This window comes from Narcine bancroftii, chromosome 13, assembly GCF_036971445.1.
Source record: "Narcine bancroftii isolate sNarBan1 chromosome 13, sNarBan1.hap1, whole genome shotgun sequence".
NCBI lineage: Eukaryota > Metazoa > Chordata > Chondrichthyes > Torpediniformes > Narcinidae > Narcine > Narcine bancroftii.
Genome location: NC_091481.1, coordinates 52,369,158 through 52,945,873, shown reverse-complemented (window position 1 = coordinate 52,945,873; position 576,716 = coordinate 52,369,158). Strand labels below are relative to the sequence as shown.

Here is a 576,716-nt window from a genome sequence, read left to right as displayed (position 1 = left end):
ACTAACTACTATGCTAACCCTGCTGCCCTTAATGCTACAAACTCTGTCTCATTGAATGTTGGCTTGGAGAAAGATGTGGGACCCAGTGCACGTGTCTGTGGATTGGAGGAAGTGGGAAATCCTTCCATATTTTATCTTGAAAGGGAATAAGGTGGATGACTGGCTTTGCAAAGGCCTTCACAGCTGGTGAATTGGTGAGAGATGCAGCATGGAAACAGGCCCTTCAGCCCATCTACACCAATCAACTGCCCATTCATGCCACTTCCATCCCAGTTTCTTTGTTCTCCCCACATTCCCATCCACTTCCCCTCTCCCACATCCCATCCCCCAATATGACCACCCCCCCAAATATGACCACTCCCCCTTCTCAGTAGGGTCAATGCCTAGTGGCCCATTTAACCTATCAACCTACACAACTGGAGGATGTGGAGCACCCAGAGGAAGCCCACCTGCTCTCAGAGAGCACCCAAGGTCAGGATTGAATCTGGGTCTCTGGGTGCTGTTTGGTAGCTGATTTCTCTCGACTGTGGCCACGTAGAAAGGCCATCAAACCTCTTCACTGCAAGATCCCATCTACACCAATGAGGTAAATAAGTGAGGTCGTCTAAGGAATAGCACCATTGGTGATGTCTACCGTGCTAAGTCACAAAAGGTTCTGAGCTGCCTGTCCTGAAGAAGGTGGTGAATGCACCTCAGAATGTATCACAAACTCCCCTGTCCTCTGGGAACTCTGTCTACGTCTCCCACAATCTGACAAACCAAAAGACCCATCACACACCCCAGATGCACTTTCCTCTCCCTCCTTCCATCTGGGAAAAGGCCAAGGGTGTAAAAGCGCGCATCAACAGTCTTAACAGCAGTTTCTTCCCTTCAGACGTTAGAGTCCTGAATGAACCCCATGGCTGAGCTTTCTTGGCGCTAATTGATCTTTATTTTTGTTGTAATCCTGTACTCTGTAAAGTGTGCTCTTTGCACGGACATATGATGTTAGAGACAACCTGCAAGTCCACTCGCATAAGAACCCTGCTCACTGTGTCATGACAAATGAACTGAAACCTGTGGACAGGGTCTTGTTTCGATGACTCCGCTGATAGGCGGAGCCACGAGTAGAGTGGCACCTCCTCTGCATGACCTCGATCGAGGTGATGGAGTCCCACCCTCGACTCTGCAATGTGGCTCTCACTTGTATCCCTGTGATAGAGGCAGGCGTCTGCTCACGCCTGGATAACATCCCCTCCCAGAAATTGTCTATGGAGAGGCAAAGAGGAATGTAACCAGGCTGAATAAAGACTTGTTGGAGAGGTCAAATTAGGGACTTTGACTGAGCTTTTCGACCCCTGCTTGCCGGTGTCTGGAGTTCCTCCAGAATCTTTGCCAGCGTCACAGTCCAGCATCCACACCTTTTGTGTTTCTCTAAATAAAGTCTGTGGTGACCGGACACGAACTCTCGGCATGGCACTGTTTCATTTTATATCCTGCCTCTGTCCTTGCCATGCTTTCGAATGTGTTTAATTAGTCTAGCTGTCTACTTTTTCCCACCTACAATATGTCTAAATTCTTAACTCACCTATTTTATGTTTTCTTGTGACAGTGGAGACAATTCATCCCTTTGAGGGTCTTTCCTCCCTTCACTTTGTACAGATGTCCTCTGGTGTTTGCTACTCCCACCCTGGAATAAAGATGCTGGCTATCCACCTTATCTCTGCCTCTCAGAATCTTGTTGACTTCTATTAAGTCACCTCTCACCTGCATCATACTACGCTCCAAAGAGAAAAGTCCCAGCTCTGCTAACCTTGCCTCAGAAGACTTATTTTCCAATCCAGGCAATAGCCTTAAAATCTCCTCTGTCCCCTCTCCTAAGCTTCCACATCCTTCCTGTAATGAGGTGACCAGAACTGAACATAATTCTCGAAGGGTGGTCTCACCAGTGATTTGCAACATGACCTCTCAACTCCTGAACTCAACTTATGAAGCCCACCTGACTAAGTGCAGTTTTATTAAGTAGCCAATTAACCTGGTAACCTGCATGAATTGTCAGATTCTGTCAGTATAACTCCATTGCAGTTTCCTGGATCTTATAATAACAGTAAATATAGTGTTATCAGTAATCAGGGCACCTCCCTCTCTCTGTAACCTTCCGGCCAGGATCAGACTCACTTGCTTCAACAATGTCCAATGATGTTGTGGACACAACATTGGAATTCTGCCTGGACTCCCTGATCCCTGAGGTCCAACAGAATCCCTCTTCGGAATTATCGTGTTTGAGAAGATGGGTTCTAATGAAATGTATCCCACTTCACTGTCATGGGCATAGAACGATTATCCAGTGAGGGTCAGTCTGTGTAGGACCCATTCCCCCAGTGAGGGTCAGTGTGTGTAGGACCTGTTCCCCCAGTGAGGGACAATGTAAGGGGGTCCTGTTCTTCCACTGAGGTTAAATATGTGGGACCCATCCCCCAGTGATGGTCAGTGTGTGTGGGACCCGTCCCCCAGTGAGGGTCAGTGTGTGTGTGTGGGCCCCATTCCCCCAGTGAGGGTCAGTGTGTGTGGGACCTGAACTCCTAGTGAGGGTCAGTGTGTGTGGGATCAGGTCTCCAGTGAAGTTCAATATCTGGAACCCATCCATCAATGATAGTCAGTGTGTGTGGGACCTGATCTCCAGTGAGGTTCAGTATGTGGGACCCATCCCCCAGTGATGGTCAATGTGAGTGGGACCTATCCCCAGTTAGGGTCAATGTGAGTGGGACCCATCCCCAGTTAGGGTCAAAGTGAATGGGACGCATCTCCAGTTAGGGTCAAAGTGAGTGGAACCTGTCTCCAGTGTGGATCAATGTGAGTGGGACCTGTCCCCAGTTAGGGTCAGAGTGTGTGGGCATTGTTCCCCCAGTGAAGGTCAGTGTGATTGGGATGTCCCCCAGTGAGAGTGGGTTTGTGTGGGCATCGTCCCCCAATGAGAGTTGTTGTGTAAAGGACGTATTCCTCAGTAAAAATCAGGGACAACTTACAGTAGCCTTATTCAGCCACAAGTTACACAGCTTTGGGATGTGGGAGGATACCAGAGCATCCATTGGAAATCCTTCAGTGGAACGTGCAAACTCCATACAGACAGCCCTGGAGGTGGGGATTGAACCTTGGGCTCTGGCCTTACTCACTGCTTCACTTGTACCGGATGAGCTCGGTGCCTGATCTCTGCTCTTCTCTCTTCCAGCTCCCAAAGTGTTCAACGGGCCCAGTGAGAAAGAAGGTCAGTGCATTCACCAAGGGCTCTTTCACCAAAGAGGAGAGAGTGTATGGGACTGAGGGGTGGTGAGTAGCAAGGGAAGTGAGAGAGAGAGAGAGAGAGAGAGTGGGGTTGCTGAGTGAGAGAAGGGAGGGTCTCCCCTCCCTCTCACAAGGGAGAAGGGGTGCAGAGAGGTGAGTGAGGTGAGAGAGCTGGGGCTGGGTCAGAGGCAGCTTTCCTTTAACATGTGGCTGCATTGGGCCGTGTGAATTGGGGGTGGTGGGGGGGGGGGTGGATAGCACGGGGTGGGGGAGGGGGGGAGGTGGAATTAGCCTCATCCAGAAGGTGAAAGTTTCCAAAGGCAGACGAAGCCTGCTGCAGCCCACACAGACACCACAGCCCTGTAATGAGGCAAATTACCCTATATTCTCCAGCAGTCTGGCCTTGCTAATCCTATATTGTGATTACCAAGTGCAGTGTAATCCTGTAATTACTCTCCCGGTCAATGATGCTACCATATTATTGTGGAAAGATCGACTTTCTCTGCTGACTGTTTTAAAAACACCGTAACGCCCGAGGAACTCAGGAGGTCACACAGCGTCCTTAGCAGGTTAAGATATATAACCAACGTTTTGGGCCTGAGCCCTACTTCAAGGACGCTGCAAGACCGGCCGAGCTCCTCCAGCATTTCTGTGCTTTTTACTCTATCATGGCCCCCCCCCCACCCCCGCAGACTTTCGCCTTCCCCTCCTTCACCTGCTGTCTGTTGGCTGAGGCCCTGTGTAGGATGAAAGCTGCAACTTGGACATTCGGTGCTAATTTACCCACAGAAGTTTGGTCAGTTCGGGCTTCAAGCTCGCTTCATCTACTTGTGCTTTCCAGAAAAGTCCGAACCCTGCAAACCAGGAGGACATTTGGCCGATTGTGCCTATACTGGACTGAAGGAAGTTGCCTCATTCCAGGCACAGATAGATAGATTTTATTTTTGTTGCATTGGATGGGAATTACGGGTGATTGGAAAAAGCAGGGAGGTGGAGATGAGACCACAGCCAGATCAGCCAGGATCTTATTAAATGAAGCTCTGATGGCTGATTTCCGTCCCAATTTTTTTAATATGCTTGTGAATCACTGTTTGCTAATCCAGAGTGGCTTTACATTTTCACTAGAAACCTTTATGGACAAACAATCTGCAAACAACTTTGTGAGGAGAAAGCGGCACACCTATGGCTATTATCACCACGTGCCTTCATACGAAAGGTAAGACCCCCCCGCCCCCCCCACCCAAACCCCGGACTGAAAGGCACAAGTCAGCCCGCTCCTTTCTGTTCCAAAGGCCCTGACAACATTTCACTGCCTAAACAACACCCTCAACAACCTTTCCTCGGGAGGCAGGATTCTAAATCGCAGCAGTGAGATTCCTGAGGTTTGTAGCCAGGATTCAACCCTTTCGGTACTTGCAGATGAGGAATGACAGCAAATGATTGTTGGAACTGTGTGTGATGGGTTTTACCAAGTCACAGGGACTGCAACGAGTAAACACTGGCACAAGGTTGACACTTCCTAAAGTCACTGTCAACCCAAACTTGCGGGTTGTGGGGAGTGCTCCCTGGAATCAATCACAGCCTTCAATGTTCTGCCGGCCTTTATAAACCTACTCAACAAACTAAACCTTCCCTCCCTCACACCCTCTATTCTTCTTGCATCCATGCACCTGTCTAAGTCTTTTAAAGTTCCCCCTATTGCCATCCCTGACAAGGTATTCTAGACACCCACTCTTCTTCTTTCTTTGGCTTGGCTTCGCGGACGAAGATTTATGGAGGGGGTAAAAGTCCACGTCAGCTGCAGGCTCGTTTGTGGCTGACAAGTCCGATGCGGGACAGGCAGACACGGTTGCAGCGGCTGCAGGGGAAAATTGGTTGGTTGGGTTTGGGTGTTGGGTTTTTCCCACTACTCTCCATGTAAAACACCTGACCCTGACCTCTGCCCTAAACTTTCCTCAATTCACCTTCAACAGGAATGCAAATCCCACTCTGGAAACATGGTCAGAAATATGTGGGCGGCATCCCGCAGTGTGGCGCTGAGCGAGTACTTGTTCGGATGACATGTTAGACCAGGATGCCTTGAGTGGGTGGGGGACTGTTGTATAAAGGAGGCTTGATGGTTGGCCAGGGACTTGGTGGGCTGCAGGGTCTCTGTGGTGCTGACCATTGGAGTCCTCTTGGGTCAGCAGATCCACAGTACAAATGAAGGATGACAAAAAAAGGAGGGAACTGTTCTCCACAAAGGGCAGCAAGATTAGCGTAGCAGTGAGCACAGCTCTACTACAAACCTAAGTTTGAACCTGCTGCCACTTGTATGTTCTGCACGCCAACTGCATGAGTTTTCTTCATGTCCTCCCACCCTTCAAAAACGTGCGAGGTTTGTTGGTTAATTGGGTGTATTTGGGGGTTACGGATTCATGGGTCGGAAGGGCCTGTTAAATTAAAAACTAAATTAGAAGTTATTTGAACTCCCTACAATACCTCACCCATGACTTCTCCTCTCCTTCTGTTCCCTGTTGCTCTGCTCATGTTGGCTGTTTTTAATATTCCTTCATTGTCATGTGATAGTACAGAACATGTAATATTACCCTGGTGTGAGGCAAAGAGTCGCCATTAGTGTCGCCCCACGCCCATTACAGTACGAAAGAAAGAGAGTCCCTTCAGAGTCACTGAGAGTCTGTGGATTTGCCTCCAGCGTCACACAGACTCCTGTTTGATCCATTGGCGACCCGAACTCCAACCACCGACACGATCAAGAAGCCTTTCAGTGCCTGGGAGCCCCTTCTTGCCCTCGGAGCCCTCTCGAATCCCGGATCCGATACCTGGTCCCCACGAGCCAGTCTTCAGCGGCCCGTGTGGATCCCCCTGACCACATTGCCCGCGGTTCGTGTTGGTCCCTCAGCTGCTGAGCCCCCCTCGCTGGTCCAACAGCCACCGCCACCGTCCTGTAGGGTTGTCTCCTCTGCTGCTCCTTCTCAGCGGGGGTGGGTGTGGGGATAGGGTTTTCTCCCCATTTCTGCACTGGTCCGCTGCCCCCCGGAGTCTGCAAACCCTTGAGGCCGCCACTCAGAACGGGCGCTGCCATCTTGGGAACAGACCCGCAGTTGCAGAATTTTAGATTAAAAACATTGTCGAATCCTTTAACAGGTTGTTTAACGACTGATCTGCTGGCATTAGGACTGCGCAGTTGAACCCTTCGGAACAGTGCTGTGTCTGCTCACTCCGCTGTCACGGGTCCGCACCATCGGCAGCACTGCTGTTACAGTAACTCCGGCAGCCATTTCCCCTACCCCCGTATTGTTACACCTCAGGAGGATTACCATTACAGTGGCTGTGGTCCTGGCATTGTGAGGGGGGGTTGTGATGGAACCGGGATTCTTTCTCTTTCAGTGTGCGAGAGATCTACAAGTCCAGTTCAGAAGTTCACAGGGAATATTGCCAAGATGACGAGAATTGTGGGAAGGGTTACGCTTACCCATACTATGGCAAAGGCTACGGCTACTATGGATACTACCCACATGCCTACTACGCCTCTGCTAAATACTGATCATGGTTACCAAGTCTCTCTCTTCCCCTCACCCCTGGTCAAAGCAGGCAGTGGTCAGAGTGATACAGTTACTGGAAACTGGAAGAGTTAACCCATCCTACCAGGGAGGTCAGAGAAGAAGAAATGAGCCATTGGGGACCAGCCTCTTTCCCTTCCCTCTGTATCCCTCCAACCTCTCCCCCCCACCCACCCCCTCTCCCCCCCCCCCCCACCAAGGCAGTGGAATACTTTGGGATGTTTGGTGGGAAGAGAATCCTGGAGTGCCTTTGAAGCGCATGCCTGTGCTGTTAGAACTGGGGACTTTTATTTCCTATTGTGGGGGGATGTGACTGACCAGTGGGAGGGAGTTTGGTTCTGAGGACCACTGCACCTCCTTGGGAATGGGGAAACTCCTCACAACTTCATCAACACCGCACACAGAGATATAAGAGGGAGCCCATTGCCGACTCAGCAAGCACTCTCCTGGTCCACGTTGCCAGTAACTGAACCTCTCTAGCCTTGTCGGAAGAATGAAGGAATATTTAAATATCAGCAGCTCCTGATGGCTGATGCACAAACATGCATGTTGTAATGGTATTAGGGCACAGACAGACTAATCAACTAACAGTAATGTGTATGACTGCCAAACACTGCTCCAGTGACCACTCCTTTTAGAACCACTCACTTGTTGCTTTAATGCCTCCTCATTGTACACCATCTTTCTCTATCTAGCACCCTAATATGCATGTACCAATGTACTCTTGCGAATATAACAGAAAAACAAATAAAATGTATTCTCCTTCCTCGCGGCGTCTCGTTTATTCTCCGGTCAGAATGATGGAGGCAGCTGCTGGAATCCGGAGCAGACGCGGAGTGGCTGGGGGGAAACCAAGCTGGTCCGAGAGCGTCCCCGGGGAGAAATGGTGTTGAGGCACGAGGTGATCATTACCGTGGAGGGGTGAGGGGGGTGGGTGAGGGTCAGAAGTGAGCAAACCAGCTCTGTTAGTGTGGGAGATAGTGTGGGCGCTGGGGAGCTAGGGGGGTGCCCTGGATTGGTCTGGGAGATGATATCAAGACGATGGGGACTTGGGGAGAGGGTCGGTATGCTGGCCACAGTCGTGCTCCCTCATCTAGGGGTTAGATGATGGTTCAAGTTCATTATCATTGTACACACATACAACCAGATGAAATGGCCTTTCTCCAGACCACAATGCACACACAAGACACAGCAGATATGTACATAGAGATATATTTTAAGATAAATTTAGTCATAAAGATTTACTTGGTTACAGTAAACAGCTCATCATTCTCACAGCGTGTGGGAAGGAGAGATTGCAGGAAGAAGCTTTGGGATGTTATGGAGGGAGTGGAGAGCAGCGTGTTTGGGCCGGGGGTGGGAGGGGCTAGGAACGAGGTGAGATTGTGAGGGATGGGTTGCGTTGCCCACGCTCTTCATGTCAACAGAGTGAGCTCCCAGCAGGGGAAAGGCAGTCAGAAGGTGAAGCCGTTGCAGTGTTGAGGCTTCCAAAGGGATTGACCAATGACTTTGAATCGCGGGATCGCAGGAAGTTTACGTTACAGAGACCGTTTGGCCCATTGTAGGATAGGAGCTGGCTAACCTTAACCCAGCTCCCAGCACCTGGTCTGTATTGATGCTGGACACTGCTCTTCAAGAATACACTTCAAAGTACTGTATATACTTGTGTAACCATCCATAACTTGTAATATTTGACCATCCCACCCCCAACTTTTTGGCTCTGACCGCCCACCTATCTGAGCTCCCAATGCCTTGACCACGGATACTTGCCTCGGCTGCTTACCCAACAAAGCTCCTGACGTCCAGACTGCAGACTCTCGCCCTGGCCACCTGCCCATCTGTGCTCCTACTGCCCAAACCGAGGACTCTCGCCTCAGTCGCCTGCCCATCCGAGCTCCCGACACCCTGACCACAGACTCACTCCTAGGCCCCGGCCACCCACCCATCTGAGCTCCCAATGCCCAGACCACTCTTTCCTAGGCCCTGGCCACCCACCCATCTGAGCTAGTGATGCCCTGACCACAGTCTCTCTCCTAGGCCCCAACTGCCTGCCTATCTGAGCTCCCAATGCCCAGACCACAGACTCTTTCTTAGGCCCCAGCCACCCACCCATCTGCACCTGATACCCTGACCACAGACTCTCTCCTAGGCCCCGGCCACCCATCCATCTGAGCATCCGACGGCCTGACCACAGTCACTCTCCTAGGCCCTGGCCACCCACCCATCTGAGCTCCCAATGCCCTGACCACAGACTCTTTCCTAGGCCTTGGCCACCCACACATCTGAGCTCCTGATGCCCTGACCACAGACTCTCTCCTAGGCCCCGGCCACCCGCCTATCTGAGCTCCCAGCGCCCTGACCACAGACTCTTTCCTTGACCCCGGCCACACACCCATCCAAGCTTCCAGCACATTGAACGATGTTGGTATTTACCATGATTAAAAGTGTGACCCGAGTAAAAGTCAACCCCCCACCAAATTTGACCCAAAATATTGGTCCAAAACATTTGATGATTACATGAATGCTTGAAGCCGTCATTAAAGATGAAATAGTGAAACTTTTGGAACGTAAGGGTTCAATCAGGCAGACGCAGCATGGTTTTAAAAAGAGAAGATCTTGTTTGACAAACTTGTTAGGATTCTTTGAGGATATAATGGGTGCGGTGGATAGAGGGGAACAGATTAATGTTGTATATTTGGATTTCCAGAAAGCGTTTGATAAAGTGCCGCACAAAAGACTTATCAGTAAGTTACAGGAAAGTGGAGTCCGGGGAAGTCTATTGGCCTGGATTGAAAATTGGTTGTCTGACAGGGGGCAGAGAGTCAGGATAAGTGGGAGTTTTTCAGGTTGGCAAAGAGTGGTAAGTGGGGAGCAGCAGGGGTCAGTGTTGGGCCCACAACTGTTCATCATTTACATTGATGACTTGGAGGAGGGGACAAAATGTGGTGTAGCCAAGTTTGCGGATGACACCAAATTGAGTGGAAGAGCAAATTGTAATGAGGATGTAGAGAGTCTGCAGACGGATATAGTTAAGCTGGATGAGTGGGCAAAGGTCTGGCAGATGGAGTACAATGTTAGTAAGTGTGAGGTTATCCATTTTGGCAAGAAAAATAAGAGCTGAATATTATTTAAAGGGTGAAAAACTACAGCATGCTGTTGTGCAGAGGGACTTGGGAGTGCTTGTGCATGAATCGCAAAAAGTTAGGTTGCAGGTGCAGCAGGTTATTAAGAAGGCAAATGGAATATTGGCCTTCATGGCTAGAGGAATTGAATTCAAGAGTAGGGAGGTAATGTTGCAACGGTATAAGGTACTGGTGAGACCGCAGCTGGAGTACTGTGTCCAGTTCTGGTCTCCATATTTGAGGAAGGATATACTGGCTTTGGAGACAGTCCAGAGGAGGTTTACTAGGTTGATCCCTGGGATGAAGCGGTTGACTTATGATGAAAGATTAAATCGTCTAGGATTGTATTCGCTCGAGTTCAGAAGAATGAGAGGAGATCTTATAGAAACATATAGGATTATGAAGGGTATGGATAGGATAGATGTAGGAAGGTTTTTTGAGCTGGCCGGGGAAACTAAAACGAGAGGACACAGTCTCAAGATTCGGGGGAGTAGATTTAGGACAGAGATGAGGAAAAATAGTTTTTCCCAGAGAGTGGTGAATGTTTGGAATTCTCTAACTAGGGAAGTGGTTGAGGCTGCTTCATTAAACATATTTAAAATTCGGTTAGATAAATTTTTACATGATCAAGGAATTAGGGGATATGAGGAGAAGGCAGGTAGGTGGAGTTAGGTCATAAATTAGATCAGCCATGATCGTATTGAATGGCGGAGCAGGCTCGATGGGCCATTTTTGGCCTACTCCTGTTCCTACTTCCTATGTTCCTATGTTCCTGAGTAAATATGGTTCCTTTTCAATGTGCTGATGGTTTCCACATTCCTCCCCTTTCTCAAGCATAAGCCCCACACCCCCTACACCTTCTTAAAATCAGTTCCATGCTTCTTATCCTCCAAACAATTACTTTATTCCCTCAAGGTTGTGAAGAAAAACAGTGATTCTTCTTGATTCTATGTCGGCCCATCATAATTTTATACTCCGTAATTAAATATCCTTTCAGACCCTTCCGTTTCCCAGAAAAAACACCATTCTTATCCAATCTTCTCTCACAACTACAATTTTCCCATCCTGACAATATCCTCTCTGCAGTTCAGTCTCAGCTGTCCTGTAGTATAAATTTTAAATGTAAATTTTCAATGTCGACATACAGCACGGTAACAGCCCCTTTCGGCCCAGAAGCCCGTGCCGCCCAATTACACCCTATTTTCCTACAACCATGGCATATTTTGAAGGGTGGGAGGAAACTGGAGCCCTCGGGGAAACCCATGCAGACACGAGGTGAACATACAAACTCCTTACAGACATCGATGGATTTGGATCCCGGTCACTGGCGCTGTAACAGCGTTGTACTAACTGCTGCATAACCCTGACCTGATCTGTACTCAAGGTGTGGCTGAACTCGGATTCTATGCCGTTCCAACAACACTTTCCTGTTCTTCTGTGGATTGGGAAGAGCACCCTGTTTATCTTCTTAATCACCCTCCAGTCCCGACCTGTCTTACTTTAGAGATACATGGGGAAATCAAGTAAAGATCTCTCCTCACCGCTCACGACCCACCCATTTACTGCCTTGTGGCATCTCTGGAAATGCATTTCTCTGGAGTTGTACGTTCTCTGTGTGACTTGAGTGGGTTTTCACCAGGTGCTCCAGTTTCCTCCCACCCTCCAAATGCCTTTGGGGTAGGCAGGTTAATGAGGGGTAATTGGGTGGCATGTGTGTCTTGGAGCAGATAGACTTTCTACTGTATCATTAAACTTAAAATTAGATTAAATTAAACTGCTTTTCCCAAGGAGTAGCGAATTTGCGTAATTCTCTACCTCATTAAAGAGTTGGATAGATTTTTGCATAGTTGGGGAATTATGGGAAAAAACCAGGCAGGGGAGCTGAATCCATGGCCAGATCAGCAGTGATCTTATTGAAGGATCGATGGGCTGAATGGCCTCCTTGTGCCCCTGCTTCATCTGTTCTCATTGGGCCTGGGCATAGGCAATTTCATGGCAGAGAGGACTCTGCCCATAGCCCACAGACTAACGGGGCTACATCCAGTCGTGACTGCAGGGTCTTTACAATCGATTGGTGGTGACAAAGGCAGAGCTACACAACCTAACAAAGTACCGACATTCTTCTTGCCTGCTGACGCTACACAGGTTCGTAAAATACATAGAAAGTAAACAGTATGAATATAATGACCTTCCGGCCCACAAGCACATGACACTAAATTACGTCCAATTAACCCACAACCCCGTCTTGAAAGGGAGGAAACTGGATGTCCTGGAGGAAACCCGCACAGTCACGGGGAGAACATACAAACTCCTTACAGATAGTGCAGGATTCGAACCCCGGTCCCGATCGCTGGCGCTCTAAAAGCATGGCCCTGTGTGGCTTGTACGGGGATCTAAAAATAATTAGAGTCCCTTCAGAGACAGTGCGTGTCTTTAAATTTTTCAATTTAAATATGATTTTTATTTGTAGTTGGTGGAGGGGGGTGGGGGAAAAGAGGTTGGGAGGAGTGGTATGGTCTTTTTTTGTTCTTGCTTTCAATCAATTGATGCCAAGTGGGGACATCCATGGGCATTCCCCCCACCCCCCCCAGTGAGGTGCTGTGCTCCCTCCCATAGAGTCTGGGCCATCGCTCGCCATCAGACCTGGCATCACTAGTCGCTAATGATGCTTGATGCCATAAAAGCAGCATCGGAAGGGCGGATGATAGTAACAGCCCCTCCCCCCTAGCTGAGCGAGTTTATGATGTTGCACTGTGTACCCCCCCACCCCCTCTAACATGCTAATGCTCTCCCTCTAACACTCGTTCTGGTGCCAGCATTTCCTGGACAGAGTCACCTATAGTTTGTTGTTGCAAAAGCCCCGGTCTCAGGGCAGGCAGGGATAGGCTGTGACCGTCGTCCTTGGCAGAGAATCTCATGGATAGTTAATGTCGCTCTCACTCACTCACCGTGAATGTGCGACAGGAGGTGAAACTCACAGCTGGATAGCATAATCGCCTCCAGCTCCAACAGTTAACGGCTCGGTGCTTTCAGACACCAAATATTTGAGTCAATGTGTTGACGCTACGCCCCCACTCTCAGGGACTTTTTCAGTTTACTGTCCTTCCAGGTGTGACCCTGTATCCAAGGGCACATTTGAATTGACTCAGTCTCAAAGCAAACACTAATAGGCCAACTTCAAATGCCAGTGTACACAGTCAAACTGGCTCATCCAACACCACAAAACCGGCCAGTGCATACACCATTACACCAGACAGGAACATGAGGAATGTGGCCACGTAGTTCACCACCTCAGCTAAACAAACGTTTGCATTTACCTTCAGTGTTTTTTTTCCCCGAAACCACCTTGATGTTTACCGGTGGAAGAAGGCTATGGGGTGGAGGAGTGTTTCTGTCCAGTTCTCTGCCAGATCCCAAGCCTAGGTCAGGGATCAAGTATTGAGATGCAAATTAAAAGTACTGAAATAACTGGAGGAGCTCAGTCGTTCTCGCATTGTCCATCAGAGGTAAAGATATATTACTGACGTTTCAGGCCTGAGCCCTTCCTCGCTGTAGTCATCGGAGAGACTGAACGATGACCAGGAGATCGTTTCATCCAGCACCTCGGCTCTGTCCACCACAATAGTGTGGGTCTCCCAGTGGCCGCTCATTTCAATGCCCTGTCCCATTCTCCTGCTGACATGTCTGTCCATGGTCTTCTGGACTGCCAGACCGCAAATTTGAGGAACAACACCTCATCTTCCAACTGGGCCCCCTCCAACCAGATGGAATTAACATCAACTTCTCCAGCTTCCATTAGAAACCCACCCTCCCCCCCCCCCACCATCATGGCATCTTCTTCTCCTCTCACCTCTCCTCATCTTATCCAATCAGCACCTATTTTTTGGCCTGGACACCACCCCCCCACTCCCCCCCCCCCACCCAACCAGCCAGTCTTACCCTTTTCTCTCCCTAGCCTTTAATTGATACTTTAACTGAGGAAGGACTCAGGCCCAAAATGTCAGTAACATATGTTTATCTCCTATGGACACTGCGAAACGGGTTGAGTTCCTTCAGCAGTTCTGTGTTTTTACTACAATCACAGCATCTGCAGACTTTCCTGTTTCACTGTTGACATGTCAATTGATTGTTTAGCCTTGGTAGGACATCCAGGAGAGCTTCACTGTTAGCGACAGCTTAGCCATTAGGCTGAAGCCTAGAGGCCCGGAAGGTAAGGGGGCTGGTCATCAACCACTGGTAACACCAGTAGAACCACTTGTCAATATAACCATATAACTGCGTTAGTCCTGGGTTCCTCAGCTCAAGACACTGCCCAATGCCTGTCTGTTCTTCAGCTGCAGAGCCCCCTTGGTGGTCCGGCACCTTGGTCACCATCTGCCTCTCATTCTCAAACTTGGGGTGTGGGGGGGGGAAGTTCCTCCCCATTATTCTGGTGCCCTACACCAGTCCTCTGCTCTTTAGGAGTTTGCAACACCTAATGGCTGCTGCTGTTCATATGCACCACCATCTTGGGCCCAGGCCCCGCGGTCGCGGGATTTTAAAATAGACCACCTCCTTTAACAGGCGTTTTGAAGTGTGTACAGGGCCGATGGCAGGTGGACTGGGCAGTTTGACCCTGTTGCACTTCCGCTCCCCCCAGATCCCCACCAGCATGCAGCGTTGCCGTTACCACAGCTCCAGAAGGTGCCGCCATTATTTACTGCCCCACAGAGATGTGATCCTGTCCCAATCTGGATCAATTCACTGCGGTCTTTTGTTTGGGGGAATTTGTTCCAGGATTAGGATTTGTGGATAGTGAGGATGGTTTTCGGGGACATCAGAAGGATTTGGACTGCTTAGAAGAGTGGGCTGAATGGAGGCAGATGGAGTTTAATATCGATAAGTGTGAGGTGCTTCATTTTGGGAAGAATAACCAAAATAGGATGTATGCAGGGAAGGGGAGGGCATTGGGGAAGAAGAAGGAACAGAGAGATCTTGTAGTAATGGTTCAGCGTTCTTTGAAGGTGGATTCTCATGTACATAGGTTGGTGAAGAAGGCTTTTGGTATGCTGGCCTTTATAAATCAATGCATAGAATATAGGAGCTGTGAGGTGATGTTGAGACTTTTCAAGGCGCTAATGAGGCCAAGTTTGGATTTCAAATTATAGGAAGGATATCAATTAGGTCGAGAGGGTGTAGCGAAGATTTACTAAAATCTTGCCCGGATTGCAGTATCTTGAATACAAAGAAAGATTGAGTAGACTGGGTCTTTATTCATTGGAGTAGAAGGTTGAGGGGGGATTTGATAGGTATATGAAATTATGAGGGGGATAGATAGAGTAGATGTGAATAGGCTCTTCCCCTTGAGGGTAGGAGAGCTTGGAATGAGGGATCATAAGTTAAGGTTAGGGGGCAAAACTTCAGAAGTTACATAAGAGGAAGCTTCTTCACTCAGAGAGTAATGGCTGAGTGGAATGACCTTCTGGAAGAGGTGGTTGCAGCAGGGTCAATTTTGCCATTTAAGAGAAGGTTGGATGAGTGAATGGACGTGAGGGGATTGGAGGTTATGGACAGGGTGGAACTAGGTGGGACTAGTGGAGTTCACATAAATTGGAGCGGACTAGTGGGTCCGAGATGGGCTGTTTCCGCACTGTAATTGTTCTATGTTATGCTGTGATTTTGGTTTGGATACAATCATTTAACATTGCTTGAACAATCTATAAATACAATTGCACGATTTCAAAGGAGAAGCAAGGAAAAAGGATGTGAAGTTCATATATTATCTGATGTTGCTTTGGGAATGATGTAATGCAAATTGTTTTGAACTAACATTTAAATAATATCCCAATATAAACCTTGCGCAATTTTAAGTGGTGTTTTTGTGTTAAAGTAGCTTTAGAAGATTGCATTGAGTTGTATCTTTTATTTCCCCCCACATGCAGTCACAGTCAAATGTATTTTATTTGAATTTTTACATTTTTAATTTATGAATTTTCAATGCAGAGTTACAGCCCGGTAACATCCTATGAGGCTGCAGTGCCCATATGCATCCAATTAACCTACAAACCCTGTACCTCCTTAGAACGTGGGGGGAAACCAGAGTAGCCGGAGGAGACCCACGCAGTCACGGGAGAGAATGTACATGGGAGAGATTTGAACCCGTGTCGCAGGCGCTGCAACAGCGTGGCTCTAATTGCTATGACTCTCCAGAGTTTGGCCGCACTTCTGGCTCCTTACTAAGGGACACAGGGTTTTCAGCAGGACCACGGGCTTGGCCAATGAGGGAAGAGCTTGAGGGAGGCAACAAGAAGAAGGTCCATTCAACGACCTCCAATACTTGAAGCCCTCATCCCTATCCCTCTCCCGCTCTCTGTCTGCCAGTTAGAAGGGAGCCACAGAGCGGGTGAGTGTGACTTCAGCTGGAGTTGTGAACGTTCACGCCAGAGAGAAAACGACATTTCACCCTAATCTCTGCAGAACATAGAACTAAGAGGGAGAAACCTTTGGCCCAAAGCTCATTTCCACCCTTGGATTCTCATCAACATTAGACAAGTAGAAGCCCTCTAACAAGTTTTTGAATTGAGCTTTTCATTGTCACCTATATTGAGATGCAGTGAAACATTCAGTGTGTGGCCCAGGCCAGTCAATTAGGTTATGTCATCTTACCGTTGCAATAAACAAAAATGCAAGGTGTTGCGTTAAAGAGAAAAGTATATTTAAATCAGTGCAAGGGCATCATCCATTTCCAATGAGATGTTCGCTGGAGAGGCAACAGCAGGAAAGAAACTGGAGGTGCGTATTTTTAAACTCATATCTCTTCTGCCTTGGGGCAGTGACCAGAGTGGGATTAAAAAAGTTCAAAGTTCAGATTGATTGTCAGAGTAGATACACGACATCACATCAGGATAAGAGTCAGGGGCAAGATTTATTGTCATGGGCAAGTCAGGAAATTTGGAGTTGTGCAGAAGCATCATGGCATTTGTTTCTAACCATCTTAATACATTACTATAAAAATATAAAAATAATAGTCAGGCCGTGTCTTTGGTTCATTGATTATTCAGGAATCTGATGGCAGCGGGGAAGAAGCTATCCTTGTGCCGCTGAGTGCTTGTCTTTTGGCTCCTGGACCTTTTCCCCGATGCCAGCAGAGTGAGGAGGGCCTGGCCAGGGTGGTGGGGGGTCCTTGAGGATAGAGGCTGCCCTTTTTAAGACACCGCCTCATGTCGAATTCCTCGATGGGGTGAAGTCTGGTGCCTGTGGTGTCGCAGGCCGAGTTAACAACCCTCTGGAGTTTATTCTTGCCCTGAGAGTTGGCGCCTCCGTACCAGGCAGTGATTCAACCAGCCGGAATGTTCTCCACGGTGAACCCGTAGTAGTTCAGGAGAGTTTGTGGTGATATAACCACGTAACCAATTACAGCACAGAAACAGGGAACCTGGCCCTTCTATTCCATGCCGAACATTTTCTCTTACCTAACCCCACTGACCTACACTCAACCCATAACCCTCTATTCCTCTCTCGTCCATATACACACCCATCTTAAATGCTAAAATTGACCCTGCCTCCGCCACATTGTCTGGAAGCTCGTACCACACACCCACCCCTCTCTGAGTGAAGAAATCTCCCTTCAGGGTTCCTTTAAAATTTTTCCCCCTAACTCTCATCTCATGTCCTCTCATTTGTATCTCCCCCTTTCTTAAAGGAAAAAGCCTCTCCACAACCACTCTATCTATACCCCTAATAATTTTAAATATCTCAATGAAATCCTCTCTTAACCTTCTACACTCCATAGCTCCAAAGAATAAAGACCTAACTTATTTGACCTTTCCCTATAACATAGACACAGCAACATTCTAGTAAATCTTCTCTGCACTCTCTCCAAATTATTGATATCTTTCGTATAATTTGATGACCAAAACTGTACACAATACTCCAAGTTTGGCCTTAACAATGCCTTGTACAATTTTAACATAACATCCCAGCTCCGATACTCAATGCTCTCATTTATAAAGGCCAACGTATCATAAGGTTTCTTCACCACCCCCTCCACATGTGACTTCACCTTTAGGGAACTATATACTATTATTCATAGATCCCTCTATTCTACTGCACTCTTCGATGCTGAACAATTCACCATGTATGTTCCATTTTGATTATCCCTACCAAAATGTAACACCTCACATTTGTCTGCATTAAACTCCATCTGCCATCTTTCAGTCCACTCTTCTAACTGGACTAAATCCCTCTGCAAGCTTTGAAACCCTTCTTCACTGTCCACAGCTCTGCCTATCTTAGTATCATCGGCATACTTAGCAATCCAATTTCCCACCCCAGATCATTAATGTATATGACAAACAGTAATGGACCCAATACTGAACCCTGAGGCACACCACTAGTCACCGGCTTCCAATCTGACAAACTGTTATCTACCACTACTCACTGGCATCTCCCATTCAACCATTGTTGAATCCATTTCACTACTTTAATGTTAATACCTAAGGTTTGAACCTTCCTAAATAACCTTCCCTGAGGAACCTTATCAAAGACCTTACTAAAGTCCATATAGACAACATCCATTGCCTTACCCTCATCAACTTTCCAAGTAATCTCTTCAAAAAATTCAATAAGGTTTGTCAAACATGACCTTCCCCTCACAAATCCTGTTGACTAGTCCTAATCAAACCCTGCCTATCCAAATATTGATATATACCATCTCTAAAAATAGTTTCCATGAACTTACCCACCACTGATGTCAAACTTACAGGCCTATAATTACGAGATTTACTCCTAGCACCTTTTTTAAACAATGGAACTACAATCCTCTGGCACCATTCCCATTACTAATGACATTTTGAATATCTCTGTCAAAGCTCCTACTATTTCTACACTAAATTCCTCAAGGTCATATCTTGTCAGGACCTGGAGACTCATCCACCTTTATTTTCCTTAAAAGCGCCAGAACTTCCTCTTCTTTAATCACTGTCGTTTCCATAACTTCCCTACTTATTTCCTTTACTTTACACCGATCAATATCCTTCTCCTTGGTGAATTCTGAAGGAAAAAAACTGTTCAAAATATCCACCATCTCCTTTGGCTCCATGCATATCCGTCCTTTCTCATCCTCAATTTTATCCCTCATTATTCTTATGTCCCTAATATATCTGCAGAACCCTTTGGATTTAATTTCTCCTTGCTTGATGCATCAACCTCATATCTCTTCTTAGCTGTTCTCATTTCTTTCTTAAGATTTTTTTTACGTCCTCAAACACCTCATTTACTTCATACTTTTTCTACACCTCTCTTTTTTTCTGAACCATATTTCCAATAACTCTTGAAAAACCAAGGCTCCCTAAAACTTTTAACCTTTCCTTTCATCCTGACAGGAACACACCATCTCTGTACCCTTAAAATTGCACCTTTGAATGTCCTCCACTTTCCTTCCACATCCTTCCCATAAAACAATTTATCCCAGTCCACACCTTCCAAATCCATTCTCATTTCCTCAAAATTAGCCTTTCTCCAAACAAAAATATCAACCCTGGGTCCAGACCTGTCTTTCTCCATAATTATTTTGAAACCAATAGTATTGTGATCACTGGATCCAAAGAGCTCCCCAAAAACACACCACCGTCACCCGAATGATCTCATTTCCCAAAAGCAGATCCAACAGTGCCCCTTCTCCAGTTGCAACCTCTATATATTGATGTAGCAAACTGTCCTGCACACATTTAACAAACTCTAAACCATCCAGCCCATTTACAGTATGGGCATCCCAGACAATGTGTGGAAAGTTAAAATCTCCCACAATCACAACCTGGCGCTTACTACAAATATCTGCTATTTCCTTACAAATATGTTCCTCCGATTTCCTCTCCACAGTAGGTGGTCTATAATACACCCCCATAAGTATTAGCATTTTTTCCTAGTCCTCAATTCCACCCATAATGCTTCTCTAGATGAGCCTTCTAATCTATCCTTCCAAAACACCGCTGTAATACTCTCTCTAACAAAGCAGTGCAACACACCTCCCCCCCTCTTGTTCCCCTTATTCTATCACACCTGAAGCAATGAAATCTTGGTATGTTTAGTTGCCGATCACACCCCCCCTGCAGTCATGTTTCATTAATACCTAACCACCTCAGACACCTCACAAAGTATAGCCGCTGGTGAGCCTTCTTCGTGATTGCATTGATCCAGGACAGATCCTCGGAAATGTTGACACCCAGGAATTTGAAGTTCTTGACCCTCTCCACTACTAAGCCCTCGATGAGGACAGGATCATGATCCCCTGCCTTCCTCCTGAAGTCCACAATCATCTCCTTAGTTTTGCTGATGTAGAACGCAAGATAGCTGTTGTTACACCGTTTAACGACCTGATCTATCTCCCTCCTGGACGCTTCCTCATTGCCGTTTGTGATTCTGCTGACAACTTGTGGTGTCATCGGCAAACTTGTAGATGACATCAGAATTGTGTCTGGCTACAAGTCATGGGTGCATAATAAGTAGAGCAGTGGGATAAGCACACATCCTTGGGATGCACCTGTGTTAATGATCAGTGAGGAGGAGATGCTTCCAATTCATATTGTCTGTGGTCTTCCAATGAGAAAGTCAAGGATCCAGTTGCAGAGTGGGGTACAGAGGCCTAGAGTTTGTAGCTTCTTGACCAGCACTGAGGGAATTATGGTATTTGAAAGATGAGTTGTAGTCAATGAAGTGCAGCCGTATATATGAATTTTTGGTTTTGAGATGATACAGAGCTGAGTGTAGTGTATCTGCTGTGGAGCGATTGTGACGATAGGTGAATTACAGTAGGTCTTTGCTTAGATACGTGTTAATTCTGGCCATGACCAGCCTCTCAAAGCCTTTCATCACAGTAGAAGTTAGTGCTACTGGGCGATAGTCATTGAGGCAGCACACACAGCTCTTCTTGGATACCGGGATAATTGATGCCCTTTTGAAGCTGGTGGGAACCTACGACTGCAACAATGAGAGGTTGAAAATGTCTGTGAACTCTCCGGCTAGTTGGTTGGCACAGATTTTCAGTACTTTGCCAGGTACGCCGACAGGGCCTGACGCTTTGAATGATGTTCTGACATCAACAGATATCACAAGGTCCTCAGTCTTTTTAGGGATTCTAGTTGCACTGTTTGGTTTTTCTTTTCAAAGTGGGCATAGAAGGTGTTCAGCTCATCGGGTAGTAAAGCATCACAGCCAGGATAGTGTTTGCCCTCGCTGTAATGGCCTGCACTCCCTGCCACAGCTATGTATCTGTCTCTGTCTCTAGCTTCCTCCAGAATTTCCACTTTGCTTCAGAGATGGCCTCCCGCAGGTCGTACCTGGATTTCTTGTGAAGATCGTGATCTTTGGCCCTTGTTCTTGCCCTCAGCAGATTGTGGATTTCTAATGTTCACATACAACCCTGAGATTATTTTTTCTGTGGACGGGGCAGAATTTCCACTTATTGGTAGCGCAAAAAACTGTGCTAAAGAAGATATGTACACATGTAAACAAATAAAGAAATGTAAACTAACAGACTGCAATACGGAGAGAAAAACATCAATAAAATGCATAATTTAAAGTCCTTAAATGAGTCCCTAGCTGAGTTTGTAGTTGAGGAGTCTGATGGTAGAGGGGGAGCAGCTGTTTCTGACTGTGCGAGTCTTGTGGCACCAATACCTCTTTCCTGTTGGAAGCAGCAAGAACAGAGCGTGTACTGGGTGGTGTGGATCCCAGATGATTGCTGCTGCCCTCCGATGGCAGCGTTCCCTGCAGATGTTCTCAAAGGTGGGGAGGATTTTTCCCGTGTGTTAGGTCTGCTTTGTTCAAGAATGAGTGAGTCAGACACCAGACTGAGTCAAAATCAAGGTTCTTTATTACCGGATTGTAACACTTACAACTAACAGTGTTAGTTGGAGAAGGCGCATTCTCCTGATATCAGCAAGTGGAGTTTTTTTATACCTCAGGACACATACTTAGTAAATTATCATACCATTACACTGTCCAATGAATAAGCTGTTGCTACCCTTCACTGTTAGTCTGCTGCTCATCAGCTTGTTAGTGCCAAGCTTATCTTGAGTGTACAAGGTCACCTTCTGCATTCTGTTACTCCTTAGTACTGGGTGACTCCTTCACCGGTCCCATCTCATGATGTTTTTACCTTACAATCCCTCCTTTGTCCTCTTTAGAGGACAATTTTGCCCTGACTACGCTACCACCGCGTTACATTAGTTCGCCTATTATTGCCAAGCTCTATACGGGTTCTGTTCACGGGGTTTTTTCGGCTGGTGGGCGAGGGCTCCCCACAACCCTCTTTAGCGTATACCCCCCATCCGTTTCCCCGATCCGATTGCCCGTTTACAAGTTTTCTCCCCATTTGCCCCCAAGCGAGTAACTGGCTTTCCCTTCTAAGCATTTGTAATTAGTTAAGATAATAGTAAACATTCGTGCTACAGTCTATTTTATAACATCTCCTCCCGGTCGCATTCTTCATCAGACTCCGGATCGATCTCAGCATTTTTGATGCCTCCTTTGAAGTGAGATAGTCCCGCTCCGTAGCTTGTAGAGCTTGATATTTCGGAGGCAGATCATCGCGGTTGGCAAAGGCTCTCTCAATGGTCCTCGTGACCAGCGTTCGAATGCATGGAATACAACAACAGCCACAAGTGATAAAAATGGATACAGAAATGAACAATCCTAGGAAAAGTTGTCCCAACATTGTGCCCCATTTCCCAAACACTCCATGTAACCAGGACAAAACAGGGTTAGAGACTCCAGATTGGGATTTTAATTCCTTCGCCAATACCTTAAGTTTTGTCAGCCCCTTAGTGAGTGACTCATCTGGCCCTGTGTTATTAGAGATAGAAGTGCAGCATAGATCTCCAAACATGGCACACACACCGCCTTTTTCCGCCAGAACCATATCAATCGCTATCCTATTCTGAAGCGTCATAAGGGAAGTTTCTGACAGTTGTTGGTGTACTGTCTCAACAACGTCCCTGGTCAGATTTGTAAGGCGCTGGACATTATCGTGAATTAGGTTGATCCTGTTTATGTTTTTATTTACTGTGATGGGAAAGATTGCTCTAAACATAGGAAAGTTTTCAAACCCAGCTGCAATCTCATCAGCTAGTTTAAATTCGTCCGGTATATTCCGAGCTTGGCCAATTGCATCAATCCACACCCCGTCAGGGTTCCTTCCTTCTGGCCCCAGGAGTCCAACACTCCTTCTTCTCCACATCCAACCCCCTGTGTGGTGTAGATCTAGGGCATCCTCATCCCCCTCCCGCCTTTCCACAATCAGGACTGGCGCATTCAGTGTTACTAAAGCACACCGACCATTCCAGTTAGAGGGGAGCCAGTTATACAGCACTCTACCTCCGCAAAACCACCAAATATCTGCCCTAGCCTGGGTCAATCGGGTAGCATTGCTGCTGCCCGTGAGATCAACATGAGTCCTGCACGAGTCACTGGGTAGCCAATCCATGTGGAAAGCATGTGCCGCTGTGTTGTTATTGGCGAAGCAAGTAACATTACTTATGCCCGTGGATCTAAAGATAGGGGGGGTCACATTGGCCGGAGCTATGGGAAACGCCTTTTCCCATGTCAGACACCTATTCAGTGGGTTAGACTCTGACATTAGGTTCAAGGCGCAGTCCATAGCATCTGTCTCCTCAAAAATCGATCTGCTCATCTGTAACGTTGGCCTTCCCCGGGCGCAGATCCAGCAGTTTCCATACCTTGCCTGATCCGCATATTTACCCATCTGTTCTATCCAGGAGTATCATGTGACTCAACGTATGCATAGGGCGGGGGTCTACAAGCTATTTCTACAGGGTCCATAATAGGTGGGTTATCAGGGAGACTAAATTCTTCGAATAGAGCTAGGACGTCGCGGTAATGCACCTCCTTGTCTCTCATCTTTTTTTGTGCAGATTCTCGATTAAAGATTTTCCTTTCTATGTCCCGTTTTGTTTCTTCCAGCTTATCTAAGACCCTACGCTTTAGAATTTTGTTTCCCTCACCTGTCAGGAACATCTCAGCGCTCCCGGGTAACCACCCCATCTTCCTCCAGCGATCTACACATTTTCGGAGAATCTTTTGTTTCTCCAATGCCTCTTTACTGGCATTTTGCTTCTCTAATTCCTGATTAATTTCCCTAATAACTTGGTCAAAGGTCTTAGCAGACCACTGTGCAGCCATTGCTGCGGGGTCGCTTCCTAATGCCTCTTTTAATTTAGGTTCTTGTCCGTTTAGGGGATCTATGTTAACGAAAATCGCTTTTAAAAATGTCTCTTTGCAGGCCGGATGACAAAAATTTTTTAGTGAAACAGTCTCTAAGTCTGGTCCTCCAGTGGACCTCAGACTGTCCTGTATACTCTGATTGCTCATCTTCCACTCTTTGTTTTCCCAAAGAGGTCTGAAAGTTAAATTACAACTAGGAAACCAAATTTTTGGGCTATATTTTTGTCCAGTTTCCCTGTACCAATCTATGAATTTACGTAACTTTATCTCCTTGGTGATACTGGGAATACCTTCATTTAACTTGTCAAAGATATTCCGAATAAACCGTGTGTCTCTTAAGATTCTGTCAACTTTTTCATTGATATCTCCTACCTGATCCGGACACAGCTTCTGTAGTCTTTGGTCGTCGCCCTTGTTCACCAGGCAGGCATCTCTGAGTACTCTTTTTGTCGTCTCGAGATCTCTAATGTCCGCTGTGGTATTCCACCATGTCGAATTTGGGAAATAAATTCTTAAGTTTTCAAGTGTACAGACATTATCATACCTACCGGACATTTATAAGCCAGTCTTTATACGATTGAGACCAATAAGCCTGAACCTTCGTTTTCTTTCAAAGCCCAACCTTCACGTGGGAGATTTCTCCTCTTAATAACCAGTTTAGGGCAGAAAACTCAGGTCCCCAATTGTTCATAGACCACCTTCTCACTCTATTGGACTTTGCAACGACACAATAAAGACTTTTTAAACTGTAGTAGTTTGTCGGCGAAGCACTTATCAAATGTCACTCAAACACCTTAAGGACTTTTATAGTTTTATCTGTAAACACTTACGTGTTACAATCCTGGCAGATGACGACCTTCAATTCTGATCGTCTAATTTGTCCGATCTCCAGTTCTTACTGACAATCATAGAGATTTTAAATGAGAGAATTTTGTTAAAACAGGCTTCTCTGGACCTTTTTGTCAGCTGGCTGAAATGATTGTCAGGAAAAACAGAAACCGTCGTCTAGTGTTCACTCACCCATCACGTCGGGGTCACCAAATCCTGTTTTCATGTTTAAAGATAATTAAAAGTAATTTTTGTTTAAGTAACTATTTGTCTTGGTAAATTTCTATTGCTGCTGGGTTTTGGGGTCCTCTGGCCTCGTAACGTTATTATTTTGGCCGTACCCTCCAGCATAATGTACTATAAAGTCCACCACGTGGAGTAGCTCTTCCTCTTTTGATCTTCGATCCCGAGTTGAACCATGCTCCACTCCAGGTCAGAAAATGTGGACAATGTTGGAGGAATCGTTGGTAAGGTGTGCACTTCACAGGGATCGGGGCTGTTAGATAGCATTGGAGCCATGCCCACATTAGACAAGGAATGGCAAATAGCATATTATAATCTTTGGTTATTATTAATTTGTACATAGTTGCTAGTACCAGTAGCATTAATTTTGAGTGTTATCTCTGTTGCAATCCCCTTATGTGTGTTTTAATAAAGATCCTCTGTTCAGCCTGTGTCCAGACCAAACTTTTCCCTTCCCACACATTACCATGCTCTATCTGTAAATTAAAATTAATAGAGGTACGGCTCATAGAGCTGCTGCTTCACTGTTCCAGCAATCTATGGTCAACCTTCACCTCTAGTGTTGAATCATTGCACTCTCCTTATGGCTGCATTTCCCTCATGTTCATTTTCCCCCACATCCTAAAGACATGCTGATTGTTAATTAACCCCATTGTGTGGTAGATTCTGAGACAAGATGAAAGGAAGGTGGGGAAAATAAAGTGGATGCTTAATGGTCAAAGGAGACCTGAAGGGTTTAAGGCTGTTTCCCATATGTGTGCTCACTTCTTTTAGTTGGACAGTGTGGTCTTATCATGCAGTCTATCAGTATCGAAGAGAATTTACTGCCACTCTCGTTTTACAGGTTCTGAAATGACTGATTTAACCAATGTGGGAACAATAGTCTTCCACAAATCGCATATGAAATGTTTAACTTCATGGGTAATTTATGAGCGTATAACCCCTTTTTGACCCTTATGCAGAGCTTCTGTTCTCATGCATGAATTCAAGGTTCCCAATAATAAATAACCTGACATAAATCAGCTCTATCTCTTACAATGTGGTAAATGAATCAATAAAATTGAGAACCACACAAATACCAAACTATTACAGACATACTTTTTTGTGGCTTGGAAATCTTACTCTATCATAATTGTTTCTTTATGATGGTTTATTCAAAGGTTTAGTCACAAAATTCTCCAAGAGCAATGAAATAAAACTCTCCCTCAACAAAGGAGGCACTAACCTTTCTTTCCCAATTTAAATAAACTTTCTTTGGGGTTGCATAAACATGCATTCTTGACACCCTTAGGGCCAAATACTTGTTCCAGTGTAATAATTGACTTTCTTCTGGTCAGAGGTTGATCACAAACTTCCACTGGATTCCTACAGGATCCACAGCCTGCAACTTGAAGAGGTTCATGAAGTCCAAGTGACATTTTCGGTAAAAAAAGGTTTTCTGTCCAATATGATTTATTCCATTTGAGGAGGGTGGGGGGAGTTTGGGGAGGACGAAGAGAGTCTCATTTTTGTTCTATAGAAAGATCCTGCAGCTCTGCTTTCACAGAGTGTCCCTGAATTGACCACCATTCTCTCAGGACTCATGGGATGGACAATAAATCCAGGCCTTGTTGCAAGGAAAAGGTGACAGTTGTTGCCTCCCCCCTCCTGTATTCTGTTATCCTCAGAGGGTGGACTCAGGAAATCGACAATCCTTCCTGCCATGTCTGGTCCAGTGAACTGATCAGGTAATAGTACTTGGTGGTGTCCCCTGTGATCTTATGAACGTGTAAGTGGGCCTCTCTGCCTGCTGAAACCAGACCGTAGGTTTCATTGTCAATGTTCTCTCTCAATGGAAAGGAGTGACTGTAAATTAGTTTCAATAGTTACTTTAACAATTCCTGCCTCCTTGGAGTGTAGCCTCCTAAGGACTTAAGTGTCACTGTTGATCCTTGTATAAGACTAAGTCTTCGACCTCTGTTCATCTTTCACCTTTGGGTCAGCATTCTGAGTGAGTAAGGTATCATCTGTGCACACTGTGTCCTTCAGCTGGTAGGAGCTTATGATGTTCAGAGAAGACCAAGCATCAGAGCTTCCCCTTCCCAACTGGCTCCTCTGGCTGACTGATGGCCCAAACACGATGTTGACACTGCTCGATGACTGAGAATCTGTCGGGTTTCCTCCTTCTGCTGCGGAAAGCCCAGAGATCATGAGTCCACTGGATAAACTTCTGTTCCCAAACAAAAGGTTGAGGGTGGAGCAGGTGGAGGAATTGATGCTGCACAGGTTATGCGTACCAGACTGACCCTGACTGCTGAGCTGGCTTGTGCTGGAGGGTCGAGGTTTTTGAGAACCTATCGAGTTATTGAAAGACATCTGGCTGTTAGATAACCTTTGAACCATTCCTTGAACAGATGGTGACACCTGGGAAGAAGGCTGTTGTGTTCCCAGCATAGGCCCTGACTGACTTGTGGTAGGTCGTTGTTGCCCCCTTTGTTGCGATGAATGGACCTGCATGATTGAGCTCCTTTGTTCCCTTTGACCCCTCGGTGGGTGAGCAGTTTGTGTGCGTGCTGAACATGGCCTCCAGTCGCGTGGTTTCTTAGAGTTGATGCTGTGAATGGAGGGGTTGGTGCTACCAGAGGAAGCTCCAGCACAATCTGAATCGTCAATGTTACCTCCAGTGCAGCCCTTGCGCAATTTCTGCCACCAGGAGGTGAACCATAAGTTTAGGTTCTCTAAACTGATTGGGCCTCCCCAGATGTTCTTCAGCTGTTTGTGTGAGCCAGCGTAGGAAGTGGTCAGAGGAGATACATAAATCGGGTAGCCAACTGGTTGGTCACAGGAAGAATTGATCACGTTTCATTACATACTTAGTAAATTATCATACCATTACACTGTCCAATGAATAAGCTGTTGCTACCCTTCACTGTTAGTCTGCTGCTCATCAGCTTGTTAGTGCCAAGCTTATCTTGAGTGGACATCTGCATTCTGTTACTCTTTAGTACTGGGTGACTCCTTCTCCAGTCCCATCTCATGATGTTTTTACCTTACACGTGATGTCCTGGGTTGCATCCATTATCTTTTGGAGGGCTTTCCACTTAGTGGTATCGGTGTCCCTGTACCAGACAGTGATACAGCCGGTCAGCACACTTGTCTGTAGAAATTTGCCAGGGTTTCCGAAGTGTAACCAATCCTCAGGTTTGGTACGTCTTCCTCTAACGGGTTGGCTGCTTTCCTGAGGTAGTGGAGGTGAAGGCAGAGTGATGGAGGGGAATCAAACACATTCTGCTGCAGAAAATCAGCGGGTCACCTGTGGGAGAAAATGAGTTAGAACTATAGAACCACATAACATTACAGCACAAAAACAGGCCTTTCGGTCCTTCTTGTCTCTGCTGAACTCATTTCTCTGGTTGATGTGTGGTTGTATATATTCAGTCAGATGGTAATAAACAAACTTGAACTGTACTTTTTTTTGTCTCATTAACGTTTCTTCCCTAGCCACCTTCTGAATGGTCTCTCTCTCTCTACCTGCCTCTCCACTCTCTCACCTATACCCTCCCCCAGCTTCCTTATATTTGTAATTTCACCTCTTCTATACCACTCTTGACAAAGGGTTTAGACCCAAGTCGTTGACCGACCATTTCTACCCATGGATGCTGTCTGACTTGAGCAGGGCCCCAAACATTTTCTTTCCACTTACCTACCATCTTAAGTACTCCCTATGCCATCAGTACTCTGTGATAAGTGAGGGACTGCTTACTGTGGTATGTGGATGGGAAGAAAAAGTTTGAAAAACCCCTGTTTTAATCGTGCCTCATTGACTTTTTATGTGCACGGTTTCAGAACTCCAAATGAAAGGGCTCAATGACAATTTCTCTCAAGCAAAATATTTCAATGTAGTGGCAGCTAAACAGAGTGGGGAAGAATGAGACCAGTAACCAGTGGGCTCGTTCTACACTCCAGTTGTTTATTGAAACTTCCCGCACTGTGCCTTATAAGGCCACGGGTAAGTCTCGTCCTCGCATCACGCCATCACGTCACCCTGCGCGCATGCAGACCCGGCCCAGCCAAAGAAAAAGGTGGCCTTAGCAGCTCCATCTTGACGCAGCTGCCCCGCTGCCGCAACCGTAACACGCGGAGCCAGTTTGCCTGCCGTCAGAGATGTGTAAGGGTGGCTAGCCCGCCCACTGATGATTTGCTCCCTAGTGACTCCTGCCCTTGGAACCTGGCCATAAAGGTCGACCTCCCTTCCCCTGTCCTTCAGTCGAGTACATGGAATCAGGCCAGCTACAGTCTAATGTGTATTAAAGCTTATCGTTCACCTCACTCAGTCTTTGGTGTGTGGTGGTACACCACCAGCCTACTGCAGGGGGCGACCTCTGTACCTGCAGAAGAGCAACAAGGCAACACCTGGCCGGCTGTCAATCAGCCAACAACAATGGACCAAGCCCTACCCAGTCGGCTGTCAATCAGCCAACCCGAATGGACCAAGCCCCACCCAGTCGGCTGTCAATCAGCCAGATATAAGCCAGAGTTGGCCCTTCGAGCTCTGTGAAAACGCTGTTGCAAGCTCTGAGACTGTCTTTGAAGGGCCGGCTCAGGCTTATATCCCGGAGGGTGATTGACAGCCGACCAGGTGTTGCCTTGACCCCGTGCTCTTCTGCAGGTACAGAGGTCCCCCCCTGCAGTAGGTTGGTGGTGTACCACCACATGATGTTTTTGATCGGGCGTATCAATCAACAACAACTGAGCCTTGAGCAGTGATTCTCAGCCTTCACGCACCACCTCAAGCAATCCCTTACTAATCACAGAGCACCAATGGCGTAGGGATTACTGAAGGTGGGATGTGAGTGGAAAGAAGACGTTTGGGGAACCCTGCCCTAGTGACTCTTTGTTTAAATTGGCATGAACGGGAACAGAGGAGAGATTGAATCAGATGGGGGAGTGGATTAGTATGTTCAAGTTCAAGTTTAAATTTGGTATCTGCACCTAAAGTTGCTGCAAATGAAACCTTTTAGTTTGATGAAGTTGCACGTTGGACTGTAGGGAGTCTCGTGTCATGGGCAAGAGCGCCAAACTGGGGCTGATTCATGCAGGGGCTGCAGATTGGTGAAAGACTCGATCGCTGAAGGAAATGGAACTCCCCATGCGGTCCAGTGGAGGGGTCGGGCCGCCTGGGCTGTGGCGGTCCGGAGGCTTTCAGACTACCTCGGGCAATCGCTGGGGTTTTCCGGCATCGAAGGGCGAGGGCCGAAGGTGGAGCAGCAGAGCCAGCCACAGAAATGCTTTCCCGTGGGCCTTGCAGCGAATCTGGTGGGCTGGAGGTTGCTTTGTTCTGGGGCCTTGTGGTGGCCGATGCTGGAGTTCGGGAAGCTCTGTGACTGCGGGGTGTTTACTCTCTCTAACATAACACCTGGCACATGGGGAGTCGCTGAACCTGACTTGGGATGGGGGCATGTGTAATCCGCAGTAGCCTTGGAGATTAGGGGAAGGGCTCATCTCCCTCTGAATGGAGGACATTTTAACATCTTGTTAAAACTGAATTGTTAGGCAGCTTTAACAACTGTACACTGAGATTTTGTGTGTGTTTTGTTGGCTGAATTTACTAGTCAATGACAATAAAGTGAATGATTCACCATCATAGACAACCTGACGTAACAATGTTTCTCAGGATCACGGTGCACACACAATACTCAGCATATAATAATCGTGTGCACATAAAGACATCATTTAAAATAAAAAAAATATATATATATAAGTACTTTGGGATGATTTAATGTTCCTCAATCTCTCAGCTTGTGGGATGAAGCTATTTCCCAACCTGATTTTAACACTCCTGCACCTTCTTCCTGATGGTAGTGGGTCAAAGATAAATGGGAAGGGTCCTCAATAGTTCTTTGAGCCCTCTCCCCATCAGCCTTCATCTTTCACTTGCTGACCCCTGCCTCAACCCTATCCCTTCTACTCAACATGACCTGCCTTCCCTCTCCATGCCCGGCCCCGACGCAATGTCCCGACCTGAAATGCCGACAGGTCCTATCCCTCCCCCTCCCCCACCATCCCACAGACACAGCTTGCAGAGTTCTTCTGGCAGTTTTCCCCCTCCACTCCAGATCCCTGCACCTCCCTCCTCTCCAACCTAGAGAGGAGGGTGGCTTGGTTCGCGGAGCGGTTAGTGCAGCCCTTTTATGGCATTGGCGATCTGTGATTGAGTCTGGTGCTTTCTGTAAAGGGTTTATAGGCTCTCCCCATGTCTGTGCGGGTTTCCTCCGGGTGCTCTAGTTTTCTCCCACCCTTGAAAATGTTCCGGGGATGGAATGCTATGGATTGGGTGCAGAACAGTGGGATTGGGCAAAAAAAATGGTTTGGCACAATCTAGAAGGGCCAAAGGGGCCTTTTTCTGTGCTGCAATGTTCTATGTTCCTATGGGTTGTAGATTCATCATTCAGGAGCCTTGCCATTGGACATGGATGATCATGTCCCTCCATCTGTCACGATCTCTGGCCCTCCAAATTGGAGTTGTTGCCTCCCCTGTTCTCCTTTGACCTGAGACTGAGTCGATGTTTAGTTCATGATTGTACAAAGGGATAAAACACTGAGTTGGTTTCCCGTTGCCTTCTTCAGTTGCGGTGTCCATACTGGACAGGTAACCCTGGCCGTTGATCAGCAGATACATCTGCCCAGCATTTTTTAGTTTCACAACCACAAATTCCAGTTTATAGAATCTGCTTGTAAAAACCATCCATCATCTGCAATCCATGGCTTCACCTGACCCTGGTTGGGGGGCTGAACATATCCTACACCTTGCCCAAGGGTGACCTGCAGGTTATCGAATGGAAGGAGCGCCTTACATCTTTTGCTGACCAATTGTGCTGCACTGGGTGGCATGGGCATATGAGTCAAAGGGCCTGTTATCATCTTATATGCTAAAATTAAATTTGTCCGAAAAGTTACCAGCCCCAGCAAACTCCTGGGAGGGAGCTGTCCTGAGCTGCAGCGCTGACAGTTGGATCAGACCGTGTTGCAGGAGCTGAACAGGGCTGTTGAGCAGGTTGGGCAGATTGGACATGTCTCCCCACAGACCTAGTGGGAAATTCTTGCAACTCAGCTCAATGCCACAGACCCAAACACAGTGGCTTTGCTGTTTTTAGAAATAAATGAAGAAAGTCTGCAACAAAATAAGCTTTAATTGTTTCCTGCCACAAACATTTCATTTCCAGGATGACAATTATCTAACCCTGGGTGTTATTTTACCTCTGAAGTAATTGTCTCAACGGTCAAAGGATAAACCTCCCTGGTCTCAGAGATGTCCCATGGCTTTGCCTTATGGATGTACACACCATAATATTGTTACCAGGTCAGTTGTCGCTTCACAACACCACACTGAAACAATGAACAGTGAATTCCCGTCGGGCAAAAGGTCTGAGAGACCGAGCTCCAATGTAGTTTGTAAAAGGCCCCACAACAACCAGCTTGTTGCATAGTTACTGTTAGTACCTCTGCACAGCTCCCGCAGGTAGAAATGTGATCATGGCCAGGTCAGGGATGATGCTGACTGAACAATATAAGTGGGCTGACAGGGGATTGGCTCCCACAATATTGCATTTCTGATGACACAACTCAACCCTTGCTATCTCTGTGGCACTCCCTCAGTACTGCACTGGGGCCACTAACCTGGATTTAAAACATTGTTTTAGGCATACAGTATGATAACAGGTCCTTCCAGCCTACGAGCCAATGCCACCCAGTTGCACCCAAATTACCGATGATTTGAATGGTGGGAGGAAACTAGAGCACCCGGAGGAAACCCATGTCAGACGGGGAGAAGATACAAACTCCTAACAGCGAGCCCTGGAACAGTGCCCCCCTAAACCTTGATGAAAGGCTCGAGTTGGTTCTGTATCTTTATCTTCGCTCCATAAAGGACACTGTTGGACCTAAATTTTGATAGGTTTCTGGAGTGGAGCTCCAGGGAATGATCTGGAAAGAAATCAATGGAGTCCATGTCCAATCTTCAATCATCAATCCAGCCATAACCAATTTTCCTTTTTTATTTTTCTCATATTCTCATCAGCTCCCTCTCAAATTCTAAAACCAATATGCTTGGAGCTATCTACTATGGCCGGTTAGCCTGTCCTCCAGTCAATACGCTCAGAGTTATCTACTATGGCTGGTTAGCCTGTCCTCCTGTGTGGCTTTGTGGGAGGAAACCTGGACGAAACCTAGAGGGGTATGGGTGTGAGGGATTTAGATTGTTGAGTAGGTCGATATACTGTATCTCTATCATCATGACTTGGTTTCACGAATGAAAATTTGAGGAAGTGGTCTGTCCACGTCTGCTGCAGGCTCGCAGGTGACTGACGAGGCCAATGCGGGATAGACATGCCCGGCCGCAGTGGCTGCAAGGGAAATTCTGCTGCGGGTTTGGTGTCACGGTTCTTCCTCCATCTCTTTTTGTCCTCCAGGCCAGCCCTGCATGCATTCTCGAAGGAGGCGACCGACTGGTGAATGGTGTGTCGCAGGCTGCATGATCAGAGGTTAGAGCAGACCACTGGTGATGGTCATTGTGACAGGTACCAAGGGATTTCCTCAGAGAGCCCTTGTATGTCCTTCTCGGAGCCCCTCTGTCATGGTGGCCAGTTGAGGGTCGCCCTACAGCACGATCTTGGGCAGGTGATGATCCTCCATCCTAGAGACGTGCCCTGCCCAGTGTAACTACATCTCCAACAGCATGGGCTTGATGCTGGTCATCTCCTGATGTTCGAGGACTTCAATGTTGGTGATGAAGCCACTCCAGTGGATGTTGAGGATGGTGCGGAGGCAGGGCTGGTGGAAGCGCTCAAGGAGTTGTAGGTGGTGATGGTAGGTGACCCGCGATTCAGAGCCGTACAGGACAGTGGCCAGTACCATGGCTCTGTACACACAGACCTTTGGGCCTTTCCTCAGATGTTTGTTGTTCCAGACTCTTTTGTACAGTGGCCGAATCCGCTGTTTGCCTTCACCAGTCTGTTGTCAACCTCTTTATTGATCTTACCATATACTGTACGTAGTGTAATAGTCAAATTTTGTGTACAATTTATAGGGTAAAATTTAGTGGTCCACTATTGCAAGCATACTATATTTGACCCCAGTATGGATCTGCATAGGTCGGGGTGCCAGGAGTTCCCATGGGCGGCTGGCTGGTACTGTGTGATAATCCACATTTGGGGCGTTGGGAGCTCGGATGGGCTGGTGGGCAGCGCCTTGGTGAGAGTCCATAGTCGGAGTGTCGTGAGCTCGGATGGGCGGGTGAGCAGCCTGGGCCATAAATAGGGGTATCAACTTAATACAGTAGTAAATTGTGGGCTGAAGGGCCTGTTCTGTGCTGTAATGTTTTATATTCCACTCAGATAACACCCAAGGTCAGATAGAATGAGGGTCTCTGGTCTCCCTCGCTATGCCACAGTACATAGTGTTCTGGCCTGGGGAGTGGTCAGACTGTCTATAACTTAAGGTGGCCATTTTCAACTTTCCAAAACAGAGGACATGCAGGGTCAGTGTCAGAATCTCTCTCAGTGGAGGGGGCGCAGAGACCAGCGGGCACCCACACCAGTCATCCATCAACATCAGCGGGCACCCTCCCCGAACACACAGGTTGGGTTGCAGGTTACAGCTCTGGGCGCCCACCTGGTGCTGCAGACACTGGCTTTAGGTGCACACGGATGGTGGATGCAGGACACAGTAGCTCCTTTACCCACTCACCGGTGCCGTCGCAGCTCAAGCATCTCTCCCTGTTTGCGAACCATTGCTGTCTCCCCATTGGCTCGGCCTGATGTCGATCAAGGCACGTCACGCAGCAGACCCATGTATCTGTTCTGCTGCATCTCACGGCATGGCAAACCTACAGCCCGTGATCAATGGAGCGGGGCTTGAATGGGGAAATAGCGATGATGCGAGAACAAACTGGCCGCGCATAGCCTATGGACCCTGGGGCACCCCAGTTAGTAGGTAAATGCCCTTTCTGCCCCTTAATTTGTCCTCCCATTTGGGGGTGTAGAGCCTACCTCCTCAGATGGTGGAGAAATTAATGTCTGGCTCGAGGTGGCACCGGACAGAGGACAGAGGGCCTAAAACCAAACGACTGGCCACCCTACTTTAACTGGAATGAGGATCTCTAGGTTTGAGGGAGAGGACACAGACAATCACCTACTCTTTCTGAGCACTGGGTCAGGGCAGGGTTGGGCTCAGCTCTGCTCTCCTTTCCCAATGGCACGAAGAACATTTTAAATTTTGATGTACAGCACGGTAACATGCCATTTCGGCCCATGAGCCCAGGCTGCCCAATTTTCACTCAATTAACCTACAGCCCCCGGTACATTTCAAACAATGGGAGGGAACTGGAGCACCCGGGGAAAACTCACGCAGACACGGGGAGAACGTCCAAACTCCTTTCAGGCAGCACGGGATTCGAACGCAGTTCCCAATCACTGGTGATGTAAAAGCGTTGCGCTAACCGTGTAGACTTTTGAAACCCTCTGGGAAATTTGAGCTGTGGTGAAACTGGAAAGAGAGCAGACAATGTGATTGTGGTTTAATACACAACAGTGCTGGAGGAACTCAGCAGGTCCCACAGCGTCGGGATGAGGCAATAATGTGTAACCAATGATTCAGGCCTGAGCCCTTCATCAAGGAGAGCAGTTCAGAGGGAAGTAACAAGCTTTTCAGGAAATTCCCAATCTCAGGACACAGATACCTCAGCAACCCACCAACCTCTGCTTGTACCTTGAAGTCCTTCTATAAGGGACGGCACTGCTGGCGCAACATACGGGGAGTTTGAACGTTCTCCCCGTGTCTGTGTGAGTTTTCCCTGGGGACTCCGGTTTCCTCCCATCATTTGAAACATACTGGGGATGTAGGTTAACTGGGTGTAATTACATGCTCATATTTAAAAATGTAAATTTAGAGAGTGGGATAAAGGGACCCTGTTCTGGTTGGTTACCGGTTTTCAACGATGTTCCCCAGGGTTCGATGCTGGAGCCGCTTCTTTTTGTATTGTATCTAAGTGACTTGGATTATGGAAGAGGTGGTTTTGTGGCTAAATTTGCAGATGACACCAAAATAGGTGGTAGGACGGGTGGTGCTGAGCGTACAGTGTACGGTCCTGCCCTTTGGTCGAAGAAATAGTCAGGCAGGATATTGTTGAGATGGGAAGAAAGTTCACAATTCCAAGGTGCCAAGAGATTTGGGAGTCCTTGGGCAGGATCCCCCTAAATGCCAGCCTCCAGGTTGAGAAGGCCAATGCAATGATGGCATTCATTTCTAGAGGAGTAAAGTTGAGACTCTTCAAAGCACCGGTGAGTCCTCCTTTGGAAAACTGTGTACAGTTTTGGGCGCCTTATTTCAGAAAAGATGTGCTGGGTTGGAGAGGGTTCAGAGAAGATTTACTAGAATGATTCCAGGAATGAAAGGGTTAGTATATGAAGAAGGTTTGTTGACTTGTGGACGGTACTCATTGGAGTACAGAAGGATGAGGGGGGTAGATCCTCATGAAGATATTTCAAATGCTGAAAGACCTGGACAGAGTAGATGTGGCAAGAATGTTTCCCATGGGAGAGGATTCTAGAACAAGAGGGCACAACTTCAGGATAGAAGGGTGTTCATGTGGAATTTGTTGCCACAGGTGGCTGTGGAAGCGAGATCGTTGGGTGTAGATTAGCAGGGATTTGATAAGTCAGGGCATTGAGGGTTGTGGGGAGAAGGCCGGGGAGCGGGGCTGAGTGGGAGGGTGGATTAGAGTGGTGGAGCGGACTTGATGGGCCGATGTGCTGACTCCTGCTCCTAGATCTTGCCATCTTGAAATATTCTGGAGAGAATAAGTCAAGGGCCTGTACAGAAATAGAATGTGGAATGTCTAACAGTAGAGGAGACCCTTGGACTCAGCATGACCGCTCTAACTAACCCTATCTTCATTCATCTGGTTGGTGTCCATCTCTCCTCTCTTGTCTGAGTAGAACGCCTCATAAACATGGCTAATATATCTGCCTCCAACATCCCATCAGAGTCACCTGTTACTCTCTGTGTGAAAGAAATTACCTCTTTTAAACTTTCCCCCTCTCAGCTTTAACCTCTGCCTATCTCACCTTGGGAAAAGATCACGCCTCTTTTCATTTCATAAACCCATCAGGACCCCCACCCCCACCCTGAGCCTTTGGCACACAACCCCAAACCTTTCTACCTTCCCCTTCTCACTAATACACTAAGCAGCAACCTGGTGAATTCTCTTCTTCACCCTCTCCGAGGCCTCCACATCTTTCCGGGTGGGATTGCTCCGCCAGGAACTGGCACAGACCTGATGGGCCGAAAAGCCTCCTTCTGTGGAAAAGGTGGATCTGCTAGGAATGTTTGGGTTGTGGGAATGGGAAGGGAAGGGGTTGCATCGCCAGCTGCGGCATGGTGTTTAGATGGAGAGTGGTTGGTTTGGGGAGGGGGTGGAAGAGCTGTTCGGTGAACTGGGAAGGGAAAGGTGCCTGGGGAGGAGGGAAGGGTAGACAGTGAAGTTCGGGGGAACATGAATCTTGTGGTAGCCTTAGAGGAGGGTAAGAAATAGATGAGGTGTGGCCAAGGGCTCCGTCAATCACAGGAGGGAATCAAGGACAAGAGGCCTCAATTTCAGGATAAAATGACATCAATTTAAAACAGAAATGTGGAGAAATTTCTTTAGCTGGAGGGTCTAGAGTGTGTGGAATTTGTTGATACAGGTGCACGTAGAAGTGAGGTTGATGGGTGTATTTAAGACAGAAATTGACAGGTATTGATTAGCCAGGGCATCAAGGATTAAAGGGAGAAGGCTGGGGAGTTGGGCCGATTGATAAGGATCAGCTCATGATTAAATGGCAGAGCAGACCTGATGGGCCGATTGATCTACTTCTGCCCCTATATCTTGTGATTAAAATAAAATTAAAGGAGAGAATTGACTTTGACTTTGTGGAAGGAGAAAGGGAAAAGGGAAGAAAGAGAGAGAGAGAGCTGGGGAATTGAGATAAGGAAAAGGGGGGGGGTGAGAGAGAGAGAGAGAGAGAGAGAGAGAGAGAGAGTGAGAGAGAGCAATGGGGAAACGAGACAGAAAAGGGGGGAGAGAGAGGAGGACAGGAGACAGGGAAAGGGGAAGAGAGAGGGAGAGAAATGGGGAAATATGGAAAAGGGGAGAGAGAGAGAGCAATGGGGAAATGGAGACAGAAAAGGGGAGAGGAGAGAGAGAGAGGAGGAAAAGGGGGAGAGAGAGAGAGAGAGAGAGAAAGAGAGAGAGAGAGAGCTGGGGAAAGGAGACAGATTAACAGGCAAAGGCAGTCAGTAGGATTAAGCTCCAAGTTGGAGGGAGTTGAGGAGCTGAGGTCCCACTGGGAGGAGAGGGTTAACTTTCAGCGAGACGGTGAAGTTGAACCATTGGGACTGGGCAGCCTGGAGTCCATTTCACAGCCTGTGTCTCGGTGGTTCTCGAGTGAAATTTTATTGTGTCTCTGTCATTCTCAGCTGATTTTCACTCTTCCAACTTATCAGGAAAGTCAAAAACTCTTCATGAAAACAACAAAAAAGGAATTTGCCCTGCGAATATTGTTTCACAATTTTCCGAGTACAGCTAAACCCAGATGTAAGGATTGACCACACATTGAGGTCTTGGGTTTACACTTTTGGGCTGAGGGAGAGCTGCACTGTGGGAGGGGCGGTACTGGGGGGGGAGCTGCATTGTGGGAGGGGCAGTACTGGGGTGTCAGGCGTGCTGCTCTGCAGGGGTTACTGGGACCTACTGAAAGTCTGGAACATGGTTGCCTCCAGCCGGGACCCCCTTCTGCCAATGGAGTTGCTCGTTGGATCTAGGCCCTGGGTTCTCACCTGAGAACCTGACCTGCACAATCTGAGCTGTCTCTCGCCACCACCCACTGTGCCATTCCCAGGGATGGGGAGGAAGGTCTTGTATGGGTTACTGCTCCACACCTTCCATTTCCTTGCCCTGGTCCACTGCCCAGACACGCTCTGGTGCTCAGTGTTGCCATCTGCCATTTGGGGGGGGGGGTCCCCTGTGGTGGTGACTGTATCCAGGGATCCACCTCTTGTACATCGGGGACCTGGCGTGGAGGCTATTACATCAGGTTGTGCCCTGCAACCAGTATTTGAGTTGGAACCCAGATCTCCCAGCTGCGTACCCCTTCTGTGGGCTGGAGGAGACCAAGTACCAGATGTACGTTGGGTGTGCAAGGTTGCAGCCCCTTGTTGCCTTTCTGAAGCCTTCTGGTTACATTTCAGCCCTACTCTCTTTACCTTTGGCCACCCAGTGAGGAAGGGGGCAGGAAGGGAGGGGGATGTCCTGGTCACCTTACTCCTGGGTCTGGCTAAACTGTCCATCCGTGGGTCATGGAAGCGAGTGGCTCAGGACTTCCCTGGCAATGGTGCACTGGGCATCTTCCGGGGGATACGTTCGTGCCCAGGTGTCATTGGAAAGGGAGCATGTGCTGCCAAAAGGAGCCATGGTGGGGTTTTGGGACCGCAGGGCACTGTGAGATTTGTACATTATCCTGAACAGGGATGGCATTATTTTAATATAACTGTATAGTTGTCTTGTGTTTCATGTCATATAGTTTGTTTATTTGGATCTTTTTGTGAGATGATGGTTTTGTGAAATAAAGTTTATGTCAAAAGGAAAAAAAAGGTGCAGATAGAACAGTGAGATGAAACAAAGGTGGGGTAAACCACAGTTGCACTATGATTGGCAGCTGCTGGCTGGACATGTCTCCCAAGACCGATCCTACCCATAGCCCTTTGCATGCGCCCCACTCCACTCTGTCAATGAGGTTGTTGGCTGTTCCAGTCTATAGTTAAAAGCCTATCGGTTTCTCAACTTTTTGTGATTATCGATGGTGCATCAAAAGGGAAGGTTCTGCCCCTGACCACTGCCTGAGACCCCTGACCATCACCTCAGCACATTCTCTGAGCGAGTTGTGTTGGTTATCCGCCCATGAACCATCCCTGCAGATCCATACCTGGATGAATCAGGTATCTTCAGATTACATTAGGTGACCTTGGTTGCCATTGGACAAGTAGAATGAAATTGAGCGCACATCCTGTCAGTGAACATGTACATCAAACAATGAAATATAAAAACAACAACAAAATAATACAATATTCCATGTTTGACAGTATTCAATTCATGAAAACCTCTGGGATAAAATCTGTTTTTAAGTTTCTTTCTTTGTGATTTAATGGACCTAAAAATGTCTACCAGAGGGTGGCAGTTCACACTGATGGCCAGGGTGCTAAAGGTTCCTTCAGGATTTTGGCTGCTCTACTAAGGCAGTGAGATCTGGATAACTCCTCCAAAGAGCCGATAATCATCTGGGCCATACTGATGACCCTCTGAAGTTCCTTCTTGTCTGTCGCCGACCTGCTGGCAAATCCTGTCAGAATGCAGTGGGCCAGCACACTCTCGATGGAGCAGTGGTAAAAGGACCCCAGCTGTTTCTCCTGCAGCTTGACTAACTTTCCTCAGCACTGTTGAAAAGTTTAGGCTCGAAACACCTCAACTATCGGTTCTCCCCCACTGGTCCTGCGCGACCTGCTGAGTTCCTCCAGTAGATTACATTTGGCTTCAGATTCCTGTGTGTCTCCAGCAGAAAATCAGTGTCTTGCTGTTAATTGACGAGGCGTGGAGATTGGTGGTAAGATCAACATAGATTTTCAAACCTAAACACCTGAATCTCCTTTCTCAATGGCTTGAGTTTCAATGTTTCCTTATTCAGCCAAGAATAAGTGTGCAGGGCAGATATACAACTTTGAGATTTTTTTTCCTGCGGGCGAGGAAGAACTTATTGGTAGTTCAAAACAAACTTTATACATGGACTCATGTAAATAAATAAAGAAATGTTAAAAAAAACTTGCAATGCAGAGAGAAAAAAATCAATAAAGTGCATAGGTAAGATCCTTAAATGTGTACCTGACTGAGTTTGTCATTGAGGAGTCTGATGTTGGAGGGGGAGCAGCTGTTCCTGAACCTGGCAAGTTTTGTGGCACCGATACCTCTTTTCTGATGGCAGCAGCGAGAACAAAGTGTGTGCTGGGTGATGTGGGTCTTTGATGATCGCTGCTGCTCTCCAACAACAGCGTTCCCCGTAGATGTTCTCGATGGTGAGGAGGGTCTTGCCTATGATGTCCTGGGCTGCGTCAGGAGTATTGGTGATCCCATAGCAGCTGGTCAGCACAGTTTCCAGCAGACATCCGTAGAAGTTTGCCAGGGTTTCTGATGTCATGCCAAACTTCGCAACCTCCTGACGAAGTGGAGACACTGACATGTTTTCTTCATGATTCCATTAGTGTGCTGAGTCCAGGAAAGATCCTCCATAATAGTGACTTCCAAGAACCCCAATTTGCTCACCCTCTCCACCTCTGATCCCCCAATGATCACTGGATCGTCCATCTCTGGCTTTCCCTTCCTGAAGTCAGCAGTCAGCTCCTTGGTTTTGGTGACATTAGGGTTAGGGTTAGAGGTTGTCACTGGTGCACCAGTCATCTGTTTTCAATCTCCCTCCTGTGTGTTGACTCATCTTCATCCTTTATACAACCCATGACCATGGTATCGTTGATGAATTTGTAGATGCTGTTAATATTGTACCGAGCCACACAGCCATAGGTGTAAAGCAAGTCGAGTGGGGCGGCACAGTTAATGTAACACTGTTACAGGACCATTGACACGGGTTGTAATCCAACGCTGTCTCTGTAAGGAGTTTGTACGTTCTCCCCACTTTTCAAGAATGTACGGGGGTTGTAGATTATATGGGTGGCATGAGCTCATGAGATGGAAGGGCTTGTTTTAGTCAGCTGTTTGCCTAAATTAAATTAAATTAGAATGGTCAATGTTTCAAACAGAAGCTCTTATGATAGACTAGTGCAGAAGCCAATAAAGAGTCAACCAAATTCATGAGTCTGGGGACACATCTATGCACGAGGGGTTAATTCTTGAGGGATATTTAGGGAACAGAAACATTTTTACATCAATCTAGTCATTTCACCTCTCACGATGACACGATGACATAACCCTTCTCTTAATTCCTGAATTATATAATTAACTGAATTTAAGTTCTCAACAGCCATTGTGGGATTTAATTGTTAGTTCAGGCAACTACAATATTTAACTAGTCAATTAATCAGTGTTTCGGGACGATGGTTGCAAAATGAATGTAAGATCTTCTATCTAACCCATGCTGTCCAACTACCTCTGATGGGACAGTAGATTCTGTACCTCACCCATTTGTATCTGCCTTGGAGTGTTTGTAGGGATGGAATAGAGGGACCTTCACTCTCGTCTAACTTATACATCCCACATGCTGTGAGTGTTCGACGGGATGGTGTAGAGGGAGCTGTCTACCCACACAGTCCATGTTTGTGGTGCGCTGTTAGCCAGAATCAGACACACACAAGGTAAAGACTGTACAACAGGCTTTAATCCACAAAGACTTCCACAGAGCCAGGCTGGCTGTAGCTGCAATGACTCTGAGTGAGCTTCGGGAGGCTGGTGCAGGCTTATATCCCGGAGGGTGATTGACACCCGACTGGGTGGGGCTTGATCCCTTCAGGCCGACTGACAGCCGGCTAGGTGTTGTCCTGTCCCCTGACACTCCTGCAGGTACAGGTGTTGCCCCCTGCAGTAGGCCGATGGTGTACCATCACATTCACCCCCTTCTTTAAAATTGTCCCGAGGGGAGGGGGGGGGAGGCGCAGTAGCAAGGAATCGTACCATTATACACATAGAATATTTACAGGTTGAGACGGTCCGATGGCCGTCGGGGTCTCTGTGACCATCGTAGGATTGGCTCCTGGTCACTGGTCAGAGGGGAAGTGGGGGGCTGGCGGCAGGGATCTGTGTGACTGGTGTGGCCACGGGGGGCTGGGATCGAAGTATGAGGGTCGTATTGGATGGGTGGAGGGGCAGGTTTGCTTCCCAGGGCTGAAGCGGGTCCCTCATGGTCAAGGAGGTCCTGCGTGCCCCATAGCTGCCTGGGGACGGGGATGTATGCCCGGTCAGCATCATCCTGGGCTGGAGGATGGCGTGGTGTGGTGGATGCTCCTGTTGGTGCCAGGTCCCTGGTGGAGACAGTGTCCTCCTTGCCACTGCCGAACCTAACGTAGGCATAGTTATGGTTTGCATGTAGGAGAAATACCTGCTCAACCAGGGCTTCAGCCTTGTGTGTCCATATGTGCTTACGCAGAAGCACTGGTCTCGGGGACATGAGCCATACTGGGAGGAACATTCCAGTCACCGACTTCCTGGGGAATGAGAACAGACGTTCGTGAGGGGTCTTGTTGGTAGCCGTGCACAGCAGCAACCGAATGGCATGGAGCGCCTCAGGCAGGGTGTCCTGCCAGTACTCAATGGCCCACCCTTTTGACCTGAGAGCCAGGAGGACTGCCTTCCAGACCACCCCATTCTCGCATTCCACTTGCCCATTGCCTCTCGGGTTATAGCTCGTTGTGCGACTGGTCATGATGGCCCTCACCGTTGGGTACTGGCGCAGCTCGTCACTCATGAAACTAGACCCCTGGTCGCTGTGGATGAAGGCAAGGTAGCCAAACATGATGAAGATCTGCCCCAGGGCCCTGATAACAGCGGCCGTGGAGGAGTCTGGGCAAGGGAGAGTGAAAGGGAAGTGCGAGTACTCGTCCATTACTGTGAGAAAGTAGACGTTTCGGTTCGTGGAAGGCAGGGGCCCTTTGAAGTCCATCCTGAGATGCTCGAAAGGTCGAGTAGCCTTTACAACATGGGCCTGCGGCGGGCAGAAGAAACGGGGTTTACACTCTGCGCAGACCCGACAGGCCTTGGTCATGTCCCTGATGTCCCTGATGGTGTATGGCAGGTTCCGGAACTTAATAAAGTGGTACAACCTGGTGACACCCAGATGGCAGAGGGACTCATGCAATGCCTGCAGCCTGTCATCATGCAAAGACGCGCAGGTGCGAGAAAGGGCATTAGCGGAGTCATTAAACTTCCCAGGGCGGTACTGGATGTCGTAGCTGTAAGTTGCCAGCTCGACACTCCAGCACAGGATCTTGTCATTCTTGATCTTGCTCTTGTGGGTAGTGTTAAACATGAACGCCATGCTCATTGGTCCATGAGGAGGGTGAATCTCCTGCTGACCAGTTAGTGGCGCCAGTGGCGGACCGCTTCCACAATCATCTGGCCCTCCTTTTCAATGGTGGAATGCCCTAACTCGGAGCCATGGAGGGTCCTGGAGAAGAAAGCGATAGGGCGCCCCTCTTGGTTGAGAATAGCGGCGAGAGCTGCCTTGGAGGCATCGCTCTCCATCTGGAAGGGGGAGTCCTCATCCACAGCCTGCATCGTGGCATCCGCGATGTCTTGTCTGATACAGATGAAGGCTGCCTGCACCTCGGGTGGGAGGGGAAAAGTTGTAGTTTGGGCCAGTGGGCGGACCTTGTCTGAGAAGCGAGGGGCCCACTGCGAGTAATTAGAGAAAAGGCCAAGGCACTTGGCCTTTAGCGTGAGGGGGAGGGGTAAGTTCATTAATGGGCGCATCCTTTCTGGATCTGGGCCGACGACTCCATGGGCCACGATGTACCCCAGGATGGCGAGACGGGTGGTGCTAAACACACACTTCTCCTTGTTGTAAGTGAGGTTGAGCTCCCCGGCCGTCTGGAGGAATTTTTCCAGGTTAGCATCGTGGTCCTACTGGTCATGGCCGCAGATAGTGACGTTATCCAGATACGGGAATGTTACCTTCAGCTTGTGCTGGTCTACCGTGCGATCCATCTCCTGCTGGAAGACGAAGATCCTGTTTGTGTCCCCAAAGGGAACTCGGCTGAACTGGTACAGGCACCCGTCCACCTCAAAGGCAGTGTAGGGCTTGTCCTTTAGGTGGATGGGGATTTGGTGATATGCCAACTTCAGGTCAATCGTGGAGAAAACCCAGTAGCGGGCTATTCTCAGCAGAGGGTAGGCGTTCAGCTAGGTGTACCGGTTAATGGTCTGGCTGTAATCCATGGCCATCCTCGGCTTACTTCCCCCTTTGACCACCAGGACTTGGGCTCTCCAAATTCTGTTACTGGGCTCTATGACACCTTCCGCCAGGAGTCACTGCACTTCCGCCTTGATGAAGTCTCAGTCTGTAGTGCAATAGCGCATACTTCTGGCAGTGATCGGCTTGCAGCCTAGTGCAAGATGTGGGAAGAGCGCCGGTGAGGTGATGAGCAGTGTGAAGAGGCTACAAGTTGGCCGGGGGTGGTAGGTTGGCATGCTGTGTAACGAGAGTGGAGGTTGGGGCCCCCCGCAGGCAAGGGTGACACTCTGCAGGTGGCACTGGAAATCTAAGCCCAGGAGGACAGGGGCACAGAGTTTTGGCATGACCAGGAGGCTGAACCCTGTGTAAGTCTCCCCTCCCACAGTTATATCGGTCGAGCAGCGCTCAAGGGTACCAACAGTCTTTTCCTTGGCAGCAAGGGCGATCGAGCAGGTGGTGGGGTGGACTTTTAATCTCAGGGAGTGGGCCATGCTCGAGTGAATGAAGCTCTCAGTGCTGCCACTGTAAAACAGGCACATCGTTACCTGCCCGTTGATTTATATGTCCATCAAAGAGTGGCTAAGGTTGTGATGGATGTCCCTGGTCAGCATGGTGGCAGCCAGGACCATCTCGGAGTCAAGTCATCGCTCTCCAGTTGTGCACAGTGACTTATGGCATCTGGAGGTGTGGGGAGTGTCGGTAGGGCAGCCTGGTCATCACCCATGTTGACCACGTCGACATTGGACATGGGGTGCAGCGTGCGGTAGCTGATGGCATCCAGAGGCAAGGGGAGCATTGGTAGGGCAGCCTGGTCATTGCCCATGTTGACCACGTCGTTCTCAATGTCATCAGGGGCCCTCCGTGTTGGCCGCTGACTGACCCAAGATGGCAGCGGCACATGGGTGCCCACTGCGTGGCTGGCCTCCTTCCCCAGCTGTGTTCATTGCTCCGGGGGAAGTGACATCATCGCGGCCGGTGGCAGTGACATCATTACGTCAGCCAGAAGTGACGTTACGCTGTGAGCCAGAAGTGATGTCGCTGTAGTTCTCAGTGAGCGGTGCCGGCGAGGGCGGGGGCTGGTCCAGGTGCTCGGGGCACACGCTGCGACAGTCGCTGGCAGGGCCGGATGTTGCACTGTCGAGGTCGGGGAAGGTGGAAGTTGTAGCGGGGACAATGACACCGCCCGGCATGCGCACGTGGAGGGGTCCGCGGGGCAGGTGGGGTGGTCATAGAGGACTGCTGAGCTGCCGGCTGGTTTTGAGAGGCACACTTTAGTGAAGTGGCCTTTCTTGCCGCATCAGGAACAATACTGGTTCCTAGCCGGGCAGTTTTGGCGCGATCGTTGGTCTGACTCACACCAGGACCCACAGTACTTACAAGGGCGCCAGGCACCTGCCGCAGCGACATTCTCCTCCCCAGCTCGGTCTGGGGCTTCAGCTGCAGTGTGAGAGGGCCATGAGGGAGCCTGGAATCGAAGACTTCAATGTACAGGGCTGCTCCTTCCAGGATTTAGACCACTTCCAATGTCTTAGTTCGGGCGTAGATAATATCTTCCAGCAGCTTCTGCCAGATGGCCCTCGAGCATAGCCCTTGGACGAAGGCGTCTGGATCAGCCTCTTGACCTACTCTGCACCTACCCCGGGTTTAGCCAGACATGGTCGGGCCAACTCTTGCAGATGTCCCAGGTAAGACTCAGCCATCTCCCCGGTTTGCTGGGCTCAGGTGTTGAGGAGGTACCTTGCACAGACCGCATTCATGGGGGGCTTGTACAAGTTCTCAAGAGTGTCCATTGTGCTCTTGTATGTGGAGCAGCCTTTGGTTGCCTGGAAGGTGTGGGGACCCAGCTTTGACCGGAGTAGGACCAACCTCTTCCGATCCGAGTCCAGGATGCCGCCTTTGTGTGCCTCAATAATTGCCTCGACTGCATGCTGCCAGATCTCGAAGCGTGTCTGGGCTTCCGGGTGGCGTGGGTCGACTTCGAGGCTCCCTGCGCTCAGGATTTTTTCCATGGCAGCTATGGGAAAATTTTGTGGATTAAATTGTGGTGCACTGTTAGCCAGAATCAGACACACACAAGGTAAAGACTGTACAACAGGCTTTAATCCACAAATTCTTCCACAGAGCCAGGCTGGCTGTAGCTGCAGTAACTTTGAGTGAACTTCGGTAGGCTTGCACAGGCTTATATCCTGGATGGTGATTGACACCCTACTGGGTGGGGCTTGATCCCTTCAGGCCGACTGATTGACAGCTGGCTAGGTGTTGTCCTGTCCCCTTACACTCCTTCATTAATGGGCGCATCCTTTCTGGATCTGGGCCGACGACTCCATGGGCGGCGATGTACCCCAGGATGGCGAGACGGGTGGTGCTAAACACACACTTCTCCTTGTTGTAAGTGAGGTTGCCCCCTGCAGTAGGCTGGCGGTACAGTCCTGCAGGTACAGGTGTTGCCCTCTGCAGTAGGCTTGTGATGACACCACAATGTTCTGTGAGTTTTTCGATGGGACGGTGTAGAGGGACCTTCACTCTGCGTCAACCCCATACAGTTCACGTACAATGAGTGTTTGATGGGATGGTGTAGAGGGTGCTTCCTTCTGTGTCTATCCCACACATCCCATGTGCAAAAAGACGTGAGAAGGATCTTCACTCTGTGACCACCCCACGCAGTCTGTGCTGTGAATGATTGATTGAACATTGTAGAGGGACCTTCACTCTGTGACTAACCCACACAGTCCTCGTGCTGTGAGCGTTTGATGGGACAGTGTAGAGCAAGGGTGGGCAACATTTTTTAAAAAATCTTACATTCCACCTTAAGTGATTAACTATGCCATAAGTGCTCTGTGATTAGTAAGGGATTGCTTAAGGTGGTGTGTGAGAAGGAAGGGAAAGTTGAGAATCACTGCTCTAGACCCAATTGTTACTGAAATATTTTGTTTGAGAAAAATTGTCATTGGCCCATTTCCTTTGGAGTTCTGAAACCGCGCACATGACAATTCAGTTAGGTTGAATTAAAACAGTTTTTTTCAAACTTTTTCTTTTCACCCACATACCACCTCAAGCAATCCCTTACTAATCACAGAGCACTTATGGCATAGGGAATCACTTAAGGTGGAATGTGAGTTTAAAAAAAATGTTACCCACCCTTGGTGTAGAGGGACCTTCGCTCTGTGACTAACCCACACAGTCCACGTGCTATGAGTTTTGATGGGACAGTGTAGAGGGAGCTTCACTCTGCGACTACCCCACACATTGCTCGTGCTGTGAGTGTTCGATGGGATGGTGTAGAGGGACTTTCACTCTGTGTCTACCCTACACAGTCCATGTTCTAAGAGTTTTTTTTATGGGACGCTGCAGAGAGAGCTTCACTCTAAGCATTTGATTGGATACTATAGAGAAAATGATACAATTTCAATAGAGTTACACTTATCACAATCTCTATATAAGACACATTGAATGATGAACATATTCTCCTGTTCTCTGGGGAGAGCACCCCATGTCTCTACATAATGGCTGAGAGATATTTCACGTCCATGAGACAGGAGGAAGAGCCTCAGATGAAGATCTCAGATAAAGGACGGTTTCGCTCCCAATCGGAATTGACACCAGGATACCCGGCTGGATGACCTACTGGATGAAGTCAAGGCAAAGGAAAGTGAATCCCAGAGTGGCAGAGGAGGCAGGAACAGGGAAGACACACAAACAACCTGGGATGGTCTGTAACTGCAACAACGGGAACGGTCCTAACCCCCACAAGATGCAGAGAGGATTGTTGTTGACTTTCTCCCCTTCATGGCTTGTTTTACTCATCGCTGTTTGCTGAACTTTAAGTGCTGGCAGTCTTCCCCAGACTATAATTACGATCTAGAGTTTGGGGTTTTCTGGAATTACTGCTGATGTGGGAAACCACAATCCTTCCGTCTCCTGGGCTGGTTGGCCACACTCATCACGTGTTCCCACTAGCTTCAATGGGCATGTTGTGATCGGGCAGAGTATAAAAGGAGGGAGTTCTGCCCCACATCCTCAGAGCTCACAGCATTGTCCACCTCTCGTGGGGCCAAGGATTCCGAGAGAGAAAGAACATGAAGGTTTTGCTCTTTCTTGCCCTGTTGGGGCTGCTGGCCGTCAGCCAGGCGAGACGTGAGTACAGTTGCTTCTGTTCGAAAGCTGCGGGACGTGTTCACCAGCTACCATTGGGAGGTGGAGGTGGGCAGGAGGTGGAGGTCCTTGAGCTCTGTGGCAACACTGCAAGAGTGCGATGCATTGGATCTGTGTGGACCTGCAAACCAGGGACTAGCGCCTGCATTTGGCTGCCATTAAAGGTGCAAATGCATCCCTGGTGTCCTGGTGGGAGACTGGGGTGTTTTCTCCACATCCATTCCGATGAGGTGCTGTTCCTGCAGTTTGCAGGTGGTCTCAGTCTGGCAGTGGATGAAACCATGGACAGACACTTTGGTGCCGGAATGGGATGGAGAATCGAAATGAGTGGCCACTGGGAGATCCATGCTGTTGCAGTGGACAGAGCCGAGGCATTAATATCGATCTCTTTCTTTCATTAACCCCACCCCCCCAACTCACTTCTCCTCCTGTCACCTTCCCCCAGCTCTGTCTCTTCCTTCTGTACAGACATGAGAAATACTTACCTCTCCCCTTATCATATCCAGTGTTGGTCTGGACTTCTCTCCCGGCCAGCCCTCTCTGAATTCTGAGATGTCCTGCTCCTGGCTTATTCCTTGAAGAAGGGCTCAGGCCTGAAACATCGGCAATGCATCTCTGTGTTTTATGGATGTTGTAAGACCGGCTGAGTTCCTCCTTTGGTGTGTTTTTTCACAACAATCACAGTGTCTGCAGACCCTCGCGTTTCACTCACTCCTGGTTGAAAGTGGATTGGTAGCAGCCTATAAGATCTGGTCTAGAGAGGTCAAAACTGCTGCACCATGACAGCCCTACATTCCAGCAATCCTTTAGCTCAACAGCCTCTGCTAAATTGCTGCCATGCTAAACAATACTCCCCGGTTTAGGTCTGTCTTAAAGGACAGTTCCACAGGGGACCCCCAGAACCATGACTTTCAGCTTTCATGTCTTCAGATGGTGCATTTGGGTAGGTTGCCCAGCCCATCAGAGCCAGTCCTCACCCTCTCCACTTCCCGGCAGAGAGAATAAAGGGCAGGATGAGGGTGCGACGATGGGACAGATGGGATGAAGGAGAGGGAGTGGGGGGGATGATTGTGGGACAAATATTGGGAGAGAATGGATATCTAAATAGATACTGTTGCAATGTTTATGAAAATTGGATGGACACGTGGATAGGATGGGTTTTGAGGGTCACGAGCCAAACCTGGGCAGGTAGGACGAGTATGGGAGGGACATTTGGTCGATGTGGGCAAGATAGGCTGAAGGGCCTATTAGGAGAGGGACTAATGGAGGGGAAGGAGGAGAACAGGAGGAGGAGGGTGACATGGATAGGGTAGAGGCCAGCTCAACGCCGTTACAGCACTGGCGAGTGGGGTTCGAGTCCTGCGCTGTCTGTAAGGGGTTTGTATCTTCCCCACCCCCCCACGTCTGCGTGGGTTTTCCCCGGGAGCTCTGGTTTCCTCCTACACTCCGAAACGTACCGGAGTGCTAGGTTAATTTGGATATTTGGGCAGTACAGACTCAAGGGCCCAAAGGACCAGGTGGATGGAGAGGTGGGTGGGGGAAAGCTGTCTGGTTTTCTGCACTCCCGTGTGTGCCAGTGTCTGTGTGCACTCTGCCTTGTCTGGAGACTACGACCAACTTCCCTCTGTGATCAGTGGAAGCTTGTGAAGTGCATCAGCGTGGGTCCGATATATTCATTGAGTCAATGTTTATCCAGTCAAGAGAGTTAATTATTTGTTCAGCTTGGAGAGATTCATGAAATTTTCTCCATTCACCTCCACATTTTCAATAGCCTTTTATCGCAGGTGTTTGATGCAAACGATTCTTGCCTCTACCCCCTTTTGTGTAGCCTCTGCTAAACACTACCACACACCCCCACCCCCACTCCCACCTCCATCAACTCTTGAACAACTCTGGTTTCCTGAACGATTGTGTGCAGTTTTGGTCACCTAACTGTACAAAATGTATCAGTGACGTTGAAATTGTCCAGAGAAAATGCTCCTGGGACTTGAGGAACTGAGTTATAGGGAAAGGTAAAACAGGTGAGGACTTCATTCCCTTGAGTGTAGAAGAATGAGGGGAGATTTGATATTTAAAATTATGAGGGGGATAGATAGATAGGTCGATTTTTTTCCCCTGAGGGTAGATGAAATACAAACCAGATGACATGGGTTAAGGGTGAAAGGGGAAAGTTTAGGGGAATATTTGGGGGAATTTCTTCAAAGAGAGAATGGTGGGAGTGTGGAACGAGCTGCCAGCTGAGGTGGTGAATATGGTCTCAATTTTAACATGTAAGAAAAATTTGGACGGGTACATGGATGGGAGAGGTTAAATCACAAAATATTTGAGCAGCTCATCAGGTCAAACAGATACAAAACCAACATTTCAGGCTTGAGCCCTTCATCATGGTTTGAGAAAATGCCGACAGGCATCTGAACAAAAGAGTCGGGGGTGGGGGGGAGGTGGGGTGGCAAAGGCAGGAGATGATAGGTGGAGAAAGGAGGGAGGAGACAGCAGCATTGAGGGGGAGGGGGATGGCTGGGTGGGTAAGGAATAAGGGAGGGGAGAACTCGAGAGACAGAAAAGGGGAGGGGAAAGAAAAGGCGAGCAGGTTTAATGGAAAGCAATAAAGTCAATGTTAAGGCCATCTGGCTGGAGGGCGAACAGGTGGAAAATCAGGTGTTGTTCCTCCAATCTGCGGGTGGTCAGGGTGGGATAGTACACGAGGCCGTGGACAGGAGTGTATGACCAAAATTGAAATGGTCAGCCACTGGGAGGTCACTATGGTTGCAGACGTAACAAAGGTGCTGAGTGAAACGATCTCCAAACCTGCGACCGGTCTCTCCGATATAGAGAAGGCCACAAAGGGAGCAGCAGATACAGTAAATCAGACCTCCTGATGTACAGGTGAAGTGTTGCTTCACTGTTTGGTGCCCAGACTGTGGTGAAGGAGGAGGTTGGGCGCAAGTGTTGCACCTCCTGGGGGTAAAGGGGAAGGTGCCGCAGGGTGCGATGGGCGGGGAGGGATGAGTGCATAAGGGAATCGCAGAGGGAGCAGTCCCTGCGCAAGGCCAAGAGGGGAAAAGGAGGAAAAATTTGGCTTTGGTGGGATCCTGTAGTAAGTGTCGGAAATTCTGGCAGGTGACGTGTTGAATGCGGAGACTGGAGGGGTGGTAGGTGAGGGTGAGGGGGGATTCTATGTTTGTTGAATCTGGGGGCAGAGAGGGCCAGGGCAGATGAGTGGGAAATGGATGCGAGGTGGGTGAAGGCTGAGTCGATGGTGGTGGAAGGGAAGCCACGTTTGTGGAAGAAGGCAGACATTTTGAAAGATCTGGACTGGAAGACCTCATCTTGGGAACAGATGCGGCGGAGACGGAGACATTGGGAGAAGGGGATGGAATCCTTGCAGGGGACAGGGTGTGAGGAAGTGGTATGGACTGGGTTCAGGTCAGTGTGACGAGACAGAATAATAGTTCAGCACAGGCTAGAAGCGCCACAGGTCCCCTAAGCAGATCTCCACATCCCACTGTCTATCCTCTAATTCTACCCTCTCAGTGATTCCTTATGACCGGGACCGGCATGCCTCCTGCCAGGGAGAATGATACCCTGGAATTCCTTCACTGAAGTCTCAGCCTCTCTATCCCTCCCTCTTTCAACGCCCTTGTTCGTCTCTGTTACATTGACCATGTGAGGCTCAGCATCCAAAGGTTTTGACCTTAAAGGACTTTGAGAATTTTTCAACAAATAAGTCAGTAAAGAGCTTCTTTCCCAAGATGGAGACAGTGAGGCCAAGAAATGGGAGAGTGTGGCTGAGATGGACCAACTGAATTTGAGGACGGGGTGAAATTGGCAGCAAAGAGGATAAAGTCGACGAGCTGGTCATGGACATGGAGGGAACAGCAATGTAGTTGGCAAGTGTTGTGCAGGATATATTACAGGGTTAAAGGTGTTAGGAATAAAGTTAGAAGGTTAAGGTAGGTAGTGCAGAGCAACAGGCCATTGAGCCCATCAACTATGTGCTGAGCAGCAAGGAGACATTTTCACAATCTGATCCTAACCTACTTTATTTTCTCAGCGATTCCCTCAGATTCTGCCACTCACCTCCATACTCAGTGGGTGATTAACAGACCAAGGTTTGTAGGGGCTGCGGTCACTGCAAACTCTACAGAGAGAGTGGCTGAGGTCAGGATCAAATCTGGGGAGCTGTGAGGCGGTGGCACTACCGGCTGCGACACTTGCACTAACCCCCTTGCTAGACATGGTTGCTGTTAACTTGGAAGGGAGCCTGTGGACTACCATCCAGCCTGTATAGCCAACTGGCTGGCATGCATGGAGAAATGTGAGCCACTGGGTTTGCCCAGCCTTCCCCCCCACCCCGGTTCCCTCCTGCACAAATGACTCACCTGGGGCCCAGCCTTGAGTGATGATGAGGTCCAGGGTTCCCACACCACCAGACAAAGTTCATGATGAGACAACGCATCACCCCACACTGCAGTCACTGGAGCCTGTACTGCAGGCAGATGTTCAGTGTAGGGGAAGAACAACTCCACCAGAGGGGGCATTTACAGGTCGAGTGGAAATACTGAGAATTTGTCAATTGGCAGACTAGTACCAAGGGAGTGCTGCACTGTCAGACAGGCAGTACTGAGGGAGTTTTCCACTGCCAGATAGGCAGTACTGAGGGAGTGCTGCTTTGTTAAAGGGGCAGTACTGAGAGAGAGCTTTAATGTGCATAGATGGACACACAAATTCAGAGGTGTACAGCAAAGAAACTGGCCCTTCTGCTCACCATATCTATGCTGACCTTTTGACATCTATATTGTTAGCATTTGTCTGCTTTGGGACCATATCCTTCTATACTTTATGTCTTCCTATACGCCTCAAAAATACAATAATTATAAATTAATCCACCAAGTTCAAGCTTTTTATGACCATACAATTCTATAAAGTACGACTGGGTGAAACTGTGTCCTTTGGCTTTTGGTGTAAAAACATGCAAACACACATCCAGACATAGCACACATATTTACAAGCGATTTCTAGCACAACATATATAAAAATAAATAAATATTGTTTAATAAATACTAGATCCTTGGAGGGTTTGCATGAATCATTCAGCATTCTCACTGCTCATGGGAAGAAGCTGTTCCACACCGTAGTAGGCTGGCTCTGATACTCTTTCCCGACGGGAGTACTAGAAAGATATCTTATGCAAGGTTGAAGGGGTCCTTAATGATTTTGCACACCCTCTTCAGACAATGATCCTGGAAGGTCATGCTGATAGAGGGCAGGGCGACTTTGGTGATCCTCTCTTATGATCCTGTGGATTGACCTCTGATCCAATGCTCTACACTACACCATCCTGTACCATTGTGATGTAGCCTCTCAGGACTCTCTCGACAGAGTTCCTGAAGAAAGTTGATAGGATGGTGGTTGGTAGCCCTGCCTGCTCCAGTCTTCTTGGGAAGTGCAGTCGCTGTTATGCCTTCCTGACAAGTGAGGAGATGTTGAGTGTCCACGATAGGTCATTAGTTAAGTGGTCTCCTGGGAACTTGGTGCTCTCTCCTCTCTCCACTACAGAGTTGTTGATGTGTAGTGGAGGGTGGTCGTTCCTGGTCCTTGTGAAGTCCACGATCATTTCCTTCATCTTATCTATGCTGTGATTCAGGTTGTTACTCTTGCCACCTCTTCTCTGCAGTGTGACTCATTGTTGTTGCTGATGAGGCCAACGACTGTCATGTGTTGGGGCTGGATATGGCAATGTGGTCATGGGTCTGTGGCGTGAACCGGCGCGGGCTGAGCACACAGCCCTGAGGCGCGCCAATGTTCAGAGGATCATGCTTGATGTTTCCGGATAGACCGTGGTCTTCCCATTGGGAAAATGAGGTGCAGGTGAGGCAGGAACTTGGGGAGAACACCTCAAGTTCCAGGATGGTAGATTTAGGATGGAGATGAGGAGGAACGGTTTTTTCCAGAGTGGGGTGTATCAATGGAATTCTCTTTCTGAACTATTTCATCAGGCAGCATTTCAGATGTCAACGACTCTGGGTGCGTTAAAAAAACCCTCAAATCCCCTTTAAAAATCCTTCCTCTTTCATTAAGTGTATGCCCTGGTGTTGGTGCTCCTCCAGGGCAAGTCTTTCCCCACCCTGCACCATGGCTCCAGAATAAACATACTTTCCAGAAAATCAGAGAATCAGCATCAGCTGCCCATCAGAATCTGAGTGAACATCTCAAGTTATTCTTGGACACCCTTCACCTTCGAGATTCAGTGCAGATAGGTCACCGAAGATCCAGCTGCCTATGGAGAGGTTGGCTCGCCCCTGGGCTTCCTTGGAATGTCACTCAAATCCTGTCAGTCCAGTAGGTTCCAAGGAATCCACAGCCAAACGCCATTTGCCATTGGGCATCGAAGGATCAGCCAATCAGTTGGGGGCCACGGTGCCATTGGTTGGTTGGGTTTGCCATGGGCTCTGGCATTTAGTGCAACCTGTGATGGTTTGGCCAAATCACAAATGTTACTTTGAATCAAACTGATGCCTGATGTCTTCTCCAGGATGCTCAAAGCAGCTGCCCAGGTTGACTCTGTGGTTAAGAAGGCAGACAGTGTATTGGCCTTCATTTATTGTGGAACTGAATTACCGAGAGGTCATGTTGCAGCTATATAAGACCCTGGTCAGACCCCACTTGCATACTGTGATCAGTTCTGGTCACCCCACTACCAGAAAGATGTGGAAGCCATAGAAAGAGTGCAGAGGAGATTCACAAGGATGCTGCCTGGATTACTGAGCAGGCCTCACAAAAACAGGTTGAGGGAACTCATCCTTTTCTCCTTGAAGCGGTGAAGGACCGGGGTGGGGGGGGGGGGGGGCGGGTGTGTGACCTGATGTTTAAGATGATGAGAGGCATTGATCATGTGGATAGTCAGAGGCTTTTCCCCAGGGATGAAATGGTGGCCACAACTGGCGCAGGGGAAAAATGATACGAGAATTTATTTGGAAAGGTAAAATATCAAGAATTGATCTTGGAAATATGATCTGGGAGGACTAAGATTACTGAATTTTAATCATTATTATAAAGCAGCTCAATTAAGATTTTTTGTCCTGTAATCAAATGGGTGAGAAAACAGATTGAAATGAAAAAAATCGGAGTAACTATTCCAGGACAAATTTTATCTAAATGGAATAGTGAATTGTTTAAAGGAAAAATGGAAGTATCAATTCTAAAAACATGTATTGAAAATATGGAATGGGATTCATACAGAGAGAGGGATTAAAATGATTAATGACCTAAAATGTTGTTAAAACAAAACCAGTTCCTTTCACTTTGAATAATCCTTTATTTGATAATTGGCACAGTAAAGGATAAAAGATTGTTTATTGGGATCTATCTTTTTAACCTTTGAGCAATTGAAAGATAAATATAACATACAAAATAATACAATTTTTGCATATTACCAATTAAAATCATATTTAAAAAAGAAATTAGGAACAGATTTGAGACTCCCAGAACAAAGTCAAGTTGAAGATATAACAGATACATTTATTATCACAAAATTTATTACCAATATGTATATAAAATTACAAGAAACTAAAAGAAGAAAAGATTTATATAAATCAAAATTACGATGGGAGAAAGATTTAAATATACAAGTCCAAGAGGAAATATCGTCAAAATTGTGTCAAATGCAGTTAATGCCAGATATCAAATGGTTCAATATAATTTTCTTCATCAGTTATACTCCACATAAATTGAATTCTAATTATCCAGATAAGTGTTTTCGCCGTACCGAGAAAATAGGGACCTTTTTACAGTCAGGGTGGTCCTGTGAGAAAGTGGAACAATTTTGGAACGATTTGAGCGTATTGTTAGGATGAATTATGAAGATATAGATACAAAAAGATCCAAGAATCTTTTGACTTGGAAATATTTATGAAGAAGATGTAAAATTGGAATTGGATAAATAACAAGAAATTTTTTAAAATATAAACATAGCGACTCCAAAGAAATTTCTAGCAGTAATGCAGAAAACTGAGAATTTGGTAAAAATAGAGAGAGGGCAGATTGAAATGCAAAATTTTACACCTTTAGAAAAAATACTTTTAAAGGATTGGATTGGAAACTTTTATAAAATTTGGTATATAAAATTATGAGGGGAATAGATAGAGTAGAAGTGAATAGAGTAGGTTTAGGGGGCAAAACTTTAGAAGTAACATAAGAGGAAGTTTCTTCACTCAGAGAGTGGTGGCTGAGTGGAATAATCTTCCAGAAGAGGTGGTTGCACCAGGGTCAATTTTGTAATTTAAGAGAAGGTTGGATGAGTAAATGGATGTGAGGGGGTTGGAGGGTTATGGGCAAGGAGCAGGTAGGTGGAACCAGTGGAGTTTCACTGAAATCGGTGTGGACGAGAAGGGCTGGTATGGCCTGTTTTCGTACTGTAATTGTTATATGGTTATATAAGGATTTTATGAATAAAAGTCCGTCCACTTTGCCCACCCCTCGCAGTTAATAATTATAAAAATAGTCAATGAATATTATATATGTTAATAATATTATTGATGTAGGTACTCTTTTTCATTTTTTCTTTCTTTTGGGGAGGGGGATTGGGGAGAAAATTAAGAATTTATTGTATCATTCTGTGTAGTTTATTAAAATTACTCTATTATTGAATTTATACTTTGTATTGATATAAATGATTAATAAAATTTTCAAAAAAAAGGTGCAGGGGAGTAGGTAGAGAGGAGATGTCAGGGTAAGTTTTTTTTATGCAGGAGAGGAGGGTGTGTGGAATGGACGGCTGGCAGCAGTGGTGGAGACGGATATGAAGGGGTCTTTTAACAGACTTTTGGATGGGAACACGGAGCTTAGAAAAATAGAGAATAACCCGGTGCAACTTTGGCCGGTGTGTGCAGAGGCTCAACTTCCTCTGGATAAGGTATCTGGAGGGTCATTAAGAGCTACTGGCTGATAGGCGATGTCATAATTGTAGGTGGAGAGTTCGATCCTCCATCAAAATAAGGGTAGGAGATGTTGAGTGTCCATGATAGATCAAACTCTGTCAATTCTCTCTAATTCCAGACATCGGCCATGCTTTAGCGCGGAGGAGTGCCGAGAGTGACAGTGGTGAGTGGTACAAAAATGGCGGTGACAGCGATGACAGCCATGGGCACGGATACGGGCGTGGCTATGGTTACGGCAATGGATACGCCAACAGATATGACAATGGATATGGAAATGGCTATGACAATGGCTATGGCAACGGCCATGGCAATGGCTATGGCAATGGGTATGGTGGTGACAGCAGCGACAGCGGTGATAGCAATGGCTATGACGATGACAGCGGTGACAGCAGTGGTGAGTGGCCAGAATCTCCGGGGCAAAGATGCACTGGGTTTGGAGGTGGTGTTGTGGAGGTTCACCAGAGTAATGCAGGGGTTTGCGGCATTAGCCCATGAGGAGAGGAGGGGCTCTACGCGTTGGAATTTAGAAGGATGATGGCCATCCTCAGAAAGATTATGAAAGGAATCAGGCAATATAGAAGGAGGGAGGCTGTTTCCACTGGCAGGTGAGAAAAGAACTGGGGAGCATCACCTCAGGATTTGAGTAGATGGATGCGAGTAGGGTTTTTCCACTTTCGGAGGCCAGAGTTTTAATCTGAAAGGAGAAAGGTTTAGGGGACCTTCTTCACTCAGAAAGTGGAGGGAGTGTGGAATGATCTGATGTGGTGAAAGTGGGCTCAATCTTTATCTAATTTATTCTTAAAACACAAGATTGAGCCCACTTTCACCACATCAGATCATTCCACACTCCCTCCACTATCTATCTATCTGATAGATGGATGGGAGAGGCCTGGAGGGTTGTGGAATGGGAGCGGATCAGTGGGAGTAGGGAGACGATGGACAGCACAGACTAGAGGGGCTGAATGGCCTCTTTCTGCGCAGTAGCATTCTATGATTCAGGGGGCTTAGATTTAGGACAGAGATGTAGAAGAAATGCTTCTCCCAGGGAGTGGTGAGTCCGTGGAATTCTCTGCCTAATGAAGTAGTGGATACAGTGAACATATGTGGACTGTTGGGTAGATTTTTGTATTATAAAGGTTATGGGGAACAGGTAAGTAAGTCCACCAAGTGGAACATAAAAGTGCAGTCGCTGTGATTGTAGTAAAAACACAGAAATATTGGAGGAACTCAGCCGGTCACACAGCATCTACAGGAGACAAAAACGTTTCAGACCTGAGCCCAGCAGAATGAACTGACAGACCAGTTGAGTTCCTCCAGCATTTTAGTTTTTATGAGGTAACTCCATGGCCAGATCAGCCATGACCTTGTTGAATGGCAGAGTTGGCTTGACAGGCCAGATGGTCGACTCCTACGTCTTCTCCCAAAGCAGAACGCTTGGGTAATTTGATGATTCGACCCTGCACTAGATGCGTGAGCTGAAGCTCACTAGGATTTTGGAGAGCAATGAGCTGAGCCTGGGAGGGCGATGATTACCTGTGATGTGCATGACCTGACCCGATGCTCTTCCATTGCTGTTTCAATGTTGCCTGCTCTTATGTTTCAGACGCCACTGGGAATGGGGCTGGCAATGGAGTTGGAAATGGAGACCACAATGGGAACGGGTATGGTGTTTGGTCCAGCCATGGAAACGGAGATGGGAATGGCTATGGAAATGGAGACTTGAATGGCCACGGGAATGGAGACTGGAATGGGAATAGGAATGGAGATGGGAATGGCCATGGAAATGGAGACTGGAATGGCTATGGAAACAGAGACTGGAATGAACATGGGAATGGAGACGGGAATGGGAACGGTGATGGAGGCGGGAACGGAGAAGGCAATGGGAAGGACACTGGAATTTCAAGCGGCAGTGGGAAGGGCCACGGGAATGGAGGTAGGTTGATTCCTTTGCTCTTGTCTTTACCCGTTGCGTCGCACGGTTAACGCACCAAATCCAGAACTAGGCAGAATTCTGGAAGAAGCGGATTCCCAAACTTGTCCTGTCCCAGTGGAGGAAATCTTCCACTGCAGCACCCTCTGCACTGGTTGGATGATGGGATGAGGCTGGGAACAAAGACAGGGGTTCACACGAGAGTGGGAGATTCCTGAGGGGGGTTCGGTGGACCACGCGGAAGTGGGCAAGGGTCACCGAATGGCAATCCAGAAAAAAACAATGATTCCTTAAAATACTGAGAGATTTAGCATGGACAAACTCTTTGGCTTATTGAGTCCATTCATCTAGTTTTACTCTAAAGCACACTCCTCAGATTCCATCTCTCACATAAACCAGGGATTTTACGTGGCCAATTAACCTAATAACCTGCTCATAACCTGGAGTGGAGAATGCGCCTTATGATGCAAAGTTAATAGAGTGAGGGCTTTTTCTCAGTGGAGCAAAGAAGGATGAGAGGAGACTTAATAGAGGTCTACAAGATTCTGAGAGGCATAAATAAGGTGGACAGTCAGCACTTATTTCCCAAGGCAGGAGTAGCAAACACCAGAGGACACCTGTATAAGGTGAGGGGAGGAGATTGCGGTATGGTTAATGGAGTGGTCAGCGCAACGCAATGCCAGCGATCGGGACCAGGGTTCGAATCCCGCACTGTCTGTAAGGAGTTTGCACATTCTCCCCGTGTCTGTGTGGGTTTTCCCCTGGGGCTCCAGTTTCCTCCCACCATTCAAAAGGTTCCGGGGAGAATAAATCAATAAGGTGTAATTGGGCAGCAAGGGCTCGTGGGCCAAAAGGGCCTGTTACCATGCTGTATATCTTAATTTTAATTTAAAAATATGTAAAATTTCAGAAAGTTTAGGGGAGATGTCAGGGGTAAATCTTTGATGCAAGAGGTATCTGGAATGTATTGCCAGGGGTGGTGGTGGAGGTTGGTACAATGGGCACCTTGTTGAAAGAAAAATACTAGGTTAAGATTATGAGGTAGGGAATGGTTTATATGGGTTGGCACAACATTAAGGGCCAAAGGGCCTATACAGGGCTGTAATATTCAGTGTTCTATGTTCTATCTGTGGGATGTGGGAGGAAACCGGGAATTCCATGGGGTCACAGGGAGAACATGCAAACTACATGCCAGCTGCATTGACTGCAGTGAATGGGGAGGTGTAGCCATGGGCTGTGCGGTTAAAGACAGTGGCAGTGAGAATGGAGGGCCACTGCTGGGCTGACAATTCCAGTACAGCCCACTCCATCAGCTTAGGTCCACTTTTGACCTGATTTATATCAGCTGGGAAAACCAAATCTAAATGTTGTTCTTTTCTGTTTCAGGCATTGGGCAGGCTGATTCCAGTGATTCTAGTGACTCCAGTGATTCTAGCGATTCCAGTAATTCTAGTGATACCAGTGATTCCAGCGATTCAAGCGACTCGAGTGATTCCAGTGACTCTAGTGATTCCAGTGACTCCAGCGACTCTAGCGATTCCAGTGACTCCAGTGATTCCAGCGACTCTAGTGATTCCAGTGACTCTAGCGACTCTAGCGATTCCAGTGACTCCAGTGACTCCAGTGATTCCAGCGACTCCAGCGATTCCAGCAACTCTAGTGATTCTAGTGACTCCAGTGATTCTAGCGATTCCAGTAACTCTAGCGATTCCAGTGACTCCAGTGATTCAAGTGACTCCAGTAACTCTAGTGATTCCAGTAACTCCAGTGATTCAAGTGACTCCAGTGACTCGAGTGATTCCAGTGACTCTAGTGACTCCAGTGATAGCAGCAATTCCAGTGATTCCAGTGACTCCAGCAATTCCAGTGACTCAAACGATAGCAGTGACTCCAGTGATTCTAGCGACTCCAGCAATTCCAGCGACTCCAGCAATAGCAGTGATTCCAGTGACTCCAGCAATTCTAGTGACTCCAGTGATTCCAGCGACTCCAGCAATAGCAGTGATTCCAGCGACTCTAGCGATTCCAGTAATAGCAGTGATTCCAGTGACTCCAGTGACTCCGGTGATAGTAGTCAGTCCAGTGATGACAACAACTCCAGCGAGTCTAGTGACTCCAGTGATAGCAAAGATTCAAGTGGTTCTAGTGACTCTAGTGATTCAGGTGACAGCAACGACTCCAGTGACAGCAAAGATTCAAGCGATTCTGGTGACTCTAGTGACTCCAGTGATTCCAGTGGCTCCAATGACAGCAGTGATTCCAGTGACTCAGATGACTCCAGTGACTCCAGTGACAGTAATGATTCAGGTTGAGTAATGCTTTCTCTTTACTGAGGGACGGGTCCCACACACGTCAACTCTCACAGTCATCCATGTTCCAGCACTGAATCATTCTTGGGAATTCATTCATCTTCCCGTTCTGATGAAGGACCATTGACCTAGAAAGTTAACTATTTTTCATTCTCTAGATACATCCTAATCTACTGAACAACTCCAGCATTTTTTTTTTTCAGGCTTCCAAATTGTTTTTTTCCTTCTCAATTATTTAGATAGCATCAAAATACAATGTTCAAATTTATTGTCAGCTTACATACATGGCTTTACATTCAACGCTGAGGTTCTTTTTCTGCTGGACTTAGCCATTTCTATACCACCAGCTGTAAACCGTAGCAAACCATCTGTAAACAAGTCTCTAAATGAGTACAGCTATTCTCTATCAATGGGTCTCTGAAGGTGCCTAACTAGAGATTGGCCAAACCAAGCCCATAGTGAGATTTTAGGGCAGCAACATCAGACATTGGAGAGGATTATGTTCTTAGCATCTGGGGCTGGAGCCATTAAAAGGTGAAGTGTTAAAACAGACGAATGAGTAAGGGACAAACAAAGGCAGGTGGGAAGGGAAGGAGCTGGAAGAGGTGACGGTGATAAGTAGCAGCGAGGACATGAGGTTTAATACTGGGTGCAACTGGGCTTCGAACCAATGTGGGTCAACAGCAACTCCCACTGTGTGGGATTTCAGTCCCGATCAGCTCAACTCCAATTGGGATCAAATCCCGAATTCTGCCAGCCCCTGGAGGGGGTGTAGCCAGGTTCTAACATTAGGGGGGGGGGGTGCGAGCACAAGTTAGTGGTTGAATGGTGCCCTGCACTGGTTTTATGGTGGCAGTGGACTGGATTGCTCTAGTGAGGGGCGGTGGGGGGAGTGGGCATGTCAGAGCTGGGGGCGGGGAGGTAGTGCCACGTTAAAGGAGGGGGAAGCCATATTGGAGCAGGGGGGAGGGGGAGGGAACCGCATCGGAGCAGGAGGGGATGTGTCGGAGAGGAAGGTGGGGGGTAGGTGCCACTTTTGAAAAATGCTAAAATGCTCAGTCACAAAGTCTATGGTTGGTTAGCTTGGAGAGTCTGAGGGGCAAGTCGTATCCCAGTGAGGATGCCTGTCTCAGTTCCCACTCTGGGATATCGTGTGTGGGTCCAGGCAGAACAATAGTTCAGCACAGACTAGATGGGCCAAACAGCCTGCTTCTGTGTCTTTCAGTTCCTGCTCTGGGATATCATGTGCATTTCCAACTCTGATCTGGGATGTCAGAGTGGAGTGGTCCCACACTAGGCTGAGTCAGTGTGGTAAGGCAAGAACAAGTAAATGGCGAGGGACAGTAGAAGTTGAATTTGGAAAGGGCCACCCTTTTCAAGGTAGGCAGAGGTAATGGCAGCTTTTAGATATCATATATTTTGTTCCTCTAGTCATAAACAGTGGGAATGGCAGGGGAACACTCCTCTTGTGGGTTGTCAGAGCAGCCAGTTGTATCCCTGATGCCTTCATCTGCGACAAGTGCATCCAGCTACAGCTCCTGACAAACCAAATTAAGGAGCTGGATTTGGATGAACTCTGGATCATTCGGCAGAAAGAGAGGGTGATTGACAGGAATTACAGGGACACAATCACACCTAGGAGACAGAAGGAGGGTAGATGGGTGACAGCCAGGAGAGGGAAAGGGAATAGGCAGACAGTGCAAGGAACCCCTGTGTACGTTCCCCTCAATAATAAGTATACCATTTTGAATACTGTTTGAGGGACGGGGACTTACCAGGGACAAGCCACAATGATCTGGTCTCTGGCATGGAGTCTGGTCCCTGTGGGTCATAAGGGAAGAGAGGAGAAGAGGTGAGCTGTAGTGATAGAGGATTCATTAGTAGGAAGGACAGATAAGTGGTTTTGTGGAAGAGATCGAGTATCCCGAGTGGTACGTTGCCTTTCTGGTGCCTGGATCCGAGATATCTCAGATCGAGTCATGGCATTCTCTGGAGGGAGGGTGAGCAGCCAGATGTCGTGGTCTATATTGGGACCAATGAGGTGGGTAGGAAGGGAGAGGAGGCCCTGCAAGGAGAGTTCAGGGAGTTCTGACTAGGTTGAAGGACAGGATTTCTACCCATGCCGCATGCTAGTGGGGTTAGAAATAGGAGGATAATGCAGCTTAACATGTGGCTAAAGACATGGTTCAGGAGGGAGGGCTTCAGGTTTCTGGATCGTTGGGTTCTCTTCCAGGGAAAGTGGGACCTGTTCCAATGGGACAGTTTGCATCTGAACTGGAGGAGACTAATATCCTTGTGGTAATGTTTTCTTGTGCTGCTCTAATGGGTTTAAACTAGATTTGCAGGGGGATGGGATCCAATGTGACAGAGCAAATAGAGGAGTGGAGAAGGTGTGAAAATTGCATGTACCGTTAAAAGTCAATGGGTTGTACACGGTGGAAATTTTCTAAACTGCATCTATTTCAATACAAGGATATTGCAGGAAGGGCAGGTGAGCTTAGAGCGTGGATTGGCATGTGGAATTATGACATTGTTGCCATTAGTGCAACTTCATTGCAAGAGGCGCTGGACTGGCGTCTCAGTGTTCCGGGCTTCTGTTGCTTCAGACGTGATAAACTGGGGTGGGGGGATGGGTATGAAAGGGAGAGGAGTGGCATTGCTTGTTGGGGAGAATATCAACAGCTGTGCTCAGACAGGACAGACCAAAGGGCTTGACTACTGAGGCTATATAGGTGGAGCTGAGAAATTGGAAAGGTATGACCACACTCATGGGGTTGTATTATAGACCACCCAATAGTCAACAAGAATTGGAGGAGTAAATCTGTAGAGAGGTAGCGGATGACTGCAAGAAACTAAGGTTGTAATAGTAGATTTTAATTTTTCACATATTGACTGGGAATCCCATTGTAAAGGGGTTGGATGGCTTGGAGTTTGTCAAATGTATTCAGGAAAGTTTTTTTTAAACTTTATTTAAGATTTTATAACATGAATAACATATAGGATTACATTAAAAAAAATTAAGAATAAAATAATAAAATTACAATACAGTATCGGTAATCTAAATAAACTATACCCTCCCCAATAATTATTACACATTAATAACCCAACTCAAATTAGTCCAACCCCCCTTTCCACCCCCAAAATAAAGAGTGAAGAATTAATAAAGTTAATAATATATGTGAGAAAAAAACCCACTTACAAAAAAAAAACAAAAACATAAAAAACAAAAACATTAAAAAAAAACAAAAAGTTTTTCATATCAATATATAGAGAAACCAACTATAGAGAATGTAATACTGGATCTCCTATTAGGAAATGAGACAGGACAGGTGACATAAGTATGTGGAGGGGAACATTTTGGGTCCAGTGATCAAAATGTCATTAGTCTCAAGTGGCTTATGGATAAAGATAGGTCTGGGCCTCAGGTTGAGATATTCTAAACTGGAGAAAGGCCAATTTTGAGGAAATGCGAAAGGATCTAGAATGAATGGATTGGGATGTGTTTTCAGGCAAGGATGTGCGAGGTAAATGGAGGAACTTCAATGGGGAAATTTTGAGAGTACATATTTTGTATGTTCCTGTCAGGATTAAAGGCAAGGTTAGCAGCAATAGAGAACATAGGGTTTTCGAGGGATATTGGGGATCTGGTTTGAAAGGTGAGAGAGGAGTATAGCAGATATAGGCAATGTGGAGTAAGTGAGGTACTTAAATAACTCAAGAAAGAAATCAGGAAGTCTAAAAGAAGACATGAGGTTGCTTTGGCAGACAATGTAAAGGAAAATCTTAAGGGTTTCTAAAAGTATATTAAGAGCAAATGGATAGTAAGGAACAAAATTGGTCCCTCTGAAGATCAGAGTGGTCGGCTTTGTATGGAGTTAAAAGAGATAGGGGAGATCTTTAAGTGTTTTCTTTTCATCAGTATTCACTCAGGAAATGGGCACAGAGTTGAGGGAAGTAAGGAAAATAAACAGTGATCGCTCTCATAAAGCAAATAAGGGTGGATAAATCCCCAGGGCCTGACAAGATATTCCCTTGGACTTTGAGGGAGGCAAGAGCAGAAATTGCAGGGGTCCTGGAAGAAATATTTAAAATGTCCTTAGCCACAGGTGAGGTGCCAGAGGATTGGAGAGTTGTGGTGGATGTTGCTTCTCAGACTGCAGGCTTGTGGTATAACTCAGGGATCGGAGCTGGGACCATTGTTGTTTGCCATTGTTTGACTTCAGGAAAAGGTTAAACAGGTTAGGACTTTATTCCCTGGTTTGTAGAAGAATGAGGGGAGTTTTGATAGAGGTATTTAAAATGATGAGGGGGATAGACAGTTCACTGAGGGTAGGTGAGATACAAACCAGAGGACATGGGTTAAGAGTGAAGGGGTAAATGTTTAGGGGGAACATGAGGGGGAAATTCTTCACACAAAGAGTGGTGGGGGTGAAGAACGAGCTTCCAGCTGAAGTGATGAATGCAGGCTCTATTTTAACATTTAAGAAGAATTTGGACAGGTTATGGGCTGAGTGCAGGTCAGTGGGACTAGATAGAATACTGGTTTGGCACAGACTAGAAGGGCCGATGGGGCCTGTTACTCTTTGGCTTGGCTTCGCGGACGAAGATTTATGGAGGGGGTAAAAGTCCACGTCAGCTGCAGGCTCGATTGTGGCTGACAAGTCCGATGCGGGACAGGCAGACACGGTTGCAGTGGTTGCAGGGGAAAATTGGTTGGTTGGGGTTGGGTGTTGGGTTTTTTCTCCTTTGTCTTTTGTCAGTGAGGTGGGCTCTGCGGTCTTCTTCAAAGGAGGTTGCTGCCCGCCGAACTATGAGGCGCCAAGATGCACGGTTTGAGGCGATATCAGCCCACTGGCGGTGGTCAATGTGGCAGGCACCAAGAGATTTCTTTAGGCAGTCCTTGTACCTCTTCTTTGGTGCACCTCTGTCACGGTGGCCAGTGGAGAGCTTGCCATATAACACGATCTTGGGAAGGCGATGGTCCTCCATTCTGGAGACGTGACCCACCCAGCGCAGCTGGATCTTCATCAGCGTGGACTCGATGCTATCGGCCTCTGCCATCTCGAGTACTTCGATGTTAGGGATGAATTCGCTCCAATGAATTTTGAGGATGGAGCGGAGACAACGCTGGTGGAAGCGTTCTAGGAGCCGTAGGTGATGCCGGTAGAGGACCCATGATTCGGAGCCGAACAGGAGTGTGGGTATGACAACGGCTCTGTATATGCTAATCTTTGTGAGGTTTTTCAGTTGGTTATTTTTCCAGACTCTTTTGTGTAGTCTTCCAAAGGCGCTATTTGCCTTGGAGAGTCTGTTGTCTATCTCGTTGTCGATCCTTGCATCTGATGAAATGGTGCAGCCGAGATAGGTAAACTGGTTGACCGTTTTGAGTTTTGTGTGCCCGATGGGGATGTGGGGGGGCTGGTAGTCATGGTGGGGAGCTGGCTGAGTGCAGGTCAGTGGGACTAGATAGAATACTGGTTCGGCACAGACTAGAAGGGCCGATGGGGCCTGCTACTATACTGTAGAGTTCTCCGATTCTATGGTTAGTGTAGCAGTTAGCACAATGCTGTTACAGCGCTAGAGATGAAGGTTCGAATCCCACACTGGCTGTTCATTCTCCCCATCTCTCCGTGGGTTTTCCCCAGGGGGTCCAGTTTCCTCCCACCATTCAAAATGTCCAGGAGGTTAAGGTTAATTGGGTGTAATTGGGTGGCATGGGTTAGTGGGCCGGAAGGGTCTTTTACCCTGCTGTGTGGCTAAATTTGTTAATTATAAGACATTTGTAAATTTATAAACAATTTAATTTATAACTTATGTTACAGACTCTGCTCTGAAACATTATGTCTGTTTGAAACTTTGGTTGCACATTCTAGGCTGAATTTAAAGGCTCTTTCCTCAAAACCTTCAACACACACGTATTTCCCATGCATGGTTTAACACTGAGCATGCTCCTTTATATTTTAACACTGAAACCTGTTCACCAAGGTTCAGAATGCCATTCGATAATGTGTCTGATGTCTCTGTCTGGGAGACTCTAACTAATTCACCCTGTTCTTTGAATTATGATGCATGGATGATTTAAATTTTCCCTTCAGTTACCCTGCACCAACAAACAGCCACCCACTCTCAGCCAACCCATATCTCCGGCTCCACTGCCAAGCCCCCTTTCGACCCTGATCTGCTGCCAAAACCACTTTCAGTTGGTTGAGCCAAAGCTAAGAGGGAGGGAGCTGTGACTGTAGCGGGGAGCCTTATCCCGGGAAGAGAGATATCAATGTCTCCAGGCCACCAGCAATGGAGAGGAGCCCAACAATTCTGCTGCTCCTGGCACCCTCGGGGGATCGGGAGACCCTGGCTGCCCAGAGACTATCCCGCGCCGGAAACGTGACCCAAAACTCAACTACAGCATTTTTGCTCTGTAATTCATCTTTAAGTGCTGGACATCACCAGTCATGTGAGATCACACAGCATGGGAACAGGCCCTTCAGCCTATCGTGTTTTTGCTGACCACGATGTCAATCCAACGAATCCTGTTTGGCTGCAATGGGGCTCTCTGTCTGTTTCTCATTGTTTTCACATGTAACTTTTGTATCTGCAAGGTTCAGGAGCAAGGGTGGGGGTTGGGGGGATCACCATCTAAAAAATAGGGGTGATCTTTTGGAAACCCCTTCCCCAAAGGGAATGGAAGCTGAATCTTGGAATATCTTTAACACTGATGTTGATAGATAGATAGATAGATAGATAGATAGATAGATAGATAGATAGATAGATAGATAGATAGATAGATAGATAAATAGATAGATAGATAGGTAGACTGATGGATGGATAGCTAGGTGGGTGGACAGATAGATGGGTGGATAGATAGATAAGTAGATTGATGGATGGATGGATAGCTAGATGGGTGGATAGATAGATAAGTAGATCGATGGATGGATGAATGGGTGGATGGATATAGATAGACAGATGGATGGATAGATAGATAAGTGGATGGAGGAATGGATGGATGGATAGAAAGACAGATAGACAGATGGATAGATAGAGAATCAAGTAGGAGAAAAATACCACGGTCAGTAAAGAGGAGTAGAGGTAATTATCAGACCATCTGTGGCCCTATTATTGTATGTTAGATTATCACCAAGGGGCAGAATGGTCTCCTCCTGTTCCTAATTCATATGTTTTTATATTCTTATCTGCATTCCTCTCAAAGTCTGGGATGCAGATGATCAGGTCTCGGGGACTTATTATCTCTTCCCCCATTAATTTCTCTGATACCATTTTTGCGAAGGCTAATTGCTTTAAGCTCCTCATTTGATCTGCTCTGCTGCTCACCACCACTTCCTGTCTTCTGCGACACAAAATATCTATTTCATTTTGCGGCTGTTTATTTTGGTACCTGTATAATCCTCCTACCTTCTGTCCTTTCCCAATTCTCTATTAAATTCCAATGTAACCCCAGTCCTCAGGGTTGCCACTTTGTTTGGCCCATATACATTCTTTAAACATCAACACTGTTGATTTACCATCACATTTTTAATGTGCAATTCATCTGCCAAAAAAAGCCAGCTGATGCCAAAAGCTTTCCCCAATTCGTCTAGTTGAGGTTTAAGACTAATTTCGAACTGAACTCAAGGTAATTTCAATCTTCGTAGAATGATCCACCTGAAATGATCAAAACTATGAAGTGTGAACTTCACCAACCTGTAGGTGAAGCTCCCTTTCAAAGTCAGGGAGTGGAGATCCACGTAGTTCCAACCTGGAGTTCTTCTGAATGATCCTGCTCCACTCTACGGGAAGAATTACTGTCGAACTTTGACTTCTGTTGAAGTGGGAGGGTGGTTGGCATAGAACCATAGAACATTAAACCTTACAAAAAAAGGCCGTTTGGCTCTTCTAGCCTGTGCCATAGTCCCACTGACCTGCACCCAGTTCATAGGCCTCTATACCCCTCCCATCCAGGTGCCTTCCCAAATTTTTCTTAAATGTTAATGTTGAGCCTGATTTCACCAGTTCAGCTAGCAGCTCAATCCACACTCCCACCAGACTCTGTGTGTGAAAAAAATCCCCCTAATGATCCTCCCTGATCTTTTCCCCTTTCATCCCTGGTTTGCATTTCACTGACCCTCAAGGGAAAAAGCCTTTCTACATTTACTCTATCTATCCCCCTCATCATTTTAAACACCTCTATCAAATCTCCCCTCATCTACACTCCAGGGAATAAAGTCCTAACCTGTTTAACCTTTCCCCATAACTCTTCCTGAAGTCTGGGTAACAACCAAGTAAATCTTCTCTGCATTCTTTCCATCTTATTGATATCTTTCCTATAGTTAGGTGACCAAAACTGCACACAATACTCCAAATTTGGCCTCAGAGATGTCTTATACAACTTTTCCATAAGATTCCAGCTCCTACACTTAATGATTAATGAAGGCCAATGTGCCAAAAGCTCTCTTTACAACCCTGTCCACCTGTAACCTCACTTTCAGAGAATTATGTATCTGGATTCCCAGATCGCTCTGTTCTACCGTGCTCCTCAGTGCCCGATTGTTTACTGTGTATGCCCTTTCTTGCCTGCTCAGCTGGATGTGGTGCCTGTTTGGGGCTGGTTATCCAAAGGCTCTGGTGCTTGTAATGACCTTTTGATCAGACCAGTGACATCAGCGACTTAGTGAGACCACACCTGGTCTCCTCATTTGAGCAAAGATCTTAATGCAGTGGGAAGAGTTCCAAGAAGGTTCGCTGGACTGATATTTAGAATGAGTGAGGGTCTGGTGAGGAAGGGGTTTGAAAAGCTGAGCTGGTAATAAACAACAGAAATGCTGGGGGCAGGCACCAGGTCAGTCAGCTTCTGTGGAGAGAGAATAATGGGATAACGTTTGGATTTCGGACCCCTGGAAAAAAAAAGCTTTAAGTGGCAGGCAAGGTCTGAATATAGAGAAATGAGAGAGAAATATGTAAGACCCTGAGGAGGGAGTACTGTGAGAGCATCTTTAAATTTAAATTTAGGCATACATCACAATAACAGGCCCTTCCGGCCCATGAGCCCGTGGGCTCATAGCTGATGCTACAGCCCCCGTGTGTTTTGAACGGTGGTAGGAAACCGGAGTCTCCGGGGGAAATCCACACAGGCACGGGGAGAATGTACAAGCTCCTCACGGACAGTGCAGGATTCAAACCCCAGGCGCGGTTACAGCTTTGCGCTAACCACTACCTGAACTGTGCTGCCCTCTCTGAGTTCAGTTCCCTCTGGTGTGTAATGACATAGGACATCGGCCATACAATATAACAGCACAGACATTTCGGCCCACGTATCTGGGCTGAACATGATGGCTGATTAAACTGAACCCCAGCTGCTTGCACATATTCACGTGTATCCTGAAGCACCTTAGACCCTACCATCGTATCTGCTTTCACCACAGATGCTGGGAGGGTCTGTCCCATGCACCCACCACTCTCTGTGTACAAACACTGGCCCTACCCATCTCCTTTAAATTCTCCCCCTCCCCCACCCATCTCCTTTAAATTCCCCCCTCCCCCACCCATCTTCTTTAAATTCCCCGCTCCCCTCCTTCACTTTAAATGCATGACCTCTAGTATTTAACACTAGTAGGACCAGATCTGATGTAATGGCAATGCTGCTGCCAATGCGGACCCAGGAGAGCACAGGGTGTAGACCTAGAGTTGCTCTGCATGGTCCTACTGCCCGGTTCTGTTGCTATTGGCTCCGTATGACCTTTAAACGGCCTGTTAATTGAGCTGATGGTGATTCATTTTAAAATCCTGCAACCACAGTTGGTCTGTGGCTAAGATGGAGACACCTGTGCTGGGAGTTGCAGACTCTGAGGGGGGGGGGGGTGTGGGCAGTGGTCACCAGAAATGGGGAGAACAACTGTCCCCCTTCCTTTTGAGAAGGAGAAGCAGAGGAGATAACCCTACAGGATGGTGACCACTGCAACGGACTCAGGCTGCGGGCTGTTGCCGACATTTGGTCAAATGATCCACGCGGACTGCGGGCTGCTGGACTCGCTAATGGGGCTGAGGGCAAGAAGGGCTCCCGAAAGGAGCTGAAGCCATCCTGATCATGTCAGAGGTTTGGATCTGGAGCTCGGGTCGAGCAGGAGTCAGCGGGGCTGCTGAAGCCGCGAGAGGTGAATCCTCGGACACTCAGTGTCTCTGAAGGGAATCTCTTTTGTTTCTCCTATTGTTAGGGGCACCGGGCAATACTATGGTGGTTTGTTTTCCAGGCAAAAGTCAAAATCTATCATGTATATTATATTTTTATGTAATAATTTGGGACACTATAAAGGGACCTTGAACCCTGTAACGAACCCTGATTGTTTTTCTTGCAAGACTTTGCCCCTTACTGCTTTCTGCAGGTCTCATTAATTTATTAACTTCATTCTCTTCCAGGTAAAGAGACAAAGGGGAAACAGTCAAAGGGCAAGAATTGAGAGACCGGCCCTAGTGGGGATTACCGCAGAGTTCCTGTGTGCAGTTGGTAACAGTTTGTGGTCATTGCGTTGACAAGAAGTTTTACTATTTGCTTCATGTCTGTCTGTTTGGGCAACTTTCGTTTCCCCATCTGTGTTGTGGTTCTTCAGTCTGTGTAGAAGGCAATAAATCGATGTTGTGTGACCTGTGGCTCTTGTTTCACCTGTAGTGCTCACCCATCCCGTTTCCTGGACTCTGGCGCACTCTGCCGCTGACGCTCCACACTCAGCGGTGCAGCCAGGTTCAAAAAAGGTGCCACGCACATATGTTTTGCAACCAGCACACAACGGTTAGATCCTTAAAATAATGTGGTTCAAAGTATAGAATAAAATCTTAAGTAAATACGTTACTTCGGGGTCTTGGTTTCACGTGTCAAAACATCCTGGCCAGGAAACGGCGCTTCTGGCACATGTCCACTCTCCTGATGAGCGTCCTGGGCTGGGGAAACCAACTGCGGCAGGAAGACGCCCCTGGGGAACAACACTTTCCCTGCGATGCACCAGTGCAAAACACCACAGGAGTCCTGCGACCTGCCAGTGCCCACCAGTGCAAAACACCACAGGAGTCCCGTGATGTGCCAGTGGCCACCAGTGCAAAACAGCACAGGAGTCCCGTGATATGCCAGTGGCCACCAGTGCAAAACACCTCAGGAGTCCTGCAAGCACACAGGTCAAAAGGCTGCTACTGCCAAAGAATGTGCCCGGGGGAAGCGGTCCCCACCTGTACCCACCTCGCTACACCATTGTCCACACTGCCTCCCCACACCCCTCGGCCAGGGGAAGAGTGGGTAACATCTGGTCCAACTTCTTCCCTTCGATGCCTTTTGGATCAAGTGTGGGCTTTGTATTTCAGGAAGGCTCTGAGAAGGGCCACACTGTGACACACCTGCTGTCCTTCTGCTCCTGAGACCAATCCTGACATTGGGCATGCTCTGTGTGTGGAGTCTGCTTGGAGTTTCATCCAGACATCCGGTTCCCCCCACAACCCAAAGACGGTCAGTTAATTCTATGCCATAAGCTGCCCCGTGTGTGTAAACATGCGATGGAATAGTTGGGAGTGGGCTACATGGAAAATGATGCAAACCTGAGCTTGTTCCTGAGGTTGTCACAGAAGAAATGGGTTGAACATAGAACATTACAGCACAGTACAGGCCCCTCAGCCCATGATGTTGTGCTGACCGATATATTATTTCTGACCTCATAACCCTCTATTTTTCTTTCATCCATGAGCCCGTCTAAGAGTCTCTTAAATGCCCCTAATATTTCAGTCTCCACCGCCAACCCCTGGCAAGGCATTCCAGTTACCCACAACTCTCTGTGTAAAATAAAGTACCCCTGATGTCTCCCCCAAACTTCCCTCCCTTCACTTTGTACAGATGTCCTCTGGTATTTGCTACTCCCACCCTGGGAAACAGGTGCTGGCTGTCCACCTTATCCATGCCTCTCAGACTCTTGTCGACCTCTATTAAGTCACCTCTCATCCTTCTATGCTCCAAAAAGTCCCAGCTCTGCTAACCTTACTTAATAAGATTTATTTTCCAATCCAGCCAACACCCTGGTAAGTCTCCTCTGCACCCTCTCCATAGCTTCCACATCCTTCCTGTAATGAGGTGACCAGAACTGAACACAATACCAGAGATTTATAGATTTGCCACATGATGACTTGACTCCTAAACTCAGTCCCCCAATTTATGAAACCCAGCATCCCGTAGGCCTTCTTAACTATCCTATCATGCACAGTGACCTTGAGAGATGTATGGATTTAGACCCCAAAGCCTCTCTGTTCATGCACACTGTTAAGACCATTAACGCTGTACTCAGCCTTCAGGCTTACTTATCTGGATTGAACTCCATCTGCCACTTCTCTGCCCATCTCTGCATCCTGTCTATATCCTTTTGTAACCTACGACAACTCTCAACACTACCCACAGTTCCTCCAACCTTCGTCTCATTTGCAAACACTGATCCATCTCTCCACTTCTTTTATAAAAACCACAAAGAGCAAGGGTCCCAGAACAGATCCCTGCAGAACACTACAAGTCACTGACCTCCAGGCAAAATAATTTCTGTCCACTACTACTCTCTGCTTTCTACAGGTAAGCCAGTTCTGTATCCAAACAGTCACGATTCTATGCCTCATGGCTTTCTGAAAGAGTCTCTCGTGGAGACCCCCTCATCAAATGCCTTTCTAAAATCCATATAGATGACATCTACCACTTTATCCTCATCAATTTATTTTATAAACCTCCTCAAAGAACTTAATTAGGACAACAAGGCATGACCTTTCCCTCACAAAGCAATGCTGAGTATCCCTGGGAAGTCTACTTCTCCAAAAGGCTGGCAAAGTTGGCATAGTGGTTAGCATAATGCCTTTACAGTGATCAGTACTGAGGATCGAATCCTGCTCTGTCTGTAAGCAGTTTGCACATTCTCTCCGTGTCCGCGTGTGTTTTCCCCAGGGGCTCCAGTTTACTCCCACCCTTCAAAACGTACCTGGGATGCAGGTTAATGGAGTGTAAATTGGGTGGCACGGGCTTGTGGGCAGAAATGTCCCGATACTGCGCTGCATGTCTAAATTTTATTTTTAAAATATTCTTATTGATTTTAATAAAGGACTTATACAAACAAAAAGGTGCAATTCAGTAAGACAGTGTGGACAATTAAACAAGACATTTTGTATATCAGTAACGTAAATCAGATCCATAGTTCATATTCTAAATGGAATATACCTTTAGTAAAAAAATCTCTAATGGAAAAAGGAAGGAAGGAAGAAAAAGGTAGAGGAGAAAAATTCGACCCCCCCCCCCTCCTTACAAAACTGCGTTGCCAGATGTTGGATATGACTTTATTAAAAGAAAAATGAAGGTTAAAAGAAATTAAATTAAAAAAAAGCTCAGAGATCCATCCTATCCTTAAGAATCCTCTCCAATAGTTTGCACTGACGAAAGACCCACTGGTTTATAATTCTCAGAATTCTCCCTATTACCTTTTTTTTGAACAATGGGACCACATTGGCCATTCTCAAATCCTTCAGCATCTCCTCTGTGGCCAAGGAGGACGCAAATATCATTGCCAATGCCCCGGCTATCTCTTCCCTCTCTTCCCACAGCAACCTGGGGTACATCACGTCAATGATTTTAAGGAGATCCATCACTTCCTCTTTCCTAATCCCAACACAAGCTTGTCCTGTTTTGACCTCACCTTGACCAAGGTTCTATTCTCTGGTGAATACTGATGCAAAGTATTTATTTAGGACCTCCCCAACCTCCTCTGCCTCCAGACACATGTTGCCTTCCTAATCCTTTAGTGGCCCTACCTTTATTCTCATCATCCTTCTGTTATTCACATATACATAGAATCCCTTGGGGTTCTCCTTAATCCTATGTGCCAAGGTATGCCCCCTTACAGCTCTCCTAAGTCCTTCAGTTCCTTCCTGGTTACCCCATAATTCTCATGAGCCCTTCCTGTTTCCTGCTGCCTAAATCTAATATATCCTAAAACTTCCTCCACATTACTTCTGTGCTTCGACCCGCGAATGTCTGTTCCCAATTTATTCTCCCTATTTCCAGCTTCATCCCACTATAATTAGCCCTTCCCCAATGAAAAATTTTATCATTTTGTTTGCATTTATCTTTGTCCGTGGCTATGTTAAAGCTCAGGGAGTTGTGGTCACTCTCACCGAAATGCTCCCCCACTGAGAGGTCCGCCAGCTGACCAGGTTCATTACTCAGTACCAGATCCAGTGTGGCCTCTCATCTCGTCGGCCGGTCCACAGACTGTGTCAGGAATCCTCCTTGGGGGACAAATTCTGCCCCATCTGTTACTCTTCCAGTCAATATTTGGGAAGCTGAAGTCTCCCCATAACAACAACCCTGTAATTTCTGCACTATTCCAGAATCTGCCCACTTCTCTGTTCATCAGGGCTATTTGGGGGCCTTTTGATTACTCCCGATGCAGTGATTGCTCCCTTCCTATTTCTGACTTCCACCCAGACTCTCTCAGAAATTCTACTCCCCCCCATCTCCCCTTACGTCTCATCCTATCCCTTTTAAAACACCTGAGCCCCAGTTCCTGCATCAGCCAATCCTGTCCTTCTGCCAACCAGGTCTCTGTAATGGCCACAACATTGCAGTTCCAGGTGCTGTTCATCTCCCTTATTCCTAGCATTGAAATAGACCCTCCACTGACTACATTTTGTTTCCTTCCATGCCTTTCCTTCCTCACAAACTCAGGACTCACTACATCGTGCTTTTGACTCTCTGCCCTGTTCTCTGCTCTCTCATTCTGATTCCCATCCCACTGCCAAACTAGTTTAAACCCTCCCCAACATCTCTAGCAAACCTGCCCACCAGGATATTGGTCCCTCTCAAGTTCAAGAACAGCCCATCTCCCCAGAGGAGATGCCAATGATCCACAAATCTGAAGTCCTGCCCCAACGTTTCAGCCACGCATTCATCCTACAGATCATTCTATTCCTTCCCTGAAGGTGGCAGCAGTGCATCTGTGGAGATCTTTGCACAATGGACCAGAAGAGGTTGCCTCATATAAATCCATTTTAGGTTTTCAGTTTAAGTTTATTTCTCACAAAATAAATGTTACAGTGAGAGTGTCCTTCAACGAGCAGACTGATCGGATAGTTTCAACGTTCATACAGCCGTGCAAAGAACACAATTCCTAGAGCATTAGATTGCAATGGAAAGAAAGATAAATGAAGTTGCACCGATAGTGGTTAGCGCAATGCCTTTACAGTGCCAACAGCTGGGGTTCAAACCCGTGCTGTTTGTAAGGAGTTTGCATGTTCTCCCTGTAGTGGGTTTCCTCCAGGTGCTCTGGTCTCCTCCCACATTCTATAGGCATACGAAGATCATGGGTGAAATATTAAAATTTTTAATATTACAACATACAGCACAGTAACCGGCCATTTCAGTCCACAAGCCCATGCTGACCAACTAACCTGCACCCCCGACGGGAGGAAACCGGAGCCCCCCGGGGAACACCCGCGCAGATATGGGGAGAATGTACAAACCCCTTACAGACAGCGTGGCAGTCAAGTCCAGTCCTGATTACTGGCGCTGTAACAGCGTTATGCTAACCGTTGCACCAACCCAGCCAACCTTGAATGCAAATGGGTTCCATAGGCTAGAAGGACCATTTACTGTGCTCTACTGTTAAAAATGACAATTTGGTTAGCATTAGGCCGAGGCAGAATGATAGCACTGTGGTGGGACACATTCAGAATGACCAGAAAGAAGCGGACTTTGAGCCTGTTGTGCGCATTTTTACATTCTTGAACCTTCTCCTTGATGGGAGGAGGGAGAAGAGGGCGTATCTGGGGTGTGATGGGTCCTTCAAAGTTTTGGCTGCCTTACTAAGGCAGATGCAGATGGAGAGGTGGGATAGATAGATTATGGACGTAGGGGTATTTTTGTCTAGCAGGGGTATTAACAGTTACAGGTAAGTGGAGCTGAGTCCAAGGCCATCTCAGCCATGATCCAATTGAATGGCAGAGCAGACTTGATGGGCCAGATGAACTTCTCCTGATGTATTTCTTATGCAAACTTGGTGATATAGTAAAACCTGGTTCTGGCAACTACGGGGATAGGAATCAAGTTTATTGTCACCTGACTGTACAAGTACAACCCAATGAAACAGCGTTCTCTGGTCCTCAGTGCAAAACACATAGACACACAACCAGACATAACACACATATAGACAATCAATACATATGCAGGAGAAGCATTCGGAGATAGAAATAAATAAATAAATATTGTTTTGTGACTCTGAGAGTCTCGGAGGGTGTGTGTGAGCAGTTCCTTTGGTTGTTCAATGTTCTCACTGCCCGTGGGGAGAAGCTGTTCCTCAGCTTGGTGGTGCTAGCTCCAATCCTCCTGTATCTCTTCCCCGACGGGAGCAGCTGAAAGGTGCTGTGTGAGGGGTGGAAGGGGTCCTCAATGATGTTGCGTGGTCTCTTCAGACCACGATCCCAGTAGATCATGTCAATGGGTGGGGGGGGGGGTGGGGAGGGAGACTCCAGTGATCCTCTCTGATACTCTTACGGCCCTGTGGATTGACCTACGATCCATTTCTCTGCGATGCAGGATAGATGCCAGATAAGTCTATTTTCCAGTTGCTTGAGACTCGCTCTTACCAATGCACCAATGCCTAAAACGTATGCACTGCCCCATGATCTGCAGATGTCTGCTCATCAGACAAGTGTAATACACGGGTACCATGACGAACCTTGAATCTGTGCCTCAATATGCATTTTCTCATGGATTTCCTTTCCTTTCTCTTGTAACATGGGGCCTAATATGGACACAGCTTCCCACCCTCTTAAACTAAACCATTCTGAAATAGCCTGGTCAAATAAGTCCACCTTGGGGTATGAAAAGTTTATCAGCGTCAGACTTCATATAAGACTGTGTAGTGGTCCGCGACCATCACCGCAGGCCGACACAGAGGACATAATTCCAACATGGCAATCGAGTAGTCTGTGTCAAGGCGTCAGCAGCCTGTTCTCATAGGCCGGTGCAAAGTGGGCTCTGCCAGCCAACCACTGCCGACAGATTGCAAAAGGGCCAACAGTGCCAAGGGAGGCACAAACCATATCTGTCGGGCCAATCCTGCCAATCTCCAACAGCGGGTCATGAAGACACCAATCAGAGCCCGGGTTATGCCTATCGGTCACATGGCAGCCAGGGTCAGCCGATTCATTAAAATCAGCGTCAACTGTGCTCCTGGTTGTGCGCGTCTTATTTCTGAGCTAGAACTTCGAGACGCGTCACAGTTGCTTAATTTTCTGAGACTGGGTCTTAATGTCGGAGATGGTTGATGAGCCAACATTAAATTCCCCCTTAAACACTACGACTTTCACCTTTTTCCAATCTCTTACGTCTCCATCTTCGCCTTAAGGCACATTTACGCCCGGCTGGTTGTTTTACTTTCAGCATGGTAACAGTTCGGGGGGGGGGGGTGTGGGGGGGCAATTTGTCCAAAATAACGACCTGTGAAATGGAATCTCTGTTTGGTCACAAGGCTGCAGGTGTTACATGGCCCGCCATGGCGAACTAACGGCAAGATGAGCCAATTTTAAACGTACGTCTTTTTTAGCTTTTCTTATTTATTTTAATTTTTATTTATTTTCCTCGATTTTTTTGCCGGTTGCTTGAATTCCTGATACCATTACTGCATTTCTGACATGGGTGAAATGGTTGGCATAGCGGTTAGTGCAACACCTTTACAGGGCCAGAGATCAGGACTGGGCCTTCAAATTCTGCGGCTGTCTGTAAGGAGTTTGTACGTTCTCCCTGCCTGCTCCGGTTTCCTCCCATCGTTCAAAAATGAATCAGGAGATGTAGGTCATTTCGGCACTACAGACTCATGGGCTGAAAGGCCATGCTGTAAATTTAAAAGAAGTTAAAAATTTTGTACAGTGACATTCAAATTTGCTGCAGGAACTGCCTCATTTCACCGACAGTTCGTGTTTGCAGTGGGGCTTTTGCTGCTCCCTGGTGATCTTCCTGCCAGTGTGCAGGTCCTAGCTGGTTCCTGGAACGCACACCGTTGTTGCCAGCAAAAGCGGGTTGCTGCTGCCCTCTGGTGGTGCCAGCTGTGATAGAGGGCAGGAATTCAGAGCAGGAGTGGACTCTCCAACCTGTCCCACCAGAAGATCACAACGGATCTAACCACCCTGGAAACGTCATCCCCTCGTTTGTCAGTTCGAGTTTATTCTCATCTGACTGTACGTGTAGAACCAGACGAAAGAGTCTTTCTCCAGGCCATGGAGCTCACGTGGCTGCAGCCCACAGCGAGTGGATGAGTTGTGGAGCCGAGAAGAATATCAAACCGACTGATTTACTGCTTAAAACCCATGTGCTTAAAATGTCCCAGTGCTCGTGGGGGGCGGAAGCGTTTATTGTGTTGTCTCCAGACTGAGAGCTCCTGAGTATGTCTCTGACTGTGGACTGTTGGTGCCAGTTCGCTTGCCGTGTGGGTGAGCAACACATGACCCACCCCCCCCCACAGAAATGGTGATAGGAAGAGCTGAAACCATACTCCGTACACTGTTTGCTTTACGTGGCCGCCCTCGCCTCGACTGGTGGGACCATGAATGGGTGCTCAATGTTCAGGTGGGCCAGCTAGAGGTGGTCCATGGTAAATGTCTCCTCCCGTCCACCCACCTCCAAAACACACGTTGCCCCATTATGACAGTCCACTTCGAAGGGTCCTTCATACGGCTATTGCAGGGGTGATCTGTGGGCTCTTTGATGGACAAACACGCACTTGCTCTGCTGCAAGTCTTTGCCCCCTGGTGGGATGTCTGCACCAGAGCCAATGACCTGAAGACTGATCAGGACCCCTGCTGGAGTGTCCTCTTGGCCATGGGGTGAGGGCATGAATTTGCCAGGTACTGTGAACGGTGTACTGTAAGCTAGTTTGGAGGATGACACGGCCCGGTCTTCTTTGGGGGCTGTGCAGATGCCTGGTTGGGCCCTTGGAGGCATGCCATCAGGGCTGGCTTCAGGCGCCTGTGGAAACATTCCACCAGGTCGTTCGATTGAGGGGGGTGCCCAGTCGTCTGGTGGTGCTGGATTCCATTAGCTGCAGTGCTGCTGACCATAGAGCCGAAGTGAACTGTGCTCCTCCTTCCGAGGTGATATGGGCAGGGAGCCTGAACCTCGCCACCCACATTGTGATCAGTGCATTCTTGAATGGCATTCTAAGTAATTCAAACAGGCTGAACGGGGTTATGATGGCTGTCTTTGAGATATCATCTGGGTGGATAGGGACAGTATCCTGGATGATCCTGGTGCATGTCTCTGCCGTTGTGTCAGTGATTGTGACAGCTTCCAGCCACCTTGTGAACCAGTCCACCATTGTACCTTGCTCCTCTCGAGACGGGTAGTGGGCCGATGGAGTCCACGTGCACACACTCGAACCTCTTGTGTGTTGGCTGGAAATGTTGCAGCGGTGCCTTTACCTGCCTCTGTACCTTAGAGGTCTGGTAGTGTGTGTACAGCCTGGCCCAGTGGCCGAGCTGCATGCGTAGGCCATGCCACTTGAAGCAATCTGCGATGAGCTGGGTGATCGCCCTGATAGATCTGGCGCTTCCAACCCGTTGGTATGATAGGCTGAGGCTTCCCGGTTGAGTTTGGTACCTCTGGGCCCAATTGGTACGATCTCGACTGCGGTTCAGTATGCTGATAGTTCATTGTCTCTCTGTTGTGCCTCTGCCAACGCCATGTAATCCACTCCCAGAGCCAAAGTGTGCACTGACTGAATGGATGTCCAGGACACCGCATTGGCCAACATGTTGCTCTTACCCAAGATATGCTTGATCGTGGTAGTGAATTCGGATATGAATGACAGATGTTGCTGCTGGCAGGCTGACCACGGGTCAGACACCTTAGCAAACACGTAGGCACGGGGCTTGTAATCAGTGAAGATCGTGAACTCTCTCCCTTCCAGGAAATACCTGAAGTGTTTAACTCTTCAATTACGCCACCGACTGCTGCTTTGGAGGCGTCTACGGTGAGGGCCGTGGGGACGTCTACCTGAGGGTGGACCAGGAGCATGGCCTGGCCGAAAACCACTATCACTGCTTCTGTCCAAGCTACCTCTTTGGTTTTTCCAGACATCAAGTCGAACAGGGGGTGCATGATCTGGGGTTGAAAAGGTGGTGAAAATTAACCATCCTGACAAATTTCTGCTGACCCTTGACTGTGCTTGGCCTGGCAAATTTGCAAATGTCCTCCACTTACTCTGGCAGGGGAACAGCTCCATGATGGACAATCCAGTGCCCCAAGAAGTCAATAGCTGAACTGGCACTTGGTGACCACCAGGCCGTAGTCACTGAGGTGGTGGCAGAGTAGATGCAGGTGTGCTAGTTGTTCCTGGCAGGAGCAGCTGGCTACCAGGATGTCATCCAGGTAGATGAACAGAAAGTCCAGGTCCCACCCTACAGATTCTATGAGGTGTTGGAAGGTCTGGGCTGCGTTCTTGAATGGCATTCTAAGTAATTCAAACAGGCTGAATGGGGTTATGATGGCTGTCTTTGAGATATCATCTGGGTGGATAGGGACTGTATCCTGGATGTGCAGGACTGGGTACCTATCAGAGACGGTCACTTCGTTCAGCCTCCTGTAGTCCCTGCACGACCTCCATTCTCCCGTGGACGTGGGCACCATATTGAGCGTGAGGCCCACGGGCTGTCTGAATGCCACAAGATGCCCATCTCCTCTCCTGCTAGTCGGAGCCTATCTGGTTGCGTGCTTGTGTCCCTGAGTTGGGAATATGGTGCGCCACACCACATTTGTGGGCTGTCGTGGAAAAATGTGACCCGGTGATGGGTGGGATCTCTGACAGCGAATTCATTGTGCAGGTGCAGAGCCGGGAATCTGACCTCGCCGAGGGGAAAGGTTTGAAATATCTTTGGGTCGACCAGCCGTCGACCCTTCAGGTCCACTAGCAAACTGTACGCGGAGGAAGTCTGCACCAATGATGGTTGTGACATCGTAGCCAGCATAAACATCCATGTTAATCAGCTGGAACCAAATTGCAAAGGGGTTGTGCATGTACTGTAGGTGTAGATAGAGCTGCCACTGGCTGCTGTGAGTTCTGGTCCGGCTCTTCTGGTCCTGGTACCTTGACTCAAGGGCGGAGGGATGCTGATTTCTGCTCCTGTGTCTACTAGGAACCTGCGCCCGGAGTGTCTGTCCCAGACATGCACGAGACTATCCTGCTGGCCAGCCGCTGTAGCCATCAGCAATGGCTGGCCCCGTCATTTCCCTGGAACAAGCATGGCAGTCGGCATCAGGAGGCCCCAGATCCCCACCTCTGATGGTTGAAACATCAAGACTCAGGGCTGTTGCCATCTCTTGGTGTGTGGTCATCACTGACTTCATTTCTGGGGCATGGGGCGGCTGGGCCTTCAGTCGTGTCTCAGCACTAATTCTGACGCTTGTTCCGCTGTCTCTTTTTGCATGCCACAGGATGTCCACGTCCGTGGCCGCCTTCTGCGGGTCGGAGAAATCCTCATTTGATGGTAGGAGGTGGAGTCCTCCAGCATCTGCTCCAAAAAGATCTGTTTGAAGCGTAGACACAGCTTATGGCTGTCTGCCAGCGCCAGCACATCACTCATCAGGGCTGACGGTGCGCGGTTGCCTAGGCTGTCCATATGCGCAGCCTGCTCACAACATGAGAGGCCGAAAATGCCAACCAACAAGGCTTTGAGTGCCTCATACCTGTCCACCTCTGGGGACCACTGCAGAAAATCCATTATTCGGCCTGTCCTCTCTTGGTCGAGTGCTACTACCACGTAATAGTAGATGACCCGGAACTGGTCCTCTGTTTGTTGAAACCAGATGAGGGGATGAACGGTCTAGAAGGTTGGCAGCTTTAAGCGAAATTGCATTTTGAAAAGTTGAGTCGCTTGTGTTGTCCATGTTGCTGGAATCGTTCATGTCGGGTCCAGCTGATGTTGGTCTGTTGGGGTCACAATGAGGCTGTTGACCACTACAAGTGAAAGAAACGCCAAGTCGAGTAGGGTTTCAAACCAACTGATTCAAACCTGTGCTTACAAGGTCCCAGCTGGTCCCAGCACTCGTGCAGGGTGGAAGTGATGTCAACTTCCTGTCCGTTGTTTTAATGGACAATAGACAATAGGTGCTGGAGTAGGCCAATTAGCCCTTCAAGCCAGCACCGCCATTTATCAGATCATGGCTGATCTTTCCCTTTCAATAACCAATCCCAGCCTTATCCCCATAACCCTTAACTCCCCTGCCCACAAGAGCCTTATCCAACTCTCTCTTAAATCCATCCAGTGAATCTGCCCACCACCACCCTCTGTGGCAATGCATTCCACAGACCCACAACTCTCTGGGTAAAAAAAATTCTCCTCATTTCTGTCTTAAATGGCCTTCCCTGTATTCTTAAACTATGTCCTCTAGTCCTAGTCTCTCCCATCATTGGGAACATGTGCTCTGATTTCAAGCCCTTTGATAATCCTAAATACCTCAATCATGTCTCCCCTCATCCTTCTAACCTCCATCGTATATAATCCAAGTCTTTCATATGACAATCCTGCCATCCCGGGAACTAACCTTGTAAACCTGCACTGCACTCCCTCTATAGCAAGTATGTTGCTTCTTAAATATGGGGACCAGAACTGGACACAATGCTCTAGGTGAGGTCTCACCAGGGCCCTGTACAACTACAGGAGGGCTTCTCTACTCCTATACTCCAATACCCTCTTTATGAAAGCCAACATACCGTTCGCCTTCTTCACCGCTTGCTGAACCTGACACTAGTTTTCAATGACTGGTGAACAAGTATGCCCAGATCCCTTTGCATTACCCCACTCCCCAGCTTAACACCATTTAAAGAATATTCTGTTCTCTTATTTCTGCCTCCAAAGTAGAGCACTGAGAGCTCCTGAGGGACAAAGACACTTTTATTTTTAACTTTATTTACCCCTGTTTTAAATTTATAATCAAACAACTCACATGTGATTAAAGTATACGTTCCAGATTTTTGATTGACCTAAGGTGTTACAATACATTTTATACATAGTCCCCTCATTTCAGGGCACCTTAATATTGGGGATATACAGGTTCAGCGCCAAAATGGGTCATCCACAGGCATTTCCCCCCTAAACGAGGAGCTGTGTCCCCACCATGCGAGGTACTATGCCCTCCCATATGGTCAAAGCCATCACTGGCCCTCAGACCCGCCCCACTTCTTCCTGCGTCATAGCGTCCAGGTTGACGCACACTAGCGACTCTCCACCCACCCCTGGCTGTGTCACTAGTGCATGTCTAGCGTCAGTAGCACCTACTGATGCTTGATGCAGTAAAAAAGAGCGTCCTCATGTCCCATGTTGGAGGGGCTCAATGACAGGTATGCCCTTGCTAGCACCCCTCACCCCCCCTGTCTATAGGATGATCCCTACCCCCCCTCTAACTAATGCCCCCCTCTGACAAACATTCTGGCGCCGAACCTGGGGACATAACAAATTAAAGTCGTCGTGTTTAGTACTTTATTGCATATCCCTTGCTTGCAATGACTGCTTGAAGAATTTGATTCATAGACACCACCAGGTGCTGAGTATCTTCTCTGGTGATGCTTTGCCAGGCCTCTACTGCAGCACCTTCAGCTCCTGCTTGTTTCGGGAACTGGTCCCCTTAAGTTTGCTCTACGGCATATGGAAGGCGAGCTCCGTTGGATTTAGATCGGGTGATAGACTTGGCCATTGAAGAATTTTCCAGTTTTGAATTTGAAAAACTCCTTTGTTGTTTTTTCAATATGTCTGGGATCATTGTCTTGGATGAAGTGCCATCCCGTGGGTTTGGAAGCATTTGCTTGAACTTGAGCAGATAAGATGTTTCTCTACAACTCCAAATTAATATCCTCCTGATATTGCCATCAGTACACCTTCAATGAAGACAAGTGCACCAATACCAGTGGTAGCCAGACATGGCCAGGCCATAATACCCCCACCACCATGTTCCACAGATGAGCTGGTTTGCCTTGGATCTTGGGCAGTTCCTTTACGCTGGCCATCGTTCTGATACAGGTTAATCTCATCTGTCCACAAGATCCTTTTCCAGAATTCTACAGGCTCTTTTCAATACTTCTTGGCAAACTGTAATGTGGCCAGCCTTTTCTATGGCTAACTAGTGGTTTGCGTCTTCCAGTGTGGCCTTGGTATTTCTGTTCACAAAGTTTTCTGCAGACAGTGGTCATTGACACATCCACACCTGTCTCCTGAAGAGAGTTTCTGATCTGTTTGACAAGAGTTTGGGGATTTTTCTTCATTATGATGAGAATTCTCCTGTAATCAGCAGTGGAAGTCTTCCTTGGAATACCAGTCCCTTGCGATTACTGAGCTCATCAGTACGCTCTTTCTTCTCAATGATGTTCCAAACAGTTGATTTTGGTCATCCTAAGGTTTGGGCGATAGGTCTTACTGTTTTATTCTTGTTTTTCAACCTCGTTAAGGCTTCATTGACTTTCATTGGGCACAACTCTGGTCCTCATTTTGAAAAATGGCAACTACAGACCTGAAAGGTAAATAAAACCTCAAAAGCAGCCCAACTCTCTTGTATTTGCACCAATGAAGCAATTAAACATAGCTGAGTTCTCACAAACACCTGTGAAACCAAATGTCCTAATCATTGCCCTGAAATGAGGGGACTATGTATAAAAAGTGCTGTTATTTCTACCTTGAGTAAAATCTGGAATGTGCACTTTATTTACATGTGAATTGTTTGATTACAAATTTAAAGCTGTGATGCACAGGGGCAAATAAAGGAAAGATGTGTCTTTGTCTCTGTATGACTTAACCTGTGCTCCAACCCCTGCCACCACCTCCCACAAGAACATGAAAAATAGGAGCAGGAGTTGGCCATTTGGCCCATTGAGCCTGCTCCGCCATTCAATGTGATCACAGCTGATCTGATGATTGGCTCATCTCCACCTACCTGTCTTTTCCCCGTATCCCTTAATCCCCCTACTATGTAAAAATCTCTCCAACCTTGTCTTACATATATTTCTTGAAGTTCAAGGGGCAGCAAATTCCACAGATTCACCCCGCTCTGGGAAAAGCAGTTCCTCCTCATCTCTAATCTAAATCTACTCCCCTGGATCTTGAGGCTATGTCCCCTAGTTCTGTGTATGGAAAGTTATGGGCTGGGTGTGGGTCAATAGGACTAGGTGAGAGAAGGTGTTCAGCATGGACTAGAAGGGCCAAACTGACCTGTTTCTGTGCTGTAATTGTTATTATGGTTTATATGGCATCTGCCTGATGGATCCATTTCTCTCTAGATGCCTCGCTATTTCTTCTTTAATGACAGCTTCAAGCATTTTCCCAACTATAGATGTTAAACTAAATGGCCTATAGTTTCCTGTCTTTTGCCTATATCCCTTTTTGAATAGTGGTGTGGCATTCACCGACTTCCAATCTGCCAGGTCCTGCCCAGAATCCAGAGAGATTTGGTAAATTATCACCAAAGTCTCCGTTATAACTTCAGCCATTTCTTTCAGTGCCCTGGGATGCATTTCATCAGGACCAGGGGAGATGCCTATCTTTAGACCCACAACTTGTCTCAGTTCTACCTCTTTAAGTAATAGCTATTACAGTCAGGTCCTCCACTCCCATCTCATTCATAACATTTGTCTTTGGCGTGGTAGATGTGTCCTCCACTGAGAAGACTTACACAAATTAGTAATTCAAAGCCTCAGTCACTTCCTCATTACCCAATGTCAATTCCCCCTTCTCATCCTCCAAGGACCAACCTTCACTTCAGCCACCCTTTTGCATCTTATAACAATTACAGTACGGAACCAAGCCATCTCGGCCCCACTAGTCCACACTGATTTAAGTGAACTCCACTAGTCCCATCTACCTGCTCTCTGTCCATAACCCTCACATCCATACACTCATCCAACCTTCTCTTAAATGACAAAATTGACTTTGCCGCAACCACCTCTTCAGGAAGATCATTCCATTCAGCCACCACTCTCTGAGTGAAGGAACTTCCTCTTATATTACTTCTAAAGTTTTGCCCCCTAACCCTTAACATGACCCCTTGTTCCAATCTCACCTGTCCTCCAGGGGAATGTTATTTAGAAAGGGGTGTTTGGTTCGGTGCGGACTAGAAGGGCCTAATGGCCTGTTTCCGTGCTGTAATTGTTATGTTATGTATGTTATGAAGAGCCTATTCACATCTACTCTATCTATCCCCATAATTTTATATACCTCTATCAAATCCCCCCTCAAGCTTCTACACTCCAATGAATAAAGACCCAGTCTACTCAATCTTTCTTTGTGTTCTAGATACTGCAATCCAGGTAACATCTTAGTAAATCTTCTCTGCACCCTCTCTACCTTATTGATATCCTTCCTATAATTTGGAACCCAGAACTGCACATAATATTCCAAACTTGGCCTCACCAACACCTTGAACAGTCTCAACATCACCTCACAGCTCCTATATTCTATGCTTTGCTTTATAAAAGCCAGCATACCAAAAGCCTTCTTCACCACCATATCTACATGAGAATCCACCTTCAAAGAACAATGAACCGTAACTCCAAGATCTCTCTGTTTCTCTGCCTCCATCAACGCTCTCCCCTTCCCTGCATATGTCCTATTTTGATTATTCTTCCCAAAATGAAGCACCTCACACTTATCGATATTAAAGTCCATCTGCCACCTTTCAGCCCACTCTTCTAAGCAATCCAAATCCTTCTACAGTCCCTGAAAACCATCCTCACTATCCACAACTCCCCCTATTTTTGTATCTTCCGCATATAATTATTATATAATTAAATAAATATAAAGACCTTTACTGTCATATGTTGTGCTAATCTTTTTTCATAATCCACTTTCCCCCTTTTTATTACTTGCTTCGTGGCTCTTTGTTGCTTTTTGAAGTTTTCTTAATCTTTGAGCTTTAGTTTGAAGCCTTTATCTCCAGGGCTGGCTGTCCCCACCCTCATTGTCCTTGCTTTTAATTGGAATATACTTTTGTTGAGCAGTGTGAAAAAATCTCTTTGAAAGTCCTCCACCGTTCCTCAACCGTCCCTCCATATCGCCTATGTTCCCAGTCGACCCTGGCCAACACCTCCCACATCGCTTTGTAGTTTCCCTTGTTTAGACACTGGTTTCAGACTGAACTACTCTACCCTCCATTTGCATAAGAAACTCAGTCATACTGTGATTACTCTTCCAAAGAGGATCCCTAACCACAAGGTCACTAATTGTACCGGTCTCACTGCACAGAACCAGATCCAGGATTATATGATCCCTTGTAGGTTCAGTAACATGCTGGTCAAGAAAACTATCATGGATGCAATCTATGAAGTCCTTCATAAAGTTGCCGTGACCAACCTGATTCACCCACCCCACGTGCATGTTAAAGACCCCACGATAATTGCTGTTCCATTCTTAAAAGCCTCCTCTATTTCTTGTTTTATTTCTTGTAATGTTATTATTGGGTGGCCTGTAGACAACTCCCACCGGTGATTTTTTTCCCTTTACTGTTCCTAATCTCTACCCAGAGGTACTCAACATTTTGCTTATTAGATCACAAGATCACAAGACAAAGGAACAGACGCAGGCCATTAGGCCCATCGAGTCTGTTCCATAAATCTACACTAAGCTACTCTACACTCAAATTTATGGCCTTTTCTCCACATCATTTGATGCCCTCACTATGAGATACTTGTCTATTTCTTGTTTAAATACTCCCAGTGATCTGGCCTCCACTCCCAGTGATCTGGCATACAGATCTGCTGTATGCGGCAGTGAGTTCCACAGATCCACGACCCTCTGCCTAAAGAAGTTCTTCCTAATCTCTGTTTTATATGGATAACCTCTAATTTTCAGCCTATGACCACCCACCAAGGGTAACATCTTACCCACATCCACCCTATGTAAACCTTTCAAAATACGAAATGCCTCTATGAGATCTCCTCCCATTCTCCTATACTCCAATGAATACAACCCAAGAGTTGCCAAACGTCCCTCGTACATTAGCCCCTGCATTCCGGGAATCATCCTAGTAAATCTCCTCTGCACCCTCTCCAACAACATCATGTCCTTTCTAAGATAGGGGGCCCAAAACTGCACAGTACTCTAAATGAGGTCTCACCAATGCCCCATAGAGTCTCATCAACACCACTCTTTACTCTTGTACACTATTCCTCTTGAAATGAATGCCAACATAGCATTCGCTTTCTTCATTATCAATTTCACCTGGTCATTAACTTTTAGGCTTCCCCGCACGAGGGCACCCATCCCTTTGCACATCCGAGGTCTGAATTTTCACCCCATCCAAATAGTATTCTGCCTGTTGATTTCCACTGTCAAAATGTACAACTGTACATTTCTCTATGTTAAATCTCATCTGCCATAATTTTTCTCAGTCTTCTGATCTGTCTATATCCTTCTGCAACATTATGGTTTCTACTACACTTCCTACTCAGTCACCTATCTTGGTGTCATCCGCAAATTTGGCCACAAAACCATTCATACCACAATCCAAATCATTAATATAAATTGTAAACAGCAGCGGCCCTAATATCAACCCCTGCGGAACACCACTAGTTACAGGCAGCCATCCAGAACGGGAACCCTTAATTTCAACCCTTTGCTTCCTGCCTATCAGCCACTTTTCTATCCAGTTTAATAATTCCCTGTAATTCCAAGGGCCCTCATCTTATTTAGCAGCCTAATATGTGGCACTTTATCGAAAGCCTTTTGAAAATCTAAATGGATAACATCCACAGCCTCTCCTTTGTCTATTCTACTTGAGATTTCTTCAAAAAACTCTAATAGGTTGGTCAGGCAGGATCGATCCTTTAAAAAACCATGCTGACTTGGACCCATCCTGTCATGCACCTCTAGATATTTCATCACCTCATCCTTGAGGATCAACTCTAATATCTCACTACTGCCCTGATCTCTTCCTGAACTCAGAGCACTACCCCACCACTCTTACCTTCCAGCCTGTCCTTCCATATTAGCTGATACTCTTGGATATTTAATTCCTGAATACTACAGGCATTGAGGTAAAGTGTCCTTTTCACAAGATCACAAGATCTAGGAGCAGGAGTCAGCCCATTGGCCCATCGAGTCAAATCATGAGCTGATCCATCCTCCCACTCAGCCACTCCCTGTAACCCTTGATGCACTGACTAATCAAATACCTGTCAATCTCTGCCTTAAATACACCCAATGATCTCGCTTCCACAGCTGCCTGTGGCAACACATTCCACAGACTGATGAGCCCCCGACTAAAGAATTTTTCTGCATTGCTTTTTTAAAATTGCCACCCTTTTATCCTGAAATTATTACCTGCCCACCCATGGGAAACATTTTTTCCGCACCTACTTTGTTCAGACCTTTAAGCATTCAAAATGTCTCTATAAGGTCTCCCCTCATCCAACAAGTCCAGTCCAAGTGCCAACAATTGTTCCTCAGATACTAACCCTTTCATTCCTCGTATCATTCTAGTAAATCTTCTCTGAACCCTTTCTAATGGCAGCATGTCTTTTCTCAGATAAAGTGCCCGACTATACACCGTTCTCCAAGTGAGGTCCCAGCAGTGATCTACAGAGTCTCAACATCACATCACTGCCCTTCCATGCAGATCCTCTAGAAATGAATGCAAATATTGCAATCACCTTCTTCAGCACCTGGAGGTTAACCTTAGGGGATCCTGCACGATGACTCCCAAGTCCCTTTGCACCTCGGAAGTTTATATTTTCTCCCAATCTCAAAAATCGTCTGCCCGTTTATTTCTTTTACTGAAGTCCATGACCAAACACTTTCCAACATGGAATTTCATCTGCCTCATTCTCCTAATCTATCCAAGTCTCTCTGCAGCCTTTCTGTATCCTCAGCACCGTTGAGAACCTACTCACCTACAGCATCTCAGTGCGGTATAGAAATTGTCTCAGATTGGACGGTGAAGCACTCCAGCGGGTGGTGAGAACTGCCCAGCGGATTATCGGCACCCAATTGCCCACTGTTGAGAACATCTATCAGGAACGCTGTCTGTACAGGGCAAAGATCATCATCAAGGATGTATCTCACCCAAACTATGGTCTTTTAACTATTCTCCCATCCAGTAGATGCTACAGGAGCCTCTGCTCCTGAACTAGCCGGCTCAGGAAAAGCTTTTTCCCCTGAGGCTGTGACCCTGTTGACCCTTAAATCCCAGTGCTGAGCAGTATTGGACCCATATTGTACTGTCAGGACTTTTAGAATTGTTAGTTTGCTGGAGCGGTGACTTTTATTCACAGTTCCTTGTAAATAGCACGATTCTCTGTTCCTCTCGTTAGATACCAATTGTATTTCATTGGCTTTGTATCTGTACTTGTTGCAATGACAATAAAGTTGAATCTAATCTCTTTTTTAACTTTTACTTTTACTTTATCCACACTCTTCCTTTTTACTTCATCCACCCCGCTCAAATCTGTTAAACGCAACCCCCTACTATTTAGTTTAAAGCCCTGTTCGCAGTCCGAGTTATGCAATTTGCCAGGATTCACATCCCATCACGGTTCAAATGGAGCCCATTCCCTGTGAACTGTTCCTTCCCAATATTGCTGCCAATTTTCCATGAATTGGAACCCATGTCTCCCTCACCAACCCTTGAGCCACACATTTAACTCTTTAATCTCAGGTAGTAATCCAGAGATTTTTGATTCTCCTTTTTGATTTAGTTCCTGAGCTCCTCAAATTGCCTTAGTAGAGCCTCTTTCCTGGTTCTACCAATGCTTCTAGTCCCCAGCTTTTTAGTCAGGTACCTGACAAAGTGCCCAGGCCTGAAATATTGGTTGTATTGCACTGCAACCCCAGCCTCTGCAATCTCTCCTGTTAAACCCCCCTCTCCTGTTAAATCCCTTCACTTCTGATGGATACTGTATGACCTGCTGTTTCTCCAGCACGTCTTATGTTGCACATGGTTCCCCGAACACTTCTTCCAGTTCAATGAAAAGCTGATGTTTTATCTGCACCAACTGAGCAGGAACAGGAGAGGGCGACACAGGTTTAAAATCCTGATCCACTGGAGAGGACTTTGTGTGCATGTGTGTGTGTGTGTGTGTGTGTGTGTGTGTGTGTGTGTGTGTGTGTGTGTGTGTGTGTGTGTGTGTGTGTGTGTGTGTGTGTGCATGCGTGCGTGTGTGCGTGCATGCGTGTGTGTGTGTGTGTGTTTATGTGTATGTATGTGTTTGTGAGTGTGTGTGGGTATGTTTGTGGGTGTGCGCGCGCGTGTATACACATACACACACATATACACACAAAAGACACACAAACACACACACACACACATACACACACATGCACCCACACACACACACACACACACACACACACACACACACACACACACACACACACACACACACACACACACACACACACACACACACACCTATTTAGATTTCAGATTTACTGTCGAGTATATGCATGACATCACATACATCCTGAGATTCCTTTTCCTGCAGGCAGAATTACCACCAATTGGTAGTGCAAAAATAAACTCTACACAGTGTAAACAGATAAAGAACTATAAACAGATAATGAATGCAATCAAACTGACTGGAATACAGAGAGAATAAAAAAAAACAATAAAATGCACAAGAGTCCCTTAAATGAGTCCCTGATTGAGTTTGTCATTGAGGAATCTGATGGTGGATGGGTAGTGGATTTTTCTGAACCCGGAGGGGCAGGTCTTGTGGCACCAATACCTCTTTCCTGATGGCAGCAGCGAGAATGTGAGCCAGGTGGTGAGGGTCTTTGATGATTGTTGCTGCTCTCCGACGGCAGCGTTCCCTGTAGATGTTCTCGATAGTGGTAACAGTGAGAAGGGGGCATGGGTGATGGGGGCCCTTGAGGATAGAGGCTGCTTTCTTGAGACACAGTCTCTTGTAGATGTCCTTGATGGAGTGAAGACTGGTGCCCCTGATGGTACTGGCTGAGTTCACTACCCTCTGAGGTCTATTTCTTGTTCTGTGCATTGGTACTTCCATTCCAGACCGCGATGCAACTAGCCAGAATGCTCTCCGTGGTACACCTGTAGAGATCAGCAAGAAATTTGCAAATGAACATAAATAATTTGAAATTATAATGAATGTGGTCAATTATGTCATAGATTGAACAATGAGAGTAAATGAGGGAATGAATGAATGTAACATTGTGATGTTAGTGCATTGTGTTCTGGCGAAGAATTATGTTTACAGAATGTTACAATTATGGCAATTAATTCATACACAAAAGTGCCAGAGAAATTCAACAGCCTTCAGAAGTCAAAGGTAACCAACATTTCGGGTCTGGGCCCTTCATCAATGTATTGTACTTGACCCCAGTAGATTAGATTTTCTTGTTTAATGTAATTAATTCAAATAGTGGTTCCATACATAGTGTTTCCTGAGGTAGCAGTAGTTTATTTATGTAACGCATTTAACACAACACATGTTGATCCAAACGCTTAACATTCAAGTAGGAATAAATTGGTTACTATCTAAATAACGACAGGCAGCCAAAATACACCGGCATGGCCATCATTTTAAAGAGATTATCCCACTTAGAACATTAATTATTTAAACCCTAAGCCGTTCCTCCCAATTTGAAATGATCAACAGTGCCAGAAACACCAGACTTCAACGAACAAGCGGTGAAAACGAATATGCCCGGTCGCAATTCCCTTTGGATGTTACAAAAGGTCCAAGAGCAGCCATCTTATGGCTGGTTTCCCGGCATCGGCCGGACTTGGACGTTACCGTCTGCCAGCAACCGTCAGTTTCTCGAGGCGGTAGAGCAACAGTTCATCTCAAAGCACCCCCCCCACACAACCTACGATGATCTGAACGCCTTGAGGCCTCAACATTGACCACGTCCAACACATCCTTCGGGATTTCTCGGGGCTAACACTGCTCCACCCCTCTGGTTGTATTGGGACCCCACCCCCTTCTCCGCCACGTCGCACCATTTCCACGACCATCGAAACAGGCGCCACTGGAAAGCTGAGGCCACTTTGCCACACTGCCCTGCAGTTGGTCTCTTCAGTAGGGCCTCACTCCACGACTGTCGAGCTGCTAAACCTTGTGGCTTTGCCCCAGCGACCCGCTCATTGTTTGGCGACAAGAGGTTGCAGTTCCAGACTCACTGTAAACTCTTGTTGAATCTGGGTTTGTGTTCAATATATCTACTTGTTAGTTACAGCTGTCCTGGGATTTGGGGTGGCTGCTGCTGTGACCGCAGCCGTGTCGCCATCTTGAAGTGTTATTACACATTGGGGGGAGGGGGGGCACTAGAATTAGGAGAAATAAGGTAATGATAGAATGAATAAAATCAGGTAATTGTGCTCTGCAATAGGGAAATTATAATTAAAATAAAAAAAATTTAAATTTAGACATACAGCACGGTAACAGGCCATTTCAGCCCACTAGCCCATGCCATCCAATTTACATCCAATTAACCTAGAGCCCCTGGTACGTTTCGAACAGTGGGAGGAAACCTGAACCCTCGGGGAAAACCCACACAGGCACAGGGAGAAAGTATAGAGAGTGTGGGATTCAAACCCCTGGTCGTGATCGCTGGCGCTTTGCGTTAACCACTAGGCCAACCGTGCCACCCAAAACATTTATCAATCTTGTGTTATCTGGAGTCAGCTATTCCCTGCTGCAAAACCTTCATTTTTCTCAGTTCCATATACCTATTTAATAGCCTCTTAAAAGATCCTATTGTCCCAGCCTCCTGCTGCCAGCAGCACATCCATGCATCTACCCCTCTCTGTGTGAAGAACTTATCTCTTACACCCTGCCTGTACCTACTTCCAAGCACTGTATTTTCCTTCAGATTATGGATTATGAAAAAAAAGAAAACATATATATATAGAAAAAATATATAATAAAAAAAAGTTTTTTTTAAAAGAAAAAAAAATGATTAATTCAAACTTATTTAAATTGTATATAATCAATGAATGGGATCCACTTTAACTCAGAAAAAGACATCTTATCTTGTACAGAAAAAGATATTCTTTCCATAACCAAACAAAACTTCATCTCTGAATCTTTTTTGGCTTGGCTTCGCGGACGAAGATTTATGGAGGGGTATGTCCACGTCAGCTGCAGGCTCGTTTGTGGCTGACAAATCCGATGCGGGACAGGCAGACGCGGTTGCAGGGGAAAATTGGTTGGTTGGGGTTGGGTTTTTCCTCCTTTGCCTTTTGTCAGTGAGGTGGGCTCTGCGGTCTTCTTCAAAGGAGGTTGCTGCCCGCCGAACTGTGAGGTGCCAAGATGCACGGTTTGAGGCGATATCAGCCCACTGGCTGAATACCACCTATCTAAAGACAATACATTTCTATTCTTCCAAGTAATCGCTATACATTCATTATAGATCATACAATTAACATAACATAACATAACAATTTACAGCACGGAAACAGGCCATTAGGCCCTTCTAGTCCGCACCGAACCAAACACCCCTCTCTAGTCCCACCTCCCTGCACAATGCCCATAACCCTCCATCTTCTTCTCATCCATATACCTGTCCAACCTTTTCTTAAATAATACAATTGACTCCGCCGCCACTATTTCTCCCGGAAGCTCATTCCACACAGCTACCACTCTCTGAGTAAAGAAGTTCCCCCTCATGTTACCTCTAAACCTCTGCCCCTTAATTCTTAACTCATGTCCTCTTGTTTTAATCTTTCCTCCTCTTAACGGAAATAGTCTATCCACATCCACTCTGTCTATCCCTTTCATAATCTATGTTACTATCTATCTTTCAACTTAAGTAGTCTTCCTCCATTTTTCTCCTTGTCTTGCAATTGAAATGGTAAATTCTTATGTACCAAAACCGCAACTCCTTTTGCCTTTGAATTAAATGAAGAATAGAAGACTTGTCCAACCCAGTCCCGCTTAAGTTTCAAATGTTCTTTATCTGTCAAATGAGTTTCCTGTAAAAAGGCCACATCTACTTTAAATTTTTTTAAATAAGCAAGTACTTTCTTACGCTTTATAGGATTATTCAAACCCTGAACATTAAGAGAAGCAAATTTAAATTTCGACATGTCTTACAACAGTTAGAAAAAAAAACCCAACTCTTACCCCCTTACCCTCTCTTAATACAATTTTAAAAAAAGAAAAAAAAGAAAGAGAGAAAAAAAAGGAAAAAAATATTTTTTTAATTATTTAAACAAAAAAAACCCCTTCACTCTTTAATCTAATAATACAAAAAAAAAGAAAAAAAACGGGTAGGAGGTTAAAAATACCCCCTCCCGTCTAAACCACGCAATGCGGTAACTCCCAAAAAAAATGGGTGTGAGATAACTCACACGTAGCAGATGACTTTCAGAAAATAGTGCCTATCCAGTTCTCTCCCCCAACTCTCACTTCATCTTAAACTAACATCATCATTATTTAATATCTCTTTTTTTTTGAAAAAAAGCATTAGAAAATAAAAAGGACAACTCTTCTTTTAATCAGCTCCAACTGCCGAGTCACCATTACGACCATTCCTTCTTGGAGCACGGCTCTTTTCTTCCATCTCTTGTCTCCTTGGAGATCGCGGCGGACTATATCTCTGTTGAAACTGAGTGATTGGCAGCTCTTGAGCAAATGCTATAGCTTCCTTTGGATAATCAAAGAACTTTGATTGGTAACCATCTTGAAAAACAGCTGGATATCTAAAGGTTGCCTTATAACCTTTCTTCCACAACAACTCTTTAGCAGGGTTGAATTCCCGTCGTTGGAACATAACCTCTTGACTCAAATCCGCATAGAAGAAAACTCGATTATTTTGAATCATCAAGGGTGATTTTCTCTGTTGTGCATTTCTAATAGCCACTCGTAAAATTATTTCTCTGTCATAATAATTCAAGCAACGAATCAAAACAGGTCTTGGACTTTGACCTGAAATAGGTCTTCTACGCAAAGCTCTGTGAGCACGTTCCTGTATTATACCTTCCGGGAAATGTTCTTGACCCAGCACCTGCAGAATCCATTCAGTAAAAATTTTCTTGGGTCTGGTCCCTCCATACCTTCCGGCACACCAATAATCTTTATATTGTTCGGTCTGGATTGGTTTTCCAAATAATCAATCTTTTTCACCAAATTTTTATTTTGAGTTTGTAAGTCTTCAACCATTTTGGTCACATCAAGAACTTGATCCCGTATTTCGTCTATATCTTCTTCACACGAATTAAATTTATCTCTCACTTCAAGTTTAAAAGCTCCAAACTCAACCATCTGTTGAGAATGTATTTTCACCAGGGTATTAAACCTAGTACTAAGTTCAGTCATAATCTTGAATAATCCCTGCATTGTATAAGATAATTTAGATTCAAGATTCACAAGAATCTTTTCAATTGGAAGAGATTTTGGCTCAACAGATTCCTGCTTCTTCTGCATAACCAAAGGATCTTCTGTTCCTTCCTTCATTCTGGTTGCCTTCCTTGTAGTATGACTGTGTGTGGAAACCCCAGCCACAGCCTCTCCAGCAGTGACTGGAGGATGCTGGCCGGGGTTTTCCCCAGTCCATAATGTATTAAGTTCTCCCAGTACATCAAGTTGTATAGGTTCTTCTATCTCAAGAGGTGCAGCTTGCAGTGCCACCACTACAGTTGACAAATGCCTTTCCCCAGTCGGTGTTTCAGCTGGTAATACTTCAGCTGATGATACTACAAGCGGTTCATTCATAACATTGCCGTCAAATGCTACTGCGCATGTGCGAACCTGAGTAACTCTTTGTTCTAAAGGTTGTTTGGCACCCTCTTTAGGGGGCTCTACCGATGTAACATAGAGCTCTGCATCCGAACACTGTACCTCTCTCCTGGGATCCATTTCACGCTGAGTCCCGGTGTCTTTTCTACAGGTAGGCTCCAAAACTTGAACTTTTGGAAAATGTAGTTTTTTGATGATCTGTTGTCGTTTTTTTTTGCTCTTTTTCACCAGTTGTACCATCAGAAGTTAAATTAACAGCACTGAAGTTATCTAAACTTTTAAAGAATTTTAACAGGCATTTCTAGACAAAACAATAAGATAGAGTCAGGAGAGGACTGGAAGGCATGTCTGATCCTTACGCCATCTTGCCATGCCCTTTCTTTTTTAGTTTTTTTTATTATTAGTTGTTTTTATTTTCGTTTAAGTTCTTTTTGTTTTTGTTTTATCATATATATTCTTATATAATAAAATTTTTTTGGATTAATAATTAATACTTAATTAATATAATTTTTGTTTTTTTATATATATCGATCTTTTTTTTAAGATATATATTTTTAATTTTTTTTATTATACTAATAGTATTAATTCTTCACTCTTTATCGTGGGGGTGGGGGGGGGTTTAGGGGTTAAAAATAGTATTTTTTTTAGTCTTAGTTTTTAGTTGTTAGGGGGAGATGCCAAGATTGGTATTGTATTAACTATGTTACTTTGTACTTGTATTACTTTATTTTGTATTTTTTCTGTACATGAATTACTTACTTTCTTCATATGTTAAAATTAATAAATAAAGTTTCAAAAAAAATGATTATGGATTATGAGAAAATTTTCCCCCTGGGGTGCGATGGTACGCCACGTTTCCAGAAAGCAAAAGTCACTCCTTTATCCTGAGTGATTCCACATTGTCTGCACATCCTCGTACCTGGACTTTCAGAGAAATCCACGTGGATGATGTCATCTCTCTGCGATCACCCTGATCTTATTGTCACTGAGGTGAACAACAGGTTGGGTGACCTCGCAGGAATCTGGTACGGTTTCAAGTCAAGTTTATTGTCATCTGATTGCACAAGTACAACCGGACGAATCAGCATTTTCTAGTCCTCGGTTCAAAACATGCAGACACACAACCAAACATAACACACGTATGGACAAGCAATACACACACAGGACAAGTATTCATATTTACAAATAAATAAGTAGACATTTTGTTTCGTGAATACGAGAGCCTTGGAGGATCAATGTGAGCAGTTCCATTGGTCTTTCATCATTCACACTGCTTGGTGGGGCTGGCTCTGATCCTCCTTTATCTCTTCTCCGATGGGAGCAGCTGAAAGATGCTGTGTGCGGGGGTGATAGGGGTCCTCAATGATTTTTGCACGCCCTCTTCAGTCAACATCCCGGTAGATCACATTGATGGGGGAGGGGGGCTGGGGGGAGGGAGACTCCAGTGATCCCCTCTGCCCCTCTTCTGGTCATATGAACATCTTCAGAAAAGAATTTGGTTTGTCAGGGATGCATCTTTTTAGATTTCTTCAAGTAAAAGAAAAAAGGTAAAGGTTCCATGATTGTCATGCAATACTATGTTGAGAATGCAACATACATGAAACTCTTTAATTTTTGTCTACCGTAAGGCAGAGAGAGTCCTCACTTTGTCCACAGCCCCTCTCAGAAACCCTCAGTACCTGGTGTTCCTGGGTCACCCCTCCACAGGGCCAGACCTGTTCCTCTTTGGCTATTAGCTCTCTGCCTAATGCAGTGTTACTTAAAGACATATGCAGACTGGGGGCAGATATGTAAAAAAACCCAATCTGCACGAGAAAAGGTGTTCATGCTGACAATGGAGGGAGTGAGAAAGAAGAACCTGAGCGCTCACTTATATAGACGGCTTCAAGATAACGTCACAAGAAACACCATGGAAATTAAAGAGAAATGGGAATCAGAAATGAATATTTGTATTACAGATGAAATGTGGGGAAAGTCACCCCTTGGTGGTCACCAGTTAACAAGCAGCCCTACCTGGAGGGAGTTTGAATAGAAAATTAAGTTGAGAGTATTGAAGACTGTCGGTGAGATACAGTAGTACCTCAGAATTTTTGCTGGGGGAATGGGGGAAGATTAGCAACCAGTCTGAGGGACTGTCCCAAATTATATCAATATTGGAGAGATCTTCAGGTGGAAATTAAACAAATCATGGGGGGGTAGATCTACCTTGGGACCCCGCATATTTTATATTGGGAGTGACTCCAGAAACCAGGCATGGTAACTTGGAGAGCTGCTGACGCTCGCTAAGGAGATGATGACTGTATTATGGACAAAAACAATGGAGGGGAAGATTAAAAAGTGTATATCTGATGGAAAGCAGAACAGCTAAACTCCAACTAAGGATTGATGATTTAAACATCAAGTGGCCACCGGAATACTACATTTACCGAGTCAGATTAGGGATATAACCTCCCCGTAATCTCAGTGACGGAAAGGAGTTTGACTGGTGCACTCAACATGTAATTGGAGTCAAATGATGACACAGTGATCAATTCAATAAAATTCAATAAAATTTGCTCTGACCCTCTTATTTAAGCTTGGAAGTGTCACAATGGGCATATGAAGAAGTGTATGGTTAAATCGAGAGGTGACTGTATATAATGAAAACAAAGCAAAAGTATTACAAACTGGGAGAAAAACACATAAAATATTAGCCTGGCAACTTAAAACAGAACAAGCCAAAAGAACTGTACTGGCATCAAGGAAAAAGGACAAATAAATTACATATAACCCAACTGAGATTAATGAAAACTTTAAGGAATTTTATGAACAATTATACCAAACTGAGAATGAGGGGAAAGATGATAAAATAGAGGAAAATTGAACTAAAATTTTTATCAAGATGGATCTTGGTTTTGATGTGCCTGTGGTTTCGGAGCTAATGCTCTGTGTGCGCTTTCTATTTCCATTTCTTCCTGCATTTCTGTCATTCCTTGGACCTTCGGGATCCATCCTTTTATAAATTCCTTCATGTCTGTGCCAGCTTCACCCTCCTTCAGGACCACTATTCTTATGTTGTTTCGCATACTATAAGTTTCTAACGTAACAATTTTCTGAGATAATAACTCTTGTGTCCCTTTAATTTTTTGTCACTTTCTTCCAATTTTTCTCTTAAATAATTTACTTCCATTTCTACAGCCGTTTCCCAATCTTCCACATTCTCTATTCTTTTCCCTATTTCTGTCATGACCAGCTCTAAACTTTGCATTTTATCTTCTGCTCTTTTCATTTTCCTTTTAATTGCACTAAATTCTAATGCTAACCATTCTTTTAGTGATCTCATTTGTTCTTCAAAAAAGACTTTATCTATATTCTGTCCATCAGTTTTACCTTCTATTTCGCTGTGAAGATCTTGGTCTTCTTCTTCCTCTTCTTCTGTGTCTGTATCTGTGTTTGTGTCTTCTTCTCTTCTTTGTGTCTGCGTCTTTTCTTTTTCCTGATGAGCTGTTTGTATCTCTTTGTCGGGCCTCCTCTTGCTGGGCCTCTTGCTGCTGGTCCTCCCCTCCTAGGCTGCTCATCTGTCAGGCCTCCTGTTGTTGATCCGCTTGCCGGTCCCCCCTCCATCTTTCTCCCTTGTCTCTTTCCTCGCTCCCTCCTCATCTTCCAGCTAAGCACCCTAGTGTCGGGCGTCCCTCAGCTGTTCGTGCTGTGGCTGCCCGCTCCTCTGTTGAGGCCCTCTCCCATCGGTGTCCTCTTTCTCCTTTGATTGCGCACTGCGCACTTTTGTTTGTCTCTGAGAGCCATTTTTGAAGTCCACCGGCTGGGAGGTTGCGACTCAGCAGGGCAGGCACAGACCTTGAAGGTCGGGTGCTCCTTGCTACCACAGCTCCCTGTTCCTTCATGCAGGTAAGGCCTTCTTCTTTCTTCTCCGTCAACTTTTCTACTATTTTTTTCGGTTGTTTTTACTTTCTCCTTCTTGGGTGCCATCCTCTTTCTCTTCTCTGTTACTTTATCTTCTATTTCTTATATTTTATTTTTGTTGTGTTTTGTCTTTTCCTAACTTTTTTTGTATTTTTATGGAGAGGGCTGGTTTTCCTGACTGGCCACTACTCCATCACGTGACTCTCCCCAGGCAATGAAATCTCGAAGCATAAGGGCCTGTTCTCACCTAACTGAAACAAAAAGTTACTTATTTTGGACCAACTATGATGAATGTTAGTAAAAGGTGACGCGAGCTGTGGAACTTGCAGAGAAAAATAAAGGAAAATCACAACACTGGAGAAACTCCGCAGGTCAAATAGTGTAGTTTTTACAGATAAAGATACAGAACCAATGTTTTGGGCTTGAACCCTTCATCAAAATGTAGGCTGGTGCCTGAAGAAAATGGTAGTGGGGGGAAGGGGCTGGGGAGGAGGACAGTCCCAAAGGCAGGAGGTAATAGCTAGATTAAGGAGGGAGGGGACACCAGCAAACAGTGGTGGGGGTAGGGAATGACTCTGTGAATGGAGAGGGACGGGATGGAGAGCTAGAGAAAAGAAGGTAGATGGATGGGGAATGGTGGGGGGGGGGGTGGTAGGCTAGCAGAAACTGGAAAAGTCAGTGTTAATGCCATCGGGCTGGAGAGTGTCCAGACAGAAAATGAAGTGTTGTTCCTCCAATTTACAGGGGGCCTTGGTTTGACAGTACATGAGGCCATGGACAGACACATCAGTGCAGGAGTGGGGTGTAGAATTGAAATGGTTTTCCTCTGGGAGATCCCCGTCATTCAAGCTGCCATATAAAATGGGGTCAACCGGTCAGCGTGGTCCAAGGGTCTCTGACCTACCTTAAAGGTAGTCAGGGAACCCAGTTAAACTTACCCAGGTCGCATCAACTGGCAGCTTGAAAATGAAAAATGGCCGACCTGGTTGTTCCGGTGACGTCAGTGCCTGTGTGTGTGCGTCATCGGGCCGCATCTCCTGAAATGTGCGGTGCTTACATCCTGCCGCTCCTCCAATGGCCACAGCCTTCACCTGACGGTGGTGGTCACAACAGTTGCTTGCTGGATGGCAGCACGACAGGGTTGCTTAGCCAGCATCTGAAGATCGTTCCCGGTGAGTGCGTGGCGTGTCATTCAACAGGTTGACGATTTAATGGGTCAATCCCCCTGCAGCTTAAAAGGTGCTGGCAGCACCTTCGCCCCAGTAATCGCACCCGGGTCCCAGGAGAGTTACCCAGGTGCTTCAGCCTACAAATGCAGAGAGTGAAGGTGCTCAGGGAAGTGATCTCCCAGTTTGCTTGTGGAGAGGCAGAGTGTAATCTCTGTGCGAAACATGGTGCTAAATCAAACTGTACTCTTCTACTGCACCTGATCCTTATCCCTCCCTTCACTGTGCCCATCGAGAAACTGCTCCAACCCAAATATTATGTCTTCTTCTACTGTTACCCCTGGCGGCCTGTTCCACGCACCCACCAAAAAGTAACTCGCCCCACACATCTCTCTTAAATCTCCCCTTCTCATATTTGACATTTCTCCCCTGGGAGAAAGATTCTGTCTGTCCATCCTACGTACACCCCTTTCAACATTTTATAAACATCTATCAGGTTTCCCCTCAGCCTCCAAGAGTTTCTGGAAAATTCCCCACCCCACCTCTCACTGGACAGCTGCCATGGTAAACCTGAACCAAGAAAATAAACAGGCTTCACCATCTCTTCCCTCAGGACAACACCCTGAGTTGCTCAACCTCAGAGCCCCACGTCAGAGATGTGGGCATGGTTGAAACTGCAGATGCTCTCCCAGTAAACCTGATTAATGGAACTTGGCGGCGAATGCAGAGGAAATAGCAACAGTTCAGCCAGTGAGAAGCACAACCAATAAATATTTTTCATTGTGCTTTGTGCTTTTTTAAGCAAACAACCCCATTCTCCTGCCTTCTCCTTGTAATTTTTGATGCCCTTCCTCATCAAGAACTTATCTACCTCCCTAATTGTCCTCCACAGCCATCCACAGTAAGGAATTCCACAGATTCACCTCTCTCAGGGTAAAAAAAAAACCTCTCCTCATCCCTGTTCCAAATGGACATTTTTGTATTCTGAGGCTGTGCCCTCTGGTACCAGTCCCCATCACCACAGGAAACATCCTCCCCGCGTCCACTCTGTCCAGACCTTCCACTACACAACAGGCTTCGACGAGTTCCCCTCTCATTCTTCTAAACTCTAGCAACAACACTTCTCATGTGATGCCTAGTGTATGGGGCAGGAATTCTTCTACGAGCAGTCTAACAAGTTATCTCCAGCATTCATGTGGCCATGAGAAAAGTCCAATTTACAGGGTTACAATGAAAAGGGAAGGTGAATTAGCTCCAAGCAGCAGGTTATGGGGCTCATTCAGGGCTTATCTAGGGTATGGCAGGCATGGCACGTGCTCAAGGTGCCACATGAAGGCTGAGGCACTTGAAGTAGCCCCCCCACTCCCAAAGACATACAAGGAGCACACACCTGTTTCTTCCATGCTCAGTACACTTGACCTCATTCCTTGTCCTAGAGTTATATTTCAATTATACAACATCAAATAAAACATGGTGGCCGCCAGGGCCAGCTCTCATGAGACCTCCTTGTCGCCGTTTATTTTGATCCATTGGCCGCCCCTGCCTCAGGTGCTGTTCTGAGTAGATACGCCCTGTTCAGAAGCCTGCTGGCTGCAGGGAAGAAACTGTCTTTAAGCCTGTCCGTGGGCGTTTTCACCCTCTGTAGCCTGCTCCCTGATGGGAGGAAGGGGAGGGGAGCGTGTTTGGGGAGTGATGTGCCCTTGGGTGGGTCGGTTGCCTTTCCCAGGAAGGGGAGATGCTGACGGAGTCCATGGAGGGGAGGGAGCTGCGCTCACCACCTTCTCCCGATCTGGAGCAGGGCAGATCCCGTCCCGCGCTGGAATGTACCCAGCACGTCCGCCGTCAACATTGGATGGTGTGGGTATCGGGAAAGCCACCACTCACAAATCCTCTCCAGGGGCAGTGCCTTCCTTTGAAGATTGCCGGCAAACCACACATCCAATCCAAGTGACAACAGCTCCCTTGTGTAGCAGCACCAGATGAAAAATAAATGAAAATTCCAGGCTAAATATTAATTTAAAAGTGGGAGCTGGTTGTTTTTTTTGTAGGAAGCGCTGTTCACATACTCAGGAAAGTTAAGAAGTAATATCTGCTCCTTAGATCCTCTCATCAAGATAAGTAGAAGCACTTTGCATCTGCTCTTTCATTTGACGAATGTGACTGGCACTTTAGCCCCATACCCTTTCACCCTATCCAGGTGCATAAATCCTGCTTTTACTTGGCAGCTGAGCCTCTGTGGTCCTCTTGGAGAGAGACCTCCAAAGATTGCCACCCCTTAGGGTGAAGGAATGTCTTCTCAGCATTTTGCCAAAGAATCCTTAAGTGGGGAATGTGACCCTAGTTCTCGACATGCCCCCTCCCCTTCAGAAATGCCATCAATAAGACCATAAGAACTTAAGACATAGGAGTAGAAATTGGCTATTCAGCCCATTGAGTCTGTCCCGCCATTTAACCATGAGATGATCCATTTCTCCACCCAGCCCCACTGCCTGGCCAGCTCCCCATAACCTTTGAGGTCCTTGGCTCATTAAGAACCTATCAATCTCTGCCTTAAATACACCCAATGACCCGGTCCCCATAACCGCCTGTGGCAACAAATTCCACAGATTCACCACCCTCTGGCTGAAGAAATTCCTCCGTGTCTCTGTTGAAATGTCCAGCAAAGATCTGGACTCGCTGCAATTCGCCTCTCGTTGGCTCTCCACTCACCTTGAAAACAGCAACTCATACATACGGCTACTCTTCATCAACTACAGCTCGACCTTCAATACAATTATTTCCTCAGCGCTGGTCAAGAAGCTACAAACTCTAGGCCTCTGAACCCTACCACCCCCAGACCGGCAACTGGATCCTTGACTTTCTCATTGGAAGACCACAGTCTGTACGATTTGGAAACAACGTCTCCTCCTCACTGATCATCAACACAGGTGCACCCCAAGGATGCGTGCTTAGTCCACTGATCTACTCACTATACACCCATGACTGTGTGGCCAGGCACAATTCCAGTGCCATCTACATTTGCTGATGACACCACAGTTGTCAGCAGAATCACAAACGGCAATGAGAAAGTGTACAGAGGGAGATGGATCAGCTCGTTGAATGGTGTAATGACAACAACCTTGTGCCCAACAACAGCAAAATCAAGGAGATAATTGTGGACTTTAGGAGGAAGTCAGGGGATCACAGTCCAGTCCTCATCGAGGGTTCAGTAGAGGAGAGAGTCAAGAACCTCAAATTCCTGGTTGTCAACATCTCTGAGGATCTGTCCTGGAATCTCCACATCGATGCAGTCACAAAGAGGGTTGTTACCTTGGCCTGCGACATCTCAGGCACCAGACACCACCCCAACGAGGACATTTGCATGAAGTGGTGTCTTAAAAAAAAAACAGCCTCTATCCTCAAAGACCCCTCCACCATCAAGGTCAGGCCCTCTTCACTCTGCCACCATCGGGGAAAAGGTATAGGAGCCTAAAGACGAGCACTCAGCAGTACATGGAGAGTTTCTTCCCCGCTGCCATCGGATTCCTGAATGATCAATGAAGCAAAGACACGGCCTCACTTTTCGTGCACTATTATTTTTATTTTTTATAGTAATATTGTAAGATGGTTATTATATGGATGTTTGCCCTGTTGACGCTGCTGTAAAACACCAGATTTCATGACTTGTTCATGACAATAAATCCTGATTCTGAGTTGAATTCTGATTCTAAGCAGATGGCCTTCAATCCTGACATTGTGCCCTCTTTCCCTGGACTCTTCCACCATTGGAAATTACCTTTCTACATCTAATCTGCCCTCGCCTTTCAACATTCGAGATGTTTCAATGAGATTCCCCCTTATTCTCCAATGAATACAGGCCAAGAGCTGTCAAACGCTCCTCATCATCCTAGTGAGCCCCCTCTGAACCCTCCCCAATGTCAGCACATCCTTTCTTAAATAAACTGCTTGCAATCCTCCAAGTGAAGTCTCACCAGTGCCTTATAAACCCTCAACTTCACATCCCTGCTCTTATATTCTATTCCTCTTGAAATGAATGCCAGCATCACATTTGCCTTCTTCATCACGGCCTCAACCTGCAAGTTCACCTTCAGGCACGAGAACTCCCAGGTCTGTTTGCTTCTGGGTATTTTCAATTTTCTCCCCATTAAAAAAATATTCTGCCTGTTTATTTTCATGACTACACTTTTCCGACATTTGCCACTTCTCTGCCCATTCTCCTAATCTGTCAAAGTCCTTCTGCTGATAAAACAAAACAGCCGATGTAGCAAACCAAACACATGATGAAAATGCTCGGGCCGAAGGTCCTTGCAGATGCATAGGACCCTTTAAGAATGATACGCACTTCAGTGAGATCATTAATTTGTTTGATCAACTCTCCATATAACAAAACTTCTGCTGTCGTACACACCGATCCCATTTAACTTTTAAAAATTCAAAAACATGGTAGAAGCCAATTCTGGCCCATGAGTCAGTGCCGCCCAATTACACCCAATTCCAATCCCGTATGTTTTTGGAGGAAACTGGAGCATGTGGAGAAAAGTGACACAGACACGGGGAGAATGCTGTCCTTACAGACAGTGGTGGATTCAGTGATGTATTAACCGCCACACTAACCTATCCAAGCATGTCTAACTGAGGACAGGACACCCATAACACATGGGCATTCGATATAGAACATAGAATCAGGTATAAAACATAGAATCAGGTCCATCAAGTACATGCCGACTAGCAGGCTCTACTTCTGCGCTAACCTTATTATATTCTCAGCCCATTCTCATCAATCCCACCCCTCCCCCCCACCCCCCCATAGATTCTACCACTCACCTACACAATTAAAGGCAATTTATGTGGCCCAATTAGCCTCCAAATCCACAGCGACGTGGGAGGAACTGCGGCCGTAGGGGGAACGTGCAAACCCCAGGCAGGGCAGCACCGGAGGCCGGAATCGAATCTGGGTGGCTGCAGCTGCTCTACCAGCAGTACCACTGTGCACCCCCTCTTCACCCCAAGTTTTCTCTCCTCTCCTCCTATGGATTTCATACGTCCTCTCCTTACTCTGCCTGCCTTCATCTCTCTCTCTGCAGATTTTCTGCATCCACCAAGGTCTTTGTACCCAACACCCAGATCAGGGGTACTCAAAAAAGTGATGTGGGGGGGAGGGGTCTATACTGATGCTGGGGTTGGGGGGGGTGTGTGCCTCTTTCCAGGGGGAGTGGGGGGGAGGGAAACACAAAGAATGGTGTGGGAGAGGGGTCTATACAGCCTGGAGGAGAGCTGCTCACGGACAATTCCCTGTGGACTGCGGAGGCTGCGGACGCTGGAACTTGGAGCGAAAGGTGTCCCTGCTGGAGGAAATCAGCGGGCCGAGCAGAGTCCGTGGGGAGAAGGGATGGTTGATGTTTTGGGACACCGATCCAGGCCAGTCATCACCTTATCTCCTGAGGTAGGAACAGAGAGATTGTCTCGATAAAGGGTTTTGGCGGCAGTGCTAACGCAGTGGTTAGCGCGAAGCTGTTAGGGTGCCAATGACTCGGGTTCGAATCCTGTGCCGTCTGCAAGGTGTTTGAACATTCTCCCTGGGTCTGTGGGCGGGGTGGGGGGGGGGAGATTCCTCTGCATACTCTAGTTTCCACCCACATAGTGTGGCCCTTTTTAAATTTTAACATTTTGACGTACAGGCCCTTCCAGCCCATGCATACCCCAATTAACCTAAAAGGGTGGGAGGAAATCAGAGCACCCGGAGGAAACCCACGCAGACACGAGGAGAATGTGCAAACACCTTGCAGACAGCGCAGGATTCTAACCGGGGCATTGACACTGTGTTAGACTATCTAAACTGGTCTAAAGAGTAAAACACAAAAGCCTACAGACGCTCTGATTAAAGTTAAAAATACAACACAGGAAGAACCTCAGCAGGTCATCAAGATATGAGCAAACTGTTTTATTTTGATGAAGGGTTTGAGCCCGGTTTGTTGATGATGTATCTTTATCTATGCTCTATAAAGTACACTTGTTTGACCTGCTGTGTTTCTGCACAATTGTGTTCCAACCTATCCTACCAAAATAATCTATTTTTCTTCCATCCCTGTGCCTGTCGAAGAGTATTTTAAATGTCCCTATTGTACCAGCCTACACCACCCCCCTGGCAATGCATTCCAGGCAACCAGTACTCTGTGTCAACAACTTACCTCCAACATCTCCCCTCAACTTTTCTCCTCTTATTCAGATGTCCTCTGGAATTGGAAGGTCAGTTGGGTGTAATTGGGCAGCACCAGGTTGGTGGGCCGGAAGGGCCGGTTACCGTGCTGCATGTCTAAATTTTTAAAAAGTTAAAAATTAGATTAAAACCCAATGCGATGATTCTCTGCCCCAACTCCCACTCATAAGCCATCGGCCTGGAAGGAAACAACTCTGTGTACAGAGAGTCGCTGAACTGAATGACCTCAGGATCCACCAGGGGATCATTTGTAAACACTTCCTCACAAGTCCGAGGATAGAATGTTCCCAGTTTTTTGCCTCTTGGTTGTAAGCTCCCAACACGGTCACATTTCAAGGGCAAACCACGGGAGCATTTAGCAGTCAGGTCATGTTTACGTGGAGTTTAAGCGGATCGACGGAATGAGCGCCTCAGTGGTTTTTGTGGTCTAGAGATTAACATGAGCGGACTGCAGTGCACAGGAGCAATGAGCCTAGTTATTGTCACTTGGCAAAGCCCTGCGCTGTTTCTCTCCAATGTCACCTGATGCCTGTGATCCCATTCAACCCCAAAAGAGCCCTACATTCGAAGAATTTCACTCCAATTCCAGGGCACAGCCCAAATGGGTAACAATTTTTTTTTTAAAAAGGTTTGCTTCCTGAATTAAAATCAGGGATTATGATAGACAACTTCAAGCTGAACACAAAGGTCATTTTAGATTTTCTGCGTCACATAGGAAGTTGGAGAAACATTAAGTTGACTTTTAATAAATTGAGCACGTTAATGCTCAATTAATGCTGACACATTATGTTAGTTCAACTGACCTAAAAATGTTTTGTCACTGATTTCAGTGGACAACAAAAATTTTGTTTCCTGAACAGTTTTGAGTGTATTTTATGGATTTTGGGCTGTTCACAAAAATCACCTTAAAATTTTCCTATCATGTACCATTTTTTTCGATATAATCTATTTCTGTAATTTCCTGGCAAATTTTAATTCGACTTCAACCAGACAAAGCCATGAACTGCAGCAGGTCATTGAAAATTCATTTTCTGCATTCACCCTTGAACTTCTAAATGCTCCCGTGGTTTACCCTTCAAATGTGTTGGGAGCTTACAACTAAAAGGTGGAAAACTGAGAACATGGTGAAAGGTTTCACCAGGACACTGCAACTATGGAAAAGTGGTATCAGGAGGGCTGGAATCCATTGATGCCGGCCGACTATATGTTGGACACTGACATGAGAGGCATCAGATGCTGAGTACAAATGAAAATCAGTAGCAAAACATTTTTAGGCCAGTTGAACTAACACAAATGTGTCAGCGTCATTATACGATTAAATGTGCTAAATTCAATAAAGTTGATTTAACGTTTCTCCAACTTCCAACATGAGACTGAAAATCTGAAATTATCTTTGTTTTCAGCTTACAACCCCTGGTTTGATTTGAAGGGTGGGAGAAAACCAGAGCCCCCGGGGTAAATCCATGCAGACACAGGGAGAGGGCACATTGCAGGATAATCCCCATATTTTTTTTTCAGGAAGCAAACCTTTTGAAAAAGTTTGTTGTCCAATGTTCTTGCTTGTACTCAGCATCTGATGCCTCACATGTCAGTGTCCAACACTGATGGATTCCAGTTGCCCTGATACCACTTTTCCATGGTCGCAATGTCCTGCATATGAAAGTGTACAACATTGTTGTGGGTCACACACCCAACCCAAAGCCATGAAGAACCCATCAGAATCAGTGAAGTAACAGAGGTTGTCAACCTGTGTAAATAATTCTGTCACAGGCTCTGAAAGACAGACATTTTCATACCTGGTGACAGCAAACTCCATCCTTACAGTCTTGAACCAAATAGTTCTGCATTTGCTTTTGACAAACCTCAGTCCCTGACCTGGTCATTTAATTCTGGCTACATTATGAGATGATGTAGAAAAGGAGGAAAAACCCAACACCCAACCCCAACCAACCAATTTTCCCCTGCAACCGCTGCAACCGTGTCTGCCTGTCCCGCATCGGACTTGTCAGCCACAATCGAGCCTGCAGCTGACGTGGACTTTTACCCCCTCCATAAATCTTCGTCCGCGAAGCCAAGCCAAACAATGAGATGAGGATAACTTGGCATCAACATCTGGATCAGTGTCATTTTCCGCATCTGGATCGTTCATTGTGGCATCTTCACCTGCCTCATCTGGGCCCCATGTCTCTGGAACTGGTAAACTGTCATTATGTGCCACTGGTCTCATGGCTGAAGGCAGATTGGGGTATTCAATAGATTACTTTTAGCAGAGAAGCCAGATCCATCGGTCAGACAGAAGTAACAATCTGTCATGTGATCCTTCTGTCTGGCTACATTTGCCATTCTGGCAAATGGCATTGACTTCCAAGTACCTTTGAGGCAAGCTCTCAGGTTGACTGTACATGTTGCGCATAAATGTGAGGAACCCAGGGTATGTCTTGGCCACCAGAAGAGAAGCATGTACTCGCCACAAATGTAAACGAAGGTATCGCAGCTGGTGCAACATTGACGAGACATTTCTGCTGCATTGAATCCTCCTGAAGACAATCAATTCTATTGTTCACTACACTCGTGATGCTGTTGCCTGAAGAACATGCATCGATGTGTGTTCAATGTATATCAATGTAATGCACAACATTTGTATATGTGAGCAGCTTTTATAGCCTGTATGTGATCTGTGCTGTGCGGGGAGGGGTCTATCAGGGGTGGGGAGGGTTCCGTGCTACAGGGGAAGTGTCCATCTGGGGGTGGGGGGGGGAGGGTTCCATGCTGTGGGGGAGGGATCTATCGCAGAGTGTTTTGTGCTGTGGGGGAGGCGTCTATCCCAGGATGGTTCATGCTGTGGCGGAGGGGTCTATCCAGGTGGGTATGTGCTAATGGAAGGGGTCTATCCTGTGGGAGGTTTGGTCTTGCAGTGTGCAAAGGAGATAAAGATGTACCTCTGATGTTTTGGACCTGAGCTTTGCATCTCTGATCTCTCTCGATAACTCTGCACCTTTTAAAAATTAAATTTTTTAGACATACAGGAGTTGTAACAGACCATTTCGCCCCACGAGTCCATGCTGCCCAATTACACCTAATTAACGGAGAAAACCGGAGCCCCACACATACACGGGGAGAACGTACAAAATCCTTAAAAACAGCGTGGGGTTTGAGCCCCGGTCCTGATAGCTGGCGCTGAAACAGTGTTGCACAAACTGTTTCGCCAAATGTACTGCCTTCTCCTACGCTAGATTCTGTACGCTGTCTTACTAGTACTGTGCATGAAATATTCACTGGTCTGCTCACAAAACAACCACTAACTCTGCATGCTGGTGCTCGTGACAGTAAACGTGAACTCGAACACTCAGCCTTGACTGCGCTCTGCTGGAGTCCAAGGCGACACAGCCAGTCGTGGGTTAACAGGGACTGACAGGAAAGGAATTGGGACGTATCTGGTTGTCAGTGATGCCTGCCCTGCACCTGGGAGATGGAAGAGTAACTGCGCTGTCCACTAAACGAAGACAAGAAAATGTTGCTGACTGGAAACTTTTGCCTGTAACCACATCTGGGATGGGGCCAGTGTGGGATTCTGGGATGTGTATTTTAGGATGTGAGTGGGTGTAGATTGGTTTGTGTGAGGTTTGGAATGAGAGTACTGATTTATGCTGTGGCAGTTAAATATTAAATAAACAACCTTCATCCACCTACACAACAAATTAATTCAGCTCAGCGCATGAAGGGAAATTTAACCCAAGCTGACATTGTCCTCAACCGCTGGACAATCTATCGCACATTAGTGGTATTTTTGTTGAACTTGTGTTTTTCTCTCTCCTTCACCATTTTATTGCTATTTTCCCATTCAACGAACCCGACTAAAAGCAGCAAATGCTGTGGACACTCAGTAGGTCAGTCAGGGCTGGGGAGGGAGAAGCTGAGCTGACGTTTCGGGTCAACGTCCCTTTGTCACAACAGCCCTGGGCCTGGATCATTAACTGTTTCTGTGGCGTTTCCAGTGTCTGCCTGCTTAGAATTAATTTCCAATGACATAAGTCGCTGTTTCCCATATTATATCGCTGTTCTTCCTGAACAACTCAATGCCTCACTGTCAAGCAACATCACCAATAACAAGTGGAAATTAGTCAAACCCAAAGGTTGTTGTTCCATTATTTATGTTAACTAAATTTTGATCCATTTTGATGAGCTGAGGAAAAAAAAATCATTTCTACTTTGGTTGTACACAGTCACACATGCACTCTCAGGCCAGGGACATGGGTTAAATACTGAGTGAAGCTCCCTCTACACTGTCCTATCACACACTCATGGGGTCAGACACAGAGTGAAGTTCCCTCCACACCGTCCCATCACACACTCACGGGGTCAGACACAGAGTGAAATGCCCTCCACACTGTCTCATCACACAATCCCAGGTCAGACACAGAGTGAAACTCTCTCTACATTGTCCCATCACACAATTGCAGGATCAGACACAGAGTGAAGTTCCCTCCGCACCATCCCATCACACAATCCCAGGTCATACACAGAGTGAAACACCCTCTACACTGTCCCATCACACACTCCCATGGCAGGGTCATGGGTTAGATATAGAGTGAAGCCTCCTCCGCACTGTGCCATCATACACTCCCAGGGTCAAATACAGAGTGAAACTCCCTCCACACTGTCCAATTACACACTCCCAAGGCAGGGACAAGGTTAGATACAGAGTGAAGCTTCCTTCACACTGTCCCATCATACACTCCCAGGGTGAAATACAGAGTGAAACTCCCTCTACACTGTCCCATCACATACTCCCAGGGTCAGACACAGAGTGAAACTCCCTCCACATTGTCCTCTCACACACTCTTGGGGTCAAATACAGAGTGGAACTCACTCTACACTGTCCCATTGCACACTCCCAGGGCAGGGACAGGTTATATACAGAGTGAAGCTCCCTCCACACTGTCCTATCATACACTCCCAGGATGAAATAGAGAGTGAAACTCTCTCTACACTGTCCCATCACATACTCCCAGGGTCAGACACAGAGTAAAACTCCTTCCACACTGTCCTCTCACACACTCTTGGTGTCAAATACAGAGTGAAGCTCCCTCTACACGCTCCCATCACACGTCCTCAGGGCATGGACATGTTATATATAGAGTGAAGCTTCATCTACACTGTCCCATCACACACTTCCAGAGTAGGGACAGGTTATATACAGAGTGAAGCTCCCTCTACACTGTCCCATCACACACTCATGGGGTCAGAGACAGAGTGAATCTCCCTCCGTACCATCCCATCAAACACTCCCAGGGGAGGGACATGGGTTAGATACAGAGTGAAGCTTCCTCTACATTGTCCCTTAATCACTCATGGGGTCAGACTCAGAGTGAAACTCCCTCCACACTGTCCTCTCACACACTCTTGGGGTCAAATACAGAGTGAAAATCTATCTACACCATCCCATCACACACTCCCAGGGCAGGGACATGGGTTAGATACAGAGTGAAGAACCCTCTACACTGTCCCATTACACATTCCTAGGGCAGGGACAGCACGGGTTAGCTACAGAGTGAATCTCCCTCCGCATCGTCCCATCAAACATTCCCAGGGGAGGGACATGGGTTAGATACAGAGTGAAGCTTCCTCTACATTGTCCTTTACTCACTTATGGGGTCAGCCACAGAGTGAAACTCCCTCCACACTGTCCTCTCACACACTCTTGGTGTCAAATACAGAGTGAAACTCACTCTACACTGTCACATTGCACACTCCCAGGGCAGGGACAGGTTATATACTGAGTGAAGCTCCCTCTACACTGTCCCATCACACACTTCCAGGGCAGGGACAGGTTATATACAAAGTGAAGCTCCCTCTACACTGTCCCATCACACACTCACGGGGTCATTCAGAGAGTGAAGCTCCTTCCGCACTGTACCATCACACACTCCCAGGACAGGGATATGGGTTAGATACAGAGTGAAGCCTGCTCCACACTGTCCCTTCACACACTCACGGGGTCAGACACAGAGTGATGCTTCCTACACACTGTCCCATCACACTCTCCCAGGGTGAAATACAGAGTGAAAGTCCCTTTACACTGTCCCATCACACACTCCCAGGGTCATATACAGAGTGAAACTCCCTCCACACTGTCCTCTCACATACTCTTGGGGTCAAATACAGAGTGAAACTCTCTCTACATTGTCCCATCACACACTCCCAGGGCAGGGACATGGGTTAGATATAGAGTGCAGCTCCCTCTACCCTGTCCCATCACACATCCCCAGGGCGGGACAGGTTAGATACAGAGTGAAGCTCTCTCTCTACACTGTCCCATCACACATCCCCAGGGCAGGGACAGGTTAGATACAGAGTGAAGCTCCCTCTACACTCTGCCATCACACACTCATGGGATCAGATACAGAGTGAAGCTCTCTCTCTACACTGTCCCATCACACATCCCCAGGGCAGGGACAGGTTAGATGCAGAGTGAAGCTCCCTCTACACTGTCCCATCACACATCCCCAGGGCGGGACAGGTTAGATGCAGACTGAAGCTCCCTCTACACTACCCCATTGCATACTCCCAGGACAGGGACAGCATGGTTTAAACACAGTGTGAAGCTCTCTGCACTGTCCCACAAACATTCTCAGGACAGGGATAGCCTGCTCTCTTAGTAACCAGGGAGCAAAATACAAAGTAAAGGTCCCAGCACACTCTAACATTAAGGAATCCCTGAGCGAGTAAATCTCCCTCAATACTACTCCAAGAAACACTTCCAGAATAGATGTAAAGTGTGTTAGATACAGAATCAAAATATCATTACAAAATATGTCCAAATTTACTGTGGAATTAGGGGTTATATCACATGGTGTTTAATACGATTGTTTCTCCAGAGGCTGGTGGAGAAGATGTCCTCATTGGGACTCAATATCCCTCCCTGTAACTGGATCCTGGACTTCCTAACAGAACGACCACAGTCCGTCCCAGTCAGTAGCAGAACATTGAGCACCGTCGCACTGAACACTGGTGCACCTCAGGGCTGTGCACTCAGCCCAGCTCCTGTTCACACTACTGACCCATGTCTTCATCGCCAGATCCAATCCCAACAGTGGCATCAAGTTTGCAGATGACAAGACCTCCATTGGACTCCTCAGCAACAATGATGAGTCGCATTGGAGAGAAGAGGTGGACAATCTCATGAACTGATGCGAGAATCAATGTGGACAAGATCGTGGACTTCAGGAGGACCAGGAACGACCACCCTCCATTACACACCATCAACACTGGAGTGGAGAGCACCAAGTTCCTTGGAGTCCTCTTAAGTAGTGACCTATTGAGGACACTCAATATCTCCTCACTTCTCAGGAGGGTGCCACCACGACTGCACTTCCTGAGAAGACTGAAGCGGGCAAGGCTACCAGCCACCATCACCTTCTACAGGAGCTCTATCGAGAGCATCCTGGCCAGCTGCATCACAGTGTAGTACGGCTGCAGAAAAATGGATCAGAGATCAATTCACAGGACCATAAGAGTGGCAAAGAGGATCACTGGGGTCTCCCTGCCCACCAACTCCTCCCCCCACCCCAGATCATTGTCTGAAGAGAGCATGCAATATCATTGAGGACCCCTTCCACCCCGCACATAGCATCTTTCAGCTGCTCCTATCGGGGAAGAGATACAGGATCAGAGCCAGCACCACCAGGCTGAGGAACAGCTTCTTCCCACGGGCAGTGAGAATGTTGAACGACTGATGGATTGATCATACAAACCCTCTGAAACTCTACTATTTATTAAACAATAATTATTTAATCTTTATATGTGTCGTGCAAGAAATCGCTTGTAAATATGTGTGTGCATGTCAGGTGTATGTCAGTGTGTGTATGTTTGTTTTTACGTCTGTGTGTCTGTGTGTATGTCTGCGTGTAGGTCTGCGCATAGGTCTATGTGTCTGTGTGTATGACTGTGTGGAGTCTGTGTGTATATGTGTAGGTTGCAAGAAGATCTGTATATCGGTCTGCGTGTTTGTGTGTAGATCAGTGTGTCTGTGTATATGTCTGTGTGTATGTTTGCGTGTATGTGTAGAACAAAACAAAGGACTCTACATCACCTTTGTTGACCTCACCAAAGCCTTCGACACCGTGAGCAGGAAAGGGCTTTGGCAAATACTAGAGCGCATCGGATGTCCCCCAAAGTTCCTCAACATGATTATCCAACTGCACGAAAACCAACAAGGTCGGGTCAGATACAGCAATGAGCTCTCTGAACCCTTCTCCATTAACAATGGCGTGAAGCAAGGCTGTGTTCTCGCACCAACCCTCTTTTCAATCTTCTTCAGCATGATGCTGAACCAAGCCATGAAAGACCCCAACAATGAAGACGCTGTTTACATCTGGTACCGCACGGATGGCAGTCTCTTCAATCTGAGGCGCCTGCAAGCTCACACCAAGACACAAGAGAAACTTGTCCGTGAACTACTCTTTGCAGATGATGCCGCTTTAGTTGCCCATTCAGAGCCAGCTCTTCAGCGCTTGACGTCCTGCTTTGCGGAAACTGCCAAAATGTTTGGCCTGGAAGTCAGCCTGAAGAAAACTGAGGTCCTCCATCAGCCAGCTCCCCACCATGACTACCAGCCCCCCCACATCTCCATCGGGCACACAAAACTCAAAACGGTCAACCAGTTTACCTATCTCGGCTGCACCATTTCATCAGATGCAAGGATCGACAATGAGATAGACAACAGACTCGCCAAGGCAAATAGCGCCTTTGGAAGACTACACAAAAGAGTCTGGAAAAACAACCAACTGAAAAACCTCACAAAGATAAGCGTATACAGAGCCGTTGTCATACCCACACTCCTGTTCGGCTCCGAATCATGGGTCCTCTACCGGCACCACCTACGGCTCCTAGAACGCTTCCACCAGCGTTGTCTCCGCTCCATCCTCAACATCCATTGGAGCGCTCACACCCCTAACGTCGAGGTACTCGAGATGGCAGAGGTCGACAGCATCGAGTCCACGCTGCTGAAGATCCAGCTGCGCTGGATGGGTCACGTCTCCAGAATGGAGGACCATCGCCTTCCCAAGATCGTATTATATGGCGAGCTCTCCACTGGCCACCGTGACAGAGGTGCACCAAAGAAAAGGTACAAGGACTGCCTAAAGAAATCTCTTGGTGCCTGCCACATTGACCACCACCAGTGGGCTGATAACGCCTCAAACCGTGCATCTTGGCGCCTCACAGTTTGGCGGGCAGCAGCCTCCTTTGAAGAAGACCGCAGAGCCCACCTCACTGACAAAAGGCAAAGGAGGAAAAACCCAACACCCAACCCCAACCAACCAATTTTCCCTTGCAACCGCTGCAATCGTGTCTGCCTGTCCCGCATCGGACTGGTCAGCCACAAACGAGCCTGCAGCTGACGTGGACTTTTTACCCCCTCCATAAATCTTCGTCCGCGAAGCCAAGCCAAAGAAAAAATAAAAATGTCTATATATGTGTTTGCATGTTTTTATGCTGGAGACTGAAGAACGTTTTGTCCAGCTGTAGTTGTACAATTGAATGACAATAATAAACTTGAGCTTGAACGTGAACTTGAACACAGTGAGTGAAATAACATTCCCCTTGTTGAAAGCTAACACTTGCTCCTGTGGTGCACACCCTCACTCGCGTCAGCTTAGTATTTGGATGGCTCTATGTAGGAACACCGTAGAACCTTGAACCATAGAACTCTACAGCACAGAAAGCAGGCCATTTGGTCCCTCCACCCTGTACCTAATCCCATTGACCTGCTCCCATTCTATAACCCTCCAGGCCTCTCCCATCCATGTACCTATCTGATTTATTCTTAAAACACACGATTGAGCCAGCGTTCACCACCCCAGATGGCAGCTCGTTCTACAATCCAACCACTCTCTGTGTGAAGAAATTCCCCTTAATGATCCCCCTAAACCTTTCCCCCTTCAGATTAAAACGATGAGCTCTCGCATTGATCTCCCCCAGTCTGTGGAAAAAGCCGACGCATCCATTCTGTCTATACCTCTTGTAATCTTGAAAACTTCAATCAAATCTCCCCTCATTCTTCTTCACTCCAAGGAATAAAGTCCTAATCTGTTTAATCTTCCCCTGTATCCCAACTCCTGAAGACCCAGCAACATCCTAGTAAATCTTCTCTGCCCTCTTTCAATCTTATTGATATCCTTCCTGTAGTCAGGCACCCAGAACTGCGCATAATATTCCAAATTTGGCCTTACCAATGTCTTAAACAACTTAACATCCCAACTTCTATACTCGAAACTTTGATTTATAAAGGCCAAAAGCTTTCTTTACAACCCTGTCCACCAGCGACGCCACCTTCAGGGAACAATGTATCTGTATTCCCAGATCTCTCTGCTCCTCCGCACTCCTCAGTGCCCGACCATTTACCATGTGTGTCCTGCCTTGGCTCACCCTTCCAAAATGCATCACCTCACACTTGTCTGCATTAAACTCCATCTGCCACTTTCTGGCCCATTCTCCCAGTTGGTCCAGATCCTTGTGCAAGTGTGGACAGAAGTGTGTTGGAGGCTCACTGCCTGGGGAAACAACCCAATGGCATTGAGTGACATGGTGCCCCGGTGCATTTTGAAAGCCACACAGATCAGGGAGAATGTACAAACTCCTTATAGACACTGGCAGGTTCAATCCCTGCTCGTTGGCTCTCTAACGGCATTACACTAACTCTCTTGGGATTGTTTGGGTAAATGGTCGGAATGGGGAGGTGCTGATGCTTCAATGCCAGAAGATTGAGAACCCCAGCCCGCCAAGTGTTGTTGGACTGAGGTCATGTGGAGTTACCATGTTGTGTGCAAAATGCCATCATGCCAGGATTTGGGTCTCGAGAAGTAGCAGAGCTCAGTGGCTTATGGGAGGGTGGGTTAAGGGACGAGCACAGCCCTCAGCACTTGGAGTTGAGTCAGGCTGGAGGAGTGGCCCATTGGCAGGTGATCAGAACATGGCTTTGAACCAAAGAAACTCCACTAACGCCACAATAGTTGGCAAGGCTTCAAAGAGCAGCAGAGTCTTTCATCGTCAGGCTGCAAGGGAGAGACGCACTCAAAGCTGCTCTCCCTGACTGGTGTTGAAATGAGTGAGGAGAAGGGAACCACTACAACACCTGTCCCAACAAACCAGCAAGACTGAGGGCTTCTCAGAGAGAAGAACAGATTGAGCATGCAAGCAAACCATAAACATTTTCATTTGGTACATTCGTTTCCTTCGAATCTTGTTCAATACAGCCGCTTGATAGGGCTGTTACTGTGCTGAATGTCCAGTTTATGTTATGTCCAAAGGCCCGTGGTTATAAAGACTTACACCAAAACTGGCAAATTCAATTAAAGGCAATGATTTTTCAATACGGGCCTCGTGCAATATATTCTGTACCAAACAGTCCGCAAAATCCCAACAAATTGCCAATTTTACAACTCAATGGTGGAAACGCTTAAAGAGGCAGTGAGAAATGGAGTAATCCCATTCAGTAATGACCCTTCTGCCCATATGCTTATGCTAACCCTATACCCATTTAATTGATCTAATTTGCCTCTGTATGGAGTATCCGTATGTGGAGTTCTCCACAGGAACCACTATTCAGGAGAATCTTTAGATTAAACTGGGTGTGAAAGTCCTGGAGCCATCGTGTTTTACAGCACAGAAACAGGCCTTTAGCCCACTCGTCCATGCAAGCTGGAGCAGGACTATTTCAGCTCAAGTGATCCAGGTTACACATACCTTGAGGAACGCCTCAGGCCCAAAAGGTCAGTAATATATCTTTATGGATGCTGTGAGACTGGCCGAGTTCCTCCAGAATTTCTGTCTTTACTCAAATCCGATGCTCTCTGTGAGGAGTTTTTACGTTCTCTCCATGACCTGCATGAGTTTCCTCTGCTTCTCTAGTTTCCTCCCATCCCCTAACAATGTACAGGATTTGTAGATTTATTGGGTGCAATTGGGTGGTGCGGGCTCATGGGCCAGAAGGGCCTGTTACCGTGCTGTATGTCTAAACTAAACATTACAAAAATTACTTAACATTATTTACCTTAACCTGTCCTATCTCCCTGAAACTGGCCCGTATCCTCTAAACCTTTCCTCTCCATGCACCTGTCCCAAATGTCTTTTAAACATTATAATTCTCCCTGCCTCCTGCCACTTCCTTTGGACACTCATTTCACCTACCCACCAGTCTTTGTGCAAAAATAGTGGCCCTCTGGATCACCTCAAAAGATGAAACAATGGCCTCTAGTTCTGGATTTGGCAACTTCCAGCTCCCTGAACTCGATCACTTCATATTTACCATGGGCTTCTAATCCTTGTATATCTCTATCCCCCATACTGAAGGCCTCAAAGCCCTACATTTAATTCCAGGATATAGACCAGAACATTGCCCCTCCACCACCACCCTCCTCCCACTGGCGGAACATGTCTTCACCCTCAATAACTTCTCCTTTGACTCATCCCACTTTCTCCTCATCAAAGAGGTAGCCATGGGCCCCAGCTATGCCTGCTTTTTTTGTTGGTTACATGAAGCAAGTCTACATAGGCAAGGCTCCTCAACTCTTCCTCTGCTACATCGATTACTACTTTGGTGCTGCCTCGTGTACCCACAATGAGCTCGTCATTTTCATCCACTTTGCTGCCAACTTCCACCCTGACAAATTCACTCGGTCTATCTCTAGCAACACTCTCCCTTTCCTTGATCTCTTTGTCTCCATCTCAGGAGACAAGCCCTCGACAACATCGTCTATATACCCACCAACTCCCACAGCTACCTCAACCACACCTCTCCCTGCCCTGTCCCCTGTAAGGATTCCATTCTCTCAGTTCCTCCGTCTCCGCTGCACCTGCATCCAGGATGAGGGTTTCCATGCCAGATCATTGGAGATGTCCTCCTTCTTTAAACCATGTGGCTTTCCCTCTACCACCATCAAATAGGCCCTCACCCACATATCCTCTTTTCCCTGCACATCTGCCCTGGCCCCCTCAGCCCCCACATGCAACAAGGACAGATTCCTCATCCTTACCTACACCCCACCACCTTTTGTGTCCAACACATCCTCCTCTGCCATTTCAACCTCGTCCTACGTGATCCCACCACTAGACACATATTCCCCTTTTCTCCTTTCTCTGCCTTCCACAGGGAACACTCCCTCCGTGACTTCCTCACTTACTTCTCTCTTCCCTCCAATCATCTCCTTGGCACCTATCCCTGTGACCGCAGGACATGCTCCACCTGCCCCCACACTTCCTCCCTCACCACCAATTGTCCCCTTGGGACCTACCCCTGTGACCATAGGACATGCTCCACCTACCCCCACACCTCCTCCCTCACCACCATTCGGGGCCCCAAATAGTCCTTCCAAGTGGAGCAACATTTCACTTGTGAATCTGCAGGGGTCTACTCATTTCAATTCCCCACCCCATTCTGACCGGGCCCGTCCAACATCGACATCTATGACTTTTGTTAAACACCACCCCTCACCCCCGCCTGTCTTCCTCCCCTGTCGCCTCCCCCCAGCTCTGTCTCTCTCCCTTTTCCTTCTGTCTCCCTTCACACAGACAAAACCAATTGTCTTCTTATCATAATCAATTAACACCTTTAGTAGGTCTGGACCACTCCCCCAGCAGCACTGCCTCTATTCTTAGATTTCCTGTCTTTTGTTTACTCTTTGCTTATTTCTTGAAGAGAGGCTCAGGCCCAAAATGTTAACAAGATACTGTTATCTCCTGTTGACAATGCAAGACCGGCTGAGTTCCTCCAGCTTTTCTGTGTGTTTTTACCAGATGCCCCTAGCCTGGCAGAAAGACCCATTAACTATGGCCCTCATGGTTTTATAAAGCCATGATCATTTACCTTACCTACGGCCTTTGAAAGTTTATAGGCCTCTATAAGGTGCCGTGCAGACTCCAACACTCACGGGAGAAAACCCAGCCTATCCTGTGTCTCCTTACAACTCAGGCCTAGTGCTTATCATCCATGGAATCTTTTATTTGCTTTCTTTCCAGCTTTATTGATATCTTTCCTAAACGAGGTGACCAGTACCATTGTGCAGCCAAGCCTTGGACTCTTGGACAATAATGTTGTTTATGTTTTTTTTTTACGCAGCCGCTGGGTTCTGGAAAATTATTCCCAAATTCCCAGTCTGTGTAAAACGATCGGAACGGAAATGAGTGACTCGTTCCCATCCCGAAATTTTACCTACGGCGGCCCTACACTTTATTGCAGACTGCCTGAAATCTAAATGGAAGAGCGCAAGAGGCCCACATATTTGCAAGTTCCGCCTCATTACTTATCGCACTTCTGGATTTCAGTGTAAACTCGTGGAAGGAAATGGAGATTCCAATTTTGGTTGTTTGTGTGCGAACGGCCACTTCAGAAGGTAGGGGAAAAAAAATGTTGAAACGTAAATTCTCTGTAAAAATACATAGTTGTTTGAAGATGATGAGCATTTGAAGGATTGTGTGATGTGATTAATTGGTCCCTGGGCTGCAACATAAATGACAGAAAGTTCTAAGGGGCGTCTGTAAGGAATCTCAGCACCATGTGCTTTGTGTGTGCTGCACAAGGCCATATGCTAACTGATGGACTTAATGCGAGATTAAGAACTCAGCCCACATGAGCGATTCATATATTTTTAATTTTTCTGTAAATTGAAATATGCAGCATGGTGACAGGCACTTCCGGCCCACGAGCCTGTTCCGACCAAACACACGAATTATCCTACAACCCCCCTACGTTTTGAAGGGTGGGATGAAACCGGAGCATGGAGGAAACCCACACAGGTCACAGGGAAACGTACAAGCTCTTTACAGACAACAGCGGACTCAATCCCTGGGCGCCAGCGCTGTTATGGCGTGGCACTAACCATGCTGGATAATGTACAAGTGGGGCCCTCTAGACACCCACACCTTTCAATTGCCCATCTTTTAAGAAAAATTCTCTGCCTTCCTGTTTTGCCCGTCAGAATGGCTGAGCTCGTACTTTATCATCTAGAGGAAAGAATGAGGAGTGTGTATTCTGCTTCAAACCTCTGTGCCAGATCCCCATCGCTCTCAATGACCTTTCAAAACTGTAGACACTTCTTCTCTGAACCGCACCCACCCCACTCCCCAACAATGATCCATATGCCACTATGTGGGGTGGAGAATTCCAGAGATTCATCCGTTCCAATCCATTCATTTCATCCATCCAAGCTCTCACCATCCATCCCCCACACACAACCCCATTCCCATGCTCTCACCACCCATCCCCCACAGACAACCCCATTCCCATGCTCTCACCACCCATCCCCCACACACAACCCCATTCCCATGCTCTCACCACCCATCCCCACACACAACCCCATTCCCATGCTCTCACCACCCATCCCCCACACACAACCCCATTCCCATGCTCTCACCACCCATCCCCCACACACAACCCCATTCCCATGCTCTCACCATCCATCCCCCACACACAACCCCATTCCCATGCTCTCACCACCCATCCCCCACAGACAACCCCATTCCCATGCTCTCACCACCCATCCCCCACACACAACCCCATTCCCATGCTCTCACCACCCAACCCCCACACACAACCCCATTCCCATGCTCTCACCACCCATCCCCCACACACAACCCCATTCCCATGCTCTCACCACCCATCCCCCACACACAACCCCATTCCCATGCTCTCACCATCCATCCCCCACACACAACCCCATTCCCATGCTCTCACCACCCATCCCCCACAGACAACCCCATTCCTATGCTCTCACCACCCATCCCCCACACACAACCCCATTCCCATGCTCTCACCACCCATCCCCCACACACAACCCCATTCCCATGCTCTCACCACCCATCCCCCACACACAACCCCATTCCCATGCTCTCACCACCCATCCCCCACACACAACCCCATTCCCATGCTCTCACCACCCATCCCCCACACACAACCCCATTCCCATGCTCTCACCACCCATCCCCCACACACAACCCCATTCCCATGCTCTCACCACCCATCCCCCACACACAACCCCATTCCCATGCTCTCACCATCCATCCCCCACACACAACCCCATTCCCATGCTCTCACCACCCATCCCCCACAGACAACCCCATTCCTATGCTCTCACCACCCATTCCCCACACACAACCCCATTCCCATGCTCTCACCACCCATCCCCCACACACAACCCCATTCCCATGCTCTCACCACCCATCCCCCACACACAACCCCATTCCCATGCTCTCACCACCCATCCCCCACACACAACCCCATTCCCATGCTCTCACCACCCATCCCCCACACACAACCCCATTCCCATGGCTTGGCTCCTCGGGCCTTGATACAGAGACTCGGATCGAAGATTTGCCTTTGGTTTATTTGTGAGGTGCTTGAGGCAACAGAGTCAAGGTCAAGGGTAGAATGTGAGAACAATCAGGTGTAAAGTAGTTAATGGATGCACTGAATTCACTGAAACACCAATGAATGAGAATGGTCAGGGTCAGCAAGAAGGGTCAGCATGGTGCTGAGGACCGAATAGCCTGTTTTGTGTTGTACCACTTCAATGCTCTGAGTTGTAATGTTCTTTGAGGAATAAAATATTGATCAGAGCATCAGGGTGACTTCCTCTCATAACAATGACTTTTATGCCATCAGGTATAACTGGCAATATTTTGTGAGAAGGAGATATCAGTAAAAGGAGTTAAACTGTAGCGGAGTGCAACACTTCCGAAGTACTGTCGTCTGAAAGGACAACTCTCCCCCAGTACTGCCATCTGTCAGTGCAACACTCCCCCAGTCCTACCCTCTGACAGGACCTCTCCCCCAGTCCTGCCCTCTGACAGTACAACAATCCCCCAGTCCTGCCCTCTGACAGTACAACAATCCCTCAGTCCTGCCCTCTGACAGTACAACAATCCCCCAGTCCTGCCTTCTGACAGTACAACAATCCCCCAGTCCTGCCCTCTGACAGTACAACACTCCCCCAGTCCTGCCCTCTGACAGGACAACTCTCCCCCAGTACTGCCATCTGTCAGTGCAACTCTCCCCCAGTCCTGCCCTTTGACAGGACAACAATCCCCCAGTCCTGCCCTTTGACAGAACAACACTCCCCCAGTCCTACCCTCTGACAGGACCTCTCCCCCAGTCCTGCCCTCTGACAGTGCAACAATCCCTCAGTCCTGCCCTCTGACAGTACAACACTCCCGCAGTCCTGCCCTCTGACAGTGCAACACTCCCCCAGTCCTGCCCTCTGACAGTGCAACACTCCCCCAGTCCTGCCCTCTGACAGTACAACAATCCCCCAGTCCTGCCCTCTGACAGTACAACACTCCCCCAGTCCTGCCCCTCTGACAGTACAACAATCCCCCATCCTGCCCTCTGACAGTACAACAATCCCCCAGTCATGACCTCTGACAGTACAACAATCCCCCAATCATGACCTCTGACAGTACAACAATCCCCCAGTCCTGCCCTCTGACAGTACAACAATCCCCCAGTCCTGCCCTCTGACGGTACAACAATCCCCCAGTCATGACCTCTGACAGTACAACAATCCCCCATCCTGCCCTCAGACAGTACAACAATCCCCCAGTCATGACCTCTGACAGTACAACAATCCCCCAGTCATGACCTCTGACAGTACAACAATCCCCCAGTCCTGCCCTCTGACAGTACAACAATCCCCCAGTCCTGCCCTCTGACGGTACAACAATCCCCCAGTCATGACCTCTGACAGTACAACAATCCCCCATCCTGCCCTCAGACAGTACAACAATCCCCCAGTCATGACCTCTGACAGTACAACAATCCCCCAGTCCTGCCCTCTGACAGTGCAACAATCCCCCAGTCCTGCCCTCTGACAGTGCAACAATCCCCCAGTCCTGCCCTCTGACAGTGCAACACTCCCCCAGTCCTGCCCTCTGACAGTACAACAATCCCTCAGTCCTGCCCTCTGACAGTGCAACACTCCCCGAGTCCTGCCCTCTGACAGTGCAACAATCCCCCAGTCCTGCCCTCTGACAGTACAACACTCCCTCAGTCCTGCCCTCTGACAGTGCAACAATCCCCCAGTCCTGCCCTCTGACAGTGCAACAATCCCCCAGTCCTGCCCTCTGACAGTACAACAATCCCTCAGTCCTGCCCTCTGACAGTACAACAATCCCCCAGTCCTGCCCTCTGACAGTACAACAATCCCCCAGTCCTGCCCTCTGACAGTACAACACTCCCCCAGTCCTGCCCTCTGACAGGACAACTCTCCCCCAGTACTGCCATCTGTCAGTGCAACTCTCCCCCAGTCCTGCCCTTTGACAGGACAACAATCCCCCAGTCCTGCCCTTTGACAGAACAACACTCCCCCAGTCCTACCCTCTGACAGGACCTCTCCCCCAGTCCTGCCCTCTGACAGTGCAACAATCCCTCAGTCCTGCCCTCTGACAGTACAACACTCCCGCAGTCCTGCCCTCTGACAGTGCAACACTCCCCCAGTCCTGCCCTCTGACAGTGCAACACTCCCCCAGTCCTGCCCTCTGACAGTACAACAATCCCCCAGTCCTGCCCTCTGACAGTACAACACTCCCCCAGTCCTGCCCCTCTGACAGTACAACAATCCCCCATCCTGCCCTCTGACAGTACAACAATCCCCCAGTCATGACCTCTGACAGTACAACAATCCCCCAATCATGACCTCTGACAGTACAACAATCCCCCAGTCCTGCCCTCTGACAGTACAACAATCCCCCAGTCCTGCCCTCTGACGGTACAACAATCCCCCAGTCATGACCTCTGACAGTACAACAATCCCCCATCCTGCCCTCAGACAGTACAACAATCCCCCAGTCATGACCTCTGACAGTACAACAATCCCCCAGTCATGACCTCTGACAGTACAACAATCCCCCAGTCCTGCCCTCTGACAGTACAACAATCCCCCAGTCCTGCCCTCTGACGGTACAACAATCCCCCAGTCATGACCTCTGACAGTACAACAATCCCCCATCCTGCCCTCAGACAGTACAACAATCCCCCAGTCATGACCTCTGACAGTACAACAATCCCCCAGTCCTGCCCTCTGACAGTGCAACAATCCCCCAGTCCTGCCCTCTGACAGTGCAACACTCCCCCAGTCCTGCCCTCTGACAGTACAACAATCCCTCAGTCCTGCCCTCTGACAGTGCAACACTCCCCCAGTCCTGCCCTCTGACAGTGCAACAATCCCCCAGTCCAGCCCTCTGACAGTACAACACTCCCTCAGTCCTGCCCTCTGACAGTGCAACAATCCCCCAGTCCTGCCCTCTGACAGTGCAACAATCCCCCAGTCCTGCCCTCTGACAGTACAACAATCCCACAGTCCTGCCCTCTGACAGTACAACAATCCCCCAGTCCTGCCCTCTGACAGTACAACAATCCCCCAGTCCTGCCCTCTGACAGTACAACAATCCCCCATCCTGCCCTCTGACAGTACAACAATCCCCCAGTCATGACCTCTGACAGTACAACAATCCCCCAATCATGACCTCTGACAGTACAACAATCCCCCAGTCCTGCCCTCTGACAGTACAACAATCCCCCAGTCCTGCCCTCTGACGGTACAACAATCCCCCAGTCATGACCTCTGACAGTACAACAATCCCCCATCCTGCCCTCAGACAGTACAACAATCCCCCAGTCATGACCTCTGACAGTACAACAATCCCCCAGTCATGACCTCTGACAGTACAACAATCCCCCAGTCCTGCCCTCTGACAGTACAACAATCCCCCAGTCCTGCCCTCTGACGGTACAACAATCCCACAGTCATGACCTCTGACAGTACAACAATCCCCCATCCTGCCCTCAGACAGTACAACAATCCCCCAGTCATGACCTCTGACAGTACAACAATCCCCCAGTCCTGCCCTCTGACAGTGCAACAATCCCCCAGTCCTGCCCTCTGACAGTGCAACAATCCCCCAGTCCTGCCCTCTGACAGTGCAACACTCCCCCAGTCCTGCCCTCTGACAGTACAACAATCCCCCAGTCCTGCCCTCTGACAGTACAACAATCCCCCAGTCCTGCCCTCTGACAGTGCAACAATCCCCCAGTCCTGCCCTCTGACAGTACAACACTCCCTCAGTCCTGCCCTCTGACAGTGCAACAATCCCCCAGTCCTGCCCTCTGACAGTGCAACAATCCCCCAGTCCTGCCCTCTGACAGTACAACAATCCCACAGTCCTGCCCTCTGACAGTACAACAATCCCCCAGTCCTGCCCTCTGACAGTACAACAATCCCCCAGTCCTGCCCTCTGACAGTACAACAATCCCCCTGTCCTGCCCTCTGACAGTAAAACAATCCCCCAGTCCTGCCCTCTGACAGTGCAACAATCCCCCAGTCATGCCCTCTGACAGTGCAACACTCCCCCAGTCCTGCCCTCTGACAGTACAACAATCCCCCAGTCCTGCCCTCTGACAGTACAACAATCCCCCAGTCCTGCCCTCTGACAGTGCAACACTCCCCCAGTCCTGCCCTCTGACAGTACAACAATCCCCCAGTCCTGCCCTCTGACAGTACAACAATCCCCCAGTCATGCCCTCTGACAGTGCAACACTCCCCCAGTCCTGCCCTCTGACAGTACAACAATCCCCCAGTCATGCCCTCTGACAGTGCAACAATCCCCCAGTCATGCCCTCTGACAGTGCAACAATCCCCCAGTCATGCCCTCTGACAGTGCAACACTCCCCCAGTCCTGCCCTCTGACAGTACAACAATCCCCCAGTCCTGCCCTCTGACAGTACAACAATCCCCCAGTCATGCCCTCTGACAGTGCAACACTCCCCCAGTCCTCTCCTCTGACAGTACAACAATCCCCCAGTCCTGCCCTCTGACAGTACAACAATCCCCCAGTCCTGCCCTCTGACAGTGCAACACTCCCCCAGTCCTGCCCTCTGACAGTACAACAATCCCCTAGTCCTGCCCTCTGACAGTACAACAATCCCCCAGTCCTGCCCTCTGACAGTACAACAATCCCCCAGTCCTGCCCTCTGACAGTACAACAATCCCCCAGTCCTGCCCTCTGACAGTACAACAATCACTCAGTCCTGCCCTCTGACAGTGCAACACTCCCCCAGTCCTGCACTCTGACAGTACAACACTCCCCCAGTCCTGCCCTCTGACAGTGCAACAATCCCTCAGTACTGCCCTCTGACAGTGCAACAATCCCCCAGTCCTGCCCTCTGACAGTACAACAATCCACCAGTCCTGCCCTCTGACAGTGCAACAATCTCTCAGTCCTGCCCTCTGACAGTACAACAATCCCCCAGTCGTGCCCTCTGACAGTACAACAATCCCCCAGTCCTGCCCTCTGACAGTGCAACAATCCCCCAGTCCTGCCCTCTGACAGTACAACAATCCCCCAGTCCTGCCCTCTGACAGTACAACAATCCCCCAGTCCTGCCCTCTGACAGTGCAACAATCCCCCAGTCCTGCACTCTGACAGTACAACAATCACCCACTCCTGCACTCTGACAGTACAACAATCCCCCAGTCCTGCCCTCTGACAGTACAACAATCCCCCAGTCCTGCCCTCTGACAGTGCAACAATCCCCCAGTCCTGCCGTCCGACAGTACAACACTCCCCCAGTCCTGCACTCTGACAGTACAACAATCCCCCAGTCCTGCCCTCTGACAGTACAACAATCCCCCAGTCCTGCCCTCTGACAGTGCAACAATCCCCCAGTCCTGCCCTCCGACAGTACAACAATCCCCCAGTCCTGCCCTCTGACAGTGCAACAATCCCCCAGTCCTGCCCTCCGACAGTACAACAATCCCCCAGTCCTGCCCTCTGACAGTGCAACAATCCCCCAGTCCTGCACTCTGACAGTACAACAATCCCCCAGTCCTGCACTCTGACAGTGCAACAATCCCCCAGTCCTGCACTCTGACAGTACAACAATCCCCCAGTCCTGCCCTCTGACAGTACAACAATCCCCCAGTCCTGCCCTCTGACAGTACAACAATCCCCCAGTCCTGCCCTCTGACAGTACAACAATCCCCTAGTCCTGCCCTCTGACAGTGCAACAATCCCCCAGTCCTGCCCTCTGACAGTACAACAATCACTCAGTCCTGCCCTCTGACAGTGCAACACTCCCCCAGTCCTGCACTCTGACAGTACAACACTCCCCCAGTCCTGCCCTCTGACAGTGCAACAATCCCTCAGTACTGCCCTCTGACAGTGCAACAATCCCCCAGTCCTGCCCTCTGACAGTACAACAATCCACCAGTCCTGCCCTCTGACAGTGCAACAATCTCTCAGTCCTGCCCTCTGACAGTACAACAATCCCCCAGTCGTGCCCTCTGACAGTACAACAATCCCCCAGTCCTGCCCTCTGACAGTGCAACAATCCCCCAGTCCTGCCCTCTGACAGTACAACAATCCCCCAGTCCTGCCCTCTGACAGTACAACAATCCCCCAGTCCTGCCCTCTGACAGTGCAACAATCCCCCAGTCCTGCACTCTGACAGTACAACAATCACCCAGTCCTGCACTCTGACAGTACAACAATCCCCCAGTCCTGCCCTCTGACAGTACAACAATCCCCCAGTCCTGCCCTCTGACAGTGCAACAATCCCCCAGTCCTGCCGTCCGACAGTACAACACTCCCCCAGTCCTGCACTCTGACAGTACAACAATCCCCCAGTCCTGCCCTCTGACAGTACAACAATCCCCCAGTCCTGCCCTCTGACAGTGCAACAATCCCCCAGTCCTGCCCTCCGACAGTACAACACTCCCCCAGTCCTGCCCTCTGACAGTACAACAATCCCCCAGTCCTGCCCTCTGACAGTGCAACAATCCCCCAGTCCTGCACTCTGACAGTACAACAATCCCCCAGTCCTGCACTCTGACAGTGCAACAATCCCCCAGTCCTGCACTCTGACAGTACAACAATCCCCCAGTCCTGCCCTCTGACAGTACAACAATCCCCCAGTCCTGCCCTCTGACAGTACAACAATCCCCCAGTCCTGCACACTGACAGTACAACAGTCCCCCAGTCCTGCCCTCTGACAGTGCAACACTCCCCCAGTCCTGCCCTCTGACAGTACAACAATCCCCCAGTCCTGCCCTCTGACAGTGCAACAATCCCTCAGTCCTGCACTCTGACAGCACAACACTCCCCCAGTCCTGCCCTCTGACAGTGCAACAATCCCTCAGTCCTGCACTCTGACAGTACAACAATCCCCCAGTCCTGCCCTCTGACAGTGCAACAATCCCCCAGTCCTGCCCACTGACAGTACAACAATCCCCCAGTCCTGCCCTCTGACAGTGCAACAATCCCCCAGTCCTGCCCTCTGACAGTACAACAATCCCCCAGTCCTGCCCTCTGACAGTACAACACTCCCCCAGTCCTGCCCTTTAACAGTGCAACAATCCCCCAGTCCTGCCCTCTTACTGTGCAACACTCCCCCAGTCCTGCCCTCTGACAGTACAACAATCCTCCAGTCCTGCCCTCTGACAGTACAACACTCCCCCAGTCCTGCCCTCTGACAGTACAACAATCCCCCAGTCCTGCCCTCTGACAGTACAACACTCCCCCAGTCCTGCCCTCTGACAGTACAACAATCCCTCAGTCCTGCCCTCTGACAGTACAACAATCCCCCAGTCCTGCCCTCTGACAGTACAACAATCCCCCAGTCCTGCCCTCTGACAGTACAACACTCCCCCAGTCCTGCCCTCTGACAGGACAACTCTCCCCCAGTACTGCCATCTGTCAGTGCAACTCTCCCCCAGTCCTGCCCTTTGACAGGACAACAATCCCCCAGTCCTGCCCTTTGACAGAACAACACTCCCCCAGTCCTACCCTCTGACAGGACCTCTCCCCCAGTCCTGCCCTCTGACAGTGCAACAATCCCTCAGTCCTGCCCTCTGACAGTACAACACTCCCGCAGTCCTGCCCTCTGACAGTGCAACACTCCCCCAGTCCTGCCCTCTGACAGTGCAACACTCCCCCAGTCCTGCCCTCTGACAGTACAACAATCCCCCAGTCCTGCCCTCTGACAGTACAACACTCCCCCAGTCCTGCCCCTCTGACAGTACAACAATCCCCCATCCTGCCCTCAGACAGTACAACAATCCCCCAGTCATGACCTCTGACAGTACAACAATCCCCCAGTCCTGCCCTCTGACAGTGCAACAATCCCCCAGTCCTGCCCTCTGACAGTGCAACAATCCCCCAGTCATGCCCTCTGACAGTGCAACACTCCCCCAGTCCTGCCCTCTGACAGTACAACAATCCCCCAGTCCTGCCCTCTGACAGTACAACAATCCCCCAGTCCTGCCCTCTGACAGTGCAACACTCCCCCAGTCCTGCCCTCTGACAGTACAACAATCCCCCAGTCCTGCCCTCTGACAGTACAACAATCCCCCAGTCATGCCCTCTGACAGTGCAACACTCCCCCAGTCCTGCCCTCTGACAGTACAACAATCCCCCAGTCATGCCCTCTGACAGTGCAACAATCCCCCAGTCATGCCCTCTGACAGTGCAACAATCCCCCAGTCATGCCCTCTGACAGTGCAACACTCCCCCAGTCCTGCCCTCTGACAGTACAAAAATCCCCCAGTCCTGCCCTCTGACAGTACAACAATCCCCCAGTCATGCCCTCTGACAGTGCAACACTCCCCCAGTCCTCTCCTCTGACAGTACAACAATCCCCCAGTCCTGCCCTCTGACAGTACAACAATCCCCCAGTCCTGCCCTCTGACAGTGCAACAATCCCCCAGTCCTGCCCTCTGACAGTACAACAATCCACCAGTCCTGCCCTCTGACAGTGCAACAATCTCTCAGTCCTGCCCTCTGACAGTACAACAATCCCCCAGTCGTGCCCTCTGACAGTACAACAATCCCCCAGTCCTGCCCTCTGACAGTGCAACAATCCCCCAGTCCTGCCCTCTGACAGTACAACAATCCCCCAGTCCTGCCCTCTGACAGTACAACAATCCCCCAGTCCTGCCCTCTGACAGTGCAACAATCCCCCAGTCCTGCACTCTGACAGTACAACAATCACCCAGTCCTGCACTCTGACAGTACAACAATCCCCCAGTCCTGCCCTCTGACAGTACAACAATCCCCCAGTCCTGCCCTCTGACAGTGCAACAATCCCCCAGTCCTGCCGTCCGACAGTACAACACTCCCCCAGTCCTGCACTCTGACAGTACAACAATCCCCCAGTCCTGCCCTCTGACAGTACAACAATCCCCCAGTCCTGCCCTCTGACAGTGCAACAATCCCCCAGTCCTGCCCTCCGACAGTACAACACTCCCCCAGTCCTGCCCTCTGACAGTACAACAATCCCCCAGTCCTGCCCTCTGACAGTGCAACAATCCCCCAGTCCTGCACTCTGACAGTACAACAATCCCCCAGTCCTGCACTCTGACAGTGCAACAATCCCCCAGTCCTGCACTCTGACAGTACAACAATCCCCCAGTCCTGCCCTCTGACAGTACAACAATCCCCCAGTCCTGCCCTCTGACAGTACAACAATCCCCCAGTCCTGCCCTCTGACAGTACAACAATCCCCTAGTCCTGCCCTCTGACAGTGCAACAATCCCCCAGTCCTGCCCATCTGACAGTACAACAATCACTCAGTCCTGCCCTCTGACAGTGCAACACTCCCCCAGTCCTGCACTCTGACAGTACAACACTCCCCCAGTCCTGCCCTCTGACAGTGCAACAATCCCTCAGTACTGCCCTCTGACAGTGCAACAATCCCCCAGTCCTGCCCTCTGACAGTACAACAATCCACCAGTCCTGCCCTCTGACAGTGCAACAATCTCTCAGTCCTGCCCTCTGACAGTACAACAATCCCCCAGTCGTGCCCTCTGACAGTACAACAATCCCCCAGTCCTGCCCTCTGACAGTGCAACAATCCCCCAGTCCTGCCCTCTGACAGTACAACAATCCCCCAGTCCTGCCCTCTGACAGTACAACAATCCCCCAGTCCTGCCCTCTGACAGTGCAACAATCCCCCAGTCCTGCACTCTGACAGTACAACAATCACCCAGTCCTGCACTCTGACAGTACAACAATCCCCCAGTCCTGCCCTCTGACAGTACAACAATCCCCCAGTCCTGCCCTCTGACAGTGCAACAATCCCCCAGTCCTGCCGTCCGACAGTACAACACTCCCCCAGTCCTGCACTCTGACAGTACAACAATCCCCCAGTCCTGCCCTCTGACAGTACAACAATCCCCCAGTCCTGCCCTCTGACAGTGCAACAATCCCCCAGTCCTGCCCTCCGACAGTACAACACTCCCCCAGTCCTGCCCTCTGACAGTACAACAATCCCCCAGTCCTGCCCTCTGACAGTGCAACAATCCCCCAGTCCTGCACTCTGACAGTACAACAATCCCCCAGTCCTGCACTCTGACAGTGCAACAATCCCCCAGTCCTGCACTCTGACAGTACAACAATCCCCCAGTCCTGCCCTCTGACAGTACAACAATCCCCCAGTCCTGCCCTCTGACAGTACAACAATCCCCCAGTCCTGCACACTGACAGTACAACAGTCCCCCAGTCCTGCCCTCTGACAGTGCAACACTCCCCCAGTCCTGCCCTCTGACAGTACAACAATCCCCCAGTCCTGCCCTCTGACAGTGCAACAATCCCTCAGTCCTGCACTCTGACAGCACAACACTCCCCCAGTCCTGCCCTCTGACAGTGCAACAATCCCTCAGTCCTGCACTCTGACAGTACAACAATCCCCCAGTCCTGCCCTCTGACAGTGCAACAATCCCCCAGTCCTGCCCACTGACAGTACAACAATCCCCCAGTCCTGCCCTCTGACAGTGCAACAATCCCCCAGTCCTGCCCTCTGACAGTACAACAATCCCCCAGTCCTGCCCTCTGACAGTACAACACTCCCCCAGTCCTGCCCTTTAACAGTGCAACAATCCCCCAGTCCTGCCCTCTTACTGTGCAACACTCCCCCAGTCCTGCCCTCTGACAGTACAACAATCCTCCAGTCCTGCCCTCTGACAGTACAACACTCCCCCAGTCCTGCCCTCTGACAGTACAACAATCCCCCAGTCCTGCCCTCTGACAGTACAACACTCCCCCAGTCCTGCCCTCTGACAGTACAACAATCCCTCAGTCCTGCCCTCTGACAGTACAACAATCCCCCAAACCTGCCCTCTGACAGTACAACAATCCCCCAGTCCTGCCCTCTGACAGTACAACACTCCCCCAGTCCTGCCCTCTGACAGGACAACTCTCCCCCAGTACTGCCACCTGTCAGTGCAACTCTCCCCCAGTCCTGCCCTTTGACAGGACAACAATCCCCCAGTCCTGCCCTTTGACAGAACAACACTCCCCCAGTCCTACCCTCTGACAGGACCTCTCCCCCAGTCCTGCCCTCTGACAGTGCAACAATCCCTCAGTCCTGCCCTCTGACAGTACAACACTCCCGCAGTCCTGCCCTCTGACAGTGCAACACTCCCCCAGTCCTGCCCTCTGACAGTGCAACACTCCCCCAGTCCTGCCCTCTGACAGTACAACAATCCCCCAGTCCTGCCCTCTGACAGTACAACACTCCCCCAGTCCTGCCCCTCTGACAGTACAACAATCCCCCATCCTGCCCTCTGACAGTACAACAATCCCCCAGTCATGACCTCTGACAGTACAACAATCCCCCAATCATGACCTCTGACAGTACAACAATCCCCCAGTCCTGCCCTCTGACAGTACAACAATCCCCCAGTCCTGCCCTCTGACGGTACAACAATCCCCCAGTCATGACCTCTGACAGTACAACAATCCCCCATCCTGCCCTCAGACAGTACAACAATCCCCCAGTCATGACCTCTGACAGTACAACAATCCCCCAGTCATGACCTCTGACAGTACAACAATCCCCCAGTCCTGCCCTCTGACAGTACAACAATCCCCCAGTCCTGCCCTCTGACGGTACAACAATCCCCCAGTCATGACCTCTGACAGTACAACAATCCCCCATCCTTCCCTCAGACAGTACAACAATCCCCCAGTCATGACCTCTGACAGTACAACAATCCCCCAGTCCTGCCCTCTGACAGTGCAACAATCCCCCAGTCCTGCCCTCTGACAGTGCAACAATCCCCCAGTCCTGCCCTCTGACAGTGCAACACTCCCCCAGTCCTGCCCTTTGACAGTACAACAATCCCTCAGTCCTGCCCTCTGACAGTGCAACACTCCCCCAGTCCTGCCCTCTGACAGTGCAACAATCCCCCAGTCCTGCCCTCTGACAGTACAACACTCCCTCAGTCCTGCCCTCTGACAGTGCAACAATCCCCCAGTCCTGCCCTCTGACAGTGCAACAATCCCCCAGTCCTGCCCTCTGACAGTACAACAATCCCACAGTCCTGCCCTCTGACAGTACAACAATCCCCCAGTCCTGCCCTCTGACAGTACAACAATCCCCCAGTCCTGCCCTCTGACAGTACAACAATCCCCCATCCTGCCCTCTGACAGTACAACAATCCCCCAGTCATGACCTCTGACAGTACAACAATCCCCCAGTCCTGCCCTCTGACAGTACAACAATCCCCCATCCTGCCCTCTGACAGTACAACAATCCCCCAGTCCTGCCCTCTGACAGTACAACAATCCCCCAGTCATGACGTCTGACAGTACAACAATCCCCCAGTCCTGCCCTCTGACAGTACAACAATCCCCCATCCTGCCCTCTGACAGTACAACAATCCCCCAGTCATGACCTCTGACAGTACAACAATCCCCCAGTCCTGCCCTCTGACAGTACAACAATCCCCCAGTCCTGCCCTCTGACGGTACAACAATCCCCCAGTCATGACCTCTGACAGTACAACAATCCCCCATCCTGCCCTCAGACAGTACAACAATCCCCCAGTCATGACCTCTGACAGTACAACAATCCCCCAGTCATGACCTCTGACAGTACAACAATCCCCCAGTCCTGCCCTCTGACAGTACAACAATCCCCCAGTCCTGCCCTCTGACGGTACAACAATCCCCCAGTCATGACCTCTGACAGTACAACAATCCCCCATCCTGCCCTCAGACAGTACAACAATCCCCCAGTCATGACCTCTGACAGTACAACAATCCCCCAGTCCTGCCCTCTGACAGTGCAACAATCCCCCAGTCCTGCCCTCTGACAGTGCAACAATCCCCCAGTCCTGCCCTCTGACAGTGCAACACTCCCCCAGTCCTGCTCTCTGACAGTACAACAATCCCTCAGTCCTGCCCTCTGACAGTGCAACACTCCCCCAGTCCTGCCCTCTGACAGTGCAACAATCCCCCAGTCCTGCCCTCTGACAGTACAACAATCCCCCAGTCCTGCCCTCTGACAGTACAACAATCCCCCAGTCCTGCCCTCTGACAGTACAACAATCCCCCTGTCCTGCCCTCTGACAGTAAAACAATCCCCCAGTCCTGCCCTCTGACAGTACAACAATCCCCCATTCCTGCCATCTGACAGTGCAACACTCCCCCATTCCTGCCCTCTGACAGTACAACAATCCCCCAGTCCTGCCCTCTGACAGTGCAACAATCCCCCAGTCATGCCCTCTGACAGTGCAACACTCCCCCAGTCCTGCCCTCTGACAGTACAACAATCCCCCAGTCCTGCCCTCTGACAGTACAACAATCGCCCAGTCCTGCCCTCTGACAGTGCAACACTCCCCCAGTCCTGCCCTCTGACAGTACAACAATACCCCAGTCCTGCCCTCTGACAGTACAACAATCCCCCAGTCATGCCCTCTGACAGTGCAACACTCCCCCAGTCCTGCCCTCTGACAGTACAACAATCCCCCAGTCATGCCCTCTGACAGTGCAACAATCCCCCAGTCATGCCCTCTGACAGTGCAACAATCCCCCAGTCATGCCCTCTGACAGTGCAACACTCCCCCAGTCCTGCCCTCTGACAGTACAACAATCCCCCAGTCCTGCCCTCTGACAGTACAACAATCCCCCAGTCATGCCCTCTGACAGTGCAACACTCCCCCAGTCCTCTCCTCTGACAGTACAACAATCCCCCAGTCCTGCCCTCTGACAGTACAACAATCCCCCAGTCCTGCCCTCTGACAGTGCAACACTCCCCCAGTCCTGCCCTCTGACAGTACAACAATCCCTCAGTCCTGCCCTCTGACAGTACAACAATCCCCCAGTCCTGCCCTCTGACAGTACAACAATCCCCCAGTCCTGCCCTCTGACAGTACAACAATCCCCCAGTCCTGCCCTCTGACAGTGCAACAATCCCCCAGTCCTGCCCTCTGACAGTACAACAATCACTCAGTCCTGCCCTCTGACAGTGCAACACTCCCCCAGTCCTGCACTCTGACAGTACAACACTCCCCCAGTCCTGCCCTCTGACAGTGCAACAATCCCTCAGTACTGCCCTCTGACAGTGCAACAATCCCCCAGTCCTGCCCTCTGACAGTACAACAATCCACCAGTCCTGCCCTCTGACAGTGCAACAATCTCTCAGTCCTGCCCTCTTACAGTACAACAATCCCCCAGTCGTGCCCTCTGACAGTACAACAATCCCCCAGTCCTGCCCTCTGACAGTGCAACAATCCCCCAGTCCTGCCCTCTGACAGTACAACAATCCCCCAGTCCTGCCCTCTGACAGTACAACAATCCCCCAGTCCTGCCCTCTGACAGTGCAACAATCCCCCAGTCCTGCACTCTGACAGTACAACAATCACCCAGTCCTGCACTCTGACAGTACAACAATCCCCCAGTCCTGCCCTCTGACAGTACAACAATCCCCCAGTCCTGCCCTCTGACAGTGCAACAATCCCCCAGTCCTGCACTCTGACAGTACAACAATCCCCCAGTCCTGCACTCTGACAGTACAACAATCCCCCAGTCCTGCACTCTGACAGTGCAACAATCCCCCAGTCCTGCACTCTGACAGTACAACAATCCCCCAGTCCTGCCCTCTGACAGTACAACAATCCCCCAGTCCTGCCCTCTGACAGTACAACAATCCCCCAGTCCTGCCCTCTGACAGTACAACAATCCCCTAGTCCTGCCCTCTGACAGTGCAACAATCCCCCAGTCCTGCCCTCTGACAGTACAACAATCACTCAGTCCTGCCCTCTGACAGTGCAACACTCCCCCAGTCCTGCACTCTGACAGTACAACACTCCCCCAGTCCTGCCCTCTGACAGTGCAACAATCCCTCAGTACTGCCCTCTGACAGTGCAACAATCCCCCAGTCCTGCCCTCTGACAGTACAACAATCCACCAGTCCTGCCCTCTGACAGTGCAACAATCTCTCAGTCCTGCCCTCTGACAGTACAACAATCCCCCAGTCGTGCCCTCTGACAGTACAACAATCCCCCAGTCCTGCCCTCTGACAGTGCAACAATCCCCCAGTCCTGCCCTCTGACAGTACAACAATCCCCCAGTCCTGCCCTCTGACAGTACAACAATCCCCCAGTCCTGCCCTCTGACAGTGCAACAATCCCCCAGTCCTGCACTCTGACAGTACAACAATCACCCAGTCCTGCACTCTGACAGTACAACAATCCCCCAGTCCTGCCCTCTGACAGTACAACAATCCCCCAGTCCTGCCCTCTGACAGTGCAACAATCCCCCAGTCCTGCCGTCCGACAGTACAACACTCCCCCAGTCCTGCACTCTGACAGTACAACAATCCCCCAGTCCTGCCCTCTGACAGTACAACAATCCCCCAGTCCTGCCCTCTGACAGTGCAACAATCCCCCAGTCCTGCCCTCCGACAGTACAACACTCCCCCAGTCCTGCCCTCTGACAGTACAACAATCCCCCAGTCCTGCCCTCTGACAGTGCAACAATCCCCCAGTCCTGCACTCTGACAGTACAACAATCCCCCAGTCCTGCACTCTGACAGTGCAACAATCCCCCAGTCCTGCACTCTGACAGTACAACAATCCCCCAGTCCTGCCCTCTGACAGTACAACAATCCCCCAGTCCTGCCCTCTGACAGTACAACAATCCCCCAGTCCTGCACACTGACAGTACAACAGTCCCCCAGTCCTGCCCTCTGACAGTGCAACACTCCCCCAGTCCTGCCCTCTGACAGTACAACAATCCCCCAGTCCTGCCCTCTGACAGTGCAACAATCCCTCAGTCCTGCACTCTGACAGCACAACACTCCCCCAGTCCTGCCCTCTGACAGTGCAACAATCCCTCAGTCCTGCACTCTGACAGTACAACAATCCCCCAGTCCTGCCCTCTGACAGTGCAACAATCCCCCAGTCCTGCCCACTGACAGTACAACAATCCCCCAGTCCTGCCCTCTGACAGTGCAACAATCCCCCAGTCCTGCCCTCTGACAGTACAACAATCCCCCAGTCCTGCCCTCTGACAGTACAACACTCCCCCAGTCCTGCCCTTTAACAGTGCAACAATCCCCCAGTCCTGCCCTCTTACTGTGCAACACTCCCCCAGTCCTGCCCTCTGACAGTACAACAATCCTCCAGTCCTGCCCTCTGACAGTACAACACTCCCCCAGTCCTGCCCTCTGACAGTACAACAATCCCCCAGTCCTGCCCTCTGACAGTACAACACTCCCCCAGTCCTGCCCTCTGACAGTACAACAATCCCTCAGTCCTGCCCTCTGACAGTACAACAATCCCCCAGTCCTGCCCTCTGACAGTACAACAATCCCCCAGTCCTGCCCTCTGACAGTACAACACTCCCCCAGTCCTGCCCTCTGACAGGACAACTCTCCCCCAGTACTGCCATCTGTCAGTGCAACTCTCCCCCAGTCCTGCCCTTTGACAGGACAACAATCCCCCAGTCCTGCCCTTTGACAGAACAACACTCCCCCAGTCCTACCCTCTGACAGGACCTCTCCCCCAGTCCTGCCCTCTGACAGTGCAACAATCCCTCAGTCCTGCCCTCTGACAGTACAACACTCCCGCAGTCCTGCCCTCTGACAGTGCAACACTCCCCCAGTCCTGCCCTCTGACAGTGCAACACTCCCCCAGTCCTGCCCTCTGACAGTACAACAATCCCCCAGTCCTGCCCTCTGACAGTACAACACTCCCCCAGTCCTGCCCCTCTGACAGTACAACAATCCCCCATCCTGCCCTCAGACAGTACAACAATCCCCCAGTCATGACCTCTGACAGTACAACAATCCCCCAGTCCTGCCCTCTGACAGTGCAACAATCCCCCAGTCCTGCCCTCTGACAGTGCAACAATCCCCCAGTCATGCCCTCTGACAGTGCAACACTCCCCCAGTCCTGCCCTCTGACAGTACAACAATCCCCCAGTCCTGCCCTCTGACAGTACAACAATCCCCCAGTCCTGCCCTCTGACAGTGCAACACTCCCCCAGTCCTGCCCTCTGACAGTACAACAATCCCCCAGTCCTGCCCTCTGACAGTACAACAATCCCCCAGTCATGCCCTCTGACAGTGCAACACTCCCCCAGTCCTGCCCTCTGACAGTACAACAATCCCCCAGTCATGCCCTCTGACAGTGCAACAATCCCCCAGTCATGCCCTCTGACAGTGCAACAATCCCCCAGTCATGCCCTCTGACAGTGCAACACTCCCCCAGTCCTGCCCTCTGACAGTACAAAAATCCCCCAGTCCTGCCCTCTGACAGTACAACAATCCCCCAGTCATGCCCTCTGACAGTGCAACACTCCCCCAGTCCTCTCCTCTGACAGTACAACAATCCCCCAGTCCTGCCCTCTGACAGTACAACAATCCCCCAGTCCTGCCCTCTGACAGTGCAACACTCCCCCAGTCCTGCCCTCTGACAGTACAACAATCCCCTAGTCCTGCCCTCTGACAGTACAACAATCCCCCAGTCCTGCCCTCTGACAGTACAACAATCCCCCAGTCCTGCCCTCTGACAGTACAACAATCCCCCAGTCCTGCCCTCTGACAGTACAACAATCACTCAGTCCTGCCCTCTGACAGTGCAACACTCCCCCAGTCCTGCACTCTGACAGTACAACACTCCCCCAGTCCTGCCCTCTGACAGTGCAACAATCCCTCAGTACTGCCCTCTGACAGTGCAACAATCCCCCAGTCCTGCCCTCTGACAGTACAACAATCCACCAGTCCTGCCCTCTGACAGTGCAACAATCTCTCAGTCCTGCCCTCTGACAGTACAACAATCCCCCAGTCGTGCCCTCTGACAGTACAACAATCCCCCAGTCCTGCCCTCTGACAGTGCAACAATCCCCCAGTCCTGCCCTCTGACAGTACAACAATCCCCCAGTCCTGCCCTCTGACAGTACAACAATCCCCCAGTCCTGCCCTCTGACAGTGCAACAATCCCCCAGTCCTGCACTCTGACAGTACAACAATCACCCAGTCCTGCACTCTGACAGTACAACAATCCCCCAGTCCTGCCCTCTGACAGTACAACAATCCCCCAGTCCTGCCCTCTGACAGTGCAACAATCCCCCAGTCCTGCCGTCCGACAGTACAACACTCCCCCAGTCCTGCACTCTGACAGTACAACAATCCCCCAGTCCTGCCCTCTGACAGTACAACAATCCCCCAGTCCTGCCCTCTGACAGTGCAACAATCCCCCAGTCCTGCCCTCCGACAGTACAACACTCCCCCAGTCCTGCCCTCTGACAGTACAACAATCCCCCAGTCCTGCCCTCTGACAGTGCAACAATCCCCCAGTCCTGCACTCTGACAGTACAACAATCCCCCAGTCCTGCACTCTGACAGTGCAACAATCCCCCAGTCCTGCACTCTGACAGTACAACAATCCCCCAGTCCTGCCCTCTGACAGTACAACAATCCCCCAGTCCTGCCCTCTGACAGTACAACAATCCCCCAGTCCTGCCCTCTGACAGTACAACAATCCCCTAGTCCTGCCCTCTGACAGTGCAACAATCCCCCAGTCCTGCCCATCTGACAGTACAACAATCACTCAGTCCTGCCCTCTGACAGTGCAACACTCCCCCAGTCCTGCACTCTGACAGTACAACACTCCCCCAGTCCTGCCCTCTGACAGTGCAACAATCCCTCAGTACTGCCCTCTGACAGTGCAACAATCCCCCAGTCCTGCCCTCTGACAGTACAACAATCCACCAGTCCTGCCCTCTGACAGTGCAACAATCTCTCAGTCCTGCCCTCTGACAGTGCAACAATCCCCCAGTCGTGCCCTCTGACAGTACAACAATCCCCCAGTCCTGCCCTCTGACAGTGCAACAATCCCCCAGTCCTGCCCTCTGACAGTACAACAATCCCCCAGTCCTGCCCTCTGACAGTACAACAATCCCCCAGTCCTGCCCTCTGACAGTGCAACAATCCCCCAGTCCTGCACTCTGACAGTACAACAATCACCCAGTCCTGCACTCTGACAGTACAACAATCCCCCAGTCCTGCCCTCTGACAGTACAACAATCCCCCAGTCCTGCCCTCTGACAGTGCAACAATCCCCCAGTCCTGCCGTCCGACAGTACAACACTCCCCCAGTCCTGCACTCTGACAGTACAACAATCCCCCAGTCCTGCCCTCTGACAGTACAACAATCCCCCAGTCCTGCCCTCTGACAGTGCAACAATCCCCCAGTCCTGCCCTCCGACAGTACAACACTCCCCCAGTCCTGCCCTCTGACAGTACAACAATCCCCCAGTCCTGCCCTCTGACAGTGCAACAATCCCCCAGTCCTGCACTCTGACAGTACAACAATCCCCCAGTCCTGCACTCTGACAGTGCAACAATCCCCCAGTCCTGCACTCTGACAGTACAACAATCCCCCAGTCCTGCCCTCTGACAGTACAACAATCCCCCAGTCCTGCCCTCTGACAGTACAACAATCCCCCAGTCCTGCACACTGACAGTACAACAGTCCCCCAGTCCTGCCCTCTGACAGTGCAACACTCCCCCAGTCCTGCCCTCTGACAGTACAACAATCCCCCAGTCCTGCCCTCTGACAGTGCAACAATCCCTCAGTCCTGCACTCTGACAGCACAACACTCCCCCAGTCCTGCCCTCTGACAGTGCAACAATCCCTCAGTCCTGCACTCTGACAGTACAACAATCCCCCAGTCCTGCCCTCTGACAGTGCAACAATCCCCCAGTCCTGCCCACTGACAGTACAACAATCCCCCAGTCCTGCCCTCTGACAGTGCAACAATCCCCCAGTCCTGCCCTCTGACAGTACAACAATCCCCCAGTCCTGCCCTCTGACAGTACAACACTCCCCCAGTCCTGCCCTTTAACAGTGCAACAATCCCCCAGTCCTGCCCTCTTACTGTGCAACACTCCCCCAGTCCTGCCCTCTGACAGTACAACAATCCTCCAGTCCTGCCCTCTGACAGTACAACACTCCCCCAGTCCTGCCCTCTGACAGTACAACAATCCCCCAGTCCTGCCCTCTGACAGTACAACACTCCCCCAGTCCTGCCCTCTGACAGTACAACAATCCCTCAGTCCTGCCCTCTGACAGTACAACAATCCCCCAAACCTGCCCTCTGACAGTACAACAATCCCCCAGTCCTGCCCTCTGACAGTACAACACTCCCCCAGTCCTGCCCTCTGACAGGACAACTCTCCCCCAGTACTGCCACCAGTCAGTGCAACTCTCCCCCAGTCCTGCCCTTTGACAGGACAACAATCCCCCAGTCCTGCCCTTTGACAGAACAACACTCCCCCAGTCCTACCCTCTGACAGGACCTCTCCCCCAGTCCTGCCCTCTGACAGTGCAACAATCCCTCAGTCCTGCCCTCTGACAGTACAACACTCCCGCAGTCCTGCCCTCTGACAGTGCAACACTCCCCCAGTCCTGCCCTCTGACAGTGCAACACTCCCCCAGTCCTGCCCTCTGACAGTACAACAATCCCCCAGTCCTGCCCTCTGACAGTACAACACTCCCCCAGTCCTGCCCCTCTGACAGTACAACAATCCCCCATCCTGCCCTCTGACAGTACAACAATCCCCCAGTCATGACCTCTGACAGTACAACAATCCCCCAATCATGACCTCTGACAGTACAACAATCCCCCAGTCCTGCCCTCTGACAGTACAACAATCCCCCAGTCCTGCCCTCTGACGGTACAACAATCCCCCAGTCATGACCTCTGACAGTACAACAATCCCCCATCCTGCCCTCAGACAGTACAACAATCCCCCAGTCATGACCTCTGACAGTACAACAATCCCCCAGTCATGACCTCTGACAGTACAACAATCCCCCAGTCCTGCCCTCTGACAGTACAACAATCCCCCAGTCCTGCCCTCTGACGGTACAACAATCCCCCAGTCATGACCTCTGACAGTACAACAATCCCCCATCCTTCCCTCAGACAGTACAACAATCCCCCAGTCATGACCTCTGACAGTACAACAATCCCCCAGTCCTGCCCTCTGACAGTGCAACAATCCCCCAGTCCTGCCCTCTGACAGTGCAACAATCCCCCAGTCCTGCCCTCTGACAGTGCAACACTCCCCCAGTCCTGCCCTTTGACAGTACAACAATCCCTCAGTCCTGCCCTCTGACAGTGCAACACTCCCCCAGTCCTGCCCTCTGACAGTGCAACAATCCCCCAGTCCTGCCCTCTGACAGTACAACACTCCCTCAGTCCTGCCCTCTGACAGTGCAACAATCCCCCAGTCCTGCCCTCTGACAGTGCAACAATCCCCCAGTCCTGCCCTCTGACAGTACAACAATCCCACAGTCCTGCCCTCTGACAGTACAACAATCCCCCAGTCCTGCCCTCTGACAGTACAACAATCCCCCAGTCCTGCCCTCTGACAGTACAACAATCCCCCATCCTGCCCTCTGACAGTACAACAATCCCCCAGTCATGACCTCTGACAGTACAACAATCCCCCAGTCCTGCCCTCTGACAGTACAACAATCCCCCAGTCCTGCCCTCTGACAGTACAACAATCCCCCATCCTGCCCTCTGACAGTACAACAATCCCCCAGTCCTGCCCTCTGACAGTACAACAATCCCCCAGTCATGACCTCTGACAGTACAACAATCCCCCAGTCCTGCCCTCTGACAGTACAACAATCCCCCATCCTGCCCTCTGACAGTACAACAATCCCCCAGTCATGACCTCTGACAGTACAACAATCCCCCAGTCCTGCCCTCTGACAGTACAACAATCCCCCAGTCCTGCCCTCTGACGGTACAACAATCCCCCAGTCATGACCTCTGACAGTACAACAATCCCCCATCCTGCCCTCAGACAGTACAACAATCCCCCAGTCATGACCTCTGACAGTACAACAATCCCCCAGTCATGACCTCTGACAGTACAACAATCCCCCAGTCCTGCCCTCTGACAGTACAACAATCCCCCAGTCCTGCCCTCTGACGGTACAACAATCCCCCAGTCATGACCTCTGACAGTACAACAATCCCCCATCCTGCCCTCAGACAGTACAACAATCCCCCAGTCATGACCTCTGACAGTACAACAATCCCCCAGTCCTGCCCTCTGACAGTGCAACAATCCCCCAGTCCTGCCCTCTGACAGTGCAACAATCCCCCAGTCCTGCCCTCTGACAGTGCAACACTCCCCCAGTCCTGCCCTCTGACAGTACAACAATCCCTCAGTCCTGCCCTCTGACAGTGCAACACTCCCCCAGTCCTGCCCTCTGACAGTGCAACAATCCCCCAGTCCTGCCCTCTGACAGTACAACAATCCCCCAGTCCTGCCCTCTGACAGTACAACAATCCCCCAGTCCTGCCCTCTGACAGTACAACAATCCCCCTGTCCTGCCCTCTGACAGTAAAACAATCCCCCAGTCCTGCCCTCTGACAGTACAACAATCCCCCATTCCTGCCATCTGACAGTGCAACACTCCCCCATTCCTGCCCTCTGACAGTACAACAATCCCCCAGTCCTGCCCTCTGACAGTGCAACAATCCCCCAGTCATGCCCTCTGACAGTGCAACACTCCCCCAGTCCTGCCCTCTGACAGTACAACAATCCCCCAGTCCTGCCCTCTGACAGTACAACAATCGCCCAGTCCTGCCCTCTGACAGTGCAACACTCCCCCAGTCCTGCCCTCTGACAGTACAACAATACCCCAGTCCTGCCCTCTGACAGTACAACAATCCCCCAGTCATGCCCTCTGACAGTGCAACACTCCCCCAGTCCTGCCCTCTGACAGTACAACAATCCCCCAGTCATGCCCTCTGACAGTGCAACAATCCCCCAGTCATGCCCTCTGACAGTGCAACAATCCCCCAGTCATGCCCTCTGACAGTGCAACACTCCCCCAGTCCTGCCCTCTGACAGTACAACAATCCCCCAGTCCTGCCCTCTGACAGTACAACAATCCCCCAGTCATGCCCTCTGACAGTGCAACACTCCCCCAGTCCTCTCCTCTGACAGTACAACAATCCCCCAGTCCTGCCCTCTGACAGTACAACAATCCCCCAGTCCTGCCCTCTGACAGTGCAACACTCCCCCAGTCCTGCCCTCTGACAGTACAACAATCCCTCAGTCCTGCCCTCTGACAGTACAACAATCCCCCAGTCCTGCCCTCTGACAGTACAACAATCCCCCAGTCCTGCCCTCTGACAGTACAACAATCCCCCAGTCCTGCCCTCTGACAGTGCAACAATCCCCCAGTCCTGCCCTCTGACAGTACAACAATCACTCAGTCCTGCCCTCTGACAGTGCAACACTCCCCCAGTCCTGCACTCTGACAGTACAACACTCCCCCAGTCCTGCCCTCTGACAGTGCAACAATCCCTCAGTACTGCCCTCTGACAGTGCAACAATCCCCCAGTCCTGCCCTCTGACAGTACAACAATCCACCAGTCCTGCCCTCTGACAGTGCAACAATCTCTCAGTCCTGCCCTCTTACAGTACAACAATCCCCCAGTCGTGCCCTCTGACAGTACAACAATCCCCCAGTCCTGCCCTCTGACAGTGCAACAATCCCCCAGTCCTGCCCTCTGACAGTACAACAATCCCCCAGTCCTGCCCTCTGACAGTACAACAATCCCCCAGTCCTGCCCTCTGACAGTGCAACAATCCCCCAGTCCTGCACTCTGACAGTACAACAATCACCCAGTCCTGCACTCTGACAGTACAACAATCCCCCAGTCCTGCCCTCTGACAGTACAACAATCCCCCAGTCCTGCCCTCTGACAGTGCAACAATCCCCCAGTCCTGCCGTCCGACAGTACAACACTCCCCCAGTCCTGCACTCTGACAGTACAACAATCCCCCAGTCCTGCCCTCTGACAGTACAACAATCCCCCAGTCCTGCCCTCTGACAGTGCAACAATCCCCCAGTCCTGCCCTCCGACAGTACAACACTCCCCCAGTCCTGCCCTCTGACAGTACAACAATCCCCCAGTCCTGCCCTCTGACAGTGCAACAATCCCCCAGTCCTGCACTCTGACAGTACAACAATCCCCCAGTCCTGCACTCTGACAGTGCAACAATCCCCCAGTCCTGCACTCTGACAGTACAACAATCCCCCAGTCCTGCCCTCTGACAGTACAACAATCCCCCAGTCCTGCCCTCTGACAGTACAACAATCCCCCAGTCCTGCACACTGACAGTACAACAGTCCCCCAGTCCTGCCCTCTGACAGTGCAACACTCCCCCAGTCCTGCCCTCTGACAGTGCAACAATCCCCCAGTCCTGCCCTCTGACAGTACAACAATCCCCCAGTCCTGCCCTCTGACAGTGCAACAATCCCTCAGTCCTGCACTCTGACAGTACAACACTCCCCCAGTCCTGCCCTCTGACAGTGCAACAATCCCTCAGTCCTGCACTCTGACAGTACAACAATCCCCCAGTCCTACCCTCTGACAGTGCAACAATCCCCCAGTCCTGCCCTCTGACAGTACAACAATCCCCCAGTCCTGCCCTCTGACAGTTCAACAATCCCCCAGTCCTGCCCTCTGACAGTACAACAATCCCCCAGTCCTGCCCTCTGACAGTACAATACTCCCCCAGTCCTGCCCTTTAACAGTGCAACAATCCCCCAGTCCTGCCCTCTTACTGTGCAACACTCCCCCAGTCCTGCCCTCTGACAGTACAACAATCCTCCAGTCCTGCCCTCTGACAGTACAACACTCCCCCAGTCCTGCCCTCTGACAGTACAACAATCCCCCAGTCCTGCCCTCTGACAGTACAACACTCCCCCAGTCCTGCCCTCTGACAGTACAACAATCCCCCAGTCCTGCCCTCTGACAGTACAACACTCCCCCAGTCCTGCACTCTGACAGTACAACACTCCCCCAGTCCTGCCCTCTGACAGTACAACACTCCCCCAGTCCTGCCCTCTGACAGTACAACAATCCGCAGTCCTGCCCTCTGACAGTACAACAATCCCCCAGTCCTGCCCTCTGACAGTGCAACAATCCCCCAGTCCTGCCCTCTGACAGTACAACAAACACTCAGTCCTGCCCTCTGACAGTGCAACACTCCCCCAGTCCTGCACTCTGACAGTACAACACTCCCCCAGTCCTGCCCTCTGACAGTGCAACAATCCCTCAGTACTGCCCTCTGACAGTGCAACAATCCCCCAGTCCTGCCCTCTGACAGTACAACAATCCACCAGTCCTGCCCTCTGACAGTGCAACAATCTCTCAGTCCTGCCCTCTGACAGTACAACAATCCCCCAGTCGTGCCCTCTGACAGTACAACAATCCCCCAGTCCTGCCCTCTGACAGTGCAACAATCCCCCAGTCCTGCCCTCTGACAGTACAACAATCCCCCAGTCCTGCCCTCTGACAGTACAACAATCCCCCAGTCCTGCCCTCTGACAGTGCAACAATCCCCCAGTCCTGCACTCTGACAGTACAACAATCACCCAGTCCTGCACTCTGACAGTACAACAATCCCCCAGTCCTGCCCTCTGACAGTACAACAATCCCCCAGTCCTGCCCTCTGACAGTGCAACAATCCCCCAGTCCTGCCGTCCGACAGTACAACACTCCCCCAGTCCTGCACTCTGACAGTACAACAATCCCCCAGTCCTGCCCTCTGACAGTACAACAATCCCCCAGTCCTGCCCTCTGACAGTGCAACAATCCCCCAGTCCTGCCCTCCGACAGTACAACACTCCCCCAGTCCTGCCCTCTGACAGTACAACAATCCCCCAGTCCTGCCCTCTGACAGTGCAACAATCCCCCAGTCCTGCACTCTGACAGTACAACAATCCCCCAGTCCTGCACTCTGACAGTGCAACAATCCCCCAGTCCTGCACTCTGACAGTACAACAATCCCCCAGTCCTGCCCTCTGACAGTACAACAATCCCCCAGTCCTGCCCTCTGACAGTACAACAATCCCCCAGTCCTGCACACTGACAGTACAACAGTCCCCCAGTCCTGCCCTCTGACAGTGCAACACTCCCCCAGTCCTGCCCTCTGACAGTGCAACAATCCCCCAGTCCTGCCCTCTGACAGTACAACAATCCCCCAGTCCTGCCCTCTGACAGTGCAACAATCCCTCAGTCCTGCACTCTGACAGTACAACACTCCCCCAGTCCTGCCCTCTGACAGTGCAACAATCCCTCAGTCCTGCACTCTGACAGTACAACAATCCCCCAGTCCTGCCCTCTGACAGTGCAACAATCCCCCAGTCCTGCCCTCTGACAGTACAACAATCCCCCAGTCCTGCCCTCTGACAGTGCAACAATCCCCCAGTCCTGCCCTCTGACAGTACAACAATCCCCCAGTCCTGCCCTCTGACAGTACAACACTCCCCCAGTCCTGCCCTCTGACAGTACAACAATCCCCCAGTCCTGCCCTCTGACAGTACAACACTCCCCCAGTCCTGCCCTCTGACAGTACAACACTCCCCCAGTCCTGCCCTCTGACAGTACAACACTCCCCCAGTCCTGCCCTCTGACAGTACAACAATCCGCAGTCCTGCCCTCTGACAGTACAACACTCCCCCAGTCCTGCCCTCTGACAGTACAACAATCCCCCAGTCCTGCCCTCTGACAGTGCAACAATCCCCAAGTCCTGCCCTCTGACAGTACAACACTCCCCCAGTCCTGCCCTCTGACAGTACAACACTCCCCCAGTCCTGCCCTCTGACAATACAACAATCCCCCAGTCCTGCCCTCTGACAGTACAACACTCCCCCAGTCCTGCACTCTGACAGTACAACAATCCCCCAGTCCTGCCCTCTGACAGTACAACACTCCCCCAGTCCTGCCCTCTGACAGTACAACACTCCCCCAGTCCTGCCCTCTGACAGTACAACACTCCCCCAGTCCTGCCCTCTGACAGTACAACAATCCGCAGTCCTGCCCTCTGACAGTACAACACTCCCCCAGTCCTGCCCTCTGACAGTACAACGATCCCCCAGTCCTGCCCTCTGACAGTGCAACAATCCCCCAGTCCTGCCCTCTGACAGTACAACACTCCCCCAGTCCTGCCATCTGAGAGTGCAACAATCCCCCAGTCCTGCCCTCTGACAGTGCAACATTCCCCCAGTCCTGCCCTCTGACAGTACAACAATCCCTCAGTCCTGCCCTCTGACAGTACAACACTCCCCCAGTCCTGCCCTCTGACAGTACAACAATCCCCCAGTCCTGCCCTCTGACAGTACAACACTCCCCCAGTCCTGCCCTCTGACAGTACAACACTCCCCCAGTCCTGCCCTCTGACAGTACAACACTCCCCCAGTCCTGCCCTCTGACAGTACAACAATCCGCAGTCCTGCCCTCTGACAGTACAACACTCCCCCAGTCCTGCCCTCTGACAGTACAACAATCCCCCAGTCCTGCCCTCTGACAGTGCAACAATCCCCCAGTCCTGCCCTCTGACAGTACAACACTCCCCCAGTCCTGCCCTCTGACAGTACAACACTCCCCCAGTCCTGCCCTCTGACAATACGACAATCCCCCAGTCCTGCCCTCTGACAGTACAACACTCCCCCAGTCCTGCACTCTGACAGTACAACAATCCCCCAGTCCTGCCCTCTGACAGTACAACACTCCCCCAGTCCTGCCCTCTGACAGTACAACACTCCCCCAGTCCTGCCCTCTGACAGTACAACACTCCCCCAGTCCTGCCCTCTGACAGTACAACAAACCGCAGTCCTGCCCTCTGACAGTACAACACTCCCCCAGTCCTGCCCTCTGACAGTACAACAATCCCCCAGTCCTGCCCTCTGACAGTGCAACACTCCCCCAGTCCTGCCCTCTGACAGTGCAACACTCCCCCAGTCCTGCACTCTAACAGTACAACACTCCCCCAGTCCTGCCCTCTGACAGTGCAACAATCCCTCAGTCCTGCCCTCTGACAGTGCAACACTCCCCCAGTCCTGCCCTCTGACAGTACAACAATCCACCAGTCCTGCCCTCTGACAGTGCAACAATCCCTCAGTCTTGCCCTCTGACAGTACAACAATCCCCCAGTCGTGCCCTCTGACAGTACAACAATCCCCCAGTCCTGCCCTCTGACAGTACAACAATCCCCCAGTCCTGCACACTGACAGTACAACAGTCCCCCAGTCCTGCCCTCTGACAGTGCAACACTCCCCCAGTCCTGCCCTCTGACAGTGCAACAATCCCCCAGTCCTGCCCTCTGACAGTACAACAATCCCCCAGTCCTGCCCTCTGACAGTGCAACAATCCCTCAGTCCTGCACTCTGACAGTACAACACTCCCCCAGTCCTGCCCTCTGACAGTGCAACAATCCCTCAGTCCTGCACTCTGACAGTACAACAATCCCCCAGTCCTACCCTCTGACAGTGCAACAATCCCCCAGTCCTGCCCTCTGACAGTACAACAATCCCCCAGTCCTGCCCTCTGACAGTTCAACAATCCCCCAGTCCTGCCCTCTGACAGTACAACAATCCCCCAGTCCTGCCCTCTGACAGTACAATACTCCCCCAGTCCTGCCCTTTAACAGTGCAACAATCCCCCAGTCCTGCCCTCTTACTGTGCAACACTCCCCCAGTCCTGCCCTCTGACAGTACAACAATCCTCCAGTCCTGCCCTCTGACAGTACAACACTCCCCCAGTCCTGCCCTCTGACAGTACAACAATCCCCCAGTCCTGCCCTCTGACAGTACAACACTCCCCCAGTCCTGCCCTCTGACAGTACAACAATCCCCCAGTCCTGCCCTCTGACAGTACAACACTCCCCCAGTCCTGCACTCTGACAGTACAACACTCCCCCAGTCCTGCCCTCTGACAGTACAACACTCCCCCAGTCCTGCCCTCTGACAGTACAACAATCCGCAGTCCTGCCCTCTGACAGTACAACAATCCCCCAGTCCTGCCCTCTGACAGTGCAACAATCCCCCAGTCCTGCCCTCTGACAGTACAACAAACACTCAGTCCTGCCCTCTGACAGTGCAACACTCCCCCAGTCCTGCACTCTGACAGTACAACACTCCCCCAGTCCTGCCCTCTGACAGTGCAACAATCCCTCAGTACTGCCCTCTGACAGTGCAACAATCCCCCAGTCCTGCCCTCTGACAGTACAACAATCCACCAGTCCTGCCCTCTGACAGTGCAACAATCTCTCAGTCCTGCCCTCTGACAGTACAACAATCCCCCAGTCGTGCCCTCTGACAGTACAACAATCCCCCAGTCCTGCCCTCTGACAGTGCAACAATCCCCCAGTCCTGCCCTCTGACAGTACAACAATCCCCCAGTCCTGCCCTCTGACAGTGCAACAATCCCCCAGTCCTGCACTCTGACAGTACAACAATCACCCAGTCCTGCACTCTGACAGTACAACAATCCCCCAGTCCTGCCCTCTGACAGTACAACAATCCCCCAGTCCTGCCCTCTGACAGTGCAACAATCCCCCAGTCCTGCCCTCCGACAGTACAACACTCCCCCAGTCCTGCCCTCTGACAGTACAACAATCCCCCAGTCCTGCCCTCTGACAGTGCAACAATCCCCCAGTCCTGCACTCTGACAGTACAACAATCCCCCAGTCCTGCACTCTGACAGTGCAACAATCCCCCAGTCCTGCACTCTGACAGTACAACAATCCCCCAGTCCTGCCCTCTGACAGTACAACAATCCCCCAGTCCTGCCCTCTGACAGTACAACAATCCCCCAGTCCTGCACACTGACAGTACAACAGTCCCCCAGTCCTGCCCTCTGACAGTGCAACACTCCCCCAGTCCTGCCCTCTGACAGTGCAACAATCCCCCAGTCCTGCCCTCTGACAGTACAACAATCCCCCAGTCCTGCCCTCTGACAGTGCAACAATCCCTCAGTCCTGCACTCTGACAGTACAACACTCCCCCAGTCCTGCCCTCTGACAGTGCAACAATCCCTCAGTCCTGCACTCTGACAGTACAACAATCCCCCAGTCCTGCCCTCTGACAGTGCAACAATCCCCCAGTCCTGCCCTCTGACAGTACAACAATCCCCCAGTCCTGCCCTCTGACAGTGCAACAATCCCCCAGTCCTGCCCTCTGACAGTACAACAATCCCCCAGTCCTGCCCTCTGACAGTACAATACTCCCCCAGTCCTGCCCTTTAACAGTGCAACAATCCCCCAGTCCTGCCCTCTTACTGTGCAACACTCCCCCAGTCCTGCCCTCTGACAGTACAACAATCCTCCAGTCCTGCCCTCTGACAGTACAACACTCCCCCAGTCCTGCCCTCTGACAGTACAACAATCCCCCAGTCCTGCCCTCTGACAGTACAACACTCCCCCAGTCCTGCCCTCTGACAGTACAACAATCCCCCAGTCCTGCCCTCTGACAGTACAACACTCCCCCAGTCCTGCCCTCTGACAGTACAACACTCCCCCAGTCCTGCCCTCTGACAGTACAACACTCCCCCAGTCCTGCCCTCTGACAGTACAACAATCCGCAGTCCTGCCCTCTGACAGTACAACACTCCCCCAGTCCTGCCCTCTGACAGTACAACAATCCCCCAGTCCTGCCCTCTGACAGTGCAACAATCCCCAAGTCCTGCCCTCTGACAGTACAACACTCCCCCAGTCCTGCCCTCTGACAGTACAACACTCCCCCAGTCCTGCCCTCTGACAATACAACAATCCCCCAGTCCTGCCCTCTGACAGTACAACACTCCCCCAGTCCTGCACTCTGACAGTACAACAATCCCCCAGTCCTGCCCTCTGACAGTACAACACTCCCCCAGTCCTGCCCTCTGACAGTACAACACTCCCCCAGTCCTGCCCTCTGACAGTACAACACTCCCCCAGTCCTGCCCTCTGACAGTGCAACAATCCCCCAGTCCTGCCCTCTGACAGTACAACACTCCCCCAGTCCTGCCATCTGAGAGTGCAACAATCCCCCAGTCCTGCCCTCTGACAGTGCAACATTCCCCCAGTCCTGCCCTCTGACAGTACAACAATCCCTCAGTCCTGCCCTCTGACAGTACAACACTCCCCCAGTCCTGCCCTCTGACAGTACAACAATCCCCCAGTCCTGCCCTCTGACAGTACAACACTCCCCCAGTCCTGCCCTCTGACAGTACAACACTCCCCCAGTCCTGCCCTCTGACAGTACAACACTCCCCCAGTCCTGCCCTCTGACAGTACAACAATCCGCAGTCCTGCCCTCTGACAGTACAACACTCCCCCAGTCCTGCCCTCTGACAGTACAACAATCCCCCAGTCCTGCCCTCTGACAGTGCAACAATCCCCCAGTCCTGCCCTCTGACAGTACAACACTCCCCCAGTCCTGCCCTCTGACAATACAACAATCCCCCAGTCCTGCCCTCTGACAGTACAACACTCCCCCAGTCCTGCACTCTGACAGTACAACAATCCCCCAGTCCTGCCCTCTGACAGTACAACACTCCCCCAGTCCTGCCCTCTGACAGTACAACACTCCCCCAGTCCTGCCCTCTGACAGTACAACACTCCCCCAGTCCTGCCCTCTGACAGTACAACAAACCGCAGTCCTGCCCTCTGACAGTACAACACTCCCCCAGTCCTGCCCTCTGACAGTACAACAATCCCCCAGTCCTGCCCTCTGACAGTGCAACACTCCCCCAGTCCTGCCCTCTGACAGTGCAACACTCCCCCAGTCCTGCACTCTAACAGTACAACACTCCCCCAGTCCTGCCCTCTGACAGTGCAACAATCCCTCAGTCCTGCCCTCTGACAGTGCAACACTCCCCCAGTCCTGCCCTCTGACAGTACAACAATCCACCAGTCCTGCCCTCTGACAGTGCAACAATCCCTCAGTCTTGCCCTCTGACAGTACAACAATCCCCCAGTCGTGCCCTCTGACAGTACAACAATCCCCCAGTCCTGCCCTCTGACAGTGCAACAATCCCCCAGTCCTGCCCTCTGACAGTACAACATCCCCCAGTCCTGCCCTCTGACAGTACAACAAACCCCCAGTCCTGCCCTCTGACAGTGCAACAATCCCCCAGTCCTGCACTCTGACAGTACAACAATCCCCCAGTCCTGCACTCTGACAGTACAACAATCCCCCAGTCCTGCCCTCTGACAGTACAACAATCCCCCAGTCCTGCCCTCTGACAGTGCAACAATCCCCCAGTCCTGCCGTCCGACAGTACAACACTCCCCCAGTCCTGCACTCTGACAGTACAACAATCCCCCAGTCCTGCCCTCTGACAGTACAACAATCCCCCAGTCCTGCCCTCTGACAGTGCAACAATCCCCCAGTCCTGCCCTCCGACAGTACAACACTCCCCCAGTCCTGCCCTCTGACAGTACAACAATCCCCCAGTCCTGCCCTCTGACAGTGCAACAATCCCCCAGTCCTGCACTCTGACAGTACAACAATCCCCCAGTCCTGCACTCTGACAGTGCAACAATCCCCCAGTCCTGCACTCTGACAGTACAACAATCCCCCAGTCCTGCCCTCTGACAGTACAACAATACCCCAGTCCTGCCCTCTGACAGTACAACAATCCCCCAGTCCTGCACTCTGACAGTACAACAGTCCCCCAGTCCTGCCCTCTGACAGTGCAACACTCCCCCAGTCCTGCCCTTTGACAGTGCAACAATCCCCCAGTCCTGCCCTCTGACAGTACAACAATCCCCCAGTCCTGCCCTCTGACAGTGCAACAATCCCTCAGTCCTGCACTCTGACAGTACAACACTCCCCCAGTCCTGCCCTCTGACAGTGCAACAATCCCTCAGTCCTGCACTCTGACAGTACAACAATTCCCCAGTCCTGCCCTCAGACAGTGCAACAATCCCCCAGTCCTGCCCTCTGACAGTACAACAATCCCCCAGTCCTTCCCTCTGACAGTGCAACAATCCCCCAGTCCTGCCCTCTGACAGTACAACAATCCCCCAGTCCTGCCCTCTGACAGTGCAACACTCCCCCAGTCCTGCCCTCTGACAGTACAACAATCCTCCAGTCCTGCCCTCTGACAGTACAACACTCCCCCAGTCCTGCCCTCTGACAGTACAACAATCCCCCAGTCCTGCCCTCTGACAGTACAACACTCCCCCAGTCCTGCACTCTGACAGTACAACACTCCCCTAGTCCTGCCCTCTGACAGTACAACACTCCCCCAGTCCTGCCCTCTGACAGTACAACAATCCCCCAGTCCTGCCCTCTGACAGTACAACACTCCCCCAGTCCTGCCCTCTGACAGTACAACAATCCCCCAGTCCTGCCCTCTGACAGTACAACACTCCCCCAGTCCTGCACTCTGACAGTACAACACTCCCCCAGTCCTGCCCTCTGACAGTACAACACTCCCCCAGTCCTGCCCTCTGACAGTACAACAATCCCCCAGTCCTGCCCGCTGACAGTGCAACAATCCCCCAGTCCTGCCCTCTGAGAGTACAACACTCCCCCAGTCCTGCCCTCTGACAGTACAACACTCCCCCAGTCATGCCCTCTGACAGTACAACAATCCCCCAGTCCTGCCCTCTGACAGTACAACAATCCCCCAGTCCTGCACTCTGACAGGACAACAATCCCCCAGTCCTGCCCTCTGACAGTACAACAATCCCCCAGTCCTGCCCTCTGACAGTACAACAATCCCCCAGTCCTGCCCTCTGACAGTACAACAATCCCCCAGTCCTGCCCTCTGACAGTACAACAATCCCCCAGTCCTGCACTCTGACAGTACAACAATCCCCCAGTCCTGCCCTCTGACAGTGCAACACTCCCCCAGTCGTGCCCTCTGACAGTGCAACAATCCCCCAGTCCTGCCCTCAGACAGTACAACAATCCCCCAGTCCTGCCCTCTGACAGTGCAACAATCCCTCAGTCCTGCAGTCTGACAGTACAACACTCCCCCAGTCCTGCCCTCTGACAGTGCAACAATCCCTCAGTCCTGCACTCTGACAGTAAAACAATCCCCCAGTCCTGCCCTCTGACAGTGCAACAATCCCCCAGTCCTGCCCTCTCACAGTACAACACTCCCCCAGTCCTGCCCTCTGACAGTACAACAATCCCCCAGTCCTGCCCTCTGACAGTACAACACTCCCCCAGTCCTGCCCTCTGACAGTACAACACTCCCCCAGTCCTGCCCTCTGACAGTACAACACTCCCCCAGTCCTGCCCTCTGACAGTACAACAATCCGCAGTCCTGCCCTCTGACAGTACAACACTCCCCCAGTCCTGCACTCTGACAGTACAACACTCCCCCAGTCCTGCCCTCTGACAGTACAACACTCCCCCAGTCCTGCCCTCTGACAGTACAACAATCCCCCAGTCCTCTCCTCTGACAGTACAACAATCCCCCAGTCCTGCCCTCTGACAGTACAACAATCCCCCAGTCCTGCCCTCTGACAGTGCAACACTCCCCCAGTCCTGCCCTCTGACAGTACAACAATCCCTCAGTCCTGCCCTCTGACAGTACAACAATCCCCCAGTCCTGCCCTCTGACAGTACAACAATCCCCCAGTCCTGCCCTCTGACAGTACAACAATCCCCCAGTCCTGCCCTCTGACAATGCAACAATCCCCCAGTCCTGCCCTCTGACAGTACAACAATCACTCAGTCCTGCCCTCTGACAGTGCAACACTCCCCCAGTCCTGCACTCTGACAGTACAACACTCCCCCAGTCCTGCCCTCTGACAGTGCAACAATCCCTCAGTACTGCCCTCTGACAGTGCAACAATCCCCCAGTCCTGCCCTCTGACAGTACAACAATCCACCAGTCCTGCCCTCTGACAGTGCAACAATCTCTCAGTCCTGCCCTCTTACAGTACAACAATCCCCCAGTCGTGCCCTCTGACAGTACAACAATCCCCCAGTCCTGCCCTCTGACAGTGCAACAATCCCCCAGTCCTGCCCTCTGACAGTACAACAATCCCCCAGTCCTGCCCTCTGACAGTACAACAATCCCCCAGTCCTGCCCTCTGACAGTGCAACAATCCCCCAGTCCTGCACTCTGACAGTACAACAATCACCCAGTCCTGCACTCTGACAGTACAACCATCCCCCAGTCCTGCCCTCTGACAGTACAACAATCCCCCAGTCCTGCCCTCTGACAGTGCAACAATCCCCCAGTCCTGCCGTCCGACAGTACAACACTCCCCCAGTCCTGCACTCTGACAGTACAACAATCCCCCAGTCCTGCCCTCTGACAGTACAACAATCCCCCAGTCCTGCCCTCTGACAGTGCAACAATCCCCCAGTCCTGCCCTCCGACAGTACAACACTCCCCCAGTCCTGCCCTCTGACAGTACAACAATCCCCCAGTCCTGCCCTCTGACAGTGCAACAATCCCCCAGTCCTGCACTCTGACAGTACAACAATCCCCCAGTCCTGCACTCTGACAGTGCAACAATCCCCCAGTCCTGCACTCTGACAGTACAACAATCCCCCAGTCCTGCCCTCTGACAGTACAACAATCCCCCAGTCCTGCCCTCTGACAGTACAACAATCCCCCAGTCCTGCACACTGACAGTACAACAGTCCCCCAGTCCTGCCCTCTGACAGTGCAACACTCCCCCAGTCCTGCCCTCTGACAGTGCAACAATCCCCCAGTCCTGCCCTCTGACAGTACAACAATCCCCCAGTCCTGCCCTCTGACAGTGCAACAATCCCTCAGTCCTGCACTCTGACAGTACAACACTCCCCCAGTCCTGCCCTCTGACAGTGCAACAATCCCTCAGTCCTGCACTCTGACAGTACAACAATCCCCCAGTCCTACCCTCTGACAGTGCAACAATCCCCCAGTCCTGCCCTCTGACAGTACAACAATCCCCCAGTCCTGCCCTCTGACAGTTCAACAATCCCCCAGTCCTGCCCTCTGACAGTACAACAATCCCCCAGTCCTGCCCTCTGACAGTACAATACTCCCCCAGTCCTGCCCTTTAACAGTGCAACAATCCCCCAGTCCTGCCCTCTTACTGTGCAACACTCCCCCAGTCCTGCCCTCTGACAGTACAACAATCCTCCAGTCCTGCCCTCTGACAGTACAACACTCCCCCAGTCCTGCCCTCTGACAGTACAACAATCCCCCAGTCCTGCCCTCTGACAGTACAACACTCCCCCAGTCCTGCCCTCTGACAGTACAACAATCCCCCAGTCCTGCCCTCTGACAGTACAACACTCCCCCAGTCCTGCACTCTGACAGTACAACACTCCCCCAGTCCTGCCCTCTGACAGTACAACACTCCCCCAGTCCTGCCCTCTGACAGTACAACAATCCGCAGTCCTGCCCTCTGACAGTACAACAATCCCCCAGTCCTGCCCTCTGACAGTGCAACAATCCCCCAGTCCTGCCCTCTGACAGTACAACAAACACTCAGTCCTGCCCTCTGACAGTGCAACACTCCCCCAGTCCTGCACTCTGACAGTACAACACTCCCCCAGTCCTGCCCTCTGACAGTGCAACAATCCCTCAGTACTGCCCTCTGACAGTGCAACAATCCCCCAGTCCTGCCCTCTGACAGTACAACAATCCACCAGTCCTGCCCTCTGACAGTGCAACAATCTCTCAGTCCTGCCCTCTGACAGTACAACAATCCCCCAGTCGTGCCCTCTGACAGTACAACAATCCCCCAGTCCTGCCCTCTGACAGTGCAACAATCCCCCAGTCCTGCCCTCTGACAGTACAACAATCCCCCAGTCCTGCCCTCTGACAGTACAACAATCCCCCAGTCCTGCCCTCTGACAGTGCAACAATCCCCCAGTCCTGCACTCTGACAGTACAACAATCCACCAGTCCTGCCCTCTGACAGTGCAACAATCTCTCAGTCCTGCCCTCTGACAGTACAACAATCCCCCAGTCGTGCCCTCTGACAGTACAACAATCCCCCAGTCCTGCCCTCTGACAGTGCAACAATCCCCCAGTCCTGCCCTCTGACAGTACAACAATCCCCCAGTCCTGCCCTCTGACAGTACAACAATCCCCCAGTCCTGCCCTCTGACAGTGCAACAATCCCCCAGTCCTGCACTCTGACAGTACAACAATCACCCAGTCCTGCACTCTGACAGTACAACAATCCCCCAGTCCTGCCCTCTGACAGTACAACAATCCCCCAGTCCTGCCCTCTGACAGTGCAACAATCCCCCAGTCCTGCCGTCCGACAGTACAACACTCCCCCAGTCCTGCACTCTGACAGTACAACAATCCCCCAGTCCTGCCCTCTGACAGTACAACAATCCCCCAGTCCTGCCCTCTGACAGTGCAACAATCCCCCAGTCCTGCCCTCCGACAGTACAACACTCCCCCAGTCCTGCCCTCTGACAGTACAACAATCCCCCAGTCCTGCCCTCTGACAGTGCAACAATCCCCCAGTCCTGCACTCTGACAGTACAACAATCCCCCAGTCCTGCACTCTGACAGTGCAACAATCCCCCAGTCCTGCACTCTGACAGTACAACAATCCCCCAGTCCTGCCCTCTGACAGTACAACAATCCCCCAGTCCTGCCCTCTGACAGTACAACAATCCCCCAGTCCTGCACACTGACAGTACAACAGTCCCCCAGTCCTGCCCTCTGACAGTGCAACACTCCCCCAGTCCTGCCCTCTGACAGTGCAACAATCCCCCAGTCCTGCCCTCTGACAGTACAACAATCCCCCAGTCCTGCCCTCTGACAGTGCAACAATCCCTCAGTCCTGCACTCTGACAGTACAACACTCCCCCAGTCCTGCCCTCTGACAGTGCAACAATCCCTCAGTCCTGCACTCTGACAGTACAACAATCCCCCAGTCCTGCCCTCTGACAGTGCAACAATCCCCCAGTCCTGCCCTCTGACAGTACAACAATCCCCCAGTCCTGCCCTCTGACAGTGCAACAATCCCCCAGTCCTGCCCTCTGACAGTACAACAATCCCCCAGTCCTGCCCTCTGACAGTACAATACTCCCCCAGTCCTGCCCTTTAACAGTGCAACAATCCCCCAGTCCTGCCCTCTTACTGTGCAACACTCCCCCAGTCCTGCCCTCTGACAGTACAACAATCCTCCAGTCCTGCCCTCTGACAGTACAACACTCCCCCAGTCCTGCCCTCTGACAGTACAACAATCCCCCAGTCCTGCCCTCTGACAGTACAACACTCCCCCAGTCCTGCCCTCTGACAGTACAACAATCCCCCAGTCCTGCCCTCTGACAGTACAACACTCCCCCAGTCCTGCCCTCTGACAGTACAACACTCCCCCAGTCCTGCCCTCTGACAGTACAACACTCCCCCAGTCCTGCCCTCTGACAGTACAACAATCCGCAGTCCTGCCCTCTGACAGTACAACACTCCCCCAGTCCTGCCCTCTGACAGTACAACAATCCCCCAGTCCTGCCCTCTGACAGTGCAACAATCCCCAAGTCCTGCCCTCTGACAGTACAACACTCCCCCAGTCCTGCCCTCTGACAGTACAACACTCCCCCAGTCCTGCCCTCTGACAATACAACAATCCCCCAGTCCTGCCCTCTGACAGTACAACACTCCCCCAGTCCTGCACTCTGACAGTACAACAATCCCCCAGTCCTGCCCTCTGACAGTACAACACTCCCCCAGTCCTGCCCTCTGACAGTACAACACTCCCCCAGTCCTGCCCTCTGACAGTACAACACTCCCCCAGTCCTGCCCTCTGACAGTGCAACAATCCCCCAGTCCTGCCCTCTGACAGTACAACACTCCCCCAGTCCTGCCATCTGAGAGTGCAACAATCCCCCAGTCCTGCCCTCTGACAGTGCAACATTCCCCCAGTCCTGCCCTCTGACAGTACAACAATCCCTCAGTCCTGCCCTCTGACAGTACAACACTCCCCCAGTCCTGCCCTCTGACAGTACAACAATCCCCCAGTCCTGCCCTCTGACAGTACAACACTCCCCCAGTCCTGCCCTCTGACAGTACAACACTCCCCCAGTCCTGCCCTCTGACAGTACAACACTCCCCCAGTCCTGCCCTCTGACAGTACAACAATCCGCAGTCCTGCCCTCTGACAGTACAACACTCCCCCAGTCCTGCCCTCTGACAGTACAACAATCCCCCAGTCCTGCCCTCTGACAGTGCAACAATCCCCCAGTCCTGCCCTCTGACAGTACAACACTCCCCCAGTCCTGCCCTCTGACAGTACAACACTCCCCCAGTCCTGCCCTCTGACAATACAACAATCCCCCAGTCCTGCCCTCTGACAGTACAACACTCCCCCAGTCCTGCACTCTGACAGTACAACAATCCCCCAGTCCTGCCCTCTGACAGTACAACACTCCCCCAGTCCTGCCCTCTGACAGTACAACACTCCCCCAGTCCTGCCCTCTGACAGTACAACACTCCCCCAGTCCTGCTTTCTGACAGTACAACAAACCGCAGTCCTGCCCTCTGACAGTACAACACTCCCCCAGTCCTGCCCTCTGACAGTACAACAATCCCCCAGTCCTGCCCTCTGACAGTGCAACACTCCCCCAGTCCTGCCCTCTGACAGTGCAACACTCCCCCAGTCCTGCACTCTAACAGTACAACACTCCCCCAGTCCTGCCCTCTGACAGTGCAACAATCCCTCAGTCCTGCCCTCTGACAGTGCAACACTCCCCCAGTCCTGCCCTCTGACAGTACAACAATCCACCAGTCCTGCCCTCTGACAGTGCAACAATCCCTCAGTCTTGCCCTCTGACAGTACAACAATCCCCCAGTCGTGCCCTCTGACAGTACAACAATCCCCCAGTCCTGCCCTCTGACAGTGCAACAATCCCCCAGTCCTGCCCTCTGACAGTACAACATCCCCCAGTCCTGCCCTCTGACAGTACAACAAACCCCCAGTCCTGCCCTCTGACAGTGCAACAATCCCCCAGTCCTGCACTCTGACAGTACAACAATCCCCCAGTCCTGCACTCTGACAGTACAACAATCCCCCAGTCCTGCCCTCTGACAGTACAACAATCCCCCAGTCCTGCCCTCTGACAGTGCAACAATCCCCCAGTCCTGCCGTCCGACAGTACAACACTCCCCCAGTCCTGCACTCTGACAGTACAACAATCCCCCAGTCCTGCCCTCTGACAGTACAACAATCCCCCAGTCCTGCCCTCTGACAGTGCAACAATCCCCCAGTCCTGCCCTCCGACAGTACAACACTCCCCCAGTCCTGCCCTCTGACAGTACAACAATCCCCCAGTCCTGCCCTCTGACAGTGCAACAATCCCCCAGTCCTGCACTCTGACAGTACAACAATCCCCCAGTCCTGCACTCTGACAGTGCAACAATCCCCCAGTCCTGCACTCTGACAGTACAACAATCCCCCAGTCCTGCCCTCTGACAGTACAACAATCCCCCAGTCCTGCCCTCTGACAGTACAACAATCCCCCAGTCCTGCACTCTGACAGTACAACAGTCCCCCAGTCCTGCCCTCTGACAGTGCAACACTCCCCCAGTCCTGCCCTTTGACAGTGCAACAATCGCCCAGTCCTGCCCTCTGACAGTACAACAATCCCCCAGTCCTGCCCTCTGACAGTGCAACAATCCCTCAGTCCTGCACTCTGACAGTACAACACTCCCCCAGTCCTGCCCTCTGACAGTGCAACAATCCCTCAGTCCTGCACTCTGACAGTACAACAATTCCCCAGTCCTGCCCTCAGACAGTGCAACAATCCCCCAGTCCTGCCCTCTGACAGTACAACAATCCCCCAGTCCTGCCCTCTGACAGTGCAACAATCCCCCAGTCCTGCCCTCTGACAGTACAACAATCCCCCAGTCCTGCCCTCTGACAGTGCAACACTCCCCCAGTCCTGCCCTCTGACAGTACAACAATCCTCCAGTCCTGCCCTCTGACAGTACAACACTCCCCCAGTCCTGCCCTCTGACAGTACAACAATCCCCCAGTCCTGCCCTCTGACAGTACAACACTCCCCCAGTCCTGCACTCTGACAGTACAACACTCCCCTAGTCCTGCCCTCTGACAGTACAACACTCCCCCAGTCCTGCCCTCTGACAGTACAACAATCCCCCAGTCCTGCCCTCTGACAGTACAACACTCCCCCAGTCCTGCCCTCTGACAGTACAACAATCCCCCAGTCCTGCCCTCTGACAGTACAACACTCCCCCAGTCCTGCACTCTGACAGTACAACACTCCCCCAGTCCTGCCCTCTGACAGTACAACACTCCCCCAGTCCTGCCCTCTGACAGTACAACAATCCCCCAGTCCTGCCCGCTGACAGTGCAAAAATCCCCCAGTCCTGCCCTCTGAGAGTACAACACTCCCCCAGTCCTGCCCTCTGACAGTACAACACTCCCCCAGTCATGCCCTCTGACAGTACAACAATCCCCCAGTCCTGCCCTCTGACAGTACAACAATCCCCCAGTCCTGCACTCTGACAGGACAACAATCCCCCAGTCCTGCCCTCTGACAGTACAACAATCCCCCAGTCCTGCCCTCTGACAGTACAACAATCCCCCAGTCCTGCCCTCTGACAGTACAACAATCCCCCAGTCCTGCCCTCTGACAGTACAACAATCCCCCAGTCCTGCACTCTGACAGTACAACAATCCCACAGTCCTGCCCTCTGACAGTGCAACACTCCCCCAGTCGTGCCCTCTGACAGTGCAACAATCCCCCAGTCCTGCCCTCAGACAGTACAACAATCCCCCAGTCCTGCCCTCTGACAGTGCAACAATCCCTCAGTCCTGCAGTCTGACAGTACAACACTCCCCCAGTCCTGCCCTCTGACAGTGCAACAATCCCTCAGTCCTGCACTCTGACAGTAAAACAATCCCCCAGTCCTGCCCTCTGACAGTGCAACAATCCCCCAGTCCTGCCCTCTCACAGTACAACACTCCCCCAGTCCTGCCCTCTGACAGTACAACAATCCCCCAGTCCTGCCCTCTGACAGTACAACACTCCCCCAGTCCTGCCCTCTGACAGTACAACACTCCCCCAGTCCTGCCCTCTGACAGTACAACACTCCCCCAGTCCTGCCCTCTGACAGTACAACAATCCGCAGTCCTGCCCTCTGACAGTACAACACTCCCCCAGTCCTGCCCTCTGACAGTACAACAATCCCCCAGTCCTGCCCTCTGACAGTGCAACAATCCCCCAGTCCTGCCCTCTGACAGTACAACACTCCCCCAGTCCTGCCCTCTGACAGTACAACACTCCCCCAGTCCTGCCCTCTGACAATACAACAATCCCCCAGTCCTGCCCTCTGACAGTACAACACTCCCCCAGTCCTGCACTCTGACAGTACAACAATCCCCCAGTCCTGCCCTCTGACAGTACAACAATCCCCCAGTCCTGCCCTCTGACAGTACAACAATCCGCCAGTCCTGCCCTCTGACAGTACAACAATCACCCAGTCCTGCCCTCTGACAGTACAACAATCCCCCAGTCCTGCACTCTGACAGTACAACAATCCCCCAGTCCTGCCCTCTGACAGTGCAACACTCCCCCAGTCGTGCCCTCTGACAGTGCAACAATCCCCCAGTCCTGCCCTCAGACAGTACAACAATCCCCCAGTCCTGCCCTCTGAGAGTGCAACAATCCCCCAGTCCTGCCCTCTGACAGTGCAACAATCCCTCAGTCCTGCCCTCTGACAGTGCAACACTCCCCCAGTCCTGCACTCTAACAGTACAACACTCCCCCAGTCCTGCCCTCTGACAGTGCAACAATCCCTCAGTCCTGCCCTCTGACAGTGCAACAATCCCCCAGTCCTGCCCTCTGACAGTACAACAATCCACCAGTCCTGCTCTCTGACAGTGCAACAATCCCTCAGTCTTGCCCTCTGACAGTACAACAATCCCCCAGTCGTGCCCTCTGACAGTACAACAATCCCCCAGTCCTGCCCTCTGACAGTGCAACAATCCCCCAGTCCTGCCCTCTGACAGTACAACAATCCCCCAGTCCTGCCCTCTGACAGTACAACAAACCCCCAGTCCTGCCCTCTGACAGTGCAACAATCCCCCAGTCCTGCACTCTGACAGTACAACAATCCCCCAGTCCTGCACTCTGACAGTACAACAATCCCCCAGTCCTGCCCTCTGACAGTACAACAATCCCCCAGTCCTGCCCTCTGACAGTGCAACAATCCCCCAGTCCTGCCCTCTGACAGTACAACACTCCCCCAGTCCTGCCCTCTGACAGTACAACACTCCCCCAGTCCTGCCCTCTGACAATACAACAATCCCCCAGTCCTGCCCTCTGACAGTACAACACTCCCCCAGTCCTGCACTCTGACAGTACAACAATCCCCCAGTCCTGCCCTCTGACAGTACAACACTCCCCCAGTCCTGCCCTCTGACAGTACAACACTCCCCCAGTCCTGCCCTCTGACAGTACAACACTCCCCCAGTCCTGCCCTCTGACAGTACAACAAACCGCAGTCCTGCCCTCTGACAGTACAACACTCCCCCAGTCCTGCCCTCTGACAGTACAACAATCCCCCAGTCCTGCCCTCTGACAGTGCAACACTCCCCCAGTCCTGCCCTCTGACAGTGCAACAATCCCTCAGTCCTGCCCTCTGACAGTGCAACACTCCCCCAGTCCTGCCCTCTGACAGTACAACAATCCACCAGTCCTGCCCTCTGACAGTGCAACAATCCCTCAGTCTTGCCCTCTGACAGTACAACAATCCCCCAGTCGTGCCCTCTGACAGTACAACAATCCCCCAGTCCTGCCCTCTGACAGTGCAACAATCCCCCAGTCCTGCCCTCTGACAGTACAACAATCCCCCAGTCCTGCACTCTGACAGTACAACAATCCCCCAGTCCTGCCCTCTGACAGTACAACAATCCCCCAGTCCTGCCCTCTGACAGTGCAACAATCCCCCAGTCCTGCCGTCCGACAGTACAACACTCCCCCAGTCCTGCACTCTGACAGTACAACAATCCCCCAGTCCTGCCCTCTGACAGTACAACAATCCCCCAGTCCTGCCCTCTGACAGTGCAACAATCCCCCAGTCCTGCCCTCCGACAGTACAACACTCCCCCAGTCCTGCCCTCTGACAGTACAACAATCCCCCAGTCCTGCCCTCTGACAGTGCAACAATCCCCCAGTCCTGCACTCTGACAGTACAACAATCCCCCAGTCCTGCACTCTGACAGTGCAACAATCCCCCAGTCCTGCACTCTGACAGTACAACAATCCCCCAGTCCTGCCCTCTGACAGTACAACAATCCCCCAGTCCTGCCCTCTGACAGTACAACAATCCCCCAGTCCTGCACTCTGACAGTACAACAGTCCCCCAGTCCTGCCCTCTGACAGTGCAACACTCCCCCAGTCCTGCCCTTTGACAGTGCAACAATCCCCCAGTCCTGCCCTCTGACAGTACAACAATCCCCAGTCCTGCCCTCTGACAGTGCAACAATCCCTCAGTCCTGCACTCTGACAGTACAACACTCCCCCAGTCCTGCCCTCTGACAGTGCAACAATCCCTCAGTCCTGCACTCTGACAGTACAACAATTCCCCAGTCCTGCCCTCAGACAGTGCAACAATCCCCCAGTCCTGCCCTCTGACAGTACAACAATCCCCCAGTCCTGCCCTCTGACAGTGCAACAATCCCCCAGTCCTGCCCTCTGACAGTACAACAATCCCCCAGTCCTGCCCTCTGACAGTGCAACACTCCCCCAGTCCTGCCCTCTGACAGTACAACAATCCTCCAGTCCTGCACTCTGACAGTACAACACTCCCCCAGTCCTGCCCTCTGACAGTACAACAATCCCCCAGTCCTGCCCTCTGACAGTACAACACTCCCCCAGTCCTGCACTCTGACAGTACAACACTCCCCTAGTCCTGCCCTATGACAGTACAACACTCCCCCAGTCCTGCCCTCTGACAGTACAACAATCCCCCAGTCCTGCCCTCTGACAGTACAACACTCCCCCAGTCCTGCCCTCTGACAGTACAACAATCCCCCAGTCCTGCCCTCTGACAGTACAACACTCCCCCAGTCCTGCCCTCTGACAGTACAACAATCCGCAGTCCTGCCCTCTGACAGTACAACACTCCCCCAGTCCTGCCCTCTGACAGTACAACGATCCCCCAGTCCTGCCCTCTGACAGTGCAACAATCCCCCAGTCCTGCCCTCTGACAGTACAACACTCCCCCAGTCCTGCCCTCTGAGAGTGCAACAATCCCCCAGTCCTGCCCTCTGACAGTGCAACATTCCCCCAGTCCTGCCCTCTGACAGTACAACAATCCCTCAGTCCTGCCCTCTGACAGTACAACACTCCCCCAGTCCTGCCCTCTGACAGTACAACAATCCCCCAGTCCTGCCCTCTGACAGTACAACACTCCCCCAGTCCTGCCCTCTGACAGTACAACACTCCCCCAGTCCTGCCCTCTGACAGTACAACACTCCCCCAGTCCTGCCCTCTGACAGTACAACAATCCGCAGTCCTGCCCTCTGACAGTACAACACTCCCCCAGTCCTGCCCTCTGACAGTACAACAATCCCCCAGTCCTGCCCTCTGACAGTACAACAATCCCCCAGTCCTGCCCTCTGACAGTACAACAATCCCCCAGTCCTGCCCTCTGACAGTGCAACAATCCCCCAGTCCTGCCCTCTGACAGTACAACAATCACTCAGTCCTGCCCTCTGACAGTGCAACACTCCCCCAGTCCTGCACTCTGACAGTACAACACTCCCCCAGTCCTGCCCTCTGACAGTGCAACAATCCCTCAGTACTGCCCTCTGACAGTGCAACAATCCCCCAGTCCTGCCCTCTGACAGTACAACAATCCACCAGTCCTGCCCTCTGACAGTGCAACAATCTCTCAGTCCTGCCCTCTTACAGTACAACAATCCCCCAGTCGTGCCCTCTGACAGTACAACAATCCCCCAGTCCTGCCCTCTGACAGTGCAACAATCCCCCAGTCCTGCCCTCTGACAGTACAACAATCCCCCAGTCCTGCCCTCTGACAGTACAACAATCCCCCAGTCCTGCCCTCTGACAGTGCAACAATCCCCCAGTCCTGCACTCTGACAGTACAACAATCACCCAGTCCTGCACTCTGACAGTACAACAATCCCCCAGTCCTGCCCTCTGACAGTACAACAATCCCCCAGTCCTGCCCTCTGACAGTGCAACAATCCCCCAGTCCTGCCGTCCGACAGTACAACACTCCCCCAGTCCTGCACTCTGACAGTACAACAATCCCCCAGTCCTGCCCTCTGACAGTACAACAATCCCCCAGTCCTGCCCTCTGACAGTGCAACAATCCCCCAGTCCTGCCCTCCGACAGTACAACACTCCCCCAGTCCTGCCCTCTGACAGTACAACAATCCCCCAGTCCTGCCCTCTGACAGTGCAACAATCCCCCAGTCCTGCACTCTGACAGTACAACAATCCCCCAGTCCTGCACTCTGACAGTGCAACAATCCCCCAGTCCTGCACTCTGACAGTACAACAATCCCCCAGTCCTGCCCTCTGACAGTACAACAATCCCCCAGTCCTGCCCTCTGACAGTACAACAATCCCCCAGTCCTGCACACTGACAGTACAACAGTCCCCCAGTCCTGCCCTCTGACAGTGCAACACTCCCCCAGTCCTGCCCTCTGACAGTGCAACAATCCCCCAGTCCTGCCCTCTGACAGTACAACAATCCCCCAGTCCTGCCCTCTGACAGTGCAACAATCCCTCAGTCCTGCACTCTGACAGTACAACACTCCCCCAGTCCTGCCCTCTGACAGTGCAACAATCCCTCAGTCCTGCACTCTGACAGTACAACAATCCCCCAGTCCTACCCTCTGACAGTGCAACAATCCCCCAGTCCTGCCCTCTGACAGTACAACAATCCCCCAGTCCTGCCCTCTGACAGTTCAACAATCCCCCAGTCCTGCCCTCTGACAGTACAACAATCCCCCAGTCCTGCCCTCTGACAGTACAATACTCCCCCAGTCCTGCCCTTTAACAGTGCAACAATCCCCCAGTCCTGCCCTCTTACTGTGCAACACTCCCCCAGTCCTGCCCTCTGACAGTACAACAATCCTCCAGTCCTGCCCTCTGACAGTACAACACTCCCCCAGTCCTGCCCTCTGACAGTACAACAATCCCCCAGTCCTGCCCTCTGACAGTACAACACTCCCCCAGTCCTGCCCTCTGACAGTACAACAATCCCCCAGTCCTGCCCTCTGACAGTACAACACTCCCCCAGTCCTGCACTCTGACAGTACAACACTCCCCCAGTCCTGCCCTCTGACAGTACAACACTCCCCCAGTCCTGCCCTCTGACAGTACAACAATCCGCAGTCCTGCCCTCTGACAGTACAACAATCCCCCAGTCCTGCCCTCTGACAGTGCAACAATCCCCCAGTCCTGCCCTCTGACAGTACAACAAACACTCAGTCCTGCCCTCTGACAGTGCAACACTCCCCCAGTCCTGCACTCTGACAGTACAACACTCCCCCAGTCCTGCCCTCTGACAGTGCAACAATCCCTCAGTACTGCCCTCTGACAGTGCAACAATCCCCCAGTCCTGCCCTCTGACAGTACAACAATCCACCAGTCCTGCCCTCTGACAGTGCAACAATCTCTCAGTCCTGCCCTCTGACAGTACAACAATCCCCCAGTCGTGCCCTCTGACAGTACAACAATCCCCCAGTCCTGCCCTCTGACAGTGCAACAATCCCCCAGTCCTGCCCTCTGACAGTACAACAATCCCCCAGTCCTGCCCTCTGACAGTACAACAATCCCCCAGTCCTGCCCTCTGACAGTGCAACAATCCCCCAGTCCTGCACTCTGACAGTACAACAATCACCCAGTCCTGCACTCTGACAGTACAACAATCCCCCAGTCCTGCCCTCTGACAGTACAACAATCCCCCAGTCCTGCCCTCTGACAGTGCAACAATCCCCCAGTCCTGCCGTCCGACAGTACAACACTCCCCCAGTCCTGCACTCTGACAGTACAACAATCCCCCAGTCCTGCCCTCTGACAGTACAACAATCCCCCAGTCCTGCCCTCTGACAGTGCAACAATCCCCCAGTCCTGCCCTCCGACAGTACAACACTCCCCCAGTCCTGCCCTCTGACAGTACAACAATCCCCCAGTCCTGCCCTCTGACAGTGCAACAATCCCCCAGTCCTGCACTCTGACAGTACAACAATCCCCCAGTCCTGCACTCTGACAGTGCAACAATCCCCCAGTCCTGCACTCTGACAGTACAACAATCCCCCAGTCCTGCCCTCTGACAGTACAACAATCCCCCAGTCCTGCCCTCTGACAGTACAACAATCCCCCAGTCCTGCACACTGACAGTACAACAGTCCCCCAGTCCTGCCCTCTGACAGTGCAACACTCCCCCAGTCCTGCCCTCTGACAGTGCAACAATCCCCCAGTCCTGCCCTCTGACAGTACAACAATCCCCCAGTCCTGCCCTCTGACAGTGCAACAATCCCTCAGTCCTGCACTCTGACAGTACAACACTCCCCCAGTCCTGCCCTCTGACAGTGCAACAATCCCTCAGTCCTGCACTCTGACAGTACAACAATCCCCCAGTCCTGCCCTCTGACAGTGCAACAATCCCCCAGTCCTGCCCTCTGACAGTACAACAATCCCCCAGTCCTGCCCTCTGACAGTGCAACAATCCCCCAGTCCTGCCTTCTGACAGTACAACAATCCCCCAGTCCTGCCCTCTGACAGTACAATACTCCCCCAGTCCTGCCCTTTAACAGTGCAACAATCCCCCAGTCCTGCCCTCTTACTGTGCAACACTCCCCCAGTCCTGCCCTCTGACAGTACAACAATCCTCCAGTCCTGCCCTCTGACAGTACAACACTCCCCCAGTCCTGCCCTCTGACAGTACAACAATCCCCCAGTCCTGCCCTCTGACAGTACAACACTCCCCCAGTCCTGCCCTCTGACAGTACAACAATCCCCCAGTCCTGCCCTCTGACAGTACAACACTCCCCCAGTCCTGCCCTCTGACAGTACAACACTCCCCCAGTCCTGCCCTCTGACAGTACAACACTCCCCCAGTCCTGCCCTCTGACAGTACAACAATCCGCAGTCCTGCCCTCTGACAGTACAACACTCCCCCAGTCCTGCCCTCTGACAGTACAACAATCCCCCAGTCCTGCCCTCTGACAGTGCAACAATCCCCAAGTCCTGCCCTCTGACAGTACAACACTCCCCCAGTCCTGCCCTCTGACAGTACAACACTCCCCCAGTCCTGCCCTCTGACAATACAACAATCCCCCAGTCCTGCCCTCTGACAGTACAACACTCCCCCAGTCCTGCACTCTGACAGTACAACAATCCCCCAGTCCTGCCCTCTGACAGTACAACACTCCCCCAGTCCTGCCCTCTGACAGTACAACACTCCCCCAGTCCTGCCCTCTGACAGTACAACACTCCCCCAGTCCTGCCCTCTGACAGTACAACAATCCGCAGTCCTGCCCTCTGACAGTACAACACTCCCCCAGTCCTGCCCTCTGACAGTACAACGATCCCCCAGTCCTGCCCTCTGACAGTGCAACAATCCCCCAGTCCTGCCCTCTGACAGTACAACACTCCCCCAGTCCTGCCATCTGAGAGTGCAACAATCCCCCAGTCCTGCCCTCTGACAGTGCAACATTCCCCCAGTCCTGCCCTCTGACAGTACAACAATCCCTCAGTCCTGCCCTCTGACAGTACAACACTCCCCCAGTCCTGCCCTCTGACAGTACAACAATCCCCCAGTCCTGCCCTCTGACAGTACAACACTCCCCCAGTCCTGCCCTCTGACAGTACAACACTCCCCCAGTCCTGCCCTCTGACAGTACAACACTCCCCCAGTCCTGCCCTCTGACAGTACAACAATCCGCAGTCCTGCCCTCTGACAGTACAACACTCCCCCAGTCCTGCCCTCTGACAGTACAACAATCCCCCAGTCCTGCCCTCTGACAGTGCAACAATCCCCCAGTCCTGCCCTCTGACAGTACAACACTCCCCCAGTCCTGCCCTCTGACAGTACAACACTCCCCCAGTCCTGCCCTCTGACAATACAACAATCCCCCAGTCCTGCCCTCTGACAGTACAACACTCCCCCAGTCCTGCACTCTGACAGTACAACAATCCCCCAGTCCTGCCCTCTGACAGTACAACACTCCCCCAGTCCTGCCCTCTGACAGTACAACACTCCCCCAGTCCTGCCCTCTGACAGTACAACACTCCCCCAGTCCTGCCCTCTGACAGTACAACAAACCGCAGTCCTGCCCTCTGACAGTACAACACTCCCCCAGTCCTGCCCTCTGACAGTACAACAATCCCCCAGTCCTGCCCTCTGACAGTGCAACACTCCCCCAGTCCTGCCCTCTGACAGTGCAACACTCCCCCAGTCCTGCACTCTAACAGTACAACACTCCCCCAGTCCTGCCCTCTGACAGTGCAACAATCCCTCAGTCCTGCCCTCTGACAGTGCAACACTCCCCCAGTCCTGCCCTCTGACAGTACAACAATCCACCAGTCCTGCCCTCTGACAGTGCAACAATCCCTCAGTCTTGCCCTCTGACAGTACAACAATCCCCCAGTCGTGCCCTCTGACAGTACAACAATCCCCCAGTCCTGCCCTCTGACAGTACAACAATCCCCCAGTCCTGCACACTGACAGTACAACAGTCCCCCAGTCCTGCCCTCTGACAGTGCAACACTCCCCCAGTCCTGCCCTCTGACAGTGCAACAATCCCCCAGTCCTGCCCTCTGACAGTACAACAATCCCCCAGTCCTGCCCTCTGACAGTGCAACAATCCCTCAGTCCTGCACTCTGACAGTACAACACTCCCCCAGTCCTGCCCTCTGACAGTGCAACAATCCCTCAGTCCTGCACTCTGACAGTACAACAATCCCCCAGTCCTACCCTCTGACAGTGCAACAATCCCCCAGTCCTGCCCTCTGACAGTACAACAATCCCCCAGTCCTGCCCTCTGACAGTTCAACAATCCCCCAGTCCTGCCCTCTGACAGTACAACAATCCCCCAGTCCTGCCCTCTGACAGTACAATACTCCCCCAGTCCTGCCCTTTAACAGTGCAACAATCCCCCAGTCCTGCCCTCTTACTGTGCAACACTCCCCCAGTCCTGCCCTCTGACAGTACAACAATCCTCCAGTCCTGCCCTCTGACAGTACAACACTCCCCCAGTCCTGCCCTCTGACAGTACAACAATCCCCCAGTCCTGCCCTCTGACAGTACAACACTCCCCCAGTCCTGCCCTCTGACAGTACAACAATCCCCCAGTCCTGCCCTCTGACAGTACAACACTCCCCCAGTCCTGCACTCTGACAGTACAACACTCCCCCAGTCCTGCCCTCTGACAGTACAACACTCCCCCAGTCCTGCCCTCTGACAGTACAACAATCCGCAGTCCTGCCCTCTGACAGTACAACAATCCCCCAGTCCTGCCCTCTGACAGTGCAACAATCCCCCAGTCCTGCCCTCTGACAGTACAACAAACACTCAGTCCTGCCCTCTGACAGTGCAACACTCCCCCAGTCCTGCACTCTGACAGTACAACACTCCCCCAGTCCTGCCCTCTGACAGTGCAACAATCCCTCAGTACTGCCCTCTGACAGTGCAACAATCCCCCAGTCCTGCCCTCTGACAGTACAACAATCCACCAGTCCTGCCCTCTGACAGTGCAACAATCTCTCAGTCCTGCCCTCTGACAGTACAACACTCCCCCAGTCCTGCCCTCTGACAGTGCAACAATCCCCCAGTCCTGCCCTCTGACAGTACAACAATCCCCCAGTCCTGCCCTCTGACAGTACAACAATCCCCCAGTCCTGCCCTCTGACAGTGCAACAATCCCCCAGTCCTGCACTCTGACAGTACAACAATCACCCAGTCCTGCACTCTGACAGTACAACAATCCCCCAGTCCTGCCCTCTGACAGTACAACAATCCCCCAGTCCTGCCCTCTGACAGTGCAACAATCCCCCAGTCCTGCCGTCCGACAGTACAACACTCCCCCAGTCCTGCACTCTGACAGTACAACAATCCCCCAGTCCTGCCCTCTGACAGTACAACAATCCCCCAGTCCTGCCCTCTGACAGTGCAACAATCCCCCAGTCCTGCCCTCCGACAGTACAACACTCCCCCAGTCCTGCCCTCTGACAGTACAACAATCCCCCAGTCCTGCCCTCTGACAGTGCAACAATCCCCCAGTCCTGCACTCTGACAGTACAACAATCCCCCAGTCCTGCACTCTGACAGTGCAACAATCCCCCAGTCCTGCCCTCTGACAGTACAACAATCCCCCAGTCCTGCCCTCTGACAGTACAACAATCCCCCAGTCCTGCACACTGACAGTACAACAGTCCCCCAGTCCTGCCCTCTGACAGTGCAACACTCCCCCAGTCCTGCCCTCTGACAGTGCAACAATCCCCCAGTCCTGCCCTCTGACAGTGCAACAATCCCTCAGTCCTGCACTCTGACAGTACAACACTCCCCCAGTCCTGCCCTCTGACAGTGCAACAATCCCCCAGTCCTGCCCTCTGACAGTACAACAATCCCCCAGTCCTGCCCTCTGACAGTGCAACAATCCCTCAGTCCTGCACTCTGACAGTACAACACTCCCCCAGTCCTGCCCTCTGACAGTGCAACAATCCCTCAGTCCTGCACTCTGACAGTACAACAATCCCCCAGTCCTGCCCTCTGACAGTGCAACAATCCCCCAGTCCTGCCCTCTGACAGTACAACAATCCCCCAGTCCTGCCCTCTGACAGTGCAACAATCCCCCAGTCCTGCCCTCTGACAGTACAACAATCCCCCAGTCCTGCCCTCTGACAGTACAATACTCCCCCAGTCCTGCCCTTTAACAGTGCAACAATCCCCCAGTCCTGCCCTCTTACTGTGCAACACTCCCCCAGTCCTGCCCTCTGACAGTACAACAATCCTCCAGTCCTGCCCTCTGACAGTACAACACTCCCCCAGTCCTGCCCTCTGACAGTACAACAATCCCCCAGTCCTGCCCTCTGACAGTACAACACTCCCCCAGTCCTGCCCTCTGACAGTACAACAATCCCCCAGTCCTGCCCTCTGACAGTACAACACTCCCCCAGTCCTGCCCTCTGACAGTACAACACTCCCCCAGTCCTGCCCTCTGACAGTACAACACTCCCCCAGTCCTGCCCTCTGACAGTACAACAATCCGCAGTCCTGCCCTCTGACAGTACAACACTCCCCCAGTCCTGCCCTCTGACAGTACAACAATCCCCCAGTCCTGCCCTCTGACAGTGCAACAATCCCCAAGTCCTGCCCTCTGACAGTACAACACTCCCCCAGTCCTGCCCTCTGACAGTACAACACTCCCCCAGTCCTGCCCTCTGACAATACAACAATCCCCCAGTCCTGCCCTCTGACAGTACAACACTCCCCCAGTCCTGCACTCTGACAGTACAACAATCCCCCAGTCCTGCCCTCTGACAGTACAACACTCCCCCAGTCCTGCCCTCTGACAGTACAACACTCCCCCAGTCCTGCCCTCTGACAGTACAACACTCCCCCAGTCCTGCCCTCTGACAGTGCAACAATCCCCCAGTCCTGCCCTCTGACAGTACAACACTCCCCCAGTCCTGCCATCTGAGAGTGCAACAATCCCCCAGTCCTGCCCTCTGACAGTGCAACATTCCCCCAGTCCTGCCCTCTGACAGTACAACAATCCCTCAGTCCTGCCCTCTGACAGTACAACACTCCCCCAGTCCTGCCCTCTGACAGTACAACAATCCCCCAGTCCTGCCCTCTGACAGTACAACACTCCCCCAGTCCTGCCCTCTGACAGTACAACACTCCCCCAGTCCTGCCCTCTGACAGTACAACACTCCCCCAGTCCTGCCCTCTGACAGTACAACAATCCGCAGTCCTGCCCTCTGACAGTACAACACTCCCCCAGTCCTGCCCTCTGACAGTACAACAATCCCCCAGTCCTGCCCTCTGACAGTGCAACAATCCCCCAGTCCTGCCCTCTGACAGTACAACACTCCCCCAGTCCTGCCCTCTGACAGTACAACACTCCCCCAGTCCTGCCCTCTGACAATACAACAATCCCCCAGTCCTGCCCTCTGACAGTACAACACTCCCCCAGTCCTGCACTCTGACAGTACAACAATCCCCCAGTCCTGCCCTCTGACAGTACAACACTCCCCCAGTCCTGCCCTCTGACAGTACAACACTCCCCCAGTCCTGCCCTCTGACAGTACAACACTCCCCCAGTCCTGCCCTCTGACAGTACAACAAACCGCAGTCCTGCCCTCTGACAGTACAACACTCCCCCAGTCCTGCCCTCTGACAGTGCAACACTCCCCCAGTCCTGCCCTCTGACAGTGCAACACTCCCCCAGTCCTGCACTCTAACAGTACAACACTCCCCCAGTCCTGCCCTCTGACAGTGCAACAATCCCTCAGTCCTGCCCTCTGACAGTGCAACACTCCCCCAGTCCTGCCCTCTGACAGTACAACAATCCACCAGTCCTGCCCTCTGACAGTGCAACAATCCCTCAGTCTTGCCCTCTGACAGTACAACAATCCCCCAGTCGTGCCCTCTGACAGTACAACAATCCCCCAGTCCTGCCCTCTGACAGTGCAACAATCCCCCAGTCCTGCCCTCTGACAGTACAACATCCCCCAGTCCTGCCCTCTGACAGTACAACAAACCCCCAGTCCTGCCCTCTGACAGTGCAACAATCCCCCAGTCCTGCACTCTGACAGTACAACAATCCCCCAGTCCTGCCCTCTGACAGTACAACAATCCCCCAGTCCTGCCCTCTGACAGTGCAACAATCCCCCAGTCCTGCCGTCCGACAGTACAACACTCCCCCAGTCCTGCACTCTGACAGTACAACAATCCCCCAGTCCTGCCCTCTGACAGTACAACAATCCCCCAGTCCTGCCCTCTGACAGTGCAACAATCCCCCAGTCCTGCCCTCCGACAGTACAACACTCCCCCAGTCCTGCCCTCTGACAGTACAACAATCCCCCAGTCCTGCCCTCTGACAGTGCAACAATCCACCAGTCCTGCACTCTGACAGTACAACAATCCCCCAGTCCTGCACTCTGACAGTGCAACAATCCCCCAGTCCTGCACTCTGACAGTACAACAATCCCCCAGTCCTGCCCTCTGACAGTACAACAATCCCCCAGTCCTGCCCTCTGACAGTACAACAATCCCCCAGTCCTGCACTCTGACAGTACAACAGTCCCCCAGTCCTGCCCTCTGACAGTGCAACACTCCCCCAGTCCTGCCCTTTGACAGTGCAACAATCCCCCAGTCCTGCCCTCTGACAGTACAACAATCCCCCAGTCCTGCCCTCTGACAGTGCAACAATCCCTCAGTCCTGCACTCTGACAGTACAACACTCCCCCAGTCCTGCCCTCTGACAGTGCAACAATCCCTCAGTCCTGCACTCTGACAGTACAACAATTCCCCAGTCCTGCCCTCAGACAGTGCAACAATCCCCCAGTCCTGCCCTCTGACAGTACAACAATCCCCCAGTCCTGCCCTCTGACAGTGCAACAATCCCCCAGTCCTGCCCTCTGACAGTACAACAATCCCCCAGTCCTGCCCTCTGACAGTGCAACACTCCCCCAGTCCTGCCCTCTGACAGTACAACAATCCTCCAGTCCTGCCCTCTGACAGTACAACACTCCCCCAGTCCTGCCCTCTGACAGTACAACAATCCCCCAGTCCTGCCCTCTGACAGTACAACACTCCCCCAGTCCTGCACTCTGACAGTACAACACTCCCCTAGTCCTGCCCTCTGACAGTACAACACTCCCCCAGTCCTGCCCTCTGACAGTACAACAATCCCCCAGTCCTGCCCTCTGACAGTACAACACTCCCCCAGTCCTGCCCTCTGACAGTACAACAATCCCCCAGTCCTGCCCTCTGACAGTACAACACTCCCCCAGTCCTGCACTCTGACAGTACAACACTCCCCCAGTCCTGCCCTCTGACAGTACAACACTCCCCCAGTCCTGCCCTCTGACAGTACAACAATCCCCCAGTCCTGCCCGCTGACAGTGCAACAATCCCCCAGTCCTGCCCTCTGAGAGTACAACACTCCCCCAGTCCTGCCCTCTGACAGTACAACACTCCCCCAGTCATGCCCTCTGACAGTACAACAATCCCCCAGTCCTGCCCTCTGACAGTACAACAATCCCCCAGTCCTGCACTCTGACAGGACAACAATCCCCCAGTCCTGCCCTCTGACAGTACAACAATCCCGCAGTCCTGCCCTCTGACAGTACAACAATCCCCCAGTCCTGCCCTCTGACAGTACAACAATCCCCCAGTCCTGCCTTCTGACAGTACAACAATCCCCCAGTCCTGCACTCTGACAGTACAACAATCCCCCAGTCCTGCCCTCTGACAGTGCAACACTCCCCCAGTCGTGCCCTCTGACAGTGCAACAATCCCCCAGTCCTGCCCTCAGACAGTACAACAATCCCCCAGTCCTGCCCTCTGACAGTGCAACAATCCCTCAGTCCTGCAGTCTGACAGTACAACACTCCCCCAGTCCTGCCCTCTGACAGTGCAACAATCCCTCAGTCCTGCACTCTGACAGTAAAACAATCCCCCAGTCCTGCCCTCTGACAGTGCAACAATCCCCCAGTCCTGCCCTCTCACAGTACAACACTCCCCCAGTCCTGCCCTCTGACAGTACAACAATCCCCCAGTCCTGCCCTCTGACAGTACAACACTCCCCCAGTCCTGCCCTCTGACAGTACAACACTCCCCCAGTCCTGCCCTCTGACAGTACAACACTCCCCCAGTCCTGCCCTCTGACAGTACAACAATCCGCAGTCCTGCCCTCTGACAGTACAACACTCCCCCAGTCCTGCACTCTGACAGTACAACACTCCCCCAGTCCTGCCCTCTGACAGTACAACACTCCCCCAGTCCTGCCCTCTGACAGTACAACAATCCCCCAGTCCTCTCCTCTGACAGTACAACAATCCCCCAGTCCTGCCCTCTGACAGTACAACAATCCCCCAGTCCTGCCCTCTGACAGTGCAACACTCCCCCAGTCCTGCCCTCTGACAGTACAACAATCCCTCAGTCCTGCCCTCTGACAGTACAACAATCCCCCAGTCCTGCCCTCTGACAGTACAACAATCCCCCAGTCCTGCCCTCTGACAGTACAACAATCCCCCAGTCCTGCCCTCTGACAGTGCAACAATCCCCCAGTCCTGCCCTCTGACAGTACAACAATCACTCAGTCCTGCCCTCTGACAGTGCAACACTCCCCCAGTCCTGCACTCTGACAGTACAACACTCCCCCAGTCCTGCCCTCTGACAGTGCAACAATCCCTCAGTACTGCCCTCTGACAGTGCAACAATCCCCCAGTCCTGCCCTCTGACAGTACAACAATCCACCAGTCCTGCCCTCTGACAGTGCAACAATCTCTCAGTCCTGCCCTCTTACAGTACAACAATCCCCCAGTCGTGCCCTCTGACAGTACAACAATCCCCCAGTCCTGCCCTCTGACAGTGCAACAATCCCCCAGTCCTGCCCTCTGACAGTACAACAATCCCCCAGTCCTGCCCTCTGACAGTACAACAATCCCCCAGTCCTGCCCTCTGACAGTGCAACAATCCCCCAGTCCTGCACTCTGACAGTACAACAATCACCCAGTCCTGCACTCTGACAGTACAACCATCCCCCAGTCCTGCCCTCTGACAGTACAACAATCCCCCAGTCCTGCCCTCTGACAGTGCAACAATCCCCCAGTCCTGCCGTCCGACAGTACAACACTCCCCCAGTCCTGCACTCTGACAGTACAACAATCCCCCAGTCCTGCCCTCTGACAGTACAACAATCCCCCAGTCCTGCCCTCTGACAGTGCAACAATCCCCCAGTCCTGCCCTCCGACAGTACAACACTCCCCCAGTCCTGCCCTCTGACAGTACAACAATCCCCCAGTCCTGCCCTCTGACAGTGCAACAATCCCCCAGTCCTGCACTCTGACAGTACAACAATCCCCCAGTCCTGCCCTCTGACAGTACAACAATCCCCCAGTCCTGCACTCTGACAGTGCAACAATCCCCCAGTCCTGCACTCTGACAGTACAACAATCCCCCAGTCCTGCCCTCTGACAGTACAACAATCCCCCAGTCCTGCCCTCTGACAGTACAACAATCCCCCAGTCCTGCACACTGACAGTACAACAGTCCCCCAGTCCTGCCCTCTGACAGTGCAACACTCCCCCAGTCCTGCCCTCTGACAGTGCAACAATCCCCCAGTCCTGCCCTCTGACAGTACAACAATCCCCCAGTCCTGCCCTCCGACAGTACAACAATCCCCCAGTCCTGCCCTCTGACAGTGCAACAATCCCTCAGTCCTGCACTCTGACAGTACAACACTCCCCCAGTCCTGCCCTCTGACAGTGCAACAATCCCTCAGTCCTGCACTCTGACAGTGCAACACTCCCCCAGTCCTGCCCTCTGACAGTGCAACAATCCCCCAGTCCTGCCCTCTGACAGTGCAACAATCCCTCAGTCCTGCACTCTGACAGTGCAACACTCCCCCAGTCCTGCCCTCTGACAGTGCAACAATCCCCCAGTCCTGCCCTCTGACAGTACAACAATCCCCCAGTCCTGCCCTCTGACAGTACAACAATCCCCCAGTCCTGCCCTCTGACAGTGCAACAATCCCTCAGTCCTGCACTCTGACAGTACAACACTCCCCCAGTCCTTCCCTCTGACAGTGCAACAATCCCTCAGTCCTGCACTCTGACAGTACAACAATCCCCCAGTCCTACCCTCTGACAGTGCAACAATCCCCCAGTCCTGCCCTCTGACAGTACAACAATCCCCCAGTCCTGCCCTCTGACAGTTCAACAATCCCCCAGTCCTGCCCTCTGACAGTACAACAATCCCCCAGTCCTGCCCTCCGACAGTACAACAATCCCCCAGTCCTGCCCTCTGACAGTGCAACAATCCCTCAGTCCTGCACTCTGACAGTACAACACTCCCCCAGTCCTGCCCTCTGACAGTGCAACAATCCCTCAGTCCTGCACTCTGACAGTGCAACACTCCCCCAGTCCTGCCCTCTGACAGTGCAACAATCCCCCAGTCCTGCCCTCTGACAGTGCAACAATCCCTCAGTCCTGCACTCTGACAGTGCAACACTCCCCCAGTCCTGCCCTCTGACAGTGCAACAATCCCCCAGTCCTGCCCTCTGACAGTACAACAATCCCCCAGTCCTGCCCTCTGACAGTACAACAATCCCCCAGTCCTGCCCTCTGACAGTGCAACAATCCCTCAGTCCTGCACTCTGACAGTACAACACTCCCCCAGTCCTTCCCTCTGACAGTGCAACAATCCCTCAGTCCTGCACTCTGACAGTACAACAATCCCCCAGTCCTACCCTCTGACAGTGCAACAATCCCCCAGTCCTGCCCTCTGACAGTACAACAATCCCCCAGTCCTGCCCTCTGACAGTTCAACAATCCCCCAGTCCTGCCCTCTGACAGTACAACAATCCCCCAGTCCTGCCCTCTGACAGTACAATACTCCCCCAGTCCTGCCCTTTAACAGTGCAACAATCCCCCAGTCCTGCCCTCTTACTGTGCAACACTCCCCCAGTCCTGCCCTCTGACAGTACAACAATCCTCCAGTCCTGCCCTCTGACAGTACAACACTCCCCCAGTCCTGCCCTCTGACAGTACAACAATCCCCCAGTCCTGCCCTCTGACAGTACAACACTCCCCCAGTCCTGCCCTCTGACAGTACAACAATCCCCCAGTCCTGCCCTCTGACAGTACAACACTCCCCCAGTCCTGCACTCTGACAGTACAACACTCCCCCAGTCCTGCCCTCTGACAGTACAACACTCCCCCAGTCCTGCCCTCTGACAGTACAACAATCCGCAGTCCTGCCCTCTGACAGTACAACAATCCCCCAGTCCTGCCCTCTGACAGTGCAACAATCCCCCAGTCCTGCCCTCTGACAGTACAACAAACACTCAGTCCTGCCCTCTGACAGTGCAACACTCCCCCAGTCCTGCACTCTGACAGTACAACACTCCCCCAGTCCTGCCCTCTGACAGTGCAACAATCCCTCAGTACTGCCCTCTGACAGTGCAACAATCCCCCAGTCCTGCCCTCTGACAGTACAACAATCCACCAGTCCTGCCCTCTGACAGTGCAACAATCTCTCAGTCCTGCCCTCTGACAGTACAACAATCCCCCAGTCGTGCCCTCTGACAGTACAACAATCCCCCAGTCCTGCCCTCTGACAGTGCAACAATCCCCCAGTCCTGCCCTCTGACAGTACAACAATCCCCCAGTCCTGCCCTCTGACAGTACAACAATCCCCCAGTCCTGCCCTCTGACAGTGCAACAATCCCCCAGTCCTGCACTCTGACAGTACAACAATCACCCAGTCCTGCACTCTGACAGTACAACAATCCCCCAGTCCTGCCCTCTGACAGTACAACAATCCCCCAGTCCTGCCCTCTGACAGTGCAACAATCCCCCAGTCCTGCCGTCCGACAGTACAACACTCCCCCAGTCCTGCACTCTGACAGTACAACAATCCCCCAGTCCTGCCCTCTGACAGTACAACAATCCCCCAGTCCTGCCCTCTGACAGTGCAACAATCCCCCAGTCCTGCCCTCCGACAGTACAACACTCCCCCAGTCCTGCCCTCTGACAGTACAACAATCCCCCAGTCCTGCCCTCTGACAGTGCAACAATCCCCCAGTCCTGCACTCTGACAGTACAACAATCCCCCAGTCCTGCACTCTGACAGTGCAACAATCCCCCAGTCCTGCACTCTGACAGTACAACAATCCCCCAGTCCTGCCCTCTGACAGTACAACAATCCCCCAGTCCTGCCCTCTGACAGTACAACAATCCCCCAGTCCTGCACACTGACAGTACAACAGTCCCCCAGTCCTGCCCTCTGACAGTGCAACACTCCCCCAGTCCTGCCCTCTGACAGTGCAACAATCCCCCAGTCCTGCCCTCTGACAGTACAACAATCCCCCAGTCCTGCCCTCTGACAGTGCAACAATCCCTCAGTCCTGCACTCTGACAGTACAACACTCCCCCAGTCCTGCCCTCTGACAGTGCAACAATCCCTCAGTCCTGCACTCTGACAGTACAACAATCCCCCAGTCCTGCCCTCTGACAGTGCAACAATCCCCCAGTCCTGCCCTCTGACAGTACAACAATCCCCCAGTCCTGCCCTCTGACAGTGCAACAATCCCCCAGTCCTGCCCTCTGACAGTACAACAATCCCCCAGTCCTGCCCTCTGACAGTACAATACTCCCCCAGTCCTGCCCTTTAACAGTGCAACAATCCCCCAGTCCTGCCCTCTTACTGTGCAACACTCCCCCAGTCCTGCCCTCTGACAGTACAACAATCCTCCAGTCCTGCCCTCTGACAGTACAACACTCCCCCAGTCCTGCCCTCTGACAGTACAACAATCCCCCAGTCCTGCCCTCTGACAGTACAACACTCCCCCAGTCCTGCCCTCTGACAGTACAACAATCCCCCAGTCCTGCCCTCTGACAGTACAACACTCCCCCAGTCCTGCCCTCTGACAGTACAACACTCCCCCAGTCCTGCCCTCTGACAGTACAACACTCCCCCAGTCCTGCCCTCTGACAGTACAACAATCCGCAGTCCTGCCCTCTGACAGTACAACACTCCCCCAGTCCTGCCCTCTGACAGTACAACAATCCCCCAGTCCTGCCCTCTGACAGTGCAACAATCCCCAAGTCCTGCCCTCTGACAGTACAACACTCCCCCAGTCCTGCCCTCTGACAGTACAACACTCCCCCAGTCCTGCCCTCTGACAATACAACAATCCCCCAGTCCTGCCCTCTGACAGTACAACACTCCCCCAGTCCTGCACTCTGACAGTACAACAATCCCCCAGTCCTGCCCTCTGACAGTACAACACTCCCCCAGTCCTGCCCTCTGACAGTACAACACTCCCCCAGTCCTGCCCTCTGACAGTACAACACTCCCCCAGTCCTGCCCTCTGACAGTACAACAATCCGCAGTCCTGCCCTCTGACAGTACAACACTCCCCCAGTCCTGCCCTCTGACAGTACAACGATCCCCCAGTCCTGCCCTCTGACAGTGCAACAATCCCCCAGTCCTGCCCTCTGACAGTACAACACTCCCCCAGTCCTGCCATCTGAGAGTGCAACAATCCCCCAGTCCTGCCCTCTGACAGTGCAACATTCCCCCAGTCCTGCCCTCTGACAGTACAACAATCCCTCAGTCCTGCCCTCTGACAGTACAACACTCCCCCAGTCCTGCCCTCTGACAGTACAACAATCCCCCAGTCCTGCCCTCTGACAGTACAACACTCCCCCAGTCCTGCCCTCTGACAGTACAACACTCCCCCAGTCCTGCCCTCTGACAGTACAACACTCCCCCAGTCCTGCCCTCTGACAGTACAACAATCCGCAGTCCTGCCCTCTGACAGTACAACACTCCCCCAGTCCTGCCCTCTGACAGTACAACAATCCCCCAGTCCTGCCCTCTGACAGTGCAACAATCCCCCAGTCCTGCCCTCTGACAGTACAACACTCCCCCAGTCCTGCCCTCTGACAGTACAACACTCCCCCAGTCCTGCCCTCTGACAATACAACAATCCCCCAGTCCTGCCCTCTGACAGTACAACACTCCCCCAGTCCTGCACTCTGACAGTACAACAATCCCCCAGTCCTGCCCTCTGACAGTACAACACTCCCCCAGTCCTGCCCTCTGACAGTACAACACTCCCCCAGTCCTGCCCTCTGACAGTACAACACTCCCCCAGTCCTGCCCTCTGACAGTACAACAAACCGCAGTCCTGCCCTCTGACAGTACAACACTCCCCCAGTCCTGCCCTCTGACAGTACAACAATCCCCCAGTCCTGCCCTCTGACAGTGCAACACTCCCCCAGTCCTGCCCTCTGACAGTGCAACACTCCCCCAGTCCTGCACTCTAACAGTACAACACTCCCCCAGTCCTGCCCTCTGACAGTGCAACAATCCCTCAGTCCTGCCCTCTGACAGTGCAACACTCCCCCAGTCCTGCCCTCTGACAGTACAACAATCCACCAGTCCTGCCCTCTGACAGTGCAACAATCCCTCAGTCTTGCCCTCTGACAGTACAACAATCCCCCAGTCGTGCCCTCTGACAGTACAACAATCCCCCAGTCCTGCCCTCTGACAGTACAACAATCCCCCAGTCCTGCACACTGACAGTACAACAGTCCCCCAGTCCTGCCCTCTGACAGTGCAACACTCCCCCAGTCCTGCCCTCTGACAGTGCAACAATCCCCCAGTCCTGCCCTCTGACAGTACAACAATCCCCCAGTCCTGCCCTCTGACAGTGCAACAATCCCTCAGTCCTGCACTCTGACAGTACAACACTCCCCCAGTCCTGCCCTCTGACAGTGCAACAATCCCTCAGTCCTGCACTCTGACAGTACAACAATCCCCCAGTCCTACCCTCTGACAGTGCAACAATCCCCCAGTCCTGCCCTCTGACAGTACAACAATCCCCCAGTCCTGCCCTCTGACAGTTCAACAATCCCCCAGTCCTGCCCTCTGACAGTACAACAATCCCCCAGTCCTGCCCTCTGACAGTACAATACTCCCCCAGTCCTGCCCTTTAACAGTGCAACAATCCCCCAGTCCTGCCCTCTTACTGTGCAACACTCCCCCAGTCCTGCCCTCTGACAGTACAACAATCCTCCAGTCCTGCCCTCTGACAGTACAACACTCCCCCAGTCCTGCCCTCTGACAGTACAACACTCCCCCAGTCCTGCCCTCTGACAGTACAACAATCCCCCAGTCCTGCCCTCTGACAGTACAACACTCCCCCAGTCCTGCACTCTGACAGTACAACACTCCCCCAGTCCTGCCCTCTGACAGTACAACACTCCCCCAGTCCTGCCCTCTGACAGTACAACAATCCGCAGTCCTGCCCTCTGACAGTACAACAATCCCCCAGTCCTGCCCTCTGACAGTGCAACAATCCCCCAGTCCTGCCCTCTGACAGTACAACAAACACTCAGTCCTGCCCTCTGACAGTGCAACACTCCCCCAGTCCTGCACTCTGACAGTACAACACTCCCCCAGTCCTGCCCTCTGACAGTGCAACAATCCCTCAGTACTGCCCTCTGACAGTGCAACAATCCCCCAGTCCTGCCCTCTGACAGTACAACAATCCACCAGTCCTGCCCTCTGACAGTGCAACAATCTCTCAGTCCTGCCCTCTGACAGTACAACAATCCCCCAGTCGTGCCCTCTGACAGTACAACAATCCCCCAGTCCTGCCCTCTGACAGTGCAACAATCCCCCAGTCCTGCCCTCTGACAGTACAACAATCCCCCAGTCCTGCCCTCTGACAGTACAACAATCCCCCAGTCCTGCCCTCTGACAGTGCAACAATCCCCCAGTCCTGCACTCTGACAGTACAACAATCACCCAGTCCTGCACTCTGACAGTACAACAATCCCCCAGTCCTGCCCTCTGACAGTACAACAATCCCCCAGTCCTGCCCTCTGACAGTGCAACAATCCCCCAGTCCTGCCGTCCGACAGTACAACACTCCCCCAGTCCTGCACTCTGACAGTACAACAATCCCCCAGTCCTGCCCTCTGACAGTACAACAATCCCCCAGTCCTGCCCTCTGACAGTGCAACAATCCCCCAGTCCTGCCCTCCGACAGTACAACACTCCCCCAGTCCTGCCCTCTGACAGTACAACAATCCCCCAGTCCTGCCCTCTGACAGTGCAACAATCCCCCAGTCCTGCACTCTGACAGTACAACAATCCCCCAGTCCTGCACTCTGACAGTGCAACAATCCCCCAGTCCTGCACTCTGACAGTACAACAATCCCCCAGTCCTGCCCTCTGACAGTACAACAATCCCCCAGTCCTGCCCTCTGACAGTACAACAATCCCCCAGTCCTGCACACTGACAGTACAACAGTCCCCCAGTCCTGCCCTCTGACAGTGCAACACTCCCCCAGTCCTGCCCTCTGACAGTGCAACAATCCCCCAGTCCTGCCCTCTGACAGTACAACAATCCCCCAGTCCTGCCCTCTGACAGTGCAACAATCCCTCAGTCCTGCACTCTGACAGTACAACACTCCCCCAGTCCTGCCCTCTGACAGTGCAACAATCCCTCAGTCCTGCACTCTGACAGTACAACAATCCCCCAGTCCTGCCCTCTGACAGTGCAACAATCCCCCAGTCCTGCCCTCTGACAGTACAACAATCCCCCAGTCCTGCCCTCTGACAGTGCAACAATCCCCCAGTCCTGCCCTCTGACAGTACAACAATCCCCCAGTCCTGCCCTCTGACAGTACAATACTCCCCCAGTCCTGCCCTTTAACAGTGCAACAATCCCCCAGTCCTGCCCTCTTACTGTGCAACACTCCCCCAGTCCTGCCCTCTGACAGTACAACAATCCTCCAGTCCTGCCCTCTGACAGTACAACACTCCCCCAGTCCTGCCCTCTGACAGTACAACAATCCCCCAGTCCTGCCCTCTGACAGTACAACACTCCCCCAGTCCTGCCCTCTGACAGTACAACAATCCCCCAGTCCTGCCCTCTGACAGTACAACACTCCCCCAGTCCTGCCCTCTGACAGTACAACACTCCCCCAGTCCTGCCCTCTGACAGTACAACACTCCCCCAGTCCTGCCCTCTGACAGTACAACAATCCGCAGTCCTGCCCTCTGACAGTACAACACTCCCCCAGTCCTGCCCTCTGACAGTACAACAATCCCCCAGTCCTGCCCTCTGACAGTGCAACAATCCCCAAGTCCTGCCCTCTGACAGTACAACGCTCCCCCAGTCCTGCCCTCTGACAGTACAACACTCCCCCAGTCCTGCCCTCTGACAATACAACAATCCCCCAGTCCTGCCCTCTGACAGTACAACACTCCCCCAGTCCTGCACTCTGACAGTACAACAATCCCCCAGTCCTGCCCTCTGACAGTACAACACTCCCCCAGTCCTGCCCTCTGACAGTACAACACTCCCCCAGTCCTGCCCTCTGACAGTACAACACTCCCCCAGTCCTGCCCTCTGACAGTGCAACAATCCCCCAGTCCTGCCCTCTGACAGTACAACACTCCCCCAGTCCTGCCATCTGAGAGTGCAACAATCCCCCAGTCCTGCCCTCTGACAGTGCAACATTCCCCCAGTCCTGCCCTCTGACAGTACAACAATCCCTCAGTCCTGCCCTCTGACAGTACAACACTCCCCCAGTCCTGCCCTCTGACAGTACAACAATCCCCCAGTCCTGCCCTCTGACAGTACAACACTCCCCCAGTCCTGCCCTCTGACAGTACAACACTCCCCCAGTCCTGCCCTCTGACAGTACAACACTCCCCCAGTCCTGCCCTCTGACAGTACAACAATCCGCAGTCCTGCCCTCTGACAGTACAACACTCCCCCAGTCCTGCCCTCTGACAGTACAACAATCCCCCAGTCCTGCCCTCTGACAGTGCAACAATCCCCCAGTCCTGCCCTCTGACAGTACAACACTCCCCCAGTCCTGCCCTCTGACAGTACAACACTCCCCCAGTCCTGCCCTCTGACAATACAACAATCCCCCAGTCCTGCCCTCTGACAGTACAACACTCCCCCAGTCCTGCACTCTGACAGTACAACAATCCCCCAGTCCTGCCCTCTGACAGTACAACACTCCCCCAGTCCTGCCCTCTGACAGTACAACACTCCCCCAGTCCTGCCCTCTGACAGTACAACACTCCCCCAGTCCTGCTTTCTGACAGTACAACAAACCGCAGTCCTGCCCTCTGACAGTACAACACTCCCCCAGTCCTGCCCTCTGACAGTACAACAATCCCCCAGTCCTGCCCTCTGACAGTGCAACACTCCCCCAGTCCTGCCCTCTGACAGTGCAACACTCCCCCAGTCCTGCACTCTAACAGTACAACACTCCCCCAGTCCTGCCCTCTGACAGTGCAACAATCCCTCAGTCCTGCCCTCTGACAGTGCAACACTCCCCCAGTCCTGCCCTCTGACAGTACAACAATCCACCAGTCCTGCCCTCTGACAGTGCAACAATCCCTCAGTCTTGCCCTCTGACAGTACAACAATCCCCCAGTCGTGCCCTCTGACAGTACAACAATCCCCCAGTCCTGCCCTCTGACAGTGCAACAATCCCCCAGTCCTGCCCTCTGACAGTACAACATCCCCCAGTCCTGCCCTCTGACAGTACAACAAACCCCCAGTCCTGCCCTCTGACAGTGCAACAATCCCCCAGTCCTGCACTCTGACAGTACAACAATCCCCCAGTCCTGCACTCTGACAGTACAACAATCCCCCAGTCCTGCCCTCTGACAGTACAACAATCCCCCAGTCCTGCCCTCTGACAGTGCAACAATCCCCCAGTCCTGCCGTCCGACAGTACAACACTCCCCCAGTCCTGCACTCTGACAGTACAACAATCCCCCAGTCCTGCCCTCTGACAGTACAACAATCCCCCAGTCCTGCCCTCTGACAGTGCAACAATCCCCCAGTCCTGCCCTCCGACAGTACAACACTCCCCCAGTCCTGCCCTCTGACAGTACAACAATCCCCCAGTCCTGCCCTCTGACAGTGCAACAATCCCCCAGTCCTGCACTCTGACAGTACAACAATCCCCCAGTCCTGCACTCTGACAGTGCAACAATCCCCCAGTCCTGCACTCTGACAGTACAACAATCCCCCAGTCCTGCCCTCTGACAGTACAACAATCCCCCAGTCCTGCCCTCTGACAGTACAACAATCCCCCAGTCCTGCACTCTGACAGTACAACAGTCCCCCAGTCCTGCCCTCTGACAGTGCAACACTCCCCCAGTCCTGCCCTTTGACAGTGCAACAATCCCCCAGTCCTGCCCTCTGACAGTACAACAATCCCCCAGTCCTGCCCTCTGACAGTGCAACAATCCCTCAGTCCTGCACTCTGACAGTACAACACTCCCCCAGTCCTGCCCTCTGACAGTGCAACAATCCCTCAGTCCTGCACTCTGACAGTACAACAATTCCCCAGTCCTGCCCTCAGACAGTGCAACAATCCCCCAGTCCTGCCCTCTGACAGTACAACAATCCCCCAGTCCTGCCCTCTGACAGTGCAACAATCCCCCAGTCCTGCCCTCTGACAGTACAACAATCCCCCAGTCCTGCCCTCTGACAGTGCAACACTCCCCCAGTCCTGCCCTCTGACAGTACAACAATCCTCCAGTCCTGCCCTCTGACAGTACAACACTCCCCCAGTCCTGCCCTCTGACAGTACAACAATCCCCCAGTCCTGCCCTCTGACAGTACAACACTCCCCCAGTCCTGCACTCTGACAGTACAACACTCCCCTAGTCCTGCCCTCTGACAGTACAACACTCCCCCAGTCCTGCCCTCTGACAGTACAACAATCCCCCAGTCCTGCCCTCTGACAGTACAACACTCCCCCAGTCCTGCCCTCTGACAGTACAACAATCCCCCAGTCCTGCCCTCTGACAGTACAACACTCCCCCAGTCCTGCACTCTGACAGTACAACACTCCCCCAGTCCTGCCCTCTGACAGTACAACACTCCCCCAGTCCTGCCCTCTGACAGTACAACAATCCCCCAGTCCTGCCCGCTGACAGTGCAACAATCCCCCAGTCCTGCCCTCTGAGAGTACAACACTCCCCCAGTCCTGCCCTCTGACAGTACAACACTCCCCCAGTCATGCCCTCTGACAGTACAACAATCCCCCAGTCCTGCCCTCTGACAGTACAACAATCCCCCAGTCCTGCACTCTGACAGGACAACAATCCCCCAGTCCTGCCCTCTGACAGTACAACAATCCCCCAGTCCTGCCCTCTGACAGTACAACAATCCCCCAGTCCTGCCCTCTGACAGTACAACAATCCCCCAGTCCTGCCCTCTGACAGTACAACAATCCCCCAGTCCTGCACTCTGACAGTACAACAATCCCCCAGTCCTGCCCTCTGACAGTGCAACACTCCCCCAGTCGTGCCCTCTGACAGTGCAACAATCCCCCAGTCCTGCCCTCAGACAGTACAACAATCCCCCAGTCCTGCCCTCTGACAGTGCAACAATCCCTCAGTCCTGCAGTCTGACAGTACAACACTCCCCCAGTCCTGCCCTCTGACAGTGCAACAATCCCTCAGTCCTGCACTCTGACAGTAAAACAATCCCCCAGTCCTGCCCTCTGACAGTGCAACAATCCCCCAGTCCTGCCCTCTCACAGTACAACACTCCCCCAGTCCTGCCCTCTGACAGTACAACAATCCCCCAGTCCTGCCCTCTGACAGTACAACACTCCCCCAGTCCTGCCCTCTGACAGTACAACACTCCCCCAGTCCTGCCCTCTGACAGTACAACACTCCCCCAGTCCTGCCCTCTGACAGTACAACAATCCGCAGTCCTGCCCTCTGACAGTACAACACTCCCCCAGTCCTGCCCTCTGACAGTACAACAATCCCCCAGTCCTGCCCTCTGACAGTGCAACAATCCCCCAGTCCTGCCCTCTGACAGTACAACACTCCCCCAGTCCTGCCCTCTGACAGTACAACACTCCCCCAGTCCTGCCCTCTGACAATACAACAATCCCCCAGTCCTGCCCTCTGACAGTACAACACTCCCCCAGTCCTGCACTCTGACAGTACAACAATCCCCCAGTCCTGCCCTCTGACAGTACAACAATCCCCCAGTCCTGCCCTCTGACAGTACAACAATCCGCCAGTCCTGCCCTCTGACAGTACAACAATCACCCAGTCCTGCCCTCTGACAGTACAACAATCCCCCAGTCCTGCACTCTGACAGTACAACAATCCCCCAGTCCTGCCCTCTGACAGTGCAACACTCCCCCAGTCGTGCCCTCTGACAGTGCAACAATCCCCCAGTCCTGCCCTCAGACAGTACAACAATCCCCCAGTCCTGCCCTCTGAGAGTGCAACAATCCCCCAGTCCTGCCCTCTGACAGTGCAACATTCCCCCAGTCCTGCCCTCTGACAGTACAACAATCCCTCAGTCCTGCCCTCTGACAGTGCAACACTCCCCCAGTCCTGCACTCTAACAGTACAACACTCCCCCAGTCCTGCCCTCTGACAGTGCAACAATCCCTCAGTCCTGCCCTCTGACAGTGCAACAATCCCCCAGTCCTGCCCTCTGACAGTACAACAATCCACCAGTCCTGCTCTCTGACAGTGCAACAATCCCTCAGTCTTGCCCTCTGACAGTACAACAATCCCCCAGTCGTGCCCTCTGACAGTACAACAATCCCCCAGTCCTGCCCTCTGACAGTGCAACAATCCCCCAGTCCTGCCCTCTGACAGTACAACAATCCCCCAGTCCTGCCCTCTGACAGTACAACAAACCCCCAGTCCTGCCCTCTGACAGTGCAACAATCCCCCAGTCCTGCACTCTGACAGTACAACAATCCCCCAGTCCTGCACTCTGACAGTACAACAATCCCCCAGTCCTGCCCTCTGACAGTACAACAATCCCCCAGTCCTGCCCTCTGACAGTGCAACAATCCCCCAGTCCTGCCCTCTGACAGTACAACACTCCCCCAGTCCTGCCCTCTGACAGTACAACACTCCCCCAGTCCTGCCCTCTGACAATACAACAATCCCCCAGTCCTGCCCTCTGACAGTACAACACTCCCCCAGTCCTGCACTCTGACAGTACAACAATCCCCCAGTCCTGCCCTCTGACAGTACAACACTCCCCCAGTCCTGCCCTCTGACAGTACAACACTCCCCCAGTCCTGCCCTCTGACAGTACAACACTCCCCCAGTCCTGCCCTCTGACAGTACAACAAACCGCAGTCCTGCCCTCTGACAGTACAACACTCCCCCAGTCCTGCCCTCTGACAGTACAACAATCCCCCAGTCCTGCCCTCTGACAGTGCAACACTCCCCCAGTCCTGCCCTCTGACAGTGCAACACTCCCCCAGTCCTGCACTCTAACAGTACAACACTCCCCCAGTCCTGCCCTCTGACAGTGCAACAATCCCTCAGTCCTGCCCTCTGACAGTGCAACACTCCCCCAGTCCTGCCCTCTGACAGTACAACAATCCACCAGTCCTGCCCTCTGACAGTGCAACAATCCCTCAGTCTTGCCCTCTGACAGTACAACAATCCCCCAGTCGTGCCCTCTGACAGTACAACAATCCCCCAGTCCTGCCCTCTGACAGTGCAACAATCCCCCAGTCCTGCCCTCTGACAGTACAACAATCCCCCAGTCCTGCACTCTGACAGTACAACAATCCCCCAGTCCTGCCCTCTGACAGTACAACAATCCCCCAGTCCTGCCCTCTGACAGTGCAACAATCCCCCAGTCCTGCCGTCCGACAGTACAACACTCCCCCAGTCCTGCACTCTGACAGTACAACAATCCCCCAGTCCTGCCCTCTGACAGTACAACAATCCCCCAGTCCTGCCCTCTGACAGTGCAACAATCCCCCAGTCCTGCCCTCCGACAGTACAACACTCCCCCAGTCCTGCCCTCTGACAGTACAACAATCCCCCAGTCCTGCCCTCTGACAGTGCAACAATCCCCCAGTCCTGCACTCTGACAGTACAACAATCCCCCAGTCCTGCACTCTGACAGTGCAACAATCCCCCAGTCCTGCACTCTGACAGTACAACAATCCCCCAGTCCTGCCCTCTGACAGTACAACAATCCCCCAGTCCTGCCCTCTGACAGTACAACAATCCCCCAGTCCTGCACTCTGACAGTACAACAGTCCCCCAGTCCTGCCCTCTGACAGTGCAACACTCCCCCAGTCCTGCCCTTTGACAGTGCAACAATCCCCCAGTCCTGCCCTCTGACAGTACAACAATCCCCAGTCCTGCCCTCTGACAGTGCAACAATCCCTCAGTCCTGCACTCTGACAGTACAACACTCCCCCAGTCCTGCCCTCTGACAGTGCAACAATCCCTCAGTCCTGCACTCTGACAGTACAACAATTCCCCAGTCCTGCCCTCAGACAGTGCAACAATCCCCCAGTCCTGCCCTCTGACAGTACAACAATCCCCCAGTCCTGCCCTCTGACAGTGCAACAATCCCCCAGTCCTGCCCTCTGACAGTACAACAATCCCCCAGTCCTGCCCTCTGACAGTGCAACACTCCCCCAGTCCTGCCCTCTGACAGTACAACAATCCTCCAGTCCTGCACTCTGACAGTACAACACTCCCCCAGTCCTGCCCTCTGACAGTACAACAATCCCCCAGTCCTGCCCTCTGACAGTACAACACTCCCCCAGTCCTGCACTCTGACAGTACAACACTCCCCTAGTCCTGCCCTCTGACAGTACAACACTCCCCCAGTCCTGCCCTCTGACAGTACAACAATCCCCCAGTCCTGCCCTCTGACAGTACAACACTCCCCCAGTCCTGCCCTCTGACAGTACAACAATCCCCCAGTCCTGCCCTCTGACAGTACAACACTCCCCCAGTCCTGCCCTCTGACAGTACAACAATCCGCAGTCCTGCCCTCTGACAGTACAACACTCCCCCAGTCCTGCCCTCTGACAGTACAACGATCCCCCAGTCCTGCCCTCTGACAGTGCAACAATCCCCCAGTCCTGCCCTCTGACAGTACAACACTCCCCCAGTCCTGCCCTCTGAGAGTGCAACAATCCCCCAGTCCTGCCCTCTGACAGTGCAACATTCCCCCAGTCCTGCCCTCTGACAGTACAACAATCCCTCAGTCCTGCCCTCTGACAGTACAACACTCCCCCAGTCCTGCCCTCTGACAGTACAACAATCCCCCAGTCCTGCCCTCTGACAGTACAACACTCCCCCAGTCCTGCCCTCTGACAGTACAACACTCCCCCAGTCCTGCCCTCTGACAGTACAACACTCCCCCAGTCCTGCCCTCTGACAGTACAACAATCCGCAGTCCTGCCCTCTGACAGTACAACACTCCCCCAGTCCTGCCCTCTGACAGTACAACAATCCCCCAGTCCTGCCCTCTGACAGTGCAACAATCCCCCAGTCCTGCCCTCTGACAGTACAACACTCCCCCAGTCCTGCCCTCTGACAGTACAACACTCCCCCAGTCCTGCCCTCTGACAATACAACAATCCCCCAGTCCTGCCCTCTGACAGTACAACACTCCCCCAGTCCTGCACTCTGACAGTACAACAATCCCCCAGTCCTGCCCTCTGACAGTACAACACTCCCCCAGTCCTGCCCTCTGACAGTACAACACTCCCCCAGTCCTGCCCTCTGACAGTACAACACTCCCCCAGTCCTGCCCTCTGACAGTACAACAAACCGCAGTCCTGCCCTCTGACAGTACAACACTCCCCCAGTCCTGCCCTCTGACAGTACAACAATCCCCCAGTCCTGCCCTCTGACAGTGCAACACTCCCCCAGTCCTGCCCTCTGACAGTGCAACACTCTCCCAGTCCTGCACTCTAACAGTACAACACTCCCCCAGTCCTGCCCTCTGACAGTACAACACTCCCCCAGTCCTTCCCTCTGACAGTACAACACTCCCCCAGTCCTGCCCTCTGACAGTGCAACAATCCCTCAGTCTTGCCCTCTGACAGTACAACAATCCCCCAGTCGTGCCCTCTGACAGTACAACAATCCCCCAGTCCTGCCCTCTGACAGTGCAACAATCCCCCAGTCCTGCCCTCTGACAGTACAACAATCCCCCAGTCCTGCCCTCTGACAGTACAACAAACCCCCAGTCCTGCCCTCTGACAGTGCAACAATCCCCCAGTCCTGCACTCTGACAGTACAACAATCCCCCAGTCCTGCACTCTGACAGTACAACAATCCCCCAGTCCTGCCCTCTGACAGTACAACAATCCCCCAGTCCTGCCCTCTGACAGTGCAACAATCCCCCAGTCCTGCCGTCCGACAGTACAACACTCCCCCTGTCCTGCACTCTGACAGTACAACAATCCCCCAGTCCTGCCCTCTGACAGTACAACAATCCCCCAGTCCTGCCCTCTGACAGTGCAACAATCCCCCAGTCCTGCCCTCCGACAGTACAACACTCCCCCAGTCCTGCCCTCTGACAGTACAACAATCCCCCAGTCCTGCCCTCTGACAGTGCAACAATCCCCCAGTCCTGCACTCTGACAGTACAACAATCCCCCAGTCCTGCACTCTGACAGTGCAACAATCCCCCAGTCCTGCACTCTGACAGTACAACAATCCCCCAGTCCTGCCCTCTGACAGTACAACAATCCCCCAGTCCTGCCCTCTGACAGTACAACAATCCCCCAGTCCTGCACTCTGACAGTACAACAGTCCCCCAGTCCTGCCCTCTGACAGTGCAACACTCCCCCAGTCCTGCCCTTTGACAGTGCAACAATCCCCCAGTCCTGCCCTCTGACAGTACAACAATCCCCCAGTCCTGCCCTCTGACAGTGCAACAATCCCTCAGTCCTGCACTCTGACAGTACAACACTCCCCCAGTCCTGCCCTCTGACAGTGCAACAATCCCTCAGTCCTGCACTCTGACAGTACAACAATTCCCCAGTCCTGCCCTCAGACAGTGCAACAATCCCCCAGTCCTGCGCTCTGACAGTGCAACAATCCCCCAGTCCTGCCCTCTGACAGTACAACAATCCCCCAGTCCTGCCCTCTGACAGTGCAACACTCCCCCAGTCCTGCCCTCTGACAGTACAACAATCCTCCAGTCCTGCCCTCTGACAGTACAACACTCCCCCAGTCCTGCCCTCTGACAGTACAACAATCCCCCAGTCCTGCCCTCTGACAGTACAACACTCCCCCAGTCCTGCACTCTGACAGTACAACACTCCCCTAGTCCTGCCCTCTGACAGTACAACACTCCCCCAGTCCTGCCCTCTGACAGTACAACAATCCCCCAGTCCTGCCCTCTGACAGTACAACACTCCCCCAGTCCTGCCCTCTGACAGTACAACAATCCCCCAGTCCTGCCCTCTGACAGTACAACACTCCCCCAGTCCTGCACTCTGACAGTACAACACTCCCCCAGTCCTGCCCTCTGACAGTACAACACTCCCCCAGTCCTGCCCTCTGACAGTACAACAATCCCCCAGTCCTGCCCGCTGACAGTGCAACAATCCCCCAGTCCTGCCCTCTGAGAGTACAACACTCCCCCAGTCCTGCCCTCTGACAGTACAACACTCCCCCAGTCATGCCCTCTGACAGTACAACAATCCCCCAGTCCTGCCCTCTGACAGTACAACAATCCCCCAGTCCTGCACTCTGACAGTACAACAATCCCCCAGTCCTGCCCTCTGACAGTACAACAATCCCCCAGTCCTGCCCTCTGACAGTACAACAATCCCCCAGTCCTGCCCTCTGACAGTACAACAATCCCCCAGTCCTGCCCTCTGACAGTACAACAATCCCCCAGTCCTGCACTCTGACAGTACAACAATCCCCCAGTCCTGCCCTCTGACAGTGCAACACTCCCCCAGTCGTGCCCTCTGACAGTGCAACAATCCCCCAGTCCTGCCCTCAGACAGTACAACAATCCCCCAGTCCTGCCCTCTGACAGTGCAACAATCCCTCAGTCCTGCAGTCTGACAGTACAACACTCCCCCAGTCCTGCCCTCTGACAGTGCAACAATCCCTCAGTCCTGCACTCTGACAGTACAACAATCCCCCAGTCCTGCCCTCTGACAGTGCAACAATCCCCCAGTCCTGCCCTCTCACAGTACAACACTCCCCCAGTCCTGCCCTCTGACAGTACAACAATCCCCCAGTCCTGCCCTCTGACAGTACAACACTCCCCCAGTCCTGCCCTCTGACAGTACAACACTCCCCCAGTCCTGCCCTCTGACAGTACAACACTCCCCCAGTCCTGCCCTCTGACAGTACAACAATCCGCAGTCCTGCCCTCTGACAGTACAACACTCCCCCAGTCCTGCCCTCTGACAGTACAACAATCCCCCAGTCCTGCCCTCTGACAGTGCAACAATCCCCCAGTCCTGCCCTCTGACAGTACAACACTCCCCCAGTCCTGCCCTCTGACAGTACAACACTCCCCCAGTCCTGCCCTCTGACAATACAACAATCCCCCAGTCCTGCCCTCTGACAGTACAACACTCCCCCAGTCCTGCACTCTGACAGTACAACAATCCCCCAGTCCTGCCCTCTGACAGTACAACAATCCCCCAGTCCTGCCCTCTGACAGTACAACAATCCGCCAGTCCTGCCCTCTGACAGTACAACAATCACCCAGTCCTGCCCTCTGACAGTACAACAATCCCCCAGTCCTGCACTCTGACAGTACAACAATCCCCCACTCCTGCCCTCTGACAGTGCAACACTCCCCCAGTCGTGCCCTCTGACAGTGCAACAATCCCCCAGTCCTGCCCTCAGACAGTACAACAATCCCCCAGTCCTGCCCTCTGAGAGTGCAACAATCCCCCAGTCCTGCCCTCTGACAGTGCAACATTCCCCCAGTCCTGCCCTCTGACAGTACAACAATCCCTCAGTCCTGCCCTCTGACAGTGCAACACTCCCCCAGTCCTGCACTCTAACAGTACAACACTCCCCCAGTCCTGCCCTCTGACAGTGCAACAATCCCTCAGTCCTGCCCTCTGACAGTGCAACAATCCCCCAGTCCTGCCCTCTGACAGTACAACAATCCACCAGTCCTGCTCTCTGACAGTGCAACAATCCCTCAGTCTTGCCCTCTGACAGTACAACAATCCCCCAGTCGTGCCCTCTGACAGTACAACAATCCCCCAGTCCTGCCCTCTGACAGTACAACAATCCCCCAGTCCTGCCCTCTGACAGTACAACAAACCCCCAGTCCTGCCCTCTGACAGTGCAACAATCCCCCAGTCCTGCACTCTGACAGTACAACAATCCCCCAGTCCTGCACTCTGACAGTACAACAATCCCCCAGTCCTGCCCTCTGACAGTACAACAATCCCCCAGTCCTGCCCTCTGACAGTGCAACAATCCCCCAGTCCTGCCCTCTGACAGTACAACACTCCCCCAGTCCTGCCCTCTGACAGTACAACACTCCCCCAGTCCTGCCCTCTGACAGTACAACACTCCCCCAGTCCTGCCCTCTGACAGTACAACACTCCCCCAGTCCTGCCCTCTGACAGTACAACACTCCCCCAGTCCTGCACTCTGACAGTACAACAATCCCCCAGTCCTGCCCTCTGACAGTACAACACTCCCCCAGTCCTGCCCTCTGACAGTACAACACTCCCCCAGTCCTGCCCTCTGACAGTACAACACTCCCCCAGTCCTGCCCTCTGACAGTACAACAAACCGCAGTCCTGCCCTCTGACAGTACAACACTCCCCCAGTCCTGCCCTCTGACAGTACAACAATCCCCCAGTCCTGCCCTCTGACAGTGCAACACTCCCCCAGTCCTGCCCTCTGACAGTGCAACACTCCCCCAGTCCTGCACTCTAACAGTACAACACTCCCCCAGTCCTGCCCTCTGACAGTGCAACAATCCCTCAGTCCTGCCCTCTGACAGTGCAACACTCCCCCAGTCCTGCCCTCTGACAGTACAACAATCCGCCAGTCCTGCCCTCTGACAGTGCAACAATCCCTCAGTCTTGCCCTCTGACAGTACAACAATCCCCCAGTCGTGCCCTCTGACAGTACAACAATCCCCCAGTCCTGCCCTCTGACAGTGCAACAATCCCCCAGTCCTGCCCTCTGACAGTGCAACAATCCCCCAGTCCTGCCGTCCGACAGTACAACACTCCCCCAGTCCTGCACTCTGACAGTACAACAATCCCCCAGTCCTGCCCTCTGACAGTACAACAATCCCCCAGTCCTGCCCTCTGACAGTGCAACAATCCCCCAGTCCTGCCCTCCGACAGTACAACACTCCCCCAGTCCTGCCCTCTGACAGTACAACAATCCCCCAGTCCTGCCCTCTGACAGTGCAACAATCCCCCAGTCCTGCACTCTGACAGTGCAACAATCCCCCAGTCCTGCACTCTGACAGTACAACAGTCCCCCAGTCCTGCCCTCTGACAGTGCAACACTCCCCCAGTCCTGCCCTTTGACAGTGCAACAATCCCCCAGTCCTGCCCTCTGACAGTACAACAATCCCCAGTCCTGCCCTCTGACAGTGCAACAATCCCTCAGTCCTGCACTCTGACAGTACAACACTCCCCCAGTCCTGCCCTCTGACAGTGCAACAATCCCTCAGTCCTGCACTCTGACAGTACAACAATTCCCCAGTCCTGCCCTCAGACAGTGCAACAATCCCCCAGTCCTGCACTCTGACAGTACAACAATCCCCCAGTCCTGCACTCTGACAGTGCAACAATCCCCCAGTCCTGCACTCTGACAGTACAACAATCCCCCAGTCCTGCACTCTGACAGTACAACAGTCCCCCAGTCCTGCCCTCTGACAGTGCAACACTCCCCCAGTCCTGCCCTTTGACAGTGCAACAATCCCCCAGTCCTGCCCTCTGACAGTACAACAATCCCCAGTCCTGCCCTCTGACAGTGCAACAATCCCTCAGTCCTGCACTCTGACAGTACAACACTCCCCCAGTCCTGCCCTCTGACAGTGCAACAATCCCTCAGTCCTGCACTCTGACAGTACAACAATTCCCCAGTCCTGCCCTCAGACAGTGCAACAATCCCCCAGTCCTGCCCTCTGACAGTACAACAATCCCCCAGTCCTGCCCTCTGACAGTGCAACAATCCCCCAGTCCTGCCCTCTGACAGTACAACAATCCCCCAGTCCTGCCCTCTGACAGTGCAACACTCCCCCAGTCCTGCCCTCTGACAGTACAACAATCCTCCAGTCCTGCCCTCTGACAGTACAACACTCCCCCAGTCCTGCCCTCTGACAGTACAACAATCCCCCAGTCCTGCCCTCTGACAGTACAACACTCCCCCAGTCCTGCACTCTGACAGTACAACACTCCCCTAGTCCTGCCCTCTGACAGTACAACACTCCCCCAGTCCTGCCCTCTGACAGTACAACAATCCCCCAGTCCTGCCCTCTGACAGTACAACACTCCCCCAGTCCTGCACTCTGACAGTACAACACTCCCCCAGTCCTGCCCTCTGACAGTACAACACTCCCCCAGTCCTGCCCTCTGACAGTACAACAATCCCCCAGTCCTGCCCGCTGACAGTGCAACAATCCCCCAGTCCTGCCCTCTGAGAGTACAACACTCCCCCAGTCCTGCCCTCTGACAGTACAACACTCCCCCAGTCCTGCCCTCTGACAGTACAACAATCCCCCAGTCCTGCCCTCTGACAGTGCAACAATCCCCCAGTCCTGCACTCTGACAGTACAACAATCCCCCAGTCCTGCACTCTGACAGTACAACAATCCCCCAGTCCTGCCCTCTGACAGTACAACAATCCCCCAGTCCTGCCCTCTGACAGTGCAACAATCCCCCAGTCCTGCCCTCTGACAGTACAACACTCCCCCAGTCCTGCCCTCTGACAGTACAACACTCCCCCAGTCCTGCCCTCTGACAATACAACAATCCCCCAGTCCTGCCCTCTGACAGTACAACACTCCCCCAGTCCTGCACTCTGACAGTACAACAATCCCCCAGTCCTGCCCTCTGACAGTACAACACTCCCCCAGTCCTGCCCTCTGACAGTACAACACTCCCCCAGTCCTGCCCTCTGACAGTACAACAATCCACCAGTCCTGCCCTCTGACAGTGCAACAATCTCTCAGTCCTGCCCTCTGACAGTGCAACAATCTCTCAGTCCTGCCCTCTGACAGTACAACAATCCACCAGTCCTGCCCTCTGACAGTGCAACAATCTCTCAGTCCTGCCCTCTTACAGTACAACAATCCCCCAGTCGTGCCCTCTGACAGTACAACAATCCCCCAGTCCTGCCCTCTGACAGTGCAACAATCCCCCAGTCCTGCCCTCTGACAGTACAACAATCCCCCAGTCCTGCCCTCTGACAGTACAACAATCCCCCAGTCCTGCCCTCTGACAGTGCAACAATCCCCCAGTCCTGCACTCTGACAGTACAACAATCACCCAGTCCTGCACTCTGACAGTACAACCATCCCCCAGTCCTGCCCTCTGACAGTACAACAATCCCCCAGTCCTGCCCTCTGACAGTGCAACAATCCCCCAGTCCTGCCGTCCGACAGTACAACACTCCCCCAGTCCTGCACTCTGACAGTACAACAATCCCCCAGTCCTGCCCTCTGACAGTACAACAATCCCCCAGTCCTGCCCTCTGACAGTGCAACAATCCCCCAGTCCTGCCCTCCGACAGTACAACACTCCCCCAGTCCTGCCCTCTGACAGTACAACAATCCCCCAGTCCTGCCCTCTGACAGTGCAACAATCCCCCAGTCCTGCACTCTGACAGTACAACAATCCCCCAGTCCTGCCCTCTGACAGTACAACAATCCCCCAGTCCTGCACTCTGACAGTGCAACAATCCCCCAGTCCTGCACTCTGACAGTACAACAATCCCCCAGTCCTGCCCTCTGACAGTACAACAATCCCCCAGTCCTGCCCTCTGACAGTACAACAATCCCCCAGTCCTGCACACTGACAGTACAACAGTCCCCCAGTCCTGCCCTCTGACAGTGCAACACTCCCCCAGTCCTGCCCTCTGACAGTGCAACAATCCCCCAGTCCTGCCCTCTGACAGTACAACAATCCCCCAGTCCTGCCCTCTGACAGTGCAACAATCCCTCAGTCCTGCACTCTGACAGTACAACACTCCCCCAGTCCTTCCCTCTGACAGTGCAACAATCCCTCAGTCCTGCACTCTGACAGTACAACAATCCCCCAGTCCTACCCTCTGACAGTGCAACAATCCCCCAGTCCTGCCCTCTGACAGTACAACAATCCCCCAGTCCTGCCCTCTGACAGTTCAACAATCCCCCAGTCCTGCCCTCTGACAGTACAACAATCCCCCAGTCCTGCCCTCTGACAGTACAATACTCCCCCAGTCCTGCCCTTTAACAGTGCAACAATCCCCCAGTCCTGCCCTCTTACTGTGCAACACTCCCCCAGTCCTGCCCTCTGACAGTACAACAATCCTCCAGTCCTGCCCTCTGACAGTACAACACTCCCCCAGTCCTGCCCTCTGACAGTACAACAATCCCCCAGTCCTGCCCTCTGACAGTACAACACTCCCCCAGTCCTGCCCTCTGACAGTACAACAATCCCCCAGTCCTGCCCTCTGACAGTACAACACTCCCCCAGTCCTGCACTCTGACAGTACAACACTCCCCCAGTCCTGCCCTCTGACAGTACAACACTCCCCCAGTCCTGCCCTCTGACAGTACAACAATCCGCAGTCCTGCCCTCTGACAGTACAACAATCCCCCAGTCCTGCCCTCTGACAGTGCAACAATCCCCCAGTCCTGCCCTCTGACAGTACAACAAACACTCAGTCCTGCCCTCTGACAGTGCAACACTCCCCCAGTCCTGCACTCTGACAGTACAACACTCCCCCAGTCCTGCCCTCTGACAGTGCAACAATCCCTCAGTACTGCCCTCTGACAGTGCAACAATCCCCCAGTCCTGCCCTCTGACAGTACAACAATCCACCAGTCCTGCCCTCTGACAGTGCAACAATCTCTCAGTCCTGCCCTCTGACAGTACAACAATCCCCCAGTCGTGCCCTCTGACAGTACAACAATCCCCCAGTCCTGCCCTCTGACAGTGCAACAATCCCCCAGTCCTGCCCTCTGACAGTACAACAATCCCCCAGTCCTGCCCTCTGACAGTACAACAATCCCCCAGTCCTGCCCTCTGACAGTGCAACAATCCCCCAGTCCTGCACTCTGACAGTACAACAATCACCCAGTCCTGCACTCTGACAGTACAACAATCCCCCAGTCCTGCCCTCTGACAGTACAACAATCCCCCAGTCCTGCCCTCTGACAGTGCAACAATCCCCCAGTCCTGCCGTCCGACAGTACAACACTCCCCCAGTCCTGCACTCTGACAGTACAACAATCCCCCAGTCCTGCCCTCTGACAGTACAACAATCCCCCAGTCCTGCCCTCTGACAGTGCAACAATCCCCCAGTCCTGCCCTCCGACAGTACAACACTCCCCCAGTCCTGCCCTCTGACAGTACAACAATCCCCCAGTCCTGCCCTCTGACAGTGCAACAATCCCCCAGTCCTGCACTCTGACAGTACAACAATCCCCCAGTCCTGCACTCTGACAGTGCAACAATCCCCCAGTCCTGCACTCTGACAGTACAACAATCCCCCAGTCCTGCCCTCTGACAGTACAACAATCCCCCAGTCCTGCCCTCTGACAGTACAACAATCCCCCAGTCCTGCACACTGACAGTACAACAGTCCCCCAGTCCTGCCCTCTGACAGTGCAACACTCCCCCAGTCCTGCCCTCTGACAGTGCAACAATCCCCCAGTCCTGCCCTCTGACAGTACAACAATCCCCCAGTCCTGCCCTCTGACAGTGCAACAATCCCTCAGTCCTGCACTCTGACAGTACAACACTCCCCCAGTCCTGCCCTCTGACAGTGCAACAATCCCTCAGTCCTGCACTCTGACAGTACAACAATCCCCCAGTCCTGCCCTCTGACAGTGCAACAATCCCCCAGTCCTGCCCTCTGACAGTACAACAATCCCCCAGTCCTGCCCTCTGACAGTGCAACAATCCCCCAGTCCTGCCCTCTGACAGTACAACAATCCCCCAGTCCTGCCCTCTGACAGTACAATACTCCCCCAGTCCTGCCCTTTAACAGTGCAACAATCCCCCAGTCCTGCCCTCTTACTGTGCAACACTCCCCCAGTCCTGCCCTCTGACAGTACAACAATCCTCCAGTCCTGCCCTCTGACAGTACAACACTCCCCCAGTCCTGCCCTCTGACAGTACAACAATCCCCCAGTCCTGCCCTCTGACAGTACAACACTCCCCCAGTCCTGCCCTCTGACAGTACAACAATCCCCCAGTCCTGCCCTCTGACAGTACAACACTCCCCCAGTCCTGCCCTCTGACAGTACAACACTCCCCCAGTCCTGCCCTCTGACAGTACAACACTCCCCCAGTCCTGCCCTCTGACAGTACAACAATCCGCAGTCCTGCCCTCTGACAGTACAACACTCCCCCAGTCCTGCCCTCTGACAGTACAACAATCCCCCAGTCCTGCCCTCTGACAGTGCAACAATCCCCAAGTCCTGCCCTCTGACAGTACAACACTCCCCCAGTCCTGCCCTCTGACAGTACAACACTCCCCCAGTCCTGCCCTCTGACAATACAACAATCCCCCAGTCCTGCCCTCTGACAGTACAACACTCCCCCAGTCCTGCACTCTGACAGTACAACAATCCCCCAGTCCTGCCCTCTGACAGTACAACACTCCCCCAGTCCTGCCCTCTGACAGTACAACACTCCCCCAGTCCTGCCCTCTGACAGTACAACACTCCCCCAGTCCTGCCCTCTGACAGTACAACAATCCGCAGTCCTGCCCTCTGACAGTACAACACTCCCCCAGTCCTGCCCTCTGACAGTACAACGATCCCCCAGTCCTGCCCTCTGACAGTGCAACAATCCCCCAGTCCTGCCCTCTGACAGTACAACACTCCCCCAGTCCTGCCATCTGAGAGTGCAACAATCCCCCAGTCCTGCCCTCTGACAGTGCAACATTCCCCCAGTCCTGCCCTCTGACAGTACAACAATCCCTCAGTCCTGCCCTCTGACAGTACAACACTCCCCCAGTCCTGCCCTCTGACAGTACAACAATCCCCCAGTCCTGCCCTCTGACAGTACAACACTCCCCCAGTCCTGCCCTCTGACAGTACAACACTCCCCCAGTCCTGCCCTCTGACAGTACAACACTCCCCCAGTCCTGCCCTCTGACAGTACAACAATCCGCAGTCCTGCCCTCTGACAGTACAACACTCCCCCAGTCCTGCCCTCTGACAGTACAACAATCCCCCAGTCCTGCCCTCTGACAGTGCAACAATCCCCCAGTCCTGCCCTCTGACAGTACAACACTCCCCCAGTCCTGCCCTCTGACAGTACAACACTCCCCCAGTCCTGCCCTCTGACAATACAACAATCCCCCAGTCCTGCCCTCTGACAGTACAACACTCCCCCAGTCCTGCACTCTGACAGTACAACAATCCCCCAGTCCTGCCCTCTGACAGTACAACACTCCCCCAGTCCTGCCCTCTGACAGTACAACACTCCCCCAGTCCTGCCCTCTGACAGTACAACACTCCCCCAGTCCTGCCCTCTGACAGTACAACAAACCGCAGTCCTGCCCTCTGACAGTACAACACTCCCCCAGTCCTGCCCTCTGACAGTACAACAATCCCCCAGTCCTGCCCTCTGACAGTGCAACACTCCCCCAGTCCTGCCCTCTGACAGTGCAACACTCCCCCAGTCCTGCACTCTAACAGTACAACACTCCCCCAGTCCTGCCCTCTGACAGTGCAACAATCCCTCAGTCCTGCCCTCTGACAGTGCAACACTCCCCCAGTCCTGCCCTCTGACAGTACAACAATCCACCAGTCCTGCCCTCTGACAGTGCAACAATCCCTCAGTCTTGCCCTCTGACAGTACAACAATCCCCCAGTCGTGCCCTCTGACAGTACAACAATCCCCCAGTCCTGCCCTCTGACAGTACAACAATCCCCCAGTCCTGCACACTGACAGTACAACAGTCCCCCAGTCCTGCCCTCTGACAGTGCAACACTCCCCCAGTCCTGCCCTCTGACAGTGCAACAATCCCCCAGTCCTGCCCTCTGACAGTACAACAATCCCCCAGTCCTGCCCTCTGACAGTGCAACAATCCCTCAGTCCTGCACTCTGACAGTACAACACTCCCCCAGTCCTGCCCTCTGACAGTGCAACAATCCCTCAGTCCTGCACTCTGACAGTACAACAATCCCCCAGTCCTACCCTCTGACAGTGCAACAATCCCCCAGTCCTGCCCTCTGACAGTACAACAATCCCCCAGTCCTGCCCTCTGACAGTTCAACAATCCCCCAGTCCTGCCCTCTGACAGTACAACAATCCCCCAGTCCTGCCCTCTGACAGTACAATACTCCCCCAGTCCTGCCCTTTAACAGTGCAACAATCCCCCAGTCCTGCCCTCTTACTGTGCAACACTCCCCCAGTCCTGCCCTCTGACAGTACAACAATCCTCCAGTCCTGCCCTCTGACAGTACAACACTCCCCCAGTCCTGCCCTCTGACAGTACAACACTCCCCCAGTCCTGCCCTCTGACAGTACAACAATCCCCCAGTCCTGCCCTCTGACAGTACAACACTCCCCCAGTCCTGCACTCTGACAGTACAACACTCCCCCAGTCCTGCCCTCTGACAGTACAACACTCCCCCAGTCCTGCCCTCTGACAGTACAACAATCCGCAGTCCTGCCCTCTGACAGTACAACAATCCCCCAGTCCTGCCCTCTGACAGTGCAACAATCCCCCAGTCCTGCCCTCTGACAGTACAACAAACACTCAGTCCTGCCCTCTGACAGTGCAACACTCCCCCAGTCCTGCACTCTGACAGTACAACACTCCCCCAGTCCTGCCCTCTGACAGTGCAACAATCCCTCAGTACTGCCCTCTGACAGTGCAACAATCCCCCAGTCCTGCCCTCTGACAGTACAACAATCCACCAGTCCTGCCCTCTGACAGTGCAACAATCTCTCAGTCCTGCCCTCTGACAGTACAACAATCCCCCAGTCGTGCCCTCTGACAGTACAACAATCCCCCAGTCCTGCCCTCTGACAGTGCAACAATCCCCCAGTCCTGCCCTCTGACAGTACAACAATCCCCCAGTCCTGCCCTCTGACAGTACAACAATCCCCCAGTCCTGCCCTCTGACAGTGCAACAATCCCCCAGTCCTGCACTCTGACAGTACAACAATCACCCAGTCCTGCACTCTGACAGTACAACAATCCCCCAGTCCTGCCCTCTGACAGTACAACAATCCCCCAGTCCTGCCCTCTGACAGTGCAACAATCCCCCAGTCCTGCCGTCCGACAGTACAACACTCCCCCAGTCCTGCACTCTGACAGTACAACAATCCCCCAGTCCTGCCCTCTGACAGTACAACAATCCCCCAGTCCTGCCCTCTGACAGTGCAACAATCCCCCAGTCCTGCCCTCCGACAGTACAACACTCCCCCAGTCCTGCCCTCTGACAGTACAACAATCCCCCAGTCCTGCCCTCTGACAGTGCAACAATCCCCCAGTCCTGCACTCTGACAGTACAACAATCCCCCAGTCCTGCACTCTGACAGTGCAACAATCCCCCAGTCCTGCACTCTGACAGTACAACAATCCCCCAGTCCTGCCCTCTGACAGTACAACAATCCCCCAGTCCTGCCCTCTGACAGTACAACAATCCCCCAGTCCTGCACACTGACAGTACAACAGTCCCCCAGTCCTGCCCTCTGACAGTGCAACACTCCCCCAGTCCTGCCCTCTGACAGTGCAACAATCCCCCAGTCCTGCCCTCTGACAGTACAACAATCCCCCAGTCCTGCCCTCTGACAGTGCAACAATCCCTCAGTCCTGCACTCTGACAGTACAACACTCCCCCAGTCCTGCCCTCTGACAGTGCAACAATCCCTCAGTCCTGCACTCTGACAGTACAACAATCCCCCAGTCCTGCCCTCTGACAGTGCAACAATCCCCCAGTCCTGCCCTCTGACAGTACAACAATCCCCCAGTCCTGCCCTCTGACAGTGCAACAATCCCCCAGTCCTGCCCTCTGACAGTACAACAATCCCCCAGTCCTGCCCTCTGACAGTACAATACTCCCCCAGTCCTGCCCTTTAACAGTGCAACAATCCCCCAGTCCTGCCCTCTTACTGTGCAACACTCCCCCAGTCCTGCCCTCTGACAGTACAACAATCCTCCAGTCCTGCCCTCTGACAGTACAACACTCCCCCAGTCCTGCCCTCTGACAGTACAACAATCCCCCAGTCCTGCCCTCTGACAGTACAACACTCCCCCAGTCCTGCCCTCTGACAGTACAACAATCCCCCAGTCCTGCCCTCTGACAGTACAACACTCCCCCAGTCCTGCCCTCTGACAGTACAACACTCCCCCAGTCCTGCCCTCTGACAGTACAACACTCCCCCAGTCCTGCCCTCTGACAGTACAACAATCCGCAGTCCTGCCCTCTGACAGTACAACACTCCCCCAGTCCTGCCCTCTGACAGTACAACAATCCCCCAGTCCTGCCCTCTGACAGTGCAACAATCCCCAAGTCCTGCCCTCTGACAGTACAACACTCCCCCAGTCCTGCCCTCTGACAGTACAACACTCCCCCAGTCCTGCCCTCTGACAATACAACAATCCCCCAGTCCTGCCCTCTGACAGTACAACACTCCCCCAGTCCTGCACTCTGACAGTACAACAATCCCCCAGTCCTGCCCTCTGACAGTACAACACTCCCCCAGTCCTGCCCTCTGACAGTACAACACTCCCCCAGTCCTGCCCTCTGACAGTACAACACTCCCCCAGTCCTGCCCTCTGACAGTGCAACAATCCCCCAGTCCTGCCCTCTGACAGTACAACACTCCCCCAGTCCTGCCATCTGAGAGTGCAACAATCCCCCAGTCCTGCCCTCTGACAGTGCAACATTCCCCCAGTCCTGCCCTCTGACAGTACAACAATCCCTCAGTCCTGCCCTCTGACAGTACAACACTCCCCCAGTCCTGCCCTCTGACAGTACAACAATCCCCCAGTCCTGCCCTCTGACAGTACAACACTCCCCCAGTCCTGCCCTCTGACAGTACAACACTCCCCCAGTCCTGCCCTCTGACAGTACAACACTCCCCCAGTCCTGCCCTCTGACAGTACAACAATCCGCAGTCCTGCCCTCTGACAGTACAACACTCCCCCAGTCCTGCCCTCTGACAGTACAACAATCCCCCAGTCCTGCCCTCTGACAGTGCAACAATCCCCCAGTCCTGCCCTCTGACAGTACAACACTCCCCCAGTCCTGCCCTCTGACAGTACAACACTCCCCCAGTCCTGCCCTCTGACAATACAACAATCCCCCAGTCCTGCCCTCTGACAGTACAACACTCCCCCAGTCCTGCACTCTGACAGTACAACAATCCCCCAGTCCTGCCCTCTGACAGTACAACACTCCCCCAGTCCTGCCCTCTGACAGTACAACACTCCCCCAGTCCTGCCCTCTGACAGTACAACACTCCCCCAGTCCTGCTTTCTGACAGTACAACAAACCGCAGTCCTGCCCTCTGACAGTACAACACTCCCCCAGTCCTGCCCTCTGACAGTACAACAATCCCCCAGTCCTGCCCTCTGACAGTGCAACACTCCCCCAGTCCTGCCCTCTGACAGTGCAACACTCCCCCAGTCCTGCACTCTAACAGTACAACACTCCCCCAGTCCTGCCCTCTGACAGTGCAACAATCCCTCAGTCCTGCCCTCTGACAGTGCAACACTCCCCCAGTCCTGCCCTCTGACAGTACAACAATCCACCAGTCCTGCCCTCTGACAGTGCAACAATCCCTCAGTCTTGCCCTCTGACAGTACAACAATCCCCCAGTCGTGCCCTCTGACAGTACAACAATCCCCCAGTCCTGCCCTCTGACAGTGCAACAATCCCCCAGTCCTGCCCTCTGACAGTACAACATCCCCCAGTCCTGCCCTCTGACAGTACAACAAACCCCCAGTCCTGCCCTCTGACAGTGCAACAATCCCCCAGTCCTGCACTCTGACAGTACAACAATCCCCCAGTCCTGCACTCTGACAGTACAACAATCCCCCAGTCCTGCCCTCTGACAGTACAACAATCCCCCAGTCCTGCCCTCTGACAGTGCAACAATCCCCCAGTCCTGCCGTCCGACAGTACAACACTCCCCCAGTCCTGCACTCTGACAGTACAACAATCCCCCAGTCCTGCCCTCTGACAGTACAACAATCCCCCAGTCCTGCCCTCTGACAGTGCAACAATCCCCCAGTCCTGCCCTCCGACAGTACAACACTCCCCCAGTCCTGCCCTCTGACAGTACAACAATCCCCCAGTCCTGCCCTCTGACAGTGCAACAATCCCCCAGTCCTGCACTCTGACAGTACAACAATCCCCCAGTCCTGCACTCTGACAGTGCAACAATCCCCCAGTCCTGCACTCTGACAGTACAACAATCCCCCAGTCCTGCCCTCTGACAGTACAACAATCCCCCAGTCCTGCCCTCTGACAGTACAACAATCCCCCAGTCCTGCACTCTGACAGTACAACAGTCCCCCAGTCCTGCCCTCTGACAGTGCAACACTCCCCCAGTCCTGCCCTTTGACAGTGCAACAATCCCCCAGTCCTGCCCTCTGACAGTACAACAATCCCCCAGTCCTGCCCTCTGACAGTGCAACAATCCCTCAGTCCTGCACTCTGACAGTACAACACTCCCCCAGTCCTGCCCTCTGACAGTGCAACAATCCCTCAGTCCTGCACTCTGACAGTACAACAATTCCCCAGTCCTGCCCTCAGACAGTGCAACAATCCCCCAGTCCTGCCCTCTGACAGTACAACAATCCCCCAGTCCTGCCCTCTGACAGTGCAACAATCCCCCAGTCCTGCCCTCTGACAGTACAACAATCCCCCAGTCCTGCCCTCTGACAGTGCAACACTCCCCCAGTCCTGCCCTCTGACAGTACAACAATCCTCCAGTCCTGCCCTCTGACAGTACAACACTCCCCCAGTCCTGCCCTCTGACAGTACAACAATCCCCCAGTCCTGCCCTCTGACAGTACAACACTCCCCCAGTCCTGCACTCTGACAGTACAACACTCCCCTAGTCCTGCCCTCTGACAGTACAACACTCCCCCAGTCCTGCCCTCTGACAGTACAACAATCCCCCAGTCCTGCCCTCTGACAGTACAACACTCCCCCAGTCCTGCCCTCTGACAGTACAACAATCCCCCAGTCCTGCCCTCTGACAGTACAACACTCCCCCAGTCCTGCACTCTGACAGTACAACACTCCCCCAGTCCTGCCCTCTGACAGTACAACACTCCCCCAGTCCTGCCCTCTGACAGTACAACAATCCCCCAGTCCTGCCCGCTGACAGTGCAACAATCCCCCAGTCCTGCCCTCTGAGAGTACAACACTCCCCCAGTCCTGCCCTCTGACAGTACAACACTCCCCCAGTCATGCCCTCTGACAGTACAACAATCCCCCAGTCCTGCCCTCTGACAGTACAACAATCCCCCAGTCCTGCACTCTGACAGGACAACAATCCCCCAGTCCTGCCCTCTGACAGTACAACAATCCCCCAGTCCTGCCCTCTGACAGTACAACAATCCCCCAGTCCTGCCCTCTGACAGTACAACAATCCCCCAGTCCTGCCCTCTGACAGTACAACAATCCCCCAGTCCTGCACTCTGACAGTACAACAATCCCCCAGTCCTGCCCTCTGACAGTGCAACACTCCCCCAGTCGTGCCCTCTGACAGTGCAACAATCCCCCAGTCCTGCCCTCAGACAGTACAACAATCCCCCAGTCCTGCCCTCTGACAGTGCAACAATCCCTCAGTCCTGCAGTCTGACAGTACAACACTCCCCCAGTCCTGCCCTCTGACAGTGCAACAATCCCTCAGTCCTGCACTCTGACAGTAAAACAATCCCCCAGTCCTGCCCTCTGACAGTGCAACAATCCCCCAGTCCTGCCCTCTCACAGTACAACACTCCCCCAGTCCTGCCCTCTGACAGTACAACAATCCCCCAGTCCTGCCCTCTGACAGTACAACACTCCCCCAGTCCTGCCCTCTGACAGTACAACACTCCCCCAGTCCTGCCCTCTGACAGTACAACACTCCCCCAGTCCTGCCCTCTGACAGTACAACAATCCGCAGTCCTGCCCTCTGACAGTACAACACTCCCCCAGTCCTGCCCTCTGACAGTACAACAATCCCCCAGTCCTGCCCTCTGACAGTGCAACAATCCCCCAGTCCTGCCCTCTGACAGTACAACACTCCCCCAGTCCTGCCCTCTGACAGTACAACACTCCCCCAGTCCTGCCCTCTGACAATACAACAATCCCCCAGTCCTGCCCTCTGACAGTACAACACTCCCCCAGTCCTGCACTCTGACAGTACAACAATCCCCCAGTCCTGCCCTCTGACAGTACAACAATCCCCCAGTCCTGCCCTCTGACAGTACAACAATCCGCCAGTCCTGCCCTCTGACAGTACAACAATCACCCAGTCCTGCCCTCTGACAGTACAACAATCCCCCAGTCCTGCACTCTGACAGTACAACAATCCCCCAGTCCTGCCCTCTGACAGTGCAACACTCCCCCAGTCGTGCCCTCTGACAGTGCAACAATCCCCCAGTCCTGCCCTCAGACAGTACAACAATCCCCCAGTCCTGCCCTCTGAGAGTGCAACAATCCCCCAGTCCTGCCCTCTGACAGTGCAACATTCCCCCAGTCCTGCCCTCTGACAGTACAACAATCCCTCAGTCCTGCCCTCTGACAGTGCAACACTCCCCCAGTCCTGCACTCTAACAGTACAACACTCCCCCAGTCCTGCCCTCTGACAGTGCAACAATCCCTCAGTCCTGCCCTCTGACAGTGCAACAATCCCCCAGTCCTGCCCTCTGACAGTACAACAATCCACCAGTCCTGCTCTCTGACAGTGCAACAATCCCTCAGTCTTGCCCTCTGACAGTACAACAATCCCCCAGTCGTGCCCTCTGACAGTACAACAATCCCCCAGTCCTGCCCTCTGACAGTGCAACAATCCCCCAGTCCTGCCCTCTGACAGTACAACAATCCCCCAGTCCTGCCCTCTGACAGTACAACAAACCCCCAGTCCTGCCCTCTGACAGTGCAACAATCCCCCAGTCCTGCACTCTGACAGTACAACAATCCCCCAGTCCTGCACTCTGACAGTACAACAATCCCCCAGTCCTGCCCTCTGACAGTACAACAATCCCCCAGTCCTGCCCTCTGACAGTGCAACAATCCCCCAGTCCTGCCCTCTGACAGTACAACACTCCCCCAGTCCTGCCCTCTGACAGTACAACACTCCCCCAGTCCTGCCCTCTGACAATACAACAATCCCCCAGTCCTGCCCTCTGACAGTACAACACTCCCCCAGTCCTGCACTCTGACAGTACAACAATCCCCCAGTCCTGCCCTCTGACAGTACAACACTCCCCCAGTCCTGCCCTCTGACAGTACAACACTCCCCCAGTCCTGCCCTCTGACAGTACAACACTCCCCCAGTCCTGCCCTCTGACAGTACAACAAACCGCAGTCCTGCCCTCTGACAGTACAACACTCCCCCAGTCCTGCCCTCTGACAGTACAACAATCCCCCAGTCCTGCCCTCTGACAGTGCAACACTCCCCCAGTCCTGCCCTCTGACAGTGCAACACTCCCCCAGTCCTGCACTCTAACAGTACAACACTCCCCCAGTCCTGCCCTCTGACAGTGCAACAATCCCTCAGTCCTGCCCTCTGACAGTGCAACACTCCCCCAGTCCTGCCCTCTGACAGTACAACAATCCACCAGTCCTGCCCTCTGACAGTGCAACAATCCCTCAGTCTTGCCCTCTGACAGTACAACAATCCCCCAGTCGTGCCCTCTGACAGTACAACAATCCCCCAGTCCTGCCCTCTGACAGTGCAACAATCCCCCAGTCCTGCCCTCTGACAGTACAACAATCCCCCAGTCCTGCACTCTGACAGTACAACAATCCCCCAGTCCTGCCCTCTGACAGTACAACAATCCCCCAGTCCTGCCCTCTGACAGTGCAACAATCCCCCAGTCCTGCCGTCCGACAGTACAACACTCCCCCAGTCCTGCACTCTGACAGTACAACAATCCCCCAGTCCTGCCCTCTGACAGTACAACAATCCCCCAGTCCTGCCCTCTGACAGTGCAACAATCCCCCAGTCCTGCCCTCCGACAGTACAACACTCCCCCAGTCCTGCCCTCTGACAGTACAACAATCCCCCAGTCCTGCCCTCTGACAGTGCAACAATCCCCCAGTCCTGCACTCTGACAGTACAACAATCCCCCAGTCCTGCACTCTGACAGTGCAACAATCCCCCAGTCCTGCACTCTGACAGTACAACAATCCCCCAGTCCTGCCCTCTGACAGTACAACAATCCCCCAGTCCTGCCCTCTGACAGTACAACAATCCCCCAGTCCTGCACTCTGACAGTACAACAGTCCCCCAGTCCTGCCCTCTGACAGTGCAACACTCCCCCAGTCCTGCCCTTTGACAGTGCAACAATCCCCCAGTCCTGCCCTCTGACAGTACAACAATCCCCAGTCCTGCCCTCTGACAGTGCAACAATCCCTCAGTCCTGCACTCTGACAGTACAACACTCCCCCAGTCCTGCCCTCTGACAGTGCAACAATCCCTCAGTCCTGCACTCTGACAGTACAACAATTCCCCAGTCCTGCCCTCAGACAGTGCAACAATCCCCCAGTCCTGCCCTCTGACAGTACAACAATCCCCCAGTCCTGCCCTCTGACAGTGCAACAATCCCCCAGTCCTGCCCTCTGACAGTACAACAATCCCCCAGTCCTGCCCTCTGACAGTGCAACACTCCCCCAGTCCTGCCCTCTGACAGTACAACAATCCTCCAGTCCTGCACTCTGACAGTACAACACTCCCCCAGTCCTGCCCTCTGACAGTACAACAATCCCCCAGTCCTGCCCTCTGACAGTACAACACTCCCCCAGTCCTGCACTCTGACAGTACAACACTCCCCTAGTCCTGCCCTCTGACAGTACAACACTCCCCCAGTCCTGCCCTCTGACAGTACAACAATCCCCCAGTCCTGCCCTCTGACAGTACAACACTCCCCCAGTCCTGCCCTCTGACAGTACAACAATCCCCCAGTCCTGCCCTCTGACAGTACAACACTCCCCCAGTCCTGCCCTCTGACAGTACAACAATCCGCAGTCCTGCCCTCTGACAGTACAACACTCCCCCAGTCCTGCCCTCTGACAGTACAACGATCCCCCAGTCCTGCCCTCTGACAGTGCAACAATCCCCCAGTCCTGCCCTCTGACAGTACAACACTCCCCCAGTCCTGCCCTCTGAGAGTGCAACAATCCCCCAGTCCTGCCCTCTGACAGTGCAACATTCCCCCAGTCCTGCCCTCTGACAGTACAACAATCCCTCAGTCCTGCCCTCTGACAGTACAACACTCCCCCAGTCCTGCCCTCTGACAGTACAACAATCCCCCAGTCCTGCCCTCTGACAGTACAACACTCCCCCAGTCCTGCCCTCTGACAGTACAACACTCCCCCAGTCCTGCCCTCTGACAGTACAACACTCCCCCAGTCCTGCCCTCTGACAGTACAACAATCCGCAGTCCTGCCCTCTGACAGTACAACACTCCCCCAGTCCTGCCCTCTGACAGTACAACAATCCCCCAGTCCTGCCCTCTGACAGTGCAACAATCCCCCAGTCCTGCCCTCTGACAGTACAACACTCCCCCAGTCCTGCCCTCTGACAGTACAACACTCCCCCAGTCCTGCCCTCTGACAATACAACAATCCCCCAGTCCTGCCCTCTGACAGTACAACACTCCCCCAGTCCTGCACTCTGACAGTACAACAATCCCCCAGTCCTGCCCTCTGACAGTACAACACTCCCCCAGTCCTGCCCTCTGACAGTACAACACTCCCCCAGTCCTGCCCTCTGACAGTACAACACTCCCCCAGTCCTGCCCTCTGACAGTACAACAAACCGCAGTCCTGCCCTCTGACAGTACAACACTCCCCCAGTCCTGCCCTCTGACAGTACAACAATCCCCCAGTCCTGCCCTCTGACAGTGCAACACTCCCCCAGTCCTGCCCTCTGACAGTGCAACACTCTCCCAGTCCTGCACTCTAACAGTACAACACTCCCCCAGTCCTGCCCTCTGACAGTACAACACTCCCCCAGTCCTTCCCTCTGACAGTACAACACTCCCCCAGTCCTGCCCTCTGACAGTGCAACAATCCCTCAGTCTTGCCCTCTGACAGTACAACAATCCCCCAGTCGTGCCCTCTGACAGTACAACAATCCCCCAGTCCTGCCCTCTGACAGTGCAACAATCCCCCAGTCCTGCCCTCTGACAGTACAACAATCCCCCAGTCCTGCCCTCTGACAGTACAACAAACCCCCAGTCCTGCCCTCTGACAGTGCAACAATCCCCCAGTCCTGCACTCTGACAGTACAACAATCCCCCAGTCCTGCACTCTGACAGTACAACAATCCCCCAGTCCTGCCCTCTGACAGTACAACAATCCCCCAGTCCTGCCCTCTGACAGTGCAACAATCCCCCAGTCCTGCCGTCCGACAGTACAACACTCCCCCTGTCCTGCACTCTGACAGTACAACAATCCCCCAGTCCTGCCCTCTGACAGTACAACAATCCCCCAGTCCTGCCCTCTGACAGTGCAACAATCCCCCAGTCCTGCCCTCCGACAGTACAACACTCCCCCAGTCCTGCCCTCTGACAGTACAACAATCCCCCAGTCCTGCCCTCTGACAGTGCAACAATCCCCCAGTCCTGCACTCTGACAGTACAACAATCCCCCAGTCCTGCACTCTGACAGTGCAACAATCCCCCAGTCCTGCACTCTGACAGTACAACAATCCCCCAGTCCTGCCCTCTGACAGTACAACAATCCCCCAGTCCTGCCCTCTGACAGTACAACAATCCCCCAGTCCTGCACTCTGACAGTACAACAGTCCCCCAGTCCTGCCCTCTGACAGTGCAACACTCCCCCAGTCCTGCCCTTTGACAGTGCAACAATCCCCCAGTCCTGCCCTCTGACAGTACAACAATCCCCCAGTCCTGCCCTCTGACAGTGCAACAATCCCTCAGTCCTGCACTCTGACAGTACAACACTCCCCCAGTCCTGCCCTCTGACAGTGCAACAATCCCTCAGTCCTGCACTCTGACAGTACAACAATTCCCCAGTCCTGCCCTCAGACAGTGCAACAATCCCCCAGTCCTGCGCTCTGACAGTGCAACAATCCCCCAGTCCTGCCCTCTGACAGTACAACAATCCCCCAGTCCTGCCCTCTGACAGTGCAACACTCCCCCAGTCCTGCCCTCTGACAGTACAACAATCCTCCAGTCCTGCCCTCTGACAGTACAACACTCCCCCAGTCCTGCCCTCTGACAGTACAACAATCCCCCAGTCCTGCCCTCTGACAGTACAACACTCCCCCAGTCCTGCACTCTGACAGTACAACACTCCCCTAGTCCTGCCCTCTGACAGTACAACACTCCCCCAGTCCTGCCCTCTGACAGTACAACAATCCCCCAGTCCTGCCCTCTGACAGTACAACACTCCCCCAGTCCTGCCCTCTGACAGTACAACAATCCCCCAGTCCTGCCCTCTGACAGTACAACACTCCCCCAGTCCTGCACTCTGACAGTACAACACTCCCCCAGTCCTGCCCTCTGACAGTACAACACTCCCCCAGTCCTGCCCTCTGACAGTACAACAATCCCCCAGTCCTGCCCGCTGACAGTGCAACAATCCCCCAGTCCTGCCCTCTGAGAGTACAACACTCCCCCAGTCCTGCCCTCTGACAGTACAACACTCCCCCAGTCATGCCCTCTGACAGTACAACAATCCCCCAGTCCTGCCCTCTGACAGTACAACAATCCCCCAGTCCTGCACTCTGACAGTACAACAATCCCCCAGTCCTGCCCTCTGACAGTACAACAATCCCCCAGTCCTGCCCTCTGACAGTACAACAATCCCCCAGTCCTGCCCTCTGACAGTACAACAATCCCCCAGTCCTGCCCTCTGACAGTACAACAATCCCCCAGTCCTGCACTCTGACAGTACAACAATCCCCCAGTCCTGCCCTCTGACAGTGCAACACTCCCCCAGTCGTGCCCTCTGACAGTGCAACAATCCCCCAGTCCTGCCCTCAGACAGTACAACAATCCCCCAGTCCTGCCCTCTGACAGTGCAACAATCCCTCAGTCCTGCAGTCTGACAGTACAACACTCCCCCAGTCCTGCCCTCTGACAGTGCAACAATCCCTCAGTCCTGCACTCTGACAGTACAACAATCCCCCAGTCCTGCCCTCTGACAGTGCAACAATCCCCCAGTCCTGCCCTCTCACAGTACAACACTCCCCCAGTCCTGCCCTCTGACAGTACAACAATCCCCCAGTCCTGCCCTCTGACAGTACAACACTCCCCCAGTCCTGCCCTCTGACAGTACAACACTCCCCCAGTCCTGCCCTCTGACAGTACAACACTCCCCCAGTCCTGCCCTCTGACAGTACAACAATCCGCAGTCCTGCCCTCTGACAGTACAACACTCCCCCAGTCCTGCCCTCTGACAGTACAACAATCCCCCAGTCCTGCCCTCTGACAGTGCAACAATCCCCCAGTCCTGCCCTCTGACAGTACAACACTCCCCCAGTCCTGCCCTCTGACAGTACAACACTCCCCCAGTCCTGCCCTCTGACAATACAACAATCCCCCAGTCCTGCCCTCTGACAGTACAACACTCCCCCAGTCCTGCACTCTGACAGTACAACAATCCCCCAGTCCTGCCCTCTGACAGTACAACAATCCCCCAGTCCTGCCCTCTGACAGTACAACAATCCGCCAGTCCTGCCCTCTGACAGTACAACAATCACCCAGTCCTGCCCTCTGACAGTACAACAATCCCCCAGTCCTGCACTCTGACAGTACAACAATCCCCCACTCCTGCCCTCTGACAGTGCAACACTCCCCCAGTCGTGCCCTCTGACAGTGCAACAATCCCCCAGTCCTGCCCTCAGACAGTACAACAATCCCCCAGTCCTGCCCTCTGAGAGTGCAACAATCCCCCAGTCCTGCCCTCTGACAGTGCAACATTCCCCCAGTCCTGCCCTCTGACAGTACAACAATCCCTCAGTCCTGCCCTCTGACAGTGCAACACTCCCCCAGTCCTGCACTCTAACAGTACAACACTCCCCCAGTCCTGCCCTCTGACAGTGCAACAATCCCTCAGTCCTGCCCTCTGACAGTGCAACAATCCCCCAGTCCTGCCCTCTGACAGTACAACAATCCACCAGTCCTGCTCTCTGACAGTGCAACAATCCCTCAGTCTTGCCCTCTGACAGTACAACAATCCCCCAGTCGTGCCCTCTGACAGTACAACAATCCCCCAGTCCTGCCCTCTGACAGTGCAACAATCCCCCAGTCCTGCCCTCTGACAGTACAACAATCCCCCAGTCCTGCCCTCTGACAGTACAACAAACCCCCAGTCCTGCCCTCTGACAGTGCAACAATCCCCCAGTCCTGCACTCTGACAGTACAACAATCCCCCAGTCCTGCACTCTGACAGTACAACAATCCCCCAGTCCTGCCCTCTGACAGTACAACAATCCCCCAGTCCTGCCCTCTGACAGTGCAACAATCCCCCAGTCCTGCCCTCTGACAGTACAACACTCCCCCAGTCCTGCCCTCTGACAGTACAACACTCCCCCAGTCCTGCCCTCTGACAATACAACAATCCCCCAGTCCTGCCCTCTGACAGTACAACACTCCCCCAGTCCTGCACTCTGACAGTACAACAATCCCCCAGTCCTGCCCTCTGACAGTACAACACTCCCCCAGTCCTGCCCTCTGACAGTACAACACTCCCCCAGTCCTGCCCTCTGACAGTACAACACTCCCCCAGTCCTGCCCTCTGACAGTACAACAAACCGCAGTCCTGCCCTCTGACAGTACAACACTCCCCCAGTCCTGCCCTCTGACAGTACAACAATCCCCCAGTCCTGCCCTCTGACAGTGCAACACTCCCCCAGTCCTGCCCTCTGACAGTGCAACACTCCCCCAGTCCTGCACTCTAACAGTACAACACTCCCCCAGTCCTGCCCTCTGACAGTGCAACAATCCCTCAGTCCTGCCCTCTGACAGTGCAACACTCCCCCAGTCCTGCCCTCTGACAGTACAACAATCCGCCAGTCCTGCCCTCTGACAGTGCAACAATCCCTCAGTCTTGCCCTCTGACAGTACAACAATCCCCCAGTCGTGCCCTCTGACAGTACAACAATCCCCCAGTCCTGCCCTCTGACAGTGCAACAATCCCCCAGTCCTGCCCTCTGACAGTGCAACAATCCCCCAGTCCTGCCGTCCGACAGTACAACACTCCCCCAGTCCTGCACTCTGACAGTACAACAATCCCCCAGTCCTGCCCTCTGACAGTACAACAATCCCCCAGTCCTGCCCTCTGACAGTGCAACAATCCCCCAGTCCTGCCCTCCGACAGTACAACACTCCCCCAGTCCTGCCCTCTGACAGTACAACAATCCCCCAGTCCTGCCCTCTGACAGTGCAACAATCCCCCAGTCCTGCACTCTGACAGTACAACAATCCCCCAGTCCTGCACTCTGACAGTGCAACAATCCCCCAGTCCTGCACTCTGACAGTACAACAATCCCCCAGTCCTGCACTCTGACAGTACAACAGTCCCCCAGTCCTGCCCTCTGACAGTGCAACACTCCCCCAGTCCTGCCCTTTGACAGTGCAACAATCCCCCAGTCCTGCCCTCTGACAGTACAACAATCCCCAGTCCTGCCCTCTGACAGTGCAACAATCCCTCAGTCCTGCACTCTGACAGTACAACACTCCCCCAGTCCTGCCCTCTGACAGTGCAACAATCCCTCAGTCCTGCACTCTGACAGTACAACAATTCCCCAGTCCTGCCCTCAGACAGTGCAACAATCCCCCAGTCCTGCCCTCTGACAGTACAACAATCCCCCAGTCCTGCCCTCTGACAGTGCAACAATCCCCCAGTCCTGCCCTCTGACAGTACAACAATCCCCCAGTCCTGCCCTCTGACAGTGCAACACTCCCCCAGTCCTGCCCTCTGACAGTACAACAATCCTCCAGTCCTGCCCTCTGACAGTACAACACTCCCCCAGTCCTGCCCTCTGACAGTACAACAATCCCCCAGTCCTGCCCTCTGACAGTACAACACTCCCCCAGTCCTGCACTCTGACAGTACAACACTCCCCTAGTCCTGCCCTCTGACAGTACAACACTCCCCCAGTCCTGCCCTCTGACAGTACAACAATCCCCCAGTCCTGCCCTCTGACAGTACAACACTCCCCCAGTCCTGCCCTCTGACAGTACAACAATCCCCCAGTCCTGCCCTCTGACAGTACAACACTCCCCCAGTCCTGCACTCTGACAGTACAACACTCCCCCAGTCCTGCCCTCTGACAGTACAACACTCCCCCAGTCCTGCCCTCTGACAGTACAACAATCCCCCAGTCCTGCCCGCTGACAGTGCAACAATCCCCCAGTCCTGCCCTCTGAGAGTACAACACTCCCCCAGTCCTGCCCTCTGACAGTACAACACTCCCCCAGTCATGCCCTCTGACAGTACAACAATCCCCCAGTCCTGCCCTCTGACAGTACAACAATCCCCCAGTCCTGCACTCTGACAGTACAACAATCCCCCAGTCCTGCCCTCTGACAGTACAACAATCCCCCAGTCCTGCCCTCTGACAGTACAACAATCCCCCAGTCCTGCCCTCTGACAGTACAACACTCCCCCAGTCATGCCCTCTGACAGTACAACAATCCCCCAGTCCTGCCCTCTGACAGTACAACAATCCCCCAGTCCTGCACTCTGACAGTACAACAATCCCCCAGTCCTGCCCTCTGACAGTACAACAATCCCCCAGTCCTGCCCTCTGACAGTACAACAATCCCCCAGTCCTGCCCTCTGACAGTACAACAATCCCCCAGTCCTGCCCTCTGACAGTACAACAATCCCCCAGTCCTGCCCTCTGACAGTGCAACACTCCCCCAGTCGTGCCCTCTGACAGTGCAACAATCCCCCAGTCCTGCCCTCAGACAGTACAACAATCCCCCAGTCCTGCCCTCTGACAGTGCAACAATCCCTCAGTCCTGCAGTCTGACAGTACAACACTCCCCCAGTCCTGCCCTCTGACAGTGCAACAATCCCTCAGTCCTGCACTCTGACAGTACAACAATCCCCCAGTCCTGCCCTCTGACAGTGCAACAATCCCCCAGTCCTGCCCTCTCACAGTACAACACTCCCCCAGTCCTGCCCTCTGACAGTACAACAATCCCCCAGTCCTGCCCTCTGACAGTACAACACTCCCCCAGTCCTGCCCTCTGACAGTACAACACTCCCCCAGTCCTGCCCTCTGACAGTACAACACTCCCCCAGTCCTGCCCTCTGACAGTACAACAATCCGCAGTCCTGCCCTCTGACAGTACAACACTCCCCCAGTCCTGCCCTCTGACAGTACAACAATCCCCCAGTCCTGCCCTCTGACAGTGCAACAATCCCCCAGTCCTGCCCTCTGATAGTACAACACTCCCCCAGTCCTGCCCTCTGACAGTACAACACTCCCCCAGTCCTGCCCTCTGACAATACAACAATCCCCCAGTCCTGCCCTCTGACAGTACAACACTCCCCCAGTCCTGCACTCTGACAGTACAACAATCCCCCAGTCCTGCCCTCTGACAGTACAACAATCCCCCAGTCCTGCCCTCTGACAGTACAACAATCCGCCAGTCCTGCCCTCTGACAGTACAACAATCACCCAGTCCTGCCCTCTGACAGTACAACAATCCCCCAGTCCTGCACTCTGACAGTACAACAATCCCCCAGTCCTGCCCTCTGACAGTGCAACACTCCCCCAGTCGTGCCCTCTGACAGTGCAACAATCCCCCAGTCCTGCCCTCAGACAGTACAACAATCCCCCAGTCCTGCCCTCTGAGAGTGCAACAATCCCCCAGTCCTGCCCTCTGACAGTGCAACATTCCCCCAGTCCTGCCCTCTGACAGTACAACAAACCCTCAGTCCTGCCCTCTGACAGTGCAACACTCCCCCAGTCCTGCACTCTAACAGTACAACACTCCCCCAGTCCTGCCCTCTGACAGTGCAACAATCCCTCAGTCCTGCCCTCTGACAGTGCAACAATCCCCCAGTCCTGCCCTCTGACAGTACAACAATCCACCAGTCCTGCTCTCTGACAGTGCAACAATCCCTCAGTCTTGCCCTCTGACAGTACAACAATCCCCCAGTCGTGCCCTCTGACAGTACAACAATCCCCCAGTCCTGCCCTCTGACAGTGCAACAATCCCCCAGTCCTGCCCTCTGACAGTACAACAATCCCCCAGTCCTGCCCTCTGACAGTACAACAAACCCCCAGTCCTGCCCTCTGACAGTGCAACAATCCCCCAGTCCTGCACTCTGACAGTACAACAATCCCCCAGTCCTGCACTCTGACAGTACAACAATCCCCCAGTCCTGCCCTCTGACAGTACAACAATCCCCCAGTCCTGCCCTCTGACAGTGCAACAATCCCCCAGTCCTGCCGTCCGACAGTACAACACTCCCCCAGTCCTGCACTCTGACAGTACAACAATCCCCCAGTCCTGCCCTCTGACAGTACAACAATCGCCCAGTCCTGCCCTCTGACAGTGCAACAATCCCCCAGTCCTGCCCTCCGACAGTACAACACTCCCCCAGTCCTGCCCTCTGACAGTACAACAATCCCCCAGTCCTGCACTCTGACAGTACAACAATCCCCCAGTCCTGCACTCTGACAGTGCAACAATCCCCCAGTCCTGCACTCTGACAGTACAACAATCCCCCAGTCCTGCCCTCTGACAGTACAACAATCCCCCAGTCCTGCCCTCTGACAGTGCAACAATCCCTCAGTCCTGCAGTCTGACAGTACAACACTCCCCCAGTCCTGCCCTCTGACAGTGCAACAATCCCTTAGTCCTGCACTCTGACAGTAAAACAATCCCCCAGTCCTGCCCTCTGACAGTGCAACAATCCCCCAGTCCTGCCCTCTCACAGTACAACACTCCCCCAGTCCTGCCCTCTGACAGTTCAACAATCCCCCAGTCCTGCCCTCTGACAGTACAACACTCCCCCAGTCCTGCCCTCTGACAGTACAACACTCCCCCAGTCCTGCCCTCTGACAGTACAACACTCCCCCAGTCCTGCCCTCTGACAGTACAACAATCCGCAGTCCTGCCCTCTGACAGTACAACACTCCCCCAGTCCTGCCCTCTGACAGTACAACAATCCCCCAGTCCTGCCCTCTGACAGTGCAACAATCCCCCAGTCCTGCCCTCTGACAGTACAACACTCCCCTAGTCCTGCCCTCTGACAGTACAACACTCCCCCAGTCCTGCCCTCTGACAATACAACAATCCCCCAGTCCTGCCCTCTGACAGTACAACACTCCCCCAGTCCTGCACTCTGACAGTACAACAATCCCCCAGTCCTGCCCTCTGACAGTACAACAATCCCCCAGTCCTGCCCTCTGACAGTACAACAATCCGCCAGTCCTGCCCTCTGACAGTACAACAATCACCCAGTCCTGCCCTCTGACAGTACAACAATCCCCCAGTCCTGCACTCTGACAGTACAACAATCCCCCAGTCCTGCCCTCTGATAGTACAACAATCCCTCAGTCCTGCTCTCTGACAGTACAACAATCACCCAGTCCTGCCCTCTGACAGTACAACAATCCCCCAGTCCTGCACTCTGACAGTGCAACACTCCCCCAGTCGTGCCCTCTGACAGTGCAACAATCCCCCAGTCCTGCCCTCAGACAGTACAACAATCCCCCAGTCCTGCCCTCTGAGAGTGCAACAATCCACCAGTCCTGCCCTCTGACAGTGCAACATTCCCCCAGTCCTGCCCTCTGACAGTACAACAATCCCTCAGTCCTGCCCTCTGACAGTGCAACACTCCCCCAGTCCTGCACTCTAACAGTACAACACTCCCCCAGTCCTGCCCTCTGACAGTGCAACAATCCCTCAGTCCTGCCCTCTGACAGTGCAACAATCCCCCAGTCCTGCCCTCTGACAGTACAACAATCCACCAGTCCTGCTCTCTGACAGTGCAACAATCCCTCAGTCTTGCCCTCTGACAGTACAACAATCCCCCAGTCGTGCCCTCTGACAGTACAACAATCCCCCAGTCCTGCCCTCTGACAGTGCAACAATCCCCCAGTCCTGCCCTCTGACAGTACAACAATCCCCCAGTCCTGCCCTCTGACAGTACAACAAACCCCCAGTCCTGCCCTCTGACAGTGCAACAATCCCCCAGTCCTGCACTCTGACAGTACAACAATCCCCCAGTCCTGCACTCTGACAGTACAACAATCCCCCAGTCCTGCCCTCTGACAGTGCAACAATCCCCCAGTCCTGCCGTCCGACAGTACAACACTCCCCCAGTCCTGCACTCTGACAGTACAACAATCCCCCAGTCCTGCCCTCTGACAGTACAACAATCCCCCAGTCCTGCCCTCTGACAGTGCAACAATCCCCCAGTCCTGCCCTCCGACAGTACAACACTCCCCCAGTCCTGCCCTCTGACAGTGCAACAATCCCCCAGTCCTGCACTATGACAGTACAACAATCCCCCAGTCCTGCACTCTGACAGTGCAACAATCCCCCAGTCCTGCACTCTGACAGTACAACAATCCCCCAGTCCTGCCCTCTGACAGTACAACAATCCCCCAGTCCTGCCCTCTGACAGTACAACAATCCCCCAGTCCTGCAACCTGACAGTACAACAGTCCCCCAGTCCTGCCCTCTGACAGTGCAACACTCCCCCAGTCCTGCCCTTTGACAGTGCAACAATCCCCCAGTCCTGCCCTCTGACAGTACAACAATCCCCCAGTCCTGCCCTCTGACAGTGCAACAATCCCTCAGTCCTGCACTCTGACAGTACAACACTCCCCCAGTCCTGCCCTCTGACAGTGCAACAATCCCTCAGTCCTGCACTCTGACAGTACAACAATCCCCCAGTCCTGCCCTCAGACAGTGCAACAATCCCCCAGTCCTGCCCACTGACAGTACAACAATCCCCCAGTCCTGCCCTCTGACAGTGCAACAATCCCCCAGTCCTGCCCTCTGACAGTACAACAATCCCCCAGTCCTGCCCTCTGACAGTACAACACTCCCCCAGTCCTGCCCTTTAACAGTGCAACAATCCCCCAGTCCTGCCCTCTGACAGTGCAACACTCCCCCAGTCCTGCCCTCTGACAGTACAACAATCCTCCAGTCCTGCCCTCTGACAGTACAACACTCCCCCAGTCCTGCCCTCTGACAGTACAACAATCCCCCAGTCCTGCCCTCTGACAGTACAACACTCCCCCAGTCCTGCACTCTGACAGTACAACACTCCCCTAGTCCTGCCCTCTGACAGTACAACACTCCCCCGGTCCTGCCCTCTGACAGTACAACAATCCCCCAGTCCTGCCCTCTGACAGTACAACACTCCCCCAGTCCTGCCCTCTTACAGTACAACAATCCCCCAGTCCTGCCCTCTGACAGTACAACACTCCCCCAGTCCTGCACTCTGACAGTACAACACTCCCCCAGTCCTGCCCTCTGACAGTACAACACTCCCCCAGTCCTGCCCTCTGACAGTACAACAATCCCCCAGTCCTGCCCGCTGACAGTGCAACAATCCCCCAGTCCTGCCCTCTGAGAGTACAACACTCCCCCAGTCCTGCCCTCTGACAGTACAACACTCCCCCAGTCCTGCCCTCTGACAGTACAACAATCCCCCAGTCCTGCCCTCTGACAGTACAACAATCCCCCAGTCCTGCACTCTGACAGTACAACAATCCTCCAGTCCTGCCCTCTGACAGTACAACAATCCCCCAGTCCTGCCCTCTGACAGTACAACAATCCCCCAGTCCTGCCCTCTGACAGTACAACAATCCCCCAGTCCTGCCCTCTGACAGTACAACAATCCCCCAGTCCTGCACTCTGACAGTACAACAATCCCCCAGTCCTGCCCTCTGACAGTGCAACACTCCCCCAGTCGTGCCCTCTGACAGTGCAACAATCCCCCAGTCCTGCCCTCTGACAGTGCAACAATCCCTCAGTCCTGCAGTCTGACAGTACAACACTCCCCCAGTCCTGCCCTCTGACAGTGCAACAATCCCTCAGTCCAGCACTCTGACAGTACAACAATCCCCCAGTCCTGCCCTCTGACAGTGCAACAATCCCCCAGTCCTGCCCTCTCACAGTACAACAATCCCCCAGTCCTGCCCTCTGACAGTGCAACAATCCCCCAGTCCTGCCCTCAGACAGTACAACAATCCCCCAGTCCTGCCCTCTGACAGTACAACACTCCCCCAGTCCTGCCCTTTAACAGTGCAACACTCCCCCAGTCCTGCCCTCTGACAGTACAACAATCCCCCAGTCCTGCCCTCTGACAGTACAACACTCCCCCAGTCCTGCACTTTAACAGTGCAACACTCCCCCAGTCCTGCCCTCTGACAGTACAACAATCCCCCAGTCCTGCCCTCTGACAGTGCAACACTCCCCCAGTCCTGCCCTCTGACAGTACAACAATCCCCCAGTCCTGCCCTCTGACAGTACAACACTCCCCCAGTCCTGCCCTCTGACAGTACAACAATCCCCCAGTCCTGCCCTCTGACAGTGCAACAATCCCCCAGTCCTGCCCTCTCACAGTACAACAATCCCCCAGTCCTTCCCTCTGACAGTACAACACTCCCCCAGTCCTGCCCTTTAACAGTGCAACAATCCCACAGTCCTGCCCTCTGACAGTGCAACACTCCCCCAGTCCTGCCCTCTGACAGTACAACAATCCCCCAGTCCTGCCCTCTGACAGTACAACACTCCCCCAGTCCTGCCCTTTAACAGTGCAACAATCCCACAGTCCTGCCCTCTGACAGTGCAACACTCCCCCAGTCCTGCCCTCTGACAGTACAACAATCCCCCAGTCCTGCCCTCTGACAGTACAACACTCCCCCAGTCCTGCCCTCTGACAGTACAACAATACCCCAGTCCTGCCCTCTGACAGTACAACACTCCCCCAGTCCTGCCCTCTGACAGTACAACAATCCCCCAGTCCTGCCCTCTGACAGTACAACACTCCCCCAGTCCTGCCCTCTGACAGTACAACACTCCCCCAGTCCTGCCCTCTGACAGTACAACACTCCCCCAGTCCTGCCCTCTGACAGTACAACAATCCCCCAGTCCTGCCCTCTGACAGTACAACACTCCCCCAGTCCTGCCCTCTGACGGTGCAATAATCCCTCAGTCCTGCCCTCTGACAGTGCAACAATACCCCAGTCCTGCCCTCTGACAGAGCAACAATCCCCCAGTCCTGCCCTCTGACAGAGCAAATATCCCCCAGTCCTGCCCTCTGACAGAGCAACAATCCCCCAGTCCTGCCCTCTGACAGTGCAACAATCCCCCAGTCCTGCCATCTGACAGTGCAACACTCCCCCAGTCCTGCCCTCTGACAGTACAACAATCCCTCAGTCCTGCCCTCTGACAGTACAACAATCCCTCAGTCCTGCCCTCTGACAGTACAACACTCCCACAGTCCTGCCCTCTGATAGTGCAACAATCCCCCAGTCCTGCCCTCTGACAGTACAACACTCCCCCAGTCCTGCCCTCTGACAGTACAACACTCCCACATCCTGCCCTCTGACAGTACAACACTCCCCCAGTCCTGCCCTGTGACAGTGCAACACTCCCCCAGTCCTGCCCTCTGACAGTACAACAATCCCCCAGTCCTGCCCTCTGACAGTACAACACTCCCCCAGTCCTGCCTTCTGACAGTACAACAATCCCTCAGTCCTGCCCTCTGACAGTGCAACACTCCCCCAGTCCTGCCCTCTGACAGTGCAACAATCCCCCAGTCCTGCCCTCTGACAGTACAACACTCCCCAAGTCCTGCCCTCTGACAGTGCAACAATCCCCCAGTCCTGCCCTCTGACAGTGCAACAATCCCCCAGTCCTGCCCTCTGACAGTGCAACACTCCCCCAGTCCTGCCCTCTGACAGTACAACAATCCCCCAGTCCTGCCCTCTGACAGTACAACAATCCCCCAGTCCTGCCCTCTGACAGTGCAACAATCCCCCAGTCCTGCCCTCTGACAGTGCAACACTCCCCCAGTCCAGCCCTCTGACAGTACAACAATCCCTCAGTCCGGCCCTCTGACAGTGCAAAACTCCCCCAGTCCTGCCCTCTGACAGTACAACAATCCCTCAGTCCTGCCCTCTGACAGTGCAACACTCCCCCAGTCCTGCCCTCTGACAGTGCAATAATCCCCCAGTCCTGCCCTCTGACAGAGCAACAATCCCCCAGTCCTGCCCTCTGACAGTGCAACACTCCCCCAGTCCTGCCCTCTGACAGTGCAATAATCCCCCAGTCCTGCCCTCTGACAGTGCAACAATCCCCCAGTCCTGCCCTCTGACAGAGCAACAATCCCCCAGTCCTGCCCTCTGACAGAGAAACAATCCCCCAGTCCTGCCCTCTGACAGAGCAACAATCCCCCAGTCCTGCCCTCTGACAGTACAACAATCCCCCCAGTCCTGCCCTCTGACAGAGCAACAATCCCCCAGTCCTGCCCTCTGACAGAGCAACAATCCCCCAGTCCTGCCCTCTGACAGAGCAACAATCCCCCAGTCCTGCCCTCTGACAGAGCAACAATCCCCCAGTCCTGCCCTCTGACAGAGCAACAATCCCCCAGACCTGCCCTCTGACAGAGCAACAATCCACCAGTCCTGTCCTCTGACGGTGCAATAATCCCTCAGTCCTGCCCTCTGACGGTGCAATAATCCCTCAGTCCTGCCCTCTGACAGTACAACAATACCCCAGTCCTGCCCTCTGACAGAGCAACAATCCCCCAGTCCTGCCCTCTGACAGTACAACAATCCACCTGTCCTGCCCTCTGACAGTACAACACTCCCCCAGTCCTGCCCTCTGACAGTACAACAATCCCTCAGTCCTGCCCTCTGACAGTACAACAATCCCTCAGTCCTGCCCTCTGACAGTACAACAATCCCCCAGTCCTGCCCTCTGACAGTACAACACTCCCCCAGTCCTGCCCTCTGACAGTACAACAATCCCTCAGTCCTGCCCTCTGACAGTACAACAATCCCCCAGTCCTGCCCTCTGACAGTACAACAATCCCTCAGTCCTGCCCTCTGACAGTACAACAATCCCTCAGTCCTGCTCTCTGACAGTACAACACTCCCCCAGTCCTGCCCTCTGACAGTACAACAATCCCCCAGTCCTGCCCTCTGACAGTACAACAATCCCCCAGTCCTGCCCTCTGACAGTACAACAATCACCCAGTCCTGCCCTCTGACAGTACAACAATCCCCCAGTACTGCACTCTGACAGTACAACAATCCCCCAGTCATGCCCTCTGACAGTGCAACACTCCCCCAGTCGTGCCCTCTGACAGTGCAACAATCCCCCAGTCCTGCCCTCAGACAGTACAACAATCCCCCAGTCCTGCCCTCTGAGAGTGCAACAATCCCCCAGTCCTGCCCTCTGACAGTGCAACATTCCCCCAGTCCTGCCCTCTGACAGTACAACAATCCCTCAGTCCTGCCCTCTGACAGTGCAACACTCCCCCGGTCCTGCACTCTAACAGTACAACACTCCCCCAGTCCTGCCCTCTGACAGTGCAACAATCCCTCAGTCCTGCCCTCTGACAGTGCAACAATCCCCCAGTCCTGCCCTCTGACAGTACAACAATCCACCAGTCCTGCCCTCTGACAGTGCAACAATCCCTCAGTCCTGCCCTCTGACAGTACAACAATCCCCCAGTCCTGCCCTCTGACAGTGCAACAATCCCCCAGTCCTGCCCTCTGACAGAGCAACAATCCCCCGTCCTGCCCTCTGACAGTGCAACAATCCCCCAGTCCTGCCCTCTGACAGTGCAACAATCCCCCAGTCCTGCCCTCTGACAGTGCAACAATCCCCCAGTCCTGACCTCTGACAGTGCAACAATCCCCCAGTCCTGCCCTCTGACAGTACAACAATCCCTCAGTCCTGCCCTTGAAAGTGCAACACTCCCCCAGTCCTGCCCTCTGACAGTACAACAATCCTCCAGTCCTGCTCTTGACAGTACAACACTCCCCCAGTCATGCCCTCTGACAGTACAACAATCCCCCAGTCCTGCCTTCTGACAGTACAACACTCCCTCAGTCCTGCCCTCTGACAGTACAACAATCCCCAGTCCTGCCCTCTGACAGTGCAACAATCCCCCAGTCCTGCCCTCTGACAGTACAACAATCCCCGAGTCCTGCCCTCTGACAGAGCAACAATCCCCCAGTCCTGCCCTCTGACAGTGCAACAATCCCCCAGTCCTGCCCTCTGACAGTACAACACTCCCCCAGTCCTGCTCTCTGACAGAGCAACAATCCCCCAGTCCTGCCCTCTGACAGTACAACAATCCCCCAGTCCTGCCCTCTGACAGTGCAACAATCCCCCAGTCCTGCCCTCTGACAGTACAACACTCCCCCAGTCCTGCCCTCTGACAGTACAACACTCCCACATCCTGCCCTCTGACAGTACAACACTCCCCCAGTCCTGCCCTCTGACAGTGCAACACTCCCCCAGTCCTGCCCTCTGACAGTACAACAATCCCCTAGTCCTGCCCTCTGACAGTACAACAATCCCCTAGTCCTGCCCTCTGACAGAGCAACAATCCCCCAGTCCTGCCCTCTGACAGTACAACAATCCCCCAGTCCTGCCCTCTGACAGTACAACAATCCACCAGTCCTGCCCTCTGACAGTGCAACAATCCCCCAGTCCTGCCCTCTGACAGAGCAACAATCCCCCGTCCTGCCCTCTGACAGTGCAACAATCCCCCGTCCTGCCCTCTGACAGTGCAACAATCCCCCAGTCCTGCCCTCTGACAGTGCAACAATCCCTCAGTCCTGCCCTCTGACAGTACAACAATCCCCCAGTCCTGCCCTCTGACAGTGCAACAATCCCCCAGTCCTGCCCTCTGACAGAGCAACAATCCCCCGTCCTGCCCTCTGACAGTGCAACAATCCCCCAGTCCTGCCCTCTGACAGTGCAACAATCCCCCAGTCCTGCCCTCTGACAGTGCAACAATCCCCCAGTCCTGACCTCTGACAGTGCAACAATCCCCCAGTCCTGCCCTCTGACAGTACAACAATCCCCCAGTCCTGCCCTCTGACAGTACAACAATCCCCCAGTCCTGCCCGCTGACAGTGCAACAATCCCCCAGTCCTGCCCTCTGAGAGTACAACACTCCCCCAGTCCTGCCCTCTGACAGTACAACACTCCCCCAGTCCTGCCCTCTGACAGTACAACAATCCCCCAGTCCTGCCCTCTGACAGTACAACAATCCCCCAGTCCTGCACTCTGACAGTACAACAATCCTCCAGTCCTGCCCTCTGACAGTACAACAATCCCCCAGTCCTGCCCTCTGACAGTACAACAATCCCCCAGTCCTGCCCTCTGACAGTACAACAATCCCCCAGTCCTGCCCTCTGACAGTACAACAATCCCCCAGTCCTGCACTCTGACAGTACAACAATCCCCCAGTCCTGCCCTCTGACAGTGCAACACTCCCCCAGTCGTGCCCTCTGACAGTGCAACAATCCCCCAGTCCTGCCCTCTGACAGTGCAACAATCCCTCAGTCCTGCAGTCTGACAGTACAACACTCCCCCAGTCCTGCCCTCTGACAGTGCAACAATCCCTCAGTCCAGCACTCTGACAGTACAACAATCCCCCAGTCCTGCCCTCTGACAGTGCAACAATCCCCCAGTCCTGCCCTCTCACAGTACAACAATCCCCCAGTCCTGCCCTCTGACAGTGCAACAATCCCCCAGTCCTGCCCTCAGACAGTACAACAATCCCCCAGTCCTGCCCTCTGACAGTACAACACTCCCCCAGTCCTGCCCTTTAACAGTGCAACACTCCCCCAGTCCTGCCCTCTGACAGTACAACAATCCCCCAGTCCTGCCCTCTGACAGTACAACACTCCCCCAGTCCTGCACTTTAACAGTGCAACACTCCCCCAGTCCTGCCCTCTGACAGTACAACAATCCCCCAGTCCTGCCCTCTGACAGTGCAACACTCCCCCAGTCCTGCCCTCTGACAGTACAACAATCCCCCAGTCCTGCCCTCTGACAGTACAACACTCCCCCAGTCCTGCCCTCTGACAGTACAACAATCCCCCAGTCCTGCCCTCTGACAGTGCAACAATCCCCCAGTCCTGCCCTCTCACAGTACAACAATCCCCCAGTCCTGCCCTCTGACAGTACAACACTCCCCCAGTCCTGCCCTTTAACAGTGCAACAATCCCACAGTCCTGCCCTCTGACAGTGCAACACTCCCCCAGTCCTGCCCTCTGACAGTACAACAATCCCCCAGTCCTGCCCTCTGACAGTACAACACTCCCCCAGTCCTGCCCTTTAACAGTGCAACAATCCCACAGTCCTGCCCTCTGACAGTGCAACACTCCCCCAGTCCTGCCCTCTGACAGTACAACAATCCCCCAGTCCTGCCCTCTGACAGTACAACACTCCCCCAGTCCTGCCCTCTGACAGTACAACAATACCCCAGTCCTGCCCTCTGACAGTACAACACTCCCCCAGTCCTGCCCTCTGACAGTACAACAATCCCCCAGTCCTGCCCTCTGACAGTACAACACTCCCCCAGTCCTGCCCTCTGACAGTACAACACTCCCCCAGTCCTGCCCTCTGACAGTACAACACTCCCCCAGTCCTGCCCTCTGACAGTACAACAATCCCCCAGTCCTGCCCTCTGACAGTACAACACTCCCCCAGTCCTGCCCTCTGACGGTGCAATAATCCCTCAGTCCTGCCCTCTGACAGTGCAACAATACCCCAGTCCTGCCCTCTGACAGAGCAACAATCCCCCAGTCCTGCCCTCTGACAGAGCAAATATCCCCCAGTCCTGCCCTCTGACAGAGCAACAATCCCCCAGTCCTGCCCTCTGACAGTGCAACAATCCCCCAGTCCTGCCATCTGACAGTGCAACACTCCCCCAGTCCTGCCCTCTGACAGTACAACAATCCCTCAGTCCTGCCCTCTGACAGTACAACAATCCCTCAGTCCTGCCCTCTGACAGTACAACACTCCCACAGTCCTGCCCTCTGATAGTGCAACAATCCCCCAGTCCTGCCCTCTGACAGTACAACACTCCCCCAGTCCTGCCCTCTGACAGTACAACACTCCCACATCCTGCCCTCTGACAGTACAACACTCCCCCAGTCCTGCCCTGTGACAGTGCAACACTCCCCCAGTCCTGCCCTCTGACAGTACAACAATCCCCCAGTCCTGCCCTCTGACAGTACAACACTCCCCCAGTCCTGCCTTCTGACAGTACAACAATCCCTCAGTCCTGCCCTCTGACAGTGCAACACTCCCCCAGTCCTGCCCTCTGACAGTGCAACAATCCCCCAGTCCTGCCCTCTGACAGTACAACACTCCCCAAGTCCTGCCCTCTGACAGTGCAACAATCCCCCAGTCCTGCCCTCTGACAGTGCAACAATCCCCCAGTCCTGCCCTCTGACAGTGCAACACTCCCCCAGTCCTGCCCTCTGACAGTACAACAATCCCCCAGTCCTGCCCTCTGACAGTACAACAATCCCCCAGTCCTGCCCTCTGACAGTGCAACAATCCCCCAGTCCTGCCCTCTGACAGTGCAACACTCCCCCAGTCCAGCCCTCTGACAGTACAACAATCCCTCAGTCCGGCCCTCTGACAGTGCAAAACTCCCCCAGTCCTGCCCTCTGACAGTACAACAATCCCTCAGTCCTGCCCTCTGACAGTGCAACACTCCCCCAGTCCTGCCCTCTGACAGTGCAATAATCCCCCAGTCCTGCCCTCTGACAGAGCAACAATCCCCCAGTCCTGCCCTCTGACAGTGCAACACTCCCCCAGTCCTGCCCTCTGACAGTGCAATAATCCCCCAGTCCTGCCCTCTGACAGTGCAACAATCCCCCAGTCCTGCCCTCTGACAGAGCAACAATCCCCCAGTCCTGCCCTCTGACAGAGAAACAATCCCCCAGTCCTGCCCTCTGACAGAGCAACAATCCCCCAGTCCTGCCCTCTGACAGTACAACAATCCCCCAGTCCTGCCCTCTGACAGAGCAACAATCCCCCAGTCCTGCCCTCTGACAGAGCAACAATCCCCCAGTCCTGCCCTCTGACAGAGCAACAATCCCCCAGTCCTGCCCTCTGACAGAGCAACAATCCCCCAGTCCTGCCCTCTGACAGAGCAACAATCCCCCAGTCCTGCCCTCTGACAGAGCAACAATCCACCAGTCCTGTCCTCTGACGGTGCAATAATCCCTCAGTCCTGCCCTCTGACGGTGCAATAATCCCTCAGTCCTGCCCTCTGACAGTACAACAATACCCCAGTCCTGCCCTCTGACAGAGCAACAATCCCCCAGTCCTGCCCTCTGACAGTACAACAATCCACCTGTCCTGCCCTCTGACAGTACAACACTCCCCCAGTCCTGCCCTCTGACAGTACAACAATCCCTCAGTCCTGCCCTCTGACAGTACAACAATCCCTCAGTCCTGCCCTCTGACAGTACAACAATCCCCCAGTCCTGCCCTCTGACAGTACAACACTCCCCCAGTCCTGCCCTCTGACAGTACAACAATCCCTCAGTCCTGCCCTCTGACAGTACAACAATCCCCCAGTCCTGCCCTCTGACAGTACAACAATCCCTCAGTCCTGCCCTCTGACAGTACAACAATCCCTCAGTCCTGCTCTCTGACAGTACAACACTCCCCCAGTCCTGCCCTCTGACAGTACAACAATCCCCCAGTCCTGCCCTCTGACAGTACAACAATCCCCCAGTCCTGCCCTCTGACAGTACAACAATCACCCAGTCCTGCCCTCTGACAGTACAACAATCCCCCAGTACTGCACTCTGACAGTACAACAATCCCCCAGTCATGCCCTCTGACAGTGCAACACTCCCCCAGTCGTGCCCTCTGACAGTGCAACAATCCCCCAGTCCTGCCCTCAGACAGTACAACAATCCCCCAGTCCTGCCCTCTGAGAGTGCAACAATCCCCCAGTCCTGCCCTCTGACAGTGCAACATTCCCCCAGTCCTGCCCTCTGACAGTACAACAATCCCTCAGTCCTGCCCTCTGACAGTGCAACACTCCCCCGGTCCTGCACTCTAACAGTACAACACTCCCCCAGTCCTGCCCTCTGACAGTGCAACAATCCCTCAGTCCTGCCCTCTGACAGTGCAACAATCCCCCAGTCCTGCCCTCTGACAGTACAACAATCCACCAGTCCTGCCCTCTGACAGTGCAACAATCCCTCAGTCCTGCCCTCTGACAGTACAACAATCCCCCAGTCCTGCCCTCTGACAGTGCAACAATCCCCCAGTCCTGCCCTCTGACAGAGCAACAATCCCCCGTCCTGCCCTCTGACAGTGCAACAATCCCCCAGTCCTGCCCTCTGACAGTGCAACAATCCCCCAGTCCTGCCCTCTGACAGTGCAACAATCCCCCAGTCCTGCCCTCTGACAGTACAACAATCCCTCAGTCCTGCCCTTGAAAGTGCAACACTCCCCCAGTCCTGCCCTCTGACAGTACAACAATCCCCCAGTCCTGCCCTTGACAGTACAACACTCCCCCAGTCCTGCCCTCTGACAGTACAACAATCCCCCAGTCCTGCCTTCTGACAGTACAACACTCCCTCAGTCCTGCCCTCTGACAGTACAACAATCCCCAGTCCTGCCCTCTGACAGTGCAACAATCCCCCAGTCCTGCCCTCTGACAGTACAACAATCCCCGAGTCCTGCCCTCTGACAGAGCAACAATCCCCCAGTCCTGCCCTCTGACAGTGCAACAATCCCCCAGTCCTGCCCTCTGACAGTACAACACTCCCCCAGTCCTGCTCTCTGACAGAGCAACAATCCCCCAGTCCTGCCCTCTGACAGTACAACAATCCCCCAGTCCTGCCCTCTGACAGTGCAACAATCCCCCAGTCCTGCCCTCTGACAGTACAACACTCCCCCAGTCCTGCCCTCTGACAGTACAACACTCCCACATCCTGCCCTCTGACAGTACAACACTCCCCCAGTCCTGCCCTCTGACAGTGCAACACTCCCCCAGTCCTGCCCTCTGACAGTACAACAATCCCCTAGTCCTGCCCTCTGACAGTACAACAATCCCCTAGTCCTGCCCTCTGACAGAGCAACAATCCCCCAGTCCTGCCCTCTGACAGTACAACAATCCCCCAGTCCTGCCCTCTGACAGTACAACAATCCACCAGTCCTGCCCTCTGACAGTGCAACAATCCCCCAGTCCTGCCCTCTGACAGAGCAACAATCCCCCGTCCTGCCCTCTGACAGTGCAACAATCCCCCGTCCTGCCCTCTGACAGTGCAACAATCCCCCAGTCCTGCCCTCTGACAGTGCAACAATCCCTCAGTCCTGCCCTCTGACAGTACAACAATCCCCCAGTCCTGCCCTCTGACAGTGCAACAATCCCCCAGTCCTGCCCTCTGACAGAGCAACAATCCCCCGTCCTGCCCTCTGACAGTGCAACAATCCCCCAGTCCTGCCCTCTGACAGTGCAACAATCCCCCAGTCCTGCCCTCTGACAGTGCAACAATCCCCCAGTCCTGACCTCTGACAGTGCAAAAATCCCCCAGTCCTGCCCTCTGACAGTACAACAATCCCCCAGTCCTGCCCTCTGACAGTACAACAATCCCCCAGTCCTGCCCTCTGACAGTGCAACAATCCCCCAGTCCTGACCTCTGACAGTACAACAATCCCCCAGTCCTGCCCTATGACAGTACAACACTCCCCCAGTCCTGCCCTCTGACAGTACAACAATCCCTCAGTCCTGCCCTTGAAAGTGCAACACTCCCCCAGTCCTGCCCTCTGACAGTACAACAATCCCCCAGTCCTGCCCTTGACAGTACAACACTCCCCCAGTCCTGCCCTCTGACAGTACAACAATCCCCCAGTCCTGCCTTCTGACAGTACAACACTCCCTCAGTCCTGCCCTCTGACAGTACAACAATCCCCAGTCCTGCCCTCTGACAGTGCAACAATCCCCCAGTCCTGCCCTCTGACAGTACAACAATCCCCGAGTCCTGCCCTCTGACAGAGCAACAATCCCCCAGTCCTGCCCTCTGACAGTGCAACAATCCCCCAGTCCTGCCCTCTGACAGTACAACACTCCCCCAGTCCTGCTCTCTGACAGAGCAACAATCCCCCAGTCCTGCCCTCTGACAGTACAACGATCCCCCAGTCCTGCCCTCTGACAGTGCAACAATCCCCCAGTCCTGCCCTCTGACAGTACAACACTCCCCCAGTCCTGCCCTCTGACAGTACAACACTCCCACATCCTGCCCTCTGACAGTACAACACTCCCCCAGTCCTGCCCTCTGACAGTGCAACACTCCCCCAGTCCTGCCCTCTGACAGTACAACAATCCCCTAGTCCTGCCCTCTGACAGTACAACAATCCCCTAGTCCTGCCCTCTGACAGAGCAACAATCCCCCAGTCCTGCCCTCTGACAGTACAACAATCCCCCAGTCCTGCCCTCTGACAGTGCAACACTCCCCCAGTCCTGCCCTCTGACAGTGCAACAATCCCCCAGTCCTGCCCTCTGACAGTGCAACACTCCCCCAGTCCTGCCCTCTGACAGTACAACAATCCCTCAGTCCGGCCCTCTGACAGTGCAACACTCCCCCAGTCCTGCCCTCTGACAGTACAACAATCCCTCAGTCCTGCCCTCTGACAGTGCAACACTCCCCCAGTCCTGCCCTCTGACAGTGCAATAATCCCCCAGTCCTGCCCTCTGACAGAGCAACAATCCCCCAGTCCTGCCCTCTGACAGTGCAAGACTCCCCCAGTCCTGCCCTCTGACAGTGCAATAATCCCCCAGTCCTGCCCTCTGACAGTGCAACAATCCCCCAGTCCTGCCCTCTGACAGAGCAACAATCCCCCAGTCCTGCCCTCTGACAGAGAAACAATCCCCCAGTCCTGCCCTCTGACAGAGCAACAATCCCCCAGTCCTGCCCTCTGACAGTACAACAATCCCCCAGTCCTGCCCTCTGACAGAGCAACAATCCCCCAGTCCTGCCCTCTGACAGAGCAACAATCCCCCAGTCCTGCCCTCTGACAGTACAACACACCCCCAGTCCTGCCCTCTGACAGAGCAACAATCCCCCAGTCCTGCCCTCTGACAGAGCAACAATCCGCCAGTCCTGCCCTCTGACAGCGCAACAATCCCCCAGTCCTGCCCTCTGACAGAGCAACTATCCCCCAGTCCTGCCCTCTGACAGAGCAACAATCCCCCAGTCCTGCCCTCTGACAGAGCAACAATCCACCAGTCCTGTCCTCTGACGGTGCAATAATCCCTCAGTCCTGCCCTCTGACAGTACAACAATACCCCAGTCCTGCCCTCTGACAGAGCAACAATCCCCCAGTCCTGCCCTCTGACAGAGCAACTATCCCCCAGTCCTGCCCTCTGACTGAGCAACAATCCCCCAGTCCTGCCCTCTGACAGTGCAACAATCCCCCAGTCCTGCCCTCTGACAGTACAACACTCCCCCAGTCCTGCCATCTGACAGTGCAACACTCCCCCAGTCCTGCCCTCTGACAGTACAACAATCCCTCAGTCCTGCCCTCTGACAGTACAACAATCCCTCAGTCCTGCCCTCTGACAGTACAACACTCCCACAGTCCTGCCCTCTGACAGTACAACAATCCCTCAGTCCTGCCCTCTGACAGTACAACAATCCCTCAGTCCTGCCCTCTGACAGTACAACAATCCCCCAGTCCTGCCCTCTGACAGTACAACACTCCCCCAGTCCTGCCCTTGACAGTACAACAATCCCCCAGTCCTGCCCTCTGACAGTACAACAATCCCCCAGTCCTGCCCTCTGACAGTACAACAATCCCCCTGTCCTGCCCTCTGACAGTACAACAATCCCCCTGTCCTGCCCTCTGACAGTACAACAATCCCCCTGTCCTGCCCTCTGACAGTAGAACAATCCCCCAGTCCTGCCCTCTGACAGTACAACAATCCCCCAGTCCTGCCCTCTGACAGTACAACAATCCCCCCGTCCTGCCCTCTGACAGTACAACAATCCCCCTGTCCTGCCCTCTGACAGTACAACAATCCCCCAGTCCTGCCCTCTGACAGTACAACAATCCACCTGTCCTGCCCTCTGACAGTACAACACTCCCCCAGTCCTGCCCTCTGACAGTACAACAATCCCTCAGTCCTGCCCTCTGACAGTACAACAATCCCTCAGTCCTGCCCTCTGACAGTACAACAATCCCCCAGTCCTGCCCTCTGACAGTACAACACTCCCCCAGTCCTGCCCTCTGACAGTACAACAATCCCCCAGTCCTGCCCTCTGACAGTACAACAATCCCTCAGTCCTGCCCTCTGACAGTACAACAATCCCTCAGTCCTGCTCTCTGACAGTACAACACTCCCCCAGTCCTGCCCTCTGACAGTAGAACAATCCCTCAGTCCTGCCCTCTGACAGTACAACAATCCCTCAGTCCTGCCCTCTGACAGTACAACAATCCCCCAGTCCTGCCCTCTGACAGTACAACACTCCCCCAGTACTGCCCTCTGACAGTACAACAATCCCCCAGTCCTGCCCTCTGACAGTACAACAATCCCCCAGTCCTGCTCTCTGACAGTACAACACTCCCCCAGTCCTGCACTCTGACAGTACAACAATCCCCCAGTCCTGCCCTCTGACAGTACAACAATCCCCCAGTCCTGCCCTCTGACAGTACAACAATCCCCCAGTCCTGCCCTCTGACAGTACAACAATCACCCAGTCCTGCCCTCTGACAGTACAACAATCCCCCAGTCCTGCACTCTGACAGTACAACAATCCCCCAGTCCTGCCCTCTGACAGTGCAACACTCCCCCAGTCGTGCCCTCTGACAGTGCAACAATCCCCCAGTCCTGCCCTCAGACAGTACAACAATCCCCCAGTCCTGCCCTCTGACAGTACAACAATCCCTCAGTCCGGCCCTCTGACAGTGCAACACTCCCCCAGTCCTGCCCTCTGACAGTACAACAATCCCTCAGTCCTGCCCTCTGACAGAGCAACACTCCCCCAGTCCTGCCCTCTGACAGTGCAATAATCCCCCAGTCCTGCCCTCTGACAGAGCAACAATCCCCCAGTCCTGCCCTCTGACAGTGCAAGACTCCCCCAGTCCTGCCCTCTGACAGTGCAATAATCCCCCAGTCCTGCCCTCTGACAGTGCAACAATCCCCCAGTCCTGCCCTCTGACAGAGCAACAATCCCCCAGTCCTGCCCTCTGACAGAGAAACAATCCCCCAGTCCTGCCCTCTGACAGAGCAACAATCCCCCAGTCCTGCCCTCTGACAGTACAACAATCCCCCAGTCCTGCCCTCTGACAGAGCAACAATCCCCCAGTCCTGCCCTCTGACAGAGCAACAATCCCCCAGTCCTGCCCTCTGACAGTACAACACACCCCCAGTCCTGCCCTCTGACAGAGCAACAATCCCCCAGTCCTGCCCTCTGACAGAGCAACAATCCCCCAGTCCTGCCCTCTGACAGAGCAACAATCCCCCAGTCCTGCCCTCTGACAGAGCAACAATCCCCCAGTCCTGCCCTCTGACAGAGCAACAATCCCCCAGTCCTGCCCTCTGACAGAGCAACAATCCACCAGTCCTGTCCTCTGACGGTGCAATAATCCCTCAGTCCTGCCCTCTGACAGTACAACAATACCCCAGTCCTGCCCTCTGACAGAGCAACAATCCCCCAGTCCTGCCCTCTGACAGAGCAACTATCCCCCAGTCCTGCCCTCTGACTGAGCAACAATCCCCCAGTCCTGCCCTCTGACAGTGCAACAATCCCCCAGTCCTGCCCTCTGACAGTACAACACTCCCCCATTCCTGCCATCTGACAGTGCAACACTCCCCCAGTCCTGCCCTCTGACAGTACAACAATCCCTCAGTCCTGCCCTCTGACAGTACAACAATCCCTCAGTCCTGCCCTCTGACAGTACAACACTCCCACAGTCCTGCCCTCTGACAGTACAACACTCCCCCAGTCCTGCCCTCTGACAGTGCAACAATCCCCCAGTCCTGACCTCTGACAGTGCAACAATCCCCCAGTCCTGCCCTCTGACAGTACAACAATCCCTCAGTCCTGCCCTTGAAAGTGCAACACTCCCCCAGTCCTGCCCTCTGACAGTACAACAATCCTCCAGTCCTGCTCTTGACAGTACAACACTCCCCCAGTCATGCCCTCTGACAGTACAACAATCCCCCAGTCCTGCCTTCTGACAGTACAACACTCCCTCAGTCCTGCCCTCTGACAGTACAACAATCCCCAGTCCTGCCCTCTGACAGTGCAACAATCCCCCAGTCCTGCCCTCTGACAGTACAACAATCCCCGAGTCCTGCCCTCTGACAGAGCAACAATCCCCCAGTCCTGCCCTCTGACAGTGCAACAATCCCCCAGTCCTGCCCTCTGACAGTACAACACTCCCCCAGTCCTGCTCTCTGACAGAGCAACAATCCCCCAGTCCTGCCCTCTGACAGTACAACAATCCCCCAGTCCTGCCCTCTGACAGTGCAACAATCCCCCAGTCCTGCCCTCTGACAGTACAACACTCCCCCAGTCCTGCCCTCTGACAGTACAACACTCCCACATCCTGCCCTCTGACAGTACAACACTCCCCCAGTCCTGCCCTCTGACAGTGCAACACTCCCCCAGTCCTGCCCTCTGACAGTACAACAATCCCCTAGTCCTGCCCTCTGACAGTACAACAATCCCCTAGTCCTGCCCTCTGACAGAGCAACAATCCCCCAGTCCTGCCCTCTGACAGTACAACAATCCCCCAGTCCTGCCCTCTGACAGTACAACAATCCACCAGTCCTGCCCTCTGACAGTGCAACAATCCCCCAGTCCTGCCCTCTGACAGAGCAACAATCCCCCGTCCTGCCCTCTGACAGTGCAACAATCCCCCGTCCTGCCCTCTGACAGTGCAACAATCCCCCAGTCCTGCCCTCTGACAGTGCAACAATCCCTCAGTCCTGCCCTCTGACAGTACAACAATCCCCCAGTCCTGCCCTCTGACAGTGCAACAATCCCCCAGTCCTGTCCTCTGACAGAGCAACAATCCCCCGTCCTGCCCTCTGACAGTGCAACAATCCCCCAGTCCTGCCCTCTGACAGTGCAACAATCCCCCAGTCCTGCCCTCTGACAGTGCAACAATCCCCCAGTCCTGACCTCTGACAGTGCAACAATCCCCCAGTCCTGCCCTCTGACAGTACAACAATCCCCCAGTCCTGCCCTCTGACAGTACAACAATCCCCCAGTCCTGCCCGCTGACAGTGCAACAATCCCCCAGTCCTGCCCTCTGAGAGTACAACACTCCCCCAGTCCTGCCCTCTGACAGTACAACACTCCCCCAGTCCTGCCCTCTGACAGTACAACAATCCCCCAGTCCTGCCCTCTGACAGTACAACAATCCCCCAGTCCTGCACTCTGACAGTACAACAATCCTCCAGTCCTGCCCTCTGACAGTACAACAATCCCCCAGTCCTGCCCTCTGACAGTACAACAATCCCCCAGTCCTGCCCTCTGACAGTACAACAATCCCCCAGTCCTGCCCTCTGACAGTACAACAATCCCCCAGTCCTGCACTCTGACAGTACAACAATCCCCCAGTCCTGCCCTCTGACAGTGCAACACTCCCCCAGTCGTGCCCTCTGACAGTGCAACAATCCCCCAGTCCTGCCCTCTGACAGTGCAACAATCCCTCAGTCCTGCAGTCTGACAGTACAACACTCCCCCAGTCCTGCCCTCTGACAGTGCAACAATCCCTCAGTCCAGCACTCTGACAGTACAACAATCCCCCAGTCCTGCCCTCTGACAGTGCAACAATCCCCCAGTCCTGCCCTCTCACAGTACAACAATCCCCCAGTCCTGCCCTCTGACAGTGCAACAATCCCCCAGTCCTGCCCTCAGACAGTACAACAATCCCCCAGTCCTGCCCTCTGACAGTACAACACTCCCCCAGTCCTGCCCTTTAACAGTGCAACACTCCCCCAGTCCTGCCCTCTGACAGTACAACAATCCCCCAGTCCTGCCCTCTGACAGTACAACACTCCCCCAGTCCTGCACTTTAACAGTGCAACACTCCCCCAGTCCTGCCCTCTGACAGTACAACAATCCCCCAGTCCTGCCCTCTGACAGTGCAACACTCCCCCAGTCCTGCCCTCTGACAGTACAACAATCCCCCAGTCCTGCCCTCTGACAGTACAACACTCCCCCAGTCCTGCCCTCTGACAGTACAACAATCCCCCAGTCCTGCCCTCTGACAGTGCAACAATCCCCCAGTCCTGCCCTCTCACAGTACAACAATCCCCCAGTCCTGCCCTCTGACAGTACAACACTCCCCCAGTCCTGCCCTTTAACAGTGCAACAATCCCACAGTCCTGCCCTCTGACAGTGCAACACTCCCCCAGTCCTGCCCTCTGACAGTACAACAATCCCCCAGTCCTGCCCTCTGACAGTACAACACTCCCCCAGTCCTGCCCTTTAACAGTGCAACAATCCCACAGTCCTGCCCTCTGACAGTGCAACACTCCCCCAGTCCTGCCCTCTGACAGTACAACAATCCCCCAGTCCTGCCCTCTGACAGTACAACACTCCCCCAGTCCTGCCCTCTGACAGTACAACAATACCCCAGTCCTGCCCTCTGACAGTACAACACTCCCCCAGTCCTGCCCTCTGACAGTACAACAATCCCCCAGTCCTGCCCTCTGACAGTACAACACTCCCCCAGTCCTGCCCTCTGACAGTACAACACTCCCCCAGTCCTGCCCTCTGACAGTACAACACTCCCCCAGTCCTGCCCTCTGACAGTACAACAATCCCCCAGTCCTGCCCTCTGACAGTACAACACTCCCCCAGTCCTGCCCTCTGACGGTGCAATAATCCCTCAGTCCTGCCCTCTGACAGTGCAACAATACCCCAGTCCTGCCCTCTGACAGAGCAACAATCCCCCAGTCCTGCCCTCTGACAGAGCAAATATCCCCCAGTCCTGCCCTCTGACAGAGCAACAATCCCCCAGTCCTGCCCTCTGACAGTGCAACAATCCCCCAGTCCTGCCATCTGACAGTGCAACACTCCCCCAGTCCTGCCCTCTGACAGTACAACAATCCCTCAGTCCTGCCCTCTGACAGTACAACAATCCCTCAGTCCTGCCCTCTGACAGTACAACACTCCCACAGTCCTGCCCTCTGATAGTGCAACAATCCCCCAGTCCTGCCCTCTGACAGTACAACACTCCCCCAGTCCTGCCCTCTGACAGTACAACACTCCCACATCCTGCCCTCTGACAGTACAACACTCCCCCAGTCCTGCCCTGTGACAGTGCAACACTCCCCCAGTCCTGCCCTCTGACAGTACAACAATCCCCCAGTCCTGCCCTCTGACAGTACAACACTCCCCCAGTCCTGCCTTCTGACAGTACAACAATCCCTCAGTCCTGCCCTCTGACAGTGCAACACTCCCCCAGTCCTGCCCTCTGACAGTGCAACAATCCCCCAGTCCTGCCCTCTGACAGTACAACACTCCCCAAGTCCTGCCCTCTGACAGTGCAACAATCCCCCAGTCCTGCCCTCTGACAGTGCAACAATCCCCCAGTCCTGCCCTCTGACAGTGCAACACTCCCCCAGTCCTGCCCTCTGACAGTACAACAATCCCCCAGTCCTGCCCTCTGACAGTACAACAATCCCCCAGTCCTGCCCTCTGACAGTGCAACAATCCCCCAGTCCTGCCCTCTGACAGTGCAACACTCCCCCAGTCCAGCCCTCTGACAGTACAACAATCCCTCAGTCCGGCCCTCTGACAGTGCAAAACTCCCCCAGTCCTGCCCTCTGACAGTACAACAATCCCTCAGTCCTGCCCTCTGACAGTGCAACACTCCCCCAGTCCTGCCCTCTGACAGTGCAATAATCCCCCAGTCCTGCCCTCTGACAGAGCAACAATCCCCCAGTCCTGCCCTCTGACAGTGCAACACTCCCCCAGTCCTGCCCTCTGACAGTGCAATAATCCCCCAGTCCTGCCCTCTGACAGTGCAACAATCCCCCAGTCCTGCCCTCTGACAGAGCAACAATCCCCCAGTCCTGCCCTCTGACAGAGAAACAATCCCCCAGTCCTGCCCTCTGACAGAGCAACAATCCCCCAGTCCTGCCCTCTGACAGTACAACAATCCCCCAGTCCTGCCCTCTGACAGAGCAACAATCCCCCAGTCCTGCCCTCTGACAGAGCAACAATCCCCCAGTCCTGCCCTCTGACAGAGCAACAATCCCCCAGTCCTGCCCTCTGACAGAGCAACAATCCCCCAGTCCTGCCCTCTGACAGAGCAACAATCCCCCAGTCCTGCCCTCTGACAGAGCAACAATCCACCAGTCCTGTCCTCTGACGGTGCAATAATCCCTCAGTCCTGCCCTCTGACGGTGCAATAATCCCTCAGTCCTGCCCTCTGACAGTACAACAATACCCCAGTCCTGCCCTCTGACAGAGCAACAATCCCCCAGTCCTGCCCTCTGACAGTACAACAATCCACCTGTCCTGCCCTCTGACAGTACAACACTCCCCCAGTCCTGCCCTCTGACAGTACAACAATCCCTCAGTCCTGCCCTCTGACAGTACAACAATCCCTCAGTCCTGCCCTCTGACAGTACAACAATCCCCCAGTCCTGCCCTCTGACAGTACAACACTCCCCCAGTCCTGCCCTCTGACAGTACAACAATCCCTCAGTCCTGCCCTCTGACAGTACAACAATCCCCCAGTCCTGCCCTCTGACAGTACAACAATCCCTCAGTCCTGCCCTCTGACAGTACAACAATCCCTCAGTCCTGCTCTCTGACAGTACAACACTCCCCCAGTCCTGCCCTCTGACAGTACAACAATCCCCCAGTCCTGCCCTCTGACAGTACAACAATCCCCCAGTCCTGCCCTCTGACAGTACAACAATCACCCAGTCCTGCCCTCTGACAGTACAACAATCCCCCAGTACTGCACTCTGACAGTACAACAATCCCCCAGTCATGCCCTCTGACAGTGCAACACTCCCCCAGTCGTGCCCTCTGACAGTGCAACAATCCCCCAGTCCTGCCCTCAGACAGTACAACAATCCCCCAGTCCTGCCCTCTGAGAGTGCAACAATCCCCCAGTCCTGCCCTCTGACAGTGCAACATTCCCCCAGTCCTGCCCTCTGACAGTACAACAATCCCTCAGTCCTGCCCTCTGACAGTGCAACACTCCCCCGGTCCTGCACTCTAACAGTACAACACTCCCCCAGTCCTGCCCTCTGACAGTGCAACAATCCCTCAGTCCTGCCCTCTGACAGTGCAACAATCCCCCAGTCCTGCCCTCTGACAGTACAACAATCCACCAGTCCTGCCCTCTGACAGTGCAACAATCCCTCAGTCCTGCCCTCTGACAGTACAACAATCCCCCAGTCCTGCCCTCTGACAGTGCAACAATCCCCCAGTCCTGCCCTCTGACAGAGCAACAATCCCCCGTCCTGCCCTCTGACAGTGCAACAATCCCCCAGTCCTGCCCTCTGACAGTGCAACAATCCCCCAGTCCTGCCCTCTGACAGTGCAACAATCCCCCAGTCCTGACCTCTGACAGTGCAACAATCCCCCAGTCCTGCCCTCTGACAGTACAACAATCCCTCAGTCCTGCCCTTGAAAGTGCAACACTCCCCCAGTCCTGCCCTCTGACAGTACAACAATCCCCCAGTCCTGCCCTTGACAGTACAACACTCACCCAGTCCTGCCCTCTGACAGTACAACAATCCCCCAGTCCTGCCTTCTGACAGTACAACACTCCCTCAGTCCTGCCCTCTGACAGTACAACAATCCCCAGTCCTGCCCTCTGACAGTGCAACAATCCCCCAGTCCTGCCCTCTGACAGTACAACAATCCCCGAGTCCTGCCCTCTGACAGAGCAACAATCCCCCAGTCCTGCCCTCTGACAGTGCAACAATCCCCCAGTCCTGCCCTCTGACAGTACAACACTCCCCCAGTCCTGCTCTCTGACAGAGCAACAATCCCCCAGTCCTGCCCTCTGACAGTACAACAATCCCCCAGTCCTGCCCTCTGACAGTGCAACAATCCCCCAGTCCTGCCCTCTGACAGTACAACACTCCCCCAGTCCTGCCCTCTGACAGTACAACACTCCCACATCCTGCCCTCTGACAGTACAACACTCCCCCAGTCCTGCCCTCTGACAGTGCAACACTCCCCCAGTCCTGCCCTCTGACAGTACAACAATCCCCTAGTCCTGCCCTCTGACAGTACAACAATCCCCTAGTCCTGCCCTCTGACAGAGCAACAATCCCCCAGTCCTGCCCTCTGACAGTACAACAATCCCCCAGTCCTGCCCTCTGACAGTACAACAATCCACCAGTCCTGCCCTCTGACAGTGCAACAATCCCCCAGTCCTGCCCTCTGACAGAGCAACAATCCCCCGTCCTGCCCTCTGACAGTGCAACAATCCCCCGTCCTGCCCTCTGACAGTGCAACAATCCCCCAGTCCTGCCCTCTGACAGTGCAACAATCCCTCAGTCCTGCCCTCTGACAGTACAACAATCCCCCAGTCCTGCCCTCTGACAGTGCAACAATCCCCCAGTCCTGCCCTCTGACAGAGCAACAATCCCCCGTCCTGCCCTCTGACAGTGCAACAATCCCCCAGTCCTGCCCTCTGACAGTGCAACAATCCCCCAGTCCTGCCCTCTGACAGTGCAACAATCCCCCAGTCCTGACCTCTGACAGTGCAACAATCCCCCAGTCCTGCCCTCTGACAGTACAACAATCCCCCAGTCCTGCCCTCTGACAGTACAACAATCCCCCAGTCCTGCCCTCTGACAGTGCAACAATCCCCCAGTCCTGACCTCTGACAGTACAACAATCCCCCAGTCCTGCCCTATGACAGTACAACACTCCCCCAGTCCTGCCCTCTGACAGTACAACAATCCCTCAGTCCTGCCCTTGAAAGTGCAACACTCCCCCAGTCCTGCCCTCTGACAGTACAACAATCCCCCAGTCCTGCCCTTGACAGTACAACACTCCCCTAGTCCTGCCCTCTGACAGTACAACAATCCCCCAGTCCTGCCTTCTGACAGTACAACACTCCCTCAGTCCTGCCCTCTGACAGTACAACAATCCCCAGTCCTGCCCTCTGACAGTGCAACAATCCCCCAGTCCTGCCCTCTGACAGTACAACAATCCCCGAGTCCTGCCCTCTGACAGAGCAACAATCCCCCAGTCCTGCCCTCTGACAGTGCAACAATCCCCCAGTCCTGCCCTCTGACAGTACAACACTCCCCCAGTCCTGCTCTCTGACAGAGCAACAATCCCCCAGTCCTGCCCTCTGACAGTACAACGATCCCCCAGTCCTGCCCTCTGACAGTGCAACAATCCCCCAGTCCTGCCCTCTGACAGTACAACACTCCCCCAGTCCTGCCCTCTGACAGTACAACACTCCCACATCCTGCCCTCTGACAGTACAACACTCCCCCAGTCCTGCCCTCTGACAGTGCAACACTCCCCCAGTCCTGCCCTCTGACAGTACAACAATCCCCTAGTCCTGCCCTCTGACAGTACAACAATCCCCTAGTCCTGCCCTCTGACAGAGCAACAATCCCCCAGTCCTGCCCTCTGACAGTACAACAATCCCCCAGTCCTGCCCTCTGACAGTGCAACACTCCCCCAGTCCTGCCCTCTGACAGTGCAACAATCCCCCAGTCCTGCCCTCTGACAGTGCAACACTCCCCCAGTCCTGCCCTCTGACAGTACAACAATCCCTCAGTCCGGCCCTCTGACAGTGCAACACTCCCCCAGTCCTGCCCTCTGACAGTACAACAATCCCTCAGTCCTGCCCTCTGACAGTGCAACACTCCCCCAGTCCTGCCCTCTGACAGTGCAATAATCCCCCAGTCCTGCCCTCTGACAGAGCAACAATCCCCCAGTCCTGCCCTCTGACAGTGCAAGACTCCCCCAGTCCTGCCCTCTGACAGTGCAATAATCCCCCAGTCCTGCCCTCTGACAGTGCAACAATCCCCCAGTCCTGCCCTCTGACAGAGCAACAATCCCCCAGTCCTGCCCTCTGACAGAGAAACAATCCCCCAGTCCTGCCCTCTGACAGAGCAACAATCCCCCAGTCCTGCCCTCTGACAGTACAACAATCCCCCAGTCCTGCCCTCTGACAGAGCAACAATCCCCCAGTCCTGCCCTCTGACAGAGCAACAATCCCCCAGTCCTGCCCTCTGACAGTACAACACACCCCCAGTCCTGCCCTCTGACAGAGCAACAATCCCCCAGTCCTGCCCTCTGACAGAGCAACAATCCGCCAGTCCTGCCCTCTGACAGCGCAACAATCCCCCAGTCCTGCCCTCTGACAGAGCAACTATCCCCCAGTCCTGCCCTCTGACAGAGCAACAATCCCCCAGTCCTGCCCTCTGACAGAGCAACAATCCACCAGTCCTGTCCTCTGACGGTGCAATAATCCCTCAGTCCTGCCCTCTGACAGTACAACAATACCCCAGTCCTGCCCTCTGACAGAGCAACAATCCCCCAGTCCTGCCCTCTGACAGAGCAACTATCCCCCAGTCCTGCCCTCTGACTGAGCAACAATCCCCCAGTCCTGCCCTCTGACAGTGCAACAATCCCCCAGTCCTGCCCTCTGACAGTACAACACTCCCCCAGTCCTGCCATCTGACAGTGCAACACTCCCCCAGTCCTGCCCTCTGACAGTACAACAATCCCTCAGTCCTGCCCTCTGACAGTACAACAATCCCTCAGTCCTGCCCTCTGACAGTACAACACTCCCACAGTCCTGCCCTCTGACAGTACAACAATCCCTCAGTCCTGCCCTCTGACAGTACAACAATCCCTCAGTCCTGCCCTCTGACAGTACAACAATCCCCCAGTCCTGCCCTCTGACAGTACAACACTCCCCCAGTCCTGCCCTTGACAGTACAACAATCCCCCAGTCCTGCCCTCTGACAGTACAACAATCCCCCAGTCCTGCCCTCTGACAGTACAACAATCCCCCTGTCCTGCCCTCTGACAGTACAACAATCCCCCTGTCCTGCCCTCTGACAGTACAACAATCCCCCTGTCCTGCCCTCTGACAGTAGAACAATCCCCCAGTCCTGCCCTCTGACAGTACAACAATCCCCCAGTCCTGCCCTCTGACAGTACAACAATCCCCCCGTCCTGCCCTCTGACAGTACAACAATCCCCCTGTCCTGCCCTCTGACAGTACAACAATCCCCCAGTCCTGCCCTCTGACAGTACAACAATCCACCTGTCCTGCCCTCTGACAGTACAACACTCCCCCAGTCCTGCCCTCTGACAGTACAACAATCCCTCAGTCCTGCCCTCTGACAGTACAACAATCCCTCAGTCCTGCCCTCTGACAGTACAACAATCCCCCAGTCCTGCCCTCTGACAGTACAACACTCCCCCAGTCCTGCCCTCTGACAGTACAACAATCCCCCAGTCCTGCCCTCTGACAGTACAACAATCCCTCAGTCCTGCCCTCTGACAGTACAACAATCCCTCAGTCCTGCTCTCTGACAGTACAACACTCCCCCAGTCCTGCCCTCTGACAGTAGAACAATCCCTCAGTCCTGCCCTCTGACAGTACAACAATCCCTCAGTCCTGCCCTCTGACAGTACAACAATCCCCCAGTCCTGCCCTCTGACAGTACAACACTCCCCCAGTACTGCCCTCTGACAGTACAACAATCCCCCAGTCCTGCCCTCTGACAGTACAACAATCCCCCAGTCCTGCTCTCTGACAGTACAACACTCCCCCAGTCCTGCACTCTGACAGTACAACAATCCCCCAGTCCTGCCCTCTGACAGTACAACAATCCCCCAGTCCTGCCCTCTGACAGTACAACAATCCCCCAGTCCTGCCCTCTGACAGTACAACAATCACCCAGTCCTGCCCTCTGACAGTACAACAATCCCCCAGTCCTGCACTCTGACAGTACAACAATCCCCCAGTCCTGCCCTCTGACAGTGCAACACTCCCCCAGTCGTGCCCTCTGACAGTGCAACAATCCCCCAGTCCTGCCCTCAGACAGTACAACAATCCCCCAGTCCTGCCCTCTGACAGTACAACAATCCCTCAGTCCGGCCCTCTGACAGTGCAACACTCCCCCAGTCCTGCCCTCTGACAGTACAACAATCCCTCAGTCCTGCCCTCTGACAGAGCAACACTCCCCCAGTCCTGCCCTCTGACAGTGCAATAATCCCCCAGTCCTGCCCTCTGACAGAGCAACAATCCCCCAGTCCTGCCCTCTGACAGTGCAAGACTCCCCCAGTCCTGCCCTCTGACAGTGCAATAATCCCCCAGTCCTGCCCTCTGACAGTGCAACAATCCCCCAGTCCTGCCCTCTGACAGAGCAACAATCCCCCAGTCCTGCCCTCTGACAGAGAAACAATCCCCCAGTCCTGCCCTCTGACAGAGCAACAATCCCCCAGTCCTGCCCTCTGACAGTACAACAATCCCCCAGTCCTGCCCTCTGACAGAGCAACAATCCCCCAGTCCTGCCCTCTGACAGAGCAACAATCCCCCAGTCCTGCCCTCTGACAGTACAACACACCCCCAGTCCTGCCCTCTGACAGAGCAACAATCCCCCAGTCCTGCCCTCTGACAGAGCAACAATCCCCCAGTCCTGCCCTCTGACAGAGCAACAATCCCCCAGTCCTGCCCTCTGACAGAGCAACAATCCCCCAGTCCTGCCCTCTGACAGAGCAACAATCCCCCAGTCCTGCCCTCTGACAGAGCAACAATCCACCAGTCCTGTCCTCTGACGGTGCAATAATCCCTCAGTCCTGCCCTCTGACAGTACAACAATACCCCAGTCCTGCCCTCTGACAGAGCAACAATCCCCCAGTCCTGCCCTCTGACAGAGCAACTATCCCCCAGTCCTGCCCTCTGACTGAGCAACAATCCCCCAGTCCTGCCCTCTGACAGTGCAACAATCCCCCAGTCCTGCCCTCTGACAGTACAACACTCCCCCATTCCTGCCATCTGACAGTGCAACACTCCCCCAGTCCTGCCCTCTGACAGTACAACAATCCCTCAGTCCTGCCCTCTGACAGTACAACAATCCCTCAGTCCTGCCCTCTGACAGTACAACACTCCCACAGTCCTGCCCTCTGACAGTACAACAATCCCTCAGTCCTGCCCTCTGACAGTACAACAATCCCTCAGTCCTGCCCTCTGACAGTACAACAATCCCCCAGTCCTGCCCTCTGACAGTACAACACTCCCCCAGTCCTGCCCTTGACAGTACAACAATCCCCCAGTCCTGCCCTCTGACAGTACAACAATCCCCCAGTCCTGCCCTCTGACAGTACAACAATCCCCCTGTCCTGCCCTCTGACAGTACAACAATCCCCCTGTCCTGCCCTCTGACAGTACAACAATCCACCTGTCCTGCCCTCTGACAGTAGAACAATCCCCCAGTCCTGCCCTCTGACAGTACAACAATCCCCCAGTCCAGCCCTCTGACAGTACAACAATCCCCCTGTCCTGCCCTCTGACAGTACAACAATCCCCATGTCCTGCCCTCTGACAGTACAACAATCCCCCAGTCCTGCCCTCTGACAGTACAACAATCCACATGTCCTGCCCTCTGACAGTACAACACTCCCCCAGTCCTGCCCTCTGACAGTACAACAATCCCTCAGTCCTGCCCTCTGACAGTACAACAATCCCTCAGTCCTGCCCTCTGACAGTACAACAATCCCCCAGTCCTGCCCTCTGACAGTACAACACTCCCCCAGTCCTGCCCTCTGACAGTACAACAATCCCCCAGTCCTGCCCTCTGACAGTACAACAATCCCTCAGTCCTGCCCTCTGACAGTACAACAATCCCTCAGTCCTGCTCTCTGACAGTACAACACTCCCCCAGTCCTGCCCTCTGACAGTAGAACAATCCCTCAGTCCTGCCCTCTGACAGTACAACAATCCCTCAGTCCTGCCCTCTGACAGTACAACAATCCCCCAGTCCTGCCCTCTGACAGTACAACACTCCCCCAGTACTGCCCTCTGACAGTACAACAATCCCCCAGTCCTGCCCTCTGACAGTACAACAATCCCCCAGTCCTGCTCTCTGACAGTACAACACTCCCCCAGTCCTGCACTCTGACAGTAGAACAATCCCCCAGTCCTGCCCTCTGACAGTACAACAATCCCCCAGTCCTGCCCTCTGACAGTACAACAATCCCCCAGTCCTGCCCTCTGACAGTACAACAATCACCCAGTCCTGCCCTCTGACAGTACAACAATCCCCCAGTCCTGCACTCTGACAGTACAACAATCCCCCAGTCCTGCCCTCTGACAGTGCAACACTCCCCCAGTCGTGCCCTCTGACAGTGCAACAATCCCCCAGTCCTGCCCTCAGACAGTACAACAATCCCCCAGTCCTGCCCTCTGAGAGTGCAACAATCCCCCAGTCCTGCCCTCTGACAGTGCAACATTCCCCCAGTCCTGCCCTCTGACAGTACAACAATCCCTCAGTCCTGCCCTCTGACAGTGCAACACTCCCCCGGTCCTGCACTCTAACAGTACAACACTCCCCCAGTCCTGCCCTCTGACAGTGCAACAATCCCTCAGTCCTGCCCTCTGACAGTGCAACAATCCCCCAGTCCTGCCCTCTGACAGTACAACAATCCACCAGTCCTGCCCTCTGACAGTGCAACAATCCCTCAGTCCTGCCCTCTGACAGTACAACAATCCCCCAGTCGTGCCCTCTGACAGTACAACAATCCCCCAGTCCTGCCCTCTGACAGAGAAACAATCCCCCAGTCCTGCCCTCTGACAGTACAACAATCCCTCAGTCCTGCCCTCTGACAGTACAACAATCCCCCAGTCCTGCCCTCTGACAGAGCAACAATCCCCCAGTCCTGCCCTCTGACAGAGCAACAATCCCCCAGTCCTGCCCTCTGACAGAGCAACAATCCCCCAGTCCTGCCGTCTGACAGAGCAACAATCCCCCAGTCCTGCCCTCTGACAGAGCAACAATCCCCCAGTCCTGCCCTCTGACAGAGCAACAATCCCCCTGTCCTGCCCTCTGACAGAGCAACAATCCCCCAGTCCTGCCCTCTGACAGAGCAACAATCCCCCAGTCCTGCCCTCTGACAGAGCAACAATCAACCAGTCCTGCCCTCTGACGGTGCAATAATCCCTCAGTCCTGCCCTCTGACAGTACAACAATCCCACAGTCCTGCCCTCTGACAGTACAACAATCCCCCAGTCCTGCCCTCTGACAGTGCAACAATCCCCCAGTCCTGCCCTCTGACAGTACAACACTCCCCCAGTCCTGCCCTCTGACAGTACAACACTCCCACATCCTGCCCTCTGACAGTACAACACTCCCCCAGTCCTGCCCTCTGACAGTGCAACACTCCCCCAGTCCTGCCCTCTGACAGTACAACAATCCCCTAGTCCTGCCCTCTGACAGTACAACAATCCCCTAGTCCTGCCCTCTGACAGAGCAACAATCCCCCAGTCCTGCCCTCTGACAGTACAACAATCCCCCAGTCCTGCCCTCTGACAGTACAACAATCCACCAGTCCTGCCCTCTGACAGTGCAACAATCCCCCAGTCCTGCCCTCTGACAGAGCAACAATCCCCCGTCCTGCCCTCTGACAGTGCAACAATCCCCCGTCCTGCCCTCTGACAGTGCAACAATCCCCCAGTCCTGCCCTCTGACAGTGCAACAATCCCTCAGTCCTGCCCTCTGACAGTACAACAATCCCCCAGTCCTGCCCTCTGACAGTGCAACAATCCCCCAGTCCTGCCCTCTGACAGAGCAACAATCCCCCGTCCTGCCCTCTGACAGTGCAACAATCCCCCAGTCCTGCCCTCTGACAGTGCAACAATCCCCCAGTCCTGCCCTCTGACAGTGCAACAATCCCCCAGTCCTGACCTCTGACAGTGCAACAATCCCCCAGTCCTGCCCTCTGACAGTACAACAATCCCCCAGTCCTGCCCTCTGACAGTACAACAATCCCCCAGTCCTGCCCGCTGACAGTGCAACAATCCCCCAGTCCTGCCCTCTGAGAGTACAACACTCCCCCAGTCCTGCCCTCTGACAGTACAACACTCCCCCAGTCCTGCCCTCTGACAGTACAACAATCCCCCAGTCCTGCCCTCTGACAGTACAACAATCCCCCAGTCCTGCACTCTGACAGTACAACAATCCTCCAGTCCTGCCCTCTGACAGTACAACAATCCCCCAGTCCTGCCCTCTGACAGTACAACAATCCCCCAGTCCTGCCCTCTGACAGTACAACAATCCCCCAGTCCTGCCCTCTGACAGTACAACAATCCCCCAGTCCTGCACTCTGACAGTACAACAATCCCCCAGTCCTGCCCTCTGACAGTGCAACACTCCCCCAGTCGTGCCCTCTGACAGTGCAACAATCCCCCAGTCCTGCCCTCTGACAGTGCAACAATCCCTCAGTCCTGCAGTCTGACAGTACAACACTCCCCCAGTCCTGCCCTCTGACAGTGCAACAATCCCTCAGTCCAGCACTCTGACAGTACAACAATCCCCCAGTCCTGCCCTCTGACAGTGCAACAATCCCCCAGTCCTGCCCTCTCACAGTACAACAATCCCCCAGTCCTGCCCTCTGACAGTGCAACAATCCCCCAGTCCTGCCCTCAGACAGTACAACAATCCCCCAGTCCTGCCCTCTGACAGTACAACACTCCCCCAGTCCTGCCCTTTAACAGTGCAACACTCCCCCAGTCCTGCCCTCTGACAGTACAACAATCCCCCAGTCCTGCCCTCTGACAGTACAACACTCCCCCAGTCCTGCACTTTAACAGTGCAACACTCCCCCAGTCCTGCCCTCTGACAGTACAACAATCCCCCAGTCCTGCCCTCTGACAGTGCAACACTCCCCCAGTCCTGCCCTCTGACAGTACAACAATCCCCCAGTCCTGCCCTCTGACAGTACAACACTCCCCCAGTCCTGCCCTCTGACAGTACAACAATCCCCCAGTCCTGCCCTCTGACAGTGCAACAATCCCCCAGTCCTGCCCTCTCACAGTACAACAATCCCCCAGTCCTGCCCTCTGACAGTACAACACTCCCCCAGTCCTGCCCTTTAACAGTGCAACAATCCCACAGTCCTGCCCTCTGACAGTGCAACACTCCCCCAGTCCTGCCCTCTGACAGTACAACAATCCCCCAGTCCTGCCCTCTGACAGTACAACACTCCCCCAGTCCTGCCCTTTAACAGTGCAACAATCCCACAGTCCTGCCCTCTGACAGTGCAACACTCCCCCAGTCCTGCCCTCTGACAGTACAACAATCCCCCAGTCCTGCCCTCTGACAGTACAACACTCCCCCAGTCCTGCCCTCTGACAGTACAACAATACCCCAGTCCTGCCCTCTGACAGTACAACACTCCCCCAGTCCTGCCCTCTGACAGTACAACAATCCCCCAGTCCTGCCCTCTGACAGTACAACACTCCCCCAGTCCTGCCCTCTGACAGTACAACACTCCCCCAGTCCTGCCCTCTGACAGTACAACACTCCCCCAGTCCTGCCCTCTGACAGTACAACAATCCCCCAGTCCTGCCCTCTGACAGTACAACACTCCCCCAGTCCTGCCCTCTGACGGTGCAATAATCCCTCAGTCCTGCCCTCTGACAGTGCAACAATACCCCAGTCCTGCCCTCTGACAGAGCAACAATCCCCCAGTCCTGCCCTCTGACAGAGCAAATATCCCCCAGTCCTGCCCTCTGACAGAGCAACAATCCCCCAGTCCTGCCCTCTGACAGTGCAACAATCCCCCAGTCCTGCCATCTGACAGTGCAACACTCCCCCAGTCCTGCCCTCTGACAGTACAACAATCCCTCAGTCCAGCCCTCTGACAGTACAACAATCCCTCAGTCCTGCCCTCTGACAGTACAACACTCCCACAGTCCTGCCCTCTGATAGTGCAACAATCCCCCAGTCCTGCCCTCTGACAGTACAACACTCCCCCAGTCCTGCCCTCTGACAGTACAACACTCCCACATCCTGCCCTCTGACAGTACAACACTCCCCCAGTCCTGCCCTGTGACAGTGCAACACTCCCCCAGTCCTGCCCTCTGACAGTACAACAATCCCCCAGTCCTGCCCTCTGACAGTACAACACTCCCCCAGTCCTGCCTTCTGACAGTACAACAATCCCTCAGTCCTGCCCTCTGACAGTGCAACACTCCCCCAGTCCTGCCCTCTGACAGTGCAACAATCCCCCAGTCCTGCCCTCTGACAGTACAACACTCCCCAAGTCCTGCCCTCTGACAGTGCAACAATCCCCCAGTCCTGCCCTCTGACAGTGCAACAATCCCCCAGTCCTGCCCTCTGACAGTGCAACACTCCCCCAGTCCTGCCCTCTGACAGTACAACAATCCCCCAGTCCTGCCCTCTGACAGTACAACAATCCCCCAGTCCTGCCCTCTGACAGTGCAACAATCCCCCAGTCCTGCCCTCTGACAGTGCAACACTCCCCCAGTCCAGCCCTCTGACAGTACAACAATCCCTCAGTCCGGCCCTCTGACAGTGCAAAACTCCCCCAGTCCTGCCCTCTGACAGTACAACAATCCCTCAGTCCTGCCCTCTGACAGTGCAACACTCCCCCAGTCCTGCCCTCTGACAGTGCAATAATCCCCCAGTCCTGCCCTCTGACAGAGCAACAATCCCCCAGTCCTGCCCTCTGACAGTGCAACACTCCCCCAGTCCTGCCCTCTGACAGTGCAATAATCCCCCAGTCCTGCCCTCTGACAGTGCAACAATCCCCCAGTCCTGCCCTCTGACAGAGCAACAATCCCCCAGTCCTGCCCTCTGACAGAGAAACAATCCCCCAGTCCTGCCCTCTGACAGAGCAACAATCCCCCAGTCCTGCCCTCTGACAGTACAACAATCCCCCAGTCCTGCCCTCTGACAGAGCAACAATCCCCCAGTCCTGCCCTCTGACAGAGCAACAATCCCCCAGTCCTGCCCTCTGACAGAGCAACAATCCCCCAGTCCTGCCCTCTGACAGAGCAACAATCCCCCAGTCCTGCCCTCTGACAGAGCAACAATCCCCCAGTCCTGCCCTCTGACAGAGCAACAATCCACCAGTCCTGTCCTCTGACGGTGCAATAATCCCTCAGTCCTGCCCTCTGACGGTGCAATAATCCCTCAGTCCTGCCCTCTGACAGTACAACAATACCCCAGTCCTGCCCTCTGACAGAGCAACAATCCCCCAGTCCTGCCCTCTGACAGTACAACAATCCACCTGTCCTGCCCTCTGACAGTACAACACTCCCCCAGTCCTGCCCTCTGACAGTACAACAATCCCTCAGTCCTGCCCTCTGACAGTACAACAATCCCTCAGTCCTGCCCTCTGACAGTACAACAATCCCCCAGTCCTGCCCTCTGACAGTACAACACTCCCCCAGTCCTGCCCTCTGACAGTACAACAATCCCTCAGTCCTGCCCTCTGACAGTACAACAATCCCCCAGTCCTGCCCTCTGACAGTACAACAATCCCTCAGTCCTGCCCTCTGACAGTACAACAATCCCTCAGTCCTGCTCTCTGACAGTACAACACTCCCCCAGTCCTGCCCTCTGACAGTACAACAATCCCCCAGTCCTGCCCTCTGACAGTACAACAATCCCCCAGTCCTGCCCTCTGACAGTACAACAATCACCCAGTCCTGCCCTCTGACAGTACAACAATCCCCCAGTCCTGCCCTCTGACAGAGCAACAATCCCCCAGTCCTGCCCTCTGACAGAGAAACAATCCCCCAGTCCTGCCCTCTGACAGAGCAACAATCCCCCAGTCCTGCCCTCTGACAGTACAACAATCCCCCAGTCCTGCCCTCTGACAGAGCAACAATCCCCCAGTCCTGCCCTCTGACAGAGCAACAATCCCCCAGTCCTGCCCTCTGACAGTACAACACACCCCCAGTCCTGCCCTCTGACAGAGCAACAATCCCCCAGTCCTGCCCTCTGACAGAGCAACAATCCCCCAGTCCTGCCCTCTGACAGAGCAACAATCCCCCAGTCCTGCCCTCTGACAGAGCAACAATCCCCCAGTCCTGCCCTCTGACAGAGCAACAATCCCCCAGTCCTGCCCTCTGACAGTACAACAATCCCCCAGTCCTGCCCTCTGACAGTACAACACTCCCCCAGTCCTGCCCTCTGACAGTACAACAATCCCTCAGTCCTGCCCTCTGACAGTACAACAATCCCCCAGTCCTGCCCTCTGACAGTACAACAATCCCTCAGTCCTGCCCTCTGACAGTACAACAATCCCTCAGTCCTGCTCTCTGACAGTACAACACTCCCCCAGTCCTGCCCTCTGACAGTACAACAATCCCCCAGTCCTGCCCTCTGACAGTACAACAATCCCCCAGTCCTGCCCTCTGACAGTACAACAATCACCCAGTCCTGCCCTCTGACAGTACAACAATCCCCCAGTCCTGCCCTCTGACAGAGCAACAATCCCCCAGTCCTGCCCTCTGACAGAGAAACAATCCCCCAGTCCTGCCCTCTGACAGAGCAACAATCCCCCAGTCCTGCCCTCTGACAGTACAACAATCCCCCAGTCCTGCCCTCTGACAGAGCAACAATCCCCCAGTCCTGCCCTCTGACAGAGCAACAATCCCCCAGTCCTGCCCTCTGACAGTACAACACACCCCCAGTCCTGCCCTCTGACAGAGCAACAATCCCCCAGTCCTGCCCTCTGACAGAGCAACAATCCCCCAGTCCTGCCCTCTGACAGAGCAACAATCCCCCAGTCCTGCCCTCTGACAGAGCAACAATCCCCCAGTCCTGCCCTCTGACAGAGCAACAATCCCCCAGTCCTGCCCTCTGACAGAGCAACAATCCACCAGTCCTGTCCTCTGACGGTGCAATAATCCCTCAGTCCTGCCCTCTGACAGTACAACAATACCCCAGTCCTGCCCTCTGACAGAGCAACAATCCCCCAGTCCTGCCCTCTGACAGAGCAACTATCCCCCAGTCCTGCCCTCTGACTGAGCAACAATCCCCCAGTCCTGCCCTCTGACAGTGCAACAATCCCCCAGTCCTGCCCTCTGACAGTACAACACTCCCCCATTCCTGCCATCTGACAGTGCAACACTCCCCCAGTCCTGCCCTCTGACAGTACAACAATCCCTCAGTCCTGCCCTCTGACAGTACAACACTCCCCCAGTCCTGCCTTCTGACAGTACAACAATCCCCCTGTCCTGCCCTCTGACAGTACAACAATCCCCCTGTCCTGCCCTCTGACAGTACAACAATCCACCTGTCCTGCCCTCTGACAGTAGAACAATCCCCCAGTCCTGCCCTCTGACAGTACAACAATCCCCCAGTCCAGCCCTCTGACAGTACAACAATCCCCCTGTCCTGCCCTCTGACAGTACAACAATCCCCATGTCCTGCCCTCTGACAGTACAACAATCCCCCAGTCCTGCCCTCTGACAGTACAACAATCCACATGTCCTGCCCTCTGACAGTACAACACTCCCCCAGTCCTGCCCTCTGACAGTACAACAATCCCTCAGTCCTGCCCTCTGACAGTACAACAATCCCTCAGTCCTGCCCTCTGACAGTACAACAATCCCCCAGTCCTGCCCTCTGACAGTACAACACTCCCCCAGTCCTGCCCTCTGACAGTACAACAATCCCCCAGTCCTGCCCTCTGACAGTACAACAATCCCTCAGTCCTGCCCTCTGACAGTACAACAATCCCTCAGTCCTGCTCTCTGACAGTACAACACTCCCCCAGTCCTGCCCTCTGACAGTAGAACAATCCCTCAGTCCTGCCCTCTGACAGTACAACAATCCCTCAGTCCTGCCCTCTGACAGTACAACAATCCCCCAGTCCTGCCCTCTGACAGTACAACACTCCCCCAGTACTGCCCTCTGACAGTACAACAATCCCCCAGTCCTGCCCTCTGACAGTACAACAATCCCCCAGTCCTGCTCTCTGACAGTACAACACTCCCCCAGTCCTGCACTCTGACAGTAGAACAATCCCCCAGTCCTGCCCTCTGACAGTACAACAATCCCCCAGTCCTGCCCTCTGACAGTACAACAATCCCCCAGTCCTGCCCTCTGACAGTACAACAATCACCCAGTCCTGCCCTCTGACAGTACAACAATCCCCCAGTCCTGCACTCTGACAGTACAACAATCCCCCAGTCCTGCCCTCTGACAGTGCAACACTCCCCCAGTCGTGCCCTCTGACAGTGCAACAATCCCCCAGTCCTGCCCTCAGACAGTACAACAATCCCCCAGTCCTGCCCTCTGAGAGTGCAACAATCCCCCAGTCCTGCCCTCTGACAGTGCAACATTCCCCCAGTCCTGCCCTCTGACAGTACAACAATCCCTCAGTCCTGCCCTCTGACAGTGCAACACTCCCCCGGTCCTGCACTCTAACAGTACAACACTCCCCCAGTCCTGCCCTCTGACAGTGCAACAATCCCTCAGTCCTGCCCTCTGACAGTGCAACAATCCCCCAGTCCTGCCCTCTGACAGTACAACAATCCACCAGTCCTGCCCTCTGACAGTGCAACAATCCCTCAGTCCTGCCCTCTGACAGTACAACAATCCCCCAGTCGTGCCCTCTGACAGTACAACAATCCCCCAGTCCTGCCCTCTGACAGAGAAACAATCCCCCAGTCCTGCCCTCTGACAGTACAACAATCCCTCAGTCCTGCCCTCTGACAGTACAACAATCCCCCAGTCCTGCCCTCTGACAGAGCAACAATCCCCCAGTCCTGCCCTCTGACAGAGCAACAATCCCCCAGTCCTGCCCTCTGACAGAGCAACAATCCCCCAGTCCTGCCGTCTGACAGAGCAACAATCCCCCAGTCCTGCCCTCTGACAGAGCAACAATCCCCCAGTCCTGCCCTCTGACAGAGCAACAATCCCCCTGTCCTGCCCTCTGACAGAGCAACAATCCCCCAGTCCTGCCCTCTGACAGAGCAACAATCCCCCAGTCCTGCCCTCTGACAGAGCAACAATCAACCAGTCCTGCCCTCTGACGGTGCAATAATCCCTCAGTCCTGCCCTCTGACAGTACAACAATCCCACAGTCCTGCCCTCTGACAGTACAACAATCCCCCAGTCCTGCCCTCTGACAGTGCAACAATCCCCCAGTCCTGCCCTCTGACAGTACAACACTCCCCCAGTCCTGCCCTCTGACAGTACAACACTCCCACATCCTGCCCTCTGACAGTACAACACTCCCCCAGTCCTGCCCTCTGACAGTGCAACACTCCCCCAGTCCTGCCCTCTGACAGTACAACAATCCCCTAGTCCTGCCCTCTGACAGTACAACAATCCCCTAGTCCTGCCCTCTGACAGAGCAACAATCCCCCAGTCCTGCCCTCTGACAGTACAACAATCCCCCAGTCCTGCCCTCTGACAGTACAACAATCCACCAGTCCTGCCCTCTGACAGTGCAACAATCCCCCAGTCCTGCCCTCTGACAGAGCAACAATCCCCCGTCCTGCCCTCTGACAGTGCAACAATCCCCCGTCCTGCCCTCTGACAGTGCAACAATCCCCCAGTCCTGCCCTCTGACAGTGCAACAATCCCTCAGTCCTGCCCTCTGACAGTACAACAATCCCCCAGTCCTGCCCTCTGACAGTGCAACAATCCCCCAGTCCTGCCCTCTGACAGAGCAACAATCCCCCGTCCTGCCCTCTGACAGTGCAACAATCCCCCAGTCCTGCCCTCTGACAGTGCAACAATCCCCCAGTCCTGCCCTCTGACAGTGCAACAATCCCCCAGTCCTGACCTCTGACAGTGCAACAATCCCCCAGTCCTGCCCTCTGACAGTACAACAATCCCCCAGTCCTGCCCTCTGACAGTACAACAATCCCCCAGTCCTGCCCGCTGACAGTGCAACAATCCCCCAGTCCTGCCCTCTGAGAGTACAACACTCCCCCAGTCCTGCCCTCTGACAGTACAACACTCCCCCAGTCCTGCCCTCTGACAGTACAACAATCCCCCAGTCCTGCCCTCTGACAGTACAACAATCCCCCAGTCCTGCACTCTGACAGTACAACAATCCTCCAGTCCTGCCCTCTGACAGTACAACAATCCCCCAGTCCTGCCCTCTGACAGTACAACAATCCCCCAGTCCTGCCCTCTGACAGTACAACAATCCCCCAGTCCTGCCCTCTGACAGTACAACAATCCCCCAGTCCTGCACTCTGACAGTACAACAATCCCCCAGTCCTGCCCTCTGACAGTGCAACACTCCCCCAGTCGTGCCCTCTGACAGTGCAACAATCCCCCAGTCCTGCCCTCTGACAGTGCAACAATCCCTCAGTCCTGCAGTCTGACAGTACAACACTCCCCCAGTCCTGCCCTCTGACAGTGCAACAATCCCTCAGTCCAGCACTCTGACAGTACAACAATCCCCCAGTCCTGCCCTCTGACAGTGCAACAATCCCCCAGTCCTGCCCTCTCACAGTACAACAATCCCCCAGTCCTGCCCTCTGACAGTGCAACAATCCCCCAGTCCTGCCCTCAGACAGTACAACAATCCCCCAGTCCTGCCCTCTGACAGTACAACACTCCCCCAGTCCTGCCCTTTAACAGTGCAACACTCCCCCAGTCCTGCCCTCTGACAGTACAACAATCCCCCAGTCCTGCCCTCTGACAGTACAACACTCCCCCAGTCCTGCACTTTAACAGTGCAACACTCCCCCAGTCCTGCCCTCTGACAGTACAACAATCCCCCAGTCCTGCCCTCTGACAGTGCAACACTCCCCCAGTCCTGCCCTCTGACAGTACAACAATCCCCCAGTCCTGCCCTCTGACAGTACAACACTCCCCCAGTCCTGCCCTCTGACAGTACAACAATCCCCCAGTCCTGCCCTCTGACAGTGCAACAATCCCCCAGTCCTGCCCTCTCACAGTACAACAATCCCCCAGTCCTGCCCTCTGACAGTACAACACTCCCCCAGTCCTGCCCTTTAACAGTGCAACAATCCCACAGTCCTGCCCTCTGACAGTGCAACACTCCCCCAGTCCTGCCCTCTGACAGTACAACAATCCCCCAGTCCTGCCCTCTGACAGTACAACACTCCCCCAGTCCTGCCCTTTAACAGTGCAACAATCCCACAGTCCTGCCCTCTGACAGTGCAACACTCCCCCAGTCCTGCCCTCTGACAGTACAACAATCCCCCAGTCCTGCCCTCTGACAGTACAACACTCCCCCAGTCCTGCCCTCTGACAGTACAACAATACCCCAGTCCTGCCCTCTGACAGTACAACACTCCCCCAGTCCTGCCCTCTGACAGTACAACAATCCCCCAGTCCTGCCCTCTGACAGTACAACACTCCCCCAGTCCTGCCCTCTGACAGTACAACACTCCCCCAGTCCTGCCCTCTGACAGTACAACACTCCCCCAGTCCTGCCCTCTGACAGTACAACAATCCCCCAGTCCTGCCCTCTGACAGTACAACACTCCCCCAGTCCTGCCCTCTGACGGTGCAATAATCCCTCAGTCCTGCCCTCTGACAGTGCAACAATACCCCAGTCCTGCCCTCTGACAGAGCAACAATCCCCCAGTCCTGCCCTCTGACAGAGCAAATATCCCCCAGTCCTGCCCTCTGACAGAGCAACAATCCCCCAGTCCTGCCCTCTGACAGTGCAACAATCCCCCAGTCCTGCCATCTGACAGTGCAACACTCCCCCAGTCCTGCCCTCTGACAGTACAACAATCCCTCAGTCCTGCCCTCTGACAGTACAACAATCCCTCAGTCCTGCCCTCTGACAGTACAACACTCCCACAGTCCTGCCCTCTGATAGTGCAACAATCCCCCAGTCCTGCCCTCTGACAGTACAACACTCCCCCAGTCCTGCCCTCTGACAGTACAACACTCCCACATCCTGCCCTCTGACAGTACAACACTCCCCCAGTCCTGCCCTGTGACAGTGCAACACTCCCCCAGTCCTGCCCTCTGACAGTACAACAATCCCCCAGTCCTGCCCTCTGACAGTACAACACTCCCCCAGTCCTGCCTTCTGACAGTACAACAATCCCTCAGTCCTGCCCTCTGACAGTGCAACACTCCCCCAGTCCTGCCCTCTGACAGTGCAACAATCCCCCAGTCCTGCCCTCTGACAGTACAACACTCCCCAAGTCCTGCCCTCTGACAGTGCAACAATCCCCCAGTCCTGCCCTCTGACAGTGCAACAATCCCCCAGTCCTGCCCTCTGACAGTGCAACACTCCCCCAGTCCTGCCCTCTGACAGTACAACAATCCCCCAGTCCTGCCCTCTGACAGTACAACAATCCCCCAGTCCTGCCCTCTGACAGTGCAACAATCCCCCAGTCCTGCCCTCTGACAGTGCAACACTCCCCCAGTCCAGCCCTCTGACAGTACAACAATCCCTCAGTCCGGCCCTCTGACAGTGCAAAACTCCCCCAGTCCTGCCCTCTGACAGTACAACAATCCCTCAGTCCTGCCCTCTGACAGTGCAACACTCCCCCAGTCCTGCCCTCTGACAGTGCAATAATCCCCCAGTCCTGCCCTCTGACAGAGCAACAATCCCCCAGTCCTGCCCTCTGACAGTGCAACACTCCCCCAGTCCTGCCCTCTGACAGTGCAATAATCCCCCAGTCCTGCCCTCTGACAGTGCAACAATCCCCCAGTCCTGCCCTCTGACAGAGCAACAATCCCCCAGTCCTGCCCTCTGACAGAGAAACAATCCCCCAGTCCTGCCCTCTGACAGAGCAACAATCCCCCAGTCCTGCCCTCTGACAGTACAACAATCCCCCAGTCCTGCCCTCTGACAGAGCAACAATCCCCCAGTCCTGCCCTCTGACAGAGCAACAATCCCCCAGTCCTGCCCTCTGACAGAGCAACAATCCCCCAGTCCTGCCCTCTGACAGAGCAACAATCCCCCAGTCCTGCCCTCTGACAGAGCAACAATCCCCCAGTCCTGCCCTCTGACAGAGCAACAATCCACCAGTCCTGTCCTCTGACGGTGCAATAATCCCTCAGTCCTGCCCTCTGACGGTGCAATAATCCCTCAGTCCTGCCCTCTGACAGTACAACAATACCCCAGTCCTGCCCTCTGACAGAGCAACAATCCCCCAGTCCTGCCCTCTGACAGTACAACAATCCACCTGTCCTGCCCTCTGACAGTACAACACTCCCCCAGTCCTGCCCTCTGACAGTACAACAATCCCTCAGTCCTGCCCTCTGACAGTACAACAATCCCTCAGTCCTGCCCTCTGACAGTACAACAATCCCCCAGTCCTGCCCTCTGACAGTACAACACTCCCCCAGTCCTGCCCTCTGACAGTACAACAATCCCTCAGTCCTGCCCTCTGACAGTACAACAATCCCCCAGTCCTGCCCTCTGACAGTACAACAATCCCTCAGTCCTGCCCTCTGACAGTACAACAATCCCTCAGTCCTGCTCTCTGACAGTACAACACTCCCCCAGTCCTGCCCTCTGACAGTACAACAATCCCCCAGTCCTGCCCTCTGACAGTACAACAATCCCCCAGTCCTGCCCTCTGACAGTACAACAATCACCCAGTCCTGCCCTCTGACAGTACAACAATCCCCCAGTACTGCACTCTGACAGTACAACAATCCCCCAGTCATGCCCTCTGACAGTGCAACACTCCCCCAGTCGTGCCCTCTGACAGTGCAACAATCCCCCAGTCCTGCCCTCAGACAGTACAACAATCCCCCAGTCCTGCCCTCTGAGAGTGCAACAATCCCCCAGTCCTGCCCTCTGACAGTGCAACATTCCCCCAGTCCTGCCCTCTGACAGTACAACAATCCCTAAGTCCTGCCCTCTGACAGTGCAACACTCCCCCGGTCCTGCACTCTAACAGTACAACACTCCCCCAGTCCTGCCCTCTGACAGTGCAACAATCCCTCAGTCCTGCCCTCTGACAGTGCAACAATCCCCCAGTCCTGCCCTCTGACAGTACAACAATCCACCAGTCCTGCCCTCTGACAGTGCAACAATCCCTCAGTCCTGCCCTCTGACAGTACAACAATCCCCCAGTCCTGCCCTCTGACAGTGCAACAATCCCCCAGTCCTGCCCTCTGACAGAGCAACAATCCCCCGTCCTGCCCTCTGACAGTGCAACAATCCCCCAGTCCTGCCCTCTGACAGTGCAACAATCCCCCAGTCCTGCCCTCTGACAGTGCAACAATCCCCCAGTCCTGACCTCTGACAGTGCAACAATCCCCCAGTCCTGCCCTCTGACAGTACAACAATCCCTCAGTCCTGCCCTTGAAAGTGCAACACTCCCCCAGTCCTGCCCTCTGACAGTACAACAATCCCCCAGTCCTGCCCTTGACAGTACAACACTCCCCCAGTCCTGCCCTCTGACAGTACAACAATCCCCCAGTCCTGCCTTCTGACAGTACAACACTCCCTCAGTCCTGCCCTCTGACAGTACAACAATCCCCAGTCCTGCCCTCTGACAGTGCAACAATCCCCCAGTCCTGCCCTCTGACAGTACAACAATCCCCGAGTCCTGCCCTCTGACAGAGCAACAATCCCCCAGTCCTGCCCTCTGACAGTGCAACAATCCCCCAGTCCTGCCCTCTGACAGTACAACACTCCCCCAGTCCTGCTCTCTGACAGAGCAACAATCCCCCAGTCCTGCCCTCTGACAGTACAACAATCCCCCAGTCCTGCCCTCTGACAGTGCAACAATCCCCCAGTCCTGCCCTCTGACAGTACAACACTCCCCCAGTCCTGCCCTCTGACAGTACAACATTCCCACATCCTGCCCTCTGACAGTACAACACTCCCCCAGTCCTGCCCTCTGACAGTGCAACACTCCCCCAGTCCTGCCCTCTGACAGTACAACAATCCCCTAGTCCTGCCCTCTGACAGTACAACAATCCCCTAGTCCTGCCCTCTGACAGAGCAACAATCCCCCAGTCCTGCCCTCTGACAGTACAACAATCCCCCAGTCCTGCCCTCTGACAGTACAACAATCCACCAGTCCTGCCCTCTGACAGTGCAACAATCCCCCAGTCCTGCCCTCTGACAGAGCAACAATCCCCCGTCCTGCCCTCTGACAGTGCAACAATCCCCCGTCCTGCCCTCTGACAGTGCAACAATCCCCCAGTCCTGCCCTCTGACAGTGCAACAATCCCTCAGTCCTGCCCTCTGACAGTACAACAATCCCCCAGTCCTGCCCTCTGACAGTGCAACAATCCCCCAGTCCTGCCCTCTGACAGAGCAACAATCCCCCGTCCTGCCCTCTGACAGTGCAACAATCCCCCAGTCCTGCCCTCTGACAGTGCAACAATCCCCCAGTCCTGCCCTCTGACAGTGCAACAATCCCCCAGTCCTGACCTCTGACAGTGCAACAATCCCCCAGTCCTGCCCTCTGACAGTACAACAATCCCCCAGTCCTGCCCTCTGACAGTACAACAATCCCCCAGTCCTGCCCTCTGACAGTGCAACAATCCCCCAGTCCTGACCTCTGACAGTACAACAATCCCCCAGTCCTGCCCTATGACAGTACAACACTCCCCCAGTCCTGCCCTCTGACAGTACAACAATCCCTCAGTCCTGCCCTTGAAAGTGCAACACTCCCCCAGTCCTGCCCTCTGACAGTACAACAATCCCCCAGTCCTGCCTTCTGACAGTACAACACTCCCTCAGTCCTGCCCTCTGACAGTACAACAATCCCCAGTCCTGCCCTCTGACAGTGCAACAATCCCCCAGTCCTGCCCTCTGACAGTACAACAATCCCCGAGTCCTGCCCTCTGACAGAGCAACAATCCCCCAGTCCTGCCCTCTGACAGTGCAACAATCCCCCAGTCCTGCCCTCTGACAGTACAACACTCCCCCAGTCCTGCTCTCTGACAGAGCAACAATCCCCCAGTCCTGCCCTCTGACAGTACAACGATCCCCCAGTCCTGCCCTCTGACAGTGCAACAATCCCCCAGTCCTGCCCTCTGACAGTACAACACTCCCCCAGTCCTGCCCTCTGACAGTACAACACTCCCACATCCTGCCCTCTGACAGTACAACACTCCCCCAGTCCTGCCCTCTGACAGTGCAACACTCCCCCAGTCCTGCCCTCTGACAGTACAACAATCCCCTAGTCCTGCCCTCTGACAGTACAACAATCCCCTAGTCCTGCCCTCTGACAGAGCAACAATCCCCCAGTCCTGCCCTCTGACAGTACAACAATCCCCCAGTCCTGCCCTCTGACAGTGCAACACTCCCCCAGTCCTGCCCTCTGACAGTGCAACAATCCCCCAGTCCTGCCCTCTGACAGTGCAACACTCCCCCAGTCCTGCCCTCTGACAGTACAACAATCCCTCAGTCCGGCCCTCTGACAGTGCAACACTCCCCCAGTCCTGCCCTCTGACAGTACAACAATCCCTCAGTCCTGCCCTCTGACAGTGCAACACTCCCCCAGTCCTGCCCTCTGACAGTGCAATAATCCCCCAGTCCTGCCCTCTGACAGAGCAACAATCCCCCAGTCCTGCCCTCTGACAGTGCAAGACTCCCCCAGTCCTGCCCTCTGACAGTGCAATAATCCCCCAGTCCTGCCCTCTGACAGTGCAACAATCCCCCAGTCCTGCCCTCTGACAGAGCAACAATCCCCCAGTCCTGCCCTCTGACAGAGAAACAATCCCCCAGTCCTGCCCTCTGACAGAGCAACAATCCCCCAGTCCTGCCCTCTGACAGTACAACAATCCCCCAGTCCTGCCCTCTGACAGAGCAACAATCCCCCAGTCCTGCCCTCTGACAGAGCAACAATCCCCCAGTCCTGCCCTCTGACAGTACAACACACCCCCAGTCCTGCCCTCTGACAGAGCAACAATCCCCCAGTCCTGCCCTCTGACAGAGCAACAATCCGCCAGTCCTGCCCTCTGACAGCGCAACAATCCCCCAGTCCTGCCCTCTGACAGAGCAACAATCCCCCAGTCCTGCCCTCTGACAGAGCAACAATCCCCCAGTCCTGCCCTCTGACAGAGCAACAATCCACCAGTCCTGTCCTCTGACGGTGCAATAATCCCTCAGTCCTGCCCTCTGACAGTACAACAATACCCCAGTCCTGCCCTCTGACAGAGCAACAATCCCCCAGTCCTGCCCTCTGACAGAGCAACTATCCCCCAGTCCTGCCCTCTGACTGAGCAACAATCCCCCAGTCCTGCCCTCTGACAGTGCAACAATCCCCCAGTCCTGCCCTCTGACAGTACAACACTCCCCCAGTCCTGCCATCTGACAGTGCAACACTCCCCCAGTCCTGCCCTCTGACAGTACAACAATCCCTCAGTCCTGCCCTCTGACAGTACAACAATCCCTCAGTCCTGCCCTCTGACAGTACAACACTCCCACAGTCCTGCCCTCTGACAGTACAACAATCCCTCAGTCCTGCCCTCTGACAGTACAACAATCCCTCAGTCCTGCCCTCTGACAGTACAACAATCCCCCAGTCCTGCCCTCTGACAGTACAACACTCCCCCAGTCCTGCCCTTGACAGTACAACAATCCCCCAGTCCTGCCCTCTGACAGTACAACAATCCCCCAGTCCTGCCCTCTGACAGTACAACAATCCCCCTGTCCTGCCCTCTGACAGTACAACAATCCCCCTGTCCTGCCCTCTGACAGTACAACAATCCCCCTGTCCTGCCCTCTGACAGTAGAACAATCCCCCAGTCCTGCCCTCTGACAGTACAACAATCCCCCAGTCCTGCCCTCTGACAGTACAACAATCCCCCCGTCCTGCCCTCTGACAGTACAACAATCCCCCTGTCCTGCCCTCTGACAGTACAACAATCCCCCAGTCCTGCCCTCTGACAGTACAACAATCCACCTGTCCTGCCCTCTGACAGTACAACACTCCCCCAGTCCTGCCCTCTGACAGTACAACAATCCCTCAGTCCTGCCCTCTGACAGTACAACAATCCCTCAGTCCTGCCCTCTGACAGTACAACAATCCCCCAGTCCTGCCCTCTGACAGTACAACACTCCCCCAGTCCTGCCCTCTGACAGTACAACAATCCCCCAGTCCTGCCCTCTGACAGTACAACAATCCCTCAGTCCTGCCCTCTGACAGTACAACAATCCCTCAGTCCTGCTCTCTGACAGTGCAACACTCCCCCAGTCCTGCCCTCTGACAGTACAACAATCCCTCAGTCCGGCCCTCTGACAGTGCAACACTCCCCCAGTCCTGCCCTCTGACAGTACAACAATCCCTCAGTCCTGCCCTCTGACAGTGCAACACTCCCCCAGTCCTGCCCTCTGACAGTGCAATAATCCCCCAGTCCTGCCCTCTGACAGAGCAACAATCCCCCAGTCCTGCCCTCTGACAGTGCAAGACTCCCCCAGTCCTGCCCTCTGACAGTGCAATAATCCCCCAGTCCTGCCCTCTGACAGTGCAACAATCCCCCAGTCCTGCCCTCTGACAGAGCAACAATCCCCCAGTCCTGCCCTCTGACAGAGAAACAATCCCCCAGTCCTGCCCTCTGACAGAGCAACAATCCCCCAGTCCTGCCCTCTGACAGTACAACACACCCCCAGTCCTGCCCTCTGACAGAGCAACAATCCCCCAGTCCTGCCCTCTGACAGAGCAACAATCCGCCAGTCCTGCCCTCTGACAGCGCAACAATCCCCCAGTACTGCCCTCTGACAGTACAACAATCCCCCAGTCCTGCCCTCTGACAGTACAACAATCCCCCAGTCCTGCTCTCTGACAGTACAACACTCCCCCAGTCCTGCACTCTGACAGTACAACAATCCCCCAGTCCTGCCCTCTGACAGTACAACAATCCCCCAGTCCTGCCCTCTGACAGTACAACAATCCCCCAGTCCTGCCCTCTGACAGTACAACAATCACCCAGTCCTGCCCTCTGACAGTACAACAATCCCCCAGTCCTGCACTCTGACAGTACAACAATCCCCCAGTCCTGCCCTCTGACAGTGCAACACTCCCCCAGTCGTGCCCTCTGACAGTGCAACAATCCCCCAGTCCTGCCCTCAGACAGTACAACAATCCCCCAGTCCTGCCCTCTGACAGTACAACAATCCCTCAGTCCGGCCCTCTGACAGTGCAACACTCCCCCAGTCCTGCCCTCTGACAGTACAACAATCCCTCAGTCCTGCCCTCTGACAGAGCAACACTCCCCCAGTCCTGCCCTCTGACAGTGCAATAATCCCCCAGTCCTGCCCTCTGACAGAGCAACAATCCCCCAGTCCTGCCCTCTGACAGTGCAAGACTCCCCCAGTCCTGCCCTCTGACAGTGCAATAATCCCCCAGTCCTGCCCTCTGACAGTGCAACAATCCCCCAGTCCTGCCCTCTGACAGAGCAACAATCCCCCAGTCCTGCCCTCTGACAGAGAAACAATCCCCCAGTCCTGCCCTCTGACAGAGCAACAATCCCCCAGTCCTGCCCTCTGACAGTACAACAATCCCCCAGTCCTGCCCTCTGACAGAGCAACAATCCCCCAGTCCTGCCCTCTGACAGAGCAACAATCCCCCAGTCCTGACCTCTGACAGTACAACACACCCCCAGTCCTGCCCTCTGACAGAGCAACAATCCCCCAGTCCTGCCCTCTGACAGAGCAACAATCCCCCAGTCCTGCCCTCTGACAGAGCAACAATCCCCCAGTCCTGCCCTCTGACAGAGCAACAATCCCCCAGTCCTGCCCTCTGACAGAGCAACAATCCCCCAGTCCTGCCCTCTGACAGAGCAACAATCCACCAGTCCTGTCCTCTGACGGTGCAATAATCCCTCAGTCCTGCCCTCTGACAGTACAACAATACCCCAGTCCTGCCCTCTGACAGAGCAACAATCCCCCAGTCCTGCCCTCTGACAGAGCAACTATCCCCCAGTCCTGCCCTCTGACTGAGCAACAATCCCCCAGTCCTGCCCTCTGACAGTGCAACAATCCCCCAGTCCTGCCCTCTGACAGTACAACACTCCCCCATTCCTGCCATCTGACAGTGCAACACTCCCCCAGTCCTGCCCTCTGACAGTACAACAATCCCTCAGTCCTGCCCTCTGACAGTACAACAATCCCTCAGTCCTGCCCTCTGACAGTACAACACTCCCACAGTCCTGCCCTCTGACAGTACAACAATCCCTCAGTCCTGCCCTCTGACAGTACAACAATCCCTCAGTCCTGCCCTCTGACAGTACAACAATCCCCCAGTCCTGCCCTCTGACAGTACAACACTCCCCCAGTCCTGCCCTTGACAGTACAACAATCCCCCAGTCCTGCCCTCTGACAGTACAACAATCCCCCAGTCCTGCCCTCTGACAGTACAACAATCCCCCTGTCCTGCCCTCTGACAGTACAACAATCCCCCTGTCCTGCCCTCTGACAGTACAACAATCCCCCTGTCCTGCCCTCTGACAGTAGAACAATCCCCCAGTCCTGCCCTCTGACAGTACAACAATCCCCCAGTCCAGCCCTCTGACAGTACAACAATCCCCCTGTCCTGCCCTCTGACAGTAGAACAATCCCCATGTCCTGCCCTCTGACAGTACAACAATCCCCCAGTCCTGCCCTCTGACAGTACAACAATCCACATGTCCTGCCCTCTGACAGTACAACACTCCCCCAGTCCTGCCCTCTGACAGTACAACAATCCCTCAGTCCTGCCCTCTGACAGTACAACAATCCCTCAGTCCTGCCCTCTGACAGTACAACAATCCCCCAGTCCTGCCCTCTGACAGTACAACACTCCCCCAGTCCTGCCCTCTGACAGTACAACAATCCCCCAGTCCTGCCCTCTGACAGTACAACAATCCCTCAGTCCTGCCCTCTGACAGTACAACAATCCCTCAGTCCTGCTCTCTGACAGTACAACACTCCCCCAGTCCTGCCCTCTGACAGTAGAACAATCCCTCAGTCCTGCCCTCTGACAGTACAACAATCCCTCAGTCCTGCCCTCTGACAGTACAACAATCCCCCAGTCCTGCCCTCTGACAGTACAACACTCCCCCAGTACTGCCCTCTGACAGTACAACAATCCCCCAGTCCTGCCCTCTGACAGTACAACAATCCCCCAGTCCTGCTCTCTGACAGTACAACACTCCCCCAGTCCTGCACTCTGACAGTAGAACAATCCCCCAGTCCTGCCCTCTGACAGTACAACAATCCCCCAGTCCTGCCCTCTGACAGTACAACAATCCCCCAGTCCTGCCCTCTGACAGTACAACAATCACCCAGTCCTGCCCTCTGACAGTACAACAATCCCCCAGTCCTGCACTCTGACAGTACAACAATCCCCCAGTCCTGCCCTCTGACAGTGCAACACTCCCCCAGTCGTGCCCTCTGACAGTGCAACAATCCCCCAGTCCTGCCCTCAGACAGTACAACAATCCCCCAGTCCTGCCCTCTGAGAGTGCAACAATCCCCCAGTCCTGCCCTCTGACAGTGCAACATTCCCCCAGTCCTGCCCTCTGACAGTACAACAATCCCTCAGTCCTGCCCTCTGACAGTGCAACACTCCCCCGGTCCTGCACTCTAACAGTACAACACTCCCCCAGTCCTGCCCTCTGACAGTGCAACAATCCCTCAGTCCTGCCCTCTGACAGTGCAACAATCCCCCAGTCCTGCCCTCTGACAGTACAACAATCCACCAGTCCTGCCCTCTGACAGTGCAACAATCCCTCAGTCCTGCCCTCTGACAGTACAACAATCCCCCAGTCGTGCCCTCTGACAGTACAACAATCCCCCAGTCCTGCCCTCTGACAGAGAAACAATCCCCCAGTCCTGCCCTCTGACAGTACAACAATCCCTCAGTCCTGCCCTCTGACAGTACAACAATCCCCCAGTCCTGCCCTCTGACAGAGCAACAATCCCCCAGTCCTGCCCTCTGACAGAGCAACAATCCCCCAGTCCTGCCCTCTGACAGAGCAACAATCCCCCAGTCCTGCCGTCTGACAGAGCAACAATCCCCCAGTCCTGCCCTCTGACAGAGCAACAATCCCCCAGTCCTGCCCTCTGACAGAGCAACAATCCCCCTGTCCTGCCCTCTGACAGAGCAACAATCCCCCAGTCCTGCCCTCTGACAGAGCAACAATCCCCCAGTCCTGCCCTCTGACAGAGCAACAATCAACCAGTCCTGCCCTCTGACGGTGCAATAATCCCTCAGTCCTGCCCTCTGACAGTACAACAATCCCACAGTCCTGCCCTCTGACAGTACAACAATCCCCCAGTCCTGCCCTCTGACAGTACAACAATCACCCAGTCCTACCCTCTGACAGTACAACAATCCCCCAGTCCTGCCCTCTGACAGTACAACAATCCCCCAGTCCTGCCCTCTGACAGTGCAACACTCCCCCAGACGTGCCCTCTGACAGTGCAACAATCCCCCAGTCCTGCCCTCAGACAGTACAACAATCCCCCAGTCCTGCCCTCTGAGAGTGCAACAATCCCCCAGTCCTGCCCTCTGAGAGTGCAACAATCCCCCAGTCCTGCCCTCTGAGAGTGCAACAATCCCCCAGTCCTGCCCTCTGACAGTACAACAATCCCTCAGTCCTGCCCTCTGACAGTGCAACACTCCCCCAGTCCTGCACTCTAACAGTACAACACTCCCCCAGTCCTGCCCTCTGACAGTGCAACAATCCCTCAGTCCTGCCCTCTGACAGTGCAACAATCCCCCAGTCCTGCCCTCTGACAGTACAACAATCCACCAGTCCTGCCCTCTGACAGTACAACAATCCCTCAGTCCTGCCCTCTGACAGTACAACAATCCCCCAGTCGTGCCCTCTGACAGTACAACAATCCCCCAGTCCTGCCCTCTGACAGTGCAACAATCCCCCAGTCCTGCCCTCTGACAGTACAACAATCCCCCAGTCCTGCCCTCTGACAGTACAACAATCCCCCAGTCCTGCCCTCTGACAGTGCAACAATCCCCCAGTCCTGCACTCTGACAGTACAACAATCCCCCAGTCCTGCACTCTGACAGTACAACAATCCCCCAGTCCTGCCCTCTGACAGTACAACAATCCCCCAGTCCTGCCCTCTGACAGTGCAACAATCCCCCAGTCCTGCCGTCCGACAGTACAACACTCCCCCAGTCCTGCACTCTGACAGTACAACAATCCCCCAGTCCTGCCCTCTGACAGTACAACAATCCCCCAGTCCTGCCCTCTGACAGTGCAACAATCCCCCAGTCCTGCCCTCCGACAGTACAACACTCCCCCAGTCCTGCCCTCTGACAGTACAACACTCCCCCAGTCCTGCCCTCTGACAGTAGAACAATCCCTCAGTCCTGCCCTCTGACAGAACAACAATCCCTCAGTCCTGCCCTCTGACAGTACAACAATCCCCCAGTCCTGCCCTCTGACAGTACAACACTCCCCCAGTCCTGCCCTCTGACAGTACAACAATCCCCCAGTCCTGCCCTCTGACAGTACAACAATCCCCCAGTCCTGCCCTCTGACAGTACAACAATCCCTCAGTCCTGCCCTCTGACAGTACAACAATCCCTCAGTCCTGCTCTCTGACAGTACAACACTCCCCCAGTCCTGCCCTCTGACAGTAGAACAATCCCTCAGTCCTGCCCTCTGACAGTACAACAATCCCTCAGTCCTGCCCTCTGACAGTACAACAATCCCCCAGTCCTGCCCTCTGACAGTACAACACTCCCCCAGTACTGCCCTCTGACAGTACAACAATCCCCCAGTCCTGCCCTCTGACAGTACAACAATCCCCCAGTCCTGCTCTCTGACAGTACAACACTCCCCCAGTCCTGCACTCTGACAGTAGAACAATCCCCCAGTCCTGCCCTCTGACAGTACAACAATCCCCCAGTCCTGCCCTCTGACAGTACAACAATCCCCCAGTCCTGCCCTCTGACAGTACAACAATCACCCAGTCCTGCCCTCTGACAGTACAACAATCCCCCAGTCCTGCACTCTGACAGTACAACAATCCCCCAGTCCTGCCCTCTGACAGTGCAACACTCCCCCAGTCGTGCCCTCTGACAGTGCAACAATCCCCCAGTCCTGCCCTCAGACAGTACAACAATCCCCCAGTCCTGCCCTCTGAGAGTGCAACAATCCCCCAGTCCTGCCCTCTGACAGTGCAACATTCCCCCAGTCCTGCCCTCTGACAGTACAACAATCCCTCAGTCCTGCCCTCTGACAGTGCAACACTCCCCCGGTCCTGCACTCTAACAGTACAACACTCCCCCAGTCCTGCCCTCTGACAGTGCAACAATCCCTCAGTCCTGCCCTCTGACAGTGCAACAATCCCCCAGTCCTGCCCTCTGACAGTACAACAATCCACCAGTCCTGCCCTCTGACAGTGCAACAATCCCTCAGTCCTGCCCTCTGACAGTACAACAATCCCCCAGTCGTGCCCTCTGACAGTACAACAATCCCCCAGTCCTGCCCTCTGACAGAGAAACAATCCCCCAGTCCTGCCCTCTGACAGTACAACAATCCCTCAGTCCTGCCCTCTGACAGTACAACAATCCCCCAGTCCTGCCCTCTGACAGAGCAACAATCCCCCAGTCCTGCCCTCTGACAGAGCAACAATCCCCCAGTCCTGCCCTCTGACAGAGCAACAATCCCCCAGTCCTGCCGTCTGACAGAGCAACAATCCCCCAGTCCTGCCCTCTGACAGAGCAACAATCCCCCAGTCCTGCCCTCTGACAGAGCAACAATCCCCCTGTCCTGCCCTCTGACAGAGCAACAATCCCCCAGTCCTGCCCTCTGACAGAGCAACAATCCCCCAGTCCTGCCTTCTGACAGAGCAACAATCAACCAGTCCTGCCCTCTGACGGTGCAATAATCCCTCAGTCCTGCCCTCTGACAGTACAACAATCCCACAGTCCTGCCCTCTGACAGTACAACAATCCCCCAGTCCTGCCCTCTGACAGTACAACAATCACCCAGTCCTGCCCTCTGACAGTACAACAATCCCCCAGTCCTGCCCTCTGACAGTACAACAATCCCCCAGTCCTGCCCTCTGACAGTGCAACACTCCCCCAGTCGTGCCCTCTGACAGTGCAACAATCCCCCAGTCCTGCCCTCAGACAGTACAACAATCCCCCAGTCCTGCCCTCTGAGAGTGCAACAATCCCCCAGTCCTGCCCTCTGAGAGTGCAACAATCCCCCAGTCCTGCCCTCTGAGAGTGCAACAAACCCCAGTCCTGCCCTCTGACAGTACAACAATCCCTCAGTCCTGCCCTCTGACAGTGCAACACTCCCCCAGTCCTGCACTCTAACAGTACAACACTCCCCCAGTCCTGCCCTCTGACAGTGCAACAATCCCTCAGTCCTGCCCTCTGACAGTGCAACAATCCCCCAGTCCTGCCCTCTGACAGTACAACAATCCACCAGTCCTGCCCTCTGACAGTACAACAATCCCTCAGTCCTGCCCTCTGACAGTACAACAATCCCCCAGTCGTGCCCTCTGACAGTACAACAATCCCCCAGTCCTGCCCTCTGACAGTGCAACAATCCCCCAGTCCTGCCCTCTGACAGTACAACAATCCCCCAGTCCTGCCCTCTGACAGTACAACAATCCCCCAGTCCTGCCCTCTGACAGTGCAACAATCCCCCAGTCCTGCACTCTGACAGTACAACAATCCCCCAGTCCTGCACTCTGACAGTACAACAATCCCCCAGTCCTGCCCTCTGACAGTACAACAATCCCCCAGTCCTGCCCTCTGACAGTGCAACAATCCCCCAGTCCTGCCGTCCGACAGTACAACACTCCCCCAGTCCTGCACTCTGACAGTACAACAATCCCCCAGTCCTGCCCTCTGACAGTACAACAATCCCCCAGTCCTGCCCTCTGACAGTGCAACAATCCCCCAGTCCTGCCCTCCGACAGTACAACACTCCCCCAGTCCTGCCCTCTGACAGTACAACAATCCCCCAGTCCTGCCCTCTGACAGTGCAACAATCCCCCAGTCCTGCACTCTGACAGTACAACAATCCCCCAGTCCTGCACTCTGACAGTGCAACACTCCCCCAGTCCTGCCCTCTGACAGTACAACAATCCCCCAGTCCTGCCCTCTGACAGTACAACAATCCCCCAGTCCTGCCCTCTGACAGTACAACAATCCCCCAGTCCTGCCCTCTGACAGTACAACAATCCCCCAGTCCTGCACTCTGACAGTACAACAATCCCCCAGTCCTGCACTCTGACAGTACAACAATCCCCCAGTCCTGCACTCTGACAGTGCAACAATCCCCCAGTCCTGCACTCTGACAGTACAACAATCCCCCACTCCTGCCCTCTGACAGTACAACAATCCCCCAGTCCTGCCCTCTGACAGTACAACAATCCCCCAGTCCTGCACTCTGACAGTACAACAGTCCCCCAGTCCTGCCCTCTGACAGTGCAACACTCCCCCAGTCCTGCCCTCTGACAGTGCAACAATCCCCCAGTCCTGCCCTCTGACAGTACAACAATCCCCCAGTCCTGCCCTCTGACAGTGCAACAATCCCTCAGTCCTGCACTCTGACAGTACAACACTCCCCCAGTCCTGCGCTCTGACAGTGCAACAATCCCTCAGTCCTGCACTCTGACAGTACAACAATCCCCCAGTCCTGCCCTCAGACAGTGCAACAATCCCCAGTCCTGCCCTCTGACAGTACAACAATCACCCAGTCCTGCCCTCTGACAGTGCAACAATCCCCCAGTCCTGCCCTCTGACAGTACAACAATCCCCCAGTCCTGCCCTCTGACAGTACAACACTCCCCCAGTCCTGCCCTTTAACAGTGCAACAATCCCCCAGTCCTGCCCTCTGACAGTGCAACACTCCCCCAGTCCTGCCCTCTGACAGTACAACAATCCTCCAGTCCTGCCCTCTGACAGCACAACACTCCCCCAGTCCTGCCCTCTGACAGTACAACAATCCCCCAGTCCTGCCCTCTGACAGTACAACACTCCCCCAGTCCTGCACTCTGACAGTACAACACTCCCCTAGTCCTGCCCTCTGACAGTACAACACTCCCCCAGTCCTGCCCTCTGACAGTACAACAATCCCCCAGTCCTGCCCTCTGACAGTACAACACTCCCCCAGTCCTGCCCTCTGACAGTACAACAATCCCCCAGTCCTGCCCTCTGACAGTACAACACTCCCCCAGTCCTGCACTCTGACAGTACAACACTCCCCCAGTCCTGCCCTCTGACAGTACAACACTCCCCCAGTCCTGCCCTCTGACAGTACAACAATCCCCCAGTCCTGCCCGCTGACAGTGCAACAATCCCCCAGTCCTGCCCTCTGAGAGTGCAACAATCCCCCAGTCCTGCCCTCTGACAGTACAACAATCCCCCAGTCCTGCCCTCTGACAGTACAACACTCCCCCAGTCCTGCCCTTTAACAGTGCAACAATCCCCCAGTCCTGCCCTCTGACAGTGCAACACTCCCCCAGTCCTGCCCTCTGACAGTACAACAATCCCCCAGTCCTGCCCTCTGACAGCACAACACTCCCCCAGTCCTGCCCTCTGACAGTACAACAATCCCCCAGTCCTGCCCTCTGACAGTACAACACTCCCCCAGTCCTGCACTCTGACAGTACAACACTCCCCTAGTCCTGCCCTCTGACAGTACAACACTCCCCCAGTCCTGCCCTCTGACAGTACAACAATCCCCCAGTCCTGCCCTCTGACAGTACAACACTCCCCCAGTCCTGCCCTCTGACAGTACAACAATCCCCCAGTCCTGCCCTCTGACAGTACAACACTCCCCCAGTCCTGCACTCTGACAGTACAACACTCCCCCAGTCCTGCCCTCTGACAGTACAACACTCCCCCAGTCCTGCCCTCTGACAGTACAACAATCCCCCAGTCCTGCCCGCTGACAGTGCAACAATCCCCCAGTCCTGCCCTCTGAGAGTACAACACTCCCCCAGTCCTGCCCTCTGACAGTACAACACTCCCCCAGTCCTGCCCTCTGACAGTACAACAATCCACCAGTCCTGCCCTCTGACAGTACAACAATCCCCCAGTCCTGCACTCTGACAGTACAACAATCCCCCAGTCCTGCCATCTGACAGTACAACAATCCCCCAGTCCTGCCCTCTGACAGTACAACAATCCCCCAGTCCTGCCCTCTGACAGTACAACAATCCCCCAGTCCTGCCCTCTGACAGTACAACAATCCCCCAGTCCTGCCCTCTGACAGTGCAACACTCCCCCAGTCGTGCCCTCTGACAGTGCAACAATCCCCCAGTCCTGCCCTCAGACAGTACAACAATCCCCCAGTCCTGCCCTCTGACAGTACAACAATCCCCCAGTCCTGCCCTCTGACAGTACAACAATCCACCAGTCCTGCCCTCTGACAGTGCAACACTCCCCCAGTCGTGCCCTCTGACAGTGCAACAATCCCCCAGTCCTGCCCTCAGACAGTACAACATTCCCCCAGTCCTGCCCTCTGACAGTGCAACAATCCCTCAGTCCTGCACTCTGACAGTACAACACTCCCCCAGTCCTGCCCTCTGACAGTGCAACAATCCCTCAGTCCTGCACTCTGACAGTACAACAATCCCCCAGTCCTGCCCTCTGACAGTGCAACAATCCCCCAGTCCTGCCCTCTCACAGTACAACAATCCCCCAGTCCTGCCCTCTGACAGTGCAACAATCCCCCAGTCCTGCCCTCTGACAGTACAACAATCCCCCAGTCCTGCCCTCTGACAGTACAACACTCCCCCAGTCCTGCCCTTTAACAGTGCAACAATCCCCCAGTCCTGCCCTCTGACAGTGCAACACTCCCCCAGTCCTGCCCTCTGATAGTACAACAATCCCCCAGTCCTGCCCTCTGACAGTACAACACTCCCCCAGTCCTGCCCTCTGACAGTACAACAATCCCCCAGTCCTGCCCTCTGACAGTACAACACTCCCCCAGTACTGCCCTCTGACAGTACAACAATCCCCCAGTCCTGCCCTCTGACAGTACAACACTCCCCCAGTCCTGCACTCTGACAGTACAACACTCCCCCAGTCCTGCCCTCTGACAGTACAACACTCCCCCAGTCCTTCCCTCTGACAGTACAACAATCCCCCAGTCCTGCCCTCTGACAGTACAACACTCCCCCAGTCCTGCCCTCTGACAGTACAACAATCCCCCAGTCCTGCACTCTGACAGTGCAACAATCCCCCAGTCCTGCCCTCTGACAGTACAACACTCCCCCAGTCCTGCCCTCTGACAGTACAACACTCCCCCAGTCCTGCCCTCTGACAGTACAACAATCCCCCAGTCCTGCCCTCTGACAGTACAACACTCCCCCAGTCCTGCACTCTGACAGTACAACAATCCCCCAGTCCTGCCCTCTGACAGTGCAACAATCCCCCAGTCCTGCCCTCTGACAGTGCAATAATCCCTCAGTCCTGCCCTCTGACAGAGAAACAATCCACCAGTCCTGTCCTCTGACGGTGCAATAATCCCTCAGTCCTGCCCTCTGACAGTACAACAATACCCCAGTCCTGCCCTCTGACAGAGCAACAATCCCCCAGTCCTGCCCTCTGACAGAGCAACTATCCCCCAGTCCTGCCCTCTGACTGAGCAACAATCCCCCAGTCCTGCCCTCTGACAGTGCAACAATCCCCCAGTCCTGCCCTCTGACAGTACAACACTCCCCCATTCCTGCCATCTGACAGTGCAACACTCCCCCAGTCCTGCCCTCTGACAGTACAACAATCCCTCAGTCCTGCCCTCTGACAGTACAACAATCCCTCAGTCCTGCCCTCTGACAGTACAACACTCCCACAGTCCTGCCCTCTGACAGTACAACAATCCCTCAGTCCTGCCCTCTGACAGTACAACAATCCCTCAGTCCTGCCCTCTGACAGTACAACAATCCCCCAGTCCTGCCCTCTGACAGTACAACACTCCCCCAGTCCTGCCCTTGACAGTACAACAATCCCCCAGTCCTGCCCTCTGACAGTACAACAATCCCCCAGTCCTGCCCTCTGACAGTACAACAATCCCCCTGTCCTGCCCTCTGACAGTACAACAATCCCCCTGTCCTGCCCTCTGACAGTACAACAATCCCCCTGTCCTGCCCTCTGACAGTAGAACAATCCCCCAGTCCTGCCCTCTGACAGTACAACAATCCCCCAGTCCAGCCCTCTGACAGTACAACAATCCCCCTGTCCTGCCCTCTGACAGTACAACAATCCCCATGTCCTGCCCTCTGACAGTACAACAATCCCCCAGTCCTGCCCTCTGACAGTACAACAATCCACATGTCCTGCCCTCTGACAGTACAACACTCCCCCAGTCCTGCCCTCTGACAGTACAACAATCCCTCAGTCCTGCCCTCTGACAGTACAACAATCCCTCAGTCCTGCCCTCTGACAGTACAACAATCCCCCAGTCCTGCCCTCTGACAGTACAACACTCCCCCAGTCCTGCCCTCTGACAGTACAACAATCCCCCAGTCCTGCCCTCTGACAGTACAACAATCCCTCAGTCCTGCCCTCTGACAGTACAACAATCCCTCAGTCCTGCTCTCTGACAGTACAACACTCCCCCAGTCCTGCCCTCTGACAGTAGAACAATCCCTCAGTCCTGCCCTCTGACAGTACAACAATCCCTCAGTCCTGCCCTCTGACAGTACAACAATCCCCCAGTCCTGCCCTCTGACAGTACAACACTCCCCCAGTACTGCCCTCTGACAGTACAACAATCCCCCAGTCCTGCCCTCTGACAGTACAACAATCCCCCAGTCCTGCTCTCTGACAGTACAACACTCCCCCAGTCCTGCACTCTGACAGTAGAACAATCCCCCAGTCCTGCCCTCTGACAGTACAACAATCCCCCAGTCCTGCCCTCTGACAGTACAACAATCCCCCAGTCCTGCCCTCTGACAGTACAACAATCACCCAGTCCTGCCCTCTGACAGTACAACAATCCCCCAGTCCTGCACTCTGACAGTACAACAATCCCCCAGTCCTGCCCTCTGACAGTGCAACACTCCCCCAGTCGTGCCCTCTGACAGTGCAACAATCCCCCAGTCCTGCCCTCAGACAGTACAACAATCCCCCAGTCCTGCCCTCTGAGAGTGCAACAATCCCCCAGTCCTGCCCTCTGACAGTGCAACATTCCCCCAGTCCTGCCCTCTGACAGTACAACAATCCCTCAGTCCTGCCCTCTGACAGTGCAACACTCCCCCGGTCCTGCACTCTAACAGTACAACACTCCCCCAGTCCTGCCCTCTGACAGTGCAACAATCCCTCAGTCCTGCCCTCTGACAGTGCAACAATCCCCCAGTCCTGCCCTCTGACAGTACAACAATCCACCAGTCCTGCCCTCTGACAGTGCAACAATCCCTCAGTCCTGCCCTCTGACAGTACAACAATCCCCCAGTCGTGCCCTCTGACAGTACAACAATCCCCCAGTCCTGCCCTCTGACAGAGAAACAATCCCCCAGTCCTGCCCTCTGACAGTACAACAATCCCTCAGTCCTGCCCTCTGACAGTACAACAATCCCCCAGTCCTGCCCTCTGACAGAGCAACAATCCCCCAGTCCTGCCCTCTGACAGAGCAACAATCCCCCAGTCCTGCCCTCTGACAGAGCAACAATCCCCCAGTCCTGCCGTCTGAAGAGCAACAATCCCCCAGTCCTGCCCTCTGACAGAGCAACAATCCCCCAGTCCTGCCCTCTGACAGAGCAACAATCCCCCTGTCCTGCCCTCTGACAGAGCAACAATCCCCCAGTCCTGCCCTCTGACAGAGCAACAATCCCCCAGTCCTGCCCTCTGACAGAGCAACAATCAACCAGTCCTGCCCTCTGACGGTGCAATAATCCCTCAGTCCTGCCCTCTGACAGTACAACAATCCCACAGTCCTGCCCTCTGACAGTACAACAATCCCCCAGTCCTGCCCTCTGACAGTACAACAATCACCCAGTCCTACCCTCTGACAGTACAACAATCCCCCAGTCCTGCCCTCTGACAGTACAACAATCCCCCAGTCCTGCCCTCTGACAGTGCAACACTCCCCCAGACGTGCCCTCTGACAGTGCAACAATCCCCCAGTCCTGCCCTCAGACAGTACAACAATCCCCCAGTCCTGCCCTCTGAGAGTGCAACAATCCCCCAGTCCTGCCCTCTGAGAGTGCAACAATCCCCCAGTCCTGCCCTCTGAGAGTGCAACAATCCCCCAGTCCTGCCCTCTGACAGTACAACAATCCCTCAGTCCTGCCCTCTGACAGTGCAACACTCCCCCAGTCCTGCACTCTAACAGTACAACACTCCCCCAGTCCTGCCCTCTGACAGTGCAACAATCCCTCAGTCCTGTCCTCTGACAGTGCAACAATCCCCCAGTCCTGCCCTCTGACAGTACAACAATCCACCAGTCCTGCCCTCTGACAGTACAACAATCCCTCAGTCCTGCCCTCTGACAGTACAACAATCCCCCAGTCGTGCCCTCTGACAGTACAACAATCCCCCAGTCCTGCCCTCTGACAGTGCAACAATCCCCCAGTCCTGCCCTCTGACAGTACAACAATCCCCCAGTCCTGCCCTCTGACAGTACAACAATCCCCCAGTCCTGCCCTCTGACAGTGCAACAATCCCCCAGTCCTGCACTCTGACAGTACAACAATCCCCCAGTCCTGCACTCTGACAGTACAACAATCCCACAGTCCTGCCCTCTGACAGTACAACAATCCCCCAGTCCTGCCCTCTGACAGTGCAACAATCCCCCAGTCCTGCCGTCCGACAGTACAACACTCCCCCAGTCCTGCACTCTGACAGTACAACAATCCCCCAGTCCTGCCCTCTGACAGTACAACAATCCCCCAGTCCTGCCCTCTGACAGTGCAACAATCCCCCAGTCCTGCCCTCCGACAGTACAACACTCCCCCAGTCCTGCCCTCTGACAGTACAACACTCCCCCAGTCCTGCCCTCTGACAGTAGAACAATCCCTCAGTCCTGCCCTCTGACAGAACAACAATCCCTCAGTCCTGCCCTCTGACAGTACAACAATCCCCCAGTCCTGCCCTCTGACAGTACAACACTCCCCCAGTCCTGCCCTCTGACAGTACAACAATCCCCCAGTCCTGCCCTCTGACAGTACAACAATCCCCCAGTCCTGCCCTCTGACAGTACAACAATCCCTCAGTCCTGCCCTCTGACAGTACAACAATCCCTCAGTCCTGCTCTCTGACAGTACAACACTCCCCCAGTCCTGCCCTCTGACAGTAGAACAATCCCTCAGTCCTGCCCTCTGACAGTACAACAATCCCTCAGTCCTGCCCTCTGACAGTACAACAATCCCCCAGTCCTGCCCTCTGACAGTACAACACTCCCCCAGTACTGCCCTCTGACAGTACAACAATCCCCCAGTCCTGCCCTCTGACAGTACAACAATCCCCCAGTCCTGCTCTCTGACAGTACAACACTCCCCCAGTCCTGCACTCTGACAGTAGAACAATCCCCCAGTCCTGCCCTCTGACAGTACAACAATCCCCCAGTCCTGCCCTCTGACAGTACAACAATCCCCCAGTCCTGCCCTCTGACAGTACAACAATCACCCAGTCCTGCCCTCTGACAGTACAACAATCCCCCAGTCCTGCACTCTGACAGTACAACAATCCCCCAGTCCTGCCCTCTGACAGTGCAACACTCCCCCAGTCGTGCCCTCTGACAGTGCAACAATCCCCCAGTCCTGCCCTCAGACAGTACAACAATCCCCCAGTCCTGCCCTCTGAGAGTGCAACAATCCCCCAGTCCTGCCCTCTGACAGTGCAACATTCCCCCAGTCCTGCCCTCTGACAGTACAACAATCCCTCAGTCCTGCCCTCTGACAGTGCAACACTCCCCCGGTCCTGCACTCTAACAGTACAACACTCCCCCAGTCCTGCCCTCTGACAGTGCAACAATCCCTCAGTCCTGCCCTCTGACAGTGCAACAATCCCCCAGTCCTGCCCTCTGACAGTACAACAATCCACCAGTCCTGCCCTCTGACAGTGCAACAATCCCTCAGTCCTGCCCTCTGACAGTACAACAATCCCCCAGTCGTGCCCTCTGACAGTACAACAATCCCCCAGTCCTGCCCTCTGACAGAGAAACAATCCCCCAGTCCTGCCCTCTGACAGTACAACAATCCCTCAGTCCTGCCCTCTGACAGTACAACAATCCCCCAGTCCTGCCCTCTGACAGAGCAACAATCCCCCAGTCCTGCCCTCTGACAGAGCAACAATCCCCCAGTCCTGCCCTCTGACAGAGCAACAATCCCCCAGTCCTGCCGTCTGACAGAGCAACAATCCCCCAGTCCTGCCCTCTGACAGAGCAACAATCCCCCAGTCCTGCCCTCTGACAGAGCAACAATCCCCCTGTCCTGCCCTCTGACAGAGCAACAATCCCCCAGTCCTGCCCTCTGACAGAGCAACAATCCCCCAGTCCTGCCTTCTGACAGAGCAACAATCAACCAGTCCTGCCCTCTGACGGTGCAATAATCCCTCAGTCCTGCCCTCTGACAGTACAACAATCCCACAGTCCTGCCCTCTGACAGTACAACAATCCCCCAGTCCTGCCCTCTGACAGTACAACAATCACCCAGTCCTGCCCTCTGACAGTACAACAATCCCCCAGTCCTGCCCTCTGACAGTACAACAATCCCCCAGTCCTGCCCTCTGACAGTGCAACACTCCCCCAGTCGTGCCCTCTGACAGTGCAACAATCCCCCAGTCCTGCCCTCAGACAGTACAACAATCCCCCAGTCCTGCCCTCTGAGAGTGCAACAATCCCCCAGTCCTGCCCTCTGAGAGTGCAACAATCCCCCAGTCCTGCCCTCTGAGAGTGCAACAAACCCCAGTCCTGCCCTCTGACAGTACAACAATCCCTCAGTCCTGCCCTCTGACAGTGCAACACTCCCCCAGTCCTGCACTCTAACAGTACAACACTCCCCCAGTCCTGCCCTCTGACAGTGCAACAATCCCTCAGTCCTGCCCTCTGACAGTGCAACAATCCCCCAGTCCTGCCCTCTGACAGTACAACAATCCACCAGTCCTGCCCTCTGACAGTACAACAATCCCTCAGTCCTGCCCTCTGACAGTACAACAATCCCCCAGTCGTGCCCTCTGACAGTACAACAATCCCCCAGTCCTGCCCTCTGACAGTGCAACAATCCCCCAGTCCTGCCCTCTGACAGTACAACAATCCCCCAGTCCTGCCCTCTGACAGTACAACAATCCCCCAGTCCTGCCCTCTGACAGTGCAACAATCCCCCAGTCCTGCACTCTGACAGTACAACAATCCCCCAGTCCTGCACTCTGACAGTACAACAATCCCCCAGTCCTGCCCTCTGACAGTACAACAATCCCCCAGTCCTGCCCTCTGACAGTGCAACAATCCCCCAGTCCTGCCGTCCGACAGTACAACACTCCCCCAGTCCTGCACTCTGACAGTACAACAATCCCCCAGTCCTGCCCTCTGACAGTACAACAATCCCCCAGTCCTGCCCTCTGACAGTGCAACAATCCCCCAGTCCTGCCCTCCGACAGTACAACACTCCCCCAGTCCTGCCCTCTGACAGTACAACAATCCCCCAGTCCTGCCCTCTGACAGTGCAACAATCCCCCAGTCCTGCACTCTGACAGTACAACAATCCCCCAGTCCTGCACTCTGACAGTGCAACACTCCCCCAGTCCTGCCCTCTGACAGTACAACAATCCCCCAGTCCTGCCCTCTGACAGTACAACAATCCCCCAGTCCTGCCCTCTGACAGTACAACAATCCCCCAGTCCTGCCCTCTGACAGTACAACAATCCCCCAGTCCTGCACTCTGACAGTACAACAATCCCCCAGTCCTGCACTCTGACAGTACAACAATCCCCCAGTCCTGCACTCTGACAGTGCAACAATCCCCCAGTCCTGCACTCTGACAGTACAACAATCCCCCACTCCTGCCCTCTGACAGTACAACAATCCCCCAGTCCTGCCCTCTGACAGTACAACAATCCCCCAGTCCTGCACTCTGACAGTACAACAGTCCCCCAGTCCTGCCCTCTGACAGTGCAACACTCCCCCAGTCCTGCCCTCTGACAGTGCAACAATCCCCCAGTCCTGCCCTCTGACAGTACAACAATCCCCCAGTCCTGCCCTCTGACAGTGCAACAATCCCTCAGTCCTGCACTCTGACAGTACAACACTCCCCCAGTCCTGCGCTCTGACAGTGCAACAATCCCTCAGTCCTGCACTCTGACAGTACAACAATCCCCCAGTCCTGCCCTCAGACAGTGCAACAATCCCCAGTCCTGCCCTCTGACAGTACAACAATCACCCAGTCCTGCCCTCTGACAGTGCAACAATCCCCCAGTCCTGCCCTCTGACAGTACAACAATCCCCCAGTCCTGCCCTCTGACAGTACAACACTCCCCCAGTCCTGCCCTTTAACAGTGCAACAATCCCCCAGTCCTGCCCTCTGACAGTGCAACACTCCCCCAGTCCTGCCCTCTGACAGTACAACAATCCTCCAGTCCTGCCCTCTGACAGCACAACACTCCCCCAGTCCTGCCCTCTGACAGTACAACAATCCCCCAGTCCTGCCCTCTGACAGTACAACACTCCCCCAGTCCTGCACTCTGACAGTACAACACTCCCCTAGTCCTGCCCTCTGACAGTACAACACTCCCCCAGTCCTGCCCTCTGACAGTACAACAATCCCCCAGTCCTGCCCTCTGACAGTACAACACTCCCCCAGTCCTGCCCTCTGACAGTACAACAATCCCCCAGTCCTGCCCTCTGACAGTACAACACTCCCCCAGTCCTGCACTCTGACAGTACAACACTCCCCCAGTCCTGCCCTCTGACAGTACAACACTCCCCCAGTCCTGCCCTCTGACAGTACAACAATCCCCCAGTCCTGCCCGCTGACAGTGCAACAATCCCCCAGTCCTGCCCTCTGAGAGTGCAACAATCCCCCAGTCCTGCCCTCTGACAGTACAACAATCCCCCAGTCCTGCCCTCTGACAGTACAACACTCCCCCAGTCCTGCCCTTTAACAGTGCAACAATCCCCCAGTCCTGCCCTCTGACAGTGCAACACTCCCCCAGTCCTGCCCTCTGACAGTACAACAATCCCCCAGTCCTGCCCTCTGACAGCACAACACTCCCCCAGTCCTGCCCTCTGACAGTACAACAATCCCCCAGTCCTGCCCTCTGACAGTACAACACTCCCCCAGTCCTGCACTCTGACAGTACAACACTCCCCTAGTCCTGCCCTCTGACAGTACAACACTCCCCCAGTCCTGCCCTCTGACAGTACAACAATCCCCCAGTCCTGCCCTCTGACAGTACAACACTCCCCCAGTCCTGCCCTCTGACAGTACAACAATCCCCCAGTCCTGCCCTCTGACAGTACAACACTCCCCCAGTCCTGCACTCTGACAGTACAACACTCCCCCAGTCCTGCCCTCTGACAGTACAACACTCCCCCAGTCCTGCCCTCTGACAGTACAACAATCCCCCAGTCCTGCCCGCTGACAGTGCAACAATCCCCCAGTCCTGCCCTCTGAGAGTACAACACTCCCCCAGTCCTGCCCTCTGACAGTACAACACTCCCCCAGTCCTGCCCTCTGACAGTACAACAATCCACCAGTCCTGCCCTCTGACAGTACAACAATCCCCCAGTCCTGCACTCTGACAGTACAACAATCCCCCAGTCCTGCCATCTGACAGTACAACAATCCCCCAGTCCTGCCCTCTGACAGTGCAACAATCCCCCAGTCCTGCCCTCTGACAGAGCAACAATCCCCCGTCCTGCCCTCTGACAGTGCAACAATCCCCCAGTCCTGCACTCTGACAGTACAACAATCCCCCAGTCCTGCCATCTGACAGTACAACAATCCCCCAGTCCTGCCCTCTGACAGTACAACAATCCCCCAGTCCTGCCCTCTGACAGTACAACAATCCCCCAGTCCTGCCCTCTGACAGTACAACAATCCCGCAGTCCTGCACTCTGACAGTACAACAATCCCCCAGTCCTGCCCTCTGACAGTGCAACACTCCCCCAGTCGTGCCCACTGACAGTGCAACAATCCCCCAGTCCTGCCCTCAGACAGTACAACAATCCCCCAGTCCTGCCCTCTGACAGTGCAACAATCCCTCAGTCCTGCACTCTGACAGTTCAACACTCCCCCAGTCCTGCCCTCTGACAGTGCAACAATCGCTCAGTTCTGCACTCTGACAGTACAACAATCCCCCAGTCCTGCCCTCTGACAGTGCAACAATCCCCCAGTCCTGCCCTCTCACAGTACAACAATCCCCCAGTCCTGCCCTCTGACAGTGCAACAATCCCCCAGTCCTGCCCTCAGACAGTACAACAATCCCCCAGTCCTGCCCTCTGACAGTACAACACTCCCCCAGTCCTGCCCTATAACAGTGCAACAATCCCCCAGTCCTGCCCTCTGACAGTGCAACACTCCCCCAGTCCTGCCCTCTGACAGTACAACAATCCCCCAGTCCTGCCCTCTGACAGTACAACACTCCCCCAGTCCTGCCCTCTGACAGTACAACAATCCCCCAGTCCTGCCTTCTGACAGTACAACACTCCCCCAGTACTGCCCTCTGACAGTACAACAATCCCCCAGTCCTGCCCTCTGACAGTACAACACTCCCCCAGTCCTGCACTCTGACAGTACAACACTCCCCCAGTCCTGCCCTCTGACAGTACAACACTCCCCCAGTCCTGCCCTCTGACAGTACAACAATCCCCCCAGTCCTGCCCTCTGACAGTACAACACTCCCCCAGTCCTGCCCTCTGACAGTACAACAATCCCCCAGTCCTGCCCTCTGACAGTGCAACAATCCCCCAGTCCTGCCCTCTGACAGTACAACACTCCCCCAGTCCTGCCCTCTGACAGTACAACACTCCCCCAGTCCTGCCCTCTGACAGTACAACAATCCCCCAGTCCTGCCCTCTGACAGTACAACACTCCCCCAGTCCTGCACTCTGACAGTACAACAATCCCCCAGTCCTGCCCTCTGACAGTGCAACAATCCCCCAGTCCTGCCCTCTGACAGTGAAATAATCCCTCAGTCCTGCCCTCTGACAGAGAAACAATCCCCCAGTCCTGCCCTCTGACAGTGCAATAATCCCTCAGTCCTGCCCTCTGACAGAGCAACAATCCCCCAGTCCTGCCCTATGACAGAGCAACAATCCCCCAGTCCTGCCCTCTGACAGTACAACAATCCCCCAGTCCTGCCCTCTGACAGTGCAACAATCCCCCAGTCCTGCCCTCTGACAGAGCAACAATCCCCCGTCCTGCCCTCTGACAGTGCAACAATCCCCCAGTCCTGCCCTCTGACAGTGCAACAATCCCCCAGTCCTGCCCTCTGACAGTACAACAATCCCCCAGTCCTGCCCTCTGACAGTACAACAATCCCCCAGTCCTGCCCTCTGACAGTGCAACAATCTCCCAGTCCTGCCCTCTGACAGTGCAACAATCCCCCAGTCCTGACCTCTGACAGTACAACAATCCCCCAGTCCTGCCCTATGACAGTACAACACTCCCCCTGTCCTGCCCTCTGACAGTACAACAATCCCTCAGTCCTGCCCTTGACAGTGCAACACTCCCCCAGTCCTGCCCTCTGACAGTACAACAATCCCCCAGTCCTGCCCTTGACAGTACAACACTCCCCCAGTCCTGCCCTCTGACAGTACAACAATCCCCCAGTCCTGCCTTCTGACAGTACAACACTCCCCCAGTCCTGCCCTCTGACAGTGCAACAATCCCCCAGTCCTGCCCTCTGACAGTAGAACACTCCCCCAGTCCTGCCCTCTGACAGTACAACACTCCCACAGTCCTGCCCTCTGACAGTACAACACTCCCCCAGTCCTGCCCTGTGACAGTGCAACACTCCCCCAGTCCTGCCCTCTGACAGTGCAACAATCCCCCAGTCCTGCCCTCTGACAGTACAACACTCCCCCAGTCCTGCCCTCTGACAGTGCAACAATCCCCCAGTCCTGCCCTCTGACAGTACAACACTCCCCCAGTCCTGCCCTCTGACAGTGCAACAATCCCCCAGTCCTGCCCTCTGACAGTACAACACTCCCCCAGTCCTGCCCTCTGACAGTACAACACTTCCACAGTCCTGCCCTCTGACAGTACAACACTCCCCCAGTCCTGCCCTCTGACAGTACAACAATCCCCTAGTCCTGCCCTCTGACAGTACAACAATCCCCCAGTCCTGCCCTCTGACAGTACAACACTCCCCCAGTCCTGCCCTCTGACAGAGCAACAATCCCCCAGTCCTGCCCTCTGACAGTACAACACACCCCCAGTCCTGCCCTCTGACAGAGCAACAATCCCTCAGTCCTGCCCTCTGACAGTACAACAATCCCCAGTCCTGCCCTCTGACAGTGCAACAATCCCCCAGTCCTGCCCTCTGACAGTACAACAATCCCCCAGTCCTGCCCTCTGACAGTACAACAATCCCCCAGTCCTACCCTCTGACAGAGCAACAATCCCCCAGTCCTGCCCTCTGACAGTGCAACAATCCCCCAGTCCTGCCCTCTGACCGTACAACACTCCCCCAGTCCTGCCCTCTGACAGTACAACACTCCCCCAGTCCTGCCATCTGGCAGTACAACAATCCCCCAGTCCTGCCCTCTGACAGTACAACAATCCCCCAGTCCTGCCCTCTGACAGTACAACAATCCCCCAGTTCTGCACTCTGACAGTACAACAATCCCCCAGTCCTGCCATCTGGCAGTACAACAATCCCCCAGTCCTGCCCTCTGACAGTACAACAATCCCCCAGTCCTGCCCTCTGACAGTACAACAATCCCCCAGTCCTGCCCTCTGACAGTACAACAATCCCCCAGTCCTGCACTCTGACAGTACAACAATCCCCCAGTCCTGCCCTCTGACAGTGCAACACTCCCGCAGTCGTGCCCTCTGACAGTGCAACAATCCCCCAGTCCTGCCCTCAGACAGTACAACAATCCCCCAGTCCTGCCCTCTGACAGTGCAACAATCCCTCAGTCCTGCACTCTGACAGTACAACACTCCCCCAGTCCTGCCCTCTGACAGTACAACACTCCCCCAGTCCTGCCCTTTAACAGTGCAACAATCCCCCAGTCCTGCCCTCTGACAGTGCAACACTCCCCCAGTCCTGCCCTCTGACAGTACAACAATCCCCCAGTCCTGCCCTCTGACAGTACAACACTCCCCCAGTCCTGCCCTCTGACAGTACAACAATCCCCCAGTCCTGCCCTCTGACAGTAGAACACTCCCCCAGTACTGCCCTCTGACAGTACAACAATCCCCCAGTCCTGCCCTCTGACAGTACAACACTCCCCCAGTCCTGCACTCTGATAGTACAACACTCCCCCAGTCCTGCCCTCTGACAGTACAACACTCCCCCAGTCCTGCCCTCTGACAGTACAACAATCCCCCAGTCCTGCCCTCTGACAGTACAACACTCCCCCAGTCCTGCCCTCTGACAGTACAACAATCCACCAGTACTGCCCTCTGACAGTGCAACAATCCCCCAGTCCTGCCCTCTGACAGTACAACACTCCCCCAGTCCTGCCCTCTGACAGTACAACACTCCCCCAGTCCTGCCCTCTGACAGTACAACAATCCCCCAGTCCTGCCCTCTGACAGTACAACACTCCCCCAGTCCTGCACTCTGACAGTACAACAATCCCCCAGTCCTGCCCTCTGACAGTGCAACAATCCCCCAGTCCTGCCCTCTGACAGTGCAATAATCCCTCAGTCCTGCCCTCTGACAGAGAAACAATCCCCCAGTCCTGCCCTCTGACAGTGCAATAATCCCTCAGTCCTTCCCTCTGACAGAGCAACAATCCCCCAGTCCTGCCCTCTGACAGAGCAACAATCCCCCAGTCCTGCCCTCTGACAGTACAACAATCCCCCAGTCCTGCCCTCTGACAGTGCAACAATCCCCCAGTCCTGCCCTCTGACAGAGCAACAATCCCCCGTCCTGCCCTCTGACAGTGCAACAATCCCCCAGTCCTGCACTCTGACAGTACAACAATCCCCCAGTCCTGCCATCTGACAGTACAACAATCGCCCAGTCCTGCCCTCTGACAGTACAACAATCCCCCAGTCCTGCCCTCTGACAGTACAACAATCCCCCAGTCCTGCCCTCTGACAGTACAACAATCCCCCAGTCCTGCACTCTGACAGTACAACAATCCCCCAGTCCTGCCCTCTGACAGTGCAACACTCCCCCAGTCGTGCCCTCTGACAGTGCAACAATCCCCCAGTCCTGCCCTCAGACAGTACAACAATCCCCCAGTCCTGCCCTCTGACAGTGCAACATTCCCTCAGTCCTGCACTCTGACAGTACAACACTCCCCCATTCCTGCCCTCTGACAGTGCAACAATCCCTCAGTCCTGCACTCTGACAGTACAACAATCTCCCAGTCCTGCCCTCTGACAGTGCAACAATCCCCCAGTCCTGCCCTCTCACAGTACAACAATCCCCCAGTCCTGCCCTCTGACAGTGCAACAATCCCCCAGTCCTGCCCTCAGACAGTACAACAATCCCCCAGTCCTGCCCTCTGACAGTACAACACTCCCCCAGTCCTGCCCTTTAACAGTGCAACAATCCCCCAGTCCTGCCCTCTGACAGTGCAACACTCCACCAGTCCTGCCCTCTGACAGTACAACAATCCCCCAGTCCTGCCCTCTGACAGTACAACACTCCCCCAGTCCTGCCCTCTGACAGTACAACAATCCCCCAGTCCTGCCCTCTGACAGTACAACACTCCCCCAGTACTGCCCTCTGACAGTACAACAATCCCCCAGTCCTGCCCTCTGACAGTACAACACTCCCCCAGTCCTGCACTCTGACAGTACAACACTCCCCCAGTCCTGCCCTCTGACAGTACAACACTCCCCCAGTCCTGCCCTCTGACAGTACAACAATCCCCCAGTCCTGCCCTCTGACAGTACAACACTCCCCCAGTCCTGCCCTCTGACAGTACAACAATCCCCCAGTCCTGCCCTCTGACAGTGCAACAATCCCCCAGTCCTGCCCTCTGACAGTACAACACTCCCCCAGTCCTGCCCTCTGACAGTACAACACTCCCCCAGTCCTGCCCTCTGACAGTACAACAATCCCCCAGTCCTGCCCTCTGACAGTACAACACTCCCCCAGTCCTGCACTCTGACAGTACAACAATCCCCCAGTCCTGCCCTCTGACAGTGCAACAATCCCCCAGTCCTGCCCTCTGACAGTGCAATAATCCCTCAGTCCTGCCCTCTGACAGAGAAACAATCCCCCAGTCCTGCCCTCTGACAGTGCAATAATCCTTCAGGCCTGCCCTCTGACAGAGCAACAATCCCCCAGTCCTGCCCTCTGACAGAGCAACAATCCCCCAGTCCTGCCCTCTGACAGTACAACAATCCCCCAGTCCTGCCCTCTGACAGTGCAACAATCCCCCAGTCCTGCCCTCTGACAGAGGAACAATCCCCCAGTCCTGCCCTCTGACAGTACAACAATCCCCCAGTCCTGCCCTCTGACAGTGCAATAATCCCTCAGGCCTGCCCTCTGACAGAGCAACAATCCCCCAGTCCTGCCCTCTGACAGAGCAACAATCCCCCAGTCCTGCCCTCTGACAGTACAACAATCCCCCAGTCCTGCCCTCTGACAGTGCAACAATCCCCCAGTCCTGCCCTCTGACAGTGCAACAATCCCCCAGTCCTGCCCTCTGACAGTGCAACAATCCCCCAGTCCTGACCTCTGACAGTACAACAATCCCCCAGTCCTGCCCTCTGACAGTACAACAATCCCCCAGTCCTGCCCTCTGACAGTGCAACAATCTCCCAGTCCTGCCCTCTGACAGTGCAACAATCCCCCAGTCCTGACCTCTGACAGTACAACAATCCCCCAGTCCTGCCCTATGACAGTACAACACTCCCCCAGTCCTGCCCTCTGACAGTACAACAATCCCTCAGTCCTGCCCTTGACAGTGCAACACTCCCCCAGTCCTGCTCTCTGACAGTACAACAATCCCCCAGTCCTGCCCTTGACAGTACAACACTCCCCCAGTCCTGCCCTCTGACAGTACAACAATCCCCCAGTCCTGCCTTCTGACAGTACAACACACCCCCAGTCCTGCCCTCTGACAGTGCAACAATCCGCCAGTCCTGCCCTCTGACAGTGCAACAATCCCCTAGTCCTGCCCTCTGACAGAGCAACAATCCCCCAGTCCTGCCCTCTGACAGTACAACAATCCCCCAGTCCTGCCCTCTGACAGTGCAACAATCCCCCAGTCCTGCCCTCTGACAGTACAACACTCACCCAGTCCTGCCCTCTGACAGTGCAACAATCCGCCAGTCCTGCCCTCTGACAGTACAACAATCCCCCAGTCCTGCCCTCTGACAGTGCAACAATCCCCCAGTCCTGCCCTCTGACAGTACAACAATCCCCCAGTCCTGCCCTCTGACAGTGCAACAATCCCCCAGTCCTGCCCTCTGACCGTACAACACTCCCCCAGTCCTGCCCTCTGACAGAGCAACAATCCCTCAGTCCTGCCCTCTGACAGTACAACAATCCCCAGTCCTGCCCTCTGACAGTGCAACAATCCCCCAGTCCTGCCCTCTGACCGTACAACACTCCCCCAGTCCTGCCCTCTGACAGAGCAACAGTCCCCCAGTCCTGCCCTCTGACAGTACAACACTCCCCCAGTCCTGCCCTCTGACAGTGCAACAATCCCCCAGTCCTCCCCTCTGACAGTACAACACTCCCCCAGTCCTGCCCTCTGACAGTACAACACTCCCACAGTCCTGCCCTCTGACAGTACAACACTCACCCAGTCCTGCCCTCTGACAGTGCAACACTCCCCCAGTCCTGCCCTCTGACAGTACAACAATCCCCTAGTCCTGCCCTCTGACAGAGCAACAATCCCCCAGTCCTGCCCTCTGACAGTGCAACACTCCCCCAGTCCTGCCCTCTGACAGTACAACACTCCCCTAGTCCTGCCCTCTGACAGTACAACACTCCCCCAGTCCTGCCCTCTGACAGTACAACAATCCCCCAGTCCTGCCCTCTGACAGTGCAACAATCCCCCAGTCGTGCCCTCTGACAGTGCAACACTCCCCCAGTCCTGCCCTCTGACAGTACAACAATCCCTCAGTCCTGCCCTCTGACAGTGCAACACTCCCCCAGTCCTGCCCTCTGACAGTGCAATAATCCCCCAGTCCTGCCCTCTGACAGTGCAACACTCCCCCAGTCCTGCCCTCTGACAGTGCAACAATCCCTCAGTCCTGCCCTCTGACAGTGCAACACTCCCCCAGTCCTGCCCTCTGACAGTGCAATAATCCCCCAGTCCTGCCCTCTGACAGTGCAACACTCCCCCAGTCCTGCCCTCTGACAGAGCAACAATCCCCCAGTCCTGCCCTCTGACAGTGCAATAATCCCTCAGTCCTGCCCTCTGACAGTACAACAATCCCCCAGTCCTGCCCTCTGACAGAGCAACAATCCCCCAGTCCTGCCCTCTGACAGAGCAACAATCCCCCAGTCCTGCCCTCTGACAGAGCAACAATCCCCCAGTCCTGCCCTCTGACAGTACAAAAATCCCCCAGTCCTGCCCTCTGACAGAGCAACAATCCCCCAGTCCTGCCCTCTGACAGAGCAACAATCCCCCAGTCCTGCCCTCTGACAGTACAACACTCCCCCAGTCCTGCCCTCTGACAGTACAACAATCCCTCAGTCCTGCCCTCTGACAGTACAACAATCCCTCAGTCCTGCCCTCTGACAGAGCAACAATCCCCCAGTCCTGCCCTCTGACAGAGCAACAATCCCCCAGTCCTGCCCTCTGACAGAGCAACAATCCCCCAGTCCTGCCCTCTGACAGAGCAACAATCCCCCAGTCCTGCCCTCTGACAGAGCAACAATCCCCCAGTCCTGCCCTCTGACAGAGCAACAATCCCCCAGTCCTGCCCTCTGACAGAGCAACAATCCCCCAGTCCTGCCCTCTGACAGTACAACAATCCCCCAGTCCTGCCCTCTGACAGTACAACAATCCCCCAGTCCTGCCCTCTGACAGTACAACAATCCCTCAGTCCTGCCATCTGACAGTACAACAATCCCTCAGTCCTGCTCTCTGACAGTACAACAATCCCACAGTCCTGCCCTCTGACAGTAGAACAATCCCTCAGTCCTGCCCTCTGACAGTACAACAATCCCTCAGTCCTGCCCTCTGACAGTACAACAATCCCCCAGTCCTGCCCTCTGACAGTACAACAATCCCCCAGTCCTGCCCTCTGACAGTACAACAATCCCTCAGTCCTGCCCTCTGACAGTACAACAATCCCCCAGTCCTGCCCTCTGACAGTACAACAATCCCTCAGTCCTGCCCTCTGACAGTACAACAATCCCCCAGTCCTGCCCTCTGACAGTACAACAATCCCCCAGTCCTGCCCTCTGACAGTACAACAATCCCTCAGTCCTGCCCTCTGACAGTACAACAATCCCCCAGTCCTGCCCTCTGACAGTACAACAATCCCTCAGTCCTGCCCTCTGACAGTACAACAATCCCCCAGTCCTGCCCTCTGACAGTACAACAATCCCCCAGTCCTGCCCTCTGACAGTACAACAATCCCTCAGTCCTGCCCTCTGACAGTACAACAATCCCCCAGTCCTGCCCTCTGACAGTACAACAATCCCTCAGTCCTGCCCTCTGACAGTACAACAATCCCCCAGTCCTGCCCTCTGACAGTACAACAATCCCCCAGTCCTGCCCTCTGACAGTACAACAATCCCTCAGTCCTGCCCTCTGACAGTACAACAATCCCCCAGTCCTTCCCTCTGACAGTACAACAATCCCCCAGTCCTGCCCTCTGACAGTACAACAATCCCCCAGTCCTGCCCTCTGACAGTACAACAATCCCCCAGTCCTGCCCTCTGACAGTACAACAATCCCTCAGTCCTGCCCTCTGACAGTACAACAATCCCCCAGTCCTGCCCTCTGACAGTACAACAATCCCCCAGTCCTGCCCTCTGACAGTACAACAATCCCTCAGTCCTGCCCTCTGACAGTACAACAATCCCCCAGTCCTGCCCTCTGACAGTACAACAATCCCCCAGTCCTGCCCTCTGACAGTACAACAATCCCCCAGTCCTGCCCTCTGACAGTACAACAATCCCCCAGTCCTGCCCTCTGACAGTACAACAATCCCCCAGTCCTGCCCTCTGACAGTACAACAATCCCTCAGTCCTGCCCTCTGACAGTACAACAATCCCCCAGTCCTGCCCTCTGACAGTACAACAATCCCCCAGTCCTGCCCTCTGACAGTACAACAATCCCCCAGTCCTGCCCTCTGACAGTACAACAATCCCCCAGTCCTGCCCTCTGACAGTACAACAATCCCTCAGTCCTGCCCTCTGACAGTACAACAATCCCACAGTCCTGCCCTCTGACAGTACAACAATCCCCCAGTCCTGCCCTCTGACAGTACAACAATCCCTCAGTCCTGCCCTCTGACAGTACAACAATCCCCCAGTCCTGCCCTCTGACAGTACAACAATCCCCCAGTCCTGCCCTCTGACAGTACAACAATCCCTCAGTCCTGCCCTCTGACAGTACAAAAATCCCTCAGTCCTGCCCTCTGACAGTACAAAAATCCCCCAGTCCTGCCCTCTGACAGTACAACAATCCCCCAGTCCTGCCCTCTGACAGTACAACAATCCCCCAGTCCTGCCCTCTGACAGTACAACAATCCCCCAGTCCTGCCCTCTGACAGTACAACAATCCCTCAGTCCTGCCCTCTGACAGTACAACAATCCCCCAGTCCTGCCCTCTGACAGTACAACAATCCCCCAGTCCTGCCCTCTGACAGTACAACAATCCCTCAGTCCTGCCCTCTGACAGTACAACAATCCCCCAGTCCTGCCCTCTGACAGTACAACAATCCCTCAGTCCTGCCCTCTGACAGTACAACAATCCCCCAGTCCTGCCCTCTGACAGTACAACAATCCCCCAGTCCTGCCCTCTGACAGTACAACAATCCCTCAGTCCTGCCCTCTGACAGTACAACAATCCCTCAGTCCTGCCCTCTGACAGTACAACAATCCCCCAGTCCTGCCCTCTGACAGTACAACAATCCCCCAGTCCTGCCCTCTGACAGTACAACAATCCCCCAGTCCTGCCCTCTGACAGAGCAACAATCCCCCAGTCCTGCCCTCTGACAGTACAACAATCCCCCAGTCCTGCCCTCTGACAGTACAACACTCCCCCAGTCCTGCCCTCTGACAGTACAACAATCCCTCAGTCCTGCCCTCTGACAGTACAACAATCCCTCAGTCCTGCCCTCTGACAGTACAACAATCCCTCAGTCCTGCCCTCTGACAGTACAACAATCCCTCAGTCCTGCCCTCTGACAGTACAACAATCCCCCAGTCCTGCCCTCTGACAGAGCAACAATCCCCCAGTCCTGCCCTCTGACAGAGCAACAATCCCCCAGTCCTGCCCTCTGACAGAGCAACAATCCCCCAGTCCTGCCCTCTGACAGAGCAACAATCCCCCAGTCATGCCCTCTGACAGAGCAACAATCCCCCAGTCCTGCCCTCTGACAGTACAACAATCCCCCAGTCCTGCCCTCTGACAGTACAACAATCCCCCAGTCCTGCCCTCTGACAGTACAACAATCCCTCAGTCCTGCCCTCTGACAGTACAACAATCCCTCAGTCCTGCCCTCTGACAGTACAACAATCCCTCAGTCCTGCCCTCTGACAGTACAACAATCCCCCAGTCCTGCCCTCTGACAGTACAACAATCCCCCAGTCCTGCCCTCTGACAGTACAACAATCCCCCAGTCCTGCCCTCTGACAGTACAACAATCCCCCAGTCCTGCCCTCTGACAGTACAACAATCCCTCAGTCCTGCCCTCTGACAGTACAACAATCCCTCAGTCCTGCCCTCTGACAGTACAACAATCCCCCAGTCCTGCCCTCTGACAGTACAACAATCCCCCAGTCCTGCCCTCTGACAGTACAACAATCCCCCAGTCCTGCCCTCTGACAGAGCAACAATCCCCCAGTCCTGCCCTCTGACAGTACAACAATCTCCCAGTCCTGCCCTCTGACAGTACAACACTCCCCCAGTCCTGCCCTCTGACAGTACAACAATCCCTCAGTCCTGCCCTCTGACAGTACAACAATCCCTCAGTCCTGCCCTCTGACAGTACAACAATCCCTCAGTCCTGCCCTCTGACAGAGCAACAATCCCCCAGTCCTGCCCTCTGACAGAGCAACAATCCCCCAGTCCTGCCCTCTGACAGAGCAACAATCCCCCAGTCCTGCCCTCTGACAGAGCAACAATCCCCCAGTCCTGCCCTCTGACAGAGCAACAATCCCCCAGTCCTGCCCTCTGACAGTACAACAATCCCCCAGTCCTGCCCTCTGACAGTACAACACTCCCCCAGTCCTGCCCTCTGACAGTACAACAATCCCTCAGTCCTGCCCTCTGACAGTACAACAATCCCTCAGTCCTGCCCTCTGACAGTACAACAATCCCTCAGTCCTGCCCTCTGACAGTACAACAATCCCTCAGTCCTGCCCTCTGACAGTACAACAATCCCCCAGTCCTGCCCTCTGACAGAGCAACAATCCCCCAGTCCTGCCCTCTGACAGAGCAACAATCCCCCAGTCCTGCCCTCTGACAGAGCAACAATCCCCCAGTCCTGCCCTCTGACAGAGCAACAATCCCCCAGTCCTGCCCTCTGACAGAGCAACAATCCCCCAGTCCTGCCCTCTGACAGAGCAACAATCCCCCAGTCCTGCCCTCTGACAGTACAACAATCCCCCAGTCCTGCCCTCTGACAGTACAACAATCCCCCAGTCCTGCCCTCTGACAGTACAACAATCCCTCAGTCCTGCCCTCTGACAGTACAACAATCCCTCAGTCCTGCTCTCTGACAGTACAACAATCCCCCAGTCCTGCCCTCTGACAGTAGAACAATCCCTCAGTCCTGCCCTCTGACAGTACAACAATCCCTCAGTCCTGCCCTCTGACAGTACAACAATCCCCCAGTCCTGCTCTCTGACAGTACAACACTCCCCCAGTCCTGCACTCTGACAGTACAACAATCCCCCAGTCCTGCCCTCTGACAGTACAACACTCCCCCAGTCCTGCCCTCTGACAGTACAACAATCCCCCAGTCCTGCCCTTTGACAGTACAACAATCCCCCAGTCCTGCTCTCTGACAGTACAACACTCCCCCAGTCCTGCACTCTGACAGTACAACAATCCCCCAGTCCTGCCCTCTGACAGTACAACAATCCCCCAGTCCTGCCCTCTGACAGTACAACAATCACCCATTCCTGCCCTCTGACAGTACAAATATCCCCCAGTCCTGCACTCTGACAGTGCAACAATCCCCCAGTCCTGCCTTCTGACAGTACAACACTCCCCCAGTCCTACCCTCTGACAGAGCAACAATCCCCCAGTCCTGCCCTCTGACAGTACAACACTCCCCCAGTCCTGCCCTCTGACAGTGCAACAATCCCCCAGTCCTGCCCTCTGACAGTACAACACTCCCCCAGTCCTACCCTCTGACAGAGCAACAATCCCCCAGTCCTGCCCTCTGACAGTACAACACTCCCCCAGTCCTGCCCTCTGACAGTGCAACAATCCCCCAGTCCTGCCCTCTGACAGTACAACACTCCCCCAGTCCTGCCCTCTGACAGTACAACAATCCCCCAGTCCTGCCCTGTGACAGTGCAACACTCCCCCAGTCCTGCCCTCTGACAGTACAACAATCCCCTAGTCCTGCCCTCTGACAGTACAACAATCCCCTAGTCCTGCCCTCTGACAGAGCAACAATCCCCCAGTCCTGCCCTCTGACAGTGCAACACTCCCCCAGTCCTGCCCTCTGACAGTGCAACAATCCCCCAGTCCTGCCCTCTGACAGAGCAACAATCCCCCAGTCCTGCCCTCTGACAGTGCAACAATCCCCCAGTCCTGCCCTCTGACAGTACAACAATCCCCCAGTCCTGCCCTCTGACAGTGCAACAATCCCCCAGTCCTGCCCTCTGACAGTACAACACTCCCCCAGTCCTGCCCTCTGACAGTACAACAATCCCCCAGTCCTGCCCTCTGACAGAGCAACAATCCCTCAGTCCTGCCCTCTGACAGTACAACAATCCCCCAGTCCTGCCCTCTGACAGTACAACAATCCCCCAGTCCTGCCCTCTGACAGAGCAACAATCCCTCAGTCCTGCCCTCTGACAGTACAACAATCCCCAGTCCTGCCCTCTGACAGTGCAACAATCCCCCAGTCCTGCACTCTGACAGTAAAACAATCCCCCAGTCCTGCCCTCTGACAGTACAACAATCCCCCAGTCCTGCCCTCTGACAGAGCAACAATCCCCCAGTCCTGCCCTCTGACAGTGCAACAATCCCCCAGTCCTGCCCTCTGACCGTACAACACTCCCCCAGTCCTGCCCTCTGACAGAGCAACAATCCCCCAGTCCTGCCCTCTGACAGTACAACACTCCCCCAGTCCTGCCCTCTGACAGTGCAACAATCCCCCAGTCCTGCCCTCTGACAGTACAACACTCCCCCAGTCCTGCCCTCTGACAGTACAACACTCCCACAGTCCTGCCCTCTGACAGTACAACACTCCCCCAGTCCTGCCCTCTGACAGTGCAACACTCCCCCAGTCCTGCCCTCTGACAGTACAACAATCCCCTAGTCCTGCCCTCTGACAGTACAACAATCCCCTAGTCCTGCCCTCTGACAGTACAACACTCCCCCAGTCCTGCCCTCTGACAGAGCAACAATCCCCCAGTCCTGCCCTCTGACAGTGCAACACTCCCCCAGTCCTGCCCTCTGACAGTACAACACTCCCCTAGTCCTGCCCTCTGACAGTACAACACTCCCCCAGTCCTGCCCTCTGACAGTACAACACTCCCCCAGTCCTGCCCTCTGACAGTACAACACTCCCCCAGTCCTGCCCTCTGACAGTGCAACACTCCCCCAGTCCTGCCCTCTGACAGTACAACAATCCCCTAGTCCTGCCCTCTGACAGTACAACAATCCCCTAGTCCTGCCCTCTGACAGAGCAACAATCCCCCAGTCCTGCCCTCTGACAGTACAACAATCCCCCAGTCCTGCCCTCTGACAGTACAAAAATCCCTCAGTCCTGCCCTCTGAAAGTGCAACACTCCCCCAGTCCTGCCCTCTGACAGTGCAATAATCCCCCAGTCCTGCCCTCTGACAGTGCAACACTCCCCCAGTCCTGCCCTCTGACAGTGCAACAATCCCCCAGTCCTGCCCTCTGACAGTACAACACTCCCCCAGTCCTGCCCTCTGACAGTGCAAAAATTCCCCAGTCCTGCCCTCTGACAGTGCAACACTCCCCCAGTCCTGCCCTCTGACAGTGCAACAATCCCCCAGTCCTGCCCTCTGACAGTACAACACTCCCCCAGTCCTGCCCTCTGACAGTGCAACACTCCCCCAGTCCTGCCCTCTGACAGTGCAACAATCCCCCAGTCCTGCCCTCTGACAGTGCAACACTCCCCCAGTCCTGCCCTCTGACAGTGCAACAATCCCCCAGTCCTGCCCTCTGACAGAGCAACAATCCCCCAGTCCTGCCCTCTGACAGTGCAATAATCCCCCAGTCCTGCCCTCTGACAGAGCAACAATCCCCCAGTCCTGCCCTCTGACAGTGCAACACTCGCCCAGTCCTGCCCTCTGACAGTGCAACAATCCCCCAGTCCTGCCCTCTGACAGAGCAACAATCCCCCAGTCCTGCCCTCTGACAGTGCAATAATCCACCAGTCCTGCCCTCTGACAGTGCAACAATCCCTCAGTCCTGCCCTCTGACAGAGCAACAATCCCCCAGTCCTGCCCTCTGACAGTACAACAATCCCTCAGTCCTGCCCTCTGACAGTACAACAATCCCCCAGTCCTGCCCTCTGACAGTACAACAATCCCTCAGTCCTGCCCTCTGACAGTACAACAATCCCCCAGTCCTGCCCTCTGACAGTACAACAATCCCCCAGTCCTGCCCTCTGACAGAGCAACAATCCCCCAGACCTGCCCTCTGACAGTGCAACAATCCCCCAGTCCTGCCCTCTGACAGAGCAACAATCCCCCAGTCCTGCCCTCTGACAGAGCAACAATCCCCCAGTCCTGCCCTCTGACAGTACAACAATCCCCCAGTCCTGCCCTCTGACAGTGCAACAATCCCCCAGTCCTGCCCTCTGACAGTGCAACAATCCCCCAGTCCTGCCCTCTGACAGTGCAACAATCCCCCAGTCCTGACCTCTGACAGTACAACAATCCCCCAGTCCTGCCCTCTGACAGTACAACAATCCCCCAGTCCTGCCCTCTGACAGTGCAACAATCTCCCAGTCCTGCCCTCTGACAGTGCAACAATCCCCCAGTCCTGCCCTCTGACAGTGCAACAATCTCCCAGTCCTGACCTCTGACAGTACAACAATCCCCCAGTCCTGCCCTATGACAGTACAACACTCCCCCAGTCCTGCCCTCTGACAGTACAACAATCCCTCAGTCCTGCCCTTGACAGTGCAACACTCCCCCAGTCCTGCTCTCTGACAGTACAACAATCCCCCAGTCCTGCCCTTGACAGTACAACACTCCCCCAGTCCTGCCCTCTGACAGTACAACAATCCCCCAGTCCTGCCTTCTGACAGTACAACACACCCCCAGTCCTGCCCTCTGACAGTGCAACAATCCGCCAGTCCTGCCCTCTGACAGTGCAACAATCCCCCAGTCCTGCCCTCTGACAGAGCAACAATCCCCCAGTCCTGCCCTCTGACAGTACAACACTCCCCCAGTCCTGCCCTCTGACAGAGCAACAATCCCCCAGTCCTGCCCTCTGACAGTACAACACTCCCACAGTCCTGCCCTCTGACAGTACAACACTCCCCCAGTCCTGCCCTGTGACAGTGCAACACTCCCCCAGTCCTGCCCTCTGAGACTACAACAATGCCCTAGTCCTGCCCTCTGACAGTACAACAATCCCCTAGTCCTGCCCTCTGACAGAGCAACAATCCCCCAGTCCTGCCCTCTGACAGTACAACAATCCCCCAGTCCTGCCCTCTGACAGTGCAACAATCCCCCAGTCCTGCCCTCTGACAGTACAACACTCACCCAGTCCTGCCCTCTGACAGTGCAACAATCCGCCAGTCCTGCCCTCTGACAGTGCAACAATCCGCCAGTCCTGCCCTCTGACAGTACAACAATCCCCCAGTCCTGCCCTCTGACAGTGCAACAATCCCCCAGTCCTGCCCTCTGACAGTTCAACACTCACCCAGTCCTGCCCTCTGACAGTGCAACAATCCCCCAGTCCTGCCCTCTGACAGTGCAACAATCCCCCAGTCCTGCCCTCTGACAGTTCAACACTCACCCAGTCCTGCCCTCTGACAGTGCAACAATCCGCCAGTCCTGCCCTCTGACAGTACAACAATCCCCCAGTCCTGCCCTCTGACAGTACAACAATCCCCCAGTCCTGCCCTCTGACAGTGCAACAATCCCCCAGTCCTGCCCTCTGACAGTTCAACACTCACCCAGTCCTGCCCTCTGACAGTGCAACAATCCGCCAGTCCTGCCCTCTGACAGTACAACAATCCCCCAGTCCTGCCCTCTGACAGTGCAACAATCCCCCAGTCCTGCCCTCTGACAGTACAACAATCCCCCAGTCCTGCCCTCTGACAGTGCAACAATCCCCCAGTCCTGCCCTCTGACCGTACAACACTCCCCCAGTCCTGCCCTCTGACAGAGCAACAATCCCTCAGTCCTGCCCTCTGACAGTACAACAATCCCCAGTCCTGCCCTCTGACAGTGCAACAATCCCCCAGTCCTGCCCTCTGACCGTACAACACTCCCCCAGTCCTGCCCTCTGACAGAGCAACAGTCCCCCAGTCCTGCCCTCTGACAGTACAACACTCCCCCAGTCCTGCCCTCTGACAGTGCAACAATCCCCCAGTCCTGCCCTCTGACAGTACAACACTCCCCCAGTCCTGCCCTCTGACAGTACAACACTCCCACAGTCCTGCCCTCTGACAGTACAACACTCCCCCAGTCCTGCCCTCTGACAGTGCAACACTCCCCCAGTCCTGCCCTCTGACAGTACAACAATCCCCTAGTCCTGCCCTCTGACAGAGCAACAATCCCCCAGTCCTGCCCTCTGACAGTGCAACACTCCCCCAGTCCTGCCCTCTGACAGTACAACACTCCCCTAGTCCTGCCCTCTGACAGTACAACACTCCCCCAGTCCTGCCCTCTGACAGTACAACAATCCCCCAGTCCTGCCCTCTGACAGTGCAACAATCCCCCAGTCCTGCCCTCTGACAGTGCAACACTCCCCCAGTCCTGCCCTCTGACAGTACAACAATCCCTCAGTCCTGCCCTCTGACAGTGCAACACTCCCCCAGTCCTGCCCTCTGACAGTGCAATAATCCCCCAGTCCTGCCCTCTGACAGTGCAACACTCCCCCAGTCCTGCCCTCTGACAGTGCAACAATCCCTCAGTCCTGCCCTCTGACAGTGCAACACTCCCCCAGTCCTGCCCTCTGACAGTGCAATAATCCCCCAGTCCTGCACTCTGACAGTGCAAAACTCCCACAGTCCTGCCCTCTGACAGAGCAACAATCCCCCAGTCCTGCCCTCTGACAGTGCAATAATCCCTCAGTCCTGCCCTCTGACAGTACAACAATCCCCCAGTCCTGCCCTCTGACAGAGCAACAATCCCCCAGTCCTGCCCTCTGACAGAGCAACAATCCCCCAGTCCTGCCCTCTGACAGAGCAACAATCCCCCAGTCCTGCCCTCTGACAGTACAAAAATCCCCCAGTCCTGCCCTCTGACAGAGCAACAATCCCCCAGTCCTGCCCTCTGACAGAGCAACAATCCCCCAGTCCTGCCCTCTGACAGTACAACACTCCCCCAGTCCTGCCCTCTGACAGTACAACAATCCCTCAGTCCTGCCCTCTGACAGTACAACAATCCCTCAGTCCTGCCCTCTGACAGAGCAGCAATCCCCCAGTCCTGCCCTCTGACAGAGCAACAATCCCCCAGTCATGCCCTCTGACAGAGCAACAATCCCCCAGTCCTGCCCTCTGACAGAGCAACAATCCCCCAGTCCTGCCCTCTGACAGAGCAACAATCCCCCAGTCCTGCCCTCTGACAGAGCAACAATCCCCCAGTCCTGCCCTCTGACAGAGCAACAATCCCCCAGTCCTGCCCTCTGACAGTACAACAATCCCCCAGTCCTGCCCTCTGACAGTACAACAATCCCCCAGTCCTGCCCTCTGACAGTACAACAATCCCTCAGTCCTGCCCTCTGACAGTACAACAATCCCTCAGTCCTGCTCTCTGACAGTACAACAATCCCACAGTCCTGCCCTCTGACAGTAGAACAATCCCTCAGTCCTGCCCTCTGACAGTACAACAATCCCTCAGTCCTGCCCTCTGACAGTACAACAATCCCCCAGTCCTGCCCTCTGACAGTACAACAATCCCCCAGTCATGCCCTCTGACAGTACAACAATCCCTCAGTCCTGCCCTCTGACAGTACAACAATCCCCCAGTCCTGCCCTCTGACAGTACAACAATCCCTCAGTCCTGCCCTCTGACAGTACAACAATCCCCCAGTCCTGCCCTCTGACAGTACAACAATCCCCCAGTCCTGCCCTCTGACAGTACAACAATCCCTCAGTCCTGCCCTCTGACAGTACAACAATCCCCCAGTCCTGCCCTCTGACAGTACAACAATCCCTCAGTCCTGCCCTCTGACAGTACAACAATCCCCCAGTCCTGCCCTCTGACAGTACAACAATCCCCCAGTCCTGCCCTCTGACAGTACAACAATCCCTCAGTCCTGCCCTCTGACAGTACAACAATCCCCCAGTCCTGCCCTCTGACAGTACAACAATCCCTCAGTCCTGCCCTCTGACAGTACAACAATCCCCCAGTCCTGCCCTCTGACAGTACAACAATCCCCCAGTCCTGCCCTCTGACAGTACAACAATCCCTCAGTCCTGCCCTCTGACAGTACAACAATCCCCCAGTCCTGCCCTCTGACAGTACAACAATCCCCCAGTCCTGCCCTCTGACAGTACAACAATCCCCCAGTCCTGCCCTCTGACAGTACAACAATCCCCCAGTCCTGCCCTCTGACAGTACAACAATCCCTCAGTCCTGCCCTCTGACAGTACAACAATCCCCCAGTCCTGCCCTCTGACAGTACAACAATCCCCCAGTCCTGCCCTCTGACAGTACAACAATCCCTCAGTCCTGCCCTCTGACAGTACAACAATCCCCCAGTCCTGCCCTCTGACAGTACAACAATCCCCCAGTCCTGCCCTCTGACAGTACAACAATCCCCCAGTCCTGCCCTCTGACAGTACAACAATCCCCCAGTCCTGCCCTCTGACAGTACAACAATCCCCCAGTCCTGCCCTCTGACAGTACAACAATCCCTCAGTCCTGCCCTCTGACAGTACAACAATCCCCCAGTCCTGCCCTCTGACAGTACAACAATCCCCCAGTCCTGCCCTCTGACAGTACAACAATCCCTCAGTCCTGCCCTCTGACAGTACAACAATCCCCCAGTCCTGCCCTCTGACAGTACAACAATCCCTCAGTCCTGCCCTCTGACAGTACAACAATCCCCCAGTCCTGCCCTCTGACAGTACAACAATCCCCCAGTCCTGCCCTCTGACAGTACAACAATCCCTCAGTCCTGCCCTCTGACAGTACAACAATCCCCCAGTCCTGCCCTCTGACAGTACAACAATCCCCCAGTCCTGCCCTCTGACAGTACAACAATCCCTCAGTCCTGCCCTCTGACAGTACAAAAATCCCTCAGTCCTGCCCTCTGACAGTACAACAATCCACCAGTACTGCCCTCTGACAGTGCAACAATCCCCCAGTCCTGCCCTCTGACAGTACAACACTCCCCCAGTCCTGCCCTTTGACAGTACAACACTCCCCCAGTCCTGCCCTCTGACAGTACAACAATCCCCCAGTCCTGCCCTCTGACAGTACAACACTCCCCCAGTCCTGCACTCTGACAGTACAACAATCCCCCAGTCCTGCCCTCTGACAGTACAACACTCCCCCAGTCCTGCCCTCTGACAGTACAACAATCCACCAGTACTGCCCTCTGACAGTGCAACAATCCCCCAGTCCTGCCCTCTGACAGTACAACACTCCCCCAGTCCTGCCCTCTGACAGTACAACACTCCCCCAGTCCTGCCCTCTGACAGTACAACAATCCCCCAGTCCTGCCCTCTGACAGTACAACACTCCCCCAGTCCTGCACTCTGACAGTACAACAATCCCCCAGTCCTGCCCTCTGACAGTGCAACAATCCCCCAGTCCTGCCCTCTGACAGTGCAATAATCCCTCAGTCCTGCCCTCTGACAGAGAAACAATCCCCCAGTCCTGCCCTCTGACAGTGCAATAATCCCTCAGTCCTTCCCTCTGACAGAGCAACAATCCCCCAGTCCTGCCCTCTGACAGAGCAACAATCCCCCAGTCCTGCCCTCTGACAGTACAACAATCCCCCAGTCCTGCCCTCTGACAGTGCAACAATCCCCCAGTCCTGCCCTCTGACAGAGCAACAATCCCCCGTCCTGCCCTCTGACAGTGCAACAATCCCCCAGTCCTGCACTCTGACAGTACAACAATCCCCCAGTCCTGCCATCTGACAGTACAACAATCGCCCAGTCCTGCCCTCTGACAGTACAACAATCCCCCAGTCCTGCCCTCTGACAGTACAACAATCCCCCAGTCCTGCCCTCTGACAGTACAACAATCCCCCAGTCCTGCACTCTGACAGTACAACAATCCCCCAGTCCTGCCCTCTGACAGTGCAACACTCCCCCAGTCGTGCCCTCTGACAGTGCAACAATCCCCCAGTCCTGCCCTCAGACAGTACAACAATCCCCCAGTCCTGCCCTCTGACAGTGCAACATTCCCTCAGTCCTGCACTCTGACAGTACAACACTCCCCCATTCCTGCCCTCTGACAGTGCAACAATCCCTCAGTCCTGCACTCTGACAGTACAACAATCTCCCAGTCCTGCCCTCTGACAGTGCAACAATCCCCCAGTCCTGCCCTCTCACAGTACAACAATCCCCCAGTCCTGCCCTCTGACAGTGCAACAATCCCCCAGTCCTGCCCTCAGACAGTACAACAATCCCCCAGTCCTGCCCTCTGACAGTACAACACTCCCCCAGTCCTGCCCTTTAACAGTGCAACAATCCCCCAGTCCTGCCCTCTGACAGTGCAACACTCCACCAGTCCTGCCCTCTGACAGTACAACAATCCCCCAGTCCTGCCCTCTGACAGTACAACACTCCCCCAGTCCTGCCCTCTGACAGTACAACAATCCCCCAGTCCTGCCCTCTGACAGTACAACACTCCCCCAGTACTGCCCTCTGACAGTACAACAATCCCCCAGTCCTGCCCTCTGACAGTACAACACTCCCCCAGTCCTGCACTCTGACAGTACAACACTCCCCCAGTCCTGCCCTCTGACAGTACAACACTCCCCCAGTCCTGCCCTCTGACAGTACAACAATCCCCCAGTCCTGCCCTCTGACAGTACAACACTCCCCCAGTCCTGCCCTCTGACAGTACAACAATCCCCCAGTCCTGCCCTCTGACAGTGCAACAATCCCCCAGTCCTGCCCTCTGACAGTACAACACTCCCCCAGTCCTGCCCTCTGACAGTACAACACTCCCCCAGTCCTGCCCTCTGACAGTACAACAATCCCCCAGTCCTGCCCTCTGACAGTACAACACTCCCCCAGTCCTGCACTCTGACAGTACAACAATCCCCCAGTCCTGCCCTCTGACAGTGCAACAATCCCCCAGTCCTGCCCTCTGACAGTGCAATAATCCCTCAGTCCTGCCCTCTGACAGAGAAACAATCCCCCAGTCCTGCCCTCTGACAGTGCAATAATCCTTCAGGCCTGCCCTCTGACAGAGCAACAATCCCCCAGTCCTGCCCTCTGACAGAGCAACAATCCCCCAGTCCTGCCCTCTGACAGTACAACAATCCCCCAGTCCTGCCCTCTGACAGTGCAACAATCCCCCAGTCCTGCCCTCTGACAGAGGAACAATCCCCCAGTCCTGCCCTCTGACAGTACAACAATCCCCCAGTCCTGCCCTCTGACAGTGCAATAATCCCTCAGGCCTGCCCTCTGACAGAGCAACAATCCCCCAGTCCTGCCCTCTGACAGAGCAACAATCCCCCAGTCCTGCCCTCTGACAGTACAACAATCCCCCAGTCCTGCCCTCTGACAGTGCAACAATCCCCCAGTCCTGCCCTCTGACAGTGCAACAATCCCCCAGTCCTGCCCTCTGACAGTGCAACAATCCCCCAGTCCTGACCTCTGACAGTACAACAATCCCCCAGTCCTGCCCTCTGACAGTACAACAATCCCCCAGTCCTGCCCTCTGACAGTGCAACAATCTCCCAGTCCTGCCCTCTGACAGTGCAACAATCCCCCAGTCCTGACCTCTGACAGTACAACAATCCCCCAGTCCTGCCCTATGACAGTACAACACTCCCCCAGTCCTGCCCTCTGACAGTACAACAATCCCTCAGTCCTGCCCTTGACAGTGCAACACTCCCCCAGTCCTGCTCTCTGACAGTACAACAATCCCCCAGTCCTGCCCTTGACAGTACAACACTCCCCCAGTCCTGCCCTCTGACAGTACAACAATCCCCCAGTCCTGCCTTCTGACAGTACAACACACCCCCAGTCCTGCCCTCTGACAGTGCAACAATCCGCCAGTCCTGCCCTCTGACAGTGCAACAATCCCCTAGTCCTGCCCTCTGACAGAGCAACAATCCCCCAGTCCTGCCCTCTGACAGTACAACAATCCCCCAGTCCTGCCCTCTGACAGTGCAACAATCCCCCAGTCCTGCCCTCTGACAGTACAACACTCACCCAGTCCTGCCCTCTGACAGTGCAACAATCCGCCAGTCCTGCCCTCTGACAGTACAACAATCCCCCAGTCCTGCCCTCTGACAGTGCAACAATCCCCCAGTCCTGCCCTCTGACAGTACAACAATCCCCCAGTCCTGCCCTCTGACAGTGCAACAATCCCCCAGTCCTGCCCTCTGACCGTACAACACTCCCCCAGTCCTGCCCTCTGACAGAGCAACAATCCCTCAGTCCTGCCCTCTGACAGTACAACAATCCCCAGTCCTGCCCTCTGACAGTGCAACAATCCCCCAGTCCTGCCCTCTGACCGTACAACACTCCCCCAGTCCTGCCCTCTGACAGAGCAACAGTCCCCCAGTCCTGCCCTCTGACAGTACAACACTCCCCCAGTCCTGCCCTCTGACAGTGCAACAATCCCCCAGTCCTCCCCTCTGACAGTACAACACTCCCCCAGTCCTGCCCTCTGACAGTACAACACTCCCACAGTCCTGCCCTCTGACAGTACAACACTCACCCAGTCCTGCCCTCTGACAGTGCAACACTCCCCCAGTCCTGCCCTCTGACAGTACAACAATCCCCTAGTCCTGCCCTCTGACAGAGCAACAATCCCCCAGTCCTGCCCTCTGACAGTGCAACACTCCCCCAGTCCTGCCCTCTGACAGTACAACACTCCCCTAGTCCTGCCCTCTGACAGTACAACACTCCCCCAGTCCTGCCCTCTGACAGTACAACAATCCCCCAGTCCTGCCCTCTGACAGTGCAACAATCCCCCAGTCGTGCCCTCTGACAGTGCAACACTCCCCCAGTCCTGCCCTCTGACAGTACAACAATCCCTCAGTCCTGCCCTCTGACAGTGCAACACTCCCCCAGTCCTGCCCTCTGACAGTGCAATAATCCCCCAGTCCTGCCCTCTGACAGTGCAACACTCCCCCAGTCCTGCCCTCTGACAGTGCAACAATCCCTCAGTCCTGCCCTCTGACAGTGCAACACTCCCCCAGTCCTGCCCTCTGACAGTGCAATAATCCCCCAGTCCTGCCCTCTGACAGTGCAACACTCCCCCAGTCCTGCCCTCTGACAGAGCAACAATCCCCCAGTCCTGCCCTCTGACAGTGCAATAATCCCTCAGTCCTGCCCTCTGACAGTACAACAATCCCCCAGTCCTGCCCTCTGACAGAGCAACAATCCCCCAGTCCTGCCCTCTGACAGAGCAACAATCCCCCAGTCCTGCCCTCTGACAGAGCAACAATCCCCCAGTCCTGCCCTCTGACAGTACAAAAATCCCCCAGTCCTGCCCTCTGACAGAGCAACAATCCCCCAGTCCTGCCCTCTGACAGAGCAACAATCCCCCAGTCCTGCCCTCTGACAGTACAACACTCCCCCAGTCCTGCCCTCTGACAGTACAACAATCCCTCAGTCCTGCCCTCTGACAGTACAACAATCCCTCAGTCCTGCCCTCTGACAGAGCAACAATCCCCCAGTCCTGCCCTCTGACAGAGCAACAATCCCCCAGTCCTGCCCTCTGACAGAGCAACAATCCCCCAGTCCTGCCCTCTGACAGAGCAACAATCCCCCAGTCCTGCCCTCTGACAGAGCAACAATCCCCCAGTCCTGCCCTCTGACAGAGCAACAATCCCCCAGTCCTGCCCTCTGACAGAGCAACAATCCCCCAGTCCTGCCCTCTGACAGTACAACAATCCCCCAGTCCTGCCCTCTGACAGTACAACAATCCCCCAGTCCTGCCCTCTGACAGTACAACAATCCCTCAGTCCTGCCATCTGACAGTACAACAATCCCTCAGTCCTGCTCTCTGACAGTACAACAATCCCACAGTCCTGCCCTCTGACAGTAGAACAATCCCTCAGTCCTGCCCTCTGACAGTACAACAATCCCTCAGTCCTGCCCTCTGACAGTACAACAATCCCCCAGTCCTGCCCTCTGACAGTACAACAATCCCCCAGTCCTGCCCTCTGACAGTACAACAATCCCTCAGTCCTGCCCTCTGACAGTACAACAATCCCCCAGTCCTGCCCTCTGACAGTACAACAATCCCTCAGTCCTGCCCTCTGACAGTACAACAATCCCCCAGTCCTGCCCTCTGACAGTACAACAATCCCCCAGTCCTGCCCTCTGACAGTACAACAATCCCTCAGTCCTGCCCTCTGACAGTACAACAATCCCCCAGTCCTGCCCTCTGACAGTACAACAATCCCTCAGTCCTGCCCTCTGACAGTACAACAATCCCCCAGTCCTGCCCTCTGACAGTACAACAATCCCCCAGTCCTGCCCTCTGACAGTACAACAATCCCTCAGTCCTGCCCTCTGACAGTACAACAATCCCCCAGTCCTGCCCTCTGACAGTACAACAATCCCTCAGTCCTGCCCTCTGACAGTACAACAATCCCCCAGTCCTGCCCTCTGACAGTACAACAATCCCCCAGTCCTGCCCTCTGACAGTACAACAATCCCTCAGTCCTGCCCTCTGACAGTACAACAATCCCCCAGTCCTTCCCTCTGACAGTACAACAATCCCCCAGTCCTGCCCTCTGACAGTACAACAATCCCCCAGTCCTGCCCTCTGACAGTACAACAATCCCCCAGTCCTGCCCTCTGACAGTACAACAATCCCTCAGTCCTGCCCTCTGACAGTACAACAATCCCCCAGTCCTGCCCTCTGACAGTACAACAATCCCCCAGTCCTGCCCTCTGACAGTACAACAATCCCTCAGTCCTGCCCTCTGACAGTACAACAATCCCCCAGTCCTGCCCTCTGACAGTACAACAATCCCCCAGTCCTGCCCTCTGACAGTACAACAATCCCCCAGTCCTGCCCTCTGACAGTACAACAATCCCCCAGTCCTGCCCTCTGACAGTACAACAATCCCCCAGTCCTGCCCTCTGACAGTACAACAATCCCTCAGTCCTGCCCTCTGACAGTACAACAATCCCCCAGTCCTGCCCTCTGACAGTACAACAATCCCCCAGTCCTGCCCTCTGACAGTACAACAATCCCCCAGTCCTGCCCTCTGACAGTACAACAATCCCCCAGTCCTGCCCTCTGACAGTACAACAATCCCTCAGTCCTGCCCTCTGACAGTACAACAATCCCACAGTCCTGCCCTCTGACAGTACAACAATCCCCCAGTCCTGCCCTCTGACAGTACAACAATCCCTCAGTCCTGCCCTCTGACAGTACAACAATCCCCCAGTCCTGCCCTCTGACAGTACAACAATCCCCCAGTCCTGCCCTCTGACAGTACAACAATCCCTCAGTCCTGCCCTCTGACAGTACAAAAATCCCTCAGTCCTGCCCTCTGACAGTACAAAAATCCCCCAGTCCTGCCCTCTGACAGTACAACAATCCCCCAGTCCTGCCCTCTGACAGTACAACAATCCCCCAGTCCTGCCCTCTGACAGTACAACAATCCCCCAGTCCTGCCCTCTGACAGTACAACAATCCCTCAGTCCTGCCCTCTGACAGTACAACAATCCCCCAGTCCTGCCCTCTGACAGTACAACAATCCCCCAGTCCTGCCCTCTGACAGTACAACAATCCCTCAGTCCTGCCCTCTGACAGTACAACAATCCCCCAGTCCTGCCCTCTGACAGTACAACAATCCCTCAGTCCTGCCCTCTGACAGTACAACAATCCCCCAGTCCTGCCCTCTGACAGTACAACAATCCCCCAGTCCTGCCCTCTGACAGTACAACAATCCCTCAGTCCTGCCCTCTGACAGTACAACAATCCCTCAGTCCTGCCCTCTGACAGTACAACAATCCCCCAGTCCTGCCCTCTGACAGTACAACAATCCCCCAGTCCTGCCCTCTGACAGTACAACAATCCCCCAGTCCTGCCCTCTGACAGAGCAACAATCCCCCAGTCCTGCCCTCTGACAGTACAACAATCCCCCAGTCCTGCCCTCTGACAGTACAACACTCCCCCAGTCCTGCCCTCTGACAGTACAACAATCCCTCAGTCCTGCCCTCTGACAGTACAACAATCCCTCAGTCCTGCCCTCTGACAGTACAACAATCCCTCAGTCCTGCCCTCTGACAGTACAACAATCCCTCAGTCCTGCCCTCTGACAGTACAACAATCCCCCAGTCCTGCCCTCTGACAGAGCAACAATCCCCCAGTCCTGCCCTCTGACAGAGCAACAATCCCCCAGTCCTGCCCTCTGACAGAGCAACAATCCCCCAGTCCTGCCCTCTGACAGAGCAACAATCCCCCAGTCATGCCCTCTGACAGAGCAACAATCCCCCAGTCCTGCCCTCTGACAGTACAACAATCCCCCAGTCCTGCCCTCTGACAGTACAACAATCCCCCAGTCCTGCCCTCTGACAGTACAACAATCCCTCAGTCCTGCCCTCTGACAGTACAACAATCCCTCAGTCCTGCCCTCTGACAGTACAACAATCCCTCAGTCCTGCCCTCTGACAGTACAACAATCCCCCAGTCCTGCCCTCTGACAGTACAACAATCCCCCAGTCCTGCCCTCTGACAGTACAACAATCCCCCAGTCCTGCCCTCTGACAGTACAACAATCCCCCAGTCCTGCCCTCTGACAGTACAACAATCCCTCAGTCCTGCCCTCTGACAGTACAACAATCCCTCAGTCCTGCCCTCTGACAGTACAACAATCCCCCAGTCCTGCCCTCTGACAGTACAACAATCCCCCAGTCCTGCCCTCTGACAGTACAACAATCCCCCAGTCCTGCCCTCTGACAGAGCAACAATCCCCCAGTCCTGCCCTCTGACAGTACAACAATCTCCCAGTCCTGCCCTCTGACAGTACAACACTCCCCCAGTCCTGCCCTCTGACAGTACAACAATCCCTCAGTCCTGCCCTCTGACAGTACAACAATCCCTCAGTCCTGCCCTCTGACAGTACAACAATCCCTCAGTCCTGCCCTCTGACAGAGCAACAATCCCCCAGTCCTGCCCTCTGACAGAGCAACAATCCCCCAGTCCTGCCCTCTGACAGAGCAACAATCCCCCAGTCCTGCCCTCTGACAGAGCAACAATCCCCCAGTCCTGCCCTCTGACAGAGCAACAATCCCCCAGTCCTGCCCTCTGACAGTACAACAATCCCCCAGTCCTGCCCTCTGACAGTACAACACTCCCCCAGTCCTGCCCTCTGACAGTACAACAATCCCTCAGTCCTGCCCTCTGACAGTACAACAATCCCTCAGTCCTGCCCTCTGACAGTACAACAATCCCTCAGTCCTGCCCTCTGACAGTACAACAATCCCTCAGTCCTGCCCTCTGACAGTACAACAATCCCCCAGTCCTGCCCTCTGACAGAGCAACAATCCCCCAGTCCTGCCCTCTGACAGAGCAACAATCCCCCAGTCCTGCCCTCTGACAGAGCAACAATCCCCCAGTCCTGCCCTCTGACAGAGCAACAATCCCCCAGTCCTGCCCTCTGACAGAGCAACAATCCCCCAGTCCTGCCCTCTGACAGAGCAACAATCCCCCAGTCCTGCCCTCTGACAGTACAACAATCCCCCAGTCCTGCCCTCTGACAGTACAACAATCCCCCAGTCCTGCCCTCTGACAGTACAACAATCCCTCAGTCCTGCCCTCTGACAGTACAACAATCCCTCAGTCCTGCTCTCTGACAGTACAACAATCCCCCAGTCCTGCCCTCTGACAGTAGAACAATCCCTCAGTCCTGCCCTCTGACAGTACAACAATCCCTCAGTCCTGCCCTCTGACAGTACAACAATCCCCCAGTCCTGCTCTCTGACAGTACAACACTCCCCCAGTCCTGCACTCTGACAGTACAACAATCCCCCAGTCCTGCCCTCTGACAGTACAACACTCCCCCAGTCCTGCCCTCTGACAGTACAACAATCCCCCAGTCCTGCCCTTTGACAGTACAACAATCCCCCAGTCCTGCTCTCTGACAGTACAACACTCCCCCAGTCCTGCACTCTGACAGTACAACAATCCCCCAGTCCTGCCCTCTGACAGTACAACAATCCCCCAGTCCTGCCCTCTGACAGTACAACAATCACCCATTCCTGCCCTCTGACAGTACAAATATCCCCCAGTCCTGCACTCTGACAGTGCAACAATCCCCCAGTCCTGCCTTCTGACAGTACAACACTCCCCCAGTCCTACCCTCTGACAGAGCAACAATCCCCCAGTCCTGCCCTCTGACAGTACAACACTCCCCCAGTCCTGCCCTCTGACAGTGCAACAATCCCCCAGTCCTGCCCTCTGACAGTACAACACTCCCCCAGTCCTACCCTCTGACAGAGCAACAATCCCCCAGTCCTGCCCTCTGACAGTACAACACTCCCCCAGTCCTGCCCTCTGACAGTGCAACAATCCCCCAGTCCTGCCCTCTGACAGTACAACACTCCCCCAGTCCTGCCCTCTGACAGTACAACAATCCCCCAGTCCTGCCCTGTGACAGTGCAACACTCCCCCAGTCCTGCCCTCTGACAGTACAACAATCCCCTAGTCCTGCCCTCTGACAGTACAACAATCCCCTAGTCCTGCCCTCTGACAGAGCAACAATCCCCCAGTCCTGCCCTCTGACAGTGCAACACTCCCCCAGTCCTGCCCTCTGACAGTGCAACAATCCCCCAGTCCTGCCCTCTGACAGAGCAACAATCCCCCAGTCCTGCCCTCTGACAGTGCAACAATCCCCCAGTCCTGCCCTCTGACAGTACAACAATCCCCCAGTCCTGCCCTCTGACAGTGCAACAATCCCCCAGTCCTGCCCTCTGACAGTACAACACTCCCCCAGTCCTGCCCTCTGACAGTACAACAATCCCCCAGTCCTGCCCTCTGACAGAGCAACAATCCCTCAGTCCTGCCCTCTGACAGTACAACAATCCCCCAGTCCTGCCCTCTGACAGTACAACAATCCCCCAGTCCTGCCCTCTGACAGAGCAACAATCCCTCAGTCCTGCCCTCTGACAGTACAACAATCCCCAGTCCTGCCCTCTGACAGTGCAACAATCCCCCAGTCCTGCACTCTGACAGTAAAACAATCCCCCAGTCCTGCCCTCTGACAGTACAACAATCCCCCAGTCCTGCCCTCTGACAGAGCAACAATCCCCCAGTCCTGCCCTCTGACAGTGCAACAATCCCCCAGTCCTGCCCTCTGACCGTACAACACTCCCCCAGTCCTGCCCTCTGACAGAGCAACAATCCCCCAGTCCTGCCCTCTGACAGTACAACACTCCCCCAGTCCTGCCCTCTGACAGTGCAACAATCCCCCAGTCCTGCCCTCTGACAGTACAACACTCCCCCAGTCCTGCCCTCTGACAGTACAACACTCCCACAGTCCTGCCCTCTGACAGTACAACACTCCCCCAGTCCTGCCCTCTGACAGTGCAACACTCCCCCAGTCCTGCCCTCTGACAGTACAACAATCCCCTAGTCCTGCCCTCTGACAGTACAACAATCCCCTAGTCCTGCCCTCTGACAGTACAACACTCCCCCAGTCCTGCCCTCTGACAGAGCAACAATCCCCCAGTCCTGCCCTCTGACAGTGCAACACTCCCCCAGTCCTGCCCTCTGACAGTACAACACTCCCCTAGTCCTGCCCTCTGACAGTACAACACTCCCCCAGTCCTGCCCTCTGACAGTACAACACTCCCCCAGTCCTGCCCTCTGACAGTACAACACTCCCCCAGTCCTGCCCTCTGACAGTGCAACACTCCCCCAGTCCTGCCCTCTGACAGTACAACAATCCCCTAGTCCTGCCCTCTGACAGTACAACAATCCCCTAGTCCTGCCCTCTGACAGAGCAACAATCCCCCAGTCCTGCCCTCTGACAGTACAACAATCCCCCAGTCCTGCCCTCTGACAGTACAAAAATCCCTCAGTCCTGCCCTCTGAAAGTGCAACACTCCCCCAGTCCTGCCCTCTGACAGTGCAATAATCCCCCAGTCCTGCCCTCTGACAGTGCAACACTCCCCCAGTCCTGCCCTCTGACAGTGCAACAATCCCCCAGTCCTGCCCTCTGACAGTACAACACTCCCCCAGTCCTGCCCTCTGACAGTGCAAAAATTCCCCAGTCCTGCCCTCTGACAGTGCAACACTCCCCCAGTCCTGCCCTCTGACAGTGCAACAATCCCCCAGTCCTGCCCTCTGACAGTACAACACTCCCCCAGTCCTGCCCTCTGACAGTGCAACACTCCCCCAGTCCTGCCCTCTGACAGTGCAACAATCCCCCAGTCCTGCCCTCTGACAGTGCAACACTCCCCCAGTCCTGCCCTCTGACAGTGCAACAATCCCCCAGTCCTGCCCTCTGACAGAGCAACAATCCCCCAGTCCTGCCCTCTGACAGTGCAATAATCCCCCAGTCCTGCCCTCTGACAGAGCAACAATCCCCCAGTCCTGCCCTCTGACAGTGCAACACTCCCCCAGTCCTGCCCTCTGACAGTGCAACACTCGCCCAGTCCTGCCCTCTGACAGTGCAACAATCCCCCAGTCCTGCCCTCTGACAGAGCAACAATCCCCCAGTCCTGCCCTCTGACAGTGCAATAATCCACCAGTCCTGCCCTCTGACAGTGCAACAATCCCTCAGTCCTGCCCTCTGACAGAGCAACAATCCCCCAGTCCTGCCCTCTGACAGTACAACAATCCCTCAGTCCTGCCCTCTGACAGTACAACAATCCCCCAGTCCTGCCCTCTGACAGTACAACAATCCCTCAGTCCTGCCCTCTGACAGTACAACAATCCCCCAGTCCTGCCCTCTGACAGTACAACAATCCCCCAGTCCTGCCCTCTGACAGAGCAACAATCCCCCAGACCTGCCCTCTGACAGTGCAACAATCCCCCAGTCCTGCCCTCTGACAGAGCAACAATCCCCCAGTCCTGCCCTCTGACAGAGCAACAATCCCCCAGTCCTGCCCTCTGACAGTACAACAATCCCCCAGTCCTGCCCTCTGACAGTGCAACAATCCCCCAGTCCTGCCCTCTGACAGTGCAACAATCCCCCAGTCCTGACCTCTGACAGTACAACAATCCCCCAGTCCTGCCCTCTGACAGTACAACAATCCCCCAGTCCTGCCCTCTGACAGTGCAACAATCTCCCAGTCCTGCCCTCTGACAGTGCAACAATCCCCCAGTCCTGACCTCTGACAGTACAACAATCCCCCAGTCCTGCCCTATGACAGTACAACACTCCCCCAGTCCTGCCCTCTGACAGTACAACAATCCCTCAGTCCTGCCCTTGACAGTGCAACACTCCCCCAGTCCTGCTCTCTGACAGTACAACAATCCCCCAGTCCTGCCCTTGACAGTACAACACTCCCCCAGTCCTGCCCTCTGACAGTACAACAATCCCCCAGTCCTGCCTTCTGACAGTACAACACACCCCCAGTCCTGCCCTCTGACAGTGCAACAATCCGCCAGTCCTGCCCTCTGACAGTGCAACAATCCCCCAGTCCTGCCCTCTGACAGAGCAACAATCCCCCAGTCCTGCCCTCTGACAGTACAACACTCCCCCAGTCCTGCCCTCTGACAGAGCAACAATCCCCCAGTCCTGCCCTCTGACAGTACAACACTCCCACAGTCCTGCCCTCTGACAGTACAACACTCCCCCAGTCCTGCCCTGTGACAGTGCAACACTCCCCCAGTCCTGCCCTCTGAGACTACAACAATGCCCTAGTCCTGCCCTCTGACAGTACAACAATCCCCTAGTCCTGCCCTCTGACAGAGCAACAATCCCCCAGTCCTGCCCTCTGACAGTACAACAATCCCCCAGTCCTGCCCTCTGACAGTGCAACAATCCCCCAGTCCTGCCCTCTGACAGTACAACACTCACCCAGTCCTGCCCTCTGACAGTGCAACAATCCGCCAGTCCTGCCCTCTGACAGTGCAACAATCCGCCAGTCCTGCCCTCTGACAGTGCAACAATCCCCTAGTCCTGCCCTCTGACAGAGCAACAATCCCCCAGTCCTGCCCTCTGACAGTACAACAATCCCCCAGTCCTGCCCTCTGACAGTGCAACAATCCCCCAGTCCTGCCCTCTGACAGTTCAACACTCACCCAGTCCTGCCCTCTGACAGTGCAACAATCCGCCAGTCCTGCCCTCTGACAGTACAACAATCCCCCAGTCCTGCCCTCTGACAGTGCAACAATCCCCCAGTCCTGCCCTCTGACAGTACAACAATCCCCCAGTCCTGCCCTCTGACAGTGCAACAATCCCCCAGTCCTGCCCTCTGACCGTACAACACTCCCCCAGTCCTGCCCTCTGACAGAGCAACAATCCCTCAGTCCTGCCCTCTGACAGTACAACAATCCCCAGTCCTGCCCTCTGACAGTGCAACAATCCCCCAGTCCTGCCCTCTGACCGTACAACACTCCCCCAGTCCTGCCCTCTGACAGAGCAACAGTCCCCCAGTCCTGCCCTCTGACAGTACAACACTCCCCCAGTCCTGCCCTCTGACAGTGCAACAATCCCCCAGTCCTGCCCTCTGACAGTACAACACTCCCCCAGTCCTGCCCTCTGACAGTACAACACTCCCACAGTCCTGCCCTCTGACAGTACAACACTCCCCCAGTCCTGCCCTCTGACAGTGCAACACTCCCCCAGTCCTGCCCTCTGACAGTACAACAATCCCCTAGTCCTGCCCTCTGACAGAGCAACAATCCCCCAGTCCTGCCCTCTGACAGTGCAACACTCCCCCAGTCCTGCCCTCTGACAGTACAACACTCCCCTAGTCCTGCCCTCTGACAGTACAACACTCCCCCAGTCCTGCCCTCTGACAGTACAACAATCCCCCAGTCCTGCCCTCTGACAGTGCAACAATCCCCCAGTCCTGCCCTCTGACAGTGCAACACTCCCCCAGTCCTGCCCTCTGACAGTACAACAATCCCTCAGTCCTGCCCTCTGACAGTGCAACACTCCCCCAGTCCTGCCCTCTGACAGTGCAATAATCCCCCAGTCCTGCCCTCTGACAGTGCAACACTCCCCCAGTCCTGCCCTCTGACAGTGCAACAATCCCTCAGTCCTGCCCTCTGACAGTGCAACACTCCCCCAGTCCTGCCCTCTGACAGTGCAATAATCCCCCAGTCCTGCACTCTGACAGTGCAAAACTCCCACAGTCCTGCCCTCTGACAGAGCAACAATCCCCCAGTCCTGCCCTCTGACAGTGCAATAATCCCTCAGTCCTGCCCTCTGACAGTACAACAATCCCCCAGTCCTGCCCTCTGACAGAGCAACAATCCCCCAGTCCTGCCCTCTGACAGAGCAACAATCCCCCAGTCCTGCCCTCTGACAGAGCAACAATCCCCCAGTCCTGCCCTCTGACAGTACAAAAATCCCCCAGTCCTGCCCTCTGACAGAGCAACAATCCCCCAGTCCTGCCCTCTGACAGAGCAACAATCCCCCAGTCCTGCCCTCTGACAGTACAACACTCCCCCAGTCCTGCCCTCTGACAGTACAACAATCCCTCAGTCCTGCCCTCTGACAGTACAACAATCCCTCAGTCCTGCCCTCTGACAGAGCAGCAATCCCCCAGTCCTGCCCTCTGACAGAGCAACAATCCCCCAGTCATGCCCTCTGACAGAGCAACAATCCCCCAGTCCTGCCCTCTGACAGAGCAACAATCCCCCAGTCCTGCCCTCTGACAGAGCAACAATCCCCCAGTCCTGCCCTCTGACAGAGCAACAATCCCCCAGTCCTGCCCTCTGACAGAGCAACAATCCCCCAGTCCTGCCCTCTGACAGTACAACAATCCCCCAGTCCTGCCCTCTGACAGTACAACAATCCCCCAGTCCTGCCCTCTGACAGTACAACAATCCCTCAGTCCTGCCCTCTGACAGTACAACAATCCCTCAGTCCTGCTCTCTGACAGTACAACAATCCCACAGTCCTGCCCTCTGACAGTAGAACAATCCCTCAGTCCTGCCCTCTGACAGTACAACAATCCCTCAGTCCTGCCCTCTGACAGTACAACAATCCCCCAGTCCTGCCCTCTGACAGTACAACAATCCCCCAGTCATGCCCTCTGACAGTACAACAATCCCTCAGTCCTGCCCTCTGACAGTACAACAATCCCCCAGTCCTGCCCTCTGACAGTACAACAATCCCTCAGTCCTGCCCTCTGACAGTACAACAATCCCCCAGTCCTGCCCTCTGACAGTACAACAATCCCCCAGTCCTGCCCTCTGACAGTACAACAATCCCTCAGTCCTGCCCTCTGACAGTACAACAATCCCCCAGTCCTGCCCTCTGACAGTACAACAATCCCTCAGTCCTGCCCTCTGACAGTACAACAATCCCCCAGTCCTGCCCTCTGACAGTACAACAATCCCCCAGTCCTGCCCTCTGACAGTACAACAATCCCTCAGTCCTGCCCTCTGACAGTACAACAATCCCCCAGTCCTGCCCTCTGACAGTACAACAATCCCTCAGTCCTGCCCTCTGACAGTACAACAATCCCCCAGTCCTGCCCTCTGACAGTACAACAATCCCCCAGTCCTGCCCTCTGACAGTACAACAATCCCTCAGTCCTGCCCTCTGACAGTACAACAATCCCCCAGTCCTGCCCTCTGACAGTACAACAATCCCCCAGTCCTGCCCTCTGACAGTACAACAATCCCCCAGTCCTGCCCTCTGACAGTACAACAATCCCCCAGTCCTGCCCTCTGACAGTACAACAATCCCTCAGTCCTGCCCTCTGACAGTACAACAATCCCCCAGTCCTGCCCTCTGACAGTACAAAAATCCCCCAGTCCTGCCCTCTGACAGTACAACAATCCCTCAGTCCTGCCCTCTGACAGTACAACAATCCCCCAGTCCTGCCCTCTGACAGTACAACAATCCCCCAGTCCTGCCCTCTGACAGTACAACAATCCCCCAGTCCTGCCCTCTGACAGTACAACAATCCCCCAGTCCTGCCCTCTGACAGTACAACAATCCCCCAGTCCTGCCCTCTGACAGTACAACAATCCCTCAGTCCTGCCCTCTGACAGTACAACAATCCCCCAGTCCTGCCCTCTGACAGTACAACAATCCCCCAGTCCTGCCCTCTGACAGTACAACAATCCCTCAGTCCTGCCCTCTGACAGTACAACAATCCCCCAGTCCTGCCCTCTGACAGTACAACAATCCCTCAGTCCTGCCCTCTGACAGTACAACAATCCCCCAGTCCTGCCCTCTGACAGTACAACAATCCCCCAGTCCTGCCCTCTGACAGTACAACAATCCCTCAGTCCTGCCCTCTGACAGTACAACAATCCCCCAGTCCTGCCCTCTGACAGTACAACAATCCCCCAGTCCTGCCCTCTGACAGTACAACAATCCCTCAGTCCTGCCCTCTGACAGTACAAAAATCCCTCAGTCCTGCCCTCTGACAGTACAAAAATCCCCCAGTCCTGCCCTCTGACAGTACAACAATCCCCCAGTCCTGCCCTCTGACAGTACAACAATCCCCCAGTCCTGCCCTCTGACAGTACAACAATCCCCCAGTCCTGCCCTCTGACAGTACAACAATCCCTCAGTCCTGCCCTCTGACAGTACAACAATCCCCCAGTCCTGCCCTCTGACAGTACAACAATCCCCCAGTCCTGCCCTCTGACAGTACAACAATCCCTCAGTCCTGCCCTCTGACAGTACAACAATCCCCCAGTCCTGCCCTCTGACAGTACAACAATCCCTCAGTCCTGCCCTCTGACAGTACAACAATCCCCCAGTCCTGCCCTCTGACAGTACAACAATCCCCCAGTCCTGCCCTCTGACAGTACAACAATCCCTCAGTCCTGCCCTCTGACAGTACAACAATCCCTCAGTCCTGCCCTCTGACAGTACAACAATCCCCCAGTCCTGCCCTCTGACAGTACAACAATCCCCCAGTCCTGCCCTCTGACAGTACAACAATCCCCCAGTCCTGCCCTCTGACAGAGCAACAATCCCCCAGTCCTGCCCTCTGACAGTACAACAATCCCCCAGTCCTGCCCTCTGACAGTACAACACTCCCCCAGTCCTGCCCTCTGACAGTACAACAATCCCTCAGTCCTGCCCTCTGACAGTACAACAATCCCTCAGTCCTGCCCTCTGACAGTACAACAATCCCCCAGTCCTGCCCTCTGACAGTACAACAATCCCCCAGTCCTGCCCTCTGACAGTGCAACAATCTCCCAGTCCTGCCCTCTGACAGTGCAACAATCCCCCAGTCCTGACCTCTGACAGTACAACAATCCCCCAGTCCTGCCCTATGACAGTACAACACTCCCCCAGTCCTGCCCTCTGACAGTACAACAATCCCTCAGTCCTGCCCTTGACAGTGCAACACTCCCCCAGTCCTGCTCTCTGACAGTACAACAATCCCCCAGTCCTGCCCTTGACAGTACAACACTCCCCCAGTCCTGCCCTGTGACAGTGCAACACTCCCCCAGTCCTGCCCTCTGACAGTACAACAATGCCCTAGTCCTGCCCTCTGACAGTACAACAATCCCCTAGTCCTGCCCTCTGACAGAGCAACAATCCCCCAGTCCTGCCCTCTGACAGTACAACAATCCCCCAGTCCTGCCCTCTGACAGTGCAACAATCCCCCAGTCCTGTCCTCTGACAGTACAACACTCACCCAGTCCTGCCCTCTGACAGTGCAACAATCCGCCAGTCCTGCCCTCTGACAGTGCAACAATCCGCCAGTCCTGCCCTCTGACAGTGCAACAATCCCCTAGTCCTGCCCTCTGACAGTACAACACTCCCCCAGTCCTGCCCTCTGACAGTACAACAATCCCCCAGTCCTGCCCTCTGACAGTGCAACAATCCCCCAGTCCTGCCCTCTGACAGTACAACACTCACCCAGTCCTGCCCTCTGACAGTGCAACAATCCGCCAGTCCTGCCCTCTGACAGTACAACAATCCCCCAGTCCTGCCCTCTGACAGTGCAACAATCCCCCAGTCCTGCCCTCTGACAGTACAACAATCCCCCAGTCCTGCACTCTGACAGTGCAACAATCCCCCAGTCCTTCCCTCTGACCGTACAACACTCCCCCAGTCCTGCCCTCTGACAGAGCAACAATCCCTCAGTCCTGCCCTCTGACAGTACAACAATCCCCAGTCCTGCCCTCTGACAGTGCAACAATCCCCCAGTCCTGCACTCTGACCGTACAACACTCCCCCAGTCCTGCCCTCTGACAGAGCAACAGTCCCCCAGTCCTGCCCTCTGACAGTACAACACTCCCCCAGTCCTGCCCTCTGACAGTGCAACAATCCCCCAGTCCTGCCCTCTGACAGTACAACACTCCCCCAGTCCTGCCCTCTGACAGTACAACACTCCCACAGTCCTGCCCTCTGACAGTACAACACTCCCCCAGTCCTGCCCTCTGACAGTGCAACACTCCCCCAGTCCTGCCCTCTGACAGTACAACAATCCCCTAGTCCTGCCCTCTGACAGAGCAACAATCCCCCAGTCCTGCCCTCTGACAGTGCAACACTCCCCCAGTCCTGCCCTCTGACAGTACAACACTCCCCTAGTCCTGCCCTCTGACAGTACAACACTCCCCCAGTCCTGCCCTCTGACAGTACAACAATCCCCCAGTCCTGCCCTCTGACAGTGCAACAATCCCCCAGTCCTGCCCTCTGACAGTGCAACACTCCCCCAGTCCTGCCCTCTGACAGTACAACAATCCCTCAGTCCTGCCCTCTGACAGTGCAACACTCCCCCAGTCCTGCCCTCTGACAGTGCAATAATCCCCCAGTCCTGCCCTCTGACAGTGCAACACTCCCCCAGTCCTGCCCTCTGACAGTGCAACAATCCCTCAGTCCTGCCCTCTGACAGTGCAACACTCCCCCAGTCCTGCCCTCTGACAGTGCAATAATCCCCCAGTCCTGCCCTCTGACAGTGCAACACTCCCCCAGTCCTGCCCTCTGACAGAGCAACAATCCCCCAGTCCTGCCCTCTGACAGTGCAATAATCCCTCAGTCCTGCCCTCTGACAGTACAACAATCCCCCAGTCCTGCCCTCTGACAGAGCAACAATCCCCCAGTCCTGCCCTCTGACAGAGCAACAATCCCCCAGTCCTGCCCTCTGACAGAGCAACAATCCCCCAGTCCTGCCCTCTGACAGTACAAAAATCCCCCAGTCCTGCCCTCTGACAGAGCAACAATCCCCCAGTCCTGCCCTCTGACAGAGCAACAATCCCCCAGTCCTGCCCTCTGACAGTACAACACTCCCCCAGTCCTGCCCTCTGACAGTACAACAATCCCTCAGTCCTGCCCTCTGACAGTACAACAATCCCTCAGTCCTGCCCTCTGACAGAGCAACAATCCCCCAGTCCTGCCCTCTGACAGAGCAACAATCCCCCAGTCCTGCCCTCTGACAGAGCAACAATCCCCCAGTCCTGCCCTCTGACAGAGCAACAATCCCCCAGTCCTGCCCTCTGACAGAGCAACAATCCCCCAGTCCTGCCCTCTGACAGAGCAACAATCCCCCAGTCCTGCCCTCTGACAGAGCAACAATCCCCCAGTCCTGCCCTCTGACAGTACAACAATCCCCCAGTCCTGCCCTCTGACAGTACAACAATCCCCCAGTCCTGCCCTCTGACAGTACAACAATCCCTCAGTCCTGCCCTCTGACAGTACAACAATCCCTCAGTCCTGCTCTCTGACAGTACAACAATCCCACAGTCCTGCCCTCTGACAGTAGAACAATCCCTCAGTCCTGCCCTCAGACAGTACAACAATCCCTCAGTCCTGCCCTCTGACAGTACAACAATCCCCCAGTCCTGCCCTCTGACAGTACAACAATCCCCCAGTCCTGCCCTCTGACAGTACAACAATCCCTCAGTCCTGCCCTCTGACAGTACAACAATCCCCCAGTCCTGCCCTCTGACAGTACAACAATCCCTCAGTCCTGCCCTCTGACAGTACAACAATCCCCCAGTCCTGCCCTCTGACAGTACAACAATCCCCCAGTCCTGCCCTCTGACAGTACAACAATCCCTCAGTCCTGCCCTCTGACAGTACAACAATCCCCCAGTCCTGCCCTCTGACAGTACAACAATCCCTCAGTCCTGCCCTCTGACAGTACAACAATCCCCCAGTCCTGCCCTCTGACAGTACAACAATCCCCCAGTCCTGCCCTCTGACAGTACAACAATCCCTCAGTCCTGCCCTCTGACAGTACAACAATCCCCCAGTCCTGCCCTCTGACAGTACAACAATCCCTCAGTCCTGCCCTCTGACAGTACAACAATCCCCCAGTCCTGCCCTCTGACAGTACAACAATCCCCCAGTCCTGCCCTCTGACAGTACAACAATCCCTCAGTCCTGCCCTCTGACAGTACAACAATCCCCCAGTCCTGCCCTCTGACAGTACAACAATCCCCCAGTCCTGCCCTCTGACAGTACAACAATCCCCCAGTCCTGCCCTCTGACAGTACAACAATCCCCCAGTCCTGCCCTCTGACAGTACAACAATCCCTCAGTCCTGCCCTCTGACAGTACAACAATCCCCCAGTCCTGCCCTCTGACAGTACAACAATCCCCCAGTCCTGCCCTCTGACAGTACAACAATCCCTCAGTCCTGCCCTCTGACAGTACAACAATCCCCCAGTCCTGCCCTCTGACAGTACAACAATCCCCCAGTCCTGCCCTCTGACAGTACAACAATCCCCCAGTCCTGCCCTCTGACAGTACAACAATCCCCCAGTCCTGCCCTCTGACAGTACAACAATCCCCCAGTCCTGCCCTCTGACAGTACAACAATCCCTCAGTCCTGCCCTCTGACAGTACAACAATCCCCCAGTCCTGCCCTCTGACAGTACAAATATCCCGCAGTCCTGCCCTCTGACAGTACAACAATCCCCCAGTCCTGCCCTCTGACAGTACAACAATCCCCCAGTCCTGCCCTCTGACAGTACAACAATCCCTCAGTCCTGCCCTCTGACAGTACAACAATCCCCCAGTCCTGCCCTCTGACAGTACAACAATCCCCCAGTCCTGCCCTCTGACAGTACAACAATCCCTCAGTCCTGCCCTCTGACAGTACAACAATCCCCCAGTCCTGCCCTCTGACAGTACAACAATCCCCCAGTCCTGCCCTCTGACAGTACAACAATCCCTCAGTCCTGCCCTCTGACAGTACAAAAATCCCTCAGTCCTGCCCTCTGACAGTACAAAAATCCCCCAGTCCTGCCCTCTGACAGTACAACAATCCCCCAGTACTGCCCTCTGACAGTACAACAATCCCCCAGTCCTGCCCTCTGACAGTACAACAATCCCCCAGTCCTGCCCTCTGACAGTACAACAATCCCTCAGTCCTGCCCTCTGACAGTACAACAATCCCCCAGTCCTGCCCTCTGACAGTACAACAATCCCCCAGTCCTGCCCTCTGACAGTACAACAATCCCTCAGTCCTGCCCTCTGACAGTACAACAATCCCCCAGTCCTGCCCTCTGACAGTACAACAATCCCTCAGTCCTGCCCTCTGACAGTACAACAATCCCCCTGTCCTGCCCTCTGACAGTACAACAATCCCCCAGTCCTGCCCTCTGACAGTACAACAATCCCTCAGTCCTGCCCTCTGACAGTACAACAATCCCTCAGTCCTGCCCTCTGACAGTACAACAATCCCCCAGTCCTGCCCTCTGACAGTACAACAATCCCCCAGTCCTGCCCTCTGACAGTACAACAATCCCCCAGTCCTGCCCTCTGACAGAGCAACAATCCCCCAGTCCTGCCCTCTGACAGTACAACAATCCCCCAGTCCTGCCCTCTGACAGTACAACACTCCCCCAGTCCTGCCCTCTGACAGTACAACAATCCCTCAGTCCTGCCCTCTGACAGTACAACAATCCCTCAGTCCTGCCCTCTGACAGTACAACAATCCCTCAGTCCTGCCCTCTGACAGTACAACAATCCCTCAGTCCTGCCCTCTGACAGTACAACAATCCCCCAGTCCTGCCCTCTGACAGAGCAACAATCCCCCAGTCCTGCCCTCTGACAGAGCAACAATCCCCCAGTCCTGCCCTCTGACAGAGCAACAATCCCCCAGTCCTGCCCTCTGACAGAGCAACAATCCCCCAGTCCTGCCCTCTGACAGAGCAACAATCCCCCAGTCCTGCCCTCTGACAGTACAACAATCCCCCAGTCCTGCCCTCTGACAGTACAACAATCCCCCAGTCCTGCCCTCTGACAGTACAACAATCCCTCAGTCCTGCCCTCTGACAGTACAACAATCCCTCAGTCCTTCCCTCTGACAGTACAACAATCCCTCAGTCCTGCCCTCTGACAGTACAACAATCCCCCAGTCCTGCCCTCTGACAGTACAACAATCCCCCAGTCCTGCCCTCTGACAGTACAACAATCCCCCAGTCCTGCCCTCTGACAGTACAACAATCCCCCAGTCCTGCCCTCTGACAGTACAACAATCCCTCAGTCCTGCCCTCTGACAGTACAACAATCCCTCAGTCCTGCCCTCTGACAGTACAACAATCCCCCAGTCCTGCCCTCTGACAGTACAACAATCCCCCAGTCCTGCCCTCTGACAGTACAACAATCCCCCAGTCCTGCCCTCTGACAGAGCAACAATCCCCCAGTCCTGCCCTCTGACAGTACAACAATCCCCCAGTCCTGCCCTCTGACAGTACAACACTCCCCCAGTCCTGCCCTCTGACAGTACAACAATCCCTCAGTCCTGCCCTCTGACAGTACAACAATCCCTCAGTCCTGCCCTCTGACAGTACAACAATCCCCCAGTCCTGCCCTCTGACAGTACAACAATCCCTCAGTCCTGCCCTCTGACAGTACAACAATCCCCCAGTCCTGCCCTCTGACAGAGCAACAATCCCCCAGTCCTGCCCTCTGACAGAGCAACAATCCCCCAGTCCTGCCCTCTGACAGAGCAACAATCCCCCAGTCCTGCCCTCTGACAGAGCAACAATCCCCCAGTCCTGCCCTCTGACAGAGCAACAATCCCCCAGTCCTGCCCTCTGACAGAGCAACAATCCCCCAGTCCTGCCCTCTGACAGTACAACAATCCCCCAGTCCTGCCCTCTGACAGTACAACAATCCCCCAGTCCTGCCCTCTGACAGTACAACAATCCCTCAGTCCTGCCCTCTGACAGTACAACAATCCCTCAGTCCTGCTCTCTGACAGTACAACAATCCCCCAGTCCTGCCCTCTGACAGTAGAACAATCCCTCAGTCCTGCCCTCTGACAGTACAACAATCCCTCAGTCCTGCCCTCTGACAGTACAACAATCCCCCAGTCCTGCCCTCTGACAGTACAACACTCCCCCAGTCCTGCCCTCTGACAGTACAACAATCCCCCAGTCCTGCCCTTTGACAGTACAACAATCCCCCAGTCCTGCTCTCTGACAGTACAACACTCCCCCAGTCCTGCACTCTGACAGTACAACAATCCCCCAGTCCTGCCCTCTGACAGTACAACAATCCCCCAGTCCTGCCCTCTGACAGTACAACAATCACCCATTCCTGCCCTCTGACAGTACAACAATCACCCATTCCTGCCCTCTGACAGTACAAATATCCCCCAGTCCTGCACTCTGACAGTGCAACAATCCCCAAGTCCTGCCCTCTGACAGTACAACACTCCCCCAGTCCTACCCTCTGACAGAGCAACAATCCCCCAGTCCTGCCCTCTGACAGTACAACACTCCCCCAGTCCTGCCCTCTGACAGTGCAACAATCCCCCAGTCCTGCCCTCTGACAGTACAACACTCCCCCAGTCCTACCCTCTGACAGAGCAACAATCCCCCAGTCCTGCCCTCTGACAGTACAACACTCCCCCAGTCCTGCCCTCTGACAGTGCAACAAGCCCCCAGTCCTGCCCTCTGACAGTACAACACTCCCCCAGTCCTGCCCTCTGACAGTACAACAATCCACCAGTCCTGCCCTGTGACAGTGCAACACTCCCCCAGTCCTGCCCTCTGACAGTACAACAATCCCCTAGTCCTGCCCTCTGACAGTACAACAATCCCCTAGTCCTGCCCTCTGACAGAGCAACAATCCCCCAGTCCTGCCCTCTGACAGTGCAACACTCCCCCAGTCCTGCCCTCTGACAGTGCAACAATCCCCCAGTCCTGCCCTCTGACAGAGCAACAATCCCCCAGTCCTGCCCTCTGACAGTGCAACAATCCCCCAGTCCTGCCCTCTGACAGTACAACAATCCCCCAGTCCTGCCCTCTTACAGTGCAACAATCCCCCAGTCCTGCCCTCTGACAGTACAACACTCCCCCAGTCCTGCCCTCTGACAGTACAACAATCCCCCAGTCCTGCCCTCTGACAGAGCAACAATCCCTCAGTCCTGCCCTCTGACAGTACAACAATCCCCCAGTCCTGCCCTCTGACAGTACAACAATCCCCCAGTCCTGCCCTCTGACAGAGCAACAATCCCTCAGTCCTGCCCTCTGACAGTACAACAATCCCCAGTCCTGCCCTCTGACAGTGCAACAATCCCCCAGTCCTGCACTCTGACAGTACAACAATCCCCCAGTCCTGCCCTCTGACAGTACAACAATCCCCCAGTCCTGCCCTCTGACAGAGCAACAATCCCCCAGTCCTGCCCTCTGACAGTGCAACAATCCCCCAGTCCTGCCCTCTGACCGTACAACACTCCCCCAGTCCTGCCCTCTGACAGAGCAACAATCCCCCAGTCCTGCCCTCTGACAGTACAACACTCCCCCAGTCCTGCCCTCTGACAGTGCAACAATCCCCCAGTCCTGCCCTCTGACAGTACAACACTCCCCCAGTCCTGCCCTCTGACAGTACAACACTCCCACAGTCCTGCCCTCTGACAGTACAACACTCCCCCAGTCCTGCCCTCTGACAGTGCAACACTCCCCCAGTCCTGCCCTCTGACAGTACAACAATCCCCTAGTCCTGCCCTCTGACAGTACAACAATCCCCTAGTCCTGCCCTCTGACAGTACAACACTCCCCCAGTCCTGCCCTCTGACAGAGCAACAATCCCCCAGTCCTGCCCTCTGACAGTGCAACACTCCCCCAGTCCTGCCCTCTGACAGTACAACACTCCCCTAGTCCTGCCCTCTGACAGTACAACACTCCCCCAGTCCTGCCCTCTGACAGTACAACACTCCCCCAGTCCTGCCCTCTGACAGTACAACACTCCCCCAGTCCTGCCCTCTGACAGTGCAACACTCCCCCAGTCCTGCCCTCTGACAGTACAACAATCCCCTAGTCCTGCCCTCTGACAGTACAACAATCCCCTAGTCCTGCCCTCTGACAGAGCAACAATCCCCCAGTCCTGCCCTCTGACAGTACAACAATCCCCCAGTCCTGCCCTCTGACAGTACAACAATCCCTCAGTCCTGCCCTCTGACAGAGCAACACTCCCCCAGTCCTGCCCTCTGACAGTGCAATAATCCCCCAGTCCTGCCCTCTGACAGTGCAACACTCCCCCAGTCCTGCCCTCTGACAGTGCAACAATCCCCCAGTCCTGCCCTCTGACAGTACAACACTCCCCCAGTCCTGCCCTCTGACAGTGCAACACTCCCCCAGTCCTGCCCTCTGACAGTGCAACAATCCCCCAGTCCTGCCCTCTGACAGTGCAACACTCCCCCAGTCCTGCCCTCTGAAAGTGCAACACTCCCCCAGTCCTGCCCTCTGACAGTGCAATAATCCCCCAGTCCTGCCCTCTGACAGTGCAACACTCCCCCAGTCCTGCCCTCTGACAGTGCAACAATCCCCCAGTCCTGCCCTCTGACAGTACAACACTCCCCCAGTCCTGCCCTCTGACAGTGCAACACTCCCCCAGTCCTGCCCTCTGACAGTGCAACAATCCCCCAGTCCTGCCCTCTGACAGTGCAACACTCCCCCAGTCCTGCCCTCTGACAGTGCAACAATCCCCCAGTCCTGCCCTCTGACAGTGCAACAATCCCCCAGTCCTGCCCTCTGACAGTACAACACTCCCCCAGTCCTGCCCTCTGACAGTGCAACACTCCCACAGTCCTGCCCTCTGACAGTGCAACAATCCCCCAGTCCTGCCCTCTGACAGTGCAACACTCCCCCAGTCCTGCCCTCTGACAGTGCAACAATCCCCCAGTCCTGCCCTCTGACAGAGCAACAATCCCCCAGTCCTGCCCTCTGACAGTGCAATAATCCCCCAGTCCTGCCCTCTGACAGAGCAACAATCCCCCAGTCCTGCCCTCTGACAGTGCAACACTCCCCCAGTCCTGCCCTCTGACAGTGCAACACTCGCCCAGTCCTGCCCTCTGACAGTGCAACAATCCCCCAGTCCTGCCCTCTGACAGAGCAACAATCCCCAGTCCTGCCCTCTGACAGTGCAATAATCCACCAGTCCTGCCCTCTGACAGTGCAACAATCCCTCAGTCCTGCCCTCTGACAGAGCAACAATCCCCCAGTCCTGCCCTCTGACAGTACAACAATCCCTCAGTCCTGCCCTCTGACAGTACAACAATCCCCCAGTCCTGCCCTCTGACAGTACAACAATCCCTCAGTCCTGCCCTCTGACAGTACAACAATCCCCCAGTCCTGCCCTCTGACAGTACAACAATCCCCCAGTCCTGCCCTCTGACAGAGCAACAATCCCCCAGACCTGCCCTCTGACAGTGCAACAATCCCCCAGTCCTGCCCTCTGACAGAGCAACAATCCCCCAGTCCTGCCCTCTGACAGTACAACAATCCCTCAGTCCTGCCCTCTGACAGTGCAACACTCCCCCAGTCCTGCCCTCTGACAGTGCAATAATCCCCCAGTCCTGCCCTCTGACAGAGCAACAATCCCCCAGTCCTGCCCTCTGACAGAGCAACAATCCCCCAGTCCTGCCCTCTGACAGAGCAACAATCCCCCAGTCCTGCCCTCTGACAGTACAAAAATCCCCCAGTCCTGCCCTCTGACAGTACAACAATCCCTCAGTCCTGCCCTCTGACAGTACAACAATCCTTCAGTCCTGCCCTCTGACAGTACAACAATCCCTCAGTCCTGCCCTCTGACAGAGCAACAATCCCCCAGTCCTGCCCTCTGACAGAGCAACAATCCCCCAGTCCTGCCCTCTGACAGAGCAACAATCCCCCAGTCCTGCCCTCTGACAGAGCAACAATCCCCCAGTCCTGCCCTCTGACAGAGCAACAATCCCCCAGTCCTGCCCTCTGACAGAGCAACAATCCCCCAGTCCTGCCCTCTGACAGAGCAACAATCCCCCAGTCCTGCCCTCTGACAGTACAACAATCCCCCAGTCCTGCCCTCTGACAGTACAACACTCCCCCAGTCCTGCCCTCTGACAGTACAACAATCCCCCAGTCCTGCCCTCTGACAGTACAACAATCCCTCAGTCCTGCCCTCTGACAGTACAACAATCCCTCAGTCCTGCTCTCTGACAGTACAACAATCCCCCAGTCCTGCCCTCTGACAGTAGAACAATCCCTCAGTCCTGCCCTCTGACAGTACAACAATCCCTCAGTCCTGCCCTCTGACAGTACAACAATCCCCCAGTCCTGCCCTCTGACAGTACAACACTCCCCCAGTCCTGCCCTCTGACAGTACAACAATCCCCCAGTCCTGCCCTCTGACAGTACAACAATCCCCCAGTCCTGCTCTCTGACAGTACAACACTCCCCCAGTCCTGCACTCTGACAGTACAACAATCCCCCAGTCCTGCCCTCTGACAGTACAACAATCCCCCAGTCCTGCCCTCTGACAGTACAACAATCCCCCAGTCCTGCCCTCTGACAGTACAACAATCCCCCAGTCCTGCCCTCTGACAGTACAAATATCCCCCAGTCCTGCACTCTGACAGTACAACAATCCCCCAGTCCTGCCCTCTGACAGTGCAACACTCCCCCAGTCGTGCCCTCTGACAGTGCAACAATCCCCCAGTCCTGCCCTCAGACAGTACAACAATCCCCCAGTCCTGCCCTCTGAGAGTGCAACAATCCCCCAGTCCTGCCCTCTGACAGAGCAACATTCCCCCAGTCCTGCCCTCTGACAGTACAACAATCCCTCAGTCCTGCCCTCTGACAGTGCAACACTCCCCCAGTCCTGCACTCTAACAGTACAACACTCCCCCAGTCCTGCCCTCTGACAGAGAAACAATCCCCCAGTCCTGCCCTCTGACAGTGCAACAATCACCCAGTCCTGCCCTCTGACAGTACAACAATCCCTCAGTCCTGCCCTCTGACAGTGCAACAATCCCTCAGTCCTGCCCTCTGACAGTACAACAATCCCTCAGTCCTGCCCTCTGACAGTGCAACAATCCCTCAGTCCTGCCCTCTGACAGTGCAACAATCACCCAGTCCTGCCCTCTGACAGTACAACAATCCACCAGTCCTGCCCTCTGACAGAGAAACAATCCCCCAGTCCTGCCCTCTGACAGAGCAACAATCCCCCAGTCCTGCCCTCTGACAGTACAACACACCCCCAGTCCTGCCCTCTGACAGAGCAACAATCCCCCAGTCCTGCCCTCTGACAGAGCAACAATCCCCCAGTCCTGCCCTCTGACAGAGCAACAAACCCCCAGTCCTGCCCTCTGACAGAGCAACAATCCCCCAGTCCTGTCCTCTGACAGAGCAACAATCCACCAGTCCTGCCCTCTGACGGTGCAATAATCCCTCAGTCCTGCCCTCTGACAGTACAACAATCCCCCAGTCCTGCCCTCTGACAGTACAACAATCCCCCAGTCCTGCCCTCTGACAGTACAACAATCCCCCAGTCCTGCCCTCTGACAGTACAACAATCACCCAGTCCTGCCCTCTGACAGTACAACAATCCCCCAGTCCTGCCCTCTGAGAGTGCAACAATCCCCCAGTCCTGCCCTCTGACAGTGCAACATTCCCCCAGTCCTGCCCTCTGACAGTACAACAATCCCTCAGTCCTGCCCTCTGACAGTGCAACACTCCCCCAGTCCTGCACTCTAACAGTACAACACTCCCCCAGTCCTGCCCTCTGACAGTGCAACAATCCCTCAGTCCTGCCCTCTGACAGTGCAACAATCCCCCAGTCCTGCCCTCTGACAGTACAACAATCCCTCGGTCCTGCCCTCTGACAGTACAACAATCCACCAGTCGTGCCCTCTGACAGTACAACAATCCCCCAGTCCTGCCCTCTGACAGTGCAACAATCCCCCAGTCCTGCCCTCTCACAGTACAACAATCCCTCAGTCCTGCCCTCTGACAGTACAACAATCCCCCAGTCCTGCCCTCTGACAGAGCAACAATCCCCCAGTCCTGCCCTCTGACAGAGCAACAATCCCCCAGTCCTGCCCTCTGACAGAGCAACAATCCCCCAGTCCTGCCCTCTGACAGAGCAACAATCCCCCAGTCCTGCCCTCTGACAGAGCAACAATCCCCCAGTCCTGCCCTCTGACAGAGCAACAATCCACCAGTCCTGCCCTCTGACGGTGCAACAATCCCTCAGTCCTGCCCTCTGACAGTACAACAATCCCCCAGTCCTGCCCTCGGACAGTACAACAATCCCCCAGTCCTGCCCTCTGACAGTACAACAATCCCCCAGTCCTGCCCTCTGACAGTACAACAATCACCCAGTCCTGCCCTCTGACAGTACAACAATCACCCAGTCCTGCACTCTGACAGTACAACAATCCCCCAGTCCTGCCCTCTGACAGTGCAACACTCCCCCAGTCGTGCCCTCTGACAGTGCAACAATCCCCCAGTCCTGCCCTCAGACAGTACAACAATCCCCCAGTCCTGCCCTCTGAGAGTGCAACAATCCCCCAGTCCTGCCCTCTGACAGTGCAACATTCCCCCAGTCCTGCCCTCTGACAGTACAACAATCCCTCAGTCCTTCCCTCTGACAGTGCAACACTCCCCCAGTCCTGCACTCTAACAGTACAACACTCCCCCAGTCCTGCCCTCTGACAGTGCAACAATCCCTCAGTCCTGCCCTCTGACAGTGCAACAATCCCCCAGTCCTGCCCTCTGACAGTACAACAATCCACCAGTCCTGCCCTCTGACAGTACAACAATCCCTCAGTCCTGCCCTCTGACAGTACAACAATCCACCAGTCGTGCCCTCTGACAGTACAACAATCCCCCAGTCCTGCCCTCTGACAGTGCAACAATCCCCCAGTCCTGCCCTCTGACAGTACAACAATCCCCCAGTCCTGCCCTCTGACAGTACAACAATCCCCCAGTCCTGCCCTCTGACAGTGCAACAATCCCCCAGTCCTGCACTCTGACAGTACAACAATCCCCCAGTCCTGCACTCTGACAGTACAACAATCCCCCAGTCCTGCCCTCTGACAGTACAACAATCCCCCAGTCCTGCCCTCTGACAGTGCAACAATCCCCCAGTCCTGCCGTCCGACAGTACAACACTCCCCCAGTCCTGCACTCTGACAGTACAACAATCCCCCAGTCCTGCCCTCTGACAGTACAACAATCCCCCAGTCCTGCCCTCTGACAGTGCAACAATCCCCCAGTCCTGCCCTCCGACAGTACAACACTCCCCCAGTCCTGCCCTCTGACAGTACAACAATCCCCCAGTCCTGCCCTCTGACAGTGCAACAATCCCCCAGTCCTGCACTCTGACAGTACAACAATCCCCCAGTCCAGCACTCTGACAGTGCAACAATCCCCCAGTCCTGCACTCTGACAGTAGAACAATCCCCCAGTCCTGCCCTCTGACAGTACAACACTCCCCCAGTCCTGCCATCTGACAGTGCAACACTCCCCCAGTCCTGCCCTCTGACAGAGCAACACTCCCCCAGTCCTGCCCTCTGACAGTACAACACTCCCACAGTCCTGCCCTCTGACAGTACAACAATCCCCCAGTCCAGCACTCTGACAGTGCAACAATCCCCCAGTCCTGCACTCTGACAGTACAACAATCCCCCAGTCCTGCCCTCTGACAGTACAACACTCCCCCAGTCCTGCCATCTGACAGTGCAACACTCCCCCAGTCCTGCCCTCTGACAGAGCAACACTCCCCCAGTCCTGCCCTCTGACAGTACAACACTCCCACAGTCCTGCCCTCTGACAGTACAACACTCCCCCAGTCCTGCCCTCTGACAGTACAACAATCCCCCAGTCCTGCCCTCTGACAGTGCAACAATCCCCCAGTCCTGCACTCTGACAGTACAACAATCCCCCAGTCCAGCACTCTGACAGTGCAACAATCCCCCAGTCCTGCACTCTGACAGTACAACAATCCCCCAGTCCTGCCCTCTGACAGTACAACACTCCCCCAGTCCTGCCATCTGACAGTGCAACACTCCCCCAGTCCTGCCCTCTGACAGAGCAACACTCCCCCAGTCCTGCCCTCTGACAGTACAACACTCCCACAGTCCTGCCCTCTGACAGTACAACACTCCCCCAGTCCTGCCCTCTGACAGTGCAACACTCCCCCAGTCCTGCCCTCTGACAGTACAACAATCCCCTAGTCCTGCCCTCTGACAGTACAACAATCCCCTAGTCCTGCCCTCTGACAGAGCAACAATCCACCAGTCCTGCCCTCTGACATTGCAACACTCCCCCAGTCCTGCCCTCTGACAGTACAACACTCCCCTAGTCCTGCCCTCTGACAGTACAACACTCCCCCAGTCCTGCACTCTGACAGTACAACACTCCCCCAGTCCTGCCCTCTGACAGTACAACACTCCCCCAGTCCTGCCCTCTGACAGTGCAACACTCCCCCAGTCCTGCCCTCTGACAGTACAACAATCCCCTAGTCCTGCCCTCTGACAGTACAACAATCCCCTAGTCCTGCCCTCTGACAGAGCAACAATCCCCCAGTCCTGCCCTCTGACAGTACAACAATCCCTCAGTCCTGCCCTCTGACAGTGCAACACTCCCCCAGTCCTGCCCTCTGACAGTGCAACAATCCCCCAGTCCTGCCCTCTGACAGTGCAACACTCCCCCAGTCCTGCCCTCTGACAGTACAACAATCCCTCAGTCCGGTCCTCTGACAGTGCAACACTCCCCCAGTCCTGCCCTCTGACAGTACAACAATCCCTCAGTCCTGCCCTCTGACAGTGCAATAATCCCCCAGTCCTGCCCTCTGACAGAGCAACAATCCCCCAGTCCTGCCCTCTGACAGTGCAACACTCCCCCAGTCCTGCCCTCTGACAGAGCAATAATCCCTCAGTCCTGCCCTCTGACAGTACAACAATCCCCCAGTCCTGCCCTCTGACAGTACAACAATCCCCCAGTCCTGCCCTCTGACAGAGCAATAATCCCTCAGTCCTGCCCTCTGACAGTACAACAATCCCCCAGTCCTTCCCTCTGACAGAGAAACAATCCCCCAGTCCTGCCCTCTGACAGAGCAACAATCCCCCAGTCCTGCTCTCTGACAGAGCAACAATCCCCCAGTCCTGCCCTCTGACAGTACAACAATCCCCCAGTCCTGCCCTCTGACAGAGCAACAATCCCCTAGTCCTGCCCTCTGACAGAGCAACAATCCCCCAGTCCTGCTCTCTGACAGAGCAACAATCCCCTAGTCCTGCCCTCTGACAGAGCAACAATCCCCCAGTCCTGCTCTCTGACAGAGCAACAATCCCCTAGTCCTGCCCTCTGACAGTACAACAATCCCCCAGTCCTGCCCTCTGACAGTACAACAATCCCCCAGTCCTGCCCTCTGACAGAGAAACAATCCCCCAGTCCTGCCCTCTGACAGTACGACATACCCCCAGTCCTGCCCTCTGACAGAGCAACAATCCCCCAGTCCTGCCCTCTGACAGAGCAACAGTCCCCCAGTCCTGCCCTCTGACAGTACAAAAATCCCCCAGTCCTGCCCTCTGACAGTGCAACAATCCCCCAGTCCTGCCCTCTGACAGTACAACACTCCCCCAGTCCTGCCCTCTGACAGTACAACAATCCCTCAGTCCTGCCCTCTGACAGTACAACAATCCCTCAGTCCTGCTCTCTGACAGTACAACAATACCCCAGTCCTGCCCTCTGACAGAGCAACAATCCCCCAGTCCTGCCCTCTGACAGAGCAACAGTCCCCCAGTCCTGCCCTCTGACAGTACAAAAATCCCCCAGTCCTGCCCTCTGACAGTGCAACAATCCCCCAGTCCTGCCCTCTGACAGTACAACACTCCCCCAGTCCTGCCCTCTGACAGTACAACAATCCCTCAGTCCTGCCCTCTGACAGTACAACACACCCCCAGTCCTGCCCTCTGACAGTGCAACAATCCCCCAGTCCTGCCCTCTGACAGTGCAACAATCCCCCAGTCCTGCCCTCTGACAGAGCAACAATCCCCCAGTCCTGCCCTCTGACAGTACAACACACCCCCAGTCCTGCCCTCTGACAGAGCAACAATCCCCCAGTCCTGCCCTCTGACAGTACAACACTCCCCCAGTCCTGCCCTCTGACAGTACAACAATCCCTCAGTCCTGCCCTCTGACAGTACAACAATCCCCCAGTCCTGCCCTCTGACAGAGCAACAATCCCCCAGTCCTGCCCTCTGACAGAGCAACAATCCCCCAGTCCTGCCCTCTGACAGTACAACAATCCCCCAGTCCTGCCCTCTGACAGTACAACAATCCCCCAGTCCAGCCCTCTGACAGTACAACAATCCCCCAGTCCTGCCCTCTGACAGTACAACAATCCCTCAGTCCTGCCCTCTGACAGTACAACAATCCCTCAGTCCTGCTCTCTGACAGTACAACAATCCCCCAGTCCTGCCCTCTGACAGTAGAACAATCCCTCAGTCCTGCCCTCTGACAGTACAACAATCCCTCAGTCCTGCCCTCTGACAGTACAACAATCCCCCAGTCCTGCCCTCTGACAGTACAACACTCCCCCAGTCCTGCCCTCTGACAGTACAACAATCCCCCAGTCCTGCCCTCTGACAGTACAACAATCCCCCAGTCCTGCTCTCTGACAGTACAACACTCCCCCAGTCCTGCACTCTGACAGTACAACAATCCCCCAGTCCTGCCCTCTGACAGTACAACAATCCCCCAGTCCTGCCCTCTGACAGTACAACAATCCCCCAGTCCTGCCCTCTGACAGTACAACAATCACCCAGTCCTGCCCTCTGACAGTACAAATATCCCCCAGTCCTGCACTCTGACAGTACAACAATCCCCCAGTCCTGCCCTCTGACAGTGCAACACTCCCCCAGTCGTGCCCTCTGACAGTGCAACAATCCCCCAGTCCTGCCCTCAGACAGTACAACAATCCCACAGTCCTGCCCTCTGACAGAGCAACAATCCCCCAGTCCTGCCCTCTGACAGTGCAATAATCCACCAGTCCTGCCCTCTGACAGTGCAACAATCCCTCAGTCCTGCCCTCTGACAGAGCAACAATCCCCCAGTCCTGCCCTCTGACAGTGCAACAATCCCCCAGTCCTGCCCTCTGACCGTACAACACTCCCCCAGTCCTGCCCTCTGACAGAGCAACAATCCCCCAGTCCTGCCCTCTGACAGTACAACACTCCCCCAGTCCTGCCCTCTGACAGTGCAACAATCCCCCAGTCCTGCCCTCTGACAGTACAACACTCCCCCAGTCCTGCCCTCTGACAGTACAACACTCCCACAGTCCTGCCCTCTGACAGTACAACACTCCCCCAGTCCTGCCCTCTGACAGTGCAACACTCCCCCAGTCCTGCCCTCTGACAGTACAACAATCCCCTAGTCCTGCCCTCTGACAGTACAACAATCCCCTAGTCCTGCCCTCTGACAGTACAACACTCCCCCAGTCCTGCCCTCTGACAGAGCAACAATCCCCCAGTCCTGCCCTCTGACAGTGCAACACTCCCCCAGTCCTGCCCTCTGACAGTACAACACTCCCCTAGTCCTGCCCTCTGACAGTACAACACTCCCCCAGTCCTGCCCTCTGACAGTACAACACTCCCCCAGTCCTGCCCTCTGACAGTACAACACTCCCCCAGTCCTGCCCTCTGACAGTGCAACACTCCCCCAGTCCTGCCCTCTGACAGTACAACAATCCCCTAGTCCTGCCCTCTGACAGTACAACAATCCCCTAGTCCTGCCCTCTGACAGAGCAACAATCCCCCAGTCCTGCCCTCTGACAGTACAACAATCCCCCAGTCCTGCCCTCTGACAGTACAACAATCCCTCAGTCCTGCCCTCTGAAAGTGCAACACTCCCCCAGTCCTGCCCTCTGACAGTGCAATAATCCCCCAGTCCTGCCCTCTGACAGTGCAACACTCCCCCAGTCCTGCCCTCTGACAGTGCAACAATCCCCCAGTCCTGCCCTCTGACAGTACAACACTCCCCCAGTCCTGCCCTCTGACAGTGCAACACTCCCCCAGTCCTGCCCTCTGACAGTGCAACAATCCCCCAGTCCTGCCCTCTGACAGTGCAACACTCCCCCAGTCCTGCCCTCTGAAAGTGCAACACTCCCCCAGTCCTGCCCTCTGACAGTGCAATAATCCCCCAGTCCTGCCCTCTGACAGTGCAACACTCCCCCAGTCCTGCCCTCTGACAGTGCAACAATCCCCCAGTCCTGCCCTCTGACAGTACAACACTCCCCCAGTCCTGCCCTCTGACAGTGCAACACTCCCCCAGTCCTGCCCTCTGACAGTGCAACAATCCCCCAGTCCTGCCCTCTGACAGTGCAACACTCCCCCAGTCCTGCCCTCTGACAGTGCAACAATCCCCCAGTCCTGCCCTCTGACAGTGCAACAATCCCCCAGTCCTGCCCTCTGACAGTACAACACTCCCCCAGTCCTGCCCTCTGACAGTGCAACACTCCCCCAGTCCTGCCCTCTGACAGTGCAACAATCCCCCAGTCCTGCCCTCTGACAGTGCAACACTCCCCCAGTCCTGCCCTCTGACAGTGCAACAATCCCCCAGTCCTGCCCTCTGACAGAGCAACAATCCCCCAGTCCTGCCCTCTGACAGTGCAATAATCCCCCAGTCCTGCCCTCTGACAGAGCAACAATCCCCCAGTCCTGCCCTCTGACAGTGCAACACTCCCCCAGTCCTGCCCTCTGACAGTGCAACACTCGCCCAGTCCTGCCCTCTGACAGTGCAACAATCCCCCAGTCCTGCCCTCTGACAGAGCAACAATCCCCCAGTCCTGCCCTCTGACAGTGCAATAATCCACCAGTCCTGCCCTCTGACAGTGCAACAATCCCTCAGTCCTGCCCTCTGACAGAGCAACAATCCCCCAGTCCTGCCCTCTGACAGTACAACAATCCCTCAGTCCTGCCCTCTGACAGTACAACAATCCCCCAGTCCTGCCCTCTGACAGTACAACAATCCCTCAGTCCTGCCCTCTGACAGTACAACAATCCCCCAGTCCTGCCCTCTGACAGTACAACAATCCCCCAGTCCTGCCCTCTGACAGAGCAACAATCCCCCAGACCTGCCCTCTGACAGTGCAACAATCCCCCAGTCCTGCCCTCTGACAGAGCAACAATCCCCCAGTCCTGCCCTCTGACAGTACAACAATCCCTCAGTCCTGCCCTCTGACAGTGCAACACTCCCCCAGTCCTGCCCTCTGACAGTGCAATAATCCCCCAGTCCTGCCCTCTGACAGAGCAACAATCCCCCAGTCCTGCCCTCTGACAGAGCAACAATCCCCCAGTCCTGCCCTCTGACAGATCAACAATCCCCCAGTCCTGCCCTCTGACAGTACAAAAATCCCCCAGTCCTGCCCTCTGACAGTACAACAATCCCTCAGTCCTGCCCTCTGACAGTACAACAATCCTTCAGTCCTGCCCTCTGACAGTACAACAATCCCTCAGTCCTGCCCTCTGACAGAGCAACAATCCCCCAGTCCTGCCCTCTGACAGAGCAACAATCCCCCAGTCCTGCCCTCTGACAGAGCAACAATCCCCCAGTCCTGCCCTCTGACAGAGCAACAATCCCCCAGTCCTGCCCTCTGACAGAGCAACAATCCCCCAGTCCTGCCCTCTGACAGAGCAACAATCCCCCAGTCCTGCCCTCTGACAGAGCAACAATCCCCCAGTCCTGCCCTCTGACAGTACAACAATCCCCCAGTCCTGCCCTCTGACAGTACAACACTCCCCCAGTCCTGCCCTCTGACAGTACAACAATCCCCCAGTCCTGCCCTCTGACAGTACAACAATCCCTCAGTCCTGCCCTCTGACAGTACAACAATCCCTCAGTCCTGCTCTCTGACAGTACAACAATCCCCCAGTCCTGCCCTCTGACAGTAGAACAATCCCTCAGTCCTGCCCTCTGACAGTACAACAATCCCTCAGTCCTGCCCTCTGACAGTACAACAATCCCCCAGTCCTGCCCTCTGACAGTACAACACTCCCCCAGTCCTGCCCTCTGACAGTACAACAATCCCCCAGTCCTGCCCTCTGACAGTACAACAATCCCCCAGTCCTGCTCTCTGACAGTACAACACTCCCCCAGTCCTGCACTCTGACAGTACAACAATCCCCCAGTCCTGCCCTCTGACAGTACAACAATCCCCCAGTCCTGCCCTCTGACAGTACAACAATCCCCCAGTCCTGCCCTCTGACAGTACAACAATCCCCCAGTCCTGCCCTCTGACAGTACAAATATCCCCCAGTCCTGCACTCTGACAGTACAACAATCCCCCAGTCCTGCCCTCTGACAGTGCAACACTCCCCCAGTCGTGCCCTCTGACAGTGCAACAATCCCCCAGTCCTGCCCTCAGACAGTACAACAATCCCCCAGTCCTGCCCTCTGAGAGTGCAACAATCCCCCAGTCCTGCCCTCTGACAGAGCAACATTCCCCCAGTCATGCCCTCTGACAGTACAACAATCCCTCAGTCCTGCCCTCTGACAGTGCAACACTCCCCCAGTCCTGCACTCTAACAGTACAACACTCCCCCAGTCCTGCCCTCTGACAGAGAAACAATCCCCCAGTCCTGCCCTCTGACAGTGCAACAATCACCCAGTCCTGCCCTCTGACAGTACAACAATCCCTCAGTCCTGCCCTCTGACAGTGCAACAATCCCTCAGTCCTGCCCTCTGACAGTACAACAATCCCTCAGTCCTGCCCTCTGACAGTGCAACAATCCCTCAGTCCTGCCCTCTGACAGTGCAACAATCACCCAGTCCTGCCCTCTGACAGTACAACAATCCACCAGTCCTGCCCTCTGACAGAGAAACAATCCCCCAGTCCTGCCCTCTGACAGAGCAACAATCCCCCAGTCCTGCCCTCTGACAGTACAACACACCCCCAGTCCTGCTTTCTGACAGAGCAACAATCCCCCAGTCCTGCCCTCTGACAGAGCAACAATCCCCCAGTCCTGCCCTCTGACAGAGCAACAAACCCCCAGTCCTGCCCTCTGACAGAGCAACAATCCCCCAGTCCTGTCCTCTGACAGAGCAACAATCCACCAGTCCTGCCCTCTGACGGTGCAATAATCCCTCAGTCCTGCCCTCTGACAGTACAACAATCCCCCAGTCCTGCCCTCTGACAGTACAACAATCCCCCAGTCCTGCCCTCTGACAGTACAACAATCCCCCAGTCCTGCCCTCTGACAGTACAACAATCACCCAGTCCTGCCCTCTGACAGTACAACAATCCCCCAGTCCTGCCCTCTGAGAGTGCAACAATCCCCCAGTCCTGCCCTCTGACAGTGCAACATTCCCCCAGTCCTGCCCTCTGACAGTACAACAATCCCTCAGTCCTGCCCTCTGACAGTGCAACACTCCCCCAGTCCTGCACTCTAACAGTACAACACTCCCCCAGTCCTGCCCTCTGACAGTGCAACAATCCCTCAGTCCTGCCCTCTGACAGTGCAACAATCCCCCAGTCCTGCCCTCTGACAGTACAACAATCCCTCGGTCCTGCCCTCTGACAGTACAACAATCCACCAGTCGTGCCCTCTGACAGTACAACAATCCCCCAGTCCTGCCCTCTGACAGTGCAACAATCCCCCAGTCCTGCCCTCTCACAGTACAACAATCCCTCAGTCCTGCCCTCTGACAGTACAACAATCCCCCAGTCCTGCCCTCTGACAGAGCAACAATCCCCCAGTCCTGCCCTCTGACAGAGCAACAATCCCCCAGTCCTGCCCTCTGACAGAGCAACAATCCCCCAGTCCTGCCCTCTGACAGAGCAACAATCCCCCAGTCCTGCCCTCTGACAGAGCAACAATCCCCCAGTCCTGCCCTCTGACAGAGCAACAATCCACCAGTCCTGCCCTCTGACGGTGCAACAATCCCTCAGTCCTGCCCTCTGACAGTACAACAATCCCCCAGTCCTGCCCTCGGACAGTACAACAATCCCCCAGTCCTGCCCTCTGACAGTACAACAATCCCCCAGTCCTGCCCTCTGACAGTACAACAATCACCCAGTCCTGCCCTCTGACAGTACAACAATCACCCAGTCCTGCACTCTGACAGTACAACAATCCCCCAGTCCTGCCCTCTGACAGTGCAACACTCCCCCAGTCGTGCCCTCTGACAGTGCAACAATCCCCCAGTCCTGCCCTCAGACAGTACAACAATCCCCCAGTCCTGCCCTCTGACAGTGCAACATTCCCCCAGTCCTGCCCTCTGACAGTACAACAATCCCTCAGTCCTTCCCTCTGACAGTGCAACACTCCCCCAGTCCTGCACTCTAACAGTACAACACTCCCCCAGTCCTGCCCTCTGACAGTACAACAATCACCCAGTCCTGCACTCTGACAGTACAACAATCCCCCAGTCCTGCCCTCTGACAGTGCAACACTCCCCCAGTCGTGCCCTCTGACAGTGCAACAATCCCCCAGTCCTGCCCTCAGACAGTACAACAATCCCCCAGTCCTGCCCTCTGACAGTGCAACATTCCCCCAGTCCTGCCCTCTGACAGTACAACAATCCCTCAGTCCTTCCCTCTGACAGTGCAACACTCCCCCAGTCCTGCACTCTAACAGTACAACACTCCCCCAGTCCTGCCCTCTGACAGTACAACAATCCCCCAGTCCTGCCCTCTGACAGTACAACAATCACCCAGTCCTGCCCTCTGACAGTACAACAATCACCCAGTCCTGCACTCTGACAGTACAACAATCCCCCAGTCCTGCCCTCTGACAGTGCAACACTCCCCCAGTCGTGCCCTCTGACAGTGCAACAATCCCCCAGTCCTGCCCTCAGACAGTACAACAATCCCCCAGTCCTGCCCTCTGACAGTGCAACATTCCCCCAGTCCTGCCCTCTGACAGTACAACAATCCCTCAGTCCTTCCCTCTGACAGTGCAACACTCCCCCAGTCCTGCACTCTAACAGTACAACACTCCCCCAGTCCTGCCCTCTGACAGTGCAACAATCCCTCAGTCCTGCCCTCTGACAGTGCAACAATCCCCCAGTCCTGCCCTCTGACAGTACAACAATCCACCAGTCCTGCCCTCTGACAGTACAACAATCCCTCAGTCCTGCCCTCTGACAGTACAACAATCCACCAGTCGTGCCCTCTGACAGTACAACAATCCCCCAGTCCTGCCCTCTGACAGTGCAACAATCCCCCAGTCCTGCCCTCTGACAGTACAACAATCCCCCAGTCCTGCCCTCTGACAGTACAACAATCCCCCAGTCCTGCCCTCTGACAGTGCAACAATCCCCCAGTCCTGCACTCTGACAGTACAACAATCCCCCAGTCCTGCACTCTGACAGTACAACAATCCCCCAGTCCTGCCCTCTGACAGTACAACAATCCCCCAGTCCTGCCCTCTGACAGTGCAACAATCCCCCAGTCCTGCCGTCCGACAGTACAACACTCCCCCAGTCCTGCACTCTGACAGTACAACAATCCCCCAGTCCTGCCCTCTGACAGTACAACAATCCCCCAGTCCTGCCCTCTGACAGTGCAACAATCCCCCAGTCCTGCCCTCCGACAGTACAACACTCCCCCAGTCCTGCCCTCTGACAGTACAACAATCCCCCAGTCCTGCCCTCTGACAGTGCAACAATCCCCCAGTCCTGCACTCTGACAGTACAACAATCCCCCAGTCCAGCACTCTGACAGTGCAACAATCCCCCAGTCCTGCACTCTGACAGTACAACAATCCCCCAGTCCTGCCCTCTGACAGTACAACAATCCCCCAGTCCTGCCCTCTGACAGTACAACAATCCCCCAGTCCTGCACTCTGACAGTACAACAGTCCCCCAGTCCTGCCCTCTGACAGTGCAACACTCCCCCAGTCCTGCCCTCTGACAGTGCAACAATCCCCCAGTCCTGCCCTCTGACAGTACAACAATCCCCCAGTCCTGCCCTCTGACAGTGCAACAATCCCTCAGTCCTGCACTCTGACAGTACAACACTCCCCCAGTCCTGCCATCTGACAGTGCAACACTCCCCCAGTCCTGCCCTCTGACAGAGCAACACTCCCCCAGTCCTGCCCTCTGACAGTACAACACTCCCACAGTCCTGCCCTCTGACAGTACAACACTCCCCCAGTCCTGCCCTCTGACAGTGCAACACTCCCCCAGTCCTGCCCTCTGACAGTACAACAATCCCCTAGTCCTGCCCTCTGACAGTACAACAATCCCCTAGTCCTGCCCTCTGACAGAGCAACAATCCACCAGTCCTGCCCTCTGACATTGCAACACTCCCCCAGTCCTGCCCTCTGACAGTACAACACTCCCCTAGTCCTGCCCTCTGACAGTACAACACTCCCCCAGTCCTGCACTCTGACAGTACAACACTCCCCCAGTCCTGCCCTCTGACAGTACAACACTCCCCCAGTCCTGCCCTCTGACAGTGCAACACTCCCCCAGTCCTGCCCTCTGACAGTACAACAATCCCCTAGTCCTGCCCTCTGACAGTACAACAATCCCCTAGTCCTGCCCTCTGACAGAGCAACAATCCCCCAGTCCTGCCCTCTGACAGTACAACAATCCCTCAGTCCTGCCCTCTGACAGTGCAACACTCCCCCAGTCCTGCCCTCTGACAGTGCAACAATCCCCCAGTCCTGCCCTCTGACAGTGCAACACTCCCCCAGTCCTGCCCTCTGACAGTACAACAATCCCTCAGTCCGGTCCTCTGACAGTGCAACACTCCCCCAGTCCTGCCCTCTGACAGTACAACAATCCCTCAGTCCTGCCCTCTGACAGTGCAATAATCCCCCAGTCCTGCCCTCTGACAGAGCAACAATCCCCCAGTCCTGCCCTCTGACAGTGCAACACTCCCCCAGTCCTGCCCTCTGACAGAGCAATAATCCCTCAGTCCTGCCCTCTGACAGTACAACAATCCCCCAGTCCTGCCCTCTGACAGTACAACAATCCCCCAGTCCTGCCCTCTGACAGAGCAATAATCCCTCAGTCCTGCCCTCTGACAGTACAACAATCCCCCAGTCCTTCCCTCTGACAGAGAAACAATCCCCCAGTCCTGCCCTCTGACAGAGCAACAATCCCCCAGTCCTGCTTTCTGACAGAGCAACAATCCCCCAGTCCTGCCCTCTGACAGTACAACAATCCCCCAGTCCTGCCCTCTGACAGAGCAACAATCCCCTAGTCCTGCCCTCTGACAGAGCAACAATCCCCCAGTCCTGCTCTCTGACAGAGCAACAATCCCCTAGTCCTGCCCTCTGACAGAGCAACAATCCCCCAGTCCTGCTCTCTGACAGAGCAACAATCCCCTAGTCCTGCCCTCTGACAGTACAACAATCCCCCAGTCCTGCCCTCTGACAGTACAACAATCCCCCAGTCCTGCCCTCTGACAGAGAAACAATCCCCCAGTCCTGCTCTCTGACAGAGCAACAATCCCCCAGTCCTGCCCTCTGACAGTACGACATACCCCCAGTCCTGCCCTCTGACAGTACAACACACCCCCAGTCCTGCCCTCTGACAGAGCAACAATCCCCCAGTCCTGCCCTCTGACAGTACAACAATCCCCCAGTCCTGCCCTCTGACAGAGAAACAATCCCCCAGTCCTGCTCTCTGACAGAGCAACAATCCCCCAGTCCTGCCCTCTGACAGTACAACACACCCCCAGTCCTGCCCTCTGACAGAGCAACAATCCCCCAGTCTTGCCCTCTGACAGAGCAACAATCCACCAGTCCTGTCCTCTGACGGTGCAATAATCCCTCAGTCCTGCTCTCTGACAGTACAACAATACCCCAGTCCTGCCCTCTGACAGAGCAACAATCCCCCAGTCCTGCCCTCTGACAGAGCAACAGTCCCCCAGTCCTGCCCTCTGACAGTACAAAAATCCCCCAGTCCTGCCCTCTGACAGTGCAACAATCCCCCAGTCCTGCCCTCTGACAGTACAACACTCCCCCAGTCCTGCCCTCTGACAGTACAACAATCCCTCAGTCCTGCCCTCTGACAGTACAACACACCCCCAGTCCTGCCCTCTGACAGTGCAACAATCCCCCAGTCCTGCCCTCTGACAGTGCAACAATCCCCCAGTCCTGCCCTCTGACAGAGCAACAATCCCCCAGTCCTGCCCTCTGACAGTACAACACACCCCCAGTCCTGCCCTCTGACAGAGCAACAATCCCCCAGTCCTGCCCTCTGACAGTACAACACTCCCCCAGTCCTGCCCTCTGACAGTACAACAATCCCTCAGTCCTGCCCTCTGACAGTACAACAATCCCCCAGTCCTGCCCTCTGACAGAGCAACAATCCCCCAGTCCTGCCCTCTGACAGAGCAACAATCCCCCAGTCCTGCCCTCTGACAGTACAACAATCCCCCAGTCCTGCCCTCTGACAGTACAACAATCCCCCAGTCCAGCCCTCTGACAGTACAACAATCCCCCAGTCCTGCCCTCTGACAGTACAACAATCCCTCAGTCCTGCCCTCTGACAGTACAACAATCCCTCAGTCCTGCTCTCTGACAGTACAACAATCCCCCAGTCCTGCCCTCTGACAGTAGAACAATCCCTCAGTCCTGCCCTCTGACAGTACAACAATCCCTCAGTCCTGCCCTCTGACAGTACAACAATCCCCCAGTCCTGCCCTCTGACAGTACAACACTCCCCCAGTCCTGCCCTCTGACAGTACAACAATCCCCCAGTCCTGCCCTCTGACAGTACAACAATCCCCCAGTCCTGCTCTCTGACAGTACAACACTCCCCCAGTCCTGCACTCTGACAGTACAACAATCCCCCAGTCCTGCCCTCTGACAGTACAACAATCCCCCAGTCCTGCCCTCTGACAGTACAACAATCCCCCAGTCCTGCCCTCTGACAGTACAACAATCACCCAGTCCTGCCCTCTGACAGTACAAATATCCCCCAGTCCTGCACTCTGACAGTACAACAATCCCCCAGTCCTGCCCTCTGACAGTGCAACACTCCCCCAGTCGTGCCCTCTGACAGTGCAACAATCCCCCAGTCCTGCCCTCAGACAGTACAACAATCCCACAGTCCTGCCCTCTGAGAGTGCAACAATCCCCCAGTCCTGCCCTCTGACAGTGCAACATTCCCCCAGTCCTGCCCTCTGACAGTACAACAATCCCTCAGTCCTGCCCTCTGACAGTGCAACAATCCCTCAGTCCTGCCCTCTGACAGTGCAACAATCCCCCAGTCCTGCCCTCTGACAGTGCAACAATCCCTCAGTCCAGCCCTCTGACAGTACAACAATCCCCCAGTCGTGCCCTCTGACAGTACAACAATCCCCCAGTCCTGCCCTCTGACAGAGAAACAATCCCCCAGTCCTGCCCTCTGACAGAGCAACAATCCCCCAATCCTGCCCTCTGACAGTACAACAATCCCTCAGTCCTGCCCTCTGACAGTACAACAATCCCCCAGTCCTGCCCTCTGACAGAGCAACAATCCCCCAGTCCTGCCCTCTGACAGTACAACACACCCCCAGTCCTGCCCTCTGACAGAGCAACAATCCCCCAGTCCTGCCCTCTGACAGAGCAACAATCCCCCAGTCCTGCCCTCTGACAGAGCAACAATCCCCCAGTCCTTCCCTCTGACAGAGCAACAATCCCCCAGTCCTGCCCTCTGACAGAGCAACAATCCCCCAGTCCTGCCCTCTGACAGAGCAACAATCCACCAGTCCTGCCCTCTGACGGTGCAATAATCCCTCAGTCCTGCCCTCTGACAGTACAACAATCCCCCAGTCCTGCCCTCTGACAGTACAACAATCCCCCAGTCCTGCCCTCTGACAGTACAACAATCCCCCAGTCCTGCCCTCTGACAGTACAACAATCACCCAGTCCTGCCCTCTGACAGTACAACAATCCCCCAGTCCTGCACTCTGACAGTACAACAATCCCCCAGTCGTGCCCTCTGACGGTGCAACAATCCCCCAGTCCTGCCCTCAGACAGTACAACAATCCCCCAGTCCTGCCCTCTGAGAGTGCAACAATCCCCCAGTCCTGCCCTCTGACAGTGCAACATTCCCCCAGTCCTGCCCTCTGACAGTACAACAATCCCTCAGTCCTGCCCTCTGACAGTGCAACACTCCCCCAGTCCTGCACTCTAACAGTACAACACTCCCCCAGTCCTGCCCTCTGAGAGTACAACAATCCCTCAGTCCTGCCCTCTGAGAGTGCAACAATCCCCCAGTCCTGCCCTCTGACAGTGCAACATTCCCCCAGTCCTGCCCTCTGACAGTGCAACAATCCCTCAGTCCTGCCCTCTGACAGTGCAACAATCCCCCAGTCCTGCCCTCTGACAGTACAACAATCCCTCAGTCCTGCCCTCTGACAGTACAACAATCCCCCAGTCGTGCCCTCTGACAGTACAACAATCCCCCAGTCCTGCCCTCTGACAGTGCAACAATCCCCCAGTCCTGCCCTCTGACAGTACAACAATCCCCCAGTCCTGCCCTCTGACAGTGCAACAATCCCCCAGTCCTGCACTCTGACAGTACAACAATCCCCCAGTCCTGCACTCTGACAGTACAACAATCCCCCAGTCCTGCCCTCTGACAGTACAACAATCCCCCAGTCCTGCCCTCTGACAGTGCAACAATCCCCCAGTCCTGCCATCCGACAGTACAACACTCCCCCAGTCCTGCACTCTGACAGTACAACAATCCCCCAGTCCTGCCCTCTGACAGTACAACAATCCCCCAGTCCTGCCCTCTGACAGTGCAAAAATCCCCCAGTCCTGCCCTCCGACAGTACAACACTCCCCAAGTCCTGCCCTCTGACAGTACAACAATCCCCCAGTCCAGCACTCTGACAGTGCAACAATCCCCCAGTCCTGCACTCTGACAGTACAACAATCCCCCAGTCCTGCCCTCTGACAGTACAACAATCCCCCAGTCCTGCACTCTGACAGTACAACAGTCCCCCAGTCCTGCCCTCTGACAGTGCAACAATCCCCCAGTCCTGCACTCTGACAGTACAACAATCCCCCAGTCCAGCACTCTGACAGTGCAACAATCCCCCAGTCCTGCACTCTGACAGTACAACAATCCCCCAGTCCTGCCCTCTGACAGTACAACAATCCCCCAGTCCTGCACTCTGACAGTACAACAGTCCCCCAGTCCTGCCCTCTGACAGTGCAACACTCCCCCAGTCCTGCCCTCTGACAGTGCAACAATCCCCCAGTCCTGCCCTCTGACAGTACAACAATCCCCCAGTCCTGCCCTCTGACAGTGCAACAATCCCTCAGTCCTGCACTCTGACAGTACAACACTCCCCCAGTCCTGCCATCTGACAGTGCAACAATCCCTCAGTCCTGCACTCTGACAGTACAACAATCCCCCAGTCCTGCCCTCAGACAGTGCAACAATCCCCCAGTCCTGCCCTCAGACAGTGCAACAATCCCCCAGTCCTGCCCTCTGACAGTACAACAATCCCCCAGTCCTGCCCTCTGACAGTGCAACAATCCCCCAGTCCTGCCCTCTGACAGTACAACAATCCCCCAGTCCTGCCCTCTGACAGTACAACACTCCCCCAGTCCTGCCCTTTAACAGTGCAACAATCCCCCAGTCCTGCCCTCTGACAGTGCAACACTCCCCCAGTCCTGCCCTCTGACAGTACAACAATCCTCCAGTCCTGCCCTCTGACAGTACAACACTCCCCCAGTCCTGCCCTCTGACAGTACAACAATCCCCCAGTCCTGCCCTCTGACAGTACAACACTCCCCCAGTCCTGCACTCTGACAGTACAACACTCCCCTAGTCCTGCCCTCTGACAGTACAACACTCCCCCAGTCCTGCCCTCTGACAGTACAACAATCCCCCAGTCCTGCCCTCTGACAGTACAACACTCCCCCAGTCCTGCCCTCTGACAGTACAACAATCCCCCAGTCCTGCCCTCTGACAGTACAACACTCCCCCAGTCCTGCACTCTGACAGTACAACACTCCCCCAGTCCTGACCTCTGACAGTACAACACTCCCCCAGTCCTGCCCTCTGACAGTACAACAATCCCCCAGTCCTGCCCGCTGACAGTGCAACAATCCCCCAGTCCTGCCCTCTGAGAGTACAACACTCCCCCAGTCCTGCCCTCTGACAGTACAACACTCCCCCAGTCCTGCCCTCTGACAGTACAACAATCCCCCAGTCCTGCCCTCTGACAGTACAACAATCCCCCAGTCCTGCACTCTGACAGTACAACAATCCCCCAGTCCTGCCCTCTGACAGTACAACAATCCCCCAGTCCTGCCCTCTGACAGTACAACAATCCCACAGTCCTGCCCTCTGACAGTACAACAATCCCCCAGTCCTGCCCTCTGACAGTACAACAATCCCCCAGTCCTGCACTCTGACAGTGCAACAATCCCCCAGTCCTGCCCTCTGACAGTGCAACACTCCCCCAGTCGTGCCCTCTGACAGTGCAACAATCCCCCAGTCCTGCCCTCAGACAGTACAACAATCCCCCAGTCCTGCCCTCTGACAGTGCAACAATCACTCAGTCCTGCACTCTGACAGTGCAACAATCCCCCAGTCCTGCCCTCTGACAGTGCAACAATCCCCCAGTCCTGCCCTCTCACAGTACAACAATCCCCCAGTCCTGCCCTCTGACAGTGCAACAATCCCCCAGTCCTGCCCTCAGACAGTACAACAATCCCCCAGTCCTGCCCTCTGACAGTGCAACAATCCCCCAGTCCTGCCCTCTCACAGTACAACAATCCCCCAGTCCTGCCCTCTGACAGTGCAACAATCCCCCAGTCCTGCCCTCAGACAGTACAACAATCCCCCAGTCCTGCCCTCTGACAGTACAACACTCCCCCAGTCCTGCCCTTTAACAGTGCAACAATCCCCCAGTCCTGCCCCCTGACAGTGCAACACTCCCCCAGTCCTGCCCTCTGACAGTACAACAATCCCCCAGTCCTGCCCTCTGACAGTACAACACTCCCCCAGTCCTGCCCTCTGACAGTACAACAATCCCCCAGTCCTGCCCTCTGACAGTACAACACTCCCCCAGTCCTGCCCTCTGACAGTACAACAATCCCCCAGTCCTGCCCTCTGACAGTACAACACTCCCCCAGTCCTGCACTCTGACAGTACAACACTCCCCCAGTCCTGCCCTCTGACAGTACAACACTCCCCCAGTCCTGCCCTCTGACAGTACAACAATCCCCCAGTCCTGCCCTCTGACAGTACAACACTCCCCCAGTCCTGCCCTCTGACAGTACAACAATCCCCCAGTCCTGCCCTCTGACAGTGCAACAATCCCCCAGTCCTGCCCTCTGACAGTACAACACTCCCCCAGTCCTGCCCTCTGACAGTACAACACTCCCCCAGTCCTGCCCTCTGACAGTACAACAATCCCCCAGTCCTGCCCTCTGACAGTACAACACTCCCCCAGTCCTGCACTCTGACAGTACAACACTCCCCCAGTCCTGCACTCTGACAGTACAACAATCCCCCAGTCCTGCCCTCTGACAGTGCAATAATCCCTCAGTCCTGCCCTCTGACAGAGAAACAATCCCCCAGTCCTGCCCTCTGACAGTGCAATGATCCCTCAGTCCTGCCCTCTGACAGTGCAACAATCCCCCAGTCCTGCCCTCTGACAGTGCAACAATCCCCCAGTCCTGACCTCTGACAGTGCAACAATCCCCCAGTCCTGCCCTCTGACAGTACAACAATCCCCCAGTCCTGCCCTCTGACAGTACAACAATCCCCCAGTCCTGCCCTCTGACAGTGCAACAATCCCCCAGTCCTGACCTCTGACAGTGCAACAATCCCCCAGTCCTGCCCTCTGACAGTACAACAATCCCCCAGTCCTGCCCTCTGACAGTACAACAATCCCCCAGTCCTGCCCTCTGACAGTGCAACACTCCCCCAGTCCTGACCTCTGACAGTACAACAATCCCCCACTCCTGCCCTATGACAGTACAACACTCCCCCAGTCCTGCCCTCTGACAGTACAACAATCCCTCAGTCCTGCCCTTGACAGTGCAACACTCCCCCAGTCCTGCCCTCTGACAGTACAACAATCCCCCAGTCCTGTCCTTGACAGTACAACACTCCCCCAGTCCTGCCCTCTGACAGTACAACAATCCCCCAGTCCTGCCTTCTGACAGTACAACACTCCCCCAGTCCTGCCCTCTGACAGTGCAACAATCCCCCAGTCCTGCCCTCTGACAGAGCAACAATCCCCCAGTCCTGCCCTCTGACAGTACAACACACCCCCAGTCCTGCCCTCTGACAGAGCAACAATCCCCCAGTCCTGCCCTCTGACAGTACAACACTCCCCCAGTCCTGCCCTCTGACAGTACAACAATCCCTCAGTCCTGCCCTCTGACAGTACAACAATCCCCCAGTCCTGCCCTCTGACAGAGCAACAATCCCCCAGTCCTGCCCTCTGACAGAGCAACAATCCCCCAGTCCTGCCCTCTGACAGTACAACAATCCCCCAGTCCTGCCCTCTGACAGTACAACAATCCCCCAGTCCAGCCCTCTGACAGTACAACAATCCCCCAGTCCTGCCCTCTGACAGTACAACAATCCCTCAGTCCTGCCCTCTGACAGTACAACAATCCCTCAGTCCTGCTCTCTGACAGTACAACAATCCCCCAGTCCTGCCCTCTGACAGTAGAACAATCCCTCAGTCCTGCCCTCTGACAGTACAACAATCCCTCAGTCCTGCCCTCTGACAGTACAACAATCCCCCAGTCCTGCCCTCTGACAGTACAACACTCCCCCAGTCCTGCCCTCTGACAGTACAACAATCCCCCAGTCCTGCCCTCTGACAGTACAACAATCCCCCAGTCCTGCTCTCTGACAGTACAACACTCCCCCAGTCCTGCACTCTGACAGTACAACAATCCCCCAGTCCTGCCCTCTGACAGTACAACAATCCCCCAGTCCTGCCCTCTGACAGTACAACAATCCCCCAGTCCTGCCCTCTGACAGTACAACAATCACCCAGTCCTGCCCTCTGACAGTACAAATATCCCCCAGTCCTGCACTCTGACAGTACAACAATCCCCCAGTCCTGCCCTCTGACAGTGCAACACTCCCCCAGTCGTGCCCTCTGACAGTGCAACAATCCCCCAGTCCTGCCCTCAGACAGTACAACAATCCCACAGTCCTGCCCTCTGAGAGTGCAACAATCCCCCAGTCCTGCCCTCTGACAGTGCAACATTCCCCCAGTCCTGCCCTCTGACAGTACAACAATCCCTCAGTCCTGCCCTCTGACAGTGCAACAATCCCTCAGTCCTGCCCTCTGACAGTGCAACAATCCCCCAGTCCTGCCCTCTGACAGTGCAACAATCCCTCAGTCCAGCCCTCTGACAGTACAACAATCCCCCAGTCGTGCCCTCTGACAGTACAACAATCCCCCAGTCCTGCCCTCTGACAGAGAAACAATCCCCCAGTCCTGCCCTCTGACAGAGCAACAATCCCCCAATCCTGCCCTCTGACAGTACAACAATCCCTCAGTCCTGCCCTCTGACAGTACAACAATCCCCCAGTCCTGCCCTCTGACAGAGCAACAATCCCCCAGTCCTGCCCTCTGACAGTACAACACACCCCCAGTCCTGCCCTCTGACAGAGCAACAATCCCCCAGTCCTGCCCTCTGACAGAGCAACAATCCCCCAGTCCTGCCCTCTGACAGAGCAACAATCCCCCAGTCCTTCCCTCTGACAGAGCAACAATCCCCCAGTCCTGCCCTCTGACAGAGCAACAATCCCCCAGTCCTGCCCTCTGACAGAGCAACAATCCACCAGTCCTGCCCTCTGACGGTGCAATAATCCCTCAGTCCTGCCCTCTGACAGTACAACAATCCCCCAGTCCTGCCCTCTGACAGTACAACAATCCCCCAGTCCTGCCCTCTGACAGTACAACAATCCCCCAGTCCTGCACTCTGACAGTACAACAATCCCCCAGTCGTGCCCTCTGACAGTGCAACAATCCCCCAGTCCTGCCCTCAGACAGTACAACAATCCCCCAGTCCTGCCCTCTGAGAGTGCAACAATCCCCCAGTCCTGCCCTCTGACAGTGCAACATTCCCCCAGTCCTGCCCTCTGACAGTACAACAATCCCTCAGTCCTGCCCTCTGACAGTGCAACACTCCCCCAGTCCTGCACTCTAACAGTACAACACTCCCCCAGTCCTGCCCTCTGAGAGTACAACAATCCCTCAGTCCTGCCCTCTGAGAGTGCAACAATCCCCCAGTCCTGCCCTCTGACAGTGCAACATTCCCCCAGTCCTGCCCTCTGACAGTGCAACAATCCCTCAGTCCTGCCCTCTGACAGTGCAACAATCCCCCAGTCCTGCCCTCTGACAGTACAACAATCCACCAGTCCTGCCCTCTGACAGTACAACAATCCCTCAGTCCTGCCCTCTGACAGTACAACAATCCCCCAGTCGTGCCCTCTGACAGTACAACAATCCCCCAGTCCTGCCCTCTGACAGTGCAACAATCCCCCAGTCCTGCCCTCTGACAGTACAACAATCCCCCAGTCCTGCCCTCTGACAGTGCAACAATCCCCCAGTCCTGCACTCTGACAGTACAACAATCCCCCAGTCCTGCACTCTGACAGTACAACAATCCCCCAGTCCTGCCCTCTGACAGTACAACAATCCCCCAGTCCTGCCCTCTGACAGTGCAACAATCCCCCAGTCCTGCCATCCGACAGTACAACACTCCCCCAGTCCTGCACTCTGACAGTACAACAATCCCCCAGTCCTGCCCTCTGACAGTACAACAATCCCCCAGTCCTGCCCTCTGACAGTGCAAAAATCCCCCAGTCCTGCCCTCCGACAGTACAACACTCCCCAAGTCCTGCCCTCTGACAGTACAACAATCCCCCATTCCTGCCCTCTGACAGTACAACAATCCCCCAGTCCAGCACTCTGACAGTGCAACAATCCCCCAGTCCTGCACTCTGACAGTACAACAATCCCCCAGTCCTGCCCTCTGACAGTACAACAATCCCCCAGTCCTGCACTCTGACAGTACAACAGTCCCCCAGTCCTGCCCTCTGACAGTGCAACAATCCCCCAGTCCTGCACTCTGACAGTACAACAATCCCCCAGTCCAGCACTCTGACAGTGCAACAATCCCCCAGTCCTGCACTCTGACAGTACAACAATCCCCCAGTCCTGCCCTCTGACAGTACAACAATCCCCCAGTCCTGCACTCTGACAGTACAACAGTCCCCCAGTCCTGCCCTCTGACAGTGCAACACTCCCCCAGTCCTGCCCTCTGACAGTGCAACAATCCCCCAGTCCTGCCCTCTGACAGTACAACAATCCCCCAGTCCTGCCCTCTGACAGTGCAACAATCCCTCAGTCCTGCACTCTGACAGTACAACACTCCCCCAGTCCTGCCATCTGACAGTGCAACAATCCCTCAGTCCTGCACTCTGACAGTACAACAATCCCCCAGTCCTGCCCTCAGACAGTGCAACAATCCCCCAGTCCTGCCCTCAGACAGTGCAACAATCCCCCAGTCCTGCCCTCTGACAGTACAACAATCCCCCAGTCCTGCCCTCTGACAGTGCAACAATCCCCCAGTCCTGCCCTCTGACAGTACAACAATCCCCCAGTCCTGCCCTCTGACAGTACAACACTCCCCCAGTCCTGCCCTTTAACAGTGCAACAATCCCCCAGTCCTGCCCTCTGACAGTGCAACACTCCCCCAGTCCTGCCCTCTGACAGTACAACAATCCTCCAGTCCTGCCCTCTGACAGTACAACACTCCCCCAGTCCTGCCCTCTGACAGTACAACAATCCCCCAGTCCTGCCCTCTGACAGTACAACACTCCCCCAGTCCTGCACTCTGACAGTACAACACTCCCCTAGTCCTGCCCTCTGACAGTACAACACTCCCCCAGTCCTGCCCTCTGACAGTACAACAATCCCCCAGTCCTGCCCTCTGACAGTACAACACTCCCCCAGTCCTGCCCTCTGACAGTACAACAATCCCCCAGTCCTGCCCTCTGACAGTACAACACTCCCCCAGTCCTGCACTCTGACAGTACAACACTCCCCCAGTCCTGACCTCTGACAGTACAACACTCCCCCAGTCCTGCCCTCTGACAGTACAACAATCCCCCAGTCCTGCCCGCTGACAGTGCAACAATCCCCCAGTCCTGCCCTCTGAGAGTACAACACTCCCCCAGTCCTGCCCTCTGACAGTACAACACTCCCCCAGTCCTGCCCTCTGACAGTACAACAATCCCCCAGTCCTGCCCTCTGACAGTACAACAATCCCCCAGTCCTGCACTCTGACAGTACAACAATCCCCCAGTCCTGCCCTCTGACAGTACAACAATCCCCCAGTCCTGCCCTCTGACAGTACAACAATCCCACAGTCCTGCCCTCTGACAGTACAACAATCCCCCAGTCCTGCCCTCTGACAGTACAACAATCCCCCAGTCCTGCACTCTGACAGTGCAACAATCCCCCAGTCCTGCCCTCTGACAGTGCAACACTCCCCCAGTCGTGCCCTCTGACAGTGCAACAATCCCCCAGTCCTGCCCTCAGACAGTACAACAATCCCCCAGTCCTGCCCTCTGACAGTGCAACAATCACTCAGTCCTGCACTCTGACAGTGCAACAATCCCCCAGTCCTGCCCTCTGACAGTGCAACAATCCCCCAGTCCTGCCCTCTCACAGTACAACAATCCCCCAGTCCTGCCCTCTGACAGTGCAACAATCCCCCAGTCCTGCCCTCAGACAGTACAACAATCCCCCAGTCCTGCCCTCTGACAGTGCAACAATCCCCCAGTCCTGCCCTCTCACAGTACAACAATCCCCCAGTCCTGCCCTCTGACAGTGCAACAATCCCCCAGTCCTGCCCTCAGACAGTACAACAATCCCCCAGTCCTGCCCTCTGACAGTACAACACTCCCCCAGTCCTGCCCTTTAACAGTGCAACAATCCCCCAGTCCTGCCCCCTGACAGTGCAACACTCCCCCAGTCCTGCCCTCTGACAGTACAACAATCCCCCAGTCCTGCCCTCTGACAGTACAACACTCCCCCAGTCCTGCCCTCTGACAGTACAACAATCCCCCGGTCCTGCCCTCTGACAGTACAACACTCCCCCAGTCCTGCCCTCTGACAGTACAACAATCCCCCAGTCCTGCCCTCTGACAGTACAACACTCCCCCAGTCCTGCACTCTGACAGTACAACACTCCCCCAGTCCTGCCCTCTGACAGTACAACACTCCCCCAGTCCTGCCCTCTGACAGTACAACAATCCCCCAGTCCTGCCCTCTGACAGTACAACACTCCCCCAGTCCTGCCCTCTGACAGTACAACAATCCCCCAGTCCTGCCCTCTGACAGTGCAACAATCCCCCAGTCCTGCCCTCTGACAGTACAACACTCCCCCAGTCCTGCCCTCTGACAGTACAACACTCCCCCAGTCCTGCCCTCTGACAGTACAACAATCCCCCAGTCCTGCCCTCTGACAGTACAACACTCCCCCAGTCCTGCACTCTGACAGTACAACACTCCCCCAGTCCTGCACTCTGACAGTACAACAATCCCCCAGTCCTGCCCTCTGACAGTGCAATAATCCCTCAGTCCTGCCCTCTGACAGAGAAACAATCCCCCAGTCCTGCCCTCTGACAGTGCAATGATCCCTCAGTCCTGCCCTCTGACAGTGCAACAATCCCCCAGTCCTGCCCTCTGACAGTGCAACAATCCCCCAGTCCTGACCTCTGACAGTGCAACAATCCCCCAGTCCTGCCCTCTGACAGTACAACAATCCCCCAGTCCTGCCCTCTGACAGTACAACAATCCCCCAGTCCTGCCCTCTGACAGTGCAACAATCCCCCAGTCCTGACCTCTGACAGTGCAACAATCCCCCAGTCCTGCCCTCTGACAGTACAACAATCCCCCAGTCCTGCCCTCTGACAGTACAACAATCCCCCAGTCCTGCCCTCTGACAGTGCAACACTCCCCCAGTCCTGACCTCTGACAGTACAACAATCCCCCACTCCTGCCCTATGACAGTACAACACTCCCCCAGTCCTGCCCTCTGACAGTACAACAATCCCTCAGTCCTGCCCTTGACAGTGCAACACTCCCCCAGTCCTGCCCTCTGACAGTACAACAATCCCCCAGTCCTGTCCTTGACAGTACAACACTCCCCCAGTCCTGCCCTCTGACAGTACAACAATCCCCCAGTCCTGCCTTCTGACAGTACAACACTCCCCCAGTCCTGCCCTCTGACAGTGCAACAATCCCCCAGTCCTGCCCTCTGAGAGTACAACAATCCCCCAGTCCTGCCCTCTGACAGTGCAACAATCCCCCAGTCCTGCCCTCTGACAGTGCAACAATCCCCCAGTCCTGCCCTCTGACAGTACAACACTCCCCCAGTCCTGCCCTCTGACAGAGCAACAATCCCCCAGTCCTGCCCTCTGACAGTACAACACTCCCCCAGTCCTGCACTCTGACAGTGCAACAATCCCCCAGTCCTGCCCTCTGACAGTACAACACTCCCCCAGTCCTGCCCTCTGACAGTACAACACTCCCACAGTCCTGCCCTCTGACAGTACAACACTCCCCCAGTCCTGCCCTGTGACAGTGCAACACTCCCCCAGTCCTGCCCTCTGACAGTACAACAATCCCCTAGTCCTGCCCTCTGACAGTACAACAATCCCCTAGTCCTGCCCTCTGACAGAGCAACAATCCCCCAGTCCTGCCCTCTGACAGTGTAACACTCCCCCAGTCCTGCCCTCTGACAGTACAACACTCCCCTAGTCCTGCCCTCTGACAGTACAACACTCCCCCAGTCCTGCCCTCTGACAGTACAACACTCCCCCAGTCCTGCCCTCTGACAGTACAACACTCCCCCAGTCCTGCCCTCTGACAGTGCAACACTCCCCCAGTCCTGCCCTCTGACAGTACAACAATCCCCTAGTCCTGCCCTCTGACAGTACAACAATCCCCTAGTCCTGCCCTCTGACAGAGCAACAATCCCCCAGTCCTGCCCTCTGACAGTACAACAATCCCTCAGTCCTGCCCTCTGACAGTGCAACACTCCCCCAGTCCTGCCCTCTGACAGGGCAACAATCCCCCAGTCCTGCCCTCTGACAGTACAACAATCCCTCAGTCCTGCCCTCTGACAGTACAACAATCCCCCAGTCCTGCCCTCTGACAGAGCAACAATCCCCCAGTCCTGCCCTCTGACAGAGCAACAATACCCCAGTCCTGCCCTCTGACAGTACAACAATCCCCCAGTCCAGCCCTATGACAGTACAACAATCCCCCAGTCCTGCCCTCTGACAGTACAACAATCCCCCAGTCCTGCCCTCTGACAGTACAACAATCCCCCAGTCCTGCCCTCTGACAGTACAACAATCCCCCAGTCCTGCCCTCTGACAGTACAACAATCCCCCAGTCCTGCCCTCTGACAGTACAACAATCCCCCAGTCCTGCCCTCTGACAGTACAACAATCCCCCAGTCCTGCCCTCTGACAGTACAACAATCCCCCAGTCCTGCCCTCTGACAGTACAACAATCCCTCAGTCCTGCCCTCTGACAGTACAACAATCCCTCTGTCCTGCCCTCTGACAGTACAACAATCCCTCAGTCCTGCCCTCTGACGGAACAACACTCCCCCAGTCCTGCCCTCTGACAGTACAACACTCCCCAAGTCCTGCCCTCTGACAGTACAACAATCCCCCAGTCCTGCCCTCTGACATTACAACAATCCCTCAGTCCTGCCCACTGACAGTACAACAATCCCCCAGTCCTGCCCTCTGACAGTACAACACTCCCCAAGTCCTGCCCTCTGACAGTGCAACAATCCCCCAGTCCTGCCCTCTGACAGTACAACACTCCCCCAGTCCTGCCCTCTGACAGTACAACAATCCCCCAGTCCTGCCCTCTGACAGTACAACACTCCCCCAGTCCTGCCCTCTGACAGTACAACAATCCCCCAGTTCTGCCCTCTGACAGTACAAAAATCCCCTAGTCCTGCCCTCTGACGGAGCAACAATCCCCCAGTCCTGCCCTCTGACAGTAGAACAATCCCTCAGTCCTGCCCTCTGACAGTACAACAATCCCCCAGTCCTGCCCTCTGACAGTACAACACTCCCCCAGTCCTGCCCTCTGACAGTACAACACTTCCCCAGTCCTGCCCTCTGACAGTACAACACTCCCCCAGTCCTGCCCTCTGACAGTGCAACACTTCCCCAGTCCTGCCCTCTGACAGTACAACAATCCCCTAGTCCTGCCCTCTGACAGTACAACAATCCCCTAGTCCTGCCCTCTGACAGAGCAACAATCCCCCAGTCCTGCCCTCTGACAGTACAACAATCCCTCAGTCCTGCCCTCTGACAGTGCAACACTCCCCCAGTCCTGCCCTCTGACAGTGCAACAATCCCCCAGTCCTGCCCTCTGACAGTGCAAAACTCCCCCAGTCCTGCCCTCTGACAGTACAACAATCCCTCAGTCCGGCCCTCTGACAGTGCAACACTCCCCCAGTCCTGCCCTCTGACAGTACAACAATCCCTCAGTCCTGCCCTCTGACAGTGCAACACTCCCCCAGTCCTGCCCTCTGACAGTGCAATAATCCCCCAGTCCTGCCCTCTGACAGAGCAACAATCCCCCAGTCCTGCCCTCTGACAGTGCAACACTCCCCCAGTCCTGCCCTCTGACAGAGCAACAATCCCCCAGTCCTGCCCTCTGACAGTGCAATAATCCCTCAGTCCTGCCCTCTGACAGTACAACAATCCCCCAGTCCTGCCCTCTGACAGAGAAACAATCCCCCAGTCCTGCCCTCTGACAGGGCAACAATCCCCCAGTCCTGCCCTCTGACAGTACAACAATCCCTCAGTCCTGCCCTCTGACAGTACAACAATCCCTCAGTCCTGCCCTCTGACAGTACAACAATCCCCCAGTCCTGCCCTCTGACAGTACAACACTCCCCAAGTCCTGCCCTCTGTCAGTGCAACAATCCCCCAGTCCTGCCGTCTGACAGTACAACACTCCCCCAGTCCTGCCCTCTGACAGTACAACAATCCCCCAGTCCTGCCCTCTGACAGTACAACACTCCGCCAGTCCTGTCCTCTGACAGTACAAGAATCCCCCAGTCCTGCCCTCTGACAGTACAACACTCCCCAAGTCCTGCCCTCTGACAGTGCAACAATCCCCCAGTCCTGCCCTCTGACAGTACAACACTCACCCAGTCCTGCCCTCTGTCATTACAACAATCCCCCAGTCCTGCCCTCTGACAGTACAACACTCCCCCAGTCCTGCCCTCTGTCATTACAACACTCCCCCAGTCCTGCCCTCTGACAGTACAACAATCCCTCAGTCCGGCCCTCTGACAGTGCAACACTCCCCCAGTCCTGCCCTCTGACAGTACAACAATCCCTCAGTCCTGCCCTCTGACAGTGCAACACTCCCCCAGTCCTGCCCTCTGACAGTGCAATAATCCCCCAGTCCTGCCCTCTGACAGAGCAACAATCCCCCAGTCCTGCCCTCTGACAGTGCAACACTCCCCCAGTCCTGCCCTCTGACAGAGCAACAATCCCCCAGTCCTGCCCTCTGACAGTGCAATAATCCCTCAGTCCTGCCCTCTGACAGTACAACAATCCCCCAGTCCTGCCCTCTGACAGAGAAACAATCCCCCAGTCCTGCCCTCTGACAGGGCAACAATCCCCCAGTCCTGCCCTCTGACAGTACAACAATCCCTCAGTCCTGCCCTCTGACAGTACAACAATCCCTCAGTCCTGCCCTCTGACAGTACAACAATCCCCCAGTCCTGCCCTCTGACAGTACAACACTCCCCAAGTCCTGCCCTCTGTCAGTGCAACAATCCCCCAGTCCTGCCGTCTGACAGTACAACACTCCCCCAGTCCTGCCCTCTGACAGTACAACAATCCCCCAGTCCTGCCCTCTGACAGTACAACACTCCGCCAGTCCTGTCCTCTGACAGTACAAGAATCCCCCAGTCCTGCCCTCTGACAGTACAACACTCCCCAAGTCCTGCCCTCTGACAGTGCAACAATCCCCCAGTCCTGCCCTCTGACAGTACAACACTCCCCCAGTCCTGCCCTCTGTCATTACAACAATCCCACAGTCCTGCCCTCTGACAGTACAACACTCCCCCAGTCCTGCCCTCTGTCATTACAACACTCCCCCAGTCCTGCCCTCTGACAGTACAACAATCCCCCAGTCCTGCCCTTGACAGTACAACACTCCCCCAGTCCTGCCCTCTGACAGTACAACAATCCCCTAGTCCTGCCCTCTGACAGTACAACACTCCCCCAGTCCTGCCCTCTGTCATTACAACACTCCCCCAGTCCAGCCCTCTGACAGTACAACAATCCCCCAGTCCTGCCCTTGACAGTACAACACTCCCCCAGTCCTGCCCTCTGACAGAACAACACTCCCCCAGTCCTGCCCTCTGTCATTACAACACTCCCCCAGTCCTGCCCTCTGACAGTACAACAATCCCCCAGTCCTGCCCTTGACAGTACAACACTCCCCCAGTCCTGACCTCTGACAGTGCAACAATCCCCCAGTCCTGCCCTCTGACAGTACAACACTCCCCCAGTCCTGCCCTCTGACAGTGCAACACTCCCCCAGACCTGCACTCTGACAGTGCAACACTCCCCCAGTCCTGCCCTCTGACAGTACAACAATCCCTCAGTCCTGCCCTCTGACAGTACAACAATCCCTCAGTCCTGCCCTCTGACAGTACAACAATACCTCAGTCCTGCCCTCTGACAGTACAACAATCCCCCAGTCCTGCCCTCTGACAGTACAACAATCCCTCAGTCCTGCCCTCTGACAGTACAACAATCCCCAAGTCCTGCCCTCTGACAGTGCAACAATCCCCAAGTCCTGCCCTCTGACAGTGCAACAATCCCCCAGTCCTGCCCTCTGACAGTACAACACTCCCCCAGTCCTGCCCTCTGACAGTACAACAATCCCCCAGTCCTGCCCTCTGACAGTACAACAATCCCCCTGTCCTGCCCTGTGACAGTACAACACTCCCCCAGTCCTGCCCTCTGACAGTAGAACAATCCCCCAGTCCTGCCCTCTGACAGTACAACAATCCCCCAGTCCTGCCCTCTGACAGTACAACAATCCCCCAGTACTGCCCTCTGACAGTACAACAATCCCCCTGTCCTGCCCTCTGACAGTACAACACTCCCCCAGTCCTGCCCTCTGACAGTACAACACTCCCCAAGTCCTGCCCTCTGACAGTGCAACAATCCCCCAGTCCTGCCCTCTGACAGTACAACAATCCCCCAGTCCTTCCCTCTGACAGTACAACAATCCCCCTGTCCTGCCCTCTGACAGTACAACACTCCCCCAGTTTTGCCCTCTGACAGTACAACAATCCCCCAGTCCTGCCCTCTGACAGTGCAACAATCCCCCAGTCCTGCCCTCTGACAGTACAACACTCCCCCAGTCCTTCCCTCTGACAGTGCAACACTCACCCAGTCCTGCACTCTGACAGTGCAACACTCCCCCAGTCCTGCCCTCTGACAGTACAACAATCCCTCAGTCCTGCCCTCTGACAGTACAACAATCCCTCAGTCCTTCCCTCTGACAGTACAACACTCCCCCAGTCCTGCCCTCTGACAGTACAACACTCCCCCAGTCCTGCCCTCTGACAGTACAACAATCCCCCAGTCCTGCCCTTGACAGTACAACACTCCCCCAGTCCTGCCCTCTGACAGTACAACAATCCCCCAGTCCTGCCCTCTGACAGTACAACAATCCCCCAGTCCTGCCCTCTGACAGTACAACAATCCCCCAGTCCTGCCCTCTGACAGTACAACAATCCCCCAGTCCTGCCCTCTGACAGTACAACAATCCCCCAGTCCTGCCCTCTGACAGTACAACAATCCCCCAGTCCTGCCCTCTGACAGTACAACAATCCCCCAGTCCTGCCCTCTGACAGTACAACAATCCCCCAGTCCTGCCCTCTGACAGCACAACAATCCCCCAGTCCTGCCCTCTGACAGTACAACAATCCCCCAGTCCTGCCCTCTGACAGTACAACAATCCGCCAGTCCTGCCCTCTGACAGTACAACAATCCCCCAGTCCTGCCCTCTGACAGTACAACAATCCCTCAGTCCTGCCCTCTGACAGTACAACAATCCCTCAGTCCTGCCCTCTGACAGTACAACAATCCCTCAGTCCTGCCCTCTGACAGAGCAACACTCCCCCAGTCCTGCCCTCTGACAGTACAACACTCCCCAAGTCCTGCCCTCTGACAGTACAACAATCCCCCAGTCCTGCCCTCTGACAGTACAACAATCCCTCAGTCCTGCCCTCTGACAGTACAACAATCCGCCAGTCCTGCCCTCTGACAGTACAACACTCCCCAAGTCCTGCCCTCTGACAGTGCAACAATCCCCAAGTCCTGCCCTCTGACAGTGCAACAATCCCCCAGTCCTGCCCTCTGACAGTACAACACTCCCCCAGTCCTGCCCTCTGACAGTACAACAATCCCCCAGTCCTGCCCTTGACAGTACAACACTCCCCCAGTCCTGCCCTCTGACAGCACAACAATCCCCCAGTCCTGCCCTCTGACAGTACAAAAATCCCCCAGTCCTGCCCTCTGACAGTACAACAATCCCCCTGTCCTGCCCTGTGACAGTACAACACTCCCCCAGTCCTGCCCTCTGACAGTACAACAATCCCCCAGTCCTGCCCTCTGACAGTACAACAATCCCCCAGTCCTGCCCTCTGACAGTACAACAATCCCCCAGTACTGCCCTCTGACAGTACAACAATCCCCCTGTCCTGCCCTCTGACAGTACAACAATCCCCCAGTCCTGCCCTCTGACAGTACAACAATCCCCCAGTCCAGCCCTCTGACAGTACAACACTCCCCCAGTCCTGCCCTCTGACAGTACAACACTCCCCCAGTCCTGCCCTCTGACAGTGCAACACTCCCCCAGTCCTGCCCTCTGACAGTACAACAATCCCCTAGTCCTGCCCTCTGACAGTACAACAATCCCCTAGTCCTGCCCTCTGACAGAGCAACAATCCCCCAGTCCTGCCCTCTGACAGTACAACAATCCCTCAGTCCTGCCCTCTGACAGTGCAACACTCCCCCAGTCCTGCCCTCTGACAGGGCAACAATCCCCCAGTCCTGCCCTCTGACAGTACAACAATCCCTCAGTCCTGCCCTCTGACAGTACAACAATCCCCCAGTCCTGCCCTCTGACAGAGCAACAATCCCCCAGTCCTGCCCTCTGACAGAGCAACAATACCCCAGTCCTGCCCTCTGACAGTACAACAATCCCCCAGTCCAGCCCTATGACAGTACAACAATCCCCCAGTCCTGCCCTCTGACAGTACAACAATCCCCCAGTCCTGCCCTCTGACAGTACAACAATCCCCCAGTCCTGCCCTCTGACAGTACAACAATCCCCCAGTCCTGCCCTCTGACAGTACAACAATCCCCCAGTCCTGCCCTCTGACAGTACAACAATCCCCCAGTCCTGCCCTCTGACAGTACAACAATCCCCCAGTCCTGCCCTCTGACAGTACAACAATCCCCCAGTCCTGCCCTCTGACAGTACAACAATCCCTCAGTCCTGCCCTCTGACAGTACAACAATCCCTCTGTCCTGCCCTCTGACAGTACAACAATCCCTCAGTCCTGCCCTCTGACGGAACAACACTCCCCCAGTCCTGCCCTCTGACAGTACAACACTCCCCAAGTCCTGCCCTCTGACAGTACAACAATCCCCCAGTCCTGCCCTCTGACATTACAACAATCCCTCAGTCCTGCCCACTGACAGTACAACAATCCCCCAGTCCTGCCCTCTGACAGTACAACACTCCCCAAGTCCTGCCCTCTGACAGTGCAACAATCCCCCAGTCCTGCCCTCTGACAGTACAACACTCCCCCAGTCCTGCCCTCTGACAGTACAACAATCCCCCAGTCCTGCCCTCTGACAGTACAACACTCCCCCAGTCCTGCCCTCTGACAGTACAACAATCCCCCAGTTCTGCCCTCTGACAGTACAAAAATCCCCTAGTCCTGCCCTCTGACGGAGCAACAATCCCCCAGTCCTGCCCTCTGACAGTAGAACAATCCCTCAGTCCTGCCCTCTGACAGTACAACAATCCCCCAGTCCTGCCCTCTGACAGTACAACACTCCCCCAGTCCTGCCCTCTGACAGTACAACACTTCCCCAGTCCTGCCCTCTGACAGTACAACACTCCCCCAGTCCTGCCCTCTGACAGTGCAACACTTCCCCAGTCCTGCCCTCTGACAGTACAACAATCCCCTAGTCCTGCCCTCTGACAGTACAACAATCCCCTAGTCCTGCCCTCTGACAGAGCAACAATCCCCCAGTCCTGCCCTCTGACAGTACAACAATCCCTCAGTCCTGCCCTCTGACAGTGCAACACTCCCCCAGTCCTGCCCTCTGACAGTGCAACAATCCCCCAGTCCTGCCCTCTGACAGTGCAAAACTCCCCCAGTCCTGCCCTCTGACAGTACAACAATCCCTCAGTCCGGCCCTCTGACAGTGCAACACTCCCCCAGTCCTGCCCTCTGACAGTACAACAATCCCTCAGTCCTGCCCTCTGACAGTGCAACACTCCCCCAGTCCTGCCCTCTGACAGTGCAATAATCCCCCAGTCCTGCCCTCTGACAGAGCAACAATCCCCCAGTCCTGCCCTCTGACAGTGCAACACTCCCCCAGTCCTGCCCTCTGACAGAGCAACAATCCCCCAGTCCTGCCCTCTGACAGTGCAATAATCCCTCAGTCCTGCCCTCTGACAGTACAACAATCCCCCAGTCCTGCCCTCTGACAGAGAAACAATCCCCCAGTCCTGCCCTCTGACAGGGCAACAATCCCCCAGTCCTGCCCTCTGACAGTACAACAATCCCTCAGTCCTGCCCTCTGACAGTACAACAATCCCTCAGTCCTGCCCTCTGACAGTACAACAATCCCCCAGTCCTGCCCTCTGACAGTACAACACTCCCCAAGTCCTGCCCTCTGTCAGTGCAACAATCCCCCAGTCCTGCCGTCTGACAGTACAACACTCCCCCAGTCCTGCCCTCTGACAGTACAACAATCCCCCAGTCCTGCCCTCTGACAGTACAACACTCCGCCAGTCCTGTCCTCTGACAGTACAAGAATCCCCCAGTCCTGCCCTCTGACAGTACAACACTCCCCAAGTCCTGCCCTCTGACAGTGCAACAATCCCCCAGTCCTGCCCTCTGACAGTACAACACTCACCAAGTCCTGCCCTCTGTCATTACAACAATCCCCCAGTCCTGCCCTCTGACAGTACAACACTCCCCCAGTCCTGCCCTCTGTCATTACAACACTCCCCCAGTCCTGCCCTCTGACAGTACAACAATCCCCCAGTCCTGCCCTTGACAGTACAACACTCCCCCAGTCCTGCCCTCTGACAGTACAACAATCCCCTAGTCCTGCCCTCTGACAGTACAACACTCCCCCAGTCCTGCCCTCTGTCATTACAACACTCCCCCAGTCCAGCCCTCTGACAGTACAACAATCCCCCAGTCCTGCCCTTGACAGTACAACACTCCCCCAGTCCTGCCCTCTGACAGAACAACACTCCCCCAGTCCTGCCCTCTGTCATTACAACACTCCCCCAGTCCTGCCCTCTGACAGTACAACAATCCCCCAGTCCTGCCCTTGACAGTACAACACTCCCCCAGTCCTGACCTCTGACAGTGCAACAATCCCCCAGTCCTGCCCTCTGACAGTACAACACTCCCCCAGTCCTGCCCTCTGACAGTGCAACACTCCCCCAGACCTGCACTCTGACAGTACAACACTCCCCCAGTCCTGCCCTCTGACAGTGCAACACTTCCCCAGTCCTGCCCTCTGACAGTACAACAATCCCCTAGTCCTGCCCTCTGACAGTACAACAATCCCCTAGTCCTGCCCTCTGACAGAGCAACAATCCCCCAGTCCTGCCCTCTGACAGTACAACAATCCCTCAGTCCTGCCCTCTGACAGTGCAACACTCCCCCAGTCCTGCCCTCTGACAGTGCAACAATCCCCCAGTCCTGCCCTCTGACAGTGCAAAACTCCCCCAGTCCTGCCCTCTGACAGTACAACAATCCCTCAGTCCGGCCCTCTGACAGTGCAACACTCCCCCAGTCCTGCCCTCTGACAGTACAACAATCCCTCAGTCCTGCCCTCTGACAGTGCAACACTCCCCCAGTCCTGCCCTCTGACAGTGCAATAATCCCCCAGTCCTGCCCTCTGACAGAGCAACAATCCCCCAGTCCTGCCCTCTGACAGTGCAACACTCCCCCAGTCCTGCCCTCTGACAGAGCAACAATCCCCCAGTCCTGCCCTCTGACAGTGCAATAATCCCTCAGTCCTGCCCTCTGACAGTACAACAATCCCCCAGTCCTGCCCTCTGACAGAGAAACAATCCCCCAGTCCTGCCCTCTGACAGGGCAACAATCCCCCAGTCCTGCCCTCTGACAGTACAACAATCCCTCAGTCCTGCCCTCTGACAGTACAACAATCCCTCAGTCCTGCCCTCTGACAGTACAACAATCCCCCAGTCCTGCCCTCTGACAGTACAACACTCCCCAAGTCCTGCCCTCTGTCAGTGCAACAATCCCCCAGTCCTGCCGTCTGACAGTACAACACTCCCCCAGTCCTGCCCTCTGACAGTACAACAATCCCCCAGTCCTGCCCTCTGACAGTACAACACTCCGCCAGTCCTGTCCTCTGACAGTACAAGAATCCCCCAGTCCTGCCCTCTGACAGTACAACACTCCCCAAGTCCTGCCCTCTGACAGTGCAACAATCCCCCAGTCCTGCCCTCTGACAGTACAACACTCCCCCAGTCCTGCCCTCTGTCATTACAACAATCCCCCAGTCCTGCCCTCTGACAGTACAACACTCCCCCAGTCCTGCCCTCTGTCATTACAACACTCCCCCAGTCCTGCCCTCTGACAGTACAACAATCCCCCAGTCCTGCCCTTGACAGTACAACACTCCCCCAGTCCTGCCCTCTGACAGTACAACAATCCCCTAGTCCTGCCCTCTGACAGTACAACACTCCCCCAGTCCTGCCCTCTGTCATTACAACACTCCCCCAGTCCAGCCCTCTGACAGTACAACAATCCCCCAGTCCTGCCCTTGACAGTACAACACTCCCCCAGTCCTGCCCTCTGACAGAACAACACTCCCCCAGTCCTGCCCTCTGTCATTAAAACACTCCCCCAGTCCTGCCCTCTGACAGTACAACAATCCCCCAGTCCTGCCCTTGACAGTACAACACTCCCCCAGTCCTGACCTCTGACAGTGCAACAATCCCCCAGTCCTGCCCTCTGACAGTACAACACTCCCCCAGTCCTGCCCTCTGACAGTGCAACACTCCCCCAGACCTGCACTCTGACAGTGCAACACTCCCCCAGTCCTGCCCTCTGACAGTACAACAATCCCTCAGTCCTGCCCTCTGACAGTACAACAATCCCTCAGTCCTGCCCTCTGACAGTACAACAATCCCTCAGTCCTGCCCTCTGACAGTACAACAATCCCCCAGTCCTGCCCTCTGACAGTACAACAATCCCTCAGTCCTGCCCTCTGACAGTACAACAATCCCCAAGTCCTGCCCTCTGACAGTGCAACAATCCCCAAGTCCTGCCCTCTGACAGTGCAACAATCCCCCAGTCCTGCCCTCTGACAGTACAACACTCCCCCAGTCCTGCCCTCTGACAGTACAACAATCCCCCAGTCCTGCCCTCTGACAGTACAACAATCCCCCTGTCCTGCCCTGTGACAGTACAACACTCCCCCAGTCCTGCCCTCTGACAGTAGAACAATCCCCCAGTCCTGCCCTCTGACAGTACAACAATCCCCCAGTCCTGCCCTCTGACAGTACAACAATCCCCCAGTACTGCCCTCTGACAGTACAACAATCCCCCTGTCCTGCCCTCTGACAGTACAACACTCCCCCAGTCCTGCCCTCTGACAGTACAACACTCCCCAAGTCCTGCCCTCTGACAGTGCAACAATCCCCCAGTCCTGCCCTCTGACAGTACAACAATCCCCCAGTCCTTCCCTCTGACAGTACAACAATCCCCCTGTCCTGCCCTCTGACAGTACAACACTCCCCCAGTTTTGCCCTCTGACAGTACAACAATCCCCCAGTCCTGCCCTCTGACAGTGCAACAATCCCCCAGTCCTGCCCTCTGACAGTACAACACTCCCCCAGTCCTTCCCTCTGACAGTGCAACACTCACCCAGTCCTGCACTCTGACAGTGCAACACTCCCCCAGTCCTGCCCTCTGACAGTACAACAATCCCTCAGTCCTGCCCTCTGACAGTACAACAATCCCTCAGTCCTTCCCTCTGACAGTACAACACTCCCCCAGTCCTGCCCTCTGACAGTACAACACTCCCCCAGTCCTGCCCTCTGACAGTACAACAATCCCCCAGTCCTGCCCTTGACAGTACAACACTCCCCCAGTCCTGCCCTCTGACAGTACAACAATCCCCCAGTCCTGCCCTCTGACAGTACAACAATCCCCCAGTCCTGCCCTCTGACAGTACAACAATCCCCCAGTCCTGCCCTCTGACAGTACAACAATCCCCCAGTCCTGCCCTCTGACAGTACAACAATCCCCCAGTCCTGCCCTCTAACAGTACAACAATCCCCCAGTCCTGCCCTCTGACAGTACAACAATCCCCCAGTCCTGCCCTCTGACAGTACAACAATCCCCCAGTCCTGCCCTCTGACAGCACAACAATCCCCCAGTCCTGCCCTCTGACAGTACAACAATCCCCCAGTCCTGCCCTCTGACAGTACAACAATCCGCCAGTCCTGCCCTCTGACAGTACAACAATCCCCCAGTCCTGCCCTCTGACAGTACAACAATCCCTCAGTCCTGCCCTCTGACAGTACAACAATCCCTCAGTCCTGCCCTCTGACAGTACAACAATCCCTCAGTCCTGCCCTCTGACAGAGCAACACTCCCCCAGTCCTGCCCTCTGACAGTACAACACTCCCCAAGTCCTGCCCTCTGACAGTACAACAATCCCCCAGTCCTGCCCTCTGACAGTACAACAATCCCTCAGTCCTGCCCTCTGACAGTACAACAATCCCCCAGTCCTGCCCTCTGACAGTACAACACTCCCCAAGTCCTGCCCTCTGACAGTGCAACAATCCCCAAGTCCTGCCCTCTGACAGTGCAACAATCCCCCAGTCCTGCCCTCTGACAGTACAACACTCCCCCAGTCCTGCCCTCTGACAGTACAACAATCCCCCAGTCCTGCCCTTGACAGTACAACACTCCCCCAGTCCTGCCCTCTGACAGCACAACAATCCCCCAGTCCTGCCCTCTGACAGTACAAAAATCCCCCAGTCCTGCCCTCTGACAGTACAACAATCCCCCTGTCCTGCCCTGTGACAGTACAACACTCCCCCAGTCCTGCCCTCTGACAGTACAACAATCCCCCAGTCCTGCCCTCTGACAGTACAACAATCCCCCAGTCCTGCCCTCTGACAGTACAACAATCCCCCAGTACTGCCCTCTGACAGTACAACAATCCCCCTGTCCTGCCCTCTGACAGTACAACAATCCCCCAGTCCTGCCCTCTGACAGTACAACAATCCCCCAGTCCAGCCCTCTGACAGTACAACACTCCCCCAGTCCTGCCCTCTGACAGTACAACAATCCCCCAGTCCTGCCCTCTGACAGTACAACAATCCCCCAGTCCTGCCCTCTGACAGTACAACAATCCCCCAGTCCTGCCCTCTGACAGTACAACAATCCCCCAGTCCTGCCCTCTGACAGTACAACAATCCGCCAGTCCTGCCCTCTGACAGTACAACAATCCCCCAGTCCTGCCCTCTGACAGTACAACAATCCCTCAGTCCTGCCCTCTGACAGTACAACAATCCCTCAGTCCTGCCCTCTGACAGTACAACAATCCCTCAGTCCTGCCCTCTGACAGAGCAACACTCCCCCAGTCCTGCCCTCTGACAGTACAACACTCCCCAAGTCCTGCCCTCTGACAGTACAACAATCCCCCAGTCCTGCACTCTGACAGTACAACAATCCCTCAGTCCTGCCCTCTGACAGTACAACAATCCCCCAGTCCTGCCCTCAGACAGTACAACAATCCCACAGTCCTGCCCTCTGAGAGTGCAACAATCCCCCAGTCCTGCCCTCAGACAGTACAACAATCCCACAGTCCTGCCCTCTGAGAGTGCAACAATCCCTCAGTCCTGCCCTCTGACAGTGCAACAATCCCTCAGTCCTGCCCTCTGACAGTGCAACAATCCCCCAGTCCTGCCCTCTGACAGTGCAACAATCCCTCAGTCCAGCCCTCTGACAGTACAACAATCCCCCAGTCGTGCCCTCTGACAGTACAACAATCCCCCAGTCCTGCCCTCTGACAGAGAAACAATCCCCCAGTCCTGCCCTCTGACAGAGCAACAATCCCCCAATCCTGCCCTCTGACAGTACAACAATCCCTCAGTCCTGCCCTCTGACAGTACAACAATCCCCCAGTCCTGCCCTCTGACAGAGCAACAATCCCCCAGTCCTGTCCTCTGACAGTACAACACACCCCCAGTCCTGCCCTCTGACAGAGCAACAATCCCCCAGTCCTGCCCTCTGACAGAGCAACAATCCCCCAGTCCTGCCCTCTGACAGAGCAACAATCCCCCAGTCCTTCCCTCTGACAGTACAACAATCCCCCAGTCCTGCACTCTGACAGTACAACAATCCCCCAGTCGTGCCCTCTGACAGTGCAACAATCCCCCAGTCCTGCCCTCAGACAGTACAACAATCCCCCAGTCCTGCCCTCTGAGAGTGCAACAATCCCCCAGTCCTGCCCTCTGACAGTGCAACATTCCCCCAGTCCTGCCCTCTGACAGTACAACAATCCCTCAGTCCTGCCCTCTGACAGTGCAACACTCCCCCAGTCCTGCACTCTAACAGTACAACACTCCCCCAGTCCTGCCCTCTGAGAGTACAACAATCCCTCAGTCCTGCCCTCTGAGAGTGCAACAATCCCCCAGTCCTGCCCTCTGACAGTGCAACAATCCCCCAGTCCTGCACTCTGACAGTACAACAGTCCCCCAGTCCTGCCCTCTGACAGTGCAACAATCCCTCAGTCCTGCCCTCTGACAGTGCAACAATCCCCCAGTCCTGCCCTCTGACAGTACAACAATCCCTCAGTCCTGCCCTCTGACAGTACAACAATCCCCCAGTCGTGCCCTCTGACAGTACAACAATCCCCCAGTCCTGCCCTCTGACAGTGCAACAATCCCCCAGTCCTGCCCTCTGACAGTACAACAATCCCCCAGTCCTGCCCTCTGACAGTACAACAATCCCCCAGTCCTGCCCTCTGACAGTGCAACAATCCCCCAGTCCTGCACTCTGACAGTACAACAATCCCCCAGTCCTGCACTCTGACAGTACAACAATCCCCCAGTCCTGCCCTCTGACAGTACAACAATCCCCCAGTCCTGCCCTCTGACAGTGCAACAATCCCCCAGTCCTGCCATCCGACAGTACAACACTCCCCCAGTCCTGCACTCTGACAGTACAACAATCCCCCAGTCCTGCCCTCTGACAGTACAACAATCCCCCAGTCCTGCCCTCTGACAGTGCAACAATCCCCCAGTCCTGCCCTCCGACAGTACAACACTCCCCAAGTCCTGCCCTCTGACAGTACAACAATCCCCCATTCCTGCCCTCTGACAGTACAACAATCCCCCAGTCCAGCACTCTGACAGTGCAACAATCCCCCAGTCCTGCACTCTGACAGTACAACAATCCCCCAGTCCTGCCCTCTGACAGTACAACAATCCCCCAGTCCTGCACTCTGACAGTACAACAGTCCCCCAGTCCTGCCCTCTGACAGTGCAACAATCCCCCAGTCCTGCACTCTGACAGTGCAACAATCCCCCAGTCCTGCCCTCTGACAGTGCAACAATCCCCCAGTCCTGCACTCTGACAGTACATCAATCCCCCAGTCCTGCCCTCTGACAGTACAACAATCCCCCAGTCCTGCACTCTGACAGTACAACAGTCCCCCAGTCCTGCCCTCTGACAGTGCAACACTCCCCCAGTCCTGCCCTCTGACAGTGCAACAATCCCCCAGTCCTGCCCTCTGACAGTACAACAATCCCCCAGTCCTGCCCTCTGACAGTGCAACAATCCCTCAGTCCTGCACTCTGACAGTACAACACTCCCCCAGTCCTGCCATCTGACAGTGCAACAATCCCTCAGTCCTGCACTCTGACAGTACAACAATCCCCCAGTCCTGCCCTCAGACAGTGCAACAATCCCCCAGTCCTGCCCTCAGACAGTGCAACAATCCCCCAGTCCTGCCCTCTGACAGTACAACAATCCCCCAGTCCTGCCCTCTGACAGTGCAACAATCCCCCAGTCCTGCCCTCTGACAGTACAACAATCCCCCAGTCCTGCCCTCTGACAGTACAACACTCCCCCAGTCCTGCCCTTTAACAGTGCAACAATCCCCCAGTCCTGCCCTCTGACAGTGCAACACACCCCCAGTCCTGCCCTCTGACAGTACAACAATCCTCCAGTCCTGCCCTCTGACAGTACAACACTCCCCCAGTCCTGCCCTCTGACAGTACAACAATCCCCCAGTCCTGCCCTCTGACAGTACAACACTCCCCAAGTCCTGCACTCTGACAGTACAACACTCCCCTAGTCCTGCCCTCTGACAGTACAACACTCCCCCAGTCCTGCCCTCTGACAGTACAACAATCCCCCAGTCCTGCCCTCTGACAGTACAACACTCCCCCAGTCCTGCCCTCTGACAGTACAACAATCCCCCAGTCCTGCCCTCTGACAGTACAACACTCCCCCAGTCCTGCACTCTGACAGTACAACACTCCCCCAGTCCTGACCTCTGACAGTACAACACTCCCCCAGTCCTGCCCTCTGACAGTACAACAATCCCCCAGTCCTGCCCGCTGACAGTGCAACAATCCCCCAGTCCTGCCCTCTGAGAGTACAACACTCCCCCAGTCCTGCCCTCTGACAGTACAACACTCCCCCAGTCCTGCCCTCTGACAGTACAACAATCCCCCAGTCCTGCCCTCTGACAGTACAACAATCCCCCAGTCCTGCACTCTGACAGTACAACAATCCCCCAGTCCTGCCCTCTGACAGTACAACAATCCCCCAGTCCTGCCCTCTGACAGTACAACAATCCCACAGTCCTGCCCTCTGACAGTACAACAATCCCCCAGTCCTGCCCTCTGACAGTACAACAATCCCCCAGTCCTGCACTCTGACAGTGCAACAATCCCCCAGTCCTGCCCTCTGACAGTGCAACAATCCCCCAGTCCTGCCCTCAGACAGTACAACAATCCCCCAGTCCTGCCCTCTGACAGTGCAACAATCCCTCAGTCCTGCACTCTGACAGTACAACAATCCCCCAGTCCTGCCCTCAGACAGTGCAACAATCCCCCAGTCCTGCCCTCTGACAGTACAACAATCCCCCAGTCCTGCCCTCTGACAGTACAACACTCCCCCAGTCCTGCCCTCTGACAGTACAACAATCCCCCAGTCCTGCCCTCTGACAGTACAACACTCCCCCAGTCCTGCACTCTGACAGTACAACACTCCCCCAGTCCTGACCTCTGACAGTACAACACTCCCCCAGTCCTGCCCTCTGACAGTACAACAATCCCCCAGTCCTGCCCGCTGACAGTGCAACAATCCCCCAGTCCTGCCCTCTGAGAGTACAACACTCCCCCAGTCCTGCCCTCTGACAGTACAACACTCCCCCAGTCCTGCCCTCTGACAGTACAACAATCCCCCAGTCCTGCACTCTGACAGTACAACACTCCCCCAGTCCTGACCTCTGACAGTACAACACTCCCCCAGTCCTGCCCTCTGACAGTACAACAATCCCCCAGTCCTGCCCGCTGACAGTGCAACAATCCCCCAGTCCTGCCCTCTGAGAGTACAACACTCCCCCAGTCCTGCCCTCTGACAGTACAACACTCCCCCAGTCCTGCCCTCTGACAGTACAACAATCCCCCAGTCCTGCCCTCTGACAGTACAACAATCCCCCAGTCCTGCACTCTGACAGTACAACAATCCCCCAGTCCTGCCCTCTGACAGTACAACAATCCCCCAGTCCTGCCCTCTGACAGTACAACAATCCCACAGTCCTGCCCTCTGACAGTACAACAATCCCCCAGTCCTGCACTCTGACAGTGCAACAATCCCCCAGTCCTGCCCTCTGACAGTGCAACAATCCCCCAGTCCTGCCCTCAGACAGTACAACAATCCCCCAGTCCTGCCCTCTGACAGTGCAACAATCACTCAGTCCTGCACTCTGACAGTGCAACAATCCCTCAGTCCTGCACTCTGACAGTACAACAATCCCGCAGTCCTGCCCTCTGACAGTGCAACAATCCCCCAGTCCTGCCCTCTCACAGTACAACAATCCCCCAGTCCTGCCCTCTGACAGTGCAACAATCCCCCAGTCCTGCCCTCAGACAGTACAACAATCCCCCAGTCCTGCCCTCTGACAGTGCAACAATCCCCCAGTCCTGCCCTCTCACAGTACAACAATCCCCCAGTCCTGCCCTCTGACAGTGCAACAATCCCCCAGTCCTGCCCTCAGACAGTACAACAATCCCCCAGTCCTGCCCTCTGACAGTACAACACTCCCCCAGTCCTGCCCTTTAACAGTGCAACAATCCCCCAGTCCTGCCCCCTGACTGTGCAACACTCCCCCAGTCCTGCCCTCTGACAGTACAACAATCCCCCAGTCCTGCCCTCTGACAGTACAACACTCCCCCAGTCCTGCCCTCTGACAGTACAACAATCCCCCAGTCCTGCCCTCTGACAGTACAACACTCCCCCAGTCCTGCCCTCTGACAGTACAACAATCCCCCAGTCCTGCCCTCTGACAGTACAACACTCCCCCAGTCCTGCACTCTGACAGTACAACACTCCCCCAGTCCTGCCCTCTGACAGTACAACACTCCCCCAGTCCTGCCCTCTGACAGTACAACAATCCCCCAGTCCTGCCCTCTGACAGTACAACACTCCCCCAGTCCTGCCCTCTGACAGTACAACAATCCCCCAGTCCTGCCCTCTGACAGTGCAACAATCCCCCAGTCCTGCCCTCTGACAGTACAACACTCCCCCAGTCCTGCCCTCTGACAGTACAACACTCCCCCAGTCCTGCCCTCTGACAGTACAACAATCCCCCAGTCCTGCCCTCTGACAGTACAACACTCCCCCAGTCCTGCACTCTGACAGTACAACACTCCCCCAGTCCTGCACTCTGACAGTACAACAATCCCCCAGTCCTGCCCTCTGACAGTGCAATAATCCCTCAGTCCTGCCCTCTGACAGAGAAACAATCCCCCAGTCCTGCCCTCTGACAGTGCAATGATCCCTCAGTCCTGCCCTCTGACAGTGCAACAATCCCCCAGTCCTGCCCTCTGACAGTGCAACAATCCCCCAGTCCTGACCTCTGACAGTGCAACAATCCCCCAGTCCTGCCCTCTGACAGTACAACAATCCCCCAGTCCTGCCCTCTGACAGTACAACAATCCCCCAGTCCTGCCCTCTGACAGTGCAACAATCCCCCAGTCCTGACCTCTGACAGTGCAACAATCCCCCAGTCCTGCCCTCTGACAGTACAACAATCCCCCAGTCCTGCCCTCTGACAGTACAACAATCCCCCAGTCCTGCCCTCTGACAGTGCAACACTCCCCCAGTCCTGACCTCTGACAGTACAACAATCCCCCACTCCTGCCCTATGACAGTACAACACTCCCCCAGTCCTGCCCTCTGACAGTACAACAATCCCTCAGTCCTGCCCTTGACAGTGCAACACTCCCCCAGTCCTGCCCTCTGACAGTACAACAATCCCCCAGTCCTGTCCTTGACAGTACAACACTCCCCCAGTCCTGCCCTCTGACAGTACAACAATCCCCCAGTCCTGCCTTCTGACAGTAAAAAACTCCCCCAGTCCTGCCCTCTGACAGTGCAACAATCCCCCAGTCCTGCCCTCTGAGAGTACAACAATCCCCCAGTCCTGCCCTCTGACAGTGCAACAATCCCCCAGTCCTGCCCTCTGACAGTGCAACAATCCCCCAGTCCTGCCCTCTGACAGTACAACACTCCCCCAGTCCTGCACTCTGACAGAGCAACAATCCCCCAGTCCTGCCCTCTGACAGTACAACACTCCCCCAGTCCTGCCCTCTGACAGTGCAACAATCCCCCAGTCCTGCCCTCTGACAGTACAACACTCCCCCAGTCCTGCCCTCTGACAGTACAACACTCCCACAGTCCTGCCCTCTGACAGTACAACACTCCCCCAGTCCTGCCCTCTGACAGTACAACAATCCCCCAGTCCTGCCCTCTGACAGTACAACAATCCCCCAGTCCTGCCCTCTGACAGTACAACAATCCCTCAGTCCTGCCCTCTGACAGTGCAACAATCCCCCAGTCCTGCCCTGTGACAGTGCAACACTCCCCCAGTCCTGCCCTCTGACAGTACAACAATCCCCCAGTCCTGCCCTCTGACAGTACAACAATCCCCCAGTCCTGCCCTCTGACAGTACAACAATCCCCCAGTCCTGCCCTCTGACAGTACAACAATCCCCCAGTCCTGCCCTCTGACAGTACAACAATCCCTCAGTCCTGCCCTCTGACAGTACAACAATCCCTCTGTCCTGCCCTCTGACAGTACAACAATCCCTCAGTCCTGCCCTCTGACGGAACAACACTCCCCCAGTCCTGCCCTCTGACAGTACAACACTCCCCAAGTCCTGCCCTCTGACAGTACAACAATCCCCCAGTCCTGCCCTCTGACATTACAACAATCCCTCAGTCCTGCCCACTGACAGTACAACAATCCCCCAGTCCTGCCCTCTGACAGTACAACACTCCCCAAGTCCTGCCCTCTGACAGTGCAACAATCCCCCAGTCCTGCCCTCTGACAGTACAACACTCCCCCAGTCCTGCCCTCTGACAGTACAACAATCCCCCAGTCCTGCCCTCTGACAGTACAACACTCCCCCAGTCCTGCCCTCTGACAGTACAACAATCCCCCAGTTCTGCCCTCTGACAGTACAAAAATCCCCTAGTCCTGCCCTCTGACGGAGCAACAATCCCCCAGTCCTGTCCTCTGACAGTAGAACAATCCCTCAGTCCTGCCCTCTGACAGTACAACAATCCCCCAGTCCTGCCCTCTGACAGTACAACACTCCCCCAGTCCTGCCCTCTGACAGTACAACACTTCCCCAGTCCTGCCCTCTGACAGTACAACACTCCCCCAGTCCTGCCCTCTGACAGTGCAACACTCCCCCAGTCCTGCCCTCTGACAGTACAACAATCCCCTAGTCCTGCCCTCTGACAGTACAACAATCCCCTAGTCCTGCCCTCTGACAGAGCAACAATCCCCCAGTCCTGCCCTCTGACAGTACAACAATCCCTCAGTCCTGCCCTCTGACAGTGCAACACTCCCCCAGTCCTGCCCTCTGACAGTGCAACAATCCCCCAGTCCTGCCCTCTGACAGTGCAAAACTCCCCCAGTCCTGCCCTCTGACAGTACAACAATCCCTCAGTCCGGCCCTCTGACAGTGCAACACTCCCCCAGTCCTGCCCTCTGACAGTACAACAATCCCTCAGTCCTGCCCTCTGACAGTGCAACACTCCCCCAGTCCTGCCCTCAGACAGTGCAATAATCCCCCAGTCCTGCCCTCTGACAGAGCAACAATCCCCCAGTCCTGCCCTCTGACAGTGCAACACTCCCCCAGTCCTGCCCTCTGACAGAGCAACAATCCCCCAGTCCTGCCCTCTGACAGTGCAATAATCCCTCAGTCCTGCCCTCTGACAGTACAACAATCCCCCAGTCCTGCCCTCTGACAGAGAAACAATCCCCCAGTCCTGCCCTCTGACAGGGCAACAATCCCCCAGTCCTGCCCTCTGACAGTACAACAATCCCTCAGTCCTGCCCTCTGACAGTACAACAATCCCTCAGTCCTGCCCTCTGACGGTACAACAATCCCCCAGTCCTGCCCTCTGACAGTACAACACTCCCCAAGTCCTGCCCTCTGTCAGTGCAACAATCCCCCAGTCCTGCCGTCTGACAGTTCAACACTCCCCCAGTCCTGCCCTCTGACAGTACAACAATCCCCCAGTCCTGCCCTCTGACAGTACAACACTCCGCCAGTCCTGTCCTCTGACAGTACAAGAATCCCCCAGTCCTGCCCTCTGACAGTACAACACTCCCCAAGTCCTGCCCTCTGACAGTGCAACAATCCCCCAGTCCTGCCCTCTGACAGTACAACACTCCCCCAGTCCTGCCCTCTGTCATTACAACAATCCCCCAGTCCTGCCCTCTGACAGTACAACACTCCCCCAGTCCTGCCCTCTGTCATTACAACACTCCCCCAGTCCTGCCCTCTGACAGTACAACAATCCCCCAGTCCTGCCCTTGACAGTACAACACTCCCCCAGTCCTGCCCTCTGACAGTACAACAATCCCCTAGTCCTGCCCTCTGACAGTACAACACTCCCCCAGTCCTGCCCTCTGTCATTACAACACTCCCCCAGTCCAGCCCTCTGACAGTACAACAATCCCCCAGTCCTGCCCTTGACAGTACAACACTCCCCCAGTCCTGCCCTCTGACAGAACAACACTCCCCCAGTCCTGCCCTCTGTCATTACAACACTCCCCCAGTCCTGCCCTCTGACAGTACAACAATCCCCCAGTCCTGCCCTCTGACAGAACAACACTCCCCCAGTCCTGCCCTCTGTCATTACAACACTCCCCCAGTCCTGACCTCTGACAGTGCAACAATCCCCCAGTCCTGCCCTCTGACAGTACAACACTCCCCCAGTCCTGCCCTCTGACAGTGCAACACTCCCCCAGACCTGCACTCTGACAGTGCAACACTCCCCCAGTCCTGCCCTCTGACAGTACAACAATCCCTCAGTCCTGCCCTCTGACAGTACAACAATCCCTCAGTCCTGCCCTCTGACAGTACAACAATCCCTCAGTCCTGCCCTCTGACAGTACAACAATCCCCCAGTCCTGCCCTCTGACAGTACATCAATCCCTCAGTCCTGCCCTCTGACAGTACAACAATCCCCAAGTCCTGCCCTCTGACAGTGCAACAATCCCCAAGTCCTGCCCTCTGACAGTGCACCAATCCCCCAGTCCTGCCCTCTGACAGTACAACACTCCCCCAGTCCTGCCCTCTGACAGTACAACAATCCCCCAGTCCTGCCCTCTGACAGTACAACAATCCCCCTGTCCTGCCCTGTGACAGTACAACACTCCCCCAGTCCTGCCCTCTGACAGTAGAACAATCCCCCAGTCCTGCCCTCTGACAGTACAACAATCCCCCAGTCCTGCCCTCTGACAGTACAACAATCCCCCAGTACTGCCCTCTGACAGTACAACAATCCCCCTGTCCTGCCCTCTGACAGTACAACACTCCCCCAGTCCTGCCCTCTGACAGTACAACACTCCCCAAGTCCTGCCCTCTGACAGTGCAACAATCCCCCAGTCCTGCCCTCTGACAGTACAACAATCCCCCAGTCCTTCCCTCTGACAGTACAACAATCCCCCTGTCCTGCCCTCTGACAGTACAACACTCCCCCAGTTTTGCCCTCTGACAGTACAACAATCCCCCAGTCCTGCCCTCTGACAGTGCAACAATCCCCCAGTCCTGCCCTCTGACAGTACAACACTCCCCCAGTCCTTCCCTCTGACAGTGCAACACTCACCCAGTCCTGCACTCTGACAGTGCAACACTCCCCCAGTCCTGCCCTCTGACAGTACAACAATCCCTCAGTCCTGCCCTCTGACAGTACAACAATCCCTCAGTCCTTCCCTCTGACAGTACAACACTCCCCCAGTCCTGCCCTCTGACAGTACAACACTCCCCCAGTCCTGCCCTCTGACAGTACAACAATCCCCCAGTCCTGCCCTTGACAGTGCAACACTCCCCCAGTCCTGCCCTCTGACAGTACAACAATCCCCCAGTCCTGCCCTCTGACAGTACAACAATCCCCCAGTCCTGCCCTCTGACAGTACAACAATCCCCCAGTCCTGCCCTCTGACAGTACAACAATCCCCCAGTCCTGCCCTCTGACAGTACAACAATCCCCCAGTCCTGCCCTCTGACAGTACAACAATCCCCCAGTCCTGCCCTCTGACAGTACAACAATCCCCCAGTCCTGCCCTCTGACAGTACAACAATCCCCCAGTCCTGCCCTCTGACAGTACAACAATCCCCCAGTCCTGCCCTCTGACAGTACAACAATCCCCCAGTCCTGCCCTCTGACAGTACAACAATCCGCCAGTCCTGCCCTCTGACAGTACAACAATCCCCCAGTCCTGCCCTCTGACAGTACAACAATCCCTCAGTCCTGCCCTCTGACAGTACAACAATCCCTCAGTCCTGCCCTCTGACAGTACAACAATCCCTCAGTCCTGCCCTCTGACAGAGCAACACTCCCCCAGTCCTGCCCTCTGACAGTACAACACTCCCCAAGTCCTGCCCTCTGACAGTACAACAATCCCCCAGTCCTGCCCTCTGACAGTACAACAATCCCTCAGTCCTGCCCTCTGACAGTACAACAATCCCCCAGTCATGCCCTCTGACAGTACAACACTCCCCAAGTCCTGCCCTCTGACAGTGCAACAATCCCCAAGTCCTGCCCTCTGACAGTGCAACAATCCCCCAGTCCTGCCCTCTGACAGTACAACACTCCCCCAGTCCTGCCCTCTGACAGTACAACAATCCCCCAGTCCTGCCCTTGACAGTACAACACTCCCCCAGTCCTGCCCTCTGACAGCACAACAATCCCCCAGTCCTGCCCTCTGACAGTACAAAAATCCCCCAGTCCTGCCCTCTGACAGTACAACAATCCCCCTGTCCTGCCCTGTGACAGTACAACACTCCCCCAGTCCTGCCCTCTGACAGTACAACAATCCCCCAGTCCTGCCCTCTGACAGTACAACAATCCCCCAGTCCTGCCCTCTGACAGTACAACAATCCCCCAGTACTGCCCTCTGACAGTACAACAATCCCCCTGTCCTGCCCTCTGACAGTACAACAATCCCCCAGTCCTGCCCTCTGACAGTACAACAATCCCCCAGTCCTGCCCTCTGACAGTACAACACTCCCCCAGTCCTGCCCTCTGACAGTACAACAATCCCCCAGTCCTGCCCTCTGACAGTACAACAATCCCCCAGTCCTGCCCTCTGACAGTACAACAATCCCCCAGTCCTGCCCTCTGACAGTACAACAATCCCCCAGTCCTGCCCTCTGACAGTACAACAATCCGCCAGTCCTGCCCTCTGACAGTACAACAATCCCCCAGTCCTGCCCTCTGACAGTACAACAATCCCTCAGTCCTGCCCTCTGACAGTACAACAATCCCTCAGTCCTGCCCTCTGACAGTACAACAATCCCTCAGTCCTGCCCTCTGACAGAGCAACACTCCCCCAGTCCTGCCCTCTGACAGTACAACACTCCCCAAGTCCTGCCCTCTGACAGTACAACAATCCCCCAGTCCTGCACTCTGACAGTACAACAATCCCTCAGTCCTGCCCTCTGACAGTACAACAATCCCCCAGTCCTGCCCTCTGACAGTACAACACTCCCCAAGTCCTGCCCTCTGACAGTGCAACAATCCCCAAGTCCTGCCCTCTGACAGTGCAACAATCCCCCAGTCCTGCCCTCTGACAGTACAACACTCCCCCAGTCCTGCCCTCTGACAGTACAACAATCCCCCAGTCCTGCCCTCTGACAGTACAACACTCCCCCAGTCCTGCCCTCTGACAGTACATCAATCCCCCAGTCCTGCCCTCTGACAGTACAACACTCCCTAAGTCCTGCCCTCTGACAGTGCAACAATCCCCCAGTCCTGCCCTCTGACAGCACAACACTCCCGCAGTCCTGCCCTCTGACAGTACAACAATCCCCCAGTCCTGCCCTCTGACAGTACAACACTCCCCCAGTCCTGCCCCCTGACAGTACAACACTCCCCCAGTCCTGCCCTCTGACAGTACAACAATCCCCCAGTCCTGCCCTTGACAGTACAACACTCCCCCAGTCCTGCCCTCTGACAGTACAACAATCCCCCAGTCCTGCCCTCTGACAGTACAACAATCCCCCAGTCCTGCCCTCTGACAGTACAACAATCCCCCTGTCCTGCCCTGTGACAGTACAACACTCCCCCAGTCCTGCCCTCTGACAGTGGAACAATCCCCCAGTCCTGCCCTCTGACAGTACAACAATCCCCCAGTCCTGCCCTCTGACAGTACAACAATCCCCCAGTACTGCCCTCTGACAGTACAACAATCCCCCTGTCCTGCCCTCTGACAGTACAACACTCCCCCAGTCCTGCCCTCTGACAGTACAACACTCCCCCAGTCCTGCCCTCTGACAGTACAACAATCCCCCAGTCCTGCCCTCTGACAGTACAACAATCCCCCAGTCCTGCCCTCTGACAGTACAACAATCCCCCTGTCCTGCCCTCTGACAGTACAACACTCCCCCAGTTTTGCCCTCTGACAGTACAACAATCCCCCAGTCCTGCCCTCTGACAGTGCAACAATCCCCCAGTCCTGCCCTCTGACAGTACAACACTCCCCCAGTCCTTCCCTCTGACAGTGCAACACTCACCCAGTCCTGCACTCTGACAGTGCAACACTCCCCCAGTCCTGCCCTCTGACAGTACAACAATCCCTCAGTCCTGCCCTCTGACAGTACAACAATCCCTCAGTCCTTCCCTCTGACAGTACAACACTCCCCCAGTCCTGCCCTCTGACAGTGCAACACTCCCCCAGTCCTGCCCTCTGACAGTACAACAATCCCCCAGTCCTGCCCTCTGACAGTACAACACTCCCCCAGTCCTGCCCTTGACAGTACAACACTCCCCCAGTCCTGCCCTCTGATAGTACAACACTCCCCCAGTCCTGCCCTCCGACAGTACAACAATCCCCCAGTCCTGCCCTCTGACAGTACAACAATCCCCCAGTCCTGCCCTCTGACAGTACAACAATCCCCCAGTCCTGCCCTCTGACAGTACAACAATCCCCCAGTCCTGCCCTCTGACAGTACAACAATCCCCCAGTCCTGCCCTCTGACAGTACAACAATCCCCCAGTCCTGCCCTCTGACAGTACAACAATCCCCCAGTCCTGCCCTCTGACAGTACAACAATCCCCCAGTCCTGCCCTCTGACAGTACAACAATCCCCCAGTCCTGCCCTCTGACAGTACAACAATCCCCCAGTCCTGCCCTCTGACAGTACAACAATCCCCCAGTCCTGCCCTCTGACAGTACAACAATCCCTCAGTCCTGCCCTTTGACAGTACAACAATCCCTCAGTCCTGCCCTCTGACAGTACAACAATCCCTCAGTCCTGCCCTCTGACAGAGCAACACTCCCCCAGTCCTGCCCTCTGACAGTACAACACTCCCCATGTCCTGCCCTCTGACAGTACAACAATCCCCCAGTCCTGCCCTCTGACAGTACAACAATCCCTCAGTCCTGCCCTCTGACAGTACAACAATCCCCCAGTCCTGCCCTCTGACAGTACAACACTCCCCAAGTCCTGCCCTCTGACAGTGCAACAATCCCCCAGTCCTGCCCTCTGACAGTACAACACTCCCCCAGTCCTGCCGTCTGACAGTACAACAATCCCCCAGTCCTGCCCTCTGACAGTACAACACTCCCCCAGTCCTGCCCTCTGACAGTACATCAATCCCCCAGTCCTGCCCTCTGACAGTACAACACTCCCCAAGTCCTGCCCTCTGACAGTGCAACCATCCCCCAGTCCTGCCCTCGGACAGTACAACACTCCCCCAGTCCTGCCCTCTGACAGTACAACAATCCCCCAGTCCTGCCCTCTGACAGTACAACACCCCCCAGTCCTGCCCTCTGACAGTACAACACTACCCCAGTCCTGCCCTCTGACAGTACAACAATCCCCCAGTCCTGCCCTCTGACAGTACAACACTCCCCCAGTCCTGCCCTCTGACAGTACAACAATCCCCCAGTCCTGCCCTCTGACAGTACAACAATCCCCCAGTCCTGCCCTCTGACAGTACAACAATCCCCCTGTCCTGCCCTGTGACAGTACAACACTCCCCCAGTCCTGCCCTCTGACAGTACAACAATCCCCCAGTCCTGCCCTCTGACAGTACAACAATCCCCCAGTCCTGCCCTCTGACAGTACAACAATCCCCCAGTACTGCCCTCTGACAGTACAACAATCCCCCTGTCCTGCCCTCTGACAGTACAACACTCCCCCAGTCCTGCCCTCTGACAGTACAACACTCCCCCAGTCCTGCCCTCTGACAGTACAACAATCCCCCAGTCCTGCCCTCTGACAGTACAACAATCCCCCAGTCCTGCCCTCTGACAGTACAACAATCCCCCTGTCCTGCCCTCTGACAGTACAACACTCCCCCAGTCCTGCCCTCTGACAGTACAACAATCCCCCAGTCCTGCCCTCTGACAGTGCAACAATCCCCCAGTCCTGCCCTCTGACAGTACAACACTCCCCCAGTCCTTCCCTCTGACAGTGCAACACTCACCCAGTCCTGCACTCTGACAGTGCAACACTCCCCCAGTCCTGCCCTCTGACAGTACAACAATCCCTCAGTCCTGCCCTCTGACAGTACAACAATCCCTCAGTCCTTCCCTCTGACAGTACAACACTCCCCCAGTCCTGCCCTCTGACAGTGCAACACTCCCCCAGTCCTGCCCTCTGACAGTACAACAATCCCCCAGTCCTTCCCTCTGACAGTACAACAATCCCCCAGTCCTGCCCTCTGACAGTACAACAATCCCCCAGTCCTGCCCTCTGACAGTACAACAATCCCTCAGTCGTGCCCTCTGACAGTACAACAATCCCTCAATCCTGCCCTCTGACAGTACAACAATCCCTCAGTCCTGCCCTCTGACAGAGCAACACTCCCCCAGTCCTGCCCTCTGACAGTGCAACAATCCCCCAGTCCTGCCCTCTGACAGTACAACACTCCCCCAGTCCTGCCGTCTGACAGTACAACAATCCCCCAGTCCTGCCCTCTGACAGTACAACACTCCCCCAGTCCTGCCCTCTGACAGTACATCAATCCCCCAGTCCTGCCCTCTGACAGTACAACACTCCCCAAGTCCTGCCCTCTGACAGTGCAACCATCCCCCAGTCCTGCCCTCGGACAGTACAACACTCCCCCAGTCCTGCCCTCTGACAGTACAACAATCCCCCAGTCCTGCCCTCTGACAGTACAACACCCCCCAGTCCTGCCCTCTGACAGTACAACACTCCCCCAGTCCTGCCCTCTGACAGTACAACAATCCCCCAGTCCTGCCCTCTGACAGTACAACACTCCCCCAGTCCTGCCCTCTGACAGTACAACAATCCCCCAGTCCTGCCCTCTGACAGTACAACAATCCCCCAGTCCTGCCCTCTGACAGTACAACAATCCCCCTGTCCTGCCCTGTGACAGTACAACACTCCCCCAGTCCTGCCCTCTGACAGTACAACAATCCCCCAGTCCTGCCCTCTGACAGTACAACAATCCCCCAGTCCTGCCCTCTGACAGTACAACAATCCCCCAGTACTGCCCTCTGACAGTACAACAATCCCCCTGTCCTGCCCTCTGACAGTACAACACTCCCCCAGTCCTGCCCTCTGACAGTACAACACTCCCCCAGTCCTGCCCTCTGACAGTACAACAATCCCCCAGTCCTGCCCTCTGACAGTACAACAATCCCCCAGTCCTGCCCTCTGACAGTACAACAATCCCCCTGTCCTGCCCTCTGACAGTACAACACTCCCCCAGTCCTGCCCTCTGACAGTACAACAATCCCCCAGTCCTGCCCTCTGACAGTGCAACAATCCCCCAGTCCTGCCCTCTGACAGTACAACACTCCCCCAGTCCTTCCCTCTGACAGTGCAACACTCACCCAGTCCTGCACTCTGACAGTGCAACACTCCCCCAGTCCTGCCCTCTGACAGTACAACAATCCCTCAGTCCTGCCCTCTGACAGTACAACAATCCCTCAGTCCTTCCCTCTGACAGTACAACACTCCCCCAGTCCTGCCCTCTGACAGTGCAACACTCCCCCAGTCCTGCCCTCTGACAGTACAACAATCCCCCAGTCCTTCCCTCTGACAGTACAACAATCCCCCAGTCCTGCCCTCTGACAGTACAACAATCCCCCAGTCCTGCCCTCTGACAGTACAACAATCCCTCAGTCGTGCCCTCTGACAGTACAACAATCCCTCAATCCTGCCCTCTGACAGTACAACAATCCCTCAGTCCTGCCCTCTGACAGAGCAACACTCCCCCAGTCCTGCCCTCTGACAGTACAACACTCCCCCAGTCCTGCCCTCTGACAGTACAACAATCCCCCAGTCCTGCCCTCTGACAGTACAACAATCCCTCAGTCCTGCCCCCTGACAGTACAACAATCCCCCAGTCCTGCCCTCTGACAGTACAACACTCCCCAAGTCCTGCCCTCTGACAGTGCAACAATCCCCCAGTCCTGCCCTCTGACAGTACAACACTCCCCCAGTCCTGCCCTCTGACAGTACAACAATCCCCTAGTCCTGCCCTCTGACAGTACAACACTCCCCCAGTCCTGCCCTCTGACAGTACAACAATCCCCCAGTCCTGCCCTCTGACAGTACAACACTCCCCAAGTCCTGCCCTCTGACAGTGCAACAATCCCCCAGTCCTGCCCTCTGACAGTACAACACTCCCACAGTCCTGCCCTCTGACAGTACAACAATCCCCCAGTCCTGCCCTCTGACAGTACAACACTCCCCCAGTCCTGCCCTCTGACAGTACAACACTCCCCCAGTCCTGCCCTCTGACAGTACAACAATCCCCCAGTCCTGCCCTTGACAGTACAACACTCCCCCAGTCCTGCCCTCTGACAGCACAACAATCCCCCAGTCCTGCCCTCTGACAGTACAAAAATCCCCCAGTCCTGCCCTCTGACAGTACAACAATCCCCCTGTCCTGCCCTGTGACAGTACAACACTCCCCCAGTCCTGCCCTCTGACAGTACAACAATCCCCCAGTCCTGCCCTCTGACAGTACAACAATCCCCCAGTCCTGCCCTCTGACAGTACAACAATCCCCCAGTACTGCCCTCTGACAGTACAACAATCCCCCTGTCCTGCCCTCTGACAGTACAACAATCCCCCAGTCCTGCCCTCTGACAGTACAACAATCCCCCAGTCCTGCCCTCTGACAGTACAACACTCCCCCAGTCCTGCCCTCTGACAGTACAACAATCCCCCAGTCCTGCCCTCTGACAGTACAACAATCCCCCAGTCCTGCCCTCTGACAGTACAACAATCCCCCAGTCCTGCCCTCTGACAGTACAACAATCCCCCAGTCCTGCCCTCTGACAGTAGAACAATCCGCCAGTCCTGCCCTCTGACAGTACAACAATCCCCCAGTCCTGCCCTCTGACAGTACAACAATCCCTCAGTCCTGCCCTCTGACAGTACAACAATCCCTCAGTCCTGCCCTCTGACAGTACAACAATCCCTCAGTCCTGCCCTCTGACAGAGCAACACTCCCCCAGTCCTGCCCTCTGACAGTACAACACTCCCCAAGTCCTGCCCTCTGACAGTACAACAATCCCCCAGTCCTGCCCTCTGACAGTACAACAATCCCTCAGTCCTGCCCTCTGACAGTACAACACTCCCCCAGTCCTGCCCTCTGACAGTACAACACTCCCCAAGTCCTGCCCTCTGACAGTGCAACAATCCCCAAGTCCTGCCCTCTGACAGTACAACAATCCCCCAGTCCTGCCCTCTGACAGTAGAACAATCCCCCAGTCCTGCCCTCTGACAGTACAACAATCCCCCTGTCCTGCCCTGTGACAGTACAACACTGCCCCAGTCCTGCCCTCTGACAGTAGAACAATCCCCCAGTCCTGCCCTCTGACAGTACAACAATCCCGCAGTCCTGCCCTCTGACAGTACAACAATCCCCCAGTACTGCCCTCTGACAGTACAACAATCCCCCTGTCCTGCCCTCTGACAGTACAACACTCCCCCAGTCCTGCCCTCTGACAGTACAACACTCCCCCAGTCCTGCCCTCTGACAGTACAACAATCCCCCAGTCCTGCCCTCTGACAGTACAACAATCCCCCAGTCCTGCCCTCTGACAGTACAACAATCCCCCTGTCCTGCCCTCTGACAGTACAACACTCCCCCAGTTTTGCCCTCTGACAGTACAACAATCCCCCAGTCCTGCCCTCTGACAGTGCAACAATCCCCCAGTCCTGCCCTCTGACAGTACAACACTCCCCCAGTCCTTCCCTCTGACAGTGCAACACTCACCCAATCCTGCACTCTGACAGTGCAACACTCCCCCAGTCCTGCCCTCTGACAGTACAACAATCCCTCAGTCCTGCCCTCTGACAGTACAACAATCCCTCAGTCCTTCCCTCTGACAGTACAACACTCCCCCAGTCCTGCCCTCTGACAGTGCAACACTTCCCCAGTCCTGCCCTCTGACAGTACAACAATCCCCCAGTCCTGCCCTCTGACAGTACAACAATCCCCCAATCCTGCCCTCTGACAGTGCAACAATCCCCCAGTCCTGCCCTCTGACAGTACAACACTCACCCAGTCATTCCCTCTGACAGTGCAACACTCCCCCAGTCCTGCACTCTGACAGTGCAACACTCCCCCAGTCCTGCCCTCTGACAGTACAACAATCCCTCAGTCCTGCCCTCTGACAGTACAACAATCCCTCAGTCCTGCCCTCTGACAGTACAACACTCCCCCAGTCCTGCCCTCTGACAGTGCAACACTCCCCCAGTCCTGCCCTCTGACAGTACAACAATCCCTCAGTCCTGCCCTCTGACAGTACAACAATCCCCCAGTCCTGCCCTCTGACAGTACAACACTCCCCCAGTCCTGCCCTTGACAGTACAACACTCCCCCAGTCCTGCCCTCTGACAGTACAACAATCCCCCAGTCCTGCCCTCTGACAGTACAACAATCCCCCAGTCCTGCCCTCTGACAGTACAACAATCCCCCTGTCCTGCCCTCTGACAGTACAACAATCCCCCAGTCCAGCCCTCTGACAGTACAACAATCCCCCAGTCCTGCCCTCTGACAGTACAACACTCCCCCAGTCCTGCCCTCTGACAGTACAACAATCCCCCAGTCCTGCCCTCTGACAGTACAACAATCCCTCAGTCCTGCCCTCTGACAGTACAACAATCCCTCAGTCCTGCCCTCTGACAGTACAACAATCCCTCAGTCCTGCCCTCTGACAGTACAACACTCCCCCAGTCCTGCCCTCTGACAGTGCAACACTCCCCCAGTTCTGCCCTCTGACAGTACAACAATCCCTCTGTCCTGCCCTCTGACAGTACAACAATCCCTCAGTCCTGCCCTCTGACAGTACAACAATCCCCCAGTCCTGCCCTCTGACAGTACAACACTCCCCCAGTCCTGCACTTGACAGTACAACACTCCCCCAGTACTGCCCTCTGACAGTACAACAATCCCCCAGTCCTGCCCTCTGACAGTACAACAATCCCCCAGTCCTGCCCTCTGACAGTACAACAATTCCCCTGTCCTGCCCTCTGACAGTACAACAATCCCCCAGTCCTGCCCTCTGACAGTACAACAATCCCCCAGTCCTGCCCTCTGACAGTACAACACTCCCCCAGTCCTGCCCTCTGACAGTACAACAATCCCCCAGTCCTGCCCTCTGACAGTACAACAATCCCTCAGTCCTGCCCTCTGACAGTACAACAATCCCCCAGTCCTGCCCTCTGACAGAGCAACAATCCCCCAGTCCTGCCCTCTGACAGTACAACAATCCCCCAGTCCTGCCCTCTGACAGTACAACAATCACCCAGTCCTGCCCTCTGACAGTACAACAATCCCCCAGTCCTGCCCTCTGACAGTACAACAATCCCCCAGTCCTGCCCTCTGACAGTACAACAATCCCCCAGTCCTGCCCTGTGACAGTACAACAATCCCCCAGTCCTGCCCTCTGACAGTACAACAATCCCCCAGTCCTGCCCTCTGACAGTACAACAATCCCTCAGTCCTGCTCTCTGACAGTACAACACTCCCCCAGTCCTGCCCTCTGACAGTAGAACAATCCCTCAGTCCTGCCCTCTGACAGTACAACAATCCCTCAGTCCTGCCCTCTGACAGTACAACAATCCCCCAGTCCTGCCCTCTGACAGTACAACACTCCCCCAGTCCTGCCCTCTGACTGTACAACAATCACCCAGTCCTGCCCTCTGACAGTACAACAATCCCCCAGTCCTGCTCTCTGACAGTACAACACTCCCCCAGTCCTGCCCTCTGACAGTACAACACTCCCCCAGTCCTGCCCTCTGATGGTACAACAATCCCCCAGTCCTGCCCTCTGACAGTACAACACTCCCCCAGTCCTGCCCTCTGACAGTACAACACTCCCCCAGTCCTGCCCTCTGACAGTACAACAATCCCCCAGTCCTGCCCTCTGACAGTACAACAATCCCCCAGTCCTGCCCTCTGACAGTGCAACAATCCCCCAGTCCTGCCCTCTGACAGTACAACACTCCCCCAGTCCTGCCCTCTGACAGTACAACACTCCCCCAGTCCTGCCCTCTGACAGTACAACAATCCCCCAGTCCTGCCCTCTGACAGTACAACAATCCCCCAGTCCTGCCCTCTGACAGTACAACAATCCCCCAGTCCTGCCCTCTGACAGTACAACAATCCCCCTGTCCTGCCCTCTGACAGTACAACAATCCCCCAGTCCTGCCCTCTGACAGTACAACAATCCCCCAGTCCTGCCCTCTGACAGTACAACACTCCCCCAGTCCTGCCCTCTGACAGTACAACAATCCCCCAGTCCTGCCCTCTGACAGTACAACAATCCCTCAGTCCTGCCCTCTGACAGTACAACAATCCCCCAGTCCTGCCCTCTGACAGAGCAACAATCCCCCAGTCCTGCCCTCTGACAGTACAACAATCCCCCAGTCCTGCCCTCTGACAGTACAACAATCACCCAGTCCTGCCCTCTGACAGTACAACAATCCCCCAGTCCTGCCCTCTGACAGTATAACAATCCCCCAGTCCTGCCCTCTGACAGTACAACAATCCCCCAGTCCTGCCCTGTGACAGTACAACAATCCCCCAGTCCTGCCCTCTGACAGTACAACAATCCCCCAGTCCTGCCCTCTGACAGTACAACAATCCCCCAGTCCTGCCCTCTGACAGTACAACAATCCCTCAGTCCTGCCCTCTGACAGTACAACAATCCCTCAGTCCTGCCCTCTGACAGTACAATAATCCCCCAGTCCTGCCCTCTGACAGTACAACAATCCCCCTGTCCTGCCCTCTGACAGTACAACAATCCCCCAGTCCTGCCCTCTGACAGTACAACAATCCCCCTGTCCTGCCCTCTGACAGTACAACACTCCCCCAGTCCGGCCCTCTGAGAGTACAACAATCCCCCAGTCCTGCCCTCTGACAGTACAACAATCCCTCAGTCCTGCCCTCTGACAGTACAACAATCCCCCAGTCCTGCCCTCTGACAGTACAACAATCCCTCAGTCCTGCACTCTGACAGTACAACACTCCCCCAGTCCTGCCCTCTGACAGTAGAACAATCCCTCAGTCCTGCCCTCTGACAGTACAACAATCCCTCAGTCCTGCCCTCTGACAGTACAACAATCCCCCAGTCCTGCCCTCTTACAGTACAACACTCCCCCAGTCCTGCCCTCTGACAGTACAACAATCACCCAGTCCTGCCCTCTGACAGTACAACAATCCCCCAGTCCTGCTCTCTGACAGTACAACACTCCCCCAGTCCTGCCCTCTGACAGTACAACACTCCCCCAGTCCTGCCCTCTGATGGTACAACAATCCCCCAGTCCTGCCCTCTGACAGTACAACACTCCCCCAGTCCTGCCCTCTGACAGTACAACACTCCCCCAGTCCTGCCCTCTGACAGTACAACAATCCCCCAGTCCTGCCCTCTGACAGTGCAACAATCCCCCAGTCCTGCACTCTGACAGTGCAATAATCCCTCAGTCCTGCCCTCTGACAGTACAATAATCCCCCAGTCCTGCCCTCTGACAGAGCAACAATCCCCCAGTCCTGCCCTCTGACAGTACAACAATCCCTCAGTCCTGCCCTCTGACAGTACAACAATCCCCCAGTCCTGCCCTCTGACAGAGCAACAATCCCCCAGTCCTGCCCTCTGACAGAGCAACAATCCCCCAGTCCTGCCCTCTGACAGTGCAACAATCCCTCAGTCCTGCCCTCTGACAGTACAACAATCCCCCAGTCCTGCCCTTGACAGAGCAACATCCCCCAGTCCTGTCCTCTGACAGTACAACAATCCCCCAGTCCTGCCCTCTGACAGTACAACAATCCCCCAGTCCCGCCCTCTGACAGTGCAACAATCCCCGAGTCCTGCCCTCTGACAGTACAACAATCCCCTAGTCCTGCCCACTGACAGTACAACAATCCCCCAGTCCTGCCCTCTGACAGTACAACAATCCCCTAGTCCTGCCCACTGAGAGTACAACAATCCCCCAGTCCTGCCCTCTGACAGTACAACAATCCCTCAGTCCTGCCCTCTGACAGTACAACAATCCCCCAGTCCTGCCCTCTGACAGTACAACAATCCCTCAGTCCTGCACTCTGACAGTACAACACTCCCCCAGTCCTGCCCTCTGACAGTAGAACAATCCCTCAGTCCTGCCCTCTGACAGTACAACAATCCCTCAGTCCTGCCCTCTGACAGTACAACAATCCCCCAGTCCTGCCCTCTTACAGTACAACACTCCCCCAGTCCTGCCCTCTGACAGTACAACAATCACCCAGTCCTGCCCTCTGACAGTACAACAATCCCCCAGTCCTGCTCTCTGACAGTACAACACTCCCCCAGTCCTGCCCTCTGACAGTACAACACTCCCCCAGTCCTGCCCTCTGATGGTACAACAATCCCCCAGTCCTGCCCTCTGACAGTACAACACTCCCCCAGTCCTGCCCTCTGACAGTACAACACTCCCCCAGTCCTGCCCTCTGACAGTGCAACACTCCCCCAGTTCTGCCCTCTGACAGTACAACAATCCCTCTGTCCTGCCCTCTGACAGTACAACAATCCCTCAGTCCTGCCCTCTGACAGTACAACAATCCCCCAGTCCTGCCCTCTGACAGTACAACACTCCCCCAGTCCTGCCCTTGACAGTACAACACTCCCCCAGTACTGCCCTCTGACAGTACAACAATCCCCCAGTCCTGCCCTCTGACAGTATAACAATCCCCCAGTCCTGCCCTCTGACAGTACAACAATTCCCCTGTCCTGCCCTCTGACAGTACAACAATCCCCCAGTCCTGCCCTCTGACAGTACAACAATCCCCCAGTCCTGCCCTCTGACAGTACAACAATCCCCCTGTCCTGCCCTCTGACAGTACAACAATCCCCCAGTCCTGCCCTCTGACAGTACAACAATCCCCCAGTCCTGCCGTCTGACAGCACAACAATCCCTCAGTCCTGCCCTCTGACAGTACAACAATCCCTCAGTCCTTCCCTCTGACAGTACAACACTCCCCCAGTCCTGCCCTCTGACAGTGCAACACTCCCCCAGTCCTGCCCTCTGACAGTACAACAATCCCCCAGTCCTGCCCTCTGACAGTACAACACTCCCCCAGTCCTGCCCTCTGACAGTACAACAATCCCCCAGTCCTGCCCTCTGACAGTACAACAATCCCCCAGTCCTGCCCTCTGACAGTACAACAATCCCCCTGTCCTGCCCTCTGACAGTACAACAATCCCCCAGTCCTGCCCTCTGACAGTACAACAATCCCCCAGTCCTGCCGTCTGACAGCACAACACTCCCCCAGTCCTGCCCTCTGACAGTACAACAATCCCCCAATCCTGCCCTCTGACAGTGCAACAATCCCCCAGTCCTGCCCTCTGACAGTACAACACTCACCCAGTCATTCCCTCTGACAGTGCAACACTCCCCCAGTCCTGCACTCTGACAGTGCAACACTCCCCCAGTCCTGCCCTCTGACAGTACAACAATCCCTCAGTCCTGCCCTCTGACAGTACAACAATCCCTCAGTCCTGCCCTCTGACAGTACAACACTCCCCCAGTCCTGCCCTCTGACAGTGCAACACTCCCCCAGTCCTGCCCTCTGACAGTACAACAATCCCTCAGTCCTGCCCTCTGACAGTACAACAATCCCTCAGTCCTGCCCTCTGACAGTACAACAATCCCCCAGTCCTGCCCTCTGACAGTACAACACTCCCCCAGTCCTGCCCTTGACAGTACAACACTCCCCCAGTCCTGCCCTCTGACAGTACAACAATCCCCCAGTCCTGCCCTCTGACAGTACAACAATCCCCCAGTCCTGCCCTCTGACAGTACAACAATCCCCCTGTCCTGCCCTCTGACAGTACAACAATCCCCCAGTCCAGCCCTCTGACAGTACAACAATCCCCCAGTCCTGCCCTCTGACAGTACAACACTCCCCCAGTCCTGCCCTCTGACAGTACAACAATCCCCCAGTCCTGCCCTCTGACAGTACAACAATCCCTCAGTCCTGCCCTCTGACAGTACAACAATCCCTCAGTCCTGCCCTCTGACAGTACAACAATCCCTCAGTCCTGCCCTCTGACAGTACAACACTCCCCCAGTCCTGCCCTCTGACAGTGCAACACTCCCCCAGTTCTGCCCTCTGACAGTACAACAATCCCTCTGTCCTGCCCTCTGACAGTACAACAATCCCTCAGTCCTGCCCTCTGACAGTACAACAATCCCCCAGTCCTGCCCTCTGACAGTACAACACTCCCCCAGTCCTGCACTTGACAGTACAACACTCCCCCAGTACTGCCCTCTGACAGTACAACAATCCCCCAGTCCTGCCCTCTGACAGTACAACAATCCCCCAGTCCTGCCCTCTGACAGTACAACAATTCCCCTGTCCTGCCCTCTGACAGTACAACAATCCCCCAGTCCTGCCCTCTGACAGTACAACAATCCCCCAGTCCTGCCCTCTGACAGTACAACACTCCCCCAGTCCTGCCCTCTGACAGTACAACAATCCCCCAGTCCTGCCCTCTGACAGTACAACAATCCCTCAGTCCTGCCCTCTGACAGTACAACAATCCCCCAGTCCTGCCCTCTGACAGAGCAACAATCCCCCAGTCCTGCCCTCTGACAGTACAACAATCCCCCAGTCCTGCCCTCTGACAGTACAACAATCACCCAGTCCTGCCCTCTGACAGTACAACAATCCCCCAGTCCTGCCCTCTGACAGTACAACAATCCCCCAGTCCTGCCCTCTGACAGTACAACAATCCCCCAGTCCTGCCCTGTGACAGTACAACAATCCCCCAGTCCTGCCCTCTGACAGTACAACAATCCCCCAGTCCTGCCCTCTGACAGTACAACAATCCCTCAGTCCTGCTCTCTGACAGTACAACACTCCCCCAGTCCTGCCCTCTGACAGTAGAACAATCCCTCAGTCCTGCCCTCTGACAGTACAACAATCCCTCAGTCCTGCCCTCTGACAGTACAACAATCCCCCAGTCCTGCCCTCTGACAGTACAACACTCCCCCAGTCCTGCCCTCTGACAGTACAACAATCACCCAGTCCTGCCCTCTGACAGTACAACAATCCCCCAGTCCTGCTCTCTGACAGTACAACACTCCCCCAGTCCTGCCCTCTGACAGTACAACACTCCCCCAGTCCTGCCCTCTGATGGTACAACAATCCCCCAGTCCTGCCCTCTGACAGTACAACACTCCCCCAGTCCTGCCCTCTGATGGTACAACAATCCCCCAGTCCTGCCCTCTGACAGTACAACACTCCCCCAGTCCTGCCCTCTGACAGTACAACACTCCCCCAGTCCTGCCCTCTGACAGTACAACAATCCCCCAGTCCTGCCCTCTGACAGTACAACAATCCCCCAGTCCTGCCCTCTGACAGTGCAACAATCCCCCAGTCCTGCCCTCTGACAATACAACACTCCCCCAGTCCTGCCCTCTGACAGTACAACACTCCCCCAGTCCTGCCCTCTGACAGTACAACAATCCCCCAGTCCTGCCCTCTGACAGTACAACAATCCCCCAGTCCTGCCCTCTGACAGTACAACAATCCAACAGTCCTGCCCTCTGACAGTACAACAATCCCCCTGTCCTGCCCTCTGACAGTACAACAATCCCCCAGTCCTGCCCTCTGACAGTACAACAATCCCCCAGTCCTGCCCTCTGACAGTACAACACTCCCCCAGTCCTGCCCTCTGACAGTACAACAATCCCCCAGTCCTGCCCTCTGACAGTACAACAATCCCCCTGTCCTGCCCTCTGACAGTACAACAATCCCCCAGTCCTGCCCTCTGACAGTACAACAATCCCCCAGTCCTGCCCTCTGACAGTACAACACTCCCCCAGTCCTGCCCTCTGACAGTACAACAATCCCCCAGTCCTGCCCTCTGACAGTACAACAATCCCTCAGTCCTGCCCTCTGACAGTACAACAATCCCCCAGTCCTGCCCTCTGACAGTACAACAATCCCTCAGTCCTGCACTCTGACAGTACAACACTCCCCCAGTCCTGCCCTCTGACAGTAGAACAATCCCTCAGTCCTGCCCTCTGACAGTACAACAATCCCTCAGTCCTGCCCTCTGACAGTACAACAATCCCCCAGTCCTGCCCTCTTACAGTACAACACTCCCCCAGTCCTGCCCTCTGACAGTACAACAATCACCCAGTCCTGCCCTCTGACAGTACAACAATCCCCCAGTCCTGCTCTCTGACAGTACAACACTCCCCCAGTCCTGCCCTCTGACAGTACAACACTCCCCCAGTCCTGCCCTCTGATGGTACAACAATCCCCCAGTCCTGCCCTCTGACAGTACAACACTCCCCCAGTCCTGCCCTCTGACAGTACAACACTCCCCCAGTCCTGCCCTCTGACAGTACAACAATCCCCCAGTCCTGCCCTCTGACAGTGCAACAATCCCCCAGTCCTGCACTCTGACAGTGCAATAATCCCTCAGTCCTGCCCTCTGACAGTACAATAATCCCCCAGTCCTGCCCTCTGACAGAGCAACAATCCCCCAGTCCTGCCCTCTGACAGTACAACAATCCCTCAGTCCTGCCCTCTGACAGTACAACAATCCCCCAGTCCTGCCCTCTGACAGAGCAACAATCCCCCAGTCCTGCCCTCTGACAGAGCAACAATCCCCCAGTCCTGCCCTCTGACAGTGCAACAATCCCTCAGTCCTGCCCTCTGACAGTACAACAATCCCCCAGTCCTGCCCTTGACAGAGCAACATCCCCCAGTCCTGTCCTCTGACAGTACAACAATCCCCCAGTCCTGCCCTCTGACAGTACAACAATCCCCCAGTCCCGCCCTCTGACAGTGCAACAATCCCCGAGTCCTGCCCTCTGACAGTACAACAATCCCCTAGTCCTGCCCACTGACAGTACAACAATCCCCCAGTCCTGCCCTCTGACAGTACAACAATCCCCTAGTCCTGCCCACTGAGAGTACAACAATCCCCCAGTCCTGCCCTCTGACAGTACAACAATCCCTCAGTCCTGCCCTCTGACAGTACAACAATCCCCCAGTCCTGCCCTCTGACAGTACAACAATCCCTCAGTCCTGCACTCTGACAGTACAACACTCCCCCAGTCCTGCCCTCTGACAGTAGAACAATCCCTCAGTCCTGCCCTCTGACAGTACAACAATCCCTCAGTCCTGCCCTCTGACAGTACAACAATCCCCCAGTCCTGCCCTCTTACAGTACAACACTCCCCCAGTCCTGCCCTCTGACAGTACAACAATCACCCAGTCCTGCCCTCTGACAGTACAACAATCCCCCAGTCCTGCTCTCTGACAGTACAACACTCCCCCAGTCCTGCCCTCTGACAGTACAACACTCCCCCAGTCCTGCCCTCTGATGGTACAACAATCCCCCAGTCCTGCCCTCTGACAGTACAACACTCCCCCAGTCCTGCCCTCTGACAGTACAACACTCCCCCAGTCCTGCCCTCTGACAGTGCAACACTCCCCCAGTTCTGCCCTCTGACAGTACAACAATCCCTCTGTCCTGCCCTCTGACAGTACAACAATCCCTCAGTCCTGCCCTCTGACAGTACAACAATCCCCCAGTCCTGCCCTCTGACAGTACAACACTCCCCCAGTCCTGCCCTTGACAGTACAACACTCCCCCAGTACTGCCCTCTGACAGTACAACAATCCCCCAGTCCTGCCCTCTGACAGTATAACAATCCCCCAGTCCTGCCCTCTGACAGTACAACAATTCCCCTGTCCTGCCCTCTGACAGTACAACAATCCCCCAGTCCTGCCCTCTGACAGTACAACAATCCCCCAGTCCTGCCCTCTGACAGTACAACACTCCCCCAGTCCTGCCCTCTGACAGTACAACAATCCCCCAGTCCTGCCCTCTGACAGTACAACAATCCCTCAGTCCTGCCCTCTGACAGTACAACAATCCCCCAGTCCTGCCCTCTGACAGAGCAACAATCCCCCAGTCCTGCCCTCTGACAGTACAACAATCCCCCAGTCCTGCCCTCTGACAGTACAACAATCACCCAGTCCTGCCCTCTGACAGTACAACAATCCCCCAGTCCTGCCCTCTGACAGTACAACAATCCCCCAGTCCTGCCCTCTGACAGTACAACAATCCCCCAGTCCTGCCCTGTGACAGTACAACAATCCCCCAGTCCTGCCCTCTGACAGTACAACAATCCCCCAGTCCTGCCCTCTGACAGTACAACAATCCCTCAGTCCTGCTCTCTGACAGTACAACACTCCCCCAGTCCTGCCCTCTGACAGTAGAACAATCCCTCAGTCCTGCCCTCTGACAGTACAACAATCCCTCAGTCCTGCCCTCTGACAGTACAACAATCCCCCAGTCCTGCCCTCTGACAGTACAACACTCCCCCAGTCCTGCCCTCTGACAGTACAACAATCACCCAGTCCTGCCCTCTGACAGTACAACAATCCCCCAGTCCTGCTCTCTGACAGTACAACACTCCCCCAGTCCTGCCCTCTGACAGTACAACACTCCCCCAGTCCTGCCCTCTGATGGTACAACAATCCCCCAGTCCTGCCCTCTGACAGTACAACACTCCCCCAGTCCTGCCCTCTGACAGTACAACACTCCCCCAGTCCTGCCCTCTGACAGTACAACAATCCCCCAGTCCTGCCCTCTGACAGTACAACAATCCCCCAGTCCTGCCCTCTGACAGTGCAACAATCCCCCAGTCCTGCCCTCTGACAGTACAACACTCCCCCAGTCCTGCCCTCTGACAGTACAACACTCCCCCAGTCCTGCCCTCTGACAGTACGACAATCCCCCAGTCCTGCCCTCTGACAGTACAACAATCCCCCAGTCCTGCCCTCTGACAGTACAACAATCCCCCAGTCCTGCCCTCTGACAGTACAACAATCCCCCTGTCCTGCCCTCTGACAGTACAACAATCCCCCAGTCCTGCCCTCTGACAGTACAACAATCCCCCAGTCCTGCCCTCTGACAGTACAACACTCCCCCAGTCCTGCCCTCTGACAGTACAACAATCCCCCAGTCCTGCCCTCTGACAGTACAACAATCCCTCAGTCCTGCCCTCTGACAGTACAACAATCCCCCAGTCCTGCCCTCTGACAGAGCAACAATCCCCCAGTCCTGCCCTCTGACAGTACAACAATCCCCCAGTCCTGCCCTCTGACAGTACAACAATCACCCAGTCCTGCCCTCTGACAGTACAACAATCCCCCAGTCCTGCCCTCTGACAGTATAACAATCCCCCAGTCCTGCCCTCTGACAGTACAACAATCCCCCAGTCCTGCCCTGTGACAGTACAACAATCCCCCAGTCCTGCCCTCTGACAGTACAACAATCCCCCAGTCCTGCCCTCTGACAGTACAACAATCCCCCAGTCCTGCCCTCTGACAGTACAACAATCCCTCAGTCCTGCCCTCTGACAGTACAACAATCCCTCAGTCCTGCCCTCTGACAGTACAATAATCCCCCAGTCCTGCCCTCTGACAGTACAACAATCCCCCTGTCCTGCCCTCTGACAGTACAACAATCCCCCAGTCCTGCCCTCTGACAGTACAACAATCCCCCTGTCCTGCCCTCTGACAGTACAACACTCCCCCAGTCCGGCCCTCTGAGAGTACAACAATCCCCCAGTCCTGCCCTCTGACAGTACAACAATCCCTCAGTCCTGCCCTCTGACAGTACAACAATCCCCCAGTCCTGCCCTCTGACAGTACAACAATCCCTCAGTCCTGCACTCTGACAGTACAACACTCCCCCAGTCCTGCCCTCTGACAGTAGAACAATCCCTCAGTCCTGCCCTCTGACAGTACAACAATCCCTCAGTCCTGCCCTCTGACAGTACAACAATCCCCCAGTCCTGCCCTCTTACAGTACAACACTCCCCCAGTCCTGCCCTCTGACAGTACAACAATCACCCAGTCCTGCCCTCTGACAGTACAACAATCCCCCAGTCCTGCTCTCTGACAGTACAACACTCCCCCAGTCCTGCCCTCTGACAGTACAACACTCCCCCAGTCCTGCCCTCTGATGGTACAACAATCCCCCAGTCCTGCCCTCTGACAGTACAACACTCCCCCAGTCCTGCCCTCTGACAGTACAACACTCCCCCAGTCCTGCCCTCTGACAGTACAACACTCCCCCAGTCCTGCCCTCTGACAGTACAACATTCCCCTAGTCCTGCCCTCTGACAGTACAACACTCCCCCAGTCCTGCCCTCTGACAGTACAACAATCCCCCAGTCCTGCGCTCTGACAGTACAACAATCCCCCAGTCCTGCCCTCTGACAGTGCAACAATCCCCCAGTCCTGCCCTCTGACAGTACAACACTCCCCCAGTCCTGCCCTCTGACAGTACAACACTCCCCCAGTCCTGCCCTCTGACAGTACAACAATCCCCCAGTCCTGCCCTCTGACAGTGCAACAATCCCCCAGTCCTGCACTCTGACAGTGCAATAATCCCTCAGTCCTGCCCTCTGACAGTACAATAATCCCCCAGTCCTGCCCTCTGACAGAGCAACAATCCCCCAGTCCTGCCCTCTGACAGTACAACAATCCCTCAGTCCTGCCCTCTGACAGTACAACAATCCCCCAGTCCTGCCCTCTGACAGAGCAACAATCCCCCAGTCCTGCCCTCTGACAGAGCAACAATCCCCCAGTCCTGCCCTCTGACAGTGCAACAATCCCTCAGTCCTGCCCTCTGACAGTACAACAATCCCCCAGTCCTGCCCTTGACAGAGCAACATCCCCCAGTCCTGTCCTCTGACAGTACAACAATCCCCCAGTCCTGCCCTCTGACAGTACAACAATCCCCCAGTCCCGCCCTCTGACAGTGCAACAATCCCCTAGTCCTGCCCACTGACAGTACAACAATCCCTCAGTCCTGCCCTCTGACAGTACAACAATCCCCAAGTCCTGCCCACTGAGAGTACAACAATCCCCCAGTCCTGCCCTCTGACAGTACAACAATCCCTCAGTCCTGCCCTCTGACAGTACAACAATCCCCCAGTCCTGCCCTCTGACAGTACAACAATCCCTCAGTCCTGCACTCTGACAGTACAACACTCCCCCAGTCCTGCCCTCTGACAGTAGAACAATCCCTCAGTCCTGCCCTCTGACAGTACAACAATCCCTCAGTCCTGCCCTCTGACAGTACAACAATCCCCCAGTCCTACCCTCTTACAGTACAACACTCCCCCAGTCCTGCCCTCTGACAGTACAACAATCACCCAGTCCTGCCCTCTGACAGTACAACAATCCCCCAGTCCTGCTCTCTGACAGTACAACACTCCCCCAGTCCTGCCCTCTGACAGTACAACACTCCCCCAGTCCTGACCTCTGATGGTACAACAATCCCCCAGTCCTGCCCTCTGACAGTACAACACTCCCCCAGTCCTGCCCTCTGACAGTACAACACTCCCCCAGTCCTGCCCTCTGACAGTACAACACTCCCCCAGTCCTGCCCTCTGACAGTACAACATTCCCCTAGTCCTGCCCTCTGACAGTACAACACTCCCCCAGTCCTGCCCTCTGACAGTACAACAATCCCCCAGTCCTGCCCTCTGACAGTACAACAATCCCCCAGTCCTGCCCTCTGACAGTGCAACAATCCCTCAGTCCTGCCCTCTGACAGTACAACACTCCCCCAGTCCTGCCCTCTGACAGTACAACACTCCCCCAGTCCTGCCCTCTGACAGTACAACAATCCCCCAGTCCTGCCCTCTGACAGTGCAACAATCCCCCAGTCCTGCACTCTGACAGTGCAATAATCCCTCAGTCCTGCCCTCTGACAGTACAATAATCCCCCAGTCCTGCCCTCTGACAGAGCAACAATCCCCCAGTCCTGCCCTCTGACAGTGCAACAATCCCCCAGTCCTGCCCTCTGACAGTACAACACTCCCCCAGTCCTGCCCTCTGACAGTACAACAATCCCTCAGTCCTGCCCTCTGACAGAGCAACACTCCCCCAGTCCTGCCCTCTGACAGTACAACAATCCCCCAGTCCCGCCCTCTGACAGTACAACACTCCCTCAGACCTGCCCTCTGACAGAGCAACATCCCCCAGTCCTGTCCTCTGACAGAGCAACAATCCCCCAGTCCTGCCCTCTGACAGTACAACAATCCCCCAGTCCTGCCCTCTGACAGTACAACAATCCCCCTGTCCTGCCCTCTGACAGTACAACAATCCCCCAGTCCTGCCCTCTGACAGTACAACAATGCCCCAGTCCTGCCCTCTGACAGTACAACAATCCCCCAGTCCTGCCCTCTGACAGAGCAACAATACCCCAGTCCTGCCCTCTGACAGTGCAATAATCCCTCAGTCCTGCCCTCTGACAGTACAACAATCCCCCAGTCCTGCCCTCTGACAGAGCAACAATCCCCCAGTCCTGCCCTCTGACAGTACAACAATCCCCCAGTCCCGCCCTCTGACAGTGCAACAATCCCCGAGTCCTGCCCTCTGACAGTACAACAATCCCCTAGTCCTGCCCACTGACAGTACAACAATCCCCCAGTCCTGCCCTCTGACAGAGCAACATCCCCCAGTCCTGCCCTCTGAAAGAGCAACAATCCCCCAGTCCTGCCCTCTGACAGTACAACAATCCCCCAGTCCCGCCCTCTGACAGTGCAACAATCCCCCAGTCCTGCCCTCTGACAGTACAACAATCCCCTAGTCCTGCCCACTGACAGTACAACAATCCCCCAGTCCTGCCCTCTGACAGTACAACAATCCCCTAGTCCTGCCCACTGACAGAGCAACAATCCCCCAGTCCTGCCCTCTGACAGTGCAATAATCCCTCAGTCCTGCCCTCTGACAGTACAACAATCCCCCAGTACTGCCCTCTGACAGAGCAACAATACCCCAGTCCTGCCCTCTGACAGTGCAATAATCCCTCAGTCCTGCCCTCTGACAGTACAACAATCCCCCAGTCCTGCCCTCTGACAGAGCAACAATCCCCCAGTCCTGCCCTCTGACAGAGCAACAATCCCCCAGTCCTGCCCTCTGACAGAGCAACAATCCCCCAGTCCTGCCCTCTGACAGAGCAACAATCCCCCAGTCCTGCCCTCTGACAGAGCAACAATCCCCCAGTCCTGCCCTCTGACAGTACAACAATACCCCAGTCCTGCCCTCTGACAGTACAACAATCCCCCAGTCCTGCCCTCTGACAGTACAACACTCCCCCAGTCCTGCACTTGACAGTACAACACTCCCCCAGTACTGCCCTCTGACAGTACAACAATCCCCCAGTCCTGCCCTCTGACAGTACAACAATCCCCCAGTCCTGCCCTCTGACAGTACAACAATTCCCCTGTCCTGCCCTCTGACAGTACAACAATCCCCCAGTCCTGCCCTCTGACAGTACAACAATCCCCCAGTCCTGCCCTCTGACAGTACAACACTCCCCCAGTCCTGCCCTCTGACAGTACAACAATCCCCCAGTCCTGCCCTCTGACAGTACAACAATCCCTCAGTCCTGCCCTCTGACAGTACAACAATCCCCCAGTCCTGCCCTCTGACAGAGCAACAATCCCCCAGTCCTGCCCTCTGACAGTACAACAATCCCCCAGTCCTGCCCTCTGACAGTACAACAATCACCCAGTCCTGCCCTCTGACAGTACAACAATCCCCCAGTCCTGCCCTCTGACAGTACAACAATCCCCCAGTCCTGCCCTCTGACAGTACAACAATCCCCCAGTCCTGCCCTGTGACAGTACAACAATCCCCCAGTCCTGCCCTCTGACAGTACAACAATCCCCCAGTCCTGCCCTCTGACAGTACAACAATCCCTCAGTCCTGCTCTCTGACAGTACAACACTCCCCCAGTCCTGCCCTCTGACAGTAGAACAATCCCTCAGTCCTGCCCTCTGACAGTACAACAATCCCTCAGTCCTGCCCTCTGACAGTACAACAATCCCCCAGTCCTGCCCTCTGACAGTACAACACTCCCCCAGTCCTGCCCTCTGACAGTACAACAATCACCCAGTCCTGCCCTCTGACAGTACAACAATCCCCCAGTCCTGCTCTCTGACAGTACAACACTCCCCCAGTCCTGCCCTCTGACAGTACAACACTCCCCCAGTCCTGCCCTCTGATGGTACAACAATCCCCCAGTCCTGCCCTCTGACAGTACAACACTCCCCCAGTCCTGCCCTCTGATGGTACAACAATCCCCCAGTCCTGCCCTCTGACAGTACAACACTCCCCCAGTCCTGCCCTCTGACAGTACAACACTCCCCCAGTCCTGCCCTCTGACAGTACAACAATCCCCCAGTCCTGCCCTCTGACAGTACAACAATCCCCCAGTCCTGCCCTCTGACAGTGCAACAATCCCCCAGTCCTGCCCTCTGACAGTACAACACTCCCCCAGTCCTGCCCTCTGACAGTACAACACTCCCCCAGTCCTGCCCTCTGACAGTACAACAATCCCCCAGTCCTGCCCTCTGACAGTACAACAATCCCCCAGTCCTGCCCTCTGACAGTACAACAATCCCCCAGTCCTGCCCTCTGACAGTACAACAATCCCCCTGTCCTGCCCTCTGACAGTACAACAATCCCCCAGTCCTGCCCTCTGACAGTACAACAATCCCCCAGTCCTGCCCTCTGACAGTACAACACTCCCCCAGTCCTGCCCTCTGACAGTACAACAATCCCCCAGTCCTGCCCTCTGACAGTACAACAATCCCCCTGTCCTGCCCTCTGACAGTACAACAATCCCCCAGTCCTGCCCTCTGACAGTACAACAATCCCCCAGTCCTGCCCTCTGACAGTACAACACTCCCCCAGTCCTGCCCTCTGACAGTACAACAATCCCCCAGTCCTGCCCTCTGACAGTACAACAATCCCTCAGTCCTGCCCTCTGACAGTACAACAATCCCCCAGTCCTGCCCTCTGACAGTACAACAATCCCTCAGTCCTGCACTCTGACAGTACAACACTCCCCCAGTCCTGCCCTCTGACAGTAGAACAATCCCTCAGTCCTGCCCTCTGACAGTACAACAATCCCTCAGTCCTGCCCTCTGACAGTACAACAATCCCCCAGTCCTGCCCTCTTACAGTACAACACTCCCCCAGTCCTGCCCTCTGACAGTACAACAATCACCCAGTCCTGCCCTCTGACAGTACAACAATCCCCCAGTCCTGCTCTCTGACAGTACAACACTCCCCCAGTCCTGCCCTCTGACAGTACAACACTCCCCCAGTCCTGCCCTCTGATGGTACAACAATCCCCCAGTCCTGCCCTCTGACAGTACAACACTCCCCCAGTCCTGCCCTCTGACAGTACAACACTCCCCCAGTCCTGCCCTCTGACAGTACAACAATCCCCCAGTCCTGCCCTCTGACAGTGCAACAATCCCCCAGTCCTGCACTCTGACAGTGCAATAATCCCTCAGTCCTGCCCTCTGACAGTACAATAATCCCCCAGTCCTGCCCTCTGACAGAGCAACAATCCCCCAGTCCTGCCCTCTGACAGTACAACAATCCCTCAGTCCTGCCCTCTGACAGTACAACAATCCCCCAGTCCTGCCCTCTGACAGAGCAACAATCCCCCAGTCCTGCCCTCTGACAGAGCAACAATCCCCCAGTCCTGCCCTCTGACAGTGCAACAATCCCTCAGTCCTGCCCTCTGACAGTACAACAATCCCCCAGTCCTGCCCTTGACAGAGCAACATCCCCCAGTCCTGTCCTCTGACAGTACAACAATCCCCCAGTCCTGCCCTCTGACAGTACAACAATCCCCCAGTCCCGCCCTCTGACAGTGCAACAATCCCCGAGTCCTGCCCTCTGACAGTACAACAATCCCCTAGTCCTGCCCACTGACAGTACAACAATCCCCCAGTCCTGCCCTCTGACAGTACAACAATCCCCTAGTCCTGCCCACTGAGAGTACAACAATCCCCCAGTCCTGCCCTCTGACAGTACAACAATCCCTCAGTCCTGCCCTCTGACAGTACAACAATCCCCCAGTCCTGCCCTCTGACAGTACAACAATCCCTCAGTCCTGCACTCTGACAGTACAACACTCCCCCAGTCCTGCCCTCTGACAGTAGAACAATCCCTCAGTCCTGCCCTCTGACAGTACAACAATCCCTCAGTCCTGCCCTCTGACAGTACAACAATCCCCCAGTCCTGCCCTCTTACAGTACAACACTCCCCCAGTCCTGCCCTCTGACAGTACAACAATCACCCAGTCCTGCCCTCTGACAGTACAACAATCCCCCAGTCCTGCTCTCTGACAGTACAACACTCCCCCAGTCCTGCCCTCTGACAGTACAACACTCCCCCAGTCCTGCCCTCTGATGGTACAACAATCCCCCAGTCCTGCCCTCTGACAGTACAACACTCCCCCAGTCCTGCCCTCTGACAGTACAACACTCCCCCAGTCCTGCCCTCTGACAGTGCAACACTCCCCCAGTTCTGCCCTCTGACAGTACAACAATCCCTCTGTCCTGCCCTCTGACAGTACAACAATCCCTCAGTCCTGCCCTCTGACAGTACAACAATCCCCCAGTCCTGCCCTCTGACAGTACAACACTCCCCCAGTCCTGCCCTTGACAGTACAACACTCCCCCAGTACTGCCCTCTGACAGTACAACAATCCCCCAGTCCTGCCCTCTGACAGTATAACAATCCCCCAGTCCTGCCCTCTGACAGTACAACAATTCCCCTGTCCTGCCCTCTGACAGTACAACAATCCCCCAGTCCTGCCCTCTGACAGTACAACAATCCCCCAGTCCTGCCCTCTGACAGTACAACACTCCCCCAGTCCTGCCCTCTGACAGTACAACAATCCCCCAGTCCTGCCCTCTGACAGTACAACAATCCCTCAGTCCTGCCCTCTGACAGTACAACAATCCCCCAGTCCTGCCCTCTGACAGAGCAACAATCCCCCAGTCCTGCCCTCTGACAGTACAACAATCCCCCAGTCCTGCCCTCTGACAGTACAACAATCACCCAGTCCTGCCCTCTGACAGTACAACAATCCCCCAGTCCTGCCCTCTGACAGTACAACAATCCCCCAGTCCTGCCCTCTGACAGTACAACAATCCCCCAGTCCTGCCCTGTGACAGTACAACAATCCCCCAGTCCTGCCCTCTGACAGTACAACAATCCCCCAGTCCTGCCCTCTGACAGTACAACAATCCCTCAGTCCTGCTCTCTGACAGTACAACACTCCCCCAGTCCTGCCCTCTGACAGTAGAACAATCCCTCAGTCCTGCCCTCTGACAGTACAACAATCCCTCAGTCCTGCCCTCTGACAGTACAACAATCCCCCAGTCCTGCCCTCTGACAGTACAACACTCCCCCAGTCCTGCCCTCTGACAGTACAACAATCACCCAGTCCTGCCCTCTGACAGTACAACAATCCCCCAGTCCTGCTCTCTGACAGTACAACAATCCCCCAGTCCCGCCCTCTGACAGTGCAACAATCCCCCAGTCCTGCCCTCTGACAGTACAACAATCCCCTAGTCCTGCCCACTGACAGTACAACAATCCCCCAGTCCTGCCCTCTGACAGTACAACAATCCCCTAGTCCTGCCCACTGACAGAGCAACAATCCCCCAGTCCTGCCCTCTGACAGTGCAATAATCCCTCAGTCCTGCCCTCTGACAGTACAACAATCCCCCAGTACTGCCCTCTGACAGAGCAACAATACCCCAGTCCTGCCCTCTGACAGTGCAATAATCCCTCAGTCCTGCCCTCTGACAGTACAACAATCCCCCAGTCCTGCCCTCTGACAGAGCAACAATCCCCCAGTCCTGCCCTCTGACAGAGCAACAATCCCCCAGTCCTGCCCTCTGACAGAGCAACAATCCCCCAGTCCTGCCCTCTGACAGAGCAACAATCCCCCAGTCCTGCCCTCTGACAGAGCAACAATCCCCCAGTCCTGCCCTCTGACAGTACAACAATACCCCAGTCCTGCCCTCTGACAGTACAACAATCCCCCAGTCCTGCCCTCTGACAGTACAACACTCCCCCAGTCCTGCACTTGACAGTACAACACTCCCCCAGTACTGCCCTCTGACAGTACAACAATCCCCCAGTCCTGCCCTCTGACAGTACAACAATCCCCCAGTCCTGCCCTCTGACAGTACAACAATTCCCCTGTCCTGCCCTCTGACAGTACAACAATCCCCCAGTCCTGCCCTCTGACAGTACAACAATCCCCCAGTCCTGCCCTCTGACAGTACAACACTCCCCCAGTCCTGCCCTCTGACAGTACAACAATCCCCCAGTCCTGCCCTCTGACAGTACAACAATCCCTCAGTCCTGCCCTCTGACAGTACAACAATCCCCCAGTCCTGCCCTCTGACAGAGCAACAATCCCCCAGTCCTGCCCTCTGACAGTACAACAATCCCCCAGTCCTGCCCTCTGACAGTACAACAATCACCCAGTCCTGCCCTCTGACAGTACAACAATCCCCCAGTCCTGCCCTCTGACAGTACAACAATCCCCCAGTCCTGCCCTCTGACAGTACAACAATCCCCCAGTCCTGCCCTGTGACAGTACAACAATCCCCCAGTCCTGCCCTCTGACAGTACAACAATCCCCCAGTCCTGCCCTCTGACAGTACAACAATCCCTCAGTCCTGCTCTCTGACAGTACAACACTCCCCCAGTCCTGCCCTCTGACAGTAGAACAATCCCTCAGTCCTGCCCTCTGACAGTACAACAATCCCTCAGTCCTGCCCTCTGACAGTACAACAATCCCCCAGTCCTGCCCTCTGACAGTACAACACTCCCCCAGTCCTGCCCTCTGACAGTACAACAATCACCCAGTCCTGCCCTCTGACAGTACAACAATCCCCCAGTCCTGCTCTCTGACAGTACAACACTCCCCCAGTCCTGCCCTCTGACAGTACAACACTCCCCCAGTCCTGCCCTCTGATGGTACAACAATCCCCCAGTCCTGCCCTCTGACAGTACAACACTCCCCCAGTCCTGCCCTCTGATGGTACAACAATCCCCCAGTCCTGCCCTCTGACAGTACAACACTCCCCCAGTCCTGCCCTCTGACAGTACAACACTCCCCCAGTCCTGCCCTCTGACAGTACAACAATCCCCCAGTCCTGCCCTCTGACAGTACAACAATCCCCCAGTCCTGCCCTCTGACAGTGCAACAATCCCCCAGTCCTGCCCTCTGACAGTACAACACTCCCCCAGTCCTGCCCTCTGACAGTACAACACTCCCCCAGTCCTGCCCTCTGACAGTACAACAATCCCCCAGTCCTGCCCTCTGACAGTACAACAATCCCCCAGTCCTGCCCTCTGACAGTACAACAATCCCCCAGTCCTGCCCTCTGACAGTACAACAATCCCCCTGTCCTGCCCTCTGACAGTACAACAATCCCCCAGTCCTGCCCTCTGACAGTACAACAATCCCCCAGTCCTGCCCTCTGATAGTACAACACTCCCCCAGTCCTGCCCTCTGACAGTACAACAATCCCCCAGTCCTGCCCTCTGACAGTACAACAATCCCCCTGTCCTGCCCTCTGACAGTACAACAATCCCCCAGTCCTGCCCTCTGACAGTACAACAATCCCCCAGTCCTGCCCTCTGACAGTACAACACTCCCCCAGTCCTGCCCTCTGACAGTACAACAATCCCCCAGTCCTGCCCTCTGACAGTACAACAATCCCTCAGTCCTGCCCTCTGACAGTACAACAATCCCCCAGTCCTGCCCTCTGACAGTACAACAATCCCTCAGTCCTGCACTCTGACAGTACAACACTCCCCCAGTCCTGCCCTCTGACAGTAGAACAATCCCTCAGTCCTGCCCTCTGACAGTACAACAATCCCTCAGTCCTGCCCTCTGACAGTACAACAATCCCCCAGTCCTGCCCTCTTACAGTACAACACTCCCCCAGTCCTGCCCTCTGACAGTACAACAATCACCCAGTCCTGCCCTCTGACAGTACAACAATCCCCCAGTCCTGCTCTCTGACAGTACAACACTCCCCCAGTCCTGCCCTCTGACAGTACAACACTCCCCCAGTCCTGCCCTCTGATGGTACAACAATCCCCCAGTCCTGCCCTCTGACAGTACAACACTCCCCCAGTCCTGCCCTCTGACAGTACAACACTCCCCCAGTCCTGCCCTCTGACAGTACAACAATCCCCCAGTCCTGCCCTCTGACAGTGCAACAATCCCCCAGTCCTGCACTCTGACAGTGCAATAATCCCTCAGTCCTGCCCTCTGACAGTACAATAATCCCCCAGTCCTGCCCTCTGACAGAGCAACAATCCCCCAGTCCTGCCCTCTGACAGTACAACAATCCCTCAGTCCTGCCCTCTGACAGTACAACAATCCCCCAGTCCTGCCCTCTGACAGAGCAACAATCCCCCAGTCCTGCCCTCTGACAGAGCAACAATCCCCCAGTCCTGCCCTCTGACAGTGCAACAATCCCTCAGTCCTGCCCTCTGACAGTACAACAATCCCCCAGTCCTGCCCTTGACAGAGCAACATCCCCCAGTCCTGTCCTCTGACAGTACAACAATCCCCCAGTCCTGCCCTCTGACAGTACAACAATCCCCCAGTCCCGCCCTCTGACAGTGCAACAATCCCCGAGTCCTGCCCTCTGACAGTACAACAATCCCCTAGTCCTGCCCACTGACAGTACAACAATCCCCCAGTCCTGCCCTCTGACAGTACAACAATCCCCTAGTCCTGCCCACTGAGAGTACAACAATCCCCCAGTCCTGCCCTCTGACAGTACAACAATCCCTCAGTCCTGCCCTCTGACAGTACAACAATCCCCCAGTCCTGCCCTCTGACAGTACAACAATCCCTCAGTCCTGCACTCTGACAGTACAACACTCCCCCAGTCCTGCCCTCTGACAGTAGAACAATCCCTCAGTCCTGCCCTCTGACAGTACAACAATCCCTCAGTCCTGCCCTCTGACAGTACAACAATCCCCCAGTCCTGCCCTCTTACAGTACAACACTCCCCCAGTCCTGCCCTCTGACAGTACAACAATCACCCAGTCCTGCCCTCTGACAGTACAACAATCCCCCAGTCCTGCTCTCTGACAGTACAACACTCCCCCAGTCCTGCCCTCTGACAGTACAACACTCCCCCAGTCCTGCCCTCTGATGGTACAACAATCCCCCAGTCCTGCCCTCTGACAGTACAACACTCCCCCAGTCCTGCCCTCTGACAGTACAACACTCCCCCAGTCCTGCCCTCTGACAGTGCAACACTCCCCCAGTTCTGCCCTCTGACAGTACAACAATCCCTCTGTCCTGCCCTCTGACAGTACAACAATCCCTCAGTCCTGCCCTCTGACAGTACAACAATCCCCCAGTCCTGCCCTCTGACAGTACAACACTCCCCCAGTCCTGCCCTTGACAGTACAACACTCCCCCAGTACTGCCCTCTGACAGTACAACAATCCCCCAGTCCTGCCCTCTGACAGTATAACAATCCCCCAGTCCTGCCCTCTGACAGTACAACAATTCCCCTGTCCTGCCCTCTGACAGTACAACAATCCCCCAGTCCTGCCCTCTGACAGTACAACAATCCCCCAGTCCTGCCCTCTGACAGTACAACACTCCCCCAGTCCTGCCCTCTGACAGTACAACAATCCCCCAGTCCTGCCCTCTGACAGTACAACAATCCCTCAGTCCTGCCCTCTGACAGTACAACAATCCCCCAGTCCTGCCCTCTGACAGAGCAACAATCCCCCAGTCCTGCCCTCTGACAGTACAACAATCCCCCAGTCCTGCCCTCTGACAGTACAACAATCACCCAGTCCTGCCCTCTGACAGTACAACAATCCCCCAGTCCTGCCCTCTGACAGTACAACAATCCCCCAGTCCTGCCCTCTGACAGTACAACAATCCCCCAGTCCTGCCCTGTGACAGTACAACAATCCCCCAGTCCTGCCCTCTGACAGTACAACAATCCCCCAGTCCTGCCCTCTGACAGTACAACAATCCCTCAGTCCTGCTCTCTGACAGTACAACACTCCCCCAGTCCTGCCCTCTGACAGTAGAACAATCCCTCAGTCCTGCCCTCTGACAGTACAACAATCCCTCAGTCCTGCCCTCTGACAGTACAACAATCCCCCAGTCCTGCCCTCTGACAGTACAACACTCCCCCAGTCCTGCCCTCTGACAGTACAACAATCACCCAGTCCTGCCCTCTGACAGTACAACAATCCCCCAGTCCTGCTCTCTGACAGTACAACACTCCCCCAGTCCTGCCCTCTGACAGTACAACACTCCCCCAGTCCTGCCCTCTGATGGTACAACAATCCCCCAGTCCTGCCCTCTGACAGTACAACACTCCCCCAGTCCTGCCCTCTGACAGTACAACACTCCCCCAGTCCTGCCCTCTGACAGTACAACAATCCCCCAGTCCTGCCCTCTGACAGTACAACAATCCCCCAGTCCTGCCCTCTGACAGTGCAACAATCCCCCAGTCCTGCCCTCTGACAGTACAACACTCCCCCAGTCCTGCCCTCTGACAGTACAACACTCCCCCAGTCCTGCCCTCTGACAGTACAACAATCCCCCAGTCCTGCCCTCTGACAGTACAACAATCCCCCAGTCCTGCCCTCTGACAGTACAACAATCCCCCAGTCCTGCCCTCTGACAGTACAACAATCCCCCTGTCCTGCCCTCTGACAGTACAACAATCCCCCAGTCCTGCCCTCTGACAGTACAACAATCCCCCAGTCCTGCCCTCTGACAGTACAACACTCCCCCAGTCCTGCCCTCTGACAGTACAACAATCCCCCAGTCCTGCCCTCTGACAGTACAACAATCCCTCAGTCCTGCCCTCTGACAGTACAACAATCCCCCAGTCCTGCCCTCTGACAGAGCAACAATCCCCCAGTCCTGCCCTCTGACAGTACAACAATCCCCCAGTCCTGCCCTCTGACAGTACAACAATCACCCAGTCCTGCCCTCTGACAGTACAACAATCCCCCAGTCCTGCCCTCTGACAGTATAACAATCCCCCAGTCCTGCCCTCTGACAGTACAACAATCCCCCAGTCCTGCCCTGTGACAGTACAACAATCCCCCAGTCCTGCCCTCTGACAGTACAACAATCCCCCAGTCCTGCCCTCTGACAGTACAACAATCCCCCAGTCCTGCCCTCTGACAGTACAACAATCCCTCAGTCCTGCCCTCTGACAGTACAACAATCCCTCAGTCCTGCCCTCTGACAGTACAATAATCCCCCAGTCCTGCCCTCTGACAGTACAACAATCCCCCTGTCCTGCCCTCTGACAGTACAACAATCCCCCAGTCCTGCCCTCTGACAGTACAACAATCCCCCTGTCCTGCCCTCTGACAGTACAACACTCCCCCAGTCCGGCCCTCTGAGAGTACAACAATCCCCCAGTCCTGCCCTCTGACAGTACAACAATCCCTCAGTCCTGCCCTCTGACAGTACAACAATCCCCCAGTCCTGCCCTCTGACAGTACAACAATCCCTCAGTCATGCACTCTGACAGTACAACACTCCCCCAGTCCTGCCCTCTGACAGTAGAACAATCCCTCAGTCCTGCCCTCTGACAGTACAACAATCCCTCAGTCCTGCCCTCTGACAGTACAACAATCCCCCAGTCCTGCCCTCTTACAGTACAACACTCCCCCAGTCCTGCCCTCTGACAGTACAACAATCACCCAGTCCTGCCCTCTGACAGTACAACAATCCCCCAGTCCTGCTCTCTGACAGTACAACACTCCCCCAGTCCTGCCCTCTGACAGTACAACACTCCCCCAGTCCTGCCCTCTGATGGTACAACAATCCCCCAGTCCTGCCCTCTGACAGTACAACACTCCCCCAGTCCTGCCCTCTGACAGTACAACACTCCCCCAGTCCTGCCCTCTGACAGTACAACACTCCCCCAGTCCTGCCCTCTGACAGTACAACATTCCCCTAGTCCTGCCCTCTGACAGTACAACACTCCCCCAGTCCTGCCCTCTGACAGTACAACAATCCCCCAGTCCTGCGCTCTGACAGTACAACAATCCCCCAGTCCTGCCCTCTGACAGTGCAACAATCCCCCAGTCCTGCCCTCTGACAGTACAACACTCCCCCAGTCCTGCCCTCTGACAGTACAAGACTCCCCCAGTCCTGCCCTCTGACAGTACAACAATCCCCCAGTCCTGCCCTCTGACAGTGCAACAATCCCCCAGTCCTGCACTCTGACAGTGCAATAATCCCTCAGTCCTGCCCTCTGACAGTACAATAATCCCCCAGTCCTGCCCTCTGACAGAGCAACAATCCCCCAGTCCTGCCCTCTGACAGTACAACAATCCCTCAGTCCTGCCCTCTGACAGTACAACAATCCCCCAGTCCTGCCCTCTGACAGAGCAACAATCCCCCAGTCCTGCCCTCTGACAGAGCAACAATCCCCCAGTCCTGCCCTCTGACAGTGCAACAATCCCTCAGTCCTGCCCTCTGACAGTACAACAATCCCCCAGTCCTGCCCTTGACAGAGCAACATCCCCCAGTCCTGTCCTCTGACAGTACAACAATCCCCCAGTCCTGCCCTCTGACAGTACAACAATCCCCCAGTCCCGCCCTCTGACAGTGCAACAATCCCCGAGTCCTGCCCTCTGACAGTACAACAATCCCCTAGTCCTGCCCACTGACAGTACAACAATCCCCCAGTCCTGCCCTCTGACAGTACAACAATCCCCTAGTCCTGCCCACTGAGAGTACAACAATCCCCCAGTCCTGCCCTCTGACAGTACAACAATCCCTCAGTCCTGCCCTCTGACAGTACAACAATCCCCCAGTCCTGCCCTCTGACAGTACAACAATCCCTCAGTCCTGCACTCTGACAGTACAACACTCCCCCAGTCCTGCCCTCTGACAGTAGAACAATCCCTCAGTCCTGCCCTCTGACAGTACAACAATCCCTCAGTCCTGCCCTCTGACAGTACAACAATCCCCCAGTCCTACCCTCTTACAGTACAACACTCCCCCAGTCCTGCCCTCTGACAGTACAACAATCACCCAGTCCTGCCCTCTGACAGTACAACAATCCCCCAGTCCTGCTCTCTGACAGTACAACACTCCCCCAGTCCTGCCCTCTGACAGTACAACACTCCCCCAGTCCTGACCTCTGATGGTACAACAATCCCCCAGTCCTGCCCTCTGACAGTACAACACTCCCCCAGTCCTGCCCTCTGACAGTACAACACTCCCCCAGTCCTGCCCTCTGACAGTACAACACTCCCCCAGTCCTGCCCTCTGACAGTACAACATTCCCCTAGTCCTGCCCTCTGACAGTACAACACTCCCCCAGTCCTGCCCTCTGACAGTACAACAATCCCCCAGTCCTGCCCTCTGACAGTACAACAATCACCCAGTCCTGCCCTCTGACAGTGCAACAATCCCTCAGTCCTGCCCTCTGACAGTACAACACTCCCCCAGTCCTGCCCTCTGACAGTACAACACTCCCCCAGTCCTGCCCTCTGACAGTACAACAATCCCCCAGTCCTGCCCTCTGACAGTGCAACAATCCCCCAGTCCTGCACTCTGACAGTGCAATAATCCCTCAGTCCTGCCCTCTGACAGTACAATAATCCCCCAGTCCTGCCCTCTGACAGAGCAACAATCCCCCAGTCCTGCCCTCTGACAGTGCAACAATCCCCCAGTCCTGCCCTCTGACAGTACAACACTCCCCCAGTCCTGCCCTCTGACAGTACAACAATCCCTCAGTCCTGCCCTCTGACAGAGCAACACTCCCCCAGTCCTGCCCTCTGACAGTACAACAATCCCCCAGTCCCGCCCTCTGACAGTACAACACTCCCTCAGACCTGCCCTCTGACAGAGCAACATCCCCCAGTCCTGTCCTCTGACAGAGCAACAATCCCCCAGTCTTGCCCTCTGACAGTACAACAATCCCCCAGTCCTGCCCTCTGACAGTACAACAATCCCCCTGTCCTGCCCTCTGACAGTACAACAATCCCCCAGTCCTGCCCTCTGACAGTACAACAATGCCCCAGTCCTGCCCTCTGACAGTACAACAATCCCCCAGTCCTGCCCTCTGACAGAGCAACAATACCCCAGTCCTGCCCTCTGACAGTGCAATAATCCCTCAGTCCTGCCCTCTGACAGTACAACAATCCCCCAGTCCTGCCCTCTGACAGAGCAACAATCCCCCAGTCCTGCCCTCTGACAGTACAACAATCCCCCAGTCCCGCCCTCTGACAGTGCAACAATCCCCGAGTCCTGCCCTCTGACAGTACAACAATCCCCTAGTCCTGCCCACTGACAGTACAACAATCCCCCAGTCCTGCCCTCTGACAGAGCAACATCCCCCAGTCCTGCCCTCTGAAAGAGCAACAATCCCCCAGTCCTGCCCTCTGACAGTACAACAATCCCCCAGTCCCGCCCTCTGACAGTGCAACAATCCCCCAGTCCTGCCCTCTGACAGTACAACAATCCCCTAGTCCTGCCCACTGACAGTACAACAATCCCCCAGTCCTGCCCTCTGACAGTACAACAATCCCCTAGTCCTGCCCACTGACAGAGCAACAATCCCCCAGTCCTGCCCTCTGACAGTGCAATAATCCCTCAGTCCTGCCCTCTGACAGTACAACAATCCCCCAGTCCTGCCCTCTGACAGAGCAACAATACCCCAGTCCTGCCCTCTGACAGTGCAATAATCCCTCAGTCCTGCCCTCTGACAGTACAACAATCCCCCAGTCCTGCCCTCTGACAGAGCAACAATCCCCCAGTCCTGCCCTCTGACAGAGCAACAATCCCCCAGTCCTGCCCTCTGACAGAGCAACAATCCCCCAGTCCTGCCCTCTGACAGAGCAACAATCCCCCAGTCCTGCCCTCTGACAGAGCAACAATCCCCCAGTCCTGCCCTCTGACAGTACAACAATACCCCAGTCCTGCCCTCTGACAGTACAACAATCACCCAGTCCTGCCCTCTGACAGTACAACAATCCCCCAGTCCTGCCCTCTGACAGTACAACAATCCCCCAGTCCTGCCCTCTGACAGTACAACAATCCCCCAGTCCTGCCCTCTGACAGTACAACAATCCCCCAGTCCTGCCCTCTGACAGTACAACAATCCCCCAGTCCTGCCCTCTGACAGTACAACAATCCCCCAGTCCTGCCCTCTGACAGTACAACAATCCCTCAGTCCTGCCCTCTGACAGTACAACAATCCCTCAGTCCTGCCCTCTGACAGTATAACAATCCCTCAGTCCTGCCCTCTGACAGAGCAACACTCCCCCAGTCCTGCCCTCTGACAGTACAACACTCCCCCAGTCCTGCCCTCTGACAGTACAACAATCCCCCATTCCTGCCCTCTGACAGTACAACAATCCCTCAGTCCTGCCCCCTGACAGTACAACAATCCCCCAGTCCTGCCCTCTGACAGTACAACACTCCCCAAGTCCTGCCCTCTGACAGTGCAACAATCCCCCAGTCCTGCCCTCTGACAGTACAACACTCCCCCAGTCCTGCCCTCTGACAGTACAACAATCCCCCAGTCCTGCCCTCTGACAGTACAACACTCCCCCAGTCCTGCCCTCTGACAGTACAACAATCCCCCTGTCCTGCCCTCTGACAGTACAACAATCCCCCAGTCCTGCCCTCTGACAGTACAATAATCCCCCAGTCCTGCCCTCTGACAGTACAACAATCCCTCAGTCCTGCCCTCTGACAGTACAACAATCCCTCAGTCCTGCCCTCTGACAGTACAACAATCCCTCAGTCCTGCCCTCTGACAGAGCAACACTCCCCCAGTCCTGCCCTCTGACAGTACAACACTCCCCCAGTCCTGCCCTCTGACAGTACAACAATCCCCCAGTCCTGCCCTCTGACAGTACAACACTCCCCCAGTCCTGCCCTCTGACAGTACAACAATCCCCCAGTCCTGCCCTCTGACAGTACAACACTCCCCCAGTCCTGCCCTCTGACAGTACGACAATCCCCCAGTCCTGCCCTCCGACAGTACAACACTCCCCAAGTCCTGCCCTCTGACAGTGCGACAATCCCCCAGTCCTGCCCTCTGACAGTACAACACTCCCCCAGTCCTGCCCTCTGACAGTACAACAATCCCCCAGTCCTGCCCTCTGACAGTACAACACTCCCCCAGTCCTGCCCTCTGACAGTACAACAATCCCCCAGTCCTGCCCTCCGACAGAACAACACTCCCCCAGTCCTGCCCTTGACAGTACAACACTTCCCCAGTCCTGCCCTCTGACAGTACAACAATCCCCCAGTCCTGCCCTCTGACAGTACAACAATCCCCCAGTCCTGCCCTCTGACAGTACAACAATCCCCCTGTCCTGCCCTCTGACAGTACAACAATCCCCCAGTCCTGCCCTCTGACAGTACAACAATCCCCCTGTCCTGCCTTCTGACAGTACAACACTCCCCCAGTCCTGCCCTCTGACAGTACAACAATCCCCCAGTCCTGCCCTCTGACAGTACAACAATCCCTCAGTCCTGCCCTCTGACAGTACAACAATCCCCCAGTCCTGCCCTCTGACAGTACAACAATCCCTCAGTCCTGCTCTCTGACAGTACAACACTCCCCCAGTCCTGCCCTCTGACAGTAGAACAATCCCTCAGTCCTGCCCTCTGACAGTACAACACTCTCCCAGTCCTGCCCTCTGACAGTACAACAATCCCCCAGTCCTGCCCTCTGACAGTACAACACTCCCCCAGTCCTGCCCTCTGACAGTACAACACTCCCCCAGTCCTGCCCTCTGACAGTACAACAATCCCCCAGTCCTGCCCTCTGACAGTGCAACAATCCCCCAGTCCTGCCCTCTGACAGTGCAATAATCCCTCAGTCCTGCCCTCTGACAGTACAACAATCCCCCAGGCCTGCCCTCTGACAGAGAAACAATCCCCCAGTCCTGCCCTCTGACAGAGCAACAATCCCCCAGTCCTGCCCTCTGACAGTACAACAATCCCTCAGTCCTGCCCTCTGACAGTACAACAATCCCCCAGTCCTGTCCTCTGACAGAGCAACACTCCCCCAGTCCTGCCCTCTGACAGAGCAACAATCCCCCAGTCCTGCCCTCTGACAGTACAACACTCCCCCAGTCCTGCCCTCTGACAGTACGACATTCCCCCAGTCCTGCCCTCTGACAGTGCAACAATCCCCCAGTCCTGCCCTCTGACAGTACAACAATCCCCCAGTCCTGCCCTCTGACAGTACAACAATCCCCCAGTCCTGCCCTCTGACAGTACAACAATCCCCCAGTCCTGCCCTGTGACAGTACAACAATCCCCCAGTCCTGCCCTCTGACAGTACAACAATCCCCCAGTCCTGCCCTCTGACAGTACAATAATCCCCCAGTCCTGCCCTCTGACAGTACAACAATCCCTCAGTCCTGCCCTCTGACAGTACAACAATCCCTCAGTCCTGCCCTCTGACAGTACAACAATCCCTCAGTCCTGCCCTCTGACAGTACAACAATCCCTCAATCCTGCCCTCTGACAGTACAACAATCCCCCAGTCCTGCCCTCTGACAGAGCAACAATACCCCAGTCCTGCCCTCTGACAGTGCAATAATCCCTCAGTCCTGCCCTATGACAGTACAACAATCCCCCAGTCCTGCCCTCTGACAGAGCAACAATCCCCCAGTCCTGCCCTCTGACAGAGCAACAATCCCCCAGTCCTGCCCTCTGACAGAGCAACAATCCCCCAGTCCTGCCCTCTGACAGAGCAACAATCCCCCAGTCCTGCCCTCTGACAGAGCAACAATCCCCCAGTCCTGCCCTCTGACAGTACAACAATCCCCCAGTCCTGCCCTTTGACAGTACAACAATCACCCAGTCCTGCCCTCTGACAGTACAACAATCCCCCAGTCCTGCCCTCTGACAGTACAACAATCCCCCTGTCCTGCCCTGTGACAGTACAACACTCCCCCAGTCCTGCCCTCTGACAGTACAACAATCCCCCAGTCCTGCCCTCTGACAGTACAACAATCCCCCAGTCCTGCCCTCTGACAGTACAACAATCCCCCAGTCCTGCCCTCAGACAGTACAACAATGCCCCAGTCCTGCCCTCTGACAGTACAATACTCCCCCAGTCCTGCCCTCTGACAGTACAACAATCCCCCAGTCCTGCCCTCTGACAGAGCAACAATACCCCAGTCCTGCCCTCTGACAGTGCAATAATCCCTCAGTCCTGCCCTCTGACAGTGCAACAATCCCCCAGTCCTGCCCTCTGACAGTACAACACTCCCCCAGTCCTGCCCTCTGACAGTACAACAATCCCCCAGTCCTGCCCTCTGACAGTACAACACTCCCCCAGTCCTGCCCTCTGACAGTACGACATTCCCCCAGTCCTGCCCTCTGACAGTACAACACTCCCCAAGTCCTGCCCTCTGACAGTGCAACAATCCCCCAGTCCTGCCCTCTGACAGTACAACACTCCCCCAGTCCTGCCCTCTGACAGTACGACATTCCCCCAGTCCTGACCTCTGACAGTACAACACTCCCCAAGTCCTGCCCTCTGACAGTGCAACAATCCCCCAGTCCTGCCCTCTGACAGTACAACACTCCCCCAGTCCTGCCCTCTGACAGTACAACAATCCCCCAGTCCTGCCCTCTGACAGTACAACACTCCCCCAGTCCTGCCCTCTGACAGTACAACACTCCCCCAGTCCTGCCCTCTGACAGTACAACAATCCCCCAGTCCTGCCCTTGACAGTACAACACTCCCCCAGTCCTGCCCTCTGACAGTACAACAATCCCCCAGTCCTGCCCTCTGACAGTACAACAATCCCCCAGTCCTGCCCTCTGACAGTACAACAATCCCCCTGTCCTGCCCTGTGACAGTAAAACACTCCCCCAGTCCTGCCCTCTGACAGTACAACAATCCCCCAGTCCTGCCCTCTGACAGTACAACAATCCCCCAGTCCTGCCCTCTGACAGTACAACAATCCCCCAGTACTGCCCTCTGACAGTACAACAATCCCCCTGTCCTGCCCTCTGACAGTACAACACTCCCCCAGTCCTGCCCTCTGACAGTACAACACTCCCCCAGTCCTGCCCTCTGACAGTACAACAATCCCCCAGTCCTGCCCTCTGACAGTACAACAATCCCCCAGTCCTGCCCTCTGACAGTACATAAATCCCCCTGTCCTTCCCTCTGACAGTACAACACTCCCCCGTCCTGCCCTCTGACAGTACAACAATCCCCCAGTCCTGCCCTCTGATAGTACAACACTCCCCCAGTCCTGCCCTCCGACAGTACAACAATCCCCCAGTCCTGCCCTCTGACAGTACAACGATCCCCCAGTCCTGCCCTCTGACAGTACAACAATCCCCCAGTCCTGCCCTCTGACAGTACAACAATCCCCCAGTCCTGCCCTCTGACAGTACAACAATCCCCCAGTCCTGCCCTCTGACAGTACAACAATCCCCCAGTCCTGCCCTCTGACAGTACAACAATCCCCCAGTCCTGCCCTCTGACAGTACAACAATCCCCCAGTCCTACCCTCTGACAGTACAACAATCCCCCAGTCCTGCCCTCTGACAGTACAACAATCCCCCAGTCCTGCCCTCTGACAGTACAACAATCCCCCAGTCCTGCCCCCTGACAGTACAACATTCCCCCAGTCCTGCCCTCTGACAGTACAACAATCCCTCAGTCCTGCCCTCTGACAGTACAACAATCCCTCAGTCCTGCCCTCTGACAGTGCAACACTCCCCCAGTCCTGCCCTCTGACAGTACAACAATCCCCCAGTCCTGCCCTCTGACAGTACAACAATGCCCCAGTCCTGCCCTCTGACAGTACAACACTCCCCCAGTCCTGCCCTCTGACAGTACAACAATCCCCCAGTCCTGCCCTCTGACAGAGCAACAATACCCCAGTCCTGCCATCTGACAGTGCAATAATCACTCAGTCCTGCCCTCTGACAGTACAACAATACCCCAGTCCTGCCCTCTGACAGAGCAACAATCCCCCAGTCCTGCCCTCTGACAGAGCAACAATCCCCCAGTCCTGCCCTCTGACAGAGCAACAATCCCCCAGTCCTGCCCTCTGACAGTACAACACTCCCCCAGTCCTGCCCTCTGACAGTACAACAATCCCCCAGTCCTGCCCTCTGACAGTACAACAATCCCTCAGTCCTGCCCCCTGACAGTACAACAATCCCCCAGTCCTGCCCTCTGACAGTACAACACTCCCCAAGTCCTTCCCTCTGACAGTGCAACAATCCCCCAGTCCTGCCCTCTGACAGTACAACACTCCCCCAGTCCTGCCCTCTGACAGTACAACAATCCCCCAGTCCTGCCCTCTGACAGTACAACACTCCCCCAGTCCTGCCCTCTGACAGTACGACATTCCCCCAGTCCTGCCCTCTGACAGTACAACACTCCCCAAGTCCTGCCCTCTGACAGTGCAACAATCCCCCAGTCCTGCCCTCTGACAGTACAACACTCCCCCAGTCCTGCCCTCTGACAGTACAACAATCCCCCAGTCCTGCCCTCTGACAGTACAACACTCCCCCAGTCCTGCCCTCTGACAGTACAACACTCCCCCAGTCCTGCCCTCTGACAGTACAACAATCCCCCAGTCCTGCCCTTGACAGTACAACACTCCCCCAGTCCTGCCCTCTGACAGTACAACAATCCCCCAGTCCTGCCCTCTGACAGTACAACAATCCCCCTGTCCTGCCCTGTGACAGTACAACACTCCCCCAGTCCTGCCCTCTGACAGTACAACAATCCCCCAGTCCTGCCCTCTGACAGTACAACAATCCCCCAGTCCTGCCCTCTGACAGTACAACAATCCCCCAGTACTGCCCTCTGACAGTACAACAATCCCCCTGTCCTGCCCTCTGACAGTACAACACTCCCCCAGTCCTGCCCTCTGACAGTACAACACTCCCCCAGTCCTGCCCTCTGACAGTACAACAATCCCCAGTCCTGCCCTCTGACAGTACAACAATCCCCCAGTCCTGCCCTCTGACAGTACAACACTCCCCCAGTCCTGCCCTCTGACAGTACAACACTCCCCCAGTCCTGCCCTCTGACAGTACAACAATCCCCCAGTCCTGCCCTTGACAGTACAACACTCCCCCAGTCCTGCCCTCTGACAGTACAACAATCCCCCAGTCCTGCCCTCTGACAGTACAACAATCCCCCTGTCCTGCCCTGTGACAGTACAACACTCCCCCAGTCCTGCCCTCTGACAGTACAACAATCCCCCAGTCCTGCCCTCTGACAGTACAACAATCCCCCAGTCCTGCCCTCTGACAGTACAACAATCCCCCAGTACTGCCCTCTGACAGTACAACAATCCCCCTGTCCTGCCCTCTGACAGTACAACACTCCCCCAGTCCTGCCCTCTGACAGTACAACACTCCCCCAGTCCTGCCCTCTGACAGTACAACAATCCCCAGTCCTGCCCTCTGACAGTACAACAATCCCCCAGTCCTGCCCTCTGACAGTACAACAATCCCCCTGTCCTTCCCTCTGACAGTACAACACTCCCCCGTCCTGCCCTCTGACAGTACAACAATCCCCCAGTCCTGCCCTCTGATAGTACAACACTCCCCCAGTCCTGCCCTCCGACAGTACAACAATCCCCCAGTCCTGCCCTCTGACAGTACAACAATCCCACAGTCCTGCCCTCTGACAGTACAACAATCCCCCAGTCCTGCCCTCTGACAGTACAACAATCCCCCAGTCCTGCCCTCTGACAGTACAACAATCCCCCAGTCCTGCCCTCTGACAGTACAACAATCCCCCAGTCCTGCCCTCTGACAGTACAACAATCCCCCAGTCCTGCCCTCTGACAGTACAACAATCCCCCAGTCCTACCCTCTGACAGTACAACAATCCCCCAGTCCTGCCCTCTGACAGTACAACAATCCCCCAGTCCTGCCCTCTGACAGTACAACAATCCCCCAGTCCTGCCCCCTGACAGTACAACATTCCCCCAGTCCTGCCCTCTGACAGTACAACAATCCCTCAGTCCTGCCCTCTGACAGTACAACAATCCCTCAGTCCTGCCCTCTGACAGTACAACAATCCCTCAGTCCTGCCCTCTGACAGTACAACAATCCCTCAGTCCTGCCCTCTGACAGTGCAACACTCCCCCAGTCCTGCCCTCTGACAGTACAACAATCCCCCAGTCCTGCCCTCTGACAGTACAACAATGCCCCAGTCCTGCCCTCTGACAGTACAACACTCCCCCAGTCCTGCCCTCTGACAGTACAACACTCCCCCAGTCCTGCCCTCTGACAGAGCAACACTCCCACAGTCCTGCCCTCTGACAGAGCAACACTCCCCCAGTCCTGCCCTCTGACAGTACAACAATCCCCCAGTCCTGCCCTCTGACAGTACAACACTCCCCCAGTCCTGCCCTCTGACAGTACAACAATCCCCCAGTCCTGCCCTCTGACAGTGCAACACTCCCCCAGTCCTGCCCTCTGACAGTACAACAATCCCCCAGTCCTGCCCTCTGACAGTGCAACACTCCCCCAGTCCTGCCCTCTGACAGTGCAACACTCCCCCAGTCCTGCCCTCTGACAGTACAACACTCCCCCAGTCCTGCCCTCTGACAGTACAACACTCCCCCAGTCCTGCCCTCTGACAGTACAACAATCCCCCAGTCCTGCCCTCTGACAGTACAACAATCCCCCAGTCCTGTCCTCTGACAGTACAACAATCCCCCAGTCCTGCCCTCTGACAGTACAACAAACCCCCAGTCCTGCCCTCTGACAGTACCACACTCCCCCAGTCCTGCCCTCTGACAGTGCAACAATCCCCCAGTCCTGCCCTCTGACAGTACAACACTCCCCCAGTCCTGCCCTTTGACAGTACAACACTCCCCCAGTCCTGCCCTCTGACAAACCAACACTCCCCCAGTCCTGCCCTCTAACAGTACAACAATCCCTCAGTCGTGCCCTCTGACAGTGCAACACTCCCCCAGTCCTGCCCTCTGACAGTACAACACTCCCCCAGTCCTGCCCTCTGACAAACCAACACTCCCCCAGTCCTGCCCTCTGACAGTACAACAATCCCTCTGTCCTGCCCTCTGACAGTGCAACACTCCCCCATTCCTGCCCTCTGACAGTACAACACTCCCCCAGTCCTGCCCTTTGACAGTACAACACTCCCCCAGTCCTGCCCTCTGACAAACCAACACTCCCCCAGTCCTGCCCTCTGACAGTACAACACTCCCAGTCCTGCCCTTTGACAGTACAACACTCCCCCAGTCCTGCCCTCTGACAAACCAACACTCCCTCAGTCCTGCCCTCTGACAGTGCAACACTCCCCCAGTCCTGCCCTCTGACAGTACAACAATCCCTCAGTCCTGCCCTCTGACAGTACAACCATCCCTCAGTCCTGCCCTCTGACAGTGCAACACTCCCCCAGTCCTGCCCTCTAACAGTACAACAATCCCCCAGTCCTGCCCTCTGACAGTACAACAATGCCCCAGTCCTGCCCTCTGACAGTTCAACACTCCCCCAGTCCTGCCCTCTGACAGTACAACACTCCCCCAGTCCTGCCCTCTGACAGAGCAACACTCCCACAGTCCTGCCCTCTGACAGAGCAACACTCCCACAGTCCTTCCGTCTGACAGAGCAACACTCCCACAGTCCTTCCCTCTGACAGAGCAACACTCCCACAGTCCTGCCGTCTGACAGTACAACACTCTCCCAGTCCTGCCCTCTGACAGAGCAACACTCCCCCAGTACTGCCCCTCTGACAGTACAACACTCTCCCAGTCCTGCCCTCTGACAGAGCAACACTCCCCCAGTACTGCCCCTCTGACAGTACAACAATCCCTCAGTCCTGCTCTCTGACAGTACAACACTCCCCCAGTCCTGCCCTCTGACAGTAGAACAATCCCTCAGTCCTGCCCTCTGACAGTACAACACTCTCCCAGTCCTGCCCTCTGACAGTACAACAATCCCCCAGTCCTGCCCTCTGACAGTACAACACTCCCCCAGTCCTGCCCTCTGACAGTACAACACTCCCCCAGTCCTGCCCTCTGACAGTACAACAATCCCCCAGTCCTGCCCTCTGACAGTGCAACAATCCCCCAGTCCTGCCCTCTGACAGTGCAATAATCCCTCAGTCCTGCCCTCTGACAGTACAACAATCCCCCAGTCCTGCCCTCTGACAGAGAAACAATCCCCCAGTCCTGCCCTCTGACAGAGCAACAATCCCCCAGTCCTGCCCTCTGACAGTACAACAATCCCTCAGTCCTGCCCTCTGACAGTACAACAATCCCCCAGTCCTGTCCTCTGACAGAGCAACACTCCCCCAGTCCTGCCCTCTGACAGAGCAACAATCCCCCAGTCCTGCCCTCTGACAGTACAACAATCCCCCAGTCCTGCCCTCTGACAGTATAACAATCCCTCAGTCCTGCCCCCTGACAGTACAACACTCCCCAAGTCCTGCCCTCTGACAGTGCAACAATCCCCCATTCCTGCCCTCTGACAGTACAACACTCCCCCAGTCCTGCCCTCTGACAGTACAACAATCCCCCAGTCCTGCCCTCTGACAGTACAACACTCCCCCAGTCCTGCCCTCTGACAGTACAACAATCCCCCTGTCCTGCCCTCTGACAGTACAACAATCCCCCAGTCCTGCCCTCTGACAGTACAACAATCCCCCAGTCCTGCCCTCTGACAGTACAACAATCCCCCAGTCCTGCCCTCTGACAGTACAACACTCCCCCAGTCCTGCCCTCTGACAGTACAACAATCCCCCAGTCCTGCCCTCTGACAGTACAACAATCCCTCAGTCCTGCCCTCTGACAGTACAACAATCCCCCAGTCCTGCCCTCTGACAGAGCAACACTCCCCCAGTCCTGCCCTCTGACAGTACAACAATCCCCCAGTCCTGCCCTCTGACAGTACAACAATCACACAGTCCTGCCCTCTGACAGTACAACAATCCCCCAGTCCTGCCCTCTGACAGTACAACAATCCCCCAGTCCTGCCCTCTGACAGTACAACAATCCCCCAGTCCTGCCCTGTGACAGTACAACAATCCCCCAGTCCTGCCCTCTGACAGTACAACAATCCCCCAGTCCTGCCCTCTGACAGTACAATAATCCCCCAGTCCTGCCCTCTGACAGTACAACAATCCCTCAGTCCTGCCCTCTGACAGTACAACAATCCCTCAGTCCTGCCCTCTGACAGTACAACAATCCCTCAGTCCTGCCCTCTGACAGTACAACAATCCCTCAGTCCTGCCCTCTGACAGTACAACAATCCCCCAGTCCTGCCCTCTGACAGAGCAACAATACCCCAGTCCTGCCCTCTGACAGTGCAATAATCCCTCAGTCCTGCCCTCTGACAGTACAACAATCCCCCAGTCCTGCCCTCTGACAGAGCAACAATCCCCCAGTCCTGCCCTCTGACAGAGCAACAATCCCCCAGTCCTGCCCTCTGACAGAGCAACAATCCCCCAGTCCTGCCCTCTGACAGAGCAACAATCCCCCAGTCCTGCCCTCTGACAGAGCAACAATCCCCCAGTCCTGCCCTCTGACAGTACAACAATCCCCCAGTCCTGCCCTTTAACAGTACAACAATCACCCAGTCCTGCCCTCTGACAGTACAACAATCCCCCAGTCCTGCCCTCTGACAGTACAACAATCCCCCAGTCCTGCCCTCTGACAGTACAACAATCCCCCAGTCCTGCCCTCTGACAGTACAACAATCCCCCAGTCCTGCCCTCTGACAGTACAACAATCCCCCAGTCCTGCCCTCTGACAGTACAACAATCCCCCAGACCTGCCCTCTGACAGTACAACAATCCCTCAGTCCTGCCCTCTGACAGTACAACAATCCCTCAGTCCTGCCCTCTGACAGTACAACAATCCCTCAGTCCTGCCCTCTGACAGAGCTACACTCCCACAGTCCTGCCCTCTGACAGTACAACACTCCCCCAGTCCTGCCCTCTGACAGTACAACAATCCCCCAGTCCTGCCCTCTGACAGTACAACAATCCCTCAGTCCTGCCCCCTGACAGTACAACAATCCCCCAGTCCTGCCCTCTGACAGTACAACACTCCCCAAGTCCTGCCCTCTGACAGTGCAACAATCCCCCAGTCCTGCCCTCTGACAGTACAACACTCCCCCAGTCCTGACCTCTGACAGTACAACAATCCCCCAGTCCTGCCCTCTGACAGTACAACACTCCCCCAGTCCTGCCCTCTGACAGTACGACATTCCCCCAGTCCTGCCCTCTGACAGTACAACACTCCCCAAGTCCTGCCCTCTGACAGTGCAACAATCCCCCAGTCCTGCCCTCTGACAGTACAACACTCCCCCAGTCCTGCCCTCTGACAGTACAACAATCCCCCAGTCCTGCCCTCTGACAGTACAACACTCCCCCAGTCCTGCCCTCTGACAGTACAACACTCCCCCAGTCCTGCCCTCTGACAGTACAACAATCCCCCAGTCCTGCCCTTGACAGTACAACACTCACCCAGTCCTGCCCTCTGACAGTACAACAATCCCCCAGTCCTGCCCTCTGACAGTACAACAATCCCCTAGTCCTGCCCTCTGACAGTACAACAATCCCCCTGTCCTGCCCTGTGACAGTACAACACTCCCCCAGTCCTGCCCTCTGACAGTACAACAATCCCCCAGTCCTGCCCTCTGACAGTACAACAATCCCCCAGTCCTGCCCTCTGACAGTACAACAATCCCCCAGTACTGCCCTCTGACAGTACAACAATCCCCCTGTCCTGCCCTCTGACAGTACAACACTCCCCCAGTCCTGCCCTCTGACAGTACAACACTCCCCCAGTCCTGCCCTCTGACAGTACAACAATCCCCCAGTCCTGCCCTCTGACAGTACAACAATCCCCCAGTCCTGCCCTCTGACAGTACAACAATCCCCCTGTCCTTCCCTCTGACAGTACAACACTCCCCCGTCCTGCCCTCTGACAGTACAACAATCCCCCAGTCCTGCCCTCTGATAGTACAACACTCCCCCAGTCCTGCCCTCCGACAGTACAACAATCCCCCAGTCCTGCCCTCTGACAGAACAACAATCCCCCAGTCCTGCCCTCTGACAGTACAACAATCCCCCAGTCCTGCCCTCTGACAGTACAACAATCCCCCAGTCCTGCCCTCTGACAGTACAACAATCCCCCAGTCCTGCCCTCTGACAGTACAACAATCCCCCAGTCCTGCCCTCTGACAGTACAACAATCCCCCAGTCCTACCCTCTGACAGTACAACAATCCCCCAGTCCTGCCCTCTGACAGTACAACAATCCCCCAGTCCTGCCCTCTGACAGTACAACAATCCCCCAGTCCTGCCCCCTGACAGTACAACATTCCCCCAGTCCTGCCCTCTGACAGTACAACAATCCCTCAGTCCTGCCCTCTGACAGTACAACCATCCCTCAGTCCTGCCCTCTGACAGTGCAACACTCCCCCAGTCCTGCCCTCTGACAGTACAACAATCCCCCAGTCCTGCCCTCTGACAGTACAACAATGCCCCAGTCCTGCCCTCTGACAGTACAACACTCCCCCAGTCCTGCCCTCTGACAGTACAACAATCCCCCAGTCCTGCCCTCTGACAGAGCAACAATACCCCAGTCCTGCCCTCTGACAGTGCAATAATCCCTCAGTCCTGCCCTCTGACAGTACAACAATCCCCCAGTCCTGCCCTCTGACAGAGCAACAATCCCCCAGTCCTGCCCTCTGACAGAGCAACAATCCCCCAGTCCTGCCCTCTGACAGAGCAACAATCCCCCAGTCCTGCCCTCTGACAGTACAACACTCCCCCAGTCCTGCCCTCTGACAGTACAACAATCCCCCAGTCCTGCCCTCTGAAAGTACAACAATCCCTCAGTCCTGCCCCCTGACAGTACAACAATCCCCCAGTCCTGCCCTCTGACAGTACAACACTCCCCAAGTCCTGCCCTCTAACAGTGAAACAATCCCCCAGTCCTGCCCTCTGACAGTACAACACTCCCCCAGTCCTGCCCTCTGACAGTACAACAATCCCCCAGTCCTGCCCTCTGACAGTACAACACTCCCCCAGTCCTGCCCTCTGACAGTACGACATTCCCCCCAGTCCTGCCATCTGACAGTACAACACTCCCCAAGTCCTGCCCTCTGACAGTGCAACAATCCCCCAGTCCTGCCCTCTGACAGTACAACACTCCCCCAGTCCTGCCCTCTGACAGTACAACAATCCCCCAGTCCTGCCCTCTGACAGTACAACAATCCCCCAGTCCTGCCCTTGACAGTACAACACTCCCCCAGTCCTGCCCTCTGACAGTACAACAATCCCCCAGTCCTGCCCTCTGACAGTACAACAATCCCCCAGTCCTGCCCTCTGACAGTACAACAATCCCCCTGTCCTGCCCTGTGACAGTACAACACTCCCCCAGTCCTGCCCTCTGACAGTACAACAATCCCCCAGTCCTGCCCTCTGACAGTACAACAATCCCCCAGTCCTGCCCTCTGACAGTACAACAATCCCCCAGTACTGCCCTCTGACAGTACAACAATCCCCCTGTCCTGCCCTCTGACAGTACAACACTCCCCCAGTCCTGCCCTCTGACAGTACAACACTCCCCCAGTCCTGCCCTCTGACAGTACAACAATCCCCCAGTCCTGCCCTCTGACAGTACAACAATCCCCCAGTCCTGCCCTCTGACAGTACAACAATCCCCCTGTCCTTCCCTCTGACAGTACAACACTCCCCCGTCCTGCCCTCTGACAGTACAACAATCCCCCAGTCCTGCCCTCTGATAGTACAACACTCCCCCAGTCCTGCCCTCCGACAGTACAACAAACCCCCAGTCCTGCCCTCTGACAGTACAACAATCCCCCAGTCCTGCCCTCTGACAGTACAACAATCCCCCAGTCCTGCCCTCTGACAGTACAACAATCCCCCAGTCCTGCCCTCTGACAGTACAACAATCCCCCAGTCCTGCCCTCTGACAGTACAACAATCCCCCAGTCCTGCCCTCTGACAGTACAACAATCCCCCAGTCCTGCCCTCTGACAGTACAACAATCCCCCAGTCCTACCCTCTGACAGTACAACAATCCCCCAGTCCTGCCCTCTGACAGTACAACAATCCCCCAGTCCTGCCCTCTGACAGTACAACAATCACCCAGTCCTGCCCCCTGACAGTACAACATTCCCCCAGTCCTGCCCTCTGACAGTACAACAATCCCTCAGTCCTGCCCTCTGACAGTACAAAAATCCCTCAGTCCTGCCCTCTGACAGTACAACAATCCCTCAGTCCTGCCCTCTGACAGTACAACAATCCCTCAGTCCTGCCCTCTGACAGTGCAACACTCCCCCAGTCCTGCCCTCTGACAGTACAACAATCCCCCAGTCCTGCCCTCTGACAGTACAACAATGCCCCAGTCCTGCCCTCTGACAGTACAACACTCCCCCAGTCCTGCCCTCTGACAGTACAACACTCCCCCAGTCCTGCGCTCTGACAGAGCAACACTCCCACAGTCCTGCCCTCTGACAGAGCAACACTTCCCCAGTCCTGCCCTCTGACAGTACAACAATCCCCCAGTCCTGCCCTCTGACAGTACAACACTCCCCCAGTCCTGCCCTCTGACAGTACAACAATCCCCCAGTCCTGCCCTCTGACAGTACAACACTCCCCCAGTCCTGCCCTCTGACAGTACAACAATCCCCCAGTCCTGCCCTCTGACAGTGCAACACTCCCCCAGTCCTGCCCTCTGACAGTGCAACACTCCCCCAGTCCTGCCCTCTGACAGTACAACACTCCCCCAGTCCTGCCCTCTGACAGTACAACACTCCCCCAGTCCTGCCCTCTGACAGTATAACAATCCCCCAGTCCTGCCCTCTGACAGTACAACAATCCCCCAGTCCTGTCCTCTGACAGTACAACAATCCCCCAGTCCTGCCCTCTGACAGTACAACAAACCCCCAGTCCTGCCCTCTGACAGTACCACACTCCCCCAGTCCTGCCCTCTGACAGTGCAACACTCCCCCAGTCCTGCCCTCTGACAGTACAACACTCCCCCAGTCCTGCCCTTTGACAGTACAACACTCCCCCAGTCCTGCCCTCTGACAAACCAACACTCCCCCAGTCCTGCCCTCTAACAGTACAACAATCCCTCAGTCGTGCCCTCTGACAGTGCAACACTCCCCCAGTCCTGCCCTCTGACAGTACAACACTCCCCCAGTCCTGCCCTCTGACAAACCAACATTCCCCCAGTCCTGCCCTCTGACAGTACAACAATCCCTCAGTCCTGCCCTCTGACAGTGCAACACTCCCCCTTTCCTGCCCTCTGACAGTACAACACTCCCCCAGTCCTGCCCTTTGACAGTACAACACTCCCCCAGTCCTGCCCTCTGACAAACCAACACTCCCCCAGTCCTGCCCTCTGACAGTACAACACTCCCAGTCCTGCCCTTTGACAGTACAACACTCCCCCAGTCCTGCCCTCTGACAAACCAACACTCCCTCAGTCCTGCCCTATGACAGTGCAACACTCCCCCAGTCCTGCCCTCTGACAGTACAACAATCCCTCAGTCCTGCCCTCTGACAGTACAACCATCCCTCAGTCCTGCCCTCTGACAGTGCAACACTCCCCCAGTCCTGCCCTCTAACAGTACAACAATCCCCCAGTCCTGCCCTCTGACAGTACAACAATGCCCCAGTCCTGCCCTCTGACAGTTCAACACTCCCCCAGTCCTACCCTCTGACAGTACAACACTCCCCCAGTCCTGCCCTCTGACAGAGCAACACTCCCACAGTCCTGCCCTCTGACAGAGCAACACTCCCACAGTCCTTCCGTCTGACAGAGCAACACTCCCACAGTCCTTCCCTCTGACAGAGCAACACTCCCACAGTCCTGCCGTCTGACAGTACAACACTCTCCCAGTCCTGCCCTCTGACAGAGCAACACTCCCCCAGTACTGCCCCTCTGACAGTACAACACTCTCCCAGTCCTGCCCTCTGACAGAGCAACACTCCCCCAGTACTGCCCCTCTGACAGTACAACTATCCCTCAGTCCTGCCCTCTGACAGTACAACAATCCCTCAGTCCTGCCCTCTGACAGTGCAACACTCCCCCAGTCCTGCCCTCTGACAGTACAACAATCCCCCAGTCCTGCCCTCTGACAGTACAACAATCCCTCAGTCCTGCCCTCTGACAGTACAACAATCCCCCAGTCCTGCCCTCTGACAGTACAACAATCCCTCAGTCCTGCTCTCTGACAGTACAACACTCCCCCAGTCCTGCCCTCTGACAGTAGAACAATCCCTCAGTCCTGCCCTCTGACAGTACAACAATCCCTCAGTCCTGCCCTCTGACAGTACAACAATCCCCCAGTCCTGCCCTCTGACAGTACAACACTCCCTCAGTCCTGCCCTCTGACAGTACAACAATCACCCAGTCCTGCCCTCTGACAGTACAACAATCCCCCAGTCCTGCTCTCTGACAGTACAACACTCCCCCAGTCCTGCCCTCTGACAGTACAACACTCCCCCAGTCCTGCCCTCTGATGGTACAACAATCCCCCAGTCCTGCCCTCTGACAGTACAACACTCCCCCAGTCCTGCCCTCTGACAGTACAACACTCCCCCAGTCCTGCCCTCTGACAGTACAACAATCCCCTAGTCCTGCCCTCTGACAGTACAACACTCCCCCAGTCCTGCCCTCTGACAGTACAAAAATCCCCCAGTCCTGCCCTCTGACAGTACAACAATCCCCCAGTCCTGCCCTCTGACAGTGCAACAATCCCCCAGTCCTGCCCTCTGACAGTACAACACTCCCCCAGTCCTGCCCTCTGACAGTACAACACTCCCCCAGTCCTGCCCTCTGACAGTACAACAATCCCCCAGTCCTGCCCTCTGACAGTACAACAATCCCCCAGTCCTGCCCTCTGACAGTGCAACAATCCCCCAGTCCTGCCCTCTGACAGTGCAATAATCCCTGAGTCCTGCCCTCTGACAGTACAATAATCCCCCAGTCCTGCCCTCTGACAGAGCAACAATCCCCCAGTCCTGCCCTCTGACAGTACAACACTCCCCCAGTCCTGCCCTCTGACAGAGCAACAATCCCCCAGTCCTGCCCTCTGACAGAGCAACAATCCCCCAGTCCTGCCCTCTGACAGTGCAACAATCCCTCAGTCCTGCCCTCTGACAGTACAACAATCCCCCAGTCCTGCCCTCTGACAGTGCAACAATCCCCCAGTCCTGCCCTCTGACAGTACAACAATCCCCCAGTCCCGCCCTCTGACAGTGCAACAATCCCCGAGTCCTGCCCTCTGACAGTACAACAATCCCCCAGTCCTGCCCTCTGACAGTGCAACACTCCCCCAGTCCTGCCCTCTGACAGTATAACAATCCCCCAGTCCTGCCCTCTGATAGTACAACACTCCCCTAGTCCTGCCCACTGACAGTACAACAATCCCCCAGTCCTGCCCTCTGACAGTACAACAATCCCCTAGTCCTGCCCACTGACAGAGCAACAATCCCCCAGTCCTGCCCTCTGACAGTGCAATAATCCCTCAGTCCTGCCCTCTGACAGTACAACAATGCCCCAGTCCTGCCCTCTGACAGTACAACAATCCCCCAGTCCTGCCCTCTGACAGAGCAACAATACCCCAGTCCTGCCCTCTGACAGTGCAATAATCCCTCAGTCCTGCCCTCTGACAGTACAACAATCCCCCAGTCCTGCCCTCTGACAGAGCAACAATCCCCCAGTCCTGCCCTCTGACAGAGCAACAATCCCCCAGTCCTGCCCTCTGACAGAGCAACAATCCCCCAGTCCTGCCCTCTGACAGAGCAACAATCCCCCAGTCCTGCCCTCTGACAGAGCAACAATCCCCCAGTCCTGCCCTCTGACAGAGCAACAATCCCCCAGTCCTGCCCTCTGACAGTACAACAATCCCCCAGTCCTGCCCTCTGACAGTACAACAATCACCCAGTCCTGCCCTCTGACAGTACAACAATCCCCCAGTCCTGCCCTCTGACAGTACAACAATCCCCCAGTCCTGCCCTCTGACAGTACAACAATCCCCCAGTCCTGCCCTCTGACAGTACAACAATCCCCCAGTCCTGCCCTCTGACAGTACAACAATCCCCCAGTCCTGCCCTCTGACAGTACAACAATCCCCCAGTCCTGACCTCTGACAGTACAACAATCCCTCAGTCCTGCCCTCTGACAGTACAACAATCCCTCAGTCCTGCCCTCTGACAGTATAACAATCCCTCAGTCCTGCCCTCTGACAGAGCAACACTCCCCCAGTCCTGCCCTCTGACAGTACAACACTCCCCCAGTCCTGCCCTCTGACAGTACAACAATCCCCCATTCCTGCCCTATGACAGTACAACAATCCCTCAGTCCTGCCCCCTGACAGTACAACAATCCCCCAGTCCTGCCCTCTGACAGTACAACACTCCCCAAGTCCTGCCCTCTGACAGTGCAACAATCCCCCAGTCCTGCCCTCTGACAGTACAACACTCCCCCAGTCCTGCCCTCTGACAGTACAACAATCCCCCAGTCCTGCCCTCTGACAGTACAACACTCCCCCAGTCCTGCCCTCTGACAGTACAACACTCCCCCAGTCCTGCCCTCTGACAGTACAACAATCCCCCATTCCTGCCCTATGACAGTACAACAATCCCTCAGTCCTGCCCCCTGACAGTACAACAATCCCCCAGTCCTGCCCTCTGACAGTACAACACTCCCCAAGTCCTGCCCTCTGACAGTGCAACAATCCCCCAGTCCTGCCCTCTGACAGTACAACACTCCCCCAGTCCTGCCCTCTGACAGTACAACAATCCCCCAGTCCTGCCCTCTGACAGTACAACACTCCCCCAGTCCTGCCCTCTGACAGTACAACAATCCCCCTGTCCTGCCCTCTGACAGTACAACAATCCCCCTGTCCTGCCCTCTGACAGTACAACAATCCCCCAGTCCTGCCCTCTGACAGTACAACAATCACCCAGTCCTGCCCTCTGACAGTACAACACTCCCCCAGTCCTGCCCTCTGACAGTACAAAAATCCCCCAGTCCTGCCCTCTGACAGTACAACAATCCCTCAGTCCTGCCCTCTGACAGTACAACAATCCCCCAGTCCTGCCCTCTGACAGAGCAACACTCCCCCAGTCCTGCCCTCTGACAGTACAACAATCCCCCAGTCCTGCCCTCTGACAGTACAACAATCACCCAGTCCTGCCCTCTGACAGTACAACAATCCCCCAGTCCTGCCCTCTGATAGTACAACAATCCCCCAGTCCTGCCCTCTGACAGTACAACAATCCCCCAGTCCTGCCCTGTGACAGTACAACAATCCCCCAGTCCTGCCCTCTGACAGTACAACAATCCCCCAGTCCTGCCCTCTGACAGAGAAATAATCCCCCAGTCCTGCCCTCTGACAGTACAACAATCCCTCAGTCCTGCCCTCTGACAGTACAACAATCCCTCAGTCCTGCCCTCTGACAGTACAACAATCCCTCAGTCCTGCCCTCTGACAGAGCAACACTCCCCCAGTCCTGCCCTCTGACAGTAGAACACTCCCCCAGTCCTGCCCTCTGACAGTACAACAATCCCCAAGTCCTGCCCTCTGACAGTACAACACTCCCCCAGTCCTGCCCTCTGACAGTACAACAATCCCCCAGTCCTGCCCTCTGACAGTACAACACTCCCCCAGTCCTGCCCTCTGACAGTACAACAATCCCCCAGTCCTGCCCTCCGACAGTACAACACTCCCCAAGTCCTGCCCTCTGACAGTGCAACAATCCCCCAGTCCTGCCCTCTGACAGTACAACACTCCCCCAGTCCTGCCCTCTGACAGTACAACAATCCCCCAGTCCTGCCCTCTGACAGTACAACACTCCCCCAGTCCTGCCCTCTGACAGTACAACAATCCCCCAGTCCTGCCCTCCGACAGTACAACACTCCCCCAGTCCTGCCCTCTGACAGTACAACAATCCCTCAGTCCTGCCCCCTGACAGTACAACAATCCCCCAGTCCTGCCCTCTGACAGTACAACACTCCCCAAGTCCTGCCCTCTGACAGTGCAACAATCCCCCAGTCCTGCCCTCTGACAGTACAACACTCCCCCAGTCCTGCCCTCTGACAGAGCAACAATCCCCCAGTCCTGCCCTCTGACAGAGCAACAATCCCCCAGTCCTGCCCTCTGACAGTGCAACAATCCCTCAGTCCTGCCCTCTGACAGTACAACAATCCCCCAGTCCTGCCCTCTGACAGTGCAACAATCCCCCAGTCCTGCCCTCTGACAGTACAACAATCCCCCAGTCCCGCCCTCTGACAGTGCAACAATCCCCGAGTCCTGCCCTCTGACAGTACAACAATCCCCCAGTCCTGCCCTCTGACAGTGCAACACTCCCCCAGTCCTGCCCTCTGACAGTATAACAATCCCCCAGTCCTGCCCTCTGATAGTACAACACTCCCCTAGTCCTGCCCACTGACAGTACAACAATCCCCCAGTCCTGCCCTCTGACAGTACAACAATCCCCTAGTCCTGCCCACTGACAGAGCAACAATCCCCCAGTCCTGCCCTCTGACAGTGCAATAATCCCTCAGTCCTGCCCTCTGACAGTACAACAATGCCCCAGTCCTGCCCTCTGACAGTACAACAATCCCCCAGTCCTGCCCTCTGACAGAGCAACAATACCCCAGTCCTGCCCTCTGACAGTGCAATAATCCCTCAGTCCTGCCCTCTGACAGTACAACAATCCCCCAGTCCTGCCCTCTGACAGAGCAACAATCCCCCAGTCCTGCCCTCTGACAGAGCAACAATCCCCCAGTCCTGCCCTCTGACAGAGCAACAATCCCCCAGTCCTGCCCTCTGACAGAGCAACAATCCCCCAGTCCTGCCCTCTGACAGAGCAACAATCCCCCAGTCCTGCCCTCTGACAGTACAACAATCCCCCAGTCCTGCCCTCTGACAGTACAACAATCACCCAGTCCTGCCCTCTGACAGTACAACAATCCCCCAGTCCTGCCCTCTGACAGTACAACAATCCCCCAGTCCTGCCCTCTGACAGTACAACAATCCCCCAGTCCTGCCCTCTGACAGTACAACAATCCCCCAGTCCTGCCCTCTGACAGTACAACAATCCCCCAGTCCTGCCCTCTGACAGTACAACAATCCCCCAGTCCTGCCCTCTGACAGTACAACAATCCCTCAGTCCTGCCCTCTGACAGTACAACAATCCCTCAGTCCTGCCCCCTGACAGTACAACAATCCCCCAGTCCTGCCCTCTGACAGTACAACACTCCCCAAGTCCTGCCCTCTGACAGTGCAACAATCCCCCAGTCCTGCCCTCTGACAGTACAACACTCCCCCAGTCCTGCCCTCTGACAGTACAACAATCCCCCAGTCCTGCCCTCTGACAGTACAACACTCCCCCAGTCCTGCCCTCTGACAGTACAACACTCCCCCAGTCCTGCCCTCTGACAGTACAACAATCCCCCATTCCTGCCCTATGACAGTACAACAATCCCTCAGTCCTGCCCCCTGACAGTACAACAATCCCCCAGTCCTGCCCTCTGACAGTACAACACTCCCCAAGTCCTGCCCTCTGACAGTGCAACAATCCCCCAGTCCTGCCCTCTGACAGTACAACACTCCCCCAGTCCTGCCCTCTGACAGTACAACAATCCCCCAGTCCTGCCCTCTGACAGTACAACACTCCCCCAGTCCTGCCCTCTGACAGTACAACAATCCCCCTGTCCTGCCCTCTGACAGTACAACAATCCCCCTGTCCTGCCCTCTGACAGTACAACAATCCCCCAGTCCTGCCCTCTGACAGTACAACAATCACCCAGTCCTGCCCTCTGACAGTACAACACTCCCCCAGTCCTGCCCTCTGACAGTACAAAAATCCCCCAGTCCTGCCCTCTGACAGTACAACAATCCCTCAGTCCTGCCCTCTGACAGTACAACAATCCCCCAGTCCTGCCCTCTGACAGAGCAACACTCCCCCAGTCCTGCCCTCTGACAGTACAACAATCCCCCAGTCCTGCCCTCTGACAGTACAACAATCACCCAGTCCTGCCCTCTGACAGTACAACAATCCCCCAGTCCTGCCCTCTGATAGTACAACAATCCCCCAGTCCTGCCCTCTGACAGTACAACAATCCCCCAGTCCTGCCCTGTGACAGTACAACAATCCCCCAGTCCTGCCCTCTGACAGTACAACAATCCCCCAGTCCTGCCCTCTGACAGAGAAATAATCCCCCAGTCCTGCCCTCTGACAGTACAACAATCCCTCAGTCCTGCCCTCTGACAGTACAACAATCCCTCAGTCCTGCCCTCTGACAGTACAACAATCCCTCAGTCCTGCCCTCTGACAGAGCAACACTCCCCCAGTCCTGCCCTCTGACAGTAGAACACTCCCCCAGTCCTGCCCTCTGACAGTACAACAATCCCCAAGTCCTGCCCTCTGACAGTACAACACTCCCCCAGTCCTGCCCTCTGACAGTACAACAATCCCCCAGTCCTGCCCTCTGACAGTACAACACTCCCCCAGTCCTGCCCTCTGACAGTACAACAATCCCCCAGTCCTGCCCTCCGACAGTACAACACTCCCCAAGTCCTGCCCTCTGACAGTGCAACAATCCCCCAGTCCTGCCCTCTGACAGTACAACACTCCCCCAGTCCTGCCCTCTGACAGTACAACAATCCCCCAGTCCTGCCCTCTGACAGTACAACACTCCCCCAGTCCTGCCCTCTGACAGTACAACAATCCCCCAGTCCTGCCCTCCGACAGTACAACACTCCCCCAGTCCTGCCCTTGACAGTACAACACTTCCCCAGTCCTGCCCTCTGACAGTACAACAATCCCCCAGTCCTGCCCTCTGACAGTACAACAATCCCCCAGTCCTGCCCTCTGACAGTACAACAATCCCCCTGTCCTGCCCTCTGACAGTACAACAATCCCCCAGTCCTGCCCTCTGACAGTACAACAATCCCCCTGTCCTGCCCTCTGACAGTACAACACTCCCCCAGTCCTGCCCTCTGACAGTACAACAATCCCCCAGTCCTGCCCTCTGACAGTACAACAATCCCTCAGTCCTGCCCTCTGACAGTACAACAATCCCCCAGTCCTGCCCTCTGACAGTACAACAATCCCTCAGTCCTGCGCTCTGACAGTACAACACTCCCCCAGTCCTGCCCTCTGACAGTAGAACAATCCCTCAGTCCTGCCCTCTGACAGTACAACACTCTCCCAGTCCTGCCCTCTGACAGTACAACAATCCCCCAGTCCTGCCCTCTGACAGTACAACACTCCCCCAGTCCTGCCCTCTGACAGTACAACACTCCCCCAGTCCTGCCCTCTGACAGTACAACAATCCCCCAGTCCTGCCCTCTGACAGTGCAACAATCCCCCAGTCCTGCCCTCTGACAGTGCAATAATCCCTCAGTCCTGCCCTCTGACAGTACAACAATCCCCCAGTCCTGCCCTCTGACAGAGAAACAATCCCCCAGTCCTGCCCTCTGACAGAGCAACAATCCCCCCAGTCCTGCCCTCTGACAGTACAACAATCCCTCAGTCCTGCCCTCTGACAGTACAACAATCCCCCAGTCCTGTCCTCTGACAGAGCAACACTCCCCCAGTCCTGCCCTCTGACAGAGCAACAATCCCCCAGTCCTGCCCTCTGACAGTACAACAATCCCCCAGTCCTGCCCTCTGACAGTATAACAATCCCTCAGTCCTGCCCCCTGACAGTACAACACTCCCCAAGTCCTGCCCTCTGACAGTGCAACAATCCCCCATTCCTGCCCTCTGACAGTACAACACTCCCCCAGTCCTGCCCTCTGACAGTACAACAATCCCCCAGTCCTGCCCTCTGACAGTACAACACTCCCCCAGTCCTGCCCTCTGACAGTACAACAATCCCCCTGTCCTGCCCTCTGACAGTACAACAATCCCCCTGTCCTGCCCTCTGACAGTACAACAATCCCCCAGTCCTGCCCTCTGACAGTACAACAATCCCCCAGTCCTGCCCTCTGACAGTACAACACTCCCCCAGTCCTGCCCTCTGACAGTACAACAATCCCCCAGTCCTGCCCTCTGACAGTACAACAATCCCTCAGTCCTGCCCTCTGACAGTACAACAATCCCCCAGTCCTGCCCTCTGACAGAGCAACACTCCCCCAGTCCTGCCCTCTGACAGTACAACAATCCCCCAGTCCTGCCCTCTGACAGTACAACAATCACACAGTCCTGCCCTCTGACAGTACAACAATCCCCCAGTCCTGCCCTCTGACAGTACAACAATCCCCCAGTCCTGCCCTCTGACAGTACAACAATCCCCCAGTCCTGCCCTGTGACAGTACAACAATCCCCCAGTCCTGCCCTCTGACAGTACAACAATCCCCCAGTCCTGCCCTCTGACAGTACAATAATCCCCCAGTCCTGCCCTCTGACAGTACAACAATCCCTCAGTCCTGCCCTCTGACAGTACAATAATCCCTCAGTCCTGCCCTCTGACAGTACAACAATCCCTCAGTCCTGCCCTCTGACAGTACAACAATCCCTCAGTCCTGCCCTCTGACAGTACAACAATCCCCCAGTCCTGCCCTCTGACAGAGCAACAATACCCCAGTCCTGCCCTCTGACAGTGCAATAATCCCTCAGTCCTGCCCTCTGACAGTACAACAATCCCCCAGTCCTGCCCTCTGACAGAGCAACAATCCCCCAGTCCTGCCCTCTGACAGAGCAACAATCCCCCAGTCCTGCCCTCTGACAGAGCAACAATCCCCCAGTCCTGCCCTCTGACAGAGCAACAATCCCCCAGTCCTGCCCTCTGACAGAGCAACAATCCCCCAGTCCTGCCCTCTGACAGTACAACAATCCCCCAGTCCTGCCCTTTGACAGTACAACAATCACCCAGTCCTGCCGTCTGACAGTACAACAATCCCCCAGTCCTGCCCTCTGACAGTACAACAATCCCCCAGTCCTACCCTCTGACAGTACAACAATCCCCCAGTCCTGCCCTCTGACAGTACAACAATCCCCCAGTCCTGCCCTCTGACAGTACAACAATCCCCCAGTCCTGCCCCCTGACAGTACAACATTCCCCCAGTCCTGCCCTCTGACAGTACAACAATCCCTCAGTCCTGCCCTCTGACAGTACAACAATCCCTCAGTCCTGCCCTCTGACAGTACAACAATCCCTCAGTCCTGCCCTCTGACAGTACAACAATCCCTCAGTCCTGCCCTCTGACAGTGCAACACTCCCCCAGTCCTGCCCTCTGACAGTACAACAATCCCCCAGTCCTGCCCTCTGACAGTACAACAATGACCCAGTCCTGCCCTCTGACAGTACAACACTCCCCCAGTCCTGCCCTCTGACAGTACAACAATCCCCCAGTCCTGCCCTCTGACAGAGCAACAATACCCCAGTCCTGCCCTCTGACAGTGCAATAATCCCTCAGTCCTGCCCTCTGACAGTACAACAATCCCCCAGTCCTGCCCTCTGACAGAGCAACAATCCCCCAGTCCTGCCCTCTGACAGAGCAACAATCCCCCAGTCCTGCCCTCTGACAGAGCAACAATCCCCCAGTCCTGCCCTCTGACAGTACAACACTCCCCCAGTCCTGCCCTCTGACAGTACAACAATCCCCCAGTCCTGCCCTCTGACAGTACAACAATCCCCCAGTCCTGCCCTCTGACAGTACAACAATCCCCCAGTCCTGCCCTCTGACAGTACAACAATCCCCCAGTCCTGCCCTCTGACAGTACAACAATCCCCCAGTCCTGCCCTCTGACAGTACAACACTCCCCCGTCCTGCCCTCTGACAGTACAACAATCCCCCAGTCCTGCCCTCTGATAGTACAACACTCCCCCAGTCCTGCCCTCCGACAGTACAACAATCCCCCAGTCCTGCCCTCTGACAGTACAACAATCCCCCAGTCCTGCCCTCTGACAGTACAACAATCCCCCAGTCCTGCCCTCTGACAGTACAACAATCCCCCAGTCCTGCCCTCTGACAGTACAACAATCCCCCAGTCCTGCCCTCTGACAGTACAACAATCCCCCAGTCCTGCCCTCTGACAGTACAACAATCCCCCAGTCCTGCCCTCTGACAGTACAACAATCCCCCAGTCCTACCCTCTGACAGTACAACAATCCCCCAGTCCTGCCCTCTGACAGTACAACAATCCCCCAGTCCTGCCCTCTGACAGTACAACAATCCCCCTGTCCTGCCCTGTGACAGTACAACACTCCCCCAGTCCTGCCCTCTGACAGTACAACAATCCCCCAGTCCTGCCCTCTGACAGTACAACAATCCCCCAGTCCTGCCCTCTGACAGTACAACAATCCCCCAGTACTGCCCTCTGACAGTACAACAATCCCCCTGTCCTGCCCTCTGACAGTACAACACTCCCCCAGTCCTGCCCTCTGACAGTACAACAATCCCCCAGTCCTGCCCTCTGACAGTACAACAATCCCCCAGTCCTGCCCTCTGACAGTACAACAATCCCCCAGTCCTGCCCTCTGACAGTACAACAATCCCCCAGTCCTACCCTCTGACAGTACAACAATCCCCCAGTCCTGCCCTCTGACAGTACAACAATCCCCCAGTCCTGCCCTCTGACAGTACAACAATCCCCCTGTCCTTCCCTCTGACAGTACAACACTCCCCCGTCCTGCCCTCTGACAGTACGACAATCCCCCAGTCCTGCCCTCTGATAGTACAACACTCCCCCAGTCCTGCCCTCCGACAGTACAACAATCCCCCAGTCCTGCCCTCTGACAGTACAACAATCCCCCAGACCTGCCCTCTGACAGTACAACAATCCCCCAGTCCTGCCCTCTGACAGTACAACAATCCCCCAGTCCTGCCCTCTGACAGTACAACAATCCCCCAGTCCTGCCCTCTGACAGTACAACAATCCCCCAGTCCTGCCCTCTGACAGTACAACAATCCCCCAGTCCTGCCCCCTGACAGTACAACAATCCCCCAGTCCTACCCTCTGACAGTACAACAATCCCCCAGTCCTGCCCTCTGACAGTACAACAATCCCCCAGTCCTGCCCTCTGACAGTACAACAATCCCCCTGTCCTGCCCTGTGACAGTACAACACTCCCCCAGTCCTGCCCTCTGACAGTACAACAATCCCCCAGTCCTGCCCTCTGACAGTACAACAATCCCCCAGTCCTGCCCTCTGACAGTACAACAATCCCCCAGTACTGCCCTCTGACAGTACAACAATCCCCCTGTCCTGCCCTCTGACAGTACAACACTCCCCCAGTCCTGCCCTCTGACAGTACAACACTCCCCCAGTCCTGCCCTCTGACAGTACAACAATCCCCCAGTCCTGCCCTCTGACAGTACAACAATCCCCCAGTCCTGCCCTCTGACAGTACAACAATCCCCCTGTCCTTCCCTCTGACAGTACAACACTCCCCCGTCCTGCCCTCTGACAGTACAACAATCCCCCAGTCCTGCCCTCTGATAGTACAACACTCCCGCAGTCCTGCCCTCCGACAGTACAACAATCCCCCAGTCCTGCCCTCTGACAGTACAACAATCCCCCAGTCCTGCCCTCTGACAGTACAACAATCCCCCAGTCCTGCCCTCTGACAGTACAACAATCCCCCAGTCCTGCCCTCTGACAGTACAACAATCCCCCAGTCCTGCCCTCTGACAGTAGAACAATCCCCCAGTCCTGCCCTCTGACAGTACAACAATCCCCCAGTCCTGCCCTCTGACAGTACAACAATCCCCCAGTCCTACCCTCTGACAGTACAACAATCCCCCAGTCCTGCCCTCTGACAGTACAACAATCCCCCAGTCCTGCCCTCTGACAGTACAACAATCCCCCAGTCCTGCCCCCTGACAGTACAACATTCCCCCAGTCCTGCCCTCTGACAGTACAACAATCCCTCAGTCCTGCCCTCTGACAGTACAACAATCCCTCAGTCCTGCCCTCTGACAGTACAACAATCCCTCAGTCCTGCCCTCTGACAGTACAACAATCCCTCAGTCCTGCCCTCTGACAGTGCAACACTCCCCCAGTCCTGCCCTCTGACAGTACAACAATGCCCCAGTCCTGCCCTCTGACAGTACAACACTCCCCCAGTCCTGCCCTCTGACAGTACAACAATCCCCCAGTCCTGCCCTCTGACAGTATAACAATCCCCCAGTCCTGCCCTCTGACAGAGCAACAATACCCCAGTCCTGCCCTCTGACAGTGCAATAATCCCTCAGTCCTGCCCTCTGACAGTACAACAATCCCCCAGTCCTGCCCTCTGACAGAGCAACAATCCCCCAGTCCTGCCCTCTGACAGAGCAACAATCCCCCAGTCCTGCCCTCTGACAGAGCAACAATCCCCCAGTCCTGCCCTCTGACAGTACAACACTCCCCCAGTCCTGCCCTCTGACAGTACAACAATCCCCCAGTCCTGCCCTCTGACAGTACAACAATCCCCCAGTCCTGCCCTCTGACAGTACAACAATCCCCCAGTCCTGCCCTCTGACAGTACAACAATCCCCCAGTCCTGCCCTCTGACAGTACAACAATCCCCCAGTCCTGCCCTCTGACAGTACAACACTCCCCGTCCTGCCCTCTGACAGTACAACAATCCCCCAGTCCTGCCCTCTGATAGTACAACACTCCCCCAGTCCTGCCCACCGACAGTACAACAATCCCCCAGTCCTGCCCTCTGACAGTACAACAATCCCCCAGTCCTGCCCTCTGACAGTACAACAATCCCCCAGTCCTGCCCTCTGACTGTACAACAATCCCCCAGTCCTGCCCTCTGACAGTACAACAATCCCCCAGTCCTGCCCTCTGACAGTACAACAATCCCCCAGTCCTGCCCTCTGACAGTACAACAATCCCCCAGTCCTGCCCTCTGACAGTACAACAATCCCCCAGTCCTACCCTCTGACAGTACAACAATCCCCCAGTCCTGCCCTCTGACAGTACAACAATCCCCCAGTCCTGCCCTCTGACAGTACAACAATCCCCCTGTCCTGCCCTGTGACAGTACAACACTCCCCCAGTCCTGCCCTCTGACAGTACAACAATCCCCCAGTCCTGCCCTCTGACAGTACAACAATCCCCCAGTCCTGCCCTCTGACAGTACAACAATCCCCCAGTACTGCCCTCTGACAGTACAACAATCCCCCTGTCCTGCCCTCTGACAGTACAACACTCCCCCAGTCCTGCCCTCTGACAGTACAACAATCCCCCAGTCCTGCCCTCTGACAGTACAACAATCCCCCAGTCCTGCCCTCTGACAGTACAACAATCCCCCAGTCCTGCCCTCTGACAGTACAACAATCCCCCAGTCCTACCCTCTGACAGTACAACAATCCCCCAGTCCTGCCCTCTGACAGTACAACAATCCCCCAGTCCTGCCCTCTGACAGTACAACAATCCCCCTGTCCTTCCCTCTGACAGTACAACACTACCCCGTCCTGCCCTCTGACAGTACAACAATCCCCCAGTCCTGCCCTCTGATAGTACAACACTCCCCCAGTCCTGCCCTCCGACAGTACAACAATCCCCCAGTCCTGCCCTCTGACAGTACAACAATCCCCCAGTCCTGCCCTCTGACAGTACAACAATCCCCCAGTCCTGCCCTCTGACAGTACAACAATCCCCCAGTCCTGCCCTCTGACAGTACAACAATCCCCCAGTCCTGCCCTCTGACAGTACAACAATCCCCCAGTCCTGCCCTCTGACAGTACAACAATCCCCCAGTCCTGCCCTCTGACAGTACAACAATCCCCCAGTCCTACCCTCTGACAGTACAACAATCCCCCAGTCCTGCCCTCTGACAGTACAACAATCCCCCAGTCCTGCCCTCTGACAGTACAACAATCCCCCTGTCCTGCCCTGTGACAGTACAACACTCCCCCAGTCCTGCCCTCTGACAGTACAACAATCCCCCAGTCCTGCCCTCTGACAGTACAACAATCCCCCTGTCCTGCCCTCTGACAGTACAACACTCCCCCAGTCCTGCCCTCTGACAGTACAACACTCCCCCAGTCCTGCCCTCTGACAGTACAACAATCCCCCAGTCCTGCCCTCTGACAGTACAACAATCCCCCAGTCCTGCCCTCTGACAGTACAACAATCCCCCTGTCCTTCCCTCTGACAGTACAACACTCCCCCGTCCTGCCCTCTGACAGTACAACAATCCCCCAGTCCTGCCCTCTGATAGTACAACACTCCCGCAGTCCTGCCCTCCGACAGTACAACAATCCCCCAGTCCTGCCCTCTGACAGTACAACAATCCCCCAGTCCTGCCCTCTGACAGTACAACAATCCCCCAGTCCTGCCCTCTGACAGTACAACAATCCCCCAGTCCTGCCCTCTGACAGTACAACAATCCCCCAGTCCTGCCCTCTGACAGTAGAACAATCCCCCAGTCCTGCCCTCTGACAGTACAACAATCCCCCAGTCCTGCCCTCTGACAGTACAACAATCCCCCAGTCCTACCCTCTGACAGTACAACAATCCCCCAGTCCTGCCCTCTGACAGTACAACAATCCCCCAGTCCTGCCCTCTGACAGTACAACAATCCCCCAGTCCTGCCCCCTGACAGTACAACATTCCCCCAGTCCTGCCCTCTGACAGTACAACAATCCCTCAGTCCTGCCCTCTGACAGTACAACAATCCCTCAGTCCTGCCCTCTGACAGTACAACAATCCCTCAGTCCTGCCCTCTGACAGTACAACAATCCCTCAGTCCTGCCCTCTGACAGTGCAACACTCCCCCAGTCCTGCCCTCTGACAGTACAACAATCCCCCAGTCCTGCCCTCTGACAGTACAACAATGCCCCAGTCCTGCCCTCTGACAGTACAACACTCCCCCAGTCCTGCCCTCTGACAGTACAACAATCCCCCAGTCATGCCCTCTGACAGAGCAACAATACCCCAGTCCTGCCCTCTGACAGTGCAATAATCCCTCAGTCCTGCCCTCTGACAGTACAACAATCCCCCAGTCCTGCCCTCTGACAGAGCAACAATCCCCCAGTCCTGCCCTCTGACAGAGCAACAATCCCCCAGTCCTGCCCTCTGACAGAGCAACAATCCCCCAGTCCTGCCCTCTGACAGTACAACACTCCCCCAGTCCTGCCCTCTGACAGTACAACAATCCCCCAGTCCTGCCCTCTGACAGTACAACAATCCCTCAGTCCTGCCCCCTGACAGTACAACAATCCCCCAGTCCTGCCCTCTGACAGTACAACACTCCCCAAGTCCTGCCCTCTGACAGTGCAACAATCCCCCAGTCCTGCCCTCTGACAGTACAACACTCCCCCAGTCCTGCCCTCTGACAGTACAACAATCCCCCAGTCCTGCCCTCTGACAGTACAACACTCCCCCAGTCCTGCCCTCTGACAGTACGACATTCCCCCAGTCCTGCCCTCTGACAGTACAACACTCCCCAAGTCCTGCCCTCTGACAGTGCAACAATCCCCCAGTCCTGCCCTCTGACAGTACAACACTCCCCCAGTCCTGCCCTCTGACAGTACAACAATCCCCCAGTCCTGCCCTCTGACAGTACAACACTCCCCCAGTCCTGCACTCTGACAGTACAACACTCCCCCAGTCCTGCCCTCTGACAGTACAACAATCCCCCAGTCCTGCCCTTGACAGTACAACACTCCCCCAGTCCTGCCCTCTGACAGTACAACAATCCCCCAGTCCTGCCCTCTGACAGTACAACAATCCCCCAGTCCTGCCCTCTGACAGTACAACAATCCCCCTGTCCTGCCCTGTGACAGTACAACAATCCCCCAGTCCTGCCCTCTGACAGTACAACAATCCCCCAGTCCTGCCCTCTGACAGTACAACAATCCCCCAGTACTGCCCTCTGACAGTACAACAATCCCCCTGTCCTGCCCTCTGACAGTACAACACTCCCCCAGTCCTGCCCTCTGACAGTACAACACTCCCCCAGTCCTGCCCTCTGACAGTACAACAATCCCCCAGTCCTGCCCTCTGACAGTACAACAATCCCCCAGTCCTGCCCTCTGACAGTACAACAATCCCCCTGTCCTTCCCTCTGACAGTACAACACTCCCCCGTCCTGCCCTCTGACAGTAAAACAATCCCCCAGTCCTGCCCTCTGATAGTACAACACTCCCCCAGTCCTGCCCTCCGACAGTACAACAATCCCCCAGTCCTGCCCTCTGACAGTACAACAATCCCCCAGTCCTGCCCTCTGACAGTACAACAATCCCCCAGTCCTGCCCTCTGACAGTACAACAATCCCCCAGTCCTGCCCTCTGACAGTACAACAATCCCCCAGTCCTGCCCTCTGACAGTACAACAATCCCCCAGTCCTGCCCTCTGACAGTACAACAATCCCCCAGTCCTGCCCTCTGACAGTACAACAATCCCCCAGTCCTACCCTCTGACAGTACAACAATCCCCCAGTCCTGCCCTCTGACAGTACAACAATCCCCCAGTCCTGCCCTCTGACAGTACAACAATCCCCCATTCCTGCCCCCTGACAGTACAACATTCCCCCAGTCCTGCCCTCTGACAGTACAACAATCCCTCAGTCCTGCCCTCTGACAGTACAACAATCCCTAAGTCCTGCCCTCTGACAGTACAACAATCCCTCAGTCCTGCCCTCTGACAGTACAACAATCCCTCAGTCCTGCCCTCTGACAGTGCAACACTCCCCCAGTCCTGCCCTCTGACAGTACAACAATCCCCCAGTCCTGCCCTCTGACAGTACAACAATGCCCCAGTCCTGCCCTCTGACAGTACAACACTCCCCCAGTCCTGCCCTCTGACAGTACAACACTCCCCCAGTCCTGCCCTCTGACAGAGCAACACTCCCACAGTCCTGCCCTCTGACAGAGCAACACTCCCCCAGTCCTGCCCTCTGACAGTACAACAATCCCCCAGTCCTGCCCTCTGACAGTACAACACTCCCCCAGTCCTGCCCTCTGACAGTACAACAATCCCCCAGTCCTGCCCTCTGACAGTACAACACTCCCCCAGTCCTGCCCTCTGACAGTACAACAATCCCCCAGTCCTGCCCTCTGACAGTGCAACACTCCCCCAGTCCTGCCCACTGACAGTGCAACACTCCCCCAGTCCTGCCCTCTGACAGTACAACACTCCCCCAGTCCTGCCCTCTGACAGTACAACACTCCCCCAGTCCTGCCCTCTGACAGTACAACAATCCCCCAGTCCTGCCCTCTGACAGTACAACAATCCCCCAGTCCTGTCCTCTGACAGTACAACAATCCCCCAGTCCTGCCCTCTGACAGTACAACAAACCCCCAGTCCTGCCCTCTGACAGAACCACACTCCCCCAGTCCTGCCCTCTGACAGTGCAACACTCACCCAGTCCTGCCCTCTGACAGTACAACACTCCCCCAGTCCTGCCCTTTGACAGTACAACACTCCCCCAGTCCTGCCCTCTAACAGTACAACAATCCCTCAGTCGTGCCCTCTGACAGTGCAACACTCCCCCAGTCCTGCCCTCTGACAGTACAACACTCCCCCAGTCCTGCCCTCTGACAAACCAACACTCCCCCAGTCCTGCCCTCTGACAGTACAACAATCCCTCAGTCCTGCCCTCTGACAGTGCAACACTCCCCCATTCCTGCCCTCTGACAGTACAACACTCCCCCAGTCCTGCCCTTTGACAGTACAACACTCCCCCAGTCCTGCCCTCTGACAAACCAACACTCCCCCAGTCCTGCCCTCTGACAGTACAACAATCCCCCAGTCCTGCCCTCTGACAGTACAACAATCCCCCAGTCCTGCCCTCTGACAGTACAACAATCCCCCAGTCCTGCCCTCTGACAGTACAACAATCCCCCAGTCCTGCCCTCTGACAGTAGAACAATCCCCCAGTCCTGCCCTCTGACAGTACAACAATCCCCCAGTCCTGCCCTCTGACAGTACAACAATCCCCCAGTCCTACCCTCTGACAGTACAACAATCCCCCAGTCCTGCCCTCTGACAGTACAACAATCCCCCAGTCCTGCCCTCTGACAGTACAACAATCCCCCAGTCCTGCCCTCTGACAGTACAACAATCCCCCAGTCCTGCCCTCTGACAGTACAACAATCCCCCAGTACTGCCCTCTGACAGTACAACAATCCCCCTGTCCTGCCCTCTGACAGTACAACACTCCCCCAGTCCTGCCCTCTGACAGTACAACAATCCCCCAGTCCTGCCCTCTGACAGTACAACAATCCCCCAGTCCTGCCCTCTGACAGTACAACAATCCCCCAGTCCTGCCCTCTGACAGTACAACAATCCCCCAGTCCTACCCTCTGACAGTACAACAATCCCCCAGTCCTGCCCTCTGACAGTACAACAATCCCCCAGTCCTGCCCTCTGACAGTACAACAATCCCCCTGTCCTTCCCTCTGACAGTACAACACTCCCCCGTCCTGCCCTCTGACAGTACAACAATCCCCCAGTCCTGCCCTCTGATAGTACAACACTCCCCCAGTCCTGCCCTCCGACAGTACAACAATCCCCCAGTCCTGCCCTCTGACAGTACAACAATCCCCCAGTCCTGCCCTCTGACAGTACAACAATCCCCCAGTCCTGCCCTCTGACAGTACAACAATCCCCCAGTCCTGCCCTCTGACAGTACAACAATCCCCCAGTCCTGCCCTCTGACAGTACAACAATCCCCCAGTCCTGCCCTCTGACAGTACAACAATCCCCCAGTCCTGCCCTCTGACAGTACAACAATCCCCCAGTCCTACCCTCTGACAGTACAACAATCCCCCAGTCCTGCCCTCTGACAGTACAACAATCCCCCAGTCCTGCCCTCTGACAGTACAACAATCCCCCTGTCCTGCCCTGTGACAGTACAACACTCCCCCAGTCCTGCCCTCTGACAGTACAACAATCCCCCAGTCCTGCCCTCTGACAGTACAACAATCCCCCTGTCCTGCCCTCTGACAGTACAACACTCCCCCAGTCCTGCCCTCTGACAGTACAACACTCCCCCAGTCCTGCCCTCTGACAGTACAACAATCCCCCAGTCCTGCCCTCTGACAGTACAACAATCCCCCAGTCCTGCCCTCTGACAGTACAACAATCCCCCTGTCCTTCCCTCTGACAGTACAACACTCCCCCGTCCTGCCCTCTGACAGTACAACAATCCCCCAGTCCTGCCCTCTGATAGTACAACACTCCCGCAGTCCTGCCCTCCGACAGTACAACAATCCCCCAGTCCTGCCCTCTGACAGTACAACAATCCCCCAGTCCTGCCCTCTGACAGTACAACAATCCCCCAGTCCTGCCCTCTGACAGTACAACAATCCCCCAGTCCTGCCCTCTGACAGTACAACAATCCCCCAGTCCTGCCCTCTGACAGTAGAACAATCCCCCAGTCCTGCCCTCTGACAGTACAACAATCCCCCAGTCCTGCCCTCTGACAGTACAACAATCCCCCAGTCCTACCCTCTGACAGTACAACAATCCCCCAGTCCTGCCCTCTGACAGTACAACAATCCCCCAGTCCTGCCCTCTGACAGTACAACAATCCCCCAGTCCTGCCCCCTGACAGTACAACATTCCCCAGTCCTGCCCTCTGACAGTACAACAATCCCTCAGTCCTGCCCTCTGACAGTACAACAATCCCTCAGTCCTGCCCTCTGACAGTACAACAATCCCTCAGTCCTGCCCTCTGACAGTACAACAATCCCTCAGTCCTGCCCTCTGACAGTGCAACACTCCCCCAGTCCTGCCCTCTGACAGTACAACAATCCCCCAGTCCTGCCCTCTGACAGTACAACAATGCCCCAGTCCTGCCCTCTGACAGTACAACACTCCCCCAGTCCTGCCCTCTGACAGTACAACAATCCCCCAGTCCTGCCCTCTGACAGAGCAACAATACCCCAGTCCTGCCCTCTGACAGTGCAATAATCCCTCAATCCTGCCCTCTGACAGTACAACAATCCCCCAGTCCTGCCCTCTGACAGAGCAACAATCCCCCAGTCCTGCCCTCTGACAGAGCAACAATCCCCCAGTCCTGCCCTCTGACAGAGCAACAATCCCCCAGTCCTGCCCTCTGACAGTACAACACTCCCCCAGTCCTGCCCTCTGACAGTACAACAATCCCCCAGTCCTGCCCTCTGACAGTACAACAATCCCTCAGTCCTGCCCCCTGACAGTACAACAATCCCCCAGTCCTGCCCTCTGACAGTACAACACTCCCCAAGTCCTGCCCTCTGACAGTGCAACAATCCCCCAGTCCTGCCCTCTGACAGTACAACACTCCCCCAGTCCTGCCCTCTGACAGTACAACAATCCCCCAGTCCTGCCCTCTGACAGTACAACACTCCCCCAGTCCTGCCCTCTGACAGTACGACATTCCCCCAGTCCTGCCCTCTGACAGTACAACACTCCCCAAGTCCTGCCCTCTGACAGTGCAACAATCCCCCAGTCCTGCCCTCTGACAGTACAACACTCCCCCAGTCCTGCCCTCTGACAGTACAACAATCCCCCAGTCCTGCCCTCTGACAGTACAACACTCCCCCAGTCCTGCACTCTGACAGTACAACACTCCCCCAGTCCTGCCCTCTGACAGTACAACAATCCCCCAGTCCTGCCCTTGACAGTACAACACTCCCCCAGTCCTGCCCTCTGACAGTACAACAATCCCCCAGTCCTGCCCTCTGACAGTACAACAATCCCCCAGTCCTGCCCTCTGACAGTACAACAATCCCCCTGTCCTGCCCTGTGACAGTACAACAATCCCCCAGTCCTGCCCTCTGACAGTACAACAATCCCCCAGTCCTGCCCTCTGACAGTACAACAATCCCCCAGTACTGCCCTCTGACAGTACAACAATCCCCCTGTCCTGCCCTCTGACAGTACAACACTCCCCCAGTCCTGCCCTCTGACAGTACAACACTCCCCCAGTCCTGCCCTCTGACAGTACAACAATCCCCCAGTCCTGCCCTCTGACAGTACAACAATCCCCCAGTCCTGCCCTCTGACAGTACAACAATCCCCCTGTCCTTCCCTCTGACAGTACAACACTCCCCCGTCCTGCCCTCTGACAGTACAACAATCCCCCAGTCCTGCCCTCTGATAGTACAACACTCCCCCAGTCCTGCCCTCCGACAGTACAACAATCCCCCAGTCCTGCCCTCTGACAGTACAACAATCCCCCAGTCCTGCCCTCTGACAGTACAACAATCCCCCAGTCCTGCCCTCTGACAGTACAACAATCCCCCAGTCCTGCCCTCTGACAGTACAACAATCCCCCAGTCCTGCCCTCTGACAGTACAACAATCCCCCAGTCCTGCCCTCTGACAGTACAACAATCCCCCAGTCCTGCCCTCTGACAGTACAACAATCCCCCAGTCCTACCCTCTGACAGTACAACAATCCCCCAGTCCTGCCCTCTGACAGTACAACAATCCCCCAGTCCTGCCCTCTGACAGTACAACAATCCCCCAGTCCTGCCCCCTGACAGTACAACATTCCCCCAGTCCTGCCCTCTGACAGTACAACAATCCCTCAGTCCTGCCCTCTGACAGTACAACAATCCCTAAGTCCTGCCCTCTGACAGTACAACAATCCCTCAGTCCTGCCCTCTGACAGTACAACAATCCCTCAGTCCTGCCCTCTGACAGTGCAACACTCCCCCAGTCCTGCCCTCTGACAGTACAACAATCCCCCAGTCCTGCCCTCTGACAGTACAACAATGCCCCAGTCCTGCCCTCTGACAGTACAACACTCCCCCAGTCCTGCCCTCTGACAGTACAACACTCCCCCAGTCCTGCCCTCTGACAGAGCAACACTCCCACAGTCCTGCCCTCTGACAGAGCAACACTCCCCCAGTCCTGCCCTCTGACAGTACAACAATCCCCCAGTCCTGCCCTCTGACAGTACAACACTCCCCCAGTCCTGCCCTCTGACAGTACAACAATCCCCCAGTCCTGCCCTCTGACAGTACAACACTCCCCCAGTCCTGCCCTCTGACAGTACAACAATCCCCCAGTCCTGCCCTCTGACAGTGCAACACTCCCCCAGTCCTGCCCACTGACAGTGCAACACTCCCCCAGTCCTGCCCTCTGACAGTACAACACTCCCCCAGTCCTGCCCTCTGACAGTACAACACTCCCCCAGTCCTGCCCTCTGACAGTACAACAATCCCCCAGTCCTGCCCTCTGACAGTACAACAATCCCCCAGTCCTGTCCTCTGACAGTACAACAATCCCCCAGTCCTGCCCTCTGACAGTACAACAAACCCCCAGTCCTGCCCTCTGACAGAACCACACTCCCCCAGTCCTGCCCTCTGACAGTGCAACACTCACCCAGTCCTGCCCTCTGACAGTACAACACTCCGCCAGTCCTGCCCTTTGACAGTACAACACTCCCCCAGTCCTGCCCTCTAACAGTACAACAATCCCTCAGTCGTGCCCTCTGACAGTGCAACACTCCCCCAGTCCTGCCCTCTGACAGTACAACACTCCCCCAGTCCTGCCCTCTGACAAACCAACACTCCCCCAGTCCTGCCCTCTGACAGTACAACAATCCCTCAGTCCTGCCCTCTGACAGTGCAACACTCCCCCATTCCTGCCCTCTGACAGTACAACACTCCCCCAGTCCTGCCCTTTGACAGTACAACACTCCCCCAGTCCTGCCCTCTGACAAACCAACACTCCCCCAGTCCTGCCCTCTGACAGTACAACACTCCCAGTCCTGCCCTTTGACAGTACAACACTCCCCCAGTCCTGCCCTCTGACAAACCAACACTCCCTCAGTCCTGCCCTCTGACAGTGCAACACTCCCCCAGTCCTGCCCTCTGACAGTACAACAATCCCTCAGTCCTGCCCTCTGACAGTACAACCATCCCTCAGTCCTGCCCTCTGACAGTGCAACACTCCCCCAGTCCTGCCCTCTAAAAGTACAACAATCCCCCAGTCCTGCCCTCTGACAGTACAACAATGCCCCAGTCCTGCCCTCTGACAGTTCAACACTCCCCCAGTCCTGCCCTCTGACAGTACAACACTCCCCCAGTCCTGCCCTCTGACAGAGCAACACTCCCACAGTCCTGCCCTCTGACAGAGCAACACTCCCACAGTCCTTCCGTCTGACAGAGCAACACTCCCACAGTCCTTCCCTCTGACAGAGCAACACTCCCACAGTCCTGCCGTCTGACAGTACAACACTCTCCCAGTCCTGCCCTCTGACAGAGCAACACTCCCCCAGTACTGCCCCTCTGACAGTACAACACTCTCCCAGTCCTGCCCTCTGACAGAGCAACACTCCCCCAGTACTGCCCCTCTGACAGTACAACAATTCCTCAGTCCTGCCCTCTGACAGTACAACAATCCCTCAGTCCTGCCCTCTGACAGTGCAACACTCCCCCAGTCCTGCCCTCTGACAGTACAACAATCCCCCAGTCCTGCCCTCTGACAGTACAACAATGCCCCAGTCCTGCCCTCTGACAGTACAACACTCCCCCAGTCCTGCCCTCTGACAGTACAACAATCCCCCAGTCCTGCCCTCTGACAGTACAACAATCCCCCTGTCCTTCCCTCTGACAGTACAACACTCCCCCGTCCTGCCCTCTGACAGTACAACAATCCCCCAGTCCTGCCTTCTGATAGTACAACACTCCCCCAGTCCTGCCCTCCGACAGTACAACAATCCCCCAGTCCTGCCCTCTGACAGTACAACAATCCCCCAGTCCTGCCCTCTGACAGTACAACAATCCCCCAGTCCTGCCCTCTGACAGTACAACAATCCCCCAGTCCTGCCCTCTGACAGTACAACAATCCCCCAGTCCTGCCCTCTGACAGTACAACAATCCCCCAGTCCTGCCCTCTGACAGTACAACAATCCCCCAGTCCTGCCCTCTGACAGTACAACAATCCCCCAGTCCTACCCTCTGACAGTACAACAATCCCCCAGTCCTGCCCTCTGACAGTACAACAATCCCTCAGTCCTGCCCTCTGACAGTACAACAATCCCCCAGTCCTGCCCCCTGACAGTACAACATTCCCCCAGTCCTGCCCTCTGACAGTACAACAATCCCTCAGTCCTGCCCTCTGACAGTACAACAATCCCTCAGTCCTGCCCTCTGACAGTACAACAATCCCTCAGTCCTGCCCTCTGACAGTACAACAATCCCTCAGTCCTGCCCTCTGACAGTGCAACACTCCCCCAGTCCTGCCCTCTGACAGTACAACAATCCCCCAGTCCTGCCCTCTGACAGTACAACAATGCCCCAGTCCTGCCCTCTGACAGTACAACACTCCCCCAGTCCTGCCCTCTGACAGTACAACAATCCCCCAGTCCTGCCCTCTGACAGAGCAACAATACCCCAGTCCTGCCCTCTGACAGTGCAATAATCCCTCAGTCCTGCCCTCTGACAGTACAACAATCCCCCAGTCCTGCCCTCTGACAGAGCAACAATCCCCCAGTCCTGCCCTCTGACAGAGCAGCAATCCCCCAGTCCTGCCCTCTGACAGAGCAACAATCCCCCAGTCCTGCCCTCTGACAGTACAACACTCCCCCAGTCCTGCCCTCTGACAGTACAACAATCCCCCAGTCCTGCCCTCTGACAGTACAACAATCCCTCAGTCCTGCCCCCTGACAGTACAACAATCCCCCAGTCCTGCCCTCTGACAGTACAACACTCCCCAAGTCCTGCCCTCTGACAGTGCAACAATCCCCCAGTCCTGCCCTCTGACAGTACAACACTCCCCCAGTCCTGCCCTCTGACAGTACAACAATCCCCCAGTCCTGCCCTCTGACAGTACAACACTCCCCCAGTCCTGCCCTCTGACAGTACGACATTCCCCCAGTCCTGCCCTCTGACAGTACAACACTCCCCAAGTCCTGCCCTCTGACAGTGCAACAATCCCCCAGTCCTGCCCTCTGACAGTACAACACTCCCCCAGTCCTGCCCTCTGACAGTACAACAATCCCCCAGTCCTGCCCTCTGACAGTACAACACTCCCCCAGTCCTGCCCTCTGACAGTACAACACTCCCCCAGTCCTGCCCTCTGACAGTACAACAATCCCCCAGTCCTGCCCTTGACAGTACAACACTCCCCCAGTCCTGCCCTCTGACAGTACAACAATCCCCCAGTCCTGCCCTCTGACAGTACAACAATCCCCCAGTCCTGCCCTCTGACAGTACAACAATCCCCCTGTCCTGCCCTGTGACAGTACAACACTCCCCCAGTCCTGCCCTCTGACAGTACAACAATCCCCCAGTCCTGCCCTCTGACAGTACAACAATCCCCCAGTCCTGCCCTCTGACAGTACAACAATCCCCCAGTACTGCCCTCTGACAGTACAACAATCCCCCTGTCCTGCCCTCTGACAGTACAACACTCCCCCAGTCCTGCCCTCTGACAGTACAACACTCCCCCAGTCCTGCCCTCTGACAGTACAACAATCCCCCAGTCCTGCCCTCTGACAGTACAACAATCCCTCAGTCCTGCCCTCTGACAGTACAACCATCCCTCAGTCCTGCCCTCTGACAGTGCAACACTCCCCCAGTCCTGCCCTCTAACAGTACAACAATCCCCCAGTCCTGCCCTCTGACAGTACAACAATGCCCCAGTCCTGCCCTCTGACAGTTCAACACTCCCCCAGTCCTGCCCTCTGACAGTACAACACTCCCCCAGTCCTGCCCTCTGACAGAGCAACACTCCCACAGTCCTGCCCTCTGACAGAGCAACACTCCCACAGTCCTTCCGTCTGACAGAGCAACACTCCCACAGTCCTTCCCTCTGACAGAGCAACACTCCCACAGTCCTGCCGTCTGACAGTACAACACTCTCCCAGTCCTGCCCTCTGACAGAGCAACACTCCCCCAGTACTGCCCCTCTGACAGTACAACACTCTCCCAGTCCTGCCCTCTGACAGAGCAACACTCCCCCAGTACTGCCCCTCTGACAGTACAACAATTCCTCAGTCCTGCCCTCTGACAGTACAACAATCCCTCAGTCCTGCCCTCTGACAGTGCAACACTCCCCCAGTTCTGCCCTCTGACAGTACAACAATCCCCCAGTCCTGCCCTCTGACAGTACAACAATGCCCCAGTCCTGCCCTCTGACAGTACAACACTCCCCCAGTCCTGCCCTCTGACAGTACAACAATCCCCCAGTCCTGCCCTCTGACAGTACAACAATCCCCCTGTCCTTCCCTCTGACAGTACAACACTCCCCCTGTCCTGCCCTCTGACAGTACAACAATCCCCCAGTCCTGCCTTCTGATAGTACAACACTCCCCCAGTCCTGCCCTCCGACAGTACAACAATCCCCCAGTCCTGCCCTCTGACAGTACAACAATCCCCCAGTCCTGCCCTCTGACAGTACAACAATCCCCCAGTCCTGCCCTCTGACAGTACAACAATCCCCCAGTCCTGCCCTCTGACAGTACAACAATCCCCCAGTCCTGCCCTCTGACAGTACAACAATCCCCCAGTCCTGCCCTCTGACAGTACAACAATCCCCCAGTCCTGCCCTCTGACAGTACAACAATCCCCCAGTCCTACCCTCTGACAGTACAACAATCCCCCAGTCCTGCCCTCTGACAGTACAACAATCCCCCAGTCCTGCCCTCTGACAGTACAACAATCCCCCAGTCCTGCCCCCTGACAGTACAACATTCCCCCAGTCCTGCCCTCTGACAGTACAACAATCCCTCAGTCCTGCCCTCTGACAGTACAACAATCCCTCAGTCCTGCCCTCTGACAGTACAACAATCCCTCAGTCCTGCCCTCTGACAGTACAACAATCCCTCAGTCCTGCCCTCTGACAGTGCAACACTCCCCCAGTCCTGCCCTCTGACAGTACAACAATCCCCCAGTCCTGCCCTCTGACAGTACAACAATGCCCCAGTCCTGCCCTCTGACAGTACAACACTCCCCCAGTCCTGCCCTCTGACAGTACAACAATCCCCCAGTCCTGCCCTCTGACAGGGCAACAATACCCCAGTCCTGCCCTCTGACAGTGCAATAATCCCTCAGTCCTGCCCTCTGACAGTACAACAATCCCCCAGTCCTGCCCTCTGACAGAGCAACAATCCCCCAGTCCTGCCCTCTGACAGAGCAACAATCCCCCAGTCCTGCCCTCTGACAGAGCAACAATCCCCCAGTCCTGCCCTCTGACAGTACAACACTCCCCCAGTCCTGCCCTCTGACAGTACAACAATCCCCCAGTCCTGCCCTCTGACAGTACAACAATCCCTCAGTCCTGCCCCCTGACAGTACAACAATCCCCCAGTCCTGCCCTCTGACAGTACAACACTCCCCAAGTCCTGCCCTCTGACAGTGCAACAATCCCCCAGTCCTGCCCTCTGACAGTACAACACTCCCCCAGTCCTGCCCTCTGACAGTACAACAATCCCCCAGTCCTGCCCTCTGACAGTACAACACTCCCCCAGTCCTGCCCTCTGACAGTACGACATTCCCCCAGTCCTGCCCTCTGACAGTACAACACTCCCCAAGTCCTGCCCTCTGACAGTGCAACAATCCCCCAGTCCTGCGCTCTGACAGTACAACACTCCCCCAGTCCTGCCCTCTGACAGTACAACAATCCCCCAGTCCTGCCCTCTGACAGTACAACACTCCCCCAGTCCTGCCCTCTGACAGTACAACACTCCCCCAGTCCTTCCCTCTGACAGTACAACAATCCCCCAGTCCTGCCCTTGACAGTACAACACTCCCACAGTCCTGCCCTCTGACAGTACAACAATCCCCCAGTCCTGCCCTCTGACAGTACAACAATCCCCCAGTCCTGCCCTCTGACAGCACAACAATCCCCCTGTCCTGCCCTGTGACAGTACAACACTCCCCCAGTCCTGCCCTCTGACAGTACAACAATCCCCCAGTCCTGCCCTCTGACAGTACAACAATCCCCCAGTCCTGCCCTCTGACAGTACAACAATCCCCCAGTACTGCCCTCTGACAGTACAACAATCCCCCTGTCCTGCCCTCTGACAGTACAACACTCCCCCAGTCCTGCCCTCTGACAGTACAACACTCCCCCAGTCCTGCCCTCTGACAGTACAACAATCCCCCAGTCCTGCCCTCTGACAGTACAACAATCCCCCAGTCCTGCCCTCTGACAGTACAACAATCCCCCTGTCCTTCCCTCTGACAGTACAACACTCCCCCGTCCTGCCCTCTGACAGTACAACAATCCCCCAGTCCTGCCCTCTGATAGTACAACACTCCCCCAGTCCTGCCCTCCGACAGTACAACAATCCCCCAGTCCTGCCCTCTGACAGTACAACAATCCCCCAGTCCTGCCCTCTGACAGTACAACAATCCCCCAGTCCTGCCCTCTGACAGTACAACAATCCCCCAGTCCTGCCCTCTGACAGTACAACAATCCCCCAGTCCTGCCCTCTGACAGTACAACAATCCCCCAGTCCTGCCCTCTGACAGTACAACAATCCCCCAGTCCTGCCCTCTGACAGTACAACAATCCCCCAGTCCTACCCTCTGACAGTACAACAATCCCCCAGTCCTGCCCTCTGACAGTACAACAATCCCCCAGTCCTGCCCTCTGACAGTACAACAATCCCCCAGTCCTGCCCCCTGACAGTACAACATTCCCCCAGTCCTGCCCTCTGACAGTACAACAATCCCTCAGTCCTGCCCTCTGACAGTACAACAATCCCTCAGTCCTGCCCTCTGACAGTACAACAATCCCTCAGTCCTGCCCTCTGACAGTACAACAATCCCTCAGTCCTGCCCTCTGACAGTGCAACACTCCCCCAGTCCTGCCCTCTGACAGTACAACAATCCCCCAGTCCTGCCCTCTGACAGTACAACAATGCCCCAGTCCTGCCCTCTGACAGTACAACACTCCCCCAGTCCTGCCCTCTGACAGTACAACACTCCCCCAGTCCTGCCCTCTGACAGAGCAACACTCCCACAGTCCTGCCCTCTGACAGAGCAACACTCCCCCAGTCCTGCCCTCTGACAGTACAACAATCCCCCAGTCCTGCCCTCTGACAGTACAACACTCCCCCAGTCCTGCCCTCTGACAGTACAACAATCCCCCAGTCCTGCCCTCTGACAGTACAACACTCCCCCAGTCCTGCCCTCTGACAGTACAACAATCCCCCAGTCCTGCCCTCTGACAGTGCAACTCTCCCCCAGTCCTGCCCTCTGACAGTGCAACACTCCCCCAGTCCTGCCCTCTGACAGTACAACACTCCCCCAGTCCTGCCCTCTGACAGTACAACACTCCCCCAGTCCTGCCCTCTGACAGTACAACAATCCCCCAGTCCTGCCCTCTGACAGTACAACAATCCCCCAGTCCTGTCCTCTGACAGTACAACAATCCCCCAGTCCTGCCCTCTGACAGTACAACAAACCCCCAGTCCTGCCCTCTGACAGTACCACACTCCCCCAGTCCTGCCCTCTGACAGTGCAACACTCACCCAGTCCTGCCCTCTGACAGTACAACACTCCCCCAGTCCTGCCCTTTGACAGTACAACACTCCCCCAGTCCTGCCCTCTAACAGTACAACAATCCCTCAGTCGTGCCCTCTGACAGTGCAACACTCCCCCAGTCCTGCCCTCTGACAGTACAACACTCCCCCAGTCCTGCCCTCTGACAAACCAACACTCCCCCAGTCCTGCCCTCTGACAGTACAACAATCCCTCAGTCCTGCCCTCTGACAGTGCAACACTCCCCCATTCCTGCCCTCTGACAGTACAACACTCCCCCAGTCCTGCCCTTTGACAGTACAACACTCCCCCAGTCCTGCCCTCTGACAAACCAACACTCCCCCAGTCCTGCCCTCTGACAGTACAACACTCCCAGTCCTGCCCTTTGACAGTACAACACTCCCCCAGTCCTGCCCTCTGACAAACCAACACTCCCTCAGTCCTGCCCTCTGACAGTGCAACACTCCCCCAGTCCTGCCCTCTGACAGTACAACAATCCCTCAGTCCTGCCCTCTGACAGTACAACCATCCCTCAGTCCTGCCCTCTGACAGTACAACAATGCCCCAGTCCTGCCCTCTGACAGTCCAACACTCCCCCAGTCCTGCCCTCTGACAGTACAACACTCCCCCAGTCCTGCCCTCTGACAGAGCAACACTCCCACAGTCCTGCCCTCTGACAGAGCAACACTCCCACAGTCCTTCCGTCTGACAGAGCAACACTCCCACAGTCCTTCCCTCTGACAGAGCAACACTCCCACAGTCCTGCCGTCTGACAGTACAACACTCTCCCAGTCCTGCCCTCTGACAGAGCAACACTCCCCCAGTACTGCCCCTCTGACAGTACAACACTCTCCCAGTCCTGCCCTCTGACAGAGCAACACTCCCCCAGTACTGCCCCTCTGACAGTACAACAATTCCTCAGTCCTGCCCTCTGACAGTACAACAATCCCTCAGTCCTGCCCTCTGACAGTGCAACACTCCCCCAGTCCTGCCCTCTGACAGTACAACAATCCCCCAGTCCTGCCCTGTGACAGTACAACACTCCCCCAGTCCTGCCCTCTGACAGTACAACAATCCCCCAGTCCTGCCCTCTGACAGTACAACAATCCCCCAGTCCTGCCCTCTGACATTACAACAATCCCCCAGTACTGCCCTCTGACAGTACAACAATCCCCCTGTCCTGCCCTCTGACAGTACAACACTCCCCCAGTCCTGCCCTCTGACAGTACAACACTCCCCCAGTCCTGCCCTCTGACAGTACAACAATCCCCCAGTCCTGCCCTCTGACAGTACAACAATCCCCCAGTCCTTCCCTCTGACAGTACAACACTCCCCCGTCCTGCCCTCTGACAGTACAACAATCCCCCAGTCCTGCCCTCTGATAGTACAACACTCCCCCAGTCCTGCCCTCCGACAGTACAACAATCCCCCAGTCCTGCCCTCTGACAGTACAACACTCCCCCAGTCCTGCCCTCTGACAGTACAACAATCCCCCAGTCCTGCCCTCTGACAGTACAACAATCCCCCTGTCCTTCCCTCTGACAGTACAACACTCCCCCGTCCTGCCCTCTGACAGTACAACAATCCCCCAGTCCTGCCCTCTGATAGTACAACACTCCCCCAGTCCTGCCCTCCGACAGTACAACAATCCCCCAGTCCTGCCCTCTGACAGTACAACAATCCCCCAGTCCTGCCCTCTGACAGTACAACAATCCCCCAGTCCTGCCCTCTGACAGTACAACAATCCCCCAGTCCTGCCCTCTGACAGTACAACAATCCCCCAGTCCTGCCCTCTGACAGTACAACAATCCCCCAGTCCTGCCCTCTGACAGTACAACAATCCCCCAGTCCTGCCCTCTGACAGTACAACAATCGCCCAGTCCTACCTACTGACAGTACAACAATCCCCCAGTCCTGCCCTCTGACAGTACAACAATCCCCCAGTCCTGCCCTCTGACAGTACAACAATCCCCCAGTCCTGCCCCCTGACAGTACAACATTCCCCCAGTCCTGCCCTCCGACAGTACAACAATCCCTCAGTCCTGCCCTCTGACAGTACAACAATCCCTCAGTCCTGCCCTCTGACAGTACAACAATCCCTCAGTCCTGCCCTCTGACAGTACAACAATCCCTCAGTCCTGCCCTCTGACAGTGCAACACTCGCCCAGTCCTGCCCTCTGACAGTACAACAATCCCCCAGTCCTGCCCTCTGACAGTACAACAATGCCCCAGTCCTGCCCTCTGACAGTACAACACTCCCCCAGTCCTGCCCTCTGACAGTACAACAATCCCCCAGTCCTGCCCTCTGACAGAGCAACAATACCCCAGTCCTGCCCTCTGACAGTGCAATAATCCCTCAGTCCTGCCCTCTGACAGTACAACAATCCCCCAGTCCTGCCCTCTGACAGAGCAACAATCCCCCAGTCCTGCCCTCTGACAGAGCAACAATCCCCCAGTCCTGCCCTCTGACAGAGCAACAATCCCCCAGTCCTGCCCTCTGACAGTACAACACTCCCCCAGTCCTGCCCTCTGACAGTACAACAATCCCCCAGTCCTGCCCTCTGACAGTACAACAATCCCTCAGTCCTGCCCCCTGACAGTACAACAATCCCCCAGTCCTGCCCTCTGACAGTACAACACTCCCCAAGTCCTGCCCTCTGACAGTGCAACAATCCCCCAGTCCTGCCCTCTGACAGTACAACACTCCCCCAGTCCTGCCCTCTGACAGTACAACAATCCCCCAGTCCTGCCCTCTGACAGTACAACACTCCCCCAGTCCTGCCCTCTGACAGTACAACATTCCCCCAGTCCTGCCCTCTGACAGTACAACACTCCCCAAGTCCTGCCCTCTGACAGTGGAACAATCCCCCAGTCCTGCCCTCTGACAGTACAACACTCCCCCAGTCCTGCCCTCTGACAGTACAACAATCCCCCAGTCCTGCCCTCTGACAGTACAACACTCCCCCAGTCCTGCCCTCTGACAGTACAACACTCCCCCAGTCCTGCCCTCTGACAGTACAACAATCCCCCAGTCCTGCCCTTGACAGTACAACACTCCCCCAGTCCTGCCCTCTGACAGTACAACAATCCCCCAGTCCTGCCCTCTGACAGTACAACAATCCCCCAGTCCTGCCCTCTGACAGTACAACAATCCCCCTGTCCTGCCCTGTGACAGTACAACACTCCCCCAGTCCTGCCCTCTGACAGTACAACAATCCCCCAGTCCTGCCCTCTGACAGTACAACAATCCCCCAGTCCTGCCCTCTGACAGTACAACAATCCCCCAGTACTGCCCTCTGACAGTACAACAATCCCCCTGTCCTGCCCTCTGACAGTACAACACTCCCCCAGTCCTGCCCTCTGACAGAACAACACTCCCCCAGTCCTGCCCTCTGACAGTACAACAATCCCCCAGTCCTGCCCTCTGACAGTACAACAATCCCCCAGTCCTTCCCTCTGACAGTACAACACTCCCCCGTCCTGCCCTCTGACAGTACAACAATCCCCCAGTCCTGCCCTCTGATAGTACAACACTCCCCCAGTCCTGCCCTCCGACAGTACAACAATCCCCCAGTCCTGCCCTCTGACAGTACAACACTCCCCCAGTCATGCCCTCTGACAGTACAACAATCCCCCAGTCCTGCCCTCTGACAGTACAACAATCCCCCTGTCCTTCCCTCTGACAGTACAACACTCCCCCGTCCTGCCCTCTGACAGTACAACAATCCCCCAGTCCTGCCCTCTGATAGTACAACACTCCCCCAGTCCTGCCCTCCGACAGTACAACAATCCCCCAGTCCTGCCCTCTGACAGTACAACAATCCCCCAGTCCTGCCCTCTGACAGTACAACAATCCCCCAGTCCTGCCCTCTGACAGTACAACAATCCCCCAGTCCTGCCCTCTGACAGTACAACAATCCCCCAGTCCTGCCCTCTGACAGTACAACAATCCCCCAGTCCTGCCCTCTGACAGTACAACAATCCCCCAGTCCTGCCCTCTGACAGTACAACAATCCCCCAGTCCTACCCTCTGACAGTACAACAATCCCCCAGTCCTGCCCTCTGACAGTACAACAATCCCCCAGTCCTGCCCTCTGACAGTACAACAATCCCCCAGTCCTGCCCCCTGACAGTACAACATTCCCCCAGTCCTGCCCTCTGACAGTACAACAATCCCTCAGTCCTGCCCTCTGACAGTACAACAATCCCTCAGTCCTGCCCTCTGACAGTACAACAATCCCTCAGTCCTGCCCTCTGACAGTACAACAATCCCTCAGTCCTGCCCTCTGACAGTGCAACACTCCCCCAGTCCTGCCCTCTGACAGTACAACAATCCCCCAGTCCTGCCCTCTGACAGTACAACAATGCCCCAGTCCTGCCCTCTGACAGTACAACACTCCCCCAGTCCTGCCCTCTGACAGTACAACACTCCCCCAGTCCTGCCCTCTGACAGTACAACACTCCCCCAGTCCTGCCCTCTGACAGTACAACAATCCCCCAGTCCTGCCCTCTGACAGTACAACAATCCCCCAGTCCTGTCCTCTGACAGTACAACAATCCCCCAGTCCTGCCCTCTGACAGTACAACAAACCCCCAGTCCTGCCCTCTGACAGTACCACACTCCCCCAGTCCTGCCCTCTGACAGTGCAACACTCACCCAGTCCTGCCCTCTGACAGTACAACACTCCCCCAGTCCTGCCCTTTGACAGTACAACACTCCCCCAGTCCTGCCCTCTAACAGTACAACAATCCCTCAGTCGTGCCCTCTGACAGTGCAACACTCCCCCAGTCCTGCCCTCTGACAGTACAACACTCCCCCAGTCCTGCCCTCTGACAAACCAACACTCCCCCAGTCCTGCCCTCTGACAGTACAACAATCCCTCAGTCCTGCCCTCTGACAGTGCAACACTCCCCCATTCCTGCCCTCTGACAGTACAACACTCCCCCAGTCCTGCCCTTTGACAGTACAACACTCCCCCAGTCCTGCCCTCTGACAAACCAACACTCCCCCAGTCCTGCCCTCTGACAGTACAACACTCCCAGTCCTGCCCTTTGACAGTACAACACTCCCCCAGTCCTGCCCTCTGACAAACCAACACTCCCTCAGTCCTGCCCTCTGACAGTGCAACACTCCCCCAGTCCTGCCCTCTGACAGTACAACAATCCCTCAGTCCTGCCCTCTGACAGTACAACCATCCCTCAGTCCTGCCCTCTGACAGTGCAACACTCCCCCAGTCCTGCCCTCTAACAGTACAACAATCCCCCAGTCCTGCCCTCTGACAGTACAACAATGCCCCAGTCCTGCCCTCTGACAGTTCAACACTCCCCCAGTCCTGCCCTCTGACAGTACAACACTCCCCCAGTCCTGCCGTCTGACAGTACAACACTCTCCCAGTCCTGCCCTCTGACAGAGCAACACTCCCCCAGTACTGCCCCTCTGACAGTACAACACTCTCCCAGTCCTGCCCTCTGACAGAGCAACACTCCCCCAGTACTGCCCCTCTGACAGTACAACAATTCCTCAGTCCTGCCCTCTGACAGTACAACAATCCCTCAGTCCTGCCCTCTGACAGTGCAACACTCCCCCAGTCCTGCCCTCTGACAGTACAACAATCCCCCAGTCCTGCCCTCTGACAGTACAACAATGCCCCAGTCCTGCCCTCTGACAGTACAACACTCCCCCAGTCCTGCCCTCTGACAGTACAACAATCCCCCAGTCCTGCCCTCTGACAGTACAACAATCCCCCTGTCCTTCCCTCTGACAGTACAACACTCCCCCGTCCTGCCCTCTGACAGTACAACAATCCCCCAGTCCTGCCCTCTGATAGTACAACACTCCCCCAGTCCTGCCCTCCGACAGTACAACAATCCCCCAGTCCTGCCCTCTGACAGTACAACAATCCCCCAGTCCTGCCCTCTGACAGTACAACAATCCCCCAGTCCTGCCCTCTGACAGTACAACAATCCCCCAGTCCTGCCCTCTGACAGTACAACAATCCCCCAGTCCTGCCCTCTGACAGTACAACAATCCCCCAGTCCTGCCCTCTGACAGTACAACAATCCCCCAGTCCTGCCCTCTGACAGTACAACAATCCCCCAGTCCTACCCTCTGACAGTACAACAATCCCCCAGTCCTGCCCTCTGACAGTACAACAATCCCCCAGTCCTGCCCTCTGACAGTACAACAATCCCCCAGTCCTGCCCCCTGACAGTACAACATTCCCCCAGTCCTGCCCTCTGACAGTACAACAATCCCTCAGTCCTGCCCTCTGACAGTACAACAATCCCTCAGTCCTGCCCTCTGACAGTACAACAATCCCTCAGTCCTGCCCTCTGACAGTACAACAATCCCTCAGTCCTGCCCTCTGACAGTGCAACACTCCCCCAGTCCTGCCCTCTGACAGTACAACAATCCCCCAGTCCTGCCCTCTGACAGTACAACAATGCCCCAGTCCTGCCCTCTGACAGTACAACACTCCCCCAGTCCTGCCCTCTGACAGTACAACAAACCCCCAGTCCTGCCCTCTGACAGAGCAACAATACCCCAGTCCTGCCCTCTGACAGTGCAATAATCCCTCAGTCCTGCCCTCTGACAGTACAACAATCCCCCAGTCCTGCCCTCTGACAGAGCAACAATCCCCCAGTCCTGCCCTCTGACAGAGCAACAATCCCCCAGTCCTGCCCTCTGACAGAGCAACAATCCCCCAGTCCTGCCCTCTGACAGTACAACACTCCCCCAGTCCTGCCCTCTGACAGTACAACAATCCCCCAGTCCTGCCCTCTGACAGTACAACAATCCCTCAGTCCTGCCCCCTGACAGTACAACAATCCCCCAGTCCTGCCCTCTGACAGTACAACACTCCCCAAGTCCTGCCCTCTGACAGTGCAACAATCCCCCAGTCCTGCCCTCTGACAGTACAACACTCCCCCAGTCCTGCCCCCTGACAGTACAACAATCCCCCAGTCCTGCCCTCTGACAGTACAACACTCCCCCAGTCCTGCCCTCTGACAGTACGACATTCCCCCAGTCCTGCCCTCTGACAGTACAACACTCCCCAAGTCCTGCCCTCTGACAGTGCAACAATCCCCCAGTCCTGCCCTCTGACAGTACAACACTCCCCCAGTCCTGCCCTCTGACAGTACAACAATCCCCCAGTCCTGCCCTCTGACAGTACAACACTCCCCCAGTCCTGCCCTCTGACAGTACAACACTCCCCCAGTCCTGCCCTCTGACAGTACAACAATCCCCCAGTCCTGCCCTTGACAGTACAACACTCCCCCAGTCCTGCCCTCTGACAGTACAACAATCCCCCATTCCTGCCCTCTGACAGTACAACAATCCCCCAGTCCTGCCCTCTGACAGTACAACAATCCCCCTGTCCTGCCCTGTGACAGTACAACACTCCCCCAGTCCTGCCCTCTGACAGTACAACAATCCCCCAGTCCTGCCCTCTGACAGTACAACAATCCCCCAGTCCTGCCCTCTGACAGTACAACAATCCCCCAGTACTGCCCTCTGACAGTACAACAATCCCCCTGTCCTGCCCTCTGACAGTACAACACTCCCCCAGTCCTGCCCTCTGACAGTACAACACTCCCCCAGTCCTGCCCTCTGACAGTACAACAATCCCCCAGTCCTGCCCTCTGACAGTACAACAATCCCCCAGTCCTGCCCTCTGACAGTACAACAATCCCCCTGTCCTTCCCTCTGACAGTACAACACTCCCCCGTCCTGCCCTCTGACAGTACAACAATCCCCCAGTCCTGCCCTCTGATAGTACAACACTCCCCCAGTCCTGCCCTCCGACAGTACAACAATCCCCCAGTCCTGCCCTCTGACAGTACAACAATCCCCCAGTCCTGCCCTCTGACAGTACAACAATCCCCCAGTCCTGCCCTCTGACAGTACAACAATCCCCCAGTCCTGCCCTCTGACAGTACAACAATCCCCCAGTCCTGCCCTCTGACAGTACAACAATCCCCCAGTCCTGCCCTCTGACAGTACAACAATCCCCCAGTCCTGCCCTCTGACAGTACAACAATCCGCCAGTCCTACCCTCTGACAGTACAACAATCCCCCAGTCCTGCCCTCTGACAGTACAACAATCCCCCAGTCCTGCCCTCTGACAGTACAACAATCCCCCAGTCCTGCCCCCTGACAGTACAACATTCCCCCAGTCCTGCCCTCTGACAGTACAACAATCCCTCAGTCCTGCCCTCTGACAGTACAACAATCCCTCAGTCCTGCCCTCTGACAGTACAACAATCCCTCAGTCCTGCCCTCTGACAGTACAACAATCCCTCAGTCCTGCCCTCTGACAGTGCAACACTCCCCCAGTCCTGCCCTCTGACAGTACAACAATCCCCCAGTCCTGCCCTCTGACAGTACAACAATGCCCCAGTCCTGCCCTCTGACAGTACAACACTCCCCCAGTCCTGCCCTCTGACAGTACAACACTCCCCCAGTCCTGCCCTCTGACAGAGCAACACTCCCACAGTCCTGCCCTCTGACAGAGCAACACTCCCCCAGTCCTGCCCTCTGACAGTACAACAATCCCCCAGTCCTGCCCTCTGACAGTACAACACTCCCCCAGTCCTGCCCTCTGACAGTACAACAATCCCCCAGTCCTGCCCTCTGACAGTACAACACTCCCCCAGTCCTGCCCTCTGACAGTACAACAATCCCCCAGTCCTGCCCTCTGACAGTGCAACACTCCCCCAGTCCTGCCCTCTGACAGTGCAACACTCCCCCAGTCCTGCCCTCTGACAGTACAACACTCCCCCAGTCCTGCCCTCTGACAGTACAACACTCCCCCAGTCCTGCCCTCTGACAGTACAACAATCCCCCAGTCCTGCCCTCTGACAGTACAACAATCCCCCAGTCCTGTCCTCTGACAGTACAACAATCCCCCAGTCCTGCCCTCTGACAGTACAACAAACCCCCAGTCCTGCCCTCTGACAGTACCACACTCCCCCAGTCCTGCCCTCTGACAGTGCAACACTCACCCAGTCCTGCCCTCTGACAGTACAACACTCCCCCAGTCCTGCCCTTTGACAGTACAACACTCCCCCAGTCCTGCCCTCTAACAGTACAACAATCCCTCAGTCGTGCCCTCTGACAGTGCAACACTCCCCCAGTCCTGCCCTCTGACAGTAGAACACTCCCCCAGTCCTGCCCTCTGACAAACCAACACTCCCCCAGTCCTGCCCTCTGACAGTACAACAATCCCTCAGTCCTGCCCTCTGACAGTGCAACACTCCCCCATTCCTGCCCTCTGACAGTACAACACTCCCCCAGTCCTGCCCTTTGACAGTACAACACTCCCCCAGTCCTGCCCTCTGACAAACCAACACTCCCCCAGTCCTGCCCTCTGACAGTACAACAATCCCCCAGTCCTGCCCTCTGACAGAGCAACACTCCCACAGTACTGCCCTCTGACAGAGCAACACTCCCACAGTCCTTCCGTCTGACAGAGCAACACTCCCACAGTCCTTCCCTCTGACAGAGCAACACTCCCACAGTCCTGCCGTCTGACAGTACAACACTCTCCCAGTCCTGCCCTCTGACAGAGCAACACTCCCCCAGTACTGCCCCTCTGACAGTACAACACTCTCCCAGTCCTGCCCTCTGACAGAGCAACACTCCCCCAGTACTGCCCCTCTGACAGTACAACAATTCCTCAGTCCTGCCCTCTGACAGTACAACAATCCCTCAGTCCTGCCCTCTGACAGTGCAACACTCCCCCAGTCCTGCCCTCTGACAGTACAACAATCCCCCAGTCCTGCCCTCTGACAGTACAACAATGCCCCAGTCCTGCCCTCTGACAGTACAACACTCCCCCAGTCCTGCCCTCTGACAGTACAACAATCCCCCAGTCCTGCCCTCTGACAGTACAACAATCCCCCTGTCCTTCCCTCTGACAGTACAACACTCCCCCAGTCCTGCCCTCTGACAGTAGAACACTCCCCCAGTCCTGCCCTCTGACAAACCAACACTCCCCCAGTCCTGCCCTCTGACAGTACAACAATCCCTCAGTCCTGCCCTCTGACAGTGCAACACTCCCCCATTCCTGCCCTCTGACAGTACAACACTCCCCCAGTCCTGCCCTTTGACAGTACAACACTCCCCCAGTCCTGCCCTCTGACAAACCAACACTCCCCCAGTCCTGCCCTCTGACAGTACAACACTCCCAGTCCTGCCCTCTGACAGTACAACAATCCCCCAGTCCTGCCCTCTGATAGTACAACACTCCCCCAGTCCTGCCCTCCGACAGTACAACAATCCCCCAGTCCTGCCCTCTGACAGTACAACAATCCCCCAGTCCTGCCCTCTGACAGTACAACAATCCCCCAGTCCTGCCCTCTGACAGTACAACAATCCCCCAGTCCTGCCCTCTGACAGTACAACAATCCCCCAGTCCTGCCCTCTGACAGTACAACAATCCCCCAGTCCTGCCCTCTGACAGTACAACAATCCCCCAGTCCTGCCCTCTGACAGTACAACAATCCCCCAGTCCTACCCTCTGACAGTACAACAATCCCCCAGTCCTGCCCTCTGACAGTACAACAATCCCCCAGTCCTGCCCTCTGACAGTACAACAATCCCCCAGTCCTGCCCCCTGACAGTACAACATTCCCCCAGTCCTGCCCTCTGACAGTACAACAATCCCTCAGTCCTGCCCTCTGACAGTACAACAATCCCTCAGTCCTGCCCTCTGACAGTACAACAATCCCTCAGTCCTGCCCTCTGACAGTACAACAATCCCTCAGTCCTGCCCTCTGACAGTGCAACACTCCCCCAGTCCTGCCCTCTGACAGTACAACAATCCCCCAGTCCTGCCCTCTGACAGTACAACAATGCCCCAGTCCTGCCCTCTGACAGTAAAACACTCCCCCAGTCCTGCCCTCTGACAGTACAACAATCCCCCAGTCCTGCCCTCTGACAGAGCAACAATACCCCAGTCCTGCCCTCTGACAGTGCAATAATCCCTCAGTCCTGCCCTCTGACAGTACAACAATCCCCCAGTCCTGCCCTCTGACAGAGCAACAATCCCCCAGTCCTGCCCTCTGACAGAGCAACAATCCCCCAGTCCTGCCCTCTGACAGAGCAACAATCCCCCAGTCCTGCCCTCTGACAGTACAACACTCCCCCAGTCCTGCCCTCTGACAGTACAACAATCCCCCAGTCCTGCCCTCTGACAGTACAACAATCCCTCAGTCCTGCCCCCTGACAGTACAACAATCCCCCAGTCCTGCCCTCTGACAGTACAACACTCCCCAAGTCCTGCCCTCTGACAGTGCAACAATCCCCCAGTCCTGCCCTCTGACAGTACAACACTCCCCCAGTCCTGCCCTCTGACAGTACAACAATCCCCCAGTCCTGCCCTCTGACAGTACAACACTCCCCCAGTCCTGCCCTCTGACAGTACGACATTCCCCCAGTCCTGCCCTCTGACAGTACAACACTCCCCAAGTCCTGCCCTCTGACAGTGCAACAATCCCCCAGTCCTGCCCTCTGACAGTACAACACTCCCCCAGTCCTGCCCTCTGACAGTACAACAATCCCCCAGTCCTGCCCTCTGACAGTACAACACTCCACCAGTCCTGCCCTCTGACAGTACAACACTCCCCCAGTCCTGCCCTCTGACAGTACAACAATCCCCCAGTCCTGCCCTCTGACAGTACAACAATCCCCCAGTCCTGCCCTCTGACAGTACAACAATCCCCCTGTCCTGCCCTGTGACAGTACAACACTCCCCCAGTCCTGCCCTCTGACAGTACAACAATCCCCCAGTCCTGCCCTCTGACAGTACAACAATCCCCCAGTCCTGCCCTCTGACAGTACAACAATCCCCCAGTACTGCCCTCTGACAGTACAACAATCCCCCTGTCCTGCCCTCTGACAGTACAACACTCCCCCAGTCCTGCCCTCTGACAGTACAACACTCCCCCAGTCCTGCCCTCTGACAGTACAACAATCCCCCAGTCCTGCCCTCTGACAGTACAACAATCCCCCAGTCCTGCCCTCTGACAGTACAACAATCCCCCTGTCCTTCCCTCTGACAGTACAACACTCCCCCGTCCTGCCCTCTGACAGTACAACAATCCCCCAGTCCTGCCCTCTGATAGTACAACACTCCCCCAGTCCTGCCCTCCGACAGTACAACAATCCCCCAGTCCTGCCCTCTGACAGTACAACAATCCCCCAGTCCTGCCCTCTGACAGTACAACAATCCCCCAGTCCTGCCCTCTGACAGTACAACAATCCCCCAGTCCTGCCCTCTGACAGTACAACAATCCCCCAGTCCTGCCCTCTGACAGTACAACAATCCCCCAGTCCTGCCCTCTGACAGTACAACAATCCCCCAGTCCTGCCCTCTGACAGTACAACAATCCCCCAGTCCTACCCTCTGACAGTACAACAATCCCCCAGTCCTGCCCTCTGACAGTACAACAATCCCCCAGTCCTGCCCTCTGACAGTACAACAATCCCCCAGTCCTGCCCCCTGACAGTACAACATTCCCCCAGTCCTGCCCTCTGACAGTACAACAATCCCTCAGTCCTGCCCTCTGACAGTACAACAATCCCTCAGTCCTGCCCTCTGACAGTACAACAATCCCTCAGTCCTGCCCTCTGACAGTACAACAATCCCTCAGTCCTGCCCTCTGACAGTGCAACACTCCCCCAGTCCTGCCCTCTGACAGTACAACAATCCCCCAGTCCTGCCCTCTGACAGTACAACAATGCCCCAGTCCTGCCCTCTGACAGTACAACACTCCCCCAGTCCTGCCCTCTGACAGTACAACACTCCCCCAGTCCTGCCCTCTGACAGAGCAACACTCCCACAGTCCTGCCCTCTGACAGAGCAACACTCCCCCAGTCCTGCCCTCTGACAGTACAACAATCCCCCAGTCCTGCCCTCTGACAGTACAACACTCCCCCAGTCCTGCCCTCTGACAGTACAACAATCCCCCAGTCCTGCCCTCTGACAGTACAACACTCCCCCAGTCCTGCCCTCTGACAGTACAACAATCCCCCAGTCCTGCCCTCTGACAGTGCAACACTCCCCCAGTCCTGCCCTCTGACAGTGCAACACTCCCCCAGTCCTGCCCTCTGACAGTACAACACTCCCCCAGTCCTGCCCTCTGACAGTACAACACTCCCCCAGTCCTGCCCTCTGACAGTACAACAATCCCCCAGTCCTGCCCTCTGACAGTACAACAATCCCCCAGTCCTGTCCTCTGACAGTACAACAATCCCCCAGTCCTGCCCTCTGACAGTACAACAAACCCCCAGTCCTGCCCTCTGACAGTACCACACTCCCCCAGTCCTGCCCTCTGACAGTGCAACACTCACCCAGTCCTGCCCTCTGACAGTACAACACTCCCCCAGTCCTGCCCTTTGACAGTACAACACTCCCCCAGTCCTGCCCTCTAACAGTACAACAATCCCTCAGTCGTGCCCTCTGACAGTGCAACACTCCCCCAGTCCTGCCCTCTGACAGTAGAACACTCCCCCAGTCCTGCCCTCTGACAAACCAACACTCCCCCAGTCCTGCCCTCTGACAGTACAACAATCCCTCAGTCCTGCCCTCTGACAGTGCAACACTCCCCCATTCCTGCCCTCTGACAGTACAACACTCCCCCAGTCCTGCCCTTTGACAGTACAACACTCCCCCAGTCCTGCCCTCTGACAAACCAACACTCCCCCAGTCCTGCCCTCTGACAGTACAACACTCCCAGTCCTGCCCTTTGACAGTACAACACTCCCCCAGTCCTGCCCTCTGACAAACCAACACTCCCTCAGTCCTGCCCTCTGACAGTGCAACACTCCCCCAGTCCTGCCCTCTGACAGTACAACAATCCCTCAGTCCTGCCCTCTGACAGTACAACCATCCCTCAGTCCTGCCCTCTGACAGTGCAACACTCCCCCAGTCCTGCCCTCTAACAGTACAACAATCCCCCAGTCCTGCCCTCTGACAGTACAACAATGCCCCAGTCCTGCCCTCTGACAGTTCAACACTCCCCCAGTCCTGCCCTCTGACAGTACAACACTCCCCCAGTCCTGCCCTCTGACAGAGCAACACTCCCACAGTCCTGCCCTCTGACAGAGCAACACTCCCACAGTCCTTCCGTCTGACAGAGCAACACTCCCACAGTCCTTCCCTCTGACAGAGCAACACTCCCACAGTCCTGCCGTCTGACAGTACAACACTCTCCCAGTCCTGCCGTCTGACAGAGCAACACTCCCCCAGTACTGCCCCTCTGACAGTACAACACTCTCCCAGTCCTGCCCTCTGACAGAGCAACACTCCCCCAGTACTGCCCCTCTGACAGTACAACAATTCCTCAGTCCTGCCCTCTGACAGTACAACAATCCCTCAGTCCTGCCCTCTGACAGTGCAACACTCCCCCAGTCCTGCCCTCTGACAGTACAACAATCCCCCAGTCCTGCCCTCTGACAGTACAACAATGCCCCAGTCCTGCCCTCTGACAGTACAACACTCCCCCAGTCCTGCCCTCTGACAGTACAACACTCCCCCAGTCCTGCCCTCTGACAGAGCAACACTCCCACAGTCCTGCCCTCTGACAGAGCAACACTCCCACAGTCCTTCCGTCTGACAGAGCAACACTCCCACAGTCCTTCCCTCTGACTGAGCAACACTCCCACAGTCCTGCCGTCTGACAGTACAACACTCTCCCAGTCCTGCCCTCTGACAGAGCAACACTCCCCCAGTACTCCCCCTCTGACAGTACAACACTTCCCCAGTCCTGCCCCTCTGTCTGTGCAATACCCTGTCAGCACTCTGTCACTGAGGTACATATTAACGAATTATATACCCTTACATTTTCCCTGATTATATTCTATTCATTTGAACTTCTAATCCCTCACAAAATACATTGTGGGGCAACACACAGTTGTGCTGGAGAAATTTAGCAGGCCATGCAACATCTACAGAAACAAAAGGCAAAGGGATGTTTCGGGCACGGTCATACCTCGATGATGGACTTAAATCTGAAACATCCCTTCCTCTAGATGCTGCACACCCTACTGAGTTTCTCTTGCAGGTCTCTATCACACTGCCAAACCCAGCGTCTGCAGACTTTCCTGTTTCACACCACTTACTCTGTTGTATATTTTTAAGACTTGAGTCATTAAAATAGAGACTCCAGCAACAAGCCCTGGGGCATTCTGGCAATTGCAGGTTAGCAACCTGAAAAATGACTCTGTTTAATCTAACACTTTCTTATATCTGCTAACCAACCCTCTATCCAAAGTAATCACCCCACAAACTCTTATCAAAACTCTTCTGGAATGTCAAATACTTCAAATTTGCTGGCCCCTCGTTTTTTCTTCGCCTGCTTATTACACTCTCAAAGAGTTCTCAGAAATTTGCTGAACACCATTTCTCTTTCATAGAACTGAGCTGACGAGCTCATCTGCTAGTTTTCATACTCACTTGCTATGTCACAGGAGGACATTTGGCTACTTGAATCTATACTGGGCTTCAGCGTGTTACCTTCATGCCCTTCAACTTTTCCTGATTCTCCTTCCTCTTACCTTACACTGTGAATGGGCTACTGTCGTCAATTCACTTAGCAGCACATCTTTGGAATGCGCAAGGAAAGCAGTGCACCTGGAAGACAATCGTCCACTGGGAGAACACCTGACGAGGATTGAACCCATGTTACTGGAGCTCTAACACCGCTGCTCCCTCATTCCGAACAGGGCTCAGAATCAGAATTGGAATTTATTGTCTCATACATGGTGCAAAGTTCGTCGTTTTCGGGCAGCATCACTGTGCAAACATTTAGACAAGGTTTGGGCATCGCAGATAATGTAGTGGTCAGCACAACGCTGTTCACGGTGCCAGCGATTGGAACCGGGGTCCCTTCTCTGCGCGTCTGCATGGGTTTCCCCGGGGGCTCTGGTTTCCTCCCACTCTTCAATGAAAAACCCTGCTGAGCGTTGTAAGTTAATTGGGTAGCATGGGCTCATGGGCTGAATGGTCCTGTTACCGAGCTGTATGTCTAAATTAATAAAAAACATGTTGCAAAATAAATAATAATAGGTGCAAGAAAAAGTGGCCTTTGGTTCATTGATCATTCAGGAATCTGATGGCAGCGGGGATGAAGCTGTCCTTATGCTGCTGACTGCTCGTCTTCAGCTGTAGCTTTTCCCCGATGGTAGCCTGGGTGGTTGTGGTGGGGGGGGGGTTCTTTGAGGATAGAGGCTGCTTTCTTCAGACTCCGCCTCTTGTAGATGTCCTCAATTGAGTGAAGACTGGTGCCCGCGATGTCACAGACAGAGTTAACAACCCATACATCCCCCTGGGGTGGGGTGGGGGGGGGTGGGGAGGTGGAGAAAAGCACATTTAAGGGGGTTGTCACTGAAATATTTTTTCTATTTTTTTATGTAATTGGTGGGAGAGAAGTAAGGAAGAAACCAATGAAACAACTGCTTCACAGGCAAGGGGACCCATAAACTTTGAGTAGAGTCTTAAGGGGACCACAGCCAAAATAGTGTTGAGAATAGCTGGTGTAGAAGGTTGTCGAAGGTTGCAACAGGATATGGACAGGGTGGAGAGTTAAGCAGAGAAGTGGTTGACGGAATTTAATCTGGGTGTGTGAAATGATGCACTTTGGAAGGACGAACTTCAACATGGGGTATGTGGTCAGTGGTGGGGAGGAACACAGATGTTGGGATCTAAATCCATACATCCTCAAGGTTGCTGTACAACTGGTTGAAAATGGCTTATCTGAATGCTTGGTTATAATTTCCTTACTAATCCTTCAAAGTTTACCCAGTGAAAGCTGCCATGCAATTCTCAGTTTCCCTCTCCTTTCATTTCTTGAGATTTGTTGTCTGCTAAGCCATTGGGAATTTTAACGAATCTGGGGAATTTCAGAAGGTTACCACCAACACAGCCACTTCTTTCTGAGGGTGACACTGCCAGCCATCAGGTCCCGACAACTCGTGGGTGGAATTCAGGGGCTCGAACAGCATCAGTGGGAGAAAAGGGGCTGCTGTCAGTTCAAATTCTGATGGTCCTCATAAAAATACGATGCTGGGTCCTTTAGAGAGCAAAGGTAAAAATACATCACTGATGTTTTGGGCTGTGAAATCTGCTTTCTCCATCCTCTGAACAAAAGGTAAATTTGCCTGTTTTCCATAATGTGAGCAGGGGATAACGCGGCTTTTGTGCATAAAAACTCCCTACAGACTCACCGCCCTCTGGCTGAAGAATGTCTCCTCAGCCCTGTTTTATTCTGAGGCTGCGCCCTCTGGTCCCAGACGGTCCCACTGGAAACATCCACTTTATCCAGCCCTTTCAATATTTTCCTATCATATATTCATTGTTTTGTCTTTTCACCCTTGGTTTCCCAGTATTTTACAGTCTACATCTAAACTACAGTGAAATATATTTGTTTTGTTAGTCTGCATTATTAATGGCCCTGTCTTAACTTCCAAAGCGTCAACAATTATTTTAGATATTTTCCTTCTGGAAGTTCTTAAAGTTTTTACATTTCTTACGAGTTAATCTTTCAATCTGTTTTTGCCCTGGAGTCTTTTCTGCCTTTTAGAATTCTCTGATCTTCAGACGTGGCCAACTTCGCAGGCCTTTTTGTTTATCTTAACTTCCTTGGCTGCTTGTGGAGGAATTATTTTTCTTCTGAACGAAATGTATATTCATTTCAAATGATAAAATGAATCTTCAGAAGTCCACCATTGCTTTGCACTGTTAGAATCTTCAATTTAATATCCCAGCTTTGCTTAGTCACCACTTCTCTCACATCTCTGAAAACTGTTCCCTTTGACAACTGTAAATGAACGGAAACAGACTCTAGTTCCTAAGTTAAGTTTTATTTTAAGTCAACATACAGTACGGTAACAAATCCTTCTGGCCCGCGAGCCCTTGCACCCAATTGCACGCAATGGACCTACAACCCCATTTGGAAGACGGGCAATTATGAATATTTGGAAGCCTGATTCATTTGGGGGGGGGGAAGGGAGGAAACTGGAGCACCCGGAGGAAACCCACCCAGAAACGTGGAGAACGTGTCCAGGCAGCGCTGGATTCGAACCCAGTTGTTAGCGCTGTGACAGCGATATGTTAACCACTACGCAAACTGTGCTGCCCTCTTTCAAAGTGAATCCAAAATACAGTAAAATCCCTGTTTTCTGGAATTCAACCAAACAGCAGCCCTCACGTCATCAGCAAAATAAATAGCAGAAAATAGATAGGTAAAAAAATACAGAAGTTTAAAATTGGTGCGCTTCACCATTAGTTGGCCAATCACGCAACACTCAATCTCAAGCAACCGGAAAATACACTTATTCGGCATCTACCAATCCCCATAGGTGCCGGATACCAGGGGTTTTACTGCAATATCCTCTTCCCCTCAGGTGCCCTTTACAATAGGATCATTAACATTTCCTCCCAACGATCAGCAACATACCCCAGTCCTTATGGTGTTGTTACCATTGGAGTTGCTGGAAGAGTCAAAGGCAAGGATTTGACTCTCTCAACAGAGATGAACCAAATATGTCCAAGTCAATCCAGTGAAAGCTGAATCAACTTGAAACATTTAGAACATAAAAATCACATTATTCGAGGATTTCTCCCAACATCTGGGGCCAATCCGCATCACATTGTCACATTGTTCTTTATGGGGGCTTGATGAATGTCAGTGACCAACGAGACGAATGACTGTGAAAATGATTGACTGAGAGAATGTGAAAGGCACTATGGCAATGCAACTTTCCCTCTTGTTTCAGGGAAAGAGAGCGAGGGAAAGAAAAAGATAGTTTGAAGGAATGTTCCCTATTCCAAAGCACATCATTTGCTATTGCCCCACTGAGATGCTGTTTGTGAGTGCCTTATCCTTCTGAGTTATGAGTGCTACTGACTTTCTCCCTTTGCCTCCTACACAACTCCCAAAATAAACAGGGCAGGAAGTGTGAGCTGGCTCCGTGTATCAATCATCATGGTTAGGAACAGTAAACAGATTGTCACAGGTTCGCATGGAATAGAAAATGCATTGCGTTCCAAAATCGTAAGGACTCGCCAGAGCCACAAACTGAACACATTACAGAATGGAATAACTCCCACTCAACACCATGCTGTGAACATTACACAAATGCTTTGACTACAAGCCGTGCGGATGATGGCAGCAACAATAGTGGTTATTATACCGGCAGCTCCAGGTGAAGGATTTTCATTTCACGTTGAGAACTCTAAAATTACTTCACAACTTTTAAGCTGCATTCTGCATCAAACACAAGAACATATTCAAAGAGATGAACATTAGTCGAGGCAAAAGGGGCTTTGTGAAATTACAAACTTTCGATGGAATTTCACCCTGACTGTCCGGAATAAAAGGAACATGCGGGAGATCGCCGATCGAAAGGGTTGAGGGGTGGAATGGTATTAGAATATCACCTGCGACCCGGGTTCAAATCCGGTGCTGCCTGCGAGGATTTCGTACGTGCTCCCCGTGTCTCCGTGGGTTTCCTCCAGGTGCTCTGGCTTCCAAAGATGTACAGGGTTAGAAGGTTCATTGGTCATGGGCGTATTTGGGTGGTGGAGGGTGGTGGGGGGTCAAGGACTGGAAGGGCCTGTTACGGTGCTGTATCTTTAAATCAAAGATAAAGAGAGAGAGAAAGAGAAAGTGAGAGAGAGAGAGAGAGAGAGAAAGAGAGAGAGAGAGAGAGAGAGAGAGAGAGAGAGAGAGAGGGGAAATCAGAAATTGAAAGATGGGCAATAGGGGAATTAAAGAGTGAGGGAGGAAGATAAGGTGGAAATAAACAAATCCTGCAAACGCTGGAGCCCTCAGATAAAAAAATAGGAAACACTAGAAATATTCAACAGGTTAGGCCACATCTGTGGGAAGAGAATCAGAGCCAATATTTCAGGTGGAGACCCTTTGTCAATGTTACAGGTAAATTCACTGAAATCAATTCACTGACGGGAAAGTCTCGTTCTTTTAAATCCACCGACAGAAAAATCACCGACCGTCAAAATTCACTGACAATCGAATAAATGAAAAAAGTAGCTCATTATTATATTGTTTTAACTCTTAATTAATTTAGTGTCTTTAATAAAGGTTTTAATTAGGTGTTAATTGGTCATTCCTGCAGATTTGTCTAATGAGCCTCCCCTTAGGTCGTCGCCCCTGACGCAGCCTGTGCTAGTTCTCCCCCTCCCCTATTCCCTCCCTCCCTCCCTCCCCCACCAGTCAGTGGTTGGTTGGTCAATGAATTTTTCGTTGGTGAATTAAATGGTTGGTGATTTTTCGTTGGGGAATTTACGATGGTGAATTTTCCATCAGGGAATTGATTTTGGTGAAGTTACCACACACCCTTTGTCAGAAGTGGCCACTTGTGAGGTGTGCTCTCCTTTCACCATTTAGATGGGCATTGCCGCAGAGTTCTCCTATGCCCCTAATGTTTCTTCTCCACCTCAGCCGCTGGCTTAAGCCCAGAGTGAGTGGAGATGTTCCTTTCTTGCAGACTGGATTTGAACACCTCCTTCCATGGTTTCCACTCTCCTCCTGGTAATTTTGGCCATGATAGCACTTGGAACAGAGAGCCTCAAAGTAGTAAAGATTTGCGGGAAGTTACCAGGACTGACAGACCAGAGGAACATGGATATCTTGGATTTTACTAATTGGAACATGAAGGAGGCTGAGGGGAGACTCTGTAGACATCTATAAATTGAGATTAAGAGAAGCAAGAAAGGTTTCTCCCCAGCTCCCCAGAGTCACCGAGTGTCTGTGGATTTGTGTCCAGCGCTCCCACAGCCTCCAAAGCCACATAGGCTTCAGTCCAAACCATCAGCTCCCAATCAGAGGCTCTTGCATGGTCAAGAAGCCCCCAGTGTCCCCTCTCGCATCTCAGTTCCAACCAGTCTTGAGCCAGTCTCCAGCAGTCTGCATGCAGCCTGGTGTTACTTTATATAATAAATAAATAAATAAAAAGATTTTAAAAAAAGAATATAAATAAATAAATAAATATATATATATATTTATAATATTTAATATTATATATAAATGTCTTTAAAAGAGATAGATTGTGGGGGGTTTAGTGTAGGTCACTTCGCAAATGGATACTTACCCATTGTGAAAATGCAAGAGCCTGGCTGAAGCCAGACATTCAGGCACCAGTGACTTTGCAAAAGATGCTGCTTTGAAAGGAACTTCAGAAGCAGGTGCAAATGGAACAAAGACCAGGCTCAAAGTGCTGATAAAGATCTTTCAAGGATTGGTTTTAGAGTCTTGGGAGGGGTTCTAGATTTTACAAGCAGAGAGAAAAACACAAACAGAATTCTCTATGAGAGAGAGAGAGAGAGAGAGAGAGAGAGAGAGAGAGAGAGAGAGAGAGAGAGAGAGAGAGAGAGAGAGAAAGAGAGAGAGGGAGAGATTTAAACCCCATTTTGAAGACAGGTTGTGAGTTCTGAGTTCAGCCTGTTCAAAACCCTTGTGGTCCTTACAAGTGGAAATGGCTGGCTAGAGTGTTTATCCTGAAATACGGGAAACAAGAAGAACTCTGTGGTGACCTGGAAGAAGAGTTTATCATTTGGAAAGCCCATGATGGGGCAAGATTCTTTGGCAAGACACTGAAGTGGAAATTAAACACCAGAGCTTGGTGAAAATTCATAAATATTAAATTCTGTGCACAGTATAAGAATTGCCTGATACTGCTGAACTTGGAGGAGTGAGAAGCGAATGATTGGACTATTAAAGCAAAGAACTTTCCTGAACATATACACATTACATACATGTGCACTTAGAATTAGAAGGGGGTTAATTTAGGTTAAGAGTAATAAGTTAATGTTTTATCCTCTTTTATGTTTAAAGATAATTAAAAGCATCTTTTGCATAAGTAGCCATTTGTCTTGGTGAATTTCTATTGCTGCTAGATTTTGGGGTCCTCTGGGCTCGTAACACTGGTGTGAATCCCTTGACCAGAGTTCCCAGCAGCTCTCATCCTACATGAATACCTTGCTTTGAGTCACTAACAGGTGTGTTCATCAGCTGCAGAGCCTCTCACTGGTTCACCGCCCTGGCCACCATCCCACGGGTCATCTCTGCTGCCTCTCCTTCTCAAATGGGGTGTTTTCTCCCTGTTTTTTTTGGTGCCCTGAACCAATCCTCCACTTTCATGGAGACTGAAATCCCCCCCTCCATAGCCGCTGCCTATCATGGGTGTCGCCATCTTTGGCTCAGACACGGGGATTTAAAATAAACTGCCCTTGGCTCTATTAACAGGCTGTGTAAAGCCTATATGGAGCTGATTGGAGTCAGACTGGGTGGTGGTACCCTGTGGGAGCATTGTGTCTCCGCTGCCCCGCTCTCCTCAGGTTCGCACCAGAGGCATTGCTTCCATTACAGCAGCTGGCAGCGCAGCCAATGCAAGGTGAATAGTTACTCTCTCTTTCCTAGAGTAGGAAAGGGTCCAAAACTAGATGACATAGGTTTAAAGTGAGAGGGAACAGATTTAACAGGGGCCCAAGTGAGAACTTTTTCACTATTTCAATAACTACTGTCTAGAATGGGCAACATGTTTTGTGTAGCAGTTAGCGCAACACTGTTACAGCACCAATGATTGGGGTTCGAATCCTGTGCTGTCTGTAAGGAGTTTGTACCTTCTCCACGTGTCCACCTGGGTTTTCCACCCAGCCTTCAAAACATACCTGGCGTTGTAGGTCAATTGGGGGTAATTGGGCAGCATGGGCTCGTGGGCCGGAAGGGCATGTTACCGCTCTGGAAGTCTAAATAAAAAATATAAAATAAATGGAATAAGCTGCCAGAAGAAGGAGGGCAAAATTGCAAGTTAATTTAGACTGATACACGTATATTAGAGGAATCTGGGCCAAATGCAGGGAAACGGGACAAATGTAGGTTAGCGGGTGTGAGTTGGAGTAAAGGGGTTATATTTTGAACAGGAGTCTGTGCGGCTGTAGAGATTGCGGGAGCACTGGAGGCGAATCCTCGGTCTCTGTAAAGGGACCCTCTTTCTCTTATTGTTAGGACAATACCTGCACATTAGATTTTTAATGTATTATTACGTGACAATAAAAGAAACTTGTGACTTAAACCTTTTATGCTGTAATGTTTCATTAGAAATCTAGCGCCAGGAGCTGAGACAACCTGACATGCTCAAAACAGCTGACAGATGTGACTTGAGCCTCCATGTTGGGGACGTTGACCTTGGCAAGGATGCTGCCATTAATTCGCTTGACCTTCTTCCAATTTGGAGGAGACGGTGTTGTTGATACTTCTCCAGGGTCTTGAGATAGTCCATCTCTCAGAACCATAGAGTGGGGCAGGAGTCTGGTCACTCAGGAGCCTTTTCCCAGGTCCAAGTTCTTTATCAAGTTCAAGTTTCATTATCATCTGACTAAACATATCCAATCAGATGGAGCAGCATTTCTCCGGATCACAATGCACACACATAAACACATATTAGATATCTCACAAACCACACATACATACATAAAAAATCCAATTTCAAATAAATATGACCAAGTAGTGTAAAAGGCCTGCTATCTGGAATTCAAGAAACTGGCAGCCTCAAGCAACCGGCAAAAAAAAACAGTGGAAAATAAATAGGTATAAAATATAGGTTAAAATTGGTGCTTCTCGCCTTTGGTTCACCAATCACACAACACCTAATCTCAAGCAACTGGAAAATTCACTTATCTGGCATCTATCAATCCCCATCGGTGCCAGATACCAGGCATTTTACTGTATTCTGGAATCATTTATTCAGTTTCATTCTCAAGAGATCCAAGGTTACTGGATACCATTCATCAATGCCACAGCCTTCACGGTACCACTTTCCTCCAATCGGCTCCTTGAAGACTGTGCTGATTTTGCCACCTTCCCCGAGAACGTGTTCCAAGGTATGCGGAGTGGTCCACATTTTCTAGGGCTTTGCTGTGTATTTTTGTAAGGGCAATGTGGTGCAGGCCAACAGGTGGGTGGGAGGGAATCAGTATCACAGAGACACAGCTCTCTTGTTAGCTTAAGTGAACGAGCTGACGATGACTTGGACCTTGATCTCCGTGTCCATCCACCAGATGTATACATCACCCATTCCCCTCACCTTCATACTTTTATCCATGTCTTCCTTCAAACATATCGATGCTTTTTGTCTCATCTCCTCCTTTAATCCCGTCTGCTGTGTCTTGTCCAGCATGGACAAAAATATTCACATTTGCTCGGGTGTGAAACTGCTTGCTGGTCCAATATGTGATCCTGGGACTCCTGTCACTAATTGTTGCTCAACCGCCGCTCCACACCATATGATGAACGTGTGTCGACTTTGTTCACCATATTCAATAAGAGCTTTTCTCATTTCAGCGAAGGATGGGGGTGGTTGTGATCTGATACCGCTTTACAAGCTGATGAGCTGCTTAGATAGGGTGGACAGGCAGCATCTTGTTCTCGGGGAGACAGTTACAAATAGCAGAGGACATGTTTATAAGGTGAGGGGAGGAATATTTAGGAAAGAAGTCAGGGGTCTGTTTTTTTGTGCAGGGAGTGGTGGGGGACTGAAACAGATGGTGGTGGAGGCTGGTACAATAGGGATATTTAAAGCACTCATATTGAAGGAAAATAGAGGGTAATGGGTGTGAGGGAGGGGATGTTTGGATTTTTGAGTAGGTTTATATAGGTTACAACATTTGGGGCTGAAGGGCCTGTGCTATACCTGTCGACTGAGGCCATGCTTGGTTGTGGAGTGGGGCTGGGGTTGGGGGTGAGGGGGGAGTCATTGAACAATTTCCCCTTAGTTCTGTGGATCAGCAGATGATTTGTTGAGAATGAGGGGGAATGTTGTGGCAAGAATAAGTGGGGCATTGGTTCAGCCAATAATCTTCTCTATGATTGGCTCCATGAAGAACAAGATGAAGACCAATTCTTCTGGGCTGTTGAATTTGAGGAGAGCTCTACTTTAGTCGCTGAGGACGGCTTGGTTTAGGGGCTAGTGCTGCTCTCTGTCATGTGCTTGAAGATCAGATCAAGTCAAGTCAAGTCACCTTAATTCATCATTCATACCATTCTTGCACGGTAAAGGTGAGACAGTGTTCCTCTAGGACTACAGAACAGATTTACATAAATATGTTAGAAATTAAATGCATTGAAATATTTAAATATTAAAAGATATACATAGAAACGATCCATGGTATAAGATCCACATCTGTTCTGGGAATTCAGGAACCTAATGGCTTGGAGGGAAAATACTGTTGTCCAATCTAGAAGTAAGGGCCCGAGTGCTACGGTACCTCCTACCAGATGGCAGAAGGGAGAACAGTTTACGTGAGGGGTGTGTGGAGTCCTTCACAATGTTTATTGCCTTTCACCTGCATCGAGTGTTGTAGATGCCCGTCATGGTAGGAAGAGAATCCCCCCGGTGATCTTTTCTGCTGACTTCACTATCCTCTGCAGAGTCTCACGATCCGAGCTTCCAAACCGGGAGGTGATGCAGTGGCAAAGGATGCTCTCAGTACATCCTCTGTAGAATGCAGTGAGGTATCCATTGTGGACAGATTCAACACCTCAATTCAGGAGCAAATTGGGATCGTGGGAAGAGGAGTTGAGGAGTTTCCTGATGTTGACAGAAGGAGAGACCCTCTTCTTAATCACCTCAATCAGACATTACCTCTCTTGAGATGGTCACGATTGCAAAGTCCTTCTCCCCCCACCCCCATCCCCCGTACATCTTCCTTTTTGTCGAGCTGAGGAGCCGATAAAGTCTCTGGCTCATGCTCCAACCATCTGCACTCAATCCAGGCCATGTGGTGCTGACTATTATGGAGTTGGCATGTTCTCCCCTGGGACCATGTGGGTTTTTCCGCTGAGTCCTTGGGTGGTCTCCCACATTCCATACACAATCAAGTTGGGGGTTTAATCAGCCACTGTATGTAGGAGACGGTGCAGGTGGGCGTGGGAGGAGCTGATGGGAACATGGAATGGGATGAGAGAAAATGATGAACAGCGTGGATCTGGCCTGTATTTGAACATAGAAAAAAGAGCATTACATCCCAGTACAGTCCTTTCAGCCCACCATGCTGTACTGACCTATGTAAACCTATGTGACCTATGCAAATCCAGTGCTGGCATTAATTTCAAGAGGAATGGAAAACAAGAGCAGGGATGTGATGTTGAGGCTTTATCAGACACTGGTGAGACCTCACTTGGAGTATTGTGAGCAGTTTTGGGCTCCTCATTCAAGAAAGGATATGTTGAATTGGGAGAGGTTTTTACACAGCTCTTGGCCTATATTCGTTGGGATTTAGGAGAATGAGGGGGGATCTCATTGAAACATTTCCAACATTGAAAGGTATGGACAGAGTAGATGTAGAAAGGTAATTTCCCCACAGTGGAAGAGTCCAGGACAAGGGGGCACAACGTCAGGATTGAAGGGCATCCACTTAGAACAGAGATGTAGAGGAATTTCTACAGCCGGAGAGGGGGGGGGCGTGTGGGGGGGCAGTGAATGTGTGGAATTTGTTGCCACAGGTGGCAGGTTCTTGATTAGCCAGGGCATCAAAGGTTATGGGGAGAAGGCCAGACAGTGGGGCTGAGTGAGAAAATAGATGGATGGTGGGTCAGACTCAATGGGCTGAATAACCCTGTGTCTTATGGTGCTATGGTCTTAACCCGACCCCACAGCCATCTCATACCACAAACCTATAACCATTTATTTTTCTTACCTCATGTGCCAATCTCAGAGTCTTTTGAATGTCCCTTTTGTACCAACCTCTACCACAACCCTTGGCAATTCACTCCAGGCGCACACCACTCACTTACCTCTGACATCTTCCCTAAACTTTCCTCCACTCACCTTTGTCCTCTGATTTACCCCTAGAAAAGTGTGCTGGTTGTCCGAAGCCCTTCATAATCTTATCTTCTTGTTGTTGTTGTTCGTTCATCATAGTCAAAGATGACCATGGCTTCAAAGTCGCTTGAAGTCATGACTTGCGCTTAGCTTGGATTAAAGAGAGGGAGAGTTGCGCAGGTCGTCAGCCTCACTCTCTCTTTCCACCCAGTGGAAAGACATAGTCGAGACGGGCTGCAGACAGGTCAGAATGCAGTGGGTGGCCAGCAGTGTTCTGTATGTGTCTCACTCTGCCCTCTTAGCTCTCCATGACTCATTGCTGAGAATCATCTTTCTGCCCATTGAACCAGTGATGGCTTTTTCCACACAGTCTGCTGAATCCAGGCTTCACATGTGAGGTCGACAAGCCCTGAGTGTTGTGGGTCCACGGCAGTTCTTGCGGTGTGCTCGCGAGCCTTCCCACCCATTGTTGGGGATCCTCATCCGCCTTTGCATCCATTGGGAGATGTCCCCTCTTCTGCCTGCTCTGCTGTTGGGATGATGGTGTAGTAATGACACTACCCCCTTGCTCGTTTTCGCCCGCAAGCTGAAGCGGTTTCCACGGTGTAGCACGAGGAGCCAACAAGTGAGAGATTTAGGAGATGAATGAGGTCCAGTGATGACTACCACCTCCACCTTAGTGAGGTGTAGCTATCAGCACCAAAGGTTCCCCCTTTCCTCAGAGCTCCCTACACTTACCCCTAATCTTATCTACCTCTATAAAGTCACCTCTAACCTTTTGTTGCTCCAAAGTGAAAAGCCTGAGCTCTGGCAAACCTTGATCTCCAATTAAGGTAATTCTCTGTATCATCGTTAAAGCATTGACATCCTTCCTGTAATGAGGCGACCACAGCTGAACGCAACACTCCAAGTGTGGTCTCACCAAAGTTTTTTGTAGAGCTCTTGAACTAGGGCAACATGGTGAGTTTATCCATTAGAAAAATGCTGTTGCAGTGCCAACGACCGGGTTTCGAGACCAGCACTATTTGTATGTTCTCCCCGTGTCTGCGTGGGTTTCCTCCCATCCTTTGAAATGTTTGGGGATTGTAGGTCAATTGGGTGCAATTGGGCCAGTTTATGTCTAAACCTAAAAATCTGAACTCAGTCCCCTGACCGACGAAGGCCAGCACATACATCTATTAACTTGGGCGGCAATCTTGTGGGATCTATGGATCTGGACCCCAAGGTTCCTCAGTTCCTCCACACTGTTAAGAATACCACACACTTGTCTTCAAGTTTGACTGTCCAAAGTGCATTGCCACACTTATGCAGCTTGAACTCCATCTGCCACTTCTCTGCTCAACTTTGCACCCTGTCTACACCCTGTTGTAACCTACGACAACCAGTCATTTCTCAACCTTTTAGCTGTAGCTCGTTAGGACTCTGCTCAAAGTTTATGGCCCCCCTTCCCTGTGAAGCACCCATTAAGTTGGCTTCTTCTATACTTCAGCTGGATAGATTTTTACATAGTAGATGAATTAAGGGATACGGGGAAAAGGCAGGTCGGTGGAGATGAGCCGATCATCGGACCAGCCATGATCACATTGAATAGCTCAATGGACCAGATGATCGACTCCTTATGTTCTTAAGACACTAAAAAACCTATAAAAATGATTTCATAATTTCAGTCCATGGCCCCTCTTAAATGTGCTGTGACCCCTGATGAGAATGAGTTTTCTACACTATCCCTCTTTCCCTCTGTGCCTGTATGACTCCCGAAAGTTGGAAGGAAATCAGGTCACAACCCTTCTCCAGATGGAATCAGGAGACAGGCAGTAGGCTGGGTAATTGATGGATGATGAAAGTCTACCCCACCTCCCTCCCCCAAACCGGACTCTGTTGATGGAAACATAGCATTGAATATGTCACATTCCATGGTTGAGTCTGAGGGAATTTGTGGAACATCCCATGATCCTGATGAATTGCATCTCTTATGAGCTGCCTTTAACCTTTGAGGCCAGACTCATCCTTTGCCCCAAACCCACCTCTTTCCTGAACCTTCAGCCCATGCTCAATCTGCCAGCAAAGCAACCCAGGCATCTGTAGCAAGATTTCACCCACGCAGTGTTCCGAAACCAAGGCAAACAAGAAAATCCGCAGAAGCTGGCAAACTGGAACAAGGCACAAAATGTTGGAGGAACCCAGCGGGTCAGGCAGGGTCTGTGGAAGGCAATGGATGGTCAATATTTCAGGGCGATACCCCTCATCGGCTCTGGTGTCTATTGCCTTCCACGGATGCTGCCTGATCCATTGAGTACCCCCAGCACTAAAAGCAGCCCATTGGCCACTGAGGGAAGGACAAGGAGAAGAACACAAGGGCAGATCCTAAAGTGATCTTCACCTCAGCTTTGCTGAGGCCAAGTTGCATTGTAATTGATGCAATTACGTCACGTTAAGATTTTCTGAGCAGCTCACCAATGACATTTAAACATTGCTTGTCACCTGTTAAAGCAGTTTTAAGTGATTCACGATTCCTTTCTTGTCATGGTACAGGGTACGTAATATAACGCAAAGTTACCTTCTGCCTGTTGTAAGGCAGATAGAGAGTCATCCACTACCCAGTTCATTGAAACATTAAATTCGCTTTTGTCCACCTGACCTGTTGGGAATTTCCCACAGATTTTATTTCTGATTTCCAGCCATCAGCCTTGGTTTCAGTTAATTTTGGAACAACCTTATAGAAGGTGATCGTTTGACATCAGATAGAAGGGAAGATCTTTACTTTCAGTGTGATGTGCCCAAGGACAGTGTCACCCTCTCCCATCACAATCATCTGAGATTGCCTCATTCCTCCACGGCATCACTGAACTTAACTGCTATAGCTGGCTGGTCTCTGAGCTCTGGGACGCCCTTCCGAACCTCTCTTCTCTTTCCTTGTGGTGGTGGTGGGAGGGGGGAACAGCACATTTAAATAAAAGCCTTGTTTTCTTTTCACCTCATGAAGCAGAAATACTTTAAATGTTTTTTTTGTTTGTAGTCAATGGGAGAGAAGTGCGGAAGGAACCAAGACCTGCTTCACAGGGAAGGGCCCATAAACTTTGAGCATGGTCCTAGGGGAAGCCATAGCTGAAGAAAAGTTGAGAATGGCTGCTCTAGAGCCAATGTGAGGCTTGCTTTGACAACACCTCTGTGCAATGGGGCACGATTGGGCGACGCAGTTAGCACGACACCATTCCAGCACCAGCGGCCCATGTTCGAGTCTGACGCTGTCTGTAAGTATTTTGTTCGTTATCTCTGTGTCTGCGTGACTAGGTGCTCCAGATTCCTCCCACTCTCGGTTAATTGGTGCATTTGGGGGCATGGAAGGGCCTGTTACCGCGCTGTACACCTTAACCAAAGAACATTTCACAATGTTAAAGAAACTCTTAAAAAAGAATAATAGTCATAAAATCCGGACTACTCGGGGACAGCGTCGGTCCAGATTTTCAGATTCTCGGACAGAACATGTGTGGCCCTTACACAATGCATGCGTGCAAAAGCTAAGAGATTTTGGGTGATCCAAATTTTTGGCATCCAGATTTTCGGACTTTTACTGTAAATCATTTCAGTTGTTGGAGAAATAAAGCTTCGCTCTGCAAAGGATTAAGGGCTAAACGTAAGGCGAGGATTTGCAGAGAACAGAAGATTTTCCTTTGCTCTCTCTCATTGCAGCCCGCCGAACAGACAAAATATTTCCAATATAAATGAAGTGGAACCGCATGATTTCGATGGTTTCATCGTTGTCATTTGTCAGACTCACTGATTCTTCCAGGAGCTGCAGAACAAACAAGAGATTTACCATCAAAGGAATTTTTCTTGCCAAAGTTTCCAAAGGATCGCAGGCAGAAAGTTAGTAAACAACACAGAGCAGACATCCAGATCAAGGAAAGTGTGATACGTAGGAAAGAGATGGAAGATTTGTGTCATGAGGCAGCAGCTTCCAGTGTCCCATACTCTCAATAAACGTTGCTGTTTGATTTTGATATTTGGAACACACATTCTAATGAGAGATGATCTCAATGGAGCAATGGGGTTTTGAGAAGGTCCGGCAGGGCAGAAGGTGAGAGGTTATTTTCTCCAGTGGGAAAATCTAGAACTAAGCAGCCAGATTTGAACTATAGAATCTTAGCACACTCCAGCACAGAAACACACCTTTCGGCCCATCTAGTCTGTGTCGAGATATTAATCTGACTAGCCCTGTTGGCCTGCAGCCAGACCGTAGCCCTCATTACCCCTCTCTCATCCCCGCCAAATTTTTATTAAATGTCAAAATCCAGCCTTCATTCACCACTTCAGCGGGCAGCTTGTTAAACACTCCCACTGAGTGAAGTTGCCCTGAATGATCCCTTTCAGCGCAATGCACCGCCAGCGATCCGGATTCAAATCCAGCACTGTCTGGAGGAGCTTGTACCTTCTCCCCGTGTCCACGTGGGCTCCCCCCACCCCACCCAGGGGTCCTGTATCCTCCCACCATTCCAAAAATGTAGGTCAGTTGGAGTATTTGGGCAGTGGCTGGTGTGCCATAAGGACCTGTAACCAGGCTGAATGTCTAAATTAAAATTGGACAACAGCCAATTGACGAGCATGCCTTTGGAATGTCACTGGGGGGGATCATGCAAACACACAGTCAGTTCCGGAGGTCAGGATTAGGCGCAGTTAGCGTGACATTGTTACAGCACTGGGAAGGAGGTAAGCTTCTTACCTTTCATCCTTGACTCATGTCCTCTCATTCTTGTCTCACTCAACCTGGGTGGAAAAAGCCATTGGGAAAGAGGAGGAGTCCACATTTGGAAATAGGTTAGGAGATATTTCTTTGAGTTCACATCCTTGGAGTTTTGTGACTGGAGGGGCTGTGCATGAGGGGCAGTGATTATCTCTGAAGCTGAGGTCGACAGATCTGGAACCGGGAGATATGGCGTCAGACAGGATAGTGGTGAAGCATGGGACTTTGCTGAGTGGAACCTAATGTAGCCTATCGTTGTTGATTCTGGCCGATCGGAAGATTGTGGCTGTGGGGCGACCTAACGAGCGCTGAGGGAGTGCCGCGCTGTCAGAGGGTGCAGTCTTTCAGATGAGACATTTCATTGTCTCTTGCGAGGCGAGAATATCACTTACTCAAACAGCAAGAGATTTCTAGTAAACATTAGTCTAGACACAACCTGCAAATAAAGAGATGATCCAGTTGCTCAGTTTCTTACTGTCTGTGGGATATTCCACCTCCCCAATGTTGTAATAGCTGCAGTTAAAATGTCAGAACGTTGCACAGCATGGAAACAGGCCCTTCGGCCCTTACTGAGCACACTGGCCATGAGCCCCCCCCCACTCACCTGCCCACCAGGGGCAATGGACAATAGCCAATTGACGAGCATGCCTTTGGGATGTCACTGGGGTGGGGGGAGGAGATCATGCAAACTCCACACAGTCAGTACCGGAGGTCAAGATTAGGCGCGGTTAGCGTGACATTGATACAGCACTGGGAAGGAGGTTCAAATCCTGTGCTGTCTGAAAGGAGTTTGTAAGCTCTCCTCATGTCTGTGTGGGTTTCCTCCGGAGGCCCTGGTTTCATCCCACCCTTCAAATCGTACCGGGGGGCTGGGGGGGTAGGTTAATCGGGTGTAATTAGGCTGCACGGACTAGTGAGCCGAAAGGGTCTGTCACCCTGCTGTATGTCTAAATTTAACATTCCAATTAACATTTAAAATTTAAAATGAATCCATCGAACATGTAGTGATAAACTAGTTAGTCCTTCCTACACACACGGCTTCAATTCCAAACTCCTCCTTCTGCCCCTCTCTCCTCTATTACCCTATTACATATGTTGCTTTGACTGGTGACCATCGCACGTCTCCACACACCCCCTGTATTTGGTCATGAGATTTCCAGCATTATCAAGTGGAGAGGAGGGATTAATCGGAGGGGGTTTCAGTGTTTGAAACCCTTGCGTTTTATTAATATCTGAGTGAATCCATTATCCAAAGATTTCAGAAAATTTCTGCCTCAAAAATAACCTTCTTAAGGACAATGAGGAGGGCAAGGCTACTGAGCCAATCTTGACAACGTTTTACGCTCAAGACTCAGGCCCGAAATGTGGGTAATATATCTTTGTCGCAAAATGGAAGCTGAGAGACCGGTTGAGTTCCTCCATCATTTCTGTGTGTTTTTGACAGGAGCACAGTTGTGAATGTCCGTGTTGGACGGTGACCGCAAAGCATTGGACAGGACATCGATACAGAGGATCATCAAAACGGCCAAGAAGATCAGTGGGGTCTCCCTTTCTGCTACCGATGTTCCTTTAGAAGGGCTCAAGGAATTATCTTGGACCTCTACCATCCATCACACAGATGTTGGAGGGATTGGCATCAGGAAGGAGCGCCCAAATCAGGACTGCCTGGCTGGGGAGTGCTTCTTCTCGTAGGCGGTGAGAGTGATGAACTTATAACCTTGGGTCCCTTATAAATTCAATGAGTACATTATTTGAATATATTTGTTTTATATTTTTATGTATGCTCTTGATTATTGTGGGATGTGCATTATGTGCGAGGACTGTGGTCTGGAGAAATGCTGTTTTGTCTGGTTGATCATGTCCAGTCAGGCCATAATAAACTTGGACCCAAGGCATTTGTTTTTATTCCTCAGGACGGAATTCTGCCTGTGTCTCTCTGAACTCAATAATGCCATGATGTTCTTGGCTTCGTTCAAAATTGGTCAATTAGCGGTCAGAATCTCCCAAGGGAAAACGAGATTAAAGGCAAGGCCAGGAATAATACTCTGGGGTCATGGTTAGTGAGTGATCCCTTCTCTTGGGAAATGTTTTGCAGGAAGCTTATTGACGCCGACATCCAAACAAGAATTAGTTGGTGCACTTTCGTGAACCAGCAGTGAATTCACTCTCAGCAGGGAAGCAACTGGGGGAGATTGTGAATTCCTTCAGACACTGATGAAGGTAGGGGGAGGGGAGGGGGAGATAGGCTGTGTCTGAGGGTAAAGGGTCAGAGGATTTAGAATTTAGACCTACAACATGGTAACAGGCCCCCACGAGTCTGTGCTGCCCAATTACACCCAATTAACCTCCACCCCCAGTACGTTTCAAACAGTTGGAGGAAACCGGAGTCACTCACGTGGGCATGGGGAGAATGGGCAAACTCCGTATAGACTGTACAGGATTCGAACCCCGGTCCTGATCGCTGGTGCTGTAACGATGTTGCGCTAACCTTCACGCCAGCCGTGCCACTCCAATGGAGACAGTTTTCTCATGTCCATGTCACAGCAATCTATGGAAGGTATGAGTTGACCTGAATCAAGGAACACCTTAAGCACAGAGCTGTGATAACACGGCTATGCCGAAAGGAACACTGGAGAACTAGGATATGGGGACATGGTGGCAGTGGCACAGAGAGAGAGAGAGAGACGTAGATGAAGATGGAATAGAAAATAGGAAAACAAGTCACTCAACCGGAGGGACCAAAGCAGCTGGAAACACTGGTTAAAAAGACACAAAGAAATGCTGGAGGAACTCAGCCAGTCTCACAATCTCCACAAGAGGTGCCCATTGGAGACACTGGGGCAGTGGTTTACAGAAATACTGGAACCCCAACCCTCACAACACTGGCCTACAGACACACTGACCAACAGAGCACTGACCTACAGGCACAATGGCCTATAGAACATTGGCCTACAGGAACACTGGCCTACAGGCACAGTGGCCTACTGGAATACTGGCCTGCAAGGACACAGGCAACAGGGTAACAGGAACACTGGTTTACAGGAAACTGCCCTACAGAAAACACTGGAACACCAGCCTACAGGATCACTGGCCTACATGAACACTGTCCAACAGCCACACTGGCACACAGGGATATTTTGACATTGGAAAACAGGGAGACTGGAGCAGAGATACAACATGATACAGGTCATGCTGTGTGCTGGAGTTATCCAGCACAGAAATTTCAGAATCAGAATCTGGGTCGACAGCAGAACATCAAGCAACATCACACTGAATACTGGCGCACCTCAGGGCATGGTGGTCATCCCGCTCCTGTTCTCATTACTGACCTACAACTGCATCACCAGATCCAGCTCCAACAGAGCCATCAAGTTTGCAGATGACACCACAGTCGTTGGCTTCATCAGCAACAACAATGAGTCACACAACAGATAAGAGATCTCACGATCTTGTGTGAGAGGAAGAACCTGAGTCTCAATGTAGACAAGACAAAGGAGATGATCGTGGACCAGGAATGACCACCCTCCACTACACATCAACAACACTGTAGTGGAGAAAGTGGAGAGCACCAAGTACCTTGGAGTTCACTTAACTAGTGACCTATCATGGACAATCAACTTATCACTGTCTGGAAGGCACAACAGCAACTGCACTTCCTGAGAAGACTGAAACGGACAAGGCTACTGGCCACCATCATATCAACCTTCTACAGGAACTCTATTGTGAGTGTTCTGACTGGTTTCATCACAGTGTGGTACAGTTGTACATGTACAATCAGATGACAATAAACTTGACTTGGCTTGACTTGATTTAAAGGGAACATTAAAATTGAGCCCACATTCACCACTTCAGCTGCCAGCTCATTTCACATCCACGGATACTCTGTGTGAAGATGTTCCCTCTAAATCAAGTTAAGTTTATTGTCATCTGATTAGACAAATACAACCCGATGAAACAGCGTCCTCCGGTCCTCGATGCAAAACACAACCAGACCAAACACTCACGCAGACAATGAATATACGCAGAACAAGTATTATAATACAACTCCAATCATTCCAAATTGGATTATCCGATATCCTCAGTTATCTGAAATTGTTTTGGATCCGAAAGTGACGTCTATTTGGCTCTGAAATTTTTTTGGATAATTGAGCATTTCAGAAAAATCAGAAATCCTCATTTATCCGGAAGATTTTGAAGCCGAAATGACATCATTTTGCCTCCGAAAAATTTTGAATAAATGAGGATATCAGAAATTATCAGAAATCCTCAGTTATCGGAAATTTTCTCTGAGCAGAACTGTTGTCACATGTTGAAAAAAATGTGGAATTTTTGAAAAACCTCCGAGTCGAATTCCGAGTTTTTGGAGTTGGATTTATTTTATTTTGAGCAAATTGTTTTTTGGTGAGAATTAAATGTTATTTCATGCTTTAAAACCCTTCCCCTGTTGCTTGTTGTTGTTTCAACACAGTTACAAGTGATTTGCTTTTGCTACTGGGCTGTTTTTAAAAAATTACCAGTTCTCCGAAAATATCGTTCATCTGAAATAGCCCCAGTCCAGACCATCTCGGACAATTTACCGTATATCTATACAAACAAATAAATAAATATTGTTTCGTGAATATGAGAGTCTTGGAGGGTCAGTGTGAGCAGTTCTTTTGGTCGTTCAGCCTTCTCACTGCCCCTTGGGAAGAAGCTGATCCTCAGCCTGGTGGTGCTGGCTCTGATCCTCCTGTATCCTCCTGTATCTTGTCCTCTGCGGACAACGATCCTGGTAGATCACGTTGGGGGTGCTGGGGGGTGGGCGGAGGGCAACTCCAGTGATCCTCTCTGCCGCTCTCACGGTCCTGTGGACTGACCTGCAATCCATTACTTTGCAGCAAATGTGCCACAGCAAATGCAGCCAGCCAGGACGCTCTGGATGGAGCTCCTGCGGAAAGTAGAGGTCAAGGAATGCTTTGCTCATTGGAAAAAGTCTGTGCCTGGTGAACTTTTGCTGATTATAACCATTGGCTGGAGTCAGGAATCAACATCAGGATGTGTGTTCAACTTGGAAGTGTGATGAGATTTTGTGGTGAACACACCTAAACATGTTTTCAATGGTTTGTAATCAGTGAGAGTCTTTATGTAAACGAGCTTAATGAGGATATGCTAACAGTATAATCTCTCCATCAGTGTTTCTGCTTTATATTCCTGTAAATAGTGAACTGTTGTAGCTGGAAGTTAACCGATAATCGAGGTCTCATTTGCACTTATTCAATCCTTTTTAATTCTCCCTCTATTCCATGAATATTCCACAATTCTGCAGCACTTACCGAAACACTGGTGATCAACGAACCCACTAGACAGCTTTTGGATATGGGAGGAAGCTGGAACATCTGCAGGAAACTACGCAGTACAAGCAAACTTCACATAGAGAGCTCGGAGGTCAGGATTGAACCTGAGTGCCCAGGGCTGTAAGGAATCGGGTACGAGAGACAAGGAGAGGTTGTGTTCTCCAGAGTGTCAGATGCTGAGTATACTGTCATACATACACCATCCCATCAATGAACATTCATATATCTTCATACACATACCCTCCCATTAATGTACATTCTTATACCTTCACATCCATACCTTCCCATTAATGTACATTCTTATACCTTCACATCCATACATTCCCATCAATCTACATTCCTATACCTTCATACACATACCTTTCCATCAATGTATGTTCAAATACCTTCATACCCTTACCCTACCATCAATCTACATTCCTATATATTCACATCTATACCTTCCCATCAATTTACATTCCTTTTCCTTCATTTCCATACCTTACCATGTATTTATATATTCCTATACCGTCATATCTATACCCTCCCATCAATGTACATTCCTATATCTTCACCTATATTCCTTCCCATCATTTTACATTCCTTGACCTTCTCATCCATACATTCTCATCAATCTACATTCCTATACCTTCTCATCCATACATTCCCAGCAATGTACATTCCTATACCCTCACATCCATGCCTTCCCATCTATGTATATTCCTTTACCTTCAAATCTATATATTCACATGAATGTACATTCTTATGCTTTCAAATGCATACCCTCCTATCAATGTACATTCCTATACCTTCCCATCAATATACATTCCTATACCTTCACATCCATACCTTCCGGTGCTGGCCCAATGGGCCAAATGGCCTACTCCAGTTCCTATTGTCTATTGTCTATTGTCTACATTCCTATACCTTCACATCTATACCTTCACATTAATGTATATTGCTAATTTTGTTCTCTCAATGCCCCGCTCTCACACCTGTGGCATGTTGTCATTACATTCCTCTCTGTTGGTTGAAGGGCTTCTCCTTGGTCTCACCCCATCAACTTCAGGGAATGGGAAGACTCTAGGCCGTGGTCCTTCCCCACAGCTCCCTCACCTTGGCTGCACCAAGACTCCATAGGTCTCTCAGCATGTACTCCTGCAGCATCGGCTTCATCCCACACTGACATCTCCTTGTGTTGAAAGACCGGACAGACCGAAGTGCATCTTTCACTTGGATGATGGTCTTCCAGCAGTTCTGGTTGTTGAATTCTATGCGTGCCCCCAGTTCAACTTAGACATGGGCCAAAAGGCCTGTTCCTATGTTCTCTATGAACCAGCAATGCCACTTAATCTCACTAACTGAGACCAGCCTCAAAATGGTTTATCAGAAACGGAATCAGGATTTATTGTCATGAACAAGTCAAAAAATTTGGTGTTTTGTGGTAGCATCATAGGGCAAACATTCATATTCTAACCATCTTACAACATTCCTATAAAAAAACTAAAAATAATAGAGTACGAAAAGTAAGGCAGTGTCTTTGGTTCATTGATTATTCAGGAATCTGTTGGCAGCAGAGAGGAAACTGTCCTTGTGCCACTGAGTTGCTCGTCTTTAGGCTCCTGTACCTTTTTATCGATAGTAGCAGAGTGAAGAGGGCATGGCCTAGCTGGTGGGGGTGTCTTTGAGGAGAAAGGCTGTGTTTTTAAGACACCTCCTCATGTAGATGTTCTCGATGGAGTGAAGTCTGGTGCCTATGATGTTGTAAGCTGAGTTAACAAGCCTCTGGAGTTTATTCTTGTCTTGAAAGTTGGCGCCTCCGTACCAGTCAGTGATGTAACCAGCCAGAATGCTCTCCATGGTACAACTGTAGAAGTTTACGAGAGTCTTTTTTTTTAAATTTTTTATTTTTCACACCATAAATCACAATAGCCATGATATACACTTTTTCTTTTTCACACATTTACAGTGACTTTTTCTCCCCCCCCCCCTCCCTCCTCCCAAGCCATCCCCCCACCCCCCCCACCTCTCATCCATTTTAGGTATACAACCTAGGTTGCATTAATTCAGTCATACAATGTTGTCATTCAACAAAAATACACCAGAAATTCTACAGAGTCCATTCTTTTCTTTCCTTCTCCTTCCATCAACTTAGGTAATGTTTGTCCCCGGTAGGTTTTCGCTATTGTATTTAATGTAAGGCTCCCATACTTGTTCGAATATTTCAATATTATTTCTTAAACTATATGTTATTTTTTCTAATGGAATACATTTATTCATTTCTATATACCATTGTTGTATTTTCAAATTATCTTCCAATTTCCAGGTTGACATAATACATTTTTTTGCTACGGCTAGGGCTATCTTAACAAATCTTTTTTGTGCATCTTCCAAGTCAATTCCAAATTCTTTATTTTTTATGTTACTTAGGAGAAAGATCTCTGGATTCTTTGGTATATTGTTTTCTGTTATTTTATTTAATATCTGATTGAGATCATCCCAAAATTTTTCTACTCTCTCACATGTCCAGATTGCATGAATTGTTGTTCCCCTTTCTTTTTTACATCGAAAACATCTATCAGATACTGTTGGGTCCCATTTATTTAACTTTTGCGGTGTAATGTATAGTCTGTGTAACCAATTATATTGTATCATACGCAGCCTCGTATTTATTGTATTTCTCATCGTTCCAGAACATAATTTCTCCCATGTTTCCTTTTTTATCTTTATATTTAAATCTTGTTCCCATTTTTGTTTAGTTTTACCATTTGTTTCCTCATTCTCCTTTTCTTGCAGTTTAATATACATATTTGTTATAAATCTTTTGATTAACATTGTATCTGTAATCACATATTCAAGGTTACTTCCCTCTGGTAAACTCAAATTGCTTCCTAATTTATCTTTCAAGTAGGATCTCAGTTGGTAATATGCTAGCGCTGTATCTGCAGTTATTTTGTACTTATCTCTCATTTGTTCAAAGGATAAGAATCTACTTCCTGAAAAACAATTTTCTATTCTTTTAATCCCTTTTTTTCCCCATTTTCTAAAGGAAAGGTTGTCTATTGTAAAAGGGAGTAGCTTATTTTGCGTCAATATTAGTTTTGGTAATTGATAATTTGTTTTATTTCTTTCTACATGAATCTTCTTCCATATATTGAGGAGATGGTGTAATACTGGAGAAGTTCTATGTTGTACCAATTTTTCGTCCCATTTATATAATATGTGTTCAGGTATCTTTTCCCCTATTTTATCTAATTCTAATCGAAGTTTACGAGAGTCTTTGATGACATAACGAATCTCCTCAGACACCTCACTGGCGAGCCTTCTTTGTGATTCCATCGATCCAGGACAGATCCTCGGAGATGTTGACACCCAGGAACTTGAGGTTCTTGACCCTCTCCACTACTGAGCCCTCAATGAGGACTGGGTCATGTTCCCCTGACTTCCTCCTGAAGTCCACAATCATCTCCTTGGTTTTGCTAACGTTGAGCGCAAGGTTGTTGTCGTTACACCATTAAACAAGCTGATCCATCTCCCTCCTGTACACTTCCTCATTATCGTTTGTGAATCTGCTGACAACTGTATAGATGGCATTGGAATTGTGCCTGGCCGCACAACCATGGTGTATAACGAGTAAAGCAGTGGGCTAAACATGCATTCTTGTGGTGCGTCTGTGTTAATGATCCGTGAAGAGTATTACTTCCAATTTTCTGAGCATCTCTTCCAACAGATGATTGCAAGCAGCGTTAAAGAGGGGCAGGCAGTGGAGGGAGATTTCACCCTGTCATCCATGAGGCTTTAAGTGCCAGTTTTGAGCTCTTCAGCACTGAATAACAGTCAACAGATGTACTCAGCTGGGCTTGGAAGCCTTTTGAAATTCTAAGCAATTCGAGAGCGGTTCACAGTTAACTGGCAGAATTATTCTCAGAACAAGCCCATCAAACATTGTGACTGCACACGTCTTGCGCCTGCCCCGGATTTATGAGGATATTTTAAATTCGCAACACTGAGATGAGAATCTTCACATCTCCGAAGGAGCGTTACACAGCCTGTGGAATGGTGGGGGGTGGGGGGGTTGTGTGTGGTGATCCTCACTCAGAAGGGCTGAGATGGCAAACTGTACATGATGTGGAGCAATACTGGATGGCATTCACACTATTGGGAGACTGCATGGAGAGAGTGTCCCTGTCAGGCAATGCTGAGAAAGCACTGCATGAGAAAGCACTGGGGGCTTCCCTGGGGGGGGGGGGGGCTTCGGATTCCTCCCTCCCTTCAAAACATACCGGAGTTGTAGGTTAATTGGGTGGCATGGGCTGAAATGGCCTGTTACCCTCCTCTATGTTTTAAAAATTAAAAAGGAAAAACAGAAATATGTCCCTGGATATTTTACTCCAGGGCCTTTTGCGTGAAGATGATGGATTTCAATGATTCCCCTTCCCTTCTCACCCCATCCATTGCCTCTTCCACCCTCTTACTGAGTAACCGCAGCTAACTCCAGAGGCTGTGCTTTCTGTATAGAAAGCACAACCCATAAGGAGTTAAAACTGATTTGGCTGCCCTCCAGCACACCCAAACAAGTCCCAAACAAGCACTCCCACCCCACCATGCCCTCCCCTCCCTTATAAACCCACACCTTCACCATTGCATGAATCCAGGCCTTCTTGATATCCAAACAAATACTTTCCTGCAACAAGAAAGTCTTGCCGAGCCGACTTGGCTGCAGAAGATGCTTTCATAAACGCTCCTCTGTCCTATGGGACCACTTGCCAAAAATGTGCCCACACCCCTCATTCGTCAGAGTTCGCTCCACTGAGTCAATACAGCTCCTCTATAAGGGTCGCTGGAGCACAGGTTCTCTCACACAGCCCAAAGGCCAGCTTGTTGGTGGATTGGAGACACGGTGCGAGATCAATAGCAGAAACAAGATGCGGACCCTGATTCTCCTCGGCCTCTGTGCCTTGACAGCAGTTTGTGTGACAGGTAGGAACCGTTGCCCAAAAACCTGCCACTGAAAAATGAGAAGATTTTATTTGGCTGGGTTGCATGTTTGATATTGATCTTTAAAAAATTTTTGAAACAAGGATTGAAAATAATTAAGATGATTCGAGGCTGAGGGGTTTAAGTATTTTGTTGGCACAGGGTGGCGAGTATCGGAGGAGCCCTGAACTGTGGGACGGGTAGTACTGGAGGAGTGCTGCGCTGTCGGACGCCCAGTTGGGACATTAAATTAAAGCCCGATTTGCTCCTTTGGATGGATGTCAAAAACCTGGTGTCACCCTTTTAAGAAAGAAGCAAGAGAATTCTCCTGTGTGTTTGCCCTCACCACAGGTGTACAAGGACACCCAGTTCCCTATGTAGATCAACACTTCCTGGTAAATAATGCTCTACTTTTCGGGTTTTCTTACTCAAATACATAGATCTTCATTTATATCCATGTTACACCCCATCTATCATGAATTTGCACCTCACTTAACTTATCTAAATTGATCCAAAGGGGCGGGGAGGAGGTTCCTGTACTGGTTACTGCTCCACACCTTCTACTTCCTTGCCCCCGTACACTGCCGTGGCACTCGGTGTTGCCATTTACCAATCAGGAGCGGTCCTCAGTGGTGGCTGCTCTATGCAGGGATCCAGCCCTTGTACATCGGGGACCTGGGGTGGAGGGTATTACACCAAGCGGCGCCCTGCAACAAGCTTCTGAGTTGGTACCCGGATCTCCCAGCTGTGTACCCCTTCTGTGGGCTGGAGGAGACCAGGTACCAGATGTACGTTGGGTTTGCGAAGTTGCAGCCCCTCATTGCCTTTCTGAAGAGGCTGCTCCTCACGTTCTGGTCACATTTCAGCCCTACCCTCCTACTTGAAAGGAGGGGGATGTCCTGGTCACCTTACTCCTGGGTCTGGCTAAACTGTCCATTCGAGGATCCCGGAAGCGAGCGGCTCAAAGCCCCACTCACAAAGTGCTGGGGATCTTCCGGGCATATGTTTGCGCCCAGGTGTCATTGGAAAGAGACCATGCGCTGTATTAGATCCATGGAAGGGTTTCGGGAGCGCTGGGAACTGTGGGGTGTGCACTTCATCCTCAACGTGGATGGTAACATTTTAATATAATCGTATAGTTGCCTTGTTTTAGGTCGAGTAATTGCTTGATGACTCTGGTGTATTTGTGCAATGATAGATGTGTTAAAAAAAGGGGCAGTACTAGGGGAGTCTGCACTGTCAGAGGGGCAGTACTGGGGGAGTTGGTACTTTTAGTGTCTTCAATGTGACCCCCATTTCGGAAAACTGTGAAGGACTGGTGTCCAACATTTCAACAAGATCTGGTGTCAATATCAATGGCTCATTTTGCAGCTCTACGTCAGGTCAAGGATGGGGAAAGTGACGAACGTTCATTGTATGTCTGATCACAGGGGCCAAGGGCTGGTACAGATCACTCTCTCTTTCAATCTTTTGATTGAGTTTTATAGAGCGGGCTCACCCTGTACAGAGAACACAGGGTTACTAAGTATGAAGGACACAAGTACATTTCAAAAAAAAAACAATAGCATATAATGATAAAAAAGAAAAAAAAAATCCAAGATCTTTAACCCCCAATCGAAAAAACCTGGGCTGCTTTGACATAAATAGGTCATATTGTTCTGCTCAATCTATAAAATGTACCGAAGGAAAACCATGTACATAAATAAATACATTCAATGGTCAAGATAAAAAGATTTAATGAGCACGAAAATAGTCCATAAAAGGACTCTAAATTTTATGCAAATCAATGTTAGTATACAAGGTGGAACAGCTGATCTTTTCTAGATTAATGCAGATCTGTCTCAGTCACGAGGGGTCACACCTGAACACGAATGGTGCCTGTTCAATTATTTGCTGCTTGTAGTTTCCTGGTTCGTTACTTTTAGCTCCAAGACGTTCCTATTTTAAAAACCAGCAGACTGTGAAAACGAGAATGGATGGTGTCCTGAGGCTGGAGACTGGTGGCTTGGCCTGGACCGCGACTGGACTGTGCCCTTAGGGCAGGCACAGGGAGCTCTGAAGCTGAGGCAACTGGAACAGGGACAGTCCCAGCTGCAATTGGGAAATCCCAGGAAATACACACCAGCAGCGGGGAGGTGGCATTTCCTCTCAGAGAGTCAAGCTTGAGGCTTTCTGAATCAGTAGAGCACTCTTGATTCCCATTAACCCCTCAGTCTGTGAATGCAGCCAGATTCCTAACTTCCTCTGTTTGGTGCATTGTAGGGTGAATCCCATTATCATGGGATGACAGGGTTTGCACAACACTCTTACAGCACCAGCCACCTGGGTTCGAGTACAGCAAGGTTGCACGTTTTCTCCATGTCTGCGTGGGATTCCTCCGGGTGTCCGGATTCCTCCCGCTGTTCAAAATATAGCGGGGTTGTCGGTCAATTGGGCATTACTGGCTTGTAGGCCGAAAGGGCCTGTTACTGTGCTGTATGTCTAAAAAATCTAAAAAAATAATCATAAGGGCACAAGATTTCTCTGTGCATTCCACGTAACCAAAGAATTTTACCCTCTGAAACCAAAGGCGTACATGGAAATATATCCTGAATATCAAGCCACAGATGGGTACAGCACCATTCTCCATGAACCCTTGTCCATCCCAGGGAATCTCACCCATTTCTGCATCAGTATCCTTCATATGAAGGCTTGAAGGTTTAGTAAGTGGAACTTTGAACACGTTTCTCAGCTGGCTTGTCCAGAGGTAAGTACACCCTCCTTTACCAAACCTCCAAGCCCACTCCCTACGCCTTCCTTAGGTTGTGAAAAACGTTTTGCAAATGTCAATCATTCCAAAGTTCAAAATGCGCCAAGGAAAATATTCTTAATTTTTAACAAAAATTAAACTAACAACATGGAAGCAGGCCCTTCCAGCCCATGTGTCCGTGCCACCTGATTGCACCCGATTGACCAATAAACCCTGCATGTTTTGAACGGTGGGAGGGAACCAGAGAACCTGGAGGAAACCCATGCAGACACGGGCACAATGCACAAACTCCTTACAGACAGTGCAGGCACTGTAACAATGCAATGATGGGTTAACTGCTATGTTACCCAAAATAGACCACACCGGCCAGGCCAGGCACCTTCTGCTTCTAACATTTCATGTCAAATCCTCGCTCAGAATGAGGACAAAGAGAGGACAATTTTCAGGGATGGGTAGCGTAAAGCAATATCTCTGATTGGGTGATGTCAGGGATGCCTTGATGATAAACTGGTCCAGCCACATGATTGGTAGGGAAGTTAGAGAAAGAGGAGTGAAGCAAAAAAAATGTGATCGAAGTTCTGGTTTAAGAGAAAAAGAACAATGTTAATGAAGATTTAAAAAACAATAAAAAATTTGAATCTGCTATCATCTGAAATGCGACAAGTAATGCAGGTGGAAGAGAATGACTGCTCTCAAGCTTATGTTAAATCTCAGCATTAGTTCAAAGTTCAGAGTTATTGCCAGAGTACCTACGTGACATCACATACAATCCTGGGATTCTTTTTCTTGTGGGTGAGACAGAATTACCACTTACTGTTAGTGCAAATAAATACTCAAGAAGATACGCATTAGGGAAGGGGGTCACAGATACGTAGACCAGAGTGGGACTGGATGGGGAATTAAAGTGACAGACAACTAGGATCTTCCAGTCTTCAACAGCTACTTACCTTCATGGCAATCCTGGCTTCACCTGAACAGAAATACTCCATGTGTCCAAGTTTGTTCAGCATTTTATGTTTCATTTCAGCTTGCCAATAATTTCCATTTTATTTTTCACTCTTTTTGCAGCTCTTGGTTTTTCTTCATCACACACTGACAGGGAGAGTAGAAATTCCTAGAAACCACATTCTGGAAAAAAATATTATGAAGTGTAGCAGGCCAATCGTGCAAACATTTAATGCAATGCTGGAAGCCACAGAGAACATCAGGGATTGCATTAGCACTGAATATTCCTTTTTAGAGATACAGCAGGGTGACAGGCCTTTCTGGCCCATGAGCCCGAGCAGCACAAATACATCAACTAACCTACAAACTCCTTACATTAGAGCGGCATGGTTGGCATAATGCTGTTACAGCACCAGTGACTGGGGTTCGAATCCCACGCTGTCTATAAGGAGTTTGCACATACTCACCATGTATGCATGGGTTTCCCCTGGGGGCTCTGGTTTCCTCCCACCCTTCAAAACATACCGGGATTGTAGGTTAATGGGGTATAAATTGGGCGGTACGAATTTGTGGGCTGAAATGGCCTGTTACCATGCTGTATGCCTAAATTTAAGTATGTCTACATTTAAATTTAAATTTTTGGAGGGTGGGAGGAAACTGGAGCTCTTGGAGCTAACCCAATTATGTTTATTATTTACATAAAAGTGAACTTTGTTCTTTTTTGTTGTGTTTATGAGGGTTACTAATTACAGCTTTTTCTCATTACAGATTCTTCAGAGTCCAACGAGATAGATGATGGTACGTTGGCTTTTGTATTTGTGATAACTATAGGGTCTCATACTGGAGGGGAGCAAGAACTAAAAGTCAGTCCTTGACATGGAGAAGGAACATGGGGGGGGGGGGGTGGGGGACAGTCAGGTGTAGATACTGGGAGAAATTCCGATACTGAGACCCTCTAGATAACAAGACCGGCACTGGGTCCCATTGGGGTAGGGGCACTGAATCAAATGGAACCAGTGACACTCTCACTCTGGGACAGGGCCATTGGAACATGGCAAGGCAGGGACATGGGTGCGTTCTGGGGCACTCACAAAGGAGCAGACACAACTGTTACAATCTGAGACAGAGATATTGGGACTTGCTGGGGCAGGGATGTCAGGGCAAGGGCAGTGAAGCAAACATAATCTGCGACCCACCAGAAAGGGGAATACTGAGACCATAACTGCCAGCTTAAAGGGGCCATGCTCTGAGAGGAATATTAAGGGTCTGCTCTCTGATTTTCCTTCTGAAAACTGTCACCAGTTGCATTGATTTGACTCCTTTCTCTTTCAGTCCTGTTCCTTGGAAGGAGAGATGCAAATTCTTTCATGAGACCAGCGAAGCAGAACTATTTCTGGGAAAGGTTTGTTCAATATTCTGAGTCACCCTCCTTCTAAACCCACAGGCAGCAGTTGGCCTTCATAAATCAATGAATGCCGGAGTTGGGATGTTATGGTAAAGTTGTAGAAGACATTGATGAGGCCAAATTTGGAGAAATGTGTGCTGTTTTGGGCACCTAACTCCAGGAAAGATATCAATAAGATAGAAAGAGTAAAGAGAAGATTTATTAAGATGTTGCCCGGACTTCAGGAACTGAGTTCAGGGAAAGGCTGAACAGGTTAGGACTTTCCCTGGAGTGTAGAAAAATGAGGGAAGATTTTACAGAGGTATTTAAAATTATGAGGGGGGAGAGACAGAGGAAATGTAGAAAGGCTTTTCCAAAGAGGAGAGATACAAACCAGAAGACATAGGTTAAGGGTGAAAGGGGAAAAGTTTAGGGGGAACAAAAGGGGGTATTTCTTCACCCAGAGAGTGGTGGGGGAGTGGAACGAACTGCCAGCTGAGATGTGGAATGCAGGCTCGATTTTAACATTTAAGAAGAATTTGAACAGGTACATGGTTGGGAGGTGTTTGGAGGGATATGGACTGGGTGCAGGTCAGTGGGATGGTGGAATAATGGTTCAGCACAGTCTAGAAGGGCCAAACGACCTGTTTTCTGTGCTCTAATGTTCTATGGTTCTAGGGTTCACTTCTGGACTGGCTAGGGTCACTGCCCTTTGATGTGTTGGCCTGCAGGGGTGGGAAGGAATCAGCTTCCCTCTCTGAAAACTGGGCACAATTGTCTGCCGTATTTTCCCCAGGGTACTCTCAGGCAGTCCCTCGGGATGGAAGGTGAATTGCTTCCCCTCCAGTTCCATGGGTTCTCGGGTGGATAATGAGGCCAATGTCTCTCTCCTGGAGTCTTTGACCCTACGTCTTGCTCCCCAACTTGCTCCCCTTCCCCAACATCAGGCAGAACTTTCCAGATTGCAGATACAATGGGGGAAAAAAAAATATCCCAGTGTCTGTTGCCTCAGAGGGAGGGTTGGCGTAAGAGTTGGGCTCAGCTTGACATTGCTGGCTCCAATCAGGCAGTCGTTGGTTCCACCCAACTAGCCCATGCCGACCACCTGCCTGCGTTTAACCCATATCCCTCTAAACCCACGGGTCCGTTTGAACATTCCATAAATGCTGCAATAGTGCCCACCTCGACCACCTCCTGTGGCAACCTGTACCATACATCCACGGTTCCTGCTGGTGTAATGGTCGGCAAGATGCTGTTACTGTGCCAGTAACCGGGGTTTGAATCTGGCGCTGTCCGTAGGGAGTTCGTAAATTCTCGACTGCCTCTGCGTGTGTTTCCTCCGGGTGCTAACCCTCTAAAAACGTACCGGGGGTTGTAGGTTAATTGGGTGTCATTGGATGTCACGTGTCTCAAGGCCAGGGCCTTAGGCACCTTAAGCAAAGCCAACTACTTATAACCCCCAAAAATTGCTAATTCGATTTTCAGAAACAGATATTTTGTAGAAAAAATTAAAATGCTAAATTTATTTTAAATTGCAAGAATAAGAATCAAACCAACACTGGAACCTTTCATCAGGATTGAGAGTGGATGAGAGCATGAGGTCAGGGCCTGCGAGAGCCAGTGAAGTGCCCTGGCCCTAGTACTGGTACGGACTGGTGAGGATGTGTCTGCCTCCATGCTGGGCCTGCCCCAAGCCTTGTGTCACCAAGCTTAGCATCAGCTTCACCCGATTCCTTCCAATTACCCCTCGGGGGTAGTTCTCCACAGGCCCACGGTGTGGGATGGCGGACACCCAATCATCTGTCTTGGCTGGAGCTGGGGTTCGGGGAAGACCCTCTCCCCACCGCCTCACGCATCCAGCTATGTCTGGTGGTCAGAGCGGAGTGGACATGACATGAAGTGGGAGAGCTTTGCCCTGCCCTGCGTGACATGTCACATCTCTCACCGGCATCGTGTTTGACCTGCCCCCATTGTACTCACACAATGCCCGAACCCCACAAATTAGACCACCCTCCCCCGAGCTTCACTCCTGCAGAATAAGTATCAAAGACACTAAAGGAAGAGGAAAGCATGGACTGGAATGGTGATGGCAAATCAGAAGGTTGGAACCATTCAGGTTGGGCACTACCAGTAAACACAGAGACAAGCTGAGGAAATGATAGTCTTTAATACACAGAAGAACCTTGCTGGCCCAGTTCCCAGGATAGGAATGGAGGGAAGGGAGAGGTGGCTTGACCTATATGGCCCAAGACCACGGGTAAGAAGTCATAAGGTATGAGTAATCTGTGGCCAGCTCCATATATACAACCGAAAATGATAACTATATACAATGGAGGAAACATATCACCACAAGAGAGCCAGTTCATTCTCTCTCTCTCTCTCTCTCTCTCACACACACACACACACACACACACACACACACACACACACACACACACACACACACACACACACACACACACACACACACACACACACACACACACACACACACTCTCCTTTCCTTGCTCTCTCACTCTACCTGGTTCACCTCCTTGCTCTCTCTCAGTCTTTCTCACAGAACCCCCCCTCCCCCCCCCCCCGCTGTCTTGCTCTGACCAGAATCACCTTCCCTCTCGCCTTTTGACACTTGGGCTCCCCGGCATGGGATTTTATTGGGGTTGAGTGGGGCAGTAGTGGAATGGGGACATGCACTCAGACAACAGGAACCTCTGCCAGTCGGAGCCCACCCAAGACCCGGCAATCCAAGATGACCTTTCACCTGGGCTGAACAAGTACCATCAATTCTGCTGATCCAAGGGTTGTTTCTGGGACTGGGTAATGAGATTAGTGCTATTAAATGTAAATTATTCCTATCTTTCCAGCCTGCCTTCTTCTCTGCTCATTATCTCGGCAGACAAGGCAGACAGAGGTCACAAATTCCCTAAATCAGCACCGTTCCTTACAGCCGGGTTCATTGTAACAGGGTTAGAAATGGGACAGGTGAAAGGGTTTTAATGGGGAAGCCATCTCTCTCTCTCTCTCTCTCTCTCTCTCTCTCTTTCTCGTTCTCTCCCCTCCCACTGTTTTGGGAAATAATTAAAAAGTTGGTTTGAAAAAATAAACTCGTTATGTTGAATGTGTGTTTGAGATGGTAGTAGTTGAATATGAAGTGTGTGTTCTAGTGTATTCCCGGCTTTAATTGCATTGAAATACACTTGCAGTAAATGATTTAACTAAAACCTCTTCTGAACATATTACTTTTTTTCCACTAATGGTGAGGTGTACACTTTTATGAAAAATTAAAGTAGTCTTCTTTGGCTTGGCTTCGCGGACGAAGATTTATGGAGGGGGTAAAAGCCCACGTCAGCTGTAGGCTCGTTTGTGGCTGACAAGTCCGATGCGGGACAGGCAGACACGGTTGCAGCGGCTGCAGGGGAAAATTGGTTGGTTGGGGTTGGGTGTTGGGTTTTTCCTCCTTTGCCTTTTGTCAGTGAGGTGGGCTCTGCGGTCTTCTTCAAAGGAGGTTGCTGCCCGCCAAACTGTCAGGCACCAAGATGCACGGTTTGAGGCGATATCAGCCCACTGGCGGTGGTCAATGTGGCAGGCACCAAGAGATTTCTTTAGGCAGTCCTTGTACCTTTTCTTTGGTGCACCTCTGTCACGGTGGCCAGTGGAGAGCTCGCCATATAACACGATCTTGGGAAGGCGATGGTCCTCCATTCTGGAGACGTGACCCACCCAGCGCAGCTGGATCTTCATCAGCGTGGACTCGATGCTGTCGACCTCTGCCATCTCGAGTACTTCGACGTTAGGGATGAAAGCGCTCCAATGGATGTTGAGGATGGAGCGGAGACAACGCTGGTGGAAGCGTTCTAAGAGCCGTAGGTGATGCCGGTAGAGGCCCCATCATTCGGAGCCGAACAGGAGTGTGGGTATGACAACGGCTCTGTATACGCTTATCTTTGTGAGGTTTTTCAGTTGGTTGTTTTTCCAGACTCTTTTGTGTAGTCTTCCAAAGGTGCTATTTGCCTTGGCGAGTCTGTTGTCTATCTCATTGTCGATCCTTGCATCTGATGAAATGGTGCAGCCGAGATAGGTAAACTGGTTGACCGTTTTGAGTTTTGTGTGCAGGGTATAAAAGGTTGAGAACCACTGGTTTAAAGCCTCGAATCTTGCCGTGCAATTATGCGCATTTGCTTTGTTCGAGAAACCAGCGCATTTACAGTATATCAACGCGCAGCCACTCCAGAACTGGGTGCTGCCAGGACAGCTGCAGACGCATTGCTGTGAACTGCACCGGTGGCGACTGAGTGTCACACCTCCCGCACCCGAGGCTGGGCCGGACTGGCTTCAATTGACTTCGATCATATTGTCAATAAATTTTTAAAAATTTAAATTTAATGTTTTAAATAATAAGGAAGACAGAGAGTCGCCACTTTGTCCAGCACCCCTCGCATAACTGAGTCCCCAGTGAGGAACAAATTCACACCCCCTGGTTTACGGGGCCACTAGGCTATTGGGGCCTCACTATGTAACAGGCCATTTCAGCCTACGAGTCTGTGCTGTCAAATTTACACTCCTTTAACCTACACCCCTGGTACGTTTTGAAGGGTGGGAGGAAATCGGAGCCCAGGGAAATCCCATTCAGACACGGGGAGAACCCCCGGACCCAATTGGTAATGCTGTAAATGTGTTGCGCTAACTGCTACACCTAAATTTAAATATCTCCACCGCTCCCCCCCAACCTTAAACCAATGGTCTCTGGTTACTGATTCTCCTTCTTGGGCAGATGGGAGGTGGAGGTGGAAGGGCAGGGAAGAGCCGAAAGTGAAGGTTCGAGAGTGGGAGGTGATTACCATAGCGAAGGGCGTTTTGGGGTAAACATGAGATGTGTGTGTGTGTGTGTGTGTGTGAATGCCAGACCAGGGACAAAGAGCATCGGATAACCAGCAATAAGTCCAAAAGATTATTCGGGGGAGGAACCCAGCGAGAGCTGAAAATGTGGAACTTGGCCATTGTGTGAAGGGGACTGGGGTGATGTGGGGTCTGGGAGGGCAAGCAGGGGTCATGCAAGTTAGAGGGGCCAATCACCGATTCCTTCAATCTTGGGCTTTTGATTTCAGCAAAGAATTATTGTGGTTTGGGATAGTCCGTGGACAAAGATTTTAATTGAATTGAGTTTAGATGTACAGCGTGATAACAGGCCCTTCTAAGTTCACCTACAACCTCTGTATGGTTTTGGAGGTGGGAGGAAACCGGAGCACCTGGAGGAAAACCCATGAGGAGAATGTGCAAACTCCTTACAAACAGCATCGGATTCAAATCCCAGTCACAGGCGTTGTAACAGTGAGCCTCTCCAGATGATTTCTATCTTAATATTGGCTAGTTGCAAATGAACTTCCCCAAGAGAGTTCCCCTGCCAGAATAGACTCTCCTTCCACCTCCCCTCCCCACATCCCCCTCCCACCCCCAACTGACCTTCTTCATATTCCAGAACCCATGGAGAGGGAAGGTGCACCCAAATGGAACAGATGGGCTGAAGGGCCTGCTAATAAATGCTAGGTCATTCCCTGCAAAGTGCTTGGGTGAATCATTTCCTTCTCTCCCTTTGCAGGCTGAGATACAAGTCCCCGCAAGAAATGAACAGAGAGAAGTGCGAGGAGTACTGGCCCTGTGATCTTTTGGCGAGACAGGTCGGACACAGGCAAGCCTATGACAGGGTCTTCAACAACGACAGGAGAAGCCCCAGCGGCCCCCGCCAATCACGTCCTTTCAGACAGAGGGGCAGTCGGACCAGGAAGCATTACCACAGATACTAGCTGAAACAACAGCAGGAAAAAGACACGTGCACACATGTGCACGTGCGCATACAGACAGACAGACAGACAGACACACACACACACACACACACACACACACATACACACACACACACACACACACAGGAATCAGCAGATAGCAGAGCAAGGTTACATAAAAACAGAATCTGTTGGAAACACTCATAGGGTCAGGCAGCGTCTGGTGAGAGATTTTCTTGGTAACCCCACTGAGGGCATCCAAAGGTAGGACTCAACACAGTCATGGACCCAGTGGGTTCCAACATACCTGACCCAGGGTCTCACAGTTCACCCTGGTATCCGTGCCCCAGGGCTACCTCAATGTCCCCATCCCAATGCCCTCCCCCAACTGAGCTTGTCCCTTTTTCACTGCCTGGGTGCTTCCAGCCATTTCTGATTTTATTTTGGGTTCCTGCCATCTGCAGATTTTTTTTTTGTAAAGCAAGATAATGCCACCAGGGAGAGGGGACAGGACAGCCTATGGAATCTGCCCCGGGATCCGATCCATTCGAAACTACTTTCCCTCTCTTGGGCCCAGCTTTAGGAGATAGTTGGTTTATCCATTTGGTTGAACCTTGTTCCCTAGACAAGGGCAGAATGAGGTGCATCAAATCAAATTCCACAAATGCAGCTTGTTCCTAAAAGGATTTACAACTGGAAAATGCTGAAAACACATCTGTGGAAGGGGAAGCTGTGCTTAACCTTACAGGTCCTTTGATCAGGATGATCGGCCAAAGACATTCTCTTTCTCTCTCCACAGATGCTGAGTCTTACCAGTCATTACTGAATTTATTTTGGATTTCTAGCATCTGCAGATTTTCAAATTTCTTTCAATCTCCACACAGCATTGAAGATTTGCCCAATTCTAAATCCTTCCCATTCACACTGTACTACCATTACACCCCCTCCCCCTTCCTCCCCATTGCACTAATTACCAGAGACAATTATTGTCTTGGGCTCTCGAGGATTAGCGTGGCGCAGGAAGTGATCAGTGGCCTGTGGACTGGTTCCAATTGACTGTGTAACGGGACCAAGAAAGCAATCAATGTCCTCACATCCTGGGGACCAAGGTGGCTTGCTCAGGAACAAGTCGCAGACCAGATGTGATGAGGGAGGGAGTGTCTTCATCTCTTAAACCGAGGTCGATGCTTCATGTCGCGACCATTCCAGGTCCATATATGCTTCATGGATGGGAGAACGATTGGCGGTGATGAAGAGAGAGGGGGAGGGGGAGAGAGAGAGTGAGAGAGAAATAGGAAGGGGAATACGAGGGAGGGAGAAAGAGAGAGAGAGAGAGAACAAGAGAGAGTGTGAATGATATTGGAAAGCCGATATACTGGGACAGGAATGGGTTACAGACCTTCCCAGTAACGAACGGAAAATAATTTAATCATTAACAGAAGTGAGAGATTTTTCTGAGTGAGATGGTAGAGTTTGACTAGATCCAGACAGCCCAACCATGAAATTGAGCTCCATTTCACAATATCCCTCTTGCAGAATATCTGTAATCAAAGCTGCCTTAAGCCATATCAGCAGAGAGAAACACAAGATTATAGACTGCACCTTGTAAATACCGCCTGCCAGCATTTCAGCACAGTATGGCGCCTTTTTGATCTCTGTCTGAAGCTTACAACCTAACCATTATTACGCGCAGTGTGTAACTGAAGTCTTCAGTCGCATTTACAGGAATACATAATAAAGAAATGTAGAACTTTGCTGTTTGTGACCATCTCTTTCTCACTGTCAAATTGAATGCCTGAGGTTAAGAAATGGTTCTTGGAGTTAAACACGAAAGTCTGCAGACACTGTGATCGAAGTAAAAACACAACGCTGGAGAAACCCAGCAGGCTGGTGAAACACGAAAGTCTCCAGGTGCTGTGATTGGAATAAAAACCCATAGAAATGCTGGAGGAACTCAGCCGCTCTCACAAGAGACAAAGATACATTGCCGACACTTTGGGCCTGAGCCCTTCATCAAGGTGGGGCTGTGGTTTCTGTGATGTAAACAAGTCAATGCTGATTCGATGGGCAGAAGGGCTTGTTTCTGCCTGATTATGATCGTCATACACATAATGTATGGGAAGAAATATGCATGGCAGATAATAAATGTTCACAATTACACAATGGAAGAAACCAAAGTGCAGTTTCAAGAGTGCCACAGAGATTCAGGGAACAAGGGGAGGATCAAGAGTCTGTAAAGAGGCTGTTCTTCAACCCAGAGGTGCTTCTGAACGTCCTGCCTGAAGCAGCGGTGAGAGGAGGTTGTGAGCAGGGTAATGGTGGGGGGGGTGGGGGGAGTCCTTTATGAAGTTGCCTCCTTCTTGAGGCAGCTCCTCGCGTAGATGCCTTGGAGGTCAGAGCCAGCGATGGATCTGTGCTCCTGTGCAGTCGAATTCCCAAGCAAGGCAGAGATGCAAGCACTCAATATACTTTCCATAGTACTTGTGTGGACGTTTAGTAGAGGATCCAATGACACACACAATCTCCACAGACTCCTTAGAAAGTCGAGGCATTGGTGTGTCTTCTTCACAGTTGCCTCAATGTGGTGGCTCCTGGACAGGTCCAGCAATATGTGAACTCATTTAAAGAGAAACATTGCCTGCAACATCCACGTCTTGGGAAATAAAGACGAACACTGCGTTTCCCTGAGATGAGACGGATTGAGCATCTCACCAACCCGCCAACTTCACGGTGTTTAAACATTATAATGTGGAAGAAGTGGAACCTCTGGCCTGACTGTGGTTTGTGATTTGGGAAAAGCCACAAAAAGGCTCCTGCACCGGTTCACACTCTGCACCTGTTCACACACTGTACCCGTTCACACTCCATCCCTGTTCACACTCCTCTTCCCATGCACACTCTGACCCTGTTAACACTCTGCATCTGTTCACACACCTGCACCTGCTCACACTCTGTACCTGTTCACATTTCTGCGCCTGTTCACACTCTGCATCTGCTCACACTCCTGTGCCTGTTCACACTCCTGTACCTGCTTGCACTCTGTACCTGTTCACACTCTGTCCCAGTTCACACGCAGTTTCAGTTCACACTCTGTTCACACGCTGTTTCTGTTCACACTGTCCATATTCACACTCTGCGCCTGTTCACACTTCTGCACCTGTTCACACTCTGTGTCTGCTCACTCTCCTGTGACTGTTCTCACTCTGCGCCTGCTCACACTCTGTACCTGTTCACACACTGTCCCTGTTCACACGCTGTCCCTGTTCGCACTCTGCACCTGCTCATACTCTGCACCAGTTCACACTCCTGCACCTGTTCACCCTCTGTCCCTGTTCACACTCTGTCCCTGTTCACATGCTGTTTCTATTCAAACTCTGTCCCTTTTCACACTCTCTGCCTGTTCACACTCCTGTCCCTGTTCACACTCTCTGCCTGTTCACACTTTGCGCCTGTTCACACTCTGCACCTACACACACTCCTGTCCCTGTTCACACTCTCTCCCTGTTCACACTTTGCACCCGTTCAAACTCTGAACCTGTTCACCCTCTCTGCCTGTTCACACTTTGTGCCTGTTCACATTCCTGTCCCTGTTCACACTCCTATCCCTCTTCACACACTCTGCCTGTTCACACTTTGCACCCGTTCACACTCTGCACGTGTTCACACTCTCTGCCTGTTCACACTTTGTGCCTGTTCACACACTGTACCTCACACTCTGTACCTGCTCACACTCCTGTCCCCATTCACACTCTCCACTGGTTCACACTCCTGTCCCTGTTCACATTTTCCACTTGTTCACACTTTGCACATGTTCACAATCTGCACCTGATCACTGTACCTGACCACACACTGTTTCTGTTCACACTTTGCACCTGTTCACACTCTGCACCTGTTCACACTCCTGCACCTGCTCACACTCCTGTCCCTGTTCACAATCTGCACCTGCTCATACTCCTGTCCCTGTTCACATTCTCTGCCTGTTCACACTTTGAGCCTGTTCACACTCTGCACCTGCTCACACTCTGCACCTGCTCACACTCCTGTCCCTGTTCACACTTTGTGACTGTTCACACTCCTGTCCATGTTCACACTCTCTGCCTGATCACATTTTGTGCCTGTTCACACTCCTGTCTCTGTTCACACTCTCTGCCTGTTCACACTCAGTCCCTGTTCACACTCCTGCGCCAGTTCACACCCTGTCCCTGTTCACACTCTGCATCTGTTCACACACCTGCACCTGTTCACTCTCTGTACCTGTTCACTCTCTCCGCCTGTTCACACTCCTGTCCATATTCAAACTCCTGCACCTGTTCACACTGTGCTCCTTCTCATATTCCTGCGCCCCTTCACACTCCTGCACCTGCTCACACTCTGCACCTGTTCACACTCTGCATCTGTTCACACACCTGCACCTGCTCACAGTGTAACTGTTCACACTCGGTCCCTGTTCACATGCTGTTTCTGTTCACACTCTGTACCTGTTCACACTCTGTACCCGTTCACACTCCTGCGCCTGTTCACACTCTGTCCCTGTTTGCACAATGTTTCTGTTCACACTGTCCCTTTTCACACTCTGCACCAGTTCACACTCTTGTACCTGCTCAAACTCTGTACCTGTTCACCCTCTGTCCCTGTTCACACACTGTTTCTGTTCACACTCTGTCCCTGTTCACACTGTGCACCTGTTCACACTTGGACCCTGTTCACACGCTGTTTCTGTTCACACTCTGTCCCTGTTCACACTCTTTCCCTGTTCACACTCTGCATCTGTTCACATACCTGCACCTGCTCAAATAGTACCTGTTCACACTCGGTCCCTGTTCGCACGCTGTTTCTGATCACACTCTGTCCCTTTTCATACTCAGTGCCTGATCACACCCTGCACCTGTTCACACTCTGAACCTGTTCATCCTCTGTCCCTGTTCACACAATGTATCTGTTCACACTCCTGCCCCTGTTCACTCTCTCTGCTTGTTCACACTTTGTGCCTGTTCAAATTCATGCACCTGTTCACACGCTGCTCCTGCTCCCACTCCTGCGCCCATTCACAGTCCTGCACCTGCTCACACTGTGAGCCTGTTCACACTCTGTCCCCATTCACACTCTGTCCCTTTTCATACTTCTGTGCCTGTTCACACTCTGTCCCTGTTCACATTCTGCATCTGTTCACACACCTCACCTGCTCACACTGTACTTGTTCACCCACTGTCCCTGTTGACATGCTGTTTCAGTTCACACTCTGTCCCTGCTGACACGCTATTTCTGTTCACACTCTGCGCCTGTTCTCACTCTGTAACTGTTCACACTGTCCCTGTTCACACTCTGCACCTATTCACTCTCTGTCCCCGTTCATGCACTGTTTCTATTCATGCTCTGTCCTGTTCACATGCTGTTTCTGTTCACCCTGCACCTGTTCACACTCCCGCGCCCATTCACAGTCTTGCACCTGCTCACACTGTGTGCCTGTTCACACTCTGTTCCCGTTCAAACTCTGTCCCTTTTCATACTTCTGTGCCTGTTCACACTCTGTCCCTGTTCACACTCTGCACCTGTTCACACTATGCAGTTGCTCACACTGTACCTGTTCATACACTGTTTCTGTTTACACTCTCTCCCTGTTCACACTCTGCACCTGTTCACATGCTTTTTCTGTTCACACTCTGTCCCTGTTCACATGCTGTTTCTGTTCCCACCCTGTCCCTGTTCACACTCTGCACCTGTTCACACTCTGCACCTGTTCACATTCCTGCATCTGTTCTAACTCTGTACCTGTACACATTCCTGTGCCCATTCACACTGCCCCTGTTCACACTCTGCACCTATTCACCCTCTGTCCCTGTTCATGCACTGTTTCTGTTCACACTCTGTCCCTGTTCACATGTTGTTTCTGTTCACACTGCACCTGTTCACACTCCTGCGCCCATTCACAGTCCTGCACCTGCTCACACTGTTTTTTTAAAGACTTTATTTAAAATTTTATAACATGAATACAATAAAGAATTACATTTAAATAAAAATAGAAAAAAAAATTTAAAAAGTTATGATTACAATATTACATCAGAAAACTACACAAAATAACCCACCCCATTAATTTTAACACAATATTAATAGTCTAATTAAAATTAGTCCAACCCTTCCCCCCAAAATAAAGAGTGAAGAGTTAATAAAATTGACAATGTTATATATGAAAAAAAATACCCACTTACAAAAAAAAGAGATAAAACTTAACCTAAAACAATTCTAACAACAACAACAAAAAAATTGTCAATACTAAAATAACACACTTAAACATATATTTAAATCAAACTTAAATGCATATAATTAGCAAACAGAGTCCACTTTAACTTATAAAAAGACATCTTATCCTGAATTGAAAAAGATATCCTTTCCATAGTCAAACAAAATAGTATATTTCTATCTTTCCAAGTAAGTGCTATACATTTCTTAGCCACAACTAAAGCTAAATAAATAAATGAAATCTGATAATCCTCTAAACCTAAATCGATTAATGATTGCTTGTTCCCTAATAAAAATATATCGGGATCCAATACAAGATGAATATTATATAAACTGTTAAAAATAGATTGAATACCTTTCCAAAACTGTTGCAATCGATCACAAAGCCAAACAGTATGCAAAAAAGTATTGGCCGTCTGATCACATGGAAAACAAAAATCCAACTTACTAAAACCAAATTTTTTAAATTTCTCTGACGTTAAATATAGCTGATGAATAAAATTATAATTAATCATCGCTAGTCTAGCATTAATTAATTTCCAAATACTATTCTGACAAATTTCCATCCAAGCTTCTTCAGCTATTTTATGTCCTAAATCTTTTTCCCATTTCAACTTATCTTTATCCCAGTCTTTTTTACTATCAATTTCTTGTAAAATACAATACAAATCAGATATATATCCCTTTTTTGGTATTGAAAGTACATATTCTTCAAAACTAGATTCAGGCAATAAAATCATATGTCGACCACATAACTATTTTACAAAAGATCTTAATTGATAATATACAAATATAGAATTTGCACTAATATCATATTTCCTTTGTAATTTGTCAAAGGAACAAAAACAACCCTCAGAAAAACAATCAGATAAATTTTTTATTCCCTTCTTTTCCCATTGTTTCAAAGTGGCATTGGAGACCGTAAAAGGAACAAGTTGATTATTATATAATGGCAATCTTCCAGAATATATATTTTTAAGTCCCAATTTTTTAAGTTTACTTGTCCATAAATTCAATAAATGTTTCAATATTGGCACATCATAAGTTTGTAATAAATTTTTATTCCATCGAAACAAAAACTCATGAGGAAATTTTTCTAAAATAACCGCCATTTCTATCTTTACCCAACTAGGTGGGTCGTCCATATTCAATAATGCACTAAGAAATTTGAATTGAGCTGCTTCATAATAATGCTGAAAATTCGGTAATCTTAAACTTCCAAATTGAAAATCCCACATCAATTTTCTCATTGCTATTCTCGAAAATTTTCCCTTCCATAAGAATTCTCTAATCGCTTTATATAAATCCTTAAAAAAACTTTAAAAAAAAAATAAGGAATTGATTGAAACAAATATTGTATTCTAGGAATAATATTCATTTTTATGGTATTAATCCTCCCTAGTAAACCCAAAGGTAGATCCCTCCACCTAATCAAATCTAATTTAATTCTTTTTATTAAAGGAAAATAATTAATTGAATATAATTCTTGAAATTCCGTATTAACATTAATTCCTAAATATTTAATTTGTGTAGTCCACTTCAAATTTGTAATATTTTTATATACTGAATAATCACCTTTACAAATTGGTAAAATTTCACTTTTAGCCCAATTTACTTTGTAACCAGATAATTGGCCATAAATTTCTAAACATTCTTGAATTGCAGGTAAAGAAGTATCCGGATCCACCAAATATAATAAAACATCATCAGCAAATAAATTAATCTTATATTCCTCATTCAGAACTCTCATACCTTTAACATTTTCATTTTGACGTATTAATTGTGCTAAAGGTTCAATAACTATAGCAAATAAAGCAGGTGACAATGGACATCCTTGTCTAGTAGATCTTGTCAAACTAAAAGATTCTGAAATTTCGCCATTAACAGCAATTCTAGCCTTCGGGCTATTATATAAAGCCTTTATCAATCCAATAAATGAAGAACCAAAACAAAATTTCTCAAGTACTTTGAACAGAAACTTCCATTCCACTCTATCAAAAGCCTTTTCAGCATCCAATGAAACCACTATTGGATAATTCAACTGAAATTTAGATTTATTTATCAAGGTTATTAACCGTAAAATATTATCTGACGCATACCTGTTTTTTATAAATCCCATTTGATCACCATGTATAATTTTAGGCAGATATTGAGCTAATCTATTAGCCATAATTTTAGCTACAATTTTATAATCTACATTTAACAACGAAATTGGTCTATAAGAAGAAACCTGTAAAGGGTCTTTATCTTTTTTTGGTATAACCGTAATTATTGTGTTAGAACAAGACTCAGGTAATTGAAAAGTATTGTAAGTTTGTTGTAATACATCCTTAGATACATCAGCATAAAAAACTTTATAAAACTCTATAGAAAACCCATCTTCACCAGGTGTCTTTCCATTCGGCATGTCTCTTATTGCCCTTTCTATTTCATCTTCTGTAAAAGGTTTATCTAACTCTTGTCTATCTTCTTGATTCAATTGTGGCAAGTTAATATTTTCCAAGAAAGAATCTATTGTGTCTCCAGTTACATCTTTACATTCCGAAGTATACAATTGTTTATAGAAATTACAAAATTCCTCATTAATCTCCTTTTGATTAAAAGTAATACCTGATTTCTTTCTAATCGCTGATATTAATCCTAGATAATTGTTCCTTTTTTAATTGCCATGACAAAACTTTATGAGCTTTCTCACCCCATTCATAAAACTTATGCTTAGTTCGATTCATTAAACATTCAAACCGATATGTTTGTAATTAATTATATTTAAATTTTAAATTAGTTAACTGATTCTTTTGCGTTTCGGTAGCATGTTTTTGAAATTCTTTTTCAGTAGCAGTTATCTTTTCCTCTAAGTCTTCAATCTCTTTAATTCTCTCCTTCTTTACTTTAGAGGCATAACTGATAATTTGACCTCACAAAAAAGCTTTCATTGCATCCCATAAAACAAAATGACTAGAAACAGAATTACAGTTAATACCAATAAAAATTTCAATTTGCTGTTTTAAAAAAACTAATAAATTCTGGTTTTTGCAATAGCATAGTATTAAATCTCCATCTTGAAGCTTTCTGAACATCCTGTGAACTCAAATATTCTAATAATAATAATGAATGATCCGAAACCAATCTAGCCTTATACTCCACAGATGTAACCCTATCCTGCAAATGTGCTGATATTAAAAAATAATCAATTCTAGAAAAAGAATTATGTCGCGAGGAATAAAAAGAAAAATCTTTCTCTGTAGGATTAACTCTTCACCAAATATCAATTAAATTCAAATCTGCCATCATATTAATCACTTGGATTGCCATCTTAGACTTCTTAATTACTCTTGGGTACTTATCCAATAAAGGCTCCAACACCACATTCAAATCTCCCCCAACATCACATTAGAGTTTGATTGTCCAAGTAATAAAGACATATCCACAACAAAAGCTGTATCCTCAACATTAGGAGCATAAACATCAAGCAAAGTCCATGCCTCATTAAAGATTGTACAATTTAATTTTAATAATCTTCCACCATTTTTCTCTTCATTCTGTAACTGGAATGGTAGATTCTTATGTACCAAAATTGCCACACCTTTTGCCTTAGAATTAAACGAAGAATAAAAAACTTGCCCAACCCATTCACGTTTGAGTTTCAAATGTTCCTTATCTGTTAAATGAGTTTCCTGTAAAAAAGCAACATCAACTTTTAATTTTTTTAAATAAGCAAGTACTTTCTTACGCTTAATAGGATTATTTAAACCCTGAACATTAAGAGAAGCAAACTTCAATTTAGACGTTTCTTACACTCAATAAAAGACAACAAGAAACAAACAAAAAAAAGGAAAAAAAGAGAGAAAAAAAAGAAGAAAAAAAAGAAACCCCCCCAAAAAAAGAAAAAAAAGAAAAAAAACCCTTAATTCCCCTTTGAAATTACAACCAAAAACTAAAAAAAAGTTATATATAAAATTTTTAAAATTATTTTAAAAAGATAAAAAAAAGCTTCACTCCCTAACCCAAAAATTAAAAAGAAAAAAAAACAGGTCAGAGGTCACAATTACCTCCTGCTGTTTAAACCGCCTAATGCGGTAACTCCCCCAAAATATAGGGTGTGAGATAACTCACACGCAGCTGATGACTTCTGGAAATTAGTGCCCACCTAGTTCCCTCTCCCAACTCCCATCACTATTTAAAATCTTCTCAACAAAAATAATATATATTTTTAAAAAAATTTAAAAAAAAATGTTTTTAATCAACTTTGCCATTGCGACCACCGTTTCTTCCATTTCTTCCAGAAATCAAATTCTCTTCTTGCAGCTCTGCCCTCTTTGGAGATCGTGGAGGACTACGTCGTTCCTGGAATTGCGTAATTGGTAAAGACTGAGCAAAATCCATAGCTTCTTTAGGATTATCAAAGAACTTTGGTTGATATCCATCCTGAAAAATCTTTAGTACCGCAGGGTATCTAAATGTTGCCTTATATCCTTTTTCCCACAATAATTCTTTCACAGAATTAAATTCATGTCGTTGAAACATAATTTCCTGACTCAAATCCGGATAGAAGAAAACACGATTACTCTGAACCATCAAAGGAGACCTGTTTTTCTGTGCATTTCTAATAGCCATACGTAAAATAGTCTCTCTATCACAGTAATTTAAACAGGGAACCAGAACAGGTCTTGGATTCTGTCCTGAAAAAGGTCTCCTTCTCAAAGCTCTATGAGCCCATTCCAATATTAAACCTTCAGGAAACATATCTTGTCCCAACACTTGTGGAATCCATTCAGTGAAAAATTTTCTTGGATCTGGCCCTTCTATGCCTTCTGGCAAGCCGACAATTTTCACATTATTCCTTCTGGATTGGTTCTCCAAATAATCGACCTTTTTTGCTAAGTTTTTATTCTGAATCTGTAGCATTTCAATTGTTTTATTCACATCTTGCAATTGATCTTGTACATCAGATAATCCTTGATCACACATCTCAAATCTTTCAATAGTTTAAACTTTAAAAGCTCCATAATCAGCCATCTGTTGAGTATTGACATCCACCAATGCATTAATCTTAGAAGTAAAATTATTCATAGAATCTCCTAAATGCATCATTGAAGAAAATATCTTATGTTCAAGACTCTTGAAAAGTATATCAACACCAGGAGATCCAGACATGGTGGGATCCTGCTGTTCTTGTGGAATCAGAGGACCTTCTATCCCTTCTTTTAATTTAGTAGCTTTTCTTGCAGTTTGACTCCGTGCAAGAGCCCCTGCCACAGACCCCCCAGAAGTATCAGGAGGCTGATGATCAGGGTTATCTCTGATCCAAACCTCCTTTAAAAGCTTCGTTACGTCAGTATCTGGAAGAGCCGTTATAACTGGTGGTATGGCAGTCAAATAACAACTCTTTAACTCTCCAACTGGTGGCGCCCCAGGTAATTCAGCAGTCAAAATCTCAGTAGACGTTGTTTGAAATACTGGCATCCGGCCAGCCCTTTGTTTTAAAGGCAGCTGAAAACGACCTTCAGAAAGACTTACGGAATCAGAACGGAGCTCCAAGGCCGAATTCTTCGCTTCTTTTCCTGGATCCATTTCATGCTGAGTCGTGGCTTTTTGTAAACAAGCAGGCTCAGATAATTTCGGAAAATATAATTTTTTAACAATCTGTTGATGTTTCCTTTTACTTTTTTTTAACAAATGTACCATTAGGAATTAATTCAACACCTCATACTATTTATAAACTTTTTAAAAAAGTTTTAATGGGCACTTAAAGACAAAACAATAAGTTAGAGTCAGGAGAGGACTGGAAGGCACGTCTGTTCCTTACGCCATCATGCCATGCCACCTACCTGCACACACTGTGTCCCCGTTCACACTCTGTCCCTTTTCATACTTCTGCGCCTGTTCACGCTCTGTCCCTGTTCACACTCTGCATCTGTTCACACACCTCACCTGCTCACACTGTACCTGTTCACGCTATGTCCCTGTTCACACACTGTTTCTGTTCACACTATCCCTGTTCACACTCTGCACTTGTTCAAACTCATGCACCTGCTCACACTCTGAAACTGTTCACACTCTGTCCCTGTTCACACCTGCTCACACCCTGTACCCGTTCACACTGTACCTGTTCACACTCCTGTGCCCATTCTCACTCTATCCCTGTTCACATGCTGTTTCTGTGCACACTATGTCCGTGTTCACACTCTGCATCTGCTCACACATCTGCGCGTGTTCACACTCCTGTGCGTGTTCACACTCCTGTGCATGTTCACATTCCTGCACCTGTTCACACTCTGTACCAGTACACACTCCTGTGCCTATTCACACTGTCCCTGTTCACACTCTGCACCTGTTCGCCCTCTGTCCCTGTTCACACACTGTTTCTGTTCACACTCTGCACTTGTTCACACTCCTGCACCTGCTCACACTCTGAACCCATTCACACTGTCCCTGTTCATACTCCTGCGCCCATTCTCACTCTGTCCCTGTTCACATGCTGTTTCTGTTCACACTATTTCCCTGTTCACACTCTGCATCTGCTAACACATCTGTGACTGTTCACACTCCTGCGTCTGTTCACACACCTGTGTGTGTTCACACTTTGTGCCTGCTCATTCTCTGTACCTGCTCACACGCTGTCCCTGTTCGCACACTGTTTCTGTTCACAATCTGCACCTGTTCACACTCTGCACCTGTTCACTCTGCTGCACCTGTTCACACTCTGTACCAGTTCACACACTGTTTCTGTTCACTCTGTCCCTTTTCACACTCTGCACTTATTCACACTCCTGCACCAGTTCACACTCTGTGCCTGTTCACGCACTGTTTCTGTTCACACTCTGTGCCTTTTCACGCACTGTTTCTGTTCACATTCTGTCCCTTTTCACACTCTGCACTTGTTCACACTCCTGCACCTGTTCACGCTATGTCCCTGTTCACATGCTGTTTCTGTTCACACTGCACCTGTGCAAACTCCTGCACCCAATCACACTCTGCATCTGCTCACACATTTCCTGTTCACACGCTGTTTCTATTCACATTCTACACCTGCTCACACTCTGCAACTGTTCACACACCTGCACCTGTTCACACTCTGTACCTGTTCACACTCCTGTGCCCGTTCACACTGTCCCTGTTCACACTCTGCACCTGCTCTCACTCTGTACCTGTTCACCCTCTGTCCCTGTTCACATACTGTTTCTGTTAACACTATGTCCCTGTTCACACTCCTGCATCTGTTCACACACCTGTGCGTGTTCACATTCTGCACCTGTTCACTCTGCTGCACCTGTTCACACTCTGTACCTGTTCACGCACTGTTTCTGTTCACACTCTGTGCCTTTTCACACAGTTTCTGATCACACTCTGTCCCTTTTCACACTCTGCACTTGTTCACACTCCTGCACCTGTTCACGCTATGTCCCTGTTCACATGCTGTTTTTGTTCACACTCTGTCCCTGTTCACTCTCTGCACTTGTTTAAACTCATGCACCTGCTCACACTCTGAACCTGTTCACACTACTGCACCCATTCACAGTCTTTCACCTGGTCACACTGTGTGCCTGTTCACCCTCTGTCCCCGTTCACGCTCTGTCCCTTTTCATACTTCTGCGCCTGTTCACACTTTGTCCCTGTTCACATTCTGCATTTGTTCACACACCTCACCTGCTCACACTGTACTTGTTCACCCTCTGTCCCTGTTGACATGCTGTTTCTGTTCACACTCTGTCCCTGTCACCCTCTGCACCTGTTCATACTATGCAGCTGCTCACTATGTACCTGTTCACACACTGTTTCTGTTCACACTCTGTCCCTGTTCACACACTCTCCCTGTTCACACTCTGCACCTGTTCACATGCTTTTTCTGTTCACACCCTGTCCCTGTTCACATTCCTGCACCTGTTCACACTCTGTACCTGTACACATTCCTGTGCCCGTTCACACTGTCCCTGTTCACACTCTGCACCTATTCATCCTCTGTCCCTGTTCACGCACTGTTTCTGTTCACACTCTGTACCTGTTCACGCACTGTTTCTGTTTATATTCTCTCCCTGTTAACACACTGTTTCTGTTCACACTCTGTCCCTGTTCACACACTTTCTGTTCACACTCTGTCCCTTTTCACACTCTGCACTTGTTCACACTCCAGCGCCTGTTCACGCTCTGTCCTGTTCACATGCTGTTTCTGTTCACACTGCACCTGCTCACACCCTGCACCTGCTCACTCTCTGTACCAGTACACACTCGGTCCATGTTCACACTTCTGTGCCCATTCATACTCCTCTACCTGCTCACACTCTGCACCTGTTCACCCTCTGTCCCTGTTCACATACTGTTTCTGTTCTCACTCTGTCTCTGTTCACACTCTGCATTTGTTCACACTCCTGCACCTGCTCACAGTCTGTACCCATTCACACTGTCCCAGTTCATACTCCTGCACCCATTCTCACTCTGTCCCTGTTCACATGCTGTTTCAGTTCACACCCTGTCCCTGTTCACACTCTGCACCTGTTTACACTCTGCATCTGTTCACATTCCTGCACCTGTTCACACTCTGTACCTGTACACATTCCTGTGCCCATTCACTCTGTCCCTGTTCACACTCTGCATCTATTCATCCTCTGTCCCTGTTCACGCACTGTTTCTGTTCACACCATGTCCCTGTTCACACTATGCATCTGCTAACACATCTGCACCTGTTCACACTCCTGCGTCTGATCACACTCCTGCTCGTGTACACACTCTGCGCCTGCTCATTCTCTGTACCTGTTCACACGCTGTCCCTGTTTGCACACTGTTTCTGTTCACAATCTGCACCTGTTCACACTCTGCACCTGTTCACATGCTGTTTTTGTTCACACTCTGTCCCTGTTCACTCCCTGCACTTGTTCAAACGCATGTAACTGCTCACACTCCGAACCTATTCACACTGTGTCCCTGTTCACATGCCGTTTGTGTTCACACCCTGTCCCTGTTCACACTCTGCGCCTGTTCACACTCTGTACCTGTTCACGCACTGTTTCTGTTTATATTCTCTCCCTGTTAACACACTGTTTCTGTTCACACTCTGTCCTTTTTCACACTCTGCACTTATTCACACTCCTGGACCTGTTCACACTCTGTGCCTGTTCACACACTGTTTCTGTTCACATTCTGTCCCTGTTCACACACTTTCTGTTCACACTCTGTCCCTTTTCACACTCTGCATTTGTTCACACTCCTGCGCCTGTTCACGCCAGTCCTGTTCACATGCTGTTTCTGTTCACACTGCAACTGCTCACACACTGCACCTGCTCACTCTCTGTACCCGTACACACTCGGTCCCTGTTCACACTCCTGTGCCCATTCATACTCCTGTTCCTGCTCACACTCTGTACCTGTTCACCCTCTGTCCCTGTTCACACACTGTTTCTGTTCACACTCTGCACTTGTTCACACTCTTGCACCTGCTCACACTCTGTACCCATTCACACTGTCCCTGTTCATACTCCTGCGCCCATTCTCACTCTGTCCCTGTTCACATGCTGTTTCTGTTCACACTATTTCCCTGTTCACACTCTGCATCTGCTAACACATTTGTGCCTGTTCACACTCCTGCGTCTGTTCACACACCTGCGCGTGTTCACACTCTGTGCCTGCTCATTTTCTGTACCTGTTCACACGCTGTCCCTGTTCACACACTGTTTCTGTTCACAATCTGCACCTGTTCACTCTGCTGCACCTGTTCACATTCTGTCCCTGTTCACACACTTTCTGTTCACACTCTGTCCCTTTTCACACTCTGCACTTATTCACACTCCTGAACCTGTTCATACTCTGTGCATGTTTCTGTTAACACTCTGTGCCTTTTCACACAGTTTCTGATCACACTCTGCACTTGTTCACACTCCTGCACCTGTTCACGCTATGTCCCTGTTCACATGCTGTTTTTGTTCACACTCTGTCCCTGTTCACATGCTTTTTCTGTTCACATGCTTTTTCTGTTCACACCCTGTCCCTGTTCACATTCCTGCACCTGTTCACTCTCTGTACCTCTACACATTCCTGTGCCCATTCACACTGTCCCTGTTCACACTCTGCATCTATTCATCCTCTGTCCCTGTTCACACACTGTTTCTGTTCACACTTTGTCCCTGTTCACATGCTGTTTCTGTTCACACCATGTCCCTGTTCACACTCTGCATCTTGTAACACATCTGCGCCTGTTCACAATCCTGCGTCTGTTCACACTCCTGCTCGTGTTCACACTCTGCGACTGCTCATTCTCTGTACCTGTTCGCATGCTGTCCCTGTCCGCACACTGTTTCTGTTCACACTATGTCCCTGTTCACACTCTGCATCTTGTAACACATCTGCGCCTGTTCACAATCCTGCGTCTGTTCACACTCCTGCTTGTGTTCACACTCTGCGCCTGCTCATTCTCTGTACCTGTTCACATGCTGTCCCTGTTCGCACACTGTTTCTATTCACAATCTGCACCTGTTCACACTCTGCACCTGTTCACATGCTGTTTTTGTTCACACTCTGTCCCTGTTCACACTATGCAGCTGCTCACTATCTGTACCCATTCACACTGTCCCTGTTCACACACCTGCGCCTATTTTCACTCCGAACCTGTTCACATGCTGTTTCTGTTCACACTATGTCCGTGTTCACACTCTGCATCTGCTCACACATCAGCGCCTGTTCACATTCCTGCGTCTGCTCACACTCCTGCGCGTGTTCATACTCTGCGACAGCTCATTCTCTGTACCTGTTCACACGCTGTCCCTGTTTGCACACAGTTTCTGTTCACAATCTGCATATGTTCACACTCTCCACCTGTTCACAGTCAGTACCTGTTCACACTCGGTCCCTGTTCACACTCTGTTTCTGTTCACACCCTGCACCTGTTCACACTCTGCACCTGTGTACACACTGTATTTGTCAACACACTGTCTCTGTTCACACTCTGTCCCTGTTCACACTCTGCGCCTTCTCACACGCTTTTTATGTTCACACTCTGCACTTGTTCAAACTCATGCACCTGTTCACACTCTGAAACTGTTCACACTGTGCCTTTACACATGCTGCTTCTGTTCACACCCTGTCCCTGTTCACACTCCGCACCTATTCATATTCCTGCACCTGTTCACACTCTGTACCTGTTCACGTACTCTTTCTGTTCACACTCTGTACCTGTTCACGCACTGTTTCTGTTTATATTCTCTCCCTGTTCACACACTGTTTCTGTTCACACTCTGTCCCTTTTCACGCTCTGCACTTATTCACACTCCTGGACCTGTTCACACACCGTTATTGTTCACACACTGTTTCTGTTCACATTCTGTCCCTGTTCACACACATTCTGTTCACACACTGTCCCTTTTCACACTCTGCATTTGTTCACACTCCTGCACCTGTTCACACTCTGTACCTGTTCACGCACTGTTTCTGTTTACATTCTGTCCCTGTTCACATTCCTGCACCTGTTCACACTCTGTACCTGTTCACGCACTGTTTCTGTTTATATTCTGTCCCTGTTCACACTCCTGGACCTGTTCACACTCTGTTATTGTTCACACACTGTTTCTGTTCACATTCTGTCCCTGTTCACACACATTCTGTTCACACACTGTCCCTTTTCACACTCTGCACTTATTCACACTCCTGGACCTGTTCACACTCTGTGCCAGTTCACATACTGTTTCTGTTCACATTCTGTCCCTGTTCACACAATTTCTGTTCACACTCTGTCCCTTTTCACACTCTGCACTCATTCACACTCCTGGACCTGTTCACACTCTGTGCCTGTTCACACACTGTTTCTGTTCACATTCTGTCCCTGTTCACACACATTCTGTTCACACACTGTCCCATTTCACACTCTGCATTTGTTCACACTCCTGCACCTGTTCACACTCTGTACCTGTTCACGCACTGTTTCTCTTTATATTCTGTCCCTGTTCACACACATTCTGTTCACACACTGTCCCTTTTCACACTCTGCATTTGTTCACACTCCTGTACCTGTTCACACTCTGTACCTGTTCACACACTGTTTCTGTTCACACTCTGTCCCTTTTCACACTGCACTTATTCACACTCCTGGACCTGTTCACACTCTGTACCTGTTCACATTCTGTTTATGTTCACATTCTGTCCCTGTTCACACACTTTCTGTTCACACTCTGTCCCTTTTCACACTCTGCACTCATTCACACTCCTGGACCTGTTCACACTCTGTGCCTGTTCACACACATTCTGTTCACACACTGTCCCTTTTCACACTCTGCACTTGTTCACACTCCTGTACCTGTTCACCCTCCGTCCCTGTTCACACACTGGTTCTGTTCACACTCTGTTTCTGTTCACACTCTGCACTTGTTCACACTCCTGCACCTGCACACACTCTGTACCCATTCACACTGTCCCTGTTCACATGCTGTTTCTGTTCACACTATTTCCCTGTTCAACTCTACATCTGCTAACACATCTGCGCCTGTTCATACTCCTGCGTCAGTTCACACACCTGCGCATGTTCACACACTGCACCTGCTCATTCTCTGTACCTGTTCACACGCTGTCCCTGTTCACACACTGTTTCTGTTCACATTCTGTCCCTGTTCACACACTTTCTGTTCACACTCTGTCCCTTTTCACACTCTGCATTTGTTCACACTCCTGCGCCTGTTCACGCCAGTCCTGTTCACATGCTGTTTCTGTTCACACTGCAACTGCTCACACTCTGCACCTGCTCACACACTGCACCTGCTCACTCTCTATACCCGTACACACTCGGTCCCTGTTCACACTCCTGTGCCCATTCATACTCCTGTACCTGCTCACACTCTGTACCTGTTCACCCTCTGTCCCTGTTCACACACTGTTTCTGTTCAAACTCTGCACTTGTTCACACTCCTTCACCTGCTCACACTCTGTACCCATTCACACTGTCCCTGTTCACATGCTGTTTCTGTTCACACTATTTCCTTGTTCACACTCTGCATCTGCTAACACATCTGTGCCTGTTCACACTCCTGCGTCTGTTCACACTCCTGTGCGTGTTCACACTCTCTGCCTGCTCATTCTCTGTACCTGTTCACATGCTGTCCCTGTTCGCACACTGTTTCTGTTCACCTTCTGCACCTGTTCACTCTGCTGCACCTGTTCACATTCTGTCCCTGTTCACACACTTTCTGTTCACACTCTGTCCCTTTTCACACTCTGCACTTATTCACACTCCTGAACCTGTTCACACTCTGTGCCTGTTCACGCACTGTTTCTGTTCACACTCTGTGCCTTTTCACACAGTTTCTGATCACACTCTGCACTTGTTCACACTCCTGCACCTACCTGTTCACGCTATGTCCCTGTTCACATGCTGTTTTTGTTCACACTCTGTCCCTGTTCACTCTCTGCACTTGTTCAAACTCATGCACCTGCTCACACTCTGAACCTGTTCACACTACTGCAGCCATTCACAGTCTTTCACCTGCTCACACTGTGTGCCTGTTCACACTCTGTCCCTGTCACCCTCTGCACCTGTTCATACTATGCAGCTGCTCACAATGTACCTGTTCACACACTGTTTCTGTTCACGCTCTGTCCCTGTTCACACTCTCTCCCTGTTCACACTCTGCACCTGTTCACATGCTTTTTCTGTTCACACCCTGTCCCTGTTCACATTCCTGCACCTGTTCACTCTCTGTACCTGTAAACATTCCTGTGCCCATTCACACTGTCCCTGTTCACACTCTGCATCTATTCATCCTCTGTCCCTGTTCACGCACTGTTTCTGTTCACACTTTGTCCCTGTTCACATGCTGTTTCTGTTCACACCATGTCCCTGTTCACACTCTGCATCTTGTAGCACATCTGCGCCTGTTCACAATCCTGCATCTGTTCACAATCCTGCTCGTGTTCACACTCTGCGACTGCTCATTCTCTGTACCTGTTCACATGCTGTCCCTGTTCGCACACTGTTTCTATTCACAATCTGCACCTGTTCACACTCTGCACCTGTTCACATGCTGTTTTTGTTCACACTCTGTCCCTGTTCACACTCTGTGCCTGTTCACACTATGCAGCTGCTCACTCTCTGTACCCATTCACACTGTCCCTGTTCACACTCCTGCGCCTATTTTCACTCCGAACCTGTTCACATGCTGTTTCTGTTCACACTATGTCCGTGTTCACACTCTGCATCTGCTCACACATCTGCGCCTGTTCACATTCCTGCGTCTGCTCACACTCCTGCGCGTGTTCATACTCTGCGACAACTCATTCTCTGTACCTGTTCACACGCTGTCCCTGTTTGCACACAGTTTCTGTTCACAATCTGCATATGTTCACACTCTCCACCTGTTCACAGTCAGTACCTGTTCACACTCGGTCCCTGTTCACACTCTGTTTCTGTTCACACCCTGCACCTGTTCACACTCTGCACCTGTGTACACACCGTACTTGTCAACACACTGTCTCTGTTCACACTCTGTCCCTGTTCACACTCTGCGCCTTCTCACACGCTTTTTATGTTCACACTCTGCACTTGTTCAAACTCATGCACCTGTTCACACTCTGAAACTGTTCACACTGTGCCTTTACACATGCTGCTTCTGTTCACACCCTGTTCCTGTTCACACTCCGCACCTATTCATATTCCTGCACCTGTTCACACTCTGTACCTGTTCACGTACTCTTTCTGTTCACACTCTGTACCTGTTCACGCACTGTTTCTGTTTATATTCTCTCCCTGTTCACACACTGTTTCTGTTCACACTCTGTCCCTTTTCACACTCTGCACTTATTGACACTCCTGGACCTGTTCACACTCTGTTATTGTTCACACACTGTTTCTGTTCACAATCTGTCCCAGTTCACACACATTCTGTTCACACACTGTTCCTTTTCACACTCTGCATTTGTTCACACTCCTGCACCTGTTCACACTCTGTACCTGTTCACGCACTGTTTCTGTTTATATTCTGTCCCTGTTCACACTCCTGGACCTGTTCACACTCTGTTATTGTTCACACACTGTTTCTGTTCACATTCTGTCCCTGTTCACACACATTCTGTTCACACACTGTCCCTATTCACACTCTGCACTTATTCACATTTCTGGACCTGTTCACACTCTGTGCCTGTTCACATACTGTTTCTGTTCACATTCTGTCCCTGTTCACACAATTTCTGTTCACACTCTGTCCCTTTTCACACTCTGCACTCATTCACACTCCTGGACCTGTTCACACTCTGTGCCTGTTCACACACTGTTTCTGTTCACATTCTGTCCCTGTTCACACACATTCTGTTCACACACTGTCCCTTTTCAAACTCTGCATTTGTTCACACTCCTGCACCTGTTCACACTCTGTACCTGTTCACGCACTGTTTCTCTTTATATTCTGTCCCTGTTCACACACATTCTGTTCACACACTGTCCCTTTTCACACACTGCACTTATTCACACTCCTGGACCTGTTCACACTCTGTGCCTGTTCACATACTGTTTCTGTTCACATTCTGTCCCTGTTCACACAATTTCTGTTCACACTCTGTCCCTTTTCACACTCTGCACTCATTCACACTCCTGGACCTGTTCACACTCTGTGCCTGTTCACACACTGTTTCCGTTCACATTCTGTCCCTGTTCACACACATTCTGTTCACACACTGTCCCTTTTCACACTCTGCATTTGTTCACACTCCTGCACCTGTTCACACTCTGTACCTGTTCACGCACTGTTTCTCTTTATATTCTGTCCCTGTTCACACACATTCTGTTCACACACTGTCCCTTTTCACACTCTGCATTTGTTCACACTCCTGTACCTGTTCACACTCTGTACCTGTTCACGCACTGTTTCTGTTTATATTCTCTCCCTGTTCACACACTGTTTCTGTTCACACTCTGTCCCTTTTCACACTGCACTTATGCACACTCCTGGACCTGTTCACACTCTGTACCTGTTCACATACTGTTTATATTCACATTCTGTCCATTTTCACACACTTTCTGTTCACACTCTGTCCCTTTCCACACTCTGCACTCATTCACACTCCTGGACCTGTTCATACTCTGTGCCTGTTCACACACATTCTGTTCACACACTGTCCCTTCTCACACTCTGCACTTGTTCACACTCCTGTACCTGTTCACCCTCCGTCCCTGTTCACACTGTTTCTGTTCACACTCTGCACCTGCTCACACTCTGTACCCATTCACACTGTCCCTGTTCACATGCTGTTTCTGTACACACTATTTCCCTGTTCACACTCTACATCTGCTAACACATCTGCGCCTGTTCATACTCCTGCGTCAGTTCACACACCTGCGCGTGTTCACACTCTGTGCCTGCTCATTCTCTGTACCTGTTCACACCCTGTGTCTGTTCGCACACTGTTTCTGTTCACAATCTGCACCTGTTCACACTCTGCACCTGTTCACTCTGCTGCACCTGTTCACACTCTGTACCTGTTCACACACTGTTTCTGTTCCCTCTGCCCCATTTCACACTCTGCACTCATTCACACTCCTGCACCTGATCACACTTTGTGCCTGGTCACGCACTGTTTCCGTTCACATTCTATCCTGTTCACACAGATTCTGATCACACTCTGTCCCTTTTCACACTCTGCACTTGTTCACACTCCTGCACCTGTTGACGCTATGTCCCTGTTCACATGCTGTTTTTGTTCACACTCTGTCCCTGTTCACTCTCTGCACTTGTTCAAACTCATGCACGTGCTCACACTCTGAACCTGTTCACACTCCTGCGCCTGTTCACGCTCTGTCCTGTTCACATGCTGTTTCTGTTCACACTGCACCTGCTCACACTCTGCACCTTCTCAAACACTGCACCCGCTCACTCTCTGTGCCCGTACACACTCGGTCCCTGTTCACACTCCTGTGCCCAATCATACTCCTGTACCTGCTCACACTCTGTACCTCTTCACACTCTGTCCCTGTTCACACTCTGTCCCTTTTCACACTCTGCACTTGTTCACACTCCTGCACCTGCTCACACTCTGTACCCATTCACACTGTCCCTGTTCACATGCTGTATCTGTTCACACTATTTCCCTGTTCACACTCTACATCTGCTAACACATCTGCACCTGTTCACAATCCTGCGTCAGTTCACACACCTGCGCGTGTTCACACGCTGCACCTGCTCATTCTCTGTACCTGTTCACACGCTGTCCCTGTTCGCACACTGTTTCTGTTCACAATCTGCACCTGTTCACACTCTGCACCTGTTCACATGCTGTTTTTGTTCACACTCTGTCCCTGTTCACTCCCGGCACTTGTTCAAACTCATGTACCTGCTCACACTCTGAACCTATTCACACTGTGTCCCTGTTCACATGCTGTTTGTGTTCACACCCTGTCCCTGTTCACACTCTGCGCCTGTTCACACTCTGTACCTGTTCACGCAGTGTTTCTGTTTATATTCTATCCCTGTTAACACACACTTTCTGTTCACACTCTGTCCCTTTTCACACTCTGCACTCATTCACACTCCTGGACCTGTTCACACTGTGTCCCTGTTCACATGCTGTTTGTGTTCACACCCTGTCCCTGTTCACACTCTGCGCCTGTTCACACTCTGTACCTGTTCACGCACTGTTTCTGTTTATATTCTCTCCCTGTTCACACACTGTTTCTGTTCACACTCTCTCCCTTTTCACACTCTGCACTTATTCACACTCCTGGACCTGTTCACACTCTGTGCCTGTTCACACACTGTTTCTGTTCACATTCTGTCCCTGTTCACACTCCTGTGCCCATTCATACCCCTGTACCTGCTCACATTCTGTACCTGTTCACCCTCTGTCCCTGTTCACACACTGTTTCTGTACACACTCTGTCCCTGTTCACACTCTGCACTTGTTCACACTCCTGCACCTGCTCACACTCTGTACCCGTTTACACTGTCCCTGTTCATACTCCTGCACCCATTCTCACTCTTTCCCTGTTCACATGCTGTTTCTGTTCACACTATTTCCCTGTTCACACTCTGCATCTGCTAACACATCTGCGCCTGTTCACACTCCTGCGTCTGTTCACACACCTGCGCGTGTTCACACTCTGTGCCTGCTCATTCTCTGTACCTGTTCACACCCTGTCCCTGTTCGCACACTGTTTCTGTTCACAATCTGCACCTGTTCACACTCTGCACCTGTTCACTCTGCTGCACCTGTTCACACTCTGTACCTGTTCACACACTGTTTCTGTTCACTCTGCCCCATTTCACACTCTGCACTCATTCACACTCCTGCACCTGTTCACACTTTGTGCCTGGTCACACACTGTTTCCGTTCACATTCTGTCCTGTTCACACAAATTCTGATCACACTCTGTCCCTTTTCACACTCTGCACTTGTTCACACTCCTGCACCTGTTGACGCTATGTCCCTGTTCACATGCTGTTTTTGTTCACACTCTGTCCCTGTTCACTCACTGCATTTGTTCAAACTCATGCACGTGCTCACACTCTGAATCTGTTCACATTCCTGCGCCTGTTCACGCTCTGTCCTGTTCACATGCTGTATCTGTTCACACTGCACCTGCTCACACTCTGCACCTGCTCAAACACTGCACCTGCTCACTCTCTGTGCCTGTACACACTCGGTCCCTGTTCACACTCCTGTGCCCAATCATACTCCTGTACCTGCTCACACTCTGTACCTGTTCACCCTCTGTCCCTGTTCACACTCTGTCCCTTTTCACACTCTGCACTTGTTCACACTCCTGCACCTGCTCACACTCTGTACCCTTTCACACTGTCCCTGTTCACATGCTGTTTCTGTTCACACTATTTCCCTGTTCACACTCTACATCTGCTAACACATCTGCACCTGTTCACACTCCTGCGTCAGTTCACACACCTGCGCGTGTTCACACGCTGCACCTGCTCATTCTCTGTACCTGTTCACACGCTGTCCCTGTTCGCACACTGTTTCTGTTCACAATCTGCACCTGTTCACACTCTGCACCTGTTCACATGCTGTTTGTGTTCACACCCTGTCCCTGTTCACACTCTGCGCCTGTTCACACTCTGTACCTGTTCACGCAGTGTTTCTGTTTATATTCTATCCCTGTTAACACACACTTTCTGTTCACACTCTGTCCCTTTACACACTCTGCACTCATTCACACTCCTGGACCTGTTCACACTCTGTGCCTGTTCACACACTGTTTCTGTTCACATTCTGTCCCTGTTCACACATTCTGTTCACACACTGTCCCTTTTCACACTCTGCACTTATTCACACTCCTGTGCCTGTTCACGCTCTGTCCTGTTCACATGCTGTTTCTGTTCACACTGCACCTGCTCACACTCTGCACCTGCTCACTCTCTGTACCCGTACACACTCGGTCCCTGTTCACACTCCGGTGCCCATACTCCTGTACCTGCTCACACTCTGTACCTGTTCACCCTCTGTCCCTGTTCACACACTGTTTCTGTTCACACTCTGCATTTGTTCACACTCCTGCACCTGCTCACACTCTGCACCCTTTCTCACTCTGTCCCTGTTCACATGCTGTTTCTGTTCACACTATTTCCCTGTTCACAGTCTGCATCTGCTAACAGACCTGCGCCTGTTCACACTCCTTCGTCTAATCACACACCTGCGTGTGTTCACACTCTGTCCTGTTCACATGCTGTATCTGTTCACACTGCACCTGCTCACACTCTGCACCTGCTCAAACACTGCACCTGCTCACTCTCTGTGCCCGTACACACTCGGTCCCTGTTCACACTCCTGTGCCGAATCATACTCCTGTACCTGCTCACACTCTGTACCTGTTCACCCTCTGTCCCTGTTCACACACTGTTTCTGTTCACACTCTGTTTCTGTTCACACTCTGCACTTGTTCACACTCCTGCACCTGCTCACACTCTTTACCCATTCACACTGTCCCTGTTCACATGCTGTTTCTGTTCACACTATTTCCCTGTTCACAGTCTGCATCTGCTAACACATCTGCGCCTGTTCACGCTCCTGCGTCTAATCACACAGCTGCGTGTGTTCACACTCTGTGCCTGCTCATTCTCTGTACCTGTTCACACGCTGACATTGTTCGCACACTGTTTCTGTTCACAATCTGCACCTGTTCACACTCTGCACCTGTTTTCTCTGCTGCACCTGTTCACACTCTGTGCCTGTTCACACACTGTTTCTGTTCACTCTGTCCCTTTTCACACTCTGCACTTATTCACACTCCTGCACCTGTTCACACTCTGTACCTGTTCACACACTGTTTCTGTTCACATTCTGTCCCTGTTCACACACATTCTGTTCACACACTGTCCCTTTTCACACTCTGCATTTGTTCACAATCCTGCACCTGTTCACACTGTACCTGTTCACGCACTGTTTCTGTTTATATTCTCTCCCTGTTCAAACACTGTTTCTGTTCACACTCTGTCCCTTTTCACACTGCACTTATTCACACTCCTGGACCTGTTCACACTCTGAACCTGTTCACATGCTGTTTCTGTTCAGATTCTGTCCCTGTTCACACACTTTCTGTTCACACTCTGTCCCTTTTCACACTCTGCACTCATTCAAACTCCTGGACCTGTTCACATTCTGTCCCTGTTCACACACTTTCTGTTCACACTCTGTCCCTTTTCACACTCTGCACTTGTTCACACTCCTGTACCTGTTCACCCTCCGTCCCTGTTCACACACTGGTTCTGTTCACACTCTGTTTCTGTTCACACTCTGCACTTGTTCACACTCCTGCACCTGCTCACACTCTGTACCCATTCACACTGTCCCTGTTCAAATGCTGTTTCTGTTCACACTATTTCCCTGTTCACACTCTACATCTGCTAACACATCTGCGCCTGTTCACACTCCTGCGTCAGTTCACACACCTGCGCGTGTTCACACACTGCACCTGCTCATTCTCTGTACCTGTTCACACGCTGTCCCTGTTCGCACACTGTTTCTGTTCACAATCTGCACCTGTTCACACTCTGCACCTGTTCACATGCTGTTTTTGTTCACACTCTGTCCCTGTTCACTCCCTGCACTTGTTCAAACTCATGTACCTGCTCACGCACTGTTTCTGTTTATATTCTCTCCCTGTTCACACACTGTTTCTGTTCACACTCTGTCCCTTTTCACACTCTGCACTTATTCACACTCCTGGACCTGTTCACACTCTGTGCCTGTTCACACACTGTTTCTGTTCACATTCTGTCCCTGTTCACACTCCTGTGCCCATTCATACCCCTGTACCTGCTCACACGCTTTACCTGTTCACTCTCTGTCCCTGTTCACACACTGTTTCTGTTCACACTCTGTCCCGGTTCACACTCTGCACTTGTTCACAATCCTGCACCTGCTCACACTCTATACCCGTTTACACTGTCCCTGTTCATACTCCTGCACCCATTCTCACTCTGTCCCTGTTCACATGCTGTTTCTGTTCACACTATTTCCCTGTTCACACTCTGCATCTGCTAACACATCTGCGCCTGTTCACACGCCTGTGTCTGTTCACACACCTGCGCGTGTTCACACTCTGTGCCTGCTCATTCTCTGTACCTGTTCACACCCTGTGTCTGTTCGCACACTGTTTCTGTTCACAATCTGCACCTGTTCACACTCTGCACCTGTTCACTCTGCTGCACCTGTTCACACTCTGTACCTGTTCACACACTGTTTCTGTTCCCTCTGCCCCATTTCACACTCTGCACTCATTCACACTCCTGCACCTGTTCACACTTTGTGCCTGGTCACGCACTGTTTCCGTTCACATTCTATCCTGTTCACACAGATTCTGATCACACTCTGTCCCTTTTCACACTCTGCACTTGTTCACACTCCTGCACCTGTTGACGCTATGTCCCTGTTCACATGCTGTTTTTGTTCACACTCTGTCCCTGTTCACTCTCTGCACTTGTTCAAACTCATGCACGTGCTCACACTCTGAACCTGTTCACACTCCTGCGCCTGTTCACGCTCTGTCCTGTTCACATGCTGTTTCTGTTCACACTGCACCTGCTCACACTCTGCACCTTCTCAAACACTGCACCCGCTCACTCTCTGTGCCCGTACACACTCGGTCCCTGTTCACACTCCTGTGCCCAATCATACTCCTGTACCTGCTCACACTCTGTACCTCTTCACCCTCTGTCCCTGTTCACACTCTGTCCCTTTTCACACTCTGCACTTGTTCACACTCCTGCACCTGCTCACACTCTGTACCCATTCACACTGTCCCTGTTCACATGCTGTATCTGTTCACACTATTTCCCTGTTCACACTCTACATCTGCTAACACATCTGCACCTGTTCACAATCCTGCGTCAGTTCACACACCTGCGCGTGTTCACACGCTGCACCTGCTCATTCTCTGTACCTGTTCACACGCTGTCCCTGTTCGCACACTGTTTCTGTTCACAATCTGCACCTGTTCACACTCTGCACCTGTTCACATGCTGTTTTTGTTCACACTCTGTCCCTGTTCACTCCCGGCACTTGTTCAAACTCATGTACCTGCTCACACTCTGAACCTATTCACACTGTGTCCCTGTTCACATGCTGTTTGTGTTCACACCCTGTCCCTGTTCACACTCTGCGCCTGTTCACACTCTGTACCTGTTCACGCAGTGTTTCTGTTTATATTCTATCCCTGTTAACACACACTTTCTGTTCACACTCTGTCCCTTTTCACACTCTGCACTCATTCACACTCCTGGACCTGTTCACACTGTGTCCCTGTTCACATGCTGTTTGTGTTCACACCCTGTCCCTGTTCACACTCTGCGCTTGTTCACACTCTGTACCTGTTCACGCACTGTTTCTGTTTATATTCTCTCCCTGTTCACACACTGTTTCTGTTCACACTCTCTCCCTTTTCACACTCTGCACTTATTCACACTCCTGGACCTGTTCACACTCTGTGCCTGTTCACACACTGTTTCTGTTCACATTCTGTCCCTGTTCACACTCCTGTGCCCATTCATACCCCTGTACCTGCTCACACTCTGTACCTGTTCACCCTCTGTCCCTGTTCACACACTGTTTCTGTACACACTCTGTCCCTGTTCACACTCTGCACTTGTTCACATTCCTGCACCTGCTCACACTCTGTACCCGTTTACACTGTCCCTGTTCATACTCCTGCACCCATTCTCACTCTTTCCCTGTTCACATGCTGTTTCTGTTCACACTATTTCCCTGTTCACACTCTGCATCTGCTAACACATCTGCGCCTGTTCACACTCCTGCGTCTGTTCACACACCTGCGCGTGTTCACACTCTGTGCCTGCTCATTCTCTGTACCTGTTCACACCCTGTCCCTGTTCGCACACTGTTTCTGTTCACAATCTGCACCTGTTCACACTCTGCACCTGTTCACTCTGCTGCACCTGTTCACACTCTGTACCTGTTCACACACTGTTTCTGTTCACTCTGCCCCATTTCACACTCTGCACTCATTCACACTCCTGCACCTGTTCACACTTTGTGCCTGGTCACACACTGTTTCCGTTCACATTCTGTCCTGTTCACACAAATTCTGATCACACTCTGTCCCTTTTCACACTCTGCACTTGTTCACACTCCTGCACCTGTTGACGCTATGTCCCTGTTCACATGCTGTTTTTGTTCACACTGTCCCTGTTCACTCACTGCATTTGTTCAAACTCATGCACGTGCTCACACTCTGAATCTGTTCACATTCCTGCGCCTGTTCACGCTCTGTCCTGTTCACATGCTGTATCTGTTCACACTGCACCTGCTCACACTCTGCACCTGCTCAAACACTGCACCTGCTCACTCTCTGTGCCTGTACACACTCGGTCCCTGTTCACACTCCTGTGCCCAATCATACTCCTGTACCTGCTCACACTCTGTACCTGTTCACCCTCTGTCCCTGTTTACACTCTGTCCCTTTTCACACTCTGCACTTGTTCACACTCCTGCACCTGCTCACACTCTGTACCCATTCACACTGTCCCTGTTCACATGCTGTTTCTGTTCACACTATTTCCCTGTTCACACTCTACATCTGCTAACACATCTGCACCTGTTCACACTCCTGCGTCAGTTCACACACCTGCGCGTGTTCACACGCTGCACCTGCTCATTCTCTGTACCTGTTCACACGCTGTCCCTGTTCGCACACTGTTTCTGTTCACAATCTGCACCTGTTCACACTCTGCACCTGTTCACATGCTGTTTTTGTTCACACTCTGTCCCTGTTCACTCCCGGCACTTGTTCAAACTCATGTACCTGCTCACACTCTGAACCTATTCACACTGTGTCCCTGTTCACATGCTGTTTGTGTTCACACCCTGTCCCTGTTCACACTCTGCGCCTGTTCACACTCTGTACCTGTTCACGCAGTGTTTCTGTTTATATTCTATCACTGTTAACACACACTTTCTGTTCACACTCTGTCCCTTTTCACACTCTGCACTCATTCACACTTCTGGACCTGTTCACACTCTGTGCACTGTTTCTGTTCACATTCTGTCCCTGTTCACACATTCTGTTCACACACTGTCCCTTTTCACACTCTGCACTTATTCACACTCCTGTGCCTGTTCACGCTCTGTCCTGTTCACATGCTGTTTCTGTTCACACTGCACCTGCTCACACTCTGCACCTGCTCACTCTCTGTACCCGTACACACTCGGTCCCTATTCACACTCCGGTGCCCATACTCCTGTACCTGCTCACACTCTGTACCTGTTCACCCTCTGTCCCTGTTCACACACTGTTTCTGTTCACACTCTGCATTTGTTCACACTCCTGCACCTGCTCACACTCTGCACCCTTTCTCACTCTGTCCCTGTTCACATGCTGTTTCTGTTCACACTATTTCCCTGTTCACAGTCTGCATCTGCTAACACACCTGCGACTGTTCACACTCCTGCGTCTAATCACACACCTGCGTGTGTTCACACTCTGTTCTGTTCACATGCTGTATCTGTTCACACTGCACCTGCTCACACTCTGCACCTGCTCAAACACTGCACCTGCTCACTCTCTGTGCCCGTACACACTCGGTCCCTGTTCACACTCCTGTGCCGAATCATACTCCTGTACCTGCTCACACTCTTTACCTGTTCACCCTCTGTCCCTGTTCACACACTGTTTCTGTTCACACTCTGTTTCTGTTCACACTCTGCACTTGTTCACACTCCTGCACCTGCTCACACTCTTTAACCATTCACACTGTCCCTGTTCACATGCTGTTTCTGTTCACACTATTTCCCTGTTCACAGTCTGCAGCTGCTAACACATCTGCGCCTGTTCACGCTCCTGCGTCTAATCACACAGCTGCGTGTGTTCACACTCTGTGCCTGCTCATTCTCTGTACCTGTTCACACGCTGACATTGTTCGCACACTGTTTCTGTTCACAATCTGCACCTGTTCACACTCTGCACCTGTTTTCTCTGCTGCACCTGTTCACACTCTGTGCCTGTTCACACACTGTTTCTGTTCACACTCTGTCCTTTTTCACACTCTGCACTTATTCACACTCCTGGACCTGTTCACACTCTGTGCCTGTTCACACACTGTTTCTGTTCACATTCTGTCCCTGTTCACACACTTTCTGTTCACACTCTGTCCCTTTTCACACACTGCATTTGTTCACACTCCTGCGCCTGTTCACGCCAGTTCTGTTCACATGCTGTTTCTGTTCACACTGCAACTGCTCACACTCTGCACCTGCTCACACACTGCACCTGCTCACTCTCTGTACCCGTACACACTCGGTCCCTGTTCACACTCCTGTGCCCATTCATACTCCTGTACCTGCTCACACTCTGTACCTGTTCACCCACTGTCCCTGTTCACACACTGTTTCTGTTCAAACTCTGCACTTGTTCACACTCCTTCACCTGCTCACACTCTGTACCCATTCACACTGTCCCTGTTCACATGCTGTTTCTATTCACACTATTTCCTTGTTCACACTCTGCATCTGCTAACACATCTGTGCCTGTTCACGCTCCTGCGTCTGTTCACACTCCTGTGCGTGTTCACACTCTCTGCCTGCTCATTCTCTGTACCTGTTCACATGCTGTCCCTGTTCGCACACTGTTTCTGTTCACACTCTGCACCTGTTCACAGTCTGCACCTGTTCACATGCTGTTTTTGTTCACACTCTGTCCCTGTTCACACTCTGTGCCTGTTCACACTATGCAGCTGCTCACTCTCTGTACCCATTCACACTGTCCCTGTTCACACTCCTGCGCCTATTTTCACTCCGAACCTGTTCACATGCTGTTTCTGTTCACACTATGTCCGTGTTCACACTCTGCATCTGCTCACACATCTGCGCCTGTTCACATTCCTGCGTCTGCTCACACTCCTGCGCGTGTTCATACTCTGCGACAGCTCATTCTCTGTACCTGTTCACACGCTGTCCCTGTTTGCACACAGTTTCTGTTCACAATCTGCATATGTTCACACTCTCCACCTGTTCACAGTCAGTACCTGTTCACACTCGGTCCCTGTTCACACTCTGTTTCTGTTCACACCCTGCACCTGTTCACACTCTGCACCTGTGTACACACCGTACTTGTCAACACACTGTCTCTGTTCACACTCTGTCCCTGTTCACACTCTGCGCCTTTTCACACGCTTTTTATGTTCACACTCTGCACTTGTTCAAACTCATGCACCTGTTCACACTCTGAAACTGTTCAAACTGTGCCTTTACACATGCTGCTTCTGTTCACACCCTGTTCCTGTTCACACTCCGCACCTATTCATAATCCTGCACCTGTTCACACTCTATACCTGTTCACGTACTCTTTCTGTTCACACTCTGTACCTGTTCACGCACTGTTTCTGTTTATATTCTCTCCCTGTTCACACACTGTTTCTGTTCACACTCTGTCCCTTTTCACACTCTGCAATTATTCACACTCCTGGACCTGTTCACGCACTGTTTCTGTTAATATTCTGTCCCTGTTCACACTCCTGGACCTGTTCACACTCTGTTATTGTTCACACACTGTTTCTGTTCACATTCTGTCCCTGTTCACACACATTCTGTTCACACACTGTCCCTTTTCACACTCTGCACTTATTCACATTCCTGGACCTGTTCACACTCTGTGTCTGTTCACATACTGTTTCTGTTCACATTCTGTCCCTGTTCACACAATTTCTGTTCACACTCTGTCCCTTTTCACACACTGCACTCATTCACACTCCTGGACCTGTTCACAATCTGTGCCTGTTCACACACTGTTTCTGTTCACATTCTGTCCCTGTTCACACACATTCTGTTCACACACTGTCCCTTTTCACATTCTGCATTTGTTCACACTCCTGCACCTGTTCACACTCTGTACCTGTTCACGCACTGTTTCTCTTTATATTCTGTCCCTGTTCACACACATTCTGTTCACACACTGTCCCTTTTCACACACTGCACTTATTCACACTCCTGGACCTGTTCACACTCTGTGCCTGTTCACATACTGTTTCTGTTCACATTCTGTCCCTGTTCACACAATTTCTGTTCACACTCTGTCCCTTTTCACACTCTGCACTCATTCACACTCCTGGACCTGTTCACACTCTGTGCCTGTTCACACACTGTTTCCGTTCACATTCTGTCCCTGTTCACACACATTCTGTTCACACACTGTTTCTCTTTATATTCTGTCCCTGTTCACACACATTCTGTTCACACACTGTCCCTTTTCACACTCTGCATTTGTTCACACTCCTGTACCTGTTCACACTCTGTACCTGTTCATGCACTGTTTCTGTTTATATTCTCTCCCTGTTCACACACTGATTCTGTTCACACTCTGTCCCTTTTCACACTGCACTTATTCACACTCCTGGACCTGTTCACACTCTGTACCTGTTCACATACTGTTTATATTCACATTCTGTCCCTCTTCACACACTTTCTGTTCACACTCTGTCCCTTTCCACACTCTGCACTCATTCACACTCCTGGACCTGTTCACACTCTGTGCCTGTTCTCACACATTCTGTTCACACACTGTCCCTTTTCACACTCTGCACTTGTTCACACTCCTGTACCTGTTCACCCTCCGTCCCTGTTCACACTGTTTCTGTTCACACTCTGTTTCTGTTCACACTCTGCATTTGTTCACACTCCTGCACCTGCTCACACTCTGTACCCATTCACACTGTCCCTGTTCACATGCTGTTTCTGTTCACACTATTTCCCTGTTCACACTCTACATCTGCTAACACATCTGCGCCTGTTCATACTCCTGCGTCAGTTCACACACCTGCGCGTGTTCACACACTGCACCTGCTCATTCTCTGTACCTGTTCACACGCTGTCCCTGTCCGCACACTGTTTCTGTTCACAATCTGCACCTGTTCACACTCTGCACCTGTTCACATGCTGTTTTTGTTCACACTCTGTCCCTGCTCACTCCCTGCACTTGTTCAAACACATGTACCTGCTCACACTCTGAACCTATTCACACTGTGTCCCTGTTCACATGCTGTTTGTGTTCACACCCTGTCCCTGTTCACACTCTGCGCCTGTTCACACTCTGTACCTGTTCACGCACTGTTTCTGTTTATATTCTCTCCCTGTTCACACACTGTTTCTGTTCACACTCTCTCCCTTTTCACACTCTGCACTTATTCACACTCCTGGACCTGTTCAAACTCTGTGCCTGTTCACACACTCTTTCTGTTCACATTCTGTCCCTGTTCACACTCCTGTGCCCATTCATACCCCTGTACCTGCTCACACTCTGTACCTGTTCACCCTCTGTCCCTGTTCACACACTGTTTCTGTACACACTCTGTCCCTGTTCACACTCTGCACTTGTTCACACTCCTGCACCTGCTCACACTCTGTACCCGTTTACACTGTCCCTGTTCATACTCCTGCACCCATTCTCACTCTTTCCCTGTTCACATGCTGTTTCTGTTCACACTATTTCCCTGTTCACACTCTGCATCTGCTAACACATCTGCGCCTGTTCACACTCCTGCGTCTGTTCACACACCTGCGCGTGTTCACACTCTGTGCCTGCTCATTCTCTGTACCTGTTCACACCCTGTCCCTGTTCGCACACTGTTTCTGTTCACAATCTGCACCTGTTCACACTCTGCACCTGTTCACTCTGCTGCACCTGTTCACACTCTGTACCTGTTCACACACTGTTTCTGTTCACTCTGCCCCATTTCACACTCTGCACTCATTCACACTCCTGCACCTGTTCACACTTTGTGCCTGGTCACACACTGTTTCCGTTCACATTCTGTCCTGTTCACACAAATTCTGATCACACTCTGTCCCTTTTCACACTCTGCACTTGTTCACACTCCTGCACCTGTTGACGCTATGTCCCTGTTCACATGCTGTTTTTGTTCACACTCTGTCCCTGTTCACTCACTGCATTTGTTCAAACTCATGCACGTGCTCACACTCTGAATCTGTTCACATTCCTGCGCCTGTTCACGCTCTGTCCTGTTCACATGCTGTATCTGTTCACATTGCACCTGCTCACACTCTGCACCTGCTCAAACACTGCACCTGCTCACTCTCTGTGCCTGTACACACTCGGTCCCTGTTCACACTCCTGTGCCCAATCATACTCCTGTACCTGCTCACACTCTGTACCTGTTCACCCTCTGTCCCTGTTCACACTCTGTCCCTTTTCACACTCTGCACTTGTTCACACTCCTGCACCTGCTCACACTCTGTACCCATTCACACTGTCCCTGTTCACATGCTGTTTCTGTTCACACTATTTCCCTGTTCACACTCTACATCTGCTAACACATCTGCACCTGTTCACACTCCTGCGTCAGTTCACACACCTGCGCGTGTTCACACGCTGCACCTGCTCATTCTCTGTACCTGTTCACACGCTGTCCCTGTTCGCACACTGTTTCTGTTCACAATCTGCACCTGTTCACACTCTGCACCTGTTCACATGCTGTTTTTGTTCACACTCTGTCCCTGTTCACTCCCGGCACTTGTTCAAACTCATGTACCTGCTCACACTCTGAACCTATTCACACTGTGTCCCTGTTCACATGCTGTTTGTGTTCACACCCTGTCCCTGTTCACACTCTGCGCCTGTTCACACTCTGTACCTGTTCACGCAGTGTTTCTGTTTATATTCTATCCCTGTTAACACACACTTTCTGTTCACACTCTGTCCCTTTTCACACTCTGCACTCATTCACACTCCTGGACCTGTTCACACTCTGTGCCTGTTCACACACTGTTTCTGTTCACATTCTGTCCCTGTTCACACATTCTGTTCACACACTGTCCCTTTTCACACTCTGCACTTATTCACACTCCTGTGCCTGTTCACGCTCTGTCCTGTTCACATGCTGTTTCTGTTCACACTGCACCTGCTCACACTCTGCACCTGCTCACTCTCTGTACCCGTACACACTCGGTCCCTGTTCACACTCTGGTGCCCATACTCCTGTACCTGCTCACACTCTGTACCTGTTCACCCTCTGTCCCTGTTCACACACTGTTTCTGTTCACACTCTGCATTTGTTCACACTCCTGCACCTGCTCACACTCTGCACCCTTTCTCACTCTGTCCCTGTTCACATGCTGTTTCTGTTCACACTATTTCCCTGTTCACAGTCTGCATCTGCTAACACACCTGCGCCTGTTCACACTCCTGCGTCTAATCACACACCTGCTTGTGTTCACACTCTGTTCTGTTCACATGCTGTATCTGTTCACACTGCACCTGCTCACACTCTGCACCTGCTCAAACACTGCACCTGCTCACTCTCTGTGCCCGTACACACTTGGTCCCTGTTCACACTCCTGTGCCGAATCATACTCCTGTACCTGCTCACACTCTGTACCTGTTCACCCTCTGTCCCTGTTCACACACTGTTTCTGTTCACACTCTGTTTCTGTTCACACTCTGCACTTGTTCACACTCCTGCACCTGCTCACACTCTTTACCCATTCACACTGTCCCTGTTCACATGCTGTTTCTGTTCACACTATTTCCCTGTTCACAGTCTGCATCTGCTAACACATCTGCGCCTGTTCACGCTCCTGCGTCTAATCACACAGCTGCGTGTGTTCACACTCTGTGCCTGCTCATTCTCTGTACCTGTTCACACGCTGACATTGTTCGCACACTGTTTCTGTTCACAATCTGCACCTGTTCACACTCTGCACCTGTTTTCTCTGCTGCACCTGTTCACACTCTGTGCCTGTTCACACACTGTTTCTGTTCACTCTGTCCCTTTTCACACTCTGCACTTATTCACAATCCTGCACCTGTTCACACTGTACCTGTTCACGCACTGTTTCTGTTTATATTCTCTCCCTGTTCAAACACTGTTTCTGTTCACACTCTGTCCCTTTTCACACTGCACTTATTCACACTCCTGGACCTGTTCACACTCTGAACCTGTTCACATACTGTTTCTGTTCAGATTCTGTCCCTGTTCACACACTTTCTGTTCACACTCTGTCCCTTTTCACACTCTGCACTCATTCACACTCCTGGACCTGTTCACATTCTGTCCCTGTTCACACACTTTCTGTTCACACTCTGTCCCTTTTCACACTCTGCACTTGTTCACACTCCTGTACCTGTTCACCCTCCGTCCCTGTTCACACACTGGTACTGTTCACACTCTGTTTCTGTTCACACTCTGCACTTGTTCACACTCCTGCACCTGCTCACACTCTGTACCCATTCACACTGTCCCTGTTCACATGCTGTTTCTGTTCACACTATTTCCCTGTTCACACTCTACATCTGCTAACACATCTGCGCCTGTTCACACTCCTGCGTCAGTTCACACACCTGCGCGTGTTCACACACTGCACCTGCTCATTCTCTGTACCTGTTCACACGCTGTCCCTGTTCGCACACTGTTTCTGTTCACAATCTGCACCTGTTCACACTCTGCACCTGTTCACATGCTGTTTTTGTTCACACTCTGTCCCTGTTCACTCCCTGCACTTGTTCAAACTCATGTACCTGCTCACGCACTGTTTCTGTTTATATTCTCTCCCTGTTCACACAATGTTTCTGTTCACACTCTGTCCCTTTTCACACTCTGCACTTATTCACATTCCTGGACCTGTTCACACTCTGTGCCTGTTCACACACTGTTTCTGTTCACATTCTGTCCCTGTTCACACTCCTGTGCCCATTCATACCCCTGTACCTGCTCACACTCTTTACCTGTTCACCCTCTGTCCCTGTTCACACACTGTTTCTGTTCACACTCTGTCCCTGTTCACACTCTGCACTTGTTCACAATCCTGCACCTGCTCACACTCTGTACCCATTCACACTGTCCCTGTTCACATGCTGTTTCTATTCACACTATTTCCTTGTTCACACTCTGCATCTGCTAACACATCTGTGCCTGTTCACGCTCCTGCGTCTGTTCACACTCCTGTGCGTGTTCACACTCTCTGCCTGCTCATTCTCTGTACCTGTTCACATGCTGTCCCTGTTCGCACACTGTTTCTGTTCACAATCTGCACCTGTTCACTCTGCTGCACCTGTTCACATTCTGTCCCTGTTCACACACTTTCTGTTCACACTCTGTCCCTTTTCACACTCTGCACTTATTCACACTCCTGAACCTGTTCACACTCTGTGCCTGTTCACGCACTGTTTCTGTTCACACTCTGTGCCTTTTCACACAGTTTCTGATCACACTCTGCACTTGTTCACACTCCTGCACCTACCTGTTCACGCTATGACCCTGTTCACATGCTGTTTTTGTTCACACTCTGTCCCTGTTCACTCTCTGCACTTGTTCAAACTCATGCACCTGCTCACACTCTGAACCTGTTCACACTACTGCAGCCATTCACAGTCTTTCACCTGCTCACACTGTGTGCCTGTTCACACTCTGTCCCTGTCACCCTCTGCACCTGTTCATACTATGCAGCTGCTCACAATGTACCTGTTCACACACTGTTTCTGTTCACGCTCTGTCCCTGTTCACACTCTCTCCCTGTTCACACTCTGCACCTGTTCACATGCTTTTTCTGTTCACACCGTGTCCCTGTTCACATTCCTGCACCTGTTCACTCTCTGTACCTGTAAACATTCCTGTGCCCATTCACACTGTCCCTGTTCACACTCTGCATCTATTCACCCTCTGTCCCTGTTCACGCACTGTTTCTGTTCACACTTTGTCCCTGTTCACATGCTGTTTCTGTTCACACCATGTCCCTGTTCACACTCTGCATCTTGTAACACATCTGCGCCTGTTCACAATCCTGCATCTGTTCACACTCCTGCTCGTGTTCACACTCTGCGACTGCTCATTCTCTGTACCTGTTCACATGCTGTCCCTGTCCGCACACTGTTTCTGTTCACACTATGTCCCTGTTCACACTCTGCATCTTGTAACACATCTGCGCCTGTTCACAATCCTGCATCTGTTCACACTCCTGCTCGTGTTCACACTCTGCGCCTGCTCATTCTCTGTACCTGTTCACATGCTGTCCCTGTTCGCACACTGTTTCTATTCACAATCTGCACCTGTTCACACTCTGCACCTGTTCACATGCTGTTTTTGTTCACACTCTGTCCCTGTTCACACTCTGTGCCTGTTCACACTATGCAGCTGCTCACTCTCTGTACCCATTCACACTGTCCCTGTTCACACTCCTGCGCCTATTTTCACTCCGAACCTGTTCACATGCTGTTTCTGTTCACACTATGTCCGTGTTCACACTCTGCATCTGCTCACACATCTGCGCCTGTTCACATTCCTGCGTCTGCTCACACTCCTGCGCGTGTTCATACTCTGCGACAGCTCATTCTCTGTACCTGTTCACACGCTGTCCCTGTTTGCACACAGTTTCTGTTCACAATCTGCATATGTTCACACTCTCCACCTGTTCACAGTCAGTACCTGTTCACACTCGGTCCCTGTTCACACTCTGTTTCTGTTCACACCCTGCACCTGTTCACACTCTGCACTTGTGTACACACCGTACTTGTCAACACACTGTCTCTGTTCACACTCTGTCCCTGTTCACACTCTGCGCCTTCTCACACGCTTTTTATGTTCACACTCTGCACTTGTTCAAACTCATGCACCTGTTCACACTCTGAAACTGTTCACACTGTGCCTTTACACATGCTGCTTCTGTTCACACCCTGTTCCTGTTCACACTCCGCACCTATTCATATTCCTGCACCTGTTCACACTCTATACCTGTTCACGTACTCTTTCTGTTCACACTCTGTACCTGTTCACGCACTGTTTCTGTTTATATTCTCTCCCTGTTCACACACTGTTTCTGTTCACACTCTGTCCCTTTTCACACTCTGCAATTATTCACACTCCTGGACCTGTTCACACTCTGTTATTGTTCACACACTGTTTCTGTTCACATTCTGTCCCTGTTCACACACATTCTGTTCACACACTGTCCCTTTTCACACTCTGCACTTATTCACATTCCTGGACCTGTTCACACTCTGTGCCTGTTCACATACTGTTTCTTTTCACATTCTGTCCCTGTTCACACAATTTCTGTTCACACTCTGTCCCTTTTCACACTCTGCACTCATTCACACTCCTGGACCTGTTCACACTCTGTGCCTGTTCACACACTGTTTCTGTTCACATTCTCTCCCTGTTCACACACTGTTTCTGTTCACACTCTGTCCCTTTTCACACTCTGCACTTATTCACATTCCTGGACCTGTTCACACTCTGTGCCTGTTCACACACTGTTTCTGTTCACATTCTGTCCCTGTTCACACTCCTGTGCCCATTCATACCCCTGTACCTGCTCACACTCTTTACCTGTTCACCCTCTGTCCCTGTTCACACACTGTTTCTGTTCACACTCTGTCCCTGTTCACACTCTGCACTTGTTCACAATCCTGCACCTGCTCACACTCTGTACCCATTCACACTGTCCCTGTTCACATGCTGTTTCTATTCACACTATTTCCTTGTTCACACTCTGCATCTGCTAACACATCTGTGCCTGTTCACGCTCCTGCGTCTGTTCACACTCCTGTGCGTGTTCACACTCTCTGCCTGCTCATTCTCTGTACCTGTTCACATGCTGTCCCTGTTCGCACACTGTTTCTGTTCACAATCTGCACCTGTTCACTCTGCTGCACCTGTTCACATTCTGTCCCTGTTCACACACTTTCTGTTCACACTCTGTCCCTTTTCACACTCTGCACTTATTCACACTCCTGAACCTGTTCACACTCTGTGCCTGTTCACGCACTGTTTCTGTTCACACTCTGTGCCTTTTCACACAGTTTCTGATCACACTCTGCACTTGTTCACACTCCTGCACCTACCTGTTCACGCTATGACCCTGTTCACATGCTGTTTTTGTTCACACTCTGTCCCTGTTCACTCTCTGCACTTGTTCAAACTCATGCACCTGCTCACACTCTGAACCTGTTCACACTACTGCAGCCATTCACAGTCTTTCACCTGCTCACACTGTGTGCCTGTTCACACTCTGTCCCTGTCACCCTCTGCACCTGTTCATACTATGCAGCTGCTCACAATGTACCTGTTCACACACTGTTTCTGTTCACGCTCTGTCCCTGTTCACACTCTCTCCCTGTTCACACTCTGCACCTGTTCACATGCTTTTTCTGTTCACACCCTGTCCCTGTTCACATTCCTGCACCTGTTCACTCTCTGTACCTGTAAACATTCCTGTGCCCATTCACACTGTCCCTGTTCACACTCTGCATCTATTCACCCTCTGTCCCTGTTCACGCACTGTTTCTGTTCACACTTTGTCCCTGTTCACATGCTGTTTCTGTTCACACCATGTCCCTGTTCACACTCTGCATCTTGTAACACATCTGCGCCTGTTCACAATCCTGCATCTGTTCACACTCCTGCTCGTGTTCACACTCTGCGACTGCTCATTCTCTGTACCTGTTCACATGCTGTCCCTGTCCGCACACTGTTTCTGTTCACACTATGTCCCTGTTCACACTCTGCATCTTGTAACACATCTGCGCCTGTTCACAATCCTGCGTCTGTTCACACTCCTGCTCGTGTTCACACTCTGCGCCTGCTCATTCTCTGTACCTGTTCACATGCTGTCCCTGTTCGCACACTGTTTCTATTCACAATCTGCACCTGTTCACACTCTGCACCTGTTCACATGCTGTTTTTGTTCACACTCTGTCCCTGTTCGCACTCTGTGCCTGTTCACACTATGCAGCTGCTCACTCTCTGTACCCATTCACACTGTCCCTGTTCACACTCCTGCGCCTATTTTCACTCCGAACCTGTTCACATGCTGTTTCTGTTCACACTATGTCCGTGTTCACACTCTGCATCTGCTCACACATCTGCGCCTGTTCACATTCCTGCGTCTGCTCACACTCCTGCGCGTGTTCATACTCTGCGACAGCTCATTCTCTGTACCTGTTCACACGCTGTCCCTGTTTGCACACAGTTTCTGTTCACAATCTGCATATGTTCACACTCTCCACCTGTTCACAGTCAGTACCTGTTCACACTCGGTCCCTGTTCACACTCTGTTTCTGTTCACACCCTGCACCTGTTCACACTCTGCACCTGTGTACACACCGTACTTGTCAACACACTGTCTCTGTTCACACTCTGTCCCTGTTCACACTCTGCGCCTTCTCACACGCTTTTTATGTTCACACTCTGCACTTGTTCAAACTCATGCACCTGTTCACACTCTGAAACTGTTCACACTGTGCCTTTACACATGCTGCTTCTGTTCACACCCTGTTCCTGTTCACACTCCGCACCTATTCATATTCCTGCTCCTGTTCACACTCTATACCTGTTCACGTACTCTTTCTGTTCACACTCTGTACCTGTTCACGCACTGTTTCTGTTTATATTCTCTCCCTGTTCACACACTGTTTCTGTTCACACTCTGTCCCTTTTCACACTCTGCAATTATTCACACTCCTGGACCTGTTCACACTCTGTTATTGTTCACACACTGTTTCTGTTCACATTCTGTCCCTGTTCACACACATTCTGTTCACACACTGTCCCTTTTCACACTCTGCACTTATTCACATTCCTGGACCTGTTCACACTCTGTGCCTGTTCACATACTGTTTCTTTTCACATTCTGTCCCTGTTCACACAATTTCTGTTCACACTCTGTCCCTTTTCACACTCTGCACTCATTCACACTCCTGGACCTGTTCACACTCTGTGCCTGTTCACACACTGTTTCTGTTCACATTCTGTCCCTGTTCACACACATTCTGTTCACACACTGTCCTTTTTCACATTCTGCATTTGTTCACACTCCTGCACCTGTTCACACTCTGTACCTGTTCACGCACTGTTTCTCTTTATATTCTGTCCCTGTTCACACACATTCTGTTCACACACTGTCCCTTTTCACACACTGCACTTATTCACACTCCTGGACCTGTTCACACTCTGTGCCTGTTCACATACTGTTTCTGTTCACATTCTGTCCCTGTTCACACAATTTCTGTTCACTCTCTGTCCCTTTTCACACTCTGCACTCATTCACACTCCTGGACCTGTTCACACTCTGTGCCTGTTCACACACTGTTTCCGTTCACATTCTGTCCCTGTTCACACACATTCTGTTCACACACTGTCCCTTTTCACACTCTGCATTTGTTCACACTCCTGCACCTGTTCACACTCTGTACCTGTTCACGCACTGTTTCTCTTTATATTCTGTCCCTATTCACACACATTCTGTTCACACACTGTCCCTTTTCACACTCTGCATTTGTTCACACTCCTGTACCTGTTCACACTCTGTACCTGTTCATGCACTGTTTCTGTTTATATTCTCTCCCTGTTCACACACTGTTTCTGTTCACACTCTGTCCCTTTTCACACTGCACTTATTCACACTCCTGGACCTGTTCACACTCTGTACCTGTTCACATACTGTTTATATTCACATTCTGTCCCTCTTCACACACTTTCTGTTCACACTCTGTCCCTTTCCACACTCTGCACTCATTCACACTCCTGGACCTGTTCACACTCTGTGCCTGTTCTCACACATTCTGTTCACACACTGTCCCTTTTCACACTCTGCACTTGTTCACACTCCTGTACCTGTTCACCCTCCGTCCCTGTTCACACTGTTTCTGTTCACACTCTGTTTCTGTTCACACTCTGCATTTGTTCACACTCCTGCACCTGCTCACACTCTGTACCCATTCACACTGTCCCTGTTCACATGCTGTTTCTGTACACACTATTTCCCTGTTCACACTCTACATCTGCTAACACATCTGCGCCTGTTCATACTCCTGCGTCAATTCACACACCTGCGCGTGTTCACACACTGCACCTGCTCATTCTCTGTACCTGTTCACACGCTGTCCCTGTCCGCACACTGTTTCTGTTCACAAT

The 576,716-nt window shown here is 53.1% G+C and overlaps 2 protein-coding genes and 1 long non-coding RNA gene across 3 annotated transcripts; 2 read left to right on the top strand and 1 right to left on the bottom strand.

Annotated features, from left to right (window-relative positions):
* The first annotated feature begins 54,812 nt into the window (after positions 1–54,812).
* On the top strand, positions 54,813–73,104 carry LOC138748043 (dentin sialophosphoprotein-like). The gene is made up of 8 exons (XM_069907740.1): positions 54,813–54,882; positions 55,407–55,434; positions 55,653–55,836; positions 55,943–55,964; positions 58,465–58,809; positions 59,950–60,279; positions 61,663–62,583; positions 72,993–73,104. The coding sequence occupies exons 1-8, from the start codon at positions 54,813–54,815 to the stop codon at positions 73,031–73,033; spliced, it is 1,941 nt and encodes a 646-aa protein (XP_069763841.1). The 3' UTR covers positions 73,034–73,104.
* Positions 73,105–94,020: 20,916 nt separating this feature from the next.
* On the bottom strand, positions 94,021–495,130 carry LOC138748183 (uncharacterized). Its single transcript, XR_011347856.1, has 3 exons — positions 494,964–495,130; positions 110,565–110,689; positions 94,021–94,659 (listed from the first exon to the last, which is right to left on the bottom strand). It is a non-coding gene; the product is annotated as an uncharacterized lncRNA (long non-coding RNA).
* Positions 495,131–520,964: 25,834 nt separating this feature from the next.
* mgp (matrix Gla protein) lies at positions 520,965–533,891 on the top strand. Its single transcript, XM_069909587.1, has 4 exons — positions 520,965–521,282; positions 525,742–525,771; positions 526,306–526,375; positions 531,954–533,891. Exons 1-4 carry the CDS (start codon positions 521,075–521,077, stop codon positions 532,156–532,158), a joined length of 513 nt encoding a protein of 170 aa, XP_069765688.1. The 5' UTR covers positions 520,965–521,074; the 3' UTR covers positions 532,159–533,891.
* Positions 533,892–576,716: the final 42,825 nt, after the last annotated feature.

Bases quoted from the DNA above. Each gene is read 5' to 3' on its own strand.
- mgp (XM_069909587.1), top strand. From the start codon at position 521,075: ATGTGCCCACACCCCTCATTCGTCAGAGTTCGCTCCACTGAGTCAATA. The intron at 521,283-525,741 runs GTAGGAACCGTT...TTCTCATTACAG, and splicing joins GACAGCAGTTTGTGTGACAG to ATTCTTCAGAGTCCAACGAG. The intron at 526,376-531,953 runs GTTTGTTCAATA...CTCCCTTTGCAG, and splicing joins CAGAACTATTTCTGGGAAAG to GCTGAGATACAAGTCCCCGC.
- LOC138748043 (XM_069907740.1), top strand. From the start codon at position 54,813: ATGGTGGTTGGTAGCCCTGCCTGCTCCAGTCTTCTTGGGAAGTGCAGT. The intron at 55,435-55,652 runs GTGCGTTAAAAA...TTCACCTTCGAG, and splicing joins TCAGATGTCAACGACTCTGG to ATTCAGTGCAGATAGGTCAC. The intron at 60,280-61,662 runs GTAGGTTGATTC...TTTCTGTTTCAG, and splicing joins GAAGGGCCACGGGAATGGAG to GCATTGGGCAGGCTGATTCC.